The sequence below is a fragment of the Nyctereutes procyonoides genome, unplaced genomic scaffold (genome assembly GCF_905146905.1).
Source record: "Nyctereutes procyonoides isolate TBG_1078 unplaced genomic scaffold, NYPRO_anot_genome, whole genome shotgun sequence".
NCBI classification, from domain to species: domain Eukaryota; kingdom Metazoa; phylum Chordata; class Mammalia; order Carnivora; family Canidae; genus Nyctereutes; species Nyctereutes procyonoides.
Genome location: NW_026575029.1, coordinates 5950185 through 6462973, shown reverse-complemented (window position 1 = coordinate 6462973; position 512789 = coordinate 5950185). Strand labels below are relative to the sequence as shown.

Below are 512789 nucleotides of genomic sequence, written 5' to 3'. Positions count from 1 at the left end.
TTGGGATCCCTGGGTGGCGCAGCGGTTTAGCGCCTGTCTTTGGCCCAGGGCGTGATCCTGGAGACCCGGGATCGAATCCCACATCGGGCTCCCGGTGCATGGAGCCTGCTTCTCCCTCTGCCTAGGTCTCTGCCTCTCTCTCTCTCATTCTGTGTGACTATCATAAATAAATAAAAATTTAAAAAAATTAAAAAAAATAAAATAAACTGAATAATTGATTTGCCTTTAATTGGTTAATATCAAGTAATCAGTAGGGGGATCCCTGGGTGGCGCAGCGGTTTGGCGCCTGCCTTTGGCCCGGGGCGCGATCCTGGAGACCCGGGATCGGGTCCCGCGTCGGGCTCCCGGTGCATGGAGCCTGCTTCTCCCTCTGCCTGTGTCTCTGCCTCTCTCTCTCTCTCTCTGTGACTATCATAAATAAATAAAAATTTAAAAAAAATTAAAAAAAAAAAGTAATCAGTAGGAAATAGCCTTGCCCTTCCAACTGGTTTTTATAGGGGTGTTAAAGTTCACAAAGAGAGATCTTAAATTTTTGACATACAGCAGCTGGAGATTCCTAGGGGATTTGAAAGTGCTTGAATGAAATGTCAGTTGCTGCAGAAAACAAGTAGAAAACATTCCCCTATAATGGACTGTGTCTCATTTACTGGGACTGAAGTATCACCGTATGGATTGTAGGGTTACAAAATGGGCGTATAGGTGTTTATTCCTTGTTTAAATGAACCTATATAAAAAGTTTAAGCCTTCAGATGATCATCAGAATGTGTTAAGCATTCAATCATTGTTTACACTGTACTGTCTCAATGACCTAAGTAAAATTGATAGGTTCTGACAGATGTGATAAAAATAGAACTTTAGATCAAAGAAGGTATAAAATACTGTGAGTGTTTATATTCATGCCCTTAATGTATCTATTTTAATTGCTCAGCATTACATGTTCGTTGGTTAATCCAGAGAAGCATATAGATAGTATTCACTGGTTTCTATTTTGGCATTTACACTTCTATTCTTTCCTGTGTGTTTATTTTTTAAAAAATTAAAATTGCAATTTATGTTTTGACCTAAGCTTCCCCATGTTATCAAACACTCCTCTACATCATACTATTTTTCCATGCTGTGCCTTATCATAATTTGTTTGACATATCCACCACTTTTGGACATGTAGGTTGTTTGCATTTTGACTATCATAAATTGTGTTGTAGTAACTATCCTGGTAGCTAAATCCTTGCCCCTAATTCTATTATTACTTTAGGATAAGTCCTTGGAAGTGAAACGTCAGAGCCAAAGGGTACGTACAATTTAAAGCTTTTGATATACCCTGTCAAAGTGCCCTGCAAAAAAAAAAAAAAAAAAAAAAAAACTTGTATCAATTTACATTCCCACCAGCAGTACAAAAAAGTGTCTTTTTCCACAAGCCATTGACAGCAAATGCTGCCGAGCTTTAAAATTTTGGCAACTTGATGGATAAAACATAATATCTTACTGTTGTAATTTATATTCATGTGATTGATAGGCTGAATATATTTTCATGTATGTGTGTGTACGGTTCAGTTCGTGTTTCTTTTGTGAATTGCCAACTTATGTCCTTTGTCCATCATTCTATTAGAATAAGTGAAGAAATGGGTATTCTGGGACATAAGAAAAATTGGAATTCAAGTACACTAGGGCACTGACACTGCTTTTTCCCCTTGTATGCATGTTGCTTTGATGAGACAGGTTTGGGCGTAGGAGGACCTGATATATATAATCACCTCCTTAAATGCAAACCTTCTGCTTGTAGACATACTTATAAGCTGCATGATAATGATGAATAGAGATGCCAACTTCATGTGTTGAATGTAAGGTCCCCAGTCTAGCAGGACACTGCCTGCCTTAAGTAGCTGCTCACTCTTTATTAGAGATGCTGGGTGCCAAGAAAATCTGCATCTGCTCCAGCTCAGAGTAGCAGATTCATTTCTACCAAGTCTCTGCCTCCTATTAAATAAATTAAAAACTTAAAGTGATGCTAGCAGTAGGAGGTAAATCTCCTTTTATCAATCCTCAGCCTGATGGAAAAGATGCACAAGATATATATATAGGTACCATATATTTTTTTGTCTTGAATATATTTTCATATAACAAAAATCTTAACAATTCTTTGTCTCTTTTGAAATATTTAGACCTCAATCTTTTGCAAATATTTTCCTTTGATTTTAAGATATTATTTATATAAAGATTCTTTTAAGACACCTTTTAAACTATCTTATTTACTTGTGCCCTTTTTATATGCTTCGAAATGTTTACTTTATCCCTAGAGCAAATTATCATTTGTATTTTCTTCTTTTCAAAAATATTTTTATTTTTATTTACATTTAATCTGCCAAAATTTCTTTAATGTAGTCTGTGGCATAGGGAGTTTAAGTGATTTTCTTCACACACTTCATCTTTGTAAGTGTCATTTAATTTAATTAGGGTATGCTTCATAAAGTCTAATAAATATGTACTACTATACTTAAATTTTGGCAATGAGACATCAATAAAAAATTGTGCTGTTAGGTCTTTGCAATGAAATAGAAAAAGATTTATGAAATACCTTATGTAAATAGTAGTTTTTAGATACTAAATTTAGGTTTGTAGTTTTTTGAGAGATCTAAAATGCTAATAACTAAAAAGAAATATTTTCAGGAATATTAGCTACTAGCAGTGTAGTATGCAACCTTTTATGTGTTGCAAAAAATCCAATAGAAAAACAGAATGAAATAGGCTTATGGAAGTCATATATAATGTGGCAAGCAGTTACTAAGATGTATTTTTCATTAAAAAATTAAGCATTCCTCCTGCAAAAGGTTAGGATTTACTCTATTTTGTGAACATCCTTATTTCAAATATTTTGAGAGGTATTTGGGGGGAATAAAATACATCTTTCACCATGAAGCTTATAGTCTGGAAGATACAGGGCTTTACAGAGAAGAAACAATGAGAAGGCGGAGCAGCCAAGTGGAATATGTTGCTACACAGTGCATTGAAAAGAGAAAAGCAGTAAAGATTCAGAAAAGGAAAGATTCTGCAGGATTGTTAGAATTTCAGCAGGACTTGGTAGGTGGTTGAATGTGTTTCAGTGCAGAAGAGTAGACATGCTTACAGTTGGGACAACTGGAGGAAATGCCTGGAGGCTACGAAGTGAAATGGTTGGCATCAGGGAAGGCCACCCCATCTGAAGAATCCTCTTGAGTGGGAAACAATGGGGATTAAAGTTGGCAGTTTAGTGAAATTGATTTATGAAGAACTGTCAATGTGATGCTGAAGGTCTGAGCTTGTCGCTGTGGGGGATGTCTGGCCAGCCCACGTCCTAAAGCAGAGTTGAGACTTGATGGGCAGCTGGCATCAAGGCAAACTTGGAACTTATGAGCCAGGATCCCATATGAACCAAGAAAGGGTTATTGTAACCAGGAAGGAAGGAGCAAGTTGTAGAGTTGTTGACAGGCCTTTGCAACAACGTGAGAAAGGAAGATAAGGAGCCAAGCATGACTCCCAGCTTGTGTGCACAGAACCAAGGAGAGTGTTGCTATCCTAGTAAAAGGGGAAAGACCATAGACAGATCGATAAAAAACTCTCATCTAAACAATTACATAAAATCATAGTACAAAAGAGTTTCTGCTACAGTTTGGGAAATATTAGGCAGTGTGCAAAGGATGTTCTTGAAAACTAAACACAAATGTGGATTTAAAGAAATATGCAGTGGTTTCTTTTTTTTTTTTTTTTTTTCTTAAGATTGTATTTATTTACTCATGAGAGACACAGAGAGAGGCAGAGACATAGACAGAGAGAGAAGCAGGCTCCCCACAGGAAGGCCAATGTGGGACTGGGTCCTGGGACCCCAGGATCATGCCCTGAGCTGAAGGCAGATGCTCAACCACTGAGCCACCCGGGCGTCCCATGAAATGATTTCATTAGAACACAAGATGGACAGTGAATGATAGTAGCTCAAGTTCAGATTCAAAGAGAAAGGTATTTCTCCATATTTTCCAAGTCATCCCTTAGATCAGGACATTCAGTTATTGCTCAGTACCCAACAAGAACACCGTGTCATGATGTCCCACCTAGGGGACTGATTTGCTAGTGGAAGAGGCTCAGCAGCTGAAGAGTAGAGTCTGAGAATATTTTATCCCCATACATTTTAGTTGCTTCCTGCCACATCTCAAAATAGTCACTACATAAAATAGATTTCCTGTACTCTTGATAATTGTGTTTATCTTCACTGCAGCCATCATGAGAGTCTTGCAACTGATCCATTCTCCATGGGAACCAGCAGAGAACACCAGGATCTGTGTCAGGATGATGCAAGAAAGCAGGCTGCGAGCTTATTCATAGTAAACCGTATTCCGCTTCCACCTGCAGGGTCTCAATTCTGACAAAGGTTTTCAATTAGGGAGGATGGTTGCATCCTGGAGATAGCTTGATAAAGGCCCGGCAGATGCCCTGACATGTGGCCAATGGCCCCTTGATGCTGCAAAGACAACGGATTTACATTCTAGTAATTCTTATTGTTCACATTTGCATCCTTAAGGTGTCAACTTCCCAGTTTCAACCATTAGCGCATTGAGCATACTTATTTTTTTTTTCTCTCAAAATATTAAGAGGTTGGCGTAGAGGATCAGAGGGGGAATGTAGACTACAACATTTCTTTAAAGTGTTTCCATAGAGACACCTGGTTGGCTGAGTAGTTGAGCTTCTGCCTTCAGCTCAGGTCATGATGCTGGGGTCCTGGGATCGAGTCCCACATCGGGCTCCCCACCTGGAGCCTGCTTCTCCCTTTGCCTGTGTCTCTGCCTCTCTCTCGGTGTCTCTCATGAATAAATAAATAAAAATCTTAAAAAATAAGGTGTTGCCATATTTTTACCTGTCTACTGCAAGGCTGATTTCTAAAGGGATAAAAACTAATGAAAAGGAATCTATTTGGACGTGAAAGTTTGTACTTTTAGAGATTAGAATATTGACAGTATATACCTGTGAGTTTGGGTTACTTTCCCCATATTTCAGGTAGTTGCTACTGAATGTATAGCTCATTGATAGTTGACAGCTGTCAGGCAAGATTTCCTTTTCTGAAGATAAATCAGAAAGGGTGAGAGTTTAGGGTGACCCTTTCCATGGATCCATTTTTTATTCTATTTTAATTAGAAATTTTCAGCCCCCAAAATCCTCTCACCCCAACCAATTCTGATTCCACGGTTCAGACGCAATTCCTTTCTGGAGCAGTTTGTATTCTCTCCAAAATCCTTTGATTTCCCACAGAAAGTGCCATTATTGTACAGAAGCATTTCAAAAACAAAGTCATTTTGTAACAGTGACATTTCCAGTGATAATTGCTAAGGATTTAGGATATGAATGTTGTCGTTATTGTTCTTTAGAAGGATTGTTGTAGGAGAATCCAAATGGCAGGAAAGTTTGATAGAGATATAGGCAGAGACAGAGATAGATATTTTGTTTTTATTGAGCACCTATTATACTTACTCTACCACCCTCATAGTTTAGTTGTATTATCCCTGTTTTACCATGGAAAGAAAATTAAGGTTTTGAGAATCCAAATATCTTGCCAAAGTCTCACAGCTACTAAATGACAGGATCAAATTTAAAGCTACTCTTTAATTGCGAAAGTCACTGTGATACACCACCTATTCTTGTGTGGAATCTATCAGCACCAGACAATAGTGGAGTGTAGGTCCCTCAGATCACTTACTTTCCGAAGAGAAGGAAAAATCCCGTAGCCAATGTAAATGTCTTCCTTGTCACTCTGAGCTTCTGTGTAGTTGAATTTATTTCACACTTCTTAGTTTAAGATGTAATTCTACTATATTTAGACAAGAGTTTCATAGGCGCAGTGGTAATGACACTTGATTAGAAGTGCAGACATCTGATTTCTTATTCTGGCTCCATAATTAAGTCATTCCTTGACCTTGGACCATTCACTCAGTGTCTTTGGGTCTGAGTTTCTTCAAACTGTGTCTTTTTATTAAGTAATTTAAAAAATATACATTGTTTTATCTTTGGTTGACATTACAAAGCTAATATTGCAAAGTTTTCTCTCGAGGATTTCTTTCAAGGGAGAGAAGTCATGTTGGGTTAAGATAGGTCCAGCAAAATAATGATATGAAGCATAAAAATCTAATAACCCACCTAAAGTAGCAAGAAAAATTGGATTTATTATTTGCATCAGTCAAATATAGTCCAAGCTTCCTTTGCTTGTGTGCATGTTTCTTTGTGTGTGTGTGTGTGTGTGTGTGTGTGTGCATGTTTCTAAGAAGTATTCTATCTATGAAGAATGGAACTGTGACCCTTGAACTAATAAAATATGTATTATTGCCTATAATGCTTTGTTATATTTTGTTTTGAGTAACATTCCACCTATATTACTCAGTCATTTCAGATTCCTAAAATAAATTTGTTTCACTGCTAAGAGTCTTATCTAAATGAACACAAAGAATGTCTATGGTATTTTATTACATAAGTTTAGAAAATTTGCTTAGTAGTGATATTCAGGAAAAACAATTTTTAAATACCTTGCCATACCTAGCAAGGAGATCCTTAACGTTTATTGCTGAATACAAAATAACTGACATTACCTAAATATTTCAGTAATTCTTTTTTAAAAAGATAATCAGCCAGTTTTAGCCAGCAAAAAATAGGAGCATTTTCTCTTCTTTCACATCGACTTTTTAGAAAGGAAGTTCTGGTTTGGAATATACTATTTTGTTTTGACTGTGGTCAACTTGGCTTCCATATATGAATCATTACTACCTCCAATTTTCCCTTGTGTTATTATCTCTGTCTTTCTTGAGATACTATAGGCTCTCAAAACACGATGTGGTTCAGGTTGTAATTTCACTGGATGACTGTTCATGTGATAATCAGCTTGTTTCTAGGGGAAATGATCTGTGCAAATCAATTCTGTTTTATGTTGCTAAAGGACCTGCCAGATAATTGAATATCATAATCATAAGTCTGACAGAGACCTTATGAGACATTTGTTCTATCCTCTGTAAGGCAGGCTAGAGAGACATGACTGAAATAGATACCATGATTTTCTGGAATTTGCCCATTTCTGTGTTTAATTGAATTTTTTTCCTGATTTTTATCCTAAAGTCTTGGATTGAAATAGAAAAATTTTGGTGCTCGGCTTCATGTCATAATCCTTCTTAAACCTGAGAAACAAGACCGTTGTCCTTCTTTTCTCAAAACTAATTAGGCCCAATATTCATTCCTTGTGATAAATTGATCCTATCACCTAGCCCTAATCATTTTCATTATTCACTGAGCTTTTTCCCAATGCATCATGGCTCCTTCATTTCTGAGGACCTCAGCACATGCACACGCACACACACACACACACACACACACACACACACACACATATTTTTTTTCTCTTGCTTTTTTAAAAGCAGGGATACTACATTTCTGCTCAACGTTATTTTTGGTGCCTATATCAAAAGTTTGCTAAAAAGCATGATGTCTGTCCTCAAAATATGCTCCCAGTGGTTAAATCTCTTTTTAGTGAGCTTTTATTCAACTCTGACCATGTTACCATGATGTTACTGTACCCACTGAAAAAAATCCATCATCTTTTACTTTTTCCTTTCTATATAAATACCCTTGTAAAAACTTCATCAATTTCTTTGTAATTTCAACTGTGGATTTTTTTACAATTTTGCATAAAGCTCTTGTTTCCCAGATCCAATTTCCTACTATAGATTATCGGATCAAACTTTCTTATAACTCTCTTCTCACATTGGCTAGTCTTACTAATCTAATAGCATTGTATTTTAACATGCAGTTTCCTCTCCTGCTTATAATATCTTACTTTCCCCCTCTCTCCTGTCATCTCTAAATTTCTTTGTAACTGGGGTTTCAAATACATGTACTTTCAACCCGCAGCTCCTAATAAGCCAGGATGAGCAGTAAATACCTGTTTGAAGGGCTGACTTAGTACTTCTTCAAGTCTTTCCCTCACTCAAAAAGTCAATGCAACTTTCAAGAGATCTAAGGTTTAAAAGCGAATACAATATGTGTGCTGGTGAAAGCCTGCTCCACCACCATGTTTTTTGTTTTTGTTTTTTGTTATATCTGTTTTAAATAACATATCTTAGAGTACCTTATTTTAGTTTGTAGCTTACGGAGTTATATAGTTAAATTATGCAACACTCATTAACAAAAATAACTTGTTATCTTTTGCAAATATCCTCCCAGTTAGAAACCTGCTACTGGGAACTAGAATGGTAGCTGTCTTTTAGTAGACTACTTGTTTTTTTCCTAACGGGTATAAATCATTAGGAATAAATTGTGTTCTGTCATTGTAGCCAGTAATTGGTGACATTTTCTTGTCACTACGGGATTATAAATAACAGCAATATACATACTGTCAACAGATTCATTATGTTATGAAAAACATAAACCAGGAGTCTTTTAACTATACTTTGCATATTTTCTATATTAAGTGTGACACTGACATCTTTACAGAATTTTAAGGAATACTCGACAGAGCAGTTTTCATCGTTAATAACTTCCAATTGTTTTATTTTGCTTTAAATGCATTTTAATTATTCCTATTTCTTCCATAGCTCACCTGGAAAATACGTTCTTCCAATGGTATTTTGTTTGCAAACAGATTTTTTATAAATAAAACAGGGGCTTTTTTTTTTTAAAGTAGTAAAATACAGAAGAGATGCGCAAAAGACTGTAAGCATTTGTGATGCATTTGAACATAGCTCACGGTATTAGAGTAACTAAAAATACACGGCCCTCAAATGGTATATGATAAATAGTATGCTCTGTCCCATGATGAAGGAAAAAATAAGGCATTCGGAGGTGACGCTGATGTGCACCAAATCTCATCATTACTTGCTTCATTGATTATCAAGTCAGCACATCACTTTGTAGTTTGAGGGTCCTGGCGGTATTACATACCAATCACCTCTTGGACCCCACTCCCTAGAATGGAAGAAAACATCCCTCATTTTCAGGAGCTTTACTACTTTCTGGAGGGAAGGTGTTATTCTTCTTTGCCTCTTCAAAATGAAGATGGAAAACCCCCCATTTGGTTATGGGGAGGGCCCCACAGGCAAATCCACTCGAGCTCATATTTGGCTCCCATCTTCCTGAACAAGTTTGTCAGCCTTTTCCTGGAATGCTCTGATGTCAGACTTGAAGGGCATTGCTTCTGGCCGGTTCTCTGGATCTGTGTTTGGGAGCTCTTGGTATCCCTACTTCTCTACTGAGAGGATGTCTCCTTTGCTTCGCTCTTGGGTTCACTCTTGCCAGGGATACAGTGTTTTCAAAGTTCATCTCAGATTCCTCCACTCTGTGAAAATATGTGGTCCACGTTTTTATTACTTTGTTTTTCATGTATTTATTCAGCAAATGCAGCAAAGGCACTGCTCCTGACTCCTCGGGGGCCATAGGCTGAAAACACAAGACCTACCAGCGTGTGTTGTGTAGTGTTTTAGAAATGACTCTTCCTAGAGTATTTGTGCATTTCAGGCCTCCTCAGTCATGTTTGTGTCTTTTAATGTTTCCATATTAATTTCGCATTATTTGGGCCAGTACGTTGTTCAGATGTTCCTTTGTGCTTCTTAAAGTTAGCCCTTTAGCAGAATGTTTTGCTGTGCTTTTGTTTTAGTTTCTGGTGATGGTGTTTCCAAATCTTTTTTTTGTTGTTGTTGTTGTTTCCCAGACTAAATCTGAATTATATTTGATTTGGAATTCTGCTTTTTCTTTGTTGGACTCCTAATGCTTCTTTGATGTCCTTCCTATTTCCCTCCGACTTAAAATCACATTGCTGTCTAAAGCTGCAAATAGGAGCTGTGAACCAAACATAGTCTCTCTTTCACAATGGAAATGTTTAAAAAAGAATTTTGCAAACATGAGCCGCTATAAAAATCTTTTAAACTTTATGAACTCGCATGCCGTGCATTATATGTTTTTCATCATGGCAATCAAAATGATTTCCCAAAGTGGAACTCAGTTTTCTATTTTTATTCCCACTTATCATTTAAAAATCACTTCCAAAATTTCAAGCTTATCACTTTGTCCTCTCTACTTGAAATCTTTCCCCTTCCATCAAATTCAAAATAATTATTTATTTCAAAGGCTCTCGTTCAAATTTCTGCTTTTATTTTGTCCTTTCCTCACATCGAAAAATCTTTATTTGGGATGCCTGGGTGGCTCAGCGGTTGAGTGTCGGCCTTTGGCTCAGGGCATGACCCTGGAATCCCGGGATCGAGTCCCATGTCACGTTCCCTGCGTGGAGCCTGCTTCTCCCTCTGCCTCTCTCTCTCTCTCTCTCTCTCTCTCTCTCTCTCTCATGAATAAATAAATAAAATCTTAAAAAAAAAAAAAAGAAAAGAAAAATCTTTATTTCTTTCCTCCAATTCTCTTGATCCCTGGCCCCCAAAAAAATGTCTTGACCAGAGAAAGCTATAGAAGTTGAATCAATCTTCTTCGAAAGACTTAAATTCCCTAAGCTTATCTTTTCTGTTATTTAAGCAGCAAATAACCTTATCTTCCTCTTTCCTTCAGGTTCCTTGTGAAAACATTATAATGAACTATTCTTTTACGATACCATGTGCTTTCTTCTTGGCCTTGACCTTTCTAGGCTGACAATCTGCAAAACCCTCCCAGCTCCTCTTTCCCGATTAAATTCCTTGCCCATCTTTCAAGGCTCTGTTTAAGTCGTCAGTCTTTCTTTCTTTCTTTCTTTCTTTCTTTCTTTCTTTCTTTCTTTCTTTTTTTATTTTTTAAGATTTTGTTTATTTATTCACGAGAGACACACAGAGAGAGGCAGAGACACAGGCAGGGGAGAAGCAGGCTTCCTGCAGGGAATCCAAAGTGGGACTTGATCCCAGGACCCGGGATCAGGACCTGAGTCGAAGGCAGACGCTCAACCACTGAGCCACCCAGGTGCCCCTAAGTACCTCTTTCTGTTAGTCATTCTTATAACCCAAAGGCTAAACTGAGCTGGCCTGCCTCTAAATCCCCTGGTGTCTGTTCACTCTAAGTTCTTCCATGACTTTTAGCATTCACGATGTTATTTTGAAATTATCTCTGTATCTTACTTTCCTTCTCTGGGTTGAACATGTCGAAAGAAGAGGAACTCAGCTTCTAAGTCTCTCCTAAGATTGTGTAGTGATATAACTACACCCAAGATCGGTGCCTGCTTAAATTTTTGGAACAATTGAATGAATGAATGAATGAATGAATGAATGAACAAATGAATGAAGAGTCCATTAAACTACACAGAATGTCAGAAAATGTTGGGAGGAATAAATGGAAAAAATTAGCTTTATGCAGACAAACATTCTGGTCTTTGTAAGAAAATGCATATTTATATACTTTGACCCGTACAAATATTTTATAGAGTTTTATGTTGCGGATGTTTTAAAGACTACAGTGGTAAAAAGGAGAATGAATGCGTTGACTTCCATGACATACTGTTTTAATTAGAATTCAGACCATTTGTGCATCTCTTATTGTGGTTTCTTCTTATTTGCATTCACTGGGTTTTCTTTCCTAAATGATTTATACACTTGCAGAACTTGAGATTTTAAACATTAAATTTATTGTACGTTGTCATTATATATTAAAGTTATTTTCTTAATCTTGAGTACTTTAATATGTCATATGTTCTTATATAATTTATGTTAAGAATTTCCTTTAGCAAGCTTTACAGTGTCATTTGGAGCACTTTAGAAATCAATATTGTAGAATGCTATAAGGAGAAAAAAATATTTCTAAAAGTACTCCCCTGTGTTCCCATTAATTTGTTTATTATCAAGGCCTTTATTAGGAATATAGTTGCTAATATCAGCCTATAATAAACAGAGTATAATTGAATTTTCAATATTTTGTCACCCGGGAGTAATTTTCTTACAAGACCTCTGCTCTATCTTCTGACTAATTGTCAGCAGTTACTCAGTATCACCACATTAATGTCACCAAACATTGCTGAAAAATCTACCTGATTGCATTATATTTAAAGATATTCATTTCAAGCCCTTGATGTTTTCACTTTAAATTATTTACCTCAATTTTAAATATCATTTAAAATGCAATAAATGTAATGAGCCGACATGTTTTGAAAATACAAATTCAGACATATGCTAAGATTTGTTTGGTAGACGATGAAGACAATGGTGTTGGGAGTCCCACAGCCCTGTAATGGCAACGGGGAATAGCAGGGAGCTGGCCCAACCAGTCAGTGCTCCAACATTGCAAGGGCGGGCTTTGCAGCCTTTCCTTCGCTGTGTTCTGGTGGGCTTTGGGTCGTTACTATTATTTTTCTTCTATGAACCTCACCTGGGGCGAATCAGATATTATGCTGACTTTATGTTATGCTAAATGACATTCTAATAGTGTATTATTAAAAATAAATGACAATAACAGTTGAAAATGCTAGACACAGGTGGATTGATGGGGAAAACAAACCCTTTGTTGGTGGTGGTGGTATGTGTTTAGAATTGAGGTTTTGACAAATCGAGAACACAAGATAACTACCCTGGAAAGTCCAGGGTTATATTATCCCAACATAATCAATACTGCCTCCTCTCCTCTTAAAAATGTCTTGGTCTGGCCATTAAATTAAATGGTCACACACACACACACACACACACACACACACACACACCCCGCCCCATAACACATTTTTAGTTTAGCACTCCCTCTGTCTCCCAGACAGCTTGCTAATGATCCATACAGGAAGATTAAAACAATTGTGTTCTTGTTCAGGAATCTTGCACTTGACCTACTTTGCAAAAATTCTCGAACTCTCTTTGTTCAACAATTAAATATTGTTCAACAATTAAATTTTGAATTTGGACATAAGCACCATTTATTTTTTGACCCAAGTATTTTAACTGTTTGCTTGTCTGTGATACAATATGTATATAAAACCAACCGTATACAAAAAGCAAATCATGTAAGTGTGTGATCATATAGATGTATATGATTTTAAATTTTTAATTAGAAAGAAAATGTCCTGAGGAAAATTCTTCACAGTGTGTGAAAGCAAGAGAACCTGGTGATGCTAGCATATTATTGTACACTTCTACATGTGTACTTGCTTAATTGGTTCACAACAGCAAAGTTTGAGGGGATGTTCTGTTCTATGATCACGGAGAAGCAAATCTCTGTGTGTGAGTCAAATTGAGCAAATTTGGCAAAGATGAGAAGTTGTGATTTCAGATGGCATGCTTAATTCAAGTAGAGCAAACACTGATGGGTGCTCATGTTATCCACACCACTGTGCAGAGTTGTATAGAGGATGCAGAGAAAAAGCAGTTCCCCTGGGGGGACTGTGGTTTGGAAATGGAAGTAGGGGTAGCTACCAATTACCAGGCATGTATAGACTCCATGCTCAGCTGCTTAAAAGCAATGAGCTTGAGTTATTGCTATGCCTATTTTATAAATGAGAAAATGGAGGTGAAGAGAAATGTAACTCTTTGTCTAGCCTTGAGCATCTACATGTGCCATAGTGTAGAGCACAGGAGATAGCATGTTGAAGCAAACAGACATGTCCCCTGTCCTTATGGGAGCTTTACAGGTCCAGTGGGAGAAATAGGCCTGGCACAATAAGCCACAAACCTGAAATCAAACCAACATGAGGAAAGAAACTGGCTTCAGCGAGAGCGAGTATCCAGGGTGGAGGAGGTAGGGACGCCTTCAGATCAGATCGTCAAGGAAGTCTTTTCTGAAAAATTGACAGATCTAAAGCTGGGACTTTAGGGATTGGGACAAACAAAGTCTGATGACCCAGCAGGGAGAGGTTAGGTAGAAAGAGGGCCTGGTGCTGGCCTGAGTTACACAGGAGCTTGCTGGAACATTTAAGAAACTGAATGCAGGCTGCAGAAAGGTCACTTAATGGTCAAGAAGACTGGATGACTTTTGAAATAAGGTTGAAGGGGAGAGTTTGGTTTTGTAGGTTGGATTTTAAAGGAATTTGAATTTTTAAAAAGTAAGTTGGTTTCCAGAAGTCTGTCTTTCCCTCAGATAGCAATAGGAAGCCACAAAAGGGTTTTGAGCAGGGTGAGATATGCTCTAACTTACCTAAGATCTCAACGCTAACAATTCCAAGAGCTGGAATTGACCTCAGGCCAATCTGATTTCAGAGCCCACTCCACATTCTAACACATTCTTCCCCCTGGGACTCGGCAAATAACTGAGTGCATAGCAGAAGGTTATGTGCATTACTAGGCACCTACAAAGCATTTGGTGATTCTAAGCAGGAGGATATAGCATCCATTGGGACTTTCATTTAAAAAATCTAAGGGTGAAGGTGGCACATGTCTGGAGGTTAGCAGGGCAATTCTGGAAAAGAAGAACATAAAAATGGAGCAAAAAGCAGGGCAGGAGAAAGCTGGCTGTTTGGCGGGAAGAGTGAATAGCTAAGTCCCCTGAGTATTGGGGGATAGCCCCCAAACTGTTGAGGCATGTTGAAGGCTGAACAGGGCTTTTTAGGCTAGTGTGAGACCATTGTGTAGATTTCAGTAACTAGTAAAGAATCGATGAAGGTATCAAGGAGGTGAATGACACAATCAGAGCTATGCATTGTGTGTATGAGATCGAAGAGTGAAAGGTGTAGGAAGGAGAGCTCTAATGACAGACAACTTTGTAAGAGGTTTGTGTACCCAGATTGTACAGTAGGTGGGGTCCAGCCTTGGAGCCAGACTGCCTGGTCCCACATTCTACTTCTACCATTAATCTATGGCCTTAGCCATAGATTGTCTTCAGCCCTTGGTGACTTCATTTCCTCATCTCTAAGTAGGGTTGATAACAGTCCCTAGTTCACAAGTTTGTGATTAGCAGAGTAAATTCGATGACTCATGTAAAAAGTGTTAACCAGGGTGCTTGGCATACAGTCAGTATTGGATGCGTGTTAGCTACCTCAAAAAAAGAACTAAATCAATAATACTCCCAAGAGCTACTTAAGGTACAACTGGAGTGAGAGCAGAGGGAAGATAACTGTATGAAAAGATTACATTTGACCAGAAACAACATGAGGACAGGCCCCATGTCCCTAGTATGGTACCTAACATTGCATAAGCAGGCAAAAATAAGTGTGGATTTGGATTGAACTAATAAATGGCAAGTAATAATCACACACGTGTTTTGTTATGTATAAATTACACTTGTGTAGAGCAGACACGTATGCTGCTGCTGATATTGGCTAGTTTTGAGTAACAGCAACACAAATACCTTGAACTACATATGAAAAATAACAGAGGGAAAGCTATTCAAAATTATTATTAAATTCTGTCTCCCAATGATGGGAGTTGATGCAGCTTGCAAAAGTCACCAATTTCCCAAAATTTAACCGAGGCCACATCTTGCTTTCCCATTTCAGCAAGAGGGTGATTCGTTTACCACTGACGCAACTGAGGTTAACCCAGGCTTTGGCTGACGTCCCAGAATAATTTAGTAAAATCTTCTTGAAAGTCTCTACCACATGCCCTCTCTGCCTTTCTGACCTCGTACCAAACCTCTTCTCATTTGGCCCCCAGAGCGTAGGGGAAATTGATGAGGGAGAGACCACGCTTGTGGAATGAGCGGCTGCTCTTACTCCCGCTATGCTCAGCTAAGGGACAAGGTTGACCAGAAGTCTCCTTGTGCTGCAGCCTCTTTTATGGATGTGGCTTCCTGGACCGGGGCATGTGCTCTGACCAGGGACGAGTTCAGACAGCTGTAGGAGAGCCTGACCATACCGAGCTGAGGAGTGAGAGCAGGTGCTTTTGACAGCTAGGAAAGAATTGGTCTGGGAATCCCCCTGACGAAGGGAAATCACAGAAATTAGAGACAGAAAAAAATCCTATTAGTCAATTCTCTTGCCAAAGATAAATTGATCCCCGGTGTGTATCCCTAGCTACCTGGCCACTCCAGTTATATCTCTGTCAACATGTAAGGATGAGGAGCCAGGAGGATGTGGACAAAAGACTCAGGGAACTAGGGTGGTTAGATACTGGGATGAAAAAGGATCTGTAACCATTAAAGGAAAAATAATGATTTGGGGGATGAATAAGAATGGTTGATTTCTTTTTTTTCTTTTCTTTTTTTTTTTAAGGACTGAGAGTTGAATAGAGAGAAAAATCCATGCAAGATTTGGTGGTTATTGTTCTCTTAATAAACAGCTAAGTATTATTTCTCCAAAGGGAAGTAGTGTTTTTATTCATATTTTGCTCATTTTTTTGCCAAGAAGTAAAGGTGTCAAGTAAATATTTTTGACATTGCAAGCCTAGAATTAGAATGTGCATTTTGCTTTTGCAGTAAGGATAGCAAAGAAGCTTCATAGGGTAAGGCTGTGACTGAATTCATTGAAGAAGGAATTGTATGACAGTTTGTTAAATATATGGATTTGACTGACTATAGACCCTTAAGAGAGCCAAGGAATTTTGTTGCAAAGATAAGATCATATTTAGATGCAAGTAGATAGAGAATGAAATCTGAATTGGTTCTTAGTAGCTTAGACATTTTCCTCTGCATTTACAAGAACACAAAAAGGAACTAATTCTCAAAGAAACTAAGTGTGTTAGTAATTTATCTTGGTTTTAGTCACATTAAACTGGATGGCTGATTAATTCAACTGACTTGGATTATCTGATTTTTTTTTCATTACTTCATGTTTTCTGGATATTTTCAAATTATACCCAGTCATCTTGTTGCATATTTCACATTCAAAATAGCTCAGCTGAGCAATGTTATTCTCAGCCAACCTCAGTGTCTTTCTCATTCATGTTGGAGGAGCAGGCCGTAGGCAAGAAGTATTCAGAAGGACTTCATTCATCTTGTAGTATATTCATATCCCAAACTCATGATCAGGGTGCGAACTCCTGCTGCTGCCTCCTTCATAGATTTCAGGCCTTCTGTACCGAGACTGCCTCTCAGACTTCGGACCCCTGGGATCCAGATACTGGCCTGATCCTTTAGCCACATCAACGCTGGGCATCAAAAGGCAGGCAGCGGTTGAAGCCATAAGCTGCTGATCCAAAAGAATCTTTAAAAATACCTTCTCATGAACTCTTTGTCTCGATCACACTTCTGACCCGTAAACTCACCCTCTATAGGTTACCTGATGCCACAGCCAGGTGACATCTTGACCCCTGATTTGGGGGCCAGGCCCTCTGCCATGCCTGTCACTCTTGCAGTGGTTCTCAGCTTTCTGGCTCCTGAGATAGAATCCAGCTCCTTGTCTGGGACCTCATACAGTCGATGTTAATGAAAAAAATTATTCTGACGCTCGTTAAATGGGTAAGGAAGACTTTATTCAGGACCATTGCCATGGGTGTCAGGTTATCACCGTGTTGTGTTTGGGTTTGGCTCTGAGTACAACAAGAACATGTAGGGATTTACAGCCAAGGAGCAGGTTGGTGAGGGGCGGGGGTGGGATTGATGGAAAATCACTAAGAGGAGACATCAAGAGTAGGAGGATTCTTTCCAAGCTGACCTAACAGGGTTCTTGCTGAAGGCAGGCCAAGGACTTGTATATCAAAGGCAGGGGATAAGGAATTTAATCAAATATGGCAGGTGAACCCTGGGAGGATGGCAAGGGGTGGAGGGCTCAGGGGAACCTGAGGGCAGTTTGGTCAAGGAGAGTCTTTGTCAATAGGACAAGCTGCAGTTTTGTCCTGAGAACGTGTATCTAGAATTCAACTAATGAGAGCTCCGCTAGTGCTGGGACCGTGTTTGCACGCACAGCGGATACTTGCTCCTAAGCTAACTCCCTTACCCACCCCCACCCACTGTCCAAGGCATTCTGCTCACCGCCCCCCCCCCAACCCTACCATCCTCACCAGCCTGGGGAGTCTGGCCTTCAGGTTTCACTGGAGATGGATGGCGGCCGGGGGCGGAGAGGGGTGGTGGTAGTGGTTGAGAAAGCCTTGGGAAACGGCTCAATCATGATGCTCACATCTTTCACACTCACCCTGTGGAGCAGATTTTATCCAATGAAGAAACATACACTGCTCCCATGTGACATTTTATTCAGAGCCCAAATTGTAAGGCAAGGAGAGTTGATACTCAGAAAAATTTATCCTCGAAAATTGGCAAAGTTTTCTTTAAAAACCTCTCGTGCCATTCATTTTCTTCTTCTTCTTCTTGAAAGTATAACCTGTTCTTCACTTAGTACCATTGCTCTGAGAGAAGTTGGCGGAGTAAATGCAGGTAGGTGTCGCTGAAGAATTTTACTGTTCTGTGCGTTGACAAACAAAGAGCCTAAACAAAGAAAGCCATTTGTTAGATTTATTGGCCCTAGAACAATTTGTACTAAAGTAGCCCTTGAACAAGCTAGGAAATAAGTAGAATAAATGTGCTGGTTGAGCTCCTTGCCATTGGCTTTTAAAAACCCCACCGATACTGAGATATTTGTGTTTTCATTGCGGGGAGCACCAGCACCGCAGTAGAGGAGGAGTGAATATTCACTGTTTTCCAAAATACGACTTAGCCTCTTTTTGCAACTTGAGACTTCCCTTGTCTCCGGGACTTCCTGCCTGCTCCGGCCTCTAATTACTCTTCCTTTTGTCAGACCCTTTTCATGACTCTTCTTTTTTTCTTCTTCCCCTTTATTCCCTCTTGCCTACATTCCACGTTTCTTTTCAGCCTCCCCCACTTTATTTGCTACAAGTGCTTAAGACTAGCACCGTGTCTCAAAGGTGAATAAGCTCCTCTTCCTACAAAACAGTTTTTCCGGATTTTCTATTGGAAAAGTTAGCATCCCGGCCTCCCTGCGAGGAAATTTAAAACAGAGGTCGGCAACCCCAGAGAGAAGAGCTTGGCCATAAGTGTAGCAAGCTGTTCTGCAGCTTTAGGCTCATTTTTACATATTCTAAATTAGCTGGCCCTGCCACTGCAAGCACCGGTGCATCATCAGGCATCCAGGGAAGAAAAAAACCCTTCCACTTTTCAAAGTGCAATTCAGAATTCATCCAAACATTAAACCAGCAGAACACTGAGTGGAGGCACTTGTAACTGGACAAGCCAGGAATCTTACAAGGTAAATCTGACTAATGGACGTTCTGTTGTGCATCTTATAAAAATAAGACACTGGTATTATTACTCTTTTCACGAAAAATCCATTTTAGTACTTGGTACAGCATTGGGTAGGGGCTTTTATTAAAAGTGATGTTTAAAATAGGTAAAAACAGGGATCCCTGGGTGGCGCAGCGGTTTGGCGCCTGCCTTTGGCCCAGGGCACGATCCTGGAGACCCAGGATCGAATCCCACATCAGGCTCCGGTGCATGGAGCCTGCTTCTCCCTCTGCCTATGTCTCTGCCTCTCTCTCTCTCTCTCTCTCTGTGTGACTATCATAAATAAATAAAAATAAATAAAAATAAATAAATAAAATAGGTAAAAACAACATGAATGGGCAGTGAAATGTAAAAAAAAAAAAAAAGAAAAAAACCCTTGAAATTCTTATGAATTTGTTTATCCTGTTTTCCACCAAGACACATTATTTCAACAAGAAGCTGATACATATTGAGAGTTTCTTAAAACTTAGTGGAGGAGAGGTGTATATTTTTAAGTTATTTCAGGAGATAGTTTTTTTTTTTGTCTCTTGCAAGGATAAATTATTCATATTATAGTTTCTTCAATGGCTTTCTTGTAAAGTAACTAAACTGATTCCCAAACCGCATGTTAAGATTGTATCACCTTTGATCCCGTTCCTAGGAAAGGTAGTGTTTACCTTTAAAACTTTACCAATAATATTATAAGTTAATGTCACACTTTTTTGTGTCTTAAATGGCAAAATCTCACCCTTTGTTGAAGATAAAGATTGAACACAACAACAAGTTATTGTTTGGAGAAAATTAATCGTGCAATCAATTGGGATTCACAAAAGTTTCTTTGTGACTTTGGCTTAAGAAAGTTTAGTAAACCTAGCACAGGCATGATTTGGACCCTAATAACTGTGAAGAGTCAATTTATTCTAAGAGGTTCTCCTAAAAGAGAATGTTCCAAGAAAGTCTGCATACTGTTAACACAGAAGGGATAGAATTTTTTTTACCTTATGTTTGTTGGAAATGTTTGCCTTTTGAAGAGAAAGATATATAAAATAGGACTTTTACGTTCTAGGGGATAATAATTGGGAATTTAAAAAACACAATTGTTCCATTTTGGGGCCCCTGGGTGGCCCAGCTGGTTGAGCTTCTGACTCTTGACTGACTCTCGATTTAGGCTCAGATCATGATCTCAGGGAGTCGGCTTCAGGATTTTCTCTCTCCCTCTGCCTCCAGCCTTCCTGCAGCTTGCACTCAAACATTTTCTCTCTCTCTCTAAATAAATAAAATCTTTCAAAAAGTAATTCTATCTTGCTTTGGGATTTTTCTTCTCCATGTGATTAAGCAAATATGTGAACATGCATCTGTTTGCCCGAATGGTGAATGGGCTTTCACAAATGATGCAGAGCTGATGAACTTTTGGGAGCTGTGGTGCTCTCAACCATCCGGATATCTTGGGTTCCTTTTCTTTCCTCCATGACTGTCATTTCCCCTCCGTACTGGTTGCTCCCACCCTGGCTCAGAGCTCCATCATCACTTCTCTGGGATCCAGAAACCACTTCCTACCTGGTCTCCTGAACTTGACCTTCCCTCTCAATCCTCTCCCCTGGCTATATCAAGCTTTCCTGAAACCTGAAAAACAATCCTCTGATGATGATAATAATAATAAGAGTCATAATGTGATAAATACGTATGGAGCGGTTCCATGTACTGAACTACGTCAAATCTTTTGATACGTTGCCTCATTTAATCCTCTGAGCAATCTTGGAAATATGTCTGGGTATTAGCTGTATTTGATAGGTACAGACTTGAGACGTAAACAGGTCTAGGTACTTGGTAGGAGATGACACAGCAACTTTTAACTATCCCTAGTTCTCTCACACCGCTGGTGCGAAAAGCTCTGCCTGCCTCTCAAGCGCCTACAGAATCTATACCCATCCTACTCACTTAACAACACGCTTGTTGTTTTAAATGTAATTTTTTCCCCCAGGACATTTGGTAGAAGATCAGCCTCATAGAACATCTGGAAATATGCTATTATTTTGTTGTATTATCATGCTTTTAAATCTCGAGTTTAGATCATAAATGAAATTGAATGTGAAACTCTCTAGCCACCCCAATTTGTCGGAAGCATTTATCTGTATCACAAACCCAAGAGCCATTTTGAAAGGGTTAGGAATCTATGACCAAAAGCAGCTGACCTGCTCCAAGAGCAGATTGATAACCAGCACTCCGATGGATGAAAAGGTTGCTCTAGGTAGAGGTTGCTTTAAGGCCTTCCTTTGCGATGCAGTCCTTAGTCAGTGTTATTAAATCTGTTCCCTTTCATAACTGAAATTTCAAACGTAAATTATATTGTAACATCCCTATGGAAATGTCTAAAGTCATAAATGAAGAAGGAAGGAAGATGCTGTTCTCAATACATCCCACATCATTAGCATGTCAAATCTCTGTCCCCATATAAATGAAACTGGGATGTTTTCCAACTTTTCATCTTGACTGTAAGTATAGTTGCCCGCGTCGGGGAGACAGGGAGGCGTAGATGAAAGTACTAGTTTTGTGTTTCGGCTAATCTGATCCCCCCAACCAGCTGGCCTTCCCACCTGCCCCACAGACTCTGCTCAGAAACTGCACAAACAACCTATGAGAGAGCCAGACCCCTGTTGTAGCCATTTCTGCCAAGTGAGCCCATGTGGGTTGGGTAGATGAAATAAAGGACGTAAGGAGCTATGCCGGGGCCGTAGAAATTAGGCTTCAAAATGGATGTAAAGTAATTTTGAAGCCATTTTACTGGTCAGAAAAAAATAAATTATGTGTAATAATTTTAAGAATTGGTGATTTCAGCTCAGCGTATGTGGCACAAGCAAAGAAGTCTGAAACGTAGCTATCTAACACAAGGAATGTGACAAAGTGGAAATGTGTTTAACCATTCATCCTGTTATAATAGGCAAGTCACCAATATCAATTAAGTTATTTCTGTGCAAGCGCCATGTCGTAGTTTCAAAGCTACATTTCAGGAGATGACGCTTTAAAAAGTCATTTTACGAAGCATAAGGTAAATCCTTCGAGGGTGCCCGTGGCCCACCTCCCTCGGTCTGGTTTTATGTTTCATTGACTGTATTAGCATTAAACTCTTTAGGAGTGACAGGCTGCAGTAAGGGGATCCCAGGTGGGCTACGGGATCTGCAGGGCCAGCTGTTCCTTAGCTCGGATAGTTCTTCTTTTTGAGATTTACAGATCCGTTTGCATTTGACAGACCATGGCAAGTCTTTGTACTGCCCAGTCCTGATGTTTTAAAGGAAAGCAGCTTAATAATTTATTAACTGCTACATTTCCTCTGGGCTTTATCTGTGTGATGCTGTTGAGTCACAGAACATTATACATATGAAGAACCTAGCAGAAGCACATTCTTGGAGAGAGCTGTGGCCTTTTCATTGTTGGTCTGGCTGTCGCCAAGGACTCCTCTGAGAGCTCTTGTTGGTTTACCTGGTTGGATGGAAAGCAGCAGAAAAGGATCGGCTTTGGAAAGTGGGATTATAGTATCAGCTTTGAGGTTGCCAACAAGATGCCCTGACCCACGAGATGTTAGTGATGTAACGACAGTCAGGTGTGGTTGCAGCATGCTTTTAGATTTTTCTGAGTTTTCTGTGTGCTCCAGTGACATCGCTCTCTGCACACTCTTCCCACCTCGTGCCCTGCCCCTCGAGGCTTCTTCAGCCTGAAGCACAGTCCCCACACCTCCACTGCTTCAAAATCTTGTCCATGTTTTTATACTACCACCAAAGTGACTTTTTACCACGAGGCTCTTATTGATCCTTTTCAAAACGGGTATCACTTCGGCCTTCTCTGACTTGTTTCTGACACTTACATGTCCTATTTTGTAGGATAATGGCTACTGTTAACTTGTGCCCAGTAGTGGATCAGGATGCTGTGATGTTTGCTGCCTATTGTCCCATTAATTCCTCTGTGGCCAACACCATATCCTTCATGTGGTAGATATGTTTCTTCACTTAATAAGTTTTAAGGGATGCTGCTAATTCTACCCCCTAATCCTCCTCTCTCGCATCTTATCTTGTCCCTTTCCCAATCGCATATAACTATATATAATGGTGTTTTCACAACTTCACGGAACTTATTTTGGCATGGAAAATGAATCACTTTTAGAGACTTTTGTGTTAGACTAATGATAAAATAACAATATGTGTGTTTGTAAGATGTTCTACAGCATACAGAATATTTTCATATATATTATTGGCCACCACATGATGATTATGACCATGCAAAGTACTAAAGGTGAAGCCTCCTCTTACAGATTAGGAAGCTGAGACCTGGAAAAGTTAATCAACTTGTACAAAGTCATATATCTAATAAATCTCAGCGGTTAAAGTTGAACCCGGATGTCCTAAACGTTCCAATAGGACTCACTCCACTTACACACACACACACACACACACACACACACACATATATATATTTTTTCATCAAATAGCTATTTTTAGGCCCTGTATAGACACAGTCAAATAAGACCCTGGTGTCTGTCAAATAAGACCGACGCCTATGTGAATAACATACCTACAGAGCTGTTAGAAGTGATGACACAGCCACGTTGCTTCATTGCCCAGACTAATGCACAATTAAAAGGCAACATTCATTTTCAGTAACTGAGCAGATTCAATACATGTAATGGCATTTAATGATTATTCAACTTGTAGCATCTTTTACTCAAAGGTCAAGTCCAGTGCATTGTATACACTGTTTACTCTGTTTATAAATGGCAGGGGTAAAAAGAATAGGCAACTGTCTACATTGAAGAAATAATTGGCACTGCCCTGCATACACTGGGCACTTAATACGTGTTTATTAACTAAGTAGAAATGTCTTTTGTGTTTCTGAGCTTATCCTTTTTATGACTGGCATCTTCCTCTGCAGAACAAACCAGAAAACTGACTTTTGAAGTACAGTGGGGGACATATGGCATAATATTTAATTTAAAGCAATTTCAGACAGATGTGGACAAATTACTCAAATGTTTTGTTCCTTAATTTTAAAAGAGGTGCTCAGGAGAATAGGATCTGACCAGAGATTTCCCTGATTTTAGCAAACTTTACTTGTAATTCCGCTACAAGTATTCTCGAGTTACTGATACACCAAATTGAATGGCTGTTTTATCTATCGTGTTCTTTTATCTGAAGTTTTTTTTTTTTAAACCCACATTTTCGTATAAGAGCTATGGGATTTAAATAGTTAAGGGTAATTCTTCCTCAAGGCTGCTTTACGTCGTTATAGCCACCTGCTCCACCATACAGAGTTGAGGTAATTAATAAGAGGCATTAACACGTCTGGTATCGCTGGAGAGAGGGAAAAACTGAAATCTGTTGAATAGTTTTTAACTGTGAAACAGTAAATGTTGATTCGCTCACCATCTTTCACTTCACCACCCAACTTGAGATCATTTTTGCAAGATGAAATAAATGGTAAGCTCACACCCCAATGGAATGTTAATGGGTCTAATTACATGTAACTTGAAATATAGGTTTGGCTATGTGGTATATCCAGCCACCGGTCCATGACCAGCATTTTGGAAAAGCAGAGCTGGTGCTCAGGAGAGAAATGGGGGGTTGGAAATGCAGACTGGGGATGACAGTGAAACTGTGTAGCATGAGCTATGGCTCCACAGGGAGCCCTGAGAGCAGAAGGAAGAGACAGAGGGTCTCCAAAGACACCAAACCTGGAGGAATACTGCATCTGGAGGTAGGAGTGGAATTGGAAAAGAAACAGGCAAGGAACAGTAGAGAACTAGCAGCAAACTAAAGAGACTGCATGTTACACAATTAAGAGAGAAATTAATTTCTGGAGGAAGTGGGTCTGGAATGCAGGGGACAAGTGATGAAGCAATAAGGAAACTAGAAAAAGCTATCCCCTGGCTATTTTTTATAAAGATTTTATTTATTTATTCATGAGAGACAAAGAGAAACAGGCAGAGACATAGGCAGAGAGAGAAGCAGGCTCCCTCCTCCCTCCAATGCGGGACTCGACCCTAAGACCCCGGGATCGCGCCCTGAGCCAAAGGCAAATGCTCAACCGCCAAGCCATTCAGGTGCCTCTATCCTGGTTTTCAAAGAAGTTTAATAGTGAATCAGAATGATTTTGGGTACAGAATTGAAGGGCAAGGAACTAGCAAAGGATAGAAATGTATTTTTTGAGGACCTGGAGGATCTGTGACTGTACAGGCCAGAGTCGAAGACCCAATGAGGAAAAGGAAGAGTAAAGGATGATCTTGTTGGATTTATCTTTACGGACACCATCAGAGGGTTTGCTCCTACTGAGGTCCCTCCCCATCACCATGATCTGTGTTGCTCATAATTAAAAATAACTAACAGAAAATGTCTTTTTAAGTGACATGTTAGTTTACATAAATCTTTACATCTGAATCTTCTTCCTACTTATTTTCCTGCACTTGTTGACAAGTCATCAGCAAGGAGAGTGTTTGGTTCAATATTACCTGTCATCTGAGAGTTGTATTGCTTCAATAAAAACTTGATGGACTAATGCTGTTGTTAAAGCCCAAAGCAAAACGCTATGAATGGTCCTGCCTCTATTCACAAGCCGTAAATCGGTGCATCTTTAGACATACATAAAAGTAAAATAAGAGGCGGGAGAAGAATAACGTACAGAAATCTAGAGAGTTAAAAAAGATGAGGTGGTTAGAAATGTATGCAACGTTATACAATCAAAATATAGAAACGGGGATCCCTGGGTGGTGCAGCGGTTTAGCGCCTGCCTTTGGCCCAGGGCGCGATCCTCGGAGACCCGGGATCGAATCCCACGTCGGGCTCCCGGTGCATGGAGCCTGCTTCTCCCTCTGCCTGTGTCTCTGCCTCTCTCTCTCTCTCTCTCTCTCTCTCTCTCTCTGTGACTATCATAAATAAGTCAAAAAATATTAAAAAAAATATAGAAACGATCATCACACAAGTCTAATTTATTTAATATATATCTGCTGCCAAAAAAGATAATTTTTCAAATCTTGGAACTTCATAATAAGCACAATAATTAAATTACACAGGATAGACGTTGACAAACATAGCTAATGGACTTTGCAATTATCATTTTTTAAGATACAAGATTCCTTTCTTGTGATCCCTTGCTTTGATATTATTTTTAAATACCATCTAATATCCTGTTATAGATTTTTTTTTTAGTAGACTGGTTAACAAAATGTCACCAATCCATGAGAGTTGGCAGGAAGTCAATGGCACTTTATCATGGAGGATTGCTGGCATGTTCATAATAATAATGATACCTCTAATATGCATTAACAGTTTCCTTCCGTACCTCAAAACTGTTGGATATAATAGATACCAACTGAAACGCGGCCAGCTTGATATTATGACACATGAGTCATTTAGGGCTCTTATTCACTGACCAGAAACCACACACTAGGGCAGAGAATAATTACAATTTTATAGTTGTAATCCCAGGGAAGAGTAGTTTGTAGGTAGCACTTGGTGATTCAAAACAAAATTTAGTAATAGAATAAAACAAACATCACCCTTGGGCTATTTCAAGACCCACAGTGTAGTTATTAGAAAGGTCACCAACGCCTCTAAGTTAGCAACAAGAACTGTGCTTGGCCTGTAACTTTTACAGAACAATCCCCGGGCTTCTCTTGAGCTGCCTAGTTTATGTTGATATTTCTCTAGAGAAGAAATCTGAATATGTTTTTTATTATTATTATGGGAACTTTATTAGCAAGAGGGAAGCCTCTCGGTTATCTAACCCCCTCTACTACCCCGCCACGCTTAACTACAAAAATAAAACCAACCTTGCACAATTGAAACATATATGCATGCAGAAGCAAAATGTTATATGAATAGCATTGACCACATACACATTGGTTGACCCCACTTAGCTTATAAGAAACATAAGATCACACGCTGAAGTGATGTGGTAATAAGCAATTAACCAATGAATTGGGGTGGAATTTATCCTCTTAATAACTGAAGTGTGGTCTTATTGCATTTGAGAGCTGTACAATTTCAAAGAATTGTCTGTAAGCTCTGAAGCATGCAGTTCTAAGGGTTTTGTTTGTTTGTTTGTTTTCGTTGTTTATGTAGTTTAGTTTTCATCGACACTGGATTATTTTATGCTGTCCCTTTCCACAGTTGCTTGAAAATGTAGTCTAGAGAATCAGATTGATTTTTAATTATGAGTTCTTGATTTTAGGCTTCAGATAAACTAAATTGAACCAGAATTATTCTTAAAGCATAAACAACGGATTGCCTAAATTCCCAGCTCTCATTTCAAGTATTTGCTAATGTGGCATTGATCAATCTACAATTCCCAGACTGAGGAGAAGTGATAGGAATATTGGATAAAAAATGCTGTACAGGCCAGAAAGATAAATTGTTTGGGTTGCCTTTTTGCAAGTTGGAGGTCACGATTCATTCATCTTGTTACTTTGCTATATCCCTTTAGTGGCTTCAATTGCAGGATTAAATATTGAATGGTGGCAGATCATTCAATATATAGGCTCTCATAGTTTGGCATTAGAAGGCTTTTCATGCTTAAAATGGAACTGTGTGCACACAGAATGCCAAAGATAATCGTGCTGATGATCTAGTCTGTGAGATTAATCCCTCAACAATATTATCAGACAATTCTTAACACATTGATTTGTCCCTGATATGACACTTCTGAAACAAATGGATATACTAAGCATTTTAGGAATAACATTGAGCCTTCTCTACTGTCTGGTTCTTCCAGAAAATTAACCCATTAGCAGATTTCGCTAGAGACTTCCAACACATTATCACAACCAATGTTTGTTACCAGGAAAATAAAAGTGTTTTTTCAAAGTTTCGACATGCTTTGGGGGAGTAGTAAATAATAGAGGATTAAAAAAGAAAAATTGCTTTGGGTAAAATTTTCCCCTCATGGCTAAATATGCCAAATGAACAATATGCTGTCTAGTAAACCTAATTAGACGAAGAATATCGAACCTCCTTTATCCTAAGATGCTAGACTTAAAATATTTAATCATTGCTTTTGTCATACATTTTGGGGGTTGCTTACATACTAAGACCGTTAAAAGGGAAATGAAGACATCAGGAGTGAAAAACATGTTATTTAACCAAGAGACTCAAGAGGCTTGATGGAACAACACATGCTTTTTGAAAATAAAAAAATGTTTCATTTATAAAACATAAAAATTAAACTTTGACAAGAGCCAAGTGGTCATTCGGTTCCTCTCTGCCTGGGCAGGATTTTTTTCTTCCACATTTATCTGGATTGTCTGAAATGCCCCAGATGATAGTTTTTCTCTTCTTTCTGAAGTTGCTAAAATCCGGAAGTTCTTCAAGGTAAAATTGTTTGGGAGTGGTTAGGGAAAGGGAAAATCTTCTCTAAAATATTCTTAGAACCAGCTCATTCATTCTCCCTAGATATGCTATTTTAAAACCATTATAATAATTCCGTTTTGCTCTATAAACAGTTACATCATATTTCATTTTTCCCCTCAGCCTAAGCACATTTGGATTTTTCTCATTTTCTCATAAGTCATCTATACTATTCCTTTCATCACCTGGATTTATCTCTGGCCTTTTTCCAGTTTATTCACATCTTTGTGGAGCATGAGGGTCTAAGTAACAGTTCCTTATTATGATGAAGCCTGGTATTTCTCAAGGCAGTATAAGAGCAGTCTTGGGAGTCAGCCCTGAGTTTGAATTCTATCTCTGCCACTTACAGCTCTGAGACATTCCTCTAATTATGAAAACCCCTGTGCCTTGGTTTCATTATCTCTAAAATGAGGCTAACACCACACACACACACATGCACACACAAAAAAAACAAGCAAAAATAACTATTATTATAACTACTGTACATTTTTAACTGACATGTTATAAATTATATCAGGTTCATTATGGCTTCTGTGTAAAATCTTTTATTTGGATTTTTTTTTAATGAAAGAGATTTTTGGATATGCCTATGACTTCTTGAATCCAACCTAATTTAAGCTTGATTTTTATTAAAAAAAAATTCTGTAGTCAACATACAAACAAAAAATCCCTGAGATTAGAGAATTCAGGAATCCTTAAACCACATGTATGCTCAAGCACAACACATCATTCTGTGTTACGAATTAAGAATGGAAGAGTGAGCTATGTATGGTAGGGGAAAACCTAGAAGGATCTAGACCCACCAAGACCTTGACTCGATCTGAGAAAGACAATGTGAGCAGAATATGAAGATAGTTAACAAATAGTTTTGACATAAAAGATATCAAACACAAGATTAGAGGGAGTGGTCAGTACAAGGCAATGAATGGAGAGTCTAGGAGCAGAGAACATAGTTGAGCTCTGACTGTGTACATCATATGAAGCCCTGGTACTGACCCCTAAGTTATCTGAGGTTGAGAATGGCACTTGCTCAGAGTTTATTGAAGCAAGGAGTGGGGCTGGAGTTCTTCACAAAATCACACCCCTAGTCAATGTACTGAAACTTCAGTAAGCTTGTGAGTCACCTGGAGGGCTGCTAAAACCAGACCCACCCCCCAAGTCTCTGACTTGAAGGGTCTGTGGTAGGGAAGCTGAGAATCTGCTGACACTGCTGTTTTGGGGACCATACTTTGAGAACTACTGCTCCCAATTTGCGCTCTACTTTTTTTCTGCGGGTTCATAATTATGAAATGGCTCTATATGCCAGGCCCAGCTGTGATTTCCTTTAGGTTTTTTTACATATGGCAATCCATGTGAGCAGGCTTTTGTTCTCTGTTTCAGGGACATCTGGCATTCACTATTAGAGAAGGACTTTTAGTCGTGGAGACACTGGTGCCCTGGCCAGCCCTGTGAAAATAGAAATTCAAATAAAGTTACTCCAGTTACAGGGACCCTTTGTCTCGGGAGAGAGGGAGAAGCCCATTTAGTAGAAAGTGAAACATGAGGTTGGACCTAGCATGGAGGGCATTTGTCACTGAATCCTTTACATATGAAACTAGAGCACATCGAGCTCCTTTTTTCCAAGGGTGAGATTGATTCCAGATCCAGGACAGGCATTAGGCTATGGATCACATGCCCATTGCTCTGAGGAGGGAAGGAATGCAGGGACAGAGTCAGGGACACACCCACTACACACCCACCCCTCTCTTGGGGTCACTGGGGATACTAGATAGCTCTCACAGCTCTCCTCTGTGTAGCCCCTTCTCTCAGCAGTGCTATTAAATATGGACTACACAGAGCAGACATTTAGAGGTTGTTGACTAACTAATCGTCCCGGTGGTGCTGGCTAACCCTGAGAGGTGAGAGTCAAGAAAAAGTGAAAGTGTCTCATGGTGATCTATCTTTTCTTTTCTTTTCTTTTCTTTTCTTTTCTTTTCTTTTCTTTTCTTTTCTTTTCTTTTCTTTTCTTTCTTTCTTTTCTTTTCTTTCTTCTTTCTTTCTTTCCTTTCTTTTCTTTTTTCCACTTTATTTATTCATGAGAGACACAGAGAGAGAGGCAGAGACATAGGCAGAGGGGGAAGCAGGCTCCCTGTGGGGAGCCCGATGTGGGACTCCATCCCAAGACCTTAGGATCACACCCTGAGCCAAAGGCTAACACTCAACCACTGAGCCACCCAGGCATCCGTTGATGATCTTTCCAACTTACTCACTATGCTGCGTTCCTGGGAATGAACCACACACAAAGATGAGCTGAATACAATCTGTCTACATGCTTGAAATGTGGTTATCAAAGCCCCTGGAAAGCTGGAGGAAAGATAAAATGTTACATTTTCAGTTTCTATTTAGCTAATAGCCAGTTTAACCAGATACATCTATGGAGAGAGCTAGGTGTCTTTCTTGAGGGTAAAAAAGAAGTCATTATCTTATCACCAGAACGCATGTGGGAAGCGCCTCTTTAAAGGTGACAACACTTTGGGTCTTCTCTAGAATAAGTCCAAAGTTGGCCTGTCATTTGGGAGTTCATAGGGGTGGTTGCCAGCTGTTCAATTCAATTCAATTCACTCAGCATAACCCAGTAAGTATTTATTGATTGCCTACTTATGTCTATATTATGGCCAGTCCGGGCTTGGTCCTCGGATGGACAAATACAGGGCCTGTCGGGCTAGTGAGCTACCCTGGGCACTTTCGGAGGACCATTTCAGTTCTCCGATGCGTTGACTAGTAATCTTATAAATCATCGCGTATAATTTAGGTGCTAAGTGGCACCTAAAGAATTTAGTAGACCTCAAAAGTCAAATTCACACCTTGGTTAAAATAAGAATTATATGAGCAGATATGGTTGGTAAAATATTTGGGGTAGGAATGAATGCAGACGCTGTTTTGGAATTAAGCTGGTAATTTTTTTTTCATCTTCAAAATAGCCAAGATTCTGTTTCTTCATAGAGCCTCCTAACTGAATTCTAAGCACGTTAAGTGTTTCCCCAGAGTGGAAGCAACTGGACAGAGGCTGGCCACACTGCTTCCCTTTGAATTAGCATCCTGTGGGGACAGTCGCCAGCGTGCTCTCTAACTAGTACAGGTTGTTTACGAGGATGTGTTTTTACGTGTGAAAATTAGCTGCACGTTTTCTTGGCGTGAGCGACCGGTGATATTTCAGCTACCTGGTCAGAAGAACGTTTTGCAAATCCGCTTGCTCGTACAGACGAAGACAAAACAAGTGTCCCCTGCAATCTCTGTATTATGCCATGGCCCATTTGAGCTGTACAACGCACTGCTTGTTCAGTTTTTGTTATAACCTTCATAGAAGATGGAAAATGTACCCCAAACTGCTATGCAATAAGATCATTGCTTGCCTGCCAGTTTGCAGCTTTATGTACAGCGTGTTATTGTTTGTGAAGGTGAAGTTTATGGCGAGTGAGTCTCTGACAGTCTGTCACTCCACCTGACTACGGTAAAAGGGTCTCCAGATAGGCTGTGTTTGCAACCACTGTAAATATGCCTACATCTGTAGCATCTTGGTAGTGAAATTTATGATTAACCAGCATTCCTTCTTTGCTGTTTTAAAACTGAAGTTTGGTTTCAGAGGCCAATACCCATTTTACTTGTGTGTCTTGGGGGGAAAAGGAGACAGCAGTTAAGATATTGAAAATATTTTCTTTTATTTTCTGTCTCGAAATTTTTTTTTGTTACACATTAGAGACCTTATGTAATGTTTAATGTTTCAATTTACTGTATGCATTTTCAGCTTTAGTATTTGTCATCTTGTTCCAATTTAATGAAAGCTTATTTGGCTATGGTTTTCATTGGAAAGCAGAACACACGTACAACTTTCAGCAATAATATATATTTTTCCTTTTCTTTGGATTTGAACAGCCTTCTAAAATTTTCTCTACTGAAATTCTGGCAGAGTTATTTCTTCAACATTTGGCTGAGGGTTTGGAATGTTTTAAACATTTGAAGTGACTGGGATCAATTACTGTAACCTAAAATGGATAACCTTTAAGACACAAAGCTCATGTTTTTCTTAATCATCTCATTACATGACATTTTTCTGTTTGTATATTGATAAAACACTGTGTGTTGGCTAAATAAGGCACATTTCATTTATTTCCAAGCACTGTTGATATTGTAAAGCTAGCATATTACATATAACTTTAAAGTTATTTTTAAGATATAACATCTTTGTGGATGAGAAAAATAAAATTCAGAAGATGGATAAACTTGTAACAATTTAGCAGTCTAACAAAGTATAATAAATAGCAAAATCGTGTATTTGAAATGAATCTCCCAAAAAAATTCACAATACAAACATATTTTTAAGCTCTGTTTTTCTAATTAAGGGAGTGCCAGGAGTTTTCCGATTCATTCTTACTGGTGTTTCTGTGTTATTGAAAGTTTTTCTTTTTCCACTATAAAATCATGGTTTCCTTGGAGAGATGTTTGCGGAGAAAGGATTATGCAGTACTAGCCTGTTATTTTTATTTATCAGGTTAATTTAGGACTCACATTGCACTTTCAGGGTTGAAGGAAAGCAAGGAAATGCCAGCTTTAAGATCTGACTTTTGATAAATATAAATGTGGAGCAAGTCTCTGCTGATGGTACGTAGTGGATGTGACCCATGACGGGCAGATGGCTGTAGCGATGGAGAGAAATATTACAGCCAGAGCCTTCCTGCTTCTGCTCCAGTGGACTCAGAATACATTAGCAGGACTCTCTCTCAGCTCAGAGTTTTTTTCCTGATGATAGATTAGTGATAAACTCATATGCAAGTTATTCCAGAATTCCTCTGAGACCTTAGCTTTTCATGAATGAAAAGGTCATTTGTAAGAGTTCTACATTCTTTCAGGATTTTTCCCATGGAGCCACATTGCCCTCTGACAATTGGACATCACTGTATTTTCTTTGAAATAATAGCTTGCAGTTGTCCGGTCTTAAATGTCCTAATTATTTGTTTGGTAGTTCGGAGAAACCTAATGTTTCCTCATGAAATAAATTCTGTTTAGTAAAGAGAGAACTTGGAGCTGAAATCATCCTAGAAGCTACAAGCTCAGACTTTAGTGAGGCCAGAAGTCTCCTTGTCCTAAATGATTTTTGATAGAAGGCCAAACTTTGTACCAGATGTGTGATATTTTATAGTAATTACATGGTGCAAGCCTTATATCGTTTTCCACTGAGACCATTCAACATCTGCTTTATCAAAATGGTTTTTAGGTGTTTTTTTTTTTTTTCTGGGTTGCGGATGCGTACAAATGTTAAATGAGACACTGAGTCACAGATTTTATTGTATAATGTGAATTTCTCTTTCATATTAATCTATTATAAATGGTCACTGACCTAGGTTTCCTTTAATGACTGAACGCAGCAGAGTTGGTTTCTCTGCTACTTTGGGTTTCAAGTTTTTAAAGTTGTTCATTTAACATTCATGTTTATCGTTTTCTTTATTCTGTTATCGATTACAGTTTCACAGACGCCTGGGTGGCTCAGCAGTTGAGCATCTATCTGCCTTTGGCTCAGGGTGTGATCCTGGGGTCTGGGATCGAGTCCCACATTGGGCTCCCTGCATGGAGCCTGCTTCTCCTTCTGCCTGTGTCTCTGCCTCTCTCTCTGTGCATCTCTCATGAATAAATAAATAAATAAAATATTTTTACAAAATTATAGTTCCAGATACAGATGGGAAGTTAATAAGGAATGGGAACGGAAATGGATGGGAAGGGGAGAGTGTGGCCCATGTTACCATTTGCACTTAGAGATCACTCTATTTACAAACTCACTTCACTATAACACTTTTTCTCTGTGCTAAGCAGAGTTTACAGATATTGATTAACAAAGACAGATGGCCAGAGGTCGTAGGTGGAAGAGATGTCGGAATCAGGTGACAGCATGGAGCCCTGGTGTTCAGATACCTGTTAGCATTTCCTACACTGTGTGAAAGGCAATTCGAGAACTGCCCACGGTAGGGGTGATGAGCAAGTCTCTGCCTCTGAACTGAATGTCTGCTCATTTCCCTCATTTTATTTAGGGTATCCTAATGCACAAGGACTTTTCTTTGCTATTCCTGACTGTTTTTATTTAAATGTATAGGAGGAAATAGAGTTATTTTAATTGTTTCTTACTTAATGGGCAAAATACCATCTTTGCAAAAAATGTATACTTCTTCAATGTACAGGTTTTGGGTCCAGCCTCAAAACTGGCTACTGTTACAGTAAAAACAAAGTCGGAGCAGCTCTTCAAAGCATTGTGCTTTTACCCTAACAGTAGTACAGTAGTCTGTTTTCTGGGCCAACATAGACATAACCAGCCATAAAAATAAACATGTGCACATCCATGGCCCAAAATAAATCAACGTGGACATAATGAAAATATTCCAGTGAGCTTAAAAGAAAATTTAATCTCCTTCACCTCCTTCTTGAAAGGGTGAGGGAGTTGGTTCGGTTTTCATCGGAATTTTTATGTGGTAAAACTTCCTGTTTGCTGCGCTTGCCTAGGATTTTCTTAACCTACAATTACGACGTGCGCAGAGCTAGGAAAGAAATTAGGTTAATAAATGTTGGTGAACCAAAGGAGTGTTTCATGAGACAACTCAATTTTTTGTAGGCTATATGATATTGGAATATAATTTAAAAGATAATTAAGCCCCGAAAAAGGAAATGTATTTAAAACAGAACTTTTTTTTCAAGGAAATAGATTTTTTTTTTTTTTTGGCATTGCTCTGACAAAATTTGATTTGAGAATAAAAGGAAACATATGAGCAGGATGGAAATACAGTTATGTCCCAAAGCCAGTTTGTGTCTTAAATATCAATTCAATTAATTCAAAATTATTTTTAGATTTTTAGATTCTTGCTCTGGTCGCCATATACATTTTGTTCCGAAGTTCTGACACAAGGGTAATCCTGAGCGTTTCTAAAGCCAGGCTATCCACCATTCCTATCATTCAGACACAATTTGGCAAAAATGGCAGTTCAGTCAAGTGAAATCTACTCTTAAGTCCTAAGGTTGACTGGTCAAGAATAAGATTTCTTCAGTAAGACATTTTTACAAAGGCGCAATGACTCTACTTTCGAAGTTCAAACAAACAGAGCATAAGGAATTATTTTTGAAATATAATGATGGTACAGCTGTAACAATAAAAAAAAGTCTGTAATAAATAAAAGATTGTGCATCTGTTTTGGAAGACCTCTGACTGCCATTCCTTGTAGCTTGCCACAGGCGCTATGCACTGGATCTAAACTCTAAGTACAGATGCAAGAATAGTATATACCCCATATTATGTTTTGTCTTGAAGCATTTCAGACAGTTGGAGACATCCTATCTGATGAATGGGAGAGTGAAATGGAGTTGGAACGTTGGACTAAATTAAGTGTATCAATTCTCCAGAAAAGATTAACTTTCATCTGTTTTTCTAGACGTGGTGGTGGATCTTTGCTAAGATAGGCCTATTCTTGCCCCGTGGGACAAAAGGATACCTCTGCAAAACACGAAATGGTTTTAAGAGTAGCTCCTTGTTTTATAGAGTTGATTTTCTTAATTAGTAAGAAACACTTGGGCTTGTGGTCAGAATTTTCTAGTTCATTTTTTTTCGATCACCGTGAACACAGTCTGATGAAAAAAAAAGTTTCCTGAAATTTTTGCTTCTCCTCTCTTCCAATAAAATAGGAATAATCACAACCCTCCTATTATTCGGGGGCAGTAAGATATCACGAGGACGATTAAACACGAAGTTCGTACCAGTTTTTTAGTGTGTAACCCAAACGTGAAAAGATCTATGAATGCTTAATGGGGAGTCTTCAATCTAAATCTTTGCCAAGGTCAGAAATATTATTTTGGACTATGAAAACTCCACCTGCAAAGTGAAGTAATTCATCACTTCGAAAAACAAATTTGAGTTTTTAATAGAAGCCAAACTAACTCAGACATCTAAGCCATCAATAAATCTTGCCAGAATTTGAAGAGAATATCACGATGCGACTCTTTTTATGGATCAAGTACAAATGAAGTTGACAGTGTACGCCTAATCAGAGTGCTGAGCACTGGAAGCTGCAAAGACAGTAGTATTTCCACTTCGCCGTGTTGACACATTGTGTGCGCAGGCAGTGCAGCCAGGCTGATTAAAAATGTCAAGGCTTTGCTAATGTGAGGCACATGCTTCCTGAATCTGAATTCTTGAGTTCAAGAGGCCCCCAGACCGCAGCGGGTAAATAAAGCACGTTTATTAATTAATGCATTCTATTACCTTGTATTCAAATGGGATGACACTTCGGAAATCCCATCAATGTAAGCTTGCTGTTGATAAGAATATAGGGCTCCCCGTCAAAGGAGCCTGAGAAATGTAACCATGGTGCTGTCAGCGGAGGACAAGGCCAAGGTGGAGATGCGTAATCATTGGCCTCTCCTTGAATGCTCTTCATCATCTCCAGTCACAGGGCTGACACCTGCCCGTGGAAGGCAGTTCTCTTCATAAAGGAAATAGAGAGCAACAGGAAGGCAGCCAAAGTTGCCACCAGTGAAGTTGATTTTAGTGTGGCACCACTTTCAGTACCTTCTGACTAGCTTCTCGTCATGAGGAGTGAAACCAGCCCCCAGATCTGAAAAAAAGGCTCAGTCGTGGTTCCTCGCAACTCCCAACCAAAAGGCTCCATCTCTTACCTGGTCTCTGAGAAGGTAAGCCCTGCTACCATCCTCCTATCTGGAAGCTGACCTTCTTGATCTCTATCCCACTCTTCGTGGTTGATGTTGTCGAACTTCTGTGAGAGAGGGAGTGGTCAACTTGAGGACTATCTTCATGGTCTTAAGCCCTTTCCCCTTGTGTACTGATGAGAGCCGCTGGGCAGCGTGGGCTCTGCGGGAATAGAGGGGACGCATGCTGGGTGCCTGGCACTATGCTAGACGCTTAAGGGGGTGCCAGAGGGATGGGAAACATCATCTCCATCCTAAGGAACTGGACCTGTACTGGTGACTGAATACCTGGGGCATGATCGTTTTTCTTCAGTTTCTTAACCTGTCAGATTTTTAATTTTTTTAAAAAGATTTTACTTATTTATTCATGAGAGACACACACACAGAGGCAGAGACACAGACAGAGGGAGAAGCAAACTCCATGCAAGGAGCCTGACGTGGGACTTGATCCCGGGTCTCCAGGATCAGGCCCTGGGCTGAAGGGGGCGCTATACCGCTGAGCCACCAGGGCTGCCCTGTCAGATTTTTTTAGATAATTAATAAGCACCATTCTTTTAAAATAAGATGCTTTAAAGGTTACTTGTTATCCTTGTCTGGACATCAGATTCACTATAACTTCCTCAAGAGCCTGCAGAGATAGAAATGCCAAAGACAGTGTTTTAATGGCAAAAGATGATAGTGCAAAGCACATTTTAATTTTTGTCTGTCTCTCTTTCTACTAACAGAAATGGACTGAAATGGTGTTTGATTAATTGCATTTCAGATGTTTAATTCTTGTCCTGTTCGTGACAAGCAGTTTGCTAGCTTCATATTTTTAGGACAAAGGAAAGCAGTGACACAAAACTTAGATGTACAGTGGGAAACAAAAGAGTGATAACCGTTATATCTGGAATGCTGTTTGCTTTCATTCCATTTATACTGATTAGAACTGTAAAGAGATGATTTGAGTAACTTTCTATCTTTGGTGTGGCTGTAAAATGAGAGGATTGATTTTTGATGTGTGCCCTCTGGAAATCAGTTTTATTGCCTTGTACTTATTCCATGAATATCTCAATCCAGCTCTGTTGCATAGAATTCCAACATAAATTCAATGATATGAAAAGGAATAAACTTTTGGTTGTCAATTTAGAAGCCTAATTTTTTAATTTGTAGGTTGGATCCTACCCTTTCTGGTTGAATTTTAATACAACCAGGATGTATCCATTTAAAGATGAATAGAGATTCTCAGGGTCAGCTGCTTCATTTTCTAACAACGAAATTTATCAAAATATGTCAAAATAACATATTATAGAGAAGTGTGACCCTTGAAACCTCTATGAAGAAAAAGCTAGTAGTAAGTAGTTCAGATCTTTTAAATAATGTCATTCCCACAAGAAAGAAAATGTCACATTGTTTGTTACTTTTTATAACATTGTAACCTGAATGACTTTGGTGTTGGGACCTGGGACCTTAAACATTTGTTGGGTGAATGAATGAATGAATTTTGTTACATACTGACCTTCAGTAATAAGAAAGACTTAGGATGGAACATTTTAAGCTATAACGAATGACTCTGAATTTTAAAAGTTTCAATAATGAAATTGACATTTGTTCAAAATATATTGCATCATTTTAAGAAGACAACGTAATAGATTGTTAGCAAATGATCCGCTTTTCCATAATACCGCTGTTGCTTGATGCTGTGTTAAAAGAACTTATTCTTCATTCCCAGGTCTTCTTCTCTTTTGTCAAACGGTATCGTCAAGTACTAGAATGGTAATACCAATGCATTAAAAAAATCCCTTTCAGAATTAATATACAAGTAATTGATATAAATAACCTTCAGATTTTTCTCTTATAGCAAACTCCTGCCCATTTTTATAAACCTGAACTACTGAGTTAAAATGTACCTGTCATTTCTTTCTTCAGAGATGAACTCATCTTTAATCCTGACTTGCTGTCTTAATAAGAGCCATCTAGAAATGTAATCATCAACTCACCATGGGAAAAAGGCAAACAGGACCATAACCTAACACCCCAGTGTATAGTAGGAGATATGATATTGACCAGGGAGCTGTCCTTTTCAGGTCCTGTAGCTAGTCAATCATTGTAAGAATAGAGATAAATATTAACTTAGTTCTATTTAAACATTTTCTTCCCCAAAAAGATACCAATTTATCAACCATTCCTCCCAGAGGCCCTTCATCCAAATTCCTTAGTAGACACTCCTTCTGTGACAACAAACCATAAATAAAATGCAGGCTGAAATATATACCATATTCCTGTGAATTTAGGGTAAAGGTATGAAAGCACTGGCGGGAAAGATTGTGTTCTCCTAGAGAAAAACCTTAGGACCAATTGCAAATATCTGTCCTCTGTGTACTTCTGCACACTTGCTGAAGAGGAGAAAACAAAAGGATTCTTGAAATGAGAACGTGGTGGAGGTGGGGTGGCAGGGATTGAAGATAAGGCTGCCAGCTACGGTTGGTTAGCATTGCATAACACTTTGGCTCTTTTTTAAAAACCAAATTGAACTTGCCCAGTTGAGAAGTTTAACATAAAGAGTAATCTTTTATATCACACTCTTTTCTTATGAAAATTCAGTGGGTTCAGTGTGGATAAAATAGAATTCATCCATTCATGGAAGAGGCATTCTTCCCGAGGAGCTCATGTCTCCTGGCCAGTGTTATTCACAATGAAATACTAAAAAAAAAAAAAAAAAAAAAAAAAAACCTATCACATGAAGTGACCTACGTGCCTTTTTAGCAGGCTCTTTCCCAGAAAGTTAGCAGTATGGACGTTATTTATAGAAGTGAAACCTCAGTCTTGGTTGGATTAAGTCAACAAAGCAGCAAAGAGATAGGTTCCAGATAACTGAAGCCGTTCAAAGAATCAGGTACACACAGAGGGCAGGGGTTTCCAATAGCTAAAACTTGTTTCAGCTGTGCTGTGGCACTCTGACAGATGGGGTAAACACACCAAATGGAGAGGAAGAAAAAGTAAGGCGTCTGGACAAATACATGTGTCTCCCAGCAACGTCCACCTGTAACACCGCAGGAGCTTTCCTAGTGACCATTTCCGTGCAGGTAAGAGCTATGCCATGTTGCCCCATCAGGACAGCTTGGGTCTGGTCTCCCAGCCACAGGCTGGCTTTTATCTGATTGGGGCACCTGACATGTCTGGGGGATCATCTCTTGGGAGATAGACAGTATCCTAGAAAAAGGAGAAATGCAACATGTTCGTTGTAACACAATTTCTATGAGAAAATAGAATTCCTATCCCAGTTTGAGTCGCAAGGCGTATATTTTCTTGCATCCCAGCAGCCAAAACAGAGGCCTCCTGGTCTCATTTTGACTGAAATAGCCCCCAGGAGCTTTGGCTGCAGTCTTTTTCCCCGTTGGGAGCAAATCCAACATGAGGGCTAGATATTCCAGAGCACAAATAACTACATCCCTATCCACGTGTGCACTGGTGGAGGGTCTTGGTCACGTCTACTTCTTCAGAACTGGATGAGGAGGACTTTGCTTCAGCCAACCACTCACCTGGGTGGTTTGTCACAGAGCTACTTACGAGACAGGGGGCTTGATGGTTTTGTCTATCTAAGCCCATCCTGAGGATAATAGCATAATGAGACTATTATAAGATGCAAAAAAAAGAGGGGGGGACATTTTCTTTGGTTATTCGCATGTCCTCGAAAACATCTGTTTGATCACCATATTGTGCTTTAGAATCTTAAGTTGACAAGGCTCCGGTCCTTCTATTTAAAATCCCTACCATATCTCATACAGAGCACCAAAAGCCATGGGTGCTGGGGAGATGGCAATAATGAAGATGGCAATAGTGACGATGCAGTCAAGTGTGTCAAAATTAATCAAGCAACACTTGAATTTTCTTGTTCTGAAATTGGTGTGGCATACTGGGAAAGACTTGCAACTAGCTGGGGACGCGGTCTGGACTGTGCTGGTGTCCAAACCCATGCCAGCTGTGAGAGAGGACAGCAGGACCTTGAGAGACAGGAACTGGCTTTCCTTGCGTCTTTAGAGAAACACTATTTCTCTTTGCTGGGCCTTGCTAATGATTAGGACCACAACTGAAAAGCACATGAATGAAGATGAACAAGAGTTTTCCCAGGTTATGGAAATATGTAGATATAAGCTTCACCCTTTATTTTTGGTACACCATATTGCATTGCTGGTGGGAGAGATGAAAACATCATTTCTCACTCGCTCTATTTGAACTCAAGTATATTTGGAATATTTCCCCCTTCTTCTTTGAAATGCATTCTACTGTGCATTAGTGTGCGTGGGACCCGCATCTGTCATCATTTTTTATTTGATTCACATTTCTTCCCTTGTCATTGCCTCGATGTGCTCAGAGGCAGGTGTAAAGGAGGGAGTTAAAACTGGGCATTAACCTGCTGTGAGTCGCCATGGGCTATAGCGGTTTGAAACAGGACTTATCCCTAAGCCCTGCTCCAGTGGTCAAGAGCCGTTCTCTAAAGCCTGTGTCTCATAGCTTTCTTCACTCTCGAGCCTCGCAATGCCTTGTCAGTCACCAGGTAGGGATCATGGTGATTACACAGCAAGTAATTTCCTGATAGTAACTAACAAGATAACCATTTTAGCATACTTTCTTGCTTTTAAAATACTTGGTGGAGGGTTTTAGACTCCAAGTGTTTACTTTCCTGTATAGTCAAGAAGGTAATGGATTGTTGTGTTAAACACCCTTGCTCTCTGTCTTGGAATCAAAGGAGACTGCACCTGGAAAAGTCTTAGAAACAAGATTTTACAGTGAGTGGTTTGCTGGGTCTGCACTGATTCTCAGAACTTTGGTTTGCAAAAGACACAGCTAAAGTGCAGTGAAAAATGCAAACTCCACCCTCAGACATCCCCATATGGTAAATATGGAGAGGGGCCTGAGAATGTGCATTTTAAATGAGTATTTCAGGTGATTCCAGTGCAAGTGCTCTGGGATCCTTGGTTTAGCTAATGAAGGAGGAGAGTGGTGTGGTGCTGTTCCTTCTCCTAAATTCAGACTCCAAGAGGAGAAGTTGTTCTCAGTATGCTTTATATTATTGCATTGACATCATATTTCTGAAGATAAGATTTCCTGTGAAAATGGCATATGTTCAGACTTTGACCTCCACTCCCACCCACCCCCACCTCATATATTCCTTATTGCCTCCTGGATTCTAAACGTCAAAACTGATCAAATATAAAAAAGGGAAAAAATCTTAAGCCATATCTAACCAAAAACAAGATAAATATCTCTATGGCTGAGAAAAGGAACAGAAACGCACCAGTAAGCAAAGCTGAAGTGAGAGTCTGCTGGAGTTTGGGTAGGAAAGCAGTCAGAAGCAGGCGGGACTCTGTCTCCTACAGAATGAGTGTGGATAAAAGTTCCCTATCAAAGGCCTGGACAGGAGCCAGTCTCTGTGCTTGAAACCAGGACTGAGCTGGATCTGAAAAGTGGTGAAAAGAAGCTGGAAAACAGGGTCTATAAATTGTTCCCTAGAAAGCAGAGTGTCTGGGGATAGCTAGATGGAGCAGATGCTGCCTGCTAGTCAAGACCTGAGCCAAGACTCTCCCTGACTTGGAGATGTATGTGTCATATCTCTAGTTGCACAACAGATTAAAAGCTCTAAATTACTGATCTGGTTCTGGATCAGGGGTGCAAATGCCTAACTAAAGGCAACCAAAATACCATGAGACAGACAGAGATGAATGAAAAAGAGAGACAGAGTCAGAGAATATATAAAATACTCTTCCAAATGAGTATGCAAATCAGAATTCCAAAATACAGAAGCAAAATTAATGCCAAGAAACAGTGAAATTAATGTTTGGAGGATGAGTTCACTGCATATGAAATGAAAATAATTTGAACTAAATATATTTATTATATTCAAAATAATAAGAAAAGGAATAATCTACATGAAGAATAAGAAACTATGAAAACAAAATAGAAATGAAACAAGAGCAGAGTATATGAAAAAGCACCACTAAAAATTCTGAAAGATATGGTCCTTTATTTATTTATTTTTTAAGATTTTATTTATTCATGAGAGACACCTGGGGGTGGGGGGAGGCAGAGACACAGGCAGAGGGAGAAGCAGGCTCCACGCAGGGAGCCTGACCTGGTACTTGATCCCGGGTCTCCAGGATCACGCCCTGGGCTGAAGGTGGCGCTAAACCACTGACCCACCCGGGCTGCACCCCCCCCCCTTTTTTTTTAAAAGATTTTATGATATGGTCCTTTAAATTAAAAACATTAATAGATAAACTCAAGGGTGTTTGGCTGGCTCAGTCAGTAAAGCATGCAACTCTTGATCTCAGGGTCAAGCCCCAAGTTGGGTGTAGAGCCTATTTAAAATAAAATTTAAAATTTTTTAATTAAAAAATATAGATAAGATAAACTCTAGTTTCAACATAGTTGGGAAAAAATTAGGGAACTGGAAGATAGTTTTAAGAAATTCAACCAGAATAGAGCACAGAAAAATAAAAAGATTGAATAAATATGAGAGAGCAAATGGAAGATAAAATGACGGGCTACAAAATACAAGTCATAGGAATATCAGAAAAAAGAATGAATGAAATAGAAGAGAAGCAGCGTTCAAAGGGATAGTGGCTAAGAATTTTCCAGAACTGAAAAATGACATGAATATTCAAAACTGAATGTATATACCCTGTGCAGAGCAGGAAAAAAAGAAGACATCTTTGGTAAGAAAATATGAAATGCTTAAGGATAGAGTGAAAAATATTATAACTTGAGGAGAAAGATTATCTCCAAAGTCATAATTCTTAAACAGAAGTCTTCTCATGAGCATTAATAAAAAGCAAAAGATTTTTCCAAAATGCTTTTGGGATACAAAAAATAAGTGATTTCTATTCCCAGCTAAAGTGCCATTCGAGGTATTTAATTCAAGCTCCTAATGGAAAGGGATAAATAAGCTCTCATTTAATAAACACTGCATAGGTGTAGATCCAAAACATTCCTGTCCTAAAGGAGATTTCAACCCAGTTGAGGACTCAGTCCTATACATATTACTTATAATAAATCTCTTTTGTTTCTAAGATTTCATTTATTTATTTATTTTAGAGAGAGAGAGCATGGGAGCATGAATAGGGAGAGGGTCAGGAGGAGAGGGAGAGAGAGAATCTCAAGCAGGCTCCATGCTGAATGTGGAAACCGACCCAGGGCTCGATGCTGGGCTTGATCTCAAGACCCTGAGATCCTGACCTGAGCCGACATCAAGAGTCGGTTGCAAACTGACTGAGTCACCTATAATAAATCTTATAATAAATCCCTGAAATGGAGTAGGTGATAGTGTCAATAAGAATGTAATTTACTCCATTAGCACAAAAGCACACTAAGGCTGGGATATAGCACAGTGAGATAATCATGGAAGCTACAAGATCATATGTGAAGATTTTGCTCATTATTTTATACACACAAAACTCAATGTATTCCTTCCTGAGTTTAGTTCCTAGAAAAATTTATCATTGCAAATAAATTTGATTTCTTCTTTCATAAAGTGGAAACTGTATTAACTGTTTTAATTTTTGCTGTAATTGCTAAGAAACTCCTAGTCAAATTTTGAGCTTAATTGTGGTGATTGGACTTTTTGGATATCAGACCAGAGCAAATCATGCTCTTCCCTACTTGTATTTCTGTCAAAATTTATCCCCGATTGTATATGTTGCTTAATTTTGTAGAGTACTTGGGATCTATTTGTAGGTAGATACTGAGCTTAATTTATTTTAGAAGGAGAGTGTGAAATCTACCATTTTTATAACTAGTATGGAATAAATACTGTGGTTCACAGAAATATTAGTTTTTAATAATCTAGTTATTTTATAATGTGTATACATGAGAAAAGAAAAATGAGCTTTAGTTTTTAAAAGCATGCAACTACTTTTCCAAAAACTACCATGGCAGTTTGAGTTTGAAGCAATGATTCAAAGTGATTCTTTAAGATGGGGATTCTGGGGTGCCTGGGTGGATCAGGGGTTGTGTGTCTGCCTTTGGCTCAGGGTGTGATCCTGGGGTCCTGGGATCAACTCCTACATCAGGTTCTCTGCAGGGAGCCTACTTCTCCCTCTCCCTGTCTCTCTCTCTCTCTCTCTCTCTCTCTCTCTCTGTCTCTCATGAATGAATAAATAAAATTAATTTAAAAAAATACGGGCAGCCCAGGTGGCTCGGCAGTTTAGTGCCACCTTCGGCCCAGGGCCTGATCCTGGGGACCCAGGATCAAGTCCCATGTCAGGCTCCCTGCGTGGAGCCTGCTTCTCCCTCTGCCTGTGTCTCTGCCTCTCTTTCTTTCTCTCTCCCTCTCTCTCTCCCTCTGTGTCTCTCCTGAATAAATAAATAAAATCTTTAAAAAATAATAAAATATATAAAATAAGAATTCTGATTTTGCACTTGCATAGAAAGTAGTTCATTTAGAACATGTATAATACTAAACTAACCTGAAAAACTGTGTGGAATAAATTCTCCTAAGATTCCTCAGAGATCTATTGTGAAGCTATTTTAAAGCTTTTCTGTGTACATAGTATATGAAATGATTATTGGCAACACACACATATAGGAGCATGCACGCATGCACACACACACACACACACACACACACACACCTGAAGATAAATGTAGAAACCAAACCCACATAGAGAAAACATATACATAAAATAAATCTCAGCTTTACATTTAATTTTTAAAAATCTTTTATTACTAGGACTGAACGATTAAAACTATTTGCAGTGATTTCATTTGTGCCACTTTGCTAGTTTTCACCCTTTGTCACTGATGAAACGAGTGGATAAATTTCTTGCCTTGAACACTAATTGGTGACATGCTATTAATCAGCATAACATCTTAAAATATTTTGATGCCTATTATGTCTATTTTTTTCCATAAGCGCATAGATTTCAGATGGATCTTTAACAAGAACGAGAAGAAAGGTCAGCTTTTCCTTGCTGCTTTAACGGTGCTTTCTGACCACAGCAATTTTTAAGCCTCATGGCACATTTGAATGCTTGGTTGTCTCATCATTCTGGCACTGTTGTCTTTGATTCCAAAAGAGAATGTAGCATTTCAAATGTCGGAAATGTGCTATAGATTTTTTGGCAGTAGGAAGGAAGTCAGTTTGACTTTCGCGTCTTTAAGAAACATATAATGTTATGACCAAAATTAGTACTCAGAAATTATTTTGCTCTGAAATTGGAAAGGACTAATATACATCTATTATGTTATACATGAACACTTTGGCAGCCAGGTTTGAACATTTTTTTTTTTGGTTTGAACATTTTTTACTAGAAATCAACTTTCATATATTCATTTATTCATTTGGCGTAAAAAGAAAAACAGACAAAGATGGAAACCAAAAAAATTGCACATGAAAATTTTAAACTAATGTAAAGTAAGTTTCATTAGCATAGAGGTATCATTTACCTATTTTAATATATGACAGTGAATAAGCAATCATGTACAAGTGTTTTATGTATATAGTAAGTTGCCAGCATGTCAAAAAACAGAAAAATTTAAAATACATCAAGATAAATAAATAAAATTCCAATAAATTATTGCTTATTGGAATTTTAAAAAATTATTTCAAGGTGAGACACCTGGCTGGCTCAGTGGGTAAAGGGTGCGACTCTTGATTTCTGAATTGTAGGTTTGAGCCGCACATTGGATGTAGAGGTTGCTTAAAAATAAAATCTTAAGAAAAAATATTTGAGGTAAAAAATGACATATAGTTTAGATGTAGGTTTTTCAATCGCATCTAATACACTTTTCTTCTCCCACATTATATAGAACAGCTATACGGAGCTACTTGTAGTCATTTAAAAGGAGTTGTTTGGCACAGATATCATCCTGAGACACCTTATAATAAATCCAATCCCCCTACCTCCCCAACCTACCATATGTTAAATTAATTAAAAATAAAACTTTTAACTGTACTTGCAGAAGTACCAAGAAAGCGTCTCAACTAAAATGCATCTGGAGCCTATGTTTCAGAATCCCTAAGGTTAGTTGCCGTAATATTTGTGAAAATCGAGTATTATAGGAAATGGGCAGTCTCCATTCCCACCCCCAGAGATGTTGCTTGCCTCTTATTGGAGTCTCCGTTCGCGTATCCACAATGTGTTTTTATTTTCAACAGCTGCATGATATGTTATTCAAGTTAAAGCATGGTCAAGCTTAGTCACAGAAAACCTTCTGAGACATCAAGGAATGTGATATTTCTGACCAGCTGCAAAAACGGTAACCTCTCAGGAAAAAAAAAAAAAAAAAAAGGAGCGTAATAAAACAAAAAGGAGGCAGCGAGCATATTAATCTCTTTTCTTCCTTCTTCCTTATATATTTCCTCCTATGCTGCTTTCTTTTTTTTAAAACCTCTAATAGAGCTCTAACCTTTAAAAGTTCTTCGAATCAAGCAATTTTTCATGATCTGGCTGTCTCATGATTGTTTTTATTTCAGTTTAACATTTCTTCTGATTCACTACAATTTTTCAAGGTATTTATGAGATTTTACTCCTGAGTTCAGTGGAGGTTAATAACTCCTGATTTAAATCAGATTACTGAAGAGACGCATGTGACCAAGTCAGTACTGTTTCTAAGGTCACAGCTGATTTCCCAAAGTAACTGTAACAAAATTGTTTCTACATAGAATTTGCTGTAAAATAATGAATTTGTCTATACAATTATGCAACACATGTTGTAATAAGTGCTCTTCCATACTAATAACGTGGAAATGATTGTATTAATCAAGAGGTATCTAAGCCTGGGATCCAGTTTTTTTTCTCATCTTACAGTAATACATTGTTTGCGGTACTGTCTGCATCAATATTAGGTTTTGATCGTTTGTCGTATTGTTAATGTGAATGACAAAATACTTAATTGCGAGGTAGTGAAGTTCCACATCCAATATGATACACAGAATGGAAAACATTAATAGCAAATAAATCTCCAGTTTTCTCACTGATCTATAATTTGTAACTTTAGTGTCCTGATAAACATAAAAACTCTTATCTTCAATGCAAAAACTTACCCCACCCATCTACTATTGTGAATGGTATATTTTTACATTGCAAATTTTTCGTTGTATTTTGCTTGCATTTATTTTTTTGTAGGGTGCTAATATCAGCATGCGGGACAATAGTAGAACACGCATTTATAAAATATAGTATCCTGTACTTAAAAATAATCAATGCCAGGAAAGGATTTATTATCTCATAAAGGCCTAAAAACCACTTTGAGGGGGAAAAAATTGTCACATTGGCATCCTTAGGGATCAAGAAGCAAAGATAAAAATAGATATCAGGACAAAAAAGAGTTTTTTTTTTTTCCAAATAATAGTTATATTTTCACACAAGTTTAGGAAAGAATTAAAATCCATGCTCTAGGACAGAGCCAAAGGAAAAACCAGATGGAGTCAATCATTTTTGTGTTTTGTTTATGTTTTTAACATAACTCTTTAGAAATGTAGATTGAGCACATTTTTCATGTTTTAACTAAATGTTTGATATAGGTATATATCTCCAAAATGAGGATTTACATTTAAAAACTTGAATTTATGCCTGAAGATATGTATGTACATGGTTCTTTAATATTTCTAATTTTGAAAAAAAATAGTTTGGCCTAAATTGCAATAAAAATGAATTACAATATTATTATTTCCAAAACATTTATTCATGCAGGTGCTAGCATAAAAACAGAAATATCTCTAAGATCTGTCTTGGGAACAGATGTTTTCAAAAACAGTGGTGAACAAAAGCAGATCAAAAAAAAGTAGGAAAACATTTCAATCCAAATGTGTAGGATGATGGGAGGGAGGTAGATGCTGCAACTGATTCAGAAAGCTGAGCAGTCCTTTCAGGAGCTGTGTCACTTTTCATTTCAAGTAACAAACGAGCATAATGTGTCCAGGAGATAGAAAACAATGCCACAGACCTGGTTCTCCAGCAAGTGTTACGTGTTGAAGCCTGGAATTTATAATATTCTGTGCTTACCTGGAAAGCAGGCTTCTAGAATTTGTTAGAGGTTCACAAACACAGCAGTGATCAAGCCTGAATGATTGCTGGGGGTGGGTAGTGATAAGATGACTTAGTTCTAGGCTTAGTTCCAGTGTTAGGGACCCAGGGGGAGACAGGAACTGAGGACATAAGAAATCAAAGGGTGGAAATCCGAGGCAAGTTCTAAGTGTGATCTGACCTGTCTGGCCAAGGGCAATGCCCCACCTGCTTCAGCCCTCACTTGTGTACCACAAGGGGTACCATGTCCACAAGGGGTAGGCATGGAAGCTAAGAGGAGATTATATACAGAAGATGATTTCTTAACAATGGTTTTAGAAAATTTGTCTTTAGCGCTGAAAATTCTGAATTATGAGGACCTTGTATGTATGAATTTATTTATGTATTTAAGATTGTTATCATTAATAGTAATCATCACAGCAAATTAGTACTTCCTGACCCATTGTGTGGGCTCTAGGCTCAGTGTAGATTGTTCATGATCGTATTTAACTTTTACATAAACCCTCTGAAGTAAATACTACTACTATCCACATTTTTCAGATAAGGTAATTGAGGTACCGAAAGGTTAAAGAACGTGTCTAGTTGTATCCATCTAGTAGATAGGAGAAATGGGACTTAGGCAAGTCTATCTGATTGCTATAATGCTGCCCAGTTTGCTAGGCAGTCTTCTGTTTTGGATGGATTTCTAATTCTCACAAATATGAATTTGGTGTTTTGTTCTCCCACTCTAAGAGGGATGAAATTTTGCTTTGTATTAATCTATTTGTGGCCATGAAATGGACTGCATTTGACTTGGTTCAGCCACTGTGACTTATATACTACACGCTCGAACCCAGTCACCCATGCAGAATAATCCATTCATACGTAGCTCTTTCTCTCTCTGTCAAACACACACACGCACATATACCATACTGGTGAAGAATTATTATTGCCGCGTATGGTCCCTAATTTGGGAGGCATGACCTCTGGGACTTCTCTGTGAAATGATGAGTCTTGCCTGAAAGTTGCTAGAGCCATTATAAAATTAAAAAGTGGAGCATACGTACAGTTACTTCATGGTAGGACTTACTGAGATAAATCAGGTGCAAGAGATTAGGTTCAGAGCAAGAGGGAAATTTAGTTTCACTGTGGCTGCTTTGGGGACAAAATCTCATGGATATGATCATATAGCACCAACATCCACGTGAGGATTGATAAATGGCTATATACCAAACCATGGGTATGTCCCAGGTAGTGACCATGATAAAGACGCACTGGGTTGGAGCTGTACTACCAAACCAATGATCAATGGACAGTTGTTTTTTTTTTTTTTTTTTTGTAAATTTATTTTTTATTGGTGTTCAATTTGCCAACATAGAGAATAACACCCAGTGCTCATCCCATCAAGTGCCCCCCTCAGTGCCCGTCACCCAGTCACCCCCACCCCCCACCCACCTCCCCTTCCCCCACCCCAAGTTCGTTTCCCAGAGTTAGAAGTCTCTCATGTTCTGTCTCCCTTTCTGATATTTCCCACTCATTTTTTTCTCCTTTCCCCTTTATTCCCTGTCACTATTTTTTATATCAATGGACAGTTTGAAATTATTTTTTATTTGACCCTCGGAGAAGACACATGTCAATATGAACAGGTGAGGAGTTTTCCTGTATCTTACAAATCAGCCCATTTTGGAGGCCATTTGCTTAGCCAGTATGTTGTCCTGATGGCCAGGAATTGACGTTAAGTGCAAAGACAAAAAAAAACATATAGTTCTACCGAAGTAAATCTATTCTTCCAGAGATTGAAGAGGTCTCATCATCGAACAGCTTTCAGAAGGTAATTCTGAAATGCATGCAGAGAAGTGACACTTGTGAATGAAAGTCTCACCGTGAGACGAAATTCCAAATTTCTGTGAGCCACTGTATCCTCACCCACCTTCCTCTTCACCTTCACTATCGTCATCTTTGTTATTTCACCGTCCACACTGAGAACAAGTAGAGAGGACATTGTCACCAAGGCAAGTGACAGCCTAGAGAGGTGAAGACAATGTCACTTATTGAAACTGGTGGTCAAGGCAGGAACCGACATGAGCCCTGGCACAACCGACTCAACCTTCTAGATCACAGTGTTTCCCCTTCTTACGTGCTTTATGTATGACTTTGAAACATGAACTAAGAGATGTCGGGTCTTGTTTCTTGCTATATACTCTCTGAGCGTTTCCAAAAGAACCCAAAGAGAAAACTTCTGTGAGTAAATGTTTAGCCTCTGGCCATAACTCTCTTCCTCTTTAGTGCGATGAGGGCAACTGAGAAGGCAAAATGTGACAAAGAAAGAATCAAAGAAAGCTCCTGATATCTGCTCTCACATTCATTTGGCTCAGGTCTATTTTTATGCTTAATAGGATTCTTTTAAAACGAAAGAAAATACAATGAAATGAGCTATGCAAAAAGGGAAGAAACAATCAAAGCTCTTTCTAATCAGCAGGGAATACTGAATGCTTGATTTGTGACTTAATTTAACTTGCTCCCAACTGGCAAGCCCAAATCCTCTCAACCATGACCTCAGGGGCCACCGTGGCCCTTTGGAATTCCCGGGTTCCTGCTGGAGCTCATCATTCTGGATTACCATCAGCTGAAGGTCAAATTTAAATCCCAGCTTTGCAACTCTGGGGCTCTGCTGTAGGCAATTGCCCTGGGAAATGAATCCCACTGCGGTTAGGAAGGAACTGTTTTAAGATACCTTCTTAAATGCTTGTGGTAAAACATCCCTCATCTCTGAGCTCAGTCTTCCTTTTCGTCTGTGTAAAAACTATTTGTGATGCAAATGTGTTCCTCGGTCTTAAAACACTTCTGAAGTCATGCAAATTTTTGTCGTGCCATAAAGGTGTGCATTCATCAATGGACAGCTATACATTAAAAAAAACAAAATCCCTTTAGAAGAGTGTAAATTGTCATGTTAGAAGCTACTAAAGCCAAGCCAGCAATGGTTTGTGGTGCTTTGAAAATGGCATCGTCAAATGAAGTTGCATCTTTTGAAACCAAACACGTTCATTCAGTGGTGACACCGAAGGCAGAACCGCGTTGTTTTGACCTGTTGTCAGGTTGACATTGCTGCTTCTGTTGTTGGCTTCTGGTAGCCTCATAACCAACTCCCTGCTGCCTTAAAAATTAATTATGATAAGAATTTCTTTTCAGTTCAGACTGTTCAAGAATGCCTCACGTGCAGGCTGCAAATTATGAAGTGTAAATTAGGGCATCACCGAGCAGGGAAGGTCCCAAGAAACCAATTTAAGAATTCTCTTCGGATTTAGTGGAGACCTGGAAATCATCCCTTCTGGAGAAAGAACTTGAAATTAGAACCGACTTGCCTTTCAATTTCACCACAGATTGGGATCAACCTTCTTGGAAAGAATGTGCTAGATGTATATGGACAAAAAAAATTTTTTTTAAAGAAATTTTACTGCTTTTATAGTTACTCACAACTTTATGAAAAAATAATCACAATGGAGCACCTGGGTGGTTCAGTCTGTTGGGTGTCTGCCTTGGGCTCAGGTCAAGATCCCAGGGTTCTGGAATCAAGCCCGCATCCTGCTCCCTGTTGAGTCAGGAGTCTGCTTCTCCCTCTCCCCTCTGCTCCTGCTCTCTCTTCTCTCTCTCTCTCTCTTTCAAATAAATAAAATCTTTAAAAAAAATCACTAACAATTAGTGATTCTAAGAATGCCACATATATAAGAGCTCACTGAATATTTAAAGTGACTCTAGAAAATAAGTATGGTTATTGTCATACCCATTTTACAGATGACACAACCAAGGCACAGAATGTTTAGGTTGTAAAGGCCACAGAGCTAGTAGAGGACAGCCTCATCCACGGTCCTTGTCCTTGACCTGGAAAGGATACCGCCTCAGTCATTTGACTCCATTTCAAGACTCTCTTATGATAAAACAAATGGGAGACAGCCTTTAAGGTGTGATCAGTAAGACGCTTTAAAAATGAGTTTTCCACACACCCAACTTTGGGAGCACGACCAGTCTCTTTGCTGTGCCTCCCTGAGGTTCTAGGGCAGGAGTCAGCTTGCTCTGGTTGGTTTTCCTTACTGCTTCGTACCCTTGCTTGCTTTAATCTTCCTCACCCGGCCTTGCCAGGTTTCAACTGTTCATTTGCTTTCCCCCTTCCAGAATCTGTCCACATCCTCTGTCTGCTGGCATCGCATTTCCCCTTTCCCTCTGTTCTTGTGTGTGTGTATGTGTGAATTCTTAAGAATGTTCTTTACTCTCACTGTATTTTTCAGAGCTCTGCTCAAGGTTTTATCAAATAGTTTCTCTGTAGGATTCTGGGAAGAGAGGTGGACAGAAAAGAAAATATGCATGACACCTTCACATCCTTAAAACTCTTTCTTCCAGGTCACCTGATATTTGCAGAAGTTAAAGTTTAGTCCCAAATAGCTCTGAATATATGAAATCCATAGTATAAAGTTTTCACAGCTGTCGTCAATATGGCTGCGTTACTCTTCAGGCTGCTTGGCAGTGAATGTGCTGCATTAAGATGTAGTGTTCTGAAAATTTGTGCTTTAAAAATGGAGTCTACAAAGCCCAGGGAAAAGGTAAATCGAAAGTTCGAAATCAGCAATAAGCAAGAGACGGCTACTACTAAAAATACTCTTGTTTTCTCAAATATATGTGGAGCTTCATATGTTAATACACCTCAGTCTCTAAGATGGCCAATTTATTTTTAAAACAAGAAACAAGAAACACCTGTTTATTATCAACCACAACAATAATGTGTTTAATTTTGGGAGAATGTTTTTGGCAGTTGCTAATAAGATTTTAAGATTTAAAATAGTTTTAGGATTTAAAATAGTTTTGATTTTAAGATTCACAACAGTTTTAATATATTCTAATGGGCTACTTATGAGGCACAAGGAAATATATTCGGATGTATTTTAGCTTTACCTAAGTTCTCTGAGTATTAAACGTATACCTTACATTGACTTTCGTCCTTATTTTACTGGATTCTAATGATGAAAAAAAGAAACTTAAAGTTCCATCCCTTTATCTTACCATGTTCTATTATTCAAGAAAATTACTCTATAACTCAAGGCAAGGTTATCAGTGCCCCACAAATACAATATATTTTTGAAAAAGCGATTTCACTCATAGGAGCATATGAATGTTTAAATAAACCATTTGGAAGGAAGAGAAACCCTATAGGTGAACAAGCTGTGAGGAATCACAGCTCCATTCTATTTCTCAGGGTTGACTGGAGCCATGTTTCCTGGATTTTCTTTGGTTGTAATATGATAATTGCCTACAATCAAATAGAGCTAACTAAAATTTATAAAAGCGCATGTGACAATTCAAGTAGGAGCTCTTTTTGAAAAAAGTGCAAAAGCAAAAATATGAACGAAATGTTTCTTAGAAATTTCTATGTGAAACCATCTTAATAAATTTTTAATGGCAATTTGCATTTTCATCTTTCTCAGATTTCAGTTCAAGTCACTTGCTTTCCAGTATTTACCCTTTAGAAAGCAAATATTGAAGGAAATTATTTTCCCTGTTGATTTTTTTTTTTTTTTTTTTTTTAGGGTTTCTTCTGTCTTTTCGAATTTTGACTGTTGAAATGCTGTCATCTCTGGTTTAGGCCTGATTTTTTAAAAATGTACATGGCCAAAAAAATTTAATATAAGAATGTTCAAAGCGCATGTTTTACCTGAGGCTCTTGCACAAATCTTGCCATGTCACCACCCTTAAAAGAAATAACCCTTGAACAAAAATGATGCAATAGGCTTAAGATAAACTAAATTGACCTCCTTTTAAGTTAATTCCATAAGAAAGTGTGTTTGCTAGAGGCAAGATAGAGTATCACCCTCCTCCTCAGCACGATCCCTTGATTTGTTTTTTTAAACAACTGAGGTTAAGAAGAATTTAAAGGGGCAAGAGTAATGTAGAGAAAAGTGCCATTTTTGTGAGCTAATTAAAATTTTGCTGACATTATCTCTTAAAATTACATTGAACCTCACTAGGTATGCCCCAAATAAATATAGAAATATTATGTAAAAACTGACTATTCTCTTTGATGATATGGCATGATAGAGATATGCAAGATTTCTGGATGGCTCATCAAAATTTAGTGCTTGCACATTTGAGTCTTCAGATTTTTTGAGACTATCCATTCCTTACATTAGTTGACTTTTTTTAATGAAGAAAATCATCCAAGGAGACAGCCACATGACTTTTTATTTTTCATTAACTCTATTTTTCACTCCATACTCAGTGTTGTGGTGTTTAAATATTGGCTTCGGAAAATAAACAACATTTTGTATAATTTGGGGGATTATGTTGAATTCAGTTGTAGTCTCTGGAGGAATCAAAGAAGATGTTTATTGTTTTTATTTCTTTAAAAAAAAAAAGAGAGAGAGAGACAGTCGAACAACCCAAATTATTCTGCTTGCTTAAGACCACTACTGTACCTCCCTCTGCCTGTGTCTCTGCCTCTCTCTCTCTTTCTCTCTGTGACTATCATAAATAATAAATAAAAATTAAAAAAATCAATCAAAAAAAAAGACCTCTACTGTAAGCATTCATATTTTTTACATACCCTAAATGTTGATCCATCCTGTCTAACTCATATTAACCTTTCCTGTAAAGATCACAAATCTTCAGGTAATCTCCTATAGTTTAGTAATTTATTTTCTGTCAAACACAAAACAAATCTTGGTTAAACATTCCATTAAAAAGGGAGAGAGGTTGGAGGACATTTTTTTCATTGTGGTATGTAGTGTTTTCTGGAGTCTGATGAAACACAGATGTTTCAGAGTGCCCACAGGGTGGTTAGTTGTAATCTAATGGATCCCTGGTTAATCTCTGAAACTCTGTGCTTCCATTCTTTCTATCAAAATATAGTGCCACCTTTTGCTGAATGAACCCAACTGGATTTGTGACTAAAAATTGAATAAAAAACAAAGTGGAAATTGAGCATATTAGAATTTCTTCAATGGTTTATTATGCATTCCTTTCCAAAATAGTCCAGTATAATTTGGTGTGGGAGTAAATGTCTCTTTTGCCTTGAAACAGTGCCAGGATTTACACAGGGACCAGAAGTTCTGTTTTCATATTTTGCAAAATATTCCAATGACAAAGAATGGATTTACTTGAGAAAGTAGCTTAGTTGTATGGGTAGTTCCTACACTCACACCTTGGAGAACCACTGAGAATGTACTTGTCCAAGTTGGAAATTTTTCCTTCTATGCTTCTAGGTTCTTTGGCTGGTCTAATAATTAAATTGCCATAAGACAAATCAATAGGAGAAAAACAAATGTAATTTTGTGCCTACAGGAGCCCCAAAGATGTGACACTGAAGTACAAGTTGGACGGTTGAGACTTATATACCATCCTGAGCTAAGGATGGGAGAGAGGCCTGGGGCTTCAAAGGGACTCACAGAAAGATAAGAAGAGCAGATGTTTGGTAATCAGATATTTGCCCTGCCATACAGATGGGTCTTTTAGATAAAACGTTATCTCTAGTAGGAGCACCTGGGCAGCTCAGTGATTGAGCATTTGCCTTGGGCTCAGGTCATGATCGGGGGTTCTAGGATGGAGTCCGGCATCAGGCTCCCTGAAGGGATCCTGCTTCTTTCTCTGCTTATGTCTCTGCCTCTCTCTGCGTGTCTCATGAATAAATGGATAAAATCTAAAAAAAAAAAAAAAAAAAGTTATCTCTAGGAATAACTCTTTTCCTGGGTTAGGCCCCCTATCTGAATTCTTTTAGGTGGGTGAGGGAGAAGGAAAAAGTTTGTCCTGAGTCTGCTGGGTCTTGATTAACTTCAGCTCAAAGTAATCCACATGCCAAAGTGGCACATTTTGGGGTAGCATGCTCTGTTCCCCCTTCATGGTAGACTATGTAGTTTTGAATCTTTGACTTTGAAAACCTAATGAAGAACAGCTACCCCACTCTAGAAAAATTATAAAATCAGAGAAACAGCCTGAAAATAGGTAAGATAATTACCAAAGACTCTCGTTCCATTATTGACACTTAGGTGAATCTCTTTGCAGAAATGTGAATAAAACAGGAGGGGGCAGCCTGGGTGGCTCAGTGGTTTAGCGCTGCCTTCAGCCCAGGGCGTGATCCTGGAGACCCGGGATCAAGTCCCATGTCAGGTTCTCTGCATGGAACCTGCTTCTCCCTCTGCCTGTGTCTCTGCCTCTCTCTGTCTTTCTCTGTCTCTCTCATGAATAAATAAATAAATAAATAAAATCTTAAAAAAAAACAGGAGGAAATGATTTTTGAATCATCTTGATTGTTTCATCAAATTAGAATAATTTTTACCACAAGTTAAAACCAAATAGAGATTATAGTCATTAATGTATTTTGTAGTAAACTAATTGCATTTCAGAATATTTATCTCTTATTTCAATACCATCATTCTTTTTAAAAATATTTTATTTATTTATTCATGTGAGACATAGAGAGAGGCAGAGACATAGGCAGAGGGAAAGCTGAAGGGAGCCTGATGCAGGACTTGATCTCAGGACCCCAGGATCAAGACCTGAGTCCAAGGCAGATGCTCAACCACTGAGCCAACCCAAGCACCTCAATTTCTTTAGGGCCTAGATCATTTTCCTTAACTAATATTGTATAAAAACATGTGGTTATGCCGTTATCTGATCCTACAAGTATTTTTCAACTTTATGTGATTCTGAATCTAAAGTTAACACTTTGATAAGTCTAATTCAAAATAAGATTTTTTATTGAATTTATAGAATAATTGACCAATCTTTCAGATAGAAAATATAATCCCTCAATGTTCATTATCTGTTGAAAAATATTGGATTTCCAAACATGTTTCCAAAATATTTGCCTTTCGGTTTTGCATATTTGTATTTCTAATTCTCTTCTATGCTGAGGCATCTGTTCGTGATTTCTAGCTTATTTTCAAAATCTTTTTGTGTTAATGTTTAGATTTCATATTCAAATTCTTTATAGGCTGGGTGACTTCTAGAGATCTGCTCAATAAGACTTTTCAGTTTCACAGTTTTAACTTAAAACATTGTAGGGTTTTCTTATACTTGGGAAAATATTCATCTTTTTCCTTATACCAATTAAACAAAGTCAATCATTACTTTTGTTTTAACACTTAGACCTCCAAATACATTAATGATTGAGATAACATTTGCAGTCTTTTTGAAAATTTATTTTTTAAAATAAGCTCTGGTTCCAGAACACAGAAGAAAAATTTTAAACAAGCAAGAGGGAGCTTTTTTGTTTGTTTTATGGAAGGGTAGTCATATTTTGAGAGGAACTTCTCCTTTGGGAGAGAGAGAAAGCTGGAATCCCCAGGATGGGACTTCTTGGCTCTTTTTTCTGCAACAGAATTGGTACTCATTAAGGTAAAAGTCAGGCTGTGGTTTAGGTTTTATGTATTTTCTGTTAATTCACTTAAAAATGCTTTCCCCCTGTACATATTCCTTATAAACTGTTAAGTCGACAGGATAATATATGTGCCCATTTTTATCTATGGCCATAGAAAATGACATAGATAAATATCACTTTGTGCTAAAAATAAGTCTGTAGTAATACAGAGGTCAGTCCTGATTCATATGGTACATAAAACAGACTGGATTTTGAGTCATGACATCTACACAAAATGCAATACTGCTGAATTTTCATATTAAGAGGTTTTGGCTGAAGGAATTCAGACACATACACAGTATGGCCCCAGAAATCTTGCCAAGAAAAGTTGAGTTTAAAATGTAGGGGAACTGATCCAAGAATAGGCCTCAAACATGTTGCATTCATTACACGCAGCTGTGTACATGAGAAGTGACTTTTTATCCCACCTACCAAAACCCTAGCCAGAGCTGTCACTTCTTCTTTTTTTTTTGCCAACTTGCTGACCTTTCTGTTCCCACAAAAGGAGAATGTGATTGACAGATGATTATTCAAAACATTTTGGCAATAAAAAAAAATGCATGCTAATGAATTTGCTATAAATACAGCCCATTTTTAAAGAGACATTTCTTGTAAGTTCAGATTTTGTGAATAAATATTAACTAACCCAGGATATGGAGGAAAGCAACTTGGAAATCAGAATGTTGATGGATACTACTTTAGGGGCTTTTGGAATGTAAGGATTTAGAGGTACTTGGGTTACCTAGGTGATAAAGAATTATTATAAAGATACTTGGCAAAGAAAGAAAAAACAGAAATCCATTTCATTATGCCTGGAAGAAGTGAATGTCAATCATGACACATGAGCAACTGTTCAGTCAGGTTTCAAGGAAGTGGAGTGAGTGTTAAGAGATACCCATAGCTACCTAGTTACAGTTACCTGGTCAGGTCACATGTTCTTTTCTTCTGCTTCTGCCTTCCCGGCTGATTGTTCTCCCGTTTTTATCTCCAGATCCAGCTTTCCAAAGACAAGGATCTATGTAGAGCACAGCCATGATGGGCAGAGCTATCATGGCAGACTGTTTTATGGATGCTGGCCTTGCCGATAGTTGGCTTCCTTTGGGTCAGCTATTGATTCAGTCAATCGATTGGAACTGGAATTGCAGGAGTGATCCCATGAAACCAACCAGGGAATCCAAAAGAGGGGCTTTTGGAAGGCTATGTGTGACTTTGGCAGCTCATCTCTTTTATCATAAACGTACACATTAGAATAATAAGAGATATTTTTGAAAAATAGATGGCAAATTTAAAAAAATATTTATTTTTCTAAATTTTCCTCACACAATATTTTAGTTTCTCCAAGAGGAAGTAAATAATACCAAACAAGATAATGAGGGGACAATTTGTATTGTTATTTTTCCTATCTCTGATGGTCACTAATTGGTATTACGGAGATTGTGCTGGCAAAAGTGCTTCCCTGGCCCAGGAAGCCCAACAGATGAACACCGTTTAATCTATGTGTAGATATGCGTGGCATACAGAGAGCAAGGTCCGGTATTTTCTAGTGCTATGAAATATATTCTGTCTTTTGACCCAGCAGGTCCTGAGGCTACTTCTTTCCAAAGATTCAAACCAACTTTGTTATTTTCTTTGGGAAAATGTATTTGGGGAATTTCATGACTGTCGCTCTTCTAAAAACAGGAAAATAACCATGCATCTTCCACACTCAAAGAATATTTGCCAATTCACACATAGCTAATTTGTGTCAGAAATAATGATGCTACTACCTCTGTCTCAAAAATCCTTTTCCAATTCCACAATATCATAGGACTGTTAAGCATTATTTGGCATTCTTGGATATTAAGAACTAACTTTAATTTTTATTTGTGTCCATCAAAGTCATTTAATTTTATGTCTTTTAAATCAGTGCCTAATTGTACTACATTTGATTATGAAATCTATTTACATGCACATATGTAAATTGTATGAGCAGTTTCTTTATTGCTCTAGATGAGTATAAAAATAGAAATACTTGATTTTACTCATATTGTACTTATATTTTAAACTCTTTAGATGCAATATTAATTTTTAAGTAATTTATCCCCTAAAGTGATTGATTGAATTAATATTTCCCATAGTGCCAAGGAATAAAACTATTTTGCTTTAACAATTTAAATCAAATTCAAATTATTAGTTTTGAATTTGGAAAATTTCTAAAATTTCTAAATCTTTATTACCATAGAACCAAATGATCATCTAAGACCTACAGTTCTATTAGCCATGGTATTTTCATTATTTTGAAATCTGCCACAAATTCAGTTCAGATAAAGCAACTTTATTCAGTGTATACACATATTATGTACACATACTGTGCATATACTGTGGGGGATTGAGCAGTGAATGGAATCTGAACCCTGCCTTTCAGGTTCTGCTGTATTTCAGCTCTATGATAGGCATGTTTCAGAAATTATCTCATTTAATCACACAGCAATCTAATGACATAGGAATTTACATTATTTTTATTTTACACATGTTGCTAAGACTTAGAAATGTCAGGTAATTTCCCCAAGATCAGACATCTGCTAAGTGAAAGTAAGGCTGAGGCAGAATTTGAACTCAGGGCTGTCTGATTCCTGGGCCCATGGTTTCTAGTTTTCATCAGGCCTCCATGCAGTGCTGTTATAGAGTTAGGTGATGCAGCTGTGGTTTTAGTCTGGTGAGTAACAAAAGGTGGCAGGTAGAGGAAACGTTTGATTTATTTGAATTTGCTTGTTAAATGTATACAAGAATACGTATAGACCCCTTACTCTGCAAAGAGGCAAAGTATATTTGAGGAGCAGTAGGTAGCACACTTTATGAAGGAAGGTTCTCCAGTGAATTAAAGAAAAGCAGCAAGTGAAGATTAAAAAAGAGTGGCCTAGGACCTGTTTAAAAGGCCTAAGGTGTCCTGCTAAGGAGGTTAAATTTGGCTTTGTAGGAAACAGAGACACAAGCAGGTTTGTGTTATTAAAAGGTAATTCTGGCAGCAGTGGAAAGAGGGCGCCACTGATAAGGTGAAGGGAAGAGAAAGGAGAGAATACTTAGGATGCTATTGTAAAAATCCAGGCACGAGATGATAAAGATCTAAATCTGGACATCAGTTGCGTGAGCAAAAAAAGAGGGGTGAGATTCAAGACCTACACAAGGAATAGAAGCAACAGGATATGGTGTTGGATTCTATGTGGGAGGTGAAGAAAAAGCAGCTGAAACTTTACCTTAGTCAACTAGGGGGAAAATATTTGAACTGAAATACAAAGGATGTGAGGGAAGAATGGCTTTTGGGTATGAGGGGACAATATGTTTGACTTTGGATATGTTGCATTAGAATTGCCCATGAGGGACGCCTGGGTGGCTCAGTGATTGAGCATCTCCCTTTGGTGCGGGTCATGATCCCAGGGTGCCGGGATCGAGTCCCACATCGGGCTCCCCTCAAGGGGCCTGCTTCTCCCTCTGCCTGTGTCTCTGCCTCTCTCTGCGTCTCTCTCATGAATAAATAAATAAACTCTTAAAAAAAATAAAAAGAATTGTCTATGAGACAGCCCCAGGAAGTATGGGGAATTATGCTGTAATATAATCAGAAATGAAGAGCCAGGGGAATACAGACAGGAAGAGATTAATGTCAACTAATTGGTCAAGGAAGGCTTTGAAAAGAAAATGACATTAAATGTCAAAGGATAGGTAACATTTCTGCATGCAAAAACTGAGTAAGAAAAAAAAAACTGAGTAAGAGGACATCTGAGGTAGGTTTGAATTCAAAATATGTTTTATGCTTTCTATTTTATTGGGTATCCAGCTGGATGTGTACACAATGTGACATATTTTTATTCTAATCCTCTCTAACATGTAAAGTCTTTATGTTGGGCTGTAGTCAGGGTAAATACTTTGTATATCCATTCTTTCATTCAACCAACAGTAAGCCAATCATGTTTCACAACATGAAGTATTTTAAAACAATAGGTACAATGTAATAAGTGCTGTGATTGTTATGTTTTCTTAGTATGGTGAATTTGCAATAATCAAGTGGCATCTAGCCATGAGGGGACAGGAAATCAATATGATTATATTTCTCATTTTGAGAGATTTTTTTTTCTGAATGTGGTGGAAAGAATGTGCTGGAAGAAGCCAAGAATGGAGGCAAGTATGATATTGTATCCAAGTGAAAAATGAGGATTTCATTAATGAGGGCAGTGACTATAGTGATGAAAATAGTGAAGATGGTGGGAGGCCGCTGGAGGCATGTGATGTGGGGGACAGTGCTGATAGAAGGACATCCAGGTTTCATTCTTGGGCATTTGAGGGGTGGGCATGTGGGGGCACAGAGAGGTTTCACTCGCTGATGCAGGGAATGCAGAAGCAATAGAAGTTTGTGGAAGATGATTATTTTAGCTTTGAACAAGTTACATTTAAGATGCCCGCAGGACATCCTATTGAAGACATTAAGTGATTGGATGTGAGCCTGGCTGGGAATTGAAATCATGGAATAACATAATTTGTGAATTAGGCCTTGAGAGATGGCAATGATTATGCAAGTCAGAGATGAAAAAAAGGTGGTGGGGGGGAGAGAGAAGGGATGAGGGAGGGGAAGGGGAGGGCATCTAGGCAGAGTGAGTGATGTGACTCACAAGTGGCAGAAAAAGGGTAGAGTTATATTTGAGAAAAGTCAGATTGCCAAGGGTGAGATGAGCCTAGAATGGACCTCTTAGATAATAGGCTGAGGACTGGATTTATTCTGTCATCAATAGGAAGCCAATGAGCATTTGCAAGTAAGTCATCAGGAAGGCTTGTCTGGAGCATGGATTGGAGTAGGAATGCACAGGCTGTGTCAGACTTACTGACACATTCTAGGACAGAAGTAATAAATGAGGCTTGGAATACAGAAGTTTTCAGAGGAAAGAAAAAGAAAACGTGGGTGCAAGAGGAACCTGTGAAAATACAAGCGCTGTAGCAACTTCTGCCTAAATGCGGCCAGTGCTGGGAAAGGACATGACCATGAGTTGAGAGCTTTCGGAGGAGAAGGGAAAATCAGAAGAGGGGTCTGGTTTCAGGAAATAAGTAGCCTGTACTGTGTTTAGAACTTTATGATTATGCTTTAGAGAATGAAACTGGGATATTTTATTTGTAAGTTGCTTTTTTGTCGTATTTTCCTTGACTTTATAAAACTCTATCCCAGAGATTAGACCAGATGATTTTTTTTTTCTTTTCTTTTCCTATCCACTACAAAAGAAAAAAAAAAAAAAAGACTTGGAAATTCATGTAGAAAGAAAGTCAAATGATAGGATGGAGTAATCCTTCCCTAGAACCTCAGGAAGTCCTCTCTGTGGGACTGGACCACCAGGGGAAGGTGTAGGGCAGTGGCAGCCACCGCACTGAAGGTCCGGGCACCCCGCTTTGGGAGAGATCAGTGAGATCTCTCTGGATACAGAGAAGATGTGCAGCATTTCTGTGGGAATTGCCAGGGTGCAAGTTGTTCTTCTAAGCAGGCATCTTTGAAGGGAGCTCAACTTGGGGCTTGATCCCAGGACCCGGAGATCATGACCTGACCCGAAGGCAGACGCTTAACCAACTGAGCCCTCCATCCAGGCTCCTGAAAGCTTTTTTAGCTCACTTGTATTGCTCCAGACAGTCTACACATACAGTGTGTATTACATGACTTCTTCCATCCTCAGTATTTCCATGCAGGTGCATTTTTTTTCGTGACTTGACTTGCGAATTGAATATTGTTACTGTTTTCCTTTTTTTTTGTAAGAGTCTTTATTCCAAGAAAAAAATTTTTTTTTAAATTCCCATTGAAAAGAAAGACAGGGGACCCCAGCCTGTGGACCCAAGTGTGAAGATGCTTTTTAAGATGGGGCAATTGGAAACTGCTTGTAATATGGAGATTAGACATTCTGTCTCCAGCATGGGAACAGGGCTGGCATCCGCTGAACAGGCAACTGCTTGCCTGCCTGTCTTCCTCGGGCCAGATAAAGGCCCAGAAGGAGCAGCTGCCAGCCGGGAGGAATGTGAGAAAATAGGAAATTGATTTGAAATAGGATAGGGAAAAAGGCAGAAGAATGAATTTAAAAATTTTCAAATATTCCCTTTTTTAGGCATATGTAGTTGCTGTCTCTGCAGAGAAAAGTGATCCTTAGTTAGTCTCTCACGAGAGTATAAAAGCAGCAAATTCACAGGCAGTCCAGATATAAGAAAGACCTGAAGTTGGTTTATTTCTTCATAATTGGAGGAAAATTGAATATCGATTTGTATTTTACTCTTTGGAAAGTCTTCTTGATCCTTTAGAAATAAAAAAAAAAAGTGGAAAATTATAAATGTTCTAATTCTAGGCTCAGGAGAAGATTTTTTTTCCTGCTAGTTACAACGATATTAATTAAATTTCGCATTAACCAGAGGGGGCTGGGCAGTTTCATGTTTGACTGTGAAGGTCGCAGAGATTCTTAATTTTCTATCGACAGTGGTTTTTTGCTTAGAGCAGATGCCTTCAGGCAAATGATAACGCTTTTATTTCTTCACTTAAGGATGTCCTGGGTGGGTGATGCTAACAATATTTAAGATGAGTGATAAATAGGAGACACGTCTGTTTTTAAGGATCATATACACTAGTCGCCCTGTGAGAAGGTAAGAGGTTTGAGCAATAAGCTCTGAGTTTCTCTTGGGTCCTAACATTTGGTGATGTGTGATCTCTTCAGGACCAGAAACTGGGGACACTTGGGGGCTCAGTCTGTGAAACGTCTGCCTTCGGCTCAGTCATGATCTCGGGATCCTGGAATCAAGCCCCACATTGGGCTCCCTGCTCAGTGGGGAGCCTGCTTCTCCCTCTGCACCCCTCACCCCCTGTTCCTGCTCTCTCTCACTCTCTCTCTCAAATAAATAAATAAAATCTTAAAAAAAAAAAAGACTGGAAGCTGATGGTGACACTAACTACACTTATCAAGAGCCTTCTACTTACTTGAAGTTGTTTATAGGACACAGAGGCATCAGAAGAATGAGATCTTGCAAGAAATGGAAATCTTACCTACGAAGAATAAACACATATGATGGCCACCAACAATATGAAAACAAACATATAATAATATGGTTCACATGCACCTTGTTACTTCTCTTGGCTCCTGAAAAGAATCACCAATGTTGTTCTTAGGAAAGAAAGAAACTTTCCCCTCTTATAGGCCTTGGAAACTGGCCAGTATCATAACACATGGAATGTTAATACATGGAATAGAATAAAGATGAAAATACCTGCTTTCTAAATCACATCTGCATTAAGAAGTCAACAAGGGACCTTTTGAGTGGGCTCCTGAACTTATTCCTCAAAATAAAGAAACAGAAGTTTGATCTGTACCTCGATATTGGATGGACAGTGGAAAAGCAGAGTGGAAATAGGAGAAACATTAAGAAAATGCATAAATCCAAATATCCAGTAAGTGAGAACTATTACCCTAAGACATCAAAGAAACTCCAAGATACTGCGTGGCCATTGAAAAGAATCAAAAGACCTGAGAGATTTCAGTTTTTAGAAGGAAAAATTGTGGTCCAGATCAGTGAAGCCTTAGCAAGGTCACACAGCCAATCAGAAAGAGTCCTTTTTGGGGGCACCGGGGTGGCTCAGGTCATGATCCAAGGTCCTGGGATCAAACTTCCAGTCTCTAGTCAGATTCCCTGCTCAGTGGGGAGTTTGCTTCTCCTTCTGCCCCTCCTCCTGGCTTGTGTTCTCTCTCTTTCTCTTTCTCTTTCTCTTTCTCTCTCTCTCTCTCTCTCTCTCTCTCAAATAAGGAATAAATAGAATCTTAGAAAAAAAATAAGAATCATGTCTGGAACTTAGATTTCCTGATCACTAGAGAATTTGTAGAGGAGGAATCCTTGAAGGGTGGGCTGTGATGTTTCTCCCCTGAAGAAACGTACCAACTATTGAAGCCTCTTTGTTCCTTTTAGGTTCTTTACCAGTTTCAGGGATGCCTTTTGGAGTAATCTAAAGCACGGACAAAAAGATACCTGCTTATCTGAATTACAGCCGTAAATTTTGCTGACACTGATTATGACACTACATGTTTTTTATTAAAATTGCTAGAAATAATCATCAGGCAAGAGAATAAGGTTTTTAGGGAATAAATGCCTAGGTATAATTTAGGACCTTTCTCACGAATCATAAATTGCTGTTAATCACAACCTAATCGGACTGCTCTTTGCCAAGTCAGAAAATTCTTCATTCTAACCATCCTTCTGAAACCCTGCCAGAAATTCCTTGATGGTAAATTTTACCTGACATCCATAACTAGAATACAAACAAAAAAGATACAGCTATTCCACATAGACTTGTACCTAACTGTGAGAGCCTTTCTACTTACACTGGCTGCTTATATCATCTGCACTAAAGCTATCTGAGACTCTAGTTAAAGTGACACAGTGATATATTGATCTAATGAGTAATATTATGAAATTAATTCTAAAATACTCTAACTTGTTCTGCCTTAATCTTTAAAATTCATTTGAATGATCACATTGTACAAACCTTTTGTTGAAAGTCTTGCAAGGGCCTTTGGCCAAAAATAACATAGAGATCTACGTATTTTCACCGTGGTTCCTATGTCAAAATCAAATTGCCACCGAGGAAGGTAGGCATTCAAACACCAGTGTAGACCAGCGTCCATATAGTCACCGGGATGTTTGCCTTAGTGGTCAGAATCTTTTGTCCTATGTATTCACCTTGCTTAGCAACAGTTAAATAGATATCCTTCTTTTTTGCCTTTTAATGACTCTAGACCTTTGGAAAGACCTCATTCCTGTTGCACCAGTTTTCCTAAGAAAGAGACAGTCCCTGAGGCTCTATCACTCAGAAGCTGACAGCCCCCAAAGCCCAGAAACCCTACAACTGGAGTTCTCCTTACCTGACACCCTCCGACTCAACTTGTTTTTTTACTTCATGCTCCCTTCTCCCTTTCTAGAAAACTCATTTCTACCCCTCCTTCCATGCCTATCTTTGTATGATTCTCCTCATGCTGCTGAATGAAGCTGCTCCTAACAAGATGCAAAGCACGTTTGCTTTTTACAGACAAAGAGATCTCAGGTAGAAATACGCCTAAAAGAACCCGTATATTTTTCCCTACAGAGTATTTTAAGTAATGGAAATACGGTTTTATACACTAGTTTTAAATTCGTCTTGCCCCAGGAGGATTAAAGAAGGCGTCTCATGTGAAAATACCTAAGGTGTTCCAGGCACATAATAGGCATTCAATAAATGTAAGTCAAGTTCAGATCTCAAAATTGTGAAGAAAAACACTCGTTTGCAGACTAGCTGTCTCTGTTTCCCCACCATCTTGCTTTAAATCTGACACTCACCCCATTACTCTCCTAGACAGTCTTCTCCTTGAGGCCACAAATTGCTTCTTCCTGCCAAATCCAGGCGTAAGTATTAATCTGTGACATGGAGCTTTGTTCACCATGGCCCTCCTCATTCCCTGCCCTGAGTCTTGAAACTGCTCTTTTGGTGTTTTTTTTTTTTTTTTTTTTTGTTGTTGTTGTTGTTGTTGTTGTTGTGCTATGCACTTGATTCTCTCCAACTTCCTAGACTTCGCCTTGTGTTTCCCTTGGTGCCTGAACTTCCTCCCCTGCCTCCTGGATGGAGGCAACCCCACACGATTCAGTGCACTCAGCACCTCTTATCTCATCTCTTCTCAGAATTATCAGAGTGATGGAATGGGTTAGTAAGTACACATCACAGAAGTAATTCCCTTCTCTGGACCCCTTGCTGGCACACGTTTCAAGAGCAATATCCAGTGAAATGCTGGCTTCACTGTCTTTCCCTTTTGCAGATTCCTAGGCCTAGAGCTCTAACTCTAGAGCCTGATAACCCAGTCAAGGTGGTTCTCAGCAGTGCCCCATCCTCCAAACACATACTGTGAAGGAGGTTCAGAGAACAGCCAATGAGATGCTGAAAGAGAAGAAAATTAGACCCCTAAGGAACTGGTCAAATAAAGTCAAATAAAAACAATCAAGATTATTTAGCCTGACAGTGTGGATCTTATGGGGAGATTTAAGAGCAATCATCTTCAAGAATAGGAAGGACATTTATTGAGAAAATAGTGACCAGCTGCTCCTTGCTTCTACTGAAGACAGAGCAAGAGCATTTGGGCATAAATTGTGGCTTTAGAGATTTAGAGACTCTCCAGCTAGAATTGCTCGAGGTAAACAGTGTGAAATATTGTAACGTAGCACTTGAAATGGATGTGGTGGGGTAGGGCTTTGACAAAAAATAACAACAACAAACAAATAGGTTCATCTGTGTCTGGGGATCCAGAAGGGTATGACCAAATTAGATCACAAATTAAGTTTATGTCGTTTTATAATTCTATGATTTTATAATGATGAAGTACACATTTATAGTTTTAAAAAATAGTGGTTTCAAACAATCAATGGTGCTAGATGCCATTAGGTCATAGTTTCTGCCCTCAAAATGTGGGTTAGGTTAGGTTGGGTTTGGTTAAGGGTGTGTGTGTGTGAGAGAGAAAGAGACAGAGAAACAGAGAGAGACAGACACAGAGACAGAGAGATAACCAAATAATTAAAGAATAGTGTGATAAATACAAATGATAGACTTGTTTGCATTAGCAAGCAGTTTCTTCGATCTGGACTATTTGTTTCTCATGATCCATCCATTTACCCATCCCGAAACCAGTATTTGTTTAGTGTCTATAGTGCAAGACACTATGCTATGTGCTGGGGAATCAGGAAAGAAGTGGTCCCTGCCCTCGTGTGTTTATGATCTGGAGGGAGTCACAGGCAAGTCGGCAGGCACCAGAATATAGTATGATAAATGTGAGGGAAGGATGTTTACAGAGTTCAATGCGAACTCAAAAGGGAGGCCCTTAAACTAGTCTTAGTGGATCAGGAAAGACTAAATGGAAGAACTGCTTTCTAAGCCAAGTCATGAACATGCAGAAATTGGCCAGGTAAAAAGCAGAGGGATTCAAGCATATATCTACATCCAAAAATGACATATAAAAATATGTGCTTAGACATGATTTATGTTCACCAAATAGAAAAAAAAATGTTAAAAATGTGTTGCATGTGACTATGTCATGAAACACCTGAAAATCATACATGATTATCTAGGTTCATTTGTCAATAAAGACTTGGTAAATAAACTATTTGCAAAAAATGATCTTAATACATACAGGTTCATGTTATAAATGTTCAAGAGTGACTATGGAAGTTTGTGTGAGTCTATGCTTTGTCCACTGCATAGAGGATGTGACCTATGGATAGGTTCTTACTTCTATACACAACTACACACCTAATAACATCAATGAATCATCACTAATTCTTGGTGTCTGAATAAAAGAAGACAAAGTATTTATAGTAATATATTTAATTTCCAAGATATATCGCCTAGCTTTTTAACATTTAACCAACACTAAAATATGCTTTGGGGTTGGGTAAATGGAATGATGGTTGGAAATAGAGTTCAATGGACAAAAGGACTCTGCAATTAAAATAATCCGATCATTTTTATTTATCAGCTTTGCATTTCTTAAACATGGATTGTCAAAGGATGCATTCAAAGGACCCTCTACCCCAAATGTACTCTTATTTTCAAAACATAAAAATAAGTTGAACCCAGTAAGTTGCCAAGCATGGACAAATACTGCCATCCCTGGGTGGGCCTGGGAATTAGACTTGCTGCCTGCAGCCCTGGTATCCAACCTGCCAAGGATGAGTAGCACTCTTGGCTTCTCCTGTGCCTTCCCAATAGTGGAGATTTATATATGGAACGAGGGTTCTATGCGCTGCTCTACTACAGACTCCCTTCTAACATTGCCTTTGGACACTTGGTGGTTTGACTTGGGTCATCGGCTCTTGCCATACGCCCAGTTCCTGGCATATGTACCCCCAGCTGACTCTTGCTGACCATCTGGATTTCTCTTGAAGCTCTGCCCCCTTGCCCCCTGTCTTGCTGTCACCACTAGAGAGGAAGATCTCCCTTCCTTACCCCCTTCCCTCTCCCCTGGATATTTGCCAGCACGGGGCTGAAGCTCACTAAGCCTTTTGGATACAGTGCATTGCTTGATTGCCCCCCTGCAAGGAGTCCAGACCTCATCACACACTCCCAGATCTTGCTTCCTCCTCCTTCCTGCCTGCCCAGGCTGTGGAGGACCCAGCATGCTCCTGCCCAAGGTCACCCGAATTAGGACAAAAATAAGAACCAGCTCTTTTGACACACAACGAACATGATTGGAGATCTAAAGAAAGAGTCCTGGGTCTTCACATAGTATCAGATTTCAGTGGGCATTTGTGTTTTTGGTGAAATAATCATCTTTACCAATAAAGCAGAAAACTTACCTTTTAGAAACAATTTTGGACGTGGGTCATTGCAGATAGTTGTGAAATAAAAAGCTATATTGTGGGTGGATGTTTCTGTAGGTTAAATCAAAGAATCACCTAGATATTATACTATCCTGTTAGGTTTACTGTAAAAACATCTGTGAAGATTATGAATTGGACTTTATTACGAGCCTTTTTTTATGCCTTTATTTTGGTTCCAGTAGAAATGATAACTAAACCTTATTGGAAAAGGGACCCAGAACTATAATTTTAAATACAGCTTTATGTCAGCTTATAACAGAGTCCCCATAGCTGTTAGAGACTTTCTTACTACTGACAAAATAACACTTTGCAAAACAGAAGATGAAATCTAAAATTTTATTCACAGCATGTAACAAAGTAATTGTACAATTATTATGTACCAATTGATGTCAGTGCACTGTAATTTTGGTGACATAAACAGTGTCTCTGACATATTATTTAAAAAAGAAAAAATGTTTACAAATAAATATATAATTTTTAACAAAGTCTATTTAGATAAACTAAATTCTAGAGTGACAGATACATATTGACCAATGCCAACCCCTCACTCAGGAACGTTCATTAACTATTTTATTCCTCTCTAAGATTCCAAATTGCAGAGAATACTGTGCAGTACTGGATACCTTAACTCTTAAGGTAACTTTAAAACACAGGGAAAATCATGTGCTGTGTCTCTACCCCCTCTCCCCAATCCACAAATCTTAAAATAAATTTTAAGAATTTATTATCATGTTTTCAAATCCTGGGTATAGCTTATCCTGACATATTTGATTTCGAGAGTGAACTACCCACCTAATATCAGTTTTAGCTACTGAGTCAATACTTGTCAATACAATGACAAGTCAATACTAGTCAATTGTTTAGTCAAATGGCTCAAACCTCAGACTCAGGACCCCAGGGCGGAATTTAAGCTCTTGTACTCGGTAAGTATTTGGACCATAAGTAACCTAAGTTCCAGTGTCCTCATCTGTAAAATGGGGTAACAGTATTGCTTTTTCGTAGGGGCTTAGAGACATAAAAGTGTGTCAAATGCTGGGTATGGTGACAGTTGTATGAAGTGCTCGATGTTAGTTATTATCATAGTCATATGTAGTCTAGCAGAAAGCATTTGATTTTGATTTTGTACTAGCATCCTCAACAACACGGATTCAGTGGCTAATCATTAGCACGAAACGTAATGAATCTAGTTTTGGTTAAACTGATTTTTTTCCCCCAAGGTTTTTGGCTTAAGGAGAGAGAGGTCAAAAGAATTCTTAATATTAAAGCTAAGTTGGTGCCAGTTTGCAGTAACAGCTCATTCATGGACTTTTTTTTTTTTTAAATACAATTTGCTTTGATTTGGTTTGGTTCATGCATTTTTAAAAATCTTCCTTGTGGTGTGCAGTCATTAGGCTTTTATGCCTAAAGAACTGAATTCAGTTATAAGTAAAATTCATTTAATAGCGCGAGTATGATTCCATGTGGTTATTTATTCACAACATAAAATAGCCACATAATTCAACATATTTAATAGTGTCTGCTCATGGAACTGTGGGGAATTCTGCAGATCTTAGGCAGGAAATGCTTAAGTTATAAGAGGCAGTATCCATAATGCTCATTATTCCTGATATCATCAATATGGCAAACCATAGTAGGTGAAATAGAAGTTTAATGTGTGCCTTATTCTATATCTCCATAGAAGTCTTCAGTAGACTCCTTTATTTACAAGATGGCAGTGATTTAATGTATGGATGGGGGCGGCCACAAAACTTTGTGTCTTTTTTTTTTGGGAAGGATATATGTGGAAACCATCCTTTACTTTTCAGCGATAGAAACTGTTTAAAACCACATTTCTCCCTCTTCCCCATGGGCTGCTGCTGCTGCTGCTGCTCAGCTGTGTTCAAAGTAAGCCCTTGATTATTCTCAAGGGATACTGTCATTGTGCAATTTGGAAATAATTAGTTTTGTACTCAGAAAAGGTAGAACTAGATATATACGTAGAATATTCCGATGTAGTCTATATACTAATATATATATAGTCTATGTATTTACCTAGCCTGTATCTGATATGTATAAATGGGCATTGCTCAATTAGCATTTTAAATTGGAATTTTAATAAATGCTATCCATCAGTGACCAATTTACATAGCATTTATCTGGGGAAATGAGTATGCCAAATATCAGTCTTCTTGAAATTCATCCTGACCCAACCAGTGATTTAAGATTCTAAAACCTCTCATTCTCCCCAGTAGAGTGTTTGCCTTTCTGTCCTCTAATGTTCTAATTCAAATCCATATCTGCTAATGTGCATCATCGAAAATCCAGGGGTACGTATCTGAAACATGGACAAGAGACCCGCAGGTCCTGAAGAATTCCAACTGTGCAGTATTTTACATATTTCATTCTTCTAAGGGTAATATCGAACAACACCCTCTTTCATATTCCGGCGTAAGTAGTTATATAAGCGTTTATTTGCAATTATTTCAGGCAACACCCCTCACCACCACCACCAGAAGAGTCACATGCCTCACAGTGATCTGTGAAATGATGATGCTCAAAATATTATGACTTAGGAAGATATTTGCTTAAGAGCTTAGAAGTCTTTTTGGTGCCCCACAAAATATCTATTGTTCTATTTTTTGACCCAATTTTCCTAAAGCGAGTTTCAAAACCCTGAAATAACTTTGAAATTCAGACTGTGTCAGAGACATGTTTAAATACTATCTGGGATATCTTACTAATGTCCTAATTAAAGGGTGAACATATTGACCAGGGAAGAACAGACAGGATGGTTGTGATAATCGTGTTGTAGCAGGATGCTCGTGAGTCAGGATTTTAGAGGAGCCATTATTACCGAAAGAAAAGAACACTACAGGGTAGAGACTTTGCTCACACGTTGGGTAACACCAGACATTTCCATGTCTGATGATGGATGTGTTAGATGGTAATGAAAACAGAGAAGGAAAAGTAACCACCCAGAGGCAGTTGAGCTGTATTCCCCTCACTGTGGAGCAGTAGATGTAAGAAGTGTGACAAGTCAAGGTGAAAGGAGTATCCTAAGGAGGGAAAAAGAAATGACTGGTTCTGAATCACAGATTGAGGTAAGGATACCTTCCTTACGGATTCTCATCGATATCTGGAGAACACTGATCCTTTCTTAAAGTATTAATTTTTTGGTGCAAGTCCGGATTTAGGAGGCAGTTCGTTCGAATGTGGAATGACAGCTCATAATATTAAAAAAAAAATGTGCTGATTGCTATCAATATTGCAAGGTAAAGTGCCACTTGTTTTCTTTGTGTCTTTTTTTTTTTTTTTAATACTTGGAAGGGTGAAAAAAAAAATACTTGGAGGGGTTTGGAGGAATTGTAAGGCAACACGCTGAATCCCCCAACTCCCGAACCACACAGTCATTCAAGTCTCAGTTTAATGGAGGAGGAAGCTGAGGGGGATGGAATGTTCTAGAAAAAAAAAGAAAGAAAAATTAAAAGCAGGAGGGACGCTGGACTGGAGGCCATACAGGAATGATGATAAAAGTGGCTCTGGAGTGGGGACGGGGGGTGTGTGGGGGTTAATTTTAAAATAAAAACGTGAGCGCTGCAGATACCCAAGCCCGGCTTTCCTTTGCAAGTCGCGCTCCTCGGGACCGGCCCGGCGCGGCGGCGACCCCAGGTCAGGGCGGTGCAGCCCGGCGCGGCGCGGCGCGGAGTTGGCTCGGGGCCGCGGAGCTCAGGCCAGCCCCGGGGACCGTCCCCCCGCGCCCGTGCGCCGCCGGCTCGCTCCCCGGCCCGCTCCCCGGCCTTCCCGCGGGTCCCGCGGCGCAGCCCCGGCCTCCCGGGGCACTGGGGGCGATCCCCGGGGCCGGGGGCACGGGGGGCGGGCGGCGGGGGGGGCGGCACCGAGCCCCGGGGGTCCCCCCGCCCGCGCCCCGGGGCACCCACCTCTCCGGAGCGGCGCGTCCTGCGAGCGGCCGAGCGGCCCCGCGCTCCGGGTCGGCTTAAGTGAAGCGCGCAGCGGGCGATGCCCGAACGGCGGCGGCTCGGGGGTCGGCGTTCGCTCTCGGGCTGGGAGAGGGCGGCGGGGGGCGGGGGGCGGGCGGGGGAGGGGGAGGGGGAGGGGGTCTTTGTGAGCGCGGCAAAGTAGTGCTGCTGGAGGAAAGCTATCCTGGAAAATCCGCAGCAACCCGAAACCCCACATTAGGGACTACTGATGTTTTATGGCCTGTGCGTGTGTGTGCATGCGAGTGCATGCGTGTGCAAGCCTGTGCGTGCGTGCGTGTGTGTGCGTGTGTCTGGAATACCGCCTCTCGGGGGCCTCAAGGCATGCCTGTAACCAGTTTTTGGTGCAGTTTTCCCACTCTTGGTTTGGGGCACGGCTGTTAAAACGCCCCGGCCGGTGTGCGCGCGCGAGCGTGTGTCCGTGGGTGGGAGCCCGTGCATGTGTGCGTGCCTGCATGTGTGTCCGTGCGTGTGTGCGCGCGTGTGCATGCGCGCGTGTGTCCGTGCATGTGTGTATGTGCGTGTGCATGTATGTGTGCGTGCATGTGTGCATGTATGTGTACCCGCGCGTGTGCATGTATGTGTGCGTGCATGCGTGTCCGTGCGTGTGTGCACGTGTGCATGTATGTATGTGTGCATGTATGTGTGTCCGTGCACGTGTGCGTGCATGTATGTGCGCCCGCGCGTGTGCATGTGTGTGCCCGTGTGTCCGTGCCCGTGTGTCCGTGCCCGTGTGTCCGTGCCCGTGTGCGTGCATGTATGTGCGCCCGCGCGTGTGCATGCATGTGCGCGCGCTGTGTGCCCGTGCGGGTGTGTGCCCGCGTGTCCGCGCGTGTGTGTCCGTGCATGCGTGTGCGCGCGCGCGTGTGCCGGTGCGTGTGTGTGCGAGCCCGCGGGTGGGAGGAGGGGTCAGACGGCGGCGCCCCGCCCGGCCCGGCCCGGCCCGGCCCGGCCCGGCCCGGCCCGGCCCGGCGCGAAGGGGTTAAGCGGCGCCGCCGCCCCCTCGGCGGCCGCGTGTAAACAGAGGAGCCTCAGCCTATCATGTCTGGCTGCCGCCCGCAGCCGGAGCCCCGCGCCCGGCGCTGTAACATGATACGCTCCCGACCGCGGCAACTTGGCAGCGCCGGGCTCGGCTCCGCACGGCCACAGCGAGGGCGCGCCGCGGCGAGGTGGGTGAGCGGCGGCCGGGCGCTCGGGCGCGGCGGGGTGGCCCGCGGGGGCGGCGGGGGCGGTGCGGGCGGCGGGTCGGGGGCGGCGGGTCGGGGGCGCGGCCGGCGGGGACCGGGCGGCGGGGACCGGGCGGCGGGGACCGGGCGGCGGGGACGGGGACGGGGACGGGCGCCCCGGAGCTGTCGGAGGGAGGCGGCTCCGGGCCGGGCGCGCTGCAGCGGCGGCTTCGGCGTCTGAGACGCGGCGGCTCTTCCCCGCGCGGGGCCGACCCCGGGGGGGCCGCGGCGGGAAGGGCCGGGGAGCCCGGGGGACGGCGCCGCCTTTTGTTCCCGGTTCTTTTTAATTGGGTGGAAATTTCTCCTTCTCTTTTCTTTTTTTTAAAAAACCTGGTTAAGGAGACAGCCCCGGTCCGTGGTGGGTGCAGAGCTGGCCCTTCCCCGCATTCTGGGACCTTTGCCGCGAGCCGCGTGGAGCCCGGGGAGCAGATGCGCGCCGCGGCGGTGCTGCTCGCGGGCGCCCGGGACGCGGCTCGAGCCCCGCGAGGCGCTCACCCTGCCCAGCGCTTCGGGTGCACCAAGCACGACCCATCCTTCTGATGGCTTAGTGGGGAGAGAGCGGTTTTTCTCTTGCAGAATACTTAGTGTGTGATTTTTTTTTAATTTGTTTCCTTTTTTGGGCCAGGAGAGGTTTTTTTTTTTTTTTTTTTTTTTTTTTTTTACAAAAAAAAAAAAAAGCAGAGTCTCCAAAAGAAATCCAACTTTGCCGTTGTGCTTCCAAGCAGGTTACTCCTGGAGAACTAGTCGAGGGGGCTGGTGGAGGGGTGACTGGGAGAGACCTGGGCACTGCCTCATTAACTTAAAAGATCATTTTGCCTTTTCTGTGCGTGTTTGCATGAAATACAACAAAGCTCTGTGGCCGCTCTCAGGACGAGAAGTCACGTTTCCTCCCCTTCTGTGGCTGGCGTCCCTATCTCTCTGGAATATCTCAGAAGGGATGTGTACAGAATATATGTGCCTGTGTCACAAAGTCACTCTGTCTTCCCAGAGCCTAATATAATCAAATTCAGTGCCTTAAGATGGTGTAGTTGAAGATTTGATCCCTTTCCACTGAAGTGGAAATACTTTCAGTAATTGAAAGCAGATTCACGTCTGGAGTTGTACAAGCCAAGGTTTTCATTTTTAAAATAAACCTTTTGTTCTCTGCTTTTAAATGTTTCAGAGCTTCATCCAGAGACCTCTGTGTGTTAATTGTGAAAGTAGTCCTCAAGAAGGGACATTCTAGAAACACGGCTAACTTAGTAAGCCTCCCTCTCAGTGGGAGAATGTTTTAGTGCAGCATTTACTGTCTGTGCCACACATTCTGGTTTTTTTTTTTTTTTTCTTTTTCTTTTCTTTTCTTTTCTTCCCCCAGCAGATTCCCCGGGCATTAAAATGCAACCGTACTCTTCAAAACCCTCAGGCCCCAAGCAATGTCCATCAGTCTTAAGAGGTTAAAAAACTTGGGAAATTTGGGTGTCACTCCTTTTCTACTGTGATATACACAACCGGGCGATAAATTTGACATCAAGGATAAAATATGTTTCATATAGAGAGATGCTGGTGATAGATTAACCGATAGGCTGAAACTTTAAAAACATGATTTCAGATTGCTAACCTGGTTTCTCTCTTGTCTTCCGAGGCTCAGTGTTAAAAGCTTTAAAAAATTGGCCGTTGAAGACTGAAATTAGGGTGCATTCTAGACAAAGAGGGAGTCACTTGATGTCTTTCTTACTAGCTGTGAACACAGACAGGAATGGTGATATGTGGAGAGTGTCACCTTCCTTCTCCAGCACGTGAAGTCTAAAATGGATTGTGTGATCAGGGGGAGAAAGTTAGGAGAGTTGTACTTTTAACAACGATGGCTGAGATCAGAGAAAAATAGAAGGGAAGGTTCCAAATGTTTTTTAATTACTAGTTCCTTGAACCTGTTGTGCTGATCATCAATAAGACGTGAGTGGATGCATTTACAGTGTAACATGGGAGTGCGATTTCCTAAAACCTACTCGGTAGCTTTTTGTTTTACCTTCCGTCCTTGTTTTCCTGATAGTTGATCGTTTGAGCGTGTTAAAATAAACATAAAGTGAGTAACCTGGTCATAATTTAGATGATATGCTTGTTAACATTTCTCATGTACAAGTCCCCTTTTATGAAATCAATATTTAAGACAATTCTGCAAGTCTTTAAGGACCCCATAAAATCTGATTACATGTTGGCGGTGTCGCGTCACATTTCTTAGAGATCCGTGGCCTAATGTGTGGCATCATAGAAATTAATTCCCCTTAAAGACTTAGGAAAATAAAAGTGACTTACTATGGACTCCTCCAGATGTCTGAATGCTGGTTTTCAGTGTAAGATCCTTGTCTAAACATTTAAACTAACCTTCTCTGTGACTTCTATTTACTATTAGTTTTTATGTCCTTATCTTTTTTTTTTTTTTTTCCCTACTTGGAACGAGAGTGCACAGGATCTCCTGTCATCTGAAATAATACATTCACTTAATCACGGGACTCCTTTCTTTCATAACGTAGGAAAAGTGGCAAAGGAGGCACTGTCTAAAATACGGTGATCTTGATAATTAATGCCATAAAATAGATTAAAATGCTGTATTCCAGGTATTCATTTCCTTAAAAGGGCCACCAGAATAGCGTTGCTAAGCACCCGTCACTACCGCAAGTAACAGAAAATGACCCAAATTAAAGAACCTGTTCTGCGCTGTATTCTTGCATTTTCTAAAGTGCATTTCAAAAGGTTTAACAAGACTCATTCAATTAGTGGAGAAAAAAAGATCTATTTTCAGCTCTGATCAGCAATTAAGAGATTGGGCTTTGGAACATCAGTCTCTTTATGTTTAGAATTTATTTTGTTTTCTGGGCTTTAAACAATTGTGAAATAAAGATTTTTAACCAAATCCCTTTCTAACAATCCAGAGGCGAAAGCCAAATATAGGACCTTATATTTGTTTTAAATATTTCCCTGAATGAGTAATTTTTTATTAACTGTTCCTCATGTTAAAAAGTTTAAATTTTACACTAATATGGTGTATGACTTGCCCTACTATGGATTTCTTACTCTCTCTGCAAATGCGTGTATGTATCTGTGCATACCTACGTGCACAGGCAGTTTAAAGCATTGGCTGAAGTTATTATTATTATTATTACTCTGTCGTATTCTGGATGTGAGTGCTTTCGTTAAGTCAAACTCTTGAGAAACAGGGTCTTCTTCCGTTAGGGTGTTTGGGTGTTGTGAATTTGGTATCATGAGGGAGATCGAGTTGATATGTCCAAGTGAAAAAGTTAGTGATTGCAGGCAGAAGTTTGTTTGTTGACTGTCACGTAAGCTGTTCTCTTCTGGGTTAGATCAGAACTTCTACATAGTTTTGGCTAAAAACCCATGTCCCAACCGTGAAAGTGTTTAGAATTAGATCTTCCAGTGCCCTGGTTTTTAGCAAATCTGAACAGCAGTCACAAATAAAGGTGGTGGAACTTGCAGGCGGGGAGGGAGAAAGGAATGGAAGGATGGGGAGGTTAGAAGAGGAGGAGAAAGAAGCAAGGAGGTTAAGATTCCCAGAGTTTTCGATGAGGATTATTAGCAAGATTTTGCTGTATCACATGGATCTGAAAGAGTCTAAAGCATGTAAGTATAGATGTGAAGTTATCAATCCTGAGTGCTGCTTTGGCCACAATCACATTGAAGAGAGTCTATATCCTCCAATTGTGAATATTTTAAAGCCAAAATAACACTTAATTCTTTCTTTAAATAAGGTATTTCACTTTAGTAATTCTTTATATTTGCACTTACCAGATTGGTTGGCATTGCAGATTTCTCTAATAAACAATACAGAATAAATGAAATTAATAGGACTCTGGTAATAGTTTTGTCTAAAAATAGAAGTTACTGTGAATACTCAGTCATGTCTAAGGCCTTTTAACCTGTGTGAGTTTAGGTGTTGGGAATGTATCGTTTTTCGACGTGTCAAAAAAAAAATTTTCCCCGTAGAGAATATTAATGGGATATGTACCAGGTATTTGATTATTATATATGTTTTCAGTGGATTTGAAATGGTCTATATTTCAATATGTAAGAAACCGGTTGTTTTAAAATGTATAGGTAGATTTTAGTTACAAACTCACCTGTTCTGTTACAGATCCTATGTGTTCAAGTTCTGAAATATTTGCTCTTAATTTTTACTACAGTGGGGTGAGAATAACCACCTCTTCGGTATCCCAGAAATAGTTTATGGCACGCGTGTACCGACGATAAATTCATTTCACAAGGGAAGGATCAAAATTGAAACGTACACGCAGATATTTGAGCGTACATCACATCTAAATAATAGCAAGATTTGGGGAACCATGTACTACAGGATTGAAAGGAAAAAGTTCCTCTCAAGAGTTATTTTCCTCTCTTAACATTAAATACTGTTTCACGTAAATATCTTGTTTTGTACATTTACGAGGCAAAGTGGATTATAGAGGATACCAGAATGGCTAATATAGAACTAATATCAAAAAGCGCTTCAGTTTATTTAAATATATATTATAAATTAAATGTATATTATATATATTATATATAGATATCTATCTATATATGTGTATCAGCCTAGAATATTCTAAGTTAAAATGACATGTGGGAGTTTTCATGAATTTTTTTCACGTAAGTTTCTGCACGTTACCTTTTCTCTGTAGTCTTCAACTGTTTCCTGCAGACAGAGAGAGAGAACCTGCTATCTAGACACCTGTAAAATGTAGCCTGGAACTCTTTTTATGCTTTTTCTTTTAAATAAAACAGAATTACCTTATATAACAAATTTAACATTGTTAACCTTTTATAATTATTTAACCATTATTTCATTTTACCTCCTGCTTAAAAGTTGTACATTAGTGGGATAGACACCTGGCTGTGCTCTTAAAAGTTTATTTGTCTTTCAATTCCTGTGATAGTAGGGGGCAGTCCATCTCCTTAATTATCTTTGTTCAGGAAAATGCTGAAAGGCCAGGGTAGTTAAACAGGGCCATTTGGATTTGTGAGGTCGAAGTCAGATGCAAGGAAAGTGGTTAAATGCATTATCATCTTATTGAGCCCATCATCAGTAAAGTGACCTTGATGGAGGTGGAAAAAGCCATTTGGCTATTTTATGACAGCCACCCTGCTTGTTTTATCACTGACAGATTTTTTTATACCGCTTTATCATATTTCCTTTTTTTTTTTGTTTTCAAAAATTCTTTCCTGCGATTGTAGATCATCTGAGGGAAGGTGAACGTTGAACTCAGTTTCTTTTTCATGGCAGTAGTCTCTCCTTCTCAAGTTTACTTCATACATTGATATATCTGAAGATATTCCTTCATTAAAAATTAAGGTAATCAGGCTGACTGACCGTTCTGTATTTGCTTTTAAGGATCTTTTAATGATGATGATTAGTCTTTGCAAAAAGCCGCTATCCTGCTACTTTTGAAATTGTTTTTAAGCTGTTAAGAGGAGAGACTTGCTAACCTCGGTTTTAGCGTTGGGAATAATGTTTGTTTTAACAAGTGCCTAAGTATGTTTACTTGAAGGTTATTCAAGTTTTAGTAGTTCTGTTACTGCTGTCTCGAGTCATCACTTTGCTTAAAAAGTTAAAACCAAAAGATTTATAGTTTATATTTCTTAACTTTATGGTCAGTATATCCCTTGTGAGGTATTTTATATCAACTCCATTAAAATGAAATTCTTGCTTAAATATTTGAACAAGTATTGTTCAATAATAGGAAGAGTCTTATTAAACACAGTACAAGATCTAACCTTTTTGGAAACTCCAGCTAGGGCAGTTAAGTGCTGCATACAAGATTTTTGTTTTCCTAGGCAAAGCTGTCAGACATTCCTGATGGGAGTTTACCTTATGCTTTACTTTTTCACTGGCTTCTTTTTTCCTTGCATTTAATCAGAACGAGGTGCAGATCTTATCGTAAGAAAGAAAAAAAAATTGGCCCATTATCAAAATCCCTTGAACACTATTTCAAACCTTATCAGAGATATCACCTTATCATCTTGCTATGAATTATGTAACAGTAAAATCTAAGGAACTCCAAATCGCCGAAAAGAGTTATGACAGGAGAGGCAGATTTTATTGATCGCCAGGGATTTAGTACTTTAAGGACTTTTTATTTTAAAAACAAACATACTGAACTGAAATATGTTTGAAAGGAATTATAAACTCACCCATGTCCCCTGACCCTTCCCACTGTCAGGGCCGAAGCTCAGGCTCTTTTCATCTTGTCCTAGGACTCCTTTGTTAGCCCTAACCTGGTCTCCCGGCCTCGGTCTCATCCTTCATCCGGCTCCCCAACTATCATCACAGTTGTCATTCCGAATCACAGCTGTGACCGTGGCACAGGCCTGCGTGACGTCTTCATTAATTAGGTTTTTCGGATCAAGTCCAGATTCTCTAGTATGCTTCCTCTGGCTTTGCATGATCCCACCTCTCCCTCCATCCACCCACGCCTACTTCAACATTTTCCCTGTAGTCCGTGCTCCCTAAGCCCTTCCTTAACCGTGTCACAGATCTTTCAAGAGCCAACTTCTGTGGCATTTCGTGTCTGAAGGCTTCATCGACTGCATCCAGCAGAGCTGGCTACAACTTCTAACCCTCAGTAGCACCTGGTCCATGTTTCCGTAGTGCACTTAACACATTGTACTATAATCATTTGCTTACAGGTCTCTCTCCCCCACTAGGGGGACAAGTTCCTTCAGGTCACAGCTGTGTCTTATTCATCTTCAAATACCAGCGACTCACCGCAGTGCTGAGAAAACAGTAGTTATTCAATAAGTGTCCGTTGAAAGCTTCTAGAACAAAGTATATTAATTATACCTTAACTTCTTGGTAATGGAAAACCGTCATCATGAACATCAGGTCTATTGTTCTGTGTCCCAGTCGAATAGTTTACCCGGGAGCCCTTGAGGGCTGAGTGTCCCCAATCTAAGGCACCTGGTAACAGTGCTTCTATTACCATTATGTATCATTTGGGGGCCCTTCCAATCCAAAATGTTTTAGCCATATCATTTCATTTTATTCTCCCAACATCCCTTGTAGAAGGGATTTCTCTCTTGTACTGATGGCAAAATTGTTACCTGGGTTATGTTAATTCAAGGTCACACAGGTCTTCGGTGGTAAAAACAAGGACCTGAACGTGGTACTGTGAGTCCAGACCTGTTCCAGACAGCACATCCCTTTTTGTAAGAATTTTTAATTCCATACGCCGCTCAAGTACAGGTGCAGTTTTTAAGATAGGCTTTTCATTTTCCTCTCTTGTCACGCTGCCTACGTTCACCTCTTATTACGCTGTCATTAAACAGCCAAGGTTATTTTGTTGTTATTGTAATTTTTGCATAAAATAAGAATAGAAAGCTTGTGAGCAAAGACTATTCTCAGAGCTGCTTTGATTAGCTTTCTTAGTTTTGGCCTCTCAGAAAAGCCTTTTTGGCTTAATGCCTTCATTTCTTTGCATTTATGGTCAGGTGAGATTTGGGGGTGGCAGGATTCCAGTAGGTGTTGGATGTTTTGGTGGAGCAAAATGTTAATTTCCACAATTAAGGACTTTTAAAAGGAGCCAGTTGTTCATTGAGTCGTAACACTAAATTTGAATAAGAAAAAAATGCTAACATTGCATGCATAGATACATGTGCGTCTTAAACATTGATAAAGATATCTGTAATTCTAATTTTTTTAAAACTGGCAAACATCATATCTAATGAGATTCTTCTAAGTGACTAGAGAAGACGTGTTCTTTAATACGTATTCTTTAATATGACCAACTAGTGCCCGTCAGTGTTTTTTGTCACCAGAGGGTTGATAGATGGGGTGTGTTGGAAAAGAAACCCCCATATTCCTGCTCTCTTGACCCATCTCCGTTGACTGTAGGAGCAAAAAAAAAAAAAAAAACCCACAAAATTTTAATCAGTTTTATTAACTTGTGAACGTAAGATTAGACATTTTCAGAACTAAGGAGAAGCTCGAGATCACCCAATCCAGACTACACACATTTTATAAAGTGGAGAAGCAAGACCCGGTAATAGCCAATGTTTATTAAGTGTTTACTAAGTGCTCGTCTCTGTGCCAAACCCTTTATATAGATATTTTATCTCATCTTCAGAACCACTCACGGAGTTAAATGCTCTAATAATCTCTATTTTAAAGATGGGGAAATGGAGGCATAGAATAGATAAGTAAATTGCTGGTTTGAAGCAAAGCAACACACGTAAGGGGAGCTCCTGCCTCCCTTGGGAATGATTGAAGGACCCCACCTCCCTCCCGCAAGAATTTAGCTGGGACCCAGAGCGCCTGACTTCCAGTCTGCTTTTTGTATCAGCAACTATCACTATGGCATGTTAAAAGACCCAAGACGTAGCAGTCAGTTGATGAAGTCAATATTCTTACTCCCTATTTTAGAGATGAAAAAAATAAGGCTTAAGGAGATTAAGTAATTTGCATTAAAGATATTCATTTACTTAAGTACAAAGGCAGGTTGATCCTAATTCAAAGTTCTATCCTCATTACTGAATTCTGCCCCCAGTTTAAGTCAGATTAGGTTTTGTTTTGACTTCAGTCCTAACCCTGTCTCAAAATTAAGTTCTCTTAACTGTTTTAGAAGAGAAAGATGACTATTTCCAACCTTCTGTAAATGTCATCACTGAATGTTGCAAGTATTTATTTCCATTTGTTCGAGGCAAAGCATTTATCAATAAGTACTTACTGAGGGGATGTGTGTTTAGTATTGTACTCTGTTTTTAATATTATTTAGATTTTTAAAAGTGAACCATAATCATAAATGATCGCCTATGCTATGGCTAATGTCCACTCCCTGATTAATATCTAGCAAAGATTAGCATCATTGATTAGAAAATTAGTAGATTATGCCTTTATTGACACTTCTATTCCCTATTTAATGGTTTGTTTATTTAATTGATGGCTAATGCCTTCACTGTTAAAGGCTATTAACACATCAAAATGGTATTTATTGAACCTGCAAAATGATAAATTATATTTGTGTTTATTCCTTTGTGCCCAAGGCTAATCTATTGGTGGTCTCTCTCTCTCTCTCTCTCTCTCTCTTTTTAATAGTTTTGGTCTGCTAAGAACTTCTGCTTAGGAGCCAAACAAATTAGCATGTAAACTGGTATCTGGTTGTGTGACCTTGGAAAAGTTGTTTGAGTTTGAATTGTCCTTGTGAAAGGAGATAAACCAGATCAATGGCTTCAAACTCTGGTTTCTAGTAGAGGTGCTGTAAAATTTCTTCAATGGATTAAAAAATATTGAGGGAAAAAAATCAAACTGAAAGTGGTAATAAAACCTTCTGCAAGATAAAATATATAATAAATTTTTACATATTATGCTACAGAGTTAGCTTGCTTTTATGTACATGTCCTGCTTCTTCTGTGCATATATTTGCATTTTTTTTGTGAAGGTGTCACTGGTTAGGGAATTTGGGGCTCTGTAGTGGCTTTTTTTTTTTGTTAGCTTGCCTAAGGAATAAGAAGAGAAAGCATCTCCTGCAGAGGAAATCTGGGGGAAGAGTAGCCTACTCACCAGCTTCCAGGGAAGTGGCTAATGTATGGGGGTCATGTACACTTAATGATTCCGTCTTTAGTTATGTTAGAGACCCTAAAAGTGAAGGGTGGTTGTCCTCATTATAAACAGATTGCTACTCTTCCCATGTACCCATCATAGTATCTTAACCAAACTACTCTTTTGAAACTGAGTTTATTTGCAAGACACAGATAAGAAAACTTCTTGTCATACAGGTGTGTCTCATTTTGATCAAATACCAATTTGGCTAGTTTGACTATATACTTCCTTCCCAGGCTTATTAGCTAACCAACATTTGGCTATTTCATGAAATTGGATCTACATTTAGAGAGAGAGAGAATTTACCACAGTTAAATATATTCCGTGAGTCTTTTTCAAAAAAGGCAAGAAGGGGATAACCCCTGAGATGGCCCTTTGAAGGAGGTAATATTCTTCTGGGCGAATTCTGGTATTTTTAAGAGTTAAGTGGCATTACCTTAGAGCCCCCTTTTACATGTCAGGATTAAGGACTGAGCCCCCAAATGGTGTCCTTTACTGGGCAGAACAATTAAATTTAGAAATTTAGAAACTAAAGCTTTATAGTTGATTTTAATGTACAGTTGTTTATTTTAAAAGATTCTGGGACTTTTTTAAACTACTAAGGTCTGTGAGTGTCTGATAATATGTTTGATTTCTTTAAAGTATATTTAAATTTCATGCATATTACATTTCATATGGAAAGCTAAGCTCAATCTTTCCTTTTATGCTTTCAGTTAGGAAGAGGGGATTCAGGTGCCCAGTCTTTCATAAATTGAAAAAGGTTATTTACTTTCACGCTCATATCAGTATAAACACCTGGCTTATTAAAATGCTTATTAATAATATTTATTTCAGTAGTGCCTCAGTTTCTCAAGAGGTAGGCATTAGAATTGTAAACGTACAATATCTTTCCACCTCAGTTGAGGCCGAACATGGGTAGAATTCAATATTAAAGAGTTTTAAAGTATATTCATGGAGAAAGCCGATAGTATCTTTTCATTTAAAAGAACATCTCCTTGTATATATTTTACACAATTCTTTTCTGACTCCCATTTCCAGATATATGTCAATTAGCAATATCAACATATCCACCTCTGAGTTCCTAGGGCGTGCTTTAAACTCTATTGAGGTACCTCGTTGGAGGGAGACCACTTGGAGATTTTGTTAATCTCTGCAGTGTAGAAACAGAAACACTCTGAAACAGAGATAAGTGGTTCCAGGCTGTGCTACGACAATAGGTCACCACCTATTAGGACAGAGTACCTTAGATTAGCATCATTGAATAAAGGTAAATTTGATAGAATACATTAAATTACTTCTCTAAAAATAAATAAATAAATAAATTACTTCTCTATTTCTTAAGTTCACCAAAAAATAAAATTATGTGTGTATGTATGTGTGTGTAGATACCTGTTCTGTTTAAGAGAATTCCTCAGTTACATGTTTTTGTTTTTTTAAGTGATTTAGCCAGTCATCATGCAATCAAACTTCAATGTCTGGGCACCTGGCCCACGTTGCCAGAATAGACATGAGCCACGAAAATAAGCCTGCGTCTACTATAAGCTAAAATATTTGAGGTGGCAGGTGAAGCCCACAGTGAAATCCTGATGATGTGTCCGTGGGAAGGATGAACAGCATTGTCCCCATTGAGTGGTCCACAGAAAGGCAGATAGAGGGAAGTGGGGGAGAGAGATGAGAATGGTGGCCGTGGTGTTTAGGTATCTCTGTAACATTGGATTTCTTTCAAATAAAGCAAGAGATCTGGAGTTAACAACCTTTTATGATCTGGTTCCCTATGTGCTATTTATTGGACAAGTCCTCTTTCCCTGAAATGCAGGGAAATTGTCAGTATTGAATCTGATTTATCTCTAAAAGGGGAGTTTTAACCCAGTAATCACTGAGTTTAAGTCACTATACTTGGTCGTGATTACTATATAGCATTTTTCCCCCTCTGTGTAATATCAGAATCAACATACAATATTTAACTGTTGCACATTTCAGGAATTTACTGATTTATCAAGCAAAAATCAGTTCCTAAATCTTAAGTGAATTTTGTCAGCATTTATTTGAATATCTACTATGTGCCACCTGGTGTGTTCTTTATTGTCCTATTCATAATGTAATTTCGAGTCCATTTAGACTAGTTTCTTTCCATTTATTTACATATATTCAGTCTTTAGTCATAGCGTACTAATTCTACAAACCAGAAGTTTTTTGGATTTACCTGTTATAATGCAATCACAGTCATGTTTTATAATTTCTTCCCCATTAGCTTCCCTGTCTTTAGCTTTCCTCTTTAATCCAAAAAGGCAAATTATCTTTCTCAGGGATCTTTTCTCTCTTACCCTCTCCTACTCAGAAAATAGCGTCATATTCATGGCACCATGTCAAGAAAATATGGAGCCTGATGGCTAAAGGGGTAGGATTATGCACAAGTGATGGCGAGGGAGGCATTCTAGGCAGAGGGAGGCACACGAACAAAGTTCCAGAAGTTGGAATGTATGAAGTATATTTGAAAAGAATATCAAATAATCTACTTGGAACATGAAGTTCATGAAAGAGAACTTTGGAAGCTAAAGCTAAAAAAAGTCGGGGGAAGCCAAGACATGGAAGACCTCGAATTGCAGATAAAAGGAATCAGGTGTTCATCTGGGGTCTGCTGGGGACTTGCCAGAGAACACAGGGACAGAACAGCATGTGTTTGGGGGAAGATCTTTCTTATTGTTGAATGATAAAAGGGAGATTAGCTGAAGGAGAGAAGCCAACAATGGATTTTTCCTAGCAGTATTTTCAATTCGTGGCTTTCTCTTAAATTTCTTAAATTTTATAGTTTATGAATGTACACATCACAGAGGCAGGAACTTGTGTTAAGTTTGATCTCCTCGGAGCCTAGAACTCTTCCTGGCACCTGGTGGCACTTGGTGCAGAGTGAACACTTGCTGAATTGAATGAATGAGGACATCCAGATGCAAAAAGAGTCCATGACTTTATTGAGTTGACACAGCTGATCATGACAGACCCAGGACTAAAATAAAAACGAGCTGACGCCAGGTTTGGTGTCCTTTTGAGTATGGCACTCTAAGCTGTCGTACGGGTCATTTCCCATACGATACAGCTTCCCCCTTTTCCCTTGTCAACTCTTATCTTCTCCATCATTTTTTCCCACAAATGATTGCAGACTACCTCCTGCTTAGGTACTCACTACAGCCTCTCCTGGGCTCTTAATAGGTTGCCTTCACGTCCAGATAATCATTGGTTAAGTTGTTTATTCTATTGCTTTCTTTGGATGGCAAACTCAATTTAGAGACCATGTCTTCTGTTTGGGTTTTCGTTCACTGTTCTGGTTGGCAGCCGCCCTCCTCTGCCAGGACACTTGTACTCAGAGCACTTTTGTTTGAGCAGAGAAGCTTGTTGACTGTCTGCCTAACCTTCAGATCTCTCTTTTGGTCCATGTTCTCGAGAAGTCCCAAACAGGCAGTTAAAATTATTTCTGTCAGACTGGAAAGGAACCACTTATATTGACCTGATTTTTTTGTAGTCGTTGAAAAAAACCAGTGAAATGAAATTTTTAAGGGTTTCTAGCTCTGTATGAAAGCAATAGTCCTGTGCATTAAAAAAAACAACTGGTTTATCATTTTGTCATTTGAAAGCAAAGGGAGGGCAGCCCCTGTTGCACAGCGGTTTAGCGCCGCCTACAGCCTGAGGTGTGATCCTGGAGACCCGGGATCGAGTCCTACGTCAGGCTTCCTGTATGGAGCCTGCTTCTCCTTCTGCCTGTGTCTCTGCCTCTCTCTCTCTGTCTCTATGAATAAATAAAATCTTAAAGAAAAAAAGAAAGCAAAGGGAAAGAAATTCACAGTGTTACTCTGATTCTGTGAGACCACCTTGAAATAAGATGTCGCATAAAGAGACATAAGAGCGACATAAAGACATTATTGTATGAAGGCTTTACAGAAACTGTGAGGTGACTCACTATCATCTAAATTTTACTCAGAATATTATTATTTTTTAAAGATTTTATTCATTAGAGACATAGAGAGAGGCAGAGACATAGGCAGGGTGAGAAGCAGGCTCCTTCCCCCGGGAGCCTGATACGGGACTCGATCCCAGGACCCCAGGATCATGACCTGAGCAGATGCTCAACCAGTGAACCACCCAGGCACCCCATTACCCAGAATATTAGTCATCACATCTGTTGCTAGCATATTGCCGTACTTTAGTTGAATAGAGCAATTGGTGGAATATGTTAGCCCAAGTATCTCTTATTTGTGTAAGTCTTTTCCTGAAAAAAGTGCTATTCATTAAGTGTAACAGAGGCTCTTACTGTGATTAATAAAATATTAAGGAATAAATGTTCTTAAATAGACCAAGAAATTGCCACTCTTTTATAAACATTTATAATTGTCAGCAAATCATTAACCTTTAGATTTAGAAATGTTTTCCTCACAGTTGAAAGGATAAAAGCTAGAAACACTGTACTCATGAAATAATGAGTTCCATAAAATATAAAATATTCATCTGTGATTCAAAGGAGTCCTGATATGACTACGCTCGCCAGATTTAAAACTTTTTTGAAGAAAATTTTACAACAAATTTAATCTCAAAATGAGTTAAAAGTACTAAAATACCAACCAGGCTTATGCTGAATATGGGAGTAACATAGTCCTACACAGTATTGATTTATAATTTTAAAAGTTATAAAATTACAGAATAAAAGCTTTTTGGCTTTTCATGCTATAGAAAGAGGACTTCGGAGAAATAATATATTTCAGATAGATTCTGTAAGAAAACCATAATTCCATTTTTACTTTGTAATTTTGTACCTTATAACCATTTAGTGTCATTTTGTATATAAGTAAGATTAATATATTTCTATTTTTTGTTTGATTAGAAGCTTTTTGAATATACCCTTCTTTCCCCAATGCTCAATGTTATCTGTCTAAACATGTGTATTCTTTTGCTACTTACTCTCTGAATTTATTCATTTTTTAGTCTCTGAATGTCCTTTGGCATATTTTAGAGACAGAATTTCTTCATAATGCTATTGACATTTTTTAGAGGGTGGGGCATGGGATGGATGTATTGATTAAAAACTCTTAGAGTTGAGTAAAATATCTACATAACCCGTTAAAGTTATTTTCTAATAGTTAAGTCTTTCTTAAGGAAAGAGACTGCTCATAGTAAAACAAAATGTTTGCAGGGGTTTTACACAAATCAGTGAAATAAAATACTAAAATGTTTTGGGAGCAAATAAATAAATGTCTTATGAAAGTGTTAGGGAGTTGGAAATCACTGTCCCCAGGGATTCATAACAGTAGTATACCGCTAGAGTATTCAGTCTCATTTAGGAAATACTTATTGAGTACCTACTATGTGTTTGGCATCAGTGCCTAATTAATGTAAGATAGAAGAAATTCACTAATAAATGAATTACTTCTATCTTACTATACCATATAGTAAGATGGTAAATAAAACGATAGTTCTTATATCCCTATAGTGCTTATAGCATGTTAACACACATTGACCAGTTTCTTGTAGAAATAAAATGGTTTTTGTTTTTGGATTTTTCTTGAGAATGTTGTGTTTTATTTTTTATAGGCCAGAGGTAGATCCCGATCTCATGTCTATATTAAACTTTACTACTACACATAAGGCAAAGCTAAATCATTACTGAAGGTTGAAACCAAAATACACCATTTTGAGTGATAGTCCTAGACTGTTTGGCTGGTGGCTAAATTCACATTTTAGTGTAAATCACCAAAGAATAGATGAAAACAAAAAACAAAGCACTGGACTGGCCCAAGGCAGATGTAATGCTTCATTGGCTGGTTTCTCAGGTTTGAGGATGTATAGCTCCTTAAGGCTACTTTGACAAATTATTATCACCTGGGTAGCTTAAAACAACAGACAGAACTGTATTCTCTCATAATTCTGGAGGCTAGAAGTTCAAAGTCACGGGGTCAACAGGGTCGAACTTGGTTTGACAGCTCTAGGGGAGATCCTTCCTTGCCTCTTCCAGCTTCCGATGGTCCAGCTTCCAGTGGTCCAGGCGTTGCTTGGCTAGTGGCTGAATCACAACCATATCTGCTTCTGTCTTCACGTGGCCGTCTTTGCTGTGTCCCTTGTGTCCTTTCCTCACTTGTTACTTATCCATCTTACAAGGACACCAGTCCTTGGTGGATTTAGGGCTCACCCCAGGGCAGTCAGACTTCGTGTTAAGTAACTATGTCTGTAGAGGCCTAATTTTTAAATAAGGTCACATTCTGAGGTTGTGGGTGGACATATTTTATAAATCTGGGAGAGACACTCTTCAGCCTTCTGTAGAGCGAGAGAAAGTATCAAAGAACAGCAGGTAAGAAATAGTTTTCTTAGCTGGCCTCAGTTTTTTGCTTTCTCATTTCTTAGTTCAGATAAGTTACAGCTGAGCATCCATACCTTCGTACTCTTATTCTTTTTTAAAAAATATTTTATTTATTCATGAGAGACACAGAGAGAGAAAGGCAGAGACATAGGCAGAGGGAGAAGCAGGCTCCATATGGGTTGCCCAATACGGGACTCGATCCCAGGACTCCAGGATCACGCCCTGAGCCAAAGGCACATGCTCAACCACTGAGCCACTCAAGCGTTCCTTGTACTCTTATTCTATTAAATATATTTTGTCTGCCAGGGCACCTGGGTGGCTGAGTCAGTTAAGTGTCTGACTCTTGATTCTGACTCAGCTCATAATCTCAGGGTTGTGAGATTGAGTCCCACACTGAGCTCATGCTCAATATGGAGCTCAATATGGAGCCTGCTTGAGATTCTCTCTCTCCCTCTGCTCCTCACCTCCTCTCAAAATAAATAAAATCTTAAAAAAAAAAAAAAAAAGATGGTTTAATCTGCCAAAACTGACGTATGCCTCTTTTCTCCTGAGTCTCACATTACGGGAAACTCTAGTTAGAGAGCTGTAGAATTTTGAGTGTTTGCTCTTCAGCCACAGGGGAAATTAAAATTTAGTTTTTATGGTGCTTGTTTATTTTCAGAATTTGAAAATCTAAAAAGAAACAAAAAAGCTATTGAGACTGTCGTACTACAGGTCGAGCACTCAGAAAATATAATTATAAACTTTCTAATTGTAAATTGGAGCTTTATAGAGTATGCTGTAGTCAGTAGTTTTAATAATCTTTATGTTGGTATGATCTTGTGCCTCCCAATTTTGCTGTACATTCAAACTTATACTTTTTAAAGATTTAATTTATTTGAGAAAGAGAAAGAACATGAGCGGAGAGAGGGAGCAGGGAACCCAGTTCGGGGCTGGATCTCAGGACCCCTGAGATCATGACCTGAGTCGAAGGCAGAGGCTTAACCAACTGAGCCACCCAGGTGTCCCTAAAATGATAAGCTGTTTTTTAAAGCAAACAAACAAAAAACAAGTGGTATAATAAATGAACTTACAACAAAGCTTATTTGTAATTTATTCAAAAAATTACCCATGGCTTTCAATTTAAGTCGCAAAATTGAAATCTCCATACGTACCAGGACATTGCTTTAAAATATCAGCCGTATTTTAATAAACGCTTGAAATATTTCTCTGTAAGAATGAATAGATATCTAGGTCAGGAATTTCAAGAGGTTTATCATCATCTTTCAAGACAATAAATGATACACTGAAGTCTAAAGTGTTATATTCCCAAGGAGTGATGGATGAGATCCTTTCCTGGGAGCGGCTGTTGGTTAATTAGATGGGAAAGACCCTTTCAGGATAATAGACCGGGGAGGCTGCAGCTCAGGGAAGAGCTTCTGTGCTCACACCACACCTGGCTGGAAATTCCGCTGTGGGTCAGCCCGGCCAGCAGGAGGGTGTAGAAGTAAAATAGAATGCTATGGGTATGGTTTAAAACCCTTCTGTGTGAACACATGCCCTGGAAATATCCAATCCGAGAGTGGTCTACACCTGTTTGCAGAGGTGAGAGGTAATAGAAAGGGGTCTGTATCAGGACCTGTTCTACTGGATATTTGCAGTGTTTATCAGTGGGGTTCATCTCCTGAGATTTCTCATGTAGACATGAAAGCATATCTACTTACGTTGTTGGATAATCACTCCGCTTTCTCTTCAGCTGGTGGGATATTTTTGCTGCATTTCCACATTTCCGAAGCATATGTGTGCTTTCCCCAGGTGTGACTTGCTCACAACTTAATGTCAGCCCAGGAGCTGGTTGGGGACCTGCGGTAGGTTTTAAATTATACACCTTTCCCTGTCTATCTTGTTTACGTGCCATTGACAATTGCAATTGATTTTATAAAATATAATTTTTTAAAAAGATTTTATTTATTAATTCATGAGAGACACAGAGAGAAGCAGAGACACAGGCAGAGGGAGAAGCAGGCTCCCAGCAGAGGGCCAGATGCGAGACTTGATCCCAGGACCCCGGGATCACGACCTGAGCCACAAGCAGACTCTCAACCACTGGGCCACCCAGGTGCCCCCAAATAATATAAATTTGAAACAAATGCTTGACAGTTGATACTTCATCATCCAAAAGTGTATCTGAATCTTACCACAGAATATTTTCCTGTGGAGGATATTCCAGAAATGACTGGCCTGGGAAGACTTGGTTGGGTACTCCTTCCTGACTCTGTTGCTCAGTTTACCTCCTCCGTTGTGGGAATTGACACCATCTTCCTTGAAATGAACTTGAAGTCCTCTGCTGTCTGAGGACGTCAGGGAGACCCAAGTCTAACCTCCTATGAGTTCTTCAGGTCACGCAAGAGAAAGAGGACGAGTGATTTATAAAACTTAAATTCTTTTTTTTTTAATTACTTTTAACTTTTTAAAAAAGATTTAATTTATTTATTCATGAGAGATGCAGAGAGAGAGAGAGACAGACAGACAGACACAGGCAGAGGAAGAAGCAGGCTCTATGCAGGGAGCCCGACGCAGGACTCGATCCCAGGTCTCCAGGACCACACCGTGGGTTGAAGGTAGCGCTAAACCACTGAGCCACCCAGGCTGCCCACAAAACTGAAATTCCTAATGATAGTAACAGACATGACATTTATTTAAAAAAAAAAAAATGTTGCCCAATTTAAAATGTTTCAGAGCTCAGAGGCAACAAATAAAAAGGCCTAAAAATGTTTCACTGTCATTTGTTTCATTAAATACCCTAGTACTTTGTTAACCTGTTTTCCTTATAGTATTGAGATCCCCGGGGTATTTGACCCTGGTCAGACTTCCCTTCTCCTGGGCCACGTTAGGACAGGTGTACTGCACGGGGTGTCGGAGACGCGGTTCTCATCTGTGCCCTGCAGCCCACTGCCTGACTTGGGTTGGATAACAGAATCCTAAATAATGACTCAAAAGGCCTTTATTTTATTTTTTTTCTTCGTTTTTTTTTCACAAGACCTTTAAAAAGGATTGGTTTGGAATAGAAAACCTCAGAGATTCTTTCAGCTATGAAGTTCTTTTATTGTACTTTTATGTAAACTGACATACCAACCCTCTTTTCAAGTGTAATTATCATGGCCCAGAACTGGGTTCTTTCCCTATACCTACGGGGAAATTTCCCTGATAATGAAAATAACGCATTCCTTTTTTTTTTTTTTTAACCATCTCCTTTTTCAGTCACGTTGCTTTGTTGAGGAATAAATAACCCAATTTGATATATTAATTTTTATTAGATTCCCCCTTCAGTACTCTATTAGGCTTTGTAGCCACAAGTTTTTAAATTATTTCCCAGGAGCCTTTAAGTAAATTGAAAACAAACAAAATCTAGAGTGTGTGTGTGTGTTATAATTATCATATTAACATTATCTCTTCTTTGTTTCTAGTAATAATACTAATTTATCTATGTTTTGAGCTGCTGGCCAATTACTTTGGGGGCAAAACTAATCTCAATAGGGGGATTTAAAATAAAAGATTTAAAGCAAAGATCTGTAAATCAATGATGATGAGATGATTTTAGTATTTCTTTTACATAGTTAGCCAGAAGAGTTAGTAAGTGATTTTTTCAAGTTTGTGTTTATTTATACAAATCTCCAATGGAAACATTGTTTCTAATAATTTTTATTCTTTAATATTGATAAGCATCTGAGTTTTCTGCATAAATGAATTCTTAAAACTAGAATAAAGAAGCAAGCTGAGATTTTTATCTCTGTTTTGTTTGGTATTAAGCTCTGCTACCATATGCCCCAATTTCATAATTTTACAGTAGTAAAATATAATTAAAGCCATAATTGCCACATTTTTGATTCGCCTAATTCATATTTCATGTGTTACAGTTCAAAACAGTATAGCTCTAGATAGTGAAGGAGTTACCAAGATGATGAGAAAATTAAGACCCAGAGAATTTAAGAAATTTGGCTGTGGACATGTGTAGGTATTGGTGGAAATAGAACTTGAAGCCCGCTCTGGATTCTTATCTAGTATTCTCTCCCTTGTACTGATATTTTGTTAAAATAATGGCATTGACCTTAGAGATAATAAAATAACTATCTTTCTATGTAATATATATGTAAAATCCTGCTTTATATTAAATATAAAGGAGAGATTTTAATAATGTTTTTTTTCTTTTGTTGTGTCGGATATCCCTGGACATTTAGAAGAGTTCCTATAAATTGGAATTTCTTAATTACAAAATATCCAGCTGGGACTGGGCCATTTTTAGAAATGAGTAATAGAATCGTAGAGTTGGAAAGAATCTCAAGTGGCTGTGCACACTAACTTATCCCTCGGGTAAGGTCATCATTAAAAAGTATGGAAGTTTTTTACATACTATTGGAACTAGTTTCATGCTGGGCCCCTCAAGTCATTTATCTGGCTGTATTGTCCTAAGTGACTTATTTATTAACTAGTAAGAATAATATATAAATGCTGTGTTATAAATTTGATAACCAGATACTATTTAAGCCAAACAGATGAAGGCAACTCACCATTTATGTAAATCTTGATTTTAAAAGTGTGCTTGGAGCTCAAAAAGTATTTCCTCACAATCCCTTAAGTTTGATAGGATAGCCCACGAAATCTTGTTTAACCCAGAGTAGAACAGAAGAAGAACAATTCTAAAAAAAGGAAAAAAAAAAAAAAGAATGATTCTATGATACTCATTCTCAATCCTGAATGCCAGGAACCCAGCTCCTTCAGTTAAATATGTGGACTTGAACCTTACCACTTCCTACAGTACACTGCTGAAAAAGGTGTATTTATTAGATCATTTCAAAGTGGGGAAAGGAAACGGGACAGCAAACCGTAATGGCTGCAAGAAAGAAAAAAAGTCTTAGGAAATTGAAAAGATTGGTTCATCTTTGCCAGAAGTGAAAATAAAATACACTGGTAACACTACCATGCTTTGGAGCTTCTGTAAACACCTGGTGAGAGTTTGCCCTAAGAGGTTTGCCCTGGTGTATACCCATCATGCAGGGGGCTCTCAAAACTCTTCACCCTGAGAGTGCTCAGTTCTGAGATCTTTTGAAGCTTGCAGGTCCTTAGCTACCCTCAAAGCCAAACTCCCCATCACCCCCTAGGTAAGTTGCAGCACACTTGGTTGCAAAGCCCTGAAACTTTTCCATTTGAATAAGATAATTACAGAGTTTTAAGTAAATTAGGTTTGGGACAATATTTTAAGTCACTTAAATGAAGCTTGGTATTGTCTTTTGGCTTAGAAATCCTCCAGTAGCAAAATTTGCCATATCTGTCAATAAGAATAAAATTATACTTGCCTGAAATTTGGGTTTGTTTCACTGACCATTTTCTTGTGGAAATTTTAATGAGCAGTGGAATGACCAGAAGCTGGACAGCCAGGGGGAGGAAAATAAAGATAATCTAAAACATGCTTAATTATCCTCAGTATAATAAAAACTTGACTGTAATGGGGATAATGCAAGAACATTCAGACTAAAAACATTTTGAAGTGGCCTTCCACTCTTACGAGAGCAAATATGCCACTGTATGTTGTCTCTATTGGATGAGCTTTCTCCTATAGTAACAATAAATATATTGTTACTTTTATACATCTATTATTATAAATTAAATAGATTCCTTTTAAAAATAAGCACTTAAGAAATAAAAAGGAAATTGAGATAATCACAGATGAATAGAAGAGTTAAGCAGTATTTCCTATGATATCATAGTGCATCATATGCCTTATTCCCCTGCTTTTTTTTTTTTTTTTAAGATTTTATTTATTTGAGAGAGAACAAGTGAGAGAGACCAACAGGGAGGGGAAGGGCAGAGAGACAGGGAGAAGTTGACTCCCGGCTGAGGGGCTCTCTTCCCAGGACCTGATCACAACCTGAGCCCAGGGCAGAAGCTTAACGGACTGAGCCACCCAGGTGTCCCTTATTCTCTTAAAATTTTCTTAAAAATTATATTCAGAAGCCTACTTTTATTTTAAAACTTCATTAAATCATTATTATGACCAGACATGACTAAGATAGTCAGATTTCATTTCAGTGAAACACAGTTATCTGGACTCTCCCTCTCTATCATTGTTTCCAATTACACTTTCTCTGAAAGTTAAGAGTAGTTCATTTTAATTACTAAAGATACCCAGGTTGGAGTAGGAGGGGACTGGTTTTCTTCAGTGAATTCTTTAATTTTAGAAATTTCGAGAGATGTTTGCTTTGTGCCTAAACCTCCATTCTTTCTAGAACCTTGAGTATTTTATATTATTCTGCCTAAATATAATCGTAACTGCCTTTTTCTTATCCCAAAGTTTTTATATTTCTGTTTTCATGGTGTTTTTTTTTCCTGATTAGACTAGCAATAGGTCTCTGTTACATACTTTTTTCAAATCTTACCTCCCTTAATTTATAATTGTTTTTTTTTTTCTCTCTTTTCTAATTAGTAACCTCCACTCTAATTTAATTGATTCCCCTTGCTTATTTTCCCTGGACATAATGATGGCTATTAATATGATGGGAAGTACAGCTTTGTCCCCATTCCATGTGTGGGTATTCTTTTCTAAACCATTATTCTGTGTACATTTTGTGACTACACACTTTAGTTTTCTGGTTTTTTTCTAGGCCATTGAAATCAGATAATAGACTTGGAGACTTAGCTTTTAAAAGATTTATTGAGATCTTCTTTGTTTCTTTTACAGTGGTCTTCAGACTTTTCAGCTTTCATTCTCACTGAAAGAATTTTGAAAAACTAAATTCCCCCTCACCACATTTCTTAGTTAAGATCTAATGTTATTCATCACAAGTAAGAATAATTGCAAAGAATTTATTTCCAGTGTATGACAAATGTTGATATTTTGAATAAAACCATTTACATCACAATTTTTAAATGTGCATTTCTAATAATAAGTGATAAATGCCCTAGGAGTTTTATGCTCACCATCATTTATTTACAAATAAAGAAACTAACAGTTTGTTGTTTTACATTATTTTATGTTCTCTTCTAGACTTGTATTTTCATTTCCACTTTCCTGAGAATATTGTATTTTAATGCAATTTTATTTATTAATAATATTATTTTTTCTTCAGAGTCCTTTATTTACAGCCATATGTAAATAAGATTTTGAATTATTTTTTTTATGACCACAGGGTTCTAAGAGCTAGAAACAGAATTTCTTTCAGTTTTTAATACAATCAGTACATGCTTGATCCCAAAACAAGTATGCGTATTTGATTTAAAAAAAGATCGACCATAAAAATACAATTCTATTGGAAATATATCTCTTAATGAAATGAACTGTTAAATGTTTGTAATGCTTTGTTATGTTGGAGTATGCTTTAATTGTTCATTGTTCTTCAGTTTCCTGCTCTACAGTGTATATTGGGGCATTGCCCTGTGTAAGTTTTTGAATAGTATCTTTCTTTTTTTGAGTATAGGTAAGAAAGGGAAATTTCTTCTGCAGCTGCATCTTCAAGCAAATCAATATCAAGGCCTGAGATTGACTTCTTGGAAGCTATTCAGACATGCAGAACTCTTAGGCTTTTTTTTACTCCCAGAATTACGGCTACCACAACCTGAAGACCTCTTATCTAATTTACAAGATGATGATTATTTTTTTTTTTTTGGGAGAGGGAGAGAGGGGGGAGAAGAGAGGCAGAGGGGGAACAGGAGAGCAAAAGTCTTAAGTAGGCTCCTTGCCCAGTGCAGAGTCCAATGCAGATTTCGATCTCACAACCCTGAGATCATGACTTGAGCTGAAATCAAGAGTCAGATGTTTAACCAACTGAGCCACCCAGGGGCCCCACAAATGATTGTATTTCTTAAAAAGTATATTTTTTTTATTTGTAGGTATCAACATTTGCTCTGTATCTTATTAAGGCAAATTCAAATTTATTAATTATTTAAAGGACTGAGTATAATTCCACTGGGGTCACTGGAGTCCTGTTTAGCATTGTGGGTGGGGCAAGTCTTCTTTTTGAGGAACTTCTCCTTTGTGTTTTAGGATACCTACTGTTCCTAATTCTTGTCCACAGACACTAAACAGATTTTTGTGGCAACCCAGATAACCTCCACCTTCCCACATCCCCTTTCCAGCCATTCTCAGGCAGGTAGGACTGTCCCGGATTGAGAATCACTGATTGAAGTCCCCAGTATTCTTCTGAAGTCTGCTGGTTTTTTTTTTTTTTTTTAAGATTTATTTATGTATTTATTTATGATAGACATGGAGAGAGAGAGAGAGAGAGAGAGAGAGAGAGAGAGAGGCAGAGACACAGGAGGAAGGAGAAGCAGGCTCCATGCCGGGAGCCCGACATGGGACTCGATCCCGGGACTCCAGGATCGCGCCCTGGGCCAAAGGCAGGCGCTAAACCACTGAGCCACCCAGGGATCCCCTGCTGGCTTTTTCATATTTTTAAAAGGCCTGTTAAATTTTTAAAGTCTTTGCACTATAGTTTTGTTTCTGTTCCTTTTTAATGAGTTTCTTCCTTTCTGCTTTATTTGCTATGTAGAGCTTATGTCTACTCTATCTTCATTGTAGATTATGGTCTTAATAGATCCTTTTTATCCAAATTAATGCTTTTTTTAATATCAGAGGTTACTACCTTATCTCGTATTAATATTGTATCCCCTGCTTTCTTTTTAATGAACTTCCTGGTTTATGTGTGCCTTTAACTTTCCCATTGTAGCTGCCACTTCATACCGTTGGTCGTCATGAATAGAGTTTCCCCTAGACCTACCCCCATCTACATACCTCACCTCATCACAGGAGGTGATGTGAGCCATGTTTCATCAGGATTTCCCCAATATGAGTTTTCTGACTTTGCATTGGTTTCTCAGGATGGGCCATGCAAATTCATTGGAGGAATCTTCCTTCTAACTGGTTGCAGCTACCGTGGAGCCAGCTGAGATGCCCTACATGGTTTTTGTAATGTCATAGGCTCCTTCAGGGCTAGGTTATAATCTGACTGTATGTCCATTAGCCATTTCAGTTGTTATTAGGAGAGGGAGAGGAGGGGGTGCAGTTTTACCTGCCTGTGCTTCAATTCCCATCTTATTTAAAAGTTAGTTATTGGAAAAATTCTATTCTTTTAAAAATCTATCAGTGATTTTTCAACATAAGTCAATTCGAAATCGCAGACAAAGGGATGGGGAATGGCTATGTCTGCTACTTGTGTATATTACTTATGTAAAACTGGTCCCGTTTTTTGCTCTGGTTTTATGAAAGTTTAAATATTGAGTAAAATTCCTAGGCAAAAGCTTCAGAGAACAAATCACATTTATGGTAGGGGCTAGGTTTTTATATGTTTCACATTAGACTGAAATGCCATAGTACTAGAGGAAATTCAGAACGTATTTTGCACTTCTTACAAGATTGATACTTCAGTGGCTTATATCATTAGAAACTCTAACATCTCTTCTTACATGCATATGCATACTTCTTTATTCTCTTCATAAATTTAACTTATGTAAATGACAAGTAGTAGCAAGCCCACACTCTGGGATTTTATCTTCACTGACTAATTCATCAGACGTTTTACCTTTCTGTAGTCACAGATGGTTTTAATATCTGTCTCTATTGAACAATCACTCAGATATATGTCCATCTCCATCTTTATTAGATAAATAATAATTCAGGATCTCTCGAGTGACTATGATAATTGGATTACAGAAGAGAATTCAAGCTTTGTAGGTATTGTCCTATTCAAAATTTCTGCTCCCTATTCCTGTCTCTCTCATACATTTGATTATATTCTAGCTTCAGTGGAATCCATGGGGTGGTGACTATTTAGTGTAAATTACACGTGCAATTGGACTGGATTTTGTGTAAATTGGACTGGATTTTGTGAGCATGTTGTAGGAGAACCTCATTGCCTTCTAAAAATGGCATTTACCATTCATTCCCAACTAGGTCCTTGGCGGTATAACTGGACTCATTCCAGAGTGACCCACACTTGATTAAGTGAAGTCTCATCTAATAGCTGAAACTCCGCAGAGATTTTTAGTGGGTGTTTCAAATCCATACATTTATGTAAAGCCGCTTTCGTCTTTACCAAACCTTTATCTTTTCCCCCTATTTTCGGGTTTAGAAAACAGGCTTCTTTTTTTCCATCCTGTCAATAAAAACAGATGATGTGGCAGTGTTTCGTGTGGATGGTTTTATGTTGAACTGTTGGGCTCAGGGAGGAGAAAAAAAACTGGTGAAGAAATACAGTTTCTGAGACTGGCATGTGGATTTCCTCGATGCCGGAAGAATGTTCGTTTTTAACATGAAAATTTTTTTTTAAGAATTGGAAGATATTAATTTTTAAGGCAAAGGATGGTGTTAAAAGCATAAAATCTCAGCCGCCCATTGTATTTTGTAAGTTTTATAAATGATGTGCACACGTGTATTTCATTGCTTAAGTTTTTATTGTGCTGATTTAATGCTCCGAATGTCCTCCCTGCTTGCAGTGACCCTGTGTCAACTGCAGAAGTGACCTTTTAGGTCTGACAGTGAAGCTGAACAATACTTCCCAGGACAGTGTGTGAAGCCTGAAAGATGAGATGTTTTAAATGTTACAAGAGTATATTGCTGATAGGAGAAGCTGAAGACCAGCTTTCCTGTTGGCTCACAGTAGGTCATTATTGACAGTGGCTCCCACACCTGCTCAAATCTTCAGAAAGGTTACTAATGTCTAATTCTTAAAGTTTAAGCTCTTTCAGATGGACACAATTTCTAAAACCACATTTCTGCAAATCTCACATTTAGTAACTTATGTGTTTATTTTTTTTAAAAAGATTTTATTTATGTATTCATGAGAAACAGAGAAAGAGAGGCAGAGACACAGGCAGAGGGAGAAGCAGGCTCCTTGCAGGGAGCCTGATGTGGGACTCGATCCTGGGACTCCAGGATCACACCCTGAGCCAACGGCAAATGCTAAACTGCTGAGCCACCCAGGGATCCCCTGAGCCACCCGGGATCCCCAACTTACGTGTTTAATTAGCATAAGATTTTGTGGTTGGGATCCCTGGGTGGCGCAGCGGTTTGGCGCCTGCCTTTGGCCCAGGGCGCAATCCTGGAGACCCGGGATCGAATCTCACGTCGGGCTCCCAGTGCATGGCGCCTACTTCTCCCTCTGCCTGTGTCTCTGCCTCTCTCTCTCTCTCTGTGATTATCATGAATAAATAAATAAAATCTTTAAAGAAAAAAAGATTTTGTGGCAAAGATATTAGTAACTTATTATTTGAACATATATTATGTATATACACTACATATACATACAATATATATAATATATACACAATATATATACATAATATACAAATATATATATTATACACACTTACTACATATATATACTTTTTTATGTTTCTGATTATGAGATACACCAAATGTTAGCTCCATGAAAACATTTACTTGATAGTTTGAGCACTCATTTTTCATTACCCTTAGAACCTCTTTTTAAATTTGATATATTCCGAATCTTAGAAAGTGAACTTAGGGTTGGTATTAAGTGATTTTGTCAAAATTTGTGTAAAAAGAGAGCAGACTTGTCCTGGATGCCTCTCTGTCTTTCAACTGCTCATTGCTTATTTCCTGTCATTAGCCTCTCTTTGTTGTCTGGATTTGATTGGCAACTATTTCTACTCTTTCTTCTCAAAGACTGACTGTAATTAAATTAGTTACTATAGAGATGTATAATGCTAATTTCTTTTTTAAAAGATGTTATTTATTTATTTATTTATTTATTTATTTATTTATTGGATTGAGAAAGAGGAGAAAGAGGGAAAAAAGAGAAAGAGGGAGAGAGGGAGAGAGCAGGAGGCGGGGCGGAGGCAGAGGGAGAAGCAGATTCCTCCCTGAGCAGGGAGTCCGATGTGGGACTCGATCCCAGGACCCTGAGATCATGGCCTGTGCCAAAGGCAGACGCCTAACCGACTGAGCCACCCAGGGGCCCTGTGTTATCCTAATTTCTTAATTCTGACGAACTTCTTAGGAACTTTGCATTCAAAAAATAATCTGTTTTTTTGAAAGCAGTCTTGCTCCATTTCTGAACATGTATTGGAACTGAATTGGAATGCCTCTGTGGTGAACCGTTCAGAAGGTTCTCCACACCAGAGGACAGCGGCTGTGTATAGAAGGAGGGGAATGAGACAAATATTTCTGTGAGATATTTTTGACTTTAAAAATTAATTTCAAGGATTGTGCCATGGTTAATATTCTTTAATTTTTTTTATTAGTGTCCTTGTCTGCTGTGTTTATTGCTAGAATTGCTCCAAGCAGTGCTTTTAAAATGTTCTTTCTCATTCAGGATTTCCCATTTGATGAAAACCTTTAAGCGCTTTACACTTAAACCTTTGAAATGACTTAGAGAGCTGGTTAAGGGCTGTGCCACCTTGTGTGTCTAAAGAGCCTCGTGAACCTCCCGATGGTTTCCACGTTTGGGCCCAGAAGAAAGGGTGAAGATGCTTTTTCTTCCACATTTTGACACAACCAGCCTTAAACATTTATTGGAATCCCTAAAAAGAAGGGCCTGGTGGCCGTGGTTTGCAGGTACTTGTTACATAGTGTGAAAACAAATAAGGAAAAAAAGTCATCAGGCACACAGTTTATTTCCCACGTTCAGAGGGCGCCTGAAAGTAAGAAAGTGAGCAGAGAGGTGTGTGCATGGGGCCTGTCCTTCCTGCCTCTGGTCCCTTTGTTAGTTTTTCTGTTCAGTTTTATGGGGTTTCTCTTTCTTCTGGGTTATTTCTCTGTTGCGTTCTATGATTTTCCTCTGAACAAGTCAGGTGAATCAACCCTATAACATTTCCAAGATTATGTTTTGTTTTGTTTTTTGGATACAGGAAAGCTGTTTGGCAGATTTCATATCTGAGATAGAGAAGATCACAGTTCAGCAAATACTTTATTTTTTAATAGCTACTTGCATAATCTTAAGTAAATGTTTAGTGTCCGGAAAATACTATTATTTCTGATTATGGAAAAGGAACATTGAAACATAAAGCAAAATGATAAAATGATACAGATGTTCTGGAAAATACTTGGGGAGGATTAATTTGGTAAAAAAGAAAATAAAAGTTAATTTAGTTTGAAATTGCATATACTTCCATGTCCCACCAATTGTAAATTTTATACTTGGTATAACTGTTTCCTAAAAACTACTCTGTAAAAGGTCTTTCTGCACAGATCTGAATATTAATTTAGTTTACTTCGTTCTGTGGAATTTCAGTACTTTACACTTTTAATTTCACAATTTAACATTTTAGAGAACATTAAAAGTAACTTTTGTAAGGTCACTTCTCAGGTCTAAAAATAGCCAGTTCAGAAAAATTAAAGAATTAATCAAGTGTTCTCTAATGTCATGTAGAAGAAAAAATGGCTTTTTTCATTTTTCAACCAGCCGACTATATTTAATGGTTGATGTACAATGTTGTGACTATTCATGCTGCTTTTTGCAATTCTTGTAATTTTTTTAGCAAATAATATTTGACTTTCATATTTAGAGTTTTCTTTTGTTTAATAATTAATCTCCGGAAATGAAGTATGACATATGGTGTAAAATTTTTCTGTTCTGTTTTTTGAGATCTTTTTATAGCCCTGTCATGTGTCTTCCTAATCATAGGCTTTGATCTTGGCACAGTGACTTGACTCTTTGCCACTAGAGGGCAGTAAAAAAATTGATGTTAATAAACACCATTGTAGAATTAAGAAAAAAATTTTTTTCATACCATTGTTCAAGATTCTCAACCCTGGAAATTTTTATCTAGATGTCTAACTGGAAAGGAAATACACAAACCTGAGTAAAGCTTATCTACCTACCTTCACTGATTGTAATTTAAAGTCTTCCCTTTTTTTAGTGGTATTAAATTAGTTATGATTCTAGACCAAGTAATTATTTAATCATGTAGAATTTCTAGAAATTCATGATTTAAAATATTCTTTGTTTAATTAATATTTGGGCTTACTGTAGGAGTAGAAAACATTTGTGGTTGGTGGCTGTTGACTACATTTTATTAGATAGATTCTAATTTGCCACATTTCATTTGCTAGCATATTTTTACTCTAAGGAATATTTGTCTTATGAAATATTTTCCGATTTTATTGGAAATTGGACTTAGAAAGGAAGAAGTTCAGCACTTACCCATATTTTTCAATAACTTCATATAGTAAGTATTCACTGTAGTTTGTTAGACACGAAAATGTACATTGTTAGCTTGAAAATGTAAAACTCTATTTTCACTGTTACTGCTTTTCCAATTCAGAAGTGGATAGAATTATTGACCGGTAGAAATATTAAAATTCTCTAATGATGCACATTTATTATTTATTTAGTCTTGTGATGAAATAGCAAAGACCACTTTTAGGGATTTTATATTATTTTAACTTACTTTATTTGTTTTATTTTTATGTATTTAGATTCATTAGTTTGAAAGTTATAAATATATTTATCATAGTCAGCTCATCTTCCCCAGAACACTACCGCCTAAACTCAGGCTTATGAATACTTAATTACTAAATTTGAAAATGTTAGTGTCTTGTTAAAAAAAGCAAAGCTTATGATATTGAATGTGCAATTTTGAAGAAATGAGGGATGCCATTTGTTTTTATTAAGCTGGGATTTGAATGTTTGAAGAAAGCATTGAGGGAGCATTTCTTTAGAAATTGAGGTAATAATACTCATTTGTAGTGTTGAAAATATTATTTTTACTATACTCTCAGACTTTATAAATAAACACAGGAGTCCATGCCTGAAAGAAATAGGTTTACTTTATGTGTCTACTGACAAATTGCTTTTGTCATTTTCCATTCTATGGAGACTTCTACCTAATTCCAAAATTAGAAGTAAACATTTTTGATCTCTAAATAGGGTATCATTTTCTTCCACTTGAAATACCAATATTATTGATTCAAGATTTCCAGTATATGAGAAACTGTCTTATGATGTTGTTGATATTAATTCCTTGAAGATAAATAAATGGACAGAATTACAAGAAAAAAGAGTTTCTCCTGACTTTTGCACATTTAGAAAATATAAAAAGAGAAGATAAAAGCAAGGTATAGAGATTTTTTTTTAATGGAATCTACATCGTGGGTTTTGGTTTTTTTTTTTGGATATGATTGATAGCCCCAGGAAGCATTTCAATATATTTTCAAAATCGTATCTGCAGTTATGCTGTTTTGAGAAATATTCTGTATGTTACTGTAGAATTTTGAAGCTGGTTTTCAAACCATCATGTTTTTTATTCCCTCTAAGCTGTGTAGAAGATTCACTTATTTTGGTCATGCTAAACTTCTTTGTGAAATTGGTACTAAAAATAAAAACCAATAATAATTTAACAAATGAAATCTTAGGTGGAATGCAAAGTATTATACTAATGTGACAGCCATTGTAGATTTCAACCTCTCAGAGTAAAGCTGTTCACGAATGAAGCTCGAAGTGGCTGCTGGCATAGTTAATTGTTTGCCAAAATTTCATGAAATACAAGCAGGCCAGCATCCTAATGGTATTTTTCAAAATCACCATTTCCTTTCTGCTAAAGTGGAAAAAAAAGCATTTTTGAAATATAGTTTTTGAGTTTATTTGAAGACCTTAAGTAACAAATTTCTTCACTATATGTGTATATATGTGTGTGTGTGTGTTTTAATCTGAAAAGCTGTGTTAGTAAAGATAAAAAGTTAAAACTTTCGTTCTAATTGTATTGGGAAATTTATATCTTTGAAAACACATGAGTAAACTATAACAGACAATTAGTTGTGTCATTTTTCTTTTTCTTTTATATTTTTGAAAAATCAGACACTTAGATATTTAGTGAATTTTTCTTTGGCTTCTTATTTTAAAACTGAATTTGTGATGGATTTCCAGATGCAAAATGAATTTCTGCACAGTGACTTAAGTATGGTCTTTAATATGTCAGATGTCAGCTGACATCTTTTCAGGTAATTATTTCAGAGAGGGGAGAATTGGGTATTCAAGGAGTGATTTTGAAGTATATACTGTCATTTTACTGATTTTGAAAGAAACAAATTATTTTCTTTCTATTCAGTAGTACTCTTTTTGAAGAGTAGTTTTATTTGTTTTAATATAACCACACTTAAGAATTCTCTATTTCCTGGAGTTTTGAGTTGAAAATTTCATTTGTCAGAGTGATTAATTGGGTATTTATCAACAAACTCTGAAAAATAATTCAAAGAGAGGCTGAGATTTTCTAAACCTAAATTTAAATGTAGTTTAAAATAGACACTGAAAAAATATTTTCAGAGAGAGGCTAAGATTTTCTAAATAATTGTTTTTTTTTAAATAATTGTTTTAAATGTAACAATAAATAAGGAGACAAAAAAATCATATAAACGTAAAATTTAAATAATTTTCCTTTATCTTTTACTTTTTAACAGTAAGAAAGACACTTAAGTATCTCTTCTACTTTACTTTGACTTTTCCTAAATTTTAATATAGTGAATATTCCTCAGATTTGTTTTCTGTAGTCTTTAAACAAATTTTTGTGAAGATTCATTATACTAGGTAAATCTTCAACTTTGTACTTACGTTGAATATTTTTTAAGTGATACTTTATTCTGTTTCAAAGTATAAATTTTTATTTAAAATTACTCAGTGTTTTTTTAAACTTTATATCAGAATTCAAGAAGTAATAATTGCTTTTGTTGTTTATTCTCTCCCCTCTGTGGTTATTTTGATGAGAGATGAGACACAATACAGCAAAGAAGCAAATCTGTCTTGCACAACAATTTTAGTAAATGTAGATACGGTATCTTAATGAAATACTTTAAAGATGTAATATAAATGAAGTTTATACTACTATTGCTCTATTAACCTACAAACAAAAGCCATCAATTAAAAACTGAATTTTATTGAATATTACACTTGACCTAGCAGAAATATATTTATATATTATCAAAAATAATATAAATCAGTTTTTGTGTGGGTATCCCGAGCTTAGAAGCACTCACTGAAAACTAGGTTTGGGAGGATAATTATTGTTTTACAGTAAATACACATTTTTTTATTACAATGATGCTTCTTGTTTTATGACTTCTTTCAAAATAATGACAAAGTAAACTCCATCATTACTGTGATTAAATCCGCATTGTAGGTTTATTCTATATTCTTATGAACATAATAATACAGACTTTGGTTTTTCCCAATAACATAGAGTGACTATAATGTGAAGAGACCACCCCAACTGCAATTTAAAAAAATACTGAGTCTAATCCTGGAAATATTATTGTTAAAATATTAATATGATAAGGGGGGCACCTGGGTGGCTCAGTCTGTTAAGTGTCTGCTTTCAGCTCAGGTCATGATCCCAGGGTCCCTGGATGGAGCCCCCACATTGGGCTTCCCACTTAGTGGGAAGCCTGCTTCTCCCTCCCCTGCCCTTGGCTCTCCTCCTTTGTGCACTTGTAGTCTTTCTCTCTCTCTCTAATAAATAAAATCTTTTTTTTTTTAAAGATTTTTTAAATTTTTTTTATTTATTTATGATAGTCACAGAGAGAGAGAGAGAGGCAGAGACATAGGCAGAGGGAGAAGCAGGCTCCATGCACCGGGAGCCCGATGTGGGATTTGATCCCGGTCTCCAGGATCGCGCCCTGGGCCAAAGGCAGGCGCCAAACCGCTGCGCCACCGAGGGATCCCTAAATAAAATCTTAAAGAAAAGAAATATTAAAAAAAATATTAATATGGTTAAATTTTGCCATCGCAGAACAGAATCTTCACTACATTGTAGAATAGGATGAGAGAAAAATAATCTTTCTTCCTTAACGTTTTACAATTTTAGCATGATTTTCATTGCTAACCTGTGAAAATACACATAGGCCATTATCTTGTACCTGGGAGAGTAACATTGCCTCTGAGAGATTCACATTATTTGAGAAGTATATGTTCATGTCAGCTCCTTTCAGAAACCACAAGTAGGTATTACACAGGAATATGATCTATTTTTATGGTCTTCTCCCATAGGATGGCTTCTTTGTAACATATTATAATGTACTTAAAAGAGGTCATTTTATTAAAATAGGGATCCAAGGAAGCAGATACTGGTACAGATCTTCAATATATGAATCCCATTAGGATCTTAGATTCATCTCTAAATTCAATATTTTTATATTTGTTTTGGCTTTGTACATGTCATATACTTCAAGTCTTCATTGAAACTAAGAGTATCATCCAAATTCTTATATTATTTTAGGAACATACACAAGAAAAAGAAGGTACTTGCTTGTTCTGCTGGTAGTTTTTTTTCTTTATAAATGAGTACATCACCATGATTTCATATTCACACTTTTATTTGTTAAATTTTAAAGATTTTATTAATTCGAGAGAGGCAGAGACACAGGCAGAGGGAGAAGCAGTCTTCCTGCGGGGAGCCTGATGCGGGACTCGATCCCAGGACCCTGGGATCATGCCCTGAGCTGAAGGCAGATGCTCAACCACTGAGCCACCCAGACGTTCCAGATTACTTACATTGTCCCTATAAAATGGGTACTATTTTCATCTCTATTGTACAAGAAACTGAGGCACAAATAGATGAAGTAACTGGTTTAAGGTCTCAGAGGTAGGCAGGTGTGGAGCTGACCTGAACCCAGGCAGTATGGTTTAAGGGTTTATGCTCTTAATCATTATAATTCTCATATTGATGGAGTGAACCCTTTCCACAGAAGCTTAAAGGCTTGGCTTCCTTGTTTTCCCTTTCACAGCTGATAAAAGAGTAATACTATTTTACCTTATTTTTTCTACATGGTTATTTTCATGCATAGAGAATGAAAGAAAGTTGTTAGCTAATGTAAAGTGCCCTTTGAATAGGATTCATTTTATCTGATGACGTACCTACATAGAAGACTGCTGTAGGTCATGAAGATTTAGGAAATATCAAGTTTTTAAAGGAACTAATAATAAAATGTCTCCTGTATTGTTTTTGGGTTCAGTAGCCATTTTAAAATGCATTAAAATTTTTGCAAATTGCTTCTTATTTAAGTTACAGGTAATTGCCTGCTCTACTGTTAATCTCAAAACTACTGCAGTTTGTATAATCTTTGGATTATTTATTTAAAAACTTACAAGTGACAATTAACTTTTTATTCAGTTGATACAATTGATAATGCAATTATTATTATTAAGTATGTAGTGATAAATTAAGAGTTATCTGACTACCATGAAGATTCTTTTTTGAGCCATAAATTGGAACTTTTAGGTTTCATTTTAACTAAGAAAAGTAAATAATACTTTTAAGTACTGTTTTTCAGTTTTTTATATTAATAATTCAAATATCTTAGTTTTTATATTAATAATTCAGATACTTTCAAGAACATTTTATTTTACATGTTCTATAAATAAAGTTATAATTATGTTTCTTTTAGACTCAGAAAAAGTTGTGATATAGTATGTAAATCAGTACTTTTTTGTAATGGATATGCAAATGGCTTTCACAACATTGGCCACATTTATATTTTTAGGAGGAACATAATAAGTGTATGTAACAAATTTCCTTAATTACAAGTGTTTTACCAAAACTGCTGATATCGGACTTGCAAAAGGAATTTCTTAGGGCTTCATTTGTATCTTAAACAGTGTTAACTGGTTAATTTTTAAAATGAGAGTGATAAAGGTCCTGTTGCCTAACAGCAACTTTATGGAAATGAACATCTCAGATGATTCCACAAATTATTTTTTCTTTGTACCCCCAAACAAAAAGTTTTATGTGTAAATCCAGCAAATCTGTCCAGTAACACAGGCAGTCAGACCCAGTTTCAGCCCTGACCTGGCAAACAGTAAAATGAATCAAGTGAACTATAAATAAATGTTTCACTAGAATCTCACTAAAAATTTCAACATTTGATAATTAACTCTCGAGGTACAGAGGGAGCATCGAGGCCAAAAAGTGAGATATAATTTGTTGTGACTCATCTCTTTGAGTTTTGTTTTTTTTTTTTTAATTTTTTTTTTTAATTTTTTTTCTTTGATTTTTTGGAAGCAAGTGTAACAAGCAGTGTTTTAGGGTATTAAGTATTTGTTGAGAAACTGCTGGAGTTAGGTACTGTGTGAGCCACTGGGGTATGGTCCTGAGGAAGGTCTCCACATCTGTTTGTAAAAATGATCAGGTAAAGAGGAAATTTTAGGGTGGCCTGAGTTACAGCAGTGTTAAGTGCAAGATTCAATGGGAACACAAGAGGTGGGCACCTAACCTGCCTTGGAGGACCCCGTGCAGACCTGTGGCAGGAAATCACATGTCAGCCGAGCCCCAAACAGGAAGAGAAGTTAAGTTAGGCCACTGAGGATGTGTGTGTGAGATGTTAGTTTGCTAGGGGACACAGCATGTGCAGAGGTGGAGCACCGCATGAAGAGTGGCAAGGATGGGGCTGGAGAGAATGGCCCTTGTAAGCCAATCTGATAGGCTTGGACTTTATCTGGAGGCTGATGGAAAGCCATCGAAGGATCTTTAAGCAGCCATTTAAAGCTTTTAAAAGCCATTTTTAATAGATCTTTAAAAAAATAAATTTAGGGGAAAAACCCCCAGCATTTTATTTAACATGTTGCATTTCATTCTTAAGAATTAATTAAAAAAAAAAAGAATTAACTGATTTTTGTGGGACAGCCCTATGGGAAATGCTAGCTGCCATAATAAATATGCTCCAAAATTACAGGTGAGTGGCTAAGTATATTACTGGCTGGCCAGCCAGGTCCGCGAGACGACTGTGTTCCAGGAAGGGGAAGCATGGAAGCTTTGCTCCACAGCCACCAATCACTGATACAACATGTGACCTAAAGTAGTTAATGCAGTTCTCATCCAGCAAAACAGCTACTCTTACAAAGAATTAGGCTGATCAAAGGAAATCAACACAAATCATAACAAAAAATGTTATGTAGAACCCAGGATTACAAAAGCCACTGAAAAAATATGAGAGTAAAAGAGCTCCCTCCTTTTGTCTGGGGAGAGCCCAAAGAGTTCCAGCTGTGCCATGTCTTCCCTTACGCACCAGGTGCATCATGGTGGTCCGGTTGAGTTCCAGGCTCGTGTCATCTTTAAGGGCTGTCGTTGGTGCAGATGGCCCTCCATGCATATTGCTCTGTCCTCAAAACTATTGAAATTCCTCAAATGGTTTCACGGCAAATCTAGTCCCTAGAGGTCTTCCAGATGGTGTTAGATAGCCTAGGAAGAGATCCAGTTCCAGGCAAAACTGAAACAAAACAAAAAACTGTGTTCCACAATCGGACATGTGCCCTCTGTCTCCTTCCTGTCTTCCCCTCTGTGATTTGTCTGGCGCTCTTCCTCACCCTGGATCATGACTCTGTTCCTAACGTTGGCACTGTGCTAACTTCCTGATTCCTACACGTGGTTTCTAGGATTTGAAGAATCACTGGGGTATGAGATATGATGGAGAAGAGAAATAGCCCTTTGTGTGGCTGCTGCAAACCAGTGTCAAAATACAATTTTGTGTTCCTCTGATCTGATCCCAGAGTGTCTATACTAAAAGCCCCTCCCCTGATAGAATGCTTAGTGCCTTTACATTTTACAGTAAGTGTTGGTTGTTGTTATTATTTTGTGTTTATTTTTAACTCTGAATTACCATAGATAATATTACTAATTGTGTTGATCATGCATCAAGGTTGTATAGTTTAAAAACTACAGCTTCTGAGAAAGAATAATACAGAGAATAAACTCATTTTCAGAATACAAAATAATGTCATAAGGTATGGGCCAATAATTAAGAGAGATTCTGATTGTATTATTTGGACTCGTAGTATACTCATTAGAAATACAGCTGGAAACAAATTTGATTAGCCAGTGCAGTTTAATAAGTACCCCCATTATGCTATATGCTAAGCATGCTGGCTGGACCTGCTTGTTTTACAAAATGTAAAATATGATTTTTCTCTTCCCTCAAAGAGTTATTATAATAACATACTCAAATAGTAATGATTCAAGATTTTTTTTAAATGAGACCTAAATGAGATTCAGAGGATTTATTCAGACATTTATTTTCAGGTTCTAATAGGTACATATGGTAGGTGTTCCATAAGTATTTATTTATTTATTTATTTATGATAGACATAGAGGGGGAGAGAGAGAGAGACAGAGACAGAGACACAGGCAGAGGGAGAAGCAGGCTCCATGCCGGGAGCCCAATGCGGGACTCGATCCCGGGACTCCAGGATCGCGCCCTGGGCCAAAGGCAGGTGCTAAACTGCTGAGCCAGCCCGGGATCCCTTGTAAGTATTTATTAAATGCAGTGATGAAATTTATTGTAGTGTAAACAAAACCTTTAAATTGTTGAGCAGAATAGAACAGGACTTCTAGAATATAGTGCATTAAAATAGGAAACTAGAAATGGCAGTAAATGAGTTTTAAGCTAGGCTTCACAGGCAGTTGAGACGTAGATTTGTGCAGATAACACACACTAGAGCTTGTTTTCTAGGAGATAGCAAAATCAAGGACATAAAAGTAATGATTAATTGCTTCCAGGTGACAACACACAGATCTGAAGCACATGTAGATAACTTGGGAGAGAATTTGTTGACAAATCCAAAGAAATGGGGTTTATGACTTAAGGGGGGTCATTGGTAAAGGAGTTTCGTTTGGGAGACCAGAGTTGGGAAGACAAAAAGGAAGTTTGAAGTCATTAGAGTGATGGGTGTCTAAACCAAAAGAGGTTTCTAGAAAATACTGACAGGAGAAAACAAAATGGTGTGATTTAGTGATGTGTTTCATGTCCATGATGAAAAGGAAGGTTGTTTTTGTTTTTGTTTTTTTTTTAATAGTGTCACTGAAGAGGTTGGAGTGACTGATTATGGCAAGAAATAAAGAGCTTCGATTTTATGAATTGGTTATCTAAATAGAATTTATTCTTTATCCAGAGGTATTAGATATAAAGCCAGAGTCAGTGGCCTGGCATGGGGGTGTCACATGAGGAATCAAACCAAGAAACCAAACCAAGGAAGAAAGATCGTTAAGTTCTAGGAGAAGTGAGAAATTGGGCAGTTAATGAATACCAGGAAGAGATGTCAGGTGAGAGAGGATCACCGGGACACTCTCATAGGGTAGTAGGATAGAGACCGTCACAAGAGGAAGGTTCTCATTTTAATTGAGGGATCTAACACGGAGACTGTAAAGGCATGCAATGTATAATGTAATGCATGTGAAACCAGAAATTATTATGTGGAACTTCTGAAAGTCTCTGTCTACAGTGGGGAGGGGGCAGGGAGTCAGGAGAGGCAGCAGGAAACGAGGAATTGAAGGATACTAACAATACTTCTGAACCACTGGGAGAAAAAAAAAGCATTCATTTCATTTTCACTTCCAAGTGACTCTAATTACATAAATGTTTCTCAACGGTTGAACGATCATTTTGTATTTTCTTCATTTTAAGTGAATTGATTACTTTTGGAAAGTGATTACATACTCTTGAAAAGGGTATGTGCTTTCATAGATATGATATGAACGGAATATTGCAGAGTCTGGATAGTTCACGTTCCGTGTGGTGGAAAGAGTTTCATTTTTAAGGTGATGATGGTAGGTAGACATCAAATTGACTCTTGGAGCTGTGGTTTTATTTCTAAAGAGTGAAACTATGAAAGGTACTACATTTTATAATGTGCTCTAATGAACCGAGGGAAAATGTATCCTGGCAAAATAATTAAATTCATTCTCTGATTGTTTTGTGTTTACATGATCTCCAAAGCCACGAGTTTCTAATTATATTTACCAGAGAGATATTACTATCTCTGGTTAAAGTGATATAGAGTAGAAAGTTCCAAACCAGTTTTGTGTCTTTCTGTGTGAACTGTGAAATAACCTTTGGTTGTTTTATTTTTTTTTTATTTTTTAACCTTTGGTTGTTTTAGTAGTAAATTACAATTACACATTCGGGGTTTGTGTGAATTTGCAAGGTGGGGGAAAACATGCCAAGTCACATAGTGGGCATGTATAAAATATTTAGACTTTAATAGAAAGAAAAACCAACCTTTATTGAGTTAAGTGTGAGTAAGAACACCACGCTGTTGGAATGATTGATGGTTTTCTCGTCTCATGTAACCGACTAACATAATTTCACAAAACCTTTGCTTACCACTTACAAATTATCCAAAATGTTTTGCAGTGAGGGTAGCAATATGTGCTCCCTGAGCAAAACATTGCCCCTTTCTGTCCTCAATTTATTTCCTTTTTTCCTTCCTTGTTTCTGCTTTTGGAGTTTTTTTTTTTTTAATTATTTTGTATCTTTCTTTAAGAATACAATTTGATAGGTGTTTCTGTCATTAAATATTTTATGGGAAAGAAACTATACACATAATAGAAATTGCACTGAAATAGAAAGTGGTAATCTAGAATGATTGGCCTCTTCCTTTCTCTCTCTTTTTCTTGTTACACAAATATTTATTTTCCGCACCAATGTATGTGAAATACAATGCTAAGAGTGGTGAGAGATAGTGAGAAAATTTCATTAGTTCATTTATTCAACACACAGTCTCTTGAGTGCTTGCTCTGTGCTAGTCATTGGTAATTTATCATTGAACAAGACAGGGTAAGTTCCTGCTGTAATGGAAACTTATAATTCTGGTCTGCAATCAGATAATACAGTAATTACGTAAGGAGGAATAAGCCATGGTAGCAGAGGGACAGGAGGCAGTGAAGGAATTTTGAACAAGGACTGGAGAGTCCGTCTGTAGACGAAGTGGCCAGGAAATGCCCTCCGTGAGGATGTGATGTTTGACCTGAAAGATGAGGGTGGACCAGCGCAGCTAAGATAAGGAGAGGGGTGTTCAGAGCAGGAGGGGGCAGGATCTGTAAGAGCCTGGGATGAAGAAGAACTTGGTACTGTTATGGATCAGAAAGGAGGCCAGTGTGGCTGCAGAAGGGTGGGTCAGGCAGAGAAGGGTGTGGAGTGAGATGATGAGGTGGGAAGGGGATAGATCATGGGGGTGGGGTTGTTGAAAGTTTTGGGTTTATTTATTTTTTTTAAAGATTTTATTTATTCATGAGAGAGAGAGAGAGGCAGAGAGACATAGGCAGAGGGAGAAGCAGGCTCCCTGCGGGGAGCCTGATGCAGGACTCGATCCCAGGACCCAGGATCACGCCCTGAGCTGAAGGCAGATGGTCAACCACTTAGCCACCCAGGTGTCCCAAAAGTTTTGGGCTTAAATAGGGGCCGATGTGGTCTGATATATATTTTTTGAAAAGATGTATCTCTCTGACTGATGGGTACAGATTGAATAGATGTTGCCTTAACAGAAGTTACAATGTACCAGGAAAGCTCCAAACAGGTAGGTAATATAATACAAAGCAGGAAATGATAAACTGTGTCAGGTGAAGACCAAACTCGGTCTGAGAGAGGGTAAGGCTTTGCTAGGAAGATCAGAAAAGACTTTAGGGGAGATGGGTTTTGAGGTGTGAGTGATTCAGATATCTAGAGAAAAGAGGAGTATTTCAAAAATGAGGTGAAGCACCTGGAAGACAGGTTCAGACATCAAGCAAGATGTTCAGTTTTGTTAGAACTTAGTGGAAAGTACGTTTGGGCTCAGATCTTGGAAAACCTTGAACTCAAGATTAAGAATGTGAACTTTGGCTGTTATCTGTGGGATGCCAGGGAAGAAATGAATTGTAGCAGTGTATATATATATATATATATCACAAGCGTTAATTTGCAATCTGTGCGTAAAATGTCCTGCGGAGGTTTCAACTTAACTTTGCCACTGACTAGCTGTACAGCCTTGACCAAGTTTATTTGGTTTTGTCTTTGTCATCTGTGAAATGAGGTTAAACTAGGTGTTCTCTATGGTCTCTGTTATTTTTAAACACTGTGTATCATTAAAAACCCCCAATATATTTTTTAAATATTTGTTTATTTGAGAAAGAGAGAGAGCATGAGCAAGGGAAGGGGCAAAGGGAGAGGGAGAGAGAGAGAATCCTAAGCAGACTCCCCACTGAGCATGGAATTCAATGTGGGGCTTGATCTCATCACCCCAAGATGATGATGTGAACCAAAATCAAAAGTCAGACACTTAACCAACTGAGCCACCCAGGCACCTCCCTTCCCCAAAACTCCCAATATTTTTAAAGTACAAGGCATTTAAAGTCATTCATCATTTTTATAAAGAACACTGATTCACAGGGATACGTACAGCCCCATGTTTATAGCAGCATTATCTGCAATAGCCAAGATAGGGAAGCAGCCCAGGTGCCCATCCATTGATAAATGGATACAGAAGGAGTGGTATATATACACAATGCAGGCCTCTTCAGCCATAAAAAAAGAATGAAATCCTGTCATTTGCACCAACATGGCTGGAGTGAGAGAGTATGATGCTACATGGAATAAATCAGTCAGAGAAAGACAAATGCCATATGATTTCACTCCTATGTGGAATGTAAGAAACAAAGCACATAAGCAAAGGGAAAAAATGAGAGAGGCAAACCAAGAAATAGAACTCTTATTTTTTCCAATATTTTAATTTTTTTTATTTTAATTTTTTTATTTGTGAGAGAGAAAAGAAGAGAGAGTGGGGGAGGAGCAGAGGGAGAAGGACAAGCAGACTCTGTGCTGAGCACCAGAAACAGGCTCTTAACTCTCGAGAACAATATGATAGTTTCCAGAGGGGAGGGGGGGTGAAATAGGTGATGAGGATTAAGGAGGGCACTTGTGATGAGCCCTCGCTGATGTATGGAATCATTGACTCACTATGTTGTACACCTGAAACTACTATAACACTGTGTGTTAACTAATGGGAATTAAAAATAAACATTCATTCATTCATCATTTTAACAGGTTAGTTTACAGAGAAAGACTGCAGACGGCAGTATTAGATGAGATCATTATAGAGCATCGTTATTGCTCTTTCCTCAGCTTTTTATGTCCTTGTATTTGCTGGTCAACTTCTCAAATAGCAAATCTGCAATGCTAGCTGGGCAGAGATTCCAAGTATATATTTTTCCCAGTGCAAAAATGCAAAATATTGAACACAATAATTTTTCTCTATTAATAGTACTTCTGTTGACATTACCTAAAACAGGGATATATAAGACTATTAGTTAACCCACGCACTCGTGTCAGAGTCCAAGATACTGGCGTTGTTTGGGTTTGCTGTTGGTTCTCAGACTGTTCTTTGCAGGCCACTCACCATGGCCCTCTCCCCTGCTTAGAAGAAGTTGGTGATCCATTCCCCTACCTCCATTCTTCTACTAGACTGAGCTGATGGGAGCCGCAGGAAGCCACCATCTAGCACCAGTACAATCCTGTAATTCTCACTGTGTTGCCCTAGAAATTTTTCACCACCATACTGACAATACAGGGTTATAAATTGTTATTATCTGGGGGACACTATCTTTGTGACTATTTTATTGTTATATAAAATACTTACCTTTTTGAATAATTATATTCAAATATCTCATTAAGATAGGAGTTTACCAAAGATACAGCATAGCTTTGTTTTTTTGTCAAGATGAAATAACCATGATGGCCACTTGATGTTGATAGGAGTTACATAAATTGATCTATAATTAATTCCTGTACCCTTAGTCCTATAAGGTACTTTGTATCATGTTTAAAATGCTGTCCTTTCCTTTTGTTTTTTTGCATTGGTGAGAGAGTGCTGAATAACAGCATCCCTAGTGCTCTCTTCTGTCAGGCCTTGCAAATCAAGAGCTCAACGCATAGTAGATCATACTGTCATATTGTACTTGGTGCATAAAGACACCAGATTATAGGGAAGAAACTCGTTATAATTTTTTATTTTGTGGAAAGGAAGTTGGGATGGGTTGTGCTTGGAGTATTCGGTGAGATTGAATTTATCCATTATTTATTTTAATTATACCAAAAGAAATACCTTTATAATGATTTTATGAATGCTGGGGTTTCTGAGATTGTTCCTAGGCATGATTAGTGCAAAATGAAAGGACTCCTTGGCAACTCTAGTGGAATCTTAGCCATCACAGTGAGCTTAAACTTGGGAGCTCTTGCCCTTGGAGCACCAGCCCTCAAATTGGTGCTGAGCCACAAACCTTCAGTTTCCTGAATCTTTCCTGCCCACTGTAGTTTCAGCTCATGCTTATTTGTGTTTTTCTTGTTTTGACTCTTAACTTGCCAGGTTAGTGCATGTAACAGATGCAGGAAAAATGTTGAGAGAAAAGATAAAGACTTTTTAACACAGGCATGTGTTTGTGGTAGTTCACCTCCCTACTTCTAAGCACCCTAGCAATTCAACAAGAACTCTAAATTTTGCTGGCCTCAGCTGGGAGCTTAGGAAGTCTGCTCTTGGTTTTTAAGTACTGTTTTGCAAAGGAAGGTTTATAATGAGGGTTTTTTGTTTTTTGTTTTTTTAGATTTTGTTTATTTATTCACAAGAGACACAGAGAGTGAGGCAGAGACATAGACAGAAGGAGAAGCAGTCTCCACGCAGGGAGCCTGATGCAGGACTCGATCCCAGTTGCCCAGGATCATGACCTGAGCCGAAGGCAGGTAGTCAACCACTGATCCACTCAGGCGTCCCGATAATGAGGTTTTTCTTTGAACGCAAAAGGGTCAGTATGTTTTCGAATTAAGGAAATACACTTTAAGGCAGAAAACTACCTGCAAAAATGATTAAAGGACTAATATTTTTCTCTAAATATTTTTATGTATTTGTCATGGTTTAGTTTGGAACACAAAGGATGTTTGTCAGATGAAAAATGAATTTCACTACCTGTATGTCCCAAATATGTTTAAACAATTCTATCTGCTTAATTTCATTACATTAAAATTTCAGAGGTGGCTCAGTCGGCTGAGTAGGCAACTCTTGATTTGGGCTCAGGCCATGATCTCAGGGTCATGAGATCGAGCCCCCTGTCAAGGCTCTGAGCTCAGTGCAGAGTTTGCTTGGGATCTGCCTGGGATTTTCTCTCTCCTTCGCTCTCTCCCTCCCCAACTCTGGCTTGTGCATTCAGGCTCTCTCGCTCTCTCTTTCTTTCTCTCTCACAAATAAATAAAATCTCTTAAAATTTTTTCCAGAAATTTGTGTATATAAATATATATCTAATATATATTTTTCCATATATGTGAAAAAATTGCTACAATTTATAATCAAACTTACTAGCCATAGGTACTTTGAAGGCCTGATATTTTTCCTATACCATTTTGATAATGTTTCATATCCTGGTACATGCCTCTAATCTAATCTCAGATCCTGATTTTTTTTTTTTTAATTAACTCCTACAATGTGATCCTTTGTTAGTTTTTGGCATGTATCCATAGTTATGTTTTCATCAGTGGATTTTGTTAACGCTAACATTTGGGAAACCTGTTAGTAAAAATTGCGTTATTTTGCGACCCATTCCTTTTGAGGTGAATTATACTCCGTTGATTATAAGGCATCCCAGAGGAGTGCTTTTTGCAGGTTTAAATTGTTTACCATAGATTTTAATGTGGGACACCCACAGAATCCACTTTTGACATGGGGAAGGTTGCGATGGGATCGCATTACCTTGTCAGCAGGTGCTGCCATGGACATTGGTGTAAAGCAAGAAGGAAGGGACTGGGATGCAGAACCGTAATTGGAAAGAAAGAAATAAATCTTTCCCTTTCAGTTGCTTCACTGATTCCCAATGTTCCAAGTAAAGTGCACCTGCTGAGTGGCTGAGAAGAACAGGTAAACGCTGGCATTCCATTAATTTCAGAGGAATGTCAGTGGACTGCATTTGCTCAGCAGGTGTGATGAGCTGAAGGAAGAAAGGGGTCCCAGGGCAGAGGATAGAGCAGAAAAGTGGCTCAAAACAAGGGATGGTACGAGGAAGATCTGTCATTAAAAGCTCGTATTTCTGTTAATTCTCTGGTAATTCCTAATGCGACTACACGTTTTGGTAGTACTTGAAGCCACATTAGAATTATGACAACCTATGTTAAAGCTGTGCAGTGTGGCTCAGTAATATAAAGCTAACGTTTCCTGAAATAATTTGAAAATCTAGCAGACTGTGAAGTTATTCTGATGAACTTGGTTTTGATTACAGTAATGAGATATACGGTATGGTGTCAAAAACTGTCTTCCAGTTGACACAACAATCCATAATTTATAGATTGCCTTAAAAATTAAAAGACGAAGTCAATTATAACTAATTATAATGCTACATTTACTTGAGAAGTTATTATATCCTTTGGGATAAAGGAAGTAATATTCGTGTCAGTCAGGAATCTTTAGCTACAGCTTCCTGGTTCTATCTTAAGAATTCTTCAGTTTTGTTTCACGAGAATCCTAAGCCCCTGAAAGCCTGAAGCCCCGCTATTTTTAGAAATAACTATAGTCGCTTCTGTACGTCGTTGCACATTGGTTCCTATTCTGAACTTCTTAACTGTACCAAATCCGCAGAGAGGTTACTGGAAGTTTTCACAACGACTGCTGAATCAGTCAGAAGCGAATTTTAAATCATGCTGGGGGAAAATAATCATAATTAATCTGAGTTACAGCCTCAAGATTTCATCGTTTTTCCTATTAGTAATGGCTTCAGATACTCAATAGAAATTAAAAATCCAAAAATACTGTGTATTTATTAAATCTTTAGTTCACGACGGTCGGCATCTTTTTTTATCTTACAGACAAAAGCCAAACTACATGCAAATGATAGTCTGCCTGTATGAGCATCTCCTAAAGAGGTGAAAAGGAGTGGTTTATATTTTCTGATAATTTTATGTCATCAGGAAATGAGATCTACATTCTTCCTTCTTCTAAGAACGTGAGTTGTTAGAAGAAAAGAAAATCTCATCCCTGTATAAACTTCTAGAAAATTGAATGACTTTACAAATTAGGAGCTGAATATCAAGTCATTGGTGAGGCCTCCTTTTGTGTACACTTTGATCGTGAAGCTGTTCATAGGTGAAGCACTTGTGTTTTATGTTGTGGAATCAGACACAATGCATGTATGTGGTAGCAGAGACTTCTTTCCTTATCTGGGGAGGGGTGGGGGGCAGAGAACAGTCTGGATTAATGTTAAGGAAATATATATCCAAAGAAGATGAACTACGACAGACTAGTTGTTTGAGTAATATTATAAGTTGTGATCCTTTTTATATATTTAAGATTTCATTTTGTTGGAAAGCTTTCAAAGGGTGACCTAGTACATGTGCCAATGACAAAAGCTCCTTGTAACAATTCAGAGCATGCTTTATGCTTTATGAAATGGGATTGTAAAAATCCTCTCAAAAATGGCATCTGAAATAGCATTAAAACACAATTTCCTTTGATAAGGCTTTAAGGCACTCATATGAAAAGTGATACCACTTTGAGTGAGTCTGTGTCAGCATTACGCGATGTTGTGTTGCTCATAACTGACATTAATCCATTAAGGGTGCGAGGGTCATTTATTTTCCTCATGAAGTCATTAAATACCATTATTGATTTCTATTCAGTCACTTAGATTGTACCTTCATTTTATGATCATTATATACATTAATGCTAAGTGTTGATTTTATGCACTTTAAATAATAGATATTATCGTATTTAAAGTTGAAGAGTAAGTTAAAATAGTAACGGTTACGAAAAAGAAATTCTATAATTGGTTCACTACCATTTTTATTATCATGTTTATTAGAATTATAAAAGTGATACTGATACTTAAAAATGCTTACCCATTATCTCTAGTGTATTGTTTGCTAAATAGTAAGGAGACAACTTTCTCTTCATTTTTAAGTTAATAAAGTAAAATTAATAAAACTGTAATGCAGGTCTTTAAAATACTTTTCCTGCTGCCATTTTTGTAACTAGATCTACTACTGTCTGCTCATGTGCAGATGGGTCCTCTGTTAATTTCCTCCTTTTTGCCATGTAAACACAAAGAGTAAAGACTTAACCAGATTCCTGGTTCTTTTTTTTTTTTTTTAAGATTTTATTTATTCATGAGAAACACACATACAGAGAGAGAGAGAGAGAGAGAGAGGCAGAGACATAGGCAGAGGGAGAAGCAGGCTTCTTGCAGGGAGCCTGATTTGGGACTTGATCCCAGGTCTCCAGGATCATGCCCTGGGCTGAAGGCTGAGCCACCGGGGCTGCCCAGATTCTTGGTTCTTTGGAGTGTTCAGTGGCAAAATGGGGGAGAACAATGAAAAAAAAAATCAGTGTAGGATATTCTGTTCTGCAAACATAGATGGATCGCAAAGCGTGGCTTTTATTACAGACTTCATTTTATGACAAGTCGTTCATTTAACTGAAATGCTGTAGAACTGATAGCTCCTTACACTCCCTCGAAATCATTTTATTTGTTAAAAGAAATGGCAACATCACAGAATTCTTTGTGATCTCTGTCCTTTTTTTAAGAACAGTCTTTTTTTTTTTTTCTTGTCTTTTTTCTTTTTTCCTGAAACACAAATCCATGATACCCTGCATCTTACTGGAAAGCATACTTGAATAGTACCAGGAACTTTGTGACTTGCCTGTTTTGGCAGCATCCTGAGTATTTCGCCTACCTGTCCTTTCGGAACGTGACAACGGGACTGTAGGTGTAATGAACTTCTACATCCCTGTTCTCCCAGGAAGTACGGCGGAGGGTCCCGAGCCTTCCGTGGGGCAGAACCAAGTGGAGCCACGCTCCTTCCTACAACAGCAGCTTGGGAGGAGTTGCATGCTCAGCACTTTTGCATAGGCTTCTGGCCTGGCTCATCGAAGGCAACCTAGCAAAGCTGTGATACTAATGAATTATGACAAGCCTTTTGGCTGTCAGGCAGAGGTTCCCGCCTTCCTCCTTTAAGACAAAAACTTAATGGAAGATGCTCAGATGGGCAAGCTCTCTGATGATACCCCTTAAGTGCTCATCCCTTTTCTGATGTGAATATTCAGAGAGCCGTGAAGCTGCAAGTGGCAGCGTTTAATATCGTCTTTCTCATAATGCCTGAATAATTTTCCGGAGACCGATCTCTGCTGCTGCCGTGAACACGGTTATTTGTTTATTTTTCACCTTGGTCCTGGTGGAATGCTGACCTAGCTAGTCTTCAGGACTCCCGGGGAGGATGGTTTCATAGTCCCAGCTCTGTTCTCTCCAATAAACCCCAAAACGGAAGCTTACGGCCAGCCACTTTAATAATAGAGAAATCAGGAGAACTGGCTCTGTAGTTTCCTTTAAAAGTGCCACACACACACAAAAAAAAAATGTTAATGAAGAATTTGGTGAAAAAATGAAGACGATCTTGCATATTTTTTAAATGGATGTTTGTGAGAGGAAAGGAGAAAGCATAGGCTGTCGTGGTGAGTTATAGAACGTTTTCGAGATTTCCCTCTGGTCGTGCTGCTCATTATGTCAAACAGCCGAGCTTTTAAGCTACTGTACTTTCCGTTTTATGTGGACTGGCCTTCATTTGCTGAAATGCTTCAAGTTCACAGCACTAAAGTCATTTTGAAAACGGGATGTAATTACAAAGGTATCTTATGCTTACCAACAGCTTTTTTGGATCAATTTAATTATCATTACTTGTGGATACTGTAAATTGAATATCCCTTCCCTAATTACATTAAACTCAGGGGTTAGCTGCTTAAACATCTAAATGAGAAAAGTTCATCCTTTGCTATAAATAGGAGAATTGTTCTCTTATTTAGACTGACCTTAGAAGCTAAGCGTTTTACATGATATTGTCAGGTGAGCATTATAAAGACAGTCTGTAATGAGATCTGTAATGAGGAACTAAGGTATAATGGCCCTTTGAAAAAGTTAATTTATTCAGCATTTTCTTGCTGCATGATGGAATTAAAGTTTTGTGTGTGTGTCCAGACCCCCTTTTTTTTTCCCAGACCCCTTTTTTTAAAGAGGCCGGTTGCAGTGTTCTTGCTTTATTCATCTTCTGCCCGTAGTCTGAAGTGGTTTAATATTACTCTTCCAACTTAATGGAAGCCACCATAAAAGTGGTGAATTAGTCTTGCCCTTTTAAACAGAGCTAATTTATTTAGCGACCAGGAATGCTATTTGCCTGCCTTCTCCTTACCCCTTTTTACACAAATGATATACAGGAATTTATTCAAGCCACAGAAAGAGCATATTTTTCTCAGAGGGGGAAAAATGCTTTTATATACCTATAAACAAGAACCGGTTTTTTGTTTTGTTTTGTTTGTTTGTTTTTTTCCCTGTTGTGGAAAATCGGCCTTTAATTAGTTGATGTGCGTCTTTTAGTATTTGGTGGTCTGTTCAGCTCAAGTGATTCTGTGCTTTGTCAGAACACAGAGATTGTTTCTAGAGAGAGATTTGGTTGATTTCTGCTTGTTATAGCCCTTGTAAATTTTAGTGCATACATAGCTACTTGCTGTTATTTGCTCTTTCTTCCTCAATTGTAGCTTCATTTAAAAAATCTGTCTATTGTAGTTAAAACTCTTAAAAACGTAAGCGTGACTACTTTTTTTCACAGAGCAGGTCCTGCTGAGTGTGCTTTATGATTTATCATAAAACTTGGAAGATAGGACAAATCAAGGCTACGTGCATTAGAATCTCAAAAACCAGAAGAGGTTTTTGTTGTGCCAACAAGTAGCTAAAATCCTTAGTAGGTAATGGCTAATTCTGAGTCTTGGGTCAACACCCATCCTGGATGGTTTCTGGATTTTTCTAATGAGGTGTATTGTAGAATACAACAGAATCAAGAAAAAAAAAAATGTAGACTGAGTCCTGTTCGAGAATTAACAAGTGGTTTTGAACTCTGCGTTTTCCAAAAAGCAATTGCATGTTGTATTAAAATATACCAGGAGTGGTGTGTTTACAGCTATTTAAAAATGTTGTCAACCATACTGCATTCTAGAAATTTACTTTCGCTGGGGTGCTGAATACCAGAATGAAAATTCTGTGGATGTTGGTAGGTCTTTTAATACCTTTGTAAAACCAGTTTCTTAAAAATAGAGTCTCCCATAGTGGCCTAGTGGTTAAAGGTATGAAATTGAATGTTTGTACAAGTGGCAATTTTCCTGATCAATTCCAACAGGCACTGAACTCTAGAATTGCATTTCTAATATTAGAAGACTGACCATAGGCAACCTAACTTGAAAAATGCAGGCAGCAATTTTATGTGTCTGATACAATTAGACAGTTACTGCTTGTATCAGTCAAGTTTTATTCTTCGTAAAAAGCAATCAGGTGTAGGTATTTAAACACAGATGTGTATAGATAATGGTGGGAATTTCAGAGAGCCCTGCAGATACAACTGTTCCCAAAAAGGAATCTTTATAGAAGATACTGTCTATCAAACACCACTCAGGATCATGAAGAGTGAAGAAGCAAAGGTTTGTAGTGGGTTTTTTTTGTTTTTTGTTTTTTGTTTTTAATCATCAGTACATATGATGCTTTTCCTGTTAAATGAAGTAGGGGGTTCTGTGGGTTTGGTTTTGTTTCATCTTGATGGGCTTTGTCTTATTATTAGGCAACAGCTCAAGAGTCGTGGGAGTTGAGGTTGTCAGCTGAGAGTTTGTGGGACCAAAGCATATGTGAGCCACAGGCTTCTTCGAAGGAAGGTGCTGATTTACACAGTTTCCTTCTGCGGTATCTACTACAGCTCCAGGATGTAAGTGTTTTTGATGTTGATGATGATAATTGACACACATTAAATTTAGCTCAGAAATTAAGGGCTATTAGCAAAACTGCTCCTCATTGTTTATCCTCCCTTCTTGAGAAATCTCTATACGTTGAGGACTATTTATGCTGCTCTGCATGCCCAGTTAATGGTGTCACGATCCCTTCTGATCACCCTGATCATGTTTCACTGAGATGGTACCCAATCCGGTGATATCTTGCTAAAACTTTCTTCCCGTTAGTTCTTTCAGTGCCTTCCTACGCACCCTCAAACTCAATTAAGAAATTCTTTTCTTAGAAATTTGTTAAAAGACATTTGAAAGATCCTAGATTTCAGTACAGCGCACATGATGGCTTATAAAGCAACATCTGTATAACCTTGGCCATTGGTAAGTTTCCTTGAAGAGCTGAGGGGTCTTAAGTAATATTAAGCATTTATTGAAACACGTGCAGGCTTTTGTAGGATGATTCTTGTAGATGCTTGAAAATGGAAGTATTGAGTTTATACTTTGCACAGTGTGTGGTCACTCGGTTTGTATAAACACTGATAAGCATGAAGCTGCTAGACTCGGTAATGGAACCATTTGTCTGGTAGTGAGGAGGTGTATGGTATTTGAAGTAGGATGATCTGGGGGTGCCTGAGTGGCTCAGCTGGTTAAGCATCTGCCTTTGACTCAGGTAATGATCCCGGGATCCTGGGATCGAGCCTGAGTCCAGCTCCCTGCTCCGTGGGGAGCCTGCTTCTTCCTCTCCTCCTGCTTGTGCTGTCTCTCTCTCTCTCTCTCCTCTCTCTCTCTCTCTCTCTCTCTCTGTCAAATGAATAAATAAAATATTTAAAAATATTTTTTTAAAGCAGGATCATCTGAAGAATGTCATTTAAAGTTGGTGGTAAAAGAATTCAGTCTTAATGTGTAGGGTAATTGGGAAGAACGTAAATTAGAGCCTCTGTTGGAAAAACAAATATACCACGACGTCTGATTTTCACAGTTACTCTCTGAGGTGTTCAGCCCACTTCTCAGATGGTGCAACTGAGTCTCACGGAAGTGAAGACAAATTATTTCCAGGATCACAGCACTGATGTCACTGTGTCTCTCGTATGTGAACCCGGGTCTGATTCACTCCAGAGTCTGCCAGTGAATCCTGCCTACCGTACTCTGTGGCCCATGGACTTGGTGTCAGTGTAAGCAGAAAGAAGAAATATTGAGGAAGGAAAGCTTTTCCCCCTCCGATCTCTTCTCCCATTTCCTACGTGTATGTTCCTCTCATCGCCACTCGTTGCCATGTTCTTCTCCCATCATCGTCCTTACTTGCCCCAGAGCCATTACAAATAAATAAGTGTAAGGGAAAAGTGTGCTTGGGTGCCTGGGTGGCTCTGGTTGGTTGAGCATCTGCTTTCAGCTCAGGACATGATCCTGGGCCCCATGGGGAGCCTGCTTCTCCCTCTGCCTATGTCTCTGCCTCTCTCTTTCTCTGTGTCTCATGAATAAATACATAAAATCTTAAAAAAAAAAAGTGTGCTTGCAGAACGAATGCATCTTCAAGACAACTCCTTAAGCCTCCACTATTAGGAAGCTCTAGAACTCTCAATGCTCAGAGCACCTAGAACCTGAAAAAAATAGGGAGCTGATGTCAGGATACACAGCTGATGCAGGTTACCGTTTACTGACTAACCGGCAGTTCTGTAAACCCAGCCATAGCCTAGATTCCCAACTACTAAAATCTCTACCACCCTTCTCCCAAGATATATTATTTTCTTCCTTAAAACTTTTACAGACCATAATAATGCTGTATTCATAAACCTTAGGTAACAAATGTCATCATAAAATATCTATGTGTTTTTAAGGGGAATCTTAGAAAAGCTTTTTCCAGCATGTACCTCTTTAAATGGCATCAGGGCCAGAAATCCCAAAGAGTGAAAAATAATTTTTAAATAAGGCACTTATGTGACTTCTGGTTTACATAACCATCAAAATATTGTTCCTGAGTGTCAGAAGTAGTTCTGGTGTATGTCTGAAGCTGCTACAAGAAGCATGGGATCCAGGAAGTAAATACTCAAGTAGCTGAGACATAATAAAGTAAGCCCGAGTGAATACCTCGAGTTTATTGATGAATTATTGCACTATTATAAATACTGAGATGGTGTCGTGTTCCAAAGATCATCTTTAAAAAATGTGTGTTGCCAATTGTATTAAAAGTTAAAGGTGATTCTTACAGGATTATAACTTGTGTTTATCTTATTTGTACTATAAACTTGGCATGCATTTTGTTGACCTTTCCTTCCCCGTGATCCATTTCTCCTTATCCCCAACCGCATCCTTGTGTGTTTGTTTTTTTACCCAGAGGTTAAGGAATAAGCTAGTACAACCTTAAGAAATTCTTGTCGTGCCAGGTCCAGCAATTGATTTTAATGTTTACTCCTAAAGCTAGATTTTCAGTCCACTTCCTTTTTTTTTTTTTTCTTTTTTTCCTTTCTGGATCCCAAATTATGGTTTATGCTGAAAACCTCCTGCCATGTAGGTTTGTTGACTAGGGATAAAGTGGACATCAGATGGCAGAGAAGTGATCATGATTGACTGCTGTTATCTTCTGGCTGCCTTGGAACAGACACATCAGCTGACCTGAGTTAATATAGCAGGCATACTCGATCATATGTTTCACTTATTAATCATCAAAGGCAAAGTCAATGGTATCTAATGCCACACTTTTCTTCTTTTTTTTTTCTTTTTTTTTTTTTTTTTTATGATTGTCACAGAGAGAGAGAGGCAGAGACACAGGCAGAGGGAGAAGCAGGCTCCATGCACCAGGAGCCCGACGTGGGATTCGATCCTGGGTCTCCAGGATCGTGCCCTGGGCCAAAGGCAGGCGCTAAACCGCTGTGCCACTCAGGGATCCCTCTTTCTTTTTTTTTAATGCCACACTTTTCAAAATAGCTTTTGTGTACTGACAAGAAAGCATTAAATCTTTATCACAAACTCTCCATCCAGAGACTAAATCTGAAAAAGAAGCTTTAGAAAGATGCAAATAAGTGAGTTATTTACAAATATGACAGAGCCTTGATATTCTTAATATATAAAGAGTTCTTATAAATCAATAAAAAGACAGTAGAAAAATGGAAATTTATAAAAGGTGACATGGATAGATAAGAACCATGAGAAAATGTGCATTATTAATGATCAGTGAAACTGGGGTAAAACAACAGCATGGCGTCTTATTTCACTTATCATATTGGCAAAGATTTTATTTTATTTATTTTTTTATTGGCAAAGATTTTAAAAGCTTATTAATATTACCATCATATACTTCTGATGGGAGTATTTCCTGGTGAGCAGTTTAATGAGCACAGCTTAGAAGGACATGTTTTAAATTTTTTAGTATGTATTATTTGGTTTAGAAATTTATATTTGAAATTCTAAGTGAACAATTTGGGTAAGTTTTCATGTGTGTATAAGAACATTTATCCAGTATTATTTATAATGTAAAAAAAAAGACTTCAGTGGACAGCAATAGAGGATGGTTTAAAGTACAAAGTTGAACATCATGTAATTTTTGAAAGTATTGGTTTAGAGCAATATGATCTATAATAATTATTGATGGAATTTATGATAGACTAAGTAGAAAAAATAAGTTAACAAAGAGCACATGGGGCATATGGGTGACTCAGTGGTTCAGCATCTGCCTTTGGCTTAGGCTGTGATCCCAGCATCCTGGGATTGAGTCCGCATCAGGCTGCTTGCAGGGAGCCTGCTTCTCCCTCTGTCTATGTCTCTACCTCTCTCTCTGTGTCTCTCATGAATAAATAAATAAAATCTTTTAAGAAAAATAATAAAAAGGAAGAGCACATGTAGTATATTCCTATTTAATATATTTGCAGTGTATATTTCAAATGGGAAGAGTCTGAAAGAGGACACCCAAAATTATAATCATATATATTTCTGGATGGAGATATTTGGGAAGGTTTTATTTTATCTTTTGATTCTTTGACTCCTCCAACTCTTCGAGAATGAACAGCATGTACTGTTAATATATGTAAACAATGAGAACACTATGCAACAATAGGTAATCAGGTGATGTAATAAATTCTTACCACTTCAAAAAATTTCTGCCGAACAAATACTTGTCTTAGTAGTAAGAGCCAAAGAATACAGACTTATTTAGTGCAGTAGTAGTACCTGCTTTGTTTAGTAACATGCTTACCACAGCCAGACTGATAATCAAGATTAAATCAATAAGTAAATAGGGAACAAAAGTGGAAAAAGTTAAATAGAAAAATCTTGTTTGAAAAAGATAATGAGAGTAAAAAAATAAAATTGTGTCTAAAAGCAAAGGATTTTTGTTGAAATTGTATCACATACCATTAACCTTTATAATTTATCCAATTATATGACACCTTAGGTGTAGTAATGGGGTGATTTACCCCAGACTTTATAAATACCCAGAGACTTTTACACAAGTAAGTTGAGTTATATTTTAGCATATTTGTTCTTTCATCAATTATTTTATAATATAAATAATTCAGATGCATAGTTAAAAATTCAGTAGTGCTGAAGGATCTATCATGAAGAATGGTAATGACCATTCACCCCACCCCATTTCCATATCCAGAAGCAGCTACTCTTAACACTTCTAGCCGTTTATTTGGTGGTTGAATCCATGATACTAGGTAATATGCCACTATTTCTTAATTTATCGATTTTAGGTATGATCTGTCCCCATCTTATGTCATGAAGCTACATCTCTTGCAGTTTGTCCACTTAGATTTTTCTCCTTCTTCCAATGTAGTTATGTGACTATTTAAATTTAGTCATTAAGTGCATGTGTTTACTTTAGAGCCATAGATTTTTATGCTGATTTTTATGTATTCTGTACAGCTCTTTGTTTTTTTTTCATCTTTCATTAGAGTGTATTCACAAGGTCCTAAGATTCAGTATAGGGAAGTAAATTTCCTGGGTTCTTACATATCTGAATGTTTCCTTTTCTATGCTTCGCATTTGGTTGATAGCTCATGTAGAATTTTCAGTTGAAAATCATTTGCTCTCAGAATGGGGAAGACCTTGCTTCATTGCCTTCTAATGTCTAGGGATTGCTGTTGAGACCTCCAGTGCCAATCTCATTCTTCTTTGACTAGATTCCATTTCTACCCCACCCCATACTTTGTAGAAGCTCTTAGGATGGTAACTTTGTCCCTGGATTTAGGATATTTTGTGATGATGTGCCTTGTGGGGTCTGTGTGTGTGTGTGTGTGTGTGTGTGTGTGTGTGTGTGTTTTCATGTGTTTTATTCACTGTGCTTGTTACTCCACGGGTCCTTTAAATTTGAAGACTCTGTTATGATAAATCTCTTTAGGGTTTTCCTTGAGAATTCCCTACCTTCCCTTTGAGTTTTCTCTTTTGAGTCTTCCTTTTGAATGGATATTAAACCCCTTTTGTTGATTTTCCAGTCTTCTCTCTTCTTCCACATTTTCTCCCTGTTGGGTTTTTTGTTCTGCATTCTCAGAGATTTCTCAACTTTTGCTTCCAATCCTTTCTGTTGAATTTTCTGTTATTTTGACATGATGCTTTTAATTTCCGAGAATGCTTTCATATTTTTTGCTTATTTAGCATAGCATAACTGGTCATGTATTTGGATGTAGTGTCTTCTTAATTCTTTGAATGTTAAAATGTGTGGTTGTTCATTTTCATTTTTTCTTTCCCCTGCATTATCCATTTATTTTTGGCTTCTCTTATTCATAGTAAGGTTTTTTTCAGCTTTGGTTATTCCTATGTGTTAAATTGTGAGGTACAGAAGACTCAGTGGAAGCTCTGGGGGGCCAGATGTCATGCACTGAATGTTTCTTTCTCCTCCAGATTCATTTGTTGAAATCCTGACCCCTAATCTGATGGAGTTTAGAGGTTAGACTTCTGGGAGGAAATTAGATTTAGATAAGGTTGTGAGCACTGGTCCCTCAAGATAAGATTAGTGCCCTTGTAAAAAGAGGAGGAGCCATGGGACCTCTGTGTTCTCCTCCCTGAGAAAATGTAAGAAAACAGTGAGAACACAGTCATCTGCAGACCAGGAAGTAGGCTCTCATCAGACACTTGGATGTTGGACTTCTAACTTCCAGGACCTTAAGGCATAAATTTCTGTTTAAGCCCTTTAGTTTATGGTGTTTTTGATATAGCAGCCTAAAATGACCATGAAACACGGGTGGAGCTTTTTACTGGTACGCTTTGCTGTTTTATGATTGGATGAAAGTCACCTCCCCCCCCCTTTTTTTTTTACAGATGTCCATATTTGGATATTTGCATAGGTCCCAATGAACATATTTTATCTAAAACTGGCTCATTTCTCTTTAAAAGTATCTTCTGCTCTCTTGTCTTAAGGGTATAGAGCCCAGGTACTAATGTTTCTGTGCAGAGATTGAGAAATGGGCTGATTAGTCCAGTATTCCTTTACTGGACTGCCATCCTTTAGAGCTGCCATCCATTTTAGCTTTGACGCCCCCTCTCGCCTCTGCCTTCCAGCATCACTGATGCCCAAAGTCCTCCCTAGTATTTTTCTCCAGAGAATGTGCCTTCAGTTTCCTGATTAGGGTAGGAGTTGGGGAGAGTGTGTACAGTTAGCTGCTGGGAATCTTTCCATGGAAGGGGGTGCGTGGGAATCGACTGGTTATGTATTTAGACTTGCGGCTTGTTTGCCAGTGTTGTCTTCCCTGGGTGTCTTTACTTCTCTGGGGTGGTAAGGACTGAATCAGCTTTTCTTTCATTGCCTCGGTGAATTCGGTGGCAGACTCTGCCCCTCCCTTATTCCTCTTCAATTTCACTGGGTCATTGCTGTTTTATTTCATTCATTCATTTTCTCATTTATTAATAAAATGTCTAGTCAGCTATAAGCCAGATGCTGTTATTGGGGCCTAGAGATGCATCCGTGAACAAAACAGACAAAAATCTAGAGGAGGAAATGATTATTAACAGTGTTAAACATCTAGACCTAAGGAAGGGGGAGCTGCTCCCACTGAGGGTGGTGTGTCTACCTTTACTGTTTCTTATATAGTTGGCATACTCCCACCACAGGGCCTTTGCATTTGCTATCTCCTCTGCCTAGAATCCACTTATTACATTTCCACTACCCCCCAAAATAGTACTCGAATGTCAAGGACTTGTATTACTTGAAGGTTACAGATTGGCAGTGGCTCTCCTGGGGTTGGCGGGGCTCAGCTCCACGCATCTCATTTTAAGATCTGGATAGTCTGTTTGAAGTCTATGGTTTATGGTAGAGGGCAAAAACTCAAGGGGGTCCAGAGCCAAAATTGGCAAGTGCACTTAAAGCTTCTGCTGAGATGTGACAAGCCTCACATAAGTTCGTATTCTAGGGGCCAAAGCAGTTGATGATAACCCCAGATGATATCAGGGAGATGTGATGAGGCCAGGCGAGAAGATATAATTTTGAACAAATAATTTAATCTACTGCATCCTAGATGACAACACTTACAGTCTTTGTTCAAATGGCATCCTCTCTGTGATGCCATCTCTGACTCCACCTTATTTAAAATTTTATTGTTCTCTCACTCCCTCATACCCTTCCCTGACTTACTTTTCTCCACAGTGCTTCCTACCATCCAACATATTATGTAATCAACATTTTTTTTTCAATTGACTGTCTTTCCCAACTAGGATATCTCCATGAGGGTAGATACTTTGTTTCATTCCTTAGTGTTTGCTTGGTGTCTAAAACAGTGCCTGACACACAGACAATACTAGAAATATTATCAATATCTAGAGATCCCTTCTTTGGAGCTCCTGTATCCTTCTAAGTCTTTTACCAAACCTCAGGCTGAGTTCCATTGTTCAATAGATTGTTGAAATAACACATCCACTGGTGGATCTGCTCCCATTCTCTTTGACTTTGTGATTTATACCTTCACTCTCTTTTTTTTTAAAGGATTTGCAAAGGGAGAGGAGATAAATACCTTTTTAAAATCAAATTGGCCATCCTTAGCTAGAAATCTGACTTCTTAAATACTTATTAAATCAAGAAGGACTCTTGATTTGATGTTCTAGGCTTCATACAAACTGACTTCCAGTTACGGATTTGATTGGGATTTCTCTTTAGGGTAAAGGTAACATAGACTCCGATTATCTCTAAATACTAGAAAGAGTAAATTGCTTAACATAATAACTCTTAGAAGATAACTTTGGGCTGTCATGCCACTCCCTGTGGACAGGTGATTCTCACTTGTCCTTCATTTCAAAAAGTAACGTAATAGTCATTTTACTTGAAAGTGACTTACTCTTTGCGTGGGGGTGTACGAGGGGGCCTCTGTGCAATCAAGAGCGTTTTTAAACTGAAGACATGTGACTTTTGTAATCTGTATTCCAAGGACCCATTTGCTATTTTTGGCGTGCTTCTAACCTTATAAATACAAAAAGCAACTCCACTCCTTGTAGCTCTACACCAGCCTGTCTGTCAGATACCATCATTTCCCATCGGTTATTCATCGTTGCTCTCGACTGCATTTCAGTGCATTGTTCATGCATTGTTTTCTGTGCTCACTGCTTGTGAGCTCCCCAACCCAGGCCACTGTACAACAGATATTTGGATAGCATGCTGTTCTATATTCTTTTTCAGTTCAGCCTTGCGATATTATGATGGTAATCTTATTCCTTTTATTCATATGTGAGACTGATGAAACTTGTTTCTTTAGAACACCATAATACCTGTTTGTTGCCTGTCAAGGGAGCCATAAACTTATATCAATATCATCAATATCGATCAAAACATTTTGAGACTCCTCCTGTAGAAATACCTTTAGAGTCCATTTACAAGCCACATTTAAAAAAGTAATGTTATTCTGTATCAGCCTCTTATTTCTAATAGGCAATGTTAACTCCATATGAATATCTATGTTCCCTAGCGTTTTTGTACCCCAAATAACATGTTTATTTCCAAAAATAAAATCCACTTTGCAAAGAAGAAAATCTATATCACACCTAAAATTATGTGATACAGCTCTCAGAACTGCCTGATAGCATTCCAAAATGCTTACTTTGCAAGGAAAATCCTTATTTAAATGTCTAAATTATTATATGTTTTTTAAGATCTATTTACTTTATTTCTGTGCCTCTTATTACTTCTTCTGCTTTTATTTTTATACTCCAAATCTTACTCTCGTTTCCTCCTGACACTATCACTGACTCTACATAAATCATTCCTTGGGCCTTGTCATCATGTACGTACTGAAACATGCCTTACATAACAACATGGAAGGAGACGGATTTCATGTTTCTCCTTATTAAACCAAAGCTTTAAATTTCTCTCAGGAAAGATAGATGTTGATAATGAAATAAACTCAAAAGATGATGCTTCACATAGTAAAATCCCAGAATGTTAGAAATGGAAAGGACTGAAGATAATCACTGATGGAGATAAATACAATAGGTCTGGTCTAGAAAGGAAAAGAAATTACTAAGACCTCAGGAAGAGAGAGTCACGGAAAAGTCCTGGTTGAACATTATCAGCATATTGCTCATAGTCGGTTAGCATTAGCTTCACTTTTGCCTGACATAGATGCGTAAGATCCTGAAACCTTGTGGATTGATAGCTGTCAAATCCCTTCTATTTTTGTTTCTGTTTTTAGGTACCTGCGACATTTGAAACATTTTCCATATTTAGAGATAATACAGTATGGTTGAAAGAATACATGTTTGGGAATTGGAAAACCTGAAGTTTAATCTAGTCTTCACCTTCAGCTAAATGTCCCCATCTGTAAAATGGGTGCATTAACATCTAAATGACAGAGCTAAATAATAAAAAGTGGAAGCAGTAGATCTTCCAAACCCATCCCTTTAAATAGATTTTATTTATTGACTTCTCCTTTGGCAGATCATGGCAAATAGAAACATGAGAAATATATCATGGACGGATACTGTTTTTATATTCATATGTTTGTGTTACCTTCTTATATATTGTGCATTGATTCTTTCACATACCTAAGTTGTAAATATTTCTGTCCTAAGCTCCAGTTTGGCCACAGAGACTTGTGCTTCCATGGTGGTTTAAGGAGGTGAGTTTGGACCTGAAACAGAACCTTCCATAGAAGAACTTCATGACATCTTTTTTGAATTTCCTTAGCTGTGCTTGAAAGGACTTCATCAGTTAGTCCAATGATTCTTCCTGTCTTAGGGGTGGCTGGCCTTTATGTCCTTGATAGTAGTGAAAATGGGCTGGTTACGTTTATCTGTGTTTAATCTTCATAGGCAAATACTATGAAACATCTTATCTGTCATATTCATGATCCATAAAACCTCTTTTGAAGTCAGGTTGCATATTGCAAAAAAGTAGAGCTCTAAAGTAGGTCACAGTCCTAAGAGACACACTGGAATCAACATCTGAAATTGAAAAGCTATTCTCCATTCTAAGTTTTTAGGTTACCACTAAGAAAAAAAAACACACTAAAATGAGATAAAATAAAGGAGGACTGACTTACTCAAAATGTAGAGACTGTAGAATTATGCTAACATTTTTCTTTTGTCTTTTTATCTCTTCTGTTATTAGGCCTAAAAATTGATAAATAACATTATATAACATTAGGTCTCAAGATCTCGGAGAATTAATCAGCTCTGCTGTCTTCTTTCTTTCTTTCTTTCTTTCTTTCTTTCTTTCTTTCTTTCTTTCTCTTTCTTTCTTTCTTTCTTTCTTTCTCATCCAAATACTCCTGCTCTTGTGCCTTTGCTCTGTTCTAGAAACTCATTGCCAAGTGTCTTTAAAAATCAGCTACCATGGACTTACATACTTAAGAACAGAATCAACTCCTCAGTTTGATTTTTCAGGAGTCCATCTTTCACAGGTAATTGCACCAGCTTTTCTGTAAATCAGTGTGTAAACATTGGGTTTTCTTAATTCAATCTTGTCCAGAGAGCTGGTAAAGCATGATGCTGAAGGAGACTGTTTTTCCATAGAAGGGTGTACACAGTAAATTACCAGTGTCATACTCTTTTTATGGGAGACGTTTTGAAAGGAGAAGTTTATAAATTTCAATTTGAGGAAGGAGACAACTTTGCAAAACATTGAATCAAGTATCTGGGAAATTCTCACTTTTGAATGTGTTCTTCCAAACCCAACCCTTTAAATATCATCTATTTATTGACTTCTTTGGCAGATCATGGCAAATAGAAACATGAGAAATATATCATGGACGGATACTGCTTTAATATTCATATGTTTGTGTTACCTTCTTATATATTGTGCATTGATTCTTTCACATACCTAAGTTGTAAATATGATTTCTGTCCTAAGCTCCAGTTTGGCCACAGAGACTTGTGCTTCCATGATGGTTCCTGACAACTGAGTTTGGTTACTACTGCAGGTTCTGGTGTCAGATTTCCTGTGTTGAAATCCTGGTTCTGTCACGAAATAGCTGACTGATCTGAAGCAGTTTATTGAACCTCCCGAGGCCTCAGTTTTCTCTGTGTAAAATGGGGGCTAATATGCTTCCTTCCCTGAGTCATTATGAGGATGAACCATCATGTGTAATATTGACAATGCCTGTCTACAGTAAATGTACAATAAATGTTAGCTGCCATTAGTATTGTTGGTGTTGTTGATGGTCTTTGAAGGGCTGGCTTGCATTTTCTCAGTTAGAAATAATTTGTAGGGTTGGTCCTATGGACCTTGGTTGCAGATACTCACAAGGAATGGTTTCTTCCATTTGAGACTTTCATAGTATATCATTTTCATGCAGCTATCTCTGGAAGAGTTTGCTCATTGTGATTGTGATGCTATAAACCCTATTTGGCAAAGAAGCACCAATAATATGATATTCATAAATTCGGCATAGCTACCTGAGCTCTCAACAACTTCGAAAAGTCTGTTTTGTAAATATGACCACTATGAGTATTATTTAAACTTCATGAAATTCGCAAAATATTTCTCTTTCTTTATGGCACATCAGTACAGTTTACTTTCATATATCACATGGTCCAATGATAAATGATACGATGGCATCCTCTTCCTCGAATATATTGTAGAATGGTATATCCTGATACGTTGTGTCCTGATAGACTGTCCACAGATCTGTATATAATTAGACTGTGCAGGTGGATGAGAAATGATGAAACCTGGTCCTTTCTTCTTTTCTTTGAATCAAAGTGACAACCTAACTTAGACTTTCAATTAAGCTTTCCAGCTTCCTACCTGTGTTCTTGTATTGGTTTCTTAGGTGGGAGCATTTTCTCTGCATGGACAGAAACAGTTGATAAACTCAGCTCCAACAGAGAAATAAATTACATGCCAGCTATAATGAGACATCAACACCTAGTAAATTTTCTTTTGCTTGTAAAAATGTGGCAGTATGAAGTGAGAGTCAATAATTATTTATTGTTAATTCCCTAATGTTGCCTTCTGATGCACATGTAAATTGTGATGTGACTCAATTAGACAGAATTATCAGTTATTTAACATAGTCACTCTGATGCACATGGATGAAAATGACTGTGATAATCTGGCAGGGATCCTTTGTGTTGTAGTGAAGCATGTAGGCACCCATCTTGCAGTCCAGCACGAATGTATCTCTCCGAATTTAATGAAAATTACCTTTGCTGGCAGTGAGCCACACACTCAGATCAAGGAAGAGTCACCCTCTCCTCAGATGTGTTTATCTCGTTTCAATGGTTCCTATTATTTTTTTTGTTTGTAATTTCTAGTTATGGATTCTTGTGGGAGGTCCAATGTCTATTTTAAGCAGTTTTGCCTTTATTAACGAGAACCCTATAATAAGCACTATAATAATATAGAATACCTTATATAATATAGCATAATAATAATGTACTAAGCAGTGATATTTCTTTATTAATTGTCCTTCTTGCACATTTATGTGATGCTCCAGTAATAATATACAAACTACCTTCTAAATAAGTATTTCCGCTTTCTAAGATACTTGAGGAGAATACTGCGTAGAATTTCATTTTCACATGTATAATTCATCTCAATAACTGTTGTCAGAAGACCTTGAGTATTTCTCGTGAACAAATACCATGTCTGTAAACAAGGATAGAATTAAATCCATAAGGGGAGAGAAAATGAAAAATTCACCCTGAGGAGATAGAGATATATAATGTATGTTTCAGATCTAGGATCATTTCTGAACCCAAGCCACAAGAGCATAGGCCTTTGACATAAAAATACAATGTGCCGGTTAAGATCTTAGTGGTGCTGTTACCAAACCCCATAAAATTTTCTTCAAATTATCTCTCCTAATTATCTTTTCATCTCTAGTTCATTGCCACCACCATAGTGTGGTCCTTTCAGTTGCTTTATTTTGTTTTGTTGTTTCCTAATAATGCAGCCATGTTAATCTAGCTTAAATGCTACTTTATCAATCGCTGTCTTGCTTAGAGAATAACAAAAGGGGCCTTTTTTCTGCTCCATCAGTACGAAATGTCTCCCTGGGTCCAGGCCTTTCTGGATCTAGCTCCACTCTAGCTCCCTAGACTTGGGTTCTTGACTCTGAAGACAAAGGCCTGTGCTTCACCTGCTTCGTTTCCTGGTATGACCACATCATTTCCCCTTTGCCTAAAAGACCTTTCAATGTAACCCGCAGTTTTTCTTTTTTTTTAATTTAAATTCAATTTAATTAACATATAGTGTATTATTAGTTTCAGAGGTAGAGTTCAGTGATTCATCAGTTGCATGTAACACCCACTGCTCATCACATCACGTGCCCTCCCTTAATGCCCATCACCCAGTGACCTCATCCCCTACCCCTTACCCTTCCCTAGAGTTAAGAGTCTCTTATGGTTTATCTCCCTCTCTGTTTCCATCTTATTTTATTTTTCCTTCCCTTCTCCTGTGTTCATCAGGTTTTTTTCTTAAATTCCACAAAAGTGTGAGATTATACAGTATTTGTCTTTCTCTGACTGACTTACTTCGCTTAGCATAATACCCTCTAGTTCCATCCGTGTCTGTAACCCTCAGTTTTGAAATCCTCATTATCCTTTAAGGATCAGCCTCCAGGACTGATGAATTTTCTGATGATTCCAGTTCTTACTGCTAACTTGATGGTGTTAAATCTTCTTGCACGTATCGTTTGTAGCATCAATTTAGCATTTAATTGTACTTAACTTATGGATAACGTGAGTCTTAAAATCAATGACATTTCTGTTTGTTCTTACCATTAGAAAATGCAGGGCTGAGTTATTGGCCTATCTTTAATAATTGCAGAGAATCTTCGATAACCATTTCTTTGTATTAACTTTCCCTCCAGTATTATATTCATTGTGATACTTCTTTTTTGCAATAAGTCCAATTTTTAAAACTTCTTATATATTTTGTCTTCTTGTAAACCATCTCAGATTCTTGTAAGGAGAGACAATCTTCCACAGGCCCAGACAGCACTGCACTTTCTTGCTCCTGTGCCAGAAATGTAAGGCCCTGTCTGCTCTATACACAGACCATTTCTCAGGGTTGTGTTGATAGCAAGAAACCTTGAAGGATGAGGTGTTAGCCAAGAACAGGCTTGCTTACCTAATTTACTATAGAACAGTGATGCCCCTATCTCGGTGTTCAGGTCTGAAACAAGCCTACTGTGTGCCCAGCATCCATTTGGGCCTGTGGACTCGGGGCCAGAGGAACTAACACCTACTGATACTCCTGTTGCTTGCTGTGGATAAGCAATAACATTCTTTGCCTAAAACCCAGGAATCTTGTGCCTTCTGTCCACATTGATGACGGCAGCAGGCCAGCTTTTGGGGTTGCAATTCAGAAAAAATGAAGGCCTAGATCAAATCATGCTCTATGAAAAGGTAGAAACTATCTATAAATTAATATAAACAAATGTATCTCGAGCCTTTTAAACTAACCTATTGTGCATAGTACTGTCCTAAATATGCTGAAATGTAATTAGATGTAAGTATCTAATTGCTCCACTTTGCAGAGCTAACATTTCATAAAATCATGGCAGCAGTAACAATGATTAAATTGGTCATGTCTTAGCATTATGTTGAGAATACTCAAGCTGTTAAAATTGCTTGGACTTTCTGCTTTTGATAAAAAGATAAAGAGAATACATTTAATGTCAGCTGTCTTTTGGGGAGGTTTCTGAAGAGCACTTCAGTAGAGAGTAAGAGTTATTTATTTATTTACCTCAGGCTGCGTTCCCACTCCTTCTAGTCTTTTTGTTCTTTCATTTTTTTGGTTTTTATTCTCACAGAAATTTTGAGAATATAGCACTCCTATGTGGATAAAAAGCAATAACATATATTTTCAAATTGTTAGGTTTTTTTTTTTAACCCCAACTTTAAAAGATAAAAGGAAATGATGAGCATAGAAATAATGATATATGACCTCTGAAGGATTAGGGTAGAAAAGCATTAATATTTATTGAATAGTTACACAGGGGCCAGATTCTTTTAAAGGACTTTACATACATGATAACATTCAACCTTCTAATCATCTAAGAGTTAAGTAATATTTGAAGAAGAAACTAAACTATTAGAAAATGCAGTTCAGTTCATATTGTGGCAAAGCATGATTTGAACCAGCTGTCAACACCAAAGGCACTTCAACCATTGACTCTCATCCATCCCCTGTGATAAAGTAAAGGAAGCTACAGGTGGGAAGGGGTGAGGCCAAAAGAACTTCCTCTCCTACCTCACCAGGCTGGACTACATATCCCAGCCCTTCACCCCCATGCATCTAGATAAGGATAAGAATATAAGGATATTCTCTGCAACAGAATGTGAGCAGAAGTGATGAACCCGGGAAGAATGTGCCCCCCACCCCCTCCCGTGGTCTCTTTTTTCCATCTGCTTGCTATAAGCACAGGGCTTCAAGGATCATAGCAGATGACAGAGTTACAAGACAGAAGGAGCCCAGGTCTCTGAGGGGTCACATAGAAGACCACATAGAACAGCAGCACTAGGCTACTATTAGAAAGAAAAAGAAAAACTTTTATTATGTTATACCACTAATATTTCAGTTTATCCATTATAGCAGCTCACTTTACCTTTCTATGGAAATGATCACATATCACCATCAGGAGCATTAAGATATTTAAATATTTGATGAAATCAGGATGACATTGTTTTTGAGACTTTTAAAATATTTGATTATTATTTTCCATATGTGAAAGAGCAAATATTACTTTTATAAAAAGAGAAAAACTCTGAAAATATAAGAATATCAGAAGTGGTCAAGATACTGGTAGCCTGATCCATAAATTGCCTCTGTTTAATCAGACAACTGATTTCATCTCTATGAGCTTCAATTTCCTGGTCTAAAATGGAATTCCAGCCTCTTTTGGGTTGCTGTAATATTGCTACACTAACAGTTCATAGAAACACAGTGGTGTGACCACTCCTTTAAGCTAGAAATAGTGTCCAGCTTATTTGTGTATCTTGTTTTAGCATACAGGACAGGTTAATACATACAGGATGAATTTCTGATGGACTAGAACATGGTATCCTTTTAGAAAGCATTTTGGCATTTTGCGTCGAAAGCTGTAAATGTATCTGTTGTGGTTGGTTCGGTATTAACATTTAGCATTATTTATGAATAATCCAAACAAAATAAAACGTGAGATAGGATAGGGTCACAGAAGCCTTTCACTTTTTGCTTTCACCCTTTGGAAACACCCTGAGTTTTTGAATGTGATGGAGTAATCTGGTAAAGTATGGTTGACTTACTGCTATTAAGAGGTAAATAACTCACAGTGACTATTGTTAATAATACCATATTGCATATTTGAGAGTAGCTAGAAGAGTGGATCTTGGAAGTTCTCATCCTGAAAAAAAAGATTGTACCTATGAGTGGTGATGGACTTTAAGTGGACTCTCTGTGGCGATCCTTTGACCACGTATACAAATATTGACACGTGACATTGTGTACCTGAACTAATGTAATGTGATTTCAGTTATACCTCAGTAAAACATAAGTGAAAAAGGTAAATAACACAATCCACATTAGCATCATGAAAGTTTATATTAGATAACTAATTGAAACACAAAATTGGGGCTATGTTTGTATTGAAACAATGGAAAAATTAAATTTACACTTAGTAAAGAATTAGAAGGGAACATACATAAGAAATTGAAAATAATTTGATATGTTAGTGATAGAATTATGGATTTTTTCCCCTTCCAATCAATTTGCAGGGTGAGATGAAGGAAGCGAGGAAAGAATTTAGGGGCTAGCTCTTTAAGGATCTTGAATGGAAAAAGAAACCTTTGGATTTCATTTTGTAGGTCCTGGGGGGGCATTACTTAAAGAGTTCTCTATAGATCTGCGATTGGATCTGGCTCTTAGAAAGATAATTTGTGGTAAGAGAGTTTGGTAATAGGGAGATAGGTTAAACCATTATAGCAATAATTCAGGTGATGGTGGCAAATGTGAATTAACCATGTCTTTTATTTTCTGTATTCTGATGCTTTGACATCTGGAGCCTTGCTGTCCTAGAGGGACTGCTCCTCCCAGGGTTAGCTAATTCCTAGAGATAGGAAGCAGCTGGCCCAGGAGGATGTTTTCCAGTTGGGCTCTCACACTCTGGGTCATTATTCACCTGCCCTAAACACCCCTGGCAGATATTAGACAGCTAGAGACAGCCCCTCTGCCCCCAGAGCCTGCTGAAATTATTCCAGCTAGACAATCATAAGCCTTGTTTCCCCACTTTGCCCATTCCTTCCTGCAGAAACCACAGTAAAGTCTCTCATTCCCAGGTCCCCCCTCCTGCTGCCTCCTGACTCTGGTGCCCCACCCCCTTCCCCAAAGCCCCATGTGGTGTGGCGTGACTCCTCCACTGGGAAACTGTGAACTACAACCATCTTTTCAATTATAATAGTGTCCCGATCGGTTGGCCTTACTATATGTCAAATATTCCAGAAATCTTATATTTTAAAACCAGATATTGTGGGTCTAAATGAAAGCAGTGAAAATGGGGATAGAGAGGAAGATTGAGAGACAGTCAGGAGTTAGAATTCTAGGTTTTGATGGTGATTGATATGAGGAATAAAAAAATAGAAGAAGCAGGTGATTACAGGCTTCTAGCTTGATGACATTAGCTTTACCAAGTAGAAACTAGAATTGTTTGGAGGGGGAAGGATAATGATTTTGGTTTGGAGCTTGTGGAGTTTAGGAGCTTGAAAGACATGCATGTAAACATAACTAGTAGGCATTTATATAGATGTATCCTGAATCTTTTATGACCATGAGACACAGTCACAAATACATTTTATATCTGATACTATACAAAGATGTGATTTCATATTTCACAAAACAATGCCCCTTTCTTTGTGTGATGCACTCTGAACAGTTTCTGTCTGTGCCATCCATTTTGTTTCATTTTGAAATATGTGTTGTAAACCACTAAACTGAATTCATGAATGACTAAAATGTCACAGTCCTTTCTTTGGAAAACCCTTGTCTGGAGCATAAAAGAAACTCAGACTTGGAGAGATTTGAAGTTGTAAATTTACTGATGTTAGCTAAAGCTATGGGACATTTTCTAAGGGCCAATGTATGGAAGTAGAAAATTCTCCAGATGATAGCTCTATAGAAAACAAAACATGTGGAGCACCTAGGTGGCTCAGTTGAGCTTCTGACTCTAGATTTCAGTTCACATCATAATCTCAGTGTCCTGGGATCAGGGGTCATGAAATAGAGCCCCATGTTGGGCTCCATGCTCAGCCTGGAGTCTGCTTGAGATTCTCTCCATCTCCCTCTGCCCCCTCCCCCGCTTACACATGCACACGTACTGTCTCTGTAAAAAAAAAAAAAAATGAAACATTTCAAATTTTTAAAGCTGTCAGGGAGAGAAGGTAGCTAAGGAAAGTGGGAATGAATAGTAAGTCTTAATAATAGAGTTAGTAAAGTAAGGCTGAGAAACCAAGAAAGGAGAACATTTCAAGGAGGGAATCCTCAGCAGTAACAAATACTGATGACACAAATAATCTGAAAAATACCAAGATTAGATTCATAGTCTAAAGAGGTCACTGGTGGTAAATGAAAAAAAGTTTTAGTAGAGCGTGCCAGAGAGAGAAAGTTGTAATGGGAGGTAAAGAAGTTAGACTTCTTTTTCAAAGAGTTTGGTCTTAAAGGGAAAAGGATGTAAATATATATGCAATAAATACATATATGAATGACAGTAACTCAGAGGGGCAGAAACAGAGTCCAAGTGAAATCCTTGAAACTGGCTAGTTTGTTTGCCGTCGATTCATGTTTAAGACTGAATAAATGTTTGCTGAAAGTTTTTGAGAATTTAAAGGATTTAAAGAGGAAACAGATGAAAGTGGCCGACAGGCAGAAAGATAATAAGAACGATTAGAACAAGATTGCAACCATTTCAATTATTTAGTTTAAAAATGGACAACTTAAAACTAATAACAAGAATCATATACTCGCTATGGCTCAGATTAAGAAAGATCAAAAAATATTTTTAATTAATATTAATATCATAGTAATATATATTTGATATATGTTTGTACATGTACATAAATATGTGCACATGATTATACATTTTATTAATAATTAACATATGTATAGTTCCTTCAATGTAAATTGGTGTGGAGAGACTTAATGAATATAAGCTTTGTTAAGCATAGGAATGAAGTTTAATGGGGATTGAGTAGGCATTCTGAAATGTGTATTATTAATATATACTTTGGATGATTTAGGATGAGTCACCCAGAAGAAATGATAAATTACTCCTGGAAGGTTTTTTTTTTTTTTTAAAGATTTTATTTATTTATTCATTGAGACGCAGAGAGAGAGGGGCAGAGGAACAGGCAGAGGGAGAAGCAGGCTCTATGCAGGGAGCCCGACGTGGGACTCGATCAGGGTCCCCAGGATCACACCCCAAGCTGCAGGCAGCACTAAACCGCTGCGCCACCAGGGCTGCCCTACTCCTGGAAGTTATTTACAATTCTGAGTTTATGATCTTTCCTGTATTACAGTAAAAGTCTAATACTGATTAAAAAGCTTTAAGGAGAACCAGCTATATAAACTTCTTAATTTTTAAACAAAATTTTCTAATTCTACACGCAGCATAAAGATGTAATTCTGTGGTGACCTCACTTGGATCCTGCTTGAATGTACAATGAAAGGTGTTCCCCGTGGCCATGCCAGAGCAAAATGTCACTTGTTGACTCAGGGAAAAACATGCTGATGCAAAAATCTAATGTGATCCTGTTCATTTCACCACAAATTTAGATATACTGTTGGTTGGCTGTGATCATGAGCATAGAGTTGGCTAAAAGTCTCCACCTGGTCTGTCGTGGGAGCGTGGAATTACGGAATAATGTGAGCTGTGGGAAGTAGCCCCAGGGTTCTGGGGACACTGCCAATTCTGTACCACCTCAAGCAAATCAATCTCATCTTTAAATTGAAGTGAAAATAGCCATACTTCCTATATCACAGGATCCTGATTATTATTCAGTGAGATCATGAGTGTGGAAGTACTTTAATAAATTTTTTTTTAAAAGAGTATTGTAAGGTAGTAGTCTTGTGATTATTGTGGCTAGATCTGCCCAAACAGTCCTACCGTAAGGTTTGCTTAAAACCGCAAGTTCCAGGGTGTGTTGGCTCATCCTCTGCCTAAATCCCAAAGTAGTGAAGTAGACTTTTTCTCTACTCGGGCTCTTTTTCAGAGTTACTGTGAACTTTTTTAGAGGGAGATCTACCTTCCCTATTATGTATTAGTGATAGAAAAGTTTTGCAGGACTCTTTTGAGCATGACTTCAGAAAGTCTGTGATATATAAGCTGATGAAAAATATTATGTAGCATTAATGTAGATCGCAGGGGAAAACCCTAGAAGTGACTAGCTTGTGTTTTCTCTGAGTTTCCTCTGGTTCATCCTCATTGGAGTAAGAAGAATTGAGTGCATTTTACATCACAAGAAGAGGAATTCCAAGATAGGTAATTCCTACTGGATTTGAAAATATGAGACAGGTAAATGATTCTTAGGTTTTTAAAAGAAAGAGAAGGGAGTATAAACTCTACATTTTTAAAGATCTTCTTTTCATCACTTTAACAGGCAGCCAGAAGCAAAGAAATATCCAAACCCAACCGAGAAGAATTTTAAAAATATGAGTTGGTCACACTGGTGGGAACTGCTGAAACCCTAGCGTAAAAATAAGGAAAAAATGGTTCCAGGGTGTCATCATTTTCGGAAATCTCAAAGCTTCACAGTAGCATTGGAATCCAACAGAATCTTCCTCTTTTCTGTAGTCTATTACTCTGTTTTAAAAAAACAAGGTTCATAAAAAATAATAATAAAAGAACTAAGTTCATTGTAACATAATAGATTGATAGTAAACATTATGCAGCTCTAGGAGAAGAGGTTGATGTTTAGCCACTTTGTACACTGAATTTGTGTACTTAGACCTAATATTTGTCTTTAATCATTTCAGTATATTCTCAATATCCATAGTGCCTTAAAAATTTGAAATCCAGTGAATGCATGTAGGACAAATGTAGTAGATACCTCATGAGAGAAAACTGCATCCGGGTGGCTCTGTCAGTTTAGCACCTGCCTTCCACTCAGGTCATGATCCCAGGGTCCTGGGATTGAGCCCCTTTCAAGGCTACCTGCTCAGTGGGAACTCTGCTTCTCCCTCTCCTTCTACCTCTCCCTCCCACTCGTGTATGTGTGCTCTGTCTCTCTCAAATCAATAAATAAAATGTTTAAAACTATATCTGCATGGAAATAAATACAAGTGATCTCCCACGTGTCCAGACTAGTAGCCTATCTCTACTGGGTTTACCGATGTCATTACTTGATAAAGAGGCCCAGGATCCTTGATCTTCTGTTCTTCCTTTTTTCTTGTTCTTTTGGATTCTGAAGCCTTGGAAGCCTCCAATTCAGATACATTACATTAACCTAGATCCAAAAAAATAAAGGGGTAGGGGGAGCAAGTGCACTAACTGTATTTCTGGTACCTCATAGTAATAATAATCTTTTGAAATAGTATTTGAATAAGATGCACTGGAAACACTCAAATGGTCAGAAAATACAAGCCAGTGTACTAGAAGGTGATAGTGTACGGCAGTATTCTTTTTTTTTTTTTTAAAGATTTTATTTATTTATTCATGAGAGAGACAGAGAGAGGCAGACACACAGGCAGAGGGAGAAGCAGGCTTCCCCATGGGGAGCCCATGCGGGACTCGATCCCAGGACCCTGGGATCACACCCTGAGCTGAAAGCAGATGCTCAACCACTGAGCCCCCCAAGCATCTCTAGGCAAAATTCTAAGATGACACTCAGTCACTGTGCCTGTTCTCTATCAGCTTCTCCCGAGTGTGAGCAAGATCAAAAAAATGATACATCATTCCTATGATTATCTTACATTATATGGCAAAGGGATTTTGCAGACATAGTTGTGGTTCCTAATTAGTTGACTAACGATTAATAGGAGATGATCCTGGGTGGGCCTGACCTAATTAGGAGATCCTTTAAAAAGGTACCTGCAGCAGATCTTCTCAAGTGGACCTTGAATTCAATGAGTACAAAAGGGTGGCTGACCCCTTGATTTCAACCTACTGAGATCCTGAGTGGAAGTCCCAGTTAACCCATGCCTGACCATCCTGCTTCACAGAAACTGGGAGAGGATACATCTGTTGTTTTAAATGGCCAAGATGTCACAAGAAATCATTACCTGGCAGAGAAAACAAATACGGTAACATAATGAAATCAAAGACTCCATGAGAATCCCAAAGCTATTCAGAAAAACAGTAACAACTACCATTTATTTAGCACCGGCTGTGTACTGGGTGTTACACTGGAAGTTTTCTCTCATTCGCAGTATATGTTTTGTGAGCAAAAACTATGACAGCAAAAGTTTGGAACTTGCCCAGCTTTCCCCCTAGTCCACCCGTTGTGTGGTCTAGTTTGGTATCCAGGGGCCACATCTGGCACTTGAGCACTCCAAAATGTGGCTAAGCTGCATTGAGGTGAACTCTTAAGTGTGACATAAACACTGGATTATTTTTAAAAAAGGTTTTATTTATTTATTCATGAGAGACAGAGAGAGGCAGAGACATAGGCAAAGGGAGAGGGAGGCTCCCTGCGGGGAGCCCGATGTGGGACTTGATCCCAAGACCCCAGGATCATGGCCTGAGCCAAAGGCAGACACTCAACCACTGAGCCACCCAGGTGACCCTAAATGCTGGATTTTGAAAATTTCATGCAGAAGGAATATAAATATATCACTTATTTTTATATATAGGTACCGTGCTAAAGGTTCATTTTGGACACACTGAAATAAACTAACCATACATTACCATCAATTTTTCCTATTTTTACTAATGTGGTTACTAAAATTAAAATTATGTGTGTGGCTCACAAGTATTTCTGTTAAATCGAAGAGAATTTGAAAAACAAGGAGGAAACCAAAACTCCCATTCCACTACCCAGAAAGAGCTGTTGTTAATATTTGTATGTATTTCCCTTCTGCTAGCGTGAAGATGTCAATTTTTCTGTCCCTCTACAGTTTATTCCAATATGTCAAGCAACATTTGCAGGGCCAGAGAAAGAGACCCCTGATGAGCTTCAAATGTTTGCCTGAGATGTTACGATTGTTACCTGAAGAAGCTGAAATGCAACCCCATGTCCTTCTGACTCTAAATCTGTTTGCCTCCAAAGCCTGTGTCGTTTCTACGATACCACAATGCTCTCCTGGAAAGATCTTTACCAGAAAAGTGAAAAGGAGACTGGGCAGCAGTATATTACAGAAAGCATTGAACCCGGAAAGAAAACTCGACAGGGCCTTAAGTTTTACATGTTTAGGAGTAGTTTTATTTGGAAAAAAAAAAATTCTGGGAAAAAAATAAATTCTGGGATTTCTCAGTAGTTGCCAATGTTTATAGGATTGATTATTTTTTTTTCCTAGAATATATTTAAGAGGTGGTCAGAGGATGCTGGATATAATGTTGGTTTTGGCTGTTAATACTTGCAGTTATTACTAATTATGTATAGAATTGGGCAGAGAACCAAGAGATCATTCTTGTAACATGCAGTTTGCAAGAAAAAGAAATCGTAGGCCTATGGATAGGAGAGGAACGGCAAACCTTTGTTGATCTTGTATATAGATCTTAAGGAATCTTTAAAAATTTTTCTGGAACTAGTAAGACTTGAGCAAGGTCATAAGACATGAGATCAGTATACAAAAATCAATTGTAATTCTGTATTCTAGCAACAGACAATCTGGAAACAAAGTTATGAAAACAGTCACTGTAGCAAATCCAGTCTGGTACTAGGGGGTTCCTTTCCATCAAAGGAGAAATGGTTCTTTGGTGTATAGGCAGTTACCTTAGATGTGTGTTTAGGGTGTTTTTACCCTTAGAACATTTCATATGGCTTTGATTTCAAAATACATATTACTAAATTGGAGTATTCCTTTCTGAATTTAGCTGAGGGTAGCTTGTTTCACATGCTAGCTTTTTCAAAAAGCAAACAAGAAAAAGTTAGGCATTAAATTATTCCTGCCGCATGCATGAGCCCGCCTGACAGTTTGTTGCTGCTTTTTATTGCACAACAGATGTTAGCATTTCCAAATAAACACAAACTTTTCCCCCCCTAGAAGTGAATTTCCTTCTTTACTGAATCAGTTTTGGACAAGTTAGCATAGGCATGTGTCTACTAGAGAGTATGTGATTTATTATTTTTATAACAAAATGGCTTAAAAGAAAAATAATTATAGTACCATGAAATTCATACATCAGCTCTTTCCTTTTCTCCTGGGCCATAGTTCTAATTATTTTTTTCTAATGGTAATTGATAACCAGGTGAATTCCCTTGCTGTTGCAGCTTTATAGAATTTTTTTGCTCTTAGCTTTCTAGGGAATAATAGAAAATCTCCAAGTTCAAATATATGTCAAAGTGATGTACTCCTTCTGTACATAAATAATAACGGTACAGGAGCCTGTTAAAGGTGGCTTTCATTTTTTATTTCAGATTTGCATCAGAAAGGTAATGACAGTTCATTAGCACTTGGAAGTATCTAAAACTTAGAAAATACATTTCACAATTCAAGGTTAAATGGGTCACCACCATCAGTTGTGAAGGGAAGTATCATGCGCCCCGTAGAACATTTCACATATTTCAAAGTGTTATCTCGTGCAGGGAAACACAACTCACCATTCTTCAGAGAAGTGACATGACGGTGGAAAGATCTATACTGTCTTATCCTTTAATATATATGTATAAAGAATTGGCTATGCAAATTCTTCCTCAGGGAAGGTTTCCTACTGACTGTAGTGGTTGTTGCCGGTATTAAAGCATTAGATGAAAAGAATTGTATAAGGATTATAAATTATCATGCTTTGTATGTGCTTTTGCACCAGCACATTTTAATACCGCTATATTTGCATGTAGAGTTTTAATTAAGAGATAACTGTCGCCACAGGTTGGCTGCAGAAGGCTACAATCTCCAGCAGAGAGAGAAATGCCAATGCCAAGTCCTACAGGTTGGGTAGCAAATGGGGGTCGGCAACATAAAATAGGCTTGTAATTAAAAGCATAATAGTCACTTCTATTTAATTTAATGAATAACATAAAAATATTGAAATGCATTTACCTTTTTTTTTTTTTAATAACTCCCTATTCCTTTTAATGCCTGCTAGGAGTATTCTAAACGTTGCTTCTCCTGTAGGAATTTTTTTTTTAAGTTTGTTTTCTGAACTGGGTAATAAGAATTCTTAACCACAAAAGTTAGGATCTCAGAAGATTTCATCTTTTTTTTTCCTCTATGATTGATTAGAGTCAGGATTGTCCTTCCATGTTCACAAAAGAACTTTTTGCACAAAGCCACTTAGATCACAGGTAAGATAGCCTTAACTTCCTCTCTAGAAAAGTCACTTAGAAAAGAGACTCATATGAAAGTTCTGACTCCGATTAGCTATTGAGAACTAGTGGCGAGGAAGATCTTATACATAAGGGGGGGAAATCACCTTTAAATAATTCTGCATTATTTATTTGCTGAGTCTTTTATCTTGGTTTTAGATGCATTTTGAATAAGACTTCATTGAGATTTCCAATCTTAATCCAGACCTACACACATATAGGAGGAATGTTCTCATCTCATTGTTATTTGGATCGAGGCTCACTATTTTTTCTTTCTCTCGTCACCCTGTCAGCGAAGTAATTATTGCTGCTTTGTCCTCCATTATCTTAACCAATTATAACCCTTTGGGACAGGTAAGGTTCCTTTATACACAATATGATGGGTGGGCGACCTCCCATTCCCTATTTTCATGGTAAATTAAGGGGTACTGAGAAAATAATTGCCATCATGCTATACCTTAACCACTTAAACTTAACAAGATACAATCTGTTGTTATTGATTGAAGTATTAAAATTGTGGCTTTTTTTTTTTTTTTTTTTGCCCCAAGAAGAAATTTTGGACATTCTGAAAATGTTTGTGTTTGTAACAGTGTATCTTTCCTTGTCTCCTGTGACTGGCTTTGGGTTTGGTTGAGACTTTGTCTTTACATCATGGACAGCACACCTGCATTGAGCCAAGAACTCCCTTACTTTCTCACATAAAAATAATTCTTGCAGTGAGAGCCAGACGGGATATTTGGAGAGAAGAGAAATAAGGTATTTTACTTTATTACTTTCTTTTATGGTATCACGTAAATATTCTAGAGAGTATTATTTTCCTCGTTCATATCATAACCTGCAAGGGATGGTAACCAGTTTAGAGGGAAGAATTTGCCATAGAAATAAAAGGAACCAGAACAACTAGAAATCCAAGTGTTCCTGCAATCCCTGTCAGATCCTTTCTTCCTCCTGCTTTGTCATCCATCACTCTCTTAGGATTTGGATGAAGTCATCAACTTTTTATGTTTACAGTTCGGTTGGTTAAGAGGCAGTAGTTACTTAGGTTTATTTAGACGAGAAGAAGAACATGCTCATAACAGGGAAGCAGAAGTCAAATTATGCAATTTATTATTTTGCCAAATACTTGCATATGTTACCATTTCAAATGGTGATGTCTAAAATCTTTCATTGAGAGCCAGGATAACATCTTTCCGTTCATTCAGAATAACGACTCAATATGCCGCCATGCTGATGAATCTCATTTAAAACCAAACCAGTATTTGTAAGTCCAGACTTAGAGTCATAACTTTCTAAAACAAGAGGGAATCAAATTATATGCAAACAAACAAACCAAAATCCAAGACCCTGGAGAAGCTCAGTGATTTGCCCAGTCACATAAAGAATTACTAGCTCTGTTACATCTGGACCCTAACTACTTTCCACTCATTGACTCTGCCCCTGACTTAAGTAAAGAGCAAAGGCGGTGGTTTAAAAATTTGCAAAAGAAGTGACCTTGGGGTTACTTTACAAAGCAGACTCTCGTAGTATATTAGAGATGTAATTTTAAAGTTGAAAACAAAAACAAACTATAGTAGCTTCTAGTTCCAGACATAAAGCTAATCATTACAGCCATGCTGCTGGATATGTATTATTATCTCCAATTTTAAAGATTAGAAGGTAGAGGCTTTAGAGGAATGAGGTAGATTATTTGCCCAGGATCATGTAATAATAGCTGCCAAAACAGAATTCGTAGCCTAACTTCAAAGAGCAACCACTTTCCCGTCACACTATGCATTATCTCCTTTGTGTTTACTATCTTAAAAAAAAATCAGTTTCTTATGCAGCAAAGCAGATCTGTTTAAATGAAGCTGGAATATTGCTACAAATTAGTGTAGAACTGTCTTTATGCCCACCCTTCTCACTAACATCTGCCTTATATCAGCCTCATCAAGGAGTTGCATCGAGGAGTTGGCGTCCCTGTAAGAGTTCTTTGTTTTTTTTTTTTTTTAAGAGTTCTGCACATATGCCCATATTCTGTGTCCTCACCGTCCTGCAGAAGTTTCTAGGTCCCAAAGTAGTGAATCTTGGTCAACTAACAACACTGCTTGGGTGGTAAAGCAAGCAGGACTTCCAAATAAATGAGGACATTTTGGGACCCCTGGGTGGCTCAGTGGTTGAGTGTCTGCCTTTGGCTCAGGGTGTGATCCGGGGGTCCTGGGATTGAGTCCCACGTCGGGCTCCCTGCATGGAGCCTGCTTCTCCCTCTGCCTGTGTCGCTGCCTCTCTGTGTGTGTCTCATGAGTGAATAAATAAAATCATTAAAAATAAATAAATAAATGACATTTTGACAAGGAGTATGGGAAATGTTGAATCCAAGTGAGAGGACATAATCAGGAAAACCATGAAATGGCTCATAATTGACTTGGCTTCTTTTGCACCATTTTCAGTGCCTGACACACTCTTCCTCATGTGTCTGCCCCTTTCTGGTGCATCTGTACACTTGGCAGAGGCCAGGTCTGACCGTCTCTGGCACCAGCCACGGTGGTTTCAGATCCCCTCGGTCACCCCGTACAGTGAGTCCAGATGGCACACCTCCTTCTCTCTTCACTCTCCTTTTGCCCAAGGCAAACATACAACTCACTCCTCCTCCTCCAAGTGGGAACATGTGGTTGTTAATGCATCCTAGTTGAGGGAGGTGACATCAATAAAGGGAATATTGAGAGGGGAGCTTAGCATTTCATTCAGTGTCTGCTCTCTTCAGCGGAATGTACACCCCTTGAAGGTAGAGTGGTGACTGGCTTGTTGGCCTCTCCATCCCCAGCCTCACACAGCGAGCCCTTGAATGAATGAATGAATGAATGAATGAACGAATGAATGAGTGAGTGAATGAGTGAATGGTCCCTGCTCATTTACCACGAAGCCTCGGGAGCTGTGCCTTGCCCTTAACCATTTTACTTTCTGACTTTCAACATGGCAGCACATCTTTATAGTTGCCATTCTTGTGCTGACTTATTGGGCTGCATTTCATTTGTCTTCAGACTGTGATGTATCTGAGGATGATCCCAACCTTATCATCACTACTAGGTGTAAATGGTTAAAGTGGTAGCTTGTCTTTTATCTTCTTGAGACTAATTAGTCCTCACTTCTCCTCCTCAAGTTCTTTGACTTTTCCTGTGCTCCTAATAATATGTGAAATCTGCTGGTGTGTATAATAATACATTATGACAAATGAAATTTGAATAATTACATTGGTTTTCTTTAGAGATATAATATATTGTCTGTAGTGTTAGATTTGCAAGCAGGTATTTCAATTAAAGGAGTCAAGAGCAGTTAACAGTGGAATATGAAGCCACTTCTTGTCCTGTCTTTGCACTACCTATCAGATATTATTATTCAGTTATTTATTTCCTTCAGTTTTGAAAAATACTTGTTTTAACTTTCTGAGATGGCAATGTGTTTTTTGTTTAATGTCAAAAGACACTTGCTGGTGGAAGAGTAAATTGTGACATGGTTGTCACTCTGTGTTAGGCCTAATTGCAGATGATCAAAGTGATTCAGGAGTATCATTAGGCTTTAAATGAAGAGAAGGTTTCTGATTTTGTAACCAGTGCATAAGATAGCATTTAATTATGTGGGTTAAGGGGAGCTATTACCTATCGGTACTAAAAAACAAACAACAATATACATTTAATGTAGCAATTTTATCCCATATAAGATGTGATTAAATGTTTGATTGATGTTGTAATCCATGACATCACAGGGGAAATGCAGTTGTGTGATTTGGGGTAGGTTGTTTAAAGTGTCTAAGCTTTGATATCTTCACCTTTTATGTAAGGAATTAGGCCAAGAATATTTCAAGATTTCTTCCAACCCTAATTTCCTATATTTTTATATTGACAGTGAATCTTCAAAACTTAGCAGGATTTGAAAACTCCTAGTCCCCATCTGATGTCATAGTCTCTGTAGCCCACAAGGATTTCACCAGTGCCTACTTCTAGGATTGTTTCAATAAAGGAAACTATAGAAATGTGGTCAGCCTTTTAACAAAATCACAAAATTCTGAAGAAAAAAAACCTAAATGTTGTCTTTGATCTATTCATGTATTGGGGAAAAAAGAAAGAACAACTCATTTATGAGCAATAAATAAGATAAGGACAAATGAGAGTCCCACTTATTCATGCCAAATATTTCTTCTATTACAACCAGAGTTTATTATGGTAAATTATGCGTTAGGTTCTCAAACCAGTTTCATCACAACATGAGTCATTCAGATCGTGGAGTTAGATTATTTAAAGGATTTTGCTTTGATCATAGCTGTCTGGCACTCCTATCTCCTCTGTACCCTCATCCTTCGTGCGTGATTGTGTACTGCTTAACTGCATCCATGTGTAGCTCCAGTGACAAATTTTTGTGATTGCTGTGCTTGCATCTGAAACTCACCTTGGCTCCTGAGCTTGCCAATTTCTGTCCCTCTAATTCTGAGTGATTTCAGGGTAGATTCCAGTTCCTTGTGTTTTCATATGAAAGGGGGAAGGCATGACATATTGAGGTCAGAGCAGCATTTGAACTTGAAAGGATTGGGAGGGATGGAGAAGAGCATTAGAAAATTGGTGTTCTAGAGAGGACCCCCAGAATGAGCCAAAATTTAAATATCACTGTGTCCTCAACGTATTTCTTCATGGCTTATTTTGTGTTTTATGGATCAGTCTCATGTGCTTCTGAGTATATAAAAATCGCCCAGCATCACTGTTATTAAGCACTAACTTTCTTATCACATGGGAATTTGTGAGGGCATAACAGAGGCAACAGGCCTCTTCTTTCTGCTGTGCTTCACTAACTTTTCATGTTTATCCAGGGCTCTGGACCCAGGGTGAGTCTTTTAGGTCCTGTTTCATTCTTCCCCCCTTTGTGCTAGAGTCATAAAAATTTTTCCCGATCTATTCCAGTTGCTTCAGGAGCCTAGAGAGTACCAAAGGCATATAGACCTTTCCCCTGCCATTGGCTATGAGCAGTGCCCTGTTTCAGATCCATCTATAAGTTTGTGTGTTTGTTCATTTATTCATATATGTGTTCAAATATTTAATAAATGTGTGTTCAGCACCAAAGGATGAGCCAAAGTTTCCTTAATATAAGTCTGAGTTTGCCACTGACCCCATGCTCGTGGCTTCTTGCTCGTGGCTTCTTGCATAACCGGGGAGCAGAGTAAGTCAATGATTACCATACACTGTGCTTAGTCCACAAGAAGACGTCTGCATGGGTGCCAGCTATCTCTAAATTTCTATGCATGTCACACTTTTTCAGCAGGCTACCTCTCCAGTGTATAGCTTTAGAGACACTACAGATTTTGGTTCAGTTTGCCCTGTCCCTGTTTATAGTATTCAATTTTACTTAGACTCTGTCCTGTTCCAGACAGGATTGATGGCAGTTCAGAAGGATATGTAAAAGAGAAACAGAAGCATCGGTTAAAGGCAAAGCAAGGAAGAGTGGTAGTGGTCTATACTGCTTGGTTTCCGGCACTGATCTTCAACCTTAGCACTGCTGGCATTTGGGGCCACACAAGTGTCTATTGTGGAGGTTGTCCTTTGCATTGTAGGATGCTTAACAGCATCTCTGACCTCTACCTATCCTCCTAACCAGGACAACCAAAAATATCTCCAGACATTGTCAAATGTTGCTTGAGGGACAGAATTGCTCCCCTTCCTCCCCCACCCCCACACCATTGAGAACCACGGGTCTAGAGTGTAGATGTAGAGAAGGGGATCTGTTTTGGAGGTAGAATTGGCAGGAGCTGCTTAGGGAGGGGAGAGGAGGTTGAGGGACAAGGAGAGAGTCGGGAATGTGTCCCGGATTTCTCTGCTCACATATTCAGTGGCAGTTGGTACATTTCCTGAGACTAGAGAAGACTGGTGGACTCCAAAGTAGTATGGGGTTGGGATGGGGAAATCGCAGAGTTTGTGACTAATTTGGACTTAGCAATGCTATTTCAGATGTGTATTCGAGGTCCAAGAGAGATGGCAAATGCACAGGTGAATTGTAACCTGGAGCTCAAGGGAGAGTTTTCAAAAGCAGTTGGGCTAGATGAGAACACTTATGGAGCAAGTAGAGGAGAGAAAAAAGTGATCTTGGAACCAAGACCTGTGAGGGGATAGAGGTGACCTGGCCAGGGAAGGAGATGGGGTAAGAAGGAAGCAGGGAGACCAGGGAGACTGTGCTATCGGGAAGACTGAACCAAGAGAGGAAAGTATGTCAAGGGGAAGTATTCACTGGTGTGGAAGTCTTCTGAGACATCCGATAAGAAGTGATAGCTATCGTTTTATTATTATAAGTAACTAAAATTATTTTTAGCTACCAAAATATTAGGTCCAAAAGCAAATAAAAAGACAGTAATAGAGATAGAAAATGGGCCATAGAGCGTAGTTAAAATGCTAGATCCTAAGGACCCGAACCCTTGCTCTCTCTAGATGTGCAAATCTTGGCTTTCTGCATTCACTGCCTTTATAAAAGGCAGTGTGATTGTTTATGTTCACAGTGACCATAAAGTAAAAGCAGACTGTGTCGGGGTCCCCTAGACTGCTTCTAGATTAGATGATTTGCCAGGAGGACTGACAGACTCGGTATATAGACATCCTCACAGCCAAGATGTCTTAACAGTGAAAGGACCCAAAGCAAATTCAGCAGAGGGAAAAGGCACTCGGGGTGAAGTCCAGAGAAAATCAGGCACAGGCTCCCAGGACTTCTCTCCTGGTGGAGGCACACAGGACACACTTCCATTTCTACCGTGATGAGTTATGACATGTGTGAAAGTTGTCCATCAGGGAAGCTCACAAGAGGCTTCGTGTTCAGGACTTTTCCCAGGGGCTAGTCATGTAGGCACTCTCCGCCTAGCATGTACCAAAATTCCAGTCTCATGGAAGGAAAGCAGGTATTCAGGATAAACCACGCTGTTCCCAGAAAATAGTTTTGGCACAGGGATGCCACTCTTTTTGCTGTGGGAATGGTAGGAACTCTTCCGAAATCTCACTTCCCAGAAACCAGCCAAGGGCCAACCACCTGGGTGAGCAGACCTTTCTAAAGGTAGCCATCCCAGGCTTGCTGTGTTAACTCTTTTTTTTTTTTTTTTTTGTACATAGGACAAAGCCCAAGAAAAATACAAGCATAGCTGGCACAAAGGCTAATCAGAATTTCTCTGGAATGGATGTTTGACTAATAAACCGTTTCCAGCATATTTCAGGTCATTTGGATAGCTAATGAGCTAAAATTGTTGTCTTTGTAGATTGGAAGGCAGTCTAGCATATAATAAAATAACCACAGATTGAGGTGTGTGACAAACCTGGCTTCTAGTTAAGGCTCAGCTACTTACCACCTCTTTATACTTCCATTTCTGCTGGTAAAACCCACCATTTTGAAGATTCAGTGAGTTATACACAATGCCCAGGATAGCGACTGGCACATACTTTCAAGAATAGTGGTGGCATTGGTATTGGTGCTGATAATTGCAGTAATAGTTGTCGTTTTATTGTTGTCTGTCTTCAGTTAGATGCGCCGTTCCTTTTCTTGGATTAATCGGTTGTAATATCCATCCTACCGTATTTTCAGCTAAATGGCTTCCAGTTTTTCAATTAAAATTTCAGTTGAACAGTATCAGAGGCATTTTAATAAAAATTTTACTGAGCTTGATTAGTTGATGAGAAGTAAATTGCTCATTTTTGATTACCACATTAACTCTTTCTGGCCATTAGGGTACCATTTAGTAAATTACCTCTTTTAGTACAGCACTGAGAATGTTACCCAAGTGACTGGAAAGAGTTAATAATGTACCAACAGACTGAGCAGTTTACAACCTTCTTACTATTAGATCAGTCTCATCATATTAAATGTTTCCCTTTCCATAATTGTCATTTTCTTTAAAAATGAAATATTGGATACAGTTTTTTATTTTTCATAGATCTTATGAGCTCACTGAAAAGTATGGTGAGTTCACTGTCAAGGCTCCTAAGGGGATTTTAAGTATTAGTGCTCACTGTATAATATAGAGAATAAATCTGATGGGGATAATGCATCCTACACAGTGCACAAGAACAGCATTATTTTCTGAGGGCACAAGTGATTCCCTGATTATGGTCTGGGTACTAGGGACTCATATTAATGTATCTCTCTAAGTGTTTGAGCACTGGAAAGAATTATGTCTCATGGAATTGTAGCAGGTAAACTCTTGTGTGGGCAGGAATCTTGTCTTTTTATAACGTATACATTATCAATTCTCCAGTGGATATGTTTTTACCACAAATTCTAATACAGCTCTTAATTATTCAGGAGCCATCCTTTCTTTCTCCTGAATAGGGACCTGCAGTCAGTTCTTTTTTTTTTTTTTTTTTTTTTTAAATATGCAGTCAGTTCTTAAAGTTACCTCTCTAACTCAACTATTTTTTCAGTAGCCTGGGAAAATCATTACCACTCACTGGGAAAGAATACTTGACTCCTGAAGTACTAGTTTTTTCGCATAAAAGATCGTCTTTTCATTGATATGTTATAGTCCAATAATATATGAGCCACTAAGTATTTACTGGGTCGTCCTCTCTGTATGTGTAACATTATATTAAGTGCTTTGAGTGATAACAAAAGTAATATACGACTGACTCAGTCATTTATTCAGTGGATAACTTACTGAGCCAGCTGTGTGCTGTGTACTCTAAGAATACAAAGATGAATAAAAAGCATCAAAGAACTTGAAGTTTGGGAAGATAATTAATTATGACACCCTAATGCCACTGGGCATATAAAAAGCTGTGCCCAGCTCTTTAGAAAGGTCAGAGAGGGAAACCCACCCTGGCTTGGAGGATCAAAGAAAATTATCTGCAGGAAATGAAGGTGAGCTGAATCTTACAACATGAATAGGAGGCATCTAAGGGCAATGGGCCTTTCTACCACAGAGGAGAATTTCAAAGGGCAAAGTTGAGCAGTGATGGGCAGAGGGCTGGTGGTTCCATAAAGGTTATTCCTTGTTGCTGAAGTTATGTGCAGAGCAGAAGGCAAGGCTAGAAAAATAGGGAGCTGTCAGATTAGTGATACACTATGGTTTAAATTTGCTGAGTTTTTAAAAACCCAGTTGGAGATAGAAAACATGACATACATGTGGTTAAAAGTTGGCCACTGGAGTTCATTATTATGTACATTTTTTCCCCAAACCCAGGAAGTAGCATTACTTCCCTCATTTTACGGCTGAGGATCCTATATTTTTTTTAGAATTAATAAATAAATTACCAAAGAAACAGAGAAAACAAGTGATGGAGATGCAATTCAATTCTACAGGATTCCAGAACACAAGTTCACAGATTGAGTAACTTGCCCAGGATTACATAGTAAGTGGCTTAACAGGTATTCAGTTCAAATCTTTTTTTCCTTGCGTGACGGCAGTATTGACAATGAGTTCTATTTACGTAGGAGGCAGGGAGGTAAAAGCTCAGAATAACTGTGAGGTGTTGGAGAAAGACAGTGGTGTGCAAGCATCTTGGGGGCCAGACAGGAGGAGCACAGATGCCAGTTTTCCCCAGACCATGCCTACTGACACTCGCAACCTTGACATAGTCACTAATAACATCATCTTTCATTTCTAGAAGTTTTCTAATTTAGGTGATAAATCATATAATCCCCCTAAATATAGAACATGGTACAAAAAAGTCAAGTTTTCTACCAAATGTAACAGACAATGTGTTACTGGGGGTAATGCTGGTTTGGGAAGTGAGTCCAGCTTATGTTTTCCAGGTGTATTTGAGTTAACTACAAATGGAATTGGGAAAGCAACTACTTTCACATGATATAGTCTTAGAGACGTGCCAGAGAACAAAATAGATCTTTTTTCCTCCTATACTGTCTACCCCCTTGGGGGTATCCATGGCATTCACTTGTCCAGGCAAGTTGAAATTTGGTGAATGATCATGTTATATAGCAAACTTCTTTGCTATATAACAGAGCCAGGATTTCTCTGGCATTGTTGGTTGTTCGCTTCTCTTCCAATTGGCCCATTAGACGCAGAATATATGTATCCGGAAAGGATAGTGTGGAGTATTGTAGGAAAACAGCAACCAAGTTATAAATTTTCCCTTAGAATATTAGCCCTGCCTCAGGAAATCCTCTAGAGAGTTTCAAATAGAAAAGCTTCTACTTTTCCTCTGGAAAAGAAATTCTCAGTGGGACTCAGTACTTATTATTTCCAACTCTCCCCCTTATACATATTTGGGTGAATTTTGATATTTGTCCTGAAATTCTTATTGGTATTTCTGTCTTTATAAAGAATGTATGGTTATTGTATTCTTTGCATACACTCTGTAGCAAAGATGGAATCCTGCTTCGGCCAGGAGATGAGTGGAGGACAGAATTTTACCTGATTTTAACAATCTCTCAGATGAGTGTTATTTGTTGCCATTTTATTGGCAACAATATTTTTTTATTTATTTTATTTTATAAAATTTATTTTATTTTAAAGATTTAAAGATTAATTTTTATTTGTTATTTTAATAGTTGAATTTAAAGATTTTATTTATTCATGAGAGACATAGAGAAAGAGGCAGAGACATAGGCAGAAGGAGAAGCAGGCTCCCTGTGGGGAACCCGATGTGGGACTCGATCCCAGGACCCTGGGATCACACCCTGAGCCGAAGGCAGACGTCAACCTCTAAGCCACCCAGGTGCCCCAGCCATTTTATTTTGTCTTAGCAAATATTTCTTCAAGTATATAGGCCGAAGATTTATGCTTATAAATCTGTGTTTTCACGTTTTCATTTTATGGCATTTGATCCATAATTATGAACCATAATTACGTATTATTATATGTTAATAATAATAGTACCTACTTCTCAGAACTAATGTGACAGTGAAGTGAGTTAAAATATGTTAATAGATGTAAGTCACTCGGAACAGTGACTGGCATACAATGACCACTATACAAGTACTTTTTATAATTATCGCTTTTCCTAAAATAGCATGCTGATCTCAGAACAATGAAGAGCTCTATCCAATATGTAGATAAATGCTACCAGCAAAGGTGGTGTGTTTTTATTTATATTAGATTCAAGTGGGTTAACTACTGTTGTTTCTATTATTATTATTGCTACTTTTATATTCTTTTTAGAGCAAGCTTTTCTTGTGTGGAGATCAAGTTCGTAGCTTGTAATTATGTTGGGGCACCCAGAGTCAACTGGTGCTCTGTCCAGGGGAACATGGGTTGAGGTTTATAAGCCATTCTTACAAAATTAACATCCAAATAGCTTCTGGAGTCTTTCTTCTATCAGGGTGGCCGTGTTCTAACAGGGGAGCTGCAAGACCACTGAATGGGGATGTCACAACTAATGCCTCTGCCGGGCATCTGAGCAGAAGAGCTGCCAATATGCAAGCCATGCTTTTTACTTTGGTGAGATTCCAGTTAGAGACCCAGTGCGGTTTCTTAGCGGCTGATGACAGCTCACAAGTGGGTCAGAGGATCCAATCCTGGCTGCCAGGGAAAGGGGGCACTTTTTTTTTTTTATTCTTTCCTTCTGCCAGGAAAAAAAGCAACCCACCAACCTGCTGAAAAAATAAGCAGAAGTGACTGGTGCTCCTTTTTACGTGGGGCTCCCACGATTTCCTGCTCTGAGGACTCTGAAGGGCCCGGTGCACACGTAAAGATTTCGAGTATTTTCGGCTGCATTCCCCAGCATGGAGCCCACCTCTGCTAGCTGTTGGTGAAGGTTTCTGTGAAATCCCTGCTTCTCATCCCTTACACCCAAAAGTCACCTCTCCTGGTCTCCGAAAGCTGAGATTTAGCTCACATAAGTCTTAGCTATTTCATTTGATTGTTCGGTGGAATATCTTAAGTACTCTTCCTCTGTTATGTCCGGGAACCTCTTCTTTCCCCCTGCTTGTTTATGTTTTATGCAGTCAGCATTTATTCACTAGAAGCCTGATAGTTGGCCAAATAATCACATACTGGATGATGGCGTGAAGGGGTGTCCAGAAGAATGAAAGACATCAGTACGGTTAACACTGTGTTTCAGTTAGGAAGAAAGAAGACTCCGAGGGAGTACAGGATGGCGAAGGGGCCTGCAAGGTCCGATTCTGCTGTCTCATTTTGGGGCGCCTCACTGGCTCAATCAGTAGAGACTCTTGATCTTGGGGTTGTGAGTTCAAGCCCCACGTGGGGCATCGAGATTACTTTTTTTTTTTTTTAATCTTAAGTAAAAGGACGAGGACGAGGAGCTCGGGGAGTTTTTTTTTTTTTTTTCCCCAGTCACTTCGTTTTTACTACTTCACATTTTCAGCAAACAAATAAAGGTGCAAACAGGGTTTATTTCACATTAATATATTAACTTTTGTTTTTGTTTTTGTTTTTGTCAAATAAATAGGGAATTCTCTTTTAAATAACCCATCTCCTCCCTTCTCGGCCAGTCCAGAAGCAAATTGAGGCAAATTTTAGTGCATCCAGGGGGCATATCACCAATTATGCATGAAGCTTAAATGGACAAGGGCAGGGGGAGGGGCTGGTGAGGAGGTCACGGACAGCACACACAGGCTCAGGCCAGGCCCCAGGGGTCAGTACCCAGCAGCCCCAACACGGCATGATGGAATGAACATGCATTCTCCAGTTCCAGTCTGAGAAGCCCCTTCTCGAGGGAGCTTCTAGCCCCTTCTAGATCTTCCCCATCTCCTGCTTCTTGCATTCTCTCTGCCTCCTGTGAAACTCATACATAAATCAAAGTGCGACGGTGCTGGTGGCTTAAGTCAGTTTTCAGAAGGACTGTCTCCCACGATTCGCCGTGAACCGAGATCTGTAATTGCAGAGTATAAGTTCTCACTGTCTCGGGATTCCTGGATCCTCTCTCTTCTGTGTAAGCTCTTCTCTTGTCTGGTTCCATTGCCTAATTATATACATTGAAGCCTTTTACCAGTTGTTCGCACCAGCTACTTTATCTTTCTGCTTTCATGGTCCATTCCCCGCTGTACCAAATTCTCCGTTTCCATCAAGTAAAGGATTTATTTACCATTCCCTACTCAGGCAGTTTGCTTTCTGCTCTTTCTTGGCCTCTGCACTGCAAACCCTTTCCAGTCTCATGCCGAGTGCCTTTCTTTCTCCTCCACATGGGACCCATTTTTTGCCTTTGTTCAAAACTTTTCTTCTCTGTGATGCTGTTCCCACATGATCTCATTGCCTCTAGGAATTCTAAATTTTCCACTTGTGCTTAATTACATCGCCTTGACTAGTTACTTAATGTTGATTTTGTATTGGATGTCTATAGATCTGTTTGTGTCTCTGTGCTCCTGTATGCTCTAGTGTCTTCTTCAGTTAATGTATGAACCCCAAATGGTGTTCTCTGTCTGTGCACAAGTGCAAACTGATATATATTTGTTTTACAGTAGAAGAGTTGGCTCTTATCTTGGGGCTTACTGACCACTATTTTATGGAGTGCGTTGTCTGTAATCTTCACAAAGGCTGAACTCTTTTTCATTAAGGGAGGCTTCTTATTTTTTTTTAAAGATTTTATTTATTTGGGAGAGAGAAAGAGAGAGAGAGAGCATGAGCAGGGTGAGGGGCAGAGGGAGAGGGAAAAGCAAATTCCCCACTGAGCAGGGGACTCGATGTGGGGCTCCATCCTGAGAGCTCGGAATCATGACCTGAGCTGAAGGCAGACGCTTAACCGACTGAGCCAGGTGCCCCTAAGTGAAGCTTCTTCTTCTTTTTTTTTTTTTTTTCCCTAAGTGAGGCTTCTACTTTTTTTTTTTTTTTTTTTTTTCCCTAAGTGAGGCTTCTTAAGTGCTTCCCACTTTGGACTATTATTTTTGAATAGGAGTAAAACTGCTGGCAGTCTCTGACATTTGAATGTTCTAATACAGAAATTAATTGGTCCCAAATAAACTTTGGGATAGCATTTTTTAAAATTCACATGTCAGACAGGTAGGTGCCTACTCTATTTGCCAATGAGAGCCATAGATTATAATGGGCAGAAACACAGCTATTTTGCCAAAAGTGTGCCCAGGAAGAATTTGATAAAGCAGTCTCATTAACAAGTGTTTATGGAGTGCCTAGAGGCACGAGACATTTTGCTAAATGCTAGGAATACAAAAGTAAGTAAATCAGAGAAAGATCCCATACCTTGAGGAGCTTAGGATCTTACAAGGCCCATCAGTGACATGATCACAGAAATAGATGGAAAGTCACCACTGATACAGGACTTACTCAAGGAACTGTTAGCCTGAGATTTAAAGACTGAGTAGAACAAAAATAGGGCACAGGAGGGAGAAAGGGGAGGGAATTACAGGTAAGAGGTAGAGGGGGTAGGAGGGGCTGGGACATGTTTGAAAACTGAGATAATGTGGCTGAAACACAGCAGAGAGGAGCATAGTACAATGGTAAATTATGTCCAGGGATTTGGCTCTTTAGCCATAAAAAACAGGTGCTGGGACTTAGGCTGGTGTGTGTGATCTGAGTAGTATTTTGAATTATTACTTTGACTACAAGGTAGAAGAATAAATTGGTGACTGTAAGGAGGAGGTGGCGTAGATGAATATAAGTAGGTGGAAGATATTTATGAGACAGTATCAATCTAGATTAAATATAAGATCGAGGGAAAGGGAGGTTACCAAGATGACACCTACATTTCTGATGTGCATGAAAGGATGGAAAATGGCGCCATTTTCTGATATGGAGTATCCTAGAAAACAGGAACGTTTGGTTGATCATGAGTTTTGTTTTGAACATGCTGAGTTTGAGGCATTTTGTAGCATCCCACTGGAGATAGCAAATAAGCAGTTAGATGTATAGCTGAGTAGCTCAAGGGAAATGTCAAGGCTGTAGATATAAATTTTAGAGTCATCATGATACGGATGAGAATTGAAGCTGGGGGCATAGATGAGATTGCTTTCACTTAGTATGTGTGTGATTAGTTCTTATCCGGGTGGATGTTGGCACATCTCTAACCACCTCTTCCCCCTCAGTTTTCTCACCTGAACGATTGCTGGGGTAGATCAAGAGCTCCGTATCAATACATCAGAATGTAATAGTTGAGTTCCAAAACTTGCATGCTGGATCTCTTTTGACTAAGTCCTCTCCAGGGATTTACTTCTGCTCTGTTTCTCCACGGAAAGTTGCTGCTCCTTGTAAAATAGGTGTTTTGTTTTGTTTTGAAGCCAAAGTGATTTCTAAGATGCCATCCAGTTTTATAATTATGGAACTGTGATTCTACGATATGATTAAAATAAAATTGAGGGGAAAAATGTTAAGAGAACAACAACAACAAAAAACCCCAAATGGTTTATTTGATATACCTATGGTTTGCACAGAAACACCTCTTTTTGATTTGTAAGAATTCATTAATAGGTGCTTTCTTTTAATAGATAATATATCAGTAACTGTTGTTAATTCCCCCCCCCACCCCCCACCCCACCCCACCCCGCCATCATGCGTCTCAAATCTACCAACTGGTCTTCCGCTCCACCTCAGCCACTCAGGTCTGAGCCACTCACCATCATCTCTTGCCTAGACCGCTTCAGTTGGGCTTCTGGCAGACAGAACATGTTTTAAATGAAAAGCCACATCTTACTTCTGTACTGCTCAAAATCTCCCGTGGCCAACAAGACTCTGTTTAACCTGGCCTTTGCTTTCTTCCAGTTCTTGTTCTCCATTTGCCCCTGACCTCTGACCTCCTTTTGGTTTTAGGACTCGCTAACAGGTGCACAATTCAATTGCATATTTGGTTTCCTCCTCCTGGAAGACTCTGCCTCTCTGGCTTGGTATGGCTTCTCTTTCTTTGTCTCCTGTCTAGATCTCAGCTTTAATTAGCTGAGATCTCAGCTGCTCCATGGTGAGAAACCTCACCTCCCTGTTTTAAATGAGGCCCTCCCCTTTACTCCATTTCTTTGTCCTCTTTGTTTCTTTTCATAGCAATTAATTTGTTACTTGTTTCCGTTTTTCTTACTCATTTTTCTTTCTAGAAAAATTGGAAGCTCCTTGTAACAGGGGACAGGCCTGTTTTGCTCACTGCTGTACACCTAGGACCTGGTATCATGGCAGGACCATGGTGGGTGTTCTACAAATATTTGTTGAATCATTGGACACCATGAACATTTTACCTTCTTATTTGTGTTTTGCTTCAGTTAATTAAAATACATTTTCATTCTTTGAAAACCCACACAATCTGGGGAACTAATATAGAGTCTATATATATAGACTAATATAGGAGATGTGCAAAGAATAGGGAACGCCACCAGAGATTTAGTCTGTCTACAGATCATCAAGAAGATGGATGAATTACATAAGGATAATCTAAGGAATGTCCAGGAGGTATCTCTGTTTTGTTTTGTTTTTTAAAGATTTTATTTATTCATGAGACACACACAGAGAGAGAGGCAGAGACACAGGCAGGGGGAGAAGCAGGCTTCATGTGGGGAGCCTGATATGGGACTCAATCCCAGGATCCCCAAGATCATGACCTGAACTAAAGGCATGCGCTCAACCACTGAGCCACCCAGGCACCCAAGGTATCTGTTTTTGAACAAGTTCTATACATGTCCCTTCCTCTAGTTGGCAGGGACCCCATTAAATAGTATGCATATTAGAATCTAAGTACATATGACTTAAAACATATCTTAATAAATATCTGAATACATATGACTTAATGTCTTTAGCTATAGGTTTGCAACATGTTTATATTTGTAATATCTGATCTACATGATTCTGCTAGATTAATCCTATGTGTTAGTTTTCTAAATCTTGAATATGCATATTTTTACAAAATGAGTATCTCCTCTCCCGTTTCTTGATCTACCTCATGTGGTTAATTCTCGTGAACAGGCAGGGATCTTGACCTGTAGCTATCACATCTGCCAAACTGTTTAATAGATCAGAATTAGGTAAAGCAGAGGAATCGTACACATGGATGTGTGTTTTGAAATACTTCTCTCTTCTTGGTCTGGAATATGCTCCTAGCTCTTACTTTTAGATTTTCTTGGGTGTGCTATTAATAAAAAGTATAGTATAATGTTTTGTAAATTTATTTCTAAACTATATTAGAGTTATTTTCTCTCAATTGGGCTTTTTGACTGTTTGATAAACCATTTCTGTGTTCTCGTGAAAGCAAATTCATTATTATTATGGTTTAATGAGTAACATTCCTTCACATTAAAAGGGTGATACTGTGCTCTTGCTCTCTATAATATCCGAACCTATATTTTAGTTTTTAGTTCTTTTACCCTAGTTCCTTCTGGTGTCATCTCTATCTGGTCCATCAGTTATCGAACCTACACATTCCTTTCCTCCATTATCCAATCTCCATGACAACCAGAGGTGGTTGCTAAGTGCTGGTTTTATCCAGGACATTTTGATGCCAGTGCTGAGTACACGTTCAGCTTCTGTGTAGTGTGGATTGGTATACTTTTCATTGGAGTTCCACTCCATTACAAGAAGATGACAGCTTGTTCCTAGTTTGACTAAATTCTCTATTTTTCACATCATGAAGGAAACCGAAGTCTTAAACCTGTTATTTGATGTCTCTTTATATAAATATCCTAGGGATGTTTTGTCAATGTAGATATTAAGGGGGTTGAGAAGAAATAAAATCCTTATAGGATAGCCCCATAAGCAGTTTTTGTTTTTCACCCCCCCCCTTTTTTTACAAATCCCTCAAAAAAAAATTTCCTTCCCATATCTGATTGCAATAGAAAAAAGAGACTCATCATGACTCACCCTTGAGAATTCCTCCAGGCCAAATCCAGATTTTTCTCTCATTTTAGGAAAATAGGGGATGCCTTCAGATGTGTGATATTCACAGTAGGCACGCGAGTTTTAGGAACTTGAAGACTGTCCATATTTAGAACCCAGACTCTCACAACTCCAGAGCAGGTTGCTAACACTTTGGAGTGAAAAACAAGAAGTGCACTGACATTCAGGGCCCTGCGTCTCTGCTGGGGAGATTCCCTGGGGTGGGCGGGCCTGTTGACAGGCTTTGGTTAGTTGCCTGATTTAAAGGTTCTCTTCCATAGATGGCAGACGTGTGGCATGTATGTTGGCGCTCCCACCTTTGGTGCGCATGACAGATCTCCATAATGGGTCCTAGCAGACTTTCCAAGGCAGCCTTGAAATCTTTCTTAACACAGCGTTCACTACCAATTGCCAACCTTGTTTTTTTAAGAAAGAGGCATCAGTACTGCCTGAAATTCATTTAACTCTTAAGTGACTTTGTTCTTACGCTCCTACGCTGTCTCCCCTTCTCAGCCCACCTCTGCACCACCCCACCATGGCAACTAGAGTCTTACTCTCGCGGTGGCTTATGATATTTTCTAAAGAATCTGTCATTTGCTTTTACACAGTGGAAAACAGAGATGATGTGGTTTGTTTTTTCTTCTCCTACTTTGCAAACCAACAATAGCTTGCCTAAATGAGCAGGAGAGGAGATGAGGTCAAAACAGGGTTTAAGAAGTCTGCCCCGCATATAATTCCTTACGTGTCCAGTGATACTGCAGAAAATTTTAATTCTTTCAGAACAGTGCGTTATTCTGGTTTGTGTATGTGTGTGTGAGAGAGACTGAAAGAGACACAAAAAGAGAAGGAGGAAGGGAGGGAGGAAGATGGGAAGGGTGTGCTTGTGGATGTTACAATCAAGTAAAATGTCAGTATAGTAATTATAGCCCAAAGAAATTCCCTCCTAAGAATTAATTCTGTTCAAAGGCAGATTCATGATTTAGAAACTTGTATTTAAAAATAAAGCATTTTCTTTTAGTTCCTTTCCAGTCAAAGATGGGTAGAGTAGTTACCGTTCTAAGATGAAGTCGGTAATAGCATAAAAATCCCTCTGGATAAGAAGGAGTGTGTTGTTATGGGTTTTCCAGCTCATCTTGTGGGATTTCAAAACTCTTTAAGTGCTTATCGTCTCGTGTTTTTCGGATCAGGAATATGTGTTAGGTAAGTTCTCGTAGAGGATCAGAAGGCCAGTGTGCAAGTGTCAGGCTTGTCCGCATCTGAGACCCACAGAAGTGGTCCACCCATTGTTTGGGTCATGCTTCCCGGACTCCACACTTCGCACCAAGGAGCCTGCTTTTGAAGTATTTTCCTGCTTAATTTTCTTAACCTTTGAGATCCTTTCAGAGGTATTTTCTTTTTAACGTATCAGGCATTCTTGTTTAGAAGAATCGGTCTTACAGATAGTACAAAGAAACACAGGATACTTGTAATCTGTCAAGTATGGCTAAAAACCTCAGGGCACTAAGGATGTCAGAATGAGGGTTCTGGGAGGAGCAGCTTTGTAATCTAATTATAGATCTGCTCTTTTACTCCTTTTAATTTAGACTGATCAGAGAGAGAAAGCTCTCATGTAGGCAAAAAGTGTAAGAAATTTTGGTTTCATTTAAGAATTAGAGTTTCTGAGGCACTGAGTGGCTCAGTGGTTGAGCGTCTACCTTCAACTCAGGGCGTGTTTCTAGGGTCCGGGATCGAGTCCCACGTTGGGCTCCTTGCAGGGAGCCTGCTTCTCCCTCTCTGCCTGTGTCTCTGCCTCTCTCATGAATAAATAAATTAAAAAAAAGAATTACAGTTTTTTTAAATATCCAAGTGGAATCCCTCTCTGGGATTACAGTTAAGTAGCACAATTCACCTTGGACATGAAAATAGTGAAAGGTCTTCTAAAAATTCCACTCAAATCCAACACCTGTTTATTTTATAGAGTCACTTGTAAAAATTATCAAAGATGACCATAAAGTTATTTTAAAATTTTACCTTTAGGAAAGTCAGCCTTAATTGTTAATGTGGGGTTCACAATGGAAAATAGGAATTCTGAGAATAATTCATATGGTCCTATGTATGTATGTAAATGAGTTTATAAATTTAAATAGAAAATTTAAGAATTTGACTATACTTTGATTCACGAAATAAATGAAAAGTATTTGTACTTATAGATCTACCTGTTGAGGGCTTATTCACAGAATAATATCATATTCTGCTAAACTATAGCTTCTCTCTCTTTACTAAAAATAAACACTGGGGTCATAGTCCCTGAAATAACTCCTATTTCCTTATTCTCTTTCCTGTTCTAATTAATCTGTGTCTTGTCTCAGGTGGTAACATCTCTTACAGATGTTAATAATTTCAGCATCTGGTAGACTTGTTCTTGATTCTGCTCTGGAAACCTTATTCTGGCTTTAATTGTTAGCCTGTGACACTTGCTTAAAATGTTTATTTCAGATTTCCCAGGTTTTCATCACTGGAGACAGGTTATTAATGCCTTCAACACTCAGGATATATGGAAGATCTTCTATTACTATAAATCTGCCCTCAATGTGAACGATTTGAGGCAAAAATAAACGGTTTCTATTTTTGTAACCCCAGTCCCTAAAATAGTGCTTAATATAGAGTTGTCACTGAATAAGTGTTTGTTGGAGGAAAACATGTCCTGAAGTGTGGGGACTAGAAGGAAAAATATTCATTTCAATTTCTGCAAGGGTTGAGCAGTGCTTTAGGGAGGAAGCCAGGTAGGAATTGGTTTAAGTAGTTTCTGTTTAATCTTTATATATATTTGCACCTCCCTACCCCATCAATAAGACAAAAACCATAAAGCTTCCCCCTTGTTCTAAACAGAGCTCTTAGGCTAACTTTTCTGATTTGGACAATATTCTGTTCATGCTGCTAATCATTTTTTTAAAGATTTTATTTATTTATTCATGAGAGACACAGAAAGAGAGGCAGAGACATAGGCAGAGGGAGAAGCAGGCTCCCTTCACATCAGAGAGCCTGATGCAGAACAGGATCCTAGGACCCCTGTGATCATGACCTGAGCCAAAGGCAGACGCTCAACCACTGAGCCACCCAGGTGTCCTGCTGCTAATCATTTTTATAAAAATGTAAGAGGAGAGGATTTAGGACAACCAGATAAACTGTGTAAGTACGTGCTCAACTAAGTGAATTTGCATGAAAAAATAACTCTTCAATCTGACGGCTGGAGATAGTACTGATAAAGTGCATTTAATCTATTACAAAGTATACAAAAAGAGAGGAATAATCATACTCATAACGTAAGAATAAAATTAAGAATGTACATGTAATTGAGTGACTCACTGAAAACATCATTACTATTTTACCTGACTTAATGTGACACCCCCCACCCCTTCCATTATGCAGATGGGTAAACTTTGATAATCATGCCGAAGCATTCCAAGGTTGCCTCTTTTACTGTATTTAAAGTTAGATGAGATGTGACATTTGAGAGTGACAAGACTGTTTATCAGCTTGGGCCTTGGCAGCTGTTTTTCCAGTGTTAGCATTTTTCCTTTTTCCCACCATCACTTAAAAATAACAACAAAGAAATAACTCTTGATTTGCTTTCCAATAGTGAGTGACATTTTGAGCTCCAATGATTGCGAACCCATTAATTCATCATTTATTAAATACCTGCTATGTTTCCGATACTGCAAAGGTATAGAAGACTTGGTTTCTGCTCTAAAGGATCTCCTAGTGTAGCGATTCGATATTTAAAGTATTTTCATTTGCATCAGTTTGACCTTTATCAGAATTGAGTTTTGCCACACCATTCTGAAACTTGATGAGTGTTCCGAGGGCCACGAAGCTAATTAGAGGAATAGAAAATGAGACTCATGTGGAAAAAAAAAAACCCTCAAGAATTGAATTATTTAGTAGAGAGAAGAGAAAGCTAAAGGGAGATGTATTAATCGTTTTTGAAGTGTAATGGATGATGACCATCTGGTGTAGCGTTGGCCAAGGATGGGGAAAGGAAAAAGTGAATTAAGCTGTAAAATGAGATACTTAGGTTAGACTTGGACGATTCAAGACCAAGTGAATTATTTTAATATGGGCCCTACTAATGAATGTACTCTGGGCATTTTAAAAAGATACTCTACAATTATATAAAATATCTGTTGTTTCCCTACATTGAATCCTCTAGGGGTCAACCACAGAAGAACATTCAAAGTTCTCCACAGTCATTCAGAAAATCATAGAGCCTGACCAGGGACAAAGTGAACACTTGGTTCCAGGACGTACATGACACTGAATCAATAAAAAAACAAATGGCCTCAGCAAGGGCAGCCCTGTTATAAGAAGTACATCTTAATTCACTTTTATCATCTTAATAAATCATTTAGAAAATTGAAACTCGTTTACTCTGGGTAAACTTAAGGGCATGATTTTGATCCTTTTAATGATTATAGTTTCTTTTTAAACAGTTTCTCACTTCTTGCTCAGAGTGCATGTTGCTTGGGAAGATGTGTACCCAGAGAGGTAATGCCTCTCATTTAAGATTGAGAGGTGTTCTTGCTGTTGGCTTTTCTAAAAGCATTTTTTCAAATGACAACAGCTTGATAGCTTGGGTTAGGATCCCAGCCTTCAAAGAAGACGGAGAGTTAATGTCCATCTGCTTCGTGATTTAACTTATTTCAAAGCCTCAGATTTTAAGCCCTTTCACAGGTGCCAAATTTCCACAAAGCACGAGACTCCTTAACTCAATCTTTCCTCTTTGCCAAATGGACAATTGTGTATCTACTCCCTTACCATACAGCCCCTGGCATCTAATATCCGGTAATAAGCTTAGGACAGTATCTCAGCCTTTTTTTTTTTTTTTTTGGTCCTAAAAACCTTCTGTATCATATTACTTACAGCCAGTCATAGGCACTGATGTGGTACCTATGTGGTACCCAACCAAAAAATTAGCCTGGGGGAGGTGAGGATCCCTTAGGATAAAAAGCTATTCATTTTTCCTCTCCTGTGCTTTGGGAGAGTAGAGAAATGTTTTAAACATAACAAGGGTTTTCTGATGACTAGCTGATTTTTAAAAAATCTCTTCTTGATCTTTGATTTGATTGATCTTTTCTTTTGTGCTTTTATTCCTTAGTTTCAGTGTCAAAGCTGTTTGTACTCTTCTTTTAATAGATGAAAAACACATATTTGCTCAGTTTTATTACATATTCTAACTTTTGCCAGGAGGTAATTACTGTCCTCATCACATCTAACCAGTGACTCGCAAAAATCAGTTTTTTTAGTGTGGTTGAACAGTTAGTTGGAATACAGTATGCTTGTAATTCATATTTTTTCCTGAGAATTATAGTTTCCTACTCTTTTTCTTAACAATAGAGACAAACACCAGTTATATCCCCCACTTATGAGTGTGAACTTCTTCACTTTCAGAGAAAAGATGTCCTCTACACCTGTTATTAACTGCATATCTTTCTCTAAGAATGATTTCATCCTATTCACAGATCAAGAGGTATGGAATAGCAAATAATTCCTTCTACAAAGACACTATCACCCAAATGGGCTAACTTGCCAAAAGTATAACATATTGGAGACATGATGATATCCAAAGATACAGTCCAATTAACATGTAATAAGAGAATGTGAAACCCAAAAGAATCTAGAAGGGGTATAATTGTTTCTATAGTGGAAGTGATGTCTACTCAAAATTTTAAAAAGCAAGTCTTAAACCAAAGGACACTCTTCTCCAAATATCAACTAGATTAGAATGCAAAAATGTTCCTGATAGCACTACACAGTTGATGCTAAATGCGTAGCTGTACCACTCTTGCTACCCATTCATATTTTGTCTGAGTCACTCTGAAATGTGCAGTTTAAAAAAAAATGAAGAGCAGTAAAAAAATAAAATTCAGAAACCTCCACAATTATAGGCGGTAATTGGGGAGGCCAACGTAATTCTTAATCGAACCATTGAACGCCCACAGTGATGATTAATTTTAATGTTTCTTTACTTTTTTCAAACAGGAGTTATTTTTAAAACATTACCAATAGAAGAAATGTAAGACTTACTATTTTATATGTGCGTATATGTTTTTATTTAGCTTTGGTGACTTCCCATGCATGTCAGTAGTGTTAATGCACCAGGAAAAAAAAAAGGGAAAGAAAACCAACATTCATTGGATGCCTACTATGAGCAAGCCAGTACACCGGCAGTGTGTGTGTGTGTGTGTGTGTGTGTGTGTGTGATATTTAATTTAATTTTCATAGCCCTGAGGAGTTGGTATTATTAACCCTGTTTTACAGATGAAGAATCTGTGGCATGGAAAGGTTAAATAACTTGCTCAAGGTCATAGGATTATGAAGTGGCAGTTAAAATGCAGATCTATCTAAAAGCCATGGAGAACAAAATAATCAAAAGAATTCTGAAACAAAGCCCACTTCATCATATCAAGAGCGCTTGGGAGACCAGGATGTCTGATTTGTCTTTTTTTGCAGCTTGAATCCTATTTCTGCTTCTCTCCTTTGCCTTTTAAGCTCTCCTCTTTCCTTTGTCATGATTTACGTCCCTGTCTCTTTTTCTTCAGTCTTCCTGAAGCCAAAGCAGCGAACAGCTTAAAAGGTTAAGGGGAAGAGAGAATAGGGAGGCGCCCTTGTTGTGATTCTTTGTTTTTTATGCCTCAAGCGTATAATGCCATAATATCCCGGGTCTTCCAAAAAAAGCAGTGAATGAAGAAAAAAAAAAAAAAAAGCAGTGAATGTTGGTGATGTAGCTCACAGTAACGGCCATGTGAGTACCTGCTGAAAATATATGGTAAATGCAAAGTAAGAGCATAATTAACATAACAAACCATTCTAATAGAGTTAGTCTATCACTAAATGAGGCAAGTGATTCCAAATCATTCTGTATTGTTTAGTACAATTCTCTCTTGATATCAGGTATAAGTTTAACTATGTGTTGTAACCACTGACAACCTTAGTTTTTTTTTTTTTTAAATCAGGAAATATTGTTTGACTTGTTCCTCCTTGTTCTGGTACTGCTATTTCAAGCTTATTTAAAATATCATGCCTGTGTTGTAGACATAATGTTAGTATAATTCTGAAAAAAAAATTTAGTTGCGTGGTGGTAGTAGTGGAAACGTTTAAAAAATTATTTTCATTATTTTTAAAGAAAAACCGTTGTCTCTATGACTTGGGGCTTAAACATGGCTTTGGGATTTACAGTACATTTATAACTGCAACATTAGAAGTAAAGTTTCATGCCTGATTCATAGTAGGTGCTCAATAAGTAAGCGTTGAGTGAGTGTTCTAATAAATAAAATGCTTGTATAAACTAAACAGCCATACAAGTAAATAGCATGTCAGGGAAAATTCAGTACCTCAGAAAAACAAATGCAGCTATTAACCACAGTACTATATGAATTTCTGATTGTTACCCTTCACAGTCAACAATATATTCCTTGATTTTGATTTGCACTTGTAAAATATTAATAGTTTAATGTAATTTTCTGAAAATTAAATTTAAAAATGCCCTTGCAAGGAGAGCGACCTATCAGTACTTCACCTGGATACTTCACCTATCCAGTACTCTCCTGAATGAATTTTTTTTACAAACACTGAGTGCAAAAATAAAATAATAGTAATATAGATTTTTTTTTTCTGTGTAGTCTCTCTGTCTAGATGCATCACCGAGGACAGACTCTTTGTCCCTAGCCCCTTTGGAGAGGCCTGTTTTACCCCTTTCTGCACCCTGTTCTGAGGAATGCAGAAATCTGGCAGGAAGGCACTGCAACCGCCCTCCTTCCTAGTAGACCAAGGATTCCTATTGTCGGATGCAGTGGGCATGAAAGCAGCAATTTTACAGCACAAAAGCTCCAATAACATTTACCTCGGTTGGCTGAGATTGAAATGCACACAGGCACTGCTCAGTCTTGGTTGCTTAAACACCAGCTTCCCTTGGCTTTTTGCCACTTTGCACATTTCAAAGAGACAAGTCCTTTAAGGGAAGAGTTTTCCTTGTAACTTGCAGTGGAGTAAACAGACCATTCAGGCATAGTTTATTGCATTACAAACTCAACTATGCAAACTATTTCAAATTGAATGCAACAAAGTAATTAGTGAAATCATTTGCTCATTAGAATTCATAAGCATGAATTGCCTTATTTAATAAAGTTTTTCTCTTCTAAAGAATCACAAAAAGTTTTATATTTAGAGAAATGACGGTTAAAGTTTTACTTAAGTATTAAAATATCAAAGTTGTTCTCCAGTGTACAAATATCTCCCCTCCTTCCCACTCCTCTATAGCCAATACTTTGCTTTTATTTTTTGTTTTTCTTTTTAGCCAATACTTTGTTAAATTAATCTGGGGACTCCTGAGCATGCACATTATATTGTAACAAGGCAAACATTGAAATGAGGACGATCCCCTCCTGGAGGATAAAGTGTTGACCACACCAGCCCCATGTTATGTAAAGAATAAGCAGAGAAAGGCCTAACTGGTGGACCTACAGAAACATTTAAAAATCCTGACTTAATGCTGAATTAGGTAAAATCGCATACAATCGTAAGTTGTGCTCCTTACTTCATCAGAAAGTCCCTAGTACATCGGCAAGGAAAGGAAGAAGACTGTTCCATAGGTGAGCCTAGAATCAGTATTAATTCAATCAAGAATGAATAATTCGTTCCTACAGCCAAATTTTATCCTCCATCTAATGTGTGCTAAGAATGACTTGCTAAATATGGTTACCAGATGTTATCTCCTTTCTCCAGGCTTCCTAGCTTCTGTATCTGTTTTTGTGGGGTGTTTTTTTCTGGAGGGGGGGCACCTTAAAATTATAAAAATCTCATGTAATTGTAAAATGAAAGGACTTTTCTCATTTCCACTCAACATTATCTCTAATGATTATCTGTTTATAAATTAGTTCTGTTTATGCTAGTCAGATCGAATTGCAGATTTCAAAAAGGTATTATCAAAACTGTACAAAATGATGAGCACATTTATTAACAGGGAATCCCATCTACTATTCATATGCCAACTCGAATCACTTGTTCGGGTGAACTGAGCAGTCTGAGCTTCCTTAAAGTTCCTGTCTATAAGTAAATTAATAGTATGTATCTGAATTTCTGCAGTTGTGTGTTTTTTCTCATTTTGTGAGAAAAGTGCTCCAGGGTTCATTCCCTAATCCATATCTTCAGATACTTGTTTCTTTTCATAAAGGACAAGTGTCTTATTTTAATTGACAAATGAGCCATCATTCACAAAGAACCCTAAGCAAGGCCTTATTAATCCACATGTTAATAATACTTTTTCTTATGAATGGATTTGTCCCCTGTTCTGTTTAATCAGCTCATCATCTCCATCCGCTGATACTCAAAGAGAAGCCAAGGCTTCCGGCGGTTACCTGCCCTGCCAGTTGTGGAGTTGCAATTCTAGTTTACTTCTGGTTTGATTGGGATGGTTTCCATCTTTTCCCAGAGTAATTAGAAAGAGAGAGAGAGAGAGAGAGAGAACTTGTAGACGGCCTTGGTAGGTTTCTCCTCTTTATCTTGCTGTGTTTTCATCTATGGCTACAATCTGATTTCCCCTTAATGTATCAAGGAAGGGTTTAAGTGGCATCTGAGGAAATCTTGGGTTTCTGGGTTCCTTTTCAGTGGTTTGCCCTCCTCTGGGTGCAGATAAGAATGGGAATAGCCCTGCCCTGGTCACTACATGCCCATAGGGTAAGCGCTTCAGAAAACAAGTGAAGCACTCCTAATGAATTGTGCTTTTGGTTCTTTGAATTTGCACAGCATCTCCATCAGGTTTTTACAGCTGGACTCTAGCTAGCTGTAATCGCTACTGGGATGAAATGCACGACGTGGGGTGTTGAAGCTAAGTACTTACAGTGTTTTAGTGGCCAAGAATATATGGCATGGTAGGAGCATCAGGCTCCATGAAATTCGTGCTTGTATATCCTCATGTTCCTCACCCATTTCTGACACGCTGCTGAGTTGCCGGCAGGCACTCTAGATGAAGGTGATAAAAATGGCAAAGCTGAAAGATGTTGTTTCTTAAAAGATACTGTATATCAATTGAGAAAGAGGAAGTAGATTGGGAATATAAACGTATAAAAAGCCTCTGAGGCTCTTAGTTCTTCTGTACAGACAGTTGATATTAATCTCATCAATGCAACAAAACGAAAAAGATAATAGTTTTAATCTTATTATAACATGGTACAAAATGGCACACTTTAAAGTATTTCTCCTAATGTAAACAGTAATTCTGTATTTCTGTAGCGTCAGCTCTCAGACCCCTTGTCCTGATTTGTCATTAGGTATAAATCAGGTTTTATGCTTCTTCCAGAGAAGCTTTAAAGCCTAATGTTTTCTTATTTGAGACATTATAATTCTAAAGAGGGTAAAATTGATAGTTTCGCGAGAGAAAAGTATCATATCCAAAATTATAATGTATAAGAATAATCCAAATGTCCATGCTGATCCACACTTATGGTTATTTAAGGCATAATCAATGAGGCTTTGGAATTTAATGCAATTCACTTGGCATCATAATTCTCCACGGTGTCTGCTGTGACCACTGAGTCTCCAGTCAAGTTTAGATTATCCTTTAACATTACTCTCTTCATTTTCTATTCTTTCTCCTTTCTTTCTTTTTTTATTTCTTCATATCTTAGTTTTGTTTTCTGAGTATCAACCCTCCTTGAGTCAATTCAGTGAAACGTTTTCCTGGTGCTAACATGAATTTGTATCTTCAAACAGTTTATATGTATATATTAATTATTCCCAAGAGTAATGCAGTACACAGGATTGAATTATTTAAATTAGTCGAAAGGGGTAGAATGCAGAGTTCCCTAAAACCTCTGAAAGGATTCATTTTCTTGTTGCCATGGAAATGAGGAGTTCCTTGCACTTTGGGCATTACTGGAGCCATGCTACTTTTGTTTAATTACAATAAAATACTAATCATTTATCACAAGATCCTTTGTTGCATTTAGAATTCAAACATTTGTCCTTCTGAAATATTTACCTGCCTCGCTAGGATTACCTTCTAAGAGCGAAGCAAGAAAATGCTAATATGATAGCCCAAATGGAGAAGAAAAATGTGTACCTTATGTAAGTACCCTATAATAAACTTTGATATTTCCTCTTGATTTTTTTTAATGCCCAAGCTTTGCTGCATTCTTTCCATCAAGTATTTTTCACTCCACTGCTCACTTTAAGCTTTGTTGCATTTGGAATTACTTTAAAGCACATGCTTTTATTGATATTTAATTTGAGAAGTGGGGAATTGAGATCCTTTATGCCATATATCAAGAGTAACTATCCCCACACCATGCAGTAACACACATACACACACGCACACACTCCCCTTTATCCTGGCGACACTGCAATGCACGAGAGAGAGCAAGTTACTAAAATGACAATTCTGAAAGTATTTCAGTGCAAACACACACTCTCAGATGTAGTCACACACGGTTCTGTTATAACTCAGAAAGCTAACAGTCTGAAAACATGTAAAAAGTCGTTGGTCTAATAATAAACATTCCACGATATTTTAAAAATTTCTTCACGAACTGTTCATTTGAGTATGGGTTCAGCTTCGAAGGTGTTTCAAGCCATTTAATATTTCAAAATTTTGGTTATTCCCCAGAGTTCACTTCCTTTGCTGCTTCTCCTGCAAACAGTGATTTCCTAGTAATGCCCACAGAAGCAACAGAGTGAAGCTAATGCAGTCACTCTGCCAGGACAGAGAGATTTGCAAGAAAGCAAAGGCGGTTTCACTCCTTCTTTGCTACTGGTTAATGCCATCAGTGGGTGGTCATGCCTGCCCTGTTCTTGAACAAAGGACTTCCTTCTTGGGAGCAGCAGGAATAAAACTGACAAGTCTCACATCTGTTTCCTGCCACTTCTCCGATTCTCAAGGGCTAGGACCACATATCCAGCAGCCGTTCTGATGGTTCCATAAGGGAAACAAGGCAGTAGGGCATCGTGAATGAACATATCCTGCTCCAGTGAAGAAGGGATGGAAGAGAAAATGTTGAACGACAATTGTATAAAAAACAGCATTACAGAGGAAAAATAAATGGGCAAAGATGCAACTTGTCAGAGAAGACAGTGTGTTAGAGATAGTCTCTCCATTTGGTATAAAATCTGATTTTTTTTAAGTAGGATAGGAGACGGTGCATCTGTCTCTCCATTGACGTGCAAAGACCTGGTCCCGTATTAAGAAAGCATGGTTTAATTTGAGGGACACTTCCATCCGGTTGTGACTGTCATCCGGCCTTTGCTGTCCATCACAAATGAGAAGAGAAGCGGTAGGCAAATTTAAGAGCTGGAGAGGATTTAGCAACTTCAGGTAATACCTGAACGGATGGGACATCAGGAGATTAGCTCAGAACAGCATTGATGGAAATGTTCTCAAACCGGATTGGCTGATGGGTAAAGAATTCTCTCAAGTTTCTTGAAAATTGTTGAATTTATTAGTTCACGTTTCAAAATTACAAATTTTGCAGTATAGCAGTGATCCCTAAATAAAGACGTTGAAAAGACTAGCTCATAGCCTCATAGTTCATGACAGTTTAAAAGATTCTTCCAAATATTCAGTGACATAGGAAAATGCTTACAACATGAAGATTCATGGAACATAGCAAAGCAGAACTATATAGTATGATCTGAGTTGTGACTATATCTGTATTAAAAAAAAGAAGACAGGAAAGAAAGAGATAAGGTTGCCTCTGGGGATATGGATTACAGATAATGTTTGTTCTCATTCTAATTTTCTTTATTTTTCTATAGTTCTGTTTTTCCCAGTTTTATATTGAGCATATGATATTTTTTGATGAAAAAATAAAATTAATGGGAAAGTTTTTTGTCAGTACCTATCAAAACTGTTTATGTGGATGCAGTATCCACTCAGAATCTTGTCTGGATGTATCTTCAGGAACTAGTTATAGAAGTGATTAGAAGTACTAGAGAGACTTTAGAAGCAAACTTAATGCCCACCAAACGAGAATTTGTGCTGTGTGATAATAACTATTAAATTATATTTAAAAAAAGAACTTTAAAAAGTATATATATGTGATATATAGTGTAATCTATATGTATATAAATACATGTATATAAACAATGTGTGAATGTGTACACACTAACTTGAAAAGACACCAATAATCTGTTGTACTATGGACAAAAAAGCAGTTTGCAAAATTAAATATGAAAATTGATCACATTTTCAAAAACTATATGTGTACAGTGCATCCAGGCAAGCTTAGGGTACGTAAGAAACAAAACTATCTTTATTCTTTTAAATAAGTTTTAATATTGAGCCTCCATTCCACCAGGTGATAAAAACTCTACAGACAGACATAGTTAAACCAAAGTTTCTTATCAGTTTTCTAATCCATTTTAGGAATAGGATTATATTAATATCACCTTTTGCTGAGTGCTGTGGCTTGAATGGTGTCCCCAAAATTCATAGGTTGAAGCCCTAATCCCAATGTGATGTTATTTGGAGATGAGGCTTTTGGAAGATACTTAAGGCTTTTGGAAGATACTTAAGGTTTAGTTGGGGTCATGAAAGTAGAGGTCTCATGATGGGATTAGTGCCCTTATAAGAAGAGACATCAGTTTCCTCTCTGTCATTTGAGAGCAAGGCAAGAAGGAGCTGTCTGAGAGACAGGGGGCCAAGAAGAGGGCCCTTACCAAGAACGCAGCTGGCCAGCAATTTGATCTTGGACTTCTTGACCTCCAGAACTGGGAGAAATACACTTCTGTTCTTTGAGCCCTCTAGTCTGTGGCATTTTGTTACAGCAGCCTGAGCAGACCAGTAGAGTCCTAAACGTCTAGTCTTCTTGTACACTTCATCAGTTGAAGTCTATCGGTATCTTTGCTCGTATTACGATCACTGCTGCCTCAACAGCCCAGACTGACCACAGCACCTTTAAAGCTTCTGACTGCAGGGCACCTGGGTGGCTCAGTCAATTGAATGTCCAACTCTTGATTTCAGTTCAGGTCATGATCTCAGGGTTGTGGGATGGAGCCCTGCCTTGGGCTCTACGCTCAGCATTGTCTGCTTGAGGATTCTCTCCCTCTCTCTCCCTCTGCTCCTCCCCCTGCCTCCACTCTCTCTCCTACCCTCTCTAAATAAACAAAATCTTATATTATAAAAATTAAAATTCTGACCCTCTTTCAGTGGTTTCTGTAACCCTTTTGATTTACAGAAAACATGTGGCTACCCTGGGTGACACATGGTGGGAACTGGGGCAGGCGTGGGTTGTCTCTGGGTGGCTGTCTCAGTTCCATCTGCTTCAACACCCAGTGCAACCATCTTCAGTCTCGTACACGTTCACTGTGCTGGGGAAAAGGCAAAATCTTGTTACTCTTGGGTCCATCTTTTGTTTCTGTTCTGTACAGCTTGGTAGGGGGCGACATTGAATAGAGTTCTTCTCAGTACATCAACACTTTTTCCCAAATTTTCTTCTCCTCCCATCACACAATCTTAGTCAAGTACCATGGGGGTTTAGGAGTTGGGTGCTGGAAAAATTAGCTTTGCATATCCAGGAATCCTTCCAGAATCTTTCTGTTTCTTGCATAAATCTAAGTTTTCGAAACTCAAGAGATCGAGAATTTATTTATATATACTCTGCTTCTGTTTCAACAACTTTTTTCCTAAAGGTACCGTGCATTCACAAAATATGGAGAAAGATACAAGGGACAAGGCAGTGGTGGTGATGGTAGGAAACTTTGATTAGGATTTCAGAACATTACTCTGGTACAACTGGTTATCTTGAGAATTTAGGATTAAAGTGGGCAAGGGAGGACTTTCACTTTTTCTTTATATAGCTCTATTATATTTAAAAATCATAATCAGGGCAGCCCGGTGGCTCAGCGATTTAGTGCCTGCTTTCGGCCCAGGGCCTGACCCTGGAGACCCGGGATAGAGTCCCACATCGGGCTCCCTGCATGGAGCCTGCTTCTCCCTCTGCCTCTTGCTCTCTCTCTGTCTCTCAGGAATAAATAAATAAAATCTTAAAAATAAATAAATAAATAAATAAATAAATAAATAAATAAATATCATAATCATCCCTTTTAAATAAAAAGTTAACCACTTCCATAGGTTGCATATCAATTAATCCTTATCACAATACCATGACGTAGCTAGGGCAGGTACTATTATCCCCATTTTAACAGATGAAGAAACAAAGTCATTCACACAAATTATAAATATCTTTAATCTGGAACAAGTAAACACTGGGAGGCAAACATGTAATGAGTGTCTTCAGTGTCTAAGGCACATGCTAGGAAAGAAGCTGTTAAGAATGTCTTTAGGCATCGTGTTTCTCTAAGGCCTTATTGATTAAAAAACATTTCCAAAGTTACTTTTTTGATTGATTTTCCCATTGAAATAGCGGTGTCCATCGTTTTGCTCCCAGAGGCATCTCCTGGCTTCGAATTTCAGCTCCCACCATATCCTTCCTGCTGTTGTCCATCCCTGCTCCCATGCATTCTTCACAGCGATTGATTTTACTAAACTGTGGCTCAGATCATACCACCTTAAGGGCCTTGGGATTAAAAGAGCCTCAAGGCAGGTCCTCCGAGAGCTCAGGAATCTCTTCTGGAGGATCCCTAGCATAGGCTTTTCCAACATTTTCTTCAGCCGTTGGATAAGGATTAGCTACTTTACCAGGCAGCTTGGTCTATTTTTAGCAAGCTTCAAGTGCTGGAAGGTTCCTTCTTGTTGGGGTACTGATTGTCTCCTGTTACCTTCCACACAACCTGAGATCGGTCTTTCTTTAAATGATCATCTCTCAACAAAAATAAGAATGTCTGTCTTCCCATCTCAGTTCTCTAGCCCAGGTATTCCCAATTCCTTCCTTGTTTTATGGGCTCCTCTGTGCTTGAGACCACCACACAGTACACCTGCAGTACCTGCTTGCTTCATGGGTTAATAACAAATGGTTCAAATGCCCTGTCGGAACAATATTACTTTGGTTCCAGTTTTATAACCTGTAAAGGAAAGCGTCAGTACATATCCTCCATCTGGTAGGTGATCTGTAGTAACTCTTGCAAGGATAGAACATCTGTTTCTTCTTTTGGCTTCGGAGAAATGTCAGATATCTCTATGCCAGGATAATTTTTAAATCTATACACTTATCCCCCTCGTTTGCTGTTGTATCTGTTGTTTTCGAACAGCGCATTGCAGCATGAGAGTATAAATATCTTAAAAGAATATGTGCAGTCTTATTTATCCCCTGTGTTGGGAACGTGTCCTACTCGGTTTGAATTTTTACCCAGTGTGCAAAAAGTTTCCACTTTCATTGGTGTTCATATACCATTAGGCCATCGCTGAAATGAAGCGATCGGTTTTTATTAATATGTGCAGTTATATCATTAGGAAAGATGTTGTGTTGCCCAATTTGTAAAGTGCACATCCTAAAGAAATAGGACTAAATTATAAGAGAGATTCCTGGTGAAATCATAGTCTTGATTATCACTTACTTTTGCTTATTTATCCTACTGTCTAGACTTTTTTTTTAACCTCCAAGGTAATCAGGAAAGCTGAGAAAGTAATAAATCAGCTAATTCTTCTCTTGTGATCAATGCATTGGCTTGAAGATGAAGCTGCAAACTTTTAATCATATCCACAGCCACTTCTCACAAATAATCAAGGAATTTCTGGAATTGAAATTCTTAAAATTATCCAAAAGCAGCTATTTCAAGTCCTCCCTGAGAGTACGGCATAGTGTCTCAGGTATGTTGGTTATTCAACAATAGCATTTTTTAAAAGGAAAATCTAAAGCCGGAATCTCAAGAAATGATTTCCAATTATTAGCACCTTTGAAATCAGCATCCCCTCATTCCGTCCGTTTTCAAACATTCTGTCTTAAATCACAGTGTCTATTTTTATACTGTCCCTTTATGCATCCAGATTATTCTGTTAAGTAAAATACTGCAAAAACACATTTCCTGCTTGCCATACATAAATGGATTAGACATCTAGAGCATTCTGCTTTAACGAAAATTCTTCTTGGCATTCTTCAAGAAGGAAGGGAGAGCGCAAACAGTGGGATTTTCACATCTGTTAAATAATCATTAGCATGGAGGATTGAAACTCTATCTTCGTTTTCAGCTTAAGACCAGCTGTTGAGGTAAACTTGAAGGGCCCCTTAATTATTGCATATTTCAATAGCTTGTAGAGGATTCAGTTACCTCGTTCCTACACTCCGATCAAAGGAACTCATTTACTTGGTGCACCATTGTTATTGAAAGCATTCCTCATTTGATTGTTTTGCTTCTGAAATGTTCTGTACAAGGTCAGACAGGGTGTCTTTCTCTGGTTTCATCGGGCCTCTGCGAATAACCTCTGCTACCAATTATGTGTCACTTGGGTGGGTGCTAGGATACGCCAGGGCGGCTTTTTCTTGGCCTTGGTACATGTTTGCTTTTTGTCACTTCTATTGCTGAGTCAAAGATGTTTTAATGTCCATATGATCATTTGGAGCCCGTGAAAAACAAATTTCGACAACGGAACAGACTTTTTCTGGGTGTGACATGATTTGGTAGTGCTGCCAGAGACATATTTGCCACAGGCTGTGCCTCCTAATCAGAGGCTCTCATCATGTGGAAGGTTTCTTCATGGCTTTTGGCCTCATGAGTTTTTGTAACTGTGGAATAAAATCTCGGCCTGGTGTAACACGTGGCGCGAGGAATGAGCCAAATGCAAAACCAATGTGTAGAACTGTGGCCCTTCCACAGGAAACTGTGAATGATTAAATATGAAAGTCAAGTCTTGACTGCTTCCAAATAGATCACAATACTGAATTATCATGCTGGGGTGATGTTTATTGTTTCTTTCTCCCAGAGCATAATGTTCTGTGTCAAATTGGCAAACCATGGAACTGGCCTACAAGCTCTTGCATTTGGCAAAACGGGTGCTCTCCCTCTGTAGGTGGCCTGTGGACTAACAGTTGATGGAGATTTACAGAGCTATATTCTGTTCGGAATATGCTCTCACTTCTGCCCAGTGAGCAAACTTGGGATCTGAAGTTATTTTCTCAAATAGTGGATGTCAAACATTTTTCAAAATCCCTTTATAGCAGATGTACAGTAAACTGCATACCTGGGCACAGTTCTTTTGTATAGATTAAATTTATTGGTGGATATAGTGACATAGAGGTGCTGGGGGGCACAGTTGGTTGAGCATCTGACTCTTGGTTTCGGCTCAGGTCATGATCTCTGGGTTGTGAGATCAAGCCCCACAATGGGCTCCATGTTCAACAGAGTCAACTTGGGATTCTCTCCTTCTCCCTTTGCTCCATCCCCCAGTTATGCACATACACACACACTCTCTGTCTCTCTCAAATAAATAAATCATAAAAAAAGATACAGTGACATATTTGAAGACTTAAAAAGACCATCGGCCTCTTACTGTGATGAAAGGGTTTTTTCCCTAAAGGTGTGTGAAAGCAATGCAGCAGTGTATTATTTTGCACTACAGAGAGTACATGGAAAGGGAAATAATAATAACTTTTAAATAAAGAGGTGAATATAAGAGACACCATCTAGTCTGTGCCCTTGAAGTCTAAATTTAGGGAGTGAAACAACATGGAGGTTGCTCTTCAAGATTTACTCCTTTGTGATGGGATAACTAGGTTGTATATTAAAATTTTGTGTAGGTTTGCTCTATTGGCAAAATATACCCAGAATCCATCCATTCCCTATCATCTGTACTGGTATAACATGTGAGCCTTAGCCAGCCCTGTCCTGCATCTGGATTTTTTTTTTTTCTTAAAGGTTTTATTTTATTCATTTATTTATGAGACACACACACACACACTCAGAGGCAGAGACACAGGCAGAGGGAGAAGCAGGCTCCGTGCAGGGAGCCCGACGCGGACCTCCATCCCTGGTCTCCACGATCACGCCTTGGGCTGAAGGTGGCGCTAAACCGCTCAGCCACCCAGGCTGCCCCTGCATCATCTGGATTTATGCAGAATTTTCCTCTGTGGTCTTTCTGCTTTTACCCACTTCAACATCTGTTGAGGTGACACCCACCTCAACATCTGTTGTCATCACAGTGGCCAGAGAGATTCTTTTAAACTGTAAGTTAGGGGAGCACCTGGGTGGCTCAGTGGTTGAGCATTTGCCTTTGGCTCAGATCGTGTTCCTGGGGTCCTGGTTTCAAGTCCCACCCACATTGGGATCCTTGAGGGAAGCCTGCTTCTCCCTCTGCCTGTGTCTCTGTGTCTCTCTGTGTCTCTCATGAATAAATGAGTAAAAAAAAAAAACTATAAGGTTATGTCACTAATCTCAAAATGCTCCCCATTTCATTCTGAGTAAAAGCTCACCGTTCTAGTGGCTGACCAGGTCCCATGTCATCTGGTCCTACTAACTCTGAACCTCTCTCTTAATACTTTTACCCCATGCTTGTACTGCTCCAGTCATGTAGATCATTCTTCAGTTTCTGGAATGCACCAGGCATTTTGTACCAGTTAGTCCTTGCCTGGAACCCTCTTGAACCAGATTTCCTCCGTTTACCACTCTCATCTCCTTCATTCAGTCTTGGCTCAGCGAGGCTTACCCTCCTGTCCCTGTTTGAAATGGCAGCCCATTCCCCCATGCCACACTCTGGACTTCCCTATCCTACTCTTGTTTCTCTAAAGCACCTGTTGCCTACCGTGTTACCATGTAATTTGCTTTGTTGTTGTTTTAAGATTTTATTTATTTATTCATGAAAAACACAAAGAGGGAGAGAGAGAGGCAGAGACACAGGCAGAGGGAGAAGCAGGCTCCATGCGGGGAGCCTGATGCGGGACTTGATCTTGGGAATGTGGGATCATGCCCTGAGCGAAAGGTAGATGCTCAACTGCTGAGCCACCCAGGCATCCCTGTAATTCGCTTTGTAATTATATGTATTACTCACGGTCTTCCCCCAAAAAATATAATCCTCAAAAAGTTGATTTACTCTGTTTTGTTCACAGGAGTAATCCAAATGCCTAGAACAGTGCCTGGCACATACATAGATAGAGGGTACTTAAAAGATATTTATTGAGAGAGTCAGGTTGGAACATTGGTTTTTTTTTTTAATTTTTTTATTTATTTATGATAGTCACAGAGAGAGAGGAGAGAGAGAGAGAGAGGCAGAGACATAGGCAGAGGGAGAAGCAGGCTCCATGCACTGGGAGCCCGACGTGGGATTCGATCCCAGATCTCCAGGATCGCACCCTGGGCCAAAGGCAGGTGCTAAACCTCTGCGCCACCCAGGGACCCCCATGGAACATTGGTTTTAATGGAAAGATATGAATTCACTATTGTCCCACTGAGTTTTAGAAGTTAGCAGTAGCTCTTTGAAGTGACAAAAACCGTCCATGCAGTTATGGGAGTTGCCGTGCATCTAGATCACCAGCAAGTCCTGTCTGCTCTACCTTCAGAATACATGTAAAATTTCCCAATTTTCTCCACATCTCCCACTTTCACACTCCTACAGGCCACCATCATTTCTTACGTGAATTACTGCAACAGCCCCACATAACGAACCACCTTGATTGGGCCCTGACCCCCTTCATATTGTAAGCACAGCCCAGTAAGTTGGAAAGTAAGGATCCAGGGAAGAGGAACATTAGAAGCTGCAGAAGAAGGGGAGTAAGTAATGACAGGGTGTCTGAGAGGAGGCTGGAGGAGGTTAGCTTAAGAACAAAAATAGAGTGAGGAAGACCAGGACCCCCTTTGCTTTGCAACTGCTGGGGAGTGACTTATGAAGATCGAGAGAGTCTAAGTAATGTTACCCCCCCCTAAAACAGAAGACACTGATGACAGCAGCTATCAGGAAGCACGTAGAGACCCTGGAGCTGACATACATCTCTGTTGAGGAATTCATATGATACAGACACCTTCGAGAACTGTTGGACAGCTGATGTAAGATAAACATACACCCTCTGATCCAGTAACTGCCCTCGTAGATATTTACCAAAAAGACACAAAAGCATATGTTTAAAAAGACTCATACGAAAATGTTTACAGCAGCCTCATTCATAAGAACCTGAAACTGGAAACATGTCCGGTGTCCATCAAAAGGAGACTAGGTTGTGGAACACCATTAAACAATTAAAAGGAACAAAACCACTGTTTTCACAACATGATGAGTGCATCTTAAAACATGTTAAGCAGTTGGGGCGCCTGGGTGGCTCAGTTGGTTGAGCGTCTTGACTCTTGATTCCAGTTCAGGTCGTGGTCTCAGGGTTGTGAGATCGAGCCCCACATCGGGCTCTGGGCTCAGCACGGAGTCCCCTTGGGATTCTCTCTCTCCCTCTGCCCCTCTCGCTGCACTGTGCACATGCTCTCCATTTCTATCTAAGGGGGAAGAAAAAAACCAGGTTAAGCAAAAGAAGCCAGACACGGAAGGGTACATGCTGTATGATTCCAGTTACGTGAATGTATATAAAACCCAAGAATACATAGAAAACAGACTGATGATGACAGGTCCCAGAGAGTGGCTGCCAGGAGTGGGGTGTGGGGCAGGGGGCACAAGGGAGCTTTCTGGGTGAAGGAAATGTTTAACGTCTTGTTTTAGCTGCTGGCTGTAGATGGATGTGCAGAGTTGCCAGACTGGTTGAACTGAACACTTCAGGTCCGTGCACTTCATCTTAATTCTACCTCCATCAAAACATATATAATAAAAATGTAATGAACCCCTCTTGTGAGATTCTGAGCTGAATAGGGAGGAGAATGATAGAAAAATGCAATGGCTCTAATCTTAGAAAAAAAAGTAAGATACCAAAGTCATTTCCTGAGCTTGATGTACAAGTGATTAGATTGGGAGATTAGAAAATGCTTAGTGAGGCTACTTTAAGGAATGTGACAGGAAGTCGACAAAACACAAGTACTAATAAGCAAAAGAGAGGGCAGTGCAGAAGCAGACAGTGTGGTGTGACCCTGGAAGCAGTCAGTATCATTTTGTGATTAAGGATGAGTAAATTAGGTAACTGCTAATTAGGGAGTCTCTGGTGTCTGTGTCCTTCTAGAAATCCCCCCAGTAAGGTGAAGTTTGAATCTGCCTCCAAGAGTGAGTTGAATTTTACCCAGGAGAGAAGGTGCAGGTCTGGATATATTGGGTCTAACTATTGTATTATTAAAATTAACACCACTTGCTGCTTTTTGCTTTCTTTAGCTAATAGAAAATCTAAAATTATCTATATAGCTCACATTATATTTCTTTTGGACAGTACTGGACTTGAAGCATGGAGAGAAGTTAAGCTATTTCCATAATCGAAGCAAATGATGATAAATGTCTGGGCAAGGACCGTGGCAAGAGGGGAAAAGAGGAGCGGCGAAATTCAAGAGATATTTCTTAGGACAGAGTTGACTGGCTGGCTAGTGATTGCATTTGGCAGTGCCCGAGTTATGGAGTGGGCCGAATCAGAGATGACTTGAAGATTTCTAACTTGGATAATAGTGGTTGGGATGGAATACCATATTTGACATGAGAGAAAACACAAGGGAGAAAAAAAATGAGATTTGTAAGTTTTGGAAGGAGGAGAATAATACCACATGTTGCGTTCTGGGCACTTGTCGTATATGAAATCATTTTGTTTTTTAAAAATTTTTTAAAGATTTTTATTTATTCATGAGAGACACAGAGAGTAGAGAGAGAGAGAGGCAGAGGGAGAAGCAGGCTCCACGCAGGGAGCCTGACGTGGGACTCGATCCCAGGTCTCCAGGATCTCACCCTGCGCTGAAGGCGGCGCTAAACCACTGAGCCACCTGGGCTGCCCATTAAATCATTTTAATGTCTGCAAACGTGTAAGGAATGAAGATCCAGAATGGTTAAGTTAGTCAAAGATCAGTCAACTGGAAGTTGTAGAACCGGGGTTCAACCCACACCAGTGGTGGTTCTAAATTATTTCAAAATTTGGGAAGCAAAAAAAAAAAAAAAATTTGGGAAGCAAATGATAGTCTAGCTTCTTGAAGTAGTGATAGGTGGAAGCAAATGATAGTCTAGCTCCTCAAAGTAGTGATAGGTGTGTTTATCCTGAGGCACATTTCAAGAACGCTGTGTATACCGTAATTACAGTTTTGCTCTAAGAACTGACAGGCTAACCCAGAATTTGGTAATCAAAATGGCAAGATTCGTTGCGGGGGGAATGATTGTTAACTGAGTCCAAGATTACAAAATCTGTACCATTTGATATAAACAGCTCCAAACAAATAAAGGACAGTACCTCTAGTAAACAATAAACAGTAACTGTTCATTACTGTCTTCGAGGAGTAAAGGCATGCACTCTGAAGATGAATCTGTATTATTACAAGAACAGGCCCTAGTCATGCTTTGTACTTTGTTTTCCCTAGGTTTTGTCTTTCCAAAATTGAAGGTCAGGAAAAATACTAAGAACTCAAGTTATTTTGGTTGGTTTTTCCTGGTGAGACATTTTGGTATTGTGGCCTAGGTTTTAGACAATATAAATTTCCACTATAAAGTGACTATGTAAGAAACCATTGGTATGAGCATTTTAAGAATACATATTCCCCCCTCTATGTATATAATTAATACACAAGACTGCAAATTTTCAAGCAATGTGACGTAAGTGTAAACTGTTACAAACCAAAACCCGAAGCTTTGGCACACAGGAATTAGGAATGATATGAACTGTCTTAAATTTGTTTTTTTTAGATTTTATTTATTTATTTGACAGAAAGCACAAGCAGGGGGAGCAACAGAGGGAGAGGGAGAAGCAGACTGCCTGCTGAGCAGGGAGCTCTCAACATTGGGCTTGATCCCAGGACCCCAGGATCATGACCTGAGCCGAAGGCAGATGCTTATTAACCCACTGAACCACCCAGGCGCCCCAAGGAATGATATGAACTTAAAGACTTTGGACTGACGCAGGAGCACGTGGTTGATTTACACACAACAGCATGTTTTGTGAACAGCCACACACTAAAAATTAAACTTAAATGAGAACATTCTTATAAAGACAGTTGCTTCCCTGTCAAATCAGTCTTTTCAGGTACATGTAAATAGCTGTCAATCTGGTGGAGCATGTATTTAAATGCCAAAGATAGTAATATAATACTTGATTAGTGCACTGAGTCACTTATTCTAGTACCATCTACTAATCTTGGGCACAGGTCTACATTTCATTTGTAGTTCCTTCAGCAACTCAATACCTTTGAATAATTCCAACAAGAGTTGACCTTGCAACACAGTCAGCATGGAGAAGCCTTCTTATTTGCACATGGGTATTCCTGTTCTCAGTGACTTGTGACTCTTCCTAAATTTAGCCAAACTGGTATATCGAGAGCTAGGTAGAAAAACCAGAAGGTATTCAAGTTAGAGATTTCTTCTAGTGGATTTAAAAGACACTAGAGATAGTTGTCTCTAGGTTTGATAAAGAGGCTCAAATTCACATACTAACTCAAATTCATTGTCAGTAACTTCCTGATTCAGGGTTTTGAGAAATTTTTAGGGCCTCCATGGGGGCCAAGAGTGCTATATACAGTAATAATACCTGTTAAGGTTGCAGACCTAGAGGGGGCATGAGAGAATGGGAAGGGGAAGTAGCCAGGGCTTCATACAGTTCACCTCTGTTCCAGGGCATGGCTTTGCTGATTCTGCTTGGGTCAAACAGTAACTAAAAAGCTATTATTTATCGATCATCTACTATCAATTACAAATTGTGACAGATATGATTTCTCATTGAGTTTCATTCTCCTTGAACCTCCAGAGTAGTAGCTGTTAATCCACATTTTTTACATTAGAAAAATGAGGCTTGGAGATTCAAACCCAAGTTGACTGGATTCCAAAGATATTGCTTAGTTCTTGTTTATCAGTATTGCTAAGATTCAAGTAGAAGGACCCCACCTGAATAATAAGATTTTTTGGAATATAGCCAGTAACGTGAACTAAACGTGTTTCTGATGTTAACAACATAAATTTATCAAATCCATTTAAATTGCTAATTTGGAAGAAATTTCTATAAAGTGTGGTCAAAGTTTGTCAGTTTTCAAGTATATTCCTCTGAATAAATATTTAAGTAAAGTTTTTGACATGGAAATCAAGTCTCTGAATCCCATTTTTGGGAAAGCATCACAATAATACAATGATGAAGTTATATAGACACCATCATAAACAAGTATTTATAAAAGAAACGGATATAATAAAAGTGAAAAGAAATACTGAAAATCCAGTATATTTGTGTATTAGCCTAGTTTCCTACATTGAATGAATGCCACAGATATTTATGACTTTCAAGCACTGTATCGTTGAAATTTCTAAAGACCTACCCAAGGATTTGCAATGGGTTGCTGAGAAACAAATATAGGGAAATGGAGTGCTGAAGCTTTATAATAGAATTGGATTTTTTGTGTGATTTCATATTTAAAAGAAAGTTTATTTATACTTTACTTCTTTACATTCCCAAAGGTTATAATGTTTTATTTATTGCTAAGGAAAAATATTGAGATTCATATTTCACACTTCATTGAAATGATTATACTTAAGCAGGAATTCTCATAATTCTCATGATTTATTACAATTTATACAGCTGAAAACATGCATTTTCTTGTTCAGAAATAAAAATAAATTAATTAACTACAATAAAATATCAACAACTAAAATGAATTCTTAAAGGCCTTTAGCTCAAAAGAAAAAAAAGGCCTTTCATTTACGCTTGGAAAAGTATTCTGATTCATAAAAATTAGTTCTTGAACATACTGTCTTCTGCCTTTGTCTCGGTTTATCCAAAGTCCCATAAACTGGGCAATTTAGATTTTTTATGTGAGGCTGGATATTTATATTCTTTCATATGCCATTTTTCAATCTTCTATTATTGTTTTTCAGATTTTATTTATTTATTCATGAGAGAGACAGAGACAGAAGCAGAGACGTAGGCTGAGGGAGAAGCAGGCTCCCTGCAGGGAACCCAGTGCAGGACCCCAGGATCAGGACCTGAGTCAAAGGCAGATCCTCAACCACTGAGCCACCCAGGTGCCCCGGTTTTTTTTTTTTTTTTTTTTTTCAGTCTTTTAAAATGACCAGTCATGGGCAGCCCTGGTGGCTCAGAGGTTTAGTGCCGCCTTCAGCCCAGGGTGTGATCCTGGGGATCCGGGATCGAGTCCCACATCAGGCTCCCTGCATGGAGCCTGCTTCTCGCTCTGCCTGTGTCTCTGCCTCTCTCTCTCTGTGTCTCTCATGAATAAATAAATAAATCTTTAAAAAAATAATAATAATAAAATACAATGACCAGTCATGTCAAAATGATTCCCCTAACATGTAGATTTCTGCTCTTATCAGAACGGAATTTACCACAGCTTTATTATTTATTTTACACTTTCTTCCAGAAAGGATACTGATAAGGAGTATGAGGGTTTAACTTATGGATTATTTTCATTTGGTATGCATTACTTCATGCATTTATTTATTGCCATCTCTACTAAATTGCATTGATGAAACTTCTGCTTCATTAGTTCCTTGCTTTTGAAATGAAGGAAGCATCCTTAAGCAAAGGAATTTTTCTGAGCTACTATATAAAGAATTATTTAAAATGTTAAAGCATTTCATTGAGCCATTCATAGGTGCTATCTATCGTATACATTTTTTATGATTTTATTTATTTATGAGAGAGGAGACAGAATGGCAGAGGGAGAGGGACAAGCAGACTCCACACTGAGTACAAAGCCTAACACAGGGCTTGATCCCACGACCCCAGGATATAACCCGAGCTGAAACCAAGAGTCAGACGCCCAACTGAGCCACCCAGGCACCCCTCTGTTGTATATTTTAACTCAGATGGAACACAAATTAAAATATATTGTCTTTGCCTTTTTTTTTTAATTTTTATTTATTTATGATAGTCACAGAGAGAGAGAGGGAGGCAGAGACACAGGCAGAGGGAGAAGCAGGCTCCATGCACCGGTAGCCCGATGTGGAATTCGATCCCGGGTCTCCAGGATCGCACCCTGGGCCAAAGGCAGGCGCCAAACCGCTGCGCCACCCAGGGATCCCCTGTCTTTGCCTTCTTGATAATAATTTAAATGATATGTGTAGATAAAGCTTTAACTGACAAATAAGCAATTAACATACCTAAATTTGGTTATATTTTGTTCATTTTTTTTCTCTTTCCCTACCCTGCCACTGCCCTGCAAACCCTCCCTCCTCCCCACAAGATTGTGTAGTAAGAAGGTAAACTTATCAATAATACTTATTTCAAAAAGGAAAATCTTTACAATGCAATTGCAGATGGTAAAACAGTTTATTCTGCTCATAGATGTCGAGCATATGTTTCCTTTTTTTAAAAATAACTTTACAGATAGGCCTGAAATCTGGCTATTTTTACAGGTTATCTCACCAACTTCTGCTAAACTTCCAGCTAACACGAACCCTACAATTTTTGGTTTTATAACTATAATTTTTACCTTATAAGCAAAGGATAAGAAAAAGTTCTTACTGTTGTGGAAGCAGTTAATAGGTTTATGTTTAAAAGTGGTCAGTGTAGGGACACCTGGCTCAGTGGTGAAGCGTCTGCCTTTCAGCTCAGGTCATGATCCTGGGGTCCTGGGATCAAGTCCTGCATCAGGCTCCCCACAGAGATCCTGCTTCTCCCTCTGCCTATGTCTGCCTCTCTCTGTATCTCTCATGAATAAATAAGTAAAATCTTAAAAAAAAAAAAAACTGGTCAACATAGAAATGTAGTAAAATTATATACAACAGAAACATACACACACACACAGAGGACTTTAAGCTGGGGAAATCTGCATAGGAAAGGTGAATTGTATCAATGTCATGGTATAAATTTTGCAAGATGTTGTGTTGGGAGAAATTAAAGGAAGTATATACATACCTTTCTATATTATTTCTTAAAACTGCCTATGAATCTACATTTATCCCAAAATTTCAGTTTAAAAAAAAATACAACTGGTTAGTAATTTTCAAGAGCCAGATGGTGAATATTTTAGCCTTTTTAAGGGGGCATGAGGTGGCAACTGCTCAAATTCATTATAGTGCAGAAGCAGTCTAACATAAACAAGTGGGTGTGACACTGTTCTTTTGAAACTTTATTTACAAAAAGCAGACTTAACAGTTTGCAGACCTCTGGTTTTAAAAAAAGACAGGAGCTTTTATTTAATGTTCTATATGCTACTCCATTCTAAAAAAAATGGTAACGAAAGTAAATCATATATTTATAATGCTTTAATTTGCAGTTTATTTCTGTGTTCATGATTTTCTTAATTTGCACAAATATACATACAGTTACATATGCAGTTACATTTATTTTGAATATTCTGTAAAGCACTTCTTGGGTACCATGTTCTGTATTTTGGGAAGTCAAAATGAGTTAAAGTTGTTTGACGTAGAAAAGTAGGAAACCCTTTTTAGGCAGACATATGAAAGAAAGACAGAACATGGAATTTCTATCCTAAAATTCTCATCTTTAAACTTGAGCAGTAATCAGTTAAGGAGCAAGAGTCTAAGTAGAAAATTAGCCACTTTCTGTGTTTTCCTTTTTTTTTTTTTTTTTTTTTAATCTATCTATGATAGTCACACAGAGAGAGAGAGAGGCAGAGACACAGGCAGAGGGAGAAGCAGGCTCCATGCACGGGAAGCCCGACGTGGGACTTGATCCCAGGTCTCCAGGATCGCACCCTGGGCCAAAGGCAGGCGCCAAACCGCTGCGCCACCCAGGGATCCCTGTGCTTTCCTTTCTTTTTAGCCATTATGTCCAAGGCTTGAACATCCTCTGCAAGAATTTAGGCTGCGTTCAATTACTTTCATTTTCAGGGTGCAATAAAGCATTACCGTAAGTAGAATCTAACTTTGAGTAAGAGTGTACTCAGACTGATGTTTCAGACAATTTCCAAAAAATCAACTTTATGAGATTTCAGTATTTATTCCGTAGACTTTTTGGTTCACTTTTTCTTTCTCTCCGCGCTGCCACATCATGAGCATAGTTTTAAGAAATCGGCTTCAGTTTCCATTGATTCCAATTGCTTTCTTCCCATATGATTCTTTTGCCTTCTGCTGCTCCATTTCTTTTTTATGTGAGTGGCTTGTGTGGAAAAGCCTCTTGAATTGTGGGACAAAAAAGAAAAGAATATGCTTTACGGAGACATACATGCGTGTTAAGGTTTCCTCAGTGCCATGGAGAGGTAGAAAGACTTTGCAATTTCAAAGAAGAGGCAATATAAACACAACAGGGCACTGGTGAGAAAAAAAATTTAATGTCCACAATTTAGCAGAAATATATACCGGTTCTGGATAGATTTCCGGAATGATTAGAGTGATGAGAGCCGGGTAAGGTTGTCATGATGAGATTGACTGATTTTAAGGAATTTTAGAAGATGAAAGAGATTTCCAAGTTTTTGAAAATTCCATGCACATCCATCTCTTTCACCCTACCCTTCATTTAATCTGTTGCTAAGATAGTCAATTTATTCGACCTCTTTATTATCTCTGGACTGTGGCCCTGCATCTTTATCCCCATTGAGGGCTTTGCTTTATGTACTCTGTGCAATCCTGCAGCTATCTACTAAGCTTCCTCACTCACCGCTCATGCAGACACAACACACACGCTTGCTCGCTCGCTCATCCCACATGCATCCCCCATGGTGCTGCCAGAGTGATCTTCATAACATGCATCTGGACCTTGTCATTTGCTTAAAACCACTCAGCAGCTCCCTGTTGCTAGCACAATACTGGGTGAACTCTACAGCCAATACAATGCAAGACAAGGCAAGTCAAAATCTTTTTCCTTCCTGTGTTTCCACCTGCATTCCCTAAGTCATTTGCCTTTCTCCTGCCCTATCCCAGCACCCGGCACACCCTTTATGCCCCAGCCAGTCTGCACTATGGCTTTATCGTGCTCCATGTCATCTTCTTGCCTTTGCTTCTTTCCCCATTATCCTAAAGCCTTCTCAGCCCAAAATACACATTCCTCAGGACAACTTAAGCATTATTTTAATCAGAAAAGCCTTGTGTGAGTCTTTCAGAATAGAGCATATTTCATCTCTTAGATAATTTGCCAGATAATATTTGATCGCTTTGTATGTTTATACCCAAGAGTGGGAGGGCAGTATGTATAGAGGGAAAAAAAGCTTTGAGTCATATGCAGTGAGAGCTACAAAAGGACAGGAAACAATCTGTCAACTCCACGTTGAATTACTAGTACCTGCTGGGTGCCTGAAATACTGTGGGTATTCAGTGTCTTGTATGAATTATTGGACGAATGAATCAATCAATCAATAAAGGAAAAAATTTGTGTCTTATTCATTGGAATTGAATGGAATATCAGCCTGGGAGACATTTCTAAAGGTATTAAGGGTTTAAATGAAGACCACCCCCCACCCTCCGCCTTTTGTAGTATTGCTATAATGAAGGAATGAATATCTAAAGGGGATTTCTAACCAGTAGGTTACAGAGGAAATGGTTTCTGAAATAGCTTTGGAGTCCTCATCAAGTGGACTCACTACATTAACAACATAGAGCATATAATGAATCTGGAAGAAAAAAAATATGTAAGTTGGGTAATATATTCTGTTTTATTTTTATTTAGTTTTTAAAGATTTTATTTATTTATTCATGAGAGACACAGAGAGAGAAAGGTAGAGAGAGAACCAGGCTCCATGCAGGGAGCCCGATGCGGGACTAGATCCCGGGACTCCAGGATCACACCCTGGGCCGAAGGCAGGCGCTAAACCGCTGAGCCACCCAGGGATCCCCATATATTCTGTTTTAAACACTAATAGGGTTACCGTGCACGTAAGTTATACACTTCTTTTTTCCAGTTTTGACTATCCTGACAATTCCTCAAATGCTCAGCGACCTATAAGCTATCTTAACAAAATGTCCTATCATGTAAACATTTCTAAACCATTGTCAACATAGCTACACTCTAAGTTTTTAAACTACTATATCCCTTATGTTACAGTAGGTGCCCAATAAGTATGTGTGGTGTAGATAAACAAACCATTACCAAATGATTGTATTCAGCTCCTACATTTAAAAAGCTAGTCCCCAAATCCTTGGACTCTTGACAAGCACCCAGATTAATCTTCCTTCTACTTCTTTTCCCACAGTAAGACCCTTGCAGAGCACCTCTGCATAGCCTTACTATATCAGGTAAAAATTCTGCTACTTGGATTTTAAAGTCATTAACTAGTCCCACGTTGGTCTATCCAGAACGCTCTCCACTTGCTTTCCAGACCAGTGTCACTGCTCACCTCCTGGTCTTTTTTTTATGATGGCCTTGTTGACTTGTCTATATCTTTGCCTCTCCTCTTGGTTTATCTAAAGTTTAGCCTATACTTTAAGCCTTGCAAACTAACCCCAGTACAAAGCAAAGGTTTCTGTATTTTCTTTCTCCACATACTTTGAATTTCTTAAATTATTTTTTTCACTTGCCTGAAATGTGTGTTCTAGGTGCTTCAAGTATATAAATCCTATCTCCAAAAACACCATAAGCTCCATTAGGCCAGTCAGCCTGCCTTCTCCTCCTGTATCTCAACAGTTCTTGACCGTTATTGGGGAAATAAAATTTGGGCTTGTGGTTTGGCAGCAGTGAACCTTTTTTTGATTCACGAAGAGTGCATTTATGGAAATGAAATTGTCCATTGTATGCAAGATAGACTGGTGTGGAGTCAATAGACAAAGATGTCAGCATACAATTTTTCATAGGGTTTATTCCTAGTCAGCGGACAATTTTTATTTAATAAATGAGGGATGGGGGGGATGATAAGGGTCTAGATGCATTGAGGCAATGGGAATCCAGTGAAGGATACATAATCAAGATACCTCTTTAATCAGCTAACAACAAGCTTGATGATAGAATATAAAGGATCAAAGAGACTAAGAGTCAAAAAATGTCACCAAATGTTTGAGAAGAAAGTGGTCATTTCAGTGGAAAAGTGAAATGGTTGAGAAAGAGGTGATGAGTTGGGCAGGGGTATGGAAGGAGCATCGGGATGACGTTAGTTTTGTGCAGATTGGCAATGCACATGGAGAAGATAAATACAATTCCTTTTAAGGTGTGTTAGGCTAAGAATAATGACATTATGTTGGCTACAGTAGATTTTAAAAATTGTATCCACAGATTAAAAAATCTCTCTTCCTCCTTCCCAATCTAGATATGCTATCTACATTCATCTTCAGGGATCATACTTTACATTGATTTTTTAAAATCACATTGGTTTATTTTGAAGCAAAGTTGTTCTGGTGGTCTGGTACAGAGAAAAGTTCATTGAAACTCTCATACTAGTACAATTTCGTTGTAATCCCCATTTCAAATGTAATGGATTGGAGCCCACTAGAAAGGAGGAGACATACCAGGAACTAATTTACCTGTGAGAATGCAGAGGGGCAGAGGCAGAAATCTTAGTTCTTTTTTGTTTTTTAAGATTTTATTTATTTATTCATGAGAGACTCAGAGAGAAAGAGGCAGAGACACAGGCAGAGGGAGAAGCAGGCTCCATGAAGGGAGCCCGATGTGGGGCTCGATCCTGGGACTCCAGGATCACAACCCTGGGCTGAAGGCAGGCGCTAAACCGCTGAGCCACCCAGGGATCCCCAGAAATCTTAGTTCTTTAAAGAAAATTGCATGATGAGGTTTGTTTTTGCTGCTGCTGTTTCTGTTGCTTTGAATAGGTTAAAACTATGCTTGAGGACCATTAGAGGACAGAAATCAAATCTTAATCAGTCTTGATGGTTTTTTTTTTTTTTTCCTGTTTAAAAGAAAGGTTCAAATTCACTTTAAAGCCTAGGGAGTTTAATTAAAGTAAGTAGAGACAAAAGTACTCTTTTGAGAGCTGTCATTTCTCTTAGTACGACACTATTAATAATGTGGTGTAATGCTATTTTGGAAGTTTGGTTTTTTCCTTCTCTTTTGTCTTGCTCTGACTCTTTTCTATATTCTAAATGAAAGGGGAATAAAGCACTTAAAGGAAGGTACTCTACTAAATTCACTGTCTCCTTATGCACCACACTATCTCTGACCTCAGCTGTACTTCTTTGAAGAAATAACCCTTGCAGGCACTGTCTTTTTTTTTTTTTTTCCTTTCCCTTCCTCTTTTGTTGTGAGCCTCTTTTAACCAACAACATTTGCAGGGTTCTTCACAAAGATTTTTTTTTTTCCCCAATTAGGATGAAAACCAGATCATTATGTGACCGTTTCATTGTGAGTGTAACTTCTGTTTTGACAGCTCCATTAGCTCTGCCCAGTTATAAATCTTCATATTTCTGACTTGCCTTGAAATCAGAAAGCGTTTTCATTATGCTAGTCTTTGTGAGCAACAAGCATGAATGGAGGCTTGGCAGACATCACAGGCTCATCGTGGGACTTACCTGGTTTACAACTTCTTACGAGGGCAAAATGTTTACTGCTTAAACCCGATGATTTAGCTTTGATTGCTAATTATGTGGGGCACAGTTTTGAACTTAAAGAGTGTTCCTGAGGTCACTTTTCGTTTTTGTGTGTACAGATAATGTGCTACCTGTAACTTGGATTTCACGATCTTTGTTGTTTGAAAGTTAATTAGTATTCTTTGTTAGAATACCTTCTCATTCGCTTGAATAAGCGTTTAATTTCATCTGTCTTTGTCACTTGATTTTGGTGAATATTTTAGAAGTCAAACAATATATTTAAGGTGTGCTACCTCTAATTGCATCGATGTGCAGAAAGCGATTATTAAACTGATAATACCAATTGTACTTTTATTCTATTCTCATACTCTGTTTTTATAACATGCATGAGGTTGAAAAATTAGGATTACCCAGTATTTTAACACGATAGGTAAGAAATAAGAAATGATAAGGGAAGCAGATATTATTTTGTATTTTGATGTCCTTATTGCAATATAAGCATGGCAGTGTATAATGAACTTAAGAAGTTAAAGAGTTAACAGTTCTTTATAAACCAGAAGGCCATTAACTTTTAATAATGCCATCTCAAATATTTGTCTGTAAATTGTGGTGATAATCAAAGACGAGCCTATGGGATTGTGCTTTGTAGTACTGTTTGATTTGATAACTCTGGTAATCCCTTAAGCACGTTAGGAAAAATATTTTATGCTTACATTAGCAACTATTGTGAGTTTATAAAATAACCTGCCAACCTCAAGATGTACTAGAAGGACAAGAAGAAAAGCAATTATATCTCAGATTTTGTTTGGTTTCTTTTTAGGATGATTACTTTTAGAAATATTTTTTTTTAATCTAATACATTTGTGTTTCTCACCCTGTGAAAGAGATGAACTGGCTTCAGAAAATTAAAAAAAATGATACATAATACTGTCTATATACTAAAAAGTGTTGAGCTTTTTTATAAAACTGGAAAATAATATCCAATTTTTTAAAATCTGTGTTCCCCGTTTAAAATGCTGTGTAGTTTCCCTGTAATAAAATGATGCATTCGCTATTACTGTGGATTGTGGTCTCCACCATGGCCTTAACTAGATTGCATTCTGATCTGGACTAAAAATAAAGCAACCATTTCTTAATTTAAAATTGAATTTCAAAAAAAAAATAAAATAAAATTGAATTTCTGGGGCACCTGGGTGGCTCAGTAGTTGAACATCTGCCTTCGACTCAGGTCTCGATCGCGGGGTCCTGGGATCGAGTTCCACATCAGCCTCTCCTGCAGGGAGCCTGCTTCTCCCTCTGCCTATGTCTCTGCCTCCCTCCGTCTCTCTCATAAATAAATTAATAAAATCTTAAGAAAATAAAATTTCTAATAAGTTGAAATAAAAATAAAATTGAATCTCTCCTATTTTTAATGGCGACAAAATTGATATATAACAATACATAAGTTTCAGGGGTTCTGCATTCTAATTCACCATCTGTCAGCTCAACAAAGTGATCACCACTAAAAGCCTAGTTATCCTCCACCACCACAGCGTTGATCCTCTTCACCCACCCATTTCACTCATCCTTCTCCTTCTTCCCCACCTGTAACCACCAATTTGTTCTCTATATCTATGGGTTTTTGTTTTGTTTGTCTGTTTTGGGTTTTTAGATTTCACTTCGATTTCACATATAAGTGAAATCAGACTATTTGTCTTTCTCCATGTGACTTATTTCACTTAGCATAATACCTTTAAGATCCATTCATGTTGCAAATGGCAAGAATTCATTATTTTTTTTTTAAAGATTTATTTATCCATTCATTCAGAGAGAGCAAGAGAGAGGCAGAGACACAGGCAGAGGGAGAAACAGGCCTCATGCAGGAAGCCCGATGCGGGACTCGATCCCGGGTCTCCAGGATCACACCCCAGGCTGCAGGCGGCACTAAACCGCTGTGCCACCGGGGCTGCCCAAGTTCATTCTTTTTTTATGGCTGAGTGGTATTCCATTCCATTCCATTAAGACAGACAGACACACACACACACACACACCCCACATCTTCCTTATTCATTCATCCATTGATGCATATTTAGGTTGCTTCTATTTCTTGGCTACTGTAAATAATGCTGCACTAAACATAGGGGTGTGTATATCTTTTTGAATTTCATATTTTTCAGATAAACACTGAGAAGTGAAATTGCTGGATCCTCTAGGTAGTTCTATTCTTGATTTTTTTTTAAAGATTTTATTTATTTATTCATGAGAGACACAGAGACAGAGAGAGAGGCAGAGACACAGGCAGAGGGAGAAGCAGGCTCCATGCAGGGAGCCTGACATGGGACTTGATCCTGGGTCTCCGGGATCACGCCCTGGGCTGAAGGCGGTGCTAAACCTCTGAGCCACTTGGGCTGCCCTATTCTTGCTTTTTTTTTTTTGAGGAACCTCTGTGCATTTTCTATAGTGTCTGTACCAATTTGCATCCCTACCAGCAGCATACAAGGGTTCTTTTTTCTCTATATCCTTGCTGACACTTGAGTATGTATTCTTTGGAAAAATGTTTATTTTCTCTGTCCATTTTTAAAACAGGTTGTTTGTTTTGCTGTTGTTGGGTGATATGAATTTTGTGTATATTTTGTATATTCATGCTTTGTCAGATACATTATTTGCAAAAATCTCCCATTCAGTAGGCTCTCTTTTCATTTTGTTTTTGTTTTTTTTTAATATTTTATTTATTTATTTATTCATAGAAACAGAGAGAGAGGCAGAGGGAGAAGCAGGCTCCACGCAGGGAGCCCGATGTGGGACTCGATCCTGGGTCTCCAGGATCACACCCCAGGCTGCAGGCGGCACCAAACCGCTGTGCCACCGGGGCTGCCCTCTCTTTTCATTTTGATGTTGGTTTTTTTCACTGTGGATAAGCTTTTTAGTTTGATGTAATCCCATTTATTTATTTTTTTATTTTGTTTCCCTTGCTTTTGGAATCAGATCCACAAAATATTGCTAAGACCAATGTAGAGTATTATCTTTTAGGAATTCTGTGATTTTGGGTCTTTACAAGTCTTTAATCCATTTGAATTAATTTTTGTGTATGGTGTTAAGATAGAGGTCACCTGTCATTCTTTTGCATGTGGCTGTTCAGTTTTTTCAACACCATTATTGAAGCAACTGTCCCATCTCTATCATATGTTCTTGGCTCCTCTGTCATAAATTAATTGTTGATATATGTATGGGTTTCATTTAGTTCTGTTCCACTGATCTACCTATTTTTGTACCAACACCATACTGTTCTGACGACTACAACCTCATGGTATAGTTTGAAATGATGGAACGTAATGCCAGTTTGTTCTCTCTCAAGATTGCGTTGGCTCTTCAGGATCTTTTATGGTTCCATAAAAATTTTAGAATTATTTGTTCTCATTCTGAGAGAAATGCCGTTAGAATTCTGATGGGAATTGCTTTGAATATGTAGATTGCTTTGGGCAGTATGGACATTTTAATAATATTAATTCTTCCAATCATGAGCACAGAATATCTTTTCATGTATTTATGCCTTCAGTTTCTTTCATCAGTGTTTTCTAGTTTTCAGTGTACAGGTCTCTTTCACTTCCTTCATTAAATTTATTCCTAGGTATTTTTTTTTTTGGTGCAATTGTAAATAGAGGTTTTTAAAATTTCTCTTTCTAATAATACATTATTAGTCATATAAATGCTAAGATTCCTGCATGTTGATTTTGAATCCTGCTACTTTACTAAATTTATTTATTCTAACATTTTTTTTGGTAGAATCTTAAAGATTTTCATATATAGTATCATGTCATCTGCAAATAGTGACAGTGTTACTAATTCGAATGCCCTTTTATTTCTTTTACTTGCCTATCGCTGTGGCTAGAATTCCAATACTTTGTTGAATAAAAATAATGAGAGTGGACATCCTTGTCTTGTTCCTGATCTTACAGGGAGAGCTTTCAGATTTTTACCATTAAGTATGATGTTGAGTAGTATGATAACTGTGGGTTTGTCATATGTGGCATTTATTATGTTGAGGTATATTCCCTTTATAACCACTTGTAGAGTTTTTATCATAAATGGATGTTGAATCTCATCAAATATTTTTCTGTATCTATTGAGGTGATCATATGATTTTTATTACCCATTTTGTTAATGTACTACATCACATTGATTGATCTATGGATATGATATTGAACCAACCTGCATTCCTAGAATAAATTCCACTTGATCATGGTCTATAATCCTTTAGTGTATTACCAAATTAAGTTTGCTAATATTTTGTTGAGAATTTTTATCTATGTTCATCAATGATACTGGCCTGTGTTTTTTCTTTTCTTTTTTTTTTTTTTTTTTTTTGTGGTGTCCTTATCTGGTTTTGATATCAGGGTGACACTGGCCTCAGAAAATGAATTTGGAAGTGTTTGCTCTTCAATATTTTGGAAGAGTTTAGAAGAATAGGTATTAAATCTCCTTGTTTTGGTAAAATTTACTGGTGAAGCCGTCTGGTCCTAGACCTTTTTGTTTGTCAGGAAGTTTTTGGTTACTGATTCAATCTCTTTACTAGTAATTAGTCTATTCAGTTTTTTTGTTTCTTCATGACTCAATCTTGGGAGATTCTATGTTTTTAGAAATATATTAATTTCTTATAGATTGTCCAATTTGTTGGTGTCTAATTATTCATAGTAGTCTCATTTCTATTTCTGTGGTGCCAGCTGTAACTTCTCTTTCATTTCTGACTTTATTAGAACCCTGTCTCTTGGGATCCCTGGGTGGCGCAGTGGTTTGGTGCCTGCCTTTGGCCCAGGGCGCGATCCTGGAGACCCAGGATCGAATCCCACGTCGGGCTCCTGGTGCATGGAGCCTGCTTCTCCTTCTGCCTGTGTCTCTGCCTCTCTCTCTCTCTGTGTGTGACTATCATAAATAAATTAAAAAAAAAAAAAAAAAAGAACCCTGTCTCTTTTTGTCTTGCTTGGTCTAAAGGTTTGATAGTTTTGTATATCTTTTCAAAGAACCAGGTCTTAATTTCATTGATTTTTATTATTTCCTCTTTTCTATTGACTGTGCGCTTTGTTTGTTCTTTTCTTAGCTCTTTTATGTGTAAAGTTAGATTATTTGTGATTTTTTTTTGTCTTGCTTTTTTGAGGTAAGCCGTATTACTATGATCTTCCCTCTTAGAACCGCTTTTGCTGCATCCCCAAATTTTGGTATGTTATATATCTCTTTTCATTTGTCTCTAGGTACTTGTTACTTTCTTATTTGATTTTTCATTTACCCATTGGTTGTTCCGCAACATGTTCAATTTTTACATTGTTGTGGTTTTCCCAGTTTTCTTCTTGTAATTGATTTTTAGCTTTATACCATTGTGGTTAGAGAAGAAGTTTGATATGCTTTCAGTTTTCTTGACTTTATTGAGACTTGGTTTGTGGCCTAACATGTGCTGTATCCTGGAGAATGTTCCATATGCACTGAGAACAGTGCATTTTGCAGTTTTGGGATAGAACGTTCTGTATATATCTGTGAAGTACATCTGGTCTAATGTGTTGTTTAAGGCCAATGTTTTCTTAGTCTGCAGAACTATCTTAAAGCTAACATTTCATCTTCATTTTCTTCTTGACAACATGTCTAAATCAAAACTGACAAAAATAATTATCCCTGTATAAATTAGTATGGGAAGCTTTGGAGGCATATTCTGTGACCATTGCCAGAGTTCTTAATTTCTCAGTACTTTCTTTCCTTGCTAACGAAATAGGTGGCACAGCGGTTTGGCGCGCCTGCCTTTGGCCCAGGGCACGATCCTGAAGACCCAGGATCGAGTCCCGCGTCCGGCTTCCGGCATGGCATGGAGCCTGCTTGTCCCTCTGCCTGTGTCTCTGCCTCTCTCTCTCACTGTGTGCCTATCATAAATAAATAAAAAAATTAAAAAAGAAAACGAAATAGGACTAAATACCAACAGTTTATGGTGGCTGTGAGATTAAATAAATTAATGTATGTTGAGTACAGAGCCTAATGAATTTAACAGACTTTAATGAGTATAAAATTTCCTCAGTAGATTTCTGCCCCTCCACCCCACGGTGCCCCCCAGTTTTGCATTTAAGATCTATAGAGTTACATTAAGCCTAGATTTTTAGAAACCCTCTTTTATTTTTTTTTAATTTTTTAAAGACCTTATTTATTCAATCATGAGAGACAGAGAGAGAGAGACAGAGACATAAGCAGAGGGAGAAGCAAGCAGGCTCCCTGCGGGGAGACGGATGCAGGACCCGATCCCAGGACCCCAGGATTATGACCTGAGTCAAAGGCAAAGGCTCAACCACTGAGCCACCCAGGTGCTCTAGAAATTCCCTTTTAGATTTACAGTAACTTCTTTCTGAAATTACTGGGTAAAGTAATTTAATTATGGCTAGCAAAAATAAAAAATAAAATAGGGAAAAATATGTAGTTCTTTTGTCTTTTTTCTTTCTTTTTTTTTCTTGTAGTGAAGAGCATTATCTTTTAAGCACACAGATTTTTTGAGTAGCAGGGGTTAAAGGAATTGTTATAGACTGGATATGGATGTGTTGGAATGCTTTAGAAAATCGATTCTCGCTAATGGAGAGAATGTTTTTAAAGTGAACTATTGCCATTCCTTCAGTGAACCACATACAGCAGAAAAAATTCAAGTAAACATTGAAGGAGAGGCAAGCTCTTCCTTATAGAATTAATGAGAATTGCAGTGATCCGCCGTGGGGAATTAGAATTTGAAAAACCTTTTCCATGTGCATTATTCCCTAATGTCTAGAACCAGATAAGTAGACTCTAATTTTAAATGTGCAATTATCCAAACAAGATGAATGTGCAGGGCAACGCTGGATAAGACTGTCGATCTTCATGTTAATATTTTTATTCTCCTTTATAATAGACATATAGTTGGCAAAAGCCACATGTCTGTGAGATCCCTAAAGACCAGCTAACTCAGGAGACGTAGCCAGTTTTATCTTACATCAACTCTGGAGATACAGCCCAAGGGAGACACATCCCAGAATAAACCCCTTGCTATTGTCCTTTATAATGTCTTTGGTCAGTTGTTTTATCATGGGTAGATGATTTTGTTTTGTTTTGAAGGAATATTTGATAACAAGTTAGATCACATATGCTTATCTAACATGTATTTATATATCACAGAAGCTGAAGGAAAGCATCCTGTTCATTGGTAAACATGGCCTGCTTGATGTATGTACACTGCTGTGTGATTTTAAATATGCTGTAATTGTAACTCCAAACAAGAATTTGAATAGGTGCCAGCATTTTCTCCTTCATATAGGAAATTCCTCTGAAAATCATTAAAAGCTTGAACAAAAATTCCATAGCTATGTTCTTAAGATCACTGTGTAGGATCTTCATGGTTCAGATGATACAAGGAGCTTCAGTTCAACCTTTTAGAGAAGGCATTGAGTTTGTGTGATCTCATCAACCAGGAGAATGTTGGCGGCAATCATGTGCAGGAGTGAAGAAACTGTTTCTTCACACAGTAGTTGTCCCATATGCCAACCTCTGCTACGGCCATTGACTCACCTGTGTTCTAGTCCACACCTACAAGTGGACCTGATTCTGAATGTTCTGCTTTAGCTTTAATTTTAATTGGGGCTCTGGAAAGTCAAAACCAGAGCTCTGAACAAGAACCATGGGAATAATGAGCAATGCATTAGCACATGCTTAACTCCAAGTTGGGCCCTGCCCTTTACTAGACTTATAATCAGGCCTTCTTCCATTGCCCCAGCACCTGGCCTACACAGACATCATCCATAGCATTTTTACCAGCCTTCAACCCATCTCTTGTTGCATCCTTGATTTGAGTGAGGATATGCTTGTTTGGTCCTCTGACCAGTAATGTGACAGCAAGGATTGTTATATTTCTCAATAAAGGTGAACTTCTCTTCTCCCAGTGCATACTCAAGAGTCAAGATCTGCATGTCCCAAACAATCAGGACTTAGGTCATCAAAAGAATTGAGGGGTACCCCACCACATGCAAAAGGCAGCCTTTCTAGATTTCTCTTTTTAGCTCTGCACAGAGCTATTATGCCTTTTTGTGTGTGAGAGAGCACCTAAGGAAAAGAGTGAGTTGTCTTTTGATTAAATAACAGATCTTTTCTCAGATCTTTTCTCTGAATCACTACAGACTTCCTTTTCAGTTCTATCATGTTTTTAGTTGTATCTTCAATGAATTTTCTTTTAGCTTTGCTAGTTTCTCTCTCTCTCCTCTGAATTCTTATTTTTAAAAAAAGCCAGAATTCGCTTTTTTCTTTCATATTCTTTTTTTTAAGATTTTATTTATTTATTCATGAGAGACACAGAAAGAGAGAGAGAGAGAGGCAGAGACACAGGCAGAGGGAGAAGCAGGCTCCATGCAGGGAGCCCAATGTGGGATTCGATCCCAGGACCCCAGGATCACACCCTGGGCTGAAGGTGGCGCTAAACTGCTGAGCGACCCTGGGCTGCCCTTTCTTTCATATTCTTATGACATATTGCACATATGCAGATATATGAATCTTTTACTCTTTTTTTTTACAATGGAATGCCGTGACCTTTGTTCTAAAACAACACCTCTGATTACACTTGCATTTGTTTCAGATTTATATTTCATGTCCATAATCTTGGCCGTGAGGAGGTCAGGAGGTTCATCTTGTTTTGTAATGGCCAAATTGGAGGCCACCACAGCCCCTGTTAGGACAGCAGCACGTTTAGCATGAGCTTTGGTATATAGAGATATTCTGGCCAAAACACCTACCTGTAAGCATTGCCCTATCCATCTCTTTGCTAACTTTGACTTGTTCCAAAAACTGAGGTACCTTTTCCTTTGCAGATTCAAATCTGTCTGTTATTCTGGGACAAAGACCTTCAGAAATGGAGGTTTGATCAGCTCTCCAGTGGTTAGAACATGGTACAATCACCGGTCATGTCATCTTGGACTGTTGCTGCTTTGGCTATTAAGGAGGCTGTTGTGTATCAAATTTGCATTTTATGAAGCAGCACATTGCCATCTTTAGTAAGCTTGATGTCTGCAGAAACAAGCATTTTTGTGGTGCTCTTAGGCCCTAAGCTGGTCCTCAGGCATCCTGCAGCCCTGGGCTGTACTGATGTTGGCTGCGAGGCTGTATGAGTCAGGCCACCTTGGCCTTAGAGATGGTAGTGACACAGCAGAAGAATAGGAAGCGACCAGGCTTGCAGAATGCCCAAAGCCCCAAAATAGAGTTGTATTTTCTAAACTGCAAAGTGATAAAGCATAACAGCATTTGATACATGAAGTCAGCAACCAAAGCGTTAAACTGTGTGTTTGTGTGCGCACACACCCATACACACCCGCACAAAATGCTATGAATTGTGCAATTTTTTTTAAACTGGGAAAAGATACTAGAAATCATGATCTGTCCCCATAATTTTATAGATGAAGATAACTGAGGCCGAGAGAATAGAATATGTTAAAGATAGAGCCAGGAGTATACATATGTTTATGTTCAAAGCAATGTATGTATTTACCAAATACAAGAATTTCTTTTTCATTGTGTCCTTCTAATTTATATATAAGTAAGATTATATTATGACTCTGGGTCTTTAATCACTGAAAAATGAATTATATATGATACGATTGAGTTTCAGAAATTTTGAAATTAATGTCAGGACACTTATTTCTCTTAAAAGTAAATTTGTAATTTTATTTAAAAAACACGTACTTTTACAGTACAAACCGGTCAGCATGTAATAGATAGTGTATACTATTTCCACATACTACCTATTTTCCTCACTAGGCAGATAATGCACATGCTTATTGATGAAGGTTTCGTGAGTGATGTGTATTTGGCACATATTTTGCATCTATTATAAGAAATGATTTAGTAGGATATTTGGCCAAAAGCAAATATTATTCAAGACTGTGCAAACACAACAGATTCAGGTAGAAGAATTTTTTTATTGATAAGTAAATTCTAATAATATAGATTTCACCTCAGTTTTAAGAATCATCATGATTTTCAACAGAAGGGCATATTTATTGTAAACCCTAAGCAATCTTTCTGAAACCTGAAAAAGATTTGTGAAAACAGCCTGCAATAAAAATCACGCACGCTTCATAAAACACTACTTGATAGATATCACTTGCACCATTAGGAACTAAACGACAAAGGATGTAATTTCAGTTCTGGCATGCAATATTAATCGAAAGCCTTTAAAACATCTTGCTGATGGGAACTATGACAACGTGACATTGAAGAATTATGAGCCAATGACATCTATCTTAATCAGATTTTCAAAGTAAATGCCATAAAACACAAAGTTGTTTCATTCATTTCTACATTTTCACATGTGTCGGTGGGAGCATCATTTCCTTGTGTGTTGCTTTAAATGCGAAGAGTACAAATTCAGTACCTGAAAGTGTGAGTTCATTACCCAGGACTGAAGCACATTTTAGCCACCCTGCACACACAAGGAATGATTTCCGTAATAATGTAAACTCATTCCATCTTTTATGGTAGTGTTACATTATCCTTAGCAAACACTCTAAATGATATTAGGAGATAGTATAAAAAAATATTAAGGTGTATGTTTGCCTTTATACGTTTAGAAATGAAAATGGAATGTTTATAAAGACCTTCTTGTAGAAAGAAATCAAGAAATTATGGGCATACTCAAATATAAATATCTTCTTTGGCCAAAAAATAATAATTATATATATATATATATATATATATATATATATATATATATTCATTCTGTGTGTGTGTGTGTGTGTATGGTAAAAAATGTATTACTTTATTTGAATAAGTGGGGAAAGTGTGGAAAATAAGACTTTACATTAAAATAATATTTCACCAAAAATAATAAAAATAAAATAATATTTCACAGTTTATAAAAATACTTCAATATACATTATCTCTTTTAATCCTCTATACAGGAGTGATTATTAACCCCATTGTACAGATGAGGAATCAGAGACTTTAGAATAGGAAATTAATTTGCTCAAGTTACACAGTCACTAAATTTTAGACAGGGAGCTTAAACCCAAATGTTAACGTTGGTTTCTCTCCAGATTAATATGTTGAAGCTGTCACCCCCCTGCCCCCAACCCATGTGGCTGTATTTGGTGATGGGAAGTCTAAAGAAGTACTTAAGGTTAAATGAGATGATAAGAGTGAGGCCTTGGCTCGATAGAATTGGTGCTTTTATAAGAAGAAATACCAGAGAGCTTGCTCGTTCTCTCTGCCCAGTGAGAACACAGAGGGAAGGCAGCTGTCTGGAGCCAGGAAGCGACCCTCACTAGAAACTGACTCTGCTGGATCTTGACTTTGGACTCTCAGCCTCTGGAACTGTAGGAAAATAAATTTCTAATGTTTAAGTGACCCAGTCTATAGTATTTTGTTTTGGTAGCCTGAGCAGATCTGTTTTACTCTTCTTCACTCTCAATCCATTTATCTTCTCAGTGGAAAATTTTAATAAACTGGCATAAAAATGCTTGTGGATTTCAGAAAGATCCGAAAATCTGTGAAAGAATTTCTTAGTCACCTGCTTTATTTTGAATCTCTATTCTGAGAGCAAGGTTTCTAGTGGCAATTAGCATCCTATAGAGAAGTCCTAGCCTTCCAGCTTCAGAAAGTCATGCTTACTACTATTTTAAAAGGCACAACAAAGCCTTGGGAAATCCAGATCGTTAATCTCCTAAACAATAGTACCCCACATTTCTATAGCACTTTGCCATTCTTTTCACTGTACCATCCTTTCTGTTGGTGCTAAGTCATTACAGCAGCAGAAAAACATCTATTGGGAAGAGGCTTTTAGTGTTGCATACACACCAAAAATTATCCCAAAATTATTGACAGAGAAGGGCACTCACCCAAGTATGCAAATATCAGCTTAAACTATTACTGTTTCCCTTTTAATCAAAGAGAATAGTTGTATGGTTTCCACTTAACACATCACCCTCATTGCACATGCCACAAACGTGGGTTCTGTTGAAGTTTTTTGCATGTACATAATATTTAATGTTTGTGGTAACACACTTCACTGTCTGGAGGCCATCATGTGATTGGAAGGAAACTTAAAAAATTTTATTCTGTTTCAATGTAAGACATTTATTGTAATAATATGGACTCCATAAATTGCAGATAACAAATATGAAATAATATGCTAGGGGAAAAGTCAATGGCAAAGTTAGTATTTTGGGGAAAACAAGATTGGCAATGTTGCTGGATACTTTCTGAGTGTTTTCTGATCACTTCTTTTTCCTAGAGTTGCTGAAATATTTAAAAAATAAAAATCAGAAAAAAGAGTTAAAGTAAACTGAATCCCTTCTCCCTAAAATTGGTAAACTGTAATTTTTAAAATGTATTGTAACTGTCATCATAACTCATAAGAGACTGATTAGCTTTCTTTTAAGTTTGAAAGTTTCATGCTGGCTTTTATTTTTTAGTTGTTTCCATAAGAAATTTCAATACTGAAATCTATAGTAAATTTAAGTTTGATACAAAATGACTTTGACAATATGTAACTTAAGATGTTACTAGTTACAACATATGTAAGACAGAATGGCTATTTTCAAAATTAAAATTTTCTTTTTAATATTTATACAAAGATAATTTGGTAGGATATTCGTGCCATGAATTAATATGGTGTTTTCATAATACAAGTTGAAATAAATAATTTTTTACTGTATGTCCCTTTAATGTTTTATATGTATAACTTAAGATAATATGGTACTTTTAATTACCTTAAATTGTGAATATTCATTGTATAATTTAGTATGTTTGGAGAAAATATTATATAGTACCTGAAAGAATTTTAGAGCTAAAACACATGAGATTTCATTGCTGAACCCACCCTGCTGCCAGACACCAATGTTTTAGAGGAGAAAAACTGAGCCCTAGAAGTTAGTTGATCTGTATGAGGTTATGTTTAGTTAAAGCCAGCACTAAACCCCATGTCCTGTTTCTTTTATAATACTTTCTTCTATATGAGACATCTTCTTTGTGACAAAGGATATGTTATCTGAGAAGCATAACAAAGTTGCATTTTTTATTTGGAAGATTCAAGAAGATTGGAAGATTCAAGTTGCTTTTTTTATTCTTTAAAGCTATCTGTCACATTGTAATAGCTTTAGTTGCCTGCTAGCCTGTACTTATCCATATCACAATTATGTGCTTTATTTATATCATATCATGGATTCCGTTTAAAGTCAATAAAATTTGATTGCACTACAATCAAATGCTCATTAGATAATGAGAGAGAAGTATTTATTGGTTTTAGTCAACAATTCTTTATTGTCCAGATTGGGACAACTTTTTCCCTTTTTTGCTTTACTCTCTTAGGTAAAATATTTAAAAATGAGTAGAAGAGTATCTTGAAACATATATTGAGACACCTTAACGGTATTTTTATCAAGATTTTTTCTGCATGTATAATAGGTAAGGTTTATTATGTATGGTTCCATGGAAAATGATTGTGCAAAGTTAAGAACTATACAGGATAAATCTGTGACATTACTAGAGTTAAAAATACTAAAAGATCAACTATTTTAACAAGCACAGGTAGCCATTTGCATTTGTTTCCATCCACTGAAATAAGTTAGGGACGTTTTAAATTGCTGCACACTTTTGAAAAGCAACCATAGAAGTCAGAATATCTTCAAAGAGAAGTTTACAGCCATTTAAGAGAAGTTACCTTTTATAAAATATAACCCCTCAAAAAGCTGTTATCTAATAACATAAAAGATAATAGCAGAGAACATTTATATGAAACAAGAGATGAGTAAGTCCATGCTCTATATAATTTGACAGCCATAACCATGGTGTTAGAAATGTGGAGAAAGCTGTTGAACTCTAAGGAAAGCTCTGTCCTTGCCTTCCGCAACTCTCTCTGGATATATTTTGAGCTCCTTTATCCTCTTTTTTTTGTCTTAAAACTGCTCTTTCACATGTAAGCATGTTTGATCTTTCTGATGCCATCTGAGTGATTTCCTCAGATTTCTTTTCCAATTCACTGGTGCTCTTTACAATTGTGTCTAATATACTGTCTAAACCATCCTGTACATTTCTAATTTCAGTGACTGCATTTTTCCTATTTATACACATTTTACTTTTTTAACTTCCTTTTTCTCATACTCTCTTATGATTTTAATTTCTTTAAACATTCTCAAGTTTTATCTGATGGTTATATTATCCAGGGGAGATCAATTCTGCTGTCTGTTTTCTCTATAGATTTTGGCTCAGGGTGGATTGTTTCCTCTTAAATTTTATAACATTAGACTGTAAATGTATTGAAAGCTGTGTTTTATTTGTGGAAATCCATTGTGACTTTAGTTGAGAGCATATGCTTCTAAAGAAGTTTTGCATTTGTTTCTGCCGGGTGCCCCAGGAAGGAGCATTGCACTATTAATATTAATTAATTGGCTTGGGGGGACACCTGGGTGATTCAGTGATTGAGCATCTGCCTTCGGCTCAGGGTGTGATCCCGGGGTCCTGGGATCGAGTCCTGCATCAGGCTCCCTACAAGGAGCCTGCTTCTCCCTCTGCCTGTGTCTCTACCTCTTTCTCTGTCTCTTCTGAATAGATAAATAAAATCTTTTTAAAAAAAAACCCAAATTATTGGCTTGGGGTTCCATAACTATGTCAAGAGTATAAGCTTCAGCCTCCTGTGACAACCACAGGGAAGCCCAGACCAGTGGTTAAAATTTTCAGGAGTTGGTTTCTTCCCCATGCAGATCCTAAGAAACACAGCAAAATTCCTTATCACTGTATTTGCCTTGAGATTTTTCAAGTCTAATCTTAGACTGAGGGTATAGCACTTCACAGGGTCCAAACTACATATAGGAGAGGTCTCAGTAACAATTAATATATTATCTCTTGTTTCTTCATTGAACATTAGAAAGCTTACAGAGACAGGCAGATCTCAGAGAAGCTACAGTGACAGCTTAGCTGCTCTGAATAATTATTCTCTCTCCTCGGTTTCTAGCCCATTCTTTCTTCCCAGTTCAATCATTTTAAACCTAAAGTATAAGTTCAACTGGTAGGTTGAGACTATTGGCTGTTTTGTTTACTGTTACATCCTATCTTTGCTAAACACCAATCAGTGGGTCGGCTCCTTTTCAATGTTGTCTAGTTCAATGTGGTCTGGGTATCAGAACATAAACTCTTAGAGGACCAGAACCAGAGTCCATTCCTTTATTTGACTCGCTGTTGATAGTGTCCAGGAGTACACAAAACATGGGCAGATGGCTGCCTAGAAGATCTTTTGTCTAACAGCACTTCTCTGGGTTCAGTAAAGTTAAAAATGTCTTTGTCCTTTTTTATTTTTTCTCTTTCTCTCTCCCTCTCTCTCTCTCCTCCTGTCTTTCTACCCCTACCACCCCCATTTGTCTTTTGTTACCAGACTTTACTCAAATTGCAAAAAATGATTTTAATACAACACAGCTGTCAGCTCCTCATTCCTATCCCATGTGAAGTAGGGTATTTCTTCTCTAGGGACCCTTGCTCCCACAACTGAGATCCAGGGAAGAGAGCCAGAATTGTGAAGGAAGTGTGTGTGGCACAGAGCAGTTGGGGTGACTGTGGTGACACCTGCTCAGTGTCCCCCTCACCCCTCACGTGACACTTACCTTTCAGCCTCCCTCCACGTACAGAGCTACATGCACACATACATGCAGCCATGCGTACACATATGCAGCCATGCATGTGTACACATGTAGATGTGCACATACACAAGGAGATTTCAATCTCCCAGTTTTCCTGTTTGAGAGTTCACTTCCACTGTGTCACCCAAAGAGCACAGCCCAAGGCCCTAAAGCAGAGAGGAGCTGGGGCTGAATTGCATATAATGGTCTGGAAGCTGGTTTTAATTAAAAAAAAAAAAAATCCCAAACCAGTAAATACGACCAGATATGTTTTTAAAAGCCAGATGTCCCTCACCACCACTTTTTAAAAGTTCTTGACTCGATTCTGTGGTCACACTCCATGGGAAAAAGAGACCCAGGCTGACTTCACAACTGTATGATGGAATTCCTTCTTCTGTGGGAACTGGCAAGACATGAGTTTCTTTCTGATTCCTGTGATGTTTCTGATTCTTGTTTTGTACCTGCTCATGGAAAAACATTTCCCACTCAGACATACTTGATTGTGGGTCCTTACATCTCATGATACTGGTATTGATTGCTGATGAGGCTTCTTGATTACAGTTGGTTCTTGAACAACATGGATTTCAACTGTGTGGGTCCATTTTTACATGGATATTTTTTCAATAAATACAGTGCAGTGTTCATGTATTTTCCATTTCTTATGATTTTCTTAGTATTTTTTCTAATTTCTTATAAGAATACAGTATGTAATACATATACAAAATATGTTTTAATCGACTGTTTATATTATTGGTCTGGGGGAGTCAAAAGTTACACTCAGGTTTTTTATTGCACAGGGTGTCTGTGCCCCTAACCCCTGCATTGTTCAAGAGTCAACTGTACCATTGTTCAAGGATCAACTGGCCTGGAAGGGAGTCTGTTAAGAAGTTACTATTTAGCACTTACTGTATGACAGGCACTGTATCTTTTAGATTCTGTAAGTGAACACTGTAAGATAAATGAAGCTCAGAAAGATAAGCAACTTATTCAAGAAAACATGCTACTGAAAAATAAATACCCATATTATTGTCATTTGTTGTTATGGTACCTTTCACCTCTATGATCATAAATGCCTAGTTGCTATTTAGGAGAAGTTGTCAAAAGTTTATTTTCTTCCCCCTGCAGAGTGCCATTAACATGCCTTACGTTTGCTTGGAATTGGGGTTTTATAATAGTTGCTTAAACTGAAATCTACCCCACTGTCAGAGATTGTCCATGGTTCCTAACACGTTCATGGTTGGTCGACACACCTTATTCAGTATATTCCGTGATCCAAGTCATTACTGCATGTTAATGGTTTGACGTGACAGCCTTAAATGACACTGTGAGGCTATAAGTTCTTTGGTGGCAAAAGGCTAAGCAAAATGACCCAAGTCTTAACTACCTAATATTTATCATTAATATTATGTGAATTTTAAAAATTATCTGCCATAAGAGCACCTGGGTGGCTCAGTTGGTTAAATATCTGCTTTCAGCTCAGGTCGTGATCTCAGGGTCCTGGGATCGAGCCTCACATTGGGCTCCATGCCCAGTGGGGAGCCTGCTTCTCCCTCTCCTTCTCCCTCTGCCACTCCCCACTCATGCTCTCCCTCTCTTTCTTTCTGTCTCAAATAAATAAATAAAATTTTTTTAAAAATTTTTTAAAAATAAAAATTATCTGCTATAAGTCGTGTCTATCAAATAAAAACAAGCAGCTGCTAGGCTGTCATGAAGTTACATGAGCAATAGGAACTTGAAAAAAGGCAGAAAGGAGTGCAGTGAGTAAAGGCACTCAGTTGGGTATAACATATAATTGCTAATGAGCATAATGCAAAAGATACTTTTTTTAAAGCAGTGAAGATTACTTTGAGAAAATAACCTACACCTTTTCTAAAATACCCAACATTTCTAATCATCAGCTTTAAAATACAAAGAAGATAGAACTGTGTTTGGTAAGCTATAATATATATTGTTTCATATGTTTATATTTTATATTTTCGTATATATTTTATGTAATCTTTCCATTCTCACCTTAAAAGGTAGATTTTGAATCTTGGTACATCTGCTCTGGTTCCAAAGCAATATTCCTAAAACCTCTGGGAAAAATAATATGGTGCCCTGCCTGTATCGGATGAGCCACAAAGGTGCCATTATTGCCTAATTGTTACCAAGCAGGCAGCACATTTCTAGGGGTCTTTGAAATACGAGGCTAAGGGAAGATATTGAAAAGTCCAAAGAAATTTAAGTCAGAGTTCCTACCTTTCAGGATCTAAGAATTGGGTTGAGGAAAGAAGACGGGTTCAGATTACCTTGCAATTAAAGGTGCTACTGCCAGGCTCGGCTCTTTAGACTTTAGCATTCTCTTCATTGAATTCTTTACAAGTTGTCTTTCAGTCATTCATCAAATACGTATTGAGTGGATAAATATTTATTTACTGACCACACATCTATCCCTGTGTGGTTCTTAGAGGTTCCAAGGTGAATTCGAGGTGAACCTTGCCCATATAGAGTCTAACCGGAGATATGAGACCTATAAAATAGGGGGAGATGAAAAGAGTCATGAAAGAGGCACAGATAAAATACTGTAAGACTCAGAGAAGAAATAACTGATTTCTACTTGAAAAAAAACAGGAGTGTCATCCTTCTTAGATCTTGAAGTATGTAGGTTTTGGATAGAGAAAGAGAAAAATAAAATATAAAGATATAGAAGCAGATGGATGTGCTTGTGTGGAAAGGTGTGAGACATGCAATGGATACAGCAAGAAATACATGAAGGGGGATAAGGATTTGCAAAAACATGTTGAGAGCTAACGGAAGAAATATGACCTTTGCCCTGAGAGTGCATTTTATGTTTTATAGGTACTAGGAAGCCATTTGGAGTTTCTAAGGAGAACAATGAGATGTTCAGAGCTATGTCTCAGGAGCATTAAATCTGGTAACTCTGTGAGGTCTAATCGTCCTCTTTGTAACTCAGAGTCATTCTATCTAAAACCTTCTCAAATCTACAGAAAGTCTGTTATCAATGAATCAGCTTAAAACAAAGGCCATGGTTGATGTTTTGGTTGTTCTTTTTGTGGACCTGGCCACAAGTATTAGATTCTAAGTGTTTGTTGCTAAATCTAGACCCCATTCTGTTTCCTTGGGTCATTTTTAGTAGGGAGGGATAGAGGCAATGGAAGAGAAAATCTTAAACAGGCTCCATGCTCAGCACAAGCCCCATGCCAGGCTCCATCTCAGGACCCTGAGATCATGACCTGAGGCAAAATCAAATATCAGACACGGTTATCGAACTGGGACACCCAGGCACCCCTGTTTGTGTCTATTTTGAACCCAGGTCATAAAATTTTCCCTGGATATTCAGTTTTTCTTCCTATGGGGACTGAATTTTCTATTTTCAGTACCAGTAATAGTTAATGCTTTTCTCAAGCAAAACTTTGTGATCTTAAAAACATTCCAAATCATGTAACTGATCATGTTTCCCTTTTTGTGTTGGCAACTAAATAAATAATTTAGAGCCAGATTTGTATCCTACTTTAAAAACGTACAGAACTATACAACAGGCATTTTGTCCACTTGCTTTAGATCTGGCTTTATCTTATCTTTCCCACTTTATTTTCTTTTATTCTGTTTCTTCCTTTCCGTCTGTGTTTAGTTTTATTTTATCTTGTTATACTTTATAAATTTATGCTGTCTTGAATAAGTTGGTATAGATACATACTTCCACTGCTTCTTACATCCTGTAAGCCCAAATCTCTAGAGGTAGCACGCACCTCTGAGTGAATGCTTGGATTTTGCCTCTGTTTGTAGACTGCTGCAGAATTTAAATTTCTGGTCATCCATCCCATCTCACTCAGGCTCTGCATTTATTCTGTTCCATCAAATTTTAGATTGAATCTAGCTTTCATTATCTGGATTTGTTTAACAGGGAGACCTCATGATTATGTAGTCAGATCAAAAGAAGTCCCAGTGGACAGAACACAGTGGTGCTGAAATAACCTGGATAGACAGTTAAAAAGGGCATAGATCCTTGCGTGATGTCTTGTTCATCATAAGTTCTCAACAGATACTTGCCAAATGAATGAGCCAACCTAGAGAAAGCCACAATCATACTAATTATTTTTGAAACCTTACATGGAAGTTTTTCCTCACTGTTTAAGAATGAGAATCTTTTGGGGGCTCAGTGGTTGAGCATCTGCCTTTGGCTCAGGTTGTGATCCCAGGATCCTGGGATCGAGTCCCACATCGGGCTTGCTGCAGGGAGCCTGCTTCTCCCTCTTCCTGTGTCTCTGCCTCTCTTTGTGTGTCTCTTATGAGTAAATAGAATCTTTTTAAAAAATATTTGTTTATTTATTTTAGAGAGAAGGAGCACATGCATGCATGCATACACGTGGAAATGGGGGAAAGGACAGAAGGAGAGGGAGACACCTCAAGCAGACTTCCCACTGAGCATGGAGCCAGATGTGGGGCTTGAGCCCAGGACGCCTGGTATCATGACCTGAGCGGAAACCAAGAGTCGGCTGCTTAACTGACTGAGCCACCCAGGCACCCCAAGAATAAGAGTCTTAAATTCAACATATTTAAATATGTTGGTGATGACAATAGATCTTAAAATCATTGCATCTTCAAGAAACAATCTTAATCTCCATGATGCTTCCCCATTGCATAGTACTTTTACTTGTTGACTTAGCAATCTTTGGAACATAGAGGCTCAATAAATGTTTGTGGGCTGAACGACTCAGTGGGTGAATAAATGAGTGAATGAGTGCATTTATTAGATTAATGCACTTAGATTAAATTAACACCTAGGTGGGACAGTATTATTTCCCACATTACAGATGGGAAAACTGAGGCTTACTATGATGCTGCCTGACAGAAATTAAATTTCGTGTCAACTGCTATTGCACACTGCCCTCACCTCTTTTTAGTATAATATCCAATACATAATTTATGAATTATATGTATAATATAATTTCATTCTTTCATGGAGCCATGCTTAAAAACACGGAGTCACTTGACATAGCCCTCTACTTCTTTTTAGACACAGTCTTAATACTTTTCCCTTTGAAACGTTTCTCTCTTCTCTGTGTACCCATTGCATTGACACCAACCTAGTTAAAACCCTTGGCTTCTTGTAAAATAAATATATACATATGTATATCATTATAAAAGCAGCTTTTGAAATACTCCTTAAAGACACCTGTAGAATTTCTAATCATATGCACTGATGCCAGGGAAGACCAAACTAATTCATTATATGATACCTGAGTAATAAATCTTCTTCAAATTTTCATCTATTTCCTTTTCTGTAACATAATTAAAACTGTATATGCCCATGTAGCTATCTCATTACCTCCAAAGGTACTTCCAGTTTAACTGAGGTGCAGATACTCTTTTAATTTTTCATAAGCACCAAAGCAATGGACCAGCCAAGGTTTCTGTAGTTTCTGGTATAGGGATCGTCAAGAATAGAGAATGTGCGAGAAAATAGCTTTATTTCATATATTTAGATGTTGTCTCTGTCCCTCATTTCAAGAGTAAGAAATTATTAGTTGTTAAGTGATATGATATGTTAGAGACCTATAGAAATATGCAGTAATTACTGATATTATGTGCTATGGGAGGAATTATTTTAATTACTATACCCTGTAAAGAGGTTTGATGATATATATTTAAGCTATTACATATCAAGTATTCATTTCATGCAGTCAGAATTACAGTGTTAGGCTCTATTTGGCATAACAATTACAACTGAAGTTCATACTGCAGATGAAAGATAGTCCCTGTGTTTCCTATTCTCTTTTAATATGTGCATTTATATTAATAGCATGATTTAATACATCACTTTAAAATTATATTGCACTTTGAACTACATTTAGTCAAAAATTGACATCTTATATGTGTGGAACCATAATAAGTTTAGCATTAAATTAAGGAGTCACCTGTCTGTTTGTTAAAATGTGGTATTTGTGAACTCTAGCATGTCCAAAGGCAGGTAATGAGATTGAAAAGTCAGTCTCATGTTACATTAATTTGTAAATTTTGACTTGCGACTTACTGGTTTTAGGGAAGTCTTCCATGGTTATAACCTAGCATCGCGCTTCTATTTGGAAGTTGCTGGATCCCTCTCGATTGTGGTTTAGAACAAAATATTTGTACCACTGACATAGGGGCATGAGTCGCTCTGGTCACCTATGAATTCCTCCAAAGTGGAGCTATACTGCATACTGTGAAATTGGAAAATCTGTTCTGTGTGTGTTCTAATGGATGTAACGGTCATTAAGTATATGAGTCTTCTGACGTCGTAATCAGATGTGATTCAGTCTGTTAAATATCCATGAAACAACATCTGCTTCACAGAGTGACCTTCTGCTAAAGGATACTTAGCGTCTATTAGTGGATCATAATGCAGATCTGCCTTATTTGAAATGCACTAAACTAGAGTAGTCTACTGCTGTTTAGCAACTAGCTTGTAATAATTTATTGCAGTTAAATAAAGCTTAAAAAAACTCCATTAAATAATTATAGGGATTATATGCATTTCGAAAACCTTTGTGTTCAACTGAAATTACCCATTTAATTTCAGGGTTGGTTTGTTAAAAAAAGCTGAAGTCTAAAGGCACATTAGGGGAGCTGTCAGATACTGTTTTCTGTAGGTGTTAATAAAACCAGATGAAAAAAATCTGAAACAAATTAAAACCAAAACCAATTTTACCATCTGTTGTATATTAATTAGTACTTTGTGTATCAAGGGTAAACTTGCTCTTAGAGAATGTCACTGAACACCCGCTTAATAGAATAATATGCAAATTTATTAGGTTATAGATTTAAATGCAGTTTTTACTTCTAATTCATCTACAGTGGATCCCCAAGAAATTGATGGTGTGTGTTGACATGTATGTACATATACACATGCAAATACATATAATGAGTTTCCTTTTCTTTTTTCAGAGCAACCTGCAAACAACCAAGGCCAGCCCACCCTGCAGCCTTTGCCACCACCCCATAAGCAGCACCCCGCACAACACCATCCGTCCATCACTTCTCTCAACAGAAACTCCCTGACCAATAGAAGGAACCAGAGTCCGGCCCCGCCGGCTGCTTTGCCCGCCGAGCTGCAAACCACACCCGAGTCCGTCCAGCTGCAGGACAGCTGGGTCCTTGGCAGTAATGTACCACTGGAAAGCAGGTAACTCCTCTATGGGAGACTCTCAGATCTTCTGAATGTTAGGACTGCACAATGTGTCTGCTTGGAGAATGGACACCCTACCATAGTCAATAAACCATGTTGTGTTTTAATGTCTATTGTTTAAAAATAAACTAGTCTCACTCTTTTCTTACTAAGAACTTTTCCGTACTTACGTACTCTGTATTTTGTCTTCTCTGAGAACAGCTCTGGGTTGCCAGTCATTTTTTAGTTGGTGGGGGGCCCATAAACTTCTTCATCCTTTTCGCACATTGTGTAGGCTCCAAGAGACGAGCCATAAATGGCTTCAGTGAAACTCTTCCTTATTACTTTTCTCCTTATTTACAAATTCTCATGCATGTCGAGAAAACAATGGTGATGCGAGATGTGATTCTGGGTCCCATACATAGCTTGAGTCTGTGAACATGGTCAGCAGAGACATGGTTCTAGACACCCCTACTTAGGTATGCTGTGTCCATGACATCACAGAATCATAGTGGATTCCTAAGTAGAATGGTGAAGCTCAAGTCAGATGACCATTTGTGAAGAATAATTTAGTTTCTTGCAGTAGGAAGGAGCTGGGACCTATTCTCTAAAGTTCCTTCCAGCATTATTTCCTAAGACATGCCATTCCTTGGACAGTAATAGTAGACGGTCATACTCTTCCATAGAATGAACTGAAATCTCTAATTCCTGAAACTCTCAGCTTCTGGTTATAAACCATGCAACTCATATTTGTGACAATACAAAGTAATATTGCCCCTTTTCTGTATGATGGCCCATGGGCTGCTCTCCATCTTGTGTTCTAGAGGCTTCACCAGCGTGGTGCCCTTTCCCTGTACACATCCAGGTGTTTTGGTGAGGTTCTTCAATTAAGACTTCTAACACGGATTGGCCTACAGATAGCAAACCATTCCTACAAAAGTGTAGATCAGGAATAGCTGTTTTGAGTTAATCTGTTGCATTTGTAGATCTCTCTTTTTGTGTAGGCACAAAAAATTTACCTTCTTTCTTTGGACAGAAACTCCATAGCCACTATTTCCCTTTTACCGTGTATTGCACAAACCAAGTGTGGTGTCCTACCTCATTGTGAGGCTCCCTATTGACAGCTTTGTGACAAAGTTCCCCTCTCATTCGTGTCCGTGTTTCTTTTCTGCCCTAAGCTTCCATTAGGCTCAGAGAAAAAGAATCCTCACATATGAAATCCAGAAAATAGAGGACTCTGGACCCCCAGGGAGAGTATCCCCCAAAATGCCCTGTGCCATAGAGCCCCTGGCTAATGTCAGCATGGAAATTAGTTTCTGGACAAAGAAACAGGTTTCACAACAAATAAATTACGATTTTTTTTTTTTTTTTTTGCCATTAACTGCATGATTTAAACCAATCCTGCCCTGAGGATGAGCTAGCAGGAGGTCCTCACAGTTAGTTGTCAACAATGAAAATCTTTTTCTTTTCTTTCCCTCCTGACCTAAGAACATGGTTCCAAGGAACTCTTGTCTTTTTATCTGTAGTGTCAGCCAAGAGTAGTTGGCTCTTTTTGTTTATTTTGTATTATTGAACACTCGTCTGGGAGAGATTAGAAAGCGAAAGTACAGAAGAGGTAGGCAAACGGGAAATTTCTTCACTTAAGACAGAGTCATGTCTACAGATTTTTTTTTCCTGAGGTTATTAGCACAGAACTAGCACAGAACTAAATTTATCCAGTGTAATTAATTAGCACACACTGAACAACTAATCAACACTGATTCACTATTGTCATTTGGAAAAATTTTATTAGGAAAAAAGTAATTTTCCAGTTGAGTCATCAAATTGAATATGGATAATTACATTTTAGTTGACAATAATTGTTTTGACAAATATGTATGAACTATGTCGAGTTAGTCAGCAGAAACGTGTTTTATTTTAGGGATGCTGGATAGCATAGAAGCCTCAAAAACTGTGTCAGTAGGAGAGTTGGTATTCCTTGAAGCCATGTCTTTTTTTTTTTTTTTTTTTTGAAGCCATGTCTTTTAGTGGAGATGTTTAGAACCATTTGAGGGGGGACGCCTGGGTAGCTCAGCGGTTGAGGGTCTGCATTCAGCTCAGGGCATGATCCCGAGGTCCAGGATCCATTCCTGCTTCAGGCTCCTTGCAGGTGCTTCTCCCTCTGCCTGGGTCGCTGCCTCTCTCTCTGTGTGTCTCTCATGAGTAAATCGATAAAACATTTTTTTTAAAAAAAAATCATTTGAGGGAGAAGATAAAGTGTGTTCTTGTTATTCCTCATACTGTACTAATAAATTTTGGTTGGTGGGAAATTAGGAGAGAAAGTAGCTGTGTAGGGGACAATCCGTTCTTGCCATATGTATAGTTGTAGCTGATTTCTCTGTATTCAGACTGTGTAAGGAATCACTCACGAGGTGATCTGAAAGCAATACCATTTGAAATTCCATTTCAAAGTGATGCCATTAGTGAACCATCCATGGAATTACGTTTTGTAGTTTTATAGATTGACATAGAGGGGCACTTGGGTGGCTCAGTCGGTTAGGTGTCTGCTTTCAACTCAGGTCATGATCTCAGGGTCCTGGGGTTAAGCCCCACATCAGGCTTCCTGCTCAGCAGGGAGTCTGTTTCTCCCTCTCCCTCTGCTTTGCTCTCTCTCTCTCTCTCTCTGTGTGTGTGTGTGTGTGTGCGTGTGTGTATGTGTGTCTCTAATAAATAAATAAAATCCTTAAAAAAAGCATGAATTGATGTAGAAAGGCAAATCTATCAGTTGATAGTATCTCACTAACGTGTACATGAAGGATAATGAATCCAAACACTGGAATGCCTTTCAATCCATAGTCTACTTTTATTGTCTTCTTGTTTTCAGGCGTTCACCTCTTCTAATATTGCTAATCAAAAGAAAATGGTATTTCGGGCTTCTCACGTCCTCAGTGTATCAACCTAAGCAACGATGTGAAAATCTCACACTGTACTGACAGTACTACTGTGGTTTCTTTAATAGTCTCACTTGGTTGGAACTCTTGAGGTGAAGAACCAGTCTTATTTATCATTGATTTTTCCTTTTTTAGTTAAGGTTCCCCATTGAGTATGATTCTCAGGTTCAGTTTCAGATGTATTAACAACTTCATCCAGACGTGTGTCTGCCATTGACTAGTTTTTAATCTGGGGCACAGTTTCATCTTTGGCAATTATTTCTACTTACGCATATACTCATTTTACTGATTCTCACTTTTCTGAAACTGTCATTTAAAAAGGATGTAAGTTATGCAGCAGGAAATTCAAGTTCCGTGTATAAGAATCTATACACTTTCTTTGGCCCCAGCCCTTTTCTCCTTCCAGCATACATTGATAATAGCTGCTTGCAGATTGGCACATAATAATCCACGAAACTCTTGGTCATTTGTCGACTTAGTCTGTGGAGTTGGTAGAGAAGGCATCAAAGGTTTTCTACCTTGTCCTGTTTCCGTGCAGCTTCTATTCTGATTTATTAAAAAGCATTTATTTTTTCACCAGCAGTTTCTTGCTTCCATAACCATGTTTATTTCCTTTCTCTAATGAATTTAACATTTGCTGCTGCTGGAGACAATCGATAGGATTGTGTACTGCACATTTCTGCTCCGTAAAAAGAGCCGTTCTGGTCTATAATCTCCTGTGAGTTTCAGATCTCCTCCAGTCACATCCAGACCCGGACAAGTATTTGCAGTATACAAGCATTCCCTTATTATCTTATCATCTCCAATAAATAACAATCAGCACCCATATATAATACCAGTCCTTGCTTAGAATTTTCCTCCCAAATTCCTTTTCTTTGCACTCAATATTTCTAATTCTTTGTATGATTTAGTTCTAGGGCTTTTGCTAGCGTATAGCTCATCCTTTGTTGATTTTATACTTCAGCTGCTTCAGTGCATAGTAATAGCTGCTACCAGAGTATAGAGCAGCTGAGGAAAAGCTGAGACTCGACCCAGTACAGTAGCAGCCCTGGAAGGTGTAGTACAGTAATTCTCTTTGGAAGCCCTGACCTTCAGCAATTGTGAAGTTAATTGCCTGCAAGTTCTTCATTTATATATGTGAATTAAGTAGCTTAGTAGTTACCTATTAGATGTTAACAAAATGGTTCATTTGTAGCCATTTAATAAAAGATTTATTAAAATCTTGTTTTATTATGAAGTCTACTTTGGCATTGATAGTTCATTAATTATGTTCCCGTAGCTCTTTACCTTGTCGTTCAGTAATGCTTTGCTAATTATTAATGTATGAAATTGCATATTAAATTACCTCTTTATTATTGCATTTTGTATTTAAATATTGAAATGTCCTGGGCTGCTTTAATGTGAGATCAATTGCTACATCTTAAAAAAAAAAAAAAGGGAAGCAGAAGTATTACTTAGGAAATGAAGATATTCTCCTTTTTCCCTCTTTTAATCTTCACTCTAAATGGTTCTAGGGAAAAGCAAGACACTCACACAAGCATTGGATATCAGCCTTTCGTATTAGAAATCCAGGCAGCAGCCGACACATTGTGGTCTTATCGTGCCAGGGAAAGCTTTCCCAGGTGAAAAATTGTACTGTCACCTGCATGCTGATAACCAACTACCTTTAGCAAGATAGTAAGTAGCTCGATGCTCCATAATTACAGATATAGCTTTAGGTAAAATATCCCTGGGAAGGTAATCTACTGACTTAAGTTTACAGACTGATGCCATATCCTTTTGTTAAAGATAGTTTGGAGACACCCTAGGGCACCTGTGCAGAAGAATTTCACAAAATATGGAAGAGATGCAAAAATGAAGACGCTAAGGTTACCGAATGCCAACCTCAAAATTGGATCTGGGCCTAGGTTAAGAAATTCTCAGTTGATCTTTGAGAGTCTCACCGTGTCTGTTAAAGACAAACAATAGAACCCCCGTAAACATATCTAAAATTATATGCCAATGACTAGTAATCAATTGGATTCTAGATCTCTTGAAATATTTCACCTTTAATAATTTAAATATTTCTTAAAAAGCCTACAGTGGGACACGTGTGCTCTTGTTTGGAAGAGTAATAGGAAGAAAGAAGAAGGAGGTATGATGTATAAGGATTTCCCAGGTGGTATTTATATTTAAGGTTCGTTTTAATTTGTGGTGTAAAAACTTGTTTCATGGGCAGCCCTGGTGGCCCCGCAGTTTGGCACCACCTTCGGCCCGGGGTGTGATCCTGGAGACCCCGGGTCGAGTCCCGCGTCGGGCTCCCTGCATGGAGTCTGCTTCTCTCCCTCTCCCTCTGCCTGTGTCTCTGCCTCTCTCTCTCTCTGTCTATCATGAATAAATAAATAAAATCTTAAAAAAAAAAAAACTTGTCTCAGTGAATAGTGAATAGTTCAGAAACCTATAGTCTTAATTCAGTGTCTGAGTTCTGTGTTGACCATTTAATTTATCATCAAACCAGACAGTTTGAGAGTGAAAGAGTTGTAAGAACCCTTTCCAGAACTTTTACAGATGTAAACTGAGACTGTCCTGGACACAGATGGACATATTGTTACCCAATTAAGTTTTATTTCCAAGAGTGAAGTTGTTTGTTAAGTCCATATTATCTTATACCTAAGATAAATAAGAAAAGGAAACCAAATGAGAGAGGTAGTGGAATAGCAGCCATTGTTTGAAGCAGCCATTGATTGATTCTCAACTTGAACTTTTCTAGTTTCTGTGCCAACTTGTAGCAAATATTTAACCCTTTGTCAACCCCATCACAGGAAAAGCTTCTTTTTCTCTAAATATGTAGTTCTTAATACATAAAATATTTGCTTTTATCTTCTTCTCACAATAAGAGGGAGCATATATTGAAGCCAACATACTGAATGAAATTTTTTCAGAAGTTCAAGTTTAGAATTTTAAATGTAAAATGTTAGATTTAAAGGTAAATCATATATTCACTAAAAATGTAAAAAAGGTAAAACCTGGTCCTGAATTGACTCAGAGTGAACAACTGTGTGTCTCTAGCAGTGTTATAATTTGGTTTCTAAAACTCTTCAACTATACTGAAATAGAGACATCATTCTGAAGTAAAGTATGAGATTGAAGATGATTACTAAAATAAGTAAAGCAAAAGCATGATTTTTATTTATTTTTAAAGATTTTATTTATTTATTTATTTGAGAGAGGTAGAGAGAGAGAGAGGACAAAGCAAGAAGAAGGGCAGAGGCAGAGGGAGAGGGAGAAACAGACTCCCTTTTTCATGTGGGGCTGATCCCAGGATCCTGAGATCATGACTTGAGCCAAAGGCAGACCATTTAATCAACTGAGCCACCCAGGCTCCTCAAAAGCATGATTTTTAAAATGAGATTATTATTAACTAATTATAATGCTCCAGCCTCAAGTTGCTTATTTAGCAGGTATCATGCCAATAATTAAAATGGAAAAGTAGAAAAAAAAAAAAAAGGAAAAGTAGGCTGTGGATTGATAGTAGCTCTAAAATGAAGGTCAAAATGTGTGGGAGATATCAGAAATGGACAGAGAACATAAAGACTTCTAACTCTGGGAAATGAACTAGGGGTGGTGGAAGGGGAGGAGGGCAGGGGGTGGGGGTGAATGGGTGACGGGCACGGAGGGGGACACTTGACGGGATGAGCACTGGGTGTTATTCTGTATGTTGGTAAATTGAACACCAATAAAAATTAATTTATAAAAAAAATGCAAAAAAAAAAATAAAATAAAAAAATAAAATGAAGGTCATTCCCAGGAGTCAGAATTGATATTTATTCCTGGATAAAACCTAGTAGTTTTATTTTTAAAAATATTTTTTTCAGGGTGCCTGGGTGGCTCAGTCAGTTAAGCATCTGCCTTTGGCTCAGGTCATGATCAGGTCCTGGGATTGAGCCCCACATTGGGCTCCCTGCTCAATAGGGAGTCTGCTTCTCCCTCTTCCCCTGTTCCTGCTCTCTCTCACTACCTCTCTCTCTCTCCCTCAAATAAATAAAATATTTTTTAAAGAATCTTTTTTTTCTCAAGATGGTTTTAGAGAAAAACTAATCTGTAACCAAACCTTGGCACTGAGCATGAAGGATCCACCAGTTTTGAGAGGGGCATACCGAGGTTCCAAGAAGAGAGGGTGGGAGGGGACCCAGACTTTTACAACTGCAGGCATTTTCTCTTCCTCTTCTTGAGAGGTGGATTGAAAACTGCTGGAATGGTTTCATCAAATTCCATCCTGCAGCCTCACTGTGTGAGAGCCAAGCACTCCAGGTATTTCACACACACCCCCTCCCCCGGGTATTTCACGCACCCGGGCTAAACCCTGTGGGTGGGCAGCGGGGATCAGGTCCTTCTCCGGCAGTTTCTCAGTCTTGTCTTTATCCTCCCTAAGATCCAGTTTAGTCCTACCAGGAGGATGGGAGTGCTGAGACAGGAGTGTCACACTTCAGGACATCACTTTGCACAAAAATTTTCTTTCCTTTTTTTTTTTTTTTTTTTTTTTTAAGATTTATCTATTTATTTCAGAGAGAGAACACGAGCAGGAGGAACAAAGAGAGGAAGACAAGAACTCAAGCCTACTGTACTAAGCACAGAGCCCAACTTGGGGCTTGATTTCATAATCCCAAGATTACAACCTGAGCCAAAACAAAGGGTCCGATGCTGAACCAACTGTGCCACCCAGGTGCCCCTGTACCAACATTTTCAAAGGAAGCAAGACTCAAAAAGAAAAGAAAATTAAGAATCCATCTGTTTGCAGAGAGGATAAGGGGACATGGTCTAATCTGTTAAAATCGTGTCCAACTGTATCCATAAGCCAAGATACAAACACGGCGTAACATCAAAAGTAGAGCCTGTGCTTTGTAGTCAGGCCAAATTTTTCATCCAGGATCCATCATTTAAATGATCTATATAATCATCTACAAATTATTTCAGTCCTAGGTCAATTTCCAATGCCATAATACTACTTATTAAAAAAACTGTTGGGACGTAAAGTGAAATAATGTAGGTAAAGTACCTGGCAAATGATAAGTGCTCCATAAATGCTTTTAATATACTACCAAATAATAATAGCAACCATTTCATAGGATAAGATAACCTAATTAGTTAACAGTCAAATAAATATAAATATCATTTATCATCAAGTAGCTCTCTTCTCTCTAATAGACAAGAAAAGTATTTGTCTGAGCTGGAATGGTTACATCTAATTTGTCTTCATGTGGTAGGTAGGTCAAGCCTACAGGCCACAATTTTATCAGATTAAAATCTCTTGCTTCTTTCACTATTTCTGTCATTCAACAAGAAGTAAGGTGAATTTTTGCAGATAGGAACCCCAAGTCGGCTCAGTTCATTCTTGAGAAGGAAAACAAGTCTTTAAATTATAATGAAAGGCAACTATTCATATTCTTGAAACATTTAATTAACTATAGTAGTAAATGTTTGGAATGAATCAGTCCAAGCCTTGATAGGTGCATTGTCTCCACATCAGTCAGAAGTTAGACCTCAGTTTTACTTAAGGTATTTAAAGCTTTAGGTGTCTTTTGAGCATGATGAAGATACTGTACAATAGAGTAGGCGTGTTATTTTGTTTAATTGAGGTGAACCCGTTTCTTTATAATAGCAATTAAAACACCAAGAAAGCATGCATTAATTACTCGCTATAGGCCGTAAGTGATTTTTGAAAGCATAATTCCAACAAATTACAATTACTGTATACTCTGATAGTGTTTGGTTTTAGATAACCAGCAATCTGTATAAAATATTCATACACAATAACCTTAATTTCCATGGTACCTAGGAAAATGAATTCTTAATTAGTTCTAACACATTTCCAGTCATTTCTCTGTACATGATAAAATTATAAGGTTATCCATGCCATTACTCTGTACATAGCTAATGACTGATTTAATCCTTACCTTTTTCTGAGTATGACCCATTCATTTTGAGGCACCTCTCTTCCTCTTCCTCAGCAACTGTTTTGTGAGGTTTTTATAAAATCCTTTTACTCTTCCTTTAATATTGCCTGTGAAAGTGTTTCAGTCCTGCTATGTGTGTGTGTGTGTGTGTGTGTGTGTGATCTCTGCCTAACATCATCACTAAAGGGTGGCTTTTTCTTTTTCCTAGAATTGATTTCTGTCCAGTTTTAAAACTGTTTTGCTCTAAAATTTCATCATCTGCTTACATCACCCATTAACAAATGCCCTGTCAAAGAGAATTGTTTCTCACTTCTTGTGTTTCATTTTTCCCCTGAACATACTTTTGCCTTTTGTATTTCTTTCTTCACATTGGAGGTGAAGTTGGTTTTCTCTTATACTATTCTCAGAATACCTTCTCCTTAGCCTATAAGATTACATTCTTGGACATGCAATTAACCAGCTAAGCTTAATAAATTCTATTTGATAACCCCTCTGATTCTACTGTGACCCTCTCTATGATTTCTTAGCATCTTGCCTCCTATTGTGAACCACTTGAAATACTACCACCAGAAGACATTTTGTTCTAATCACATCCTCTGCTAATATGATAGCGCTGCTTTTTGTTCATGGTGGAGTGGAAAAAAGCATTGGGTTGGGGAAAGACAAATCTGGGTTAAAATCTTAACATCCTACTAGCTGTGTAACCTTGGGAAGATGACTCATATTTTTTATCTCTCTCTTTTTTTTTTTTTTTTTTTTTCACAAAATGGGCTTGGTGATAACTTTCAAAGATTTTACAAGGATTCATTGAAATGCCATTGCACAGTATCTGGCACTGTAGTTTCTTAGCTTTTCTTTATTCTTTCCTAGGTTATACATTTAAGAGAAAAATAACTGATATTTAGACAGATGAAGAATAACTTGGAAGGCAGTGAAAGCTTGGTAAGGCAAAGGCAATGATAACTAAGAAGAATTGGCATGTTGATTAATTTTTGTGAACAATTAGATTGCCTTTTCAACTTTGGAGATAGGTGTTTTTTGATTGAGAATAACGAGCACTTTTCCTACTTAATTGGGGTGACTTCCTACGGGAGATCAACTGTGAAGTAAATTTTCAAAGACAAGGTTTGTTTTAGAAAAGAGTAACAGTGATACCGTGGGGAGGAAATTATCTTAGATGGTAGTAGGGTAGTGATAGTTCATAAAAATGAATCCTGAATGCTTTCAGTTGTTCAGCGGGTATTTATGAACGCCGTCTAATGTACCAGCATGAGAAATTCAAGGTTGTTACCGAGGGCCTAGAGAAGTTGTCACTGCTTTTGAGAAATATATGGACTACATTCCAGGACAATTCACAACTAGAGTCAATCTTGAAGATTATGTGATCTTGCCTTCTTTTAGAACCCATTGGGGAAAAAAAAAAAAAAAGAACCCATTGAGATTTAGTAATATGCTCACAGTCACGTGACTAGGCAGTGGCAGCTCACAGCTAGATCTCAGATTCCAGATTTATTCCTTCTCTTCTTGTAGTGTCTCCAGTTGTTTTAGATTACATATAAAAGAAAATAGATGCACTCAATCCCAAAATACATGTTGTATTTATTGAATTCATAATTGTACAGATGTAGCAATCGACTAATCTTACGCACGCTATCATACCTATATAAATCTAAAATTTGAAAGGACAAAATGAAGTAAGTATCATTTCTAAGTAATTTTTAGTCCTTTTGGATCTGTCACTTAATTTTGTGTGTTTTAATAAGTTACTTTTAAAATATACATCTATAAGATGATTCTACATCAAATATTAATCATACTGTAAACCTTTTTTTGACCCTAACAACTAAGTGAACTTCCTTTTGACAAATAAAGATCATATACATTAAGATTGTACAGTTTGGTTTTTTAAGGTGTATTGACCTAATCATTAAAATATATATATATGCACACATTTTATAAAATGATTAATACATCTATCACCTCACATAATTATCCTTGTGTGTGTGTGTGTGTGTGGTGTGAGCACTCTCTTACCAAATTTCAGGTATCCAATACAATATTATCAACTATAATCACTTGGCTGTACATTAGATCACCACCACTTACTCATCACACAGCTAAAAGTTTGTACCCTTTGACAAACATTTCCCCACCCCCTGGCAACCGCCATTCTGCTCTCTGATTCTAGGAGTTTGACATTTTTAGATTCTACACAAGTGGGATCATACAGTATCTGTTGAAATTTAATTTCTCTGATGTTCTAGCAAACTAATTAGAAGTTGTTAACATTTTCACATCTTTAAATAAACAAGGACCAAACTCACGAACATACCATGTTTTGCAGACTTTTAGGCAATTTAGAAAATTAAAAATTGTTAATAGGTGGCAATCATTGTTTTTGGCAACAAAATAATATATTGATGGGACTATTTCCAAATGTGAGTTTTTTTTAAATCCTGTCTAAACTATGAATTTCTTTAAAGAAGCAATACTTTCTTATTTGTTCTTGATACTACTTTACCTTGAAGGGACAGATTAATAATTTTTTTCAAAAATATGTTCTCCTGGGATCCCTGGGTGGCGCAGCGGTTTGGCTTTGGCCCAGGGCGCGATCCTGGAGACCCCGCATCGAGTCCCACGTCGGGCTCCTGGTGCATGGAGCCTGCTTCTCCCTCTGCCTGTGTCTCTGCCTCTCTCTCTCTCTGTGACTATCATAAATAAATAAAAATTAAAAAAAAAATATGTTCTCGGTGCCATGCTACTGACAGCCACTTGTCATCCCAGGAAAGGTCAGCAAATTTGGACCCTTCTCCTCTTTATATATTTAGCTCCCTTTTAAGGTTTATAACTCTTTTGGGTACTTTGCCATGAGCTAGCTAGCTAACCTTGATGTGATTAAAAAAGATTTTCAGAATCACTCTACAACTCATCCCAAAATATTGTGAAGAGTCTTGTATTTAATTAATCACACACCAGCAGCAGAAGTTAAAAGGTGAGAACATTACTGTCAACTCCTCTACTTGGTGTGCTCACCCTTCTCCCTAGGATACCTCATAGATTTATTGATTTTCCCACAAAAGGATCAAATCACAGTCCACTGTCATCACTGTATTACATATTATTAAAATTTAGTATCTTTCTTATTCTTCAGACAAGAGATAAGTGTAAACTGAAATCTGTTTTATACACGAGTTAAGATACATATCTCACATAGAAACTACTATGTTTTGTAACTGATTAAGACCAATTAAATTTTAGGGCCAAAAAGACCTACCTTTGCTTCTGTATAAACTTTGACAAATTAAAGCTCGCTTTCCTCATCTTAAAAAAGTAAATTTTAGGGACATCTGAGTGGCACAGTGGTTGAGCATCCACCTTCAGCTCAGGTTGTGATCCTGGGGTCCTGGGATTAAGTCCTGCATCTGACACCCCGCAGAAAGCCTACTTCTCCCTCTGCCTGTGTCTCTGCCTCTCTCTGCGTGTCTCTCATGAATAAATAAATAAAATCTTTTTTAAAAAAGTAAGTTTTACTACATATACACACACAGTGGGGATTTTGTGAAAATTAAAAGTAAATATTAAAGGAAAAATTTTCCTTACACATAGTAAATCAGTGTTCGCTAAGGTTTATTTAAAACACTTTCCTCTCTTTGGACTGATTGCTTTATGTTTTGTTTTGTTAAATAGTTGTGGTTCTCTAGTACATACGTGATTGACTAGGATACCTTCAACATCTCTTGTACCCTGAAATTCTTTTATTCTTCATAAACTTACATCTACACTTGAAATTCTTCTCTTTATCTAGATCATACTTTCTTCTCAAACTTCTTTAGAAACTCTGAACATTTTTAAGCATAGATGGCCATCAATAATTAAATGAATTAATAATTAAAATCTTGTTCAAATAGCACATAGGAATTTTAAGACGTTATTTTTCATTCCCATTTTAATTTTAATAGATTTAGTTTGTGATTGCCAACGGTAGATGTAATTGATAACCTTAAAACATGTAGGAAAATATCTATATAGATTTCTGCATTTGATGCTATGGCCACACCATTATAATAACTAAAATTTGAAACAAAGACTGTTAAGCTATTTTTGCCTTCTTGGTAATGATAAAAGGGAAAAACAAAAACAAAAAGAAATCTGCGTATTTAACCTGTTGTTCAGTTCCCAGCCCTCCCAAACTCTGTAACATGATTTTGTGCTTGGTAATTGATGTGTCTATATTTAAATAAGTCATAATTAAAATATATTGTTTCCTATTATAACCCTAAGTATTTTTATACAGCTATGGTTATACTTGAATTTTATATAAGTTTCACAATACTGAAAAATAAATATAAATTCAATAAAAAAAATATATTTCCCCCAAATCACCTTAATACTCTAGAATTTTTCTTCCCAGTTTTCAGAGATCAAAGCTGTACTTAACATGAACATGTTTGTATATTCAGTATAATGACAAATTGATACAGTGGCAATTGCTAAAATGTATATCATTCATACACTCATATTGCAGAATTTTTTGGTAAAATATGAAAAACAGTTTTTGTCTCAAACCACTTTTTTGTGTAACCGCTAATAGCTCATATTAATTCAGGTAACAGCAGTGAAATGTATCTTGTTTATAAGCTTTTCATTTAAGACATTTTTCTTGCTGGGATCACCTCCTGGTGTGAAAGTTGTCCAAAGATAATAGCACATCAATTCAAAAGTATAATAGATTTGAGACCACAACATGCTATCAGCATGAAGAAGTAGTTTATCAGTCTAACTCACTGTGTCACAGCTAGAATCATTACAGATTTGTCCTTTTGTTTTCACATCAAAATATATAATTTATATTCTAATGTTGATTACTCACTTGGGGGGTGTTTAATTTTCCTTATTTAAAATATTTTTCTTTAAAATGCCATACCATAATTAATTTAGAGGTAATAAAAGAAGAGGCATTTTAATTAGTAGGACTTAGAAAACATTTTCTCCTTACAATTCAGGGATGCATAGTATATTACTTACCAGAAAACATTTTCAATTAAGTTTATAGTAATAGTACCTTTATTTTAGAGCAAAATAATTAATCCATTTTGAACCAGCCCTGGCCAATTCTTGGAAGTTTACACACGTTACACATAGGCACATGCACATACCTGTTCTTGGACTCTATTTCAGAATTATCAGAGATTAAATTATCAAAATGCAAAAAGAAAAATACTGAAGTTCAGTCCGTTCTTGGCTCACTCTAGGTGAATTTTATTTCTTAATTGTTTCCCTTTATATCAATCCTTGAGGCAAGCCTCTTCAGCTTTTAGATCCCATTTGCTAGTTTTTATTTTTAGTTATAGCTTTTGTCAAGTACTCCTGCTACCACAGTGGTTATTGAAGTTAATTAAAACCTAGTCTTCTAAGTACTTTTTACTTTCCTCAATCTGGGTAAGTACTTTCCTCAGTTCTCCTGCTCCCACCCTTGAAAGCATGTTTGAAAATAGTATCGAAAGACAGAAGGGTGCCTGGGTGGCTCAGTGGGTTAAGTGTCTGCCTTTGGCTGGAGTTGTGACTTCAGGGTCCTGGGATGGAGCCTATATCAGGCTCCCTACTCAGCGGGGAGTCTGCTGCTCCCTCTCCCTCTGCTTCTTCCCTGCTTGTGCTCGCTCTCTCTCTCTCTCAAATAAATAAGATCTTGTTAAAAATATATCAAAAGACTGAGAGAAAACACTTAAACTGTAATAATGAGGATTCAGTATTTTTTTTTTCAAATATGCTAGAATTCTGCTCCCTCTGAAGAGGACTTTTTTTTTTCATCCTGTTGTCTTACAGATCTGAAGCTGCCACAGCAACAGCCTCGGTCAGGGTGTGGTGGTGCATTCACTGTGGCCAGTGCTAGAAACACTGCCCTCGTTATCACTACTGTCCTCAGCAGTTTCAAAGAAGGAGAAAAGTGAAGAAGGCATTTATGCAGAAAATATTTTTATTTTTTCCCTTCTCCTCAATATAGCAGATGTGTAAAGGGGTAGAGAGGTTATATTTATGTGTGTACGTGTGTGTATGCACAGTGCCTTCAAAATATTTACGACTGAGGTTTCTGGAAGTCTCTGCTAACAGAAAGAGAAGGATGAGAGGTAGCTTTTTTCCCTATAAATTTTAATACAGGTAGTAAATTGAAGCCAAGACTATAGAGGAAAAAAGAATGTTTAAGAACTATTCCAGCCAGAAAGGTTAAGGGTAGGGAAATAGCATTATCTATATGAAGACAGTAAGAACATTTTGGGAAGTTGTAAATACGGTGAATTATTAGACTTCTCCATAGCTCACAAATCCAAGTATTAACTTTGAAGAGAGACAGAAAGAGAACCCCCCAAAGAAGGTACTTATGAAATAAGATAGTATGTTGATGAGTGTCTTATAGATACATGGAAATATAGATAGCAGAGGAAACAAAGAACCCAAAGAGAACAGATACTGGCATCTCATTTAGAGATAAAGTCCAATAAACGTGATAGATACTTAAAAGTAACAATGGGATGAGAAGGCACCAAGAGCCTGATTTCTTAACACTTAGATGAATTTGAAAGAGAAATACAATAAAGAGGGGTGTTAGAAGTAAAAAAAAAAAAATCAAGAGTTCAAAAATGTTCAAGCCATTTGCTTCTGGGGTCAGACGGACTGAGCCTCATATTGTAAAAATTCCATTCGTTCTCAGTTGACCACTTGGTGTGAGCCACCAGTCTTGACTTTCTAAGCAGGAATCTTTTGCATGACTTTCTGGTTTGCTGCAGAATCTTGATGAGAGTCTTGAGTGAAACTGAAGCTAAAAAACCAATATGCCTTACTCAGGTGCTAGTGTGGGTGGGCTTCTCCCTGACATTCACAGCAGCCTGTGCCATCTCTGGGTTCAGGAATCTTACAGAGCTTCCGCGAGGGCCAGCATCCTCAACTGGTGGAGATTTCTCTACAAATAGCTAGGTATCGAGTCACAGTAAGTAACTGTGCTAGATGCCTTGGGCTGCCTTTGAGAATCAGTTGCTAAGAGGTCAGAAAAACAAGCAAGAACCCAGCCTTGAATAAGAACAGGTGATTTTTCTATATAGGCATTTGCTTTCTTTAGTTTTCTGTTTCATAGCTGCCAGAAATTTTGGGTTTCACTGCATTAATTTTTTTTATTTCACTGCTTAATTATCTAAAGCACATCATTTAAGTAAACCGCTTTTTCAGCCTTTTAATTAGTTATAAATACAACGCTAAATATACATTTAACAGATTATCCAGTTGGCTTTCAAACTTAAAATTCAGAATCTGGTAGTGAAAATTCTAAAGACAGGGATAATGAACTGTAGATTTTTTTAAGTTTTAAGAGTGCTTGGATAGTTACTATCATCGTTCAGGTATATCATGTGCTTCAAATATATACTGACAGAGATAGGTAGGTAGATAGATGATAGATAGATAGATAGATAGATAGATAGATAGATAGATAGATAGAGGCTGTTTTAAGTCCTGCAGTATTTAATCAATATATTCTCAATAATAGACTATAAGCAGTTGAATAAGTGGTAATGAACAATATGGAAGGAAGATAAGACACAATAATTAAATTTTGTATATATATATATATTTTTTTAAATAGCCATTTATTTTATTTTAATTTTTATTTATTTATGATAGGCACACAGTGAGAGAGAGAGAGAGAGAGAGGCAGAGACACAGGCAGAGGGAGAAGCAGGCTCCATGCACCGGGAGCCCGACGTGGGATTCGATCCTGGGTCTCCAGGATCGCGCCCTGGGCCAAAGGCAGGCGCTAAACCACTGCGCCACCCAGGGATCCCTAAATTTTGTATATTTTGACAGTTTTTTACAAACTATTTTATCTTAAAATGAATTCTAGGCAACCCGCCCATTGTTTTGGCATCAAGTGACTAAAACTAATTTGAACTCAGTAGTTAATTTTAGCCTTCATATATTTCCAGGTAAATTTAATCCATAAGTGTGGGATTCATTTGCTTTAGATCTGAAAATGTCATTTTGGAAGAGTCGTTTGATGTTGAGGAAATCTTGTGAGACCTTTAATAAAGCCTCTTAAATCCAGAAAGTTATATTTTTGCCTGAAGGAAAAGGAACCTATACCTTAAAATTCCCTCAGCTCTTAAGTGAGAACTTTGGATTCTGAAAAGGTGGTAAATGTGACCAAATATAGTCAGTCCTTCTCAGTGGCAACTGTCTTTGAAATCAGAGCATCTAATTGGAAGTAAGCAATCTGTGTTCTAGGTAAAAGTTTTAATGATTTGCCTAGAAACAGAAGTAGAAAACAGAACATTAAGACGGTTTATTTAAGCAGTTCACATTAAGTTTGAAAGAGATTACTCTCTTTGTTCAACAAAGAATATAAGACAAGGGGCATCTGGGTAGCTCAGTGGTTGAGTGTCTGCCTTTGGCCCAGGGCATGATCCTGGGCTCCTGGGATCGAGTCCCGCATCGTGCTCCCCACAGGGAGCCTGCTTCTCCCTCTGCCTGTGTCTCTGCCTCTCTCCCTGTGTCTCTCATAAATAAATAAATAAATAAATAAATAAATAAATAAATAAATAAATAAATAAAATCTTAAAAAAAAAATAAGACAAGCAAGAAAGCATTACCATCTCCTGGGCGGTAGCATCTTTCTCACCATAAGATACAGTAGATTATATACAAAGCGGATAGTATTCCAGGTGTTTGTACATCACTAATAAACATTTCAGCTGTGTTTAAGAGACAGAACTGAACACCGTGACACTTTTTTTAGTCATTTGCTTTGTTGGGTACTACCTGAAAAGGTTTTTAACACTGTATGAAACAGTGAAGAAAGAAACCTCTTTTGTACGAAGACAACCAGCTATGAAGTGGATCTCATTAAAATTTCATTCAGTGGTTGCTCACTTTCTTTTTGACTCTTACTTTCTGTCTGAATGTCCCATTGAGGAAAGGATTCAAACCACTTGGAGTAACACTGTATGTTTTCCAAGGATGCTTTTCATTTTGGTCCCTGTAATTTGCAACTTATGAAACCATGCTTTTGATATTAGAGGAATAACATGATTATATTAACCTCCCCGAACAAAAGACTAGTATGAGCCCATTTGTTTCCTAGTGACTCTTATAAGTTTATGATTTGATTATATATTATAACTTATTTAATTTTATACTTGAAGTCAGGATCTTTTCAAATGAGCATTGATATGCTGATGTAATGTAATATACAAAAGTACGTTTAAATTTACTTTTAAAATCTGATTTAAAAAAATAATAAAATCTGATTAGTGGGATGCTTGGGTGGCTCAGTGGTTGAGCATCTGCCTTTGGCTCAGGTCATGATCCTGGGGTCCTGGGATCCGGTCCCATACCGGGCTCCCCGTGCTTATCCTGCTTCTTCCTCTGCCTCTTTGTGTCTCTCATTAATAAATAAATGAATTCTTTTTAAAAAAAATCTGATTAGCTTACCATTAAGAATCTTATGGTAGTAAGTTTTGTGGTTTATTATTTTGAAAGACAAAATCAATCAAAAGTGCAGAGTTTCTAAGGAACAAAGCATCCCTGCTAAGAGATGGAGTAAGGAAGCCAGCAAATGGTACGAAGCAGGTGTAGGCGGCCTGAAAGGAGGGTAGGTAGGAGTGACGGCTGGATGCATAGAAGTCATCCGGCATCCTGTGCAGATCTAGTATTGAAAACACGACATTTGATGAGAGTAGAAAATTTGAAATGAAGATGTTACTACTGCCTCTCCTTTGCCTCTGCCAGACAGGTTCAAAAGAGAGAGTTGAAGTTGAAGAACTCAGAAGAACTTTTCAACCCCAGCAAAATGGACAGACAGACAGGAAGGGGAGGAGAGGGAAGGAGAGAAGGAAGGAGGACAGGCAGGCCAGCCATAAAGGACAGAATGCAGGGTTCCATGGCAGGGTGGATACTGGGGAGGGGTGGGGTGGGGCTGGGATGGGAGGACAGAACAGGAAGGCTAGAATAATCATTGAAAATTACCCCCGAGTCCTTCAGAGAGACCTACAGGATAGAGCCCCTAGCAGTGACCCACAGGCCTGAAGGGGGAGAGCAGGGAAGATGAGGGGATTCAGTCCTGGTCCCTACTAATTTGAAATTTGTGACATGACCCATGGAAAAGACCCAGCAGAGGATCTGTGAGAAACAGAAGCCTGGACACACGGCGGAAGATGAAACGAAAGGCTGGTTCTGGAGGCAGATCAACAAAGAGAAGCCGCTCTTTCAACTCGCAGCAGAGGAAGGAACAGTTTATTCGTGGTGCCTAATCCGGAGGAGTTGTTTTTCCATTCCTGTTAGAGACGCTACCCGGCGAATAACGCCGTGCAGTTCCCGGCTCTTGTCTGCTTGTTGTTGTTGTTAAATAGAATCCCCCTCAAGATTGCAAAGCCACAAAGCAACTGTTAGTGTTCGGTGACCTTCTGCACCAGCCGTCTTTGGGGCTTTGAAATTGATTTTCCTCATCTCAGTCTCTGATAGTCTCTCTTCAAGGGCGCCTCTCTAGTTCATCACCAGAGTGGCAGCGGTGGCTCAGATAGCTGAGGAACTGGATGCAGGCGTCACGCAGGGCATCATTAGAAACATCAGAACAAAATCAGCCTGCGCCCGGGTGCTCCGTGTTACAAAGGAAGCTGCTGCTGCTGCTTTATTGCCGAATACAATGGGGAATATTCTCGCAGGATTCGCTTTTTCCACTCCCAAATATGGCCTGAGAAGTAAAGAAAATTTCTCCCTTTATTCTCCAAACCTCATGTGGATGCCAGGTCAAAACCGTGTGTTTTTTGATAGTAATTTTTGCAGAATTTTTTTTGAGACGTGAGAAGCATCTTCCCAAGGCTGGATGCCCCGGCAGAGAGTCACAGAGAGGAGAGACTGCAGTGATGCTCAGAAACGTGTGCCTCGTGGAGAATTCGATGGCAAAATGAATTCTCTCGCAAGAAAGCTCGTAGTCTACTTTTCATACGGCTGCACTGCGATGCCCGGTGACCTGTGGCTTCATTTGATCGCGGGGGAGTCTACACATAAACTGGGTGTTGTGTTGGACCTTCAAACAGGTACAAAGACGGTTCTGAGCCTTCAAGATCATCATTAGTCCCAATGCACTCTTGTCAGTGTTTTATATTTTGTGTTGCAGTGGAAAAGACATTGTCGACTTTGGAAGGAAGGCATCTTATCTGAACCTAGAGATTGGATTTTTACCAACTCTGAAACCCCACGCTCCACTTTATACAAAATAGGTTGACAAAGACCTCTTCTGCTAGGCTAGTTAGTGGGCAAGAAGGTTTTCCGCGTGTGCTTTAACATACCAACTTGGAGGCCTCATGTTACTACCCAAAGGGATCGTCCTCACACGATGACATCGTTTGTTTGTAAACAGTTTCAAAATACATCGTTTAAACAGTCTTTACAACTCCTTTCTGTGCTTACATACTAGAAAGCCATCTAAAATTATTGAAGACCAGTGATTTGATTTGATTTCATTGGATCTGATTTGATTTTTTTAGAGAGAGTGTGAGAGAGGAGGGGGGCAGAGGGAGAGAGGGTGACAGAGAATCTTAGGCAGACTCCACACCCAGTGCAGAGCCCAGCACAGGACTCAATCCCACAACCCTACAATGGTGACCTGAACCAAAACCAATGGTCAGATGCTTAACCGACTGAGCTACCCAAGGGCCCCAAAGACCAATGATTTTAAAATGCAGCACACTGGTGATTTGGCTTCTCTTTCAGTGTTTTATGACTCTGTATTTATTTTACATATATAGCGTCTCCAGAGCACTAATTTGATATGGATAGTCGTTTAGACAGAGGAAGGGGAAGTGTACTTCTAAGTTACAAAATCAGTGGCCAGGGTTGCCTGGGTGGCTCAGAGGTTGAGCATCTGCCTTTGGCTCAGGGCATGATCCCGGGGTCCTGGGATCAAGTCCCACATCGGGCTCCCCGCAGGGAGCCTGCTTCTCCCTCTGCCTGTGTCTCTGCCTCTCTCTGCATGTCTCTCATGAATAAATAAATAAAATATTTTAAAAACTTAATAAAGTCAGTGGCTGAAACAATACAACTTAAATTCTATTTCCTCTTACAGCAAAATTAAATATATGTATTAAGTTAGAAACTCTCCAAGTAAAGAGGTCTCCAGTTCCACTAATATTGATGAATAGAGTATTTCTGAATATTACATCTTTGTTTTCAACACTATCTCAAAGTTGCATTTTGCTTTGAGAAAAATAATAATTTCATAACAATCGAAGCCTAATTTGTAAAAGAGTTCTTTGCTGGGGTCACCAAAGCAGATGGACATCACATTGGAAACTCTTTGACTTGTGGAAATTGAAAGTGAGATGCCTGATTCGAGATTGGCAGGTGTCTAGCTCATTATTTTGCCCATGGTAGATGCATGTTTTCAGTGTTGGGGCTACAATCAGAATCTTTAGGGTCACACAGGTGCCGGTTCAAGTCCCATTTCCCATTTGAAACGACCCAACCTGCTTTTTGGATAAAGCAGTGACACATTTTCCAGGGATGGTTTTTATTTTGGTCCCTGTAATTTTCAACTTTTATTTTATTATTAATTGATAGCTGTAGGTCTTTGGCCAAGGTACCTGATTTCTCTGAGACTCCCTTCCCCCATCAGCACAGGGCTCACCATTCTATTTGTTTTACAGTATTTATTGAGCAACTACTATGTGCCAGGAGTTTTTTAAGTTCGGAAAACGCACAGGTGAATAAGATTTCATGGAGCTTGCATCCTAAGGGGAAAAGACCAACAACAGATTAGTGCTGTGGATGTATATTTCTTAGTCATCACCTTAGTATGCTAGATAAACAACTTTTTAAATATATATCTGTCTCTCTGTTATTTAAAGCTCTCATACCTAAAAACTTTACACAGACGACTCAGGCCTCTCCCCGTCCTGCCCCTGCCTTCTTACACGGTCCTGTGGGCATAGCAGGAAGCATCCTCATGTTTGAGTCTTCTCCACCTGAACTTTGAGTTTTCATGCTTTCTCGCCCTTCATTGTTGATGGCCATGTTATTGCTGACACAGCTTTCGTTCCTACCTGCGTGGCCTCTTCAGGTCCAATGGTACACTCTGCTATTTCCGAGCTACTCTTGAAGCCATAGAAGTAATTCTGCTTCTTACATATAATGCTGAGACACAGAAATTTCAGGAAGGGTCTCTCCACAGAGACCTCTATGCGCTCCATGCTTCCGTTTGATGTTCGGGATCCTGATACCTCCTCAGGCCTCTGCCTTGAGATTTAAGTACAGGTTGCTACTGCTGTTAAGTCCTGCTGATTCACTCTGTCGTCTCTGCTTCCCCAGCACCAGGGAGGTCGGGGGCCGGGTCTGTGTCCTGAGATGCAGCGAATCTGCTGCCCTCATCCATCTCCTTGTTTTTGAGGTGAACCTTTCATCTCTAAAATTCTGTATCTTACACATTTTGGGTATAGCTCGAATCCTCCCTATGTCTACTTTTCCCTAGAGGTTCTTCATGTTACCCGAGCCTAAGACAAGGGAATGGAACCTGCCTTTGGCCGTGGGCCGACATACTGTTGCTCTTCGAAGGTTGTTGTTTCTGTTCATAGTTTCGTCAGGTAGCGCTCTCTGCTATTTCTAGACCCTCACGGGTGGCATGGGAGTAGCAGAGAGAGCCTCATCCCTCTCTGGAGCCATGCCACCTCCCCAGGATGCAGCCTCTGAAGCAGAGGGCAGGTGTCTCTCACTGGGCCCATTTGAGGCCTCTGGCCTATCAGCTCCCTGCCTGCAGATTTCCTCCAAATCTGGAGGGAAACTCCTTTCATCTCACACCATCTTTTACCCAAACATTGTGACTGTCCCCCAGTGGATGGGACTGTAGGAAACCAGCAAGAGACTCGGACTATTTCTGCTGTTCATTTTGTCTCATCTCTCCTGGAGGCAATCGCAGCGAAGCAGCCACTGGAATTGAGAGAGGCGAAGTAGAGCAAAGACAGCCCAAGGGGGGTAGAATTTCAGGAGGAAAAACACACTTTAAATAGGATTTTACAATTTTAATCCTCTATACAAACCAGTGAACAAGAACTGATTGTAAGAAGCACTCTGAAGGAAGTACGCATGATGGGACAATGGAGAGTAACCAGTTCGTGTCCGGTTGCGTGTAACTGTCCATCACCTTCTCCAAGAGCACTGAATGTGCATCCTTTGGACTGCTTTTTTTAATCCTTTCCATGGCGTTGAGGAAATAGTCTGTCCCTTTGGGCTGCTGAACATCTTGCACACTCGTCACATATAATGCTAAAAAAAAGTACGAACTCAGACCAGGAGACCAACCACAGCTGACAGGTCAGATCTTACCTGACACCTGTTTTTGTAGTGATCACGAGCCAGGAATGTTTTTTACACCTTTCAGTATCTGGGGGAAAAAAATTTCATGACATGTGTGGGAAAATTATATGAAATTAAAATTTCAGTGTCCATAAATGAAGTTTTATTTGAATACAGCCACACACAGTCCTTTATGTATTATCTGTGGCTGCTATCATGAGCTAGTATGGCCAGAAAAGCTAAACTGTTTAGTATTTGGTCTTTCACACAAAGAGATTGCTTGTCTAAATGATCAGGTTCCTGCCTGGCTACAGTCCATCTCCTTATCCAGAGTGCTTGCTGGTGTGTCAAACTGGCAATATCAGATTTGCAAAGCGGGGAATTAATTTTGTAAACATTGATTTTAGAGGGTGTTAATTTTGAATTGGGATTTAAAGTCTTCAAATGATGATTTTTGGTCTTTTGGAATGCAGGTTCCAATTGGGACTTTGGGAAGACAAACAGCTGATGCTTATTGAGCCCTTACCCTGTGTTAGATACTAATAAAAACACAACATGTGTGTTGCTTCATTTAATGCTCATAAAATGTCTGCACAGGAGCTACTATTCTATTCATATTCCCATTTTACAGATGATAAAACCAAGATGCAGAAAATTTGAGTCATTCACCAAACACCATCCAGCTCATTATAGGTGAAGTTTTCCAGAGGCCACATTCTTAATAACCATGCCAAATAAGAATATGGTAGGAGATTCAAAAAATATTGTTTCCAACATAAGATTTAACTCCGGCTATAAACTTGCCTTATAAAGTGCTTCCATGGGGAAAAATGGATTCACAATATACTTACTAGTGTAATCTATAGAAGAAGTAACAATTTATCATTTGCATCCGTTCTAATTTTGTGGTTGACACAGCATTTTTATTGTTTTTAAGGACTTTATTTATTTATTTGACAGAGAGAGCACAGGCAGGGAGAGTGGCAGGCAGAGGGAGAAGGAGGCTCCCCGCTAAGCAGGGAGCCCCACAAGGGCCTCGATCCCAAGGACCCCGGGATCATGACCTGAGTTGAAGGCAGATGCTTAACCAACTGAGCCACTCAGGTGCCCTGAAAAGCATTTTTACATACATTAACTGGTTTATAACCCTGTGAGATAAGTACATCATTAGCTCCATTTTACAGATGAAAAAACAACAAAACAGAGGCATCGTAGGATCACGTATCTAGGAAATGATCAACCAGAAACTTAAACTCAGATCTAATTTCTACTCCAAAATTCTTGCCATTGTACCTAACACTATACCATCTTAGGCAAACTTTCATGACTTTTGCCATATCTCCAAACCAACTACATGAATAGTCACTTAGCAGTTTTTTGGAAATGGATTCTTTGTAACTTAAACATTGATGAGCCTTTGCGATAATATCCATAAGCAGTAATGTACATAAGATCATGAGTTTGATTCCTCCTATATACAACACATCTGTTGTGCTTACTATATTCCAAGCACTTCACAGTATATATTAACTCCTTTAAGGGCCTCGTAGCAACCCCTGAAGGGCAGATACTATTAGTGCCCCTATTTTGCAGATTAAGAAACCAAAACACAAAAAGATAAAGTAACTTGCCCAAGGACACAGACCTGGTAAGCAGTGAAGTGGGGTTTGAACCTCAGGAGTCTTGTCTAGCTTCCAAGTTCTGTCCTTTTAACCCCTTAACTTATTTGATATATTTAATTTTTTTGTGATATATTAAAATAAGTACATCAGTACTAAAAGTTAAAATATTCAGCTGTGTACTATCTCCAGTCATCTTTCACAAAAACTGTGTTTGTATCGTGGTGGAATATTCCAAAATACCCATAACCTCCTGTATATGCAAGAGAGAACACAGTCTGTTGTCCTCACTGGACCTGGTATTAGGGAAAATTTATTAGGACATAAAGTGAACTCACAATAAATTACTGGTATAATATGAAATAGAAACCACGAAAAATGTGGTGCTTTTCTTTTAATTGGGGAACTTTTGTTGTTAATAGGAATCTTAAACTAGTCATCTTTCCTGAAGAATTTCTTACACAGCACTCTGGTCCTGTGGTCATTTCATTTCTGCTTACACATTTTCAAAGTAAGAGAATCTACAACTTTTAGAGGTGGTTCTCTCCACTGCCATCCAGCTCAGTTGTTAGACACTCTCTAATTGATCTCAAACCTGCTTCACGGACCTCCTCATTTATTTAGTTTGATTTTAGAAGTGTTCTGTGATTCCTTCCTCTTTCTCCCCTTTTCCCCTGGTTATGTTTGACATAGGCTAAAAATAAAACTACTTTGCATCCCTCGAGACCTGACCAGCTGCCTGTGGCCAAGCTTGCTAGTGCTTGTTAGTGGGAGAGCAGGCTGGGGTTAGAATGTTTCTGTGGACTTCCAGAAAATAAATCATCCTGCAGAATCTCAGTGTGGTCATGCATACTTGTGTGCATATGAGGATGTAGTCTCACACAGCGGTAAATACACGTGTGGCTTTAAAGTAAGGTGATTCGTTTTCTTAAGTGGAATGTGAATATGCTCTTAATGCAATTCATACAAGGGAGTTCATACAAGGGAGTTCCAGAATGGTTTTGTGTGGGAAATGGTGTGATTAGAATAACTTCACAGTGTCTCAAGATATCTACTTGAATCTGTGTTACAAATCAGTTTCTGTATCCATTACAGGTATATCCATTACAAATCAGTTCGATCATCAGAGTCCCCATTATGAGTTGGTTAAAATATTTCCTTAATTCTTGATTTTTTTTTAATTACATAAGGTCATGGGGGGTGGAGAGAGACAAAGAGAAGACAGAGGGAAGAGCTAATGTATAGCTGAGTCTGTCTCCCACATGTGAGCATATTCGCATCTCATGGCGATATTCTCTTGTTCTGCAGGCATTTCCTATTCAAAACAGGAACAGGGACAACGCCACTGTTCAGCACTGCAACCCCAGGTTACACGATGGCATCTGGCTCTGTTTACTCGCCGCCTACTCGGCCACTACCTAGAAACACCCTATCAAGAAGTGCTTTTAAATTCAAGAAGTCTTCAAAGTACTGTAGCTGGAAATGCACTGCCCTGTGTGCTGTAGGGGTCTCCGTGCTCCTGGCAATACTCCTATCATATTTTATAGGTAAGGACAAATTTTTACAATTACTTTGTCTCTCCGTCGGGATGTTATATTGTTGTCATGTTGGTCTCCTCTATCTTTGTGGCCAAGAAGTATATCACGAGGTTGATCTTCCAGAGAGAGGATCAATTAGTACCTTAAAAATCACGGAGTATCTCAAGTAATCTTTGGCAACTGCAGATAAATAGAAAAGCTGTCTTTGCAGAAAGAACCAAGTTGACTGTTGGGCACAGACTAGGGTGTGAACTTGTGTTTGACATATCCCTCTTGAAACATGGGTAAGTCTGTGACATCTTGTGTACACAGAATCATTCAAGCACTTGCAGGAAGGGACACTGCTCAGGAGTCCCCTTTGATGCATCGTCGATGGGGAGCTCTCTGCTACTTGTACAGTAAGGCATCTTTCAGCTAACTCAGCTATCTGAATGTAAAACCCATCACTCAGGACCATCATCTTGCACTCAGCAACACTCTCCAGAGAACTGTGCATCCATAAAACAATGAATGGATTACATACTCATTCATATATGTGGATTTTTCATCTTTTCTGATGTAGTATTGATCCTCTTTTTCATTTCATAGTAACCCAAATGATGGAAGCTGCTAATAGCAGTTGTAAATTTGCTTTTATTTAAGTGTTTCATAACACATGTGAGCATCTGAACTATGGGCAATGGCTTTTTAAAATGCCAGCAATGACCACAGCAGATTTTGATCTGTTTGTGAGTGTGGAAAAGGCATACCACATCGAAACGCTAATGGTGTCCACGGTGATCAGTCACAAGCTATATGGTTTATCCAACAAGAGCCACAGAAGTGACACGTCCTCAAGTTTACAAAGCGATTTGTGATGCCCATGAAATTTTAGAACTGAATACGAGTATTACAGAGCTGTATATAGAACAGTCTACAGTCTGATGCTTTTGCAGTGAACCCATTTCTGTCATTAGCTACAATACTCCTTATAAATTATGTATTTTGGAAAGTGAACTAACCATTTTTAGTCGCAACATTTAAGAGAAATATAGAATTGTAAAGCATGAAGGAATTTTAGAGATAATTGAGTTAGAGATGGCAACTCTGGGGCATGTTGTATACTATTATTTCCAATCCTTTGGCCATGGCAGACATCACTAATGAATCAGGACACTTTCCCACTGAACATGGAAACAGCTTCATAATCCCCATCACTGTGCTTCATACATCACCTCATTGGGCCACTGTCCATCAGAGATGAAGCCTTTTTAATTTTTCAATCTGAGTTGACTCCCTCCTCTTAAAAATGCTCATACCAGGTACCAAAAGCATTGTCACTTGACCAAGATCCCACCCTCATGAAACAACGCTACTCAGGGTAAACGAGGAACATCACAACAAAAATCAGTATTCAGACACAGATTTCTAGTATTCAGCTAGAAAATACCTAGCCATTAAGAGAATCTCTTCTAGTTAGTTGTATAAATTATCTATATCTGTTAGCACTGTGCTGCTAAAGAATTTTAAAAGGTTCTGAAATGCACTAGGCATAAATGGGACATAATAAATTAAGCATACATATTTGTAGGGGATTCTTTTTTTTACCATGGTACATGCCAAACAGATCGAGAGCTACCACGCAGGGCTGGAAGTCGGCGTCTCTGTTGTTTTTGTGTGGTTAGGTATAAGCTTTCTGATTTTAAGAGCCTGTGACCTAACAGGTAGGTGTTCAGTACTTTAAATATCAGTTCTGAGACTGTGCGATTTTATTTACAATAGGTGACTATCATGAAAAATAGCATTTTAATGTGAGATTAGCTCCCTATTATTTGAGACCTGTCCTCTGTTCACGGGTCCCTTAGTAAATATAATTATCAGACTTCTAAGTAAAAGCCCAAAATGTTCCTTTTCTTCAAACTGCTTATTTTCCTGTTTAGTAGGTAACATCATAGTTTATTCCGGTAGTACTACTATCATCAGCTTGTCCCTCTGGTTTTCTCTCTCCCCACGTGGAAATGTACAAGTTAGATAGTTAATATACTCAGTTCAGCAGATACTTGTCAAACATTTACAGTGATCTAGTTCTTGGGCTAGAACTTGAGGCGAAGCAGCCCAGGCAAGAATTACATTTATCATCAAAGAATGATCTCACACTTGCATTACTTTAATTCAGCACAACTATTCTTAACAGTTTTCACTGGCCTCCTATACTTAAATGACTAACACACCAATGCAGTGATTTTTGTTGTTGCTGTTTAAATCAGGTAAAGGATTTTGTTCATCAGTTAGCATGATACATCTTTTCAGACTGAAGAGACTGCCTTTACCCTTGAAAACAAGAATAGGGCGCTTCTGTCAGGGAAGGTTGTCCTTTCCTATTGAGCGTGCATGTAAAGCAGGGAAGGAGAAAAGAGACCCTTGCCTGTCCAGCTTAGATCAGTCTGATAAACCCCCAGAATCAATGGGGAGACCAATGTCCTCATCAGATTGACCTCATAACTTTTAACAAAAGTGCAGCCATCCTTAAACTTTTTTTCCCATTCCCTTAGAGATCCCTTTTCTCATATTGACTGTCAATATAAAGTCAAAGCCTTATGAAAAAAGTAAAAATAAAAAGCTTGAGGAATTACTTATGTCCTAGAATTTTCTTTATCACCTTTCAGTGAGGTCGTGAGAAGTTAGGAGAATATAGTATTAGCATGTCTCTTCTCTAAGATAAAGTTATCTCGGGGGAGTCAAGGTGAATAACTGCTGAAAGGGAGGGAGTAGAGGAGGAGAACAGACTTTGTTTTCCTCTTTGTATCAAAGTTTCAGAGAATGAGGAAAGAGTGAAAAAGAAAGGGAAAATACATTTCCCATAGGGTCATTGTGAACTTTCTGTAGGTAACCATGTGTTAACTTCTTGGGATATACTCTTCCAGATATTTGTCCATGCATACGGAATTTCCATATTTTTAATGCATTTGGTACCAGGTTTTCTCACTTGTCACTTATTAAACATCATATGTGTATGATTTTATTTAGTGGCTATGTTTAACCAGTTCCCAAAAATGCAGTGACTATTTTCTTATGCATCTGTGTGTGTGTGTGTTTATTTGATCAAATTTTTTTTCAAGATTTATGTACTTATTTTAGAGAGAGAGCACAAGAGCGTGTACAAGTAGGGTGGGGGCAGAAGGAGAGAGAGAATCCCAAGCAGACTCCCCACTGAGCACAGAGCCCCACACAGGGCTGATCTCATGATCCTGAGACCATGACCTTAGCCAAAATCAAGATTCAGACTCTCAGTGGACTGAGCTACCCAGGAACCCCCAGTTGATCAATTTTTTTATCAGAATAAATTCTGTGAAAGGGTGTACCAAAATGGCGGGTATGTTTTACATTTTGCAAAACCATGGCCAAATTACGGTTTACACAGCTACCAATGCTACTTATTATCAGTATTTTTGGCCCTTTCCAATCCCAGGCTAGAACATTTTATTGTTGTTTTATGGTTTTTCAACAATTATTTTTAGGTCAACATTTTGCTGGGCACTCTGATAGATGTTAGAGGTTCAAATTAGCTTTTCTTCCAGAAGCTCGTGGTCAAGCGATATATGCAAACACGCTTTGAAGAGTACATATGCTCATAGCAGCTTGAGCCTTATGAGCAAAAACTAGAAGAGAAGGGAAGAAAAATACTTATCTCTGGCTGAAGATGTCGGGGAAAGACTTGAAGGTAGCAGATGTTATCTGCCTGTCAGATGAAGAGTTGAGTTCACTAGGTTTGATGACAGAATGGTTAGTGGGAGATCACCTTGAAGAGAGATCATTCAAAACATGGAAATTCAAAGCATGGGCACAGTGGTGCCCATGGAGCACTCACAGTGCACCAGAATATGGTGTTTGAAGCTGCATATGAATTGCCTTGATTTTCACAACAACACCATGAATTTAATAAGAAGAATCGATCATCCATTTAACAGGGAGGATCTATCATTTGAGGGAGGCAATGATGGAAGCTAGACTGGAAAGTGTCAAGGACCCCACTTTACTATACTACCTCCTCTGAGGTTAACAAACTGAAAGTGGGAAGATATTGAAGATATTGAAGCATAGCAATGAAAAACCATCATTTCTATTGTTGTTCTTTTTGTAAGATTTCTTCAGTGGCATTCCAGAACTTGCAATTTGAAGACAGTCTTGTGTCCTCAAACTTCAGTATTCCTAGGAATCCCCTGGGGATCTTATTAAAATGCATGTCATGACTCAGCAGATCTGAAGTGGAAACAAAGAATCTGGTGGGTTTTGGGGAGTTTTTTGAGAAAGAGAGAGTGGGAGAGGGAGAGAATCCTAAGCAGGCTGCATACACAGTGTGGAGCCCAAAGCGGGGCTTGATCTCACTACCCTGAGATCATGACCTGAGCTGAAATGAGGATCAGACACTTAACCGACTGAGCCACCCAGGCCCCCCAAAGGGTCTGTATTTCAAATAGGCTCCCAGGTGATCCTGCTGTGGCCCACAGACTGCACTTTGAATAGCAAGGCTATAGACCAGCACTGTCAAATGTTATATTTGATAATGGAAACATTCTGTTTCTACCCTGTTCAATTCAGTAGTCACCAGATACATGTAATTATTGAGCACTTGAAATATAGCTAGTGAACTAAAGAATTGAACTCTAAATTTTATTGTTGATTAATTGAAACTCGAGCAGCCATATGTGGCTAGTGGCTACCACTTTGACAGCATAAGTATAGACCAGCTATTAGGAAACTAGCCGGGGACAGATCGTGAAGCCCTGTTGGGATGGAGGAATGAGCTGAATTGAGAAGCTATAGCTGATACATAATAGAATGGATGTACCATGATTGGTCATAGCCCAATTTTAAAAATCAAATGCCCAAGCATGGCCAACTTCTTTTCAGCAGAGTCACATTATGATTTTCTTTAGATTACTGAACTCCCAATTAAAATCATCCTTTAATGCATTAATCTTTGAGTTGATATGTCTTTACCCAATGAAAATTCTATTGAAGACAAAGGTGAAGCTTAATAATAATACTTAGTGATACAAACCTATCAAACAAAACAAAACAAAAACCTGTGCCAGTTCTTCTGGGCCTGAATTTACTCATTCTTCTTCTTTTCCTGTTCTAAAATTAGAAAATTATAAAGGTGGGCAAATATCTAGCAGTTGTTCACCAAAGAGTGAATTTAAAAAGGGAGGGTCTGTTGGTTACTGTTGCTTTTGCTTCTGTTCACAGTGATAGAATGAGTAGGAACATTGATGATTCTTTACTCACAGATGTCTTTTTTTCCTGGGTGGGAGCTAACCTACAATTTTGATGTTGCAGCACACATAGAAATCTTATCATAAATCATAAACATCATTGAAACATTATTAAGTCAAAATAAATGTTGGAATAATTGTGTTAACACTGTTTAAAACTGCAGCAAAATGAAGTCAAATTTCCAGTGACACCATGATATACATTTAACCTCATTACTATTTCCAAAAACTTTTAGGCAGAGTCTGAAAATCCAAATAATTTCCCATGTAGAATAGCACTTTTTGGTATTTGCACATGTTCTTTAAATTTAAGAGAAATGAGAAAAAACAAAAATCTTATCAAATTATATTATACTAGCATATTTTCTCAATTTTTGGCCCAGTATATCCCAACCAATAATTCATTTGATGACAGATTTTCTTTAACATACAGCCTTATTGAGGTATAATTCACATACCATACAGGTCACCCATTGAAAGTATCTATTGGTGTTTAATGCATTTGGACAATTTGCAGCCGTCACCACACTCAATTTTAGAACATTTCTATCATCTCCAAAAAGGGTGCCCTTGTTGCATTAACAGTTGCTTCCCTGGACACCTGGGTGGCTCAGTAGTTAAGCGTCTGCCTTTGGCTCAGGGCGTGATCCTGGAGTCCCGGATCGAGTCCCACATGGGGCTTCCTGCATGGAGCCTGCTTTTCCCTCTGCCTGTGTGTGTCTCTCTCTCTCTTTCTGTGTTTCTCATGAATATATAAAATCTTAAAAAAAAACAGTTTCTTCCCATTTCCCTCCAAACCCTCCATAGTTGGTTTTTTTTTTTTTCTCCCTGCAAATATCTTAACTTTTAAAAGACTGGTTTTTTTAACTCATTTCATAATAACGAGAAATAACTCCACATTGTTCTTCTGGACTCCTGACATATGTTGCTAACCAAAGAAATACTTGCCTTTTCAATATTCCTTTTCGTTTAAAAAATACATGTGTAGTTATTTATTTCCTTTGAACAGCTGCTACCAACTGATTCCTAAAATAGATGTTGTCACATGTCTGCTAAAAAGGCTGTTTAACAACATAAGCATTCCCTAGATCTAGCAAAACATAACCTGTCGAATTTAGGTTCATTGCAGTTATGATTCCGTGGCAGTTACCTGCCCTACTTCTATGTCGATTTGCATTTTATGAACATTTTTACCTGTCTGTGTACCTTGAAATTGATTATGGTACCAGCAATATATATGCAGTTCAGGGTCAGAGGGAAAAGATGCCAGCCCTTTATGCTTCATGAAAAATCAACCATTTAAATATATATGGCAAAATAAAATGTGTTGTGACATTCTTTTTTCTTTTTGGACATGTCTTTGTAATAAAAGTGCTGTTTTATTAGGTGATAGAACACGGCCAAGCAATGAATTACATCCCATTTTTCACTACAGCTTCTTCTCTTAACTCCTGGTTGCATTACATTCTGAAAATGCATTTTGCTTGAGACGGAATGCTGGCTTTTTAATAATACTAATGTGATTTCATCACATTGAAGAAAAAATATATTGCCTGTATGTTCTAAGATTGAAACTTATAAACTAAAAATTTTAAATCAATATATCAATATTTTATTTTATCCTTGGACACATGAAATTAAGGACATATTAAACCTGATTTGGTGGTAAATGCAGGATTAGAACGAAACAGTTTACCTCTTGAAGAGGGGGAAAATAGTAATAAGATAAAGCATACTACTGCAGCACTCTGCAGAGAGTCTGTAAATTCATAAAGGAGAAAATCTACCAAAAACCCATTCTAGATAGTTGTATTTTTTCTTTTTGAGGACAGCAGTTTGTATGGGTGAAATTGTGCTTTAATATATAGATAAATATCTGTGTGCATGTATATATGTATTTGTGTGTATATGCATGTATGTGTGTGTATCCCTCCAGCATCCACAGAAAGTTTATTCTCCTGTCATATTTGCACTCTGTCCTGACTTCCAATAAGAACTATAGAAATTTATAGAAAATAATAGTTTAATTAATTTATAGAAAATATTAATTTATAGAAAATATCAGTTTTCCATGTCTGGCATATCATAAAGAAACCTAGCAAAGGTTGAGAAGTCACTTAGAATCCTGTTCCTTTATAGTCAACTCCATATAATTGTATCAGTTGACTTCTAACTTGAAATCCAAAGTAAGAAAAAGGTTGTATACTGCACCCTCAACTTTGGGACATTATAATTTTTTTGTTGCCTTTTATTAGCACAACATACAAATGTTCAGTTTTGACTTCATTGTCATATTGTTTATTACCAAATGTAAAAAAGAAATCACAACCCATTTCAAGAAATTAATACAAATGTGGGAAATAAGCTCCTCCTCTCCCCCAAAAGTCATTTATTTTACTCTTAGCTTGATACGAGGTCAGCTAAAGTAAATAATATATGAGAAATACTCTATTTATATAGACGTTTTTACCATTCAAATATAAAGATCTCCCTGACTTGAAAAACACCCAAGGACAGCAACAATAAGAAATACCTTTAAAGCCAGCTAAACTCCAGTTTCTGCCAGACATAAATATCTTCTCTGTGAAATACGGTGCTGTTTTCTCTGTTTTAGGCTATCATTTTTGTGGAATGTAGCAACATCTCCTGACTAATGACAAGTGGAAAGCATAATACAATATTTACCATTTCAGTGCTACATTGCATAAATATTTAATTGGTGTTGCATATGCCATTTGCTTTTACATTAGTGGAACTGAGAGCAGTGTGTTCGGGGAGAAATATCTACATACAGAGGAGTGAAAGGAAAAGTAACTGGTATATATACGATTTTTTAAAAAACTTGATAGATGGCTAGGAGTTTTAGGAAGGAATTCATCATAAAACATTTAAGTTCTATTGGATCTATATTCAAACAGAGGTCTTATCCTATAGTATAAGGTAAAATAAAACTCAGATATGTATTGACTCTTTTAATTTATTGTTTCTACATACCCTTAGGATGCCTACCAACTATTCACATCTCGTCTTTCTTTCTTAAAATTAAGATTCTACAGTTCCTTTGTTAGTGCTTTGTAGTGTAACGCCAGAGAAGGAGATGACCATCCATTCATCCATCCATCATTCATTCAACATTTATTTATTGAGACACTGACAGATACAGCAGTGAACAAGATAACACAGCCCTTGCCCTCTTAGAGATTGTATCTCGGGGCATGCAAACGGTGAGCATTTAATTGTCATCATGAGGGCTATTTAAAAAGGAGAAATGTAGGGGACTATTGACTGTATAAAAGGCAAAACTCAAGGAGTTTGAGCCGCAGAAAAAGGTTTGCCTGCTAAAGCCTGAATAACAAGTAGGATTATGTTTTTGGACAAATGCTGATGTCAGAATAAATTTTAAGTTGACCACATAAACCTAAATGTGGTCCAAAAAATCAATCCTCAGGAATATTAAAACCAATATATTGTGATATAATAAAGATAAGATCTCAGTGTGTCTGAGGGGAAAAGAAAAGTGATGATATTCATTTGTTTTCTTTGTTGAGGGAATATCGCTAGGACCTCGTCAGGTAGTTAACACCTAGAAGGGGAAAGAAATGTTACTTTGGAAAGTTGGGGCAACTGGATTTAAAATTGTCACAAAGATGTGTGGTCTGTTTCAGATTGTTCCTTCCCCTTAATTTTAGATAATGAACATACATACGTGAAGAGTTTTGTTTATCAAGTATGCCCAGAAGATCGTTTTAAAACTGTTAAAAGAAATGGTATCTGAGTTTTTTCTAAACATTCCGGGTACTCTGTTAATCTGTTCTGAAGATATCTAAGAAACATATGTGTTTCTGGTATTTCAAACATTGTTGGGAAATGAAAATCACATTGCTCTGCGTTTGATAACCAAGGAGCTCAGCATGTCCAATTTCCATTAGTGAGTTGGACCTAAAAGGCATTACTTTGAGACTCGTCCATTATGCGTTGTAAGCACATATCAAACGGAATCAAAGAACAATTCTATTTGTATCTAGACCCACTCCTGTATAATACTAAGAGAGTTTTTGAGATAATATTCAGTGTTTTTCAAGATAAGAATGTCCATTCTCTCCTTAGCCTGATGAGTTTCATCACTGGTGATTTATTCAGGCGTTCACACACAGAACTGGTGCTCCTCTCCTGGTGGTGGTCTTCATCGGCAGGGCTGGCATGACATTGGCTGCCTCCATCCTGGAATTGTCACTTCTCCCTAATGCTTGACCTACAGACTGATCCTTTCTTTTTGTCTTTGCTAGTGAGCTTTTCGTCCATTTCATCACTTTAATGGGCCTTCTTGTACCCCTAAAGAAGAGAAAGCCTTCCACATATTATTGTACATTTCCCAGGGCTATAGAAGGATATCCAAGGGTACCTTAAAGATCACCATATATGATTCTAAAATGTGGAGCCCTTAGCTCTTTTTTAAAAAAGGGCTATTATTTATTTATTTATTTGAGAGAGACAGTGCACCTCCATGCACAAGTGGGGAGAAGGACAGAGGGAGAAGATCTTCAAGCTGACTCCCCAATGAGCATAGAGCCTGAGGCCAGCCTCAATCTGAGGACCCATGAGATCATGACCTGATCCAAAACCAAGAGTCTGTCCCTTCGCTGACTGAGCCACCCAAGCGCCCCAAGACACCCAGGGTGGGGGGTGGGAGCATCAGGGGCGGGGCTTCATTCTGAGACAAAATGATGCAAGTAGTTTTGTATCTTGTATATTTTAATTTGCTTTTTTTATAGGTATTTCCTTGTAATTATTACCAATATCACAGTCAATTTAATTCCATTAAGTGTAGCAGTTACTGAATTTCCCTCCTAAACACTGAATTCACACACACACACACACAAAAGACATAGTCTTTACCACAGTGAGCTCACAATCTTATATGGAAAAATACAATGTCAAATTTGCATATCGCATTACAACATATTTTTAGAACACTGTTTTTAAGTACAGACCCTCAAAACACTAAGACTTGAGTTTTGTATCCCACTTCTGTTATTTATTAGCTATGTAATGCTGTGCAGGGAACTTACCCTCCATCAGTGTAGACAGGATTAGTAAGAGTACAGCTCTTGGATTCTTTAATAAAATAATTAATGTGCCTGATAAAATATAAGTGCTCAACTAGTTTTAGCTGCTATTATTATTCTTTACAACAATCTAGTAGATCAAATTTTATTATCCACACTTTTTAGAAAGAAAAGTCTTAGGCCCAAAGAATCAGTGGCTTGTGCTGTGTTAAAGCCCAGATATATTTAAACAGGGACCATGATGCAGGTCTTTTTATCTTGACCCTGGGACTTTACCCCACTATATCATAGGGCATTGTTTCTCATAAAAATTAAAGAATTTAAAGGTAGTACATGGACAGAAGAATAAGACTGAATGACAATATGAGGAATGTATTCCCTTTTGTCTTCTTACCCCATCATATCTGATTATGTCATAAGGAAGGTTTCAGTAGATGTTTGTGTGTCATAATCTGTCTCTTTGAACACTTCTTTCACAAATAAAGAACACTTCTGGGTAGCCTGGGTGGCTCAGCAGTTTGGCGCTGCTTTCGGCCCTGTGCGTGATCCTGGAGTCCCGGGACTGAGTCCCCTGTCCAGCTCCCTGCATGGAGCCTGCTTCTTCCTCTCCCTGTGTCTCTGCCTCTCTCTTCTCTGTGTCTCGCATGAATAAATAAATAAAATCTTAAAAAAAAAAAAAAAACAAAACACTTCTGCTGGCTATCATTTCCACATAGATTTTAATAGTATTGCTCATAGTTTACTCCATTTATTCTTACTGTTGCCTTCTGTTTATATCAAGAGATGTTGATTTTTCCCTTAAGGTAATGCTATAAAATTTTCTTTTAAAAAAATGTATTTAGGGCAGCCCGGGTGGCTCAGCGGTTTGGCACCGCCTTCGACCCAGGGTGTGATCCTGGAGTCCTGGGATCGAGTCCCATGTCGGGCTCCCTGCATGGAACCTGAGTCTCCCTCTGCCTGTGTTTCCTTCTCTCTCTGTGTGTCTCTCATGAATAAATAAATCTTTAAAAAAAAATAAAAAACTAAAAAATGTATTTAAATTTTTAAGCTCATAATCTCACAGAAAAAAATAGATATGAATGTAAAAATATATTTCGCTATGAAATAAAAAGGCATAGATGGCTCATGATTAAATCATAAAGGTAGTAAGCACTTTTTTTTTTTTAATGTACAGGAGTCATTACTAAGGAGACTGAAAAATTGGTCTCTTTCATTGGGCCTTTTAATTTCATTCTAGATCCTTTAATCTTTTTTGTTAAGTACATTTATAGTTGCAACAACCTCACTGCATGATGTAACTACTGTGAGCCCATGTGAGTTACATAGCATTTGTACATAAAACCTCATCATATTATTTCAGTCATTTCAAATAGTCACAAATTTTACCATTATTTTCTATTTTTAGACTCACGATATTTTTAAATGCTTTTTACTACCTCAGAGAAATTCTTTATGATCTTAGAAAAGAATCATATATAGAGGAGCAATGCATGTGTAAAGTAGGAAAGTGGGCCACTTATTTTTAGGAGAAGAGTGTGAGACCACCAAAATACAAAAGCCAGTTGACAGTGTGAGCAAGGTATCCTGAGGTTCAGAGATGACAACTTCCTTTGTATTTTGCTTTGAAATAGATGTCCACAAATGCTACATAAATATCCGTTAATAATAGTTAAGATAAATTCATAAGGAGACCTCTCCAGGTCAGCCCAGATTAATGGGGGAGCAGCTGGAATGGTGGCTTCCTAGGATATGTTCCCACCTGCATGATGACTTAAGAGGGTCAAGGTCTGTCAAGGGTCAAGATAAGGTCTGTCAAACTTACCATCATGAACTAGGGTACCATCAGTGGTGAGGTGGATTCCACACCACTCTGCTTCACACATACAACAGAACTTGATAAAGTAGATGGTGACTGCGTTTTTGTTGATGAACAGATGGTGAACAACAAACTGTATGAGGGGGTTAGACCTGGATTCCTGAAGGGTCATTGATTTTGTTTCAAGTTGCCACCTGACAGCCATGACACACGCACACACAACACATACATTCCCAGATCACATTTACCCTCTCGGATGTAACCTCTTAGAGAAGTGGACTGTTTTGAAGAGGATGTTTTTCTGGATTTTGCCATACATTAATATACCAGGTTTCCTCTAGGAATCTCTATGTCCCTAAGGGTTGGATCTTTTAATAATGAAGATTTAGAGTGTCTTAAAATTTCTAAAAATTGTCACTCTCATATTTATTCTACTGCTTTTTCAAAAAGTCAAAACAAGCCAAGGCACCTGGTGGCAGTCTGTTAAGGGGTGGACTCTTGATTTCAGCTCAGGTCATGATCTCAGGGTCATGGGATCAAACCCCAGGTAGGGCTCAACGCTCAGCAAGGGGTCTCCTTGAGATTCTCTCTCTCCTTCTCTCTCTGCCTCTCCCCCATTCTCTCTCTCTCCCTCTCTCTCTCAAATAAATAAAAATTTTTTAAAGCAAGCCAAAGAAAGTTTTATGTTTAAGTAGATTATTAACATACTTTCATTACAAATGTGATGCTATAGCTTTTAAAGCTATTATGGAAGAAAGGAATCCAGGTGAAAATTGAGTCAGTAACAGGCTTTTGAATAATGAGTAAATCCATGGGGTTTCCGTGGCAAAACTACTAATAACTGTCACTAATGAATCTTCTGTTACGTACATTTCATGATAACAGCAAAGTCACTGTATCAGCATGCAGGGAATAGTCTATAAATCATGTAAATGATTTCATTGTGTATTTCAAATGTTCTTTAAATAGGTCCTCTTGCCATAGTCCTTAATGTTGATAACCGTTACCTCAAAGTTGATTGATAAGGACTGGCTCCCTTGGACAAGCTAATCTAATGGTGGTCAACACTTTATTCTTTCCATGAGATTGGAGAGTGAATGCTTCTTTCATTCAGAGAATGGAACCTGGACATGAGAGAAAACTAATGAAATATTAGGAAAACAGCCTGTTTTTGAAGTCCTGACTTAAATCCCTTGGTGACAGACACAGCCGCAGCTTGATTTTCATAAGCCCCATCAGCTTCAATGTCGGCCATCGGTGGATGGCTAGAATAACTCTCTCCTCAACAACATCCTTCAGCATGTTACACTGAACCTACATGGTGAAGAGAGCAAAAATAAGCAACAAAATTTAGAAGTGGAATTTTTAATGTAAATTTAATTCACCAAAGAATATGAGTCAAATATTCTGGAAAATCTACATAACTAAATCACTGTCTCATCAAGACATTGCTGTAGCCAAAATAATCCTGTCTTCCCATTGCTGACATAATGCCAAAAAAAAGAGTAGAAAGGAAAAATGTATAGCGTGGTTATGTAAAATATCAGCAGCTATTTCTTGTCCCCTTCTGCCTCACCCCCAAAAAGCCATTAGTTTACATAAAACCTATGATTTTAGTATTTTATAATACTCTGAGACACTTGCTACCTCAAGTGTTATTAGTACCTTTGAATATCAAAAATCCTGTCGTTGAGATAATTTCCTCCTTAATGACAGCTTGAGTACATATTAATATGAAAGCTTTCCAAAAAAGTATTGATTTTAAAATGACCATATTTGGAAGAAATAAAATAAAAATAAATAAATAAAATGACCATGTTTGGGCCAGCAAGATGTAGACTGTATGAATAATATTAGACTTGAAAGCTAATAACAAATAATAATGGATTAGAATGCCAAAATATTGCCCAACACACTCCGTCAACATGTATATGAACACAGCAGGAAATCCAAAACAAAAGCTAATTTATGGAAAACTATGTATTCCTAATGACAGTTTAGACCAGTAGGGGTCCAAGTTACAAACTGCATCTTTACATGAGATGCTTTCATTTTACATAGAAAACCTGGCTGTATTCTGTAAGCATGTATCAAATCAAATCATTGTCTTATATTTAAGAGCATTTTTTCTTATTTTGTTCTGTAAAATCTAATTGCTGCCCATGAACATCAGGTGTATTTATATATTTGTGAAATTAAAACATAAAATGATGCGATCTTGCTTGCACAACCCAAGATACCAAAGGAATTGTGTGCATGAAGTGATTGTTGGACCCCATGCAATTTTATTTTATTTTCAAATTTTAAAAAAGGAACAACAGCATTAGTCTTCTGATATGTTGATAGCTTATTGATGCCAGATGCTTTTGCCTGTGCTCAATGATGTAGCCTAAATATTTATATTTTAAAATATATTGACGTATCAAAGAATTTAAATCTGGAAGAGACCTTAGAGATCATTTTGAGCAAGTTCTTTTGATATTTATAAAAATGGGAGATCTAAGCCTCAGAGAAGCCCAGTGACTTGCCAAGGTCCCACAACTAGTTAGAGCCAGAATTGAGACTGGGGCTCGGTTCTCTTTTAGTATAAACAAAGCTCCACAAGACGCCACGGGCAATCTGTGTTGAAAACTGTGCTCTTAACTGTAAAAGGTCAGATTCCGATTTTCTTTTCCAGCAACTTCTGATAACATGTTCTTAATGACTCTTTATCAGAAAGGTTATTTTTGGGAAACTGTACCATGGTGGATATGAGGTGATTTACGAGACAGGAAAACTCTAGACCTTAGCTTGCCTCCATGGACTTTCAGGGATTTGGAGGCATACGCAGAACCGACTTACAGACATTTTCAGGATGATATTTTATTAAGCCCATTTTTTCTTAAGCAGACTCTGGTTCTCATATTATCTCTTATTTTTTTTTTTGTCTTTGTGAGAATGTTTGCTTGCTCTTGTAATATTAAACAGCATTTAGCCAATAATGGCAGGCATGCTAAGAACTATAGTCCAGGTTGCCAAAACCTCAGAGTGTCACTCTTCAGGGTTCTGGTGGCATAAGCTACACTCGGGTTTCTGATGGCAAGGGTGCTTGCTTCTGTGTTCGCTTCACAACATCCCCTGTAATTTGCTCTAAGGTTCTGGCAGACTGCTGGACCATGTCACCAGCTGTCACCACCCCTCCTTCCCATCCATATTTGGCAGTATCTAAGAACAGAGGCATGCCAGTAGAAATAATAGTAGCTGTGATAGCAACTTCAGTGGCATGGTCCCCAGAGACAAGATCAAAATTTGGCACCATTTCTCTCAACATTGGATCTAAAAATGGTACTGAACTTGCTACTTGGTGGTATATAATTTTCTTTAATGACACATTTTGGTTTCAAGTGTTCCCCATGCTGGCTTTTAAGTATCAAACCAGCATACATTGGTTAAAAAGAATGAAATGCCCTTTTTTGCCATGGAGAAGGGGTGGAATTGCTCTAATATCATGGATTCCTTTCATCTCCATCAGCCTTGAAAGGTAAAAGGAATGTGCACTATAATTTCTCTCTTTTGTTTTTAATTTATTTATGATAGTCACACAGAGATAGAGAGAGAGAGGCAGAGACACAGGCAGAGGGAGAAGCAGGCTCCATGCACCGGGAGCCCGACGCGGGACCCGATCCCGGGTCTCCAGGATCGCGCCCTGGGCCAAAGGCAGGCGCCAAACCGCTGCGCCACCCAGGGATCCCGCACTATAATTTCTTTCACTGGAATGATCGTTGAAGCAGAAAGAAAATGTCTTCATAAGATTTCACTAGCCTATTGTCTTATTTCTGCTTCTCATTAACTAGAAAAGCCTACAGGGAAAAAAAAAAACCAAGAAGGTTATAAAATGAATTTTTTAACTATATAAGAAATACTTCATTGTAAACATCTTCAGATCTGTTGAATCCAAGAATACCATGAGACAACCTAAAAAGATTGAGTCTGTAAAGTGGACCCTTTGGCTGTTAGTAATATAGTTTGCAGTAATAATGGAAGGTTTAACATCCATGTCCATTACTTCTCAAGTTGATGTGACAATTTTTATCATCAACTTGGGTGATAGTATTGAAAGTGTGTTAAGTTTGTAGATGACAAATGTTAGCTATTATAACTAATTTAGAAGGGTTCTGACTGGGAATCATCGTGAAAGTCTATGTTTTCCTACCCTGAGAAAGGGGGAGGAATTACACAAGGTGCCCTCCAAGGCTTCTCCTTACTATTAATGGTTTCAGGGGCTCTGTTAGTCACCCCTGTTTCTCAGGAGCCAGTTCAGCTACAGAGATCCAGGCCTCTAAGATCAACTTTCAGCAAAGTATTGAAAAAGTTGAATTATATATTAAATAGCTAAAATCTTCATTTATTCCCTTTCTTCTCAGCTCCTCTTTTTTTTTCCCTCCGTGTCCCTGTTTTACTCTTAACTGCAAAGATCCATTTCTGCTTCTCTGACAACTCCCCTCACTCCTCACAACTGCAGAAAGTAAAAAATTTATTCAGACAAAAAGTGGGATGTTTTAGATAAAATACTACAAAGTGCTATGGTAGTTTTTAATTGTAGGAGGGCCTCACATGAAGACATTTCAACTAGACTTCAAGGTACTAGTGAGATGTCATCAGAAAGAACGTGGGAACGGTATCCCAGAAGCCAGGAATGACAGGAACAAAGCCATGGAAACCAAGAAGTTAAGGGCAGGATTTCAGTGATAGACAAGCACATCTGGCCAGTTCGGGGTCCCTGTGATACATTCACATGGTTGCACAACAGATTTCCAGAACTGTTCAATCTTAAGAAACTGAAACTCTGCACCTTTTAGACAACTCCCCATTTCTCCTTACCCTCATGCCCAGCAACCACCGTTCTTTTTGCCTCTTTGAGCTTGAGCTACTTTAGATAGCCCATATTAGTAGAATCAAAACAGTATTTATCTTTTTGCGACTAACATTTTATGTGACCTAATATCCTCAAGATTCATCCATGTGACAGCCTGTGGCAAGGCTTCCTTCCTTTTTAAGACTAATAAATATTCCCTTGTGTGTTTATACCACGTATTCTTTCTCCATTCTTCTGTTGATGGGCATTTGGGTTGCTTTTGCCTCTTGACTGTTGTGAATTGTGCTGCTATGAAGATGGATGTACAAATATCTTTTTGAGACCCTGCTTTCAGTTCTTTCTTCAGTGTATATCCAGAAAGGAGATTCTAGATCATATGGTAGTTCCCGTTTCAATGTTTCGTTTTGTTTTGTTTTTTTGAGGAATTTCCATAGTGTTTTCCATAGCAGTTGAACCATTTTACAGTCTCATCAGCAGTGCACCAGGGTTCCAGTTTCTGCACACCCTCTCCAAGACAAGTCACAATGTTTTGTTTTATTTTTTTTAAGATTTTATTTATTTGATTTATTTATTTATTTATTTATTTATTTATTTATTTATTTATTCATTCATGAGAGACACAGAGAGGGAGACAGGCAGAGACACAGGCAGAGGGAGAAGCAGGCTCCCTATGGGGAGCCCGATGTGGGACTCCATCCCTGGTTTCCAGGGTCATGCCCTGGACTGAAGGCGGCACTAAACCACTGAGCCACCCGGGCTGCCCAAGTCACAATGTTTTTAAACTACCAATCAATCTGGTTAAGCTCATGAGTTGACAGTCATTAACCTAGTACATGGATTTGTTTAATCAGATTGTTTTCCTTCGAACACCTGAGATTTGCACTAAGGATGCCTTTTCTTGCTCTTCCCTCTACCTCCTGATGGAGTCACTTACCTTTCTACCCTCATATCTTTCCTAGAGGAGCACCTAGGAGCCTTGTAGAGACAGGCGCCTGCAGGGAAGGTTTAGGAAAGATGAAAATAGATGTTCTTTAGTTCTGCTAGGTGTTAAGTGGACTACTCTTCGATAAACATTTAAATTTAAATGTAGTATACAGTTAGAAAACTGTACAGATCATAAGTGAACACACCAGTGGAACCACCACCCGGATAGAAAAGTAAAATATTACTAGCATTCCAGAAGTCCTCTATGGCCTCTCCCAGTCATTCTCTAGGCCCTCTTCCCTAGAGGTAATTACTCTGGTGACTCTTTTTTAAGATTCTTAAAATTATTTTAAGTTATTCATGAGAGACACAGAGAGAGAGGCAAAGACATAGAGGGAGAAGCAGATCCTTTCAAGGAGCCCCATGTGGGGCTCGATCCCGTACCTTGGGATCACACCCTGAGCTAAAGGCAGATGCTCAACCACTGAGCCACCCAGGCATCCCCTCTGGTGACTTGTTCCTACCAGTTAATTTTACCTGCTTTTGAGCTTTATACATATTAGCTTATGCAATATTCATGTTTTTTTTTTTTTTTGTGAATAGGTTTTCTTGCTCAATACTGTGTTTGTGAGATATAGCCATGTCATTGCACCTGGCAGTGTCTTACTCATTACATCGGTCTATAGAATTCCTTGTATGACTACCCTATAATTTGTTTATCTTTTTACTGCTGGAAGACATCTGGGTTTCCATTTTGGGGCTATTACAAATAATGCTACTGAGAATATCCTGATTCATGCCTTTTGGTGCTATTTGTATACATATTTCTACTGGATATAGAGACAGACTTTTGTAGACCAGCTGGGGACTTAACCATCATTTCTAAGATATTTCAATATAAAGAAAATACATTCTAATTCCAAACAAGCAACTTACAAATGATTTTGCGATATGCAACCATTTTCAGTGGGTAAAACATCTTGTATTTAGAAGCCCATTTCAACAAATGGACAACATCTGATTATATGTGCTGCTGTCGAAAAAGAAATAAATCAATTTGTGTTAACATTTTTTAAGTTTCTTTAAATTTAAATTCAGAACAATTGAAGGACAACAGCACAGTATAGGAAAAAGAATCCTGAAATAGGGTCAAGAGATCTTGTATCATAAGTCCTCTTTATATATTTTTTAAAAGGCATTGAGTAGATCGCTAACCTGCTCGCTGCCTGTGTTTCACTTTTACAGCAGAGATGATGACCCCTGTTAGAAGATAACAGACATTGGGGTGCCTGGGTGGGGCAATTGGTTAAGCATCCAACTCTTGGTTTCATCTCAGGTCATGATCTCAGGGTTGTGAGTTGAAGCCCTACACTAGGCTCTGCACTAGCTGCAGAGTCTGCTTGAGATCCTCCTCTTCCCCCCCACCCCCCGCCATGGCTTCTTTCTCTAAAATAAATAAGTAAATACTTTAAAAGAGAGAGAAGATAATAGACATCAAAGTATTTTCAAATATAAAAAACACACTTGGGTAGACATACAATGCTATTGCTCTCATTCACAAATTCCCTTCTTCCTTGGATAACATTTTAGATATGAATGTAGCCCCCATCCCTCATTAAAATCACCCCAAAATTCATGGAAATAGAAATATGAAACATGATATGAGAAACATTTTTTAAGATTAAACCTACATGAATGCTTTTTGTAACTGTAAAATACACACGTATACTGTTTACATGTAATTCTTAAATTGTTTTAAAGACTCTTAGAAGGGCACCTGCCTGGCTCAGTAGGTTTGAGTGTCCGACTCTTGGTGTTGGCTCAGGTCATGATTTCAGGGTTCTGAGATCAAGCCCCACGTTGGGCTCTGTACTTTGTGGGGAGTTTCCTTGTCCCTCTCCTCTGCTCCTCCCCCACTTGTATTCTCTCTCTCTCTCTCTTTCTCTCTCTCTCTCTTTCTCTCTCTCTCTTTCTCTTTCTCTCTCAAATAAATAAGTAAAATCTTTTAAGACATAAAATAAAGGGGCTCCTGAGTGGCTCACTGGATTGAGCGAGCATCTGTCTTTGGCTCAGGGTGTGATCCCGGGGTCCTGGGAGCCCCACAGGGAGCCTGCTTCTCCTTCTGCCTGTGTCTCTGCCTCTCTCTCTCTGTATCTCTCATGAATAAATAAATATAATCTTTTAAAAATTAAAATTAAATAAAGACTCTTAGAGTTAACCAAAATAGCCTGTTGTGAATTTCACTCTTATCATATCGCTATAATTTTCTTCTACAAAAGAGAATACAGTACAGTGGGAAAGTATTTGTATGGAAGAATTGTGCCTGGAATATGCAAACATTACTTAGTGGTATCTCTGCCCATCTTTTGCCATCAAATACCACCTCTGCCTTCTGTTTTCTTGATCTAGTAGAAAAACATCTAGCCTGTGGCCCTCACAGAAGCCACATTTCACTTTCTTCAATATGGATTCTCAGCCCCCTGGCAGACAGACGGGTGTATCATGGTGTCCCCTTCGTTATCAGAAGGTCTGGGTTTAAGGGCAAACTCCACTATTTGCCTGCTTGAAACCTTAAATTCCCCCAAAGCCTCAATTTTCTCAGATCTAAAATTTTAAAAAAAGTAGTCATAGTAAGTATTCATTGGAATCTTTGTGAAGATTCAATGAGATAAAGCAGGTGAAGCACCAGCACAACATTTGATACGTGAGACATGTTTAATGAATGTTTTATTAAAAAAAAAATACTGCATCATGATGTTCTAACACCACCTTCCTGCCAGCTGATACTCTTCACCTAAGCTATCTGCCCAGGGGTTGAGGGACTCTGAAGAGCACAGAGCTCCCAGCCACCCCTTGACACTCTCCACCCAGCCTACTTGGTCATGCGTAAACCAAGGATCACTTTTTACCATTCATGAGTAGTGGCACCAAATGCCTTCCATTGGGGTCAGATCGCCTTTCCAACTCGGGTGTTGGAAGAATTGGGCTCATCCTTCTGTATTTACATATGTATTTTATTTCCCTAATCTTTCCCTTATTTGTCTGCCAAGACCTTCCCGTAGTGTTATTGCACAAGCGCTCAGTAATTTCTCGAGCAATTTTTACTTTTATGAGTTTGCTACCTCCCTTTGCCTCCCCCTCTCTCATTCTTGGAACTAGTTTTACTAACATCTTGAATTTGTATAAAAATCTCAAGTTACACATAATGAGGGTCAAGAGCATTACTAAATAGCAAACACCAAGATTTTCAAAGTCCACGGTATCCTAAAACCAAACAACTTGTTGGTCTCTGTTTTCAGTGCAGTGTTAAACAAGATATAATATTATTTGGTGTATGGTTCTCATTATACAGCATGTTAAGTAGAACTGGAATTTCATTTTAATGAGATTTTCTGTAAGAAAAAATATATAATAAAGTTATTGCCTATCTGACAAAAAAAAATAGCTCTCTAAACACAAACATAACATTACTTTCTAACACTTGACACCTGTGCAGGATTGCGTGGATTATCTCTCTTCTTCAAAGTCTATTAAAACCAATAATATAAACAAATTTGTCATTCAGGAAGACTTTTTATGTTACATAAAAGCTCACAATGATGATAAATTATTTTGTGTATAAGTTGACCCTTTTGGAATATTTATCATTGCTATGCCAAAGTATGTCTGTCAAAGCTTTCACTGTATGCAGAAAGAGCTCCCATTATTTTACTCAAAAATTGCTGAAATATACCTAAAACCTTGAAAAATGTATGAAGTGATAAATGTTTAGAAAGCACCTGACATTTTGCCACTCAAACACTATGTAATTTAATGCAAAATGACATATGAAGTTATCCCTCCTTACAAGTTGACAGTTTGTGAATTCAAGAATTCTATAACATATATCTTAATCCTTGAAAAAACAGAGTTTGAAAGGAATTGTTGGCAGATTATAACTTAAGAAGGGGAGTATATACATTTGTTAAAAATATACAGGGTAGATGTAGCTATGTTTGTATCTATGTTTATGGTGATTCTTATTATAGCATAATTTTATGTCAGGAGTTGTTAACAGAAGAATGTGAAACTTATAGAATGCCCTCAAGATTCAAAAAAGCTGGAATCTTTTTTTTATAACTTTAATTAAATAAATAAAATACTAGTGGACTTTTACTCAACTGCTTTTCACATACTATTATGCTAATATAGTCATTAATTACTTATAACACTTTATTCTTCATTATTTACTTGTTTTACATTTATTAACTTTTCCCTTAAATTACTATATTTTTATCCACAACAGTGTTTTCTTAGATCTGAAAACATCAGAACATAGATTTCGTTTATTTGACAGTTATTAAGGCCTACTTGGGCACTATATAAAGTCCATGAGATACAAAAGTGAATGAAAACAGTCTTGCAGAGATGCTTAACCAAGTCGGGGAAGGCTACCCCACAAAATTGGGGCCTACCATCTGAGCGATGAATGAGTATTTTACAGTGGATCAAGAGCATAACAGGTAGAAGGAACTATTTATTGAGAGGTAGCATGATCTGGTCAGGTGAGTTCAAATAGTTCAGTAATCTGGAGTCTGGAATAAATAAATGAAGTACTGATGTACTAAGAACAGTCCTACTATGTACCAGCTGTCCTTAACATACTCTCATAGACTTATCCTGTCTTGAAAGTTCCTATAAGTTAAGGAAGGTAGGTTTAGCCAAACTCACTTTTTAAGTAAAACTGATGTTAATAATGTTCTATCATTTGTCCAAAGTTAAATCCTAAATTGAGGATTAGACCAAAGTCTAACTCTGTCTAAAGCCCTTGCTCTTTGTACTGTGGCAGTTTAACTGTTACTATATATATTGCATATTTAATAAAGGCTTGCCTTTTGTAGTCATCACACTGTTTCTAACAATACATCCTGGACACTATGTCTTTCTTCCCTAGTAAATTGCAGTCTGGATGCCGAAATGTCAAATAATATCCAAAAAAGTCTTTCGTGATACAGTAATACTACCCTCACTGGATTTCCCTAAGGATATTTAGCCTCTTTAGGTATTAATTCTGAAACTGTATTTTGTGAAACACAAATGAAAGTTAAGTTGAGGGTTAATGGCCAAAATTACAGGGATTATCTTTGTAAATATTTCAAATAAAGTAAGAAAAATACTATTAAAAGTTTTAATTAAAAATTTTTAAAAATAAAAAATTTTAATTATATAATCTTCTATATAAAACTATATAATTATAGTCTGAATCTATAATATAAATTGTAGTCTTACAATTGTCTATTTTCTAAATATTTTGAATAAAGAAAATTAGTAAACACATTTGTAAAATTTTTATAAATTTGCAAGATTTTCAGACCCACATCAGAAACTGTACATGAAATTACCTAACATGTAGTATGTTGCTTCATCTGTGCCTTGATGAATTGAATGTCATAAACTCATCTTAAATCTAGAATATTCAAATATTACAATATTTTGTGCATCTAAATCCACTCTGATCATTTCATATGCCAGCTAATTTATCTGGGAGACCAGTTACTTTTTACCTTCATCCAAATGAATAGGTCATGTTTCTTGAGAATATAGGGATGCTGCAACTAAGTATTACACATGTGCAAGTGGCTTGTGGTCAAGCACGTTTGGCGGAGGCTGCTCTAGAGCATTCTCACGCTTACTTAAGTGACAGTGAGGCGTGGACTCAGACAAAGCAGAGCAGATAATGGTATATTCTAATCCTATCGATATTGTACTGCATTGTTACCTACATTGCATTTGTGTGAGGAACTGTTTCTTTTCTAGTTTTTAAAATGCAGTGATCTTTGTTGTTTCAGAACATGGAAATTTTAACTTTACATATGAATCTTGTTATCAACATGTTACCATTTGCTATACTGGCTAAAAACAGCAGACCTTTAAACAACTTGTATTCTTTGCCCCCAGCAATGCATCTCTTTGGCCTCAATTGGCAATTACAGCAAACTGAAAATGACACATTTGAGAATGGAAAAGTGAATTCTGATACTATGCCGACAAACACTGTATCATTACCTTCTGGTGACAACAACAATGGTAAGAGAAAGAATTCTGTGTCTTGTGTGTTTCTTTAACATCTCTTTTCCATAAATTTATTTTTATCCATGTCACATCCCGTTATATCGGGGAGAGGGAAAAGATTTTGAAATACAGATGTCATCTTTTAATGAGGGGTTTTTATTCATTTACTTGAAAGATTGGAAGTTCACAGTTTTATTAGAGGAATAATGCAGTTTTCTGCTTTCAGATTTGATGGCTAGACTTTTCCAGCTTTCCCTCTTGCAAGTGGGTATTTTGTTTTATTTTTAGCCTGTAAATAGGCTACAATTCAGTATATCATCTCAGATATTATATCTTGGGTATATGAAGCTTTTCTCATTCAACTAGCATATGGAGTTGAAATACCATATTAATTTTGTTATAAAAGCTTTGAAATACAAAACACATTAAAGGATATAATTTAATGACCTTTCCTCTGCTTGCCCTTTCTTCTGTAAACCTTCAACAAAGTTTGCACTTTGGGTTAACAGACTTTCACATCCTTTGGTTCTGAATTTAAAACAGGCTTTAAGTTTGAGAATGCTTTCTTTCATTTTTCCATATAAAAACCCAGGAAAATGTATATATACATGTGTATATTTATATTATAATTACCTGTGTTATTTTGATATGAGTGTGTGTGTGTGTGCGTATCTTTTGACACTTGGCATCCTCTGACTTTTTGCAAAACTCGTAATACTTTATATCTCAAAACAACCAGAGCAAGATACCTTTTTTTGTCATGTAAATATATCATCTACCTTTAAGCATTTCCCAAGCTTTTCTTTCCCCTTTGTTTCTTCTTATCTCATGTATTTGTATTCTGCTTTGGCATCAATTATGTTCATCCTCATGTGGGTAGTTTCTTTGAAAGACTAGAAAGAAGCTATTGTGTATTTATAGATAATATATATTTATTTATATTTATATATACACTGCTGTTTCACATGGACCCATTCACCATGACTAATGCTTTTATCTTTTTTGGTTGTTGTTCTCTGTTTTCTCATCTTCTGTTTTATTTTAACAATAATGCTTTATGGCATTTCTCTTTCTTCTTAGGGGGCCTGAGGAATTTTAGAAGATGTTAGATTTTCATCATCATAATAAATACCCTTAGCCCCACACCTGTATGAAGCCTTTTGATATAAAGCTCCATGTGTCCCAAGAAACAATAAGCTGGTGACTAATACGTCACCACACCTGAAGACATTAAAACTGTAGGTGGGGGAAATTTCAATTAAGTAAACAATTGTTTAGTTTTTTTATACGCTGATAACACAGAGGAACTGATCAAGTAACTACACAGAAATTAAGAGCATTTATTTTTGGTTTATGTAGATTGAAATGTAGCCTTTCTCTTAAAGTAGATAGTTTCTGCAAAAAGAGCCTGATGGCACTGACCACATACGGAGGGATTTTTTTTTTTTTACAGACTCAAAAAATTAGACTAAAATGAGAAAGGCTTATTATAGACATGTTTTATTTTACAACCTCCTAAGCTTTTATTATGGTTAAGACAAAAATGGAGCACAACTAATTAGTTTCACAGTACTTGAGCAGCACCTACTAAGAGAGCGATGAATTGAGAGGTGCTCTCACAGCCTAGTACTGGTTCCTGGTATTCGTCGGTTACTTTGTAACCTTGGTCAAGGTGCTTAGTGATTCAGATCTGCAAGAAGATTTTAGGACAATCCTAGAATATACTGTCCGGGATCATAGCAGATCCAGGCATTACAAGAGCATCAGTGCACATGGCCTCAGAAATTCTTCAGAACTAACAGAGTTGTAGACCGTTTTCTAGTACTGCAGTGAGAAATGCATGTTATGTCACGATCCACAGACCCCTGCACACATACATCTGAAATACGCTTCCCAAAATAATGCTTATCCTTATTTCATGAAATGCACCCTGGTTTCCTTACTCTTTTGGGTTTCCGTTTATACCAGTGCTTGTTGACACTCACTCAAAGGATTTCACACTTTACGAGGGATTGTGGTCCACAGTTTCCAAAACACTGCTCTGAAAGCCCTTCCCTCTAGAAGAGACTGAGGTTCCCCCACAGGATTATAGAATGCACTGCGTACAAGTGATGTGTGCCTATAGAACTATATATACATGAAAGCAGGGTTCCTTCTTCCTACCCTTGTAAAGAAGCCCCCCACAGAAGGAACCAGAAACAAATGTCCCAGGGTGAGTTAGGTACCCTGGAGAAAAACTGACCTTCCAGCCTGCCAACAGGCCTGGGGGTTCATAGACATTTCTCCTTGTGGAAGGAAGGCTATCTCTGGGCTCAGACCTTGTCCACAAAATGTGAACTAATTAGTAGTCACTTGTCTTGTTTATTATTTCTCGAAGAGCAACCCCCTCAAAAAAAAAAAAAACCAAACTAAATTGTAAGAAATCCTTATTTCTGTTTTTCCAAGTAAAGATTCTTGGTGTGTATCTCTTAAATACTTATGGGGCTCAGGGGGACATGAGGGGACTATATTTACAAGAAGGAGGGGGTAGCTTAAAATCATGGCTTTTAAACCTCTGTGATGATCCTGCACTGTCCATACACCATCATCCACTGCCTCAGTTTTATAAACTATCCAGAGAAGCATATCACATCATCTCTTTAGAAATTCTAGATTACAGCCCTTAGGAGAGCCTTAGAATTCTGAACAAAGCTCACTAGGAGAATTAACTGTGCTAAACATAATGAGACCATTGATTCACAGCTTGTAAGTACAATACTTTTGTTTTTGCAGTCCTATTTTATTCTTACTTTATAAGCATAATTATAAGGAACAGTCATGGTGCTAAGGCTTCAGTAAACTCCCTGCTTGCTTTTAAGCTCATTTGAACAGAAGCTTCTAAGTGGTATTTAGTATATAAAAGGAGAATTTCTGTTGTATGCTCTGAGCTTTTACCGATTATTCCCTAGACCATCTTTGACTACAAATTTTAGAGATGGGATGTCAGATGTGTGGGGTCTCAGGCAATGGACAATGTGAATGAAGAGGTGAGAATGAGGTTTTTGAACTTCTAATACCAGTCTCTCTCCAGAAACTAAAATTATTCCCCTGGACCAAGAAATTCGTTTAGCTTAATGTACTGGAAAGAATCACACAGGCCTATATTCAGATCCTAGCTCCTTCATTTATTTATTTTGTAACCTTGAGCAAGTTACTTAACCTGTTGGAGCCTCAATTTCCTCACATGTAAAGAGGGAATCATAATCCCCATCTCCTAGCTCACTGACTGCCGGCAATCTGGTAGGCCTACTCCATTTCCCTTGCAAACTCCCTTCCATTCCACACTTGTCAGCAGTGGTTCCAGATCGTCTTACGGTACTCAAAACCCCAGCCCTCTCAACAGATGGACCTTTCTATTCAACAACAAATGGAAACCTTCTTAGGAAGTTCTCTTTAATTTCTTGTAAACAAATCTCCATTCCCATGTGTGACTGGACCTGTGCTTTGATTCTCTTTGCCCTGTATTCAAGGCTCATCTTTCCATGAGTATTCTCAATCCCATTCTGGATCTTCAAAAATTTACCCCCTGTTGCCACCTGTCATCAACATGTGAGCCTACTGAGGCCTCTCAACATCTTAAAAAAGAAAACAAAGAAACCCTTGACTCTACTTCCTGCTCCAGCTCTACCCTGTTTTCTCCTTCTCCCTTCACATCCAAGGAGCACAGCATCTGTATTCACCTCATGCATTTCTTCACTTTCCATGTACTCCTTTGTCACAGCTCTTCTCAACCACCAGGCGTTGAAACCAATGCTTTCGAGGGTTGTCAATTGCTGTGTCAGTAGCATCAGTGAACACTCTTCAATCTTTATCATATTTGAATTCTTGGTAGTATTAATAGTAAGCCTAGCCCTCCTAATTGAAATGCTCTTCTCTTTTAGCTTCCGTGGTACTGCATTCACCTTGGCTCTCTTCCTGACCCTTTGGCAGTGACTTCTTGGTTTGTTGAGTTGACTCCTCTTTCTCTGCCTGTTCCCCCCACATTGGCATTACTCAGGACTCTGCTCTTTTCAGAATATGATTCCTCTGGGTTCTCTTATCAGCTCTCCAGGTGTCCATCACGTTCTGTGTGCTCTGTGCTATGTTACATTCTGGGTGCTCCCAAATCAATATTTGCAGCATAGATATTTCTGTCTCTTTGAACTCCATATAATCAACTATGTAAAATCTATCCTAGTACCTTTGGAACTTATCCACCTGGGTGTCGTCCAAGCATCTCAAACTTCATGAGTCTAAGACTGAATCCTTCAACTACTTTGGCTCTCTATGACTACATAATAAGGCATATCAAGATTGAGTGGCTTAAGAGAACAGTTGATATCACCTCTTATGATTCTGTAGATTGATTGGGAAATTCTTATGTTTGTGCCTGGGTGTTTCATGCAGCTGCTTTCAGATGTCAGCTGGGGCTGTTGGAAAGCTCCACTGAGCTGGAAGTCTAAGGTGGCTCATTCTCATGGCTGGCGGTTGGTGCTATGTGTTGGCTGGAGCTCAACTGTGGCTGTTGACCAGAGCATTCCATGCAGCTTGGACTTCTCAGCACATAGCAGCTGGTTCTGGAGAGAAGTATCCCAAGAGGGAGCATTCCAGGAGACCCACACAGAAGTTATGAACCTTCTCACATTGGACATTGGACACGATGTCACTTCTACTACATCTTCATGGTCAGGAAAGTCAGTAAGATCAGCTCAGATTCATGGGAAAGGAGAATTAAACTTTCCCTTTTGTGTGGGGAAATGGCAGGGATTCGTTTCATAAGAGCATGTGGGATGGAAGATACTGTGGTGGCCATCCTTTGGGAAATATAAGTGCCGTATCATCTCTCTTTCCAGATGTGTCTTTCTTTCAGGGCTTTTTGTGTCAGGAAATGACATCATCATTCACCTAGTTACCTGGGCCAGAAGTTTAGGAGTCATGCCTAACTCCTCTCTCACTTACATATGCAATATCTAGTTCTGTGTGTTCCAAGTCCACAGTATCTCTTAGATCCATCATCTCTCACCTGGATTATAGAAGCCACCTTCTGTCTGGGCTGTTTAGTCTCTAGTGTTGCTCACAGTCTTCAAACATGAAATCTGAAATATTCGTATCCTGCCTGACCCACTCCAGTGACCTAGACTCCGGTCAGGTGCCTTTAAATGACTTCCAAGGCTCTCACAATCTGGCTGTTCATCATACCATCCTCTAATACAGAAGCAGTAGAGGAGGGAGATAGAGTATAGGCTTTTAAGTCAAGCCTGCTGGCTTCACTTCCTAGTTCTGATCATTCACAGCTTGGTTACTTGGGACAAGGTATAAATTACTTCTTTTGCCTTAAGTTTTCTCATCATTGGAACAGTCTTAAAAATTCAATGGAAATACTTTAAATGAAAAAAAGAAAGGAAATACTTAAAATAGTGTGGAGTACATAACAAGTGCTTGAAAAATGTTAGTGGCTCTGCTCTTACTACTTAACGTATGTCTTCTTTGCTGGAGTAGGAGGCTCAGATTATATGCGTTTTCTGTCCCAAGCTCTCAGCACAGTTATCAACACGCAAAAGGTGCTCAGTTACTGTTTGTCAAATGAATAGATGAAAATAGTATAACTAAATGCTATAGACTATAAAAAAGGGCCCAACACAGTGCCTTGCAAAGTATACACAAAGCAAATCTTGGTTACAGCCTAGTGGTTAAGAATTCAAGGTTTGCCACCTACTTTAGGTGGCTTTACATAAATTGCCTTCCCTAACCTCCTATTTCTCCATGGGATAGTACTGAGGTTTAAATCAAATAATACATGTAGGCTTCCAGGCAGTGACTGGGACATGATGAGTATTTGATACATGTCAATAATTATAGTTCACTCTTTTTAACACAATTCTAGATTATGCACTTATAATTTGTAGCGAAATTTTTTTAAGAAGATCTTTAAATCAGGGGATCCCTGGGTGGCGCAGCGGTTTGGCACCTGCCTTTGGCCCAGGGCGCGATCCTGGAGACCCGGGATCGAATCCCACATCGGGCTCCCGGTGCATGGAGCCTGCTTCTCCCTCTGCCTGCCTCTCTCTCTCTCTCTCTCTCTCTCTCTCTCTCTCTCTGTGTGTGTGTGTGTGACTATCATAAATAAATAAAAATTTTTTAAAAAAAAAGATCTTTAAATCAGCATCAAGAATATTCTCTAAAGCAATAATAGAAATCTTATTGTTATTTATTTTTAGTTATTTGGATTTTATGAAAGGAATCTTACTTTGTTTTGTTGTTTTTTTTTTTTAAGATTTTATTTATTCATGAGAGACATAGAGAGGCAGCGACAAGCAGACAGCTTCTCCTGTGGGGATCCTGATGCGGGACTTGATCCCAGGACCCCAGGATCATGACCTGAGCCAAAGGCAGACGCTCAACCACTGAGCCACCCAGGTGCCCCTGTGAAAGGAATCTTATCCTTAATACTCCTTTGAATGCATAGTATGGTACATTTATTTATTGAGCATATACTATGTGCCATGCACAGAGCAAGGCTCTGAGAATATAGCAGTGGGAAAAAAAAGATAGTCACAGTTGTTCTCAAAGCATGTGAATTGCTAGGCAAAACAAATCAAGCAGGCAATTACAAGGAGTTAGCAAATGCATACATAGTAGGGAAAAATAGAGGGTACCGTGGCAGGATATTTCAACACTGTCTTTATTTGAAAGGAACAATAAGACAAATGCCAAAATTTAGCATAGGATAGTTTGAAACAATATAAGACAAATTAAAGGCCATAAATTTTGGCTGGTGTAACTCTGGCAAATTACTTCTCCAATCAAAAAAAAAAAAAAAAACCGCTTCTTATGTACAAACTTCCAGTTATAAGTTATGGAGTATAGTATATAGCATAGTGGTCACAGCTAATAATATTGTATTGGATATTTGAAAGTTGCTAAGAGAATAGATTTTTTAAAAAAAATTTAGTTAACATACAGTACAATATTGGTTTCTGGAGTAGAATTCAGTGATTCATCACTTACATACAATACCCAGTGCTCTTCACAATGAGTGCCCTCCTTAACACCTATCACCCATCTAGCTCATCCCCCAACCACCTCTCTGCATCAACCTTCAGTTTGTTCTCTATCCTTAGGGGTCTCTTACGGTGTGTCTCCCTCTCTAAGAGAGTAGATCTTAAATGTTCTCATCACAGGAAAAAAGTGGTGATTATGTGAAGTGATGGCTGTTAAAAAGACTTGCTGTGGTGATTACTTCACACTGTAAACAAATACCAAATCGCTGTATTGTACTTCTGAAACTAATAGAATGTTTTATGTCAATTTTATATGAACAAAAAAAATTTAAACTCCTTTTGAGTACAAATTTAAACACTACATATATATGTGTGTATGTATATATACACAGAGAGATTCATCTTGTCTAAACGAAATAATTCAAATACTTTTAAAATTTTACATTATTGTTCATCATGTATGAATTTTCTCCGATTCTGAACAATTTCAGAGACTTAATTTTATAGCAAGTTAAAGATTGCCTGTGATTTGAAGAAATGGGCTAACAGGGTTGCAGGTACCTTGACTTTTATTCAATATTGTTTATACTATTTGTGTTGCAGTGTGTAATAGTTCCTTAATTAGGTGCTATATTGATCTAGTTCATTAAACTGTGTTCATGAGGTATTTATGTTTTAATTCACTTCGCCTGTGATGTAACACTCGGTATCCACAGTGTTAAGTTATGGCATGTAGTTGTTTATAAAAGAGAGGTTCTTTCAGAGAACTCAAAGTCAGGGTATGAGTCCAAGGTTAAGTCATAGAATTAGAGGGTGGGCTATTGATTGTCTGTAAATGCCTAACCTTGCTTCCTGACATCTTAATTATTAGTGCCTCTGTGGGACTTCGGATGATATTATCACTTACCCTCCTCAACAATTGAGTTAGACTTTTTACAGTTGGATTTCTTTTCTGTCTTTCCATTTTAATAATGATGGGTGTGTTTACTCCCATCATAGGCAGGCAGCAGATGCATGATATGGATGGCAAAATATTTAGTAGTTTGCACCTTTGGGTGGTTGTTTCCTGATATCCAAAATACTTTTCAGACAGGTACCAAACCTCCTAATTATCAGTATGGATTAAACATTCCATTTTGTCCTTATCACATCTAGGGCTGGCAAATTATTATTTATATGATATCTCAGAGCTCAAGGCATTGTTAATGCATTATCTGAAAAAAATGCCAATTTTCCTGGGGAAAAAAAATGTACTGATGCGTTTGCCTATAGACTGGGGATCACCTAAGAGGGAGAGGAGTAACAATAGCTTTGGGGATGTGGCCTCTTTCTGTTTTCACAGTCTGACAACTGTGTTTTAAGACATTGAGACGTTGTGACACATACTTACTGATGAAAGGGAAAATCACAGTTAGTAGGTAAAAAAGACCGCTAGTGGTTCCCACATTCAGGCACAGTAGGAACCCTGGAAAAAAATCTTCAAGATGATACCCTATTGTGTTTGAAGACATGATACACCTCACTCGTACTGTGAAGGCTTTAATTGGTTTGATTCCTAACCTACGAGCTTTGAGTTTAGAATAACTACAGGGTGCTCTGTTGCCCTGGCTATTTTTTTTTCTCCTCCATTTTTCCTCCTTTTTCTCTTAGTAAAACCTACAAACAACCTTACTGTTTCCTATGATCATTCCCAGGTTCAGGCTCCGGGGGTTAAGGATGGAGTGATCTCAGTAAGGGAGGATAGAGAGCACCAGAACCGGCCCTCCTTTTATATCCTCTGAAGCCAAAGTTTTCTGGAATTCAGGACATGATGAAAGACATCTGTGGCCAGGCTTTTATCTGAGAGGACTGATGAGCTTCAGAGGAAAAGGTTGTGGAAGTATTTACAAGTTTATCAAACTGTGTCAATGGCTCACTGACTTCCAGGGGTGTTTCCAATCAATAAAGAGCATTTGAAAACGCTAACAGGAATGACCACACTTGACTTGGCCAAATGAGAGAGAAGCCAGGACTTGAAAAGCAGTCGTGCAGAATTTAAAAAGGCAAAGCCCCTTCACAAAACTATGGTCCCCTGACATTCACACTAGAGACTGTAGCAGGAATGTGACACTAATCTAAGCTGCCGGTTCCGTGGATTTAAGTAGAGGAAAGTCAACCAGGTCCTTGAATCTCTACATCACAGATTATAATGAGAGGTCAGGGCCGCATCTACCTTTTAGAAGAGACATTGTAAGACTTTAATTCAAAACAAATTCATTTGAAATGGTCTCACAATTGGAAGCAAATAGAAGTGGCTGGGTACTTTAAAGTGAAAAGAGTCATATTTCTTTTTTTTTTTTTAAGATTTTATTTATTTATTCATGAGAGAGACACAGAGAGAGAGGCAGAGATATGGGCAGAGGGAGAAGCAGGTTCCCCACCGGGAGCTGATGCGGGACTCGATTCCAGGACCCCAGGATCATGACCTGAGCCAAAGGCAGACACTCAACCACTGAGCCACCCAGGCACTGTGAGAAGATTCATATTTCATAAGAAAAGCTAGACTAGATGCATGATCTTCAAGCCATTTAGTGCTTGTGCCTTAAAACAAAATATGAGTACAAATTTAAATTTTATTTCCTGCAACTGTGAGACTCATAAATGTTGTAAAAACCTGCTTTATAGTGAATTGTGCTTATAACTATTAGCTGTATGCATTTGACTGAAATCACCTAATCCTTATATAAATACATGAAATGTTTTTGTAACTATTTAAAGTATAAAAAAGCAAAAACATATTGAAAATACCTCACTAAATGAGACAAGTAGGGACTTTTCATGTATTCATGGGTGAATATTATTATTACAAAAGCAAAGCAAGATTCAGTATCAATTTTATTCCCATTTCTTTTTTTTTTATAAATACAAATAGAAGAAATCTCGCTACAAAATAAACAGATGGGAAGGAAAGGATTTTTTTAGAGTGAGCCATTTGACTCTTTGAAATCCTTATTAGTCATATGTCAAAAATTACATTGTGATCTATTTCTAAAAGGTGTGTTTAGCAGTCTACAAGCTGTTTTATCACCTTTCTTCGTCAGTCTTATTGAAAACACAGAGCTGACAACTAACTGCTCTCAAAAAATATTTGTTACCAAGTCTTCCAAATCCACCCATTTCTCAGCATCTGTGAAGTGTACCCATTTAAGCCTTCCCAAGGTTTAGCAACATACTACTAATTGTACCTGTTACTCTTTTACTTCGTGGCTGTTTAATCTGGTAAACACAGAATGGTGTGGAAAATGGAACCTCTGTTCATTTTAATTCACCTTTGTGATTATAATATCACTTGAATTCTTTTGTTGTAGCATATGCTTTAAATACCTCTAATTAGCTCATTTAATTTATGGGAAATACTATATAATCTACTGACAGATCTAGGACTCACTAAAATCAAACTTTCTGTTAGAAAAAGTCTGACTTCTTTTTTCAGTTCAAATACAGTAATAAACATTTTTGTCACCGTCATCACAGTTCTGAATTCCTACTCTAAGTAGATGGTAGAGAGAGCATGAATCCTTGCTATGAGTTTGGCAATTGGATCAAATAAGGCATCACTGCTTTTAATATTTCTTACCATAAGGATGTTCTCTCTGCAATCATGAAACTCTTGTGCCAGTGAAAAGTAGCTCTGCCAGTGGTTGGGATGGATGACGAGGTCACCGAACATGTTCTCTTTCCCTCTTGATGTACCAGGCTTCAAAACCTACCAACACTCTTAAATATTCCAATTCTTTTTTTTTTTTAAGATTTTATTTATTTATTCATGAGAGACACACAGAGAGAGGCAGAGACACAGGCAGAGGGAGAAGCAGGCTCCATGCAGGGAGCCCAACATGGGACTCGATGCTGGGTCTCCAGGATCACACCCTGGGCTGAAGGCGGCAGTGCTAAACCGCCGAGCCACCCGGGCTGCCCAAATACTCCAATTCTTAATGCCGCACTTTGTTTTTGATAGGAATACATGCAAGACAGGGAAAGACACGAAGTCACTACCTTGTGTTGATGATGTCTCAAATAAAGAAGGCTTCATCAACAAAGATTCTTTCAATTTTGCCTTAGTTTGGCACGTTAGAAGCTTTGTGCTTATTAATACAGTGTGTCATAGTGAGATTCTGAATACGTGAGAGGTATGCGCTTCTGTGGTAAAGAGAGTCTACAAATAGAAATTGTTGAGGTTCTAGAAATTAATTCCCTTAAAGCAGACTATTTCTTCCCTCATTGAAAATCTTCAGGAGAAAAAGGAGAGGAGGAAGGAGGGATGGAGAGAGGGAAGGAAGGAAAAGAATTCTTCATGTAGTCTTCATACCTGGGGGTATGAGTCCTCTTCTTTGAAGACTCCTGTACTAAGTGACCTCCATGGGCCCTTGAACCCTAAGATGCTATGATGTTATGATTAGTGAGTCTTTTTCATTAGAGAGACAAGAAAACAATTATCTCAACTATTACTGCCCCCATTCAAGTACATCCAGTCAACCCTGGTTATTTTGTTTTACAAATGAAAGAGCATTCTTTGTGAAAAAGAACCACCTGTTTAATTGCTATGGGACTAATTGGATAAGTAAATACACATATTGACACAACGGTACACACACATATCATTTCTATGAGAAAAATCTTAACTCTTTGAAATCAATATATGATGAAAGCAACAAAGCAAAACCTGAAACCCTTCAAGTCACCACTTGATTACGATTTCCAAAGCTAATGCTTAGGCAAAGATGATGTTTGGGGAAAAAAATTCTGTGATTAGCCCTCTTGTATGCTTACCAGCACTCAAAGTGCAAGTATGCTATTAAAGCTGCTTAAAACTATTTATAGCAGGATTATGTAAGATCAACATCATTGAGTATATTAAATCACACAGGCTTCAGAAAATAACAATAGAACTTGTTAATAACAAGAAAGTGTAGTGATAGCCTTAGTAATGTGGGAACTTGATGAATGCATCCAAATATGAACTATTTCCATATTTATACATGACGTGTACCAACCAGCCTTCATGCGAAAAAAGACTACTACTTTATTCAGTGTTTTAGAAATGGTTTCGTGTGGAAGCCAACCAAAAGACAAAAACCTATTAGGAATTTAGTTTAAATCATAACCCAAAGAATATCCCATTATGGCAATTTTTGTTTCATAAGAACTGGTCATTTCTTCCTAATAAAAATGAGTATTGGGGTGCCTGGGTGGCTCAGTTGGTTAAACGTCTGCCTTCGGCTCAGATCGTGACCTCAGGGTCCTGGGATCCAGTCCTGTGTCAGGATCCCCAGTCAGCGGGGAGTCTGCTTCATCCTCTCACCTCCCCTCACCCCTGGCTCCTGCACTTGTGTGCTCGCGCTCTCTCTCTCTCTTCCTCAAATAAATAAATAAAATCTTAAAAAAAAAAAGTATAGAAAAACCTGTAACTTTATATCCTAAAATTGGAAGCTAAGCAGATTCTCTAGAGTGGTTCAGTGGGCTACCCCATCTGATTTTATATGAATTAGACAAATTCAAAGCTCAGTAATTTAAAATAATATTTTTTAATAAAAAGCAAAGATTTTACTGATGACTATATAAAACACATAGTTTTGTATTTCTGCAGACCTCAATTTGGATCTTGAATTGACCACTCACTTTGGGAAAGTAATTTATTTCTCTGAGGCTTAGTTTCTTCATCTCAAAATAGTATCCACCTCATGGATTTTTTTTTTTTAATTCACAACAGATAATACTGTGAAACTACCCGGCATATCATAGGCTTTCAATAAAAGTTCTATTTCTCTTTCCAACCTCTTTAATCATTTCATTAAAAGCTAATATATGGGGGCACCTATGTGGCTCAGTTGGTTTGAGCATCCAGTTCTTAATTTCAGCTCAGAGTTGTGAGATCACATCATGAATCCTCTGTGCTGGGCATGGAGTCTTGCTTAAGATTCTCTCTGTATTTGTCTTCCCTTCTCTCCCCACCCTACTCTCTCTCTCCCTCTTTAAAAAAAAAAAAAGGCTAATTTATGACGTATATAGGTGCTAATTACAGAAAGCATCCAAAATGTGAAGTATAATTTGTCCTCAGCTATTTAAATTTTTCTATGAATAAAAAAAGATGTCTAACTAGATTGGAAGCAAACATAATCTCTGGGTGGTAGGATTCTATTTTTTATCTTTGTATTTACCTCTTTGTTCTAATTTTGCTAAAATAAATATGTATTACTATTGTAAAATAAATATTTAATATTTCAATGAATGATGTAGTTTATAATCTATGAGCTGATACATAAAAAAATCACAAGGATTACTATAATCCAGTTTTTCATTTTTATTCCCTAGAGCATATTATATTACTAAATTATTAGTTAAAGAAAAATAGACTTGGTAGCAGAAGCGTTAAGAACTGCCACAGTTATGGACATCAGGAGAGAAGAAGAGGTGGGATTGTAAATAATGATTTTTTGTTAAGCTTTCTCATGTCATACCTGGGTTATTGCAACTATAACCTATCTTATCTCTCCACTTGCAGGCTTCTCACTATGGTAGTTCCCCTTTACCTGCAGAGTATGTGTTCCAAGACCTCCAGTGGATGCCTAAAACCACAGATCATACCGAACTTTATATATATTGTGTTTTTTCTGTACAGAACCATGATAAAATTTAATTTATAAATTAGACACAGTAAGAGATTAACAATAACCAACCATAAAATAGAGCAGTTATAACAATATACTGTAATAAAACTTATTTAAATGTGGTCTCTCTCTCAAAATATCTTCTTTACCCTTCTTTTTGTGCTAATGTGGGTTGATAAAATGCCTCTGTGACAAGATGAGGTGAGATGAACGATGTAGGCATTGTGATATAGCGTTAGGCTACTATTGACCTCCTAAGTACACATCAGAAGGAGGATCATGTGCTTAAGACCACAGTTGACAGTGGGTAACTGAAGCAACACAAAGCAAAACCAAGAATAAAGGGGACTACTGTATGGACTCTCATGTCCATGAACATGACTTCCTGTCACCTTCAGCCCATTAGCCAAATGGTCTCCCTTTAGCTTATATAACTGTCCTTTGCAACCAAAGGTACATTTGTCATTGTAGGATATGGTAGGCCAGATAGAAGACAGTCCCAGCATAATATTTACAAGTATTATACTCTCCCTCAAACTTCACATTTATCTATAAGGGTGAGTTTATTGTGAATTATTCTAGACCCCAATGGGCGTAACTTGGCTATCTGTCATACTTATCTGTGATCACAAGACACTTTCCTTAGTAATCTGGAATTCTGTTACTCCTGATTATAAACACATGTGCGCACACACACGCCTGTATACACCGCACATCATAGGAAAAGTAAGTGCTTTTATGGTACTGAAAAACAATTTGCCCATATTAAGTCAACTTCAAGTATCAATTTTTTAATTTTTTATTTAAATTCCAGTTAGTTAACATACAGTATAATACTAGTTTCAGGGGGTACAGTACAGTGAATCAACATTTCCATACATCATCCCATGCTCATCACAACAAGTGCACTGCTTAATCCCCATCACCTATTTCCACCATCCACTCACACCCTCCCCTCTGGTAACCATCAGTTTGTTCTCTAGAGTTAAGAGTCTGTTTCTTGGTTTGTCTCCTTCTCTCTTTCTTTCCTTTTCCCTATGTTCATTTGTTTTGTTTCTTAAATTCCACATGAGTGAAATCATATGCTTTTTATCTTTCCCTGACTGACTTATTCACTTAACATAGTACACTCTAACTCCATCTATATTATTGCAGATGGCAAGACTTCATTCCTTTTATGGCTGAAAAAATATTCCATTGTGTATATACACACATCTTTTTATCCATTCATCAGGTGATGGACACTTGGACTGGCTCCATATCTTGACTGTCATAAATAATGCTGTAGTGAATGCAGGGGTGCATGTATCACTTCGAATTACTGTTTTGGTATTCTTCGGGTAAATACCCAGGAGGGTGATTACTGGATGTATAGGTTTTTTTTTGTAACTTTTTGAGGAGCCTCCATACTGTTTTCCAGAGTGGCTGCACCAGTTTGCACTCCCACCAGCAGTTCAAGAGGGTTCCTTTTTCTCCACATCCTTGCCGACATCTGTTGTTTCTTGCATTGTCGATTTTAGCCAACCTGACAGGTGTGATGTGATATTGCGTTGTAGTTTTGATTTGCATTTCCCTGATGATGAGTGCTGTTAAGCATCTTTTCATGTGTCTGTTGGCCATCTGGATGCCTTTGGAGAAATGTCTGTTCATGTTGGAGACCAAACTTCTTAAGCTGGCATTCAGGGCCTTCCACAAACTAGTATCACTCTCCCTTTCATAGTTCCCATTACTCCCATGACAAACACATTACTGTATCCCATTCATGCAATATATACTGACAGCCAAATGCTTTCTATAAAATGCCTTATGTAATTCTAACAATAGCTCTGTGATTGCATACCACCCTCATTTTACAGATGAGGTTTAGAACCAGAGATTTATGATCTTCCTTAATATCACACAGACCGTTATTGACAGAACCAGGATTCAAACCATTTGACTGACTCCAAAGCCAATTTTCTTAACTTCTTTTCTAGCCATATGGGTCTCTCTGTTCACCATCACTGTAACACATACCCTATTACTCTTCTGTGGTTTTTTTTTTTTAAAGATTTATTTATTCAAGAGAGAAATTTTAGAAAGCACGCATATGAGTGGGAGAGGAGTAGAGGGAGAGAGAATCTCAAGCAGACTCCCCACTGAGTGTGGAGTCCAACACAGGCTTGATCCCACAACCCTGAGACTGTGACCTGAGCCAAAATCAAGAGTCAGACACTAAACTGACTGAGCCACCTAGGCACCTCTGTACACCCATGTTTTTAATCATAATGTTTACTCCAACTCAAAAGCCTTCATGTCCTTTAAAGTTTACCTCAGAATTTAACCTTTCTGTGCAATCTTTGAACCGCCTGCCTACCACCTTCCTCTGACCCTTAACCATCTAATGGCTTTAGATTGTCATTTAGTTCATTAGGTTGAAGGTATTGTCTTTCCAACCACATAATTAGTTGCTTGATGGCAGAAGCCATGGAAGCCAGAGTACACAAGTAAATAATCCCTAAGGTTATGTTCTTTGATTTATATTTCTTTCTGTCACCTACAGTTCTGTGCCCCTAGTAAATGCTCAAAAATGGACTCAAAACTAATAACTTCTCAAAGATATTAGACTCTCTCCTCCTGTCATTAAAGTAAGATAGTTCACAACTCTGTGATTTTGAAATTAAATCTCTAAATTTTGAATTGACAACTTCTCTGGAGGCTATTACGTTTAATAGGTACTATATCATATCATGTAATGCCGGAATTAATATTCAGATTAGTATTTTTAAAAGAAAAATCATAGTAGGGCAGCCCCAGTGGCGCAGCAGTTTAGCGCCACCTGCAGCCTAGGGTGTGATCCTGGAGACCCCGATCAAGTACCACATCGGGCTCCCTGCATGGAGCCTGCTTCTCCCTCTGCCTGTGTCTCTGCCTCTCTGCCTCTCTGTCTGCCTCTGAATAAATTAAAAAAAAGGGGGGGGCCTCTTGGTAAGAGATCTCATTTCGAAAGAAAAGAAAGAAAGAAAGAAAGAAAGAAAGAAAGAAAGATCATAGTAAGTCAACTTTGTGACTTTAAATAGTTTGAAGTGATAGAGGATAAATTTCCAGTTTCATCCCATCCCTTAGCCTTGATGGACCTTTTCTGAATAAGAGACAATGTGGTTTTTTATCTATTCAAGGCAAATTGTAAAGCTTTCTCTATTACCCGGCCTTTCAGAACAGTGGGAAAGAACCTTAGGAAAGAGGGAAGGAAGAGAAAACCATAGCAAAAAATAGGGGTCTTGGATCTGTTTCCCCAAACCAAGAAGTGGCAGAGACTCAGGGAGCAGAGGGCTTTTGTTCCTACAGGTTGAAGGTCATTGAAAGGGGTAATACAACTATACCTGGTGAGGCTGTGAGTGAATTTGAGATGATAATCAAAATGAAGAGAAAGGCTATGACAACCTACTTCAATATCTTTGAGATAATTTGAATTTACGCCTCCTTCCTTCCCCCACATAAGTGTCCCCACTACCCCTTCTCTTCCTCCCAGCATCTGAGCCTTTATTCATCCTGATGTATAGTTCAGAGGAAACTACATGAATCCATGCCATTGATTGGTTTTGTTGTTTGCTTAAAAATTGATTTGGAAATCTCCATCATCCATTCTGCCTTAATTTACACCTTGCAGTGCTATGGAACGTTTAGAAGGACTGATTTGTAACAGACTTAATCTTTCCCAAGAAATAACAAGACATATATTTGTAAGATAATTACATTTCAAGTGATCAAGAACGACTGTAGGTGTGAAAAGAGATTCAGTAATAGTCAGACCTTGGGGGGGAAGTCAAAAGATTTTTACTTAAATATCTTAAGGAATGTGCTAAATCAGAATTCACTGAACAACAATAGCGAACAGAAAAGCTTTTAAAGTGAAAATTATATGAGAACATTCATTTATCAGAAGATGGAATACCTGAGCATTTTGTGAAAAGAACTTTTTGAAAGGAAAGCTGTTTTGTTGTTTGAGGCTTTGAGGGAGGTGGCGTTGCTGTTGTTTTCATTTTTCATTGTTCCTCATTGAGTCTCTTCCATTCAGGAAAATTAGGTGGATTTACACAAGAAAATAACACCATAGATTCTGGAGAACTTGATATTGGCCGAAGAGCAATTCAAGAGGTTCCTCCTGGGATCTTCTGGAGATCACAGCTCTTTATTGATCAGCCACAGTTCCTTAAATTCAATATCTCTCTTCAGAAGGATGCATTGATTGGAGTATATGGCCGAAAAGGCTTACCACCTTCCCATACTCAGGTAAAAGTAGGCTTTGTTGTCAATAAAGTGGAAACTGCTAGTTTGCATTTTTAAAGTTATTCTGTTTCTTAAGTTCAGCTGTTTAACTGTTGGACCACTTTCGTATTGATCTTTCACAGTGAAGAGAATTTTGAACGTAGGTTACACTTGAGGTTTTCGAATTAGTAGGAATAACAGCATTTTCTTCCTGACTTGCGTTAATCGTTATTGATGGATTAAAATGTACTAAAATTTGTGAGTAACTGAATGAATATCGAACATCGTCTGAGCACCTAGCAAAACATCATGGATTTTCCAAGTGTTTTACCAAGATTCTATGAGAATTTCAGACAATATTCCTTTTGTGTAATAGATGCATAGTATTTTTATCTCAAACAATGTATTCATGCTGTTGAAAATATATTGTATTTTTTCTACTTAATGCCAGATTTACTGTTTGTAAAGAAATTATAGGAACATAAACATAAATATGATGATGTAAACTTTATCAACTGAAGCCATGATTCCTCGAATAAAGAGGCAAAAGAACTTCCATAGATAACCAAGGGTGATGATCATCACTTTACTATAGAACTCAAAACAGTTCAAATACCCTTCAGTCTCACGTTCAAGGAACTTTAAAGTCAGTCTGCTTGCATGAAAATTATGTCATAATAACAGTACAGAGAGCTGCTATCATAATTCTGCAATCTTTCTCATAATCTAATACTGGATCAAGGCATGTAAGATGGAAATTGTGGTTTAAAAGAGGTCCCATTATGTCTAACAGAAATTATTTAAATTACCTACTATAATATCGGAGCTCAGACTTTTCCTAGGGTCAACTATTATGTTAGTCAACAGAGGAATCCCAAAAATATAATAGATGGTTAATTACTGTTGACAACTGGATAAAGCCTGAAGTTATACTTGATAATTAGTTTATGTACCCATAGAATTTCATGTAGATTTTAACTTGATTTATGAGATGAGGACTGGAGGGTTTCCATGTATGCTTTATAGTATATAATTTTGTGAGAAATGCTTTTTTTATAACCTAGGAATATAAATCATAAAGAAAATTGATCATATGCCAATAAAGGAATCATATCTTTTGAGAAAGACGAGTAAGAAACTTTGAATATGCTTTGTCTTATATCACTGTAGATCAGGGAAAGTTTATATATATATATATATATATATATATATATACACTCATATATATATGGGTAAGTTTCATATATATGTGTATATACACACACACACATAAATTATATAGCTATAAAATTTTTCAATATCATGCTTTGGTATATTCATTTTTCTGATAACATTTTTCATATCTACAATATTGAAGTAAATGCCTTTGATCCTTGCATATTAAATACTCCACATTGTGTGCTAGTATCCAATTTAAATTTTTGATTACAATTATATTTGACTATGCTGTAGGTGATGGAGTATACAGTGTAATAATCAGATTGTCTTGAAGGGAAGTGGGTCTCTTTAAATTCACATAAAGCAGACAGATTGTATTTATTATCAACAGTCCAGTGAAAGACAAAAATATTTTTTTCGTTGGAACCATAAATACATGTTTAAATCACTTTTTTTTGTGACTGCAGAAATATACCTCCACAGTGGAGGTATATATACTCACAACAGAGGAGGTATATATACTCACAACAGTGAGTGTGTAACCTATAAGTTCCAGAAAATAATTTCAAAAGGAAAATGTTGTATATGTTAAAGATTCATTAAGATTTAGGTTGGCTCTTTCCAAGTTATATATACCACAGAAGATTAGGGAAATAAAAAAGTGCAGTTTCAGGTTTTCCCATTCTTCTGGTATTTAAATTCTTCTGGTATTTAAATACAATATACATGATACTCACTTTCCCTTTCCACCACAATATATGTGTTTAACTAGATTACGCATTTTCTGAAGCTCCACAGTTATTAGAGTTCCTGCCTCTGGTTTATTCAAGATCAGCAGAGCAAACAACTGTTTCTGACTTAAGTGTTTAAACATGAAATATGCTATAAAGCAGCCCAAATTGAACATTTCTCTCTTTCTGGGGAACGCTAAATAAATCAACCTGAAATAATTAAAATTGGCCAGCCATTCAGAATAGTCACTTGAGTTTTGAAAGTCTTTGTGACCCTTTATAAAACTGTCCATTTAATTGTTACCAAGGAATCAATTGACTTTCCTCTTGCTGATGCCCAATTCATTCTCCTAGTTAGAAGCCTAAGGAAGCAATTTAATGCTTTACAGTTGACAGTATACTGACTGTATCATTTAAGTGCATTTGCATGAAGGCTGTCTCAGTAGTTGGAGACCTGAGTTCTGTAAGCATACACTCCTGCCACTTTTTGACCTTGTGACCTGGAACAAAGCACTTCTCTGCACCCATGTCGGTCTAGAAAAGAAAACCATTGGATCAGATGGTGTCTAAAATCTCTTACTCCTCTGTATGGCAGTCATTTACAGCAAAACCATGCCATGATCAAAAAGTTGATTTAAAGATACAGTTAATGGGATGCTTGGGTGACTCAGTAGGTTAAGCATCTGCCTTTAGCTCAGGTTATGATCCGGGGGTCCTGGGATCCAGCCCCGCTTTGGGCTCCTGCTCAACAGTCTGCTTGTCCCTCTGTCCCTTCCCTTGTTTGTGCTCTCTCTCTCAGATAAATAAAATCTTCTTTAAAAAAATACAGTTAAGTATTCATAGATTCTGAGTTCTTATCCTTTTAATAACTGAACTAAGCATATGGATAGTCCGTTTAAAAATGAACCACTAGGGATCCCTGGGTGGCACAGCGGTTTGGCGCCTGCCTTTGGCCCAGGGCGCGATCCTGGAGACCCGGGATCGAATCCCACGTCAGGCTCCCGGTGCATGGAGCCTGCTTCTCCCTCTGCCTGTGTCTCTGCCTCTCTCTCTCTCACTGTGTGCCTATCATAAATAAATAAAAATTAAAAAAAAAAAAAACTCTTTAAAAAAAAAAATGAACCACTAGAATAGTTTTATCAAGTCTAACCTTTGTTTCATAATTACCACCCCAAAGTGATAAGACTGAATGTTATTCTAAAAATAGCCTAAGATCCTGAGACTTGCCCCCACCAAAAAAAAAAAAATCCATGTCTCCATCTTACGAATGGGTATTAATTTCAAAGTAAAGCCAGTAACCCAAGTCTGTCCATAAGTCATTGCTTTATACTTTACACCTTGAGAACAAAAATTATTAACTATTTTTGTTCCGTATGATTTGTTTGCTTTTTGTAGAGATAGGTTTAGAGTTAAGTAGAGGACTTGTCTTTAGGTGTTTGAATAACCCTCCTGAAGGCGTGTTTGAAATGCCCCTACAGAAGACCCTAAGCAAATTCTCAACAACTGTGGCCTCCCGCCCACCACCACCACCATACCCACCACTCCAGCCTCATTTTCTTGTTCACGGTGTGATACAAATAGAGACTCCTACAATGAAGGTGGTGACTATGAGTATGAGCTTGAAAGACCAGTTAAAACTCAAAATTTCCTCCCTTTCAATTTTGCTGTTATTGTGCTTAATGTCAGAGGAGAAAAATGTTTATATGCAAAGGAGCCATAAAAAGAAATTTTCCCTGCCTCTTTGCCATGCTAATATAAATATTTAAATCTGATGAGAAAATGAATAGCTTATTTGAGATACAGGCATCTTTCGAAAGTGCTGAATTCATTTTCCTCTGATAATTTTGGAGGACAATTCCAGTGAAAATTTTGCAAGTTAAATATCCATACCAGTGATTATTTTCATCCTTGTAAGGTAGAAATGAAAAAAGTTATTAAATGCTAACCAAGTTACAGCTTTTTGTGTGTATTTCTCATAGCTGCATGATGCCTTAAGGTAGTTTCAGTACACACAAAAAAAATAACAAAAAATGTTTTTACATTTAAATAAAAATTTTAGTACGTTGGAAACTGAATGAGATATTCTAGATTTTGTCCAGTAGTAACATTAGAGGTCTTTGATCTGTACAGTGGCGACACATTTAATCATGAATCTTGGAATCCCAACAGCCAGTTTTATTCCAATTTGATTATATTAAGGGATTTATATAATAAACTTCTCTTTAAACAGTCCCCGGATGAAATTCCATTTCAAGAATCTATCAGAATAGAATATTGGCGATTTGCATAGACAGTACTGTAACATTATATATATTGCACTGTAGTGTATTTTTCACCATAAACACAGCCCTCAGGAATCAAGTGAAACTGGGGAAGAATCTATAGAAACTGAATCCCTTTACTTGTAAGGAGCTTTTATCTAACAAGTTTATTAAACCTGTGTTGGAAAGTCTTTGCCATGTCTTCCAAACTCACTGCATTATCCCTGATTACCAAGCTTTACTACTGTCACTCACCTTCCATATTTTTAATTATCTTTAAATCCTCCAGTTGAATTCTGCTAGCAACACAACATTATTGGTGAATCTTACTAAACCAAAAATGAAGTTAACTGACGTTCACTTCCTAATAATAACTGGGTGTATTTACTGTTACTGTCATCTCTTCGGAACTCCCTCCCCATTGTTTAATTTTAACTATTACGGAGTACAAAGCCATGGGTTTCCTTCCCCAGATGCCTGGGATGGTTGCATGAGGGTCACAGAGAGGAGTACGGTGGGTGGTAGGAAAGACCTGAGCTTTCTCACAAACCAATGCCCCTGCTTACCAGGGATCTACCCCTACTCAAGGGCCTGAAGGCTTGGTTTCCTTCATCTTCACAGTGGAAACACCGACACCTTCCTAGAAGGGTTGCCACGATGATTCAGTATAATGCTGACACAGAGTGCATATCGGTGGCAGTTGTTGCCACATAGTAGTAAGTAGGAGAACACCTTGTGAGATTAACAAATGGTCTAAAATTAGGTTGCCAGGTGTGACATGTTACAGGTTCAAGGTCATATCCATACACGGCCCGAACTTATCAAACACCTTCTCAGTTGCAAGAGTCCAATCTGATTCCAGAAACCGAGTGCGCACTAAGGGGAAAATGATTGTCCAGTTTCTGTAGAACAACAGTCTGCGGTGGGTAGTTCTCTTTCGTAATCCCTGTAGGTGCTACGCATAGAAGGACCTATCAGGGACCTTTCCCTGACGTTGTCTTTAGTAGAGCTGAGGGGAAACAGTGGGTAAAAAAAAAAAGAGAGAGAGAGAGAGAGAGAGAAGCAGCACCATGGAAATGTTTCTGACCACTAACCAGCTGTACTTGTCCCCACCCTCAGTATGACTTTGTTGAGCTCCTGGACGGCAGCAGGTTGATTGCACGAGAGCAGCGGAACCTGCTGGAGCCCGAAAGAGCAGGGCGGCAGGCGAGATCCGTCAACCTGCACGAGGCTGGCTTCATCCAGTACTTGGACTCTGGAATCTGGCATCTGGCTTTTTACAATGACGGGAAAAATGCGGAGCAGGTGTCCTTTAATACCATCGTTATAGGTAAGCACGGTCCTTGAAGCCTCTTTTTCCGGGCTGTGGTCTAAACAGTGTGTTGAATAGAAACTCAGTTGTCTTCCCCGATTTGGAGTGATCCCTGGGGTGATGAAGCCTGAGGTCTAATGTGATGAAATCTAACATGAGAACTATTTTTAAATTTTTTATTTACAAATATGTGACACGCCACGAAGCACTAGAAGAACCTATGACTTGGAAGTGTCTTGGCATCTTGAAAACACTTAAAAAACATCTGCCTTTGAAATGGCCATGCTTTGCTTTACTATTGGAATAATCAGGTGGCTTGCTTCGCTTTGCTGTTGGAATAATCTGGTAGCTTGCTTTGCTTTGCTATTGGAATAATTTGGTGGAAGTGAATCCTTGGCCCGGTCGTGGAGCAGGCCATCCGTGATTCCCTCAACGTGGAGCTAGGATGACCAAAGTGACGCAGTCTACCACGTGCAAGCAGCAGGCCAGCCAATGAGTATTCCTTTTCTCTCTTTTCTTCAGAGTCCGTGGTGGAGTGCCCCCGAAATTGCCATGGAAATGGAGAGTGCGTTTCTGGCACTTGCCATTGTTTCCCAGGATTTTTAGGTCCGGATTGTTCCAGAGGTATGCGAGTCCCAGTCCTTTCTTAAGCCCATGAAAACAAGCTGTAGAAACAGGAGTAATTCGGACCCTGGGCAGAGCAAGAACACCGGGGGAGGGAAGGCAGCATAGCCCCCCACAGCCCTGCGCCTTTTCCCCTGGCTGTCACCCCCGAGGGTGGCTGCTAACTGCCCTGTCGTGGTCTGTTTCGCAGCAGCCTGTCCGGTGCTGTGCAGCGGCAATGGGCAGTACTCCAAGGGCCGCTGCCTGTGCTTCAGCGGCTGGAAGGGCACCGAGTGCGACGTGCCCACCACGCAGTGCGTTGATCCGCAGTGTGGGGGCCGTGGCATCTGCATCATGGGCTCCTGCGCCTGCAACTCCGGATACAAAGGAGAAAATTGTGAAGAAGGTAAACATGCCAATATTTACGGAAATCTCTTGTTCTCCGCAGAAAGGAAGAGATTATCTTTGTGATCTTCCATGTGGCAGGTGCATCTCTTTGTGGGCCTCCCCGTGAAAGTACTGTTCATTTCCACACTGACCCATGCATCGTTGTGTTAACACGTTGACTGATTTAAAAAAAAAAAAGCACAAATGCCCAAAGGAACCCCTTTGCTCTCAGTAGTGTGAATTTTTCCCCCCACTCTGAGGAAGCAAGCAAACACTTGTGTCTTGAAACCAGAGATGGACAGTTGTTTTGTTTTGTTGGTTTTTTTTTTTTTATCTTTGCTTTTTCAGCGGTGGTGGGTTTTTGTTGTTTTGTTTTGCAGTTTCTCACTTGGATGCCAGCTTTTAAGTCTAGTGTTGTGGCATCTCTAGGAAGACAGGCTATATTGCACGTGATATAGAAGTGGAAAAAAATACATCGTGGCCTTGCTCTATAACTGTATGTAATGATGATAGTCAAGATGCTGTACTGTAAAGTGCAGTTGAATTGTTTTGGTTTTTTTTTCAAAAAGCAGAAAAGCACCATTTCCGTTCTTCAATCAAATTGATTTTATTGATCTGCACACAGAAAGTAATGCAATTAAGTCTCTGGAATTAAATTTTCAGGCCATTGACCCTACAAGTGTAAAGTTTTATTGAGTCAAATTGCTAAATTAAATCTCGTCATCTAAACCACATTAAAGTGAATTAAGAAGGATAGAGAGTATGCAACTCATTTATTTCTCAAACAGTTTGAGGGTCCCATACAGCTCAATGTTGTGGATTAGGTCAGCTGATACGATTTTGTTACTGAGAAGCCAATACTTATTACTATCTGATTAAGCAGAACAGAGAGCAGTAGCCTGAAATCTCAGGAGCATCTATGTGTGTAATTTGTAAAAATTACAAATCCTTGCAAGAGTCTCAATTACCTAACTGGCGTGATTCTCAATGCCATCTTATAGGATTCTTTGCATTTTCAGAAACCAGTTCTCAAAAATGGTAAGGAAATAGTTGAGTATCCAAAATCATCATATACGTAGGGTTGGGATTCAGTTCTTTATCCTGCGTGTATTACGTATGTGTGACATCTTCTAGATTTAACTGTGAAATAATTCTTTTTTCTCTATTGCAGCTGACTGTCTTGACCCTGGGTGTTCCAATCACGGTGTTTGTATCCACGGGGAATGTCACTGCAGTCCCGGGTGGGGTGGCAGCAATTGTGAACTGGTGAAGACCTTGTGTCCAGACCAGTGCTCTGGTCACGGAACGTATCTTCAAGAGAGTGGCTCCTGCACCTGTGACCCTAACTGGACTGGCCCAGACTGCTCAAATGGTAAGGTGCATCAGTGCAGTGTGATCGAGTACTTAATATTGTGTAGCTGAAGATTAAGATATCTTAATTTTTAAAAACACTTACTGAATTTAGTGTAGATTGTATTGAAGTTATGATTTATAGAAATGAGTGTTAAAAGTAATGAAATTCCATTGCCTGATAAGAAGAAACCAGCTTTGTCAATTTGTCATTAACATTTCTCCATTAGTTGCATGGTAAAAAAAAAAATACTATTTCATTTGTGTAAAGAACAACATCTTCTTACCTCTCAAGGCCTGTGTAGAGCTTGGGGATTTAAGCACATTATCTCATAAACAGAGAAGCTCAATTAAAAAATAATTTGACAACATAAGGCTAAACATGATCACGGCAAAGAGTATACATATATAGATATTATGATGTGCATAATGGTCCAACACTGATTTTTTTTTTAATTATAACAGTATTATTATCATAAAAATGGCAGGTAGTAATTTTTTTTCAATCAGTCGGTCTGTTATTGAGCAACAGCTATGTGCATGCATGGCATGGTGATGAGTCCTGAAGGGATAAAGAATAATGAATTCTTCTTACCCTCTCGGATAGTGGCTTTCAAATTTTTGACCATAACCCACAGCCTTAAACAGTTTTACATTGTGACCCTACTGTATATAATACACTCACATAACTGAAACAAAGCTTTACAAATTGATACACACAAGATGCTTTTCTCCAAGGATGTCCTGTTTTTTTGTTAATGCTGGTTGTATCCCATGAATTAATTCCATGACCACATTAGTGCCACAGTGTGAAAAGGTACTGTTCTAATCTGGATGATTACAGTTTAATTGGGCAGATGAGATCAAATGCACCCGAAATACTTGGAAACCAATACACCCCAGTTTAATATTTTATTGGATATTACATGGAATAATATGCTAAATACAGTCAACATTCAGAGGAGTGCCCTGCCTTGATGACATTGGAAGTTTTCAAGGAGATTTTGGTTAACATTTGTCACCTTCTTTCAAGACGGTAGTTAGTGTGGGGATGGGAGAAGGTATTTTTCGACTAGGGGAACAGTATGAGAAAGTACTTCATAGCATAAACTCTGAGATCAGATGCTTGGGTTCACACCCAACCTCCACTACTTAATAGCTGCGTAAACTTAGGCAGACTATGGTATGCTTTAGTTTACCCATCTGTTAAATGGATTTAACCGAGACATGCTTTACAGAGATACTTTGGCAAGTGCTTGAATTAACGTCTATAAAGTACAAGGCTTAGTCCAGAATCCATTCCAAATAGAGCTGCCACCTCCACTGCTATGACTGTTACTACTACTACGACAACCACCAATAGCAAAGATCCAACTATGAGATTATTGTTCTACACGTGGGAGAGTAAAGGAAAGCTATTCGGAGGTAAAGCCTGGGTTGGGCCCTGTTACGAGGGACGCAGCTTAGAAATGATGGTTCAGACAATGGAGAATCCACTTGTCCTGACAATGTGCGCCCACCAGTGTGATGAGAGCAGTATGTGAGAACTCCCCAATCGATTATGTGTCAGAGAGCACGACTAGTTGGAATTTGATGGCCGGAAGGCAAGTTTGAGAGCTTTCCCAGAGTGTGAAGGGCTGAGAGCGTGAATTCATTTGGAGTTTGTAGAAATGAAGAGGATAAATCGGAGGGCCGTTTTAAAGGAGAACTAGATGGAGCCTGCAGAAGAGACAGTACAGAGTTGGTGCAGAGAGCCGAACGTCTGCAGCAGGGTGGGCTGGGGCAGTGGTCATGTCTTTGGGAAGGAGTGAGGCAGGATGCAGGGGAGGCAATGGGGAGAGAGGGGGGAAGGCAAAGGGACAGGTCTTATTAACACTGTTGAGTCAATAAAAACGAAGGCTTGGCTGCAGGGAAGCCCACACTGATTGCCTTCTTCTCTGAAGCCCTGTTTATAACTGAGTGGTTCAGAGCAGGCGATCTGGAGATGAAGGGCCTGAGTTCGGGTCTAGCGCTGGCTGTTCCCTACATCTGTAATGTCAAATCAGCTCTTTAAAATGCTTCTCTGCACCTCAGTTTCTTTCCTTGTAACATGTGGATGATAAGAGCAGTACCCTATACAATCGTCAGAAGGTGGAAATGAGTTAACAAGTGAAAAGCACTTAGAACAGTGCCTGATACTTGGCAGGTACTTAGTAAGTGGTACCCGTTAATAGAAGTGGTGATGGTCATAGTCGTGGTGGTAGCGTTCCAAAGGCGATCTTAGCCTTTAGAGTTTGTAATCGTCATTCTTCATTGATTCAGGGGAGCGTCCCCAGGAAAGTACTACTTGGCTACGGTTCCCCCAATTGTGAAATTTATGAAATGCAAATTATCTCATCTGTTAGTATAACCTAATGGCATTAACCTAAGAGAAATCCCACTAAGGTGGTGAATTCACATGCTTATTTTAAAGGAGAAAAAAAAAAGACTAGTAATTTTTACAAATCTCTCTTTCCTGGCACTTTGAGAAATTTGGATGACATGAATTACCAGCAGCATGAGATTTCTGTGCCATTCTTCACCGACTGCAGAGAATCCTGGAAGCTCACACTAAAGATAGTTTTGTACAGGATAAATTGTGATATTGATGAAAAACTTCTGTTGACGCCTCAAGTAGATATCCTAGGTAAAGGGGCAAAAGGACAATGATGCACTCTTTTCCCTACATAGTCACTCTCATTTCCCCTCCCCCCTCTTTTTCTCCTTCCTCCCTCCTCCCTCCCTCCCTACTACTACCTGGTCCTACTCCCTTGGCTCCCTTCCCTCCTCTCTCATCCTCAACCTCCTACCTTCTCTTCCTTCCTTTTCCTCTGCCTCCCTCATCTTTTGGCCATACATTTTTGGAAGCAGACAGGTTGATGTTCCTTACAGCTTCATAGAAACATGAGTTGATTCACATAGCTTGGAGGACCAGAAACTGGTTAGAAAATTCACGATCACAAGAGCAATTAACATGTACAGGACAAATGAGAGTGAAAACATAAACTGCGGTGGGATTATAGAGGACCTTGAATGGCCCCACGATAGAGTTCTAGGAAATCATCACCCAACATTATCAAGCATAGGTGCGAGGCATTATTTAAATAACACATTAGCTTGTTTTGTCTTCCGTTCTTAAAAAATGTATTTTATAATCACAAGAATCAAAATAGGCATTTAATTATTTCTGTTGAGTTTTTATTTCCCTTTCTGGCTTCCGTACTAAAAAAATGCATCCCACCAAAAAAATCCAATTAAAGTTTATAGATATAATTATTTTTATAGTAAAGCTACTTGGTTCAGGTCTCCTATGCCTTCATCAGTAAAATAAGCATAATAATACGAGCTATAAAATAATACTGGTTTGAAATATTGCCATTCTAATTTGTCTCCCACAATTATCAGAGTAGGAAAGAAATAATGAAACAGCCCTTTTTGTTTCATATAATGTTATTTAATACATCACCTGAATCATTTTATAAAGGATCCTTTGTAATTGATACTGTAGCTCAAAAGATAATTCAGCCCTGGGGCGTCTGGCTGGTGCAGTCAGGGTAGCATGCAACTCTTGATCTCAGGGTTGTGAGTTCAAGCCCCCTGATGGATGTAAAGATTACTTTTAAAAATTTAAAAATAAAATAAAATTTAAAAAGATGATTCAGTTGTGTTCATAAAATGATACTGCCATGCAGCCCCGGTGGCACAGCGGTTTGGCGCCGCCTGCAGCCCAGGGTGTGATCCTGGAGACCTGGGATCGAGTCCCACTCAGGCTCCCCGCATGGAGCCTGCTTCTCCCTCTGCCTGTGTCTCTACCTCATTCTCTCTGTGTGTCTCTCATGAATAAAATAAATAAAATCTTTTAAAAAATGATACTGCCATGAATGACAGAAAAGACAAAAAGGTATAGATGTTAATTAAAAGATTAAACTGGCTGCCAAAATCACCTATCATTATTTTACATATTTAGACTGATTTTCTACATTCTAATATAATTATTTTGCCAGCTGAAAATCTAATTTTACCTGTATACAAAATGACTGCTTAGACGTAGTGAGTGAAGATCTTAATCCTATTCATCTTTCTACCCCCAATGCAAAGCAGAAAACCATATATTAAACTCTCAGTATATAGAGTTGAATAATTAATACAGTACTTTTTTTTTTGGAAGAGACTAACCACAGGAAACAAAGACTTTATTAAACTTCACAATTAGCTACAAAAAGACAGAAAACTTACTTAGAATTATTAGTAAGGAGATCAAATATGCATATATTCATCCTCTGAAAATATCCTGGTTCTTGTGCCTGAAATGTATCTGCACGTTGCACAGCTGTCCTTGGAAGTTTACAAAAACATTGTTGGTAACTTACATCTGTGGTTGAAGAAACTTTCAGCATTATTGGGAATTTCTAACTAACTAAATCCTAAAGCAAAACACTTTACAAAGCTGCTTCTTTTGTTGTTGTAGAAATGACCTTCAAATATCTAAATTCAATAAGAGTAGACTCTATACCTGCAGAAACATTTGGTTAAGCTGCTAAAAGAGAAGAAATGAATTCTTTTCATCAGAAAGTTTATAGGTTTGAAAGCAACAGAGCTTTCCTCTATCTTCATCAGCAGTTTGTCCATTAATTAGCCCTTCAATTCCACTTCAATTAAATTAACTCTAATTAATAAGTTCATTACAAAGATTGACGCACCTTGCTCAAAGCTAGTGTGCTAAATGCTGATAAACACCTTCACCCTAATGAAAAATTGATTAGATTGAATAAAAGGGGTACCTCAGAAAGAAACCTCTCTCTTCTGGAGCTGAGTTGACGTTCTGTTCGTCTGAAGTTAATCACCATCTTAGATCTCTTAATCAAAAATTTAATTCAAACGAGATGGAAAATGTAGCATGAAAAAACATATACCACTCTCTTCCAATTAATAGTCCTGGCTGTTGTTTATAAGAAATGTTATAACTCTCACAGTTGCCTCCATTGGGTGCTTAAAATTCTGTAGGACTTTGAGAGAGAATTATGGTGTCTGAGAAATGTAACTTGAGCAATAAGTAGGAAAAACAGGGGCATGTGACTATATCAACAGTTACTGTTTTTTTTTTTTTTTCATTTAAAAATAAGGCTATAGTTCATTTTCTACTTGTTAGAAATGATTTCGGGTTTTTATTCAGCATTTTTTCTTTTTGCAAGAAAACTGAAACAAAGCTCTGGTCTTACAATCATAGAAAAAAGAGGTAGTTGATTTTATTTAATAACTTTATATGTAAAAAGTAAACTACAAAATATCCTTCAGAGTTTTCTTTCTGTGTGTGTGTGTGTGTGTCAATCTTAATGAAGGTTTTAAAGAAAAAAATATTTTAGACACTTAAGTTCTTAAAAATCAAACCTATTAGGGTTTTGAAATCCTTTGGCTACTTGGTCTCCCTTTAGTTTGCTCTAGTACCTGAAAAACCTACTTTTTCCAATGACAGTGGCTGTAGTTACATATATTTTCAAACTGTTTTTCTACTATTGTTATCTGTCCACAGTACAAATTTACTGAATAGGAAAAAAAAAAAAAAAAAACAGTTTCTTTTCTTTAACCAGCATGTGTATGTGTCAGAAGCGAGCCCAAGTGCATACTACAAAAGATTCTTTTAAATAAAAGTTTCTGAATATTTTAGAAATTTAAACATTAGGATTAGAAATCACCCCCTTTGCAATTCTTGCTAGACGGGTGAAGCCCAACTCCTGTTAAATACCAGACATGCCAGTCGGAGAAGGACAAACATTATATGGTCTCATTCATTTGGGGAATATAAAAAATAGTGAAAGGGAATAAAGTGGAAAGGAGAGAAAATGAGTGGGAAATATCAGTGAAGGAGACAGAACATGAGAGACTCCTAACTCTGAGAAACGAACAAGGGGTAGTGGAAGGGGAGGTGGGAGGGGGATTGGGGTGACTGGACGACGGGCACTGAGGAGGGCACCTGACAGTATGAGCACTGGGTGTTATGCTATATGTTGGCAAATCGAACTCCAATAAAAAATATACCAAAAAAAAAAAAAAAAAACCTGCATAGGGACACCTGGCTGGCTCAGTTGGAAAAGCATGTTATACTTGATCTTAGGGCCATGAGTTAGGTCCCACATCGAGTGTAGAGGTTACTTAAATAAATAAAAAACTTTAAAAAATAATAATAAATTAAATAAATAAATACATACATGCATACATACTGGACCTGCTTGGGCACTGAAATATTTTATTAATTTTATATGCACTTGATGTATGTGCCTGGACGGGTGCATGTGCCAAAAGATACTCTCAGATACACTTCATGTGTGCTTTCCTCTGGTTATGGATCACGGGTGCTGTTCGGTTAGAAGCCTCGCGGACACAGACACAGACACACACACACACACACACACACACTCTAGGGAATTAACAGCAAAATCCTCCTGTGTATTTTATGCACAATGACAGCAGCTTATGCAATTACATGACCAATGGAAAACGCCCCCTTTGCCATGTAAAATTCTTACTGGCCGGTGCAGAAATACTGCGTGGAGAGATACTTTGCATGTGTCCATGTTTTTGTGGTTCTGAGCTGGAAGAGGTCGGCCCTGCCTCATTCTCGGTCTCTCTCCCTTCTCCCCGCTCCCTTGCCGCCCGCTCCGCTTGCTCCCTTCGGCGCAGAAATCTGCTCGGTGGACTGCGGCTCGCACGGAGTGTGCATGGGAGGAAGCTGTCGCTGCGAGGAGGGCTGGACCGGCGCCGCCTGCAGCCAGCGAGCCTGCCACCCGCGCTGCGCCGAGCACGGCACCTGCAAGGACGGCAAGTGCGAATGCAGCCAGGGCTGGAACGGAGAGCACTGCACCATCGGTAGGCCCCGCCCCCCGCCCCCCCCCCGGGGAGGGGGGAGGGGAGGACAGAGGGGAGAGGGATGGGAGGAGGGAGAGGGGATGGGAGGAGGGAGAGGGGAGGGGGAAGAGGGAAGGGAGGAGGGGGAAGAGGGAAGGGAGGAGGAGGAGGGAGGGGAGGAGAAGGAGAGGGAGGGGAGAGGGGAGGAGGAGGGAGGGGAGAGTGGAGTAGGAGAGAGAGGAGGAGGGAGGGGAGGAGGAGGAGAGGGGAGGAGGGAGGGGAGGAGGAGGGAGGGGACAGGGAGGGGAGGAGAAGGAGAGGGAGGACAGAGGGGAGGAGGAGAGAGAGGGGAGGAGGGAGAGGAGGACAGAGGGGAGGGGAGAGGGGAGAGGGAGGAGAGGAGGGAGAGGGAGGAGGAGGAAGGAGGGGAGGGGGAGGGGAGAAGGGGGGAGGAGAGGAGGGAGCATCCGGGTTGCTGGCTGTTTTCCACCCCCGCCCACTGCCCCCCCCACCTTGGAATTAATTTCATTAATTTTCCACTCGTCTTTCTGAAAATGGAATTGCTTTTTCAAATAAGGCCCATCGTGTTGCAGAGGCAGCTCGCTTTTCAGAGCAGCTGTCACAAGTATGAAGTGTCAGAATATTGTACCCCCCCCCGTGATGATGGCTACAAAAACTGACTCACCCGAAGATGATTTTATTTCCTTCTTATAAACACACTTTCATTTGCCGTTGCGTGACAGCAAATAATTTATTTATTTATTTATTTATTATTATATATATATATATTATTATTTATTTATTATTACCTTAAAAGAGATGTCAAATATGGGGCCTTTCGGGGGAGCATCCAGAAATTTCCATCACCACACAGCACCTGTTGATATAGTGGAGTATTTCAAAAAGAGGTTGGACTTCTTACAGCTTTATTTTGGAGTAGCGCAAGGAACAAAGTAGAAGAAAATGCACACAAGCCTAGATGTTCTTAGAGTTCTGTGCTAACCCTTCTTCAAATATGATCATGTTCCCAAAACCCAGTAGGTTAAATAAAGCAAACAGGTGTTTAAGATCAAAATGTTGGTACATAAATGGTAGTTAGCATGGGTGCAATGTCCGGAACACACATAGTACTGTCTTTTCTGGGTACTCAGTGCCTTTCCTTTTTACCATTGGAGTCACAGAAGTTAAAATATTTATTTAAAAAAATATAACAAATGTAAGTCGTAAACGTCCACCTTACTTCAGTGAAAGTATACAATTATATACAATGTTATGAATGACATTGTCCTACAAAAATTTCATAATTTGGTGTATGTTGTTTTATATCCATAGAATATAAGTTGATAAAGCTGTTGGAGGGAGTCTCCGTATCTTAAAAGATTTCTTCTTCCGGGGCAGCTATAAGCATTATGTACTTTACTTTCTTGCTTACAAGAATTGGCTAGCTAGGAAATTTTTCACTGGAAAGTTGAAATCACGGACATTTTATAAACTGTTGCAGTCTTTACAGAAGCTCAAGTGAGATTCTTTCCAATCTTACTGACATTCCTCTCATCTGTTTTAAGGGTGGTGATCCCCCCCACCCTATGTGATGATCCACAGAAGGGCTCACAAAACTCAAGGCACTTGTGCTCATGACTGTGATAGATAAAGGGGAAAGACCCATCAGGTGGTATCTGGAGAAATCCATGCACAGGCTTGCTGTGTTGTGTTGTGTTCTTTCTCTCCCACCAAGGCAGGTCACATGGAGCATGTACTTTTCTCCAGCAGTGAACTACACCAGCATGTGTGCAAGGAACACTTGCTCTGCTGAGGGACACCCATTTGAGACTGAGAGGTTTTTATTAGGGCTGCTCTAAGAGGTAGCCTCTGTCAGCCACAACCACCAAAACTCACAATTCTCAGAAGAGATTCTCCTGGTGGGCAAAATCACCTCATCATTGTAGAGAACATTCAGTTCTCCAGATGCCAGCCAAAGGCCAGCCCTGCAGACTTCTACAGGTCAGGCCTGTTGTGTTAACTCTTACCTGGAAGCATCCTTAGGGTCTCACCTGTGAAATGTGAGTTTACTACCTTACTTCCGGGAAGCATAGTTCCCAGTGAGGAAAACTGCAAGTACACATATTCATGGCACTTGCAGAACGCTCATCCCCATCATTTTGATAGCGCTTTCCCCTCCTCTACTCTTTAAGAGAGGCTTCTAGGGCAATGGCTGCCTGTTGTTTACGTGAACTACATTTGTGAACTACATTAAAGCCACAAAGGTTGACAACCACAATTTACACAAATCTGTGGACATACAGAGGATAATGCATTACCCCTGAGACTAAATAGCTCCATACCCCAAATCCCAGAATGCCCACATACCAGAATCGGGGCAGGAAAAATAGACCTCGAATCATGCTCCATCAAATTTTATGACCCCACCACCTCCATACCCATCAGAAGTGAATTGATTCTAGCTGGGGGGGAAATGTTAAATATTTGACCATCTGTATCCTAGGAAGTATGGCAAACACGTGAATGTATAGCTTGGAAAGCCAAGAAGTGTACTATAACGTTTTCAACATACGCAAATTTAACTTGCCAACCAGCAGTTACTAAATAAATCAGTCTATGGGGTCCTCACTGACTGTGGCAATAGTACATGTTTAGTTTCCCATAGATGAGCTGTTCTTGAACAGCTTCGCAGTTTTCTGGGTGCACACGGGATGTTTGTCAGTAGCAGGTCTTTTTTGTATAGTTTGGCATTCTTCGCTGTGGTTGTTAACAATTCCATTTTCTATTTTTTTATTTTATTTTGTTGCTCTTATACTCTATATGAGTAACAATGTGGAAATAAAGGACCTGCTTCATTTAAAAATGAATCTTCAAAATGAATCTTTTAAAAGACATAGAGACCCTCACATCACTCTTTGGCTCTTTTATATTATTAGAGCTACTTATTCCCAGTTTTGGCTTGCAAGGATCCAATTATTTTTTTCCACCTATTTACTACCTATGTATGTGTCCTCAGTGGAGAAGGGGCCGTTTAAAAAGAGGCCTTTGTGAGCCACTCATTTAAACAACCCAAGAAACTACAGTACATTTTCCCATTTGGGATTGTTACTGTTCTGTGCATTTCCTCTCCATTTCAACACTTATACATCTGGCTGAAAGAAGCTGCCACTTTATGAACGAATGCTCATAAATCAGCAAGATTTTTTTTTCTTTCTCCATATTATGTGCCATCTCATTGAATACAAACAGGGAGGTTAATTGAAAGAGAGATGGAGGAGAAATTAAACAGTTAGAAGCAAACAAAAGTCACCAGTAGAAAGCAAAGAATATTCTTCATTAGTCATCATACTGTCTTCATAAACTGTTCATGCTTTCATAAAACCATAGGCATTTTGATAGTAAAATAGGCTATGAATTTAGAGTATTCACCAAACACCCTGTGTACCTGAAAAGATTCCATCTTGATAGTTTTATTAATGTGTTCATATTTTCCTCTCATTATGAATCATGCGTTCAGCAAATTGGGCATATTAATTGTCAGATTCATTGTCCCAAGTCCTTCTCCTTTCTGGGGTTAGACTTTAATTAGCAGTGCATGCAGATGAAAAACACAACAAAGGGAAATCTACCTTTTTTTTTTTTTTTTTTTTTTTTTTTTTTTTTTTAGGGGAGGGAAGAAAGGGGAACAGGCAAGAAGGAGAGGGAGAGAGAGTATCTCAAGCAGGTTCTATGCCCAGAGTAGAGCCCCAATGTAGGGCTCAGTCTCACAACCCTGAGATCATGACCTGAGCCCAAATCAGGGGTTGGACATTTAAACAACTGAGCCATGCAGGCACCCCAAAGGAAATCTACTTTCAGTGATATTATGATTAAAATAAATATTTCTCCCTTCCTCCTCAAAAAGTGTTTGATTGTTGGACCCTTTCATAAATAAAGAGAAGTTAGTTACATGACTGAACCTCCACCAATAACCAACAGTAACTATTGCTACCATAGTTTAATAGTAACAGCACTGGTATAGACGCTCAGCTACTATAATGTCATCATCCTTTGTATGTGACCATTCCACAGGAGGGTCAAATGATTATCACACTCACGTTCCTATTTTTGTTTCTCATGAGATAGGAAAGATGTAGGAGTATTTAGAGGACCCAGAAGCAAGTTAGAACATATTAAATAAAAAAAAGAACATTAAATATAATTAAGTAGTTCATAAACAGGAGTTGACATAATTGGAATATTGTGTGGCTGTCTCTGCATAAACAACCCAAACACTTCTATATCGATCAAGCTCAGATCTTTGAACTGGGAAATACTTGTCTTGGCCCAATTCAGTAATTTCACGTTAATATATTTAACTGAAACCAGAATCTATAACCACATAAAGACAACTCAGTTGCTTTGACTCTTCCTATTTGACTCTTCCTATCCTTCTTGTTTAGAAAGATGGGAAGACGGCCCTCTGTCTGGAGTTAATTGGCCGTGGAAGCAATAAAGATGCCACACCAACCTCTGCTAAACAGATGTTTGGAGACAGTCTACAGCTTTTGAGTGCAATACAGCTAAATACGCTGGTCAATGATAGATCCTAAGCTACCATGTTTTGAGTGTTACTAACCTGTAGCTTCCCCAAGAATTATTCTTTGTAGCAGTTGCTGAAAAGAAATTGTCCCTACAGCCATCCCTATGTATCTGAGAACACTGGAGGGTAGAGATGAGAATGTGACCTGAAAGGGTAAGTGGAACGGGGGTGGGGCCTGGATGACACATTTCATAGCTGTCCACCATAGAGAATTCCTAGAAAGATACGGAAGGCTCAGATCTGTCTATAGATGGGTAAACTGTCTCCTGGAGGCTGACTGGGATTTCCCATTTCCCCACAGATGGAAATGGAGAAAATGGGCTTAGACCGTTCAAATGTTGATTAGATAGAATGAAGAACCTCAGCGTGGAAGACATATTTAAATCCTGGAACAAGATCCCAAAGAAATGTTTGAATCTCGATTCCTAGAAGCTTTAGCAATACTGTAATTATCTAGTTGTGGTACACTAGGGGTTTTGTCTGTTGTTTTTTTAAAGATTTTTTATTTATTTATTCATAGAGACAGAGAGAGAGAGAGAGAGAGAGGCAGAGACACAGGCAGAGGGAGAAGCAGGCATCATACAGAGAGCCTGACTTGGGACTCGATCCCAGGCCTCCAGAATCACGCCCTGGGCTGCAGGCGGCGCTAAACCGCTGCACCACCGGGGCTGCCCTCTCTGTTGTTTTTGTTAGTTTGGGGAGTATTTTTAAGGGAGGAATTCTGTTTAACTTTTTTCTATCCATGAAGTCTCTTGAGTAGTGTCCCTATCTGAAGGACCCCTGGAGGTCTCTTACAATTCTAAAATTTATTGATGATTTCTGCCTTATTTAGAAAATTATGAGATTTACTCAAGAGATTCCCTTTTTATTCTCAGTTTCATTTAGCTTTTGATTTTTCCTGTGGCATTTGCACACCTCCATTACCTTCCATTTGTGAATTTCTTTCATTGTGCATTAAGCAATTACTGATCATCTCATCTGTCACATTTTAATACTCCTTACACAAGTTAGTGGTAACATAAATGAGAAAAAGTATGGGCTCTCAAATGAAAAAGAAGATATATATTGAAATCAGCTCTGTAATTTATCCGCTTATATCTTAACTGTTGGGTTTTTATTTTCCCAAATATAAGATGGCTATAATAGTACGTATCATAGGTGATTTTGAAGCAGAAAACTGTAATGTTTAAGAGGTTTTGGGTAAGAAAAAAAAAAAAGAGGAAGAAGAAAGGAAGAAAAAAGGAGCTTTTGGAATTTGAATCATGGCCACACCATTATTTATGTAGTGTGTTGTCAATAGTGAGTTCCGTTCCCCCGTTGTGGTTCGTGAGTTGAACCAAGAAAGAATTTAAAGCCCAACTCTTCAGCAAGCAAGGGTTTAATGGCAGTTTAAGAAAAAGTACACTCTCAGATGAAAGAGCTGGTAGTCCCAGAGGTGGCAGCTATATTGGGGGTCAGGGTTGTCTTTCTTTTTTATGTTTGAATAGTTTATAGGTCATAGCCAGAGTGATTCGTGATGTAGAAAAAGACGTTAGGGTTCAAAGCCCATGGTCAAGAAAGAATTCTTGAGAGTCTTTGATGCAAAAAGATGGTTTTATTAAAGCATGGGGACAAGACCCGGGGGCAGAAAGAGCTGCCTTGGGGTCCTGAGGAGCAGCCAATGATATACTTTCAAGTTGGGAGGGGATTAGGGACAGCGTAAATCTCCAGGGAATTTTCGAAAAATGGTTTCCAGGATCTTGAGGGGGCTGGCTATTGTTGGGGGAACATCATTTGTTACCATGTTAATAAAACCTTAGTCATGAGACTCTTCAGATGCATATCAGTGGGCCATATGCTTCAGGGATGATTGCCAATACATATCTTGGGAGGTTTAGAGTTAAAGGAAATTTCTAAAGGAATTTTTATATGTTAAAGTAGACTTACAAGACCCTGGGGATTGGGCTAAGATTGCCTTTTGCCCTTAGCTGAGTATTAACATCGAGGTAATTGAGTTCCTAGAGAAATGTCACTCTGCCTATTTCAAGGAAGTGTCACTGAGCTGTAGGTAGTAAGGAAATTTAATAATGTTTCTCCTGCATTTATTTCCTACATCAGTTCCTAACTAGGGCCGTACAGCCAGTCTTGTAAGGAACTCCTCCTACTGGTCAGAAGGGAGAGTTTTTGGCCCTCTATGGTCCTTGTCAGAACTGTCATGGCGGCCTTCCTTCATGGGGGTAATGGTGTCGGAACTGTAGGGTAGTGGTCAAAGCAGAGAAAGCATGCCTGTCCCCTGGGGTTTGTCCTGGTAGGCTGGAACTTGGTTTCCTTAGAAAACCATTTGTTCCCTGCTTTATTTAACTAACTGCCCAGTCTATCATGTGACCTTGGGCAAGTCATTTAACCTCTCTGAGTATGTTTCCCCTTATATAAATATTATGTATCCCATAGGGTTGTTAGAATCAAGTGCACAACTGTAGTGTAAGTCACTTGTGGAAGTGTGTAGCAGAAAGTGTCCAATACATGAGAGTTCTTAGAAATATAAATGAGACAAACAGGACAAACAGCAACCCAGACAATGTTTTGGGTGCTGAAACTTAAAAAATAAATAAATTTTAAAAAATGGCCATCCAAAGTGAAATTTTCACTTCATTATTATAAAATGTAACCTAGTCTCAATGGATATAGCCTAACAGGAAGTTAATATGTTTCAGGTGAGGGTTTTCAGAGGCATTGCTTTCTTGAAGAGAAGGGAGAGAGGGAGGAAGGGAGGGAGGGAGGGAGGGAGGAAGGAAGGAAGGAAGGAAGGAAGGAAGGAAGGAAGGAAGGAAGGAAGGAAGGGAGGGAGGGAGGGAGGGAGTCTATTGTGATATTTGTCTTCCAGTGATGTCTCAAACACAGAGTTGTTTATTGAACTACATTGATTTTCATGTACTTTCAGGCAATTCAAATGGAAATTTGGCCTAGGGGAAATCCTAATTCCTTTAAGCTACAAAAGACAGGATATTTGTTTTCATTCTAATTCTTTAGTACATTGGGAAACAGGATCATTAATGATCACAAAGACATGCTTTGTTCAGACAAAACTTAGATATACAGTATTCAGCATCCCTCTATTAAATACTGTGGCCTCTCCGGGCTCTGGGATGTGGGAGATTAGAAATGAAAGATGAAATACACAAAGCTGGGGGAGTTACCCACCCGGCAATATGGGGGCAAAAGAGAGAAAGACCAAAACTGTACCACTGTGGACAACAGAGCTTAGCCTTGTCCTTCCAATTCTTATTTCAGGATAATGCTGAAAGAAGAGTATTTTAGTTGTTAAATTTAGAAATAGGTGACAATCTGGGAGGAAAAGATGACCACTCTGATAGATCACTGAGATGACAAAGTCTATATTCTTTGTAACTTTTATAATGTTCCCAAGTTAGGAATCGTATTCATAGTAATACAGATGGTGGAAATTTTAAAACTATCTTTTTATACTTTTATTGAAACTCTGTAAGTCCCCGTTAAATGGATACAGGCGACCACATCACACCCGCAAGTGAGTGTTCTGGGAGACGTTTGGTGGCCACACATCTGTCCGGGTCCCTGGCAGGTCCAGTGACATATCTATCATGAAACTGGTAAGGCCAAAGCATCAGAGAGAAGCTGGAGCATCTCAGTTGCACAGGCCCTTCTGAGATCTTGCAAGGGGCCCATGGGTTTATATGGTTAATGTTCATCTAAAACTTGCAAATCAATTAGGACCTTCATCTTTTTCCACTTCAACTTATTTTCCATCACATCTTTCCTTGTATAGGATGGTACTGGCGTGACTATGGGCACTTCGAGGATTCAGCTATGGAGACTTTGAGCTGGGGATACATTTAGTTTAGATTTAATTGGATATATTTATGAGGTGTGAAATCATTGCTGTCTGTGGTTGTTATTGCTAGCCATCCAGGAACATTCCTACCACCTGCTGACTCACCTAGTGACAAGAAAATACAGGGTCTGAGATGATATGAAGCTCTGGAGTTGTCCTGCGGAGCCCTGCACCAGGGGGAAATAGGTAGTGGAGGAGAAATAAGGTTTGAAATATATGGAAACAGGGATCCCTGGGTGGCACAGCGGTTTGGCGCCTGCCTTTGGCCCAGGGCGTGATCCTGGAGACCCGGGATCGAATCCCACGTCGGGCTCCAGGTGCATGGAGCCTGCTTCTCCCTCTGCCTCTCTCTCTCTCTCTCACTGTGTGCCTATCATAAATAAATAAAATAAAATAAATTGAAATATATGGAAACAGAAGTTAGTCTGTGGCAGATTCCTCATGTCATCAAATGTATTGTAAAATGCCTCCTCAAAAGGGAAGTTTTCGCCGGTCACAAATGTACTTGATAATGGAACTTATGTAATTATAAACTTGCCATAATTTTCTCTCTGAGGGCTATTTCTTTTCGGAGCAGTTTATCAGCGTTCTTGCATTTTTAGGGCATAAACCTATAAGCAGTGTTGCAAAATTGAGTTCATCAGGGTGTGAAGTCACACGTGCTGTGCATCTCAGTGTATCCTTGAATGTATAAACATAGCAGAAAAAGATTTCTTGTTTATGTGACATGAAATACTGATATTGACAAAGATAATGGAAAACTCATAATATTCTTTTGTGTTTGTTTTTGTTTCAAGTTTTTATTTAAATTCCAGTTAGTTACATATATCGTATGATACTGGTTTCAGGAATAAAATTTAGTGATTCATCACATACATACAATACCAGGTGCTCATCACAAGTGCCCTCCTTAGCACCCATCACCCATCTAGCTCATCCCCCACCCACTTTCCCTCCTGCAACCCTCAGTTTGTTCTCTAGAGTTGAGTCTCTATGGTTTGCCTCCCTCTCTTTTATTCTTCCTTCCTCTGTGTTCATCTGTTTTGTTTCTTAAATTCCACATGAGTGAAATTATAAAAATCTCATAATATTCTTTGAGGATATCACAACAAAGTGGTTAATGAATGTCATCAATTCAGAGTATTTAAGATTCATTTATTACGTAATAAAGTCTTCCCAGCTTAGCAATAATCCCAGAAATTTGCATGGCATTCATAATAACACATTTTGAGGCCAAATGAAACTTCTCTAAACTATCCATAATGAAAACTATATTAAACAATCACATTGAATAAAGACTGAATTATTGTTGCTTTCTCTCTCTAGAAAACATTACAAAGTCATTGTCTAATAAGGAAGCAATGAAAAAGTAAATATAACCCAAAAATGTTTATAGAGGCATGTCAGGCACTTAATAAAAAAGGTTATGTGCTTTCCTGACATTTGTGGTGTTTATGAGCTCAAAAAATAATTTCCTGTGATTTCTTATTCTAAATAACTCCTCACTTAATACCTAATTTCATATTCATGATTTGATTTTTTTTCTTAATGGGGGCTCCCTGCATTGTATAATTTCAGACCCCTCAAAACCTGGATCTGCCTCTGTTCCCAGCTCTATTACTTGATAGCTGTGTGATCTTCGAGAAATCACTTAAGCTCTCTGTGCTGCATTCCTCATCTATAAAACAGTACAGCTTTAGAGACTCCCTGAGAGTATGACACAACATCAACCATCAAGCACTTAGAGCAGTACTTGGCCCAAGTAAACACCGTTTGGGTATTACTTATTGTTACTGTGATTGTTGGGAACAGAAATTCATGAAAAGTTGACAGTGATGGATTCTTCTCTGCATGTGGAAGAACAAGCCAACAGAAAGGCAGAAGTGCATGCCGGTTACCAGAACTGCTCCTCCCTTTGCTTGCTAAGGCCCTGATGGTGTAGAGAGGAATGCCACGTCATCTGTCAAACATGGTGGAGCCTGGTCAGCAGGAGTCTAGGCCTGCAATGGAGTAGAAGGACGTTCTTCTAAGCTGCCTTGGTTGGCAATTAAAATCTAGAGAGGCAAAAAAAATAAAATAAAAATAAAATCCAGAGAGGCCAGAAATCCTTCCATGGGCCTAGGACGTGCAAAAAAGAGGTTCTTAAGGTGCTCTCTGCCCTGCCATCCCAGTGACTCTAAGTAATTTCAAGTGAGAAACAGCGTAGCAATTCCTAAGAGAACATTGAAAGCCCCCTCAGAGCTCACTGGGTATCACCCATGTTCTGAGAACCAGGCTGATTTTTAGATGTCTGTTTTTCCCATTTGAGATAAATTAGTGCCCATTTGGGGCCTCCAATGTTATTTTTTTCATTTTAATCTTACACATCCAGTTCCCAGTTCAGATGCATTAATCTAAATCTGTAATCCCATCAGAATGAGTTGGGCTTTTAAATTTTACTTATTTTTTTAAGTAATCTCTACTTTTAAGCAGTCTCCACTATGGGGCTCGAACTCACCACCCCGAGATCAAGAGTCACACACTCCATGGACTGAGCCAGCCAGGCGCTCCTGCGGGTTTTTTCTATTTTTTTTAATGAGGTCTTTTGATCTCCTGTTTTCTAAGGAGGCAAAACTACTCCCTGATCTTTCTGAATAGTGGAGGCCCTATTAGGTTGTCGGTGCTCTCACTCAGTTACAATCTTTTTAAAACCATCACAGAGATGATGCTTATTTTACTAGTTAATTTAGCGATGTTCCATTTTGTGTCATTTTGATGAAGAAGTGCATGTTGTTGCAGTGACAGTAGCTGTTTAGCTGTTTTAATTTACCTAACCTTCAGGAGGGTTTTCTCTTCACCATGTAAGTTGTTCTTTTGTATGAGTTTGTTTTCTTTACATGCACCAATTTCAGATAAAAGGACATGAAGTTGTGGGCTGGGTCTGGGTGCAGCAAGCACTACAAACAGTGGCAGCTCCATGCTTCGGGCTCAAGTAGTCTTTCACTCTGGGCTTGGTAGCTGTTTACAGGAGAGTCATCAACCAGCAGAAATGAATTTAGTGGGGGCACTGGGTGGCTGAGCATCTGACTCTTGATTTCGGCTCAGGTCATGATCCCAGGGTCCTAAGATCAACCCCCACATCAGGCTCAGCGCTCAGCATGGAGTTGGCTTGGGATTCTCTCCCTCTCACTGTGCCCTCTGCCCCCTGACACATGCATACATGCTCTCTCCCTTTTCTCTTTCTCTCTCTCTAAAATAAATAATCTTTAAAAAAAAAAAAAAGAAAGAAAGAAAGAAATGAATTTGAGTGGTCTAGATGTGAAACTTTAGTAAGTTTGACTGTTGTTTCTATCATATGTTAGTCTTCCATACTTAGTGTCAGGATTTTTGAATCACTGTCAATTTCTGCTCACTTTAACAACCTGTATCTTACAAAGCTATCTTATAAAGCTTTGGAGTTGTTAAAATTTGACTCTTCTACTAACTTTTATGAAGTGCCTTGCAGCTTTACCTTTGTAGCATCCTGTCGTCCCTTATTTTGTTACCCTGCCCACATAAGTCATGCAGTGTCTCAGGAGCCCCTTTAGAATTAGATCCTCCAGTCCGACAAATCCTCAAGAAAATTTGGATTCGAATCCTCACATAACTTTTGCACCCAATTTGCTGTGTGACCATCAGTAAGATCATAGTCCCGAGGGCCGTCTTGATAAATGTTCTCTCATCATGTTGATGATTTGTTTCCCTGGACATAAGTTTTTTTACCCCTAAGAATAGGAGTAATTGTTGTAGACATAAACAACTTTTACTCTTGGCATCAGGCATTTGAGCCCTCCTTTTGCTGTGTCCTATCTTTCATGCTGTAATTTGTCCCCAGATAAAACAGAGGCAGTGGCCTAGAGGGGAGTCACAGTTTTCCATCACAGGGTTATGATGTCCCCAAGATACAAAACCCCGGTGATGGTTATACTCTTTTGGGAAGCGTTAAATGTGTTCTATACTTCGGAAAAGAGACCTTTTTTTAGAATTTCTAAAACTCAGTTCTGAAAGTAGTAATTGTTTTGTGGGTGAATATATTTGGATTTAACATGTATCTTTCCATATAGATGATTTACATGTGGCCTACATGGATGGGAATTTTGAGTTCTTTAGAAGAAATATGCTTCACATAAAGTCATGCCATAATGAATTCTATATATGACTGTTATTTGTGTACAGATTTTCCTTCCCATCTCCCTCCTGTGATAGAATTTGGGTCTCAACAGCTGCTATAAATTAAGCTGATTCCTACTCAGCTTTTACTGTGAGTGCCACTAGCTATAGAGGCAGTATGTTTGGGGGAGGGGGGGGAATGGAGGATTAAATCCACTGTCATGTTTCCCAAATCAGAGCAGTATATAAGACAATGCTGATGGCTTGTGTTGTTTTATGATCTTTGGAATATTCTGGATTTCTTTAGAATTCATCAAACTGACTTCTTCCTTTCTCACTGTCTTGTGTTTATTTTTCACAGTGAACTTAGTGGTTTTCTAGCTAGTTTTTTTAAGTCTCCCTAAATAATTTACTAGGTGCTTTGTGTCTTAGGGAAACAATAAATTATTATACCAAGGAAGCTTTTGAATATGTTATTTTAAATTAAAAGGTCAAACGCTGTAAACAGATATTTTTTAAGTATGAATGTACTCATACGTAGGAATTCCCTTTTGCTTTTTTAAACCTCATTTCTCATCTTAAGTCAATTTAAATTCTTTTTTTTAAGGATTTTTAAAATTTATTTATTTTAAAGAGAGAGAGAGCGGAGTGAGAGAGAGAAACTCAAGCAGACTCACCACTGAGCACAGAGCCTAGATGCAGGATTTGATCTGGCCACCCTGAGATCATGACCTGAGCAGAAACCAAGAGTCAGATACCCAAATGAACAGAGCCACCCAGCCACCCCTAAATTGTCTTTTAAAAGTTTATGGAGAGACAGGATACCTGAATAAAAGCCAGTCATATGTCAAATTTATATCATACTGCTTTATTAACCACCTGCCATTGTATTCCTTTACTAATATACTACAGTATCTTTTTCCATTTGGAACACCCCATTGATTCTCATCTCTTAAAAACCATCTAAGACCTTAATTTCTACCAAAATCTAGTGTACAGGAGGTGTTAAAGCTCGATTGACTGGATATACAATTTGACTAGAAATAAAGATGAAAAACACTCCTGTCAATTCTTGCCAAGTTCATCAGAAGGCTTTTATTGAGGAGGTCAGGTCCAAGGCATTTGGGAGTGAAACCAGGTGCTGCAAAATAATATGTTGTCAGCTACTTTACAATGGTAGCAAAGAAGAGAAAGACTATAAATAGTGTCGGATTATAAATATGTCCGTTCTCCCTAAAAACCAAGCCAGGTAACTAGCCAGCCAGCTAGTGAAGTGTCCATACAGGTTTTAAGTAACGTTCATTATATGCAGCGGTCCCTACTACCCAAGAGGAGTATGTAAAAAGTCAGAATTTTGCATTCAGTGAAAGAATTGAAGCCCACAGGTTTAAGGGATATGATTCCTTCCCGCAATTGTACATTAGTATCCTCACAATGGCAGAATTTATCTCTGTCATTTCTTGAATATGACAAGTTGAAAATAGCCTTTTTCCATCTTAAAACAGTTCCTCTTTCCACCTACCGGTTTTTAAAATACAAGTTTGTTTATGGTGTTAGCCCATACAGAAGACTGTTGGGAGAAGACATGCCTCTTCTCTCTTTTCATACTTAACATATTATATTCGCAGATTATGGTGTGACTAGAGCCAATTTTTTTCTATTGCTCTTCTTCATGATGGGTTCATTGACCCTCTCCTTTTTGAGTGCCTCTTTAGCGAAGCTGGAAAACAGCTGTCTGAAATATGGCTATTATTTCTAGGGTTTAGCCGACATGTGCCTTGGATAAATTAAGGAGCAGTCAAAGGAAGTCCATAAATATGAATACTTTGCCAGCTGCTTTTCCATTAAACTCTGTTGGTTGAATGAAATTAGCAAATAATTATGTTGGTGGGGAATCTACTATATCCAAATGTAATATAATGTCTTCCTTTAACAACAGAGCTTAATTTTTTCCTGTACACCAAATTAGTTTTTAGGGTAATCTACATTGCAAATTGGCCGATTTGCATTAGAACTATGCCTACTTGTTCTGATTTGTCAACACCTCTTTTTTTAAAAAGTCTTTAACATTGAGCATGGGTGGGTAAGACCATCTGCTTACGGAGCTTGCCTGCAGCTCCATCACTTAACACATGAGACAGGTTACAGCTGTTTAATTGTTATGGTGCTGAATGATTATCATTCTATTCAAAATTAATATTTATATATGTATGCATAGAAAGCATGTGGTTAAACATAAGTGATCTAATTGTGAATTAATGGCATTAGGTATTCATTAATTAGTCCCCCCATGAACAATGAAGGGTAAAATAATGCTTTTCACATACACTTCCTACTCTTGGCTTTTAAGATGAGTCCCCAGGAGTGATTATTATGCATATGAGTAATCCACTCCAAGTACATTGGTGTATGCAGAGAAAAAAATCATGGTGCACCTGCCGTAAAAAAAACAAAGAAAAGTTTCTATATGGTTATTACACATATCCTAACTCTTCACTACCCCCAAAAGCATTATTCTCTGAACTGTGACCAGTGTAGGTACAAGCCACATAGTAAAAGGCTACATGTATGTCTGTTATGATTGCATGCGCCAGCATACCACCCATAGTGACTCTACAAACTATTGGGAGAGCTTGCTCCGCTGAGAGTGGATTTCCTCCTGTACTTAAGAATAGTGACATGCAAACTTAATGTTGTTCTGCTGCAAAAAGTTAGCAACATATATTCCATCATGTCTGCTCAGTACATTTTATGATGAAGAACAAAATGAAAAATTTTCAGCCAAATTGCTATATAAGGATAGAGGTATGCACGTAAAATAGGTTATTTTATGAATGTCTTCATTTCCAAGGAGTACCTGTAAAAGTGACTTGTATTTATACAGGTATTTTTATGCCTTTAGAAAATATTGACTTACCTTGCTCAAATACAGTCACTTGTGGTGAACACAAAATACATAAGGACAAGTTGTGATATGCTCTTTATTCCAAAAAGCTGAATCAATTACATTTTGATTGGGAATTGTGCATCTATGCCAGCAGAGGGTTTATGTGAGACAAAAAAGAAGAAAACTTCTGGCAGAAGAGTAGAGTTATTGCCACTCTGGGAATTAGCCAGTTTGTGTAAAGAATGTTCCCATTAAAGGGAGACTTCCTGGAGGAGGTAGAGAAAAAGGGGGCTTATCTTGACATTACTGGAGTGGAGAAGACCTCACGGCTTTAGAAATAAATCATTGGCAATTCCAGGCTCCTTCAATTAAAGTCAGATTTCTTTCATTCTTCTCTTAAAGGGTACCAATGCCTTACTGCACTCTCTTGATTTCCATCATATCATGATCTCAGGGTCCTGGAATCTAGCCCTGAGTCTGCCTCAGTGGGGAGTCAGCTTGAGCAATCTCTCTCCCTCTTCCTCTGCCCCTCCCCCCAATCACAAGTCCACCCACTCTCTCTATCTAAAATAAATAAAAATATTTTTAAAAAATAAAATCTCCATTGGAGGGACTCGGGCTCAGAGAGTTATGTAATTTTTTTTATGGTTGTACAGCTAGTAAGTAAGAACCTGAGCCCCCAGGAGCCATTCCCAAGCAATACTCTTAAGCACTAGACTGTGCTGTCTCCTTTTAAATTGTTTTTGCACACATGTGTATAGGGGAAGAGGCAAAAATTAATTTTCTTCTGTGATAAAGAGAAATTAATATCTATGAACCTGTCACAAAAGATTGAATTTTCATAGAAACTGGTGCAGTAATAATGTCAGTGATGTCTCAATAATAAAGTGTCACTTCTTTTATTCAGCAAAATCTAAATTATAGCTGATAATAGGACCCATGGTTTGCCAAAATAAAAGTAACAATGGCAGCAACAAAAAAAACAGCTTGAGGAAAAATTGATACTGTGAAAGATTTAAGAAAATTGTAAATTATTAATTGAAAACTTCATATACCTCCTTCCAAATTTTAAACTTATTTCCAGTTCTTTTCTCAGCTGAAATTAGTAGGCTGAATACTATGTATAGGCATTGACCAGAGAAAAACACTCAGCCTGTAGATGACATGTAACTAGTGTCAAGCAAAATGCAGTACTCAAAATGCAAGTAGTAAACATTTGCACACACTCTTCTCTCACCAACAAATAAAGAAAAATTTCCATCTCTCTCTGTAAGTCGCCTTTGAAAAGAGCCAGTTATCTGTGATTTTCCCAAAATAAATTACATTTTATCCTACGCGAGTTCAAGATTGTTCAGCTATGTTTATTGCCTTCTCTGGTATCTTCAAGAAAACTAATAAGAGGAAGACGTGAAATATTGTACTTAATTATTTACAAGTCTTACTCTATAAATTTTTCTTAAATATTAAATTTTATGCAGAAGCAAAAGTAATGATGGCAGGCCAGAAATCATATTTGTTGATATTGACCATATCATATAGGCAGATTATTTTTATGGTTTCTTGCCACTAGACTTGTTAGTACTACACAGGTATCACTTTAATCATTGTCATAACCAAGTGCGTTGTACCAACAAAAGATCCAAATACTCATTTAGTGTTAAAAAAAAATGTTTGCATTACAGTTTTTATTTATTATTGCTAAGAGCTGTCACCCAATAGTTTGGTTCCTAAATCGGGGTGTTTGAACTGGACCTGATTATTTTTAAATCTAGGAAACCCTAAGAAAATATGGTTTGCGTATGGTACTCAGTGAGCTCAAATAGGGGGTACAAATCTCAAAGGAGACATGTGCTACTGACGTGTTTATATATGCGGTCCAGTGGATGAAATCAGGCATGTGCAAAGACCACAGAACCCATGCATCACATGCTGAACAATACTCATCTCTCTGCACAGGCAAAAGAGACGTACATGCCAAGTTGCACATGCCAGCATTCATGAGTGTGCTGTCTGCATTCTCAGATTTTCCCTGGTGCTTCCATTATGTAGATGTAGTCCACAGTAAGGCACAAAATTCTAAACTGAAGGAAAATATCAAATATTTTTCTATCAGTTATCTTTACAAAGCTTTGCAGCTTATCATGGCACTTTTCCAGCAAAGCAGACTTTATGAAATTTGGTTTATCTCATAGCACCTTTTCCATGGAATCTCTTTGTTTCTGGACTGATTTAAATGAAGAAAATACTATCTCCCTCTCTTGGAATGTCTTAGTGTGGTGTTCCAAACCAAAATAATGGCATTTTGTTGCAGTGGGGTGCATGTAAGAAGGAGTGTATTTGTACAGATAATTTGTTCACCAAATTTCCTATCTGTAAAAAAAAAGAACAAAATATAAAAGTTTCAAAAACAGTTTATTTGGAAACGGGTTTTCAATAATGTATTGCCAATTTTAGGGGAGCAAAAGCTTTTTCAAACATGTTGCATGCATGTGCGTGGACACACACATACACAAACTGCTTTTCTTTACTGGCACAGCCTCACTTTCTAGTTGTTAAAATTCAAATTAAGTGACTCTTCTAAACAGGATAAAATATTTGTGATGTTTTATTTTATCCTAATCTTAGAATGAGAATTTTATGGTGAGGGAGAACAAAGTGAAGGGGGTCCGAATAAATTGTTTTCTGATATTTAAAATGGTATCATGGCCACAATCCTTTCTGACAAGGTAATCAATAATTGGCAGTGTGTACCAATTAAGGAACAGCAAACCAATGGGTGTGCAGCTTGCACACTGATTTAAACAGCTACTGATTGGAATAAATGGATTTAATACGCACTTATTTGCAGACTGGTGCTTTTCTGTCATCCTACAGGAACTGGTAGTGAATAATCTAAGAATGATACCTACTTACAACTTTAACGAGATACTAATGCGAATCATTTTTTAAGTCTGTGTTACAGAGTATGAGGCAACACACAATGCTAAATAAAAATTTGTCCTCGATTCCAAGGACATTGCAGTCATCGCCATAGTGAGGAATATGTCTATGTTGTATTATGTACTCATCTGATTGAATTATCCTCTTTTGAAGACAGGCCCCTAAGATTTTATTGTTGTAATTAAACTGAGAAATATTTCCAGCTTCTGGACTTTGTGCTATTTGTCTGTGTCTAGACTCTACCTAGGAGTCAACTCAGTGGCCCAGTGAAAATGCTGTAACCGAGTTAAGATGATTCAGCCAAGCATATTGTGGACAGTAGAATGAATCCAAATGTTTTGTGACTATGTACATCAGCAGCTGTGTATACACAAACTGTTTGTATTTTTCCCTTGTGAGCTGTCTCCTGTATAAACAACCGCCTTGGTTTGCCTTGGTTTCTTCTTTGTGTTTTTAAAAATCCTTTTGACAGTAAAAGGAAAGCAAATTTGGTATCAGTGTCATCCTGGGTAGACCTCCGAATATCCCAGTTCTTCCCCCGAAGCAGAGCAGCCTTCTTTGGGACTACCACTCAAAAGATTTCCTGCACAGAAGTTATACCTTCACTGAACTACTTCTTTTCTTTTTCAAACTCACTTGTTTTCATTTCTTCTTGGGTTTCTCCCTCTGTTTTAATATCTTGCCAGTTGGTTTTTTGAGCTTTGGGCTTTTAGATCATGCTACCACAGTGCTTATCAGAAAGCTTTCTTTATCCTGCATAAGGTATGCTCATTTATGAAGGTGGGTCCAGTAGGTTAATATTTCAAATTAGTTTAGATTTTAATCTTACTTCCTGTTTTCTCCCTTTGATTATCAATGTTGAATTAAAGATTTCCATGTTTTTTTTTTCATTGTATTTTTTCATTCAAGTAAATTTATTGACCATTCCAAAAACAGATGATGCTTCTAGACTACCTTATACTGGTACGAAGTTCTGATTCTTCTGAATTGTGAATATAGCTGATTTATTACGTTCATAGACTTTGGCCACAGACTACATGGTTGGAATTTTAGCTTTGCTTCTTGCTAGCATTTTGACCTTGAGAAAGTTACTTCACTCGACCTCAGTTTCTTCATTCGTGAACTAAGGAAGAGAACAGAAGTTAACTATTGCCCGTACAGTGGTGAACATTAAGCCATCTCATGTGAAATGCTTAGCGTAGTTTTCCACACTCGGAAGGAGTAGTGAATGGTAGTTACTGTTAATACTATTGTATGTAGTTTGGATGGATGGATTGGAAGAGAGGAGAGGAACAGATGGATGAAGGAGAAAGGCAGGATTTGGAAATGTATTGCTCACATATGTTTCTCAAAAAGTAGCCTCTGTATTATTCATAGTTTCTTCAAAGGCTGCAAACACATGTAAGACCTACTAGAACCACCATAAGAAGTACACTTAATCATTTTATTCGGATACTAAGAGTTTCCCATGAGCCAGGCAATGGGAAGACAGATTAGCATGGCCTTAGAGTTTACATTTCTTTTTTTTTTTAAGATTTTATTTATTTATTCATGAGAGACAGAGAGAGACACACAGACAGAGGGAGAAGCAGGCTCCACGCAGGGGGTCCGATATGGGACTCAATCCCTGGTCTCCAGGATCAGGCCCTGGGCCGAAGGCGGCGCCAAACCGCTGAGCCACCCGGGCTCCCCAAGAGTTTACATTTCTAATGGAGAAGATTCACACCCCCCAGCCCATATGTCTTGTGTTCTTATGGAATCTCTTAATGAAGTGATTATAACTAGTTCTTGATTCTCCTCTTCTCTTTTTACATTTACTCCAGTGTTCATACTCCTAGACTTCTTCCCTGACAAGGACTCAGTGAGAAAAAAGGGAGAATCAGATAACTGAAAGAAATGGAGGGAGGTGGGTGCCCATAATTTTGATAGATCGGCAGATGAGGCAACAACACATAGGTAGAATTTGCAAAAAGTTGCTCTTTGTTTCTAGTGTATATATTAGGTGTTAAAAACTGACTACAAGAGTAAATATGAGCCCCTCCTACAGGACCTGAGACTCCAGGTCATTACTATGAGGTACAGACAAAAGTAGATCATTGATTGTCTCCACCTCCACTGATCTTCCCTAAGACACAGAAGGTGAAAATATGGCTATTAGGAGCTTTGACAAAAGAAATAATTCTTTTTAAAGAGAAACATCTAGAGGGGAGTGTGTGAAAAGGATACAGTACAGCTCATTTGCTTTGGTGACACTGGAGGTCTATGGGCTACTCATGGAATAAAAATACTCTGATGATCCAGACCTTTCTTTCACATCTATTGTTCCACCGAATCTTTGCCCATCTGAATCAGCAAGTAGACCACAGACTTCCAACACATGGGCTTGAAAACCGATCAGTCATTTCGTTTGTTATGTTCTAGAGAGGACTGTGAAAATTGAAAGAGAGACAGTAGAGAGATAACACAGACCAGGAATTAGCTCTGACAGTTAAAAGACACTCACCTGCACTCTATCCCATTCTCCTAGGGTTGTGAGGAAGATTAAGGGAGAGTCTAATACAGAGTGCTTAGAGCAGTATCTGATGCCAAGTAAGCCTTTCTTATTTTCAGGGAGCAGAGCTGGGATCAGGGGTACTTTAGGCCTGTCCCCTGCATTCTTCTAAATCTGGTCTGAACCAGGACAAAGAGATCGGGATCAGAGTTAGAAATTTGTGGGGACCATTAATACATCAGCCAGGTGTTCACAGTCTGCAATTTATGGGACCAGAGCTCACGGAAGAGCTGAAATCAGACAGCATTTTGTGTCTGTGAACATGCATGTATTTCTGGGGGGAGAATCGGTAACTCTCACCACTTTACTCAGAGATATGAGAATCACTGTCTTACAAGAAATATGGTAATAATACTCACCTTCTCTGTCTCACATGGGTTTTTTAAAAAATAAATAATTGAAACTCCAGGGAAAGTGTTTTATGAAATACAACATTTTACTAGAGAATAGCTTTTTAAGGCGTTCCATTTTATATGTCTAGCACTCATGTTTATAAGAGTTTTCTTCTATAAAGTAAATTTAAAACTTTTGGTGAGTAGATCTAATAGGAAGGACTTTGTTTTAGTGTCAGAACACATTCATTAGTTTTCAAAGAAATTTTTTTTGCAATTTAAAGTGCATTTCAGCCTGTTAGGTATATTAATTTTTAAATATACTGTATTATTTTTATGATTATTGTTCCTAATGGCTTCTTACAACATGCCTGCATTTTTCTGATAATTTCCTGTAGTGGCTTATATAATGATGTTTTTATTGTTGCAATTATTATTTTTAATAATTATTTGAACCTCACATATCGACATCTCCTTTAAGCATCGTATTACTGAGAACAAGGCTTTTGTGGTATTGTCAGAAATTTTAATCTTCGAGGACAAAATCTACGTGGTGGTTTTTACCCTTTCTCTCTTGTTTTGAAGCTACCAGCCCCACATTATTCCCTCATATGATATAAAATGTGAATGACAAATCTTGGTATCTCTTTCTCAGTACAGATCCTGTTCTTATAGTTGGTTTTAACTGTTTTGCAACATTTGTGTTCAATATTTTTAATATTTGAAGTGTTATATAAATTTTGACCTGCCGCATATTTTAAATATATTTGCTGATTTCATTTCCACTTTTGTTGTTCTTTTGACCCAATGACAAACCTCCCTTTACCTGTAATCAGTCCACGGTTTTGCACAATTGATTCTGTTTGCTAAAATAAGGGGATTAGCTGGATTAGAAATAATCTATTCCTCCTTTAAAACTACTAATCCAGGTCAGAATTAGTTCCATTCCGTATTTTGGTTGTGTTAACTGAAGTGGACCCAATGTAAAAGCAAGACTCTCCAACTATGAGCAGTGTGGTTCATTTTTAGAAATTAAGAATTCCTTCAAAAATACTACCCTGTCTGAATCAGAAACTTCAGAATTTTTAAAGGCACTTTGTGTATATTTAGATCATCAGTTGAGCTATTATGAACCTCTACTAGGTTGTATAATGTCTGGAAGGGACTAGTAAGAAATCATATGAATGATGTTATACAATAGCACAATTTTAACGTTTGAAAATGTGATTATTTTCATTAAGTTATAATTTCAGGGTAGTATCTAAGAGTGTTTCTTCTTCACCTTAATTTCCCCTGCAATATATTGTCAATTAGTTATAAACACACTTATTTTTAAATGCAATTCAAAAGCCTCTAATGGAATCCTGTGGCAACATGAAGAATCCTTTTGTATCCACAGTACCGATGTGTCAGAAGCATTTATGGTTTTGTTTATGCACATGACAAAACTCCCAGACCTGAGTGGCTCAACTGGAAGTTATAGTTTAAATCATTCTGTTAGGAGTTCTGCTACCACTTGCATGTGTCAGTAATGAAAAATAATCAACATAAGCATCTTTGAAAAGCAATTTTAGGTCATTAAAGATGTATGAGTTTTGACAAAGCAAGAAGATTTCAGGCTTATTAAGAATATATTACGTCTCTGTGCTGAGTGAAGGGAGAGAGGTATTTATGCCTCCGTTCAAGAGGAAAGGTGTAGCCTAATTGTAACCTCATGAAAGATTAAATGGACAGGTAAACAGTAAAAGACTTCAGTCTTAATCCTGTTCCTACAGAGCTTTTGTGAGAAACAGAGCTGTTCAGGACAAATCCTGAAAAGAAACAGGATCTTAGAAGAGTCTCTGTTTCATAATTGACTACATATGCGATACATCACTGTCCCATCTGACATGTAGTCAAGGGCTACTGGGCAATCATTTTCTATAGAATTTACACGTCCCTTTTTCATGGTATTTTAAGTTTGCTCCATTGGCTCAAGGATTCTCAATTACTTTGCTTTTTTGCTTATTTATTAAACTTTAAAGTTTGATAGTATGTAAATACATAGATGACTTGAGACAGAGAGGGAAGCAGGATTTCGGTGAGTCCCTCTCTCAGGTTAAAGAAACAGAGCATTACAGCAGACATAAATGGTTCCTCCAGGCCTTCTGCATTGTCCTTTTAGGCCCTGAACTGTGCAACCATTACAAAACTACTTTGTTAAAAGCAAACCTTTAAAAAATTAGCATTATTTTCTATCCCCCCCCAAAAAAAATAGTTTATTTGTAGCTCTTATAGCTGTAAATCTCCCAACTTCTTTAGTAAAAAGAATTGATTCCACTTGTTCTATGTAGTTATTAAAGTAAAATCAAGAAGGATCAGGGTGGGTGAATTCCAGGTAATCTGTGAAAGGCAGTGTTAGTTTACCTGTACATTTGTCTTGAAAATGCTAAAGTGCTTCCTGGAATCATGACCACACTTCCTGAAACGTGAATATATTGCAGTTTTAGAAGATAATGAAGTGCATCTCTGTCGTGTGATGTGAGTCTTATGTCAGCTGCAGCTACTCGATTTGCATGTAAATTCTGAAAATTTCCTTGTCCCATGTGACACTTCTGAAATGTCTGTCTGTTCTTTTTTTCCTTTTTAATTTCTCAAGCTCACTATTTGGATAAGATAGTTAAAGGTACTGTATACTTGCTCTTTGTTGACATATCTACATATCTATATATAACCGTGTATCAGATTGTACTAGGTATGAAAATAGACTGTTTCTCATGCATATTTCTGTAAATTATAAATCAGGCTTACATTATGTGAAATGCCTTGGATTTAAAGTATTGAGACTTCAGTGTCCGTGTCTCATTTTTATAATTTTGGGTTATCACAGATTTCATTCCTATGTAAAAGCATTAGTTCTCACTGGAACCAAAAACTGAAGATAACAGAACATTTGCTGTTTTTTGTTTATGTTTTTATTCTTTCTTTCTTTTTTTCTTTCTTTTTTCTTTCTTTTTTTTTTTTTTTTTTTTGCCTTAAGATCTTCATTGTTGGCAATTCAGCGGATGAGCTTTAAATTCTATCTTGAAGGATCACAAATGCTCGCTGTCTTATCACAGAATAAGAAATTGTCAATCTAAAGAAGATTCTGGTTAATACATGTTGAGAGAAGTCTCATTTATCCTTACATGGAGACTTCTTTAAATGTTTCAAAATCTATGTGATCTCATAATTTTTGTTCTGTTATTTTCTGAAAAAATACAAAACTACTGTGCATTCCGTAAAACATAAATGATAACGTGGCTCAGCAGAAAACAGCAGATTCTTGCCTCTTCAGTTCTCGTAGAAAGAGGTGGAAAATATTTTTTCAGAAGATGAAATCCCCTCTCCCTTTCTCCTCAGATTGCCTATTTTCTATTCCTTGTTTGTGCTTCTCATTAGAATATGAAAATATTCATGGCAATATCCAGGCTTTCATATAATAATTCTTGTGTGCATGCAGTCACCTCTGCTGCACCTCTTCATCAGTGGAGCAATTAAATCTTTCTTTTCCTTTAAAAACAAAACAAAAACATCCGGAAGGAAAACTCACCTTTTCTGTATTGAAAATCCATAAATACAGATGGTAATCGTCTGAACGAAAAGCAGAAGTGAAATTAATCTTATCCTGACCTGATGCTATCCATAAGTATAATTTCATTTTACCCTGCCACAAGAGACTGTCAAAATACTCTTCTTTCTCTTAGCTCTAATCTTAAGAGACAGAACGTCTCTTTGAGATATTGTTACTTCAAGTTCCACAGTGGAGGAGGGGAAGCCAATATATGGATAATTCTTTTAAAATAACATAAAATAAATATCTTTAAACAGATTGTTCCCTTAAATTTTGTCACCAAAACAAGAGTAGCATTCTAATTACAAGAAGCTGGATAACAAACCCCAATTGCTCTAGCAAGCACTTTTTGCTAATATGTATTTCTCTGTCAAATTATAAATAATTCTGTCCAAAGAGATCTGATTAATAGCTAATTATTCTTAAAATTTTGGAGCATTTCTATCCTTGTTTCTGCCAGTATCACGTCACACTCATAGACAAGAACACCAAAGTCTACCTAAGTGTCATCCTCATAAACAGATCATGTTGGCTGCATGCCAGATATCATCAGTAGGAAGTGGCAAAAATTGTTTTTTTTTTAAATGTCATGTTAGACTGAAACAATTATAGATTTTGGATATATTAAATTATTTTAATTGTTTCCCAAATTTTCCCTCCTTGCCCATAAAAGCAGACAAGATAGGATATAAAGGTAACAGCATAAAAGCCTTAGGGAGATTGTCACCAAATATCACTCTTTGCTCTCTGTCTTGAAGCACGTCACTACCGTGTTTTTGTTCAGTCTATCAATGTTTTATCGTGGTCCTTATGGTATTTCATTTTGTCCGTCCTAAGTAATCAAATATGCACAGCTATTACATTTAGTTGGAAATCCTGTCGGTCCTGTCCCATCCGTATGCAGCCTGAATCCTGATGTTTGTTAGAATAGATGCTAAGCTGCTTCACTATTTCCTGGGCTTTGCTTATTCTGTGAAAAGGAATGTACTCTTGGCATAAAGTATAGTCATCGAGACTGGCCTATACTTTGTGCACTTACTTAAGGCACTGTAATTTCACATGAATGTACGGCAACTCTGAGGCCAGATAAAATTAATGTTCTCTTTTTAACATCGTTCACATCCTCATGCCCACTCTCATGCTTTTGAATTTAGAGAGAATTTTTTAAAGCAACAAGGTGCTTTCAGAAGGCACATCCTAATGAGCGACCACTAATGTCGACAACAGATTAAAAATCTCCACCAGGGATTCTGAAATTACCTTTTTCAGGATGCTTTTTCACACCATACAATCAACCTTGTTGCTTTGCTAAAGGGGAAAAAAAAATTTAAGTTAATTTTGTCTGGCCTGTGGCTAGTTAGTGGATCGTTGCATATATTTCTGTCCTGCACAGGTAAGTGGTGTCTCAAGGGTCAGGCCAATCAAAGATGCCACTTGGATAAGAATTAGATTCCTTAGAGATCGTTGCTGTTTCTATCCATGTGCAATTACAGTATTTGTGCTGTTTACAAAGGCCTGTTCCCACTAAGTGTCCCTTATCTGTTTATTTTAGGTGCAAAAACTTTCAATACTCAAATCACTTGTGTTTTCCTTCTTTGTCTCCTTTGACAGAGGGTTGCCCTGGTCTGTGCAACAGCAATGGAAGATGTACACTGGACCAAAACGGCTGGCATTGTGTTTGCCAGCCAGGGTGGCGAGGAGCAGGATGTGATGTAGCCATGGAGACTCTCTGCACAGATAGCAAGGACAATGAAGGAGGTAAGAGACGCCGAGCGTGAAAACACGTGTGTGCCAGAGTACGGGTTTATAAGTTACACAGTGTCCTAGTGCCAAAAAAACAATCTGATCCCCGTAGGTTAGATTGATTGAAAACTGTATGCGCGCTGATAGAGTGATTTTGCTCCCTATTTTCCCCGAAACAAATGCAAGACTATCATCATTCAGGGAAAAGGCAAGGTAACCACGCTACTGGGTAGTGTATGTCGTTCTCCATCGCTTTTCCTAACCTCCGGATAGATGACGATTCTCCTCATCACGGTATATGCAGCCCTGTGAATGGGTAGCTCTAAAGCAGTATTTTGATAACTAAATATTTCCGAAAGATGCAGGGCATTTCCCAAGCTCTTCTGATGAAAGGCAAGGATGGGGGGAAAAAAAAAAAGGAAAGAAAGAAAGCAGCCTCCTTGAAGCTGTACTCCCCAGTGTCCATTTATCCTAAACTTCACAACCTGCTAAAGGACTATGGTCTTCCATGTAGGCCCTTGGTTCAGGAGTAATTCTTTCCCCTGTTGTGCGCATTTTCACTTCAGAGGATCAAGAGTGAGAGCTGGTGATTACTTCTCCGGTGATGAAATGGGGGCCCCTGACAGCCGCTCAGTCTTGGCATACCTTTAGGATTGAGTTTTTTGTTTGTTTTTAAGGTTTTATTTATTTATTCATGAGAGATGGAGAAAGAGGCAGAGACACATAGGCAGAGGGAGAGGCAGGCTCCCTGTAGGGAGCCCGATGTGGGACTCGATCCGGGGACCCCGGGGTCATGGCCTGGGCCCAAGGCAGGCGCTCCACCGTGGAGCGCCCCCCCCTGGGCGCCCCTCCCCTAGGGATTTGTTTAGTTATTTGTTTATGAAATTTTATTTGAGAGAGAGACCAGGGGCAGAGGGAGAAGGAGACGCAGGCTCTGTGCGGGGCCCGATGCGGGACTCAATCCCAGGACCCCGGAGTCATGGCCTGGGCCCAAGGCAGGCGCTCCATCGCGGAGCCCCCCGGGGGCCCCTGGGACTGAGTCTTTGGAAGCAGCTCGGATCCCGTCTGGGCCCCTCCGGCCATCGGGGCTGTCATTAGGGGTGTTTGCCCGTCCTCCCCTTTGCACCTGCTCCTGGGCCATGCCCCCAAGAGCAGGACGGCGGAGGTGAAGACTGCAGGTCCTCACCCTGCCCCGTGCCGCTGTGACCTCGCAGTCGCTTCATCTGTGACACGGGCACAAAGGGAGAGGCTGGGTAAGGACGGAGCGCACCGCCCGGCCAGGAGCCTGCAGTAGGCTGCTGCTCCTCCGCCTTCCTTCAGCTTCCATCGAGGCTTGCCTGCAGTTCCCGGAGGCGGCCGGGAAGATGAACACCCTTTCCCTTCCCACGTGGAGGAGACCTCACTACTGTCCTCAGGGAAGCAGCGTGACAACCAACGTTGCCTCAACCTCTCTGCATCCACTGCCCCAATGCACATGTGCACACACACCCCACGAGCACATCCACTCCCCAAGGCACAAGCGCACACACACCCGCACTCCCCAAGGCACAAGCGCACACACACCCGCACTCCCCAAGGCACAAGCGCACACCCCCCCCATGAGCGCATCCACTCCCCAGTGCACAAGCGCACACACACCCGCACTCCCAAGGCACAAGCGCACACACACCCGCACTCCCAAGGCACAAGCGCACACACACCCGCACTCCCAAGGCACAAGCGCACACCCCCCATGAGCGCATCCACTCCCCAGTGCACAAGCGCACACACACCCGCACTCCCCAAGGCACAAGCGCACACACCCCCCATGAGCGCATCCACTCCCCAGTGCACAAGCGCACACGTAACACACATCCTACGAGGCGCGCGCGCACACCTCCTACACAGACTCGCACACGCATGCGCACTCGCGCTCCAGCCTGCACCTGCAGTCCTTTCTCCAACCAAATGTTTGGGTCTCCTCCTCTGGGCAACGCGCTGCCCTTCTTCACCTTTAGCTTCTAGCAAACTGTTCCATTTTCCTTTTTTTTTTTTTTTTTTAACCTGGGATGTCAAGAAACCTGAGCCACAGATTTGAGCCACAGCTGCTTTTCCTCTTGCTCCTGCTGGCTGCGGGGGTCCTCAGCCCCAGAGCCGCCGTGCGCCGGACTCCTTGGCCTCGACCCACCTTCACCCTGCGCTTTGTGGAAATGGCAGCGATAATCGTCCCGACTGCAGCCCAGATGGCAGCTCTCCTCGGTGCTGCCCCATTGTTTTCTATTGCCCAGGGAGGAAGGAGAGCTGCTTTCCCTTCTTGATCGTATATTCCAGATTTTGTCTTCTAAAAGGAGATTACATTGAGGAGGTTACAAACTCTTCTCAGAGGGAAGCGAACTGCAGGGCCAGGTCTGCAGAGACATGGCTGAGTAATTTAGGGTCTAATCAACTCTTTAGTGTTGTTATCAGCCAAGGAGGTTTTTTTCCCTTGCCTCAAAATTTATCAGCTGTGAATTGACCTGTTCCCCCTTTGTTTATTCTTATTAGCATGAAACTACGCTATCTCTAGGCTTCCCTCTCCAAGGGGAAATCTGAGCCGATAGAAGACCTCCTGTGGATTCTTTACTTATCTCCTATAATTTGTATTCCTGTCCCTAACCTAATTTTGTTGATCTTCTGAGAACGAATCTCAGTGCCAGCTTTATTATACCCTGAGATCATCACCGGGTGCCTTATAACCTAAGCCGGAGGGTTATTTGAACTTAAGCGTGGACTGTGTGAATAGAGACCATATTTTCCACATCAAACCCCAAATCAGGGCACATCATCTGGCCATTAAGGCGATCATTATTGTTATATGAGGTCAGTAGAGCCTAATGTTTAAAATAGGACAGTACCTGAGATTTCATGACATATGCTCGCTTGTGCTGATTGAGATCCATTGTTCAGAGTACGTTTGATGTCAAATGGCAAATTAGCCAGAAAGTAGCCGAGCAGTTTGATTTAACTTATTAAGTGGTGAAGGAGGAAGAACAAATGAAGAGGTTGATTTGGCCCTAACTAGCATGTCATAGACGTAGCCACTAGTCCAGACTGAGCAACATTGTACAATATGATCTTTTTTAAAGAAAATAGAAAAAAAATTAAAGAACAAAAAAGGCTGCTTACTATCCCCAGAACTGAAGAAGATACATTAAAAGATTTTAGAAGGGACAACACAGTTGGGGAAATAGTCATATTTATTTCTTAGACCAAGAATCTTCCTTCCCCTCTACTTTTTTTTGCCAAATCCATCTTGCTCCATCCCATGGTCTAAGACTCTAGATCCTCAAAATCTAAATCTCACTAAATCGCTGTTCCTCTTTGCCTGTGGGGCCCCACTTCTCCTCTGTGTCTCTAAAGTGTGTAAGAAAAGGCAGTCTTATGAGAGAATTCTTTAAGAGGCTCTTCTTTAAGAAACAGACTACCAGTAAAATGGATGGGAGGAATTTATCTGTAACCCCTCCCTCAACACCCGCACAGTCGTAAGAAATAAATGTTCTGTTCAGTTGAACCCTGTTCCTTTAGCCCTCAAATAAACACCTGTCCTGTACTCAGGATTACCAGCATTTCAGAAGTAAGGGCAGTCTTTTACCCACAGTAAAGGCCCTGACAAAGATCCCCAGTCTTTTTGGCATCAACCAGGTGCCTCCCCAAACCACTTCTCAAATCTAGCTCGGGGTGTCAAACGGAGGCTGTTGGAACAGATGATCTGGACAAAGGCAGGCAAAAGAATAGAAGATCTTTAAATCACACAGTGGAAGTGAGAAATGAATGGTCACTGGACCAGGTAATTGTGTTTAACATCTCCTAACAGAGTGTGTATAGACACTTTGGGAGCAACCACACTGTATCCTGCCCTAGTTGAGAAAGCTTTCAGAGCAAAGAATCAGCAGTGCATGCCTAGCCTTGGCTTATAAATATTTCTTCTTCAACTCTTTCTTCACCTACAAAGCCTCCCTCTGGGCTGAGCCACTTCCCATTCATATTCCAGAACAACATCTAACAGTGAAGTTACTAAGATCAGAGAAAAGCCAGGTAAAGAGCTGGGAACTGGTCACCACTAAGTGCAGGGTGATGGGGACTGGAGTGTCACACCGTGAGCATGTTCTGCCTCATTCTGTTAGCTACTTGAGCGTCTCCTTTAGTCAGCTTCTGAAAATGGCCCCATCTGTCTCACAGTGTGCTCTACCTCAGGCTTCTGCTACCCTTCCACGAGGATATCCCTGGTATTTGGTATTCTCACCAGGAAAAGACTCTTGGGTTGCACGTGATAGAAATTCCACTCAAAGGGTCTTAAGCTTTTAGAAAAGGAAAACTTATTAGCTTATATAACTGAAAAACTCAGAGATAGCAGCACCGAGGTGTTTAAACAATGGGAACAGTAACCTGGGTTAATTCATCTGTCAACTCTGCTTTATTCCACATTGGCCCCGTTCTCTGACGGTCTCTTCCTCAGAATGACCCCCAGCAGCGCTGGGTTTACATTGCACAGCATAATAACCCAGTGCAAGGAGACAGCCTTTATCAAATGGTTACATGAGGCCTGGGTCTGAGCCGGACCCTCATCGGCCTGAATTCTGTCCCCTGCCCAAAGAAAAATTGAGATTCTTTCACCAGAAGAAAGAGGTCGATGGATGCTGGATAGGCAGAAAAACAGATTCCACTCTAGGAATATTAATAGCTGCCCACAGCATTTAATTTTAGTGTAACCAGGGCATATACCCCTGTACTATTTCATATAGCTCATAGACTTCTGTACTCTCAGGAGGAACTCCTTTATTCTTTATCTTCTTTTCTCCCCAAGAATTATAGCCTTCTCACATGAGAACAAGAAAACCAGTGCTGAACCTCAATATGCTTTCCATGCCCCAGGTTGGCAAGGCCCTCTCCAGTTCTCCCTACATATTTTTTAATAAATTTATTTTTTATTGGTGTTCAATTTGCCAACATATAGAATAACACCCAGTGCTCATCCCATCAAGTGCCCCCCTCAGTGCCCGTCACCCAGTCACCCCCACCCCCCCACCTCCCTACATATTTTTATAAGCATCGTTGTTTTTACCTGGCATACCCCCTGAGAATCTCATTCAGTAGAGAGTTTTGTCATTGTAAATAGCTCCCCATATGGTAGCCCCACTATGCAAGCAGCGAAATGCAAAAGCTTGCCAGAGGCAATTTTACCTTTACAGCAACTCAAGATACTTATTAACAATACAGTTTCTTGGGGCGCCTGGTTAAAGCTCAGTCGGTTGAGCATCTGACTCTTGATCTCAGCTCAGGTCTTGATCCCTCAGGGTTGTGAGACCAAACCCCACGTTGGGCTCCACAGTGGGCATGGAGCTTCCTTAAAAAAAAAAAATTAACAAATAAATAAGTAGACAAGAGGATTTCTCCAAAATACGTTATCAGTTGTTACCATGTTCTCACTGTTCTAGTTAGAGTTTCTTTTGACATCTTTCATCCATGTATGGTCCTCCAGTGGATAGCTCCCGTGGGGGGTTCTTAAGGCATGGGACCCAAGCCCTCTCTTAGAGAGTAGGTGGTTGAGGACACAAAAATACTATCCTTTATGCAAGAATCGTGGCATGCCAAAATATGATGCCAGGAGTGTGATACATCTTACTTGTAAGTAGGTAGTTATTTTTTTGTCTCTCAGAAATATTATTTTGTGGGGATATGTCAGGAAGATGTACCTAGAACAGACTTTTTTTTTTTTTAAGTGGAGGCTGATGATAATGGAGAGGAAAAGCACAATTCAGTTGAGGTTATTCAGAAATCAGAAAGATAAAAACAGGTGGCGGGGGTGGGGGGCTAAAGAATACAAACAGAAGGTTCAGATTGCAAGAAGCAGTGGGAGTGCGCTAGCAGTAAAAACCAGAAGTGGAAAAATGAATGAAATGTTAATGTAAGCAGCAGGATGAGTGTGGTGAGTGAGCGGGGGCCATCTAAGTTTGGAGATTACCAAATGAAAATAAGGAAATGTTTGAAAATAGGTTCTTAAAAAGTTCTAGCCGGAAGATGGGACTATTGTCTTCTCCAAACACATATTAAGATAACATTTAAATAAAGAAGATGGAGAGTAACAGACTGGGAAGAAAGGGTGGGGAGAATGACTTTTGAAAAAGGAGAAGAAGTGGATATCATGGAAACACAAGCGTGGCACGCAGACTCTCAAAGGGTTAAGATATATTTTTCTGGTAGATCATGATCTGAGGGAAAAATTACTATGAATGTGAAACACTGGCTCCCACTTTCAGGGTGAGACTTGGGTTCGTCTGAACCCCTTTGCACAGAGTTTTTAGAGCAATGTAAATTGCCTTCAAGGAAAGAGAAGTCCAGCTTGTGCTCTCGGAAGCAAAGCACCCCAGTAGCTTCCCAAGCGCAAGGAACATGGGATTTCACCACTAGATTTGAATAAGCCTTAGAGGGAGAGAAAAGTGAGAGCCACGCTGGCTGGAGCTCGAAGTATTTTACAGCCAATGCCAGTCACTGCGACTTCAGGTTTCAGAAATGGGCAGTGCACAGGACCTCTTCAGAAACAGGTCTCCTTGTTAGACATTGTCTCTACCTCAAGAACCTTGGCGTTAATGGTGAGAGCTAGTCATAGTAGCCACAGGAAACAAATAGAACATTCTTGTCAAAAGAGTTAACCACTGTCAACAGTTTGGTGTGCCTATATAGGTCTCCTCCTTCATGAATGAGCATAGTACTGAGAGTTGGAGAAGGGTAAGAAAAGAAAACCAAGAGACTCTCTCCACTGTACCTTTAAGACATCATTTTGATCTGTTTCAATCTAATTATCTCTAGAAACTGAATCCATTCTTCCATTCCTTCATCAAATACATTACATTGTATTGCTGACTTGGTGCCAAGAAGTGTACTAGATATTGGGGACACAGTGGTGAACTCAGCTCTGAAGGAGCAGCATGAGCCATTGCCTGAGCTGCTGGCTGAAGGAATGGAGGGGAACGGCTGGGGGTCCAGGGAGTAGGGGGCTAGAGAGCAAGTCAGAGGTCTCCAGGTAGAGGAAACAATAATGATGAAAGGTTTTTGAAACCATGGTAAGGAGTTCTAACTACTCAGAAGGCAGTAGAGGCCAAATAAAGGACTTTTTTTAAACTAGAGAAGTGAAGTTATCAGACCTGATTTCTGCAAAATTACTTTGTCAGAAGTATAGAGGATGAATAGTTGGGACAAGACTGGAACCCAGGAAACCACACTGTTGTGGAGACCTCATCAAGAGGTGACCATGGTGGCCTGAAGGGCAGTTTCAGTGAAATGGAAAGAGAAAAACTCAATAAATATTTGGGGTGAAGAAAAGAAAACCTGGTAATTGATGGAGTGCAGAGAAAAAGGAAGGGAGAAGAGGAGTCAAGGATGACACTCAGGTTTCTGCTTTGAGAGACTGGATGGGTGGGTTGTAGAACCATTCATTGAAGTAGGAAATACAGAAGAAAACAGCATATTTAGAGAAGATTAGATATCTTGTGTTTTAGACCCACTAAGTTTTTAGATATTACCTTACATAATATCCAAATGGAAATATCTAGAAGGCAATTTGTAGATTTGAAGTGCTGAAGAATTATCAGCCTAGAGACATATGTGAACATAGACACCAAACCTACAAAGAGACCGCTGATGGACACACACACACACACACACACACACACACACAAACAAGAATAGTCAGAAACCTAAACATGATTCCAATTCAGTCATAAATAAATTTCATGCATATCACAGAACAGTGACTTTAAAAAGTAATGAAAGGTTTTATACACTTTGAAAATTCTGGAGTCTACAAATAAATTATTCCATCAGAATTTCTATCTCTACCTCTAACTTGGAATAGGGGAAGGGAGCTTCCAAATACTGTGGGGTAGGACAGTAGACATTAATTATCTTTTGAATAAAAAAAGAAAGAAAATTCATTAAAGGGAAATTTATGACTTTTTATCCAGTCATTAAATCAAGGCTTTGAAAAACAGGTTCAGGTATCCATAGCTACTTGAAAGAAGAAAGTGAGTTTTGACAAGCAGATCAAAGCCAGCATAGGGGTAACCTAGGGAAAGACCTGGCGTCAGAAGTTTTCATGTAAATCTGGCAAAATATGCATGGTCTAAATTTGCCGGAAACAACGTCAAGAATGATTTGAAGAATTCAAGGGAATAGGCAGGGTAGAAACATTAAAGCAAGACCAGAGGCTGGCAAGCTATGACCTCTTGGCCAAAGACTGTTTTTGTAAATAAAGTTTTATTGGAACACACTTATTCATTTCCATAATGTCCACAGCTGCTTTCATGCTATAAAGGTGGCATCGAACAGTTGCAACAGAGACGGCATGGCCCTTTGCATGCCTAAATCACTTACTATTTGGCCCTTTGCAAAGTAAGTTTGCCAACCACTGTTATAGTCCAGGGAAAGCATAAGGTAAAAAGAGAACATGTTTTAAAATAATAACTACAGCCATAATGTTCAGGATTGAGTGGTCAGAAGCACAAACTAAATTATCTGCTTTACATCAAAGAAATTGCAAAGGAAGAAAGGCCCTTTACTGATCTTCGAAGTTGTTTTTCATTAGGTTTTGAGCATTTCTGATCTAATCTTTAGATTTTTGATGATTAATTCTATTAGATATGATGTGTACACCAATATAAATTTAAACCAACCTAATATTCCCAATACTAAAAGGAAACTCAATGATTTTGAGAAGCTATTCCACAAAGACAATTTTACTACAGTCTACATTTGGACAAGTGGATAATCAACTTACTTGTACTAGATGGCCCCAGCTATATAAGTACAAAGAATGAAAAATGTTTTCCCAAGTTATAGAGAGCCGGATTCATAACCATCCGTCACTTGCTTGGGCAAGTTACTGATAAACTCTGCAGAAAAAATAACAAACCGTGTGTCCCTGCATCTTGGCTATTGAAAATGAGATTCTTTCTCTGATTGATGTTAGCAGAGAGGCTTGTAAAAATGCATTTCCAACTGATTAGTTCAGAAGGTGTCAATCTCATGCAGTTTTATGACCTGCAGACTACATGCCAGATCCACATTTGCTTTTTATAAACTAACAAAGATGAATGACTAAATTTGAGCATTCCTCTTTGGCAACTTGTACCATATATTGCCTAAAGGAAGATACCAGAGTAGTGTGGGGGAGGAGAGGAACGCGGGCATTTAACCTTTAATTTACAAGACTAATGGAGATAAAATACAATAATTGGAAGTACTTTCTCTAGTGTGTGTAGTCTCTATTTAGGTTGAAGAATGAATGTAAGGGAAAACCCTGCAGGAATATAAAATATTTGTGTTAAATGATTCTCCCAAGCATATACACACCCATTCAAAAGCCACGGAGTGAGAACTCTTAAATATATCATAAAACACATAATTAAGGATTCCTTATAGTCTCAATACATAATCATGAATTGTTATTGAAAGGATTTTATTTTTTTAATTGGTTTCCTTTGGTATTGGGGCAATAGTTCAATAGTCTTCTACTTTAAAAAGCTGAATCTTTAATAACTGCTTCAATTTCTTTGAAAGAGGTAGAAAAAATAGACAGTATATTGCATTATTATATCTTCGTGAAAAGTAAGCTTATAGCATAGTTTTATCTTCCTTCCAGAAATATGGAGAAATATTTAGACATTTTTGATCTTCATGGCCTTTTGGCTAAGAAAGTAGTATTTCGATAAATTTATATAAAGTTTCAAAGCTCAGTTTCATTTGATTTGCTTAAAACATGATTTAAAATTTTTACCAAAGGGATAAAACCACACTTTCAAATAATTAACACATTTTTTAAAAAAAAATAACAGACACCTACATAAAAATGTAATTATCATAAGGAAACAATATGTGGGAAGATCTGCCTATCAGAAATTCTGACTCATCATGGTAACAAAAAAATTAAAATATTAATGTAAAAGGGGTCCAACACCATAAATTTAATTCAAGTATTCATGTTTTAAGCTTGTTTTTCACAGCAAGGGGAAAAGTGTAGGGATTTTTAGTTACAGTCTCTAGATAAATTAAGTCTCTTTCAGTTTTAAGTGAGAGAAAATCTAACCCAAACAGGCGTAAGGAAGAAGATGATAGCTTGGCTTCCGCAACTGAAAAGCCAGGGACCTCAGATGTGGCTTGTTGCAAAAACCCTGAAGATGCCAAGATGACCTGTTGTTTTTCTCTCCAGTTCTGGGCTCTGCCCCTTGAATGGCTGTATTGGGAGACAGGTTCTCCTGTAGCAAGCAGCTGGATTGAGGTAGCAACCCCAAGCTCACAGCCTTACAGCTCCAAGCCTCAGGGGAAGAGGGAGGAGGAATCTCTGCAGACAGTACCTGCAATTCACTCCAGTTAGACAAGTTAGGTCGAATGGACATTCCTGAACCAAACATTCAGGGGGAAATGCACACAGACTCAGAGGTGGGGACGGATGGATACAGAAATGGAAATGTAGAGCTGTTGCCCAAAGAAGAAGTGAATGTTAGGAGAAATCATAGGTGTTCACTGCATTCTCCTTCAGGCGGGCGAAATGATTTAAGGACATTCATCCAGGACCCCTCACCTTTTGTTTGTGACCTTACCTGTGTTGTTGACCTACTTTTAGACTGGATAGCATAACTCAATTTAGTCTGTTTCCTTTTGTCTCAGTTTGCTGTCAGGTAATGAAGGGGCAAACTTATATTCTATTAATAAGAGTGGCCTAAAGCCAAAACAAATGGCTAGTGCAGTTTTCTCTTAAATAAAAGTTATTAAAAAAAAAAAACCCTTGTGTAAATAAAATATGTAGGCCAACTAGATATTTTCAACTGAGTTCCCAGAATAGGGTCACACTGATACTTGGGTTTGAAGATTTTAAAACCATTTGTCCGATCTCCCAAAAATGATTTGAAGTCCTCAGAAACTAATGTTTTTATTAATCTATACTGAGAAATGTCATTTGCCTGCCATTCAAAATTTATGTGTCAGCTGCCCAGGGAAAGAATGATCTTCAGGAATATTGTCACCAAATCATCATAACCTGACACTCTTGTCCACTAATGAGTTGGTTTATATGTTTCAAACAATATACGTAGGCCATTGAATGTGGTTTCCTTTTTTTTATAAGATTATATTTATTTATTCACGAGAGACGCAGAGAGCGAGAGAGAGGCAGAGACACAGGCAGAGGGAGAAGCAGGCTCCATGCAGGGAGCCTGATGCAGGACTTGATCCTGGGACTCCAGGATCACGCCCTGGGCCGAAGGCAGGCACTAAACCACTGAGCCACCCAGGGATCCCCCGAATGTGGTTTTCTTTTGATGTTCTGGAGGAGGCACCAGCAAACTCTTTCCGGTACACTTTTAAGGTCACCAGCACTTTCGGTCAAGTTTCTTGTGATAGGCTTCTTATCATTTCCAATATTATGGCTCACTTACATTTGCCACATTTTATTTATTTTAATTATTTTAGATTTTATTTATTTGAGAAAGAGAGAATACAAGCAGGGAGGAGAAGCAGACTCTACCCCTGCTGAGTGGGGAGCCCAATGCAAAGCTTGACCCTCCGACCATGACCTGAGCTGAAGGCAATCACCCAGCCCAGCCACCCAGGCACCTCCATTTGCCATTTTAAAGTTACACCTCCATTTTAGCAGAGGCATGCAAGGGACTCAGGATTCTATGTAAAATTTGAGAGATGCCTTAATTTTATTTGGAACACACTTTAACTTCCTCGGGAAAGCTATTTCCTTGAAAGGCGATTAGCTGATCTCAACCATTATAGGTTGATTTGTATTTGCTTCACTTCACAGACTTTCATTTTCTGACCCTTTCCCAAATTTTAGACCTTCACCCTACGCAGGTCCCAATCCATTGACAAGTAATGCTCATTATGTTAACTCCTATGCATTTTCTCTAAAATAGAGAAGGCTTCAGTAATTATTCTTAAAACGAATCTGTAGTCCTTCCTACGCTAATAGATTGTTTTAATCAGTCATTTTTTATTTCTTACTCAGAATCAGCCATCTCCAATCCAAACATTTACTCTGCGTGAAAGCGGCTGCAAGAATTGTATTAATATTTGATGTTTCCAAAAAGTGTGCCTCGTAGAAATTACTCTCAGATGGGGGGCGGGGGGTGGGGCGGCGATTCCTTGGATCTGAAAGAAAATGAACCAACAAACAAAACGTGTTGCTCAATCACCGATTAACAAGAGGAACTCTCTTACTGGCTTCCACTTCTCTCTGCAGATGGGCTCGTTGACTGTATGGATCCTGATTGCTGTTTACAGAGTTCCTGCCAAAACCAACCCTACTGCCGCGGATTGCCTGATCCTCAGGATGTCATCAGCCAAAGTTTACAGTCCCCCTCGCAGCAAGCTGCCAAATCCTTCTATGATCGAATCAGTTTTCTTATAGGATCTGATAGCACCCATGTCATACCTGGAGAAAGTCCTTTCAATAAAAGGTTAATGCATTTTTTTTCCTTACATAGATAGATTTGTAGTGATATTATCAACAGTTAAATGCACTTTATATGAACTGATGACTGTGAATTTGAGGAAAGTGCTTTTTCTTCTAATGCAGTTTTTCCTCTTTCGACAAATACCTCACCAAACTTCACATTTCAAGTATTTTTGACACAGTTCACATACTTTGTCAATTTCAGTACCTGAGCCGTAACAGGACATCCCATTAAGGAGTCAATAAATCTTCATTTAACTAGTTGATTTTGTTAGCACAGTTGGAAATGTTTCAAAAGACGCAGTGAAAAGACCCCAAAAGGCAAAACAGAAGTGAGCTTTTTTTTTTTTTTAGCTGAGCTCGCTAAATAATATAAATTATGAATTAATGTAATGGAACTGCTAACGGCATGGCAGTAAGATTGCATAAGCTGTTTGACTGGTGCTTTACAGAGCAGTAATGACCTGAAAATAAACCAGTAAGTGAAAGCAGGTGTCTTGTGTCTCACTGAGTAAAAGAAGATGATTTACACTAGAACTCCTGGCTCTGCAGTAATTTAACAGCATTAATGCAGTTAAACCCAGCAGTTGATTAAAAGTTGTTGCACAAATGTGCCTTATTGCCCCTTTAAATCTTGTTCTTCTTGGTCCCTGCAGATTTATGGATTGCCTTGGAATTAATTGGAAGGTATACTTTTCTTCATGTAAGCACCAGATATATGACTTATGAAAAAAGCACAATTTATAATTTTAAAAAATTCATCTCTAAATTATTGGTCTTGATAACTCTCCAAAAACCAGATTGCAACACATTAAAACCAGGGTAAACACCAGGCATTTAGAGAATGTGAATTACATTGAATTAAAAGGGACATTGTCTCGGGACTATTTCAGGTCTGTTTTTTGTGAATAGTGAGTGTGTGTGACAGTGTTATTTTATCCTTACGTTGAATTATCTCTAAATCATGATAATGTTGGCCTGAGAAGACAAATGTTCGTTTTAATTCTTCTACTTTTCCCACAGCCTTGCATCCGTCATCAGAGGCCAAGTACTAACTGCTGATGGAACTCCACTTATTGGAGTAAATGTCTCATTTTTCCATTACCCAGAATATGGATATACTATTACCCGCCAGGATGGAATGTGAGTCATTCCCACTGCACTCTCTCCGTTTGAAATATTTTCAGTATAAGAGCTAGGCATTCTTGTATCACCCATTATGTTTTATTATCCCTTTTAATATAGAACTGCAACAACTTTTAGACTCCAGAAATCTGTGACAGCTCATGTGGCAGAGACATAAAGTCACATGCCCATGTAGTTCTTTGAAAGTTGATTTCATTTGCCAAGATATGATAACATGGTTGTGGTTTTGTAGGAGAATTTTCTTTGTTTTAGAAGATTCATCGACATGTTTAGAAGTTACATTCTGTAACATCTGTCACTTAAGCTCAGATTGTTCTGAAAAAAATGAGTAGATGGGTAGATAGATAAAGCAAATTTGGGAAAATGTTAATAAATTGGTAAATCTAAGTAAAAGGTGTGTGGGTGTTTGTTGAATAATTATTTTAATAGGTTTGAAATTATATACAAGTTGGGAGAAAAGTTGGTTTTCTTCATAAAGCATGTTTGAGGAGCTGAGCAATGTTGGAAGCTGTATGGGATCCAGATAACTAGCTAAGTAATCTTGTTTTTTCTTAGGTTTGATTTGGTGGCAAATGGCGGTGCTTCTCTTACTTTGGTATTTGAACGCTCCCCATTCCTCACTCAGTATCATACCGTGTGGATTCCATGGAATGTCTTCTATGTGATGGATACCCTAGTCATGAAGAAGGAAGAGAATGACATTCCCAGCTGTGATCTGAGTGGATTTGTGAGGCCAAATCCCATCATCGTGTCTTCTCCTTTATCCACCTTTTTCAGATCTTCTCCTGAAGACAGCCCCATTATTCCCGAAACACAGGTAGAGTGTTCTAGCAGGCAGCACTTTTAAGGAAACATATTCAGTTTATATGGTTTCCAAAGAACCTTCAAGAAAGATTGCAAAATTCCAGCGCTATCCTTAGTAATTCTGTAGACTGAAACATAGAATATGGGGGGTACATATGCATGTGTGCATGTAAGAATAGGTCATACTGTCGTAGGATATCTAGTTATTCCTTAAAGATCTACTCAAAATACTTTACTTTTTGTTCAAACTACACTATATCTCTATATATTTATTAATCGTAGCCAGGGATCCCTGGGTGGCGCAGCGGTTTGGCGCCTGCCTTTGGCTCAGGGCGCGATCCTGGAGACCCGGGATCAAATCCCATATCGGGTTCCCGGTGCAGGGAGCCTGCTTCTCCCTCTGCCTATGTCTCTGCCTCTCTCTCTCTCTCTCTCTGTGACTATCATAAATAAATAAATTAAAATTAAAAAAAAAAATTATTAATCGTAGCCAAATGGAAAAACATCTTAAACTCAACAGGTAACAATGCTTTTGTTCATTCACTCAATCACTGGAAAAAGGTTTTGATACTGCTTGACATGGTTAACAAGCACTAGTATACATGGTCATTACTCTCAGTGATTTACTGTTTAATTATAAGTAAAAGTGTGTTTCAAAAAAGATAATTTTTAGCAACAAATGTTCATTAATTTTCTCAAGATATTTATTTTATCAAGAGAAGTTGGTATTATGTCTTAAGTTCTAATAATTTATAGTAAAGCCTATTCTCCTCCACGAAAAGAAAACTATATACCTTTTTTTTTTAAGAATAGCCATACTTTCACTATTCCTTTTATCTACTGAAAGATCTAGAGATCATTTTGCTTCCTCTTTGTTTCCAATTATAATTTTGAGGCCTTAAAGATAGAACGTTAGGTGCAATAATAATGGACTTTATTCATAAATAAGTAAAAATATGTAGTCTTTATTTTTTTTAAGTTTTATTTATTTATTCGAGAGACAGAGAGACGAGGGGGAGGGGCAAAGGGAGAAGAAGAGAGATTCTCAAGGTGACTCCCAGCTGAGCGTGGAGCGAGCTGTGGGACTCCATCCCACAACCTCAAGATCATGACATGAGCCAAAATCAAGAGTTGGTCACTTAACAAACCGAGCCACCTAGGTACCCCCAAAATATGTGGTCTTTAAAATAAAGCAGCAGAGGGATGCCTGGGAGGTTCAGTCGGTTACTTGTCTGCCTTTGGCTCAAGTCATGATCCCAGAATCCTGGGATCAAGCCTCTGCATCAGGTTCCATGCTCATTGGGGAGTCTGCTTCTCTTTCTCCCTCTGCCATAGCACCCCACGCCAATCATGCTCACTTTCTCTCAAAAAAGTAAAATCTTTTTAAAAAAATAAAATACAGCAGCACATAGCAGCTTGTCACATTTGTTCTTCTCTGCACTAGGCACTGTGAGAATGGAATGAAGCAGTAAGCCAATCAGGTGTAGTACTTGTTCTCAAGGAGCTTACCAGCTAATGGGGAGAGAGACAACAAATGTATAAATATATGTCAAGTTGTGAATAAGACTTATTTTTTAAATCTAAAACAGAGTTAATGGATGGAGGTATGATGATATAAAGTGTGGTCCAGGAAGATCTTTTTGACAAGTTGATATTTCAGTTGAAATTTTAAGAAAGCGAAAGAATAAACCCAAAGATAAAAGGGTATTCCAGTTAGCACAAGAAGCAAGTGCAGAAGCTCCAAGGGAAGAGAATGTTTGGCTTGTTCACAAAATGGCAAAGAGGCCAGCAGGTGTGTCATGAGTAAAGGGGTGACACGCAAATCAGTGAAGACCGTGGCAAGGAGAAGGACTTCCTACTTTTAGTAATTGGAAGCTGCTGGCAATTTTTAAGTAAAATAATAACAGTTACTGATTTCCTTCTTTTTTTAAAAGATTTTATGAATTCATCTGATGTGGGGGAGCAGGGTTAGAGGAGGGGGAAAGAATCTCAAGCAGACTCCTCGCTGAGCAAGGAGCCTGAGGCAGGGCTCCATCCCACAACCTGAGATCATGACCTGAGCCTAAACCAAGAGATGAACACTTAAGCAACTGAGCCACCCAGGTGCCCCTACTCATTTCCTTCTTAAAAGGATCACTACAGTTGCTACACTAAGAATGGTCTATATTAGGCAAATGTTGCAACAAAGGAGACCAGGTAGGAGAGAGTCTCAGTAGTAGGAGAGATGCTGGTGGCTTGGACAAAGGTAGTGGAGGTGGAAGTGGTAAGAAGTGGAGTCCAGGGGAGAAGATGGAAGTAAAATGTAAACTTGGGGTCATCAGTGATAAAGATAAACATCAAGCATAGGATGAGATCCCCTAGGGAGGAAGTGCAGCTAGAGGGCAGAGGAGATAAGCTGAGAAGGTCTAGGATAACAGATAAGAACTCTCACAGGCAAATGTAATGCAGAAGAGACATGTCAATGATTTACTGCATAACAGCCAAGCCAGCTTTGAGCTGAAGCTTTTGGAAATTCATTGTAATCTTATGCAACATAGTACTTCCTTCCCAGGGGCCATCTTGCAGTAACTCTGAATTTCTTAGCCAGTCCTTAAATAGATTTAACCTTGAAGCAGTGTCTGTCTGTCTGTCTATAGGTGGCAAATATTTAGCAAACTGAGTCATTGAAATGGATTTCAAGTTGTCAACAATTGTAGGAATACACGAAGGGTTTTTTTTTTCCCGGTCCCTCAAACAGTCTGCAAACATTTATTTATTTATTTATTTTTTTTTTTTTTTTTTTAAGATTTTATTTATTCATTCATGACAGTCACACAGAGAGAGACAGAGAGGCAGAGACACAGGCAGAGGGAGAAGCAGGCTCCATGCAGGGAGCCTGACATGGGATTCAACCCCGGGTCTCCAGGATTGCGCCCCGGGCCAAAGGCAGGCGCCAAACTGCTGCGCCACCCAGGGATCCCATCTGCAAACATTTAGTAGAAATTTACTGAGAGCCTATTATGTATGAGATACTCTACTAGATAAAAAAGAATAATAAGACATGGATTCCCACCATTCTAAATGTGATCAAGATTTAAAGGAAGAAGTCTGAGAGTTCAAAAGAGAGGTCTATTCCTAAAGAAGCCAGAAAAGCATCACTGAGGTTGGCCTTCAAAGTGGGGAAAGGATATTCCAGACTGAAGAAAATGTGTGAGCCACTACATGGTGGTAAAAACATATGATGTCATATTAAAACTGGTGAACTACTTAAACATAGGGCATATAAGAGAAAAGGTTAGGGCCAGATTATGAATGGCCCCAAATACCATACAATGGAGACCTTGAATTCTTTAGGCAATATGGAACCAGGGGGCCAATGGCATCTTTTCAGATTTCTCTAAAGCTAACTCAAGTGGCAAAATGTGTAATTGGTAGAAGACAGATAAATTAGTGAACTGACTAGTGTTCACCATATTTCCATACATATCCAGCACTGAGATGGGGAGGGTGCAACACTCACAGTGGTGGTGGAAGTGGAGGAGAGGAAACAGATCAGACCAAGATTTGGAAGGATGTACTTTTTCTTTAACAGAATATGTAACCTTATTTATTATAAAATATTTATCAACTTATCATAAAACAAAACAAAAACAACAAAATCAAAGAAAGCCTTTATTTTTTTATGTCATTATATTTTTAATTGTAGTTTCTAACTGAATATTCAATGGGCTGAAGAATGGGGCTTATAAATCACGCAGCTGGCAAAAAAATAAGCTTAATGGTTTATTTTTCCACTCTGGCTGGATTTACTTTCCCCACTAATGCAAAATAACATGGTCAAGTTAAATTACATAGGAGAAACACATGTTTTAATGAACAAAATTACAGATATTTGTTCCATGGAAGTAGGTTAATGATGACAAAGACAATAATCTGTTATTAAAATTGGGAATAACATGTAATATTTTATTAGAGAAGGAGCCCCTACCAGATGGCAGGGAGTATATATTTAATTAATGAAAGACTGTATTACATATAGAAAACCTATCAGAGGGATCCCTGGGTGGCGCAGCGGTTTGGCGCCTGCCTTTGGCCCAGGGCGCGATCCTGGAGACCCGGGATCGAATCCCACGTCAGGCTCCCGGTGCATGGAGCCTGCTTCTCCCTCTGCCTGTGTCTCTGCCTCTCTCTCTCTCTCTCTCTCTCTCTCTCTCTCTCTCTCTGTGACTATCATAAATAAATAAATAAATAAATAAATAAATAAATAAATAAATAAATAAATAAAAAAGAAAACCTATCAGATTTGTGAGAATTCATTTTGAAAACAAATTAAGAGGAAACAAATTATATGCCTTAGGGTTCCATCACTTACATTTTCAGGGCCATTCAAGAGTCACGGAATCCATTTTTCAAGCGAACCCACTGATATTTCACCCCAATGATGGAAGAACAATGAGTTGTATTTAGATTATTCACCCTGTAGCCTACAGCCACACAAAAGTGCTGTCAATCTTAAATGTAATGTTCTCCCCGAGTCTAACAGCTCTAGAAAGTTTCTATATGTCCATAAACTGTTTTGCTTGAGACAGTGTATGGCTGAAATCAATGGGCATGTTTGATAAGAAACCCCACTCCCTGTGGTAAATAGGTGCTGTGAGAGCAGAACAATGTCTTCTTACTCCACTGTACTGCATTGCATCACTCTTGATGCCAACATTGGCTCACAGGCCAGAATGGAGGTTTCCTCAACCCATTCTTGTGTCCTACTTACTTAAACTGACCACTACAACCTCACTATCGTGGGTTCTACTTAAGTCATTATAATTTGGAGATGACAGATAGGCATCAATCCTAACTGTTCTGTGCCAGAGGAGCTTGATCCTGCTGACCACTGGATCGCTATGCTATGATTTTTCTAACACAATAAGTGATCCTTTATGTCTGAAGAATGAATCTCAACAGGGCAACATGAGGAAATCTTTGAGAATGTTATTGAATTCTTAGAAGACAAAACAGTGACTTCCTGATGCAGATTCTTGAGTAGAGATAGCCTTGCACTTTGCAGTATATGTATTGTAGTAAACCTATCAAGAGCTACCATTGTTAACCCAACTAGTAGGAGCTTGGTTATTAGCATCTGCACTGTCTAGAAAGATCTTATACACCACATAAAATATATTTTTCAAAATAAGTAATGTTTTGGCATAATATACTTGGTGTATGTCAGTATAAATTTTTTGGCATTTGTTGACCTGGTCACATTGATGGATAAATTGTGGGGCTAAGAATATGATTTTTAAAAATCTATAAAGGAGATTGTTCTTAGGCAGACCATTATTTTAACTTTTTACAGTCCAGCTTCAATTCAGAAAGTGTGCATTGAGTGTCTTGCATGTGTGTTCAATAACACACTAGTTGTTCTCCCAGGGAGGATTTATGCAGCTCTGAAATATTACTGCATCTACCATCATATCAAAAATCAGTGGTGAGTCCTAGCTCAGTGTTTAACTAATTATGACAAATATGCTGTTGTTCTGTTGCCTTTCAACATGGATACAGAATTCACTATGATTTAATCCAAATGAATTGGTCTTTTTTGTTAATCACTCCCATCTTTCTAGGCTGTGACCAGTCAGCTGCCAAGGCCATAGGCAAGGGCTTAATCCCTAAATGAGCCAGCTGGTGTAGGCCAGATCTTTGGCCTGGACCACATCCCTGCTCTGAACTAACCATCTTAGAAATGTCTGCTTTCATTCTCCAGGGCGACAGGGGTGAAAGATGGGTTAGCGAGAATCGGCTGTGACTATGAGCCAACAAGTCAGTGCATGTCAGCCTGATGGAGCAGTCACTGTGTCTCCTGTATGAGGAGTAGCACCTGAGGTGTGATTAACTCAGAATGAATGACAAGAAGCTTTTAGGAGGAAAAAAATTAGGCTGGCAGCAGAGTTATTTTTAATTATTGAATAAAGTAACCGCTCAGATGTGTATTTGGGATTAGTGACTCTTTGGTGTCTTATTTTAGTTGCAATATTCAGTTCTTTTAAATCTGTTTTACCTAATAGCTAGTTATCTGTGATCACAGTTTGAAGTTTCCGCTTTATTCAAACCTAGGTACTCCATGAAGAAACTACAATTCCGGGAACAGATTTGAAACTTTCCTACCTGAGCTCCAGAGCTGCAGGATATAAGTCAGTTCTTAAGATCACCATGACCCAGTCTGTCATACCATTTAATTTAATGAAGGTTCACCTCATGGTGGCTGTGGTAGGAAGACTGTTTCAGAAGTGGTTTCCTGCCTCGCCAAACCTGGCCTATACTTTTATATGGGATAAAACAGATGCATATAACCAGAAGGTCTATGGTCTATCGGAAGCTGTTGGTAAGTTCTATACTGGTCTATTCTGCATCCAGAAAAAATTGTCTTGAAGTCAGAACTAACATGAAATTGATTGTCACCATGGAAATCTGTGGACAAACAGAGAGGAAAGCAGTAAGGTTGGCGTTGGGGAGTTATAAGCTGGTTGATTGAGACCTACCATGGGACAAGGGAATATATTCCATATGATGAGAAGCAAATATCCCTTCTTTTCTGGCTGAAATTATATCTTCCAAAATGTTCTGAATGAGATTCCAGGTTGTCCTATCCTTTCCTTCATGTTCTTTTTCCTTACTATTCTCCTTCCTTCTTGCATTTGTTTTTTGTTCTTTCTAACTTTAATCTCCTTAGTTTTCCTTATCCTTTTTTTATGTTTTCTGTATCTAACAATTAGGGTAGTTTCATAATGATATTTAAAAGGATCCAGACAATATTTATGTCCAAAAATTATTTCAGCTCTTTTGAGCAGGAGTCAACTCAGTGGACTGACATTCTTAAAACATCAGTTAAGCCCGTTATTTCACTGAGTGATGGCACAGTGAGATCGAAGATTGGCATGTTGAGATACATACGCTAGAGCTTCATGATCAGGCCAAGAACAGCAAAAACTAATCCTTTTTGGTTCCATTAGGTTTCACCTGAGAATATCATAGACATTTTATTCTGAAATTAATATAAACTTGGGCTTGAATTCATTCAGATCAGTCAGATAATTGCCACTTCTCCCTTTACTTTGTTCTAAATCTTAAAACCCATGTTTCATTGTGACTGGGACCCTTTTCATTTGTGATTTGTTCACAGTCATTTACTGCTCGTGTTTTCGTTCAGTCCTGATAGTAACATGTGAACATAATGTTGTAATCAGACTGTCTTCTTTGCTGAATTGAACCTTACTTATCGTAAATATTTTCCACAATTTAATACTCTTGGAAACTAAACAGTTCTAATTATTCAGATAACAAATATTATTTTGGTTACCATCTGATCACCACCTGAGGCTGATTTATCTGATCTAATTACTTAACCAGGTGCCCAATCTGGTCTTCATTTTGTGCTGTGAACCCCTTGTGAAAAAGTGGTGTGAGGGAAAAAATACTAGTTTCCCATGAAATCAACAGAAAAATAATATTGAAGATTGTTTCATTGAAAAACACCTTTTATGTGGTCAGATCTTCTCATAGAAAAGTAAACTACACATAAACGAGTGGAAATATAGTCTTAGAATACAATTGTGGAAAAAAAGCAGTTTTATCAAAATGATAGAATAAATTGCATTTCTGCCTGTGGTTGAGAAATTGAACTGTAATTTCTCTTGATTCCAGTGTCAGTTGGATATGAATACGAGTCGTGTCTGGACTTGACTCTGTGGGAAAAGAGGACTGCCATTTTGCAAGGCTATGAATTAGATGCTTCCAACATGGGTGGTTGGACATTAGATAAACATCATGTGTTGGATGTTCAGAATGGTAAGATCTTGTTCACACTTAATATCACTTACCTTCAAATTGATTCAGTTGTGGCAACATTTTATCCTAAGCATGCTGTAGGATTAGAATTAGTAGAAAAAAATAAAGCTATATCTTTTAAAGACTATAGAAGTCTGAAGTGAGAACTACCTAATATTCTTCTTGTGGCCTTTGAATCATTCATAAATCCATCACCAAAATACTTCTCCCATTTAAATTATTTTGGTGATGGATTATAAAGTACTCTATGTGATAGTCTTCACCACAGATTCATCTAGGAGTATCTAATTCTATAGTAAGTCCATGATTTGATCCAGAGTGCTTTAGGAAGATTTATCAAAAGTAGAGGGAGGGGAACTTTTTTGAAAGTAAAGAAAAAAAAATCCATGTAACTTTACCAAAATATTTATAGCAGATCTTAATCTTTAAGTGGCTAGTCTATTCTAGCATGTAGATTTTTTTCAGTTCTTCTTAGATTGTGAGAAAAAAATTGTTCTTCTGCACAAATTGAGTTAGATATACTCTCACCTGATTTTTTAAATATTAGGAAAAAATAAATGAATAATCTGAGAAAAAAACAAGAATTTAGAGTAATTATTTATAGTAAACCTTATACTATAAATGAATATGCTCTGAAAGTGCATATTTTGGATCTCACAGACATAAATTATTTTATAAAATTTGACATGCTTAAATCTCATAAGGAATATTATTTATTTTAAACAAGCTGTTCTCCTCACTGTGTGTCTAACATTGTGCCCATGTGCTGGCTACATCTTAGATCATCTATAGGTACTTTTCTAGAAAAGCAAAACCTTAAGGTGACTTACTACTCTAGCCACCTGTCCTAAACCATATCATGCTAGTAACTCTCTACACTCCCTTTCCAAATAGCCAGAGAAGGATATTTCACAGTCTTGGCAAATCATCTAGCTTTGACTTTGCAAAGGTTTTTGGAAGGTTCAGAATTTTGAATGGATCATGTCATACAGCTAAATGTTTATGAGTAATGGTCACTTTTTCAGATTAATGTCACTTTCATATTTGTTCCTTTTTATTTGAAAAAAATGTTGGAACTGGAAAGGGTGCATTTTAAACTTTCATTTTTTAAATATATTTTATTCATTTATTCATGAGAGACACAGAGAGAGAGGCAGAGACACAGGCAGAGGGAGAAGCAGGCTCCATCCAGGGAGCCTGATGTGGGACTCAATCCCAAGTCTCCAGGGTCACGGCCTGGGCCGAAGGGAGGCACTAAACTGCTGGGCCACCCGGGCATCCCCATTTTAAACTTTCAAATGTACTAAATCTAAGTTGTGTCCAACCCAGTACTTGAGAATGCCAGTGCCTTCCCTCTAAAAGAAAATAGTACTGAGCAAATCAGTAGTAAGAGGAAAAACAAAACAGAAAAACCCTCCATACCTTTCCCGCTTTACAGCAGTGTGGAGCTCTGTCCCTGTTCCAACTGTATCCTGGACATCAGATTGCCATTCACTTAGCACCCCAGAAGGCTGGGAGCAGAGCCGATAGCTAGTGCCATGTGCATCACGCGCTTTGGAGAAATGAGGCATCCAACCATGAAGGATGCTCCGTATGTTATCCCTAATCGTCCGAGGTGTCTGAAGCAGTGGTATTTCGGTCTGTCATGCTAGTAACACAAGGCTTAGTTGTAGTCTTTCAAAATGCAAGCCACGTGCCAAATGTGCTCATGGCTGCTCTTGATTAAGTTATGTGAAATTGGAGTGCCTGGGTGGCTCAGTGGGTTAAGAGTCTGCCTTTGGCTCAGGTCATGATCCCAGGGTCCTGGGATCAGTCCCTGCTGAGTGGGGAGCCTGCTTCTCCCTCTCCTCCTCGCTGCTCATGCTTTCTCTCACTGTCTCTCTCTCTCATATACATAAAATCTTTTAAAAAGTTATGTGAAATTATATTTCACACAATTTGACATATTGCTAGATTCCTTCAGAAGTTCTTTATAACAAAATTGAAGGGTCTTCTCCAGGAGCATATTATTATCATGAGCATATAGGTTAAAGTTCATAACTGATTAGCCCCAGCATTTCACCAAGAGGTTATGAACCAGTAGGGGGTCTACAAGCAAAAAACTTCAAGAAAGCCCATACCATAAAGCCCATATCATAACAATGTTGAATTATACCATTATGATCCCCAACACTGAGTACAGTATTCAGGTGGATTTGAAAAATTTGTAGGTATTTTATATATATATATATATATATATATATATATATATATAATAAAAAAACACACACACATGCTTTCTCTACCAGAATAATATATAGTTCACTTTCATTAAAAGATCAGTAAAAACTGGGCTACCCAAAATTCTGTTCTCCAAAAAAAAAATGCTATAAATTATAAAATATATAGTGTTTTAAAAACCGAGGTAACCTAATTCACAGGGAAAACTGATTGTGATTTCAAATTGTATCTGAAAACAATTTGACAAGTAGTGGCTTCTCAAAGTGACATGTGTCTAATTGAATAAGCAAAGTGATTTGTAATCATGACAAGGTAGATGAGCTATGAAATGTATTAAAAAAGAAGAGAAGGCCAAATGAAGACAGTGACAGGTGTTTGCAGACCTGGAATGTGGAAGTAAATATTCTAATCTTCATCTTTTCTGTCATAATAGAGGAGAATCATGAAGGACCAGTCGTTTAAAGTAATGACTGAATAAATCAGTCTCAGCAGAGCACTAGGCTGGCTTGTAGGATTCTTCCAGTGAAACTTACAGACCTGGCTCTACAGGAAAATATAGTTCCCTAATTGTCAAATAATGTAACCACAGAAAGAAGAATCTGTTTGATATCATTAATGTATTCTTTGAATATTCAAGGCAAAGGGCTTTTCACATGTTGTGAGAATCCAGGCTTATTTGGGTTATTTTTCCTTAAATTTCAATAAACCTTTTTTATCTTTCCTGATATCTTCTTGTAAATTTTCTGTGATTATTACATCACTCAAAAAGCATTTAAAAAGGAATCATAGAATCCACCTAAAAATGTGCTGTGCTATAAGAGGAACATAATTATTCTGATCTCTTCTTCACTTTAAAATTATCCCAAAGTGGGAGGAAAAAACACTTTCCTGGGTTTCCTGTTTGTACTTTCATGCGCTGATTCTTTTAACAGTATATCTGTGAAAAAGTATAACGATTGGCTTAAAGAACTGCTTTGAAGTAGAAAACATTCAATAGGTATATAATACGTACAACTCCAAAGTCAAAGCAGCAGGTGGTTTATATAGATAATGACTCTGAGGAGTGTCATGAAATATGGATGGGACAATCACAGCTGACCATCCAGTGTACCTCAGACCAAATGAAACCATTGATCTGCTCAATATAATAATGGCAAATGAATAAAATTAGAATTGCAACTCCTACCTAGTTTCTAACTATGAAAACATATAATATTCATTGGGATTTTTTTTCTCAGCCTTTCATTGAAGATCATAATGGAGCAGACTGGCATTTTGTCTTAAAATTATTGGCACTTTCAGGGATCCCTGGGTGGCGCAGCGGTTTGGCGCCTGCCTTTGGCCCAGGGCGCGATCCTGGAGACCCGGGATCGAATCCCACGTCGGGCTCCCGGTGCATGGAGCCTGCTTCTCCCTCTGCCTGTGTCTCTGCCCCTCTCTCTCTCTCTCTCTCTCTGTGTGACTATCATAAATAAATAAATAATTAATTAAAAAAAAACTTTTAAAATTATTGGCACTTTCATGCCTTAAAGCATAATTCTCTTTAAATAATTAATTGCCCTTCCATAACAGTTTTGTTATGTTTGGAATTTTGAATAATTGTGTGTGTGTACATCCTCATGTCAGATAAGATTATAACCAAGAAAAATGTTCTTTGACAGGATAGTAGGATGTAAGGGGTTTAATATTTATTTTCTAATTTTATTTTCCATAAAGTAGTTTTCACATTTTCAAGATTAGTGATAAACTCGTAAGGGAGAAATTCATATTTGTGGCACACATACTTATGGATTGGATTAATGTATTTTAGCCACATTTAGCAATTAAGGAAACTTGTTATCCCCTAAAGAATATGTAGAGCATGGTTCTCAAACTTGGTTGCACATTAGGGTCATCTGGAGACTTTTTTTTTTTTTTTTTTTTTTTTTTTTTTTTTATTTGAGAGAGAGAGAGAGAGCACACAAGCGGCGGGAAGGAGCAGAGGGAGAAGGAGAAGTAGACTCCCTGCTGAGCAGGGAGCCAGACAGAGGCTTGATCCAGGGCATCAGGATCAGGACCCGAGCCACCCAAGTGCCCTATCTGGAGAGTTTTTTTTTTTTTTTTTTTTTTTACAAGTCTGTCCCCCAGACCAATTAAGTCAGAATCTTTCAGGATAAGATCCAAGCATTACTATTTTTTTACAGCTCCACCAGTCAATTACAATGTGTAACCAAGTTTGAGAATTACCGATATTGACAATTTGGGCTCTTAATTTTTCTGGTTATTCCTTCCCTTACATTCATAACAGACAGCATTTTTGGCATATCCTTTGTATTTTGCCAAATAACATTTTACACCAGGTAAATGAATAGAGTTAGAGTTCTTGTTCTTTCCAAGAGAATTTGAAGTAAGTTTTTCCAGGCTGTATCTACAAAGCACTGAATTTTAGTTAAATCTAGAGCAAACATATTTACTTTTCATCTTTCTACCTTTTAATCACAAGAAAAATGCATTTTATGTCTTCTAGGTATACTGTACAAGGGAAATGGGGAAAACCAATTCATCTCCCAACAGCCTCCTGTTGTCAGTAGCATCATGGGCAACGGCCGAAGGCGCAGCATCTCATGCCCAAGTTGCAATGGCCAGGCTGATGGTAATAAACTGCTGGCCCCCGTTGCATTAGCTTGCGGGATCGATGGCAGTCTATATGTAGGGGATTTCAACTATGTTCGGCGAATATTCCCTTCTGGAAACGTAACGAGTGTTTTAGAACTAAGGTATGTCTTTCCTTAATTTGGGCTTTTTTTTTTTTTTTTAAGATTTTATTTTTAAGTAATCTCTGCACCCAACATGGGGCTCAAACTTACAACCCCAAGATCAAGAGTTGCATGCTCTACCAACTGAGCCATCCAGGCACTCCCTTAATTTGGGATTTTTACCGAAGCTAAGCATGTCTTTATTAAAAGAGTTCAGTCTTTATGTAACATTTAGTCTAATGTAACATTTTATTTATGTAAGTATAATTCCCAGTGTTTAAAATTCTCCCTGAAAAGAGATTAGATTCTTGGTTAAAGTTGGGAAAAGCACAATACATATACGCTGTACCATAAATATATAAAAGAATCTATAGTCAGCCAACATACACAATGTCACTGATTCCAGGGCAATTTCTCTGCTCCAGTAGGCCAGAACTATGATTTTTAAATACCTTTAGTTGTCTTAAAATTGCCTCATGATATAGGTTGTTATTCTTTTATTGCATATTGGTTGAAATTAAGAGATAAAATATTTCCCTACAATATCCAGACATAATAGTAAATGAACTAAGGCTATAACTTTCCATTAGAATATTGGATCTTCAAGTTGGGGTTATCCATTAGCCATAATACCAATAGTTAAAGTAACAAATTGTTGCTTTGCTTTGTTCATTTAAGTGCAATTATTAAAATCATCCTATTCTGTAAATTATTTGATAAGCCTTGGCCTACAAAATTCATTTCCAGTGTTATTTCTGCTTAAGTTGGCAATTTTCCATTCAAATAATTAAAATCTCCGCATGCAAGTCATTATATCTTAAAAACTTTTTCTAACTGTACTCTTTTTTTCCCACCTTTTTTATCTGCTTCCACCAAGAAATAAAGATTTTAGACATAGGTAAGCATTTTGCTGAAAGGTTACTGTATGTTTCCAAATGTCCTTTTTACATTTTGATGTGATTCTCTGACATTGTTTCCTAAGAGCATTTCATCATGAGAGAGGAAACTCTGTATCACAGAACATCTAAGGAATTAAAACTGCTTAAATGAACCATTATTTAAGTAGCATATTGCAAATAACATTATGCAATATAATGTGAAAAGCTATTTTCAAGTTAGTTAATAAAATAAATTTCGTCACAAAAAATTACTATAATGAACCTGTCCATATAACAAAAAATACTTCTAAACTTGTTACTGGCTCACATAATCTAAGCCATATTGAACAGAACCAAATCTGAAGCAGAGTAGGAGAGTTTAGGACAAATTTAGTTTGACCAATAATTGGGACAGAACCTGGTTTATTGGACCTAAAGCTTATTCAGTTTCAAGGATTCTGTTTAAGAAAAAGAATCTAAAAATATTTGCCAAGATCATGTAATCATGTTCCCTGAGACCTGGCTGGTCTTACCAGGAACCCATACAAAGGAACACTAAGGCTTTGTTAACTTCCTGGTAAATTCATCGCTGCTGTAGTTTATAATTTCCCAAGTTGAGAGAGTTACTAGATTTGAGTTTTAAGAAGTCATGTTTGCATGGACAGTATTATGAAGGAAAAGACTTTCTTCAAAGCTAAGGGTGAACTACAGTTCAAGCAAATAGGTAGGTTCAGAAGTTTTTCAGATTCTATTTGCTATGTATACTTAGCTAGAGAAGGCATAATAAAAGCTTGTGTATAGACACTTTTGACTGAAAAACTTTCCCCAGGACAACAATAAAGGGGTAAAAAACCAATATATTTTAAAGTGAAGTTCACCAAAATGGCAAGACATATTGGGCCTGCTAGATCTAGTTTGGCTAGGAAAGTATCTAATGAAATGATATCAGAAAAATTAGCGATAGCGTATGTGAATCCTTGAGATGAATACATCAGCATTACCCACTGAAACCACGTTGTAGAGATTGACAACTAGGAAATAAGAAACAAAGTTCTACTGGAAGATGAGTAGCTGTTGCATATCAATATGGCCAGGCACGGCCCCATGACCTTTCCCTGAGATCCTCTATTGATCTTGTGCTATCAGCTAATAGCTCAGTCACATGCTGAGATTAATACTAAATTTCTCCAGACTGCTGAGCATGCAAAGCTCTGCTATTAGAACCCACAGCAGAATATCAAAATTTTTCTGGCCTTGCCTTCTTGGCAACTATGGAGAAAAGAGGAAAGACAAACAAGTGTGTATACCACCTAAATGTGAAAATGCTGGAGGCAGTACAGAAGGAACTATCAAAGCAGCCACCTTTTAACAAACCAGCCTATTACATGCCAGGCTCAGTGCCAGATATTTTATATACTTTATTGCAGATCCACACAATAGTCCTTTGGGATTACAGATGAGGTCATTGAGGCTCAAGGAAGCCTTGGGGAAGCCTTTTCTTCCCCAAGACACATAACTAAGGAATGGGGAGTGGAGATTTGAACCACTCTAAAAAGTGTGTTCATTGCAGTACACCTCACAGCCAGCTTTTATGTGTCCAAATGGCTGGGTTTCTGTGGAATAATTCTCTGGGTATACAGAAAGCTAGATTCATTTCACAATCATTTGACAAATTACTTAGAGCTATAATCTCTCTCTCTCTGGGAAAAAAAACTACATTGATTAGAGGTTAGAGATCCATTATTATTAACAATACTTTCCTAATATGAGCTCATTATGTACTAACTCATGGTGTCTGGCAGTGATACTCATTGTAATCCCTCTCTCATGATCCTCCTTAACCTTTCTCCTCTGTACTTTATCCTGGCTAAATTTGAGCTCCTGCATTTCCTTTATGCACCATGCATGTAAAATATGCTGTTTGGGCTTTATACTGATATTCATCCTTGTTAAATCAGTGTTGCCTGGTCATTTCTCATATACTAGGCACTTTGACAAGTAGTAATATAAGAAAATCCATGGTCTCGGACCTCACCGTCTCGTTGGGGAAACAAGATATATATGTAACAGACTAAGTAAGCATTCGTTGGCACTTTATTATATCCATGGCTTATACTGTGATGATAACTCTATGGAGGACATGATTACTGGGAGATGGGGATGTGGTAAAGGAAAGTTCTCTGCAAGGTTGATATTTGACCTAGGTCTACAAATGGAGTCTGCTCAAATGAAACAACAGAAAGTGGGGGAGGGTACGGATGGGGAGCAGTCATGAAGAAAGAATGCAGAACTAGGGAAGTTCCTGGAGTTTATGAAAAGACATGAGCAAGACCTGTTCGGAGAGGAATCAGATCTACCTGGATAGAGTCGGGGATCCCTGGGAAATCATGAGAGATACAGAGAGAAAGTCAGAGTAGAGTCAGATTGATCAGGGCCTGAGTGCTCTAAGGAATTGAGTGCTCTAAGGAATTGCTCTTCTGTCCTATAGGACAACAGAGCCAGTGGGAAGCCATTGTGCCCAAAATGATGGCATACTCGGAATGGCCCTTGAGGAAGATGAATCCCGTGTCAGTGTTGAGGATGACTTGAGGATCGGTTAGAAAGCTGTTCCCTGAAGACATGAGATGCTAGGTGCCTAAATGAGTATGTCTAGCAATGAAGGAAATCCACCCATAAAATAAAAAAGGAAGGCAGAGAATGAACATACTGTGTAAGGATGATAAGAAGAGTAAGATGCATCCATATCCAAGGCTTTTGAGACCGTGTCATCAAAGAATGACGAAAATAGGAATTCTGTTTGCTTAATAACTAACTAGTCATAACTGACCTCACAAAAGCAAGATACTTCAACTCACTGGAGCTTCTCTATTTGGCTTAAAAAATAAAATTCTTTTCAGATGCTGCTTCCTATTTGCGTATGTTACCTTCCTCATCCTAGCTGATAGGAGCCTGTTGGCTTTCTCCTCCTCCCCCCTGTGCTGGCCAGCATACAAGTCATGAAGTGTTTAGGAACAGATGATAGGAGGAAAAAGAAATAAAAAAAAAATGTGTCTAAATACACAAAAATGAACAGTGTAGCCGGTTGTTCATAATTGAGTAATATATAGAAATGCATGATCCTGTTCTTTAACTGTGTTCCGTATACTATTAATAGTCTCATTAATTGGATTGATGGGGAAAATAATAAAACTATTCAATCACAAAATAAATATAAAACATATAGTCTTACTATTTTAAAATTCAGAATATACTGTCATACTGAATTTAATAAGTACCGCCAGGATATTATATCAAATTAGAGTCTCTAGCTATACTTGAAGGAATGGATATAAATACTAATCAATCAACATATTAAATTTTTTACATAAAGGGAAGCTTCTGAAATCCTTAAAATTTAAGATTCTCTTAGCTATGCTAAACATTTTCCCCTATGATGTTTATAGTATTAGTTTGCTAACAAACTCCTTTTGTAGGTAGTAAATTTTAGCTCATCTCTGTTCCAATTCTTTAAAATTCTAAAATAAAGGAACTTAAATTAATTAACTAATACCAGCTAGGAAGCAATAAAGCACATAGGACTAAAAATCAACTTTGTGAATTTTATATTACCAATTAAAAGATCAAAGAAAATTTCAATCACGGGTCCGTGAACTTGAATCAATTAAAGTTTTTAGAGACGAGAATATGAACGCTTGATTCAGCACTTCTTATTGACTTAATATTTAAAAATCAAACAGGCACAGAAATACCACATCCCAAAGCCCTGCTTGCAGGTATAAAAAGGTATAAAATGCAGAAAAGAGGCATTTTATTGTTATACATAAATATTATTTATGCTTTCCTGTTTGGTAGAGGCTATGGCACAATTTCCAATAAAAAGATGAAAGTGCTAATGATATCTATTCTATAGCTTGTTCTTTGCAAATATTTCTCTAGTCTAAGAAGGTTGAATTAAGACAGAATGAATAAGCGAATATAGTCTGCATTTACCACTGGATCTGTGTCCATGGAGAAGCTAGTTCACTTTGGAATCGTGATAATCTAGGCAGTAAAGGATGAGTTCATCAAGGTGCAATATACTAAAAGTTCCTAACTTGCTTTGATTCTGCTGCCATTAGTCAAAATCTTAATGTTATTTTAAGTCTTTCTGAAATGAAAATCAATTGTACAAGAAGGCCACTGTGCTTCTCCTGGTGAACAGAGACCCCTGCAAACCATGCATTCTGTAAATCCCCACACTCCAGCTACCAACGGCCAGACACACTCAGTCACTGTAGCCTCAAATTTTCCACATGAGATGTATTACTGACTTAAAAACTCACCACCCATTTGTGCCAACACACCAACCTCCCAAGGGCTTTGGCTTTTCAGGAAGTCAGAGTGCAAATACTAGCTCACTCTCAGAAAACTCTGCTTACATCAGGTGTCCTTGAATCCCGGACCCATCCCATATATTGTTCAGAGCTTCTCTTTGTCCAGTCAGTCAACTGAAAGTTTCCAAACTCATTATTTTTTCTTTTAGTTCTTTGGTACTGATCCCTCTTTTCATATAGGAGGGGCTGGGGCAAGAAGCAGCTCTAATTTGCCATGCTAGGCTGCACTGCAGAGAATTTATCCAGTTCTCATTTCCTCACTTTATGCTTCTGTGGGGAATATTTCCAGAGGTAAATTCTCTTCTCCAAGACCGCATACTCCTCCACATTTGTTATTCTGGACAATGGAGTTGTGTGCAAAATTAGAGCCTTCATTTGGCAGACATTTTTAAAACCATTGGCATATGTTGCTTGATTTAGAAATTTCTGTATCTTCAAAGAAGGAGATGCTTCAGGACAGGAAATACCAAATGTGAGCACCACTTTGGACATTCTCTTATTACTATCCCACTGGAATAAAACTGACGTCAATAAAGGCAAAGCTTATGACTTGAATGTCCATTATTTTTGGACTCATGTCCTATAGCTCAAGCAGCTACCTCAAAAATCTGTTGTTTTATTCTCAAAATGAGGCACATCATGAAAGAGCAGACATAGTTTTTTTTTTTAATATCATTTTCATCAGGGTCCTGGAGTTTTTATTCTCCTTTATTGTAAAGCCATAATTTATATGGTTAGAACTGCTAGGTACTAAAATTCTCCCCTATACACTATTAAAAGAAAAAGGCAAGGTGCAGAGTAGCATAATGGCTTTTGTGCAAAAAATGTGTATATGTCTATAATTAGATACCTCTTTTAGGGTATATGCTTTTTTATCATGGAATATTGGAGAGAAGAAGGGCAAGTGAGAATCCTTTCACTTTTCATTTTGTACAGTTCTGTACAGTTTATTAGTGGGTAAATAGATGGGGAGATCATGATTTAAGTTTTGGGTTGTTTTTAATCATCTTTGGATTGAAAAACTGAATAAATATTCTTTATTTTTGAAACACTGTCCTAGAAGTTGCTCTTGAAGGATTTTTCTACAAATAGCCTTTTCCACAGGTATTTTAGAAAAGATTTATAAAGAGGGTAAAGAAGGTGAAAGGGATTTCATGATTAAGTCCTCCTATCCCAGGTTTCTGATAAAGGACGTCATTTAAATGAATAATTCTGCATATTACCCTCCACTCGAAAAATTACTGAATATTCCCAGACTACCCCAAAAAAAGGTCTTTGTCCTTGAGCCAAACCATATGTATCTGAACATCAAGTCCTCTTGCTTTGAGAATCCAGAGGAACGATTGATTATAATACTTCAACACTGAGAAAAAAAGACCCTGGCATGCCCTCCTGGAAATGGTACCTTTCTACCCTTTGAACCTGTAAAAGGAAGAGAGTCTTCTTGACGCTATTTTCTTAAAAGTGACCTTGTGGCTCTATAAAGGTATTTTGTATGAATACTTAACTCCAACTGAATTTACATTGGATTGCATTATTCATTTACCTTTATCATCATTACTCTAGAAACAATTCAAAGTGGATGTTTAAAAAAGGGTCTGCATTGTTTTAATAGTCTAGGATCTTATAGCATAACAGCGGGACCAAGGAAATAAATGTGAACCTATCCAAATTTAGATAGTTCTTTTTTTCTTAGTAATATTGCAGAAAGCTGGTCATACTTAAGGTCATTAACAATAATTATTTCACTCCTATACTGTAGAAAGTTATAAGGCAAAAGACATATGGTGGTGTCAGAGCGGGCAGAACAAAAGCAAATATTAAGAAAAGCTAATGCTTATTGAGTATGTGTTACGTACTAGGCATGTCCTAAGCATTTTACCTGTATTAGCTCATGTCACTCTGTCAGCATCCTATGAAATGTTTATTTTATTATTATTATTATCATCATCATTATCATCATCATCACCTTTACAGATAAGGAATCTGAAGCACAGAGTTAAGTAAATTGCTGAAGTTCATACATTAGTGAGTGATGAAGCTAGGATTCAGACCCCAGCAATCTGGTCCAGAGATCATGCTCATAGATACACAACTGACAAGAAAATGAACTGTGTGTGTGTGTTCTCATAACCAGCCATATGACTATTTATAATTAATGTATAATTGAGGAGAAAGACTAGAGAAGTCTTTCCAATATCATGTCTTTCAAAATAGACCCAATTTGGATGAGTTGCAAACCTGTCACCAGCTGTGTACCTGAAAGCCCACTCTGTCAATGTCAGGCTGTTTGTAAGGGGAAAAAGAAATCTCTTAAAATTGCCCTGAAGGTTATATTGATATGTAGCTTTTCACTTCATCACAAAGTAATCAACTACCACATTAAGGAACACAAATGTCTGTCGCATTTAAAATTTCAGGCATCAATTTAGGAAGGTGATATTGTAGCACTTAACATGGCAAGTTCACCACTTGGTATAACCCCGTAGTGCTAAAATGAGAATGAGTTAGTAAAACCAAGTTTATCATCAAGATAATGTGGAATCTGATAGATTCTTATCTGTTGACATCTTTATGGGCACACCAAATTGTTTAAACTCTTTTTAGAATTTTTTTTTCCAGAAGGCAATATTTGCGCAATGTACAAAATTACAGCAATCCTAAGAATGTGGTGTGGAGTGTTTATAAGGAGATTAACTTTCTAATTCCAACTAAGTGTCATAATCTGTCCATTCCTTGATGTCAAGTCTTACCACTTTTTACAGTGGGACATAAAATATTTCACATTTGCATTACTTTGTATGCATAAAATTGAGGCACTATGTTCTGTGAACAAATGCTTGCATCTCACCAAATTCATAGACAAGTCTGAGAGCAGCTGAATTTACAACTTTAAAAGTAAAATGATGGATTTGCCATTCTGCCTCACTGCATTAGGCCACCAACTGAGACTGCCTCCTACACATGAGTGACCTCATTCCAGTGTTTAACCCCATAGCTCGGGACAAACATCATAACTGCATCAGAGCGCCTTTCTGGATGATGATAGAGCAACCAGGACACGATGCTACGTTTTTGTCAGGGGCAGGTGTTCACGTGATTGGGATTTGTAGCAAACAAACAGGAGGATTCCCTCTGATGAGGCGTGAGTGAAATCAGTAGTATATTATACTTCGCTGGAGTTTGACAGAGACACCCTTCCCTTGGAATAAACTTTATGTGTGTCACTCAAGGGCAATTTATTAATGGCTTTTCATCAAACCAAAAGGATTTAGAGAACTTGCTGCTCTCGTTGTTTTTGGCTAAAAGCATACTGCCTTCTAAAGGGAATAATTTTCAAGATGACTGTTTTAATAAATTTAATAAATTAAAAGCTCTGCAACGAGCAAGTGAGGAAAACAGCCCTGTCAGAGCTCAGTTATTCTTTGAAGTCGTTATTAAATATGCTGTTCATTTTCCAGTCTTTAATAATGGATTTCAGTTTATAATCAGTTTTCTCATGATCGGTTTTGTTTTGCTTTTAATTCTCCCCTGTGTATTAGGAGTAACTGTCTTGTGATGTTTATGTATGATCCTTTTTTTACAGCAGCAACCCAGCTCATAGATACTACCTTGCAACCGATCCAGTTACGGGAGATTTGTATGTTTCTGACACTAACACCCGCAGAATTTATCGCCCCAAATCCCTTACGGGTACAAAAGATTTAACTAAAAATGCTGAAGTGGTCGCAGGGACCGGGGAGCAGTGCCTTCCGTTTGATGAAGCCAGATGTGGGGATGGAGGGAAGGCTGTAGAAGCAACGCTCATGAGTCCCAAAGGTACTACCATTTATCAATTTGGGGATTTCTTTTTATTTAAAAAAAAAAAAAAAAAAAAAAGGATAGGAAACCCAGTTAGTGCCTGACTCTGTTTAATGCTGAGTCTAACATTTTACCCTCAACTGTGTTCTAGAAAGCTGTTTCACATCTAGTGTTTTTTCAAAGCCATTTAGCGTGAAACTGCTAGAATCCTAAGTTGATTTTACAGTAAATATGAGGCTCTTGGCATTTGTTATCATACCATTTTTTTCAACTTCTCAAAGAAAAAAGCAACTAGTCCATAGTATTCAGGTCACATCCTGTTAAACTTCAAGAAGTGTCCAGATTCTTTCATTGTCCTGGAATCTCTTTGTCATGAATGAGTCCCAGGCCTCTTTAAAAACCATCACTAAGCAACGCTATTAGTCCTCACTCAGTTTGGAGCTATTAAACTTTTGTTTCTATGCCATGGGAAAAAATGCTTGCTGTGAGGAATTTCTAGAGGTAACAAGGGCTAAAATTCTATGTGATAAAGGTTTCTAGCTTTTAAACCAGTTGGGACTGACTCCTTGCTCATGTATTATGCTATTCATTACAGTGTTTTTTGGTTTGGGTGTTTTTTTTTTTTTTTTCATTATAGCTAGCAACTGTTATGTGAACAAGGACTGGAAAAAAGCATTTGTTGTACTGAATTATTCATAATAGCAAATTTCATTGTAACAAGGTCAACGAAACACTAACCTTGGCTTAGATCTGTTTTTGTTAGAATATAGTTACTCTAAGTTCAGAGTAAGAGAATTGGGCCTGTTTCTATAATTGAGAGGTGACAACATTATACAGAAGTTATAATTTTATATTTAAAATGCAGTCACCACCTATATGATTCGTACACTAAGTGGAGATTCTTACAAATTTCGACTATTTCTTGATTACATTTTACATTGATTTTGTTTTAAATGCCTCTGTTGGGTTTGTCCTAATGTATTTGCAATCTGCAATCCTACCTGCTACCGGTCACCCATGTTATCCTTGTGGTTTGAGTGTTGAATTTAATGATGGGCCTGTGAATGTGAATCACATTGAAAAATTGGTCACACTTATTATTTCTCTTTGAAAAGGGATGGCGATTGATAAGAATGGATTGATCTACTTTGTTGATGGAACCATGATCAGAAAAGTTGATCAAAATGGGATCATATCAACTCTCCTGGGCTCTAACGATCTGACTTCAGCCAGACCTTTAACCTGTGACACCAGCATGCACATCAGCCAGGTAGTTTAAAATATTAAGCTGCTTGTTTGTTTTTCTTCTAAGTATCCTGGTTTCCTAGGTCAGTAGTCCATGATGGCCCCATATTAAACTGGATATATCATGTGTGGCGTTCATGGTAATAAAGCTGTTCCATTTAAATGTATTTCAGGAGCTGATAAAAAGTTATTTTCTTTTATCGTTCTGCATTTGATGAATTCAATGAGATTACAGAACAATTAGCACTTAAGAAATGCTAAGGCATCTGTAATAAAATACCAGTAAAGTAGCATGCAGATATTCCAAAAAGAACAAAACAGCTTAAATCTCTAATCTTTTGATCACATGAGCTTTTTAAGTAGTAGAGAGCCCACTATGATTAGTCCCTAGGGACTTATATTTAGAATTAGGACCTTTACTGTTGGCTTGATTGAAAACACAATAGAACACTAATGTATTCATAACCTAGAAAGCCTCAATGTTTGGCAGTTATTACTGCTATAGGAACATATGTGTTCCTATCTCATTGATACCTCTTAACTCCCTGCTTAGGGATTCGTTTGCTATTTGGCTATGACTTCCAAATCTTTCAGGGAGCTGCGTTTTTAACTAAAATGCTATTACCTACATTTGTGTCCCCTCGAAATTCTTAAGTTGATTTTACAGTAGCTCGTCCAGGAAACAATTTTAAAACAGTTGATCAAATTAAAGGTAATTTCCTCGAATGGTCTAATTTACTCTTCTGGCAGATTAACTACAGCACAGTCACTGACTAACCAGACCCTTTCTTTCTATTATGAAGGTACGTCTGGAATGGCCCACTGACCTAGCCATTAACCCTATGGATAACTCCATTTACGTCCTGGATAATAATGTGGTCCTGCAAATCACTGAAAATCGTCAAGTGCGCATTGCTGCTGGGCGGCCCATGCACTGCCAGGTTCCGGGGGTGGAATATTCCGTGGGGAAGCATGCAGTTCAGACAACACTGGAATCTGCCACTGCCATCGCAGTGTCATACAGCGGGGTCCTGTATATCACTGAAACCGACGAAAAGAAAATCAACCGAATAAGGCAGGTCACCACAGATGGGGAGATCTCCCTGGTGGCGGGAATCCCTTCAGAGTGTGACTGCAAAAATGATGCCAACTGTGACTGTTACCAGAGCGGAGATGGCTATGCCAAAGATGCCAAGCTCAGCGCACCTTCCTCCCTGGCTGCCTCCCCCGATGGCACCCTGTACATCGCAGACCTGGGCAATATACGGATCCGGGCTGTGTCAAAGAACAAGCCTTTCCTTAACTCTATGAACTTTTATGAAGTTGCCTCTCCAACTGACCAGGAACTCTATATCTTTGACATCAATGGCACTCACCAATATACTGTAAGTTTAGTCACTGGTGATTACCTGTACAATTTTAGCTACAGCAATGATAACGATATTACCGCAGTGACAGACAGCAATGGCAATACCCTTAGAATTAGACGGGACCCGAATCGGATGCCAGTTCGAGTGGTGTCTCCAGATAACCAAGTGATATGGTTGACGATAGGAACGAATGGATGTTTGAAAAGCATGACCGCTCAAGGACTAGAATTAGTTTTGTTTACTTACCATGGCAATAGCGGCCTTTTAGCAACTAAAAGCGATGAAACTGGATGGACAACGTTTTTTGAGTAAGTATATCCAAATTCTGCTTTGATTATAAAATGCTGTGATATAGTAATGCAATCTAAAAATAATGATATAATCTTAAGGGCAGGTGGGATCCAGTTTGGGGAGACCTGGAGCTTCTGTCTCTCTAAAAAAGAAGAAAAAAATTAGACCAAAAAAAAAAAAAAAAAGGGACCCAGGCAATGAGAAATTCTGAAGCTTACATGCCATTGGCATCACGGTCAGTCTACTTCTGCTTAAGGGTTGACATTGTGCTCCCTACAGATCTAATGTATTAACAGCAAACCTTTGGAGAAGTGGACTACAGCTTTGATTTTAGGCATAAACCCTCTGGGTTTACATTAGCCCACGTGATAAAGCTGCCACTACAGAGGAACTTTAAAAACATTCACAATGAAGTTAGCTATTTACATTAATGCTACAAATGTTCTTCTTATCAGAGAGAAAGCCTTAACTTCTTACAATCAGTTTGTGGAGAATCTAAACTGTACTTAAAAGGACCTTTCCACTAAATGCAAATCAGCAAGTGCTGGGTTGCTGTGGAAGCGTATGAAAAAGGATGAGGCTCATCCTGCCAGGATATTCTTCTACTAAATATGTGAGTGGTGGCCCAGGCAGTGTGCTATTTGAACAGTCACATTTTGTGAGGTCAATCAGAATGAAATGAGAATCAGCCATTGTATATTTTATGGGATATGTACTTTGCAGTGAACGCATATGTAAAATCATTTTCGATTACTGTTCACTTCACTAACATCTCACAAACCATAAGGGGAAATTAGATGTACAGAGATGGCATGTTGACAAATGCAAAATAGTCCTTGAAATGAATATTGAGTTCCTTAGTGTGATTTTTACAATGATGTGCTGGAGCAAAAGTGTTTTCTGTAGAGTACACCTCTAAAATTATAATAAAAGTCAGTAGAAAAAAATGATCCAATATCCAAATATTTTCTGTACAACTTTTCTGGAATGGATCTTATACATGAAGCTGAGTTCTCCTGTAGCTTGAATTGCTTTTCTTTTTTGACAGATTCCCTTTTAATAAAATGAATGTTACCCAGCAGCATGATTTTGTCAGAGGAACAAACCTTTTCAATTGAATTACATTAAAATTCTGTTCTTAGCATTCCTTTTGCTCATTTTAGGATCGCAATAGGAAAGGAATAAATTGGAAGTTAATGGAAAGCACTTCCTTTGCACCATTTTCAAAGTGATAGCAGGCTATATTGCCAAAGAGGCAAAAAAAAAAGAGTCCAGGAAAAGTGCTACCATCAGATGAGACTGGGCAGGAGAGCTGCTCTGATTTTAAGACCTTCAGGAAATGATGGTGGCATTGGTAGGGTTTCAGTTTAGTTAAAAGCAGGGAGAAAAAAAAATAGAGAAATAAGTTTTTAGTACAGTCTAGGACTCAAGCTCTGCTCTGTCAGCCTCTTTGAAATGTGTCCTTATTTGTTCGCAGGAAATGACACCTGCATAGAGGTTCATTGTGTGGGTGACTACTGACACATGAACTTCTTGCAGCAGTTACAGTGGTTGACTTAATGACCTACAAATGAATTTTAATCCAGTTTGGAAGATTAGACAAAGGGATATACTCCATTGGTAGGGTTGATGTGGACTAATATAAACAAATTTAGGATTTTTACCTTTTTTAAAAAGTATGGTGCACAATGAAGACATATTTCTCTGGTAACCGATATTCTCCAAGAACCCCAGAGTTAGTTAAGAGACAGCACAGCCGCGACAGTAGAGGTTGAGCTGGCAAGCGAATCTCATGACTATGAGGGGCAAGCGTTGTTTTAAAGAATAATTTTGTTACAAGTAAGTCTGTAATGAACTTAAATACATCACAATCATATCTTGACAAATACAAATTCATTACACATCATATTTAAAATACAACTATTAAGTTACATCTAAATAAGCTAAGGAAAGGCAACTATTACCAAAAGCATTACTAAAATATTTTACCAAATATAAGCCTCATAATCGTGTATATTGAGACATATAAATATTTATTTATTTACATATATAAGTAAGTATATATCGCATAATATATACATATGAATATATATTTATATCTGTAAATATGCACAAACATATTTTGGTTATAATTTAAGAATATACTGATTTAATAAACCGGTGCTTAAAAAATCATTTTTCTAATAAAATGAACAGAAATATTGCTTTTTAAAAACCATGGCTTTATCACTTTTTCTCTAGATGTGTGTAGCAAAAGACAAGACTAAAAAAATGTCTAAGAAACATTTATGCATTTTGCTAGACAGTGTATTACAGTATGAGACAGAACAGAAATAGGGCACTTAGCCCAAGTAACTCAGAATCATCATGTCAGAATAACAAGTGATCTCTTTTTTCTTTTTTCTTTTTTTTTTTCTGTACATTTTTATACTTTGGCTGTGAAAGAGCAAGGGCCTACCTCTTCTATGTGAGCTCTAGAAACCTTAAAACACATTCAAAAGTAAGTGCACAAAAGGAAGGGGAATGCTGTTTTCAGACACCGTCTCCAGTAGCCCTCTCTGTTGAGACAGAGCAGCGAATTTTGTCTGCGTAACTTTGCAGGTATTGCTGGGCAGACTTCACGCCAAGCTCTACTCATCAGCATCTTGACAAGAGTTTCTGCTTACTACATCCAGGCTTGGACATGTAACTGGGAGAAGGTGCTCAGGGGCAGCAGGGGAGCTAGGTCCCCCCCACCAGGCTTCCTTGGTGTTCACTGACATTGTTGGTGAACTAGAGTGCTCCTGCAACACTGGGAATATCTATCACATTCCCCTTTATATCTGTGCAGCACTGTGTGTCGAATTTAGACCTTAAAAGGATATTTGGTGATTTCATAAAGGAGGGATACAGGAGCTTTGAGGCAGAGTTCTACGAAAACCACAGGGAGATTGTGAGGCGGGGAGGGGGATCACCATTCCCAACTGAAAAACACCTGTTTTCTATGACTGTCATGACACCAGTCCCTAGAGCTGATGCAGGCCTTAAAATTATCCTTCTGCACAAATATCTCGCAAAGAGAAATTAAACTTCTCGGCCCAGATTCCCAATTGTACATGTCCAGCTTTCTCCCTAGCCTGGTGTCTTAAAAGCCTGGAGATTAGCAGCTTTATAGGATAGGAACAGATGGCACAAGACCCAAAATCAGTAAATATGCCTACTGATAAAAGTATAGTTGCTATAGCTTCTACCAAAGAAATTTTAAAAGAGAATTAGCTCAATTACTTACCTTATATGTTTTTTCTCAGAACAAACTGAGAAAGCATTTTATAAAATGCAAACCAATTATCTTTGTGTCCCCCGCAAGTCCTGGAATGTTGCAGTGCATACGGAACTCTTCCAATAACAGTTTGCTGGTTAAAGGAATAGAGAGAGAAACCAAAGATATGGGGGCACCTGGGTAGCTCAGTGGTTGAGTCTGAGGTCATGATCCTGGGGTCCTAGGATTGAGTCCTGCATCGGGCTCCCCACGGGGAGCCTGCTTCTTCTTCCTTTGCCTATGTCTCCACCTCTCTCTGTGTCTCTCATAAATAAATAAATAAAACCTTCAAAAAAGAAAATAAAATAAAAAAGAAACCAAAGATGTAGACAAGAGAAAATGTATTTATATAGAAGAACCTGATAGAACCCATAGCCGACTCTTGCCCAGGCTCCATGGAAAGCACCGTATAAATTTTGCTCCCTCCCTTTCTGAAGTAGTTTGGACTTCTCTGTACAAATAGTTGATACTGAAAATATTAGCAATTATCATTCTTTGTTTTCAATACTTTTAGCTATATTTACCCAGTATTACATGTTTATTCAGTTTCTTTTGCTTTAAAAATCAGGACTTCCTCAATTGGTCTATTAGTAAAACAATTAAGGAAAAAATGACTTCATACTGATAGCACTCTCTTCTGAAATATTGGTCTTAGAAATTAGCTTGGAGTAGAGACAGAAAACATGTCCCAAGCAGGTGTAGTTGAAGTATTTTGTTATACCTGCAATCAGAAAGGAGGATTCTGGGAAGAGAAACCCCAGTTCCCAAATTGAGATTCTTATCAGTGACCAATAAAATAGGGGGATTTTTTAGAGTGTACAGATAGTTCCCAAGGTACAAGAACCTTCATTTCAAAAACTAGAGATAGCGTTGTCTCCTTAGCAGCAGTTTCTCTCCTTGTTACTTGTAATGATGACGTCCCTATTGTGACTCGTTAGGCAAGTGGCCAATATCCTTAGATGTGCTACTGGATGAGATGATAGGAAGAGTGCAGAAGGCAGCAGAGGGTTTGTAATTCAGCTTTGAAATCTTGGAGGCAGACTAATAAGTTTCATGAACCGAATAACTTATGTTTTACTGATTGAATAAGCCATCTCGTCCAAGACCTCCTCTTCCATTGACTTGCCAGGCGGTACAGAGGATGTCCAACTAGCTAATGGGGCCCCCTTGTGTGAGGACACTGTGATAAACCTCGTTACTCCCTTCCCTCAGTATTAGGGACTGTTTCATGCTGGTCTTCATACCATTTAAAATATCAATTATCACATGTTACGATTCCTTAGCTAGAATAATTCCAGGGTGGTCAAAAAGATCTCACCTGCTAAAAATGTATTATTTAAAAAAGGTGAAACCCAAAGTGAAACCACAGTTCTCACACTTGACTGCACACAGAAGCAAATCCAGTGTATTGAATGGGGCAATAGAATAAATTATTTAATAGTAAATGGCATTTCACAATTCTCTGCTTGCTCACCCCCATAGAAGAACTGTTTGGGCATATCTTTCTGATGCTCTTCTGTCTGGTTAAAGAAGACAACTTTTTTTTTTTTTTAAATGCTATGTGTTCTGATAAAGACACACCACCAGGTTGGTGGCAGTTTTTCTATCTTGGGACTTTGGGTATTTAGAGCTTTGTATTTGTGGAGCTGACTCTGTGATCTTTCATGAACTATATTCAGATTTATAGAATAAATAAACGAGTTTCAGCTTTTATGCATTTATGTAGGTATAGATGGGTCTCTAGCTTCTCATTCGGGTGCTTTATTGTCCCTCATTCAAGCTTAGCAATTTCAGAATGAGCTTCTGAACCATTTCTTTATAATGAACTTAACTCTGTGCCCATGGCAAACCTATGACTCCCAGTGACATCGGCTCTGATGCTCTGGGAAGGTATCAAAGAGGGATCTCAGAGGAGGAAAGACAGGCAGGGTAAAGAGGGCCTGGGACTACAAACTCAAACTAGTCCACAGAAAGCAAAGGTAATTTGGAAAACTCAATGACAGTTACTCCAAATTAGAAAAGATGTGTCCATGCCCGTTGACACTGCATCATGTCTAAATAGCCTGACATCTGTGCCGTGTTGTGTTCTCCTCGTGTGTGTTTTATGCAGTAGCCTGTGATGTTAGAAAAACTCTAGAGTCATCTTCCACAGGACAAAACTAAGGGAATAGCCCTTCGCTTGATAGGCAGCTGACATCCAAGCCTGAATGCTCAAACCCTGAAACTATGTTTCAGCACTATTTCTGCCCAAAAAGGGGTCAAAAACAAAGCCCATTTTATAAATACGTATCTAAAGATGGTACTAGGCCCCCATCCATTTTTCCCTTTTTTCTTTTTCTTTCTTTTCTTTTTTAAGTTTTTGTTTTAATTCCAGTTAGCATACAGTATAATATTAGTTTCAGGTGAACAATAGAGTGATTCAACACTTCCATATGACACCCGGCACTCCTCCCCAGTGCCCTCCTGAATCCCCATCACCTATCTCCCCATTTCCCCACCTCTCCTTTGGGGACCCTCCGTGTGTTCTCTGCTTACTGTCTTCATGGAAGAAAACATTTGAGACATTAAGAATGATTTTTAAGAAATTAGATGACTTAAAATCATGGAGAAACACTGTAGAGTTGATTTCCGGTTTTGCTATTTTGCTTAATTGTTTAATAATTTTGCTTTGAATTTTTAACCAGAATGTGTATTCCCAGGGACATCAGTTAAAAAGAAAGTGCAGGCAAATGAATAAAGTGGCTGCTGTACATTTCAAACATTAACCTGAGCTCTACTAAGGCAATGCTTTTATTAATACTCGATTTAATCCAATTTTTTTCTGCAGTCTAGTTTTAAGACATAGTTAGTTCTCCCCAAGTTTAAAAGCAGAAAGGGAAATATGGTATTTGTATGTTATTCCTAGTACTGGAAAAAATCCCAGGAAAAATAAGAACAGATCAGATTTTCTCAGTTTATCTCAATATAATCCGTAATATAAAATTTCTCATATTTCCTCAGTATAATTGCAGTGTTTCAATAGTTGCAAGGCTACATTGACCCCTTCGGTGTGTTCCATTTAGCAAATTAATGTTCTGGATGTGCTAAATTGCTCCATAATGGTTCAGTGAAGCTTCCAAAAGTGTTGAATTCCCTCTTTAAACTAATTATGTAACTGTCTAAATCTGATAGCCTCTTGTGTGTGTATATCTGCAGCTTCCCTTTTACACAGTGATGATCCAATGATTTATGCTAAGACTGAGTTATATACACCAACCATTTTAGAGGATCGTTTGATGACAGCACAAGAAGTTGCACGTTGATTACCAGTGAAAGGGAACTTCTTGTTTTTTAACAGTCACAGAACTGAAGATCTACTGTTGGGTATTTTCTAGAGACTAACCAGTATCTCTGGCTCATCTGTGACATCAAAATAAAAACAGCTTCGGCAGCCCTCACTCCTGGCTACCGTATTTCTCAGCATCCCAGAGAAAGCCCCTTGCCTGTATGCCAGGGTCCTGGCCTCAAATCACCCCAGTTCCTCACGTAGCATCCCCCCATCCATCAGTACCACATCTCCAACATACACACTTACACACCTCAAAACACATTTCCTAGACCTTGGTTCATTCCAAAGTTTGGTAAATCTGCAGTTCATTAAGTGAGAAACCCCGCCCCCCCCAAAAAAAAATAAATCTTCTGACAAGATGTTAATGTAAAGAAATACCACATTGTATCCCTGGCTAAAAGCTAGGTTTTGTTCCGTTTAAATGTATTTTAAGAATTTAAGTCTTATACAAACTAAGATGTTCCCATCTTTGGGCCTTGTAATGAAAAGCGGCAGATACAAAGCAAAAGCTGCAAAAACTTGTAGTTTATCTAAAGGCATAGTTAATGAACCTTTAAGTACTTAGTGAGTATAATGCAAGCATCAGCTAAAAGAAAGACTTCATTCTATTTTTTTAAAGATTTTATTTATTTATTCATGAGAGAGGCAGAGACCTAGCCGAGAGAGAGGTAGGCTCCCCACAGGGAGCCCCATGTGGGACTTGACCCCAGGACCCTGGGATTGGTCCCTGAGTCAAAGGCAGATGCTCAACCACTGAGCCACCCAGGCATCCCAAGACTTCTTTCTATTTCCAGCTCTAGGAATGGGGAAAAAGGAACCACATTCTAGTAAAGGCAAGCAAAGCCTGCCCTGAGGGATTGGAAGAAAGTTCTTTACTCACAAATGAGGTTTTTAAAATGGATCATTAGAGTCAAAGTAACAAAAGAAAAATTGCAAGAGTGTTCTAAGGCCCAAGAACAAAATGACTGAGAATCCGAAAGCATCACACAAGTCCTGCGTGAACCAGGACATAGCCAGGATGATGGAGTTGTAGACCCTTAAGACCAGGAGGAATGAGTTTATATACAGTGGTTATTTGTCATTTAGAGCGAGGGAGAAAGGTAACACCTTGCAGCTCACCTCCGTGCACATACCTGTATGTGCATATGCAATTCAAGATTATATCACTTACGGCTTATTAATTTAATGAAGAGTTCTGCTCTTTTAACTTGATTTGTGAAGTGTACTCCATCCTCCTCAACACGGAGGGGGGGCCCACAGGCATGGTTGGTCAGTCCCACTTGGGACTGGTCCAGGCAACACCAGCCCCAAGGGAGGCGCTTTTTTCCCAAAGTGGCTATGGCACCTAAAAGAAAGTGAAAGTCTTTAAAGAAAATGAAAGTCTTCCCATGTGATATCGCAAAGGCATGCTGATTAGCAAATTATTAATTCATTTCAAACCTCCTAGGCATCAGTAAGCTGGGAATTTTGTGCTTGCCCTTTGGACATCAAGCACTTCCCATTTTCCCAGTGACTCCCTGGCGTTCCTTTACTCACCCACTCGCTGTTCGTTCAACGAGGAAGGGTCGTGTGCCAGGTGCTGGTGCACGACGCCGGAGTGCAGAGTGGACGGGCACGTTGGCAGGGAGCTCAGGAGCGAGACAGAGACGCAGGGGATGGGGAGGATGATGAGTGAGCGCAGAGATAGAGGCCCCGACACGCTGTGAGAATAGAGACGAGGACCATCTCCTTGAGGCCAGAAACTCTTCCCAGGGCGGGTAATTTTGAAGCTTAGTCTTAAGGATTATGAATGAAGGCTAGCAAGACTCCTCTTGCTCAGTTGCTCACTTCTAGAGTGTTCTAGGCCAGAGAAAGCATGCACTCAGGAGGCAGGAGGGCAGCTTTTGGAGAGACCATACGGCCCGAGCATAGCACATGTGTGGGGAAGGAGGAGGAGGGGACCCAGGGAGGTGGCAGCCGTGATCCAGCAGGGCTTGTGTTGACGGGTGTGGTGGGCTCCCATCCTGGACAGACAGGGCTTTGCAAAGGACTTCAGCCGGGAAGCAGTGTGATCAGTGTGGTGACAACGCGAGGATGGCTTTACGGAGGAAAGGAGAGGCTGAAAACGGGAGGGTGGGCAGCAGGAGACAGCAGATGGGTTTCAGAGAGGAAGGCCTGAACTCGGCTGGGCGCTGAAGGCCCAGGAGAGGAGGCAGGCCCACCAGTAGAAAAGGAACTGGGGCGCCCGGGTGGCTCAAGGGTTGAGCATCTGCCTTGGGCTCAGGGCGTAATCCTGGGGTCCCAGGATTGAGTCTTGCATCGGGTCCCTGCATGGAGCCTGCTTCTCCCTCTGCCTTTCTCTCTGTGTATCTCTCATGAATGAATAAATAAAATCTTTTTTAAAAAAATGGAGATCACACAGGAAAGGAAGGTAGAAGGTGTAGTTAGGAGGGAGTGAAATGTGGATTTACAGGCTGAATTTTCCGCAGCTTGAGAATAAAGACGGTGCCTGTGTTAGTACTTTGGGGTCCACTTTCTGCTACTGGATCCTCTTCCCCTGGCTCTTGGGAAGCCTCCAACCTGGGCGCTCTCCCCTTTCCCAGCCCCGTTTGCTCCTTAACCACCCCGGTGTGACCATCCCTGGCTTCCCCTTGCACCTCGCACTGTGTGATACTCCTTTTCTTTCAAAGCTTGTGAATAGACAATTTAGTCTAAATGCCGTTCCATCTCAGGTTCTGGATCCATCCACCACTACTGTTGCTCTTCCTCCCAAGTCTCACGTTCGCCTCAGTGTCCCAAATGGTCGGCAGTTCACGGGTCCCTTGATGCTGCTGTGTCTCCACGGTCTCCCTGTCGCCATGCAAGGCATCACCCTCTCCGGGGGGGGGGGGGGGGCGGTTCTGGATGGGGCAAAACAAGGGCCAAAACACAAAGAGGAGGACAAAAGAGAGGCGTGGGTCTGACCTCCGAGCACTTCCCAGCCTCGTGAGCAGATCCAGGAGGATGAGGGCACATCTTTGACACCCAGCTCCCGCTTGACATCAGCTCCCTAGCAAGCCGAGACCTGCCCAAGCCCTGGTCTCTAAACAGATGAGTCCCGCACATATCAGCCTTCTTCAGTCAATAAACAGTTGTTTGGTTTTTAAGAAAAATGACTTAAATATGATTCTTCTCTTAACAATGGCTAATCCAGAATCCTTCAAACCCAAAGGGAGCTAATTCTGGGATGTCCTGACTTTGGAAGCCTTTGTCTCTTGGATGAACTTCAAAGCTGGGCGGTGCCTCCTGTCACTACTCCGTCATGTGGTCATCAGAACTGTGTGCGGAAGAGGCGCTGGGTCCCTTGCTTCAGTGTGATCTCTGAAAAATAGGTCCTGTGGGTTCAGCGTTCAGAGAGGCTGAACCAGAGAGGTGAGGAAGGAAAGGTCCGCCGGTTCCCTGCTTCTCTGAACCTGTCTCCTGAGGTATTAGAACAAGACAATAGTGGCTCAACTTCAGGCTACTGCCGTTTCTGGTTTAAGGGAGCACAGCACTGGCCGAATTTTGCCCCCACCAGCCAGACCTGTGGCAGATGACAACCTGGGGGCAAAGAAATGTTAACAGGTGTTAGCCACCTCCCCACCCCGGCGCCGTTCTCACCCCTGCTCATCGCGATCCTCTTAGCACTCGAGACAAAAATCACGTAAATTAAGACTTTCTTGCATCTTTCTTCTTTTGCATTTTGCCTGTCATTCTTGGTACTATGTAGGTAGCAGTCAACTCCGTACCAGGTGGACGTGTGATTTCGGAAGTTGGCTGATTGCTCTACTTTCCGTGGTGATGGAAGCATTTTACATTTTCTCTCCAGAACCTGAGCTTGGCCAATTTCTGACTTATCATCTTGCTACTGAATTCAAAGAAATTAGGACTTTGAGATCATTGTTAAAATGCGTATACCTCGGATTCGTATTCGTTTCTAGAATTGGGTAGATGTAAATTCTCTTGATACTCGTGTTACAGGTCACAGCCCCGTTATTTAGGGTTCCCAGTCAGCCCACCACTGGAAGTTTAAATCAGGCTCTGTTCTGCTGTTCTGGCTGTTGAGCACGCCCTTCGTCAGGAATGAGCTCAAGGAATGATTTGTGCATGCGTTTTGTTATGATAGGGTGAGTCCTTTTGTCCTACTTCACCGCAGTGACAGGTAGAGTGTCCATATTAGCATTGTGGGGGAAAAAAGTATTGCCATGACGGATGGTGAGATTAAGGGAAGGTTTTTTTGGGGGGAGTTAGGGGGGGTTTGCTGGCTAATTAAACTATGGAAGAAAATTTGAACCTAAGGAACCTTCCAGAAGTTGGAAGCAAACATTCTCTCTCTGTATCAAGGGGACAGTGAGGAGAAAGGCAGGTTGGGTAAGTCTCCTTCACAGGCGTCCTTACTGTGACACTAGGCTGAAAGCAGAGGATGTGCCCTCACTAAGCAGCCCCCAGAGTAGGCCTATCCTGGGATGGCCCAGGAAAGACAGGGTAGGGCCAGTCTAAACTCGGACTTGACCATTTATGCCCCCTCCAGAGGTCTCCAGAATGTGGCCCACCCGAAATCTGCTGTCTTGCCCTCTCAGAGCGGGCCGACTTTGGGCTGGAGAAGCCCACGCATGTATATACGGATACCTCAGAATAAAACCTACATCCAGCTTCACTCTTCTCTGGGTGAAGAGCATAAAGGTTTGGGAGAGAGGCATCTCGAACATGGTCCGAGTCGATACGTAAGTCTGCGTCCGCTTTGAGAAAGACCAGCTCCGTGTCGGGCTGGATGAGAAGCCCACGCTCAGCCCACCGCTCCTGCAAGCGGCCCCTCCTCTGGGTTCCACCTGCTTCTCCAAAGCCCGACTCTCACGCACACAGATTTCTCCCAGAAGCAGGAGATCATTTTTAAAACGTGACGTTTGATTAAAGAGGCCATCTTGTGGGAAAACACTGTTGACAACAGATGATCCTGTTGCTGGGTTTCAAAGGCAGTTGGCGAGGACGGCACAGTGTTTCCACTCGAGCACATTTGCCATATCGACGGTCTATTGACGTCGTGATGGTAACCGTCTGACTCAGGCAGTTTTTCTCTCCGTTGAGGAGCCGCAGAAGATGTGCGAGCAGGCAGGCTGTGTAGGAGTGGCGTCTGGGAGGGTGAGCTGGGCCCCGTGAGCACGGGGAGGGGCAAGGAGACCAGTATTTAGGGTTAGGGCGGTGGTGGGAAGGGATCCGAGGGATCCGGAGGGAAGCGAAGGGTGGGCGCCTCTGTCTACACCGAGGGGAGAGGCCGTCTTCACGTCGGGATGAATGCGGCATTTCCACTGACAGGGCCTGAGGCTGACTCTCTGGGCCATTGGTCGATAATCCCACTGCTTAGGAAACTTAAAAAGAGATTTAAAAACACACCGCACAGGCTAAAACAGCAAGTCTAGGCAGAAATGCAATCAAAATTAAAGACGAACAAATAGATAAACATCAGCTCAGGGCATCCCATCAGTGGAAGAGCAGAAGGTCACGAAGAGCCGGAGGGAGTGTGTCTTTGCGGGGGAGAGTCCTTTGTGAAGAGGGTCAATCGGGAGCGAAAAAGAATGTGCTGTGTTAGGAATTTGAAGCTCTGAGGCTGAGCCCAGATGAGTGGGCTGGAGAGCACGAAGCTGATGTTACACCCAGATTCCCTGGAGCCTGGGGCACTGGCCGTCCAAGAGGCTGATGAAAGAAAAGCGGCATCTCAGGTGCACACGCTGGGCAGGGCTGGTTCGCCCCCCCAAAGGCCATTGGGTAAAGCCACCGAGGCTGGTTCCATGGGAGGGCCTCTGCTGGCGCGGAGGGACAGAACTTTGCAGAGGACAGCCGGCCGATCGCCGTCTCCCTCCCCTTGTGGAAGAAAAGAAGGGCTCACCCTTGACTACTGATTTGTTTCTCACTGCCTTCTCCCGAGGCCCCTGGCCATGGTAATGTCTCTGTTCCATCTCTTTTGCGTTTCCTTGACGCAGGTGCTGATCCGTGGGGAGGGTTTTCACTGATCCACACTGACACGAAAACCTAAACGACATGGAGAATTTTTTTCACCAAGCTTTACTTTATTCCTTTTAAACCATGGTCTCTCGCCCGGTCGTTAGGTCCTTTCTACCCTTGGTTTGCTTAAATGGCCTTTTAGGAAATGATGGGGATAACAAGGTAATACTTTTTTAGATAAAAATCTTCTATGAGGGGGGCAGCAGTTTGGCACTGCCTTCGGCCCAGGGCATGATCCTGGAGACCCGGGATCGAGTCCCGCTTCGGGCTCCCTGCATGGAGCCTGCTTCTCCCTCTGCCTGTGTCTCTGCCTCTCTCTCTCTCTCTCTGTGTCTCTCATGAATAAATAAATAAAATCTTAAAAAATCTTCTATGGGTCCCAGATCTTTTTTTTTTTTTTTTCTGGTGGGTAGAATTGGCAGGCCTGGGAGGCCGCTTGACGTGTGGCCTCGCCCCTGGGCTCCTCCGGCCCCGCCAGCACATGAGCCTGGTGAGAGCCTGGCCTTCCCTTGCCTCCTGCAGCTGCCCTAGGCCCCTGCACCCGATTCGGGGCTGATGGACCCTCCTCTGTCCATCCAGCCGCTGCTCTGCAGGCACCGATTCAGGACTTCCAGGGCTCAGCTGGAAAGCGGGGCCCCTAAGATCCCGGCTTAACCCCGTGCCCCTCTGAGTTGCACTGCCTGCAAAGGTTACTTGTATTTTTATTTTCCGAAGAACCAAAGGCTGATAGGTTAAGAGTCTGAAGTGTGCGGCCTCGCAGGGTCCGTGGCGCTGCGCTCAGCCTCCTGTGATACCAAACGCCTGCCCAGCAGGCCCCAGAGTGGGTCGGAAGCCGGCAAAAGAGCGGAGGCAAAGGTGGGAGAAATGCTTCGTGCAGGAGAAAGGTGACGCTCCCGCTTAGATGGAATGGAGCCAGCAAACAAACGGGCAAGAGGGTCAGAAAGGGGCAGGCAAGTGACAGCAGCAAGAATGGAGCCACGACGCACTTGCAGGTGGCATCATCTCTCCAAAGCTGTCGTTCGCCACTATCCGGCAGGCTCTGGTTTGCAGAAGGATCGTGGGCCTGGGATCCGGCGCGTGGAAACCCCAGCAGGGCCCGGTCATCGGACGCCAGGAGAGCCTGATCGAGTCATCTGGGTGCATCGTATTTCCCTTTTTCCATCTGTAAAATGGGAGGGGGTCGGGGGAGAATGTAGCACCGAACTGCCTTTGATGCAGGAGCATTCATACCCATTACGGGTTTCTTCAAAGCACGATGGCGCGTGAGAAATGTCAAGGGATGCCAGGTTTGTGTCCAGGTGAAAACTGAACCTTAAGCTGATTTTTGTCCATAATTCTGCAGAAATAAGCTATGCCTTGTTTGTTTTCTCAGGAGCAATAGTTTCTTTTTAAAAGCAATGACCGCAATGAGCCGTGCTGGATTTCTTTCATTGACGTCTTCATCTGCTGGGGGCATTTGGGTTGGTGGGGAGGGGAACAAGTCTGCCTTTTTTCATTTCAGCTCTGCCTTTTATGGGTCCAAACAATGATTGCACTTAACGGCGCATTTCCTTTCCCTCTGCTTCCCTGTCCTCGCTTGCTTCTCCCCCGAGTGCCCGCATGTGCCGCTGGCTAGGCCGCGTGGCACGTTGGCGGAGCAGGTGCATCAGGCCCTCCATCTGACTGATACTGTCCCCTCGGAGTTAATGGGATCGCCTCATCACTGGGCCCCAAACAGACATCATCTCTCTCCTTCCTTCCTTCCTTCCTTCCTTCCTTCCTTCCTTCCTTCCTTCCTTCTTTCCTTTCTTCCTCCTTCCTTCCTTCCTCCCTTCCTTCCTTCCTTCCTGTCTCTACCATGGTGCTACCCTTGCTGAGTCTTCTCCACCTTCATTATCTTAAGTACTAACCACAGTTTCCAAAGCTACTTTTTGACCCTCTAAACCCCGCTTCTTTTATTGCAAAGTATCATTTAAGTCCTTTTTTCTACTTGTTCATCCCTGCTCTCCTATATTTACCCCTATTATTGGGATGCTCCCCACTTTTTCCCATCCCCTGGGAATTTCGGTCTTGCCAAAGAAGACTGTTTCGCTTCTGTTCTGTATCTGGGCTTAGTGTAGGTCAAACATGGTGCTAGTCTTCATTTCATTTAGACTTTTCCTTAATGAAGCAGGCTTAGTATTGATCTGAAGCCCAGACTTACACGTGCTGTTGTCCCAAGGAAGTTCCTCGTGTCCCACCTGGAATTTGTGGGGGGGGGGGTTCTCTCTTCAAACCTCACTGTCATTTTTGAAATATTCTTTGGTGCCGCCACAAATAGAAAAGTCACTGCCAAATCAGTTCTTTACTAACGTGTTGTAGCTGTGATGCATAATTATGATTCTAGGGCAGCTTTTTAAGATATATCCTAACATTTTAATTATATGTTCCACTTCTATTTACTATGCTTAAAAAAAACGAAGTGTATAATGAAAAAGCAGCTAATCATGAAATGTCAGGAAATAGGACATCGCATTTCAGTAAACATAACAAATCATCATTCAAGAGCTCACCCATTTCTACAACATCAGTCCAGACGAGAGAGATTATCACCACCCCTGCCAACATTTAAGTCCCAATATACCAATATAAAGTATTCAACACTGAGGCATAAGAAACTCTTTAAATGGCTTTATTTTATTACTTTGTTGAAGACATTGCAAGATGCTAAAAGAATATTTTTACATATGCAAATACAGATGCGTATACATGCATATTGTTTTACAAAATTGTATATATTCATATGGCACTGCCATAGACGGCGTAAGTTAGTAAAACTTTAAAAACTGATATAACAGCGAATTAAATCTACTTTGTAGGAAATATGGAGAATACTAAGGAATTTAATATCAGTAAACATGTTCCCTTTGAAACAGCAAATTAGATGTGCAGGCGGATTTTGGTCACACTTCAAAGAATAATATGCTGAGGTGGAGAGCTAGTCTATTTACTCTTTCTCTCACCGGTGAGGTTTTTCTGTGTTAAACAGGCTTTTGATTACTTCAAAGCACGTTTGAAGTCCTCACTCTGCATGGCTCATGCACAAAGACAAATATCCTTCCAAATTTCTGCAGCTAATATTGCCTCCCCTTATGTTTATAAGTAAGGAGAACCAGCCGTTTGCCATGTAACACCAAGTCGTTGCCTCCTTTATTTAGCTATGACAGCGAAGGTCGTCTGACAAATGTTACATTTCCAACCGGGGTGGTCACAAACCTGCACGGGGACATGGACAAGGCCATCACAGTGGACATCGAGTCATCCAGCCGTGAAGAGGATGTGAGCATCACTTCAAATCTCTCCTCGATCGACTCCTTCTACACCATGGTTCAAGGTAAACACGAAAGCATAATTTTAAACTGATAACCTTAAATGCCACCAGCACCCCCCCATAGAATGCGGTGACCCCGCTTTCTGAGATGAGCCAGCAAAGGGAAGGTGAAAACACAAACCTCTAGAGATGTTGGTGAAGCAGTGCCGTGACTAGTGTTTATTTCGTGATAGCTACATATCGTAGATCACCTGATGGAGACCCCTGCTTCCAAAAACAACTTCATTGCAGCTCTTCACGTGCATCATCAAACCCTTTCTGAGTCATCTGCTGCAGCTTTGGGGAGTGGGTCCTCTTCATGGCCGTAGAAGTGCAGTTATTTGAGACCGATCACATTCTGAATCCACACACGACCCTTCATCTCAGTCCACACGTGATGTGATCACTGGAAATTCGATACCAAATTCTGCACGTCCATCTATGTGATAGCTAGACTTTTTTTTCCCCATTCAGTCTATAGGCGTATATGTCTGATGCATTCATGATGGAACCTCCTGCCATGTTCCTTTTTGACATAATCTTGGAAAAGCCTGTTTACAGTAATAAAAAGTTACAATTGTGAGGTCATAGCTCTAAGAATAATTACTAAACCCGAATTAAACCTTTTTGACTCATTATTTTTACCAGTTCCCTCAAGTAATCTCTGCAGGCATCTAAAATTGATACTGCTTGAATTCATTTCTTACCCAAATGGTCCAATACAATTCAAAAATATTAAATTGAGGCAGTAGCCTATAATTCAAGGGGAGGAGTTATATACAAAATAGAAGATGGCTCACTTTTTTAAAAGTCCGTTTCAGAGGAATATCTTCCTATATTTTTGGTATACAATGTATAGATATGAAATCTTTTCAGAAGATGTTTAATACACGATAGATGGGTGTAGAGGAGGGGAGTCTTCTGAGACCCTGGCAGTGACAGCAGTGACATACCAGCCTCCCGAGGGAGCACTTATATCGCTCTTGGCAAAACCTTTCACTGCATGTCTGTGGAGACTGGCCCCTCGCTTATTCCATCAGGCCAATGAGAAAAAGAAATCTAAAGTGGAGAAGGATTTTATATGCTCCTGAAGTCCTGCCTTCACTTTTCAGCTAAGTCTGTCACAGCACAAAATGCCGGAGATCAAAGTTCTTTTGCTTTGTTCTAAAAGGACATCCTTAGGTACTCTTTATCCCCTTATATATGGAGTTCAATGTTTTAGAAACGTCTGTCACCTCTAACTGCACAACCAACCAAATGTTCAGTTCCGATTTGTAGTTTCCTGTTTTCTGCTCCTTGTTTTTCAGATCAGTTAAGAAACAGCTACCAGATTGGTTACGATGGCTCCCTTAGAATCATCTACGCCAGCGGCCTGGATTCACACTACCAGACGGAGCCACACGTTCTGGCCGGCACCGCTAATCCAACAGTTGCCAAAAGAAACATGAGTCTTCCTGGTGAAAACGGTCAAAATTTGGTCGAGTGGAGATTCCGAAAAGAGCAAGCCCAAGGAAAAGTCAACGTCTTCGGCCGAAAGCTTAGGGTAAGCAAGTTTCAGAGAGTAGGTGACGTGTCCCTGAGGGTGGGCCTGGCGCTCATCCCCTCCTCATCCTCATCCTCCCTGAGCCAAACTCAGGGCAGCACCTTCCCTGACAGCTCAGGTTATAGCCAACCGTCAAGCCATTAGATCATTCGTAATAAACGCCAGCTATTGGAGAAAAGCTTTTTCTCAATATATCTGTGATTAAAAACCAGCTCTTCCCTGAGAAATCGGGAAATTGCATGGCGCACAATCCCAGATAGCCTGGATGTCAGTCCATTGTTGTTTTACTAACATTAGCTTGATCATCTTACACTTCTCTTTTACCCGCTCACTTCGGATGGCTTCCCAATGTGGGGATGAGGATAAGTAAGAGTTAGCTTAAATACTGAAAAGTGTCCCAGAATATAAATATGTACATGGAAAGAGATGGGCTGGCCATTGGAAGGTGGATTCTTTGCATTCTCAATATATTGGAGTATAGTTTGGACACTTGGAAGAGCATCCATAGCAAAACCTGACTGCTGCCTCCTTGCTCTTGATTTACATTGCTTTTACAAGAAATGCAAGGATATTTCTGATTATGCTAGTGTAATTGATCTTTGCAAAATGTTCTGCACATTACCTTGTTGGGTGTTTTTTTCCCCTCCCCTCTCACCCTGTGGGCCAAATATATCCAGAAAGCGAGCTGTGATTTATGACGGCTATTTGGTAGAAACAACATAGATTAGGTACTAAAACACAGGTTACACAGAACCACCTTCAAACCACTATAAACTGAACCTGATTCATCAGATAAATGTAGACAACTATTCCTAAAATTACTTCCCCTTGCCATGTAGGAAAAAAAAGGATTTAAAATTAAGAAGAGAAAAAAACGTGGAGCATACCATTAGTGTCCTTTCTCCTGCACCAAAAATGGTTAAATTATTCCTGTAAGAGGCCAATGTGATTTACCTTGAGAATGCTTCAGGGTAAGAAATAGGTAATACATATTGTCTCTGGCTATTTCCAAGAAATAGAAATAAAGCAATAAAGGATCAGTGGATCAAATACAGCCCATATCCAACCAACCTACAGATTACATTCTGAGTCCACTTCAATTTCAAAGCAGGTGTTTGGGACTCTCAGTAAGGGACCTTCTGGCACCAGTGCTATGTCCTCCCACCTCCCGTATCTCCCAGGCCGTGGGAGCCAGGATACTTGAGCTCCAAGCCCCGGGCTCAGGAGCTGTGGCAGGCAGGAGCTAGGGGACAGGACGCCGGAGAGGAGGTTATTCAGAGAGAGAAGTAAGGAGAAAAAGGGAGAGAACCCTAGAGGGAAGAGCAACAGAGTTGAAGGTAAACTCACAGGAGAGAAAGCCATTTCCAGAGTTGTTTGGGGTCCCTTTCATGGGGTTGGTCTGTTGCCCTGTAGACTCCAGCTCCCGCCTCTCCCTCCACTGAACCTGGGAATCAGTGGCCTGCACCCACCTACTGCTTCTTTCCAGGGCCCCTGCTTCCTAGGACCATGGTGAACTAGCAGCTAGTTCACAGGCTTTATCTTATCCAGCCATCCCCACCATGGGCATGATGTACATGCGCACGCACACACACACACACACACAAACATGCAGAGTCATCACACCTATCCTCTGACACAAGACTTCATTCACCAAAAGATACAAAGATGCTGCTCACATTTGTGCTCCTCATTCTGCACACCAGAGAAGCCACAGCACTGAGCAGATCCCAAACCCGTGAGTTCTAGCTCCACTTCTTGCTAATAGTAAATCTTACAGGAAAATCATAACGTCTCTGAAACGTCATTTTCCTTACGTATATCAGGATATGCATATAGGATATGTCATATTATCTAGAGATATCATAATGTTATGACATAATACAGACATAATACAGACATAATACAGACATCAGCTGCGTCTAGACATATATTATACACATTGAGTACCCGTGATGGATAAATACCATTTACCCTGCCCTGCCTCCATTGCACACAACTGTTACAGCATCAAACGATACCACTTGCAGGTGGTAAATAAAAGGCATGATTATGGGCAGCCCGGGTGGCTCAGTGGTTTAGCGCCTGCCTTCAGCCCAGGGCGTGGTCCTGAAGACCCGGGATCAAGTCCCACGTCGGGCTCCCTGCATGGAGCCTGCTTCTGCCTCTCTCTCTCATTGTGTGTCTCTCGTGAATAAATAAATTAAATCTTAAAAAAAAAAAGAAAAGGCATGATTATATAGTCCCTAACCCAGAGAATCACTACCATGTACCAGAACTACACATACGTGTACGTTGGGCGTTTATACCTACCAAACAGGTGGATAGAAAAGAGCCATTTAGCACCCAGGTTAGGAAAACAGGGCAAAAGAGGGAAGAGTAGTAAAAACGCTTTGCCCGGAAGGTGATCACATAACACGCTGCCTTCTCTTCTTTGAGACAAGCCGCGTCTGAGCATAGCCTCTATCTCTTCATAACATGGCTTTTCTAGGCATAAAAGAAAATCGGGCAAAGGAAAAGAGAAGATCCTGTTGTATTATGTCGCTGGTTCTCTGCCTGATTCAGAATGAAGCAACTACCTCATTCGGGGGGAAGAGGAGCCAAGGGCACAGAGGCTTGGGTGCTGTTGCTTCTACCCAGCAGAAGCCACAACGCCTCGGCGAGATGTCTCAGAGCACGCACCATGTAAAGTGGCCTGTTCAGTCACACTGGAAGACTTCCAGCTGATCTGTGTGATTGCTGTCCTGCAGACAATGCCAAGATCACAAAGGAGGGTCTCTTACTTTCAAGATAAGATTGGATGTGCCAGTTCTGACTACTAATTTCATTCCTCTTTGGTTCTGAGGGAGAAACTCAGGGGAGAAAGTGATGATGTGAAAATCTGGTTTAAGGACTGGACCTGGAATCTGCCAAAATAAGGAAGAGAAGTAGAGGGAAAAGGACAGAAGACTCGCGAGGGACTCAGTTGTCCAAAAGACATCCCAGCCTTTCCTGAAACAGAGAACATCCCCTCTCTTCCCTTGCCTTATTTCCTAGCAGAAACTTCTTTTCGTTTTTAAGGGGTTTGCCTAAATTTAGCTAGGTGCCTGACACAGAGTGGGCACTCAAATATTTATTCAGTGGACGAATAAGGAAAAGCAAGCCTTGTAATATGGATCATCCCTCCGCATCTAGGTCCAAGGGAGAAGCTATATGAATAGCACATCCTTGCAGGTGTTTGACTGCTATAAACAAACCTGACTCTAAATGTCTAAATAGCTGTAATTGATATAACACCAGATACTGTCGTTTAAAAAAAAAAATTTTTTTTAAAGCAAAGGGTAGAAAAGGAACATTAATAAGAAACTAGCGACATGGAAAGCATTTTCTGTGAAACACGCATTAAGGGGAAGGGAGATCACAGTCGGAAATCGCAAGCAAATGAAATCATGAGAGGTGTGGAAAAGCATTGCAAAATGAAGATTAGACACTCCAGAGCTTGCTTGTTTGTGGCTAAGTTAAAAAAAAAAAAAAAGACACAGGCATAAATATCGCGTGCCTTTCTCTTACGTTTGGTAAATGTTCCTAGTTGGGTTTTTTGGGGGTTTTTTGTTTTTTGGGGTTTTTTTGGTTTTTTTGTCAGTGCTGGACTTTGGAACCAGCCTTTAATCATTTACTAAAAAGTGCTATGGCATTCTGAAAAGAAAGATTTATCTTCTAAACTTGCCCAGAATTCAGATGCTTAAAGGAAAAAAAAAGTGAGTTGTTCAAAAAAGAAACTCTCAAAAGTCAAAAGGCAAAGGTGTGTTTAAAGGCATATGTAGGTACAATAAGACACTTGAACCTTATTCTGCAAGTCACGTTTGTGTGATGTGCTGTTTCTCCCTCAACGCCGAGTGGCGTGGCCTGAAAGGGACGGTCCCACGCGGTTAGCACCTGCTGACGTGCGGACAGACGCAAAACAGTCTGCAGCCAGTTGAAGTTCCAGTGGGGACACAAGGGAGTCATGACGTTGTCGCCAAGTATACTGGGTAAACGGGCCAACCCTTCCTCACTTCGCTCTACAACATCCTGGATACGTGACTATCATCCTATGGTGCTTTATGTCTTTACACATAAGGACGTTGTTCAACATCTTTACGCCTTAGTTTGTCTAGAGGGGAGATGATAACTACCCTCACCCCCACGTCCCGATATCAAAGGGACGCTGTGATTCCTCACAGGCAGGACATGATCTTTGAAAATGAGGATTCTCCATGCTTACTTAAAAAAAAAATACGATATATCACAGAGGACTTCGTGGTGATCTCTTACCCAAACACATTTGGATTCATTTTTATAGAGCTAGAGGTACGGTAATGATCTGATATGAGGGTGTTCATCTTAGATGAACTGTTCAATTTAAATTGATATTTCTTATATTAAAACTATTAAAAGGCCACTGGGGCACGGAACAATGCCGGTCCTTTATGTCTGTCAAAAAAAGGGGGAAAAAGGGTTGAAACGTTGCCATAATTACATAAAGGTATAGTTAAGTAAGATCCTGTCCTAGAATGGAAATGTCCCCTGACTTCTGCACTTTGTTTGTAATACCCGAAGGAGAAAGTTTGGGCGTGTGTGGGAAGAAGAGAGGAAACAAAAGATCTGTTAGTATCTTTTGAAATTTTACATGTTGAATAACAATGACTGGTGTCTGGAAACAGTAAGAAGGGTTGAGACCTTGGCTCATTTTGGGAATGTGGGGGGAAACACAGCCACATGCTAATTCTTTCCTCATTGCTCCGGTCTGAGGACACAAGAAAGGCATTGCACACAGCGTTTGTCTGGATAAAAAGAAAAATTTAAACTTGAACCCAGATGTTCGGTCTCACAGCGCTTCTAGATGTTTCCATATGGTGGCATGTTCCATATGGTGGTGCGCACACCGCGGCTACACACCACAAGATTGTCACCTGTATGCCTTGGTGTCGCGCAGCCGTACCCACGAACCAGAGGAGGAGGAAGGGTGGCAGGGTGCAGGCGGTGGGAAGAAGGCCCCAGGCCGCCCTACGCCCGGCTCCCTTTCATACCCACGCGGTTGTAGCGGGTCTGCAATCCAGATTGCTCGGGCTCTAACCGGAGGCAGCACTGCAGAGATAAAGGGCGGTTAAGGAAAGCAATAAAGGATTGAAATACAAATTAAAATGAATACGAAGCAAAATGCAAACAGATGGGGCAGCACAGTCCATGGAAACAGCCCAGGCAGTCGGACGTGGCCACGCGCAGGCCGGGACAACCCACGGCAGGAGCAGAGAGGGCTCAACTAAGCATGCACAGCTGTCGTCGGTGTTTCCTCTTAAAACACAATCGGAGAAATATGGTCAAGAACCGTAGGAAACCCTTGAAATTGTGCAGAGCCTCTTCCTAGGGCGTCAAAAATTCTGTGCAAAGATGAGCTGGATGTTGGCAGTTGCATATGGAGTTAATTTGCTATCGAATCAAATCGTCCCGCAGGCTTTAAAACGTGTATCCGTAATATTAGCTAGCAGCTGCCTTCCAGGGTTGCACGGGGCGTGCTGCAAACCTCGATTCGGCTCCAGCCAGTTCCCGGGGCGGGGGCTGCCGTGTAGACTTGCCCGCGGCGCAAGACGGAAGCCCAGCGCCTTCAGCGGGCCGGGCTGTCCACGTCCTCGACCGAGCTGCGGGCCCTGGGCCAGCACTTCACGGATGGACAGACAGCTTCAAAGTCCTGCTGCTGCTCCACCCCGTCAGGTGTGGATGTGGGGTTTCCTGCTCCCAGGCGCCTCCCTGCAGCGCGTGCACACACACACACAGGCCTTGCACGCTGCATTCGGCTGTGGCACGGCGGGGGTGGGGCATTACCGGTGGTTTCCACCACTGCAGGGTCTGGACGGTGGAGCCAGGACAGGACGACCTCCTGATCCCATCCAACGCTCGCCAGGAGAGTTTAAGCTTAAAGAGTATTTTTTCATGGGGCGTGTTTAATGCCCATGATAGAATGCACACATTAGTTTTATCCCAGGTTTTATGTAAGTATGCAGGCGTATTATGTCTGTGCTGCACACAGGTGTGGGTGTGGTGTGTGTGCATATGTGTATCACTGATTAGCTGGAGCTAGCTGACACACGGTCATGTAAAATTAGGATTTTCCCATGTAATTTTTAACAGTCCAGTAGTCAGTGCACATTTTGGTAGGTACAGGCTATCACCATACAAACGCTTCTGTCTTGGTTCGGAAGGTCTTCTCCTAGGGGGTCCTCAGGACACTGCGGACCGTTTTTATTTTTATTTTTTATTTTTTTTAATAAATTTATTTTTTATTGTTCAGTTAGCCAACATATAGAATAACACCCAGTGCTCATCCCATCAAGTGCCTCCTGCAGACCGTTTTTAAAGTTGAGTTTTAATCAAGGCCACATTTCCACTGTGGTAACGAATACTGGTTTTACATGTGCCTTGGATGACAGACAGTCATAGCCAAGTGTGGTCGGAGATTCGGGCCATGGCACAGGGCCGCGCGGAGACCCTACTACCCTAACACGGTGCTAGGTTTGTACGCTAAGCAGGATAGACCATGTAGATATGGGGGTGAGCAGCTGAAGTCCCTGCCAGTCCAGCAGATGTTATTCAAGGGAAGGGCGTTCTAAAACTTGGGACATTTCAGCACGGGGCCAAAAGCAGTGATCGTGTTTGTAACCTCCTGCTATTTAAACTCATTAATAATTTACAGTAATGTGGGTTCCAGCTTCTCCTTCACCGTTCTTCAAAGGGCCGGAGTCACACTTAGCCACTTTTATTTCATGTAGCCGCGGTGAATCTACGAAACAGCTATTTTCCAATGTCTTCTGGAGGGAGAGGCTTTGAGTAATTTCCAGACATTGTCATGTTTACTGCCTTCACATCTTCTGAACAGACTTTAAAGCGAATACGTTTTGGTATTTTTCTTATCACTTGCTTAAGTTTACAACATTTAATTGAAAAGGTTTTGAACAAATGCCAGGCTGTCTTTCTGCTTAATGAAACCTTTTAAAGGGGCTGTTAATCTACTGCCTTGCACTTGTACCCAAGAAGTTGCTAAATTAATTTACTGACAAAGGGAATCAATCATCATAAATGGTGTTTAAACAATAGTGGGGACTCTGAAGAGTAATAAGGGACTAGCGTTGGAATAGCATGATTTATGTTATCATCCTGTTTGTGTTGTAACAGGTTAATGGCAGAAACCTCCTTTCGGTTGACTTTGATCGAACAACAAAGACAGAAAAGATCTATGATGACCACCGTAAATTTCTACTGAGGATCGCCTACGACATGTCAGGGCACCCGACTCTCTGGCTGCCGAGCAGCAAGCTGATGGCAGTCAATGTCACCTATTCGTCCACCGGTCAGATTGCCAGCGTCCAACGGGGAACCACTAGCGAGAAAGTCGATTATGATGGCCAGGGGAGGATCGTGTCTCGGGTCTTTGCTGACGGTAAAACGTGGAGCTACACCTACCTAGAAAAGGTATGCCTGCACAGTAAGAGTCAGAGGAGGGAAGCGATGATTCGGATTTTTTAGCAGTCGCCCAGAGCCCTGCGGTGGGGGGAGAAAAAACGGGGTCCTGTGAAAGAGCTCCATTTATTATTCTAAGTATCAATATGGAAGTCACATCGGAACGGCAGTGATGAATTTCTGCATTAGTAAGAGTAGTTTTCCCTTAGTTAAGTTCTACTACCTAAGACCCTTTTGAGTGATTTATGCCGCAAACAAACAAGCAAGAACACTGTCCACCTGCCAAGTCCATACATCGACAACATCCACAAATTAGACCTTGAGCGTGTAAGTCATTTGTAAATAATCTCCGTGCTGGCTCTTTCATTTAAGAAAGAGCCTTATGTTAGCACAGTTGAAGCTGTCACTTTTGTGTTGTTGCTGGCAGAGCTTCAACGTAACCATAAAAAGCATGTAGATCCTATTTATACATTATTAACCAAAAGAGGCTATTTTTTTCTTAAGAAAGTCACATTTCAGGTACTCGGAGGCATCTCTCCTTTCTTCTGCATATAAAAGGTGTAAGCATGCTCGCTTAGGCTTTCCTCCGTCCTTAAGCACTTGGCACGAGACCCAAAAAAGACTTAAAGTTACCCATGTGCAAAGTGCTAAGTCACACTCAGAGATTTGGGGCAGTGGCTGTGGTCCAGGGGGATGAAAGCAAAAGAAAAAGGATACGGAATGGGCCACTGCCCTGCAATTCCCTTCTTAGAAAACAGAATCCACCAAAGAGCATATTCGTGAAATGTTTTGTTTGCCTTTGAGACAAATGTTAGCACTAAGAAGTGGCTCTGTTTTGAGTTACAGTGGTTGTCACACCTCAGGGCATGCCACCACCAGGCACGCACCAGCCTAAGTCACAAACTCAGCTCTACGGCTGTTGTCTCCAGCCTTACGTGCATTATTAGGCAGGGAAGCCCGTCATCCCAAACCCAAGTCTGCACTGTTGTGTTCGCCTCCCACGGTCTTGCTTTCCACTAGAGGTGCTCTGTCCAACTCCTCAGTCTAAGCCTGACCCCACTGCCCGGGAGTCATCTCGTCTACTTCTAGACAGGCTAGACACGGACCACCCTTCCGGAGAACCAGTGTCAGGTTCAGAGCTCACCATGGATGCCTCCCAGCTCTGGAATGCTTCCAGCCAGGACCCTGCTTGCCAGTCTTTTCTCTTGCAAACTGCTTATCTGCTCTCCTTCGAAGAGATTCACCATTGAGACAGTGGACTAGCCCATGAGATGACAGTTTCCCTCGAATGCTAATCATCACACTCAACAGTTACCCAACCAGTGATTTGTTGAGAGACCCCAGAGGAAGCCCCACTACACACATACCTTCCTGGGAGCGAGTTCTCTTGCCTGGAAAAACACTTCACCTGCCAGCTTAACAAACCACAAGACAGCGGAGTGGATCCCTACTTCATCCTAGAGCACTTTTCCCAATTTAAATCAAGTACATTACAGAGAAGTATAACAGAAATACCCAGACCCTAAAAATTGATAGTAGTGATCGTAAGGTCATGGGAAAAAATGTTTCAAAGGGGACAAAGAGTATTGATAAGAGCCACTGTCACGAAAAGACACCAGCAGTAACTGAGATCACATTCATGTATCAGTGGGGATCATCTCTCCCAAATCCCTAAAATCTACCCAGACCATTTCCTAGTGCTAGGATAGGCACACTAAGCCAGTACCTATAGCAGCACAAGTGATATTTTACTAACCACCATCAGATGTGATTTTAAATGACTACACAACTAAGGCCTAACTCCTATGAACTCAGCAGTAATCCAAGCCTTCCTTGGCACAGTTTTAACTATTAGGAACAATTCTCAAGATGTCTACTCTACAGCCAACAGACAAAGGCTGCCCCTAGATACACCTACAGAGGAAACTCTACAGAAGCCTGTCACGCAAACTGCTTTCAAAGGTGGTGGACAATGAAGAGAAAGGGAACAAGCCTTGAACAAGGGATTGTGTGTTTCTGTGGGAAAAGCAAAGCAGAAGTCCCGGGAGGGTTCCTAACACATGCATCCTCCCGGATCTGCCATCGTTGCATTTGGTCTAACAGGGTTTGGGGGAAGCTTCCTCAAAGGAGGGACTCAGTTGCCCATGCTCTGTATTACCATTGAGCTTTACCGTTCACTGTTGAGCCTCAGGGTTGGGCTTCTCTCCTGGCCTAATAAATGATGGCCTTGTGTCTCTCTGCAGTTACTTGCAAAATAAGCAGAGCTCGTTTCAAGGTATATATTTGTAATTTAGCACCAAAGTAGAAGGTAGCCCAGAAACCATTCTTAAACAGCAGCTGAGACACAAATGAGATTTGGTACTTACAAAAGGAAATTTCAGAATGTAGATTTTATTTTCATCCCACTTACTGACAGGTAAGAATTTGCAAACAAACAAAAAAACGTATCTGGATCCATATTCCTATCAAGCACCTTTTTACGGCTCTCGTTCACGTTCACCGTGTGATTTAGCAATGTTTGTCGACGTTGATGCTTTATATACACATTATCCATTTTTGACTAATTTTATGTCTCTTCTTCATAAAGTAATATTTTGAACGTTTTGCTCCTCCCCCAAATGCACTGGAAATTAAAACATGATTTGAGTGGCTCTTCAATCAAATGAGGGGGAAAAGCCACCTTACTAAATAATTGCTAATTATGGATAGGACTGCATTTCCCATATGCTGCTTTCTCCTTGAAATATTGTCTTTAAAGCAGCTTTGCTCGTGCCTGTATTGTGACTTATCCAAATCCATCGACAATCTGCTGCTTGGCTGTGAATGCCTAGAAAAAGAATGGTACAATCATGACAAGTGGCACATTATGAATCTTGAGCCACTAATTGCAGAACCCCTCACAATTAAGCATCCAAGCAAATTAGGCAGGGAATCGTTAACAACATGTAAGGTCAAGGATAACTCAATTAAAATGAAAATCATTTTCTCAAGCGAAATGTTTGTGTATTTGTGGTCACCGAATCTGCTTTTGATTCCCCCGTTCACAAATATTGAATAACAGTATGTTCTCTCTTTGCAGTCCATGGTTCTCCTGCTTCACAGCCAGAGGCAGTACATCTTCGAATATGACATGTGGGACCGGCTGTCTGCCATCACCATGCCCAGCGTGGCTCGCCACACCATGCAGACCATCCGGTCCATTGGCTACTACCGCAACATCTACAACCCCCCAGAAAGCAACGCCTCGATCATCACCGACTACAATGAGGAAGGGCTGCTTCTGCAAACGGCCTTCTTGGGTACAAGTCGGAGGGTCTTATTCAAGTACAGAAGGCAGACCAGGCTCTCAGAAATTTTATATGATAGCACAAGAGTCAGTTTTACCTATGATGAAACGGCGGGGGTCCTCAAGACCGTAAACCTCCAGAGTGATGGTTTTATTTGCACCATTAGATACAGGCAAATTGGCCCCCTGATTGACAGACAGATTTTCCGCTTTAGTGAAGATGGGATGGTAAATGCAAGATTTGACTATAGCTATGACAACAGCTTTCGAGTGACCAGCATGCAGGGTGTCATCAATGAAACTCCACTGCCCATTGATCTCTATCAGTTTGATGACATTTCTGGCAAAGTTGAGCAGTTTGGAAAATTTGGAGTTATATATTACGACATTAACCAGATCATTTCCACAGCTGTAATGACTTACACAAAGCACTTTGATGCTCATGGCCGCATCAAGGAAATTCAGTATGAGATATTCAGGTCCCTCATGTACTGGATTACAATTCAATATGATAACATGGGTCGAGTAACCAAAAGAGAAATTAAAATAGGGCCCTTTGCCAACACTACCAAATATGCTTACGAATATGATGTTGATGGACAGCTCCAAACAGTTTATCTAAATGAAAAGATCATGTGGCGTTACAACTACGACCTGAATGGAAACCTCCACTTACTGAACCCAAGTAACAGTGCACGCCTGACACCTCTTCGCTATGACCTGCGAGACAGGATCACCCGCCTCGGGGATGTTCAGTATCGGTTGGATGAAGATGGGTTCCTGCGTCAAAGAGGCACAGAGATCTTTGAGTACAGCTCCAAAGGCCTTCTCACTCGAGTTTATAGTAAAGGCAGTGGCTGGACGGTGATCTATCGTTACGATGGCCTGGGGAGGCGTGTGTCTAGCAAAACCAGTCTGGGGCAGCACCTGCAGTTTTTTTATGCTGACTTAACTTACCCCACGAGGATTACTCATGTCTACAACCACTCCAGTTCAGAAATTACTTCTCTCTATTATGATCTCCAAGGACATCTTTTTGCCATGGAAATCAGCAGCGGGGATGAATTCTACATTGCGTCAGATAACACAGGGACGCCATTGGCTGTTTTCAGTAGCAATGGGCTTATGCTAAAGCAGATTCAGTATACTGCATATGGTGAAATCTATTTTGACTCCAATATTGACTTTCAACTGGTAATTGGATTTCATGGTGGCTTATATGACCCACTCACAAAATTAATCCACTTTGGAGAAAGGGATTATGATATTTTGGCAGGACGATGGACAACGCCTGACATAGAAATCTGGAAAAGAATTGGGAAGGACCCAGCTCCTTTTAACCTCTATATGTTTAGGAATAACAACCCTGCAAGCAAAATCCATGACGTGAAAGATTACATCACAGGTAAGCGGTTTTTTTTCCTTTCCAAGTACTGAATTACTTTAATCCTTATATGAATACACAAAATACCTGGAGTTGCTTTCTTTAGCCTGACACTTTACTCTTGCAAAATCAAATGCCTAACCTTTTATTTTTTTTAAGATATTATTTATTTGTTCATGAGAGACACAGAGAGAGAGAGCCAGAGACAGGCAAAGGGAGAAGCAGGCTCCATGCAGGGAGCCTGACATGGGACTCGATCCTGGGTCTCCAGGATCACACCCTGAGCTGAAGGCGGCACTAAACCGCTGAGCCACCTGGGCTGCCCAAATGCCTAACCTTTTAAATGTGTTTTTTTCCCTCTATGGAACCATAGAGAAATCAGAAAGGGAAACTGAGGCATAGTTTGTTACTTCCTTTTCTGTCTCCAATGCCCAAGGCCACAATTTTCTGAAATGACATGAAAACCAGTCACTTAAGGAATGGAGGTGACATTGGGGGCAGGGGGTGTGGAAAACAGAATGAACTTGGGAGTCCCCAAATTGGAGTTCCAGTCCCAACCCCTCTCCTGTAAGTTGTGTGGCTTTATAGATAAGTCACATAATTTTTTTAAAAATCTGTTCCCTTAACAATGAAATAGGAGAATAATGCCTCCCTAATGGCATAAAATAAAATACATGCAATTCTGCTTTAATTAGCTACCATACAAATGTGTAATGATGGTTTTTCTTTTATACGTGTGTGAAGGTCTAGTGGAGGAATCGGGAAACACAGCAGAGGGCGATTCACCATCTTGTTCCTGGGATGTTTAACTCTCTCCACCACCATCAGGACAATAAAGGAACAGTTTCTCCCAACACTTGCTTAGCCAGTGGATCCTAGTCCTGTTTGCACTACTGTCTTTGTGCTATTTGGTGCAGCTCCTGCGTGGCAGCGCTACTAATAGACACCCTAATTTTTCTGTCAGTACGGGGTAGTAAGATCTTTCCAAGTTTAGTGCATGATCTAATTGAAACAGCTCATCCCACATCTGCCACCACAAAGCCACCAGGAAGAGAGTGACAAGGTCTTTGCAAGCACTGCTCTAGTTCCTTTAGTTCCTGACTTCTCCACTCATCCTCCACTGCGTGGATTCTGAATCTTTCTGCTTCCACCTTCCATTCCTGAGTTAAGCCACCGTAATTAACCTCTCTACCAATTTCTGTTTCCTGGAAGAAGGGACTTTCCCTGTTTTCTTTTTATTTTTTTTTTTCTTGTTTGTTTTGGGGTTTTCCGTTTTGTTTTGGCTTGTGAGATGAGATGATGCTTCTTCAGGCTGTCTTCTCTTGCTCAATATTTGAGGCCTACTGAAATGCCTGTTTTCCCAGTTCTTGGTACACCTCTCAAAACGCTGCCCCCTATTCATTTCACATCTGCTTCCTGCTTTCCCAGATTGCCAAAAGCTTGTCCTAGCTCTCCTCCACGTGAACCAGCTGAAACTCCCTTCTTTCATAATCTTTTTTTTTTAATTTTTTGTTTGTTTGTTTTTATTTATTTATGATAGGCACACAGTGAGAGAGAGAGAGGCAGAGACACAGGCAGAGGGAGAAGCAGGCTCCATGCACCGGGAGCCCGACGTGGGACTTGATCCCAGGTCTCCAGGATCGCGCCCTGGGCCAAAGGCAGGCGCTAAACCGCTGCGCCACCCAGGGATCCCCTTCTTTCACAATCTTTGTTCAGCAACACCTTCATGGTGTTCTCCTTCAGGTTTCTCAGCAGACACTGGCATCTCAGTCCCATTTTCTAGCAGTACTTTTCAGTACTTAAGACCCTGTGACTTTTTTTCTTTTCTTTTCTTTTCTTTTTTTTTTTTTTTTACTGTTACACAGCTGTTGTTCATAGGAGAACCTTTGTCCCTGACACTAAGGAGAATTTTCTCCAAAACATAAGACCACCTGTCATCTTACATACACTCTAATACACATGCACACACACCCAAAAAAAAAAACAACCACTCTCTATTCTACATGGTGAACTTGAGATTTCTCTCTACCACCATCCCCACCACCACCACCATCCCTCCTGTTAAAAGAGGGCAAATACCACTAGTTCTGTAGCCATACGATGCCTGGACAAAGGACCTGCTAGCCTGGTGATGAGGTGAGAGTTTGTGCCCTTGAGAAGGAAACAGGAAGCAAGCGGCTCTCCATCATTTTGACAAGCAGTTTACCACTGGTTATTTAGGAGGTGTTGACAGGGGCTGCCCGAAAGGCGGGAAAGCCCACAGCTTCTGAATCCATCCTCTCCTAGCAACATAGACTGCAGGGAATGCCGTAGCAGCACTTTCTGAAAAACATCAAAAGAGAGATGGAACAGCATAAAATATATTAGGTGAAATGCAATTTCAAATTTTCCAGCAATGTGCTTAATATATAAAATAATCTACACCCAACTGTACTCATAAAGCTGCAAGCCTGCTGAGTAGTTCTGTAACATTATAACCTCCAGAATAGAATAAAAGCCTTATTCTGAGCTTAATGGCTTTTGGAGTCACATGGCAATATTTTAAAATACCATTTTAAAGGTTTCCAGGTTCTCTCCCCCAAAAGTTCGTCTCCACCTGTGCACAGCGAGCCTTTGAAGTCCTAGCTGATGGTAATCAGAACTTCTGTGCCCTTGGCCAGCTCTGCCAGCTTTCAGCATTCATCTTTGATTAAGAATCAACTGTTGATTTTAATTCTCTCAATTTAGGGTTTTTATTAATAGAAAATGGGTTGTGGAAGCTGCATATCCTTGGGCAATCGCTTTTGAAAGCTAATAACACACAACTTCTATTTAAGACCAGTCTTTACTACCAATTCCCTTTGTTTTCCACAACTGTGGCTCTTTCATGCCGCCGTGCATTGTTATTACTCTTTTGTATCACTTATTGCTAGCACAGGATGCAACTTCCATGTGTGACAGTTTATCCAGTCTCGGTGAGGATCTATCAGACTGTGTTTTCTGTAGCCTTTGCCATAGTTGTATTATTGAGGCCAGTGGTTTCAAGTCTGAAAACAGAGAGTGGGTTCTGAATTGTAGAATGAAGGCAAATATGTGCTCCTCTTCAGGTTATTATTTGTGAATTTGGGGTTTTCTAAAGGTAAGAATTTAAATTTATGAAAGCACGGAATGACTCTAACACCTTTCATTTTGAACATTCTTCTCCTAGATGTTAACAGCTGGCTGGTGACATTTGGCTTCCATCTGCACAATGCTATTCCTGGATTCCCTGTTCCCAAATTTGATTTAACCGAGCCTTCTTACGAACTTGTGAAGAGTCAGCAGTGGGATGATGTACCGGTAAGAAACAAAAAGCAAAACTAGGAAAAGGTGATAGATGGCTTCTCTGTGTCTTATTTACCCATTTAATCAAACTGCCCTTGTGAAAGCTGCACCAAAGACAGTTAATTTTTTTTTTACTCTTTCAGGGTAGAAAAAACATCACATTTCTGCTCAGCAAACCAGGGGCCTGTTAAGCAGGCTTAAATCTGTTTTTAGTGATGCTAATAAAAACATAAAAAGACATTATCAGAAAGTAATAAAATGAGGGAGCTCATTTTTAAGTGCAAGATTTCTACAGAGAATCCCCATGAAAGTACATTTATAGCACTTGGGACCTTAAGGCAAAAAAAATACAATAAACAGGAGGGCAGGGGATTCCTGTTACAAATTAGCAGCCCACAAACAATGCCACAAAGTTCAACTTCTTTAAAACATGAACAGTGTTTCATGGGAACAGATTGAAAATAAAAATACAATGTCCTCTGATAAAGCTCCATCTGCAACTAGGTGTTTATAGAATTTTCCCGAAAATAACATTTCAGGAGGCCTATAATTGTTCTGAGAAATAAAAGAATGGAAAATTGCAAAGTCAAAGCTGCCATTTCAGAAAATGGCCCTTTTAATTCCCACCGTTCAGAGATCAGAAATGTACAACAAAACACTAGAATTTCTAGCTTAAAGCAAGAATAATTAAAGATCAAGAAATTGGGTTACCCCATAATGATAAGAAGAGAGTGCAGAGTTTCTTAGAAAGATTAATCCCCCCCCCCCCTTGAGCAATTCCCTATAATTTCAGTGAATACAAAGAGAAAAGGCAATCATGGCTAACACACACACAGGATAGTCAATGCCAGCACTTCTGTTTTCTGGTACATGTTTCATACTTAACATAAAACAATTGTTTCTTCAAGATGTCACCTTTACCTTGAAGAAGCAAAACCCATCAAGTTTCCCAGATCTGGGAGCCATTTTAACATTTCTAATTTGCAGATATATCTACACTGATAAAGTGCCATGCAGACACACTGAAGTTCCCTAATGCATTTGGACAGGGACGTCCTAATCGTGCATGACTTTCCAACATGTCTGGGAACACTTAAGTGTTACTGTACAAATGCACTCGCCAGCTTTTTTCCTAGGCAGCCTCGTAAATGCGGTCCAAGCTCTCCGTCAAGAGAGGCGCAGCATAAGGACAGCTTGGAGAATCTCAGGCAGAGACATCGAGGCTGCCCCAAGCACAGAGAAACAAATGTTTCTTTCACTGCCACAGATGAAACAGATGTTTTTTGGGGAACACCGGCCAAACATCTGGCGGCATACGGAATGGCTGAGTTCAGATGCCCCCAATTTTTTTTTACAGATTTTATTTATTCATGAGAGAGACAGAGAGAGAGAGGCAGAGATGCAGGACTCAATCCTGGGTCTCCAGGATCACGTCCTGGGCTGAAGGCAGGTGCTAACCCACTGAGCCACCAGGGCTGCCCCAGATGCCCCCAGTGTAAGACACTTGCCAGCGTAGATGGTCCACTGTCACCAAGTCTATGAAAAAAGCCTTTGTTTTCCTACAGTGATCAATACTCCCCTCCTGCCTGTCCCACCGTTCACTCCACTTCTGCAGTCACACAGGCGAAACTCGGTTGCCAGCTGCATCCTCCAGGACAGGGAACAGGGTTTACCTAAACCGGGGCACACGAGTTTCCCAGCATGTGATGTGGGATGCAGTGGTCCTGGCGCCGCAGCCTTCCAGACCCTTGCCGGTGTTGGCTGCTTCCTCCTCGGGCTCCCATGGGGACCGAGGCCCTGAGAACCCCCGAGTGGGATGGGCGTGGGAACAGGGCATGTAGAAATTAAAAGAGAACTAAAACCATATTTTGTCCACATCAGAAACTAAAAGGCTCTTAAGGAATACATGTTGGGGGGGGGGCACCCGGGCGGCTCAGTGGTTGAGCGGCTGCCTGCAGCCCAGGACGTGACCCCAGGGTCCTGGGATCGAGTCCCACATCAGGCTCCCTGCATGGAACCTGCTTCTCCCCTCTGCCTGAGTCTCTCATGAATAAATAAAATCTTTTAAAAATAATAATGCACGATGGGAGTCCCCTCTTTTTCGGTTTCAAAACTCATCTGGACCTACTTGAGGGGAGGGGACCTTTGAGTGTGTTCCTGTACCCAGAGTGTAACAAGCCTCTTCATCCCTAAAGAACCGGCTGAGCGTTTTTTTTTTTTTTTAAGACTTCATTTATTTATTGAGAGACCCAGAGAGAGACAGAGACAGAGCCACAGGCTCTGCAGGACTCGATCCCGGGTCTTGAGGGTCACGCCCCGGGCTGCAGGCGGCGCTAAGCCGCTGGGCCACCCTGGCTGCCCCCAATGAGGGTGTAATAAATGCCTGGGGGCGTCCGCAGAAGCCCCCCCACCCCACCCTCATTTATTTATTTATTTATTTATTTATTTATTTATTTATTTATTTATTTATTTATTTATTTATTTATTTTTGGTTGTCGTCAGGCAACCCGTGCCCGTGCCAGGAAGCCGGGCTCGACCCCGGCGACCCGGGCGCCCCCGAGCTACAGCTGGTCTCTCACCCCCCCCCCCCTGTTCCCTCCTGCAGCCCATCTTCGGCGTCCAGCAACAGGTGGCGAGGCAGGCCCAGGCCTTCCTGTCCCTGGGCAGGATGGCGGAGGTGCAGGTGAGCCGGCGCCGGGGCGGCGGCGCGCCCTCGTGGCTGTGGTTCGCCACCGTCAAGTCGCTGATCGGCAAGGGCGTCATGCTGGCCGTGAGCCGGGGCCGCGTGCAGACCAACGTGCTCAACATCGCCAACGAGGACTGCATCAAGGTGGCGGCCGTGCTCAACAGCGCCTTCTACCTGGAGAACCTGCACTTCACCATCGAGGGCAAGGACACGCACTACTTCATCAAGACCACCACGCCCGAGAGCGACCTGGGCACGCTGCGGCTGACGAGCGGCCGCAAGGCCCTGGAGAACGGCATCAACGTGACGGTGTCGCAGTCCACCACGGTGGTCAACGGCAGGACGCGCAGGTTCGCCGACGTGGAGATGCAGTTCGGCGCGCTGGCGCTGCACGTGCGCTACGGCATGACTCTGGACGAGGAGAAGGCGCGCATCCTGGAGCAGGCGAGGCAGCGCGCGCTCGCCCGGGCCTGGGCGCGCGAGCAGCAGCGCGTGCGCGACGGCGAGGAGGGCGCGCGCCTCTGGACGGAGGGCGAGAAGCGGCAGCTGCTGAGCGCGGGCAAGGTGCAGGGCTACGACGGGTACTACGTACTCTCGGTGGAGCAGTACCCCGAGCTGGCCGACAGCGCCAACAACATCCAGTTCCTCCGACAAAGCGAGATCGGCAAGAGGTAACCCCCCCCCCCGCCACGCGGGGCCGGCTGCCACGGACGCACGGACCGACCGACCCACAGGTGCACCGCGGCCCACCCCCACCCCCGCCCAGTGCGCACGCGCGGCGGCGGCTACAGCAGGTGCACCGCGGCCCCCTCCCCCCAGTGCGCACGCGCGGCGGCGGCCGCAGCAGGTGCACCGCGGGCCCCTCTGCCCAGTGCGCACGCGCGGCGGCGGCCGCGGCAGGTGCACCGCGGGCCCCTCTGCCCAGTGCGCACGCGCGGCGGTGGCCGCAGCAGGTGCACTGCGGGGCCTCCCCCTGCCGCCCAGTGCGCATGCGCGGCGGCGGCCACAGCGGGTGCACCGCGGGCCCCCTCCCATCCAGTGCGCACGCGCGGCGGCGGCCACAGCAGGTGCACCGCGGGCCTATGTGTCTCTTGAGCCTGAACCACACACCTTTGCTCGGATGTTCCTGTAGCACAATCCGAATGGGACTCTCCGACACAGAAGAGCCTTCCGGAGAATGGTACTGCTATTGAAATAAATACAAATTAAATAAAACACACACACAAAAAAAAAAAAACTTTTTTTTTTTCCTGAATGACCTTAAAGGTGATCGGCTTTAAAGAATATGTTTACATATGCATATCGCTGCACTCAGTTGGACGGGAACTATTACAAGGAAAATCCATAAGTGAAAGAAAGGAGGAAAAAAAAAAACAAAAGGGGCCTAAACGTTTTTGCGCTTGGGCCCTCTGTTCCTTCGAGGCACTGTATTTAAGGTAAAAATGCATACAGTGTCTCCAGATATTACCGAATTGTCGACCTTTGCTTACAAGAAGTAGTCTCTCTGCATAGGATGTGATCTATAGCTCTGTTAATTTTAAAATGTGGGGCAAAATTCCTGTTTATAGACAACCCAGCTGCTTCCCCTGTGCTGCTTTGTAAAAGGACATTGGCACAAGTGACTCCTGCGCCGGAGGGGATTTCATAATGGATTTTACAATGCTAACGTGGTTTGCCTTGGGGGAAAAATAAAACAAACTGGCAAATAGAATCCTTGTCACTGATAAGCAAAGGAAACCCTGATTTTTTTGTAAATTATGTGAGACAAGTTGTTTATGGATTTTTATATGAATTACAATTTACTGTACATCAAATATTAGTCTCAGAGGAGTTAATTTATGTAAAGTGTTTAAAAAGTTTATACTTAAAAATAAAATGATAAAAACATGTGAACTGTGTGATTTTTTTAAAAAGGATTGCACCTTTTGTTATCTGTTATAGCTGTACAGTATAAATTATTATATTGTAGAGATATAACGACTTATGCCTATAATGTCCAGAAGTGTTGATATTTTTGTATTAGGTTGAAAAAAAAAAAACGTGCAACTTTCTATCACTAGATGGATAGGACAGTGCAATCCTAAGTGGGTGGCTAATCAGAGAACTGCTCCCTCCTCTTTCTTCTCTTTTTCATCTGGCCAGTGTCCTCAACCATTATCAACTAAGAGGCACAGTAGAAAACTAAGGCTGGTGGAATGTAGCAGAAGATACGAAAATAAAATAAAATAACAACTGGGCCGGAGAGGTCCTCTCCCGTCCCTGACAGTCGAGGGGAGTTGATAGAACTAACCACAGGGTTTTTACTGTCACCATTCCTTGAAGCTCCGTCTCATGATGGAGGCGAGAGACCACATCAGATGCTCCAGGAAACGTTGGTGAGAAGGAAAGGATCTGATGTAGTCGTGACCGTAAACATGTGTCTTAAGACCTGGGAAAGATAGCAGAAACCGAGCAGCGGTGAGAGGGCCAGATGGAGAAGGTCAGGGTCACTCTGCTAGTCTTGGGTTTGGACCGTCAGGTCACCAAGAGAGACACAAAAGGGAGACAAAAGCTCCTGTAAGCCCTCACGACCCAACCGTCCTGGGAGCTGGTTTGAATGGCAGCCTCTGCTCCGTCTCGGGGAAGCCGGGGGGGTGGTGGAGGCAGATCCAGCTGGAAGTGAATTGACAGCCGTGCCCTCCTGCACGCGTGCGAGCGGGACCAAGCACAGCCATCTGCACTTCTGTGTCGGCCCAGCCGCTCTTGCAGATCTCTTTCGTGAGCACTAAATTCAGCCACAAAAATATTTTTAGAAAATATTTCTCAGTTCATTGAGCTATAGTACACACTGTTTTCCTCTATGTATAATGGTGATAAAATATAGCAAGTGAACATGTCGTAAATATAAAGGTTCAAGTGATGTATTGAAAATAATTTTCTAACTGCTTTGTATGTATCACATACTCTAAATTGCACAGTAGGCGTGTTTATTAAACAGATTGGCTGGGAAAGTTTCAAAATAGCTACTGAATTTACAGTATCAGTGCTATTACTGTCTTTGTGTATTTGGTAGAGCATACCGAAGTAATTAATCTTCTAATGAATGCTGATATTTTATTAGAATGAAAGCACAGATTAGCATTAATATTTTTTATCCTGGAAATCCTTTGGCAAGTATTATGAAGCCCCGATTTAGAAAACTATGAGATTTCAAACCACATAAACATGGCTCTGTTTTACATTTTATTTTTTAACTGTTAACTTAGGTGTTTGCAGTTCTGTTCGATGGGATTTCTGCAGGACTGTATTTAGCATGCTGTAAGTACTTTTGGTTGAAATAGGCTCTGAGTCTAAATTCTCAGAAATGTTTCTGATGTATTGACCATGAAAAGCTTGTACCACATGACGGAAGTGAAATCATAATCCTACCCTCTTCTCGACATGGACTGGTCCTCTACACTGGCACCGATAAGTAACAGATTGGGAGTATCTCTTGGTGCTTATTTTAGATAAAGTCAAATCAACCCAATTAGTGTCTTGTTAGTAGGTATAATGAGCCTATTTCTTTCTAAAAAGACTTGTGATCTGGACATGCTTTTACAAGAAATAGTGACCTTGGGGAATATGTAAACAAAAGACCTTTTTCTAAGAGTTGGGGGGTGGGGGACTGTATAATGGAAAGAATTAGCTTACAGAAAAAAAAAAGAAATTGATATTCAAAGTATTTTAGGCAAAGCCAGTCAAAATGCTTTCATGATATTTTGAGATGTAAATTTTGTCTGATTTGTATTGTTCTTTTCATTTGCCTTCTTAACTTTATATGTGACCTGAATTTTCCATAACTTGACTATAGATTGCATCTAGGCATTCCAATAAAAGCCAACCCAATGTGTGTGTGTTTATATATTTTTTTTAAATCTGGGGCTAGCCAGCATGTGTTTTAGGGCAGAGGATGCAAACAGATGCCTTGTTGGGGGTACTGATTCATCTGCAACCCAGTTGGTAGGTAATATCTTTTCTTTCCTTTTTTTTTTTTTTTTTTAAATTTGCGTCCACCGGCCAGACTGCCAGCTCAGCAGCGTACACTTCACAGGGGACTCTTCCCATGGCCTACTTTAGAAAAACGTTAAATACACCCCCACAAAGCCAAACATTATCACCGTAAAGAAGAAGAAGAAAAAAAAATACTGCCCATTACTGCTCGAAACAGGCCTCGTTCCTGGGATCCTAGCAATAAGTGCTTAATTAAAACACTTGATTAGAATAATCAGTTTAGGCCTGATAGGCTCCAGCCTCCTGGAGATGTCTAAATCTACATACAGACCGGCTGATGAGAGGATGCTTTAGTTCAGCAATTCCAGGCTGGCAGGCCAGGGCTTTGATTTCAGTCTGAAAAGGCGGGCTTCATCACGCTTGCTTTGTAGTGACAACATGTTGATCCAACAAGAATCAGGTCACTCCACTTGGCAAACTGGTCTGTTTTTTTTTTTCCTCCTCAAATTAGAGTTTAACGCGCTCCAACCGGGGAAATCCAGAAAAATACATGCGGATTCCTACTTTCGTTTTCGACACTCCTTTCCTTAAGAGCAGTGTCTGAACAAATGCAAAGAAAAGCACTGTAGGTAGAAACTGTATCTTAAAGAATTTTCTGGATGTGGGGTATGCCGCCGGCACATCTGTGAAATTCCCATCCACCTGTTTACTTTCATCACAAGAACCAACACTTGCATGTGGTTTTAAGTGCCAGACCTGAACATAAGCACAACACCTGATTATAAACACCTCAAATCGACACCAGCCCTCAAGCAACTTTAAGAGGTGAGGAGAGAATCGAATCCTGCCCTGAATGACGCCCTTTCTCTCACCTGCTGAACAGCAAATCAGCTGTCGGAGGTGCTTTTGAAATGGAGGGTTCCAAAAGGGGAAGCCAGGAAGGCGGTGATCATGTCCAGTCTGGGGCAAACCACCCGGGGAAGTGCCCACGGCATCCCCCTCACTGTAATGCAGAGAACTGCACCCACCCCCTTGGGGACAGGGAGCTCCGGAGCCCCCACCCCAGCCTACCTCCCCGCACTGGAGCCTTGCAGGACCGCTCAGCTCTTACTCTTTTCACAAATACCCAGATTCTATCTCACTTTCCCTGAAAGCAGTGAGCTGCTCCCAGCACCGCAGTCCAGGAAATGCATCAAATTCTAGCAGTGGAGCCTGAAGAGACTTAGACAAGTTGGAGTGTGTTGCTCAAGTTCGCAGAAGCGGCTCAGGTCAAGGTGAGCAAAGATTTCCTGCCAGCGAGCACCCTCCACTGCCTCAGCTCCTCTCCTGATAACCCTACCCAGGAAGGCCCTGGGGACACCCCTTTCCACTCTTACTCCCTCAGGGCAACCAGTCTTTGCAAAGCAGCCGGAATTTAGAGCCATGAATTGCATTTTTCACCATATAAATGTAAAAATGCCCAGGCCCACTCACAGGGCATCCTGAGCTCCCCTCTGCCTGCCAACATTTCTACTTCCTCAGCCCCCTCGTCTTAGATAAGAAAGTCTGCCTTGCAGTATTAATGACTTCAGAATTTCTAACAAGACTTCTGAAAGAATGGCCACTGCTTTGCACAGATGCCGGTGTCAGACTATTTATCTAGATTTTCCATAAGCTATTCATCTGGCTTTGGTCATCCTACTAAGCCAACGAAAAAATAAAAATGAGTTATAAGTCATCGTGACCCATTTTAACCACAGAGTTAAGCCAGAGTAACAAGGAGGTACTGCGAAGCCACCGAAGTTTTCCACCTTCTAATTTAAACCACATAATGAGTGTCCTCTCTTGCCAGAGTTCCCATTTGCATTTCACCACCTCTGCTAGCAGTGGTCTCTCGATGTCAATTAATTACTGAGAACTTTTAGGTAAATTGAGAAAACCTTTTCATTTATGAACTGACTTAAAATTCGGTTGGGGAGGAATACAGGATTCCTGGAGTGTCCCATGTGCAGAGAATTTACTAGAACTGATTCTAAACCTAGAGCAGCACCATTATTCAGTTTAGCGTTAATGGGTTCCACAAAGCAAATTTAATCAATCCTTTTGGGACCTAAGCGGGGGAAAATTAAAATTAGGAGCATAAATTGTGACTTCTAGGGCAAGACAGTGGCTTGGTTACATCCTCCTGCTTATAGAGTGAATTGTGAGCTGGGCCCTAGCCACGAGCAGTCGGCCTGCATTTCGGAAGGGAAATCGCCTCCTTTTCCATGTGTGCAAAGATTTCCTGAATTCCGCCCACAGTGGCTATTTCTGTGATGCATACAGAAATATGCAGGCGACTCACTCCGTACAACGGACAGGATTTCCAAGCGGTCCACTGACTGGCTCAAAATGAATTCCTTAAAACTCTCACAAGCTGACTTTATCAGGGGGGTGTGAGGGAAGCATAAATACCCAAGGAGAGAAAGCGACAAGTTCTGTGACCAGAAAGCTGAAAATGGAAGTGCTCAGGGGCCATCTGTAAGGACACACCCCAAGGGTCCTTTCGACCTGGACTGCCTGCCACAGAAGTGAGTAATGACCTTTGCATACGTGCAGAAACTGCCCTATCCCAAATTTTCCTTCAGCACTAATGCCAGGGAGATTCTAGAGACGCTGGTCAACCGATTTCTACAAAAATCATCCCAGGACTCCCGTCTGCACGTGCATGAGGCCCTTTTCTCTCACCTGCCTCCCTCTCGCCCTCTCTCTCCTCTCTTGCTGGATCTACCCTGGCAGACGCCGTCTGGGCTGCAAACCCTTCAAGTTGTATGGAAACATGCACGTCACTGAGGCATAGAAGGAGAACTGTACCCCTCCGGGCAGTAGACCAGGTTGCCTTTAAAATAATCCCATCGCAGGTTAGAGTCTCTTGTCCCCCAACTTACTTACTAAAGGTCATAAACAAACTGGCTTTTAACCACCTCCTCCTTCAGCTATGACATTATTTCTAGTTTTGACCTGGGGAGAGAGAAAGAGACAGAGGCCTGGGGTTCATGCTTGGGGCTCAAGCTTTGACAAGTGCCACTGCATTACACAGAGAAGGTGCAGGGGTGACCCAGCAGGAGGAGCCCAGCCGAGCACCCTGAGGGAAGCGGCCCTGGGGGGAGCAGAGGGCCCAGCATCTTTCCTAGGTTCCCTCCATCGCGGGCTGCCCTCCTGTCCTCCCTCCACCCCAGGCCTCTGGCTCCCGTGCAAACGAGAAGCCAGCCCAACAGCTGGCCGGCGGGCGGGCAGGGCCTTCAGGACCTCTCTTCCCCTCAACATCCCAACATCCCATCCCATCCCGGCGGCTGGGGGCCAGGGTCAGCCGGGACTTGGGGACCCTGGAGGCTGGGCCTGGCCCAGGCACTTTAGGGGAAGGGCTCTCGCGCCCCCTAGTGATGAGCATCGCTGGCGAGGCCGGGGCCGGGCCCAAGCCGCAGCCCAGGCCTGGGAGAAGCAGCCGCCACCTGGGACCCCCTCTTCCCCAGCTCCTCCAGTGCCACTGATCCTCGGTCCCCCCATCTCCGCTCTGCCCACAGAGTGTCACACATAAACCGATTACTTCTGCTTCGTGCACTCCCTCACCGAGGCCCGGTCCTTGCAAAAACTGCTGCCGGAAGATTTCCTGGCACGTCAGGCAGAAACTTTGCCCCACAATGTTCATCCTGCTTGGCAGATCAAAATAGGGCCCTGCCTCCCAGGCATTGTCCCGCGGGCGATCTGGGTTCTGCGGCCCCCCGAACACAGGGATTTCTCAACGATCACATTGTTTCCCGTTCACTTTTCATGTTTGAGCAGTCCTGTTGCCGGCCAGAATTTCCCAGAAGGACAGATCATTTATATTCAGAGTGGTGTTTTATTTCTGCAGGAGCCAGGCTCTCACCGAACGTGCTAGAGTGACAGCCTGGAAAAAGTGAACCCCCTCCACCCTCACGGGGCAGCTGGGGCCTGAGCGGGGCCTGCTCCCCACCCCACCCCGCCTCATCTGGGCCTCAGTGGTGGAGACACCCATCTCCTTCATCTCCTTCATCTCCCCAGCCCTGCGGCAGCCCCACAAGGAAGGATGGGGATTGAGCCTTTTGCCCCCTTGTTGTCACCCAGAGAAGCCAGCGGGTGGCACTTTCATGTGGCAGCCCAGGCTGGTGTCCTGCCTTCAGAAGAGGTCTGTGCTAGAGCCCCTTGTCATTTTTGGAGGCCTGTGAGACCCACGGCCCATACTCCCTTCCCGACTTTGCATGGAAGTGAAAAGACCAAAGTTGGCACATCGAAGCCAGAATATCACCTTAGATTAAGACCAACCTGAGGGACGCCAGGGTGGCTCAGCGGGTGAGTGTCTGCCTATGGCTCAGGGCGTGACCCCGGGGTCCTGAGATCAAGTCCCGCATCGGGCTCCCCACTTGGAGCCTGCTTCTCCCTCTGCCTGTGTCTCTGTCTCGCTCATGAATAAACAAATTAAATCTTAAAAATAAATTTTTTAAAAAGGATGAAGCTCATGTGAAACGTAAAGGAGCCTGCTAGCCAGATGCCAGAAGTAGGTAATGCACCCCCACCTCACCGGCTCCGTGGGCCCCGGGCAGGCCCCTCCTGGTGGGGTAGTGAGGCCTGCCCAGCTCACCAGAAAGGGGGAGTCCATCTCCTGCCCCCTGGGGGCCCGGGTGATGTGGGGAGAGAAGCCAGGCAGGAGCTCTCTCTCTCTCTCTCTCTCTCTCACACACACACACACACACACACAGCCGGGTGCCCACACCCCCTCGGAGTCTTGCACCTCATCTCAGAGCCACAGCCTCGGGTTCCCCTGGCCCTGGCCTCTGGCCAGGTGTCTCTGGGCCCTGAGCAGCACCTCCTCCCTGCTCTGACGCAGGGGGCGTCCCTGGTGGCTGCCTGGGCAACCAGTCCGCGAACACACGTTCTCGCCCTGGGAGCTGAGCCCAGCCTCCAGAGCAGGAGGCCCGGTTTCGAGAATCTGTCCATGCCCCGCTTCCAAGCCCCTGCCCCCACTGCCACCCCCATGTCCCAGGGAACCACGATTCCCTCTGGGGGCGAGGACCAGGGCTCGGGATTTCTAGAAGGCGGGTCCTCCCCAGTTACTCTGGCGCTTGTTAAGAGGGAGACACGGCCTTGCCTCGCTCTTGTAAATCACGGGGAAACAGGACCAGCCCTGCCACGACTCAGGGCTCTTTCTGCGGCCTCCGCTAATTAGTGCTTTCGTTAATCAAACTCAGCAAATCCCCGGAGAGGCCGCACAGCTGGGAGAAGCCCCAAGCCGCGGAGACCGTCTGCGAGTCCCTACTCGGCCTGGTCCAAGGGAGCCCAGCGCCCCTGGCCCTGCTCCTCAGTCATCCACACCTCAAAGTGGGCCCAGACCTGTCCCTCGAGCCACTCCCTCCAGTCCTCCCATGCCTGCAGCTGCCTAAGAGAGCCAGAGAGAGCCAGAGCCAGAACCAGAGCCACGGCGAGAGCAGAGTCAGAGCAGAACCAGAGCAGAGCAGAGCCAGAGCAGAGGCTGAGCAGAGCCAGAGCCAGAGCCAGAGCAGAGCCAGAGCCAGAGGAGAACCAGTGCCGGAGCCAGAGCCAGAGCCAGAGCCGGAGCTGGAGCCGGAGCAGAGCCAGAGGGGAGCCCGAGGAGAGCCAGAGCCAGTCCTAGGTGAATACCTTAGGTTGTCACCAGCTCGACACTAGACAGACAGCCACAGGCCGACAGGAGAGCATCGGGTCTCCCCAAGGTGTCCCTGGCTGTGGGTCCTCTGCTCTCCAGTTTCGGCAGCCAGCACAGAGGGCTTAGCCTGCCGGGCAGATCCCCCTGGGGCCGGCAGTGCAGACACCCACCTCCTTTCCCGGGCACCCCCAGGGAGCCAGAGGGAACCCTGCCGAGGGCCAGAGCCTGAGGAGCCTTTGAGAACCCTCGTCCCACGGTTTGCAACGGTTTTTACATGTGGATCTTTACGCCAATTAAATCTCACATGAAAGCGAAGCAAAGGCCCAGCTGCCCCAACCGAAGTAGGAGTCCTGCAGGTGACCGACACTGCAGAAGGTCCCAGAAGGGAAAAGTTCCTTGTCCTCTAGGATTTCACGTCTATTTGGGAGGCAGACACAGATTCTTTCTGAACAGAGTGGTCGGGTGCCCGGGTGGCTCAGTGGTTGAGCATCTGCCTTTGGCTCAGGGCGTGACCCCGGGGTCCGGGGATCGAGTCCCACATCGGGCTCCCTGCAGGGGCCTGCTTCTCCCTCCCCCTGTGTCTCTGCGTGTCTCTCAGGAACATGCAGGGGGATGAGTGCACCGGGCAGGGCAGGGCCACATGCACATCGCCAGGATCACTTCCAGTGGTGCAGACCCGGGAAGGCCCCACAGCAGGAGTCTGGAACTGGGCTTCCTGCAAGGCTTTTTCCACCTCCGCTGAGCTAGGACCTGGCCCAAGCCCCTGGCTGGTGCTGCAGGACAGAGCTGTAATCCCACTCTGCCCATCTACAGAACCCACACTCTCCCCACTCATCTCGCTATACCTAACAGCCAAGTTCCAAGCTCGGTGTATGAGGCCCCAAGCCAAGCCTCGTCAGACCCCCACCACTCAAGTCTCTGGCCTCTCCAGGGCAGGACATGTTAGACACATCCTGAAATCCGGGTAAGTGGACTTTCTCCATTTTCCAAGAAGCCCCACCCCTCCAGGCCTCCGTGCCTTTGCACGGGCTCCTCTCTGGACTGGCACCTGTGTGGCAGCGCCCGAGCAAGTCCGAATCTGGTGGGCACACTGTGTCCTGCCCCAGCCACGGGCAGGTCTGGCTCCTCGGCCCCCACGAGGCCCGGGCACAGCGCTGGCCCCAAGAATGCTGGTGGTTCGACAAGCACCCCTATATTTGAGTTCTAAACTCACAGCGAAATCTTAAGTAGCTGCCTCTCTGTGAAACATCCAGAATGCCTCCACACAATGAGCCCTTATTTTGAAAATAAACTTAAAATTTTAAAACATCAGCCATTTATGGTACACCGTAATGGGAGAAATGGTCTAAATTATTGAGGAACTAATTAACAGTTCCAAGTGGCAGTGGCAGGTGGTGGGCTCCCATCATGCTGGCGGCCCCGAGACGCTGGACGTGAGGGGCACACGCTCCACACGAAACACAAACCTGATGCTTCTGTCTGCACATCAGGGCCTGTGGGTTCCCTCTGATGGGGGGGAGCCTCTCTCCCCAAGCCTGGTGCCTCTCGGGGGCACCCGCCTTCCTCACCTCCCCCCTCTCCAAGCTGGCCCTGTTAGGAGAGAGCAAGCACAGACCTTGCCGTTTCTGTAGAAGTTGAACAATGTGGTATCCTGTTCCTGCTTCTTAAAGTTGGCAAATAAAAACGGTCTACCTCTAAAACTGGGTGATAGGTTCCAAGCACACGACTGACCTAAGACTGAGCCCCGTCCCAGCCTGAACGGGCTCCCTTAGGGCCCGCTGAGGCCCCTCAAGGCCCCGGCAGGATTCCCAGGTCTCCTGTGCCCCTCTGGCCCTCACGCCTCCACACAGGAGGCAGCTGGGGGAAGGAGCCGTCCTCTTGCAGCACAAGGAGCCTCCTGGGCCCACCTGGCCAGCACCCCATCTCCATCCCTGGGCACCTCCCCACAGGAAGACCCTGGAGAGGGCCAGAGCCCGAGCATCCTTTGGGAACCCCCGTCCCATGGTTAGCAGTGGTTTCTAGTAGTGGGTCTTTACGCCAACTGAATGCCTTCATTCGCAGGCACCAGGCACCCCGGGGTGCAGACAGCCAGCGGCAGGAAACCTCTCCCATCCCGGCTGGTGTCTGGTGCGAAGCTGCACCCAACGTGCAGCAGGACAAGCTAAGCCCACTGGGGGTTGGGACCCTTGGAGGAGGAAATTCCTCCCCCAGGATGAAGGCAAAGGGACAGCCAGCAAGCCCAAAGCGCCCCGCAGCCGCTCTCCCCTCCGACCCCACACTCAGGCCCTGCACACCGCCGGTCCTTCAGGGCCAGAGTCCCCGCGAGGGGCTGGCTCTCACCGCCTCACGGGGTCACTCTGGTCCTGAACGATCACTCTTCCTTCTGCTGCTGTTGCAGCTGCTGAACCTCCTGGTCACCTAGGTCACTGACTCCCTGGGGCCTGTCCCCCGGCTCCCTGCAGAGCCAGGTCCCCCCATCACCTCCTCCTCCTTCAACCCCTCCTCTGCTCTGGCATTCAGGCCTTCCACTCCCCCCATCCCTGCCTCCCCGGGGGTCCTCCTCCATCTGCTGCTGACCCCAGTGTGGGCTTTCCCGGGATCTGTCCTTGACCCCTTTGTGCTGTGACATCTCCCCTTGGGAAGGTGGGGTACCAGGTGGGGACTCTGCCCCTTTTCCCCATTTCTGCACACTTTACCCTTCCAGGGGGGTTGCCCGGGGATCTCTGTAGACCTTTAGAGAGGGGTCTTTCCTAGGCCGCTGTGGTATCGCAAAGGGGGAGAGGGGGCTTCTGTGGTGCACAGGCCTGGTGGCTCCCAACATGCTGGACAGTGTTCCCCTCACCTTTAGAGAGAGCCCGACGACAGAGATACATTATATCCCCCTCTGTGAGCCATTGAATCTGAGGTATGCTGGCCACAGTGACCACCCTGGCTCATGGAAGGAGGCCAGAGCCACTGTCCTTCAGCCACAGAGGCCCAGGCCTGTCCACGCCGGCGGGGGAGTCCAATGACAGCTGTGGGCACAGGGAATCCCAACCCCAGAAGCAGGTGGATGGTCGGCCCACAGGCCCTGGGGTGGGGGGAGTCTCTGGAGCACGCCCCACACTGATCAACAAGCCTCTCCTGGAATGTGATCAGCTCCCAGGCTTTCTCTGCCTGTGGACATTCCCACCACACTGGGAACTGCTCCCCCTGCCCCCTCATCCTCTTCCTCCTCCTCCTCCTGGAATCTGTTTTTGGGGGACAGCACAACAATCCTCCTAGAATGCAGGCTGTGTTCTCAGCGTCACATACGCAAACCGGTCCCCATCTCCTATAGATTCCTCCCAAATGGTGCAGCCAGAGCTCAGGCCCTGGTCCCCGTGGAGTCCCCTCGCCCCTCCCAGCGCCAGGCCTTGTAGGCACCAGCCAGACTCGCTGCCAGCGCCCCCCCTCACCGCGCCCCATCTTCTCTGCCCCAATCTTTTAATTCCTGTTTGCGAGAATTCCACACAACTCCGCCAACTGGCTTCTAGGTTGCCCACCGGCCCCGAGTGCCCCTGATTTACTCCACATGCCCTCCGCAGCTCCCCACTCCTCCCTCCTCTCCCTTCCCCAGGAGGGGAATTGAAGACCGTTTAAAATAGAGCAAATCAAAGTGCAGAGGCTGATGCCAAGTGCAGCTCTGCAGGAATCACTGGGAGGCTGGCTCCCTCCTGCTGGAAGGCCTCCCCGAGGCAGGCATTGTGCTCCCCTCTGAGCCTCCCGCCTCCCCCCCGCCCCCCCATGTTTGAATCCTGCCAGACTTGCATCCAGCTGGTAGAGATGATGTTCAGACTGCAGGCTGCTGGCAGGGCTCGGGGAGCCAGGAGAGAGGAGCACGAATGGGTTTAGAAGCGGCTCTGCGGGGCTCGTCAGCCTGCACCTCCACCCTGGAGGCCCTTCTGTGAGCTGAGGGCCCAGGGCAATGGCAGGCCGGGGAGGCAGCAAGCAGGGCGGCAGGCTAGGAGAGGCGTATGAAGTAGAGGACTCCCAGCTAAGATGGAATTTCGGACCAACAAGAAATACCTGTCAGTATTAGTATATTTGGGATATACTTGCACTAAAAGATGTGTTTGTGGTTGAGCCAAAATTCGCATTTAACAGAGTACCCTGTTCTGTTCTGTTTTGTTTTGTGTGTGCTAGATTAGGGCAACGCTAAGGTAAACCCTGGTGGTGTCTCTTAGACTCATGCCCCTCCAGCTGCACAGACGGAAGAGAAATGAGCGGCTGCGCCAGCTCCCAGGGCTGCCCTCACAAAGCACCCCAGACCGGGTGGTTTAGCATCTTCTATTTATGGAGGCCAGAGGTCTGCAATCCAGGTGCTGGTAGAGCCATGCTCTCTCTGAACACTTGGGGAGAATCTTCCCTCACTCCTTCCAGCTCCTGGGGGTTGCCAGGAATCCTCAGCGTCCCTTGGCTTGCGGCAGCATCGTTCCAATCTCTGTCTCTGTCGTCACGCGCCGGTCTCCGGGTGTGCCTCCCGGTATCTGGGGTCTCTGTTTGTAAGGACGCGAGTCCGTGGAGCAGGGCACACCCTGGTCCAGAAGGGCCCCATCTGCCTTGACTACATCTGCAGAGGCCCCGTCCCCAAAGGAGGTTCCCAGTGGACGTGAGTTTGAGGGGACACTGTTCAATCCGGTCGACATTCCCTCTGCGTTCACTGACACCCACCTCACTGAAAACTTTCAGATCCCGATGATCATAAAATCGACCAAAAAACAAATATCCCATATCTGCTCCCAGAGTCCAGGAGGCCACACTCGCACGAGTCAGGGCGCAGGAGCTGACCCTCTGAAATGCCTCTGGCGTCAGTGGGGGAGGCCGGAGCTGCCTCTCTCTTCTTCCTGCAAAAAGCCCATCAGAAACGACCCCCCGTTGGGCCTGAGGAACACACCCGATGCCGCCACCACCACCATCAGAAAACCGGGGCCTCGGTGTTCATGCACCTGGGCCCATTCGCCGAGACGCCCCTGAATGTCCCTGCAAGGCTGAGAGGCTGAGTTCTCTCGGGGGAAAAGGAAGCCTCTTCTGAGGTAGAAACTGCATCTGGACCTGTGTACAGGCTGCGTGGCCCGAGCGCCCCGCGCCCCTGACCGGTCCTGCTGTCACGCCGACCGGGGCGTGAGGCCTGGCCGGGGACGTGCCCGCAGCTGGTACAGGGAGAAGGTTCATGAGCCGCACAGGGTCCTAAGACTATGCCCTCAGAGGGGCACATTGGAAGCCCCCGGAATCCTGCGGAGCCCCCAGAGCCCTAGGCCTCTGGCCCGCCACAGCGGTGGCTCAGCCCCAGTGTCGGTTCTGGCCGGGACTGTGACATGAACACCCACAGTGCTGCGCGGCTGACAGACAGGCCTGCTTGGAGCCGTTCAGAGGGGAGAAGCCCTCACTCCAGTTCCCTAGTATCAATAATTAATTAATGGAGCCCATCGCCTGGGTCCATAGTAAATACTAACAGCAGAGAGTAGTCCGCGACGTACCGCAGTGAAACCACCACACGTGCACACGCACGTCCACACACGCACACAGGCCTGTTCGCACACTGTGGGCAGCTCCTTCTCAGGGCCCTGTCTGCCTCCCTCCCCTCGGCACGTCCCTCGGGCCCCAGGGCAGCCTGACTGAGCAGCTGGGCAGCAGCCTCTGGCCCCACTGTACCCGCCACAGGGAGAAGGCACCATTCTTGCCCAGGGCCCCTGGTGACCTGTCTCAGGGGGGAGCCGGGTCAGGCGGGGCTCCCTCCCTATCAGCTGGGTCTGCAGGAGAATGCTTGATTTTCTGGGCCGATGGCAGCTTCGCTCTGCCAGGTAAAGGCCTGAAACATCTTCCATCCCATCCTCCCGGCCAGAGGCCCTCCCCCTTACACACCTGCGGGATTCCTCACAGAAACGGGAATTCAAAGCCTTGAATCCTCCATTGTGTGGCCTCTGCACATGGCTTCACCTGGTGTTGAGAAACTCAAGTGAGTAGGTCTTCGGGGCACCTGGATAGTTGGTTAAACGTCTGACTCTTGACCTCAGGGTCATGGAATCGAGCCCCAAGGCAGGCTCCTCTCTCAGCAGGGAGTCTGCTTGAGATTTTCTCTCTCCCTCTGCCCAGCCCCCTCTAAAATTAAGGGATCCCTGGGTGACACAGCGGTTTGGCGCCTGCCTTTGGCCCAGGGCACGATCCTGGAGACCCGGGATCGAATCCCACGTCGGGCTCCCGGTGCATGGAGCCTGCTTCTCCCTCTGCCTATGTCTCTGCCTCTCTCTCTCTCTCTCTGTGACTATCATAAGTAAATAAAAATTTAAAAAAAATTAAATACATAGAACTTTTTTTTAACAGATTTTATTTTTTATTTTTTTTAAGATTTCATTTATTTATTCATGAGAGATATATATAGAGAGAGAGGAACAGAGACACAAGCAGGCTCCATGCAGGGAGCCCAACGCAGGACTCGATTCCAGGACTCCAGGACTCCAGGATCATTCCCTGGGCCGAAGGCAGGTGCTAAACCACTGAGCCACCCAGGGATCCTCTTTTACGGATTTTATTTATTTATCCATGAGACATACACAGAGAGAGGTAGAGACACAGACAGGGATAGAAGCAGGCTCCCTGCAGGGAGCCCAATGTGGAACTCAATCCCAGGACCCTGGGATCATGACCCGAGCCAAAGGCAGACGCTCAACCACTGAGCCACCCAGGAGTCCCATACATAAAACTTTAAAACAAGACAAAGCAAAACACAAAAACAAAGGGGTAGATCTCTGAAGCACTTAGGATGCGCTGATCTTTCTGAGCATTCCAGCACCTTGAGTGTCCTCAAGAGCCTACTGTGCCAGGATCTGTGTATCATTTGTAAAGCGGCATAATGTGAACCTGACAGGCCCTGACATAATTAACAGAATATTTTAATATAAAGAGGAGTAACTCGTGTCTGAGTAACCCACACAAACCCACGGGGACCCCGTCTTCAGTCAAGATTGTTGGTTCAGAGGCAGACTTTCTCCCTCTGATGGGGAAGTGATGACACAGCCCACCTGACCCAATGTGAGGGCCAAGCCCAGAGACACCCCTGCGCAGGGGAGAAGCGACTTCAAGAACTGCTGGAAAGAAAACAAAGGATCCTTGAGTCCCGCATCCCCCCTGTCTGAGGCCAGAGGGAAGGGGGCACCAGTGGAAGCCAGCGTCTGTGACAGCAGGGAGACCCCAAATAACAGGAGCCCAGAAAGAAGCCAAATATGAGGTGGGGTGAGGTGGAAGGAGCTGTGAGCAGGAGAGGCCACTGGGCTGGCGGCCCTGGGACTCCGTTGCTCCTCACACGGGGCCTTCCTGAGTGTCTGTGATGAGCAGTCATGGGAGCAAAATAGAGCTGAAGCCCAAGTTTGCAAAGCCCGAGACAGAAGACCATCCACTGTGGTGGTCGAAGAAAGACGCGGATGGGACGGTGGGAGGAATCACCACCGTGCTGTTGGCGCTTGGGCTTGCTCGCTAATCACTTTGCCTAAGTGACTGCTGTTAGGGTGGCCCTGTCTGTGGACCCACTGAGCATTTCTGGGGTCTGCTCAAGGGGGGCCCTCCAGCACCAGTGGACCCTTGACCCACAAGCCTCCAGCTGTCTGCTCTTTGGGCAAGGGCCCCCCCAGGGCCAAAACTGAGAGCTATCATGTGTCCTTTCTTTGCTTCTCTTCTGGGACGTCCCTTAACACTAAGCAAGATTCCAGGGAAGGTCATCTGTGCGCCAGTCACAACCCCTGTCACCTTCAATGACGAATTGACTGCTTGCCTAACACCCAGTGCTGAGCCAAGAATGGCCGAGAAGGTGGTCACCACATCCCAGCCTTCTCCTGGCACCGTGTGTTGGTTCACACAAACGCAGAGGAATTCCACATGGCGTACCGTGGAAAATGGGTGGGAGAAATTATTCCGGGTCTGGTCTTACGTATGTATTTATTATTTATTTATTTATTTATTTATTTATTTATTTATTTATTTATTTTTATTTTATTTTTTGGGTCCGGCCTTTAAAAAAAAAAAAATCTTTTATATTTTTTTATCTATTGTATCCAAGAGAGACTTGGATGCCATAGCCAAGTTTCAAAGTAGAGTTGTGCTTAGGGCCTTCTTCTCCAGCATTCGGGTCCCCTCCAACGCTGGCATCTTCAGAAGGAAACCTCCACGCCAAATGCTTTCATTTATGAGCCAGAAACCCCAGCTGGGCTCCAGTCAGGAAAAGTGATTTCAACAGAGGGGCTTTAACACAGGAATTGGTCGCATAGGTGATGGAGGGCTGAAAGGGAAAGGCCGGGTGGGGGACACTGGAGCACAAAAGATGGTAATAGCAGGCAGCTACTAAGCCTAGCGTGGGGGGAACGATGCAAGGCGCCCCACGGAGCAGGGACACGTGGGACACTGACCTCCCGGCCGGGGTGATGCCCCTCTAGCTGCGGGCTGGCGTCTCTAACAGGCATCAGGAGGCAGGTTCAGGGAGCAGAGGTGGAAGTGGCAGTGGAAGGAACCGCTGCTGCGCCCCGGACAGGACAAAGTGGTGCTGCTGGAGCAACAGGGACAGCAACAGGAACCAACAAGAAACAGGGAGTCCGCCTCTCCCTCCTGCTTCCCGGCTGCCCCCTCCTAGGGGCCCTTTGGGCCGAACCACCGAGCAGGAGCCCGCCTGCCAAGGACACCTGCAGGTTTGCGATGCCAGCCTCGGCAGCAGGAGCTGAGGACAGGAGCCTGGCTTTGCGGCGAGACCGGGAAAGGGCCGCAGCACTGGCTGCATCTCAGCGCCCCCCATCCCCCCGCCCCCATCCCCATTCAGCACCGGGCACCGGCACCGGCACCGGCACCGGCCTCTCTCCCAGGGAGCCCGCCCTCCTAGGGCCAGAGGCTTGAGAAGCAGTCACTGCAAAAGATGGGTCACGGGAGCCGCGGGTTGCAGATCCCAGGTGTAGACTGAGGTCGTTACAACCCCCCCCCCGCCCCCGCTGCCCCGGGATGTCGTCCGCGAGCCCCCAGGCCGCTCCGGGGCGGGGAGGGATGGGGAGGCAGGTGCACGGGCAGGGCGGCCGCAGGCTGCTCTCCTGGCACCGGCTCCGTCCGCGGGCCGGCCGCCTGCGCCCCAATCCTGCCCGGCCTGCCCGCTGGCTCTGCAGGGCTGGGCGCCCCGGCACCCCGGCACCCCGCACCCCGGCGCCCCGCCCCCCGGCCCCCGCCCCGCTCTGCCTCGGGGCGCCCCGCGCTCCTCCCGGGCGGCGCAGGCACTGGGGCGGCGCGCCCCCTGGTGGCGGCCGGCGGAACAGCTCCCACCCCGTCCTCCCGCCCCGGGAAGGTCGCAGGGTTCGCAGGCCGGCCTTGTGCGGACAGGTGACTCCAAGGGGGCCCTCCTAGCAGCTCCAGCTTACGGATGGAGGCATTAAGTCTTTTTTTTTTTAAATTGGAGTTCAATTTGCCGACATATAGCACAACACCCAGGGCTCATCCCGTCAGGTGCCCCCCTCAGTGCCCATCACCCAGTCACCCCGTCCCCCTGCCCACCTCCTCTTCCACCACCCCTAGTTCATTTCCCAGAGTTAGGAGGCATTAAGTCTTAGAGAAACTAGATGAAGACCATGGACAGGCTGATCTTCCTCACTTGGAAAAATGATGAGAGGGGCCAGCGACTCTCGGCCACACCTGCGTCTCTCGCATCACCTGAGCCCTTCAGCTCGGTTGGCCGTGAAGTGCCACTGTTGCAGCTCAGCCTGTCGCTGAGGGCCCCAAGTGCCCACATCTGGGTTCCGAGGCCATGTGAAGACCCCCTAACCACTGACATTTTTTTCTTTTCCCCATAACAAATTCCCTCATTCCACTCAGACCCCAAAATTTCTATCCCCTCCTCCAAAACAAAACAAACAAACAAACAAAAAAACAAAGAAAAGAAAAGAAAAAAAGCCAAATTCTCAGAATACTTAATTAATCTAGAAAATTCTCTGGCTGGAGAGATATAACCCCATGCATGAAAGAGCCTCACTTTCCTAGGTCCGATATTTGTGTTTTTAGAACACTTGGCTCATTAAAAGAAGAACAAGCCAACAAAATAAAGGAAGGAGGGAAGACAAAGGGGAGCAAGAAGGGAAAGGGACAGGGAGAGAAAGAGGTGAGATTTCTGTTTTCTGTCTCCCCATGGTACTCGCCTCCTTTGCCAGGAAGTAGACAGTAAAGCACACAGAATGCCTGCAAACATCCCTCTCTGCCCTTGCTCTATTTCTGATCAGAAACAGGTGTTTCCAGAGTCGGGTGAAGGGCAGCCCTATCCTCTCCCTGCCCCCCCCAGCACCTCGCCCACCAGGTGTGGGGTGGCCCAGGGTTCAAGACTTCCTCTGGGGATGGTGCAAGAAAAATTCTGCAGGGTTTCTGCAAGGAAGCTTCACGGGTTCTGGAGACCCCCCTCTCGAAGGCAAGGATTCTCCCTACTTGGCACAGAGGGATGGCCTCCTGGCCAGGGTGGCCCCAGTCTGGATGTCCCCCCATACCAGGATACTCTCAACCCCATGAGGTCTCCTAATCTGATGCTGGCCAACCCCAATGGTTAGGAACACCTGGCTTGTACTGGCCCAGAACACCTGTAACTTCCAACCTCTGGTCCTCCTTGGCTCCTGGCGCCCCACAGAATAAGTCTAGTCCTCCTTCCACAAACGTCTGGGTTGTCCTGGCTGCCCCCTACCACCGACTGCAGCCACCATCCCCATCAAGTCTGCTCTTCTCCCATCCCTCATCCAGCCACTCTCCTCTGGACACCTACCATTTAAAAGGGTCATCATCTATCTCTGTTGAACTTGACCCACTAACCTAAGGGTGGTGGGACTAGCTCAGCTCTGAATACCATACTTAGAGGACATCCAAAGATGCCAAACACAAGTCTTCGAGGGGATAGTGCCAAGAGCCCTGTGGCAATCCACTAGAGACATCCACAATCCATTAAGCAACACTCCTTATTCATTCAGCCAGCTAACTGTCCATGTAAGTGTGCCAACTTCCAGTTTACTTTTTCCATCTTGTGCATAAAAATTGGTGAAAAACCTTGCTGAGGTTCACATTTTTATTCATGCATGCATGCATTCATTCATTCACTCATCCATCCAACAAATAATTATTGAACTCTTAATATGTGCTGGGTACTACTCCAAGGGCTGGAGCTACTGTAGCAAACAAGATGGATGATGGCCCTTCTCTTAGGGAGTTTAAATCGATGGGAGGGTGGGAGAGGAGCGGAAGCGGTCAACAAACAAATAAATAAATTAATGAGATAATCCCAGAGAGTGCTTTAAAGAAAATAAAGGGACCTGGATTGTAGCACCAGCCAACGTGGAAGCAGGAGATGGAGTAAGACCCTGGTGATGGCTGGGATGCGTGATGCCTGCCACACACCCCTCTCTCATCTACCAGGCTCATGGCCCCAGGAATATGCAGGGTTGTGTGACCAGGTTTGTCCCGGGAACCCGGGGTGATGGGTTCTAGCAGTTTATTGGGGCCCAAGAGATTGTCTCACTTTCCTCACTTACACCTTGAGAGCACCCCAGCGGAATGTTCTCTGGGGCTCTCTCACAGCTCTGAATGTCATCCCAGCTCCCTGCCAGCTTCCCAAGAGGGGAGAGTACAAGCAGGAGCAGCCAGGAGCTTTCCTTCTTTCTTCTCCCGCCCTGTCTTGGAGCTTATTTTCCTCTTTCGAAGTGCCTCCCACCTTTTTCCACCTGGAGACCCTTCTCTTAGAATAGAAAGCAGACGTGGACAAGCCCCATGCTCCAGACGCGCCCTTCAAAGCAGTGGGTCTGTGTTGACCAATTCCCCCTCTTGCTCAACCTGCTGAACTTCTCACGCCCTTGATGTGACCTTTAACACCTTTGGACCTGCTCACATCTTGGGACAAGCTTGTGCAAGGCCAGCTATCATTGGGCCAGTGAGTTGATGCCCACCTTCTGCTGCGCTGCCCAGAGCGCCCTGTGCAATGATCCTGGCTTCCCCAGGCACCTTCTCCCCCTCCCTCCTCCAATCATGACACGAACGACCCTCGGAGACTACTTCTGAGAACTTCCCATCCCTCTAGCACAGGCCTGGAGTTAGGGTGCATACTTCGGGGGCTGCCAGAGAAATGCAGTAATCAAGATCAATATGATTTTAAGGCAAAAAAAAATTGTTTTTAACATAATTACTGCAAAAAAAATCTGATGAACAAAATACCACAACTTGAAATAAAGTCAGGATCGGGGGCGTCTGGGTGGCTGAGTCAGTTAAGCGTCTGTCTTCAGCCCGGGTTCCTGGGATCGAGCCCTGTGTCAGGCTCACTGCTCAGCAGGGAGCTCGCTTCTCCCTCTCCCTCTGCCCCTCCCCTGCTCATGCTCCCTCTGCCCACCCCCACACTCACTCAAATAAATAAATAAAATCTTTTTAAAAATAAAGACAGGATCAGTAATTTTCCTTTTGCCTCAGGTGCCCGCATGGCCTGGCACGGCCTTTTTCTAAATTGTCATAAAAATATACATAGCACTTATGTACATGTCTTTGTGGGTACAGCTCGGGGGCATGGCACGCATCCACACTGCTGTGCCACCATCACCCTGCCACTGCCTTCACCCACCTTGCCTCCTGAAGCCTGGTGACCCACCACCCCAACGCCCTGCCCCGGCCCGGTCTGCCTTCCTCACGCCTGGGACCCCACTCCCTGCCTGCCAGGACCACCCCCCCCCAAAGCAGATTGGAGTCTTCTCCCAAGTTCCTCATCACATCCACGTCGCTCTGTGCCGGCAGAAGCAGGGCAGTGGTGTCCTGGTCTGTTCTGGTACCCTACAAGGTTGGGGGGGGGACCACACAGCAGCTGTGTGCACGCTGGGGCCTGGTCTGGCCTGGGCAGGTGGCACCCCTGAGCCCCACTGTGTGTGAGCAGGCCCCCACCCTGTCCAACCCTGGGGGGACGCGTTGCCCCCCCAGGCCCAGATTCTGCTCAGAACCCTGGATACTTAAAGGTCAGGCTGTTTCCTCAGCTGCTGAGAAAGCTTTTTCACTTGTTTGTTTTTAACAAGCTCAAGGAGGAAAAGGAGAAGCTGTTCTGGACAGTTGACTTGTTCCTCTTATTGGAAAGAAGAACAGGCTCCCCCCCCCCCCCGCCTTTTTTTTTTGGCATCTTCTGAGGTCGGGCCATGCTGGGATGCAGCCATCAGGTGATCAGTGAGACAATTAGGCCGCAAGCAAAGGGACACTGGCTCAAGTGCAGGGACGACTTTTCCCCTTCCTTGGCTATCTAACGATTCAGTATCCCCCCCCCTCGTGATTCCTGGTTTAAACTTGTCTATGTGGGACCCCTGAGTGGCTCAGCAGTTGAGCATCTGCCTTTGGCTCAGAGCACGATCCTGGGGTCCCGGGATCGAGTCCCATGTCAGGCTCCCTGCATGGAGCCTACTTCTCCCTCTGCCTCTCTCTGTGTCTCTAATGAATAAATCAAATCTTTAAAATAAATAAATAAATAAATAAATAAATAAATAAATAAATAAATAAATAAATAAAACTTGTCTATGTGATTTAGAGAGAGGCTCGGAGACACCTATTATTTAGCTCTGGCTCTGGAGCAAGCACCCAGGGGACCAGGCTTTCCTGCCGCTGTCACCAGCCGGGGAGTCAGGGAGCCGAGGAGGCTGCAAGCAGACTCTGCCCTGGGAACCCGGGCAGGAGGGGCGGGGGGTGCGGGGACGCTGCCCCTGGAGCCAGGGAGCAGCAGGCTCTTAGGGAAATGAGACTCTGGGGCAAGCCAGGTCGGCCACCCCGCAGCCTCTGCATGACCTGCCCTGCTTCCCAGCTTCCACGAGGCCCACCACTGGCTGGGCCTGCTGCCCGCCCCCCCACGCAGAGACCTGCAGCCCCTACTCCAGACTGGTGGGGGGACAGTATTAATAACACTGATTGTAGGCCTTTTCTTTCTGTGCACTTATTACCAGTGCTAGGTGAGTGCTTATTATTAATAATAATAATTTAATGCAGACTTTACTGCTTTGTGTAACACTGAGTACCTGGATTCTAATTATCTGTCTTATTTTAATATTTATGGAATTAATCAAACTTTTTAATGGAAAACCCCACAATGAAATTACTGAGCGCATGCTTCAATGAAGACAGATGGGACGTGCTGGGGGAAGAGACAGCTGGACTTTATTAATATTACTGGAACCGGCTCTAGATGTAGCCTGGCCCTCCCTGCCTGGAGCCCCGAGGCATGGCCCACAGTGGGCCCAAGAGCACCCCAACTGCGGGCCTCAGAAAGGGAGGTCTCCATAGCCCGGTCGGCTGGGGTTTCACAGGGCGGGACCGGCCTGTTCATCACCGCCCAATTGTCCATCCAGGTGGCCCACTGGCTAGGCCTGGTGCCGACAGATGCTGCTGGCGCACCCGACGCCCCAGTGTATATGGGCAGCAAAGCCAGACCGCGGCCTTGAGGCTTGCACTGATGCTGGCAAGGTCAGACATGCTGCCACAAGCATTATCTCAAGCATGGAGTACCCCCAGCTAGGGCTGAGGGGGCGAGCTGATGGTCACCTAAGACCCCACTAAGGTGCTGTGGTTCCCAGGGTCTCAACAAGAGGATGACAAGTGGCTTTAGTTAATAGCCAGGCTGCCATTCGCTGAGAGCTGACACCTGGCAGGTGCTGTGCAAAAGGCTTTCTGCAAATTTTCGGTGTTTTACCAAATTTTTCTGCAAATTTTCAGTGTACAGGGTAGTTCATATTTGCCTCTCCCAGGTGTGAATACCAAGGCTGCAGAGGCTAATGAGCTTGCCTGAAGTGACAGGCAATGCCAAGCCCCCACACTGAGCTCTGAGCTCAGGCCTTGGCCGCCAGGCCCCTGCCCTGAACCAGTGCCCTCCGTGGCTCTCACCTGCTCTTTGGAGTCTCTTTCTCTACAACTCCTCTCTCAGGGCCTGGGACCCTCAGGCTGCCCTCTGGCTTCCAAAGCCTCAAGCTCCTACAATCATGAGGGCCCTTTCCAACCCACTTTTTACCTTTCTCTGCAAGCCTCGCCCCAAACACCTAGAGTAAGTGGGGAGCTGGAGAAAGCCCACTGCCCAGGCCCCACACATCAACCCTCTGGGGACCCAGCAGAGGTGAGAGGAGACGAGATCATAGAAGGCATCTAGGTGATTCCATTGTGCATCCAGGGTTAGTTACCCTGGGGTTCTCAGTTCTGGCTTCTCACAGGGAGCTTTGCAAAACACTCATGTTGGGGCCCAACCCCCAGAGATTCTACTTAATTCTGGGGATATTCCTTTAAGCTTACCAGTTGGTTTTAGTGTGTCATCTATGTGGAGACGTCCTGGCTTTGAATGAAAACCTATTGTCTGGGGGAGAAAATGATGAAATAAATTTATAAAGAAATTCATTATAAATTCTGAAAATAAATTTTAATGGGGCAAGTGAAATGAGTGAAGGGGATCAAAAGCTACCAACTTAAGGGACGCCTGGGTGGCTCAGTGGTTGAGCATCTGCCTTTGGCTCAGGGGATGATCCCAGGGTCCTGGGATCGAGTTCCTTATCAGGCTTCCCATGGGGAGCCTGCTTCTCCCTCTGCCTGTGTCTCGGCCTCTCTCTGTGTGTCTCTCATGAATAAATAAATAAAATCTAAAAAAAAAAAAAAAGCTACCAACTTAAGATAAATATGTCCTGGGGAAATAATGTGCAGCATGATTGTTAAAAACACTGTATTGCATATTTGAAAGGTGCCGAGACAGTACATCTCACCTGTTCTCATCACAAGAAAAAAAATTCTAACTACACGTGGTGAAGGGTATTAAATAACAAAACATTATCTCAATTTTTTAAAAAGAAAATTTAAAAAAAAGTAAATACCCTAAAAAGTAAATACTCTTCCCACAGCAGTCACCCTATTGTCCTTCCTTACGAGAAGAAAAGGTTCTCACCTTCTCAGAGGGGCTTTCCCGGCTCCCCACCCCAGACCCCCGGCCCCAGGAGCTGTAACCCCACCCCTACCCCTGCCCTTGGCCCCAGTTTCCTTGTCTCCACAGCATGTTTCACTGTGCTGCCTTGAATCGCATCCCCACCCCCCAACCAAATTCATATCCTTCTAGAACCTGTCAACATGACCCTGTTTGGAAATAGCCTCTGTACCTGTGAGCCGGTTAGAATGACATCACAGCAGATCAGGGTGGCCATCTAATGACTGGTGTCCTCGGTAGGAGAGAGATACTTGGATACAAAGACACACAGCAGAGTGGGGGGGTGGGGGAGCTGTCAAGGAAGACGCAGCAGAGGCCGGGGGGACGTGTCTCCAAGCCCAGGAACGCCCAGCATCACCGGCAGCTCGCAGAAGCTGGGCAGAGGGTCCTCCCCAGACCTCTGGAAAGAACAGCATGGCTTTGCCACCTTGATTTCAGACTTCCAGCTCCAGAACCCCGAGACAATAAATTTCAGTTGTTTTACGCCACCCAGCGTGCGGTAATTCATTGCCAATACCATCCCCACGTGAGCCCGTGGCTTTAGCCCTGTGTTGGCTTGTCCCCTGCCCTGCTCCCCAAGTGGCATGATGTGGCCTTGTCTTTCTAGTCACCACTGCAGCCTCAGCCCAAAACCAGTGCGTGGTGTGTAGCCAGGGGGACCTCAAAACATTTGCTTGAATGGAGAAAGGAAACCGTAAAAGCAAAATCCTGCCTTGGAAGGTAGAAGGGCAAAGGCCCGTTGAGCCTGTGTGGGCCATAGGGGGAAGGGTTTTCCCTTGAACACTTGCTACACGGGGGTTATAGTTTTAAATGCTCTTTATATGGATGTGGACATTTAACTTCTTCTTTTTTTTAAAGATGTTATTTATTTATTCATGAGAGACACACACACACACACACAGAGAGAGAGAGAGAGAAGCAGAGACACAGGCAGAGGGAGAAGCAGGCTCCATGCAGGGAGCCCGACGTGGGACTTGATCTCGGGACCCCGGGGTCACGCCCTGGGCTGAAGGCGGTGTTAAACCACTGAGCCACCTAGACTGACTAACTGAGCCACCCGTCATCTTTCTTTTTTTTTTCTTTCTTTCTTTCTTTCTTTCTTTCTTTCTTTCTTTCTTTCTTTCTTTTCTTTCTTTCTTTTTCATCATCTAACTTCTTAACGAGCCTGTCAACTAGATGCTGTGATTATTATCCCCATTTTATAAAGAGAGGAACTTTGGTTCGGAGCTGAAGTCAGCTGCCCGAGGACAGGTGTCACATGGGCAGGGAAGTAGAAGACCAAGCCCAGGGCTTGTGACACAAGAAACCCCTTGCTTTCCAAGGAGGGCGTCTGTCCCTGCCCGCGCCCACCCAGATGCCACCCGGAGCGCAGCCCCGAAGGACGGGCTGAGCTCGCTGGCCCCTCGCCCCGACAGGCCGTGAGCCTCGGCCTTGACAAACAAAAATGTTTCTCCAAAGTCCTCTTCTCCCCGTGGTCTTCCTCTATCTGCCTTCCGATCGCTCCTGGAATTGGAGCTAGAGAAAGAATTTATCAAGGGCCCTGGAGCCTTCTGAAAGATCACCTAAAGAGGACAAGCCCAAATTAGAAATGTTGATCTTGTTTCATCTGACTCTGCGTTTCAGCTCTTCCTAGAAAGGACTTTTCTAAGAGATGGAGAAGGTGGATAAAACTAACCTACATTAAGAACCCAGGTGAGGAGGAAGCGGAAATGCCACCACGGAAAAGACAATCTTTTTTTTTTTTTTTTTTAATTAGGGAAAGAAGGGGAAAGTCGTACCCCCTGCTAAAGCAGATATATCTGATCCTGGCTGATCCTTTCACCAGGACCTTAGGGACCCAGGAGATTCTGGTCTCACCAAGCCCTGGAAGCCCAAGTCAGCCCTGTCTGAAAAGTCCTAACAAGGACACGCTGATTCCCTTTTATGATGATGATTGAACATGCTGCTAAATCGAGTGTTCTGTGATTTACCTTTACCGTGCCTCTAAATTATTCTGACATCTTTCTCCTCTTTGCCTCTGCTAGAATCTAGTTTTAATTAATTTTCAGTAACAAGTCAATTGTCCCCTGTTTGTTTCCCCTTCAAAATGTGTTCATCACCAGAGCCACATTAGTCATAAGTGACAGTCACCAATAAAGTCAATATCCACACGACCATAGACATCAGAGGTACCAAAGCCCTGCTCCTTTCCTGCCCCATCGACCATCTGTCCTCGCTGGCAAGGCTGCACCTGACCAGGGGTCGGTGACCACCCCCATCCAGTTCATTAGTCCTCTAATCAAGGAAGGACCTAGAAATGATGAAAGGTGAGAGAGAAACAGGGAGAAAAACCAAGGGCAGGGGTAATGTTGTTGCCAGTAGGGAGAGTGAGCAAGGGGATGCAGATGGATGGGGAGGAAGGGAATTCAGTTTTAGAAATTAGGAGCCTGGGGACCCTCTCTTCTTAGTGAAGTCAAGGAATGCTCACTCCTGTCCTGGGAAAATAGGAATCAAAGAGGTTGGGTGGGTAAAGAAGGTGTGGTGTGTACATAGTGGAGTACTACTCAGCCATGACAAAGGACATCTGCCATCTGTGACATGGAAACTCCTTGAGGGTGTTATGCTGAGACAGGCCAGACAAGGACAAAACTGTCTAATCTCACTTATCTGTGGATGAGAAAAAAAGGCCAAACTTGTAAAAACAGGGAGTGCAATGGTGGTTACCAGGACTTGGGTGTGTGAAGACGTGGGGAGGTGTTGTTTAAGGGCATAAACTTGCAACCAGTAGATCAATGAGCCCCAGAGAGCTGATATAGTGATTATAGGCAGTACCATATTGGAAACTTCAAAGCTGCTAAGAGACTAGATGGTAATTGTGCTCACCATGAAGAAGAAATGATAATTATGTGACGATATAGAGGTGTTGGCTAATGCTACGGTGGTAATCATATTAGAATATGTAAATGCATCAGATCAATACCTTGTATACCCTGAACTTGTTATATGCCAATTATATCTCCATAAAAAGTGTAGCCTGGCTGCTGCTCTGCCTCCCATCAGGTACTTCCCTGTTCACTCTGCACTCTCCAGCCACCCAGACTTTTCTTCCTTCCACTTTTTACCTTCTCAACACTTAGCATCATATATATGAAGGGCAGGTGACAAGACCTCACCCAGAAGTTGAAGAAAGACTTCCCAAGGGAAACCTATGAGACCTGAGAAGTGAGTTCCAGGTGTTTCCCTGCGATGTCCCCCGCCCCCCCCCCCCCCGAGAGGCTGGTCAGAAGTAGCATCCTTCCCACCAGCGAGCACCGCTGGCTGGCGATCAAGTGATTATGTCCTACCCATGCAGATATCCTGTCACCTGTCTCACAGCCCAAGCTACCCAGTGGCCCACCTGTGGCCCCTGCACTTTCTTCTCTGCACGCCTGGTGGCCCTATGACCAAGATTTTCTGATTTTAAGAAATGGAAGATCAAATCATTCAACAAATACTCTTCAGGGTGCCCATATTTACGTTAAAACCACTCAGGAAAGATGGTGCAGATATATATGTGTGGATTAACTCTAATTAACTCTAACTCATTCCCTAGGAGGCTTGAATAGCATCCAGTAGTTCTTGTTAGCATCCAAAGAACTATATTCAGGAGTCCACCCTTCAGGGGCAGAGACTCCATGTTCTGGTCAAGTCTGTACCACGGAGTTCAATCGCGGGCGCTGGAGTCTTAGAAGTGATTTTCCCTCGTGCGGTTGCTGGTGTTGAGGCTGTGTGGTTGCCTAGAAACAGGTCTTCTGGACTTGCATGAATGGGCTGTGCCTGTCTGGGAGCCTCAGACTTCCTTCTGGGGACACACCCAGTCGGGGGGTACTGGTCCCTCCACCCCAAAGACATTCAGCAGAGAACCTAGGGAGGTTACTTGATGTGTGTCTTATGTGTGTCCAAAGTAAATCCTTCCTGAAGGGCGGTGAGCGGGGACTGTGCTCAACCTATTGGTACAGGTGGCATATTTGTTTGGGGCCTGCTAATAACTTCCTTTGCCAGCAATCAGCAAGCGACTTGCTTTCATTACACCTGGTAGTAGGATTCTAACACCCCCTAGAAAGGATTAGAAAAGACATATAAGGCTCTGCAATGGTAGATGAAGCAATATTTTCCAAAAAGTATGGGCAAATTGGTTTAGACCTGTTCTTACCTGCTTGACTTGAAGAGGTGAGCAAGTAAGAAAAGGTTCCGATCTCCTATCTTCAAGTCAAAGAGGAGCGGGAGAGAATTATTCAAATAAAATGCTTACTTTTTACCAAAGCTCTGGCTTTTTGCTTGAGACCTCCTCACTGGAGATCCAAAGGCCAACTAAGCCAGGAATTGTGCTGTCGTTCAGCATTCATGCCACACAGGCTGTCTGGACCGTGGAGGCCAGGTGTGACAGCCCCACTCCCAGGAGCACTTGGAGGGGTCAGCGTGATGCTCCCCACACCCTAGGGCTCAGGAAGGGGTGGTAGGGGTGGGGGCAGTCTGTAGTTTGGCTTCTCCAAGCCAGAAGAGGAGACTCCATCCTAACCTGGGCATGAACATGGAAAATCGAGAAGGCCTTGGTCCTGCCTTGCTCTGAGAGTGTATCCGAGGCCAGTGAGCAGATAGCCAGCAGAATAAACTGCTGCCATCGCAACGTGCTGGGAACACACACTCCTCATTCCCTTCTGTGTTTGTTCAAAACTCCCCAGAGTAAAAACTCTACTTGTTGTGATTATACGAGCAAAATAAATACAGTATTGAGCGATATGCATTTATTTCTTTTGTTATTACATTCTAAGTATGGAAAAAATAATCATGCCACTTAATAAACATATCATTATATAATAAGTACATTGTATGTAACAAAATCTGTAGTATAAGGTAAATTAAGTATTAAGATAAAAATCAATATCTAATGACTGTGTCAAAAACAAGACAATTCCATTATCAGATATATAAATTTATGTGTGTATATGCCATTGGAATCATTCTTCAGAAACCAAAGTGTTTAAAGGTAGGTAAATGTATAATGACAAAAATAATTTTTATTTTTTTACTTTTTTAAAAGATTTTATTTATTTATTCATGAGAATACACAGAGAGGACAGAGAGAGAGGCAGAGACACAGGCATAGGGAGAAGTAGGCTCCATGCAGGGAGCCCGACGTGGGACTCGATCCCGGGTCCCCAGGATCACGCCCTGGGCCGAAGGCAGTGCTAAATCGCTGAGCCACGCAGTCTGCCCGACAAAAATATATATTTTTTTAAAGATTTTATTTATTTATTCATGAGATACACACACAGAGAGAGAAAGGCAGAGACACAGGCAGAGGGAGAAGCAGGCTCCATGCAGGGAGTCCTATGCGGGACTTGATCCCGGGACTCCAGGGTCATGCCCTGGGCCAAAGGCAGGCACTTAACCGCTGAGCCACCCAGGGATCCCCCCAAAAATAATTTTTAATGGTGAACTTTATTAGAAACTATTAGAGTACTGGGTAAATGGGTAAGTCAATTATGGTGTAGTCATTCAATAGAATTACATGCAGCTGTTGAAAAAAGAACTATAAATGTGTATAATAGCCATAGAAGGATAGCCATATTATACTAAATGAAAAAAATTTTCAGTCCTGTGTTCTAGTATAAACTCATAATTGTAATATCAAAAATAAAACATAAAATATGAAAAGAAAAGATAAAAATCAGTAAAACACCTAGCAATAGATCGGGCTAAGCCCTTACCTGTTCTTCCTACCTTGGTCACTTTCTGGAACTGAGGGCCCTTCCTTGGGATTCATGAAATCCAGGAAGCGTGGTGAGGGCTTTTGGTCTTTGGCCCCTCTGGGTGCACAGAGATGCCCGACAAACCAAGAGCACGCGGCTCCTCGGCTCCTCCCCCACGGCCAGGTCACCCACCAGAGCTGCCAAGGCCACGCGTGGCACTCAGTCCCTAAGATGCCCAGGGGAGGTCCTGCTGCCTTCAGGCTCTGGGTGGGAGCGAGACGTGGATCTTAGCCATTCTCACAACCTGCACCTGCGTAAGTTAGCCTCCCTCCTCCCGGCCCCCCAACCCCTAGCAGCAGTTCCTTCCCGGCCTCAACCTACACTCACACCCCCACAATGGCATCACTTAGATTAAAGCCCCAAGCGGGTAAACTGAGACCCACTACCTATCCTAACTGCAGTTTCACACGTCCCAGAAATGCCACGTTCAGCCAGTGGCCATTGCAATTCCGGGTCAGTACTAGGAAGCTTCCTGAGCCCCTTCCCTGTCCGGTAGGGGGGCGACCTTACCTAACATGATGGACCCTTTCCTAATGATTTCCCTTTTTCCTGCTCTCCCCCCCCTCCCCCGCCTCCTTTAGAAACCTTTCCTTTCCTGTAGCCCTTTGCAGCTCCCCTCTGCTCCCTGGATGAGACGCTGCCCGATTCATGAAGGGATTAATAAAGCCAATTAGATCTTGAAAATTCACTGTTGAATTTTTGTTATTTAACACTAGGGAAGCTCCAGCGCCGGAGGAAGGGAGCACAGCAGTCTCCTGTCTCCCACCTGTGAGGGCAGGGCCGCGTGGATGAGATGCTGTTAGCCCTTCCCATCAGGTTATTCCATGGCTCTACGTTTTTGACCAATCGCCGAGCCTCGGAGGCTGCTGCGGGGCTGGGGACAGACACCCGGGGCGCCCTTTGCCCTGAGGACACACCAAAGCCAGCCCATCTGTCTGCGGCCAGCAGTGAGCCCCGTCCCCACCCTGTCCCCCATCCCTGCCACCCTCCACGCTGGGGAGAAGAAACCCAAAATGTGCTCCTGCTCACGGAGGGCGTGAGGGTTTCCTGCCTTGGCTTCCCTGCACCTTGTGCCACAGCCTTGTCCCCTCTGCCCGCCCGAGCCAGGGCAGCAGCGAGCCTTCCCGGGGCACGGCCCTCTGCAGGGAAAGTCGCTTTGGTCGGGCTCTCTGCGGCGGGGGTCTTCGTGATCGGGGGCATTTTAAAAGTAATTGAAATGTTGGGCTGAACAGGAGAGCTTCCGCTGGGCCACTGAGGAAAAGCCTGTAACGGGGTCCTTGGAAAGCTTCAGTCACTTGGCTGGCGGGCTGCAGTGACAGGGAGCAGGGGGCCAAGGGCAGGGGATGGCCCACTGGTGTCCCATCTCCTTCCAGCAGAGCTCGGCTGACCAGGGGCCCAGCCCCTTCCAGCCGGGCAGCCTTAGGTGGGTCAGAGTGTGCTTCCCCCGCTGCCCTCAATTCCTGTGCTGAAGTCCTAACCCCCACCCTCCCTCCCGTACCCCAAAATGTGACCTTCTGTGGAGGTGGGGTCTTTCCAGAGGTAATCTGCTTAAAATGAGGTCATGGAGCCAGGCCCTGACCTGACATGACTGTGTCCTTATAGGAAGAGGACATTTGGACACAGAGACACACCCAGAGGGAAGATGATGTGAAGACACAAGGAGGAGATGGTCCTGTACAAGCCAGAGAAAAGCCTGGAGCGGACCCTGCCCTCACAGCCCTCAGAAGAAACCGGCCCTGAGGACACCTTAGTGTTTTCACTCCCGGCTTCCAGAACAATGAGACAACGTCTGCGGTTGCTTTGTTACAACAGCCCTGGCAAACTAGTACAGGCGGCTTCCCCGGCCTGCTCGCCACTAAAATCCCAGGCCAAGACCCTGTTTCACTTGCTGTTCACACACACACACACACACACACACACACACACACACACACACACACACAGTAAAGTAATAACGATAGGAGAAAACAGAGATTGGGCGGCGAGGAGCAGGAGGCCAGAAAGTGGTGCGTCTCCTTCAAAAGTGACCAGCCCCTCGGAAGCCACCCATCAGCTGGACTTCTGCAGAGTCTCACTGGGCAAAGCAGCAGGGGGGGCCCAGGACACCCCCTCTTTCTTGGTGCCCAGATCAAAGACCTTATAAAAGCAGCGCTGGGTTCTTTGAACCAGAATAATCTCATAGGTGCAGAATCCAAAGGAGTAACAAGGTTCAAAATTCCCAGGGAATCGTCTAGGCTGACGGGAGAGACCCAACCGCAGCTACCCGGCTACCCGATTCCTATCCCAGCATCAAATCAACTTCCTCCTCCCCCCGACTCGTCGGAAGCAGCCCCAGTCGGTAGTAGCAGATGCTAATGTGCCTTCGGCCGCCAGCCAGTGTTTTCAGAGAGCGTTCTCCGTCTGTGACAGGTAGGAAATTTGCATTTCCATTAGGGAGGCCTTTGTCAATTGTGAGTCATAAAAGCCCCAGAAGAATAGGGTTGGGGGAAACGCATTGTACTTTAAAAAGGAGACTTTACTGCAGGGTTCGGCGAAAGGTACCAAAGGAGATAAAGGCTGTGGAATGGGCCTCGGGATTCACCCGGGCTGCTGAGAAAACTCACAATGAGGGAAAACTTATTAATGCACGACGCCTGTCACCGGACGCCCGGAGGGGGGCAAGCCTGAATGCGACTTTACTAGTTTGCAATTTACTGTGTTTAACATTAAAATAATACGCTCTCTGAGGGTGATAAGGAGCCCTCGGTGCTGCGGGCCCAGCGAGTGCGGCTCGCTCCTGCTCCGTTGGCTCTGGCTGTAATCTCCGCATTTAAAATCGCGGCTCTTGGCAGGGCTGGGGCCGTGATTTGTGTGTGCGATTTGTTTTACTCTTTATGGAGGCCCAAGAAAAAGAAAAGTTCCAGAATATCCACCCCGCCCCGCCCCCCGCCCGCAGCTGCAAAGTCAACGCGCCGCTGCTGCTACATTTGTTACCTTATTGGCCCTTGGAACCGGGGCCCAGCTGAGGCACCCGGGCCCCCCCACCCCCACCCTGGGCCTACATCCTGGGGAGAAGCAGGGCCGGGAAAGGTGCCACCAGGCCCGCCGGGAACACGCATTTCCCAAGAAGCAGGAGGCTCCTCTCAGAGGACCTCTGGCCTTTCCAAGACTCTCCCAACGCGGAGAGTGAAGCCTCCTTGGTTAGAGACAGAGAAGTGAAGGATCAGGGGTGAGCGCCAAGCACGAGGACGCACACTCGTGAGCGGTGAGCAGGGTAGGGCCAGCCTGGACTGAGAATCCTGCGGCCTCCAGACAGCTTCCCTTCCTTCACCGCACGGGCATTTATTGAGTGACTACTGTGTGCCAGGCACTGGGGCTGCAGAGGGGCTGGAGGGGACCAGATCCCTGCTCAACTGGGAAGGCTCCCCATCTCAGTGACACGGGGAGGCCCGGGAATCCATGTGATGATGCCATCAATGATGCGGGCTCTCGAGAGAACAAAAGGGGGGCGTGCAAGGTTGGGGGCAGGAACTACTTAGAGCAGGAGATGACCCAAGGCTCTCTGGGGAGGCTAGCTTGTCACAAAGAACGTTCCAGACAGTGGGAACACTACTGCTGCATCCCTATCAAGCTTGGGATTCACATGGCGGGAGCCGCGAGGGCAAGGCGGAGAGGGACCTGGGTCGGGGCAGGAAAGCAAGGCCAGGTCCTGGCGTCCCGCAGAGGAGGTGCAGGGCAGGATTTCAGGTAAGGAGGAGCATTATCTGAGGTGTATCATGGAAAGCTCCCGCAAGCAGTGAGAACGGATTTGGGGGCGCAAAAGCGGAGCAGCCAGGCTGCTGCGGTCCTGGGAGGCCTCAGACACCGTTCCTCTCTCTTGTCCGACTCCTGAGTCATCTGATAGGAAACAGTGGGAAGGCCCTTGGAGGCTAACCTATCCTTCTCATTGTGGATAGGCTAGGGATAAGAGCCGGAGGGCTTCCTAATCCTGACCCCCACGATTGATCAGCCCCCCATGCCCCCGGGGAGGGGAAGAGCTGGCCCCTTGGAGCATCGATGGAGAGCACCAGTCCCCTGCAGGTGGTGCTCCCAAGAGCAAGAAGGACAAAGCTGGGTTGAATGGGTTCCAGTCCACGCTTCCCAAATTTCCCCACCGGCCTGGGCCCCGGTGGAGGGAGTCCAGGGCGGAGAGGGGCCAAGAGGGGTGCTGACTGAGCTTCCCCAACCTGCAAGCAAACCTCACCTATGGAGGAGAGGCTTGCTGTTCCCCCAGGTGGCCAGGGATAGGACATTAGCACCAAGTGCTGGTAACGGAAACAGAGCATCTCAAGGGAACCTCTGATAATCCGTGGACTTGGAAATACAATAAGCCAAACATGGTGCTGCCCCTGGGTGGCCTGCAGCCCCAACTTCCCCTAGGACATGGTCATTAATTAAAATGTTAGCAATATTCCACGGTCCTCCCCCGACGTACCTCCTCAAGCAGGAGCTCGCCGCAGCCTCCTGGGTCCTCTGCGGAGCTGAAGGGTCTCCGTTCTTGTCAGAGCTTCTCCAGAGCAGGAGAACGGGGCTCTGTTCTTTAGGCCTCTTTGACAAGGGAAACAACTTCCAATTCCTTTGTAACCTTTGCTCATTTCTGCTTTTGATTTGCTGTGGCTTCACTTTATTGCTCTTAAAATTCAGAGAGCCAAGCGCGGCGTGAAGCCCTGTCACCCAGGCTGACCTCCACTGTGTCTTTGCAGCCCGCGAATTACTCCCCGGTGATCCCTCCGTCAGTACCGGGGTGGCACCGGCGATCACATCCTGTTTCTGAGACGCAGGAGTCCCCGAGGTTTGTCTGCAGTGCTGTCTCCCACCTGGGGATGCATAAAATAGCTTGTATCCAGTCCTGAAAAGCATGTTATCCATGTTATTACTGAAAGACACCTTATTATTCATCAAACATCTGTCTAACTTAACTATGTTACATTGACTTCTGCTCCTGTCTTCAGAACCTGGCCAATTTGGAGGCATTTGAGGGGGCACAAGGAGAGGCCTCACAGCCCCTTCCAGCCTGGCAGAGTGTGGGGTCTAGACCGCGGATCTCCCAGGCCTCGGGGAACCACTGCCTGCCGGTGCCCATCACCCCCCCACATGTGCTGCTTTGGGCCAGTGTCTCTCAAACTAGAGGTTCTGGGGACGTACCCAGAGCATCACTGATAATGAGGACAGAGTAAACTCTTCTCCAAGATCGCCCGACCTGCCCCTGGGCCTTGTGGCCTGTTACTCCCCACCTGGAGTGTGGTCAGGCTACCCTGGTTTCCTCACCGTAGTCTAAACCCCGAGAGCTCACTCCTGCCTCTGCTGTTCCCAGCTGGCTGTGGCCCCGCCTAGAACCTGCTTCCTGCTCCTTCCCACACATTTCTAGCCTTCTTCCAGCCACAATCCTGCCCCTAAATGTGCCCTGAGCAGTGGGGCTGTGGATGGATTGGAAGCCTCCTCAGTGCCTGGAACCCCCTGCCCCCCTCCGGGCCCTCCCCATCCAGGAGAACCTTCTGTGCTGCTGGGAATGCTCTGTGTCTGCACTGTCCACACTCAAAATAGGTTCCACGAGAACGAGGAACTAGATTTTTAGTTGTATTCAATTTCAACTAATGTAAAATTCACATACATGAGCTAAATTAGAAGCTTATTGAGGAAATGGACTTCCTGCTCCCCATCTGGTATGTTGCCTGGCAAACAGCAGGGGCTCAGGAAAGAAAGAGAAAGAAAGAAAGAGAGAAAGAAAGAAAGAAAGAAAGAAAGAAAGAAAGAAAGAAAGAAAGAAAGAAAGAAAAAGGAAGGAAGGAAGGAAGGAAGGAAGGAAGGAAGGAAGGAAGGAAGGAAGGGAGGGAGGGAGGGAGGAAGAACATAAGGAGGCAGGCAGCCCTGGGACAAACCCCCTGCCCTGAGCCTGCCTGCCACCTCTGCCCAGTCCTCCTGCCACCGTGCCGCCCTCGCTGCCCTCCTCCCTCCTGTTCCCCCCTAATTCCCCCCAACCCCTCACCTGCAGCTGCTCTCAGATGTCTCTTTCGCTCTCCTTTCTCTAAGCTGCGGAAATGCTGTGTTAGGAGATGAACTGAGCCCCCCTCCCCTGCAGATTCATATGCTGAAGTCCTACTGCCCACTTCTTCGGAATGTGACCCAATCTGGAAATCGGGTCTTGGCAGATGTCATTAGCTAAGATGAGATACGGCCCAACTGGGCGGGGTGGTCCCCTTAATCCCATCCAGTGACCCTATAAAAGGGGAAAATTTGAACATAGCCAGGCAGGCAGGGACACCACCACGGCAGATGAAGGCAGAGATCACCGCGATGCTTCTACAAGCCACGGAAGACCTCAGGCGGCCAGCAGTTCACCAGAAGCGGGGGGAAAGCCCTGGAATGTGCCTTCCTCACAGCCCTCGGAAGAAACCAAACCTGCCAAAACCTAGATCTCAGATTTCTGGCCTCCAGAGCTGTGAGGCGATACATTTCTTTTGTTTAAGCCGGTCTGGTCTGTCTTGGTACTTTGTTATGGCAACCCTAGGAAACCAATATATATTCCGGCTCACCTTTTTTGATATAAAGGGATAAATTGGGACAGAGAAAGAAATCACATGTCCTCTAGGAGCTTTCTAGGTTGAGAGGTCTATTGTATTGGGCCAGTGTATTTTCCAGGATGCTCTGACTTCAAATTTTCTGTCCTAATTTTCCTTATGAATACACATAATTCTTATTTCCCAAGCTCCGCTATTCCATTATTCCTTAGATCAGAAAACACAGGCCCAGTATGAACAATCATCATCAAAACATATTAAAAAAAAATCCCTATTCCAGTGTGCCAGGGGCTCACAAAGCGTATTAAAAAGACATTGCCCTTATTTTCTGGGACACTGAGTCCAAGGCCAGCATGTTGATTCTACAACGCCATTTATTTTAATTTGCTAATTTGTTCAAGGATGGTTATTGAGCACATAGTCTGCATCGCGGGCTGTGAGGTAGTTGTCTAAGTCTTAAGGATTAGCGAGGAGATTGGCGTATAAGGGAGATTGATAGAATATTTTATTTCGGGACCTGCTGTCTCCCGGGGAGCAGGGGGGAGAGGGCCATTTGCGAGCACATGGCAGTGACTGGCCGAGGGCAGGCAAGAGGCAGGAGTGCCTGCCATCCGTCTCTCTTCCCACCCCTGGCTCACACCTGCCGCAGGCCTGTCGCCCCAGCCCCATTAGGACGCTGCAGGTGGCCCACCTCAGCCAGGCTGCCACCACAAGGCAGGCCTGCCCTCCTGCAACTTGGAAGGCACGTGGAGAAAAATGCGTCTATCTGGCTAAAAGGAGGCCTCCTCACCAGGCCCCCAAGCCAACCACTGGCTTCTGGCAGAGCATGGCTCTGCCTGCCACACGTGGGCGGGCATAGCCACCAGGAGTTGGGTTGCTCTTAGCCTCACTCGCATCCAAGAGGCAGCTGCTCCAGCAAACCAGAAATTAAAGGAGGCCCACGCTGCGCACCAGCTGACAGCCTTTATGAGACAAAATGGCAAGAGCCACTGCTGCTGCTCATGCTCTGGAGAGGCTCTGTTCAAGCAAGGCTCCAGGTCCCCTCCTAGCGGTTCCCCGCTGACCACCCCCAGCCTCCCTGGGGGCCTTGGTGCCCTGGACCGGAGGCTCAGACCCGGGCAGCTTCCCGGGCTGTAACTGCCATTGGTCAGCTCCCCCCCCTGCCTTCTCTGCCAGACCTGGGCACTCTTGTCCTTTTGGCAAGAGCTAATCCCACCTGTGGGATTTTCGCTTATCTCTGTAAAGTGGGGGGGGGGGGGAGGCAAAGCAAGTCGTTATTTAAAACTAAAGCCAAAAAGCTTAGCCACCTCCTGGAAAAGAGGCTTTGTTGTGCCAAGTCCAGGAAAGAAAAGCAAATGCAAGAACAAAAGCGCTGCAGCCGCCTGGGCTCAAGGGCAGGTGGTGGGCCGCAGGCTCTCATGGTGGCTGGACTGCTCCTGGTAACCCCATGGGGCAGGACCTGAGAAGGGGGTAAGAAGGTGTGGCTGCTGTCGCCCACCGAGAGGCAGAAATCCAGGGCTCCCCAAAGCCCCAAATGGGAGCCAATCTGAGACCGCATTGTTTCGTTGGACCCTGACTCCCTCCCACCCCCACCCCCACCCTGAATTGGAGATAATTCCACCTTGCGCTCATGCATCTTTAGAGGCTTCATTAATTGACAGTGATTAAAGGCCTTGAAATCAAAACACACTAGAACAAATAGCACTTCTCATGTAGAGAGGTCATGCCCCTGGCCTTCCAGCTAAGATGTCTGGATCATAATTCAAGACTTGCCACTAATGTTAGTGTGTGGCCTCGATATTTCTGTTTCCTTGCCACGCAGGCAGCATCTAGATCTGCCTTCCCATCTCTTTGCAGCACACGATGTTAGTGTTGGCTCTCTGGCCGCTGCCCCTCGCCCCTGTGGGTACCTCCACCCAAGGTAGCCTCTCAGATCCCCATCTTCGCCTTCTCCCTTCTGGTTTGCTCATCCTGCACTTCGGGTCTCACTGTGTTCCCCCACCAGCCTCGCTCCTTTCCACAGCCCTGCTCAGGCCACTGCGTCTGCTTTTGCAGGCTCTGCGGGCAGGGCAGATGCTGGCCCTTGGTTTCCCTGAACAGCCACAATGTAGTAGGTCCCCAGTGATGAAGAGGTGCACAGGGCTTGCATTATGATCGCTATAAAGAGGTCAACCAAAGCAAGACTAAGCCCTTCCTTTATCTCATAAGTCTTCAAAGAACCCAAAGCCCACAGTCTTCTCAGTGGACATGGATTGCTTTAAGGGTATCCATTTCTAGGTCCTCAACTTCCTAAACCTGTTGGGCCCCAGGCTCTGTCCACATCACCCCTTCTTCTGCTCACAAAATTGTCCTCTCTGCAAGCAAAAGGAAGGTCTTACTCTGGATGGCCCTGGAACATAAACACCTCTGGGACACCATAAAAGGGGACAATCACAGAATACACTGTTCCCGAGGACACCTCGAGGGCATGGCAAGGAGAGCTTTAGACAGACTCTGAAGGGAACAGAGCCCCCCACCCCACCCACCCACCCAGGGCAAGGACCCCTGGCACAGCCCCACACTTCCACCCACCACCTGTCTCCCCTACCGTCTATACCATCCACTGCCTTGTCATTCGGTTACATGAACTGCAAGAGCTAAAACTTGCAACTCCAAGGTTTTAACAAAATAGGTCTTTAAACCAGGTAGATAATATACAATATGCAGGAAAAGAAATCTTTCAGAAGGATTTAAATGTATCATTAAAATTTGGAGCTGTTTATCTAAAAATGTGTATCCCAAAAAAAGAGATTACATAGGGTTTCAAAATTCTTTTAGGGGCTATATAGCAAAAAAGGTTGAGGCCACTGCCTGATTTCCCAGGCGGGGGTGCGAGGGGGCAGGAGGACCCCACACCCCAGGTTTCTGTGACAAGGAGAAACCACACACAGCAGAAAGCCCAGGAGAGATGCACAGATACCGCAGGACACCCTGTTACTGAGAGATTTATCTAACACGCACCTCTCTTCCATCTTCTGCCTCTTGCATATTTCTAAGGCATTTTTTTTTTTTTTGGATTTCCTATTCTGTTTACAGAGACAAGAGAAGCAAAGGCTTTAAAAAGAAAGAAAAGGAAAGAAAAAAAGGAAAGGAAAGGTATATAAATATCAAATCATGATGCTGTGTATCTGAAACCAATACAATATTAATTACATATTAATGAAAGATCTTTTTTTTTAAGATTTTATTTATTTATTCATGACAGAGAGAGAGACACAAGCAGAGTTCTGGAGAAGCAGGCTCCATGCCAGGAGCCCGATGTGGGACTCGATCCCGGGCCTCCAGGATCACGCCCTGGGCCAAAGGCAGGCGCCAAACCGCTGAGCCACCCAAGGATCCCCAAAGATCTTTTTTTTAACGCAAGAAATTTAAACAACTGAGGAAGGAATTCTGAGACTGCACAGAGGATGAAATCAAAGTGATTGAAAAACTAAAAGAATTTAAAAAACAAAACCAAAAAACCCAAACCCCCAACACAAGAACAATAATCAATTAGTTTCCCTAAAAAAAAAAATCTGGAGGGGAAAAAAGTTAGGCTTCCCCTTTCCTGAAAGGAGATCCGTGAATTCAGTGGAACCCCTCAACGTGGGTAGGAAAACACCCTTGTCACTAACCTCTGGCTGCAACTTACCATTTCCCTTCACTTTAAAGTGGGCTGTGAACCACAATAATAGCATTGGCAGTTCCTGTGCTTTGTTCCCAACAGAAATCACAGATCCGTTCATATTCCGTTGCGAGTTGCTACAAATATCTCGAAATATTATTTCTCCTTAGCACCACTTCAAAATTATGGTGGTTTTTAAACCTGTGCTAAATCTTTTCTAACTCATTAATTAAAAAACAGTATTTACTCTATCACAAAAGGGTCGCAAAAAATATTTTGATAACTGTCTATCAGCATAACTGGTTTCCATTGCAATCCCATGTATTTTATTTCATGAATTTAAAAATATTATTCTGGAAAAGGGTCCACAGGCGGCGAGAGGAGTGCCTTGGGCACCCCCCCCCAAAAGTTTAAGAGCCTCTGCTTTAAAACAATGCTCCAAAAAAGAAAAAAAGATACAACTTTTTAAAAAGATTTCATTTTTTTTTTATTTCAGAGAGAGAGTGAGCATGAGCAGGGGAGGGGCAGAGGGTGATGCAGACTCCCCTCTGAGCAGGGAGCCCAATGAGAGGCTTGATCGTAGGACCCTGGGATCATGACCTGAGCTGAAGGCAGATGCTTAACTGACTGAGCCACCCAGGCACTCCTCCCAAAAAACCTTTTAAGTATTTATGATGACAGTAGGCTACAGTGGCTTAGGGAGGAGCAAATAAGCACCCACACTGGACAAACGGTGTGAGGGCAGGACCATAAAAGACCCCAAGAGGCCTGCGGGTCACACTGGGTCTCAGTGAACTGGAAGCCTTTACTGCATTTAACAAAGGGACCAGCTCAAAAAAACAAAAACAAAAAACAAAAAACAAAACAAAAAACCCTGGTGCCTAAGCACACAGCAGCCGGTATTCCCCTAACACAGACTCAAGCCCTGGAAAAGTCACTGGAGAAAAACAATCTCAACGCCCCTGGTTTCCTGCAAAAATCTCAAGTGCCACACAGTGTTCCCTCCCAGCAAGGACCCAGGATGGCAAAAGTTGAGTTTGAATCCATTCCAGAGCTTCCCTCCAGCTCTTGCTGGGCTCAGTGTCTGAGATCACCACTGAAGACAGACACCAACCTCACTCCTAACTCAAAGCACCAGAAAATAAGCCAGAAATAAGAGCCTCTGGAAGTCGGAATGCTTGACACTGAGAAACTGGATTAAAATGATTCAGTGAAGGAGCGCCTTACTGGCTGTCGAAAGAGTGTGTGACTCTGGGTCTCTGGGGTCGTGAGTCTGAGCCCCACGTTGAGTGTGAGATTACTAAAATAAATAAATAAATAAATGAATAAATAAATAAATAAATAAATAAATAAATAAATAAATAAAATAAAATAAAATTTAAAAATTGCTCAGTGTAGGCAGCAGCATGCACAACCCACTAGAACATAGTATTTTATTCTCACCATTTCCCATCCAGAGGAAACAAGGACACTCATGTTTTCTGGACAAATGGGGACAAGGGGAGGCCGTTTTTCTTGGGAGCCTCCGTGGGGAGCTATGGGAAGACAACGTGGAAGTTAGAGTTGCTTTCGACTTGGGGCCCAGGGAGAGCAAATAAACATTTCCATGTCCCAGTCTCCTCATCTACAGAATATTGCTGACCTGCCAGATTGCAGGGGGATGGGAAGGCCCATCTATCTTGGGCTCTTTCCTTCTTTCATAATAAAATAGATGAATTCTTCCCCAAGAAAGGCAGCAGGAAATGTTTCCTTGGGAGAAAAGACTACAAAATTAATAAAAATGATGTGCTTTTTAGAACAAAGCCAGTCTTTTCCTTCTCTTTCATCAAACTTGAAATTCCGATGTCTCTGCCTCTCTCTCTCTATCTCTCATGAATAAATAAGTAAAATCTTAAAAAAAACAAAAACAAAAACAAAGAAACTTGAAATTCCCTATCAATTCTGCGTGCCTCTCGCTCCTGCCAGAAATTTTTCTGGTCTCCTTGTTTAGACTCAGGGCTTAGGGAGTACCTGAAGACTTCTAAGGGCAAGGAGCAGAAATTCCCTTCAACAAGCCTGTCGTGAGCAGGGTCCTCCCCTGGGCTTCAGAGACCAGGGTGGGCAGGCCACCCAGGAGGGAAGCCGAGGCTCCGGGCTACAGGCTTGACAGCGGAGGACCTAAGAGCCCCCCGATTTGTTGACTGGGGCAAGCAGAGCCCCCACCCCAGATTAAGGTACCATACTTTTGCCAGGTTTTGATCTCTGTTGGCAAACAATGTTATGTTTTTAATCAGCCCTATATGAATTCAGTTTTCTTACTTTCCTTTCAGAGTACAAATTCACAGTAAAATACTTGAAAAGCCTTTTGGCTTCTTTCTGTTTGTTTATTTTTCTCTTTCCATTCAAATGAAAATAACGTTCACGCATCCCAGTAATAGCTCACTGCGGAGAGCACTTTATGCTTTTCTGAATGGCTTTGCCCTTCAGAGCCTCCAACGGGCGCGTCTGTATTGCTCTCAGCTCCGCCGTCCCTAACCTGGTTACACACGTCTGTGAGCCAGCACAGCGCCCTGGATGTCGCCCAACCCAGCTCATCCTCCCCATTGCCACTCCTTCCCAAGTGTCCCTGGTGGTGTTGTTTTATTTGCAATACGTTTGCCAGCAAAGATCGACAGGCCCCTTGAACCCTTTTGGGACCGGCCTTTGGTCAGCTCATCTTTGATCTTCACATTCATACAATAATTTGGAAACAAAGCTTTGCTCCCAGTGAGAACCAGAGTCTTCCCCCTCTGTGTGAAATGAGCACTGGGCTTACTCACAGGGAGCTGCAAGGTGGCTCCGCTGTCCTCTGGACACTGGCGCTGGACTCTCTTTTGTCCTGGGAGAGACTTGGGCTGCTGGGCAGGAGACGAGCTGTCAGGTGAGTTGTTTCTTCTCATCGCGGCCTCCTTGAGTGGTGATTCTCTAGGTTTCCCTCTCTTTTTACGAGAGTGAGAGCTTCAGCGAGCTAGAGCAGCATACCACACAACTCACCTATTTAAAGTGGACAATTCAGTGCCTTGTCGTATATTCACAGAGTAGGGACACACATCCCTGGAGTCTGGTTTCAAACATTTTCATCACTACTTCATGACTTCAAAGAGGACTCCATCCCCTCAGCAGTCACTCCCCATTGCCTCCCAGCCTGGCCCCCACCCTCATCCCCCCTACCCCCACCCCGCAACCACTAATCTAGTTCTGTTTGTAGATTTGCCTATTTGGGACATTCATATAAATGGACTCCTACAATATATGGTCTTCTGTGACTGGCTTCTTTCACTTAGCATAGTGTTTTCAAGGTTTATCCATATTAGAGCATGGATCAATACTTAATTTCTTTTTATTGCTGAATAGTATTATATAGGGAGACCACATTTTATTTATCCATTCCTCAGTTGATGGACACTGAGTTGTTTCCATTTGGGGGCTATTTGTACAATACTCTACCAACATTCATGCACATATTTTTGTGTGGACACACGTTCTAGTTTCTCTTGGGTACTTACCCAGAAGTAGAACTGCTGGATTATTTCCCATGTTTTTAAGAATCATTCTCCTCTTTCGCCCATTGCTCATTTAATTCTTCTCAGCCCTTTGTTAAACAAGTATCCAGAGGTGTTTATGAGGTTATTAATTAGCAGTAGTAACAATAAAACCCAACATTTCAATGTTATGACATTCTCAACATTTACTTCTCACTCACATGAACAGTTTAATGCGGATGCTGCTGGTCGGCAGCCAGCTTCCCCGTGCGGTCGGTCATTCAGTGTCCCAGGCTCCTTGTATCTTGTTACCAAATATCTCCTCACTTCTCAGAAACAGCCTTGTGGTGTGACAGAGGAAGCATGAAATACTGGTCGTCAGCTGACAGACTGCCACCCTGGGGTTCAGGAAAGGCTATTTGCTGGCAGCCAGAGGGCACAGGGCGAAAGATTGGAGCCAGGATCTCAACGAGGTCAAGAAGGGGGATTTCTCTCTCTCTGCCCCTCTCATCGTCATGGAGGGGAGCTATGCCTGTGTTCAATGAGAAACTGAAACATGAGCAGGAATTGCTAACCGTTGGAAGCAGGGTTGTGGTTAGCTCTGGCCAGCTGCCATGAATGCACACCCATACGGAGAGGTCAGCATGAGTTTTTACATGCCTGCATTCATTCAAATGGCCTTCTGCTGGTGGCACTGTAGACCCCTCTGTCTCCTGGTAGGACTGTCCAAGAAGGGGTCCCCCTGCCTCTGGCCACCAGACGGATCGTTGACCCAAAGTAGACCAGATTAACCCTTCTCCATGGAATTGGAATCTTCGGCAATGTAACACAAAAACTGGCCCTCCCTGAGGGTGCTGTCCCAAGGAGGGGTTGTCCATTCTTTTCTTCCTCTTGGATTCCTGAATGGTGCTAGGATCCCGGGGTTTGGGGAGCCTGGTACCTCAGCTCTGACTCTGTGGTTTGCTCTGCAGCCTTACAATAAGGCTTGTTAACTAAATCAGAGCTGTTTCTTGTCACTGGCAACAAAGAATCTCAACCAATACTGTACCTGAGGCAGAAACCCGAGGCTCATTCCAACATCCTTTCAACCTTCTGCACTCAAGTCCTATTGATTCTGTGTCCTACCGAGAGCTCAGATCTGTCTCCTTGCTGATAGACCTCCATGGCGGATGTTGAGGTTCCTACCATTGTCTGCCTGAACTTCACAAGACCCCCTAACTACTACCTTCCTGTCCCTGTGGAAACTTTTCTAACATGCAAGCAAGGGTTTAAAAAATTACAATACCCCCATCAACACAGTGAAGTTATACATTCACATATTACTAGTGGGGTTGTAATTTTTATAACCGTTTTGAAAGGTAATTGGGCCATATGCATTGAGAGCCATTAAAAAAAATACAACCTCTGATCCAACACTTTCGCTTGCAAGAATCTTTTTCCTAAAGAAATGATCAGCGATATGTAGGTTTATGCATGACAGTGTTCTCAAAACCATTCATTCACCCATCTATTCAACCAAAATGTCGAATGCCCACTATATGCCAGGCACTACTATTGCTACTTTTAATAATAAAATATTGGGGAAATAAAAGAATTGTCCGGTTAGGGGAAAGCTGTTAAATAAATTTACTTATGGCTGTATGATAAAATACTATGTGGTCATTAAATACCATATTTTTGGAAGAATAATGACACAGAGAAATTCACATTAAAGGAAAAAAGCCAGTTCCAAAACAGTGTATAAAGTATAATCTCAGTTTTGAAGACAGAAACACACATACACGTACCCACCAAAATGTTAACAATGGCTATCTCTAGGAAATGAGATTGAGTGATTTTTATTTTTTTGTCCATGTCTCTATACATTTCCAATTATTAACGATAAACAAGGAAAATCACTTCAAAAATTACTTAAAACGCAATAAGCAAATCAGATCGTGCTCTCATTCTATATAAAACCCATCACCAGTTCTTCCCCTGCAGAGTAAATGCTACAGAATTAGCTCTTCCAAGGTCTCCAAGCACCCCCCTTCTCCACTTCAGCTCACCCACCACTGCAGAGCACACCATGACCTTGCCCAGCTTAGGGTCTCCCCCCCCCCCCAACCCCACCCCATTGGCTCCTCTTCCTGCACTGCCTCTGTGTCTTTGTTCATTCCACAAACACTTATGGAGGTCCATTCTTGCACCAGACACCAAGAACACAAGGTGAAGGGGCGCGCAGTGGCTCCGTCGGTCAAGCGTCTGACTCTTGATTTCAACTCAGCTAATGATCTTGGGGTTGTGAGATTGAGTCCCGCATCAGATTCCATGCTCAGCATGGAGTCGGTTTAAGATTTTTCTCTCTTCCTCTACCCCTCTCCCTACTAGCATGTGCCCCCTCTCTCTCTCTAAAATAAATAAAATCTTTTTTAAAAAAGAATATATGAAGACAATAAACAAGGTCCTGGCCTCATGGAGTTCATTTCCAGTGGCAGCAGACAGGTAATAAACACACACTGTGTTAGCTTCCTACTGCTGCTATAACAAATCACCATAAACTTAGCAGCCTCCAACAACACAAATTTTATTGTTTGACAGTTCTGGAGGTCAGAAGTCCAAAACAAGTCTTACAAGACTAAAATCGAGGGGCGCCTGGGTGGCTCAGTCGGTTACACATCTGACTCTTGGTTTCTGCTCAGGTCATGATCTTAGGGTCATGAGATTGAGCCCCATATTAGGCTCCTCACTCAGTGTGGAATCTGCTTGAGATTCTCTCCCTCCCTCTCTGCACCTCTCCTGCTCATGCTCTCTCTCTCTCTTTCTCAAATAAATAATAAATAAAATCTTTAAAAGAATAGACTAAAATCAAGATGCCAGCAGGACTGGTTCCTTCTGGAGGGCGCAGGCAGGAGTCCATGTCCTTGCTTTTTTTTTTTTTTTTTTTTTTTTTTTTAAGCATCTAGTGGCAACTGGGGCCTCCCATGTCCTAGTGGTTTCCTCCTATTCCAAAGCCAGTTTGGAAGCATCTTCTCTTGTCTTTGAACATCTGTTTATCTGTGTCCATCTGACAAGGATTCTTGGGATTGCATCAAGCACACCCAAATAATCCAGGATAATCTCCCCATCCAAGATCCTTAACTTAATCACATTCCCAAAGTCTGTTTTGTCATATAAGCTAAAATAGTCACAGCTTCCAAGGATTAGAACATGAACATTTTTGGGGACCAGCACTCAGTTTACCACATGTGGTTTGTCATATGTGTTGAATGCTGCGTAAAAAAATAAAATAAAAGGCTGAAGGGGCCCCTGGGTGGCTCAGGAAGTTAAGTATCTGCCTTGAGCTCAGGTCATGATCTCGGGGTCCTGGGATCGAGCCCTGTGTTGGGCTCTCTGCTTGGTGGGGAGCCTGCTTCTCTCCCTGCCTGCCACCCCCCTGCTTGTGCTCTCTCTCTCTCTGTCAAATAAATAAATAAATAAATAAATAAATAAATAAATAAATAAATAAAATCTTTAAAAATAGCTAAATAAAGTGCTGTGGACAAAAGGTAGTGAGTTTGCTCTTTATAGGGGGGTGTCAGGCACAGCTTCATTGATAAGATGATATTTGAGTGAAGACCCTACTGCCCTTGGCATTCCTGTGGTTGTCCTGGCTAAAGCCATTCATTTTCTGAGAATTAGTTCAAGGATCCCTCTTCTAAAAACCCTGACTCCATCGACCACTTCCCCTGTGGGTTAGTGTGGCCAACAGTGTTTCCATGTCTCACTATGGTAACGCGTGGCATCCTGGGGGATCATTTCTGTGTACAAGTGGGCTTTCCCTAAGAGTTTATGAGCTTCTCTGGGGCAGAATCAGTGCACTGTGACCCTCACTCCATTGAGCACTGTGCCAGGCACAGGTGTTCAGTAAATAGTTGCGAAGCAGGTGAAGAAATGAGAGAGAACAAGCCTTACAGTCAATTGTGAACCCTGATTTTGCCTCCCCTCCTTAGCAGTCCACGGCACTGCACAAGTTATTACACTGCCCCCCGGCTCTCTTCTCATCTGTGGATGAAATGACGATGTCATCTGCCTTCGAGGACTAATTTGGGAATCCAATGAGGATGAAGTATGTAAAACTTCCGGTGATGGCTTGAAGGAGTTCCTTTTTTTTTTTCTTTAAGATTTTATTTATTTATTCATGAGAGACACAGAGAAAGGCAGAGACACAGGCAGAGGGAGAAGCAGGCTCCCTGTGGGGAGCCTGATGCGGGACTCAATCCCAGGACTCTGGGATCACAGGCTGAGCCTGAGGCAGATGCTCCACCACTGAGCCACCCAGGTGTCCCAACTTGAAGGAATTCTGTTAAATTATATAAAGCTGTGCGGTAATATTTGAGGTGGAAAGCAGCTAACCGAAAAGTACATTTTGAAAACTTGTGACCAGTCCCTTGAACTTAAATTGAGGATCTGAGTGCAGGCACTTCCCACCCTGGCCTAAGCCTCTGGCTTGTGAGCCTTTTCTCATGTTCTATCTGCCACGGGGCCTAGAACATATTTGTTTAGCCCAACAAGTCTGTATTGAGCGCCGCCTGTGTGCCGGGAACCGTGCTAGATGCCGAGGCTGCACAGGTGACCAGAGAGACCCAATTCCTGGCCTCATGAACAGGACACGCACTAAACAGGGCACCGGGGCCAGGCTCCGGGGCTGATGAGACTCGGGCGGCCGGGAGGGCCTGTGCTCTGGGCAGCACGGGGATGCTCTTTGCCTCCGAAAGCATGTAGGCCAGAACTCCCACATTTCCAGCTTTGGTGTCATTTTGAGAAAAGTCAGGACTTTCTTTTTTTAAGCTTTTTTTAAGCTTTTTTTTTTTTAAGGCTGTATTTATTTATTCATGAAAGACACAGAGAGAGGCAGAGGCAGAGGGGAAAACAGGCTCTCTGCAAGGAGCCCGATGTGGGACTCGATCCCAGGACCCCAGGATTATGACCTGAGCCAGAGGCAGACACTCAACGACTGAGCCACTTAGGTGTCCCAAGTCAGGACTTTCTAAAGACACTCCTGATTCTCCATGCAGGTTCCCGTTGACAGCAACACCGCTTTGCATCTGTGAAATCTGCTAGTGCACAATTCTGCCCTAATGCATCGGAAGGCACTTTATGACATCCATGCAGCGCGGGCAGGGACGCGCTTACCACTGGGACAATAAAGGAGCCGGGAAGAGGGCGGTGCGGGCTCTCAGGAAATTTCCCTTTCCCCCTCCCTTAGCGCTGTAACCCTTCTGCTTGGTGCTGGATGTTGGCAGGAGGCCGGGTTTCTCTGCCAGTCCCGCAGGTGAGGGGCTCCTGGTGCCTCCTGGAGAGCCCCCTCCGGCTGCCTTTGCGGGGACACCGTGCTCTTCGGGAGCTGGGTGCCAGGATCACAGTGTCATTGGCACTCCTGCCCCGGCGGCCGGTGGAAGGCCACCGACAGAGCCGCGGCCCGCACACCTTGCCCTTAGCAGTGGCCGTGACCTCAGCGACTCTCCAGTCCAGGCTCTGGTCAAGTGACCACGGCAATGAATCGTGTGGGGCTGGGGGACAGTGACAGGTCCTCGCACTAGGACGTCCCTGGTCCTGCCCAGCTCGTGCCAGGGCCCCTCTCCACCTGCACCTGCACTCAGATGTGTGCCTGACTTGCTACCCTCTGGCCTCCCATGTGACACGTCTTCTTTGCCTGGGATCAGCATCTTTTCTGCGATACTGCTGAGATTTTTTTCTTTCCTGCCCATGGGTAGCGGACACTGGCTGGGGCTCAAGAACGATGGGAAATGTCAAATGGCCATGGCATCTGCGAGGACCGATCTGGCTTATTTCGAAATTTGAATTTGGTTTTAAGTCATAAAAGGACTATAAAAACCTTACACTAAATAAGGAAAACTATCCCATTCGGGGGCCTAATCCCGGCCCCGTTCTGCTCGGCTTCTCTCCCTCATTACACTTGTATAATACAGTATGGTTTCTACTGAGTCTTTCCTTCCTGTTTTTACACTTATTCCTGCTTCACTGACTTTATTATCGGCAGAATTTTGCAGCATTTTTTTTAACACAGCCATAAATACTATTCAATTCAACAAATGCATACAAATGGTTTCCATTAGAATTTTAATCTACTCTCAAAATGAAAGAAAAGCTTAATATAAATCTTTTTAAATTACCAGAACATAAATTCAGACAGGGACAGCTCCACCTAGACGACACACAAGGGGTCACATCCTGCTGTCCTCACTCATAAATTAATTGAGGTCTCTCGCCGCCGTAAACGAACAGTGCATCCCGGAAAGATCATATCTGTCAAGATTGCAGATTGGTTTCCCTCAGACTTTGTAAAAGTCACAGCTTACAATACCTTCATTATGCCGATGAGAATGGCTGTCTCCCCAACTGGAAAGATATAGGTGTTTTGTTCTGTTGGACCAAGATTTACAGAAAGCAATTTTCCTCCATGCAGGAGATAGGACAAACCTGCTGGAGGAAAAAAAAAAAATGTCATTTCACAACTTCTTCCATTCCATCACTTTTTTTACTGCTCGATGTAGATTCTCTCCCCGGTGCGAACGGGCTGGGCTGGTGACATTTAATGGCTAAGTGAGGGAGTCGCCGGTGAGCGGAGGCCGCTCTGCGAGGGGCCAGGTGGCAGAGGCGGCGCTCCCTCTGTCCCCTCCCCGAGGCCGCCTGCCGATGCCCCCAGCATCCATCCACCAGCCCTCACACCAGCTTGAACACGAGAGCTCGTGGGAGTCTCGACAGGCTTTTGCAAACAGCGAAGCTGGCTCAGTTTCTCCCCACCGTCGCCGAGCTCAGGGACAGCGGCCCGCCCCTCTGTCCTTGGCCACCTTGACCTTGGTACACTCTCTCCCGAGGACACCTGAAGGGCTTTTTTCCATTTCCTCATGTCATAACCTAATGCTGTTCGAGCAGAGCTCCTGCATATTAAATTGCCTTTTAGCCACCGGGAAGGGGGGCGCGTGATCTACGGAGACAGGGCCCCTCATGTAAATGTATGACTGCTGACACTCCCCCACCGAGGAGAAAGGTCAAGAGTAGCTTGGGGACCGGGGGTCAGCAAACCCCAGGAACCGTCACTCTTTCCAGCCACTTGGCTCTCCTTGAGTGGAGAGCCACCGTCCTGGGCTTCTGGCCCACAGCAGCCCCATTCCGGGCCTGTCACCACCTGTTCTCTGGGCCGTGGCCGGCGACAAGGCTGAGCAAGTCGGGGGGGGGGGGGGGGCGGCGGCGGGCATGTGGAAGTGCTTTGGGTTCTGGGAGCTTCTCTGCACTTTGGGTGCCAGAGAGAAAGCAAAGGCAAAATGAAATCCCCGTCTCTAAACCTCCTGCCAAGGAGGAGAGCCCGGACCTGGGGGCAGCAATCGTGTTAGGGACGGGGTTTCCTACTGGGCAGCCACTTGGTGCTCCGGCCAGGGAGGGCCGGGTGGGGGACGCCTGGTGGCTCAGTTGGAACGCCCGGGTGGCTCAGGGGTTTGGTGCCTGTCCTCGGCCCAGGGCATGATCCTGGAGTCCCAGGATCGAGTCCCACGTCGGGCTCCCTGCATGGAGCCTGCTTCTCCCTCTGCCGGTGTCGCTGCCTCTCTCTGTGTCTCTCATGAATAAATAAATACAATCTTAAAAAAAAAAAAAAAGGTCGGGTGGGGTGTCACCTCTACAGGCTGGTGAGGTTTCTGCAAGTCTTTCGACAAATGATGATCTCTATCCACATAAAGTGGCATAATAGCCTCTTCGCTTTACTGAGTGGCGCTGGCTGTTCAAGTGCTTATTTCTTGATTCTTAGCCCATTTGCCTTCCATTAGCAGTAATTCTGAGCCTGCAAAACTCCAATTACTAAGTGATAATAGAAATGCTGCTCTGCCTGGAATTCTCTGGAGCATGGGGTCCTGAGCCCGCCCGGGTTCCGTGCACGGCCACGTTAGGATCGTAGGTTCGCCCCGAGAGCGAGACATCTGGCCAAGTCCTGGGCGGAAGGCCCCGGGATGGGGGTGGTGGAGGAAGGGGGGTTCACAGCAGGTGTCTGCACCTCGGGGCCTAGGAAGCTGCGTGAAGCAGGAGAGGTGCACCTGACACAGTCCGAGGCACTCAGAGCAGTGGCCTCTGGAGGAACCAGGCGTGAAGCAAGATGCTGAACGTGTGCTTCTCTGAATTCCTGAGTTGGGGGCAGGGGTGTCCCGGCAGTAAGTGATTGATGAGAAAGACAGAGCCAGGCTCGGGGGAGGCAGGGTGATAAATGGAGAGGGGCAGCTCAGAACTTCACCCAAACTGGGGAGACATTTCACCCTCTCTGTGGCCCCGGTGACCACACATGGAGGAGGGTGGCTGGTTTTGTTTTTGTTCTTTATTGTGATAAAACACACATAACATAAGCTTTACCATCTTAATCTTTTCCAAGCATGTAGGTCAGTGGTACGCTCACAACCCTGACTCCCATCTCCAGAACCTTTTCATCTTGCAAAACCGAAATTCTCTATTTAACAGCTCCTGATTCTCCCCCCACCCCCCGCAGTCCCTGGTAACCACTTTCTACTTCCTGTCGCTGTGTATTTTAAGAGACCTTGTATAAGGGCAATCATACGGTGTGTGTCTCCCAGTGACTGGCTTGCTTCACTTAGCAAAATACTCCCGAGGTTCATCTATATTGTAATGTGTATCAGGATAGCCTTCCTTTTTAGGGCTGAATAATATTCCACTATATATGTATGTATATATGCAGAATATTTTACATTTTGTTTATTTGTAGATGGCCTCTTGGGTTGATTCCATTTCTTGGCCATTGCACATGGCTCTCCTGTATCGAGGACACACATCAGACATTACAGCAGCACCCAGGTGGGTCCATCTGCCCCATCTAGCTCCTCCTAAGAAACTGGCCACTCTCTTCTCCTAAGATTTCCTGTCCTTGACACCTAGCTCCCTACACTCTGATCAGCCTTGTCCTGGCTTCTTACTTTCCAAGACTCCTCTCCCTCCAGATGTCTCCATTTTGCTCTCCTTCTGGCCTTCAAGAATATCTCTCTCTTTTTTTTTTTCCATTTCTTTCTCAGCCTCAAAACTACCCAACACCCTTAGCTTGTTTCACCACCAACCCCTTCTGCTGAATTTCACCAAGCACTAGGCTTTCCTCTCCCAAGATTTTCCTCAAATGATCTCAACTGCAAGATCCTCTTCTAAATATACTAGAAAGGTTAGACTTGTCTAACTTTTATCTATTTCATACCCAGGGACAAACAGATCCCAACAGACAAAAAGAAAATAGAATTTCTGGTGACCCTGATATTTATTTTGGTGATTTGGGGATTTCTTTTCAGACATTTGTAAACCTTATCCCCCTTGGAAGAGTCATAACTCATGATGACTGCCATCCTGCAAAAACATGGAGGCTTTCTCACCTGAGCAAACTTCATCTAAACCATGTGTCCTCCCTAACAATAAAAAGTAGCAAAGTGAGGAGCATGTGGGTTTCTCTCCCACCCCTCTGAACTTTTCTGAGCAGCTTCTAGCTCAAATTGCTCACTGTGGCACCAGCCACATTTTTTTTTTCAGATTTTTCTTTTCTTTTCTTTCTTTCTTTTTTTTTAATTAGCAGACTTTAGTTTTTAGAGCAGTTTTAAGTTTATAGGAAGTTCCCACATTGTCCCCTGAGTTTTCTACCCCACACCCCCAGAAATTCTATTATTAACATCTTGCATTAGTGTGGTGCATCTGTTACAACTGATGATCGAATACTGATACGTTAGTATGAACTGAAGCCTAGAGGTTGCGTCAGGGTTCACTCTGTGTCGTACGTTCCATGTGTTGTGACGTATGTATAATGACATGTGTCCCACATTATGCCATGGAATAGTTTCGCGGCCCTGAAAATCAGCTGTGCTCCACATATTCATGCCTCCCTCCCCCTGAAGCCCTGACACCAGGCAAATTTAAAATCACTTTGGACCATTTTTCATGAGACTTGCCACTGAGAGTCTCTGATATGTTTGGCCTCATGTGTCCTTGCTCAAATCCGAAGGAAGGGAGGGAGCATTGATAGGACGCAGTGAACTCTAGTTCTGCCTGAGAGGCCACACACCGGGAGACTGGAGCAGAGAGCTGACTTACAAAATCTTTCTTCTGTGTCATTGTGCAAAAGATTTTTAATTGCAAAAAAAAGATGGGGTATGTATTCTTCTGACACACTGTTCCAAAACAATGCAAGGAAATAAATGTTCGTTAAGTGGGAAATGATTGTATTTAAGTTACTAGATGATCTGTTTTTTGTTTTGTTTTGTTTTCTCTGTACAGTTCTCAGTCGTGGTCAGCTCTCTCCGTGCCTTCCTGGGACTTCCTGGGTCCCGAGTCCAAGCCCTGCTGGTTTCTTTCCCGTGAGCGGCAGCTCCATGACACCCTGGCAGGTGTCTCTACCCCACTACCTTGGGACCAGACCCAGCTCTGGGCCCCAACAAGTTGGGGGTTTACCCTGCCCACTCCCAGTCCTGGCGATCATGTTACCATGGCTCTCCTTCCCATCCATCATTACATGTCCTGAGCAAGGACACATGAGGCCACACATGAGGGTCTGGGAGCCCTCACTTACTACTTGATTCTGACTCTGAGGCTGGCCCTGTCTCCAAAGCTGTAGCTGACCTGTCCCCCCCCACCACCTACCACCCCCAGCTGTCCCACTCCAGGAGAGGATCACAGGCCAGGGTCCAGAACATCAGTCTGGCTCTGCTGTAACTGGCCTGACCACAATCAGCCCTGCTCTAAGATAAGAAAGCCTCTGAGGAACATGGCAGGGGCATCCTTCATAGAGAAACCATAGGACGGTGCTCCCAGGAGCTGCACGATGCCAAGCGGATGCCAAGCAGCCACCGAGGATGGAATCACAAATGCCTCTCTGGGAAACACATTGTCTGTGACAAGCAGAGTCCATTTACACCACCCCTCCCGCTGTGGCTTCTCCCCTCAGCCCTTACAGGTGGAAAAGAGAGTCTGCCTGAATTACAGACTCTGAATTACAGAGCGGGTCTGACCAAGACTTCCAGAGGCAAGTTCATCCCTTCACTCCATTAGTCATTTAATACCTATTCAGAACTGCTCCCCACCCAGGCACCTAGTGCCTGCTCTTGGCACTAGGGAGTCAACAGAGCATAAGAGAGACTTGGCTCCCATCTTGGGGGGAGACAAGGAGAAAACAAAAACATAAACAGAATAGTGACGATGGAAGGCAACTGGGTGTCCTAATAGAGACCGGGGCCTAGAGGCTGCTGGGAGGGCAGGGAGTCAAGGTAGGCCTCTCGGAGGAGGAGGATCTAGAGAAGTGTGGAGATGGGAAGGGCCAGGGAGGGAGCTCCCGTCCAGGAAGGAGAAATATTAAGTGCAGTAGCCTTGACCTACCTGAGAAAAAGTGCTCAAGAAACAAAGCATCTGGGAGGCCTGGTGGCTCAGTCGGTGCCTTTGGCTCAGGTCATGACCCCGGGGTCCTGGGTTGGAGCCCCACAGCAGGGTTCTGCTTCTCCCTCTCCCTCTGCCTCTCCTTCTCCACCACTGTATGCTCTTGCTTACTCTCTCACTCTCAATTAAATGACATCTTTTAAAAAACAGAAAAGAAAAAGAAATGAAACAGCAAGGTTGGAGCATCCAGAAACCAGGAGGGCTCCAGACGATCCAGGACAGGCTGGATCTCACCCGTGGTGGAAAGCCACAGTGTGGTGCCCTCATGCCCGCTTGAGCTGCAGACCCAGCTTCACCCCATGGTACTTAGCCCTGTATCCCCGTTGGGGCACTGGCCTCCGAGGCGGGAAGCCTGTGTTCTGGTCCCAATTCTACTTCTCAGGCTGTGGAAGCCTGGATAAGCCCCTTCCTTAACTGCACACCCCTCATCCACAGAGAAAACCCACAAGACCAGCTGACTGTAAACTCTAACATCCTCCAGGGTCTCTAACATTTTCTGTGGTCTCTAACATTCTCCGGGGGCTCTAACATTCTCCGGGGTCAGCTGCACCATGCTGCCCGCCCACCAATGCAACCCGCAAACAGCACCTGGGCTCCTGATGTGGAGGCGCCGAGCTTCCATTTCAAGAGCCCAGGATCTTCCATGCAAACCCTGCTGCCATTCCTGAGACAGTGGAACCCTGCCAACACTAGTCCAGGGACACTAACAACTCACTTGGCCGGTGAGTGGTGTCACCGTGGTGTCCAAGAGAGGACAGGCAGGACGCCCACTCCTAGACAATGAGCCTCTTCAGAGTCCTGACTGAGCAGGGCTCTAAATGGAAACATCACCCCAGTTGAGCCGAGTGATGGCTCTAAAGCAAGTTGGCAGTACATCGGACGGCAGGGAACGGGGCTGCCTGCGCCCGAGGTTCCAGCTGACTCCCTAACCGGCTGCAGCACCTTGAGGGCCCGAAGCACCCAGTTTGCCGGCACCACCACTGGGGCTGAAACAACTAATCCTTTTCTCAATTAAACTGGGCTCCCACGCTTCTCATCTGCTCTGGCCTCGAGACCCACCAGGCTGCAAACCCGGGAGCCCAGGCTTCCACCTGCTTGGCCTGGGCACCCTGCACCCCCCTACCTACACCGCAGGGGACCAGCTTAACCCGAGTGTCCCATGCTGGGGGAGGCCCACCCCACAGCCAGTCCTTCCTGTAGCCACTCCTCTAGCACCCAGTGAGAAGGCCCCAGCTGCTCTGAAATCAGGGTGCCCCTGGGTTTGATAAAGAGCCCAGGACACCTGGGTGGCTCAGTTTAGCACCTGCCTTCGGGCCAGGGCGTAACCCCGGGGTCCTGGGATCGAGTCCCGCATCGGGCTCCCCGCAGGGAGTCTGCTTCTCCCTCTGCCTCTTCTGTGTGTCTCTCATGAATAAATAAATAAAAGCTTAAAAACCATATTAGTAGTGGCTCCATCAAAATATGCCAGGGCAGACCGATGTTTATGCCAGGCAGCACAGGGCTGGATTCTTGCGCATGTGTACTTCTGCACGGCACTTTGCTGGAAGGCAGACTGGACCTTCCACCTGCCCTGGGTGTGACGTGGGGCCAGCCTGCCACGCATGGTCAGCATCCCGGGGATGTGGTACAGGGAGGTGATCCGACACGGAGACCTGGGCATTGGACTGTGGGATCTGCACCGTGCCCTTCCCCAGCCCCTGCTTCCCTCTCAGAAGCCAGTGCTTTCCCCTGGGGGAGGTCGGGTGGGGACCCTGAATCCACTCCCTGCTCCCCTCCGTTTCTGACTCCTCCAATAGTACGAAGGAATCGAGGTCACAAAACATGCTGAGAACACGCTCACAGTGTGGAGTTTCTTCCAAGGAATACTTTTCTGATTCATTTCATTAAGAAATTAAATAGTTGATCCATTTGAACTCTCATTAATAGATATTAAATGTTGCTTATTATAAAAACTCTAATAAATCATTAGGTTTTTAAAAAATTAACCACCAAATGGCTAACAAATTAAATATGAATAATTAAGTCTGATATTCCTAGAGAGGGATCACAGGGGGTGGTACATTAGAGAACCTGTTTTTTATTTTGTTTGGTTTTTAAACAAAAGGAGTCCGTGCTGACTGCTGGCTGGTGGCTCCCTGGCCCCCTTCCAGAAGGCCATGAGCATCTGCGAGGCAGCTGCCTGGGCGGGGGCTGCAGTTTGGAGGGTGGCCGGGCTACCTGGGCTGCCAGGCCGCGTCCGTGACCTCGGCCTCATTAGTCCTCGCTCTAACCAGCCGCGCTAATCAGCGCCGACACGTGTTGTTCAAGTGTTGATGGCTGTGTTGCTTATTGCCTCTTCTCGGGCTGCCAGAGATCATTAAAAGCTCCAACTCTACTACGAAGATGGCCAATCAGCCTCATCTGCAGTTAGAAAGAACAACTATTGTCCCCACTCAGTGAAAAGGAAGTAGGAAAGAAGGCCCCACTAGGCGGACCGAGTTTTCATTAGAACTCAGAGCCTGTCTTGCTAACAGCCTGCCTGGGTGGCTGATGTGCCACCGCTGAACACTCCATCCTCTTAAAATACAACGCGGTTACTTGATTCATTCACTGTCTTTTATTAACATTTTAACACAGGGGCATTAAATAAGAAGAGACTCTGTGATATTCTAATTTGCGAAACCATAAAGGACTGTTTCATTTGTTCACCTGCAGCAAGCAAGCTAGCCTGTATGTATATATATCTATATATAGACGTACATAGACATATATATATATATATATATATAGGTTTGGTCTGTTTTTTCTTAAAGTGAAGACATTCATCATACCTTGCACACTCACTATGATATTAGAGGAGATAAAATTACAGGTGAAGGGGGAATGATCAACCCTTTAAAAAAAAAATCTCAGGCCACATCACCAGGCCACGAAGCACATAAATACAAAGGGGCAGAGCCGACAGTGAACAGACAGCTCCAAGTGCCCGTCAGGCTGGCACCACACTTGTCGAGGGCAGTGGTTCTCAAAGCATGGTCCCTCAGGCTCTTTCAGGGATTCCACATGATCAAAACTACTGAAATGAAATGTGATTTGCCCTTTTCACTGTGTTGATATCTGCATGGATGACAAAGCAAGTGGTGGGTAAAGTGTTGCTGAATCAAGGTGGAGCACCAACTTGTGCTAGTACCATTTACCACTACACACTGGGGGCAAAAGAGAAGAAAACAGACCCATTTCACTTAAAAATGTCCTTGGTGAAGCCTGAAAAAGGCTTGTATTAAATCTTAATTGTATTAAATCTTAACCCTTGAGGCTTTCTAACATTCCCTGGATGAGATGGGGGAACAGACACAAAGCGCCCATAGTGCATACCCAAGAACGGCGATGGTCTCCAGAAAGAGCACTTGCTCAGTTGTTTGAGTTGCAACCCAAACTAGCTTCTTGGCTCATGAAACATGTTCACCAGAAAGAAAGACTAAGAGACTGTGGTTACTCAGGTTTGGGTACATGGCAAACCTTTTCTTGAAAATGAACAAATTAAGCCTATCACTTCAAGGAAAATGAACTGATAAAACTCAAGCTTTCAAGATAAAAGAGTTTTAGAAAACTTGCCACGGTAAGGTTGACAGTTTCCCAATGCTTAAAGGACTTTTCTAATGAGATCCGCTGTGATATTTATAGAAGTGTGATTTGGGGATACTGTATAATGAAATGCGGTCAGCACTTGGAAGAGCTATGTAGCACAGTGAACCGGCATTCTCCAAATGACCAATGTTGTATCACGCAAGGGTAAAACATCAATTCAACGTCAAAGGTAAACCACTGGATTTTACTGTAAGATAATAGGAAATGTTCACTGATGTGGTTTCGGACTTCACATAGCAACTCATCTTAAAGAAAGTACCATTTATCAAGTCATGGTGTGGTATCCAAAAATATTTACAATTTTCTGAAAAGGCTATTAAAATACTCCTCCCTTTCCCAGCCAGATTTTCTTCACATACTTCAGCTAAAATATCCCCCAGACAACAAGCACTCAGAAACGAGAATCTATTTTCTGTTAAAACTTATTTAAGGGGATCCCTGGGTGGCGCAGCGGTTTGGCGCCTGCCTTTGGCCCAGGGCGCGATCCTGGAGACCGGGGATCGAATCCCACGTCGGGCTCCTGGTGCATGGAGCCTGCTTCTCCCTCTGCCTGTGTCTCTGCCTCTCTCTCTCTCTGTGTGTGTGACTATCATAAATAAATAAAAATTAAAAAAAAAACTTATTTAAAAAGAGTTGTAAGACAATGCTTACAATTTAATATTCTCATTAAATATCTTTCATTGTTTCAGAAAATGGTTATTTTTCAAAGATGTATTTATGTTAACATGTAAAGGGTTTATTACTGTTACTTGAATTGAAACATTAAAAAAAATGTGTTTGAATCTCTAACGTGGTACATATTGATAGCTATAACCCACATAGATAGAAGTGCTTTGGAGTAAATTTCTTTTAAAAACAAGGAATATTTTTATTTTCTTCCCTTCTGAGAAGAACTCTTAAAATTTACTTTCTTTGCAACTTTCCTATATATCATGCAGCAGTGTTACCTGTGGTCATTAGGCTGCACATTATATCCTTAGTACTTATTTATCTTGCCCAATAGTTTTTTTTTTTTAATCTTGCCTGATGATTTTTAAGAGTAGCAAGTCCCATGTGGGGCTCCCGGCACGGAGCCTGCTTCTCCCTCTGCCTGTGTCTCTGCCTCTCTCTCTCTCTCCTTCTCATAAATAAATAAAATCTTTTAAAAAAATAAAATAAAAATTAAAAAAAGCTTAGCCCTTGCTGACCTCACTGAGCGGCTAGCCAAGGTCCCCGAACGCTTACGTCTGGATCTCTTCTGATGCGAGGGGACGACCTAGGGGCTGGGCCGCTGGGGGTCAGGGGTGGGGAGCGTGGGCGCCGCTGACACCTGCTGATCCGCAGGCCGTGAGGCGCGGCTGTGCCCCACGCCACTGTGCAGAGAAGTGAAGTCCCAGAGCAACAGACCATGAGAAACATGGGCCAAATGGCACTATTAGCGATACCAAAGATGTAACAGTTTTCATTAACAAAAGTTTGAAAATAACCCGTGCAGTGGCAGGCGTTCTGTAGTGATGGAAGATCTCAAAAAGGCCAAGACATCCTGTAATCAGATGGGTCTAAGTGGAAACATCATCTCTGGGTGTTCTGCCCAGAGTGTGTATTATGGCCAAGTCCCTAATTCAAAACCATATGTAAGAATGCTTTATCTGAAACACTGAAGTTAAAAATAAGACATTTAAATAGTAATCTCCATTCTCTCTCGAAAGATAAATGTGCCCATTAACCCTGGATGCTTAACGGGAGGATTTCTTACGCTCTCTTTGACCATTTTTTTTTTTCCCAAGACCTTCACGAGGAAATCAGTACAGAAAAAAATAATTTAGGAAGTTGGCTCCTGATCAGCTACTTCACTGAATTAAAGTGCAATCAGGCTCATGACTTTGAAAAAGAAATATTAAGCATGCGTATCACATAACTCTGTGAGGTGCGGTGCAAACACGTGGGTGGGATGGGAAGCGGTGGGGCACAAAGGTACACAAGACACAACACCTGCTCTTGTGGAGTTACTCATCTAGTTGGAGCAGGAAGAGAGCAACCTGAAAAGTTAAATGAAGTGTTTCAATAACAGTTCTAGACAGTAGAAGAGATGTCATAAAACAGTGCACGATTCATTGCCAAAAAGATTGTTGCTGACAATAACTGCTGCAGGATTTCAAAGAAAAAGGTCGTTTTGAGCTGAGAAAGGCCTGGGGAGACTTTACAGAGAAGACAGGATCACAGCTCAATGTGAGAGATGTAGAGGAGGCTGTGGGTGGGTAAAGGAGGCACATTATGAGCCTCTTAGAAAGACTTTTAAAAAAATGTGTGTGTGTATATATATATATATATATATATATATATATATAGAGAGAGAGAGAGAGAGAGAGAGAGAGAGACACACACAAACATATATATAAATATAAATATACTCTTCCAGGATGTTTAGGTGACTAGTCTAGGAAGGGAATTCAGGGGCCCAGATGGATGGAGCCTGGTTGTAAAGAAATACTGGGACATTCAAAAGAAAATTTGGCCAAAGCCAGAAACAATCCAAATGTCCAACAAATGAATGCACAAAATATGGTATACGGCGGAATATTATTCAGCCTTCAAAAGGAAGGTTCTGGCACACGCTACAACATGAACAAATGCTGAAGGCATTATTGGCTAAAGGAAATAAGCCAGTCACAGAAAAAATTCTGTATGACTCCACTTTGATGACATACCTAGGGAGTTGAATTCACAAAGACAGAGAGTGGAATGATGGTTGCCAGGGGCTGAGAGGAGGGAGGAATGGGGTTAGCTGGTTAATGGGGACAGAACTACAATGTTGCAAAAGGACAAGAGTTCTGCAGATGGAGGGTGGTGATTGTTGCCAGACACGAAGGTACTTAAAACAGTGAACTGTACACTTTAAAATGGTGAAGATGGTAACTTTTATGTGCATTATACATTAAGAAGTCTATTTAAAAGTGGAAAGAGAGAGAGAACAGCAGCAAGCAAAGGTACAGACTGGGGCTCAAGGGGCACAGAGTAAGAGAGAAGAGACTTGGCAGTTGGCCACCACAAGCAAGGGCAGCACCTTTCCCAGGCTCTAGACCCATGAGCCCCATCAGCTCCACCTAGGAATTCAACTGAGTGGTGAGCAAGTGGTACAGAGAACCCCTCTCCCAATTTTCTTTGGAAATATTGAACTCAATTTAATGAAGGGCCTTTAAAATTTCTAAGATTTCTGACCTTGGAAATGGACACCTGCAGACATTCACCTCCGCCCCCTGCCTGTTCCCCACTAGCCTTTACTCAGAGGATGTGGACACTAAAAGTAGACAATTCAATCCCAGAGAAAGTGCAGGTGGCCTCTGCAGGGCACCGGCACACGGACAGTGTTTTATTAAGCTTAGCAAAGAGGCAGGCAGAGCCAGCTTGGCATGATGGCTCCATCCGTCCGCACTATGCACCTGTTGGGGCTGCGGCCTGGTCAGGGTCCTGAGTGGCTCCTCAATAAGGTCAGTGTTCTGTATTTGAGAGTCGCCACATGACAAACCTGACTGGCTGGAAGTTGGACTGACCTTGGGTACCTCTGTCTTCTTGTGGATCCATCTCATCAAACAACATAATGAAGATGTCTCAGAGTATAAAAGAAGAAATGGGTTGGAATAAACTTTGGCAATATTAATCTAGTATGCTCCATAAAGTCATTATAGCAGTTCCTTTGGATTCATCAATATGTTGAGCTAAAGAGAGGAAAAAATTTTGTATGAATGTATGTCAAGTCAGCATTTTGTGTTTCTCATCATTACATGAAAAAAAATCAAAATATTTCTATATTCTTCAGATTGTGTATATTGGGGACAAGGTGTAGAAAATGCCAATCCTGAGGCTCATTATGATAATTATTTCAATGTGGAAGTTGCCATCTGGTAACAAGGGCCAGTGGTAATTAAGGACACATTGATAAGAAAACTCTTTAGGAGATAGATTTTTTTTTTCAATCACTGCTTAAGGATTTACTCCTTTTATCAGCTTTTAATTTCTATTCAAAATAGTCTGTAGTGGATCAGGGTATAGAACTACTTTATTTCTTAAAACACATACTTTTTTCTTCTAGAGGAGCCATTTTGGTAAGTCAGAAAGTAATGACAAATCCAATTATCAGACCAAAAAAAAAGTCGGCAAAACTGAGCTTTACAAAAGAACAATTCTATTACCTAGCCATCTAGGTCACCTCTAGCTGAAAACTAGGAAGCACCAGAGAATCCACCTGATGCACAGCAGACATTCAGTAATTATTTGGAGATGCATATACTCTCACGGTGAAATGGCTTGAGATCCCTCCAACAGTTACAAGGGGAAATTGGGCTAGCTCTAGGTCTTTTCAGAATTCATGGGAACCCATCAGTTGGTCTAAAAGTGACAAGGTTTTTCCTGTAAATGTGATCCTGGATCCCAAATGCCCTGGGCCTGGGGATCTTTTGCCTGCCCCCACCAATGGTGGTCTGTAATTCTATACTCATCAGGGGACGCTGGCCCCTTGAGCTCTGGTCCTCCCACTGAGTCTTAGGCAAGGTCTCCTGGCTAATGACTTGCTGAAACTGCCATTTTTTAAGTGGCCTACTTCAAAAAACAGAAACAACTGAGTATTAAACCTTCTTACCAGTGTCACAAATAGAACTACCTCCTCTGCATCCTTGGGCCCTTCTGCAACCATCTATTCTTGGACCTAAATATTTTTCATCGGCAGGTGGATAAGGATGTTGGAAGATCTGAAATTACGCCTGGCCCACGGGAAGTTTAGATCACTGGTCATACAAGCCTACGTTTTTATTCAAGCTCCTTTCAGTTTTTCTTTATTTTCTTCATTTGTAATTTAGGAAGAGATGAAAGATGGCTAATACATGGGTCTAGATGGGCTTCGGGAGTCTTTAAGGACAGATTTGTAAAAACAAAACAAAACAAAAAAAAGAAACGCATAAAATGTGTCAGGGAAATGGAGTTCCTATCATTTCACTCACAAATTTTGCCTTTTAAATGTAGTTCTCCTGCCAACAGTTCAGTGAAAGATGGTTTCCTTATTGTCACTTATTAGCCGTGACAGGTAGCAACACTGCTCTCAGATAGAGTCTCCCTTTGCCACAATTATCTAGTAATGCCTGCAAGGCAGACGACTGCTCAAAACTTCCTTCTGGAATGCTGCTCCCAAAGGCAACAGTTCAAAGCAAACCTCTAGTAACTGGAACACTGGCTTCTGCAAAATCCTCTGGACAGGAAGATCCCACCACTCCTGTAGCGATACCAGAAACTAAGACATGATTGCCTACATGCCAGTCCCAGAAAATCAAGTTCAGCAACCGCTCTGTACGTGAAAGCCCCAGATACCCGCACGGCAAGGATCACCACCGCCACATCAAGCACCCAACCACAGGCTGTCGGTAGAGGTGCTTCCTTCTCAGCAAGGATCTTTCCATTAACCTCCCCCCCCCGATAAAATTCAATATAACCAATGGAAGAGAATGTAAGATGGTACCAACATGAAATAAATGAGATGCACTACTGGCTTATTAGCCCCTAGACGTATTTACAAATGTGACATCAAAATTACAGTCCTTGCTAACAGGGCTCGTGACTCATAATGTGTAGCCACATAAAAATCTGATATATTTTCTATCTTTAAGTATCTTTACTGATTTCTTTCTTCTACAGTCCTTTTGTTTCTATGCATCTTAGAGCAGGGGGCAAGTGGTGGGGGGGGCCGATAAGGGGGGGGGAAAGAGAGATTTAGAAAGAGAGTAAGGTGACAGAGCAGTAGGAGAAGCCAGACCCAGAGTGTCACTGGGGCCCATCGGATGGCCGAGATGACCCAACAATGGCTCGCACCTGTCACAAGCGGCAGGGCACGTGGAAGTTAGAGACCCTTCCTTACCCCCTCAACCCTTCCACAGAGAAGCATCTCCGCCCATCAACCCTGCGGAAAGCGCACAGCCCCCATCCCTCAAACTGTTCTCTGAGCCTGAAAACACATGTAATGTGTTTCACAGACAATACAGAAATGACAGAAATGGAGAGTTAAGCATACAATTAGGATATAAAAAAAGAACACACTTCACTGTGGTAGATTTTAATAAGGTTTTAATAATCTTGGTAAGGAGCCACATTACAAAACGCCCCAGAATACGGAGTACAAAACTGCGAGGAAAAAAATAAAAAGGATTCATGAAAATGTTAAGAGCACTTTAAAACGGTAATGATCTTTAGGATAAAGAACCCATTTTCTTCTCAACAAAGCTACTGAGCGTGTTTAATAAAAATGAGAGGCGATGAGCGACGAGGTGCACAGCGCGCCCCCCGTCGCAGTGACTGGGAGGCAGGTGAGCTCCGCCACGCCGAGGCACAGCGCCAGGAGCACAGATGAGCCCCGTTACCGACAGATCTGGAATAAACCACCTCGAGGCAGGCTGGATTTCCTCACATTGCACGTACAAGGGAGGAATTAATTTACTCCCTGGTTGCGGAGCGGCCTTGGACGTGAACCATGCTGGCACGTGGAGGAGCGGCGACTCCTCGACACAGGAGCAGAAGCAGGTACGTGCGCCCCCTCCGTCCACACGGCCCTGCGGCCCCAGCAGGCAGGGTCTTGGGGGTGACAAGCGGACACAGGCTATCTCCTCTGGAAACAACTCATTACTCAGATGAACCGAAGAGCTCCCTGTGAGGCACAAACCAGAAGGAAGAGGCGAAACCAACAGGGGTCCCCACTCCTGGAAGGACAATGTGCCCCGCCCCTGGGGGCGGGGTGGGGGGGCAGCAGGCCAGCAGATGCAGAGAAAGTGCGCCTGGTTCACCTGTGCCATCCCGTTTAGGATTTGGGGGTGGCTGGGTGGGGGTTCCCCTCAACTCCCTAAAGCAAACACTTCTGCATTAGCTACTGTCATGTGGGCCCTATTTTTCTCTTTCCAAGGGCACTACACGTTATGCTTCATTTGGGCCAGGTGTTCACATCAGTGTGTCTGTTCATCCTGCCAGAAACACAGCGACAATTATTTATTTGTCCTTTCAGCACCTGTAGCAGCGAGGAGCGGCTGTCTAAAGCAGCAGAGCCACCAGCATCCCAGCGAACCCAGAGACCAAGGGGGAGGCGCCCCACTCCAGCCCTGTGCAACAGGCCATCCACAGATTCCTTTATTTTAAACCCTAAATCAATAGTTTAAACAGATGCAGATTCCATGTGACAAGAGAGACAGTGAGGAAGATTTGAGGCTTTACATTCTTTAGATGTCTACTTTTGCTGTACTGGCTATTAAAAAGTTATGTGTAACTGCAAGATGAAAGGCATTAGCAGCTTCTTAGAAGAGGATAATCCCAATCTTTTGGAGATTTAATGAGATGTAAATCACTGAAGCTTCTGGCTTGGCATGTTGTTAATTGAATCAAAGTCAATGACAATCTTGCTGCACTTTGGTGTGAATTTCCTAAACATAAGGAACAAAATATATCAAGATATTATCCAGCAAGTAGTTAAAGCAATTTGTTTACTTTGGCTTAACCTACATTTTCCGTGGGGAGGAAAAAAATTTCCCGGGATTCACTTGATATCTTATCTCTATAGGAGCCAATTATAGTGCACCATACCGAGAGGAACAGGAACCAGAAACAACGAAGACAAAAAAAAAAAAAAAAAAAAAGATGCATGGGGTGGCTCGGTTTGTATGTTCTCCAGCGAGCTGAGTTTGAGTTCATGAATTATCAGGGAGTCAAAGGATTTCTAACAAGTTAGCTGCACAACATGACACTCGATTACTAGTTTTCCCACCAGATTTATCTTCCTTCCTAAGAAATTTCTGCAGCCAACTTGAAATCGCTGGAAAGCAAGAGTAAATTTTCTTTTGCTTTTTGTACACGCCGCAAAAAACAAGACAAAACAAAAACAAACAAAAAACCCCAGCAAACTAGCTTTAGCAAGGAGTAATTTTTAAAGTCACATTCTAAGAATGCAGACATAAAATAAACCCATCATGTATTTTTACTCATTAGGGTACCTTCTGCAAAAGTTAAAAGGACAATACCTGGGGACTAACGGTATTCTTTTAAAAATAAGTAAAAGTTAATATCTAATTATTATTATTATGTAAACAATCTGGATTTGGAAGTCTCATAAGACACAAGAGCTCAAGAGATTCATTACGCGTAACCTCTATCCCCGGGGGTGAACACGAGGGGCTGGGTGCGTTGCCAATTGCAGAACCCCACTGCTGACTGCAAATACCGTCAACAAATTGCTTTGAAAGCTTTCAGTACCCAAAGAAGTTTCCACCATGAATCGAAGTGGCTGAACGTACCTGCAAGTAAACATACCTCCCAACCTTGGCCTGGCAAAGATAATCACAAAAGTCGCAATGGCTTCAAATCTCAATCTAAAACGTTGCTGTCGAAAGAATTCCTGGTGTCTCAACCTAGCAGGTTTCATCCTAAATTCTCAATGCCAGGCTTGTTGTACGTTTGCAAAAATTCACAAAGGCTTAATGTTAATAGTACAGAACTTGTGAATTTTACCATTTCGCGCGACCAGAATCATTTAGTCCCAGCCCCCAGAAAGCTTCTAATATTTAAGTACAACATCATCAGTCAGACTGTCTTCAGGTACTTCTGTCCCTGCTCTTAAAAACCCACCCCTCACATCATCCTGAGATCCCGTCACATGTAAAAAGATGCTTCCGAGTGTGGGAGTCAGACATCACGAGTAGAAATTAGACATCAGCCAAGGTCAAGGACGCTTCTTCATAGGCCTTCACCCACCTTCTCCCGACGCTGCCCCTGCTTACCTGAAGGCCACCCCAGCCATATCGAACAAGAGCCTTGCAGCCGTCATCTCATCACTATCGTGGTATTTATCAGACATGAAAATAACTTCTTTTATACCTTCAAAGGCAACAACAGGAGCATCCCCGTTAGTGTACACACATACAGCTACGGCAACAGACGCACAGGAGCAGATGGAGCCTGTAGTGTCCGCGATTCATCACCTCTTCCGAGTGCGCTCGCACACAACGTCCACTTGCTGAAATACGTATCTGCCCCTTCCCATACAGCAGACGATGGATTATATTTAATCTGCTCTCCAGTCTTTATGGATTTCTTTTTTAACAAATGCAAAGTGAAAACATGTCAAATAGTCAAGCCTTGATCCGATTAACAATTTTTTTTTTTTACTGCAGGCAATCAAATTTCTTTATTCACAAGGCACACAAGGCAACTACTCTTCACTTAAGAGTCTGATGGTTGGGAGGGAAGGTGCGGGGCGAGCGGCGTGTGCTGGGGAAAATCACAGGTAAGTGCCACCATGCTTCCAAAAATGGCTCTGCGGACCCATGCAGCCGGCTGCACGGCCAGCGGGACAGCAGAACCGTTTTCTTCTCCTGTCCCATGGGCCGTGTTATCTGGAGGGCCAGGAGTCTGGAGGGCACTTGATACACCACCCTGCTCCTCCACCAGACTCCGAAGGGTCTACAGGACGCTGGGGTCCGAGCTGGCCGAGGAAGACTCCTGGAGGGCCACGCACCACCAGGGAGGGAGCCCACGACCTCCTTCGACAGGAGCCCACCCTGGATTCAGATCCACCCGACCTCTTCCCCTCGGAGACCCATGGGCTCATGATAAACAGCCCCTTTAAACCACACATCTGGCTAACATGATAAGTCTTTAAATCTCAAGCTGAGAGTTTTATGGAGATAAAGTGTAGCTGAATCTTAGATGTGACAGTATGAAAAAGGTGAAATATTCAGAATACAATGGTGTAGATTTATGGTAACTGTAATGTAAGGAAAACTTAAAGTGGTACCATCCGAGTCTCATGACATTTATATGCAAAGATATGTTTAGGTCCTCAAACACCTACCATATATTAATACAAATTAAAATTTCATATACGGACTCCCAGCTGACCTTGCCTCTGACAGAAGTTCATTTCTCTCCCTCTCCCCCTAATCTATGCACAGTATGTCAGAGAATAGTAAATTGACAGTAATTATATGCAATGCCTGTGTTGTTTTTTGGCAGCTTGCAGTTTAAGAAGTTGCAAACTAAATTAAAAACATGCTAGGAATCACGGAGGATGCAATTAGTCTTAGAATACCTGGCAGCATTCAAAACCAAAACACGGGAAATCTCTTGCAAAGTTGATAGTGCAATTAATTTAGATCTAAACAATAGCAATTTCGGATCAAGCACTTCTGCAATGAGCTGCTGATGGGCAGGCAGCAATGCAAATGTGACAAATGGAACCGGCCCAGCTCCTACCTGCCTGGATGATGAGCTTCGCACATTCATTACACGGGAACAAGGCGACATACATAGTACAGCCTTTCACATCGGCTGAGTTTTTGTTCATGATGGCATTCAGCTCGGCGTGGCACACTGTGGGTTTGGAAGAGAGAGAGAGAAACTTGCATCACAACTCATAAGGAGTAAGGCTGCTAAAGCATGCCACCCCCATCCCAAAACATACATAACATAGACTCGATTTTTTTGCAAATTGATTAAAACAGAGAAAGTACTGGGGATACCAGATGAGGGCCACGTGGTCTGAGAGGTTGGCGATTTAGCAGCAAAACAGTTTGGCGGCCGGGGCCCTCCCTCTGTAAGCACCTGGAGCAGCCAGCAGAGGCCAAGGTCAAGTATCTTCACCCACCCTGAGCACACAAATAGCTCAGGGTTTCACCAGCCCCAGGGGTGTGGAAGCGTGCACATTAAATGGCTCATCTGTGTGTTGACATGCACACGCAGGGATATTTGTTGTGACCGTTAAGAGAGCAGGGTGCGATGTGAAGAGCAAGAGAATGAGGAAGTGGGGGGATCCCTGGATGGCTCAGCGGTTTAGCGCCTGCCTTCGGCCCAGGGCATCGCCCTGGAGTCTGGGGATCGAGTCCCACGTCAAGCTCCCTGTGTGGAGCCTGCTTCTCCCTCTGCCTGTGTCTCTGCCCCTCTCTCTGTCCCTCATGAATGAATAAGTAAAATCTTAAAAAAAAAAAAAAAAAAAGAATGAGGAAGTGAAGCTGAGCACTTCTATCTCGAGGGATTTCCTTCACCGCACGGTTCTGGGCCCACACTCATGCCAGGAAGATGCTGACAGAGGACCAGTGGTTTGTTTTATGTAAGGAACGCCTTCATCTACTTAAACAAAAGTCATGTTCTTGTTATATGGGCCCATCCCCCAATGGTCCCCAAACAGTGATCCAAGGTCGGTCCCAGACTTGCTTGAATTCACAATTAAAGGGAGCACCCTCCTGGCCACCCCTGCAAACCTGTAAGCCCAGCCAACTTCCCAGGGGTTGGGTGGGTGTCCCACCACCTAAGCCCTCAAGGAAGTAGAATCCCCTACCTGTCCGGGAGGCCCCTATATTGCTCTCTTACACTGTTATTTAAGTGTCTGGGTGTGTTGCTAACACTATAGTATAACCTCCCCCGGGGGGTGGGGGGGGCAGTGATTTGCAGACTTGTCTGCACTCGTCTGGGGTGTGGCCTGGGATTAAGAGATGCCCCGCATGATTCTAAGGCGCACACATATTTCACAAACACATTTCCTCTGGAAACTCCTAGGGGACCCAACACACACTGAACACACAAGTGCTAAAGCAAATGTTTGTTGAACAAATTAATGACAATCTGGCCATGGTCCCAATCATACAGAACTGCCAGAATTATAAATATGGGGCCCTCAGGGGGACCCCCCACCCTCTCCAACCCACCAACCTCCTGCACTCAAGTGGCCGTATGAAAGTATGGAAGCCTTAAATGAAGAGCAGCCTAAACTCCCAGCTCACGTACATTGTAGCCATGACATAGGCCCTGATCACCCTCTTTCAGTGCCCAGGCCTCCCATTTTCAGAACTGTAACTGTGTGATGCTGCAGGCAGAAAGCTGACCTGGGGGCCCTGCCAGGACATGTGGGGGAGTGCTCCCTCCAGCCCATGAATGCAATGACTGAGGAGGTCTTCGCTGTGTGTGGGAATGAACAGAGCCCTGGTATTGTAAGGAAATCTTAAAAAAAAAAAAAAAAAAAAAAAGTGCTGTGCTTAATCAGATCACAGCCCATCAGAGAATAATCCCCACCGGCCTCAGATGGACCCGAGCCACCATCCCTGAGAGGATGGGAGAGAGACAAGACAGGCTCTCTAGCTTGGAGGCCTTGGGGACACTGGCCTCAGAGAGGCCCCCCTGGTTCCGTCTACTTCCCTGGTGACCAAGATGTTCCCAAGCTGGGATTAACACTGCTTAGTGTTAAAAACAATTAGATGTAATTGTTTCTTTTATTTCCCCCTTGAGGGCAGAGACCAGTCGTGGAGGTTCTCTAACTCCCCCAGAGTCTAATGCGATGCCATGAACATAATGGGTGTTAAATATTTATTGAATGAATAAAGGAGGAAAAGCAGATTCCAATTATTGATGGTGACTTTGGGAAATACAGAAAGTCCTCTTAAATTCAAATGTCAAAAGTATGCTTTCCCATCTAATAAATATTTTTTGATGGTGTTGGTATTAATCTTCAGAACTGCAGAGTTTCTGAGTCTGTTCGGGGACAGTTACACCGTCGTCTTTTCAATCTCTAAAAATGGTCACATGGACAGGAACCATCGTCCTCCAATTCATCTAAGGCCGTTTGGAATAAAATTTAACATCGTATGGTCTGGACTCATTAATGAAAATTACCACATGAAACAGAATTCTCTTGGGCCGCATCCGCCATCCCTGTATAAAGGGTGGTTGATAGAAATAATACATGGGGTCATAAACAGAATTCCTTCCTCTTAGCCACAAAATCACAAGAAGAAAAATACAAAGCTTCTTGTCAGAAACATGAGGTCTACTGGGCTGTATGAACAACTGAGGGTCAGGCACACAGGAGACTCATTTTTTTTTTTTTTGTTTCTCCCTTTGATCTTTATTTTTTTGTTTAAATTCAATTGATTAACATAGAGTGTATTACTGGTTTCAAAGGTAGAGTTCAGAGACTCATGAGCTGTATATAACACCCACTGCTCATCGTATCACATGCCCACCTTAATGCCCATCACCCAGTGACCTCATCCCCCCACCCCACCCCCTTCCAGCAGCCCTGTTTGTTTGCTAGAGTTAATAGTCTCTTATGGTTTGTCTCCCTCTCTGATTTCATCTGGTTTCATTTTTCCCTCCTTTCCCCTAAGATCCTGTTTTGTTGCTTAAATTCCACATGAGTGAGATCACAGGAATAATGTCTTTCTCTGACTGACTTATTTCACTTAGCATAATACCCTCTAAGCTCCATCCATGTCCTTGTAAATGGCAAGATTTCAATTTTTTTTTATTTTTTAATTTTTTTTTTGATGGCTGAGAAACATTCCATTGGTTTGGAGTCTTCCAAGACTCCTTAAAAGGGACCATTCAGTCCCCAATTCTACAGATCCCAAACTAGTCAGTGACCAAAACAAAGCTCAAGTTTTCCATCCACATTTGACTTCTCCTCATCTCTGCGCCCCCTTCAACTTGTCATCACAAACACCCCCATCCAGCCTTCCCCAGACCCCCCTGGCCCACCAAACTCCATCTGATGTAACACCAGCTTCCTTCCTCGGCCTACACCTAAGAGTCTGAGGAGAGAAAGCCCAGCCGAGAGAAGCCCCAGCCACCTCAGCTTGGCCCCTGCCCAGGTCCATCTGTCTGATCCTGAGGCCTGAGAGGTTTCTGGCCACTCCTCACAGCCTCCACAGCTCCTACCCGTGGTCTCCCGTCCAAAAGCATCCTGCCTTTCTCCTCAGGACTGACCCACGAGGGAGGCACCATCCCGTCAGCCTCAGACCTCCCTCCACACTGTGCTCTGCTGGGCTGGTTTCTGGTAGGTCAGCCAGAGTGGAGCCTGGGGACTCCTTTACCAGGACTTGCCAACCACACTATCAGATGACAGGTGACTGCCAAATCTGCTTCAGGCCAGAGGCTAAGAACCTTCCCCGTACTCCCCACCTCCCAGGCAAGGAGGGAGGAAGAGCTTTGCGGCAAGTCAGCACCAGGTTCAGGGCCCAGTTGCCACTGGACGCTGTGGGGCCCTCGATGAGGTGTGTCCTTTGGGTTGGCAGGAGTAAGAGACTGAGAAAGTACATTTCCAACTAACTAAATAAAAGTGAGTTTTGAAACATCAAGTAATCTAATTTCTAATTACATTCAAGTAATCTTTTTCCTATCGTGTGTCCAGTTGCCTCCCTCCTTCCTCTAGAACAGCTGATCTCCAAGACAGGCTCTCAACAGCAAATCAGGAGCCTTCTCTCCTAAGGCCAAGGGCACCTGCAGCCTTGGCCTGGCTCCCCTGGGGACCGTGTCCCAGGTGGCTCCTCCCTCCTCCCATCCTCTCCATCAGAGGGTTTACTTGGTCTCCACTCTCCATCTTCTCAGCACTTCAGATCTCTTTTCTTCCTTTAGAGATGAAATTGTCCTGCCTACAACTGCAAGACTAATTTATTTTTTAAATAATCATTTCTTGACTTCATAATGTATATACAAACCTCTGTTTTTTGCTAAACCAATACTTTACAAACTATAGGTCAAGAAATCAGTGTAGTGAGTTACAAACAGCTTTTCTCCCCCTTTTTAACGAAAAGGATGAAAACAGAAGAATCAGAATGGGTCCCCTATGGGAAAGGTTAAGTCCCGTTCCTAAAAACTCTAAGGGTGTGTGTTGTCTCAGGCGTGAACTAAGTTTGCTGGGCTGCCATGTAAAAAGTGTGTAAAGATGGGGGTGCCTGGGTGGCTCAGGAGGTTAAACCTCCAACTCTTGGTTTCACCTTGGGTCATGATCTTGGGGTCATGGGATCAAGCCCTGAGTCAGGCTCCACGCTCAGTGTGGTGTCTCCGTAAGACTCCTCCTCCTTCTCAAAATAAATAAATACATCTTTTAAAAAAAAAAGTGTGTAACAATGGAAACCTGTTGACTTCTGTAATATGTTCCTAGTAATATTTACAACCACTGGAGAAAAAAAGGCTGTGATTTGTAGAATCTCCCGATTTCAGTGTGTGACTACTCGTGTTTGGCCAACTTCAAGCTCCCGGCATGACAGAGTTGGGAAGAGAGAAGCAGGAGCTGCTCAGGTGAGCTGGCAAGAGCTAGCTCCCACACACATCCCTGGATGGCCTTATCTACACCAAAACCCAAGGCCTTTCTGGTGGCAGTCTGCAACAGCTCTCTACTTGAAACCCTCTTAGGCACCAGATCCTGTGGAGCCTTCTACATCTCTGTGGGTCCTTTTGGGGGCATTTCCCAAGGTTTGATCCTGCTCTTCGCTTTTTCTCCTGTAGTCACTATGAATTCATGCATTTGTAGGTTCTCAGATGGCAGATCTATTTAGGAGAGCCCTGGAATCTACAATTCCCATCCAGTGTCCCATCTTCTCCTCAGGCCCTTGCTTTGGATGGTCCGAGGTTTCTCTGTAACTTTTCTATGATAAACACTTCGCAGATACCTGACAGAAATAAGTGAAAGAATAAATCAATCTTTTTCTAGTGCTACTATTTTTATTCTGTTGCCTGGCAAGAACTGCAAGAAGAGCTGCAAATATATGAGAGCAAAAACCGACCAATGAGGAGTGCTTCTGTTCATGACCTTGAGATGCACAGTTTTTATACCTGTCGTAAGAACAGGACCAAGTATCCCAAACACATGCAGTCCCTAAGAAGTATTCATAACTAAATTGTCCAAAAAAAAAAGACAAAATTTCCAACTATCTACCTAAAATTATGCATCTATGACTAAGCAATAGCAAAAGAAATCTCCAAATACTGCAAGTATATTTGATAAGCATGAAGAGAGACACAAAACCTTTCCATTATTCTCAACATCGTTTAAAAGGAAAAGACTCAAATGCTGAAAATAATCAGATTAATGCTTATAAAGTTCTTGATTGCCAGAAGGAGAACCTCTGTTTCAGGTAATTATAAGACAATTCATATGCTTTGGTCTTTTTTTTTTTCTTTTCTATTACTAACTGTCAGAATTCAGAACTGCATTAACCTTGGACCACTGAGAAGAGATTGTATAATTAGAAAACTGTATTTTTCAAATTCCCTCTTACTAGGGCTTGATTAATCCTCACTGTCTCAGGTAGGCGGTTCTCTAGAAGTTTGACAAATTAACAGGATATATTCCATCCTGGCTAGATTTAAGAGATGCAACGTTTTATAGATTTGACTTTCATCTCATTTGATACAAGACTAAGACAACTAAGACAACATCTCTTTTAGATAGTTCTATTATTACGGTTTAAATAGGTTTTTTAAAAAGTCTTGAATGATGCTAAACAAAGGCTAACTGTGGCACAGTAATTTGGTGGTAACAGTGTGGCTCTACTCTCACCTCCTCTCTGTGTGCTACTGGGCCAGGATGGCAAATATTGGGCCTCACAAAATTTGGAGTCAGGAAAACTAAGTTTCTCTTCTGGTTAAAGAAACTCTACGGATTGGTTAAAACTCCCCATTTTTAGTGGTACAGAATGTGACCTGAAGAAAATGAGGGGTTTCCTGCTAAGGCTGACCTGAAACGGGGTGGGGGGTGGGCAGGCTGGTGCAGCAGCTCCCTTAGGGGCGGCCTGGAGGGTCACACGTGGAGCACCTGCTGCCCTTCCACCGGTTCCTGCATCGCCTTCCGCCAACGCTCTCCAGGCTGGACCGGACGAGCCTTGGCAAGTCACCGGGGAAACAGGCCTCTGCCCAGACCTCGAAGGTGCAAAGACAGTTCACTCGCGACAAGCCAGAGGGACAGGACTCAAGGACCAACAAGCGTCTGCTTCTGGACTTCCAGAATCAAAAGGTGGGAGGCTTCACCCTGCAATTAATAATTGACGTGACATGGAGCCCGCTTCTCCCTCTGCCTGTGTCTCTGTGTCTCTCATGAATAAATAAATAAAATCTTTAAAAAAAAACTGACGTGACATGGGGTACCTGAGTTCAAAGTTGACCTGTGGATTTTTAAAAAATAGCTCAAATGTTCATTTTTATGAGATATTCCACTTCTATTCTGCTGACAAAGCTTGTTATCATTACCTCTTGAAATAAGGACGCAAGTGCTTTTATTCCAGGGGTCCCGTCGCTGCCAGAGTCCCTGCGCCCCCACACATCTCTCTGCCGGGGCTCAGGCACCCTGTTTCCTGTGCTCAAAGCCCCACGGACGTGCAAAGTCCACTGAGGGGTGGCTCACGTACTTGCTTCTCTAACAGATCCATTTAGGGAACTGGGGCTTCTGGAGCTAAAATGGAATTTCAACTACTTATTTCTTAATTATTGAAAGATACCCTGACAGGGCCTCATACATCACTGCCAGCCTCCAAAGTACCTATCCTTCAAGTCAATAATTTAACAATAGAGTAGCTGCTACATGTAAGCCCCCTGCCAACCTACCACCACCCCCTAGAGCACCACCCCAGATGTCACCGGTGTTCACTTATTACGGCAACCTGAAATCCCAAACAAACCTTCCTAGAATTTAGCCCCCAGGTGAGGCCAATGCTCTACCTTGGATCTTCCTTCATGAAGCTTCCATGTCTGGAAAGAAGTAACCAGACTTGGTATCAGAGTTTTCAAAGGATTTGAGCTAAAGGCGGCGTAGGGAGGAGGAACACCTTGGAAATGACAGCTGCATCATGTCCTGAAGACAACTCCAACCACACAGGCCCAGGGACCACCTGCAGCCTCTGCTCAACTGCCCTAGGGGTGCCCCCCCCAACCCGTAGTCTTCCTCGCTGACACCTGACACCTCCTGGCGTGCTCTGAAGCATATCTCACTCTCTGGGCTTTTCAGACGTAGCCAGGGGAGCATCCTTCTCTGTACTGGGCAGCAGCAGGGAGGGGAGACAGGTTTCAACTGGAGGCATTTCCCGCAGGCGCGTAGGGATGAGTTCTGGCGGCAGGCGGAGGGCTCACAGGGCTGGGCGCCGCGGCTGCAGGAGCAAGTGAGCCCAGTCCAGGAGCACGGAGAGAGTGAAGTAGTGGGAAGAGGAGGAAGCGAGGGGCTAAATGCACCATAGGTAGGTAGATGGGGCACTGGATCTTCCAGGGAATGGTGTTTCTGTGGAAGAAAGGATCTGGGTTGCAAATGGCTTTTCAGAACAAAGAGGGTCTACACCATGGGCCTGGCCCACACAAGCGTGCAAGTCCCAGCCTCGCTCAAGGATGAACAGGAATCCCTTCCTATCTCACAGGCTCAAGATGAAAACCACACGGGGGAAGTGGCGGGAAAAACCTCTGTGACCTATCAAGAACCGTGCAAATAATGCCCGTACGACCAAGGGTCGGAACTGGGCACATTGCCTGAGAACGCACAGCCTCACCCCTGCCTGGTCCTCACCGTCATATAGACACGGGGGTGGCAGGTGCCAGGAAGCAGGTGCCAGGTGCCAGGTGTGCCAGGTGCCAGCGCTTCCGCCTCACCTGGCCACGCCGCAGCTGCTCGCTCCCCGTGCTTGGGACCAGGCCCCCCTGCCACCGGGTCTTTCTGCCCAGGAGGTGGGGCCACTGGGCCTCACGACCTTCTCTGGCTCTGAGGGCCACACGGTTCCAGTACAGGGACCATTCTTATTGCAGCGTTAAGTTTGCGGGTGAGAATAAGAAGAGGCAGAGGTGAAAAGGCAGAGGAGCCAGCCCGTGCCCAGAAGACACCTGGAGTCTGTTCTCTAACCGCAGGTGCCCAGACAGGGGTCTCTAGTGGGGGGACGGCCGGTCACTCACTGGCAAGGCAGCCTGATCAGTGAGTCTCAGGGCCCGCGGGGGGCAGCCTTACCTTCCCCCCACTCCTCCTACGTGCCCCTCGGTAGACCAAGGCACCCGGTTCTGGGGCTCAGCGGATGGCTCTTGCCGCCCCTGGCTTGTGCCCTGCGGATCCCCTTGGCCGGCTACTCCTCCCAGGCCCGGGCTCCTCCACCCACTGCCCCTGGACCAGACCCCCGCAGTGGAGCCTCAGCCCCTGGCCTGGGAAATGGGCAGAAAAAGACCCATGGTCGTGACCAAGGCCCGCGGAGAGCACAGCCCAGAGGAGCGCCCCGGGGGAAGCCCGTGCTCCCTAAGCCCTCCTGCCCCCCTCCTGCCCCCCTCCTGCCCGGCTGCTCAATCAGAGAAGAGAGAACACGTTTCCTTTCCTCTCGGCCTGGCCCTTGCCCCCTTCCCCGCCGCCTGTCGCTAAGGCTGCTGGCAGCAGCTCATGCCACCCAGGGGAGCCACTTAGCCCCAATGGTAGTGCTTAGGGCTAAAGAGATTTCTGACTGTGGTGTTTCCATTATTGACAATAAAGCCCCCAGAACTCTAATTACATTGCTTCCCCAAGTGCTAAGGGCACACAATCAGGTCAGAGGGAGGAGGGGCTGGAAGTGCTGCAGGTCCCCGACGGGCAAGCCGGCCCCTCTCCCTTCCTACTGTTCCCCTGTTCCCCTGAAATACCTGTTTGATGCTGAAAAATGTACTCGAGAAACATGAATAGAAACACAACACTCATCGCTGCGTGACAGCTTTGTGATGCAAATGCACACTGCGGATTCGGGGCTTCCCCCACCCCCCTGGCGCTAATTGCTTTCAAAGGGTTCGCTGGGAGGAGCACTGGAAGAGGAGTCAGGACGCGGCGTCTAATTAATTCTGGCTCTGCAAGGCCTGCCTCAGGCAACTCGCTGATCCTGTTGCGGCTGCAGAAAATGGGGCTTCACCGACCTAACTCAGGCCTTCGGAGACGAGGCAGGAGCTGGTGACCCTGCCCTACTTTTCCAGGACGTGACTCGTGACTTGAGCAGGCCCTGCACACTGCGCACAGCGCTGGGCTCCCGTCCCCTGTGGCCGTGGCCGTGCCCTCACGCTGCCCCCTCCCCACGATCCTAACCCCAGGGGCTGTAAGGGATCACAGTCGCCCCTGCACCCCCATGGGCCCCAGTGTGGGCGGCCCTCCCCGCCCCCCACCCAGGGCCCCTCTTGTACCACTCGTCAGGGAGCCTGCAAGGCCAACCCCTCCCACCCTCGCAGACCTTCCTCCTTTGCCCTTTCTGGATTCATCCATCCCCTCGTGCAGACGTAGAAAGCCTTCTCTGGGTCCATCTCCCAAGTCAGCCACCACCCTCTGTCACCCCCAGCCCCTGTCCTCACAAACAGCCCGAACTCACCCCTGCACACCATCCCCTCCCCTGCTGTCCCTCTCCAGCTGGCTTCCACCCCCCTGCCCACGCCGGCTCTCCATCAGAGCTGCTCTCAGCAGCAACAATAGCAACCTCCGGGTCGCTGAACACCGAGGACGTCTGTGACCCTTCCTAAACCTCTCAGCAGCCTTTACCATGGCTGACAGCTCCCCCCTCTCCCCGCCCTCCTACACCTGAGTGCACCCTCCTTCCCTTCCTCCTCCACCCAACCTCTGAGGGTTCTGAGAGACCAGCCCCAGGCCCAGCCTTTGCACCCTCTCCCCACATCCCCTTACCCATTTCCATGACACAATGTCACCCGGATGCCAAACATGGCCACACTGCAACCCAGACCTCGGTCCCCACTCAATGCCCAACTGACTACATGACACCTGAGATCTCACAGACATATCAGCCTCCAAGGTCCAAATCTTCCCCCCACACCGAGGTGCTCAGGCTGGAACTCCCTGGGGAGCCAGGTTTCCCTCTGTGACCCCCTGTCACCCAGTCCTCTTGATGCTGCCTCCAAAATACACCCTAGATTCACCCATTTGTCTCCATCTCCAACACCCCCACCCCTGTCACCACAGTGACACACGTGCCACAGTCACCTCAGGGCTGGCATCCTCATTTCCACTCCTGCTCTGAACCATCCCCTCATCCCCCACACACCAACTTAATCTTGTAATAACTCCTTACCCCATGGCCCTCAACCTCACCTCATTACTCTGACCTTGACCTTCACCACGAAGTGTGGGCCAAATTTTCCCTCCCACACGAAGCTACAAGCACCTTCCCACCCCAGGGCTTGCACCCAGCACTCTCTCAGTGAGGAATGTCCTTCCCAGCCCCAAACACTGACTAGCCCACCTTGACCTTGGGAATCCAGCAAAATCCTTCAGCTCTTCGCCTCTAGAAGTCACTTCCTCAGAAAGGAATATTCAACAACATCCGATTATTTCAGTAAGGTCTATCCCCACCACTGTTAGTCTGCAAAGTCCTTGAAAACATGGGCCTCGTACATTTTATTTACTACTGCAGCGTGCCTGCTGTGGATGGAACATGCTGAGTGAATGAATGACCACGGGTGAACATCCTCCGAAAACTGTCTCACGATTATAAAATAAGTCGTGATTCTTAAAAAGGAAGTGACTTAAGCCCACCCATCACCGACGACTTAAACAAGAGAACAGATGAGTCATTAGTATTTATCTCAGTTCCTAAAAAGTTGTAACTCACTTGCAGAAGGAAGAATGACACTGAGGAATTCTGCTTTTTCACCTAAACTCAAAATTAATGGCATTTTGAACAAAGCCTTTTAATTGCAGAATTAAAAAATTCATGCTCAGTTATCATATTCAATATTTTAAATTTACCATGGCATCTATCATTTGGAAGAGGCACAGAGATAAAACTTACACCTCCACTAATGAGCTAGGGCCGACCCTCCGGAGAGGAGAGCGGGAGCAAAGGGAAGAGCGGTCCGACTCCCTTGCTCCCACCAAGGAGCTGCAGAGCTCCATCCATCTCGGGATTTCCTGGTGCCCTGTTGCAGGAAACAGGCTGATTCACAAAAAGATTTCTGAAGTCCTTCCTTTCCCTTTGGCCTTAGAATAACCTCTTGTGTCAGAGAGTTCTAAACCTGCCTCCTGGATTCATAGATTTTCTTGCACTTTGATGTGGGGTCTTTTTCTATCCTCCAACCTTTTTCCGTCTAATGCCTTCGAATCCCCACATTTGTGGGGTGACCTGTACTCTCCATCCATCCCCTCCCACCTGTGCACTCTGTCTCTGTGGGATTCAGAGTCATCTTAGAACGGGGGCAGAGTTCCCCCGCTGGAAGGACAGAGCGAATGAACCCTGCTTCTCTCCTTGCTAATGGGTCCACACACACAGATGCGTATCCTCTGTGTGTCACTGCCACCAAGGGCTTTTTACAGCTCTGCAGCTTTCACCCAGTAAAGCTGCAGAGCCCCCTTCAGTCCTGTAAGCAGAGCAATGGCACCCTAATCTAATGCAATCAAAGCTATACTGCTTGATTGTTCCTTAGAATTCTAGCACTGAGGGGAGTCCTCGGGGATCATTTCTTTCATAAAGATATTGAGGAATAAGTGTCAATTTATTAACAACCCCACAATGCCTGGGTGAAACCCACCACACCTGGAGCCTGAGGTCTGGGTTTTTGTTTTAAGCACTGTGCAGGCTTTCTTAGCTAATGTGTATATTAAAGATATATAGATAATCTCATCCAAATATTTTTTAAAAAGGTCCTAAGGAGGAAAAACAAAAGCAATATAAATATCTACAAAAATCTTCAGGAACCTGGTTGTATTGCCTATGTCCAAGAGCAACCAATATACACCTATTTTTTCTTTCTTTTTAAGATTTTATTTATTTTGAGAAAGAGACCAGGAGCAGGGGGAGGGGCAGAGGAAGAGGGAGAAGCAGACTCCCCACTGAGCAGGGAGCCTGAAATGGGATTGATCCCAGGACCCTGAGATTATGACCTGAGCTGAAGGCAGATGCTTAATTTACTGAGCCACCTGGGTGCCCCAATATATACATATTCTATTTTAATACCAGTATTAATAAAGTATACAGAAGAGAGATTCTTTCTTGATGGAAAAAAAACTCAAAATAAGACCTTAGTCATTCAGGCTGATTTCAGAGAAGATGAGCCCAAATTAGCAAAAACAGATCTATAATAAATCAACAGAACAAAGGCTAAGGAAACCCATTACTGGCAGGTGCCCCCTGCATCCCCTTTGCATGGTAGCCCAAAGTTCAGAGCCAAGACTTACCGAAATTAAAAAATTAAAGAAGTTCTGTTTACCACAAGGAATATCCACTTGCGTGCAGAAAATTAATGTGCTCACATACTTAAAATCTAAAATGGGTTGAATTCTGGGACGCCTGGGTGGCTCAGTGGTTGAGCGTCTGCCTTTGGCTCAGGGCGTGATCCCGGGGTTCCAGGATGGAGTCCCACATCGGGCTCCCTGCATGGAGGCTGCTTCTCCCTCTGCCTGTGTCTCTGCCTCTCTCTGTGTGTCTCTCATGAATAAATAAACAAAATTTTAAAAATAAATAAATAAAATGGGTTGAATGTAACCCTGAAATTGTATTGATAGTATTAAATTTCTCAACAAGGGATCCCTGGGTGGCGCAGCGGTTTAGCGCCTGCCTTTGGCCCAGGGCGCGATCCTGGAGACCCCGGATCGAATCCCACGTCGGGCTCCCGGTGCATGGAGCCTGCTTCTCCCTCTGCCTGTGTCTCTGCCTCTCTCTCTCTCTCTGTGACTATCATAAATAAATAAAAATTAAAAAAAAAATTTCTCAACAAAACTTTTATTTTTAGAGACAGTACAAAGATAAACTTTAGTTCACTTCCTGTTCACTAATTTGGAAATCACTACCCTTGGATTATTGAATTAAGGTTTATTCCAAATTTCCATGAAGTAAACTGGCTCTTTATAAAATACACACAAATGTGTGTATTTTTATGAGTAGGATGGATCCCTACGGATGAGCATTTTTGGTTTTCCTACATATGCTTTTCTACATTCAGAACTTGTTACTATCTATACATGCTTTGTAGATATTTCTAGTAAAATAGTAACCTCTAGCTCTTCAAAAATAATTAACCCTGAATCTATAGATTAAAATATACAGACAAAAGGGTGCCTGGCTGGCCAAGTTGGTGGAGTATGTGACTCCTGATCTAGAGGTCATGAGTTTAAGCCCCACAGTGGGCATAGAGATTACTTAAAATATAATAACCAATAATAAAATAAAAAAATACATAGATAAAAATCAAATAAATTAACCCTCCAAAAATCATGATTTATTCTTCTCTTAAAACTATTTATGAACAGTTATACCTGAACATGAAATATCCTTAAAATTAGGCTGATTAATTTCCAGGGGAGCCTCAGACATAGGCTGTTGTATTTCCCCATTTGTCTAAAGCATCACACAATGAAACCTGAGTTTGTCCCTCGATTCATAAAAATAATCTTTATTTCTTTCCGGGGTAAACTTGCTCAAAGGTTTCCCATTGATTACATTAGTTATTTTGTACGAAAGGTCCTCCTTAGGAACACTGTCAGGGCCATGACCGCTCAGAGGCCGAGCAGCGGAGGGACGATGGGAATCTGCAAGGGAAATTAGAATTCTGTAGGAAAAGAAACAGCAAGTCATCAAATCCACGGATCTGCCTAACAAAACCGGAGGGCGTTCAATTTCAGCTAGCTGAAGGAACAAATTTGATCTTAATTACGAAGAAGCTTCTACAAGTTTTGAGGAAGTCACAGCTTAAGAAGGATCAGTTGCCTAACTTCTTGATAAATTAGTTTCTCAAGACTAACCTTTTGGATGCCAAAGAAATATATCACATGCATGGCAGTCAGGAAAATGTCAGTGTTCAAGGGGGTAAGGTAAATGGCTAAGTAATCACGAAAATGACATCTATGCATGCTTAACAATATGCTAACTCTCAAAAATAAAGATTACATTTAAATATAAAATGTAAAGAAGCACCGCCACACTCTGGTGAAATTGTTGAGAGTTGCTGTGCTCCACAATGCTGTTATTAATGCCAGCACTGTCCTCCCCAGCATCGTATGGTTTTTTTGAGCTTTCCTGCAGAAACATGAACTGACCCTGGTTGGAGCCCCACATCTCCATTTCTGCCTGACGGATGCATCTAGAGCCTAGCTGCCACCCACTCTCCAGACATCAGGACCACGATCTTTCCATGATGAACAAGTGCAGTGCAGCAGGCAAAGAAAGCAACCCCGACTTCCTGATTGATTGGGAAAGAAGAGTAGGCCAGGCAAAGAGGCAGGCTCGCCCACACGTCCATCACCGACAGGACACAGCATGACAGGCACACGCAGGCACGCTTCATGGGCATAGGGAACACGGTTTTAAAAATGCCAAGTTTTGAACAAGGCCTCTCAAGGATGAAGGATGTCGATCCCACTCCAACTCTCCAGTCTGTAAACTATGTCACCAAAATGCGTTATGAAAACTCAAGGAGAGCATGATACCTGAATTAGCACGAGTGTTTTACCTTCATTTAATAAAATTGGTATTTTGATTAAATGTGCTCCATTCTAATGAATTTCACAAAGAGAAAGGAGCTTAAAAAAATGTCAGCTGAATACTTCATCCTCCGTTTAGCAACCACTCCCTTCCTAAAAATAAAAATCTTCCAAAGATTTTTTATATGGTTAAATTAGATCAATCTGCTGCTTCCCGGTTTTTTAATTGTCATTCGTGTGAAAAGGTGTCACTTTTAACGCTGACTTCTTCCTGCCACTTAATGTTACCGACAGCATTACTCTCTTTTGGATTTTTCAGGAAAAGAATGAGATAAAAAGCAGTTTCCGTGGCAGGGGCGGGGGGATCTTCATTTTCCATATTAATACATTATAATCAAATAGTTTCATGAAGTTATGATCCTCAGGTTGGAAGAACAAAAAAACACCCTTTAAAAATGCCTCTCCAGAGACACAGCCCGGAAAAAGCTCCATCTTCCTATTATGTTACAAGTATTCTATGCTTCCCTCCTTTCCACACAGTGTCAATCAAGACTAATGAGTCTAAACCTACAGAATTAACACGGAGAATTGAGTTGTATATGTTATGGGTAAACCCAAACTTAACACAGAAATGTGAAAAGTAAGCCCCGTGCATTTGGCGCAGGCCATCACCACGCGAGCCCTCGACCTGCTGGGTGTCACTTCTTCAGCTAAGCCTCTGCAAGCTCAAGTGCTCGGCGAAAAGGAGCAAATGCGTGGTCCACTGTGCTTCGAGCTAAGCAACCTTCCAGAAAAGCTGAATTTCCAGGCCCCACAGGAGAGACAGCTGACCTCAGAATTGGGAGACGCCTCCCCGCCTGTGTGGCATTACAAAGGATACTTAACGTTTCTGGGCCTTTCCTTTCCCCTCCATAAAAGAAATGGACAGGCTTAGACTCTGTAGGCACCAATTCGGAGGCACGGCTATGGCTGGGTAAGGAACACAGACCACACACACTGCGGGAACTTCACGCCCAGCACACACATGTGCCTTATCTACACACACAAAAATGCGGCTTGATAAAGTTCAGAGTAATGCAAAGTGTTACGGGCATCAAGTAGCTCTTGTCATCCATGGCTTTTCTCACTCAAAGATGCCAATGGGGGCGCCTGGGTGGCTCAGTTGGTGAGGCTTCAGACAACTGATTCCAGCTCAAGTCCTGATCTCAGGGTCATGAGATCGAGCCCTGAATGGGGCACCATGCTGGGCACAGAACCTGCTTAAGATTCCCTCTCTCCTCCCCCACACAAGGGAGGGCGCTCTCGCTCTCTCTCTCAAAAAAAAAAAAAAAGATGTTAATGATCTCACTTATGTGTGGAATCTTGAAAACAAAATAAACAAACAAAAAAAGCTCACTGATGCAGAGAACAGATTGGTGGTTGCCAGAGGTAGGACCCAGGGTAGGAGTGGTGAAATGACTGAACGGGGTCAGAAGGTACAAACTTCCAGTTATAAAAAAAGTAAGTCTTGGGGAATGTGACATACAGCATGGTGACTACAGTGAGTAACACTGTATTGCATGTTTGAAGGTTGCAGGTAAGGTAGGTCTTAAAAGTCGTGGTTTTTTTTTTTTTTTTTTTTTTGAGAGAGGGAGCCAGCATGAGCAGGGGGAGAAGCATAGGGAGACACAGACTCCCCTCTGAGCAGGGAGCCCAACGCAGGGCTGGATCCCAGAACCCTGAGATCATGACCTGAGCTGAAGGGAGGCGCTTAATGGACTAAACCACCCATGTGCCCCGATTTTAAAAGTTCTCACACACATGAAATTTTTTTGTAACAATGTAAGGTGACAGATGTTAACTGGACTTACTATGATCATTTTGCCATGTATACAAATAATAAGTCATTACATTGTATACATGAAACCTAATATTATGCTACATGTCAACTGTACTTCAAAGAAATACAGGGATACTTTAACTAGCATTATATTGGGGTCCTGGAAGGGTTGTTGATATTAAAAGGGGGTCCTCATTTATTTAAAAGAACTAGGAAATCACTGGTCTAGAACTCTAGATGCTTCCTAAAGTTCCTTTACAGGGATTGGCACATAATCTATCTTTCCTCAGCAGCTCAACCACCATTCATGTTGGTGAGGAAAGGAAGAGTTAAAATTAAGCCTACTCAGTTCCAGACATCATAGCTGATTTTTTAAATTATGACTTAAAAACATAAGTCAAAAAAAAAAAAAAGAAAAAAACCCCTGCATTTTGGCCATTTATCACCAAACATTTCTATTACATCCAAGCTATCCAAACATTTATTTCTCTGTGGCCCAAAATCCCTTGAAAAAACAAGACTGAGGGCACAGTTTATATAGCTAGTCATCGTTATTTAGACTTAAAGCCCATCTTTACGTGTCTTATGATGGCAGTAACACTAGATGCCTTTTAAAAAGCATTTAAAACCTTCTACGACTTCTTTGCTACATCAAAGTACAAGTCTACTCTTGTGAAAGAAAACTGTCATTCTAGCACAGCCGCATGTAAAATGAATAATTGATAAGCAAGGGCAAAGAGCTTTGAAAACCTAGAAGCAGCATATGGATAGTACAAAATAATGCAGAAAGACAACCAGTGTCCTGAAACTCAGCAACTATTCATAAAACAAAACATAACAAAACAGAAAAAGGTGCCTGGGTGGCTCAGTCGGTCAGGTGTCTGGCTTTGGCTCAGGTCATGATTCTGGGGTCCTGGGATGGAGCCCCGTGGCTGGTGGGGGGCAGGAAGGTTGTCTGTACCTGCTCAGTGGGAGGTGTGCTTCTCCCTCTCCCCCTCCCCTGCCTCCCGTTTATGCTCTCTCTCTCTCTCAAATATATAAAATCTTAAAAAAAAACATCAGTGAGGTTGGACAAATGCCTATATGGGGTTTGTATTTTTTAAATTCCATTGGAAAGGAGCTCTGAAAGTACTGCCTCCAAGTTGGGCAAAAGCCAATGTGTAAGAACAAACACAATCAGCTATTGCAGAAGTTTCGGAGCACTGCGAAGTCAGAGGCTGCCCATGGGCAGCAAAGCCTTTGGCCTCTCAGTCATTCCCACCCATCTGCCCGGGGTTCACAGTGACCCAAGAAGAAGGTCCAGGTCCTGCCAGGACAGTCACTCAGGAACAGAGGAGGACTCCTCTGCCCCCGTCCAACCACCAGCACCTTTTTACTGGGTAAAGAGGCCTCAGTGGGGCAGCCAGGCAGCCACAAACTCCTCCATTGGGCAGAAGGCCCGAGGCTTCAGCACGTGAAATAAGCATCGTGGTTTTCACACCTCCTGGCGCAGACCTTGAACATGTGGCCCTTTGCACTCTTGAACTCCTACATGGGACAGTGACCCGTACTGTGAAAAATCACGCTCACATGTCCCTCCGAACAACTGATGATTTCTCTTCTTTCTAACCATGGAAAGCTTACAGTCACAACCAGGAAGATGACAGAAAGTCTCTAAAATGGGGCACCTGAGTGGCTCAGTGGTTGAGCATCTGCCTTTGGCTCAGGCCATGATCCCCGGGTCCTGGGACCAAGTCCCACATCGGGCTCCGCACAGGGAGCCTGCTTCTCTCTCGGCCTGTGTGTCTGCCTCTCTCTGTGGGTCTCTCATGAATAAATAAATAAAAATCTTTTAAAAAAAGTCTCTAAAATGAGTTAGCACGCGATGCATTTGATGCACTCCACGCAGCTGCCCCGCTAAGGCAGAGAAGTCAGTTCTACTCTCTCCCGTCTGGGACGGATCCTTCCTTCTCCCGCCAGCGGTGGAGTTAAAAGGACTGACGATGGAACCCCCCAATCACAGAGCTCTGCTTTATTCCTGGAAAACCCAGAGCGCTAGGCAGCCGCCCAACCCAACCCTGCCCTCATGTGGCCAGGCCTTCCTCACCTCCAGGCAGTCTTCTTTTTCTTTGGAAAACACAGCAGTTGCCCTGAGGCAATTTAAAAACTCATGGGGCTTATTGAACATGATTAAAACATTAGTAAAAATATTAGTACACAGTAGTAAAAATATATAAATTTGGCTAAATGTAGACTTGGAATTCTTGAGAAACCCCCAGAGGACAGCCTACCATGAAGAGTCAACAAAGCAGAAAGGTCTTACATCACTCCGCGACGCTTGCTTCCTAAAGGCACGATATTTCCCATCTGGATGGCCTTAATCTACTTTACTCCCAGCAGAGGTGGTTGGTTCACTTCCAGACATAAACACAGGTCCTCACAATACGAAAAAGCCAGCAACTAGCGTAGGCAGCTCCATTTGCCTCTTTTAGAGCATCGGTTGCATATTCTCCAGGGAATTAAAGTGAGGCTATGGCTTGTCGTCCCCCCCCCCCCCAAGTGGTTCTCCTGAGTTCAGATATTCAGCAAGTTATAAGAAGCATCCTTCCCTAATTTAAATTTGCAAATCAGAGGGGATAGTGGGTGGCTCAGTGGTTGAGCCTAGGCCTTTGGCTCTGGGTGTGATCCTGGGGTCCTGGGATTCCCGCATCAGGCTCCCCACAGGGAAGCTGCTTCTCCCTCTGCCTGTGCCTCTGCCTCTCTCTGTGTGTCTCAAGAATAAATAAAATCTTATAAAAAAAAATTTGAAAACCAGAGCTAGCCAGGCAAAAGGTTTTGGGTTCCACGCATCTGGGTTATGGTCTGACTACCGTTTAGCCCCTGCAGCAGGAGGAAGATAGGGAATCATCCATTTCCATTTGGAAAGCAGTTAAGGGGACGCCTGGGTGGCTCAGTGGCTGGGCACCTGCCTTTGGCTCAGGCCGTGATCCTGGGATCCAGGATCAAGTCTTGTATCAGGCTCCCTGCAAGGAGCCTGCCTCTCTCTCTGTGTTTCTCATGAATAAATAAATAAATATTTAAAAAAAAAAAAAAAAAAAGGAAAGAAGTTAGGGTTCGAAGCTAACAGCCAAGAAATAATTTTTGATATGTCTTTGGTGTAAAAAGGTGGTTTTATTAGAGCATGGAGACAAGACCCGGGGACAGAAAGAGCTGCCCTGGGGTCATGAGGAGCAGCCTGTAATATACTTTCAAGTAGGGAGGAGGTTAGGGATATTAGGGATAGGGTAAGTCTCTGAGGAATTTTGGAAGCAAGGTTTCCAGGACCTTGAGGGGGCTGGCTATTGTTGGGGAAAGGTCATTTATTACCGTGTAATAAAACCCGAGTCATGAGCCCCTTCAGATGCGTATCGGAGGGCCATGTACTTGGAGATGACTGCTAACCTATATCTTGGTGGGTAGAAATAAAGGAAATTTCTAAAGGAATTTTTATATGTTAGGGTAGACTTACAGGATCCTGGGAGTTGCGCTAAGATCACCTTTTGCCCTTAGCCAAGTATCACCATGGAGGCAGCTGAGTCCCTAGAAGAATGTCACTCTGCCTGTTTTGAGGACTTGTCAACGGGCTGTAGGTAGTGAGGAAATTTAATAACGTTTCTTCTGCCTTTGTTTCCCACATCACAGCTCACAGCTGTTTCCTACTCCTAGGAGATGAGCTTGAGACTTCCTCAGTAGGCAGAGGGGCTGAATGAACCCTGCTTCTCATCAGAGCAGAGCCCTGGCCAGTACTCAGTTAGCCAGCTTTGCTTTCAAGTAGCCAAGAAACCACCGGCACAGCCACCGAGCACATCCTCAGCTACCTCCACCAGGCGCCAGGGCCTCTGCAGAGAAGGCCACCATCCATGCTCTGCAGGTGCATTGCCTGGCAGGTGCCAGGGAAACACAGCAGGCCCCCACAGGCAGCAGATCCCTGGCGCTCAGGGCCAGGCTGTGTCACCACTAACACGCTTCCATTCGTGGACTCTCCTTGACACGTAAGCATCAAGGGCAGGAAACGGATTTTTCTTTTGTCCAGCTATTGAGGACTAAAAAGATACGATACCTTCTGACCAACTACCTTATCTAAGCACCGCCAAGGCTATACCACGAAGCAGAAGGAAACACGGAACAGGCCCTACCGTAAGGGTATTTGGTATCCAGCTTACTCGCTGCCGTCCTCTCCCAAGGCAAGTGGTCATCGCTGCACCCATTTGGCATTCCGTTATACCCGATGCCGACAATCTTGTTTTCTGCATTCACGATGCAGGCTCCGACCTACAGGGAAACGTGCCCAAAGGCTTGGTGACTTTGAGCGGCTGGTCTGCCCCTGGACACCGGAAGCTTGCAGAGCTCCAGAGTGAGCATGCGGCTTTCAGCAGTGTGTTAAGTGCTCTGTGTCTCCTTGCTTGCTTTCTGTGGCAGCCCCCACAAGCCAAGGAGAGCAGAACCCTTCACCCCAGAGAGGGTACAAGAAGTTGAGAGCGGTGGCATGTGAAAAAAGGTAAGCGCACAAGGGATGCAGCACAAAAGACAGATTTATTCTGCCTTTGAGTCGCCAGGCACCCACCGAGCGCTTTCCCTCTGTAATGTGTTCGTTTCCAGGTATCTCTGTGTCTGTGGGTGTCCAAAGATCCTCCTACAAAAGTCACTTACCTGTGAATTTGGATCTTTGCTTCTCTGTGCAGCTAAGAAGGCCACTGCCATGAAATACTCGGGCCATTCCAAATAGTCATCACGTTTTTTGCAGGGAACTTCACTCATGCTGGGTCTAGAAGGAAAACAGCGCTTGAGAGAAGCAGCATTTTGGTCCACCTGCTTCCCAGCTCAACGCAACCACATCTACACTCTGGATCTGCAAAGCCAGACAGTTTCAGTTACATTTAGAAATCACAGATCACGGGGCCCCAGAGAGTGTCTGGCCTTGAGCAAAAATATTAAATTATGTCACTATTTCAGAAGTTCGGATTTGGGACGTCGTTTCACATTCCCAAATATTACATCTCTGTGCTTTCTCATAGGATTCTTTTTTCCCAAGTTATTACACATGCCTGCCCCGCACACTGTTGTCACCTGTCACCTCTTTCTCTTAGGAAAGGGAGTCAGCGGGAGAGGGAGGGAGAGAGGAAGGAGAACATTTACTGGTCGCGAACTATCCCACACTGTGAAGGGTCATACACATCCTCGGACCCAAGCCTCATCCCTAGCAAAGGAAGGGACATCCCATCCTACAGGGACTCCCCTGAGTCCCACAGGATCGGCCTCGGCCAGTCAATTCCGCGGGAGTTGTCTCAACTCTGATACTAACCAGATAACCTGTCCCTTTGCTGTTCCCCTTAGCTTCGAGTCCGGTTACTGAATCGAACCAGGAGAAACCATGAGAAGAAGCGTCAAGTGCTCCTCCTAAGGCCAAGTCTCAGCGAGGCGGGCTCCAGTCCCCCCGTCCCGGGCGCCCGGGCGCGGGGGTGGGCGCAGCCTCCAAGGGGCCTCCGACCCGCAGTGCGGGGGAGGCGGCGGGGGGCGAGGGCGACTCGGGGACGGCAGGTTCCTGAGGCCGCCTGGGGAGGCCCCGCACCTGGGCCCTACGTGCCCCCCGCCCGCGGCCCCCCTGCGTGCCCCCCCGCCCGCGGCCCCCCTGCGTGCCCCCCCGCCCGCGGCCCCCCTGCGTGCCCCCCGCCCCCCGCGCGCCCGCAGGCCTCTCGGCGCCGGCCTGGGCTCGACCGCGCGGGGCCACCCCCGGCTCAAGGCCCGCAGCCGCCGTCGCTGTGGGGCGCCCGCTAGGCGGCCCCTAGACGGGAGGGGGGAGGGGGAGGGAGGGAGGGGGTGGAGGGGGGAGGGGGGAGGGGGAGGGGGGTGAGGGGGGAAGGCGTGGAAGACCCGCGGGGGCCGGGGGCGCCTTTCCCGGGTCTGCGCGCACCCCCGCCCCGAGGCCCGGGCCCGGGCTGCTCCGGGGGACACGTGTCGGCTCACCCGGGGAGGCCCCCCGGCCCCCGGCCCCCCGGCCCCCCGCCCCCGCCCCGGGGAGGCCCCGCGCCGCAGCCCCACGTGGCGCAGGAAGCGCCCGCGTCTCCGCCTCCGGCACCGGCCTGGGTCGGCTGCCCCGAGCGAGCGGGGCTCCGGGAGGGGGCGCCCGGCCGGTCCGCGCCCCGCCCCGCCCCGCGCCCCCGCGCCCCCGCCCCCCGCCCCGCGCCCCCGCGCCCCCGCCCCCCGCCCCCATCAGGCCGCGTACCCGCCGGGCTGCTCCTCCGCTCGGTCCCGCTCCAGGCCCCGCCGCCGCCGCCGCCGCCGCCCCCGGGGAGGAAGTCGGGAGAAGAGGCGGGGCCGCGCGGGGCCGGAAGGTGCTGCAGCCCCGCGGCCGAGCGCTCCGCGGAGGGGCCGGGGGGGGGGGGGGGGGGGGGCGGGGGGTTTCCGCCGTCGGGGCTGTTTGCGCTCTACCGCCGCCCCCCACCCCGGGATGCACCGCCCACCTCCAGCCCTCGCTCTGAATCTGAGTTTTCCTTAAAAGGCGACGCGAAGGGGCCCAGGGCAATGAAGACTGAAAAGGGCAGGAAGCAAGGGGACCCGCTTGGGGTCTCTGGCATGCGCCGGCCGGCCGGGTCAGCGCCCTGGGGCCCGCGGACGGCGGTGTCAGTGTCCTGGGGCCAGTGGACGGCGGCGTCAGCGCCCTGGGGCCGGTGGACGGCGGCGTCAGTGTCCTGGGGCCCGCGGACGGCGGTGTCAGTGTCCTGGAGCCGGTGGACGGCGGTCAGTGTCTGGGCCGTGCGCAGTGTCAGTGTCCTGGGGCCCGCGGACGGCGGCGTCAGTGTCCTGGGGCCCGCGGACGGCGGTGTCAGTGTCCTGGGGCCGTGGACTGCGGGTGTACGGATTCCTGCCCAATCCGGCCCGGCCGGACGCTGTGCCTCGAGGCACAGATGTCTCGAAGGTGCATTTGCATTTGCGCTTTGCATGGCTCGCTCAGTCTCCCCCCACACGGGGTGGAAGGGCCGGAGATGTGCGCCGAAGCCTGCCACCACGCCTTCCCAACCCCACCACGGAGCACACACCTCGCAGACACCCTCCCCCCCCCGCCCCCCGGGTTGGCCGCGTATAAAATTGTGCACACTGTACTGTGACAACTGACTTAAAGATCAGAGGAAATGGGCCGTCGGTGAGCTTTCTGAAGCCATAGGCCCCAAGGAAGTAAATCAGATTTTCTAGAACTTCATTACTCTGTTCAAACGTGTGGCCCCTCATCCTGGGGGGACATGAGCTCCAGCACAGAGAATGACAAAAGAACCCTTTCTGTCCCACACACACACACACGGCTTGAGGATCCCGTCGGCGCTCCATAAATAATAGCCACCGTAATAATCATGAGTTCTGATCGGCGCATCCCAGATCTGAGCCACTAATCCAAACAAAAGCTTGTTAACTATATTAATTTAGCCTAACGGGAGAAGAATGATGAGAATAAACAGTGGGTTCTATCTAATTTCTCACTACCGCAGACACATCATTCTTCATCTCCATGGTCCAGCCTGTAGATTCAATAATTAAATTATGTACTGTGTTTGGTAGATGCCGGGAAAGCAAAGAGAAAAATACTTCATCACTAACTATAGATTTTTTTTTTTTTGCTTTGATAAGAGTCAGGCTTGAAAGAGCTACATAGATTAAGATGATGATTTTTAATGTCAAGTTAACTTTACTTGGCTGGCGTGTTGCCACTGAAACATATTATATATACTGAGCCCTCGATTCCCCTTGCCCCCCCCCCCCGCCCCCCATCCTCTGCTTGGTCTCTGTCACACTCATCTATAGTCTTTGAGTCTTCGTAGATCCATTTCTCTTCTTACCAATCTCCAGCCAATACATCACCAATTGCTGCTGGTCCTTCAACCACAACATCATTAAGCTTGCTTCCTTCCTCCGCTCTGTAAAGACTGTCATACATAATTTAGTTACTTCTCATCAGTCTCCATTTTGGTCAGCTCACACACTCCCCTCTGCAATAAATTCAGGATCCTGCTTGCTGCAAACACATTACCCTGAATGTTCCTGCATTTCGCTGCAAGTCTCTCATCTTACAGGATGACATCATTCATAATACAGGAAACCCTCCTGATTCATAGTCTTAGAACTTGAGGTTTCAATTATTCTGCACCAACAGCCAACCCAGGCAGCCCAGGAGGAAGAAAAATGCATTCCTTGGTTTATCTTGCTCATTAACACCTTGTAACTCCAAGTGTGACTGTTAAGTGTTAAATCTCTCTTGCTAATACCTTGTATTTTGGTTTATAATTGAGGATCTTTCTCCACCTACCACGGGCACAGAGGCTCACTATGTTTTCAGCTGTATCAAGAGCAAGGACAGAGGGCTTCACAGCGGGGTGAAGACAGTCAGACATTTGTAAGGATCATTGTCCCAAGCTTGGCCTGCCTCTTCTGTTTACAACACTGTGGGTTATCTGTGCCTGATCTGTAGCATAACCTGGAACATATTGCAGGATTTCAAAGGTGGGGGATCGCGATTAAAAAGATGAAAGTCAAGGTGGAACTCTTTAGGGACTCCTTCAAATGGAGCTTTGATGGCAATCATGCATGTGTGCTCTACCATGATACCGCTTACCCCTTCCTCCACCTCCTCTTCTTGAAACCCGGGAACAGGCAGGGAGTCTGGAAAGCAGCTGGTTGGTGCATCAGGGTTGTCATGGGAGAAGGGCACAGGCCTTGGATGCAAACCAGAGTTTGAATTTTAGTCCCATTTCTTACTACCCAAATGACCTTCAGAAGGGACTCACATTCTTGGAGTCTGTTTCCTCATCTGCAAAATCAGTAACATTCAATCATTCAATCATGTTTTATTAATTTTCCATGCGCTCAGTGCTTCAAATACCAACAATGGACAAGATAGGCCAGCCCTTCCCTCACAGGGCTTACCGCCCTCTCTCTAACAAATGCTGAATAAATGAACCTCATTGTTGACTTGGTTAACACAATAAATGTTACAAAAGTTTCCTGTTAGAATATCTTGGTTCTTTAAAAAAAAAAAGATTTTATTTGTTCATGAAAGACAGAGAGAGGCAGAGACATAGGCAGAGGGATAAGCAGGCTCCCTGCAGGGAGTCTGATGCAGGACTCAATCCTAGGACCCCGGGATTGCAACCTGAGTCAAAGGCAGATGCTCAACCACTGAGCTACCCAGGTGCCCCACGGTCCCTGTTTTTCAAAGGAATAATTGTTTATATTTCCAAGAGGCTGTCCAAACTACAGAGAACTGTTTAAACCTTAAGTATGAGAATGACTGGAATATCTGCCAAACCAGAAAAGAAGTCAGTGAAAATTCTAGAAAAGAAATTCCATCTGTGTTCTTGTCAATATATACATTTTTATATGTATGTTAGAACATGAGGTCAGTTGTTCATGTTCAATGGAAGACATGTATGTCTTCCACAGATTGATATATCAGAATATTAATATAAAAGAAATCAAGATTCCTAAATAAGATTTTTGTTATGAGGTGATGCCCTGGTTATCTTTATTGTCACACATCTTCAAAATTACAGTGAAGATCAATGAGGAAAACGTTAACTTGGTGTATGCACAGAACTGGGTGCTTTGCTATTGTCTGTCAGTAAATGTTGGTTGACCAAATTAAGGGATAGACAATAATTGCTTTATTCCAAAAATTTTGGAGCATCCAACACATAAAGAGCAATCTTCATCTGTAAACTCTAGTCATACTTCTCTATCTGCTTCCTTTTTCTCTTTGCATCTATTAGACCTGGAAAGACATTTGATAAATGATGTCTTGGGGCTGGTGGATCAAGAAGCAAGGTGGAGCAGAACTGTTTTCAAGACTTGTAGTGTCTCAGTCTTAGGATTTTGGTCTTAACCTGCAAATAACCATTTCTAGAACCATAGCAAAAGGCAGCTGGGAAGGCTGTCTGCTTTTTCATGGTTATGTCAACTCTCCCCACGACTTGCTTTTCCTCTACAGAGCTGAACTTGTAGCCTCTTTCATACATAACTGGTTGAAGTTGATGGAAATTACATGTCTTATCACTCCCTAAAAGAAAAAAATACATAAAATGTAAATCTAAAAGAAATGGGCAATTTTCTTGTACCACTTTATATTTCTGTGTAAGTTACCAAGTGCCAATCACTCTTACTTTTTAAAATTCAAATTTGTCAAGCAGCATGTAAGCTTTCAGTGTTGTACAAGAAAAGATAATGCTTCATGTGGAACAGTCACTTACGCTAGTTCTGCAAAAGTGCCTACCAAAAGAGAATTTATCAGATTGCTGGTTTTATGGAAATATTAATGACCTCATTAAATGGTCCCTCTACTCGGGGGTCACCGTGGAGTCTACTGAAAGGTAATCATCAAGGTATTATGGTCCTGGATATAGAATTCTTTATTGACATCACAGTCGTCACTCATTTTGTAGTGTATATTCTAACTAATGTAACAAGGTGAGTGCCCGAGAACCATTGTAAGTGAAGGCTGCTGTTAAACTGTTTTCGGAAGTTAATGGCTATCATAACCTGCCTGACATGTTGTGTCTTCCTTTAGCTAACTGGAGAGCTCATGGAGGCTAAACTTCTAAAATGAGAAAGCAAGAGTTAAATTAATATTTTAGTATTGCAGCTCACTATGTGCATGTATATCAAAGGTAACGTCTGGGGTCCTGCCACGACAACGATCGATGCCACGAGGTGAAACATTATCTTCTACATGAGTGAACAAACAAAATAGGGAAGGAAGCGTATCTTAGGTGAATAGGTATCGACACTGTTCACAGTAAGAAGTTCTAAGCCTCGACGCAGGAGGCGATGGGGGAGCAACATGGCAGGAACCAGGTCAGAGGCCTCCAAAAGTCCCATTTTTTATCAACCTCTGCCTGCTAGCGTGTTCGATCGACAACCTGGAGGTGAGTAAAGGTAGAGAGCTGTCAGCCGTGGAATGTTTTGAGATAGTTTGATAGTAATGCTATCTTTAAATTAGCCCTGGACTACGTTAAATATCAAACAAAAGGAGTAGAGCGACACTCGTGAAGTCATCCTTATGAGACGGAGAGAGATTTAATAGTTTGGTGGTTACAGTAACCACTATCCTGCAAGAAAAATCAATAACTACACAGTGTTAGAATCACACCAAGAGCTCCTGGAGCTGAGCCATTTCACTGAAGAATAAACCCAGGTTCATTAAAGTAGAAAGTCAGGATGTGGTAGGAGGTCAAGCACAAACGCACCCTGGGCTCTTTTGTCCGGAAACCCAAGAAGATGTTCTTCTTTCAGGATCCAAGTATTTTTTTAAAACATAGAATTTACAGGGCTGGATGTGACCTTAGCAATCACTGAGTCCAGCCCCTTCTTTTTACAGATAAGGAAATAGTAACCCAGAAAGATTACTTGGTGTGCTCCCATTCACACAGCTGATCCGGTACGATTTCCTCCACGATGGACTGTTTGTCCCTCGTCCTGGAGCCTACGAATCAAACCACAAGTGTTTATTGAGAGCCTCTGTGGAAGGCACTCTGCTAAAAAAAAAAAAAAAAAAGAAAAAGAAAAGAAAAAAAAAAGCTGAACGAGCTTTCTCTGATTCTTTGCCAGAGCAAAGATAAAACTCCATAGCAGGTTAACCAACATTACTGGTTAAGCAGCAATGGAAAACAGCAATAAAAGAGCTGTCCCCAAGTAGAACGTGATTTGTCGTGTGTGTCTTCTGCCTCAAGGAAAGTCCTTCCTGCCCATTTAAGATGTAGGTTATGGACACAAGGGTACCCCTGCTCCCCTCATTATTACTTCCATTTAGTACAATAGTCTCTTTATAACCCAGGTTTGTTTGTTTTTTTCACAAGAAGTGCAAGATCCACAGGATGCAAAAAAAAAAAAAAAAAAGAAAAAAGAAAAAGAGAGCCTGCACACATGTAGAGAAGCACCTGCACCTCACCCTTGAATATAAGAGGTTGCCCTAACTGTACTCCTGGACAACCAAGGGAAAAGATCCCATCAGGGGAAATCTGAATTTCTTTCCAGATCTGTGGCGAAGCCCAGACAAGGAAGAGGGAGCGTCATCTCTTTGCATTCACTAAGTATTAAATGTGAATGTGTCCCCCAACAGAATCGTAGCCCCCAAAACCAAGGAGTTCCAGGCAAATGAAGATACATACGTACACATGAATACATGATCTTTCTGCTTTGTACCACTTAATTCAATCCTTGTTGAAATCCCAGGGATAACATTACCTTTTAGATAGAGTTCTACTATCTCCCACGTACACGAAAAGCATCACATGAAGTAAATCAGCGCATGCAGGATGAAGACCCTCTAGGATTGCCGAGCCAGGTGCCTGGAATCTGACTAAGAGACCGATGGCTCAAAACGAAGCCTGGCTGCTGAGAACCAACAATATCTACACAATAATGCTTATACCCCCATGTAAACTCCTTATCTTTGCCTTCCACTCCTTTATGTTGTTGTATTCATGGCTCCCTGTGAAACCCAGAGGAATCTATTTCTCGAAAGTCTTTAATAGCCTATTCATTCCCTTGCTATTCTCGTGTCACATCGCAAAGGGGGTGATAGCAAGTTTACATTGTAGAGGGTAATTTCCTTATAAAGCTATCCATTTGTTTGTTAACGGTCTGCTGCTGTTCTGGGGGGGCGGGGGGTATTCATGAGCCAGGTACCTGGATAGAGCCAAGAACTTCTTTTTGTAAAAAAATAAATAAATAAATAGAATAAAAAAAAACGGTGGCAAATTCTATTAGTGATTTCAGTGGTGCATTAAGCAGGCTGTTATTAGAACTGACATTTCACATGCAGAAATATTCTTTACTTGAAAGTCAAGTAAAGGAGGGAGGGATTATTTAGAATTTTGAAAACATCAAAGAAGTCCCCTGCAAACCTATCCTCATAAACACCTCAACGGGGTTTAAGAAACGGGGTCAGAACCGATGCCTGTGATGCAAACGATAACACCAAAAATGGGATGGCTTTGCGAAGTGCTCATAGGCAGTGGCTGGGGAAGTCGATCCTTCTGTGTCCACAGCCAGACCCCAACGCTGGTGGGCTGGAGCCCAGCTGAAGGTTGGTGTTACTCACTCACAAGCCACAAGCCACTCCACAAAGAGCTCCACCGATCAGACTCTCCTCCTGCTGCTGCCTAGACAGGTATCACAGCAGTCCCCGAGATGCTTAAAGAGTCTTTCACTGCATCTGCTTTTGGAGGTACACAGTTGGCTCCGCAGAAGCTAAACATTTTTAAGAGCACAGCAAGAAGTAGGCCAGAAAGCATCAAAGCTTTATCGCTTTTTAGAAAACTTGATGGTCTTGCCGGTACAGCTCCCTGTGATATGGTTCAGTTGTAATGACAATGGAGAGTCTATCAGTGCAAACTGCTGATGAGACGTCGGAAAATGTAGCCAAGGGTCTTCCAAGCACGTTTAAGCACTGTTCTTCATAGCTGCGCCTCTTAGCCTTGGAGAACCTCTTGGAGACTTTAAACAGGGCTTCGGCCCAACGGCCGAGGGAGAACCTGAAATTACCTCGTGCGCTGGAATCAATCTCGAGCAATAGTTTCTCTTTGAGAGAAATTCAATCTGGCAGAAAAGAGGCCGAGCAAGAAGGAAAGTGGGACCCTGGCTAAAACGCGCGCCTTAGAAATACGCTGCAAAGCAGCACCAATTAGGTGATGTCACCAGAGGCAGAAACCCAGAGAGACAGAATAAAATGTTAGCTGGGCTGCAGCGTGCTTCATTAGCACTCCCACAGGTCACTAAGCTTCAGGGAGCACGTCCATCAGCCTGCGTGGCCCTGCGAGCCTGCACAGCCCCGGGGCCCGGCCCGCCTTGGTTGGTCTCCAAGTGCTCTCTAGTGGCCAGATGAACATCACATCTCCCCTGCACAGGAAGTAGGTGGGGACGGGATTTAGCCACAAACCTGTCCTCTTGGAAAGGCAACCTTGAGATCCTTTCTGTTGCAGTTGACATCTCCTGGCCCCATGGGAGCATTTTACAAGCAAACTTTGGCTTTTCCAGCTATTGTGTTGCAACCCACGCAACACTCAGAAGTTATTAAACCCCGCCGTGTGATTTGTATCCTGTGTATTAGAGGCTTATCGAATTAACAGGGAAGCGTTCAGGTTCAAATTAATCCTCGCACACTTCTGGGAGGTTCGTTAATGAAAGGTGTTTCTACACGGAATACAAAGTATGTTTTGTCTGTCCCTTGATCCGGCGACGCAAACACTCTGTACTGTGCTTCCAAACCACCTTGAACGCGAAAGTCACTGCGTTAGGGAAGGTGATAAGGTTACAGT

The 512789-nt window shown here is 41.1% G+C and overlaps 2 protein-coding genes and 1 pseudogene across 4 annotated transcripts; 1 reads left to right on the top strand and 2 right to left on the bottom strand.

The window, feature by feature from the left end:
* The first annotated feature begins 75964 nt into the window (after positions 1–75964).
* Positions 75965–415241, top strand: TENM3 (teneurin transmembrane protein 3). 2 transcript variants are annotated; one of them, XM_055315712.1, is made up of 26 exons: positions 75965–76020; positions 226875–227112; positions 253213–253451; positions 277296–277424; positions 295133–295347; positions 300593–300803; positions 301308–301409; positions 301600–301794; positions 302947–303147; positions 309822–310007; positions 336460–336606; positions 348851–349067; positions 350087–350206; positions 350765–351026; positions 357104–357371; positions 358691–358834; positions 363561–363810; positions 372627–372859; positions 373957–374111; positions 374890–375764; positions 391547–391722; positions 393006–393241; positions 400427–400723; positions 403791–405402; positions 408569–408699; positions 411290–415241. In XM_055315712.1, the coding sequence occupies exons 3-26, from the start codon at positions 253280–253282 to the stop codon at positions 412043–412045; spliced, it is 7290 nt and encodes a 2429-aa protein (XP_055171687.1). In that variant the 5' UTR covers positions 75965–76020; positions 226875–227112; positions 253213–253279; the 3' UTR covers positions 412046–415241. The 2 variants fall into 2 exon arrangements, with proteins under 2 accessions (XP_055171687.1, XP_055171686.1); XM_055315711.1 differs by lacking the exon at positions 75965–76020 and having other exon boundaries at positions 227050–227112; positions 372630–372859.
* Positions 211723–249186, bottom strand: LOC129503544 (T-complex protein 1 subunit zeta-like; annotated as a pseudogene).
* Positions 415242–477563: 62322 nt separating the features above from the next.
* DCTD (dCMP deaminase) lies at positions 477564–504807 on the bottom strand. Of its 2 annotated transcripts, none has more exons than XM_055315751.1 (6): positions 504713–504807; positions 503140–503254; positions 502626–502761; positions 481745–481861; positions 480271–480367; positions 477564–478920 (listed from the first exon to the last, which is right to left on the bottom strand). In XM_055315751.1, the coding sequence occupies exons 2-6, from the start codon at positions 503245–503247 to the stop codon at positions 478842–478844; spliced, it is 537 nt and encodes a 178-aa protein (XP_055171726.1). In that variant the 5' UTR covers positions 503248–503254; positions 504713–504807; the 3' UTR covers positions 477564–478841. The 2 variants fall into 2 exon arrangements, with proteins under 2 accessions (XP_055171726.1, XP_055171725.1); XM_055315750.1 differs by lacking the exon at positions 504713–504807 and adding an exon at positions 503792–504064.
* Between the last annotated feature and the right edge of the window lie 7982 nt (positions 504808–512789).

Bases quoted from the DNA above. Each gene is read 5' to 3' on its own strand.
- DCTD (XM_055315751.1), bottom strand. From the start codon at position 503,247: ATGAGTGAAGTTCCCTGCAAAAAACGTGATGACTATTTGGAATGGCCC. The intron at 480,368-481,744 runs GTAGGAGCTGGG...TTGCCTTTGAAG, and splicing joins GAAGCTCATCATCCAGGCAG to GTATAAAAGAAGTTATTTTC. The intron at 478,921-480,270 runs GTAAGCAGGGGC...CCTTATGTTTAG, and splicing joins ATGGCTGGGGTGGCCTTCAG to GAAATTCACACCAAAGTGCA.
- TENM3 (XM_055315712.1), top strand. From the start codon at position 253,280: ATGGCATCTGGCTCTGTTTACTCGCCGCCTACTCGGCCACTACCTAGA. The intron at 301,410-301,599 runs GTATGCGAGTCC...TCTGTTTCGCAG, and splicing joins AGGTCCGGATTGTTCCAGAG to CAGCCTGTCCGGTGCTGTGC. The intron at 351,027-357,103 runs GTAGAGTGTTCT...ATTCAAACCTAG, and splicing joins CCATTATTCCCGAAACACAG to GTACTCCATGAAGAAACTAC.